This window comes from Mobula birostris, chromosome 14 (assembly GCF_030028105.1).
Source record: "Mobula birostris isolate sMobBir1 chromosome 14, sMobBir1.hap1, whole genome shotgun sequence".
NCBI classification, from domain to species: Eukaryota; Metazoa; Chordata; class Chondrichthyes; order Myliobatiformes; family Myliobatidae; genus Mobula; species Mobula birostris.
In genome coordinates this window covers 11,343,587-11,920,302 of record NC_092383.1, presented here as the reverse complement: position 1 = coordinate 11,920,302, position 576,716 = coordinate 11,343,587, and the positions used below count along the sequence as shown (strand labels likewise).

Genomic DNA, 576,716 nt, shown 5'->3' with positions numbered 1-576,716 from the left:
TTTGAACCTCAGTCTCCAGGGAGTGACACCATAATGTGAATGAAATCCCACTCCCCTGAAGTGGGAGGTGAAATACTTTTCACCTCTTGTCTCCTATTGTAAAGCAAATATAGGCTGTGGGTAGAAAAAGATCAACATTAGCTCCAGTGTTTTTCATGGATATTTATATTGCATCTATAATATAGCTGAATGCCCCAACAGACTTCACTGGGATGTTATCAGCAAAGTTGGTGCAAGAGTGAGTGTCAAAATGGTGGCTTATAAGATGTATCCTAAAGATTGGACAGAGAAGGAATTGATTATGAACTTCAGGAAGAGAAACTTGGGGGAAAACTTACCAGTTCTTTTCAAGGGGTGGAAAGGATGAGCAAGATGAGCAGCTTCATGTTCCTGGGAATCAACATTTCCGGGTCCATGGGGTAACGTATTTGGTGGAAACGTACATAACTCACAATCACCAACATTCAGTTGCGGTTCACTTTAAGAGTCTGTTCTGACGTGATGACGTATTACGTGAAGTTCTGTTATCGTGCTTTTTGTGTTCAATGTTTGGAGCACAATAAGTGAGTTATTATGAATTTTCTTAAACATAAAACACCTCACGTCGTTTTATTTGTGAAAACCTACAGGCCCAACATATTGATGCAATTACGAAAAGGCACACAAGCAGCCACAGTAAATTTCTTAGGAGCTTGGTATGTCACCAGAGACTCTGGCAAAATTCTCCGGATGTATGGTGGAAAACATTCTGACTGATTGCATTACCAGTTAGTATGGAGGGACCAGCGTACAGGATCAGAAAACACCACAGAGTGTTGTAAATTCGGCCAGCATCACCATGGGCACTAACCTCCTCACCACTGAGAGCACCTTCAATAGGCAGTGCCCCAAGAAGGTAGCATCCTTCACTGAGGACCCTCACCAACCAGAAAATGCCCTCTTCTCATTGTTACCATCAGCGAGGAGGTACAGGTGCCTGGAGATAACAGTCAACATTTTAGAAGCAGCTAGTTCTCCTCCACCATCAGATCTTTGAACGAATCATAAACATTGTCTTACTTTTACCACTGCTTATTTATTTATTGTGTATTTCCTATTGTAACTTAGAGTAATTTTTTATATATTGCACTGTAATGTATTGTACAGTACTCTGCAAATCTTAGGCACATGTATATAGCTAGGGTGCCTAAGACTTTTGCACAGTCCTGTAGTAATTTTATGTATTGCACTGTACTGCAGCAACAAAAAATAACTAATTTCATGGCATGTGAGTAATCATAAACCTGATTTTGATAAGGGTCTTCATTGTGGGCTGAGAGTAGGAAGGGGACAGTGAGAAGGGAATCACGGTTGGGAAACGGGGAAGGGAGAGGAGAGGGAGCAGGAAGCACCAGAGAGACATTCTGTCATGATCAATAAACCAATTGTTTGGAATCACATCACCTTGCCTGGCATCTCAGGGCAGAGTGTATGTGCACCCGCGCCACGCCCAGCCACTGGAACTCCTCTGCCACCTGTCCCACACTCCTCCCACGGCGCTCCACCCTCACCATTCTCAACATCCTTTGCTCCTGTCAAATTTACAAACCCACTCCTTGTTGACAAGTACAGTACTGTGTAAAAGTCTTAGGCATCCTAGCTATATATACTGTACATATTTACTTAAGACTTCTACACAGCACTGTCTGTCAGTGATAATAAACCTGATCGATTCTGATTCATTTTTTGTTTTTAAATCTTTTTTATTAATTATTATTGAAAATCAACAACAAAGAAAAATACATCAAATTAATCCAGACAACATATCCATATGTAGAATAAGAGTTAAACTATCAACCAAGATAAACAGTACATCAATAATAATAAAAAAAACAAAATGTGTTTGGAAAACAGAAAGAAGGAAAAAAGAACCCCTGCTAACCAAAACAAAATAAAAAAACCCCAATAACAAAAAAAAAACGGGGAAAAAAAACATTTGGAGCACAAACCCGGAGCTATACGCCATACAAGCTTCCATAAAAAACAAGACATCAATCCGCCAACCAAATCCATTTACCCAAGAATCAGAAGAGGACCATCTTAATTAACTCAAATCAAATGATAGTAACAGGCAAAAGAGCCCCACCTTTTCTCGAAGTCAAATCTAGGATCAGAAGTTTGACTTGAATCTGATTTACTGATTTTCAGCAGTATGATTGGCTTAAGGAGGAAATTCTAGGACATTGACAATGGGAGGTCTGATCGTTACTGGCAGACCAATTAAAACTGGAACACTCACAACACGCTGGAGGAAATCAGCAGGTCAGACAGCATCTGTGGAAACGATCAGTCAACGTTTCGGGTCGGAACCCTTCGTCAGGATGACCTGCCTGACCTGCTGATTTCCTCCAGCATGTTGTGAGTGTTGCTTTGACCCCAGCATCTGCAGGTTATTTTGTGTTTACAATTAAAATTGGAGAAGGGGAAGTGACTAGAATTGAAGTTACACCAAGATATGATAGGGTTAGAGGATGGTGGAGGGATTCCAAAATAAGGATGATCATTTCACAGTGAGCCCATTGCTTAAAACAATCACCATATTAGCTTAACCTTAAGAAAATGCTCCTTGGCCACGATGCGCAAACAATACTGTGTATTCAGGTTGCAAGATTAAAGATAATTTATTGTCATTCCTCAGTCCACTAGAGTAAAGGAGAACAAAATGATTGTTACTCTGGATCTGAAGCAGCATAAAAAACACAATAAGTATACACAAAGAGGCCACTTTATTAGATACCACCTGCCCCTAATAAAGTGGCCACTGTTTGCATGTTCATGGTCTTCTGTAGCTGTAGCCCATCCACTTCAAGGTTTGATGTGTTATGCTTTCGGAGATGCTCTTCTGCACACGAATGGAGGCGGGCTAGCCCCGATTGCCATCAAGGGATCTGGGGTTGAGAGGGTAAACAGCTTCAAGTTCCTCTGCATCCACATCACCGAAGACCTCACGTGGTCTGTACACATCAGTTGTGTGGTGAAAAAGGCACAACAGTGCTTCTTTCACCTCAGACAGTTGAGGAGGCTTGGTATGGGCCCCCAGCTCCTAAGAACCTTCTACGGGGGCACAATTGAGAGCTGCATCACTGCCTGCTATGGGAACTGTACTTCCCTTAATTGCAGGACTCTGCAGAGAGTGGTGCAGACAGCCCAGCGCATCTGTACTTGTGAACTTCCCATGATTCAGGACATTTACAAGGACAGGTGTGTAAAAAGGGCCCGTAAGTTTTCGGATGACTCTGCCATAGTTGGATGTATCAGCAAGGGAGATGAGGCTGAGTACAGGGCTACTGTAGGAAACTTTGTCACATAGTGTGAGCAGAATTATCTGCAGCTTAATGTGAAAAAGACTAAGGAGCTGGTGGTAGACCTGAGGAGAGCTAAGGTACCGGTGACCCCTGTTTTTATTCAGGGGGTCAGTGTGGACATGGTGGAGGATTACAAATACCTGGGGATACGTATGGACAATAAACTGGACTGGTCAAAGAACACTGAGGCTGTCTACAAGAAGGGTCAGAGCCGTCTCTATTTCCTGAGGAGACTGAGGTCCTTTAACATCTGCCGGACGATGCTGAGGATGGTCTACAAGTCTGTGGTGGCCAGTGCTATTATGTTTGCTGTTGTTTGCTGGGGCAGCAGGCTGAGGGTAGCAGACACCAACAGAATCAACAAACTTATTCGAAAGGCCAGTGATGTTGTGGGGATGGAACTGGACTCTCTGACGGTGGTGTCTGAAAAGAGGATGCTGTCTAAGTTGCATGCCATCTTGGTCAATGTCTCCCATCCACTACATAATGTACTGGCTGGGCAGAGGAGTACATTCAGCCAGAGACTCATTCCTCCGAGATGCAGCACAGAGCGTCATAGGAAGTCATTCCTGCCTGTGGCCATCAAACTTTACAACTCCTCCCTTGGAGGGTCAGACACCCTGAGCCAATAGGCTGGTCCTGGACTTATTTCATAATTTACTGGTATAATTTACATATTACTATTTAACTATTTATGGTTCTATTACTATTTATTATTTATGGTGCAACTGTAACGAAAAGCAATTTCCCCCGGGATCAATAAAGTATGACTATGACTATGACTATGAAAAAGATCATTGGGGACCCAAGCCATCCCAACCACAATCTATTCCAGCTGCTACCATCCGGGAAGCGGTACCGCAGCATAAAAGCCAGGACCAATAGGCTCCGGGACAGCTTCTTCCACCAGGCCATCAGACTGATGAACTCACACTGATCTGAATGTACTCTGTATTACATTGACTGTTCTATTTATAATAAATTATTATGAATCACTATGATTGCACATTGCACATTTAGATGGAGATGTAACATAAAGATTTTTACTCCTCATGTATGTGAAAGATGTGAGAAATAAAGTCAATTTAATTCAATTCACTGTTGTAACGTGTGGCTATTCAGAAGCAGGCTCTTCCCCCCGCTATCCAATTTGTAAATGGACGTTGGGCCCTCGCCTTTTTTAATTTCTATTTTTGCACTACTTATTTAATTTAACTATTATATTTACTATAATTCACAGTTGTTTTCTCTATTGTTATATATTGCATTGTACCACTGCCACAAAGTCAACAAATTTCACGTCATATGCCGGTGATATTAAACCTGATTCTGATTCTGATTTGAGTTACTGTCACCTTCCTTCAGCTTAAACTAGTCTGGACATTCTCCTCCCACCTCTCTCATTAACAGGGCACTCACTGGATTTTTTTTTGTTTCTTGTACAATTCTCTGTAAACTATAGGGATTGCTATGTGTGAAAATCCCAGGAGATTAGCATTTTCTGAGATACTCAAACCTCCCCATCTGGCACCAATGGTCATTCCATGGTCAACGATCACACCTCTGCCCCATTCTGATGTTTGGTCTGAACAACAACTGAACCTTTTGAGCATGTCAGCATGGTTTTATACATTGAATTGCTGCCACATGATCGGCTGATGAGATAGTTGCATTAACAAGCAAGTGTGCAAGTGTACCTAATAAAGCATCCACTGAGCGCAAATATAAAAGTAATCCAACAAAAGACAATGTACATATCCCACCGAATAAACAAGGGCAAATTATTTTCTCCAGCAGAAGGGGAAGAGTAATCTGCAATTAATCCTAAATGAAATGACATTAAAAACTACTTCCTGTACTGAAATTAGTTGCAAATAGTTTAGCTTTTGTTAAAATATATTCTTAACTCCACAATCCAATTAACTCTTTCCTGTTTATATTGGTGTGTGTTATGAATTTGTATCCCCTGCCTCAAGGCAAGTGAAGACACTCATGTTGTCCCACATTTAAAGGGTGAATCTGAGATCACCGGTATGTGCAGATCAACAGAGATATCCTTAATATCAATTATATCATCCGCAGAGAAGTGTCCTCTTCCTTCAAGTGTCAGAGGACCTGCAGGGTCAATGGAAGTTCTTACAAATTACTGTCAGTCAAATGCCTCAGCAGACAGCAGGGGGATTTGTGGCAAACTTGGATGATGAGGTCACCGCTCTTCTTCCTTGCAGAGCTCTGAGACCTTTACAAGATTAAATCAACACTGACGGCCAATTTAGTCACCACGGTTGCTGCTCCCTGCAGTGGTCACCATAGCAACACCTCTTTGCCACCAATTATTTTTTTGTTGCTTTGCCCAATTAACCATTGCAGATAAGAGACGTTTTATTTCCACCTTGTGCGGTAATCCAAACCGAGACTTATGTCACTGGAGACCTCAGCTCAGGCTGAAACCTTGGATTGTTGGGGGGAGGAGGGGGAGGAGGGGGAGGAAGAGAGTGGGCACAGAACAGGATAGTGGCAGGTCTTCTAAGGTCAAAGGTTATCATGCTTAGCGATGGAAATTTTAACCGAGATCCCAATCTTCTGTGATCGTAACTGCAAATAACCATTAATAAATCCATTTGATTTTCTGTCTTTTCTATTGAAAGATGGCTAGGTTTTGCAGATCTTGCTGTTACAAAACTATTAAACAAACCCCTTGTGCAATAAGATATTGACCTCACAACATACTTCATTATGACCCTTGCACATTATTATCCACTGCGCTTTGTAATCGTAACACTCTATTCAGCATTTTGCTATTGCTTTTCTTTTGTGCAACCACGATGCATTGATGTGATATGTTCTCCATGGATGGCATGCAAAACAAAGTTTTTCACCGTACCTCGAAGTTGAAAGTTCAAAGTGCATCTATATCAAAGTATGCATACATTATACAACCTTGAGATTTGTCTCCTTACAGGCAGCCACAAAACAAGAAACCCAAAGAACCCATAAAAACGAAGATTGACAAACACCCAATGTGCATGTGACAATAATAAATTTGAAAAAGGATCTAGTGCTTTCCCAGCATATGTAACGAACAAACTCTTGGCGGGCTTCCAGCCGGGTACAGGTATCGATTTTAACTGACGTTTCGATGACAAATGACAGAGTTTGTCATCAAAACGTCGGTTATAATCGATATTTGCACCCGGCTGGAAGCCCGAGAAGAGTTTATTCGTCATAATAAATTTATCATATTAAAGGTGAATTTGTCACCAGACAGAGGATTTGAGTTTGGTCATTGTGTCAACTCAATGTTCTGAAAGTGTTAGTGAAGACTGTGAGAGTATTTTGTTAATACTTTGACTCTACACATTCTGTTGACGAATATAGGTTTACAGATATCCGCTCACTACTTAATGGCTTCAAAACAACCAGAGCTCAAAGTAAATTTTTATCAAAGTACATAGTTGTCACCATTTCTAACCCTGACATCATTTTTTGCAGGCACTTGCAGTAAATACAAAGAAACACAAAATAGAATCAGTGAAAAACTACACACAAACAAAGGACAAATAATGAATGTGCGAAAGACAACAGATTGCACAAATACAAAAGAAAAAAACTAATAATAATAAATAAATATGTAATAAATAATATTGAGGACAGGAGTTGTAGAGTCTTTGAAACTGAGTCCATAGGTTGTTTTCACTAACAATGGCCCCTCTGTATCTCAGGAGAGGTAATAACCAAAGCTAAAACTCATGAAATTCTGCAGATGCTGGAAATCCAAAGCAGCACACACAAAATGCTGGATGCCGTCTGGAGTTTGACTCTGGGTAGAGTCACCCATGGCAGCAAGGTCAAGAGAAAAGTTCCAGACAAAGAGCAATCCAACCAATACCTCAGCAGTGGAGCTGGCAGAAAATTATTTCACATCACAACAGCAGTGAAGGTGAAGAAAGGCAGCAGCAGTGAAGGGTTGACAGTCATCTTGACCCTGACAAGTGCTTTGATATGTCAATGACTGTGTGGTGGCTGCCTATGGATCAGTCTCCTCATGTAAAGCAAAGTCATGCACAGACATTCTCCACTGAGGGGATAACCCATTGGGAGGATATCACACTTGACTCAAGTAATAGCAATATTACTAGTATAATTTCAAGAATATTTATAAATTATTTTTCTTCATCCTCAAAAAGCAATCAGATAACTTCCAGGAGACTCTTGAGTCACAGAGAAGTAGAGCACAAAACAGGCCATTTGGCCCACTGACTCCATGCTGACCCACAGGAGCCATTTTATACCTATCTCCGCACAGTCAACTCCCCCCCAGAGTCATCAATCCCGTGCACTCCAGGGCCACTTGTAAATGCCAATTAACTTACCAACCCACACAGTTTTGGGACATAGATGTAAACCAGAGCATCTGAAGAAAGCCCATGCGGTCATAGGGAAAGGATATAACATCAATAGACAGTAGACAATAGATGCAGGAGTAGGCCATTCAGCCCTTCGAGCCAGCTCCGTCATTCACTGTGATCATGGCTGATCATCCACAATCAGTATCCAGTTCCTGCCTTCTCCCCATATCCCTTGACTCCGCTATCATTAAGAGCTCTATCTAACTCTTTTTTGAAAGAATCCAGAGAATTGGCCTCTACTGCCTTCTGAGGCAGAGCATTCCACAGAACCACAACCCTCTGTGTGAAAAAACATCACACGGTCAGAAGATGATGGTCGGGATTGAGCTTGGGTCACAATAGCTGTGAAGTAATGTGCGTTAAGCATTGGTTTATCAATTTATATATTGATTGATTGAGATACAGTGCGGAATAGGCCTTTCTGGCCCTTCGAGTTACACTGCCCATCAATTCCCCCAAATTAACCCTAGCCTAATCATAGGACAATCTACAATGACCAATTAACCTATCAACCAGAACGTCTTTGGAATGTGGGAGAAACCGGAGTACCTGGAGGAAAGCAACAGGATCACGGGGAGAACGTACAAACTCCTTACAGGTAGCGGTGGGAATTGAACCTGGGTCACCTGTACCACAAAGCGCGTGCTAACCGCTACGCTACCGTGCCGCAAAGTGGCTACCGTATAACTCCATTGTATTTGTTTATTTTCCTGCGAATACCTGTAAGAAAATGAATCTCAGGTTATATATGGTGACATATATGTAATTTGTTAATAAATTTACTTTGAACTTTGATAGTAGCAGCTGAACTAGCTGAGGAAATATGCCACCCTAGTCAATGATTACTATCCAGCATAATCCATATGTGTTGAGGTGACTTTTACTTATACTGGATGGGGCTATATTGTACAGGATTTCTGGTTAGTCCTCTTGACCAATAAGCAATGCACTGATAAAAGATCAAAGGGGACAGCACAAGGCCATCCTATGTGCAGTAAAATAAGGGGATCCTGACACACATCATATATGGAGCGTGTTATTTGTAACTTGGGTCTCCACCAAAGGAGGAGTAAGGCAGTCCCTTACACCTGCAGGTCACCCTTGGGCAAGGTGTGGCACCTTCTTAGCCCCCCCCCCCACCGGATCAAGGTCACGTGAAGCCATGGGAGCAGATGGTGGATGGTCGTATGAGCAGCTGGTGCATATCACAAGTCCTGGTTATGCGACCACTCACTGTCGCCAGGCAGGCCATCTCTGAAGAGTATTGATAATGGCTGGGGTAGCCCATTTTGTAAAGGCACTGCCCAGAAGACAATGGCAAACCACTTCTGTAGAAAACTTTGCCAAGGACAAGCATGGTCAAAGACCACGATCACCCACGTCATACAACACGGCACATGGTGATGACAATGATGATATTTGTAACTATAAGCCTCAATGCATCAAACACTCCACAGCTCTTGGCATTGATATGCATCATGGGTAGCCTCCAACCTGATGGCATGAACATTGACTTCTCTAACTTCCGCTAATGTCCCACCTCCCCCTCGTACCCCATCTATTATTTATTTTTATACACACATTCTTTCTCTCACTCTCCTTTTTCTCCCTCTGTCCCTCTGACTATACCCCTTGCCCATCCTCTGGTTCCCCCCCCCCTTGTCTTTCTCCCCGATCCTCTCATATCCCCTTTGCCAATCACCTGTCCAGCTCTTGGCTCCATCCCTCCCCCTCCTGTCTTCTCCTATCATTTTGGATCTCCCCCTCCCCCTCCCACTTTCAAATCTCTTACTACCTTCTGTTAATCCTGAAGAAGGGTCTCGGACTGAAATGTCGACTGTACCTCTTCCTGGAGATGCTGCCTGGCCTGCTGCGTTCACCAGCAACTTTTATGTGTGTTGCTTGAGGTAACAGCAAATTTCACTTTTGCCCAGTAACAAGCTTTATTGCATTTGGTTGTAACTGAAGTCCCTTTCATCGGTGAAGAGACTATGGCAGTAGGAAATGGTTCTGGACAAACACGCACCAAGTCTTTCGTTGGGCAATTTTCTTTTAAGTTTTTCTCGTCTGTAACTAGACAAATGCGCACCAACCGTTTCCTCTTCACTTGTTATCTGTGTGTCCTGCACATGCCAAGTAGGAGGAGATTCGCCCAAATATCCATTTTAATGTGGACAGAGGTATTTTCAAAAACGCCCAGTGTGGGCGGCTGTCGTTTTTACGCGAAACCGGCGTCTTCAAAATTATCCAATCTAGTGCAGACATAGCCTTAGTAGATTGACTCCACTGGCGCACCCAGAAAGGCGCAAGCCTATTTAAGTTGTGGCCACAGCCCAGTCTATCACAGGCAAAGCCCTCTCCACCAATGAGCACATCTAGAAGGAGCGCTGGCACACGAAAACGGTATCCATCATCCAGGACCCTCACCATCCAGGGCACGAGCTCTTCTCACTGCTGCAGTTGGAAAGGAGGTACAGGAACCTTGGGTCTCACACAAGCAGATTCAGGAACAGTTATTACCCTACAACCTTCAGGCTCCTGAACTGGCATGGGTAACTTCACTCACATCAATGTTGAACTGATGCCACAAACTATAGATTCACTTTCAAGGTCTCCTTTAACTCATGCTTTTAATTATTTATTTCACTATTTATTTATTTGCTTGCTAGTTTGCTTATTTATTGCATATTGATTTTGCCAGCGTTTGTCTCTGTGTAGTTTTACATTGATTCAATTATTTTTCACTGTTCTATTGCGAATGCTTGCGAGAAAATTAACCTCGAGGTAGTGTATGATAAGATAAATGAAATTAGTTAATAAATTTACTTAAGCAACACACACAAAATGCTAGAGGAACGCAGCAGGCCAGGCAGCATCTCTAGGAAGAGGTGCAGTCGACGTTTCAGGCCGAGACCCTTCGCCAGGACTAACTGAAAGAAGAGCTAGTAAGAGATTTGAAAGTGGGAGGGGGAGGGGTAGATCCAAAATGCTAGGAGAAGACATGAACTTTGGGCAATGGGCTGCCAGTACTCTTATTTAAACCTCTGCTTTCAAATCAGGTAAAATCATCAACAGGTGCAGGATTAAGGCAAATCTCCGATAATTATATCAAACGTAGGCCCCACGATGATTTTATTGCACCCAGGGACTAGAATCCAACTGTGCCCTTCAAATAAACAGAGGGTAAAACAAAATATTTTCAGTTTCCAAGCCATATTCAGCATTTACTCATTGTTTATATAATAATATTTTTATAATACTATGATTTAAGTTTAAAGCCTGGTCTTTCTACAATGGGGGTCAATATGCCAGATAGTCACCACTGATGAGGTAAAGTGGCTACATTTTCAGGATAGGCCCTGTTTTAAATTCTCTCTTTTTCCCCTTATGCTGCCGGCGTTTAGGGCAGCAATGAAGGTCCGCCATCGCTGGTGGTGTTCACGGTTTCCTTCATCATGTCAGTAGCTTCCTCTTGACTTTCACTACTGGAGACTCAGGAATACTATCACATTCAGATATAGAATTCTTCATTGCTCTTTCTATAACTATTTTATTTGACCAGTCAGGGTTGTTATCCCTGAGCTGAAGCCTCAAACCTGGAGGATCAGTAGGCCACTCTTAGTCTAGCCTCTACCCTTTGACCTGCTTAGTATGGGTGACCATAAGACCATAAGGTATAGGAGCAGAATTAGGCCATTTGGCCCATCAAGTCTGCTCCGCCATTTTATCATGGCTAATTTATTATCCCTTTCAACCCAATTCTCCTGCCTTCTCCTCATATCCATTCATGCCCTGACCAATCAAGAATCTATCAACCTCTGCCTTAAATATATATAAAGAATTGGACTCCACCATTATAAAGAGCTAAAGGATTAAGTCTTGACTCCAGCCAACATTGCTCTCTGGGTCATTGAGTCACCCAAGCCTCCAAACCATGACAAGGATGTGGTCCTCTTGGAGGCCTGTTTTAAAAGCAGGCCATATATTTGGATGATGGGAAATATTGCTCTCTGCTCCAGTCTCCACCACGATACATCTGAACATCGGCTGGCTCTGGGAGAAAGCTTCATCAGAATCATTTGCCTCGTAGCTGGGGAAAACTCTCCCCACCCTTCTGAGGCTGTACCCCTTGCCACTATTTCTCCCGGACAACAAACATCTCTTCTCACTGATGCAAGATAAATGGAGCTGGTTGTCCACTGGGTTTACAATCATAAGCAATGCACTCCATAAACATTGCCTGACAAGTCCCCCTTATTATTTTCCTCCCTCTATGACTCTTCATTCTGTAGCCATGAACATGTCTCTGTGCACTGCCTGGAGGTCAAAAGGGCCAACCAGCAGTTATTTGCATCCTCGCCCAGCGTAAATAAAATAATAATAGAAAGCATCATGTTGGCCATTTCACCTGGGAGCCTGTGTCTGACTGTAATTTCATCCCATCTGATGAATGCATCTGTCTAGAGCAAAGCTACTGGAAGATGCTGCCTGTATCAGATTTAGCAAGACTGATCCTGATTGAAATTGAACCTGAGCCCTCTACAAATGAAGTATTGCAATATATTTCAATTGAGATTTTGTACTTTACTACAATCACAGTTGTTTCTCCGATTAACCACTTTGAGTTGAAGAGCGTATCAGTTAACTACAATATTGCGCTGAGCTCAAAGTGACCAGAGACCACATCCTCACTTGCAGCTTTCAAGCGAACTGTTTCGGTGATGTTTATTTCCTGTACGAACAGTGCAAATTTTTTTGCAGCCCTGCCAAGTGTGGCACATTGTGACCTTTTACCGAGAGCCATAGTGATGATTATCCAGCCCAGAACTGCCCAGTCAAAGTTCCACTGATTGTCAAGTGGGTGCCTGCCTAGTTCTGTGCCTAGTGTGGACAGCACAATAGCATATGCCAAGAAAGAGCTTGCATATTCTCCCCATGACCGCAGGGTTTTCACCGGGCACTCCGGTTTCCTCGCACATTCCAACGACGTACAGTTTAGTAAGCTATGGGCAAAAATATGGTGACACTTGTGGGCTGCCCCCAGCACTTCCTCGGACTGTGCTGGGCATTAAGGCGAACAACATATTTCACTGCATGTTTTGATATTTAATGCACATCTGAATCAAAATTAGGTTCGATAAGAACAGCATATGCTGTGAAATGTGTCCATTTTGCACGAGCAGTACAATGCAGTACATGATAAATACAGAGGAAAAAAAGGAATTATAGTAAGTATATATATGCTCAATTTAGCCTTTAACTGACAGAACATAGAGTAAGATGGTGGTGTGTTCAGACATAGCGGCCTCTTGGGCGTTAACCAAAGGTGTTCCTGTCTTTTTTAAAAAAATTTTTATGATGCGGGACAGTGCTGGACATTAAGAACTTCAAGTACTTCAGGTCTACCTCAGCAGCGAGCTGCTCGTTAGCGGAAGAGTTGGAGGAGCCTGATTCAGTGTGAACCTTATTACTGCCTGCTACAGAAAGGCACTGGAGCTGGTTCACGAAAACAGTGGGCAGTCTAACAGCGAGTGATTGTCTTGGACGTTTCCCTGGCAATCGCAAGACCCTCTGCAGGACTTGTACGTGTCACCCATGCGGTCATGCGGAGCAGACTCGATGGGCCGAATGGCCTACTTCTGCTCCTTTGTCTTATGGTCTTATGGTGTCCAGGGCAAAGAAGGGGGCTGGAAAAAAATCATTGTGGACACTACCCACCAGCAAACGGCCTTTTCCAAACGTTCCCTTCTGGAAAGCACTGGAAAGCACTACAAGGCTATCAAAACAATATTTTCACACCATCTTTAAAGTTTCTTCCTCCAGACAGTTAACCTGATCAACCATTTAACCAGCCCCCCTCTGTCTATTATCCATACCATTGCACTGCACTGTAAACATCTTAAATCATTTTATAATGCTGTTTGCAGTGTAAGTATGTATTAGCATTTATGTACATTTCATTCTATATCTGTAAATTTATTTTTATATAATTCTTTATATTTGTTGAATGTTGTTTTTTTTTTGTTATGTGTAAATAAATGTATATGGTGATAAAATTGATGCTTGATTTCTGATCTCCTGGAAATCAAAACCCTTCTTACTCAAAAGATGATGTTTCATCACAAGGGTCAATAAACTGCATGAAGTTTTCTTCTGCAATCTTACATCGTACAATTCACCAAAAACTTGTCCATTTCATCCGACTGTTTTTATACTCCTTAACTTCAGTTTTTTTAAATATAGTTCCTGTTAAATTATAAAGATTAAAGATCTTAAAGGTTAGATTTATTTGTCACATGTACATTGAAACATCAAAGCATACAGTGAAAAGTTGTATTTGCATCAATGTCCAAAACAGTATGAGGATGTGTTGGGGCAGCCCGCAAATGTTGCCATGTCTCCAGCACCATTATAGACTGAAGAACTTAGCCTTTCCTTCACAGCACTGCATGGTGTAAATTCAACATTTGCTGTGCAAATCAAGATTCAGGGCCATGTTAATTATCGGCATGGATTAATGTGGGAAGTACTGGTATGGAGTCATCAGTGCCACTGAACAGAAAAACCTACAAAAAATAGTGGATGCAGCCCAGTCCACCACAGGCAAAGCCCTTCCCACTATTTAGCACATCTACAAGAAGCGCTATCACAGGAAAGAAGCATCCATCATCAAGGACCCCACCATCTCTTCTTGCTGCTGCCATCAGGAAGAAAGTGCAGGAGTCTCAGGGCTCACATCACGAGGTTCAGGAACAGTTGTTACCCTTCAACCATCAGGCTCTTGAACCAAAGGGAATAACTTCACTTGGCCCATTATTGAAATGTTCCCACAATCTATGGACTCACTTTCGAAGGCTCTTCATCTCATGTTCTCAATATTTATTGTTTATTTATTTATCATTATCATTTTGTATTTGCAGTTTGTTGTCTTTTGCACAATTGTTGAACGCCCAAGATGGTGCAGACTTTCATTGACTCTATCATGGATTCACTGAGTAGGCCTGCAAGAAGATGAACCTCAGGGTTGTATATGATGACAGATACTTACTTTGATCATAAATTTATTTGAATTTTTGTACTTTGAGCACATAACATCTAAAGTTGATGCTCCAATCCTGCCGTCAGGAAATGCTTTGGATGAAGTGTTAAACTCTGAGACCCTATTTTTTTTTAAATTGCTGTGTAATCTTTTATAACTGAAAGGGGAGGTTGTGCTGAATTCTTGGTTGATGCATAATCCCCTAACTTGATTATCTGGGCATTACCACTTAGAGATTTTGCAAATTAGAAGAATTTTGCAAATTAGAAAAAAAGTGTGCAAATTAGCTCGACACATTTAGCAGTGAACGCATTTCAAAATTACATCATTGCCTGTAAAGTTCATTGGGTTAATGTGAAAGCTACCAAATATGTGCATTGTTTGTTTCTTTATTTTATTATTTTCCAGGCTCCATTAACAGATATATTTGGAATTTCTCACATTGATGCAGGGTTAATATCTCACTACAGTGAGAATAGCTTGCTGAAGGCACACACTCAACGAGTTTTAATTTTGTTTCCATTTTCTCCACTACTAATTTAATTTAACTAATATATCGACACTCATACTTACTGTAATTCAGTTTTTCTTCTCTGTTATCATTGTACTGCTACCGCAAAGTTAACAAATATCACATCATATCACATCAGATTTTAAACCTGATTCTGATTCCGAAATACAGCCCACATCTTGTTAAAAGCTGTATTTCAGGGTATCTACATTCCAAGGGACTGAACTATACAGCCAGGTCCTAGCCAGATGAAGTAGTATTGCTGAAGATTCCCTTGTCCTTTTGTCCCTCCCCACTAATCTCACTCCTTGGACTTATCTCTGCAAGCAGCAGAAGAGCTCCACCTGCCCATTCACCTTCTCCCTCACCTCCATTCAGCCTCCGAAGCAGTCCTTCCAGGTGAAGCAACATTTCATTTGTGCATCTATTGGGATAGTCTACTGTATTCAGCGCTCCTGATGCAGTCTCCTCTTCATTGGTGAGACCCGGCGTAGATTGGGGCACCACTTTGTCAAACACTTTCACTCCATCCGCCAAAAGTCGGGTTTCTCGGAGGCCAAACATTTTAATTCCTATTGCCGTTCCTGTTCTGATATGTTGGTCCATGGCCTCTTCTTCTACCACGATGAGGCCACTCTCTGGTTGGTGGAATGACACCTCATATTCCATCTAGGTGTGTTCGTCCATCGTTGGCGTCGATGAGGACCTTGACACCATTATGATGGTGTCGAGACTAGTGCATGAATTGGGTTTAAGTGAGGGAGAGTTGTGCAGCGTCGGCCTCACTGTCTCTTCCCAATTCCCATCTGGATCCAGTGGCAAGACAGAGTCAAGACGGCTGGAGATGGGACTAGGCGCAGTGGATGACCAGGACATCTTCTGTGCCTTGTCCTGCTCTACACATTCCACAACACTTGCAGAGACTGCCTTCTTGACCGTTGGACCTTCCATTGGTCTCATCCGCCCAATCCGCCACATTCTGTCTTCATATGCTGCGTTAGACATCTAGGTAGCCTCTAATCTGATGGCGTGAACATCGATTTCTCCATCTTCCAGTAATTTCACCCCTCCTTCCCTCTTCTTCAATTCCTCACTCTAGCTCCCTCCTACCTCTTCTCCTCACCTGCCTATCACTTCCCCTGGTGCCCCTCCTCCACCCATTTCTCCCATGGTCTACTCTCCTCTCTTATCAGATTCTTTCTTCTCCATCACTTTACCTTTTCCACCTATCACAACCCAGCTTCATACTTTGTCCCCCTCCCACACCCACCTGACTTCACAAAATTGTCATCAACTTGTCCTCCTTCCCACCCACCCACCCCCCCCCCCACCTTCTTATTCTGGCATCATCCCCCTTCCTTTCCAGTCCTGATGAAGGGTCTCAGACTGAAATGTCGACTCACTTCCATCGATGGTGCCTGATCTGCTGAGTTCCTCCAGCATTTTGTGTGTGTGGTGGTGCTGAAGGACTTCTGGGTCCTGTGAATGGAATCCAAAAGAACCTAATGGACTTTAAGAGACACAAGAGATTCTTGAGCAACACGCACAAACCACTGGAAGAACTCAGTAGTTTAGGCGGCAGGTGCTGTCAGACCAGTGGAGCTCCAGTAGCATTTGTATGTGCATTGCTCACGGGCTATGCACTGTTTGGGACATCCTGATGGCATAATGTTTGTAAAAGAAAATGGAGTGACTCTTTCTGAAAGAGAAGGAAGTCAGCCATATTGTTAAGGGAGAAGACCCTGAGCAGGACCAAGTTCAAAATGGACGTGTCAATTCGCATACATCTGCTGACTTTTTATAAACCACAGTGAATGGCTTCCTGGGCAACTTATCAGAGGGCTATTGGCTGCCAGGGTGTTGAAGCCAAAACTGTGTTAACGTTCCCTAAAGCAGAGGAGCAGAAGACAAGGAATGAAAAGAGTTTTGAACTTGTACCGCAATTCAGTTCAAGTCCCTTACAATAATTGACAGCAGATAAAATTGTTCTTTCTGCAGCTGCTTCAGTATTTTCCTTAGAAATGTCTATACATCACTGATGAACAGATCCTGCAAAAGAAGTCATCCTAGTAACCAGCCCTGATGAATCAGTCAAGAGTACACTGTGGCTATTGTCATGAGTGCCTTGGAGTGCCAAATCTTTAGGATTGGCACTAGAGTCTCTGAGAATTGAGACTAAGCTCCGGAACACTGCTACAAACAGCCTAAAAGAAAAAGAGATTATAAAGACAATAAAAAGCATGTCGCATAGAAACTTCATCCCTGATCAATAATGCTAAATGCTGAGTAATTTCATCAACTTATTGCAGTCTATCACAAAATTAATTTAATCAAACCCCCAAGGTAGCGATACCAAGAAGCACGTTTATCAACTGGTGGTGAATTTCTTGGCATGAGTACCTAAAAATTATCTGCTTATTTTTGTGTAGGGACGATAAAATAAATCAGATGTGAGGAAAATGTGTGTGACTAACAATCAGGAACCGCGTTATTGGGTAAAGACAATTCCACTCAGCTTCTGATTGGTAGAAGAGGGTAGGTCACAGTCTGATTGTCTTGTCATCCAGCCAATGCTGAAAGACTGGGGGCTGGTGATTAGAATGAATTCATCTCACAAAAGCCTTGGGGAAACTCCAAGTTGGCAACTCAGCACACGTTGCAAATTCGCAACACTGGCACACTTTCTGAGGCCAATGTGATTGCAGTTTCCCATAATCACTGTGGAGATATTGATTACAAGCTGGAGTTTTTTGATGAGAGGACTCGTAGGCATCAGCACAGATCAGCTTTCTTTTAAACTAGGCCACGAGGAAGTGTGAGAATCAGTTTGAAATATTATCTTCAGTGTTAATGGAGACCAAGTCACTCCCTGCATCTACTGTAAAGATGGGGGAGGGGGAGGGGATGAGCAACAGAACAAACCCCTCATCGGGGACTTGGATTCTGTTAAAGCTTCTCCTGAGCAATGAACAATTTTTCACCTTTCAAAATCTGTGCTTCCTTCAAAAAAGCATATTTCTGGAAACCAATGTTCCATTTATTTCCAGAGATGTGCATTGCAAGCAAATGGTTCTCACTCAGGTTCAAGTGCTTGGAAGGAAGCCAACAATGAGGCAGCAGCTGCCAGCACCATCTGTGTTACAATCTCCTTGTCGTTCCAACATTTGGTCTCCCTGTGTCTCCTGATATTTATCCCACCCCCTACCCCCCCCGCCCCCAGCAATTATCAGTCTTTGTTTCTCCTCATCTGAACTTTACTAACATTTCTCTAGCAAGAGTCACAGGATGGTACCCCACCCTTTAGTATGTTGTCCAATTGTTGTTCTTCCTCCTGTCCTTGACCCAGAGGCCTAATTCGCGGCCCCACCTACTCACCATTCCTCTATTGGTAAAATGTCAGACAAAAATAAAATACTGCAGGCGCTGAAAGCCTGAGGTCAAGCAGAAAATTCTTGAAATACTCAGCAGGTCAGGCACTGCAAGTGGAGAGAGAAGAAGAGTAAGTGATTGGGATCTTTCATCTGAACTAGTATAAAGTAGTGCTTCAAGATGCAGGTAGTCGGGAGGAGAAAATGGCGGCGTGACGCAGCTCGCAGTGGCCACTCCGGTGGTGATGTCTGTTATTTGTCAAGTAGGGTGCCGTGCACAATCCTGATTTGATGGAGACAGATGTGAGAGCACAGAGGAACATCTGGAGAAACTTCTGAAATGCCTGCTTTGCTGCTGCTGCTAGTGTGTGGTCCAGAATCTCCAGATGAGAAGGCCCCGAGTCCTCGGCTTTGCTTGTTGCTCAGCGGCCAAGGCTGGGTCGAAGAGCTTGGCAGAGGATGGTGCTTGGAGAGGCTGTATCGGAGGAGCTGGTCAGAGGCTCGAAGTTTTCGGACGGAGTCAGAGTTGGCTGTAGTCGGGTGCTTCCAATGCATCGGCAAGTTGTCAGCGCTTGGAGTTTCTCCCTTCTACCACCTGTATTAGATGATGATCGATCGGGACTTTAAGACTTTTTTTACCATGCCCATGGTCTGCTCTTTATCAAATTATGGTATTGCTTTGCATTGTTGTAACTATATGTTATAATTATGTGGTTTTGTCAGTTTTAGTCTTGGTTTGTCCTGGTTTTTTTTGTGATATCATTCTGGAGGAACATTGTATCATTTTTTAATGCATGCATTTCTAAATGACAATAAACGAGGACTGAGTGTCCTCATAATCTAATCTAAAAAAAAAAGGGCTGGTTAGGTGAGGTAAAAGAACTTAAAAGGTGGGACACACATCAAAGTTGCTGGTGAACGCAGCAGGCCAGGCAGCATCTCTAGGAAGAGGTACAGTCAACGTTTCGGGCCGAGACCCTTCGTCAGGTGGGGGTCCATGATAGGGTAGCAAGAGAGATGATAAAAGGGATGATAGTGTAAGGTAAAATTTTCTAAAGGAAGTATGAAGGCAGAATAACCGTAAAACATTACTATTTCCACACCACTGCCCAAAAACAAAAAAAAAACAAAAAGTAGTGAATATAATCCAGTCCATCACAGGAAAAGCCTTCCCACTATTGAACACATCTGCAAAGGATGCTACCTCAGCAAAGCAGCATCTGTCATCAAAGATGCCCATCATCCAGGCCATGCTCTCTTCTCACTGCTGCCATTGGAAAGGAGGTACAGGAGCCTTAGGTCCCACACTACCAGGGTCAGGAACAGTTATTACCCTTCAACCATCAGACTCCTGAACCAGCGTGGATAACTTCACTCACCTCAACACGGAACTGATTCCACAGCCTATGAACTTATGTTCTCAATATTATTGATTTAATTGTTTATTTATTGTTATTATTTCTTGTTTATCTGCATTTTCAAAGTTTATCTTCTTTTGTACATTAGTTATTTGTTAGTCTTAGTGTGTAGTTTTTCATTGACTTTATCGTATCTCTTTGTTCCGCTGTGAATACCTGCAAGAAATAAATCTCATAGTATATGGTAACATATATGTTCAAAGCTCAAAGTAAGTTTATTATCAAACTACATATATGTCACCATATACAACCCTGAGATTCATTTACTTGCAAACATACACACTAAATCCATAAATCAATGAAAGATCGCACCAAATATTATGGACAGCAGCCAATGTGCAAAAGAAAACAAACTACAGAAGTACAAAAAAAAGTAATAATAATAAATAAATAAATAAATAAATAAGCAATAAATATCTAGAACATGAGATGACGACCCCTTGGAAGTGACTCCATAGGCTGTGGGAACAGTTCAGTGTTGAGGCAAATGAAGTTGAGTGAAGTTATCCCCTGTGGTTCAAGGGCCAGGTGGTTGAGCGGGTAGTAACTTTTCCTGAACCGTGTACTGTGGATCCTGAGGCTCCTGTACTTTCTTCCTGATGGCAGCAGTCAGAAGAGAACATGGCCTGGGTGGTTGGGTCCTTGATGATGAATGTTGCTTTCCTGTGACAGCACACCCTGTAGGTACGCTCAATGGTGGGAGGGTGTTACCCGTGATAGACTTGACTGTATCCACTACATTTTGTAGGATTTTCTGTTCAAGGCATTGGTGTTTCCATATCAGGCTGTGATGTAACCAGTCAACATACTATCCACCACCCATCTTTAGGAGTTTGAGAAGTCTGTCAAAGTATTACATGTCATGCTGAATTTTCACAAACTTTTAGGGAAGAGAGGCGCTGTCATGCTTTCTTCATAATGGCACTTAGGTGCTGGGCCCAGGACAGATCATAGACCGCCGGCATCCTCCTCCTCAAATCAATAATCAGCTCCTTAGTCTTGCTGACCTTGAGTGAGAGGTTGTTGTTGTGGCACCACTCAGTCAGATTTTCAATCTCCCTCATATATGCTGACTTGTCGCCACCTTTGATTCAGCCAACCACAGTGGTGTTGTCAGCAAGCATAAGTGTGGCATTGAAGCTGTGCTTAACCACACAGTCATCAGTATAAAGTGAGTAGAGCAGGAGGGTAAGCACACAACCTTATGGCCACCCGTGCTGATGGAGTTATTATCAAATGTACTTTGATAATATATTTACTTTAAGCTTTGAATTTAAATATCAATGCTAGGGCTGCTTCCTTTCTAGAAATGTTGAACTCTGAAAGTAGGTTTGTATGTGTCCCATCAGAAGATATGGTGTTTTCACTCCAGTTTATGTTGGGCCTTACTGGAACAGTTTGGTAGGCCAGTGATGCTGAGCTCAGAGTGTGAGTAAGAAAGAGAACTGCTGACAAAGACACAAAGCTCAGTGTCACGTTTGCAGCTGTACAGAGGTGTGGGCAGCAGGGTGGCATAAAACCTAAACAGTGCCGGCTGTAAGAACGGGCTTGATTCCGGCTGTAGTCTGTGAAGGGTTTGTATGTTTGTGCTGTGAACCTGTGGGTTTCCTCTGGGCGCTCTGATTTCCGCCCAAAATCCAAAGCCGTACGAGGTAGTGAGGGTTAGTAAGTTGCAGGCATGCTACGTTGGCACTGGAGTCGTGACAACATTTGCAACCTGCCCCGGCACATTTCAGACTGTGTTGGTCATTGACACGAGTACACATTTTACTTGATGTCTCAGTGTATGTGTGCCAAGTTTTTAAAACTTTTATAATGTTCCACACATATGTTGCCATACACATCTTTGCTGCCAGACCTTCTTCTTGCTGAACAGACCATGAAATTCTTTCAGTGAGAAAACTACAGTAAGCAGTATCTCCCCTCTTGGAAACCTGCCACTGAAGGCCAAAAGGATGTCTTTGTATTTATGCATTGAATGTAGTATTCAACTACATTACACTCTTCACCCCATCTTTGATCTATGGTACTAATGTAACTCAAGTACAGGGTTGCATTTTATTAACACCTGTTGGAGTAAGTATATTCAATAACAGGCAAAATACAGTGCCAAATACTTATACTTATACTTTATACTTTATTGTCACCAAACAATTGATACAAGAACGTATAATCATCATAGCGATATTTGATTCTGCGCTTCCTGCTCCCTGGATTACAAATCAATAGTAAATATTAAAAATTTAAATTATAAATCATAAATAGAAAATAGAAAAATGGAAAGTAAGGTAATACAAAAAAACCGAGATGCAGGTCCTGATAATTGGAGGTAAATGAGATATGTCTTGGCATTAGCACAGTGTTTAGTCTGTTATTCTTGTTATTGGAATTAGAATTGGTTTATTAAAGATTGAAGGGACATTTATTATCAAACTATATATGCAGTAAACATCCTTGAGATTCTTCTTTCCACAGACAACCATAAAGCAAAGAAACACCATGGAACTTGTTCAAAGAAAACATCAAGCATGCAATACGCAAAAGAAGAACAAATTGTGCAAAGGGCAAAGAACAAGTGAGAAACACATAGAATATAAACGTCAAAACCACAGAGACCTTGAAGCAGTCCAGGAATGTTCAACTCAGTTCAATTTAGTATTGTGTCATTCACTGACTGCAGACCACACAGCCGGTCTGCTTTCATCAAAATCATGCAAAATAGTGATAAAAAAGGCGTAACCTGTAACCAGAAACACGTATAACATGAACTGCAGAGTCCAACCACAAACCGTGTTGCTTAAACCTTGACTCAAGATTAACCATGACCCAAGACTCCAGCACCATCCACTGGCAGTATCGAGCAAGAGGGAGAGAGAGACCAGTCGAATGCAAGCATCTTCTTCAAAGGGCAGCGAGAGAGAGACTAGTCACATGCAGGCACCTTCCTCCGGCAGCAGCAAGAGAGAGGGGGAGAGAGACCCGTAAAACGCAGGTAGACGCCGCTTACCTTCTTCTCTGGTCCTCGTTGGTTTCAATTTTGCTCGATTCTTTAATTGGCAAGATCAGTGAGGAATGGAGTTGATCTTGGGATAGTGCCCCTTCTCCAGACTTCTTGGGCCCCAGGCTGCATACTCTGCTCAAAACCTCACCAATCTCCCTCAGAGACAACAGAGCGCCATGTCGCTCAATCGACCCGAAAACACACCATCAAAACGTAAATCCCATGTTCCAACAGTAGTAGAATCATACCTGAAAGAAGAAGAAGTAAAAGAAGTAGCTTCGTGAACTGTCTGAAAGATGTAACTTTTGGCCGTGTTGTTCACTGGCACCTTATTATTATGATCAGATGTATGAGAAACAGTGCAAAACTTGCCTTGAATACCGTTCACTCAGATCAATCACAGAGTGCCAGATAAAGTGTGACAGCTACAGAGAAAGCGCAGTGCAGGTAAACAATAAGGTGCAAGATCATAATGAGGTAGATTGTGAGGTCAAGAATCCATCTTATCCTCCTAGGGAACCAGTCAATAATCTTATAACTGTGGGGTAGAAGCTGCCGTTGAGTCTGGTGGTCTGTGCTTTCAGGATTTTGTATCTTCCGCCCAATGAGAGAGGGAGAAGAGATGATGTCTGAGTTGGGTGGGTCTTTGATTATGCTGACTGCTTTACTGAGGAAGCAAGACAGAGTCCTGGTTCCTGTGAATATAAGATAACTGTTAAAAAATCTAATATTGAAGTCAGTAGAATCTTTTGTTCAAAGAATATCAGCTTGGAACTTACCAATTAAAGGCATAACTGAAGTTAATATCATGCGAGCTGAACCCAAGGCCAAAAAGGAAAAGGACGTGTTGACATTTTGGGAATGAATCAGGGTAGGAGGCTTGCATCTTCTACCTGATGGAAGCGGAGAGACGAGAGAACATCCAGGGAGGATGAGGTCTTTGATGATGCTAGCTACTTTACTGAGGCAGTAAGAAGTGTAGACAGAATTTATGGAGCGGAGGAGGTTTTCCATTATGTTGGGGCTTCGAAAGGAGTGCACTGGGGGAAGTTGTTGGACAACAATTAGGCAGATGGAATCATGGGATAGCAGGATATGTAGCAGAAACGCTTGTTGTTGCCCATTTGTTGGGGTTTCACAGCACTATTCCAGCTCGGCGTGTTCCAAAGTTCAGAGTTCAATTCTGACGCTGTCTGTAAGGAGTTAGTATGTTCTCTCATGAACCGTTTGGGTTTCTTCCAGGTGATCCAGTTTCATCCCACAGTGCAAAGATATACTGGTTAGTAAGTTAATTGCTCATTGTGTATCGTCCTGTGTTTAGGTTAGGGTTAAATAAGTGGGTTGCTAGGCGGTCCAACTTGTTGGGCCGGAACGGCCTGTTTTGCACTGAATCTCGAAATAAAATAAAATAAATCTCTACTCTGAATTCCAAGTAATTCTGCATAACTGACAGGACCATGCAGAGATTAAATCTGAATAAACAGACATCTTGTGACAACATTTGGGAACACTCTTTGACAGTATACGCTCAGTTTTGGAATGATGAGGTATTGTTCAAGTCTTCTCACTGAATTAATCAATTAGCTCATATCTTGCCCATTAGTCCGTTGATTGAAAAGTCTGCAGAGATGGGTTTTGGGACCTTGCCAATCTACAATGGAAGTATATCTTGAGCAGCTGCCAATGCTGCCCAGATTATCCCAAGTTTGAATGCAACTCTTAGTCCATAACTTTCATGTTACTCAGCCTATCAAGTACCCAGGATATTTAATTCAGAACATAGTCCATGCCTTGACCCATCCAAGCCCCCTCATAATGTGTGTTTGGAAATCCATCTTTTTTTTTTAACTCTTCAAAGGTCCCTATTTGCTTAACAGCTCTGGCCTTTTCCAAACCACAAGTTTCCTGAAAACCTGCCAGCAAAGTCATTTCTTTTCCATTTTTTCTGCTTCCCTGAAGCCACCAGCTGTTCTTTCCTCTCCTGCAATCTGCATCAATCCACATTTTTGTATTCAAAGGAGTGGCCTCATCTATGGAACCAAGACTCGGGTACGTGTACCTCCTTGTTCCTCTAGGGCAGGGGTTCCCAACCTGGAGTCCACAGACCCCTCACTTAATGGCAATAAACAAGGATGGGAAAACAATCCCACTTGACCACTATCAACTCATTTCTCAAATGTGAACTTGCCTGCCAATTATCAGTAAGTTATTCTGCCATAGGATGAGTTGCAATTGAAGACCAAGTTTTTAAAAATATTTTATTTTATCGTATTGAGATACATCATGGAGTCGGCCCTTCCAACCCTTCGAGTGGCACCGCCCAGCAACCCCCAATTTAATCCTAGCCTAATCACGGGACAATTTTTTTAGATTATGAGAACACTCAGTCCGCTTTTATTGTCATTTAGAAATGCATACATGCATTAAGAAATGATACAATGTTTCTCCGGAGTGATATCACAGAAAACAGGACAAACCAATGACTAACACTGACAGAACCACATAATTATAACATATAGTTACAGCAGTGCAAAGCAATACCATAATTTGATATAGAACAGACCATAGGCACAGAAAAAAAAAGTTCTCAAAGTCCCAAGTCGATCGACTCCCGAGTCCCCGATAGCAGGTGGCAAAAGGGAGAAACTCCCTGCCATAAACCTCCAGGCACCGTCAACTTGCCGATACCTTGGAAGCAGCCAACCCCAGCCAACACTGAGTCCATCTGTCTGAAAACTCCGAGCTTCCGAGCAGCCTGTCCGATACAGCCTCCCGAGCGCCATCCTCTGCCGAGCGCCTTTGACCTCTTCCCGGCCGCTGAAATACGCAAAGCCGAGGATTTCGGGGCCTTCAGCTCCGGAGATTCCGGTTACCACACAGTAGCAGCGGCAGCGAAGCGGGCATTTCAGAAGTTTTCCAGATGTTCCGCTGTGCTCTCACGTCTGTCTCCATCAAATCAGGATTGTGCCCGGTCCCCTACTTGACAAATAACAGATATTCATCACCGAAGTGGCCACGCACGCTGTCGTCATGCCACCATCATCTTCCCCCTCCCGGAAGTACTGACAATGATCAATTAACCTAAACTTTGGAATAGAGGAGGAAGCCCACACAGTCACAGGGAGAACATACAAACTCCTTACAGGCAGAGGTGGGAATTGAACCTGGGTTGCTGGTACTGTAAAGCATTGTGCTAACCACTGTGCCACCGTGCCACCCTTTTTTCTTCATCAGCATCTAATTATATTCTCCTGACAACCTCCAGGAACAGAAACACACTCAGTGATTCCATTTTAATTCCTTCGCTAGGTTTTGGGAAATAATAATGCTGACACAGAAAGGAAAAGTCAACAGAACTTCTTGAAAATGCTCAGAAGGTCAGGTAGCAAATTCAGTGAGAGAAACAGGGGTGAATAGAGCTGCTGCCACCTCATCTGAAGTGACCCAAGAGCAATCCTATTTTCTGTTGCTGTCTGTGTGGAGTCCGCATGGTCTCCCCATGACTGCATGGGTTTCTACCCAGTGCTCCAGTTTGAAGTAAATTTATTATCAAAGAACATATATGTCAACCTATATTACCCTGAGATTCATTTTCTTACAGTGATTCAATGATTGAAAAAGATTCGAAGTACATTTATTAGTGTGTACAGAATACAACTCTGTAGTTCGTTCTGCCACAGGCAGCCATGAAACAAAGAAACAAAATGGAACCCGTTCTGGAAAACATCGAATACCCAACGCACGAAAATAGCACAAATTGCACAAACAGCAAAAAGCAAGCGAACACCACATAGAGTATCAAACATCAAACCAGTGGCATTCAGTTTAATTCAGTTCAGCGCCATGCCACTAACCAACGCAGGACGCAAAGCCATTCTTTGCCGAAACACCCCAGTCTGCATCGATCAAACTGTTCAATAACAGCATAAAAAGAGTAACCAGAATCCAGGAACGCATGCGACATGAACCTCAAAGTCACCCAAACCGAGTCCACAGCCTCGCTGATCAATCCTGGTGACACAGATCCCAAGACTCCTGCACTTTCCTCCGGCCACAGCCAGGAAGAGGAAGACTGGTCAAACGCAGACGGTGCTAAACACCTGCCCGTCCTCCGCTCTCGTCCTCCTCAACTTCAACCTCAACAAGGAACAAAGAAATGCAATGGAGTCAATGAAAAGCAACACACAAAGACTGACAAACAACCAATGGACAAAAGAAGACAGACAAAGAAACAAATACAGGAGCCGATAATACAGAGACCTTAGGTTCCACATCCCCAGGCTGAGGAATAATTATTACCCTACAACCATCAGCCTCCTGAACCGGCAAGGTTTACCTCTCACCACCACTGTAAGCTGATTCTACAGCCAACTGACACAGTTTCAAAGACTCTTTACAACTCATATTCTCAGTATTATTTGTATTTGCAGTTTGCCTTCTTTTTCACATTGATTGTTTGTCATAAAATTCTATTTCATTTCTTTTTCCCTGTAAACGCCTGCAAGAAAACGAATCTCAAGGTAGTACATTATAACAGATCTGCACTTTGATCATAAATTTACTTTGAACTTTGAACTTTGAGCAGAGACAGTCCCCGGTTGTTAGGTTACTGCTGTGGAAGCCTGCTTTGGTCGATACCCCTTCAGAGAAAAGAAACCAAAATCAACAAAGAAGAATACGATAAAAGAGACACATGGAAAGAAGAGACAAACCATTCATTCCTAGAAGAAATGTGCCAGTTGAATAAACACAAGAACGAGATGAAATATTACCAACACTGGAAAGTTAATACAGGGATAGAGAAAGGTAAAAATACTCAGCTGATGAGGGAACATCTGCAGAGAGAGAAACTCAAATATATCTGGTGAGTGATACTTGATCAATAAAGTTACTATTAATTGTAATTACCTTTGGTCAACTCTTCAATGTTTTAGTTTTACATTCCAGTAAAGCAGATCAGGAACTGACTGCCTATGGAGGACATGGTAGGTTTCAAATTGAAATTGGCTGAACTACATGCAGGAATTAAAACTTGTCAGGTGTCGGAAGAGTACAAACTCATCTTTAAAAGTATGAGGTAAACATAATGCACTTATGACCATAATCTCAATTCAGAATCAGAATCAGAATCAGGTTTAATATCACCAGCATATGTTGTGAAATTTGTTAACTTTGCAGCAACAGTACAATGCAATACATAATAAATAAACAAAACAGGGCATGTCTTCTTCTCGTTGTCAGAATGATGGTGGGGAGAACAGGGAGATATCTCTAGTTGCCTCCCCCTAGACACCCCTAGAAATTGGATGCATGTTTAACAGAGGAAAATGATGCCTGGTTCAGAAGAGAGCCAGGCTGTGGGGGCTGTTTGAGGAACTTTTCCAAACAAATGACCTAGGCACAATAAGCTCCTGTGATTCCACAACAAAGCAAATAACCCAATGAATATCAATGACCATCTACAGTGATTTCCCCATATTTGCCCGCAGCTGTATTCAAAAAGATTATCATCATCATCATCATAGCTTGTCACAGCAGACAGCCAGCCACTCTAGTGTTGTTTGGTTGACGTTGAGCAGGTCAGTGTCAGCTCAATCAGGGGAGAGTGGGCAGTTGCGCAGAACGTGTTCAATGTTCTGCACCCTTTCGCCACACTCACAGGATTCGCTGGTCTTTAAACCCCACTTCACCATATTGTCTCCAGTCCTACAAACTCCCGCTCTCGCTCTGTTGAGAGTGCACCACTTCCGTCTGTCAAGCAGTGCCCCGTCTGTTAACATTTCTGTGGGGTCTTGCACTGTATTGTTTGGTGGGGTTCTGGCTTCTGTTTGTTGTCAGAGGTCAATCCTGTATGTCTGGGGGGATGTTCTGTGTGGTAGTTCCTCCACTGTAGTAAAGCTTTTCCTCGATTTTAGGCGGTTGGAAACTGGCACATGATGATGCAGTGGGTGCCGTGGATCCGAGTTCTGTTTACCTTTTTCAATTTTTGTTGTAGTGTGTCTTCGGATCTCTGGCAGAGCAATGCCTGCAAGTCTGTAAATGATGTTACTAGGTGTGGGGCGCAGTGTGCCCGCAGTTGTTCGGCAGGCTTCGTTAAGTAACGAGTCTATTTTCTTCACATGGGCTGATCTGCCCCACATAGGTGCACAGTATCCTGCAGGTGCATAGCAGAGTGTTAGGGCAGTTGATCTAGGTGTGTGAGCATTAGCTCCCCATCTCGTGCCTGCTAATTTTTTCAAGAGAGAATTGCAAGAGCCAACTTTCCCTCGGAGTGTTTGGATGTGGGTGGCAAATGAGAGCGTCCTATCCAGTGTCACGCCCAGGTAAATTGGAGTCGGATGGTGTCCCAGCTCCTTCCCACACCAAAAGATCTTGAGTTTCCGAGCAGCTTCTCGATTCCTCAGATGGAATGCACACACTTGAGTTTTTGATGGATTTGGGTTCAGAGACCATTTTTCATAATACAGCTTCATTGCTTCGAGAACTGCTGTAAGTCGTACTTCAACTTCTTAGAAGGAGTTAGCTTGTGTTGCTATGCGTAGGTCGTCTGCATTGATAAACCTGCCTGTGTTAGGAAAGGTTGGTTGGTTGTTTGTGTAGACATTAAATAGTAGAGGTGCCTGGACTGATCCCTTTGGTAGTCCGTTCTTTTGTGGACACCACCTACTCTTAATTCCATTCATTTCTACATAAAATCTACGATTTTCTAGGAGGCTTCTTATTACTTTGACTTTGTTTTAGTTCTTTAATATTTTAGGTAATTTCAGTAGAAGGCCTCTGTGATTCACAATATCGTATGCTGCTGTTAAATCAACAAATACTGCCCCTGTAATTTGTCGCATTTCAAAGCCATCCTCAATATACTGGGTTAAGTTCAGGACTTGACCGCAGTAAGAGTGGCCTGGCCTGAACCCGGCTTGGTCTGGTGTTAGAAGATCTTCGACTAAGGGGGATATTCTTTTCAGTATGAGTCTCTCATAGAGTTTATAGAGGATTATGCTGTCATCTGATGTAAAGTGCTGTTCATTAAACAATGCTCGACTATAATCAAAATCAGCTCTAAGAAAGCAGTAAATTCTACTTCAGGGAGAAAGCATCACTGGTGGACTTAATGGACGTTGTCAATTGCACTGGATGGTGCAATTTTCATAAGACGTAGGAGCAAGATTAGGCTACTCAGTCGTTTGAATCTACTCAACCATTTATTATCCAACTCAACCCCATTCTTATGCGCTACATGACCTTTCATGCCCTTACTAATCAAGAACCTATCAAACTTCGCTTTAAATATACCCAATAACTTGGTCTCCACAGCTGTCTGTGGTAATAAATTCTACAGATTCACCACCCTCTGACTAAAGAAATTCCTCCTCATCTCTGTCCTTCTAAACTGAGGTGGTGCACTCTGGTCCTAGACTCTCCCACTATTGGAAGCATCCTCTCCATATCCATTCTATCTAGGCCTTTCAATATTCAGTAGGTCTCAGTGAGATCCCACCCACCCCCCCCCACATTCTTCTAAACTCCAGTGAGTAATGGTCCAGAGGCATGTAACACTCCTCATACGTTAACGTTTTCATTTCCAGAATCCAAAATCCATCACAGGTTCAACGCATGGTGAACTCTGAACAGATTTGCACATCTCACTGAGTAATCAAGAGCCAGGGATGTGGTGCAGCACAGAATCTATGTGGAATATCAAAGCCAGAATTAGCTATGGCGTTTGAGGTACGTTATCTGCCTTGGATTCGTCGGACTTAAGAGTTAAGAAGGTTATAAAGAAGACGTCTGAATAGATTAAAATAATAATACCACAAATTTTAAAATTATATAATTAAAGAAAGGTTATTCTGCTCTTCAGTGAATCTGTAGTAAGAAGATTATTATTTGGGATTAGTACAAGAAGCTTAAAGAAGTAAGTTAAAAAGAAATTCTTCACGCAGAGGATTATAAGAAGTTGACATGAATGTTTGGTGAAGATAAGCCAATCGTTTAATGGATGCTGTAATTCTGAAGCTGGAAGCTGGTAGAACACGTGAGAATCTGCCTGCAAGTCTCCTAAGTCAAACTTTATTCCCAGGGAACACTGACACCCTCCCAGCCATCTACACGGACAAAAGCAGGCATAGAGGTCACAACCAGGCCTCTAGATTCCACTCGATTCATTGATATCGGGCCTTCAACTTCCTCAGTGGGCTCACAGACGCGGGCTTTGGCCATCTGGGACTTGAATTCTGGACTTCTAATCAACCTTTAGGCTTCGACCCCTGGTATTGACCCTAGGACTCACTGATGACTGGACTCCAATCTCAAGGCCTCGAACTCCAGACTTGCCGACTCACATATGTTATGTAATCAACATAACATATAAGGGATCCCTGGGTTGCAAATGATCTGACTTACACAAATTTGACTTATTGCAAATTCTCCCATTTATTTTTAAAGCATGTTTCAAGATCGTAATAATCAAATGTTTCATGGCATTCATGAATGCTTGGATACGGCGGGAGGAGAAGATGGGAGAGCACCACGCGTGCGCAGCTCTCCGGTGAAAAATGATATCATATCTGTTAAATAGGGGCCGTGAACAATTCTGATTTGATGGAGACGGACGTGAAAGCACAGAGGAACATCTGGAGAAATTTCTGAAACGATCGTTCGCTGCTGTCGTTAGTGCGCGTTCGGGAATCTTTCGGAGGGTAGGCCTCAAAATCCCCGGCCTTGCCTGCTTTTGGCGACTGAGAAAGAGGTCGAATTGCTCGGACAGAGATAGCGCTCAGTACTCGGGGTCGGAGAGCTGATCAGAGCTCGAAGTTTTCGGATGACTCAGAGTCCGATTGTGGTCGGCATGGCAGGGAGAGTTTTTCTTCCCTTTCCGTCTGCGTGAGATGTGGGACATTTGAGAAACTTTGAACTTCACTGTGCTCATGGACTTCTTCATCAAATTATGGTATTGTTACACTGTTTGTAACTATATGTTATAATTATGTGGTTTTGTCAGTTTTTTCAGTCTTGGTTTGTCCTGTATTTTTGTGATATCACACCAGAGGAAATAATGTATCATTTCTTAATGCATGCATTACTAAATGACAATAAAAGGGGACTGCGTGTCTTCATAATCTAAAAAAGTGTACCCACAGTGGCCAGTACCTCCTTTACCTAATAAAGTGGACATTGAGTGTATGTTTGTGGTCTTCTGCTCCTGTAGCCCATCCATTTCAAGGTTCCACATGTTTTGCATTTAGAGATGCTCTTCTGCACACTACTGTTGTACCACATAGCGAGTTGAGTTACTATCATCTTCCTGTCAGGTTGAACCAGTTTAGTCATTGACCTCTCTCATTAACAAGGCATTTTCACCACAGAACTGCTGCTCACTGGATGCTTTTTTTTTTGTTTTCCACACCATTCTCTAGAAACTCTAAATAACGTGTGTGAAAATCCCAGGAGATCAGCAGTTTCTGAGATGCTCAAACCACCCTGCCTGGCACCAACAACCATTCCACAATCAAAGTCACTCAGTTCACATTTCTTCCCCTTTCTGATGGTTTGGCTTGAACAACAACTGAACGCCTGGACCACGTCTGCATGCTTTTATGCATTGAGTTGCTGCCGCATGATTGGCTCATTAAATATTTTTTCTTTATCAGTGCGTTCCAACTTGTCAGCGTGCTATTAATTTCTTTCCGCAAAAATTGGGCAAACACTCTTGGTGCAGCACAGAGGGGGTGCTACACAGTCAACGGAGCCAAGATTTCACATGGGATGTGAAACTAAAGCTCCATCTGCTCTCTGCTGGAAAAAGATTGCACTATTCCAAAAATGAGCTGGTTAATTATCTCCTGCACTTTGGCCAATTCTTATCTCTCAGTCAACATCCCTAAAAGCAGCAACTGTAAAGCTAAATCTTGATGTATATCTGAAATGGAAGAATGAGGTTTAGGAGGTCAGGCAGCATCTATGAAGAGAAAAATAAAGTTAACATCTTTGGTCAATTTTACTTCATCAGTTTCAGCTTTGGAGACCTGAAAACAATTTTGTTTGGTCTTTAGCATAAACAAGAAATTCCGCGGATACTTGAAACTCAGAGCAACACACACATAATGCTGGAGAAATTCTGCCAGTCAGGAAGCATCTGTGGAGAGGAATAAACAGTTGATGTTTTTGGCTGGGACACTCCAGCAGAACTGGAGACATAGGAGGCAGAAGCCAGATAAGAAGGGGGGAGGAGGGGAAGGAGTTCATGCGGACAGGTGATAGGTGAGAGGGAAGGTGGGAGGTAGAGGGATGGGAGGGTGAAGAAAGAAGCTGGAAGGTGATGGATGGAAGAGGTAAATGTATGAAGAAGAAAGAATCTAATAGAAGTGGACAGTGGACCATGGAAGAAAGAAAGGAAGAGAGGAACCATAAGAAGGTGAGGAGATTGGATAAGAGGGTAACCAGAGTGGGCAATAGAAAAAGAGTGAAGGAAAAATTACTGGAAGTTAGAGAAATCAAAGTCCATGCCATCACATTGGAAGCTACCTAGACAGAATATAAGATGTTGCTCCTCCAACCTGAGTGTTCTGTTGGTCTTTAGCTGATGCATTTTATGGGAGCTTGCTGTGTTTCTTATATTGCAATAGTGACACCACTTCAGAAGTACGTCATTGTCTGTAAAGTTTTTCCAGACGTTCTGAGGCTGTGAAACATTCAGTAGAAAACTAAACTCACCTTTTTAATTGCAAAGCACATTAAAAGGAGCGGTCTAACTGATGGAGGCTATTTCAGGAAGGTGGAAGCAGTCAGAAATGCAGATATAATTACAGCAATGAATCAGAGGATTTAATGACAGACGCACAGTGTGAATATTTTATGTACATTTTACGATCAGAATCAGATTCATGTTTATTCTCACTGACATAAGTCATGAATTTTCTTGTTTTCTGGCAGCAGTACAGTTCATAGAGCACACTATAAATTAGAAAAAGATATGCTTATATACAGTACTATGCATAAGTCTTAGCATCCTAGCTGTATATATGTGCCTAAGACTTTGGCACAATTCTCTCTCTCTCTCTCTCTCCCTCTCTCTCTCTCTCTCCCTCTCTCTCCCCCCAGCTCTCTCTCTCTCTCTCTCTCTATATATATATATAAAATGTGTTTATGTATATATGTCCAAGTTTAAATGTTATTTAACCATATATGAATACTTATGAATACAGCCAAACAAGACGAGGTTACTACGGGGTCAAGGTGCAAAGGCACAATACCTACAGTCACACACAGTAAACACACACAAGATCACAGTCACATAATGTGCTTGGAAGTATGTACGGAGGAGATGTCAGGGGTAAGTTTTTTACGCAGAGAGTGGTGAGTGAGTGGAATGGGCTGCCGGCGACGGTGCTGGAGGTGGATACGGTAGGATCTTTTAAGAGACTCCTGAAGCTTAGAAAAATAGAGGGCTATGGGTAACCCGAGGAAATTTCTAAAGTAAGGGAACATGTTCAGCACAACATTGTGGGCCGAAGGGCCTGTATTGTGCTGTAGATTTTCTATGTTCCTGTGTTTCTAATATGAGCCCCGACAGCCACCTTCACTCCCCTCCCACCACACGACACCATAGCTTGATGCATACAAGTTAACAAACCCATATATCTTACTGTGATTTATCTATCTGTATCTATATAGACAGATAAATTATAATATGCTATACATATCACAGTGCAAAAAAACACAAATTATGAGGGAGTGTTCATAGACTGCTCAGAAATCTGATGGCAGAAATTAGAAGCTGTTCCTATGCTGAAATAGATATAAATAATTTTACTGGAAAGCTTCTGTCAGTGTGTTGGAATTATTTTCTTAAATCCTTTGGGTCTGGACATCTAGGTTTGCAGCTTCAAAGAGTGTTTTTGTTTGTTTGGCAAAGTTGTAGTGAAAGGAAATTGTTCCCCTGCTCCATTGTACTCCCAGTGCCTGGGCTGAGGGTTAGCACTCAGTGAAGCAGTTTGTGACCCTTTGTTTGCTAGGCTTGCATTGTGAGCTGGGATTTTGCAGGTGCACTCCTGGGGCTTTTCATGTGCAAAGTGGTAGGGAGGGAATTTAGGTAAAGACTGTGTGCAAGGGGAAACTGAACTGAGTGCGGCAAGGGACTGATATGAAAGTGGCCTTTCAAAGCAAGTCTAAACACAGAGCTGCCGTTGCTAAGTACTGTGGTTCAGATATGTTGATTAAGCAGAATGGCTTGAGAGAAAGACGTCTTGCATTTTTCCCAGAAACTAGTGGTTGATAAACCATTGTAACTAAATACAAGTGATTTATTGGCTCACACTAGTCTGAAAAAACCCTGCTTTGAATCTCCCTTCAAATAAACTTTGCATTAAAAGGAATGTGTTTTTTAACTGTTATGGGATAGCATGGTGCTTCATATTAAAACACATAAGCATGTTTTTAGCTTTGCAAGGTTGACGAATATATTCAAATATCAAATTTCAAAGTAAATTTATTATCAAAGTGCATATATGTCACCATATACAACCCTAAGATTCATTTTCTTGTGGGCATTCACAGTGAATACAAAGAAACACAATGAAATCACTCAACAAGATGTGCCAATATGCAAAAGACAACAACTGTGCAAATACTGATAAAGAAAATAATAATAGTAATAATAAATAAGCAATGAATATTGAGAAAACAAGATGTAGAGTTCTTGAAAGTGAGTCCAGGGTTCGTGGAATCAGTTCAGAAGCAGAATTAATATCACCAGCATATGTTGTGAAATTTGTTAACTTTGCTGCAGCATTATAATGCAATACATGATAAATAAACAAAAGAAACTGAATCACAAAAGGTATATGTATGTCAGATATGCTGATGACTCAGAAACAAAACTTCAAGAACTACTCACTATAGTGGCAGCTGAAAGTAATCACAGAGGCCTCTCAGTCAACACCAAGAAGACAGAAAGCATGGTCATCTCCTGAAGGACAAACATCCCACAATGTGTGATCAAGATCAGAAATACAAACATCAAACAAGTCAACGAATTCAAATATCTTGGCAGCCTAATAACAAGTGATGGCAGGTGCGACACAGATATCAAATACAGAATAACAATGGCGAAAGAAGCTTTCCAAAAAATGAAAACCATATTAACAGACAGAAAGATGAGCACGTACACTAAAAACAGAATACTGCAGTGCTACATTTATTCTATCCTGACTTATGGAAGTAAATGCTGGACCATTTCTCCAGCAATGGAAAAGAGACTAGAAGCAGCTGAATTATGGTTCTACAGGAGAATGTTAAAAATATCATGGACCACACACACATCAAATGAAGAAGTTCTCAGAAGAGCCCAAGCAGCTCGATCACTCATACCAACAATAAGAGAAAGACAACTCAGATTCCTAGGACACATCATGCGGAAAGATGAACTAGAAAAACTCATACTCTCTGGAAAGATTGAGGGGAGCAAACCTAGAGGAAGACCTCGGCTTATGTACATCAAAAGCATAGCCAGGTGGCTACACATCGAGGAAATGGAAGTCATCTAAAAAACGAAGGATAGATCTATATGGAAAACCATGGTCACCAAAGTCCGCATCGGATATGGTACCTAGACAGACAGGCATATGTATGTATATTAAATAGTTAAATTAGTATAGGTAGTGCAAAAAAAAGAAGTTTTAAAACGAGTAGTGAGGCAGTGTTCATGGGTTCAATGCCCATTTAGAAATCAGACGGCAGAGGGGGAGAAGCTGATCCTGAATCACTGGGCATGTTGAGGTGAGTGAAGTTTTCCACACTGGTTCAGGAGCCTGATGATTGAGGGGTAATAACTGTTCCTGACCCTGGTGGTGTGGGACTTGAGGCTCCTGTATCTCTTACCTCATGGCAGCAGTGAGAAACAGCATGGCCTGGATGGTGAGGGGTTTTGATCATGGATGCTGCTTTCCTATGACAGTGCTCCATGCAGATATGTGTATTTCTGTTAGTGGAGCAGGTCAACAAAAAGTGGAAATATAGTGCAAATATTTTTGGCTTGCAAACAGAATTTTATTATTCTGTCAGCTGGGCAGGGTGATAAATGAGCCTTAAAAACTTTTCACAACCAGTTGTTGAGGTGCAGATACATTGCATCCATTTTCTATGCGAATTCCATAAACCAAAAGAAATAGATCTTGGCTTTGTCAGATAATGTAAGAGATCTAAAAGCAAGTAATGTCTACTATAGAATTTAGTGGAATTAAAGATCACATACTGTACATTGCCAGCTAGGTTGTCATCTTCCAATTACACAAAAGCTTATAGACTATTAACTGTAAAATGTTTCAAGTTGTGCTTAGGAAAAAAATATCAAATAGAATTTGATATCCAGCTGCACATTCTAGGCTCAAGATTGTGTTTCAAGATTGTTTATTGTCATCCTTCAGTACAGTAGTGTAGAGGAGAATGAAATGATTGTTACTCTGGATTTGGTGCAGCGTGAAAAACACAATGAGAATAAAGAACATAATAAAATAAAGCAATAAATATAAGCACATAAGAAACTCACACAAAACGCTAGACAAACTCAGCAGGTCAAGCAGCATCTATAGAAAAGAACAAACAGTAGACGTTCGGGCCAAGACCCTTCATCAGAACAGTCATGAGTCCCGATGAAGGGTCTCGGCCTGAAATGTCGACTGTTAACCCTTTTCCATAGATGCCTGACCTGCTGAGTTTGTCCGGCATTTTGTGTGCGTTGCTTTGGATTTCCGGCATCTGCAGATTTTGTGTTTATAAATACATATGATTTGCTTACCTGCACATACATAACCTGATTGTATGCACGTAAAGTTATGCTAGGTACAGTACATAGGGTGACTCTGACAGGAAATGATAAAGTAGAGGCCTCATGTTCAGGTGCTGGAGGGAATATGTGCATTAGTGTTTGACTTTGCCCCTTACTGCCCCTTACAGAATCTGAATCAGAATCAGGTTTATTATCACCGGCATGTGACGTGAAATTTGTTAACAGCAGCAGTTCAATGCAATACATAATATAGAAGAGAAAAAACAAAGTAAAATAATAATAATAAATAAATAAATTACAATATATGCATATTGAATAGATTAAATATCGTGTAAAAACAGAAATAATATATATTTTAAAAATGAGGTAGTGTCCAAAGGTTCAATGTCCATTTAAGAATCGGATGGCAGAGGGAAAGAAGCTGTTCCTGAATCACTGAGTGTGTGACTTCATGCATCTGTACCTCCTACCTGATGGTAACCGTTAGGAAAGGGCATGCCCTGGGTGCTGGAGGTCCCTAATAATGGATGTTGCCTTTCTGAGACACTGCTCCTTGAAGATGTCCTGAGTACTTTGTAGGCTAGTACCCAAGTCGGTGCAGACTAAATTTACAACCCTCTGCAGCTTTCTTCAGGTCTGTGCAGTAGCGCCCGCGTGCCCCCCCCCCCCCCATACCAGACAGTGATGCAGCCCGTCCGATTGCACTCCACGGTACATCTATAGAAGTTTTTGAGTGTTTTTGTTGACGTACCAAATCTCTTCAATACACCATTGGCTTTTAGGGCAGCAATGAAGGTCCTACATTGCTGGTGATTTCCTAGACTTCCTTCATCATGTCAGTAGTTTCCTCGTGGTTTTCACTACTTCAGGTGGAGACTCGGGAATATCATCGCACTCAGATGTGGAAGGATTCTCCGTTGCTGGTTCCGTAACAATTTTGTCTTACCAGTCAGGGTTGTTAGCCTTGAGCTGAACCCCTGAACCTGGAGGACCGGTGGACCACTCTCAGTCTGGCCTCTACCCCTTGACCTGTTTGGCATGGGTGACCCTACCAAGAGCCAGAGCAAAAAGCCCTGACTCCAGCCAACAAAGCTCTCCAGGTCACTGAGGCATATAGGCTGCCAAACCCAACGACAAAGTTATGGTCCTCTTGGAGGTTGCTATCTGCCAGTCCCTCCATAACATGGACTGGAAGCCATATGGCTCCTAGTTCTTATGCTCTTAACTTTTTAAAAACTCTGTATTTTAATTTAAATTTTACATCAGTTGTATTTTTGTGGGAACTAAACTTCAGCCTGCTGAGACATACAAAATATTCCATCAAAATCCAAAAATGTTTAGATATTTTTCACAGTCACAGGACATACAATACTAATCTCACGGACAACAGGGTTTGTGACTGGTCGAACAGTAATACATACCATCTATTATTGGCTGTAGTATAAACTTCTGATAGCCCTGATAAACCATCTTACACTCATTAATCAGTCACTGATGTTATACAGTGGAATGAGATTATTTTCTGTCTACTGCCCTCTAAAATACCCTTGTAGACATCTATTCATGAGGCTCTGTGGGTTTTAATAGGAAGAATATTTCTTTTCAGTTTTAGGAAATTGCCTCACATGAGTGTTTTAATCAAGAACATATCAAGCAAGAGACCTTTCTTTGGAGACCAGGCTATTTATTTACAATCCAATCACGGAGAAAAAATGCTTTTTATATTTTTTGACAGTGAGGGTGATTCGCCCTGTGAGATGTGAATAAGAGATATGTTGGAAAACTGGTTTTGAATCTAATTAACCACTTCCCTGCAAGAACAGGCAGAGAGACTTGGTTCTTATTCATCAGAGAAGGTCACGTAGAACAATTTCATCAGCTTCTGAAGAGGATTTAGAAATTGCCGGTAATTTATGCTTGGGTGCAGCACAAATGGGGTCAGGAGAAAAGTTCCAGGGAGAGAAACAATGTGTGTGAGTGATGGCAGGGGTATATTGGGTCAGACAGGAATAAAGGGAGGAGGAGAGGGCTCCACAGAAAAGAGCCTTACTCAAGTCTAAAGTCATTTTCCTGTTCTGAACCTTTATCGGTTTTGCATTTATCAGGGGGTCATGGTCATGTAGTCGGCGACTTGGCCGGCTCCCTCACTGGACTTAGTCTGGTGAGGAGGGTGGGAGGACGCCCAGTGGGACTGAAAAAAACAAGACCTGACAAAGGGCGGATGAGCTCCTTGTGAGCCAACGGCCATCTTCCGTGGAAGAGATTAAAGCCTCACCACGTATCTACGAATCATATGCTATGCACCTAGTTAGAAAAGACATGATGAACTTGGGCTCTGCACCGTGTGCCTGGACCTGCCCAAGGCCTCCGCCTAAGGAAGGGCCAAGCTTGAAGAAGCGGCCACGGCCGGAGGCTGACACGGCCTCGTGCTCGAGTTCGGCAGGGGCGGGACCAAGGCGGCCAGCGAGGACAAACTGGAGGAGAGGCTGTACTCAGTGCCGTCGCAAGATCGAAGAAGATGGAGGTGCATAGCCGCCAACCCTGGATTACGGGACGGCACCCACTGACTGACTGACTGACTTATCAGGGTCTGTTCTTGAAAATTTGGGATAGACTTCCCCAGCTGCATGACTCTGGTAGCATAGTGATTAGCCCGACACTATCACAGCTCAGGGCATCCGGAGTTCAGAGTTCAACTCCAGAGCCGTCTGCAAGGAGTTTGTACATTCTTCCCATGACCATGTCGGATTCCTCCAGGTGCTCCGGTTTCCTCCCACAGTCATTGGAAATTGTCCTGTGATTAGGCTAGTGTTAAATAGGCAGGTTGTTGGGTGGTGAGGCTTGTTGGGCCAGAAGGCTCTGTATCTCGAATTAAATAAAATGAAATAAATAAAATTCCTCTCTTAAAATTCACAGGAAATTCTGGAGTTGGACATCAGTCGGTCACAGAAAGAAAGAGGGTGACCACTGATAGTATCATATGTGAATAATTTGGTGAGCAGTGGTTGTTTATATTTTAGATGCTTTTTCAGTTTAAGATGGGCAATAAATGTTGGGACTGTCAATGATAAGTCACTTCCCGGAGATACTCTCTCCATCTTGGCGAATACATTTCCTTTAATTCCTATCGCGGAAATACTCTCTTGTCCAGACAGCTGCAATTCCTCCAGTACACATCCTGGAAATCATCAGAGCAGGTAGTACATTTCCTGTAGTGGGATAACGGGTGCCCCACTACACCACATGTACCACACCCACACATTTCCCCTCTCTGACCAACCCTCCAACAAGGAATCACATTTACCCGCCTTCCTGCCTCATTCTGCAAAATAATCACCCCCGTATTTCACTCATAATTTTTGAAATATTTTCCCTCAAGCAGTGTGGCTTCACTGGGTGTGCTTTCATCGGAGATACAGCACCGTAACAGGCCGAGTCCAGCCCTATGAGCCCGTGCTGCCCAATCACACTCATTTGGCCAACTAACCTACTGACTGGTACATCTTTGGAATGTGGAAGGAAACCCACATGGTCACAGGGATGTTGTACAAATCCCTTACAGGTCAGTGGCGGGAATTGAACCCGGGTTCACTGGTGCTGCAGAACGTTATGTGACTGAGCTGATTTATTCCGATCGTTGCGGGGGGGGGCGCTGACACTGCGGTGAAACCAGTTGGTTTATTGCTTCACAGCTTCAGCGACCCAGACTCAATCCTGACCTTCAGTGCTGTCCGTGTGGAGTTTTCACGCTCTCCCTGTGGCCAGTCAGAGTTCCCCCCCAGGTGCTCTCATTTCCTCCCACATCCCGAAAGTGTGCAGGTCATTCAGTTAATTGGCCATTGTAAATTGCCACTGATAGAATCTGTGGAAGAAGTTGATGGATTGTGGGGAGAATGAATAGTGTTAAAAATGGGGCTTGATTGTCAGCACATACTCAATGGGTTAAAGGACCACTTTCCAAGCGGTATCTTTCTTTGACTATGACTCAGTAACATAAGCACCTGAAAATCAGAATCAGGTTTATTGACCACCTGTCCAGCTCTTGGCTCCATCCCTCCCCCTCCTATCTTCTCCTATCATTTTGGATCTCCCCCTCCCACTTTCAAATCTCTTACTAGCTCTTCTTTCAGTTAGTCCTGATGAAGGATCTCGGCCTGAAACGTCGACTGTACCTCTTCCTAGAGATGCTGCCTGGCCTGCTGCGTTCACCAGCAACTTTGATGTGTGTTGCTTGAAATTCCAGTATCTGCAGAATTCCCCGTGTTCAGGTTTATTTTCATTGACATGTGTCATGAAATTTATTGCTTTGTGCAGTACAGTGCATGTGTCAGGAGCTGGAGCAGGGATCCAATCGCAGACCCAGTACTGTGCACACAGTGATATTAATTGAGTAACAAATCCTGAGGTGCAAACAAAGTCAGCATCTAAGTTCAGGCAGGGATCAAAACATCCAGAGAAATCCAAAGACCAGAATCTGGAAACAGGCAGAGTCAATATTCAGACAGACAGAGTACAGGTACAAATACTGGAAAGGCTCAGGAAAATTCACTGGCACAACCTGGCAACAAAGAGGTGAAGACACAGGACTGAAATACACTGAGCAATAAACAGAGAGGCAGATGATAGGTGGAGCACAATGAGACACAGGTGGCAGCAAAACAGGTAATAATGAGAAACCCATGAGAGACAGAGTACTCAGTAATACAGGGACCGGTTGGTGCAGAAAGCCAGACAAGCCAAAGCATTGATATGTTCAGATTCATCCTCAGTTCTAGCAAGTTTAAGGTCTTTTCACACAAACAGTTGGCAAGATGTACTTTATGAAGTCCTTCAGTTAGTTACAAGAATTGCAAATCAGGGAGGTCAGGTAAAATTTCTATGGGTTCCAGCACATGTAGGGGTGAAGGGGAATGAGAGGGTGGATGAGTTGGCAAAGAGGGCGTTAAAGAAAGAAAATGTGGAAATGCACATTAGTATCAGTAAAGCAGAGGTTAAGTGTGTAATCTGGGAAAAAGTCAACCGAATGTGGCAAGAAAGATGGGACAGGGAGGGGAAAGGGAGGCATTTATATCAAATACAAAAGAGTGTTGCAGTTACTAGGGTAGGTAATGGAAACAGAAGAGAGGAAATTATGTGGACTAGGTTAAGGCTGGGGCATTGTGCATTAAACAAAACATTGAAAATGATAGGGAAACACCAGACAGGATTGTGTGAGGAATGTCAGGAAGAGGAGTCAGTAGAACATGTAGTTTTGTGTTGCAGGAAGTATGGGATACAGAGAGAGATGATGAGAAATAAATTAAGGGAGTTGGGGATGCAGGAATTCACATTAAAAAGGGTTGCTGGGCATGGGTGAGAGAGCACAAGTCTGGGTATTTTTAGCGTTTTTAAGGGATACAGGGTTTTTTTTTATAGAATATGATGAATAAACAGGAATAGGATACTAGGATGGTCAAAGATGGGAGGGTGAAGTGTAGGTTTGTGTGTGTGTGTGTGTGTCTGCGTGCGCGTGCGCGATTGGGTGAAGGGATTTAGAATGTATGTCTAGTGCACATTCTGGAGCAGAGGGTGGCGGTAATGCACCATTAAGCTGGATGCCAACCGCCATAAAACAAGATACAGAGAGAGAGAATACAGGGACCAGAGTAGAGCAGGAGCACATGGCAATACAAAACCACAGACTGACAGCTAGGGGAAAACACACAAAAAGACAGAGTTCAACTGAAGGTACTGACAGCAGGGCATAAAACTCCTATAAACAAATAGTGCAAAAGACAAACAATGCCCAGGGTGGATTATCTGAGATGTTGAGCCCAGGAACTTGAAGCTGCTCACTCTCTTCACCACTGAGCCCTCAATGAGTGACCCAGCATATCAATAACAATGCATCCATAAAGAAGGCACAACAGCAGCTATATTTCATTAGGAATTTGAGGATATTTACTATGTCTCCAAAAACACTCACAAATTTCTACAGATGTACTGTGCAAAGCATTCTACTTGGTTGCATCACCATCTGGTATGGGAAGGCTACTGCACAGGATCAAAGTAAATTGCAGAGAGTTGTAAAATTAGTCAACTCCATCATGGGCACTGGCCACCCCCTGGTATCCAGGACATCTGCAAGGAGCGATGCCTCAAAAAGTTGGCGTCCATCATTAAGGACCACCATCACCCCGGCCATGCTTTGTTCTCTTGCTACCATCAGGAAGGAGGTACAGAAGCCTGAAGGCACGCCCTCAGTGATTCAAGCTTCTCAATGAACATTGAACCCATGAACACTACCTCACTACTTATTTATTTCTATTTTTTGCACTAGTTACTCAGTTTAACTATATATGTGTGTGTGTGTGTGTGTGTGTGTGTGTGTGTGTGTGTGTGTGTGTGTGCATGTGTGTGTATATTTAATATAATTCTCAGTTTTTTCTCCATTTCTGTGTATTGCATTGTACTGCTGCTGCAAAGTTAACAAATTTCACGCCATGAAGACAGAACATAGTATTAATGGTAAGATTCTTGGCAGTGTGGAGGATCAGAGAGATCTTGGGGTATGTGTCCATTGGACTCTCAAAGCTGCTGCACAGGTTGACAGTGTTGTTAAGAAGGCGTTTGGTGTGTTAGCATTCATCAGCTGTGGGATTGAATTCAAGAGCTGTGAGGTAATTTTACAGCTATATAGGACCTCGGTCAGACTCCACTTGAAGTATCATGTTCAGTTCAAGAGCCATGAGGTAACGTTACAGTTATATAAGACCTTGGTCAGACCCCACTTGGAGTACTGTGATCATTTCTGGTCATCGTACTACAGGAAGGATGTGGATACTATAGAGAGAGTGCAGAAGAGATTTACAAGGATGGATTGGGGAGCACGCCTTATAAGAATAGGTTGAGTGAATTGTGCCCTTTCTCCTTGGAGCGATGGAGGATGACCTGATAAAGGTGTATAAGGTGATGAGAGGCATTGATTGTGTGGATAGCCAGAAGCTTGTCCCGGGGCTGAAATGGCTAACATGAGGGGGCATAGTTTTAAGGTGCTTGGAAGTAGGTACAGAGGGGATGTCAGGCATAAGTTTATCACACAGAAAGTGGTGGAGGTGCGTGGAATGCACTGCCGGCAATGATGTGGAGGTGGATACAATAGGGTCTTTTAAGAGACTCTTAGATGGGTATGTGGAGCTTAGAAAAGTAGAAGGCTATGTGGTGAGGAAATTCTAGGTAGCTTCTAGAGTAGGTTATATGGTCAGCACAACAAAGTGGGCCAAGAGGCCCGTAATGTGCTGTAGATTTCTATGTTCTATTAGATGCCAGTGATGTTAAACCTGATTCTGATTCTGATTCTGCTCTTGCAATAGGAGCAATCGTCTTTCCCTACATAACAGCTAATTTTATCCCTGTGAGGCAGCATTTGATGGGAAAGGTCTCACAGATTTTCTCAGTCAATGTTAGCACTCCTCAGCATTAACCAGTGACTGATAAAAAGGGACAGCCCAATGGCCGTTGAGAATTTCCTCATGTCTTCGACCTCTGTGCCTCCATACTTCTCCATGTCTAACTTCCCCTATTTACACATTTTGTTCACCCTAATGTTGATGTCCTTCAGTGCTTTGTGTACAAACCCCTTTAATCTGATCTAGAAATCTATCCCTTTGGTCCTAGTATCTCCACCTCTTTACCCTGATAATACTCTCATGTTGTCGCTTGCAGGGTTTTTTTTTCCAGGTGAAATGGTGTGTAGTAAACACAAGACGCTCTGCAGCGGCTGGAAATCTTGAGCAACATGCACAAAATTCTGGAGGAACTCAGTAAGTCAGGCAGCATGAATGGAAAGGAGGGTTCCAGCCCGAAACATCACGGTTTATTTCCCTCTACAGATACTGCCAGACCAACTGAGAAGCTTCTTCAATCTGTCCCAGTAATTCCAATACAAAATTACTTAGAACAAAATGGATGTAAATCCTGGATTAGTTACATAAATATGGTTTCTACTGGCCTCCCACCAAAGTTACTGCAGAAGAGTGTCGTTCATACTAATGTTGGTCTAAAAGTATCAGCTCCAGAATCACATCTCCCCGGACAAAAAGACAGAGATCAATTGATAGTTTCAAACCAGACCCTAATTGGCCTTTAATTTTGCAAAATCCTTGCTAAGTCTCAGCAAGGTTATTAGAGGCGAAGTTAGATGGGACCCAGTAACTGTAATCAGCAGCTTCAGGATGGAAAGAAATTATTGCAGATAAAATGATATGACTCTCTCTTTCATGGCTTAGAATAGCTGTGTAGTCATGTATCAGCTGCTCTCAGCTGTGCTGGCAGATATATTTCTAACTGCTGGCTCGCTCTCTGATCCCATCCCGCTCCCTGGGTTACAAGACTACTTGGCTTAAGTTTTACAGATGCAGCTGAGGGAGGATATTTGAGAGAGAGAGAGAGAGAAAAAAAAGTGAGAGAGAGAGGGAGGGAGAGCGAGAGAGAGATGGAGAGAGAAGGAAAGAGATTGAGAGGGGGAAAGAGAGGAGAGAGTGAAGAGAGAAAGAGTGAGAGGAGATAGAGGGGGAGAGAGAAGGGGGAAAGAAAGAGGGAGAGAGAAAGAGAAAAGGAGAGAGAGAGTGGGGGAGGGAGGGAGAAAGAGAGTGAGAGGGGGAGAGAGAGAGGAGAGAGAATGAGAGGAGATGGGGAGAGAGGGGGTAAGAGAGAGGAGAGGAGAGACTGAGAAGAGAGTGGAGCAAGAGGAGAAAGAGGAAAGAGAGATGGGGAAGAGAGAGAGAAAGGAGAGAGAGAAGAAAGAGAGGGGAGAGACAGGGAAGAGAGTGAAAGGAGAGAGAGGGGAGACGAGGGAAGGGAGAGGAGGGAAGAGAATGAGGAGAGAGATGGGTGAGAGGGGTGAGACAGATAGAGAGAAGAAAGGGAGAAGAGAGAGTGGGGAAGAGAGACAGGGGAAGGGGAAGGGAAAGGGGAGGAGGGAGGAAGAGAGAGAGGGAGGAGAGCAAGAGCGGGGAAAGAGGGAAATGGGGTAGAGAGAGAGGTGGAGTGGCGTAAGAGAGAAAGAGCGAGGAGAGAGAGAGATGAGTGGGAACAAACTGTAGCAAGCTTTATGTAGTTCAGCAACCATGGATAAATGGATTATGACATTTGGTTGGAGAGGAGTAGAATATTAATTATTAGCAGAATTTCCACCCAGATCTCTGCCCACTATCTTTCAGAAACTGTACAACCTAGATATTCTAAATGATACAACCAGCATGTTGATATTGATTAGAAAATTTCAAAGCAAATTTACATTTGATTGATGCACTTCCCAGCCCAATAGCCTTCTCTACAGAGGCATATACATGAAGAATAGATGCTTAAACAAAGGGCTTGCAACAGTTACTCAGTCAAGACCCTGATGAAGGGTCTCAGCCCAAAACAAACACTCTTTACTCTTTTCCACAGATGCTGCTTGACCTGCTGAGTTCCTCTGATATTTTGTGTGTGTCGCTTTGGATTTCCAGAATCTGCAGATTTTCTCATGTTTTGTGTTATGACTGTCTTAGCCCAGTTATGATTGGGGTGAATATCTGAGTTCAAAGTTCAAAGTAAATTTATTATCAAAATACATGCGGTACTGTGCAAAAGTCTTAGGCACATTTGTTTAGCTAGGGTACTAAGACTTTTTCAGAGTACTGTAGATTGATTAAAATAGGAAGATAGTTGGGAAACTGAAATAAGAGTACTTAGATTTGTATTAACTCGGTAGTATTAAGTGTTGTTTGGTAACTGGAAAAGACATAATATACAGTACTGTGCAAAAGTCTTAGGTGCCCTAGCTATATATATGTGCCTAAGATATTTGTATAATACTGTATTGTATATACATCATATACTACACCGAGACTTGCTTTCTTGCAGGCATTCACAGTAGAACAAAGAAATACAATAGAATCAGTGAAAGGCTGCACACAAAGACTGACAAACAACCAATGTGCAAAAGAAGACAGACTGTAGAAATACAGTAAAAATCAAATGATCGCAATAATAAATGGGAAAATAAGTAATACTGAGAACATGAGCTGTAGAGTGCTTGAGGTGAGCCCGCAGGTTGTGGGATCAGTTCAGTGTTGAGCTAAGTGAAGTTATTCTGTTGTACTCTATTCCGGCATACCCTTCTCAAAGGCAGCATGACAGCCAGCCCAGCAGATGTTGACACGTTTCCATGAGGCAGGTGGAGAGTTGCCAGTAAAGAGAATTCATACCTGAGGATGAATCACTGCCTTCAGGAAATGAGGGAGAATAGAGGAGGAAGGAGCAGTGCTGTCATCTCCTGACTAGTGACTATGATCTAATGAGAGACTATCAGCTGTTCATGGCTGGTGGGTGGGTCATGGTTAAAATGAAAGCTCTCAGACTCTGCTCCATATATGTGGTGGATTTGCACACAGAGCGGTGACTGTAACTGGAGGGAGACCAGGTCCTTATCATTCTCACAGTAACATATATATAGTTACAGTAAGCCTCCATAGTTGTAACTGATACCGTGTTTACTGCAGGTTCCAGGGTGCTTGTGTTAATACTAATTCTGTTCTTGGAAGGGAGCCAGGCACTGACTGCTGCACACTGGACTTAGTCACTTTCAGACAGCTTAGAATATCATTCAAGCAGCTGGCTTCTCAGTTTTATTTTAGCCCAGGAATATATATATATTTTACTTCGCAACACATACATTTATCAACATAGATTACCTCTGTCTTGCTCCTTGCCAAGTCAACACATTCAATCACTCCAACCAGTGCAAAGTGCCTGCTTTTTTAGCCTCACCTCTACACCTGCCTGATAATGCAAATACTGTACCAAATGAGCCAATCATGTGGCAGCAACTCAAGCATGCAGATATGGTCAAGAGGTTCATTTGGTGCTCAGACTAAACATCACAATGGGGAAGAAATGTGACCCCAGGTGATTTTGGTTACGGATTGATTGTTGGTGCCTGAAAGGGTGATTTGAGTATCTCTGAAACTGCTGGTCTCCTGGGATTTTCATGCATAACTTTCTCTAGAGTTTACAGAGAATGGTGCGAAAAACAAAAAAAGATCCTGTGAGTAGCAGTTCTCTGGGTGAAAGTGCCTTGTTATTGAGAGAAGTCAGAAGAGAATGGCCAGACTGATTCAAACTGATGGCAACTCAGATAACAACATGTTATGACAGTGATGTGCAGAAGAACATCTCTGAACACACAATACATCAAATCGTGAAATGGATGCCAAAAGCAAAGCACTGATTGTCTCCCACCTTCATCTTGGTTCTTGGCAAGTCACCGCTCTCAAGCACCCTAACAAGGTTGTTCAAAATAGACTGTGCATGTATTCTGAGCTGCCTGTCGCTCAGTGATCCAAAAGGAGAGACCAAAATTACACCTCAGGAGGACATTATTGTCTGCAGGGTAGTTTGGGATATTTTGATGTCATGGAAGGTGTCAGAATCAGAATCAGGTTTATTATCATTGGCATATACCGTGGAATTTATTGTTTTACAGCGGCAATACAGTGCAAAGCATAAAATTACTATAAATTACATACAGAAATATATATAAAAGTTAAATTAATTAAATAGTGGGAAAATAGAGTAAAATAGTGAAGCAGTGTTCATTGTCCTTTCAGAAATCTGGTGGTGGAGGGGAACAAATCTTCTACACCCGGCTTAAAGAAGGCAAACGTAAAAGAGGTGGACAACAGAAGAGACTCAAAGACGTCTTAAAAGCCAACATGAAGAAATGTAACATTGACATCAACAATTGGGAATCCAATGCCAAGGACAGGAAACTCTGGCAAGCCATCATCCGAGAAGGAACAGCAACTTTCGAAGCCAATAGATGTGCAGAATTAGAAGAAAAGGGAAGAAAATGGAAAGAGAGGCAGCAACAACCAAAGCCCAATCTGCCATCTGGAACTACCTATCCTGAATGCAGAAGAACTTTCAAAGCCAAGATTGGACTCATAAGCCACTTGAAAGCCCATAAGTAGATCAACAGAACGAAGACCATCATCCTCGACATCGAGGGATAGCCACGACAACGACGACAGTGGAGGGGAAGATGTTGAGTGTGTTTCGGGCTCCTGTACATCCTCTCTGATGGTAGCCAGAAAAAGGGACACTTTCAGTGCGCTGGATGAACTCAGCAGGTCGGGCAGCATCAGTCAGAAACGATGAGTCGACGTTTCGGGCCGGAACCCTTCATCAGGACTAAAGAATGAAAGATGGGGTAGGATTTGAAGAATGCTTGTAGCGTCAATTGATAGACCAGTAGTTTGAAAGACAAAGGGGTGGTCGCTTCATCGAGCACCTCCACTCTGTCTGCCACAACAGACAGGATCTCCTGGTAGCCACCCACTTCAACTCTGCTTCCCATTCCCATTCAGATGAGTCCATACATGGCCTCCTCTACTGCCATGATGAGGCTAAACTCAGGTTGGAGGAGCAACACCTCATATGCCATCTAGGTAGTCTCCAGCCCCTTGGTATGAACTTAGAATTCTCCAACTTCCAGTAATTCCCTCCCCCTCCCTTCCTCTATCCCCACTTCACTCTGCCCCCTCCCCCAGCTCCCTCATGGTTCCACCTCCTTCTTCTACCACCCATTGTTTTCAGGGCTATGACGTCAATGCTTCCCCTCCCCCACCCCTTTGTCTTTCAAATTACTGGTCTTTTAACTGACGCTACAAGCATTCTTCAAATCCTTCCCCATCTTTCATTCTTCAGTCCTGACGAAGAGTTCTGGCCCGAAACGTCGACTCATCGTTTCTGACTGATGCTACCTGACCTGCTGAGTTCATCCAGCGTACTGAAAGTGTTGCTTTGATCTTTTACACCATCTGCAGATTATTTTGTGTCAGCCAGAAAAAAAGGACATGTCCTGGGTGATGGGGTCAGTAATGATGAACGCCGCCCTTTTGAGGCATCTCCTTTTGATGCTGTGGAGGCCAGTGCCCATGATGGAAATGGCTAACTGTGCAACCTTTGAAGCTTTTAACATAAGCAGATTTATATATGAATATATATTAATAATTAAATAAATAGTGCAATTTATTATTTAAATAATATGCATATCAGTAAACAGATATTTTATCATTTTTTTTCTCTTCAATGTTCCTTCATTTCTCTCTTTCTCCTTTCATTCCACCTAATTAAACTTGTAGCAGTGAGTAGTTCACAATAGTCAGGGAATCTCTTAGGATCGAGAATCGATCTTCCCAGGCACAGCTGAGGACAACCTAGGAGCAGGACGTACAGTTTCAACCCGGCGACAATTAATGGGAATGGTGTTCCGAACTTTATCCCAACTCTGCTTATCTGCTCCCATGGAACATTCGCGCTATATCTCAGCATCTCCATTCCCCAATGATTACCTAAACCACTGCAGACTCTGCATTAAAGGTACAGCAACCATGCAGAGATTGAGGAGCGTTGCATCAGACAAGGGGAGAGTTGAGGGATTTGAAAAGAAACCAATCATACAGACACCATGCTAATTCCATGTATTAAACATGAGGGTACAGCTTTACATGCAATCTTTATTTATCCTTGTCTTTTTTCCCCACTACCTAAATGCTTCCATATGCATATTAAGTATGAATGATACAATCTTGAAAATCAGTTACAGGATTAAGATTCAAAAGTCAAGATTCAAGATTGTATATTGTCATTCTTCAGTACACAGCTGTAAAGATGAACAAAATGATTGTCACTCCGGATTAATGCAGTTTAAAATAAAAACACAATAAGCATAAAGAACATGCTACATAGAAACATGAAAGTAATCCTATAAAACACAATGAAGAAGTAACTGTTGAATGTGACTGTATATACATAAGATTAACTTATACACAGTACTGTATATATACAGTCTTAGGCACATATGTATAGCAAGGGTGCCTAAGACCTTTGTACGGTACTGTATTTGTCAATGTGGAGCAGAGAGTGAGTTCGTAAGTCTTCTGAGATCAAAGGATGTTGGGAATGGCAAGAGTGGAGCACTGCGAGAGGGGCATGGGACAGGTGGCGGAGAAGAGCCGGGGCAGAGGATGGCACGGGTCCAGACACATCCATCCCTGATTTACCAGGCAAGGTCATTTGATTCCAAACAATTGGTTTATTGATCATTACAGAATGCCTTTTTGGTGCTTCCTACTCCCCTCCCTCTCCCTTTCCCCTTTTCCCAACCATTATTCCCCTCTCCCCACCCCCTTCCCACTTTCAGTCCACAATAGTGCCCATATCAGAATCAAGTTTATCATCACTCACATGTGTCATGAAATTTGTGGGGTTTTTTTTGCAGCAGCAGTACAGTGCAATTCATAAAATTAATACAGTACTGTACAAAAGTCTTGGGCACCCTATCCACCCATCTACATGTATATATATCTGCACAGTACTGTATATGGTCTGATTGTATACGCACAAACAACAGCTTGCTCCCCATTATCATACTGGCCTGGCTTGTGTATCACATAGACAGCTAGGACACAACACCCATGGTCGACACTGACCGACGGAGGGCCAGTGTACATAAAATGACACCAGATGCAGGAGTATCTGAACATAAGGTGACTGACAGAAAATAATAAAGTAATAAATGACAGAGATGGTTAAGGTATGGTGAGATATTTTGATTTGGCTAGGAATCTGGAGGTGGTGATGCTCCTTTACATTTGCCTTTCCAGGTGATAGACATAGTGAGTCTGGGAAGTGGTACCTGCATATCTCCTTTATCTCATTATTTTGAAGCTTCACTCTTGGTGTTTGTGCCAGGTCACATTCTCCTTCTTGTGGGTGGAATTTGGCCCAGGAGTGACATCAGTGACAAAGCCATTCAACAGTCAAATTGTCACAATAGCATGAGCTAGTACCTGATTAGAAATCATATGGTTAGTGACAAAGGATCAACCCTGCACCAATATTAAGATTGAGATTAGCTTTATTTGTTTAAAATTGAAACATCAAAACATCACATCTTATAGAAGGGGCATAATTTTCAGGAGATTGGAGGAAAGTATATGAGGATATTGGAGGTAAATTCTTTACACGGGGAGTAGTGGGTGTGTGGAATGCCCTGACAGGGGTGGTAGTAGAGGCAGATACATTAGGGGCATTTCAGAAACTCTTACATAGGCACACAGATAATAGAAAAATGGAAGGGGAGACGGGTTAGATTGGGCTAAGAGCAGGTTAAGAGGTTGGTACAACACCATGGGCCAAAGAGCCTGTACTGTACTGTTGTATGTTCTATGTTCTATACAGTGAAAGTCATAGTTGGGGTCAATCTAAGGATTAAACACGTGGCCAAGTGGTTAAGGCGTTCGTCTAGTTGTCTCATGGTCGCTAGTTCGAGCCTCAGCTGCGGCAGTGTGTTTGAACCCTTGAGCAAGGCACTTAATCACTCATTGCTCTAGTCTGTGCGAGGAGTGGCGTCCCACACAGGCTTCCAATCTGCACCTTGTAAGGCATGAGAATGCCTGACGCAGGCCTCTCATGGTCTGAGTCAACGTTCCCTCCCCTAAGGATTGCTCTGGGGCATGCTTCCAGTGGCAACATAGCCTACCCACAACTCACTAACCCTAACACTAACCGTACATCTTTGGAATGTGGGAGGATACCACAGCACCCAGAGCAAACCCACATGATCACAGGGAGAAAGTACAATCCCCTTACAGACAGCAGTGGGAATTGATCGAAAATCGACGCGCTAACTCCTATGTTGCTGGGCCGCCATATTATTATTGCATATTAGAGTTGTAACTTTAATCACGTGAGTGAAATTATTCCCTTATTTGTTCAAGTCCCTTTTGATGACAGCGCTCTTCAATGGAGCAATATCGTGGCCTCTTTTAGAGTGTAGTGCTGGGTCTCACTAAAACCTCTGTCATTTGGGTCAATGGTCCTGTCTCGCCAAATAGATCCTTTTTTTTTTAAACTTTACTGCTGTATTTTATTATAGCAAAAGCAGAAATCGAAAAATAACTCATCCCAAGATTTAAAGAAAGGGTCAAAATAAGTTGATTACTCCTATCCCAATGACATTTTGATATTTGAGACTGTGCACCTAGACGATGGAAAATAATCACTTGTTTGGTGGAAGTAAACAGAAGAAAGTTTGCAAATGACAGGTATAAGAGAGACAGCTCATTCAAATGTCTTGTCCCATTTTGTATGACATGGGTGATCCTGGTCTTATCCATGACCATGATGGTTTTTGGCAAATTTTTCTGCAGAAGTGGCTTGCCATTGCCGTCTTCTGGGTAGCATCTTTACAAGATGGGTGACCTCAGCTATTAGATAGATAGACAGATATACTTTATTAATCCCGAGGGAAATTCGGTTTCGTTACAGCCACACCAACCAAGAATAGAGCGTAAGTATAGCAATACAAAAACCACCATCAATCAAACAACAAAATGCAAACTATGCCGGATGGAAAATAAGTCCAGGACCAGTCTATTGGCTCAGGGTGTCTGACCCTCCACGGGAGGAGCTGCACGTTCGATGGCCACAGGCAGGAATGACCTCCCGTGCCGCCAAGTGTTGTATCACGGTAGAATGTGGCCGAAGTCCAACAGCAAAAAGTTCAATATCTGGTCTACAAACACATTGCTCAATCATAATATGACCCAGTTAGCACCAACTGCTGTTAACCAGATCAGTAAGCACCCAACTCCTTTACGCTTACCGCTCTCAGTGCACTTCCAGTCAGCCAGAATGCTATTAGCCACCAAACTCCTCTTCTCCATAAGTCTCTGTTGTCTCGACCCGGTCCTCTTTCCTCGACCTTGTGATCCCCCTCTACATCCTCTGTGTGTTTTCCTCCGGATTTCAGCAGGGGTGTCCGCCGCTCATCAATACACTTCAGAGACTGTCTGCCTGGCTTCAGTGTCACATAACCAGGATTTGTGATATGTACCAGCTACTCATACGACCGTCCACCACCTGCTCCCATGGCTTCATGTGATCCTGATCGGGTGGTGGGGAGGTGCAAATCAGGTGCTACACCTTGCCCAAGAGTGACTCGCAGGCTAGCAGAGGGAAGGAGAGCCTTACTCCTCATTTGGTAGAGACGTATCTCCATCCTGCCAACCAAGAGAGACAGTAGATGCTGGAAATCTTGAGCAAAGTACACAAAATGCTGGGGGAAGTCAGCCGGTCAGGCAGTATCTATGGAGGAAAATAAAGAATCAATGTTTTGGGCTCAGACTTTCATCAGGAAACATCTATCAGCTGCAAAATCTCTGAAGATCTTTGTCCTGGACAGTACCTGGAATCTCCTGCCTGATATCCACATGACTGACAAGTAGCAAGTACAATTCCCACCATGGGAATGCCAAACCATGACTATTTGCAGAAAAAAAGAGATTAACCAACTACACTTGACAAACAATGGTATTGCAGTCACAAGTCCTTTTACCAACAGGCAGAAAGTCCTTTTACCAACAGGCAGAAGGTCATTAGGAGTTTGAAGAGATTTGGTAAGTCACCAAGGATTCCATCAAATTTCTACAGGTGTAGTGTGGAGAACATTCTGACTGGTTGCAACACCACTGGTATTCTTCATATGGTCTTATACATAGGGCTGAGAGGGAAAGTGGATTAGCCATGATGAAACAGTGGGGTATACATGATGGGCCAAATGGCCTAATTCTGCTTCTATGCCTTATGGCCTTATGTTATGGAGGCGCCAATGCAAGGCATCAAAAGAGGCAGTAGAGGTTTTTTGACTTAACTAGTTCCAAAACAGGCTCAACTCTCCTATCGTCAAGGGTATCTTCAAAAGGCAGCATCCATTATTAAGAACATTCAGCATCCAAGACATGTCTTCTTCTGAAGATCCACACTTACGTTTTAGGAACAGCTTCTTCCCCCTGCCACCAGATCTCTGAATATTTTCTGACTATTCCATTTTTGCACTATTAATTTATTTATCTATCTATTAATTATTCATATATTTGTTTGTTTATTAGTTTTTCTGACTTGTAGAAATTTTCATATCTTGCACTGTAATGCTATCACAAAAACAGCAAATTTCCCAACATATGTTAGTGATAATAACCTGGTCCTGATTCACAACTGACCAGGAATTCGAACTAGACCAACCACATAAGCATTATGGCTACAAGAACCTTCCTACCGTCTACAAGTCACAAGTTAGGAACATGATGAAATGTTCCTCGCTTTCCTGAATAAGTCAAATTCCATCAATTCTCAGGAGGCCTGCTTGCTTCCATGCTTGCTTACTTCGTGCTTACTTATTTAGTCAGTTAGTTAGTAATTTGTTTATTACTTTATCCATTTGTTTATCTATGTATTGTTTATCTTTTTATGTATTTATTTATCTGTCTATTTATCTATCAATTTATCTATTTATTTATTGAGATACAGCACAGTACAGGCCCTTCACAGTCCTTCGAGTGGCAGTGCCCAGCAACCCATTTAATCCTAGCCTAATCACGGGACAATTTACAATGACCAATTAACCTACTAACTGGTACATCTATGTACAGTGGGAGGAAAGGGGAGAACCAGGAGGAAATCCATGCACTCATGGGGAGAGCGTGCAAACGCCTCACAGACAGCGGTGGGAATTGAACCCAGATTGCTGGTATTGTAAAGCGTTATATCTCTAAGTGTTGGCATGTGGCCAAGTGGTTAAGGCGTTCGTCTAGTGAATTGAAGGTCACTAGTTCGAGCCTTGGCTGAGGTAGCGTGTGTGTCCTTGAGCAAGGCACTTAACCACACATTGCTCTGTGAGGACACCGGTGCCAAGCTGTATGGGTTCTAATGCCCTTCCCTTGGACAACATCGGTGTCGTGGAGAGGGGAGACTTGCAGCATGGGCAACTGCTGGTCTTCCACACAACCTTGCCCAGGCGTGCGCCCTGGAAACTTTCCAAGGTGCAAATCCATGGTTTCATGAGACTAACGGATGCCTATATATCTGTAAACATTTGCTAGAGTTTTTGGTGACATACTGAATCTCCTCAAACTCCTAATGAAGTATAGCCACTGGCAGTTCAGGAAAGTGACTCATTGCCAAGTTCTCAAAGGGGGCATGGGGTTAGGGATGAACTATAAATGTGTAAATGTGGGCATGCTGCGTTGATGTGAGCATACTGTTTCAGTATGCAGACTGTGGCAACGGAATGCGTGGCGACACTTGCGGCTGCCCCCAGCACGTCATTTCACTCTATGTTTCAATGTACATGTCATAAATATACTTGAATCTTGAATCTTAATGGCCTTGCTAGTATAAGAATAAAGCTGCTCCACTTGGTTCCTCCATATATTCCCAATTTCACTTGCTCCACCAATTTAGAAATCTAAATTCTGCAATTTCCTCTCTAAGTCTCTCCCCATCGCCACATCTCTATCGCAGCTTAAAATCTTCCTCCAGCTCTTAGGGTGATGACAGTCCTGAGATCTACACTGATGTGCATCTGTAGCAGCACCTGAGCTGCTGAGTGGACTGCAATATTTCCTGCTCCTGAAGGTGATTCCATTTTGTATATCTTGAATGGCATATGATTTTAGATTATGAGAACACTCAGTCCTCTTTTATTGTCATTTAGAAATGCCTACATGCATTAAGAAATGATACAATGTTTCTCCGGAGTGATATCACAGAAAACAGGACAAACCAAAGACTAACACTGACAGAACCACATAATTATAACCTATAGTTACAGCAGTGCAAAGCAATACCATAATTTGATGAAGAACAAACCATGGGCACGGTAAAAAAATGTCTCAAAAGTCCCCGAGTCGATCGGCTCCCGAGTCCCCGATAGCAGGCAGCAAAAGGGAGAAACTCCCTGCCATAAACCTCTAGGCACCGTCAACTTGCCGATGCCTTGGAAGCAGCTGACCACAGCCGACACTGAGCCCGTCCGTCCGTCCGAAAACTTCGAGCCTCCGACCAGCCCCTCCGATACAGCCTCCCGAGCGCCATCCTCTGCCGAGCGCCTTCGACCTCGCCCCGGCCGCTGAAACACGCAAAGCCGAGGATTCAGGGCCTTCTGCTCTGGAGATTCCGGTTACCACACAGTAGCAGCAGCAGCGAAGCGGGCATTTCAGAAGTTTTCCAGATGTTCCTCCCTACTCTCACATCCGTCTCCATCAAATCAGAATTGTGCACAGTCCCCTACTTGACAGATAACAGATATTCATCACCGGAGAGGCCTCCATAGTTATTGTCCAGAGGAACAAATTCCCAAGGAGGTCATCACAGAAAGACCGTGAATTCAAAAATTTTTAAGAATATATATTATAGGATATGTTGTGTGATATTGAAGTTTATTAAGACTTTGGTGAGGCCTAATTTGGAGTATTGGATGTAGGTCTGCTCACCTAACTACAGGAAAGATATCAATAAGTTTGAAGACCTGAGTTATAGGGAAGGGTCGAATGCAAAGACTTTCTTCACTGGAGTGTAGAAGATTGAGGGGAGATTTGATTGAAATATACAAAATTATGATGGGGTAAATACAAGCAGGTTTTTACCACTGAGGTTGAGTGAGACTAAAAATAGAAATCATGGGTCACTCTCCCCTCCTATCAGGTTCTTTACTCTCCAGCCCTTTACCTTTCCTACCCACCTGGCTTCACCAATCACCTTCCAACTATCTTTCTTCCCCTCCCCCTATATTTTTATTCCGACATCTTTCCCCTTCCTTTCCAGTCCTGAAGAAGGTTCGTGGTCCAAAACATTGACTGTTTATTTATTTCCATAGATGCTGCCTGACTTGTTGAGTTCCTCCAGCATTTTGTGTGTGTTGCAAAAAGGCTTGCTTCTGCTCTGCACTGCTCTATGACTCTATGATCCTATATAAGCATAATTCTAAAGAGGGTTTAGAGAAATGGAGATCTAGGGCATATGTACAAGTTGCAAGGCAGTGTGGCAAAGCAATCAAAAAGACTATGAGATCCAGGACATTACAAAAAGAAGGCACAAAGTACAAGAATAAGGAAGTCAAAGTGAACCTTTATAAAACAGTTTCAGCAATGATGAGATTTTTATCCTATTCTTGACGATACGTTAGTAAAGATGTTCAGGCTTTGAAGAGAGATTGCAGAAGAGATTTACTCAAACATATATTTCATGTCTGAAGGATATAAGTTCTGATCGTGCACCGCAGAAGCTGTGATTGGTACAGAAGAGGCTGTGAGAGCTCTTAAAAATCATGAAAGATACATGCAGGGCATAGAAACGATTCCCAGTGCCAAAGTGACAAGAACCAAAGTACACTAAATGAAGATAATTGGAGGTGATGTGAGAAGAAACCTTTATTTACGATATCAGCAATCGGGATCTGGAATGTACTGCTCGAGTGAGGTGGTAGAAGTTGGGGATAAAGGCAGGTTCAATGGTAATGTTCAGAAAGGAACTGGATAAAAACTGGAATTCTGTGAAGAGTAAGAATTTCAGGTTGTATATTCTATACATTCGCTGATATTAAAATAAACATCTGAACCATTGTTGAACTAGTTGAATTGATGAGGGCATCAGCCAAAATTAAATAATACAAAATTCCCACACTTAATCCATTTTGCCTTTGGGACGCTGCATCTGCAGAATCAGAATCGGGTTATTATCACCGGCATGTGACGTGAAATTTGTTAATTTAACAGCAGTTAGTTCAATGCAATACATAATATCGAAGATAAAAAAAATAACAATAAATAAAATAAAAATAATAATAATAAACAAGTAAATCAATTACAGTATACATATATTGAATAGATTTTTTAAAACGTGCAAAAATCAGAAATACACTATATTTTAAAAAAGTGAGGCAGTGGCCAAGGATTCAATGTCCATTTAGGAATCAAATGGCAGAAGGGAAGAAGCTGTTCCTGAGTCACTCACTGTGTGCCTTCAGGCTTCTATACCTCCTACCTGATGGTAACAGTGAGAAAAGGGCATGCTCTGGCTGCTGGAGGTCCTTAATAGTGGACGCTGCCTTTCTGAGACACCGCTCTCTGAAGATGTCCTGGGTACTTTGTAGGTTAGTACCCAAGATGGAGCTGACTAGATTTACAACCCTCTGCAGCTTCTTTCGGTTCTGTGCAGTGCCCCTTCCCCCATACCAGACAGTGATGCAGGGATGCTATCTGTAAGAAGTTTGTAGATTCTCCCTGTGAGCATGTGGGTTTCCTCTGAATGCTCCAGTTTCCTCCCTCATTCCAAAGACATACAGATCAGTAAGGATTAGTGAGTTGTAGACGTGCTACTTTGGTGCCAGAACCATGGCGACACTTGCAGGATGTCCCCAGTACATCCTCGGAGTGCATTGGTCATTAATGCAAATGACACAATTCATATTTCGATGTACATATAACAAATAAAGTTGATCTTTAGCTAATCCTTCAACAGAGAAAGGCAGTGGAAAGAGAGCAAAATGGATTACTCTTGCACACAGCTAACATGGTCTCGATGGGCCAAATTGCCTTCTGTAATGTAACCTTTCCGAGATGCTGTGATTTTTGTAATACAATATAAGTTATTTATGACTAACACTACATAAGTCCACTTTGGTGAGCACTGTCAATACATAATCAATATCTGCTCTATTAATAGTTTATCAAGTGTCCTGACAGCACACGTCATATAAGGTGGCTGTGGAATGGATTTGCCTTGCTTTCAAATCTCTGCATTTTCGTAGCACTTGCTGACATGTGGAGATTATCTTCAAAGATCTTGGCTCTTTTTCTTGGATTAGTTTAAGTACTGAGTGGAATACTGGAGTCTGCAATAAGGCAGCAATTATTAGACCAAGAGAAATAGTGGCAGGGAAAGCCACACAATTATTAAACTGGCTTTAGCAATCAAAGATTCTGTCATTATTACAATCTTTACAACATTGTCTCAAATCTGTTTCTCTGCCTGATCCAGAACTGGCTTCCTACATATCAACAGATCTATTAATCTTAGCCTTGAACATTTTTCTCAGCTCAAAAGTAAACTTAATGCACAATAAAATATATGCAGTATACAGTACTCCACAAAAGTCTGAGTCATATATATATAGTTAGGATGCCTAAGGCTTTTGCACCATACTGTAATGTCAATGTGGAGTGGTGAGTGAGTTTGTAAATCTGGCAAGAGCAAAAGGTGTTGGGAATGGCGAGAGTGAAGCGCCCTGGGAGGTGTGTTGGACAAGTGGCAGTGAAGGAGTATTAGGGGTGGGGGGATGGAGTGGGTGCAGACACACCCAGCTCTGAGACACCAGGCAAGGTCAGTTAATTCCAAACAATTGGTTTATTGATCATTCCAAAATGTCTCTCTGGTGCTTCCTGCTCCCTCCCCTCTCTCTTCTCCTTTTCCCAGTCACAATTCCACTCTCCCTGCCCACTTCCCACTCTCAGTCCACAATAGAGACCCGTATCAGAATCAGGTTTGTCATCACTCTTTTTTGTTGCAGCTCCAGTACAGCGGAATACATAAAATTATTACAGTACTGTGCCAAAGCCTTAGGCACCCTATCTATCTATATATCTGTCTATATATATATACCTAAGACTTTTTCAGATTTCTGTACAAAGGAAAAAATAGTGGAAAAATATTATATTTGTGATTGATACATTCAGTGGTGTAAACATATCATAAACACAAACACCATTGCCGCTCATATGATACCCCTTCATTGTTCAAGGGTCTTTCCCCACTCAGTTCAGCCTCTCCATGTGCAGTAGCAGGATTCCATCCCTACAGAGCCTTCGTGTCAGCTACGCCGAGTTTCAACTCGTCCCTCAGCACCTATTCCTACAGCTGAACCATGCCAGTCAACAGCATTCCATTAAGGACATCTTGTTGTGCTGGAAGAGCAACGATAATTTTCAGACAGATGAAAGGGCGTCTTTCACCAAGCTGATGACCTTCCAGCAGAGCTTGATGTCTGTCTCGATGGGTGTCCCTGGCAAACAGCCTGCAGGTCAGAGAGCCCTCTATTACACAACTGCTGGGATGAACTGTGACACGAACCCTTGCATCCTTCTCCACACCCTCTGCAAAGAGATGAGTGAGGGTCTCTTCCCCACCATAGCCATCCCAAGGCAGAGTATATTGGGGGTGATATGTCATCCTGGTCCCAATATATCAATGGTCTTAAGGTGTTATACTTAAATGCATGCAGCATAAGGAATAAGGTGGACGATCTTGTCGTACAGCTACAGATTGGCAGGTATGATATTGTGGCCATCACTGAGGCGTGGCTAAAGGATACATGTCTCTGGGAGCTGAACGTCCAAGGATACACGGTGTATCGGAAGGATAGGAAGGTAGGCAGAGGGGAGGCGTGGCTTTATTGGTAAGAAATGATATTAAATCATTAGAAAGAGGTGATACAGGATCAGAAGGCACAGGATCTTTATGGGTTGAGCTAAGGAATAGCAGGGGTAAAAGGACCCTGATGGCAGTTATTTATAGGCCTCCAAACAGCTGCAGGGATGTGGACTACAAATTACAACAGGAAATAGAAAAGGCTTGTCAGAAGGGTAGTGTTATGATAATTGTGGGGGATTTTAACATGCGAGTGGATTGGGAAAATTAGGTCGGCACTGGATCTCAAGAGAGAGAACTTGTAGAATGTCTGCGAGATAGCTTTTTAGAACAGCTTGTTGTTGAGCCCACTAGGGGATTGGCTGTACTGGATTGGGTATTGTGTAATGAACCGGAGGTGATTGGAGAGATTGAGGTGAAGGAACCCTTAGGAGACAGTGATCGTAACATGATTGAGTTCACTGTGAAATTTGAAAAAGAGAAGCCGAAATCTGATGTGTCGGTATTTCAGTGGAGTAAAGGAAATCACAGTGGCATGAGAGAGGAACTGGCCAAAGTTGACTGGAAAGTGACACTGGCGGGAAAGGCGGCAGATCGGCAGTGGTTAGAGTTTATGCGAGAAGTGAGGAAGGTGCAAGACAGGTATATTCCAAAAAAGAAGAAATTTTCGAATGGAAAAAGGATGCAACTGTGGTTGACAAGAGAAGTCAAAGCCAAAGTTAAAGTAAAGGAGAGGGCATACAAGGAAGCAAAAATTAGGGGGAAGACGGAGGACTGGGAAGTTTTTAAAACCTTACAAAAGGAAACTAAGAAGGTCATTAAGAGTGAAAAGATTAACTATGAAAGGAAGCTAGCAAATAATATCAAAGAGGATACTAAAAGCTTTTTCAAGTATATAAAGAGTAAAAGACAGGTGAGAGTAGATATAGGAACGATAGGAAATGATGCTGGAGAAATTGTAATGGGAGATAAGGAGATGGTAGAGGAACTGAACGAGCAATTTGCATCAGTCTTCACTGAGGAGGACATCAGCAGTATACCGGACACTCAAGGGTGGCAGGGAAGAGAAATGTGCACAGTCACAATTACAATGGAGAAAATACTCAGGAAGCTGAATAGTCTAAAGGTAGATAAATCTCCCGGACCAGATGGAATGCACCCTCGTGTTCTGAAGGAAGTAGCTATGGAGATTGCGGAGGCATTAGCAATGATCTTTCAAAAGTCAATAGATCCTGGCATGGTTCCGGAAGACTGGAAGATTGCAAGTGTCACTCCGCTATTTAAGAAGGGGGCAAGGAAGCAAAAAGGAAATTATAAACCTGTTAGCTTGACGTCGGTGGTTGGGAAGTTGTTGGAGTCGATTGTCAAGGATTAGGTTACAGAGTACCTGGAGGCATATGACAAGATAGGCAGAACTCAGCATGGATTCCTTAAAGAAAAATCATGCCTGACAAACCTATTACAATTTTTTGAGGAAATTACCAGTAGGCTGGACAAGGGAGATGCAGTGGATGTTGTATATTCGGATTTTCAGAAGGCCTTTGACAAGGTGCCACACATGAGGCTACTTAACAAGATAAGAGCCCATAGAATTACGGGAAAGTTACATATGTGGATAGGGCGTTGGCTGATTGGCAGGAAACAGAGAGTGGGAATAAAGGGATCCTATTCTGGTTGGCTGCCGGTTACCAGTGGTGTTCCACAGGGGTCCGTGTTGGGGCCGCTTCTTTTTACATTGTACATCAACGATTTGGAGTATGGAATAGATGGCTTTGTGGCTAAGTTTGCTGACAATACGAAGATAGATGGAGGGGCCGGTAGTGCTGAGGAAACGGAGAGTCTGCAGAGACTTGGATAGATTGGAAGAATGGGCAAAGAAGTGGCAAATGAAATACAGTGTTGGAAAGTGTATGGTTATGTACTTTGGCAGAAGAAATAAACGGGCAGACTATTATTTAAATGGGGAGAAATTCAAAGTTCTGAGATGCAACGGGACTTGGGAGTCCTCATGCAGGATACCCTTACGGTTAACCTCCAGGTTGAGTCGGTAGTGAAGAAGGCGAATGCAATGTTGGCATTCATTTCTAGAGGAATAGAGTATAGGAGCAGGGATGTGATGTTGAGGCTCTATAAGGCGCTGGTGAGACCTCGCTTGGAGTACTGTGGGTAGTTTTGGTCTCCTTATTTAAGAAAGGGTGTGCTGACATTGGAGAGGGTACAGAGAAGATTCACTAGTATGATTCCAGGAATGAGGGGCTTAACATATGAGGAATGTTTGTCTGCTGTTGGACTGTATTCCTTGGGGTTTAGAAGAATGAGGGGAGACCTCATAGAAACATTTCAAATGTTGAAAGGCATGGACAGAGTGGATGTGGCAAAGTTGTTTCCCATGATGGGGGAGTCTAGTACGAGAGGGCATGACTTAAGGATTGAAGGGCACCCATTCAGAACAGAAATGCGAAGAAATTTTTTTAGTCAGAGGGTGGTGAATCTATGGAATTTGTTGCCACGGGCAGCAGTGGAGGCCAAGTCATTGGGTGTATTTAAGACAGAGATTGATAGGTATCTGAGTAGCCAGGGCATCAAAGGTTATGGTGAGAAGGCGGGGGAGTGGGACTAAATGGGAGAATGGATCAGCTCATGATAAAATGGTGGAGCAGACTCGATGGGCCAAATGGCCGACTTCTGCTCCTTTGTCTTATGGTCTTATGGACTACAAAGAAGGCACAACAGCATTTATACTTCATTCGGAGTTTCTAAAGATTTGGTATGTCTCCAAAAACAGTCGCCAATTTCTACAGATGTACTGTGGAAAGCATTCGAACTGGCTGCATCACCATCTGGTGTGGGGATGGGAGGGTGCTACTGCACAGGATTGAAGTAAGCTGCAGAGAGTTGAAAATTTAGTCAGCTCCATCATAAGCACTAGCTTCAGTAGTATCCAGGACATTTTCAAGGAGCGAAGCCTCAAAAAGGTGGCGTCCATCATTAAGGATCCCCATCACTCAGGTCAGGCCTTGTTCTCATTGCTACCATCAGTGGAGAGGTACAGAAGCCTGAAGGCACACACTCACTGATTCAGGAAGAGATTCTTCCCCTCTGCCATCCCATTTCTGAATGGTCATTGAACCCATGAACACTATCTCACTACTTTTTTATTTCTATTTTTACACTACATATTTAATTTAACTATTTTATATATATATATACTGTACATTCAGTAATTCATAGTTTTTTTCCCTCTATCATTATGTATTGCATGACATGTGGCAGTGATATTAAACTGATTCTGATTCTGATAAACACCAACTCTTTTGGCCCTGTACTTGTGACTAATGGTGTTTACTCTTTTCCATAGATGCTGTCTGGACTGCTGAGTTCCTCCAGCATTTTGTGTGTGTTGCTTTGGACTTCCAGCATCCGCCGATTTTCTCATGTTTCCAATTCTCAGAGGAAACTCATGGGGTGAACATGCAAGCTCCATACAGACACCAGCGGGATTCGAACCCTGGTCGCAGACGCTGTAATAGCGCTACACCAACCACTACACTACTCTACCGCTCTCTTTTTAAATCCACTTGTGGCTCCTAATGGCTGTTATAGCTATGGCCGGTGGTGCGGATAAGCTCCCACTACCAACTAAATGCTCCCAGTGGTGTGCATCTCAAATAGCCTCTGACAACCAAGTCCAACTCCGGGCCTTCTTGTGTGGCTTAGTTAAGAAGCCCGGTGGAAATGACAGGAGAAGGGTCAAAGGTGGGTTACAGGCACCTTAAATCCAGTTGCTTCGGATGGATGTGACTCATCAGAAGTGGCTGGGAGCTCATCAAGGTGAAGGAAGACTCTGATCTCAAACCTCTGCTGACTATTAGCTACATCTCATAGGGAAGGCTTTGGGAGTAAACCCCGAGGGAAAAATCCAGAGCCAGAGTCCCTAAGGCAGTCCAAAGCTGAGTTCAGCGGCGACTGGAAATATCTGAGATGCCGCTGGTGCCAAACTGATAATGCTCTCTGCTGCTCCTTCGGATTCATCAGTTTGCTTGCAACACTGTGTGTCCAACAGAGTGATCAGCAGCACTGGGGCTCCACAGGGGACTGGTCAAAGGACACTGAGGCTGTCTACAAGAAGGGTCAGAGCCGTCTCTATTTCCTGAGGAGACTGAGGTCCTTTAACATCTGCCGGACGATGCTGAGGATGTTCTACGAGTCTGTGGTGGCCAGTGCGATCATGTTTGCTGTTGTGTGCTGGGGCAGCAGGCTGAGGGTAGCAGACACCAACAGAATCAACAAACTCATTTGTAAGGCCAGTGATGTTGTGGGGATGGAACTGGACTCTCTGACGGTGGTGTCTGAAAAGAGGATGCTGTCCAAGTTGCATGCCATCTTGGACAATGTCTCCCATCCACTACATAATGTACTGGGTGGGCACAGGAGTACATTCAGCCAGAGACTCATTCCACCGAGATGCAACACAGAGCGTCATAGGAAGTCATTCCTGCCTGTGGCCATCAAACTTTACAACTCCTCCCTTGGAGGGTCAGACACCCAGAGCCAATAGGCTGGTCCTGGACTTATTTCCTGGCATAATTTACATATTACTATTTAACTATTTATGGTTTTATTACTATTTAATTATTTATGGTGCAACTGTAATGAAAACCAATTTCCCCCGGGATTAATAAAGTACGACTATGACTATGACTATGACTACCAGTTGCAAGGACAGGCAGAACATTGGCATGGGCAACAGGATGCTCTCCATCTTGTTCTGCCCTGGCTTGTATATCACAACATCCACGGTCGACTCTGACCAACGGAGGGCCTCACTTGTGAGAGCAACTTAACAGCTCAATTAAAACATAGCACCTCAGCCGGTGCAGCACTTCCATAATACTCCATTAGCCTAGAAAAGTGGTACTAAAGTTGGACTCACACCTGAGACAAACCAACATACTGTACAACAAGAAACTAGTCGCCACAAAGGCAGCATGGAGGTAATTGTGCATTTGTAATATTGTGCTCCCACGATGATTCAAAGATTCAAAGATTCAAGTTTCAAAAAACTTTAACCATACATCAGCTCTGCAGGGCAGAATGAGACAGTGTTTCCCAGGAGCAGTGCAATCATGACATAACAAACACAACACTAAATAATAAACATAACAATAAATAGTAAAACACAACAGCCACGTGTCAGTTAAATCAGTTATAAGTGTCCAGTGCAAGTTAAAAGTGTCCAAAGCAGAGTCAGGTAGAGCAGCTATTTAGCAGTCTGACTGCCTGTGGGAGAAAGCTGTTTAGTTGCCTTGTGGTTTTAGTTTTGATGCTCCTGTAACGTTTGCCTGATGGCAGAAGAACAAACAGTTCATGGAGAGGGTGTGAGGGGTCTTTAATGACGTACCGTGTCTTTTGGAGGGCATCGACTCTGAAAGAGGTCTTGGACAGAAGGTAGGGAGACCCCAATAACCTTCCCCGCTCCCCTAACCACCCTCTGCAAGGCTTTTTTGTCGACAGCACTGCAGCTGGAGTACCAGGTTGTGATGCAAAAGGTCAGCACACACTCAACCATACCTCTGTAGAATGTACTTAAGATGTTAGTGGGGAGTGATGCTTGTTTAAGCTTCCTCAGAAAGTGCAATCTCTGCTGGGCCCGTTTCACAATCCCAGTGGTGTTCCTGGATGATTTTAAAGCAGTAAGTATGCCTGAACAATGGGGCTTAAGTATTTATTCCGGTAGTCGTTCTAGGGCTCTCCTGTTTCAATTCAATACAAAACTGCAGTACAGATAGATTAGAAAGTACAGATATAACAAGCAGATTAAAAAAAAACATGCATTGCAATCTAGAATCTATAATGAGGCCCAAGTCGTTATAGCTAACTGCACCAGCTGTAATAGCAATTAATGCAAGAATGTCCCCCTGTGGCTAAAGCCGCACAGAAGGCAACTAGAAAATGGACAGGGGTGTGTTTCTCTTCATCTTCATCCTGCTGAAATAGTCAGCTATGAAGCTCTTTGCTCAGGAGGTGATTGGAGTGTCAATTGCTCTTCTACCCTTATATTTTTCGATAGAAGAGGTCGTGGGTTTGTGGGGAGCAGCTTGGTGTATCTAGGAGAGTGATTTTAGAACATAAACAGGCACAGTGCTCAAAGAAACACACACACACCAAAAGCTGGAGGAACTCAGCAGGCCAGGCGGCACCTATGGAAAAGGGTAAACAGTCGATGTTTCGGGCCGAGACCTTTCATCAGGACTGCCCAGCCTGCTGAGTTCCACCAGCGTTTTGTGTGCGTTGCTTTGGATTTCCAGTATCTGCACATTTCCTTACGTTTGCAATTCTAAAAGGTAAAAGATTCTCTTTACTTGTCACATGTACTGTACATTAGAACATCAAAGCATACAATGTAATCCACCGCTTGTGACAAGGATCCATGGATGTGCTGGGGGCTGCCAGAGAGTGTCACCGTGCTTCTTGCGTCAACATGACACGCCCACAACTTACTACCCATATATTTTTGGAACATACAGTAGGAAAAGAAACCGGATCACACTAAGGAAACCCAGATGGACATACAAACTCCTTACAGACTGGTGGAAACAGAACCCCGATCACTGGCACTGTAAAACATCACGCTAACTGCCATGCTACCGTGCTGCCCATATTCTGGCATGCATTTAAAGTTCAAAGTTCAACATAATTTTATTATCGAAGTACATATGTGTTACCATATACATCCCTGAGATTCACTTTCTTTTGGGCATTCACAATAAATCCGAGAAACACAATAGAATCAGTGAATAGAATAGAGTGAGAGAGCAACATCTTGCATGATGAAAATTGTTAATGAGTTTTATTTGAGCCAATAAGAAAATGGGCTCTAAGTCTAGCAGCCATTGTTGGAGTGAGGCAGTGTTAGAGTGGTCCAGTTTTGTCTCAACAGGCGTAGGTGAGTACAAACTTGAGCAAACACAGATGCAGGCTCTAAGTTTTCATTAAGTTGTTCTATTAGTCCATAGCTAGTGCGCTGAGAATGGGTCCAGATTTAATGGTATTTTCTTTATGTGAGATGTTGGAACTTTAGGAGACCTCCAATCCCCCTGATTAACTACATCTGCACAAAGTGCACTGACCTGCAGCTCACTCGAGGCCTTGCTGAGGAACTGGAGCTGTAGCTCCATGATCTTCAGATCATATGAGAGAATGGGGAGGAGACAGATAGAACCTACAGAGGAGGTAGTCATTCCTAAGCTGCAGGAGGCAGGTACTTGGGTGACCATCTGAAGAGGGAAAGGCAATAGGCAGCCAGTACAGAGTACCCCTGTGGCCGTTCCCCTCAATAATGGCCAGTAATAAGTATAGGGGTACACATCCGTTAGTCTTGCGAGACCATGGATCTGCGCCTGGAAAGTCTTCACTCTCCAGGGCACAGGCCTGGGCAAGGTTGTATGGAAGACCAGCAGTTGCCCTTGCTGCAAGTGTCCCCTCTCCATGACACCAATGTTGTCCAAGGGAAGGGCATTAGGACTCATACAGCTTGGCACCAGTATCATCGCAGAGCAATGTGTGATTAAGTGTCTTGCTCAAGGACACAACACGTTGCCTCAGCTGGGGCTTGAACTCACGACCTTCAGGTCGCTAGTCCAATGCCTTAACCACTTGGCCACGTGCCCACAATAGTAAGTATACTGCTTTGGATATTGTTGGCGGGTCAAAACACCAGGGAGAAGCTACAGCAAGCATGTCTCTGGCATAAATCTGGCTCTGTGGCTCTGAAGGGAGGTGGGGAGAGTAGGAGCACAGTGGTGATAGGGGATTCCATAGTTAGGGGAACAGACAGGAGATTCAGTGGAAGTGAAAAAGAAACCTGCATGGTATTTTGCCTCCCAGGTGCCAGGGGCAGGTGCACAGCATTCTAAAGAGGGAGGGTGAACAGCCAGAAGTACTGGCAAATATTGGTACTAACGACATACATAGGAAATGGAAAGAGGTCCTGAAGAGAGAATATAGGAAGTTAGAATCTTGAAAAGCAGGACCACCAGGGAAGTAATCTCTGGGTAATTGCCTGTGCCACATGCCAGTGAAGGGAAGAATAGGATGATTTGGCAGATGAATGGATGGCTGAGGAATTTGTGCAGGGGTCAGGGTTTCAGATTTCTTAGATCATTAGGATCTCTTCTAGGGAAAATATGACCTGTAAAAAAATAGGACAGTGTACACTTGAATCCAAGGGTGACTAATATCCTTGTGGCCAGGTTTGCTGGAGCTGATTGGGAGGGTTTAATCTTATGGTTCATCCAGGTCCTCTGGTTTGCGAAGACTCTGAATGATTTTGTGGGGACACACTCATCTACAGCTCTTTTTATAAAGTCCATGGCAACCAGGACATATTCATTCAGATCCTCTGATGAGTCTTTCAACACAGCCCAGTCCACTGTAATCATTCCTCTGCCTTCTGCACCACACCTTCATTGTCCTTACATTTGGAGGCTTGCTCTTCAGCCTCTGCCTGTATGTAGGTAGGAGGAGGGCAGCCAAATTATCAGATTTCCCAAAATGCAGTCTAAGGATAGAACGTTAAGCATTATGTAATATAGCAGTGGACAAGCGTGTTGGAACCCCTGGTGCCACAGATGATATATTGATGATAGTTGGGCAGAAACTTCTTCAAACATGCCTGATTGAAATCACTGACTCTGCTTTGAAAGGCATCGGAGCAGGCTGTTTCTGGTTTGCTGGTGGTGACACTCAGTACCTCAAGCGCCTGCAAAACATCAGCCTTTGTCAGTATGTAAAGTGCAGTCAGGATCACGGAGGAGAACTCTCTTGGTAAGCAGAACAGTCGGCACTTAATTATTAGATGTTCCAGGTCAGGGGATCAAGAGTGCAACAAGACCAATGCATCCAAGCACCACAAAGAGTTTATCATGAAACACATACTCACAATTTTTGCCTCCTCTGAATCAGCAGTCCGGTCCACCCACTGTATTGAGAAGTCCTCGGAATATTCGGATCTATATCCAGTGTATCTTGAGTTAGACATGTCTCTGTGAAACACTGAACACAGTGAATCTTCATTTCCCTCCATTACAGTAATCTTGCCATTAGTCATAGTCATACTTTATTAATCCTGGGGGAGATTGGAATTAGGTCCTCAATCTTGTTTTCCAGATATTATACATTTGCTAACAAGATACTGGGTAAAGGAAGTTTCATAACCCGACATTTGAGTCTAGCTTGGAGTCCTCCCCTCCTCCCTCTCTTCAGACCATGGCAACATTCCTTCATCTACTTAAAGGTACACCCACCACCATTCTTGAGAGTTAAGTCACCGAGTCATGCAGAAGACTGTGAAATCGCTAGTCCGTTAAGGCTGTTTTAAAGTACATTACTTAACGGGAAAATACAGGCTGCTGACTGCAGTGATAGAAGTTCAGAAGAGATACAGTATATCTATAAACTGGCTGGTGCTGTAGCGATCTACACTGGACTCGGAGGCGAGTGGTCCTGGGTTCGAATCTGGCTGGCTCCTTGCACGCTTTCTATCCGTGCTGGGTTGAGTCTTCAGCAAACAACTCAGCCTCATAAGAAAACAGACAAATGCTAAAGAAACAGCAAGGTTGCCACCTGATATGCCACTAGGCACGGAGAGGAACAACAATAGTATAGCTAGAAGTTTTGTGCACAGCCCACAAAACCGCCATTTAGCTGCTCTCAGAGGATTTGGGAATCAGGATTGGCATGCGACAGTCACCCATGAGGAATTGTCCAATTCCTCAGTTATCTAAGGAACAGGTAAGTCGTCCCAAGACACCCCCTTAAAGGAGTTCTTTTGAAGTCCCATGAAAACGATTTCTCAAAGAGAATCAGAATAAAATATTATTTTGTTAATATCAAATGGCTATTTGTGGGAGCTTGCTTTGCAATATCAGAGAAATGTTGTCTCATTTTTATATATGTTATATGGTTATATACATTATATATATATTTAAATGACAATAAACTTGACTTGACGCACAAAATAGCTTCCGTCATTCTATATTGTAACAGTGGTTGGCTGAAAAGTATTTTGGGATATAAGAGGCTGTGAGAAGTGATACATTAATGCAAGATTTTCTATCTTCAGTCTAGCATGGTGGTGTAAGTTTGCCAACAAACTCAATTTAATTACAGTGAACTTAACATTAAGACAAAGTACGGATGTAGAAAAATAATCCAGGAAATGGTACATAAGAGGAAATGAATTAGTGTACGGTGCTCTTGGGAAATGTTGTTTTGTTTGGTTATATATATGTATAGTCATATATTCTCCGAGCTGCCTAAATCATAGACTGCCTTTGATACAGAAATTTTTCAATAATCCAGCATCTTTGAGAATATATCAGTACCAGACTAGCAGACTCTCTGGACTAGATGTTATTCCATTAATTCTCCACTCACTTTTATTTACTTCTTTAAAGATGTTACACAACAGTAATAAATCTTCCAGTGTATCCCGTGAATTTGAAGGGAGTGTGGCAAAATGGGGCCACAGGGAGTTTAAAAGAGCACAGGAAACAGAGCCCTGGTGAGCCAAATCCCATACCTTCAGAATTTCCATACTATGGGATTGGGCTTTTGTATACTATGTTGAGAATATTATGCTATCGTAAAGTAGATTTTGCAAAGATGAGAAAATCTGCAGATGCCAGAAATCCAAAGCAATACTCACAAAGTGCTGGAGAAAATCAGCAGGCCAGGCAGCATCGATGGAAAAGAGTAAACAGTCGACGTTTCACGCCACAACCGTTTACTTTCTTCCATTGATACTGCCTGGCCTGCTGACTTCCTCTAGCATTTTGTGTGTGCTGCTTTAGATTTTGCAAAGGAAGCTATGATACCAATAAAATTGAAGAGTGCAGAGAAAAATTATTAGGACGTTGCCATGACTTGAATATCTGAGTTATAGGGGAAGGTTAAGTAGTTTAGGATTCCATTCCCTGCAGCGTAGGAGAAGGAAGGGAGATTTGATAGAGGTAGACACAATTATGAGGGATATAGATAGGGTAAATACAAGGAAGCTTTATCCACTGAAGTTGGGCGCGATTAGAACTAGAGTTCATAGGTTAAGGGTGAAAGGTGAAATGTTTAAGGGAACCTAAGGAGGAACTTCTTCACCCAGATGGTGTTGAGTGTTCAGTTGTAATATTTAAGGCAAGTTTGGATAGGTACATGAAATAGCACCAATGACATAGGTAGAAAGGAGGAAGAGGTCATGCACAGTCAGTATAGGGAGCTAGGGAAAAAGCTGAAGAGTAGGATCTCCAAGTTAGCAACCTCTGGATTATTCCCTGCACCATGTGCTAGTCAAGGCAGAAATAGGATGATAGTGCAGATGAATGTGTGTATAAGGAAGTGGTAGAGCATCAGGGTTTCAGATTTCTGGATTACTGGGGAAGCTATGACCTGTACAAAAAGGATGGTCTATACCTAAACCCGAGGAGGCAGGTTTGTTAGAGCTGTTGAGGAGGTGTATGACAGGGCAAATTGCAATCAGTGGGATGAGGGCTTAAATGAATTTGGTGGAGGGGTGGGAACCAGAGTGATAAGGCTGAGGATGACACAGTTGGTGTGCAAGTCGATGCATTGTGTAGTGAGCCTGTGAGGAAGGACACACAGATGACAGGGCAAATTGCAATCAGTGGGATGAGTTGAAGTGTAAGCTAGGGGCAAAATAGGGTGATGGATACAAGACTGAAGGTGTTATATATGAATGCACATAGTATATGGAAGAAGGTAGATAATCCTGTAGTGCAGATCAAAGGTTGGCAGGTATGACATTGTGGCATCACTGAGTCATGGCTGAAAGAAGATCATAGTTGAAAGCTTAACATCCAAGGATCATATCATATTGAAAAAACAAGCAGGTAGGCAAAGGGAATGGGGTGGCTCTGTTGGCAAAAAAAATGAAACCGAGTCCTTAGAAAGAGAGGGAATTTGTAGAATGCCCATGAAATAGCTTTTTAGAGCAGCTTGTGGTGGAGCCCCCTTGGCAAAAGGCAATTCTGGATTGGATGATGTGTAATGAACCAGATTTGATTAGGGAGCTTAAGGTAAAGTAACCCTTAGAAAGCAGTCATCAAAAGATGATAGAGATCTTCCTGCAGTTTGAGAGGGAGAAGCTAAAGTCAGATGTATCAATATTACAGTGGAGTAAAGAGAATTACAGAGGCATGACAGAGGAGCTGGCCAAAGTTCTCTTTAAGAAGGGAGGGAGACAGAAGAGAGGAAATTATAGGGTAGTTTTCCTGACTTCAGTTGTTGGGAAGATGGAGTCCATTTTTAGGATGAAGTTTTGGTGTATTTGGAGGCATATTATAAATAGACCAAAGTCAGCGTGGTTTTCTAAAGGGGAAAGCTTGCCTGACACATCAGTTGGAACTCTGAGGAAATAATAGGTAGGATAGACAAAGAAGAATCAGAGATGTTGTTTACTTGGATTTTCAGAAGGCTTTTAATAAAGTGCCACATATCAGACTGCTTAACAACATATGAGCCCATGGTATTACCGGAAAGATACTAGTATGGATGGAAGATTGGCTGACAGGCAGGAGGCAAAGAGTGGGAGGATCTGTTCCGGGTGGCTGCCGCTGACTAGAGGTGTTCTGTAGGGATCTGTATTGGGACCACTTATTTTCATATTTTATGTCAGTAATTTGGACGACAGAATTGATCAAAAGTTCATTTATTATCAAAGTATACAACTTGAAACTCTCCTTCTCTGGGTAGCCATTAACCCACAAATCCCTTGTTCCACACAATAAAAAATGAACAAAGTGGAACTGGCACATCAGAATGCCATCGAAATTGGGAGCATTGTGGCCAAGCTTGCAGATGATGCAAAGAGAGGTGTAGGGGCAGGTAGTGTTAAGGAAGCAGAGAGTTAGGCAGATTGAGTGAATGGGCAAAGAAGTGACAGATGGAATGCAGTGTTGGAAGGTTGTATGGTCACTCACTTTGTCAGAAGGAATAAAAGCATAGATTATTTTCTAAATAGGGAAAAAAATTCAAAAATCAGAGGGCAAAGGGACTTGGGAGTCCTTGTGCAGGATTCCCTAAAGATTATCTTCCAGGCTGAGTCAGTGGAAGGCAAGTGCAATGTTAGAATTAATTTCAAGAGGACTAGAATATAAGAGCAAGAATGTAATGCTAAAGATTTAGAAGGCATTGGTCAGACCACACATGGAGATTGTGAGCAGTTTTGAATCCTTATCTAAGAAAAGATGTGCTAACATTGGAGATGGTGCAGAGAAGGTTCATGAGAATGATCCAGGTAAGGGTAGTTCATAAGGAGTATTTGATGGGAGTTTAGAAGAATGTGGGGAGATGTCAAAGAAACTTATTGAATATTGAAAGGATTAGGTAGATTGGATGTGGTGAGGACGTTTCCTATAGTTGGTGTGTCTAGGACCAGAGGGCACAGTCTCAGAATTGAAGGACATCCTTTCAGAACAGAAATGAGGAGGAAGGTGTTGAATCTGTAGAATTCATTGCCACGGACAGTGTGGAGGCCAAGTCATTGATTATTTTTAAAAGGTGGTTGATAGGTTCTTGATTAGTTCAGGCATCAAAAATTATGGGGAGAAGTCTGGAGAATGAAGTTGAGAGGGATAATAAATCAATCATGGGCTGAATGGCCTAATTCTAATCCTATGTCTTATAGTCCTATGGGTGGAGTATAGAAAGCTATGCTCCAGGCACGAGAGTAGGCAAAATAGCAGTTCAGCATGAGCTAGATGGGCTGAAGGGCCTGTTTTGTGCTATCGTGGGCACATGACATAAAGTACTGTGTGAAAGTCACATATAACAATGGTGCCTAAGACTGCACGGTACTGCAGTAATATTGTGTATTGCTCTGTACTGCTACTGCAAAAACTACCCACATTTCATCCCATGTGTGAGTACTGATAAACCTGATTCTGATATGGGTCTCTATCATGGACTGAGAGTGGGAAGAGAGCAAGGAGAAGGGAATCTTGGATGGGAAAAGAGGAAGGGAGAAGGAGGGGAGTGGGAATCACCAGAGAGACATTCTGTAATGATCAATAAACCAATTGTGTGGAATCAGATGACCTTGCCTGTGTCTCAGAGCTGGATGTCACGCATCACATTGCCCCTGGCGCTCCCCCTCCGCTACTTGTCCCACACCCTTCCCGCAGCGCTCCACCCTCACCATTCCCAACGTCATTTGATCCCACCAGATTTACAAACTGGCTCTCTGCTCAACGTTGACAAATACAGTACTGTGCAAAAATCTTAGGCACCCTAACTATATATATGCACTTCAGACTTTTGCACAGTACTGTAGTTCTGACACCATTTTAACGTGGCTTCTTCCTTTTCAGTAGACTAGAACACGGGGCATAAATATCTTAACATTTTCCTCCACTTTCATCGTTATTCACTCGATGCACTGTGCTCTGAATCTCTTGGTGTGGATGGTGAGAGCAGGATGAAGCATTTTAAACTGAATGAAATTTAAGGTCGTCAGCTCTGTTGCAAATTTCAACATGCAGGGTGGTGCGGACTTCTGGATTCATTAACAGTCTGTCAGGAGCAAACTGGCACAGCGCCGTGTGCTCACTTACTGCCTTTTGCATACCCGAGTCTGGGAGGCTGCATGATCAAACACTACCCCTACTGGCTATCAAGTGACCGCTGTAGGACAACGCACGCATACTCACCTCAGATGTAGGCCAGAATGAGTTCAGACGCATTAATCCCATCCGTGAATAGTTTCCAGCACTCACCATCTAGCCTTACACATAAAGAATTTGGGAGAGTTGCCTAAGCTTGTCCAGCACCTATTTATTTGTACTGCCAGTAGAAATAAAGGCATGTGGATTTTTAGAGGAAAATCACCTTTTCTTGACCCTTTAGGAGTTGGGACCTTGTGCCTGCTCAAGCACGTTGCTATCCCGGCCAACTCCCAGTCTTCTGAAGCCCAGTTCACTAACGTGACCTTTAACCAGGCACCCGAATCCTTTTAATACCGGCAACCCCGCCTTCCAGCTGGTCGGGTAATGAAACTTTGCCCTTATAGTATTTCCATACCATCACCCAAGAATATGAGATGCAGAATTAAACTAATTTTTACAGAATTTATGTGAAAAATGTAAATAAACATAATGTTTTCTTCCACTCGCATTTCCTCATGCATGTACAAATTATGTAGTCTCGCCTTACAGAAAATTGCAATTCATTTTTGGATTGCAATCCCACCCCTTACCCACCAAACCCCCCCCCCCATATACATATTTCTAACTCAGAAATCACCCATATCTCAGTTGATTTTATATCATGGAATCTGGGTCAATACAAGGGATGATTGATAAGTTGGTGGCTTAAGGTAGAAAGAGTCAATTTTAGAAACCCTAGCACATTTATTTTTCAACATAAGCCCCTCCTACATGTACACACTTAGTCCAGCGATCGTGAAGCATACGGATCCCTTCTTTGTAGAAGTGGTCCACAGCAGGGGTGATTGATAAGTTCGTGGCCATGGGTAGAAAGAGATGAGTTATTAACTTCAAGCTTTCTGCATTATCACTCAGAGTTGAACTGCACATGCATGTAACGAGAGCATTTTGGACCTCCAGGTGACCCACAGCAGGGGTGATTGATAAGTTTGTGGCCTAGGGTAGAAGGAGATGAGCTATACAGCCCTTGTTACATGCATGTGCAGTTCAACTCTTTGAGTGAAAATGCAGAAAGTTTGAAGTTAATAACTCATCTCCTTCTACCATAGGCCACGAACTTATCAATCACCCCTGCTATGGACCACTTTTGGAGGTCCAGGACGCTGACTTCTACAAAGAAGGCATCCACATGTTCCACGACCTCTGGACTAAGTGTGTGAAAAATAAATGTGCTAGGTTTTCTAAAAGTGACTCCTTCTACCTTAGGCCACGAACTTATCAATCACCCCTTGTAAGTTTTGATCGCACTCCAGTGGCAACCCATGTTATCCCTTTGATGTGCACTTCCAGAAAGATGAGTTTTCCATCTGCTCCTTCCACCATTTTAACCACCTCAACCAAATCACCTTCTATGCTTTCTCCCTCTGTGTGCTACATGTAGTTTAGTCAATGCATTCTCCAGGTCTAGGGTCATCTCCCAGGGGTATTAAAGGCTCTCACATAAAATGCTGGAGGAACTCAGCAGGTCAGGCAGCATTTATGGAAATGAATAGATCGTCAACATTTCTGGCTGAGACCCTCCTTCAGGACTGAGAAGGAATGGGGACGATGCCAGTATATAGTCGCGGGAGGGGGAGGAGGCCAGCTGGAAGGTGATTGGTGAAGCCAGATGAGTGGGAAAGGTCAAGGGCCGGAGAAGGAAGAATCTCTGATAGGAGAGGAGAGTAGACCATAGGAGAAAGGGAAGGAGGGATCTCAGGGGGAAGTGATAGGCAGCTGAGAAGAGGTAAAAGGTCAGAGTAGGAGTGGGGAATTTGTTTATCAGAAGAAGAAATCAACATACATGCCATCAGGTTGGAGGGTACCTAGATGGAATATAAGGTGTTGTTAAAGCGACAAATTCATCAGCTGAATAAAAATCAAAAAAAAAAGTAAAATTGCAAATGTTGGAGGAACTCGGCAGCTCGAGCAGCATCTATGGAGGGGAATAAGCAGTCAATGTTTTGGGCCAAGACCCTTTTTGGGCAGAATAAGAAGGTGGGTGGACGGGAAGGAGGACAAGATGATAGGTGAGGCCAAGTGACAGGGCAGGTACCACAAGCACAGGAAATCTGCAGATGCTGGAAATCCAAAGCAACACACACTGGAGGAACTAAGCATGTTAGGCAGCATCTATGGAAAAGAGTAACCAGTTGACATTTTGGGCTGAGATGAAGTAAAGAGCCAACCAACTTCTCAGCTCTTCACTTCACCCCCTCCCCCTCTCCCAGTTTCACCTATTGCCTGCCGTATTGTACTTCTTCCTCCCCTCCCCCCACCTTCTTAGTCTGACTTCTTTCCCCTTTCATTTCCAGTCCAGATGAAGGCTCACAGTCTGAAATGTTGACTGTTCACTCTTTTCCATAGATGCTGCCTGGTCTGCTGAGTTCCTGTAGTATTTTGTGTGTGTTGATCCTGGTAAATCTCCTCCAGTCAATCAGAAAGACCGGAGCACTTAATCACACATTGTTCTAGTCTGTGCGAGGAGTGGCGCCCCACACAGACTTCCAATCTGCACCTTGTAAGGCATGAAAATGCCCGATGCGGGCCTCTCATGGTCTGAGTCGATGTTCCCCCCCCCAATCAGAAAGAATTGTTCATTTTTTCTAAACTCAACCCTGACTGTTGGCATAAAAATAACACTCCCTGACATGCTGAAGCTTATTTTGTGGATGAACTGCTAAATGTTGATCAAGAACACGGGGCACTTGTGGTAATACTGTGAAAATCAGCTTCACCTGGTGTGCCAAGCCAAGCTAATATACCAAAACTAGACTTCACCAGAATCTGTTACAGGTATCTGGTGACTGGAGCTCTTAGCTAGGCTCAAACAGCACGCGAGTTGTGCCAAGCCATCACTGCACAGGGGATCTGATCATTGTGGCTAGTAAGACAGATAATGAAGACAAGAGACTCTGCAGATGCTGGAAGCATTGAGCAAAGTGTACTAAATGCTGGAGAAACTTAGCAAGTCAGGTAGCATCTATGAAGGAGAGCAAATAGCTATGTTTCAGACCGAGTCTATTCACAAAATGCTGGAGGAATGTCCTCTGCTAACTCCTCTCCAAAGATGCTGCCTGACTTGCGAAGTTCCTTCAGCATCTGTGGAGGGGAGTAAGCAGTGGACGTTCATTCCTCCAGTATTTTGTGCATGTTGTCTAACTTTAATGGTCTGGCTATCATTTTGTGTCCTGAGGAAGAATCTCGGCCCAAAACCTCAACTTCTTATGCCTCTCCATAGATGCTGCCCAACCTGATGAGCCCCTCAAACATGTTGTGTGCATTGCTCAAGATTTCCAGCATCTGAAGAATACCTTGTTTATAATTTGTTTAGAAATACAGCACGGTAACAGGCCCTTGCAGCCCAACGAGTCAGTGCCGCCCAATTACATGTGACAAATTAACCTATTAATCCATACATCTTTGGAATATGGGAGGGAACCAGAGCACCCAGAGGAAACCCATATGGTCACAGAGAGTGTGTACAAATCCTTGCAGACAGCAGTGGAATTGAACGTGGATCACAGGAACTATAATAACGGTAAGCTAACTTGTATGATTACGATTTTGACAGAAGGGATTTTCTCCTATTCCTTTCACAATACTGAAAACTGAAGTGTGAAATTCATCCCTGCTTATTATATCTTCAAGGCGTGATGCCTTAAAAAGGCAGCATCCATCATTAAGGACCCACATCAACCAGGACATGCCTTGTTCTCATTGTTACCATCAGGGAGGAGGTACAGAAGCCTGAAGGCACACACTCAATGATTCAGGAAGCGATTCTTCCCCTCTGCCATCTGATTTCTGAATGGACATTGAACCCACGAACACTACCTCACTACTTTTTTATTTCTGTTTTTACACTACATATTTAATTTAATTTAACTTAACTATTTTATATATATAAACTATGAATTACTGAATGTACAGTATATATATACTGTACATTCAGTAATTCATAGTTTTTTTCTCTCTATCATTATGTATTGCATGACATATGGCAGTGATATTAAACTGATTCTGATTCTGATAAACATCTTTTGGCCCTGTACTTGTGACTAATGGTAAAGATTTATCGCTGGACACAATGGAGACATGATTACCTTCTTCCATTGCCACACACACCACTAGGCATGCTCAGAACTGCTCATAATGTCTTCAGGAGGACATACACACATTGTAATTAAAAGGGGAATTCAATAACATTGTGTGATATTACGTGACAACAATTCAACAATATCAGATGTGTGTGAGTGCATCGATCACTAGAGTTATAGAATCATGCTGCTACACGTCACTCTGAACAGGACCTTTGACACGACTTATCCATCCTGAACAAATTACCTAACTGAGCTATCTCAATCTGCCTGCATTTAATCAATATCCCCCTAAATCAGAGATTCCCAACCTGGCAAACGTGGACCCCTTGCTTAATGGCATCAGTCCATGGCATAAAAAAGGTTGGGAATCATGCTAATTCATGTACCTGTCTCTTTCATAATTATACCTAGTCCTACCAGGTTTTTTAATTTCAAATTATACTTTATTCAAAATAAAATTATGTACAATAAACCATTCAATGACTCTCAATCCTTTACCTACGTTTCCGTTATGGTCTCTACATATCCACACTTTTGGCCACCCACGTGGCAATCCGTTGGTTCACCTTACCACACCGTTGTTGAGGGGTATACTCCCCACCACCCAACCCCTCCCACTCTGGCGGGAGAAGAACCCTAAACTGTGGTCCTTCCCCACCGGGCCCTTGCCGCGGCTGCACCGAGTTTCAGCGCGTCCCTCAGCACGTCCTCCTGCAGCCGAGAATGTGCCAGTCGGCAGCATTCTCCCACGGACATCTCCATGTGCTGGTAGATCATCAAGTTTCGGGCCGACCAAAGCGCGCCTTTCACCGAGCTGATGATCTGCCAGCAGCACCGGATGTTGGTCTCCGTGTGCGTCCCCGGGAACAGCCCGTAGATCAGTCCTACCAGCTTTTTTAAATTTTTTTTTTATTTCAGTCCTACCAGTTCCTCTGGCAGTGGCTTATTCACCACCCTCTGTCTGAAAAACTTGCCCTTCGGGTCCTCTTTAAATCTTTCCCTTCTCACTGTAAACATATGACTTCTAGTTTTTGACTCGCCTACCTTGGGGTAAACACTATGGCTTTTCACCTTAACCACACCTACAATACTGTGCAAAAGTCTTAGGCACATATATATATACATGTGTGTGTTACCAGCTCTCTTGATCATGCACCATCATCTCATGTCCCACTCTCCTCTCCTACCAGATTTATTCTTCTTCAGCCCTTTACCTCTTCCACCACCTATCACCTCCCAGCTTTTACTTCCTCATGCCTCCCCCGCCCACCCACCTTCCCCCTCACCTGGTTTCACCTATCACCTGCCAGCTTGTATTCTTCCTCCCCACCCCCACCACCACCACCTTCTTATTCTGGCTTCTAACCCCATTCCTCTCCAGTCCTGATGAAAAATCATGGTCTCAAACGTTGACTGCTCATCCCTCTCCATAGATGCTGCCTGACTTGCTGAGCTCCTCCAGCACCTTGTGTGCTTTGCTGAAGATTTACAGCTTCTGCAGAAGCTCTTGTGCTTACGATCATGTTTAGTGTCGGTAACCAAAGATGAATATCCATCTTGCGGTGAAAGTGGTCGCTGCCCAACCCACGAGTTTCCTTCCCATTTTGAATGCATTTCCTGCAGTTTAATTAAGCATAGGTTGTTAAAATTAGAGATATACCATTATCTTGGAATCATGTTATTTGGAGAGGAGAGTGGTGGAGGGTTCACAGAGAACAGGATGATTCATTATCTTATATTGTCAAGATTTCCAGCGATAATTAAGGTGCATGAATTCATGGACTGAAACTTGAGTCAAGCCTGCCTGAAGTCCCAAGAGTCACCACAAAATAAAAATCTTCTGTAGAACTGAACCTCTCTAGATTTATCCCAATATTCCAAACAAGTACTTGCTAATGGCACAATAATACTTTTTCAATGATGCTCATGACATTGTTTATGAGGACCAGACGTGTCCTGACAAAGACTTGCATAAGAGTAATATTAATTTCAGATGCCTGCAAGGCGATATTGCAAAATATTTCTTGATGCATGGGTAATATTAGAACTCTGCCATCACTGTGCTTGCTAGACAAACACTTCGAAAAATGTGATCTCAATTAAGTATTTCACATGTTGCACCCATCCCATATCAAAGAAACTCAGCTGTAATGTGGTTTTCATAAACAACTGACTTCTAGAGTTCACCTGCACGTATAGTTGGAAAGCTGAACTTCATTTCTGTATTTCTGAAATTGTATTGTGGCATTGTGAACCCAGCCTGATACGTTCAACTGTGCATCCTGACTATTTCAGGTAACCGAGGCGGAGTGTTGCCCAGACTGGTATGGAGGCACCAGTGCCCAAGAACGGTGAAGCCATCTTCATGGATACAGCCCAGACCATCATAAGAAAAACCCTCTGACCACTGAGCACATCTGCAAGGAACGCTGCCACGCAGCATCCATTATGAAGGACCCCCCCCTCCCCCACCCCACCCTCCGTGCCATTGTGAAGGAAGTACAGGAGCCTCAGGTCCCTCGGCACCAGGTTTAGGAACAGTTATTACCCTACAACAGTTAGGCCCTTGAACCAGCATGGGTAACTTCTCTCACCTCAACTAAGAACTGATTCCATATTCTACGGATTCACTTTCAAGGATGCCAGAACTCATGCCCTCAGTCTTATTTTTTTGTATTTGCATAGTTTGTGTCTTTTTGCACATTGATTGCCAGTCTTTCTCTGTATTTTTTCACTGAATCTGTTGCATTTCTTTGTTCTACTGTGACAGCAATCAAGAAAATGCATCTCAAAGTAATGTATGGTGACGTATACATCCTTTGATATCACATTTACTTTCAACTTCAAGGTTTGTGGGTTACACAAACCAAAGAGCTGATCGTATATTGATTGAGAAAATTTTGTAAGAAAACTTCTGGTTCGGTGGGCATGTAACAAATTCAGTGTGTGTGTGTGTGTGTGTGTATTCACAAAGAAACCACATGGAAAGTTGAGGACAAATTCTTCTTTGATCACTGACACATGTGAGAGTATCAAGCCCCTCCAAACATTCAGTTCCATTAAGTGCTGGGAACTGAGTTTAAACCAGCACCAAGTCCTCTGCCACATGATTAGAGCCAAGAGTCGCAGGAATTTCCTCCAAATCATCTTAGAAATTTCTGCACGTAATGAGCCCCCATTTTGAATGCAATGAGCCCCCATTCTGCTGATTTCACACTGGAAATCCATAACACGTTTCTTCTTTATCTATGTCCCTGTGATTGATTAGGTTTCAATAAGTCTTTATTGTAAGCATTGCTCTTTTCTAATAACTCTTTAGATGAAAAATAAATTCTAATCTTTTCCTTATGCTACAAGCGCGAATCCTGAGTTTGTCTCCGTATTCCAGATTCACTGAATGTTCAAAGTAATCTTTTGACCGGATTGCTTTATGCTTTCAAATCTTGAAACAACGCAGTACCAGGTTCAAGCATATCTTCCATCCTGCTGTTTTCAATGGGACACCTTGTACAACAGTGGAGAATTCCTGACCTCACAATCTACCTTGCTGTGGCCCTTTCATCTTATTATCTACCTGTGCTGCATTTCCTCTGTCAGTGTAATACTACAATCAGAACTGTGTTATCGTTTTTGTTCCCTTTGTACCTCCCTCAATGCACTTATGTTTTGAAATTATCAGTAAAATGATCATGTAAAACAATGTTTTTCTCTTATCTCCACATATATGACAATAATAAACCAATTCATTTTCTAGTTTACCCTTCCTATGTGTTCATCTCATGTTCTAGATATTTATTACTTACTTATTTGTTATTATTAGTTTTTTTTTGCTTTTTTTTTGGATTTACATGGTTAGTTGTCTTTTGCACGTTGGTTGGTTGTCCATCTTGTGTGCAGTTTTTCATTGATGGAGTCAGATTTCTTTGTATTTAATGTGAATGCCAGCAAAAAAAATGAATGTCAGGGTTATGTATGCTGACATAAATTTCCTTTGAACTTTGAATTTTGAGCTTTTAATTTTATGAGGTCATCTTTTTTGACTAACAGTTGTCTCACTTTCAAATTGAATGCTATTGAATCCTAACAGTGAGGAAGATTGCTTGATCCATCCCTGCTATGCCAGCTTCAAAGATTCAAAGTGCATTTATTATCAACGTAAGTATGCAGTATACAACCGCGAGATTCGTCTTCCTGCAGGCAGCCACGAAACAAAGAAACACAACGGAAACCATTCAAAGAAAACATCAAACATCCAATGCACAAAACAAAGAAGAAATCACGCAGATAGCAAAGAACGAGTGAATAACACACAAAATATTAAACATCAAATTGCAGAGGCCTCCAAAACAGTTTAGGAGAGTTCAGTTTAGTTTACTTCAGTTCCATTTACTGCTGCGTCGTTCGTTGACTGCGGGCCTTTCAAAGGGCATTTATTATCAAAGTATGTATAAATTATCCAACCTTGTGTAACCGGGTGACCGTCGGATCTAATTCAGTATCGTTAAAAGTGTACCTAAGGATCCATCCGGGTAATGCTAGAATAGTTGTCTGTGCCTTTAAGGGAGACGGTGATGTCATTACGCACACGCAGGATAGTGGGGAGACCATTTTGCTTTCTGCTGAAGATGCGGTAAAGTGTTGGGAATGGGGTTCCTCCTGAGGCTGGGCATGGTGAGGAAAGGTGAGCATTAATTGACAATATCCATGTGAATTTGTTTATGCTAGTTGGCAGATCGAGAATTTCGGTAATTTAACATGTTTTACATGTGAATGTTTTAGATTCCACGAGTGAAGAAATCAACGCTGAGTAGCGTGGCTTATACCAAGTTCCTCGCCAGCCAACCACGTCAGTCTTCCTGTAGTTTAACTACCAGGCAATATTTTGTAAAAGTTGTGCCAGAGTGTACCTTTTGTCTAACTTTATGGTATCGGGACTAATTGTGCACGTAACCGCGTAACATGAATGTTTGGTCTCTGTTTGGAAGTTCAGCACGTGTGTACGTCTTAGATGAGATGTATTTGCTTACATTTTTCACTGTTATGTATAAAATGCAGGGTGGGTGGGATTCTAATGTTGTTTATATTGTGTTCCTTCAGGATTGCCACTACCGTATTAGTACTGTATTAGTTCTGGTATTTTTATACTGCATACACAATTCTGTCCATACACAAGGGTGTGAATCGAAAGTTAAACTGAGATTGTAACAGCAAGAACTGGTTGTAAATTCGTTCATTTTGTTTCGCGACCCTCTTCCGGCACTTAAACATCGAAAACCAATAAAGGAATTAAAACCCGAAAAAGTCTTTGTTGTCCTGAGCGTGTAATTTTCCCCAGGCTACACTTGTGATTTGTCTGCCTACAGGCAGCCACAAAACAAGAAACCTGAAAGAAACCAATTAAACAAAAGACAGCACCCAATGCTCAGTGAGAAAGAGGAAAAAAAGCAAGCAACAGCATTCAGAACAAAAGAGTGTCTACAGACTCAAAGCCCGGAGAAGCCAGACCAGGCCCAACACCTCATCCTCAGTTCATCACACTGCTGTCAATGAATACAGAGACTATTCCTGTAGTATAATCCAGTCCTGTACTTTCGCTATAGTCCAACAAATTATATTCCTTGAGGACACAAGAGACTACAGATGCTGGAATCTGGAGCAACAAACAATCGGCTGGAGGCACTCCACAGGCTGAACAGCATCTGTGAGGGAGAGAATTGTTAACATGTCACATTGAAATCCTACAGTGGGAAACTTGTTTCCTTCAAGTGCCAGTCCATTTCATTTGGGAAGTCCTGATTCACACTATTTCATTCATCTCCCAGGCAATAGGTTCCAGATTAGACCCCGCCCTCATTCTTCACATACAAAAAAAGTTTCTCCTGAATCAACAGTCGTTTTACCTACTTGAAGACGAGGAATTCTGCAGGTGCTGGAAGTTCAAGCAACACACATCAAAGTTGCTGGTGAACGGAGCAGGCCAGGCAGCGTCGCTAGGAAGAGGGTTTGGATCTCCCCCTCCCCCTCCCACTTTCAAATCTCTTACTCACTCTTCCTTCAGTTAGCCCTGACGAGGGGTCTCGGCCTGAAACATCGACTGTACCTCTTTCTAGAGATGCTGCCTGGCCTGCTGCGTTCACCAGCAACTTTGATGTGTTTTACCTACTTGAAACTGGTTGGGATTTTGCAAGATGGAAAGAGGCTTGTTTTGCTGTTGCTTTAGGGCTTGCTGTGCTCTGTGTTGCTCTGCCGAGTATTATGGGTAAGCTATGTTGGTGCCAGAATGTGTGGCAACACTTGCCCCCAGCACATCCAGAGGTGTGTTGGTTGTTAATGCAAACGGCATATCTCACTTTATGTTTCGACGAATAGATTTGAATCTAAATCTGAATCTCCCCTCAAACACTGTTTCTCCAAGGACAACAAGCTTATTTTCTCCGGTCTGCCAACCGAGAGTCTGACAAGTATTAGTCCTCAAAGCAGCAAGCCGTCATTGATTCCATGACTATCTGCACTTGGAACACCCTTGTCATTCTTGAACCTTGTGCCTGGACTCTGCGCTGTCTTGTTGCCTTATAACTAAATCCATCCAGTTGGGCGATCAAGCCGGACGTCAAAGCAGCCTATTTGATCTGAGTGTGCACTGTTCATCAGGGAGCCTAATCCCATTCTCCCGCCTCACTCCACGTACTTTAATGAACATCTTGAATCAGCCATGTAATGGGAATACAGAGTTAAACTTTATCGGGACAGTTTTCATGTCCTGTGGTAAATCAGTTCAAAATGGAAACAGCTGTTAGGAATTTCACTGAAAGAGTAACGTGTGAAGAGCATTGAAGCTCCAGGGAACGGCTCAGCTTGCATAATAATTCTACGTACTTGCTTTAACTGCAGCTGGGTGCATGGTTCAGCTGGTGGTGGGATCGCAAAGTTACGTGCATGTGAGATTTAAAGAGACCAGGGCAATTTAAAAAGTAGTAAAGGCAAAGGGCTTTTATAATCAAAATCAGAATCAGGTTTAATATCATGGTACTGTATGTCATGAAATTTGTTGTTTTGTGGTGGCATCACAATGCAATAGGTAAAATTAAACTAAATTACAATAAGAAATACTGTATATAAAGGTCTAATCGTAATTTAGATTTATTTGTGTATTTGTTTATTGAGATACTGGCCCTTCGAACTGCGCCATCTAGCAATCCCCCCAATTTAACCCTGGCCTAATTACGGGAAATCTGTAATGAACAATTAACCTACCAACCTGTATGTCTTTGGATTGTGGGAGGAAACCAGAGCATCCGAAGGACAGATAGATGTTTATAGACGTTAACCCAAATGTGAACATCATAAACAGAAGGGATTCTGCGGATGCTGGAAATCCAGAGCAAGACATGCTGGGGGAACTCCACAGGTCAGGCAGCATCTAGGGAAAGAAATAAACAGTCAATATTTCAGGCCAAGTCCCTTCATTGGAACTGGAAAGCAGAAGTGAAGAAGCTGGAATAAGAAGGTGGGGAAGGGGAAGGAGTGCAAGGTAGAAGGTGATAGGTGAAGGCAGGTGGGTCAGGGAGGATGGGGGAGGGGAAATGAAGTGAGAAAATGAGAGGTAATTGGTGGAGAAGGTCAAGGGCTGAAGAAGAAGGAATCTGATAGGTGAGGAGAGTGGACCATGGGAGAAAGGGAAAGAGGAGTGGTATTCGGGAGGTGATTGACAGGTGAGGAAAAGAGAAGCTTCTTCCCTTTCACTTCCAGACCTGATGAAGGTTCCTGGCCCGAAACGTCAACTGTTATACCCTTCAATAAATGCTGACCTATCTGCTGAGTTCCTCCAGCACTTTGAGTGTGTTATGTGAACATCTCAGTTTAATGACGTACATAAAATGCTGGGGGACCTCAGCAGGTCAGGCAGCATCTATGGAGAAACAAGACTGTCATTGTGAAGGGTCTCAGCACAAAATGTAGACCATTTATTCACTTTCATAGATGCTGCCTGACCTGCTGAGTTCCTCCAGTGTTTTGTGTGTGTGTTGTTCTGGATTTCCAGCATCTGTAGAACCTCTTGTGTTCAGTTTTATGACGCCGATATGAGCTTCCTCTTTTAAGGAATTATTATCCCTCAGAAAGGAGGTAGAGACCTTCTTTAAAAGAGCCCAGTGTAGTGTGATTACTTGATAAAGGTCTAACCTGGAGTTTGAGACATAGCCCTGCACTTGTATGAGGAGCAAGAAGATGTTGCTTTTTCCGCCACATCAACTTTGCTGAGAGAGGAGTCATGGACTAGAGGAGGTCTGGGAAGGCAGATTTGAAATGTTGGAGTCTATGCAGTGGAGTAAGTCATGAGGGGCGTAATTTCCCTCCTTGAGAATTATTGAGAGCATTCAGGACATGCAGCAATGATTAAATGTGCACATGTGTGTGTTTATGTGTGCACATCTGTGTGTGTACACCTGTTTGTGTGTATGTGTGTGCCTCTGTATCTGTGTGTCTGCATATGTGTGCATGTCTGTATGTGTACATCTTCATATGTACGTGTGTCTGTCTATCTCTGTGTTTCTGCATGTGTGTGTGTGGGGAGGGAGGCAGCAAATGTTGTCAAATTTCACTCCCTGCACAGGACCTTGATTTTAGGCCAAGAACAGATGGAATGCTTCTCCAGACTTCACGCAGAAGGCTTGGGCCTCCATTGCCAATGACCTCAATAGCCTCTCCATCCAGCACACCAGAGTCTCTCCCCTTCCCTTCAATCATTAGTCAGGTTCATTCCATTCCATTCCATCCCCCTACTTGAAATAAATCCCACATTGGCCATAACACCTGGAAAATTCTGTGGAATCAAAACCTAGTTGTTAAGACTTTGCCCAGCCCCATTTCCTGGGTTGACTCTCTTATGCCTGCATGACAATGAAGCACAGTAAAAACTGGGTTGTGACTGAACTAGAAGCCAGAGTTTCGGACCATGGATACAGAGGTGGGTTTGAATCTTACCACAACAGCTGATGGATTTAAACTCAAGTCGTTAAATAAATCAGGAATTCAGAAAGAAATCTATTTTCAGTACCATTAAATCATCCCTGCTATCCGGATCAGATCAAAACTCTGCTTCAGCTAAACTTAAAAGAAGGTTCATAGATCTCTCGAAGTTGCTGTGCAGGCTGGTAGGGTGGTTACGATGGTGTTTTGTGAGTTGGCCCTTGTTAGTCTGGGGAGTGAGCTCAAGAGCTGTGAGGTAACTCTGCTTCCAGCACACATGGAGTATTGTGTTCAGTTCTGTCACCTCATTATAGGAAGGATGTGGAAACTTCAGAGAGGGTACAGGGGAGGTTTGCCCGTATCTGCCTAGATTAGATGAAAGGTTGGGTGAGCTAGGGCTTTTCACTTTGCAGCAAAGGAGGGTAACAGGTGACTTGATCGAGGTGTACAAGATGATAGGAAGAACAGATTGAATGAAAGACCAGTGCCTTTTCCCCAAAATGGTAGAGTTTAATGTGAGAGAGCATAATTTTAAGGAGCTGAGAGAAGAGTGTAGGGGAGGGGGTGTTTGTTTTTTTACACACAGAAAGTTGTAAGTGCATGAAACGCCCTGCCAGGGGTGATGGTAGAGGCAGATACACCAAGGGCATTTAAGAAACTGTTAGATAGGCATATGGATGAAAGAAAATGGAGGAAGAAAATCCATTTGGCGCTCAAGTATTCTTGAGAGAAGGAAATCAGTCATCTAGCATGCGTGCCTAGACCAGGGTTTCCTAACCTTTTTTATGCCATGGAGCCTTACCATAAACTGAAAAATATATGGACCCCAGGTTGGGAACCCCAGTCTAGACTCATGAATGTCGTTAGCTCTTACCTGCCCCTTCATTTCAGGGCCAGTTTGGCACAGATATTTGTATTTCCCGCAACATCCACCTTCAAACTGGGGGGCCGCCCCTTCCCCCTTTAAAATCATAACAATGGCAATCAGAGGCGTTGCAACAAAATTGGCCGGTTGTCCAGAGCATCGGCAGCTGGAAAAAGCAGCATCTTTCACAGGGTCATTTAGCATAACTAATCAGAATTAGAGCTGATGATAACCTCATCCTGACGGGTTGTGGCGTGGTTATTAAATAAATTCAGCAGCATCAACAATTACCGACACCTCCAAGGGCGGGACTTGATGGGAGTTAATCCAGCAATCATGGGACTGAGTGGTTATTCATTGTAAAATGCTTGGAAGACGACAGCAGAGAGAGAAGAGATGGGAAATAGAAAGAAAGAGGAAGGAGAAGTACAGACAGCAAGGGAGCAGGAGATGAAAGGACAGACAGTAATACATAAATTGATAACAATATCCTCTTTTTTGTGTCTCTATCAATAGCAACTGACACAATTCTATCACTTTTAGCTTACTGCTGTCAAAGAGGAGAATTAGATGCCCATTTACTGGTTAAGATACAGACAGTGTGTCAAAGCCTGCATCCTGAGAGAACTGACTGCATTCAGATACCACGAGGGGCAGAACAGAAGACACAGAGAGAATAACGTGAGTGGATATGCAACAGTCGAACAGCAACAAGACAAATGGCAATTTCCTGACAGCTGAGAATTGCATTTTCATGGGTAAACAAATTGCACAGCTGTAGCACTGATGGACTGCGCGGGAGGATCAGAATATTTGCGCTTGTAACAGATGCGCAAACTATCCAGTTTCTACCAGGCTTAAAGGTCAAGCAAATAGGCTGGGATTTTTATTTTGCTACGACAGCATTTTAAAGCAGGATGTCTTCAGAGAATGTTCAGAGCAGACAGTGGTTTGAATATTGCCATCAGGAAATTGAGAAAAAAGTTACCCCCAATTCACGAAGCTATTCCACTGCAGTCCTTTGAGACTCAACGTGCATTCTTGTCTCTGTGTCAGAAAATACAAGTTTTAAACACTAGCGATGTTTGTACGGAATCCAAGGCTGGTGTCCCAGGGCTGTGCTTAGTGAGTGCTGCTGTCAAAGGTGTCGTTTAGAAGACAATCAGTTAAAACCATAGGATGTAGGAGCAGAATTAGGCTGTTTGGCCCATCAAGTCTGCTCCATTATTTCATCACAGCTGATGCATTTTCCCTCTCAGCCCCAGTCTCCTGCTTTCTCCACATATCCCTTTATGCTCTGACGAATCAAGAATCTATCAATCTCTGCCTTAAATAAACCCAGTGACTTGGCCTCCACAGCCGCCTATGGGTAATGAATGCCACAGATTCACCATTCACCGGCTAACGAAATTCCTCGTCATCTCCATTCTAAAAGGACACCCCTCTACTGTATTCTGAGGTTGTGTCCTCTGGCATGAGGCTTCCCCCACCATGGGAAACATCCTCTCCACATACACTCTATCAAGGCCTTTCAATATTCAATAGGTTTCAATGAGGTCACCCTTCATTCTTCTGAATCCCAGTGAGTACAGGCCCAGAGCCACCAAACGCTCACCATATGACAAGCCTTTCAATCCTGTAATCACTTTCATGAACCTCCTTGGACCCTCTCCAATGTCAGCACAACCTTGCTTAGATAAGGGCCCACAATGCTCAGACTACTCCATTTAATGCTCCTGTTAAGCCATCCCTCAGTCAATATTTCTAAAAAAAGCAACTCTTGTAACGGTGCTTGTGTGCTGCTCTTTTGTCTGCTCGGCTCGGATAGACGGGAAAGCCCGTGTGCGGGGGAGAGGGTTTCTCGCTCACCCGCAACATTCATTCCTCTCTCTAGTGGCTGCCACCTCTGTGAGCTTCACTGCATTCTTGCCCTGCTAGTATGGTGAGCTTCAGATTGAGACTTGGGCCTACTACTCTGGCTGCTCTGGGTAGGGGATCTAAGGACTCTTTCTGGTTCGAAGGCTGTCGTCTGCATCTATTGTTTGCATGACGTGTGTTTTTTTCCCTTCTTTCTCTGCACAGTGGTTATGGTTTATTTTTTTTTAATTGGGTTCTTCAGATTTCTTGCTTTGCGACTGCCTCACCAAATCTCAAGGTGTATAATTTATACATTCTTTGATAATAAATGTACTTCGATTGATTTAATTGATCTCCTTGTGGCCATTCAGTCCATCGAGTCAACACTGAGTTTCTGAGCGTGAAGATCAAATCCATACCCCACTTATTTCCTTGTAACCCACTCTCTCACATGCCCAAAACACAGCCTCACCACCAGCTAGTTCCCCTATCATTCATTTACAATGGGGTCATTTATTATAGCTGAAAGTTCAAAGAGGTGTAGGGAACTTTATTTTACACAGAGAGTGGTAGGCTCCTGGAACAAGCTGTTGGGAGAGTGGCGGAAACAGGTATGAAAGGGGTATTTAAGAAGCTTTTTATTAGACACATGGGTATACAGGGAATCAAGTCAAGCTTAGTGTGATTTAACTATATGTGCACCCTCAAATAAGACAATGTTTCTCCAGACCAGCATATAAAACGTATTACACACAATAATTTAGGAAAGTACAAATTAAATCTACAAATGAATTACACATTACTAGACAAACTAGAGTGCATATATTAAATATTGTAAGGTACAGGACAAATGAACCAGTGACACTTTGAATGTGATGCAGCAGGGAGCTCAGAAGCCTAATGCTCTGAGGGAAGACGTTGTTTCCTATCCTGGCCATTCTTGTCTTTATGCATTGGAGTCTCCTGCCTGATGGTAGAAGGTGAAAGGGATGCTGAATGGACGGGTGGGATCCTGGATAATGCTCCTGGACTTCATGTGTGGCTTAGCTACTGAGCCCAGCAGAACCATTTCTACTGACAGAAGGGGCAAGGGCGGGTTACTGGTGCCTTAAAACTAGTTGCTTTGGGTGGCTGCCCATCTAGGAGGAGGAAAACTCTAATCTCAAACTTCCACTGCCTTGCGGCAATACCCACTCACTGGGAAGGATTCAGGCTTAAATTCCAAGGAAAAAAATCCCGAGCCGGAGTCCCAAAGGCAGTTTTACGTTGAGTTCGATACTGCCTGGCAACTTCTGGTACCAAACTGTATCAGTCTCTGCCCTTCCGTTGGGCAACAGCTTGCTCTCCATATTGTACAGCCCTGGTTTGCATTTCTAGAGTGCTCGGACATCACATCCATGGTTGACCCTGACCAACAGAGCCTTAAGATTTTGCTTTTGGATTCAAAACATATTTCACTACTTCCAACAAGTTTCAAAATCACTAACGGCAACGTATACGTGCAAGAATTCTCTTCGTCTCTTTTGATGGTCATCTCATTATAGGAAGGATATGGAAGCTTTAGAGAGAATGAAGAGGAGATTAGAGAGAGCATGTCTCTTGAGGAATGGTTAAGTGAGCTATTTGGAGCAGAGAAGATGAGAGGTGACTTAATAAAGGTGGAAAACTTGATAAAAGGCATAGATAGACTGTACAGTCAGCAACTTTTTCCCAAGGAGGAAGTGGCTAATAGGAAAGTGCATAATTTTAAGGTGATTAATGGGGATGTCAGCGATAGGTTTTTACACAGGGAGTAGAATGCACTGCCAGTGCTGGTGGTAGAGGCCAACGCATTGGGGACATTTAAGAGAATCTTAGATAGACACATAGGCAAAAGAAAAATGGAAGGCCCTGTGGGTTAGATGAATCTTAGAGGAGGTGAAAAGATTGTGCACTGAAGGGCCTGTACTGTGCCATATTATTCTTTATTTATTTATTTGTTTGTTTATTGTGATTCAGCGCTGAATAGCCACGCTGCCCAGCAACTCCTGTTTTAACCCAAGCCTAATGATGGGACAATTTACAATGACCAATTAACTTAGCAACCAGTTTGTCTTTGGACTGTGGGAGCAAACTGGAGCAGCTGGAGCACCATGGGACATGGAACACAAAACATTGTCCAAGCTAATACTTGCTAATTTGGCATTGACCATGACAGACAATCATATTAGGATATGGACTTGATTGTGTGGTGCAAAGTTCATCAAAGGAACTAAAAATTTCCTCTGATTGGGTAGTTCAAGCAATTAGAGCTTGCCAATTCAGGAAGCATTTCTTTATGGAAGTAGAAGTAGAATTCCAAAACACATCTCCTTCAAGATGCACATAACTTAGTCACCGAGTCATGGTGATACAGTGTGGAACCATGCTCTTTGGTGCAACTGGCCCATGCTGACCAAGACATCCATCAAAGCTATACAGTGCCATGCAAAAGTTTGGGCACCCCTGGTCAAAATTTCTGTTACTGTGAATAGCTAAGCAAGTAAAAGATGACCTGATTTCCAAAAGGCATAAAGTTGAAGATGACACATTTCTTTAATATTTTAAGCAAGATAACTTTTTTTATTTTTAGTTCTATTCAAAAGGTTCAAAGGAACATCTAAACAAGCCTGATGCATTTTGGAAACAAGTCCTGTGGACTGATGAAGCTAAAATAGAACTTTTTAGCCACAATGTGCAAAGGTATGTTTGGAGAAAAAAGGGTGCAGAATTTTATGAAAAGAACCCCTCTCCAACTGTTAAGCACGGGGGTGGATCGATCATGCTTTGGGCTTGCGTTGCAGCCAGAGGCACAGGGAACATTTACTGGTAGAGGGAAGAATGAATTCAATTAAATACCGGCAAATTCTGGAAGCAAACATCACACTGTCTGTAAAAAAGCCGAAGATGAAAAGAGGATGGCTTCTACAACAGGATAATGAACCTAAACACACCTCAAAATCCACAATGGACTACCTCAAGAGGCACAAGCTGAAGGTTTTGCCATGGCCCTCACAGTCCCCCGACCTAAACATCATCAAGAATTTGTGGATAGACCTCAAAAGAGCAGTGCATGCAAGACAGCCCAAGAATTTCACAGAACTAGAAGACTTTTGCAAGGAAGAATGGGCGAAAATCCCCCAAACAAGAATTGAAAGGCTCTTAGCTGGCTACAAAAAGCATTTACAAGCTGTGATACTTGCCAAAGGGGGTGTTACTAAGTACTGACCATGCAGGGTGCCCAAACTTTTGCTTCGGGCCCTTTTCCTTTTTCGTTATTTTGAAACTGTAAAAGATGGAAATAAAAAAAAAATTGCATGCCACTGTATTTTTGTGGCATCAGAATAGTGCAATGCATAAAATATACTATAAACAAGAATAAGAAAGATAGATAAACCTTTTAATAAGTGGTGGAAAAAGAGAGCAGAAATAGTGAGGTAGTATTCATGGGCTCATTGTCCATACAGAAATCTGATGGCAGAGGTGAAGAAGCTGTTCCTAAAATGTTGAGTGTGTGTCTTCAGGCTCTCTGTTGATAGTAATGGGAAGAAGGTAGTTCCTAGGTGGTGGTGGTCCTTAATGGTGGAAGCTGTCTTTTGAGGGCGTCACTTTTTGAAGATGTCCTCAATGGGTTGGTGCCCACCGTGGAACCAGCTGAGCTCGCACCCCTCCGCAGCTTTTTCCGATTCTGTGCACACCAGACAACGACGCAGCCCATCAGAGTGATTTGCACGGTCACAGGAGGCATAGCTGAGAGCATCACACTGGTTAGGCTCTGTGTTCCTGGTATCTAGTACAACACCTGTGTCGTCGTCAATAGAAACAGCTTTTGCAAACAAACCTGTTCCTTTCCTCATTCTGTATTTCAAAGCACTATTTTTGTCTCGCACGATATTCAGTTAAATGTTGTTTTAAGGATCTGAGTCTATCAAAAACCTCTGGGTGGATCCAAGTAGAAAGAAGAGTAAGCAGAATTGCAATCTTGTAAAAGCAGGCTTTGGCATGTGGGTTAACCTCTCGTGCCTTCCTTCTTCAGAGCTTCATCCCACATTGCTGACTGAATTAACTGAACTAAAATACCTATGAGGGACACAGCAGCTGTTTGGAACACTATGGGACTATTTATAAAGTGTAGGATTCCGTATCATTTTTAACAGCCTTTCGAACATATCATGCCACCTTGAAAGATACTGTATATAGACAACCCCTGATCTCTCCATTCCTGCACTGCCCATAAAATTATACTGCTCTCCTCATTGCTCCTTCCCAAATACCATGTTTTAAGTTCTATCCATCACTCCTTCTCTGCCACCTGACCCACACCCCGCCCTTGGCGCTCCACCCTTGCCTCCCAGCACCTTTTGCTCCCGCCAGATTTACAAACTCGCTCTTCACCCTAGGTTGACAAACACAGTAATGTGCAAAGGTCTCAGGCACCCTCGCTCGACATATGTGCCCAAGACTTTTGCATTGGTCCACTAACATCTTTTGAATTCTGATAGAGCCCGGGTCATTTTCCTGAGTTGCGTGTTACAGAGTCATAGAGTTACACAGCATGGAAACAGGTCCATGCTAAACAACTTGCCAACCTGAGCTACACCCATTTTCTACATTTAACCCAAATCCATCTAAAATTTTATGTCATGGATCAATATACTTAAGCAAAGGGTCCTTAAACCCCAGGTTGGGAACCCCTGATCTAAGCCTTTTCTATCCATGCAGCTGTCCAAATGCCTTTTAAATGTCATAATTGTACCTGCTTCTACCACTCCCTCTGGCAGCTTATTCCATAGACTCACCACCCTATGTGTTAGAAAGATGCCCCTCTGGTCCCTTTCACATTCTTCCCCTCTCACTTCAAACCTACGACCTCTTACAGGCAGCCATAAAGCAAGAAGCCCATAGAGTCATAGAGTAGTACAGTTCAGAAACAGGCCCTTCAGCCCATCTGGTCCACGCTAACCTAGATTCTCACCGAGCTAGTCCCATTTGGCCCATATCCCTCAAAACCTTTCTTATTTGTACAACTGTCTAATTGACTGTTAAATGCTGTAATGCTTCAGCCTCTACCACATAATGTGACTGTTTGTTCCATAAACTCTCTACCCTCTGTGTGAAAAAGTTTCCCTTCAGGAAATCTTTCCCATCTCACATTAAACCTTCCAGTTTAAGATGGCACTGGTGAATCTCAGCAACCTCTGGCTAGTCTATCATGAAACAAGGAAAACAACTAAATACTTTGTTAATCTTTCTTTTCAAGTCTTTTTATTATTATTATATTATTCAAAAATAACACAAGTACATCGAAGTAAACAACACTTACAATGCCTCAAGGAAAAAAAAACATTATTTTAAGGATTGAAAAATTTTGGTGATATTAAAAAAACCCTACTAAGCAGAAAAAGTGGGGGGAAAGAAAACCCATTAGTTGTACAACCCGGAGCCATGCGTCATACAAAAAGCTTCTAAAGATAAACATCAAACCGCCAGCAAGAAAAGAAAAATATACCGAAAATTTACAATTAGATCCTGGAGGAAATCTATCAATTAACTCGAATGATAATAACGAGCAAATGACCCCCATTTTTTCTCAAAATCAAATAAACATTCAAAGGTTCAACTAATTTTCTCCAAACTAAGACATAGCATCACTTGTGACAAAGTGGGAGCTGATGTATCCTTCCACTTCAACAAAATGGCCCTCCTAGCTATCAATGTAACAAATGCAATAACATGTTGGTCAGACACAGAGATACCATGGATATTTTGAGGAATTATTCCAGAAAGCACAGTTAATTTGTTAGGTTGTAAATTAATTTTAAGTGCTTTAGAAATTGTCAAAAAAATTGACTTCCAGAACTGGAATACTTTGTTAATCACTTGTTTTTCTGGCAAACAATCATCGCAAGCAATAGTCTGTAACTACCCTTTGGACTTGGAGGCAATTCGATGTGATGGAATCAAGGGAAGGCGAGTTGGCAGGTCCATCGCCAAGAGCAAGGAAGACTCAAGGTTTGATTGATTTAAGTGCTGGGCAGAATTGGAAAGGTCGGATACAGGCCGATTCGAGGCAATGGGATCCGGGCCCCAGGGCGTATTGAGAGTGACTGAACCCAATGTTTGGACAATGATTTTTTTCAGGCAACAGTACAATACAGTACACTAAATTACAACAGAGTGTACAAGAGTCTTAGGCACCCTTTTATATATATATATATATATATATACATGCCAAAGATTTTTGTACAGTACTGTACAAAATAACACGGAAGTCAATATCTGAGCAAGTAGAAGAAGTTTGTCTGTCATTGCATTGGCATGAGTCTTTCAAAATACTGGCCTATTAGTCTCTCCAGGAAAACATAATATTATTTTGTCATGCTGGTTCCCGATCTGTGCAGGACAGATATTTTACACCTTGATGGGGATCAATGTTTCAGGAACAGCTTCTACCCCTCCGGAGTCAGATTTCTGAATGGACAATGAACCCATGAATTCTACCTCAGTATTTTTTCCACTCTTTTTGCACTACTTAATAAATTTCAATTTCTTTTTTTATATATACTTCTTATCGTAATTTGCAGTTTTTATTATTATGTATTGCAATGTACTGCTTCTGCAAAACAACAAATTTCACGACGCATGCCAGTGATGTTAAACCTGACTCTGATTCTGTAGGCTGATAAAATAGAATCACTTCAGCAGCTCTCAGATGGACTCAGAAATGTTCAAAGAATGGAATAAAAAATTAAAGAAGGCACACCAGTAGTTCTACTTTGTCAGGTATTTGGGATTTTGAATGTCACCAAAAAGTTTTGCAAACTTTGATAGATGGAGAGTGGAGAGCATTCTGACTGTTTGTATTAAAGTCTAATGGAAGATCCAATAGAGGCTGCAGAGTGATGAAGACTTACAGGCACAGACACCCCACCATCAAGGACAGCTTTAAGAGGTGGTACCTCAGGAATGAGGCATTGATCATTAAAGACCCTCACAATCTGGGACATGCTCTCTTCCCATTACTATCATCAGAGAGGAGGTATAGAAGTCTGAAGACCCACATTCAGTGACTCAAGACAGCTTCTTCACCTCTGTCTTCAGATTTTTAAATGGTCCATTAATCCATGAACAGTACCTTGTTATTCTTTTTTTTTGCAAGTGGTTAAGGTGTTCATCTAGTGATCTGAAGGTCGCTAGTTCGAACCTTGGCTGAGGCAGCGTGTGTGTCCCTGAGCAAGGCACTTAACCACACATTGCTCTGCGACGACACCAGTGCCAAGCTGCATGGGTCCTAATGCCCTTCCCTTGGACAACATTGGTGGCGTGGAGAGGGGAGACTTGCAGCATGGGCAACTGCCGGTCTTCCATACAACCTTGCCCAGGCCTGCGCCCTGGAAACCTTCCAAGGCACAAATCCATGGTCTCACGAGACTAACGGATGCCTATTTACTTATTTTGTAATTTATAGTAATTTTATATCTTTGTTCTCTACTGCTGTCGCAAAACAATAGATTACATATCACATCACGTACAGCAGTGATAATAAATCTCATTCTGATTCAGATGCAGACATTGTGTAGGCAAAGGGGATTTGCTTATAAGTGTTTAATTACTTCAGCAGAACATCGTGGGCTGAAGGACCAATTCCTGTGCTATACTGTTCTTTGTTCTGTGTTCCATAGTTTCAACCTTCCCTCAGCTAGTTATCAGCATTCTTACTGTGTCCTGCTCTTCCACTACACTCCAGTAAACAGTCCAGAACCTAGCATCCTTGATAATTCCATTTCTGAAATTCATTTTAGAGCTAGACCCTTTGTCGCATGACACCATAGCCTTTGAAATGATTGCATCATAGAATCAGAAATTTGTGATTAGATAATGTGATTTTAAAGTCTGCCAAGTAGATGAAATGATTCACCTATCACCTTCCAGCTAACCTCCTTTCCCTCCACCCACCCTTTTATTCTGGCATCTTCCCCCTTCCTTCTCTGTCCTGAAGAAGGGTCTTGGCCTGAAACGTCAATGATATATTAATTTCCATAGGTGCTGTCTGTCCTGCTGAGTTTCTCCAGCATTTTGTTGGTGTTGCTAAGAATCAAGGAATCCCACTCTTCTGGGGTTCAGAGAAATAATGTGTTAGAGCAGGAAATGGTGCTGTGAGTTTCGATTTCAAAACAACAGGAGTGTAGGGAAGTGTTCCCTCATCTTGGCCTTTCTGAAGTCCACAATCAGTCACCTGACTGTCCATTTCCCTCCACAGATTTTGACTAACCCATGGAATTCCTCCAGCACAAACAAGAGAGAATCTGCAGTTGCTTGAAATCCAAGTAACACACACAAAATGCTGGAGGAACTCAGCAGGCCAGGCAGCATCAATGGAAAAACGTACAGTCAACATTTCAGGTTGAGGCCCTTTGGCAGGACTGGAGAAAAAAAGATGAGGAATAGATTTAAAAGGTAGGAGGAGGGGAGGGAGAAACACAAGGTAATAGGTAAAACTGGGAGGTTGATTGGTGAAAGAGATACAGGGCTGGAGAGGAAGAGTCTAATAGGTGGGGACAGAAGGCCATGGAGGAAAGAAAAGGGGGAAGGAGCACCAGAGGGAGGCAATGGGAAGACAAAGAGATCAGGTGAGAGAGCGAAAAGGGGATGGGGAATGGTAAAGGGGGTGCATTACCGGAAGTTCGAGAAATCAACATTCATGCCATCAGGTTGGAGGCTACCCAGATGGAATGTAAGGTGTTGTTCCTCCAACCTGAGTGTGGCCTCATCGCGACAGTAGAGGAGGCCATGGATTTGCATATTGGAATGGGAATGGGACGTAGCATTAAAATGGGTGGCCACTGGGTGATAGTGGAAGTTCCAGAGAATCATGTGCTGGACTTGGAGCCTGGTGGGGTGGTAGGTGGGGACGTGAGTAACCTTATCCCTGGTAGGGTGGCGGGAGGATGGGGAAAGGGCAGACATGCATGAAATGGATGAGATGTGGTTGAGGCAGCGTTGAGTTCCTCCACCAATTAGATTTTTCTTATTTAAATTAACAACAAGGATACATATTTGAAGAAAAGGAAAGCTTATGGTAAGGGTAGCATTCTCAGCATGGCTTAAATTCAGGCCGGGAAGCAGGTTCCTTCCAGCTCCACACTGAAACATGTCATCAATCAATAACACAGAGCACAGGTGATCACATAGCAAAGAGATACACGCCCCAGATTACTTAAACCACATAGGCTACACTACTGTCTCAGCTTATCATCTCAAATAAGCACTGAGAAAAATTTAAACCATTTTGCCAGTGATTGCTCTGATAAATTCACCTTGCTCTTCTCAAGTGACGTGGCAGTATAGCAGTTGGCACAATGCCAGTGGGGATTCAATTTCAGTCTGAAAGGAGTTTGTCCGTTCTCCCTGAGGTTTCCTCCGGGTTCTCCAGCGTCCTCCCACATTCCAAAGGGGTTAGTAAGTTGTGGCTACATTGGCATTGGAAGCATGGCGACACTTGCGGTCTGCCCCCGGATGATGTTGGTCGTTGACGTAAAAGACTCATTTCACTGTTATGTTTCAATGCTTGGATTGTTTTTAATTGTCACATGTGCGTCAAAACATGCAGTAAAATGCAAACACGAGGAAATCTGCAGATGCTGAAATTTCAGACTGGGAGATCGTTTCTCTGAACACCTACGCTCTGTCCGCCAGAGAAAGCAGGATCTCCCAGTGGCCACACATTTTAATTCCACGTCCCATTCCCATTCTGATATGTCTATCCACGGCCTCCTCTACTGTAAAGATGAAGCCACACTCAGGTTGGAGGAACAACACCTTATATTCCCTCTGGGTAGCCTCCAACCTGATGGCATGAGCATTGACTTCTCAAACTTCCGCTAATGCCCCACCTTCCCTTGTACCCCATCCGTTATTTATTTATATACACACATTCTTTCTCGCTCTCTCCTTTTCTCCCTCTGTCCCTCTCACTATACCCCTTGCCCATCCTCTGGGTTTTCCCCCCTCCCCCTTTTCTTTCTCCCTGGGCCTCCTGTCCCATGATCCTCTCATATCCCTTTTGCCAATCACCTGTCCAGCTCTTGGCTCCATCCCTCCCCCTCCTGTCTTCTCCTATCATTTCGGATCTCCCCCTCCCCCTCCCACTTTCAAATCTCTTACTAGCTCTTCTTTCAGTTAGTCCTGACGAAGGGTCTCGGCCCGAAACGTCGACTGTACCTCTTCCTAGAGGTGCTGCCTGGCCTGCTGCGTTCACCAGCAACTTTTATGTGTGTTGCATGCAGTAAAATGCGTTGTTTACGTCAAATCAAATCGGCGAGGATTCTGCTGGGCAGCCTGCAACTGACGCCATGCTTCCAGAGGCAACGTAGCATGCCCAAACTCACTCACCCTAATCCACACATCAGAGCACACAGAGAAAACCAAAGCAGTAACAGGGGAGAAAGTACAAACTCCTTATAGACAGTGGTGGGAATTTGACCCTGGTCTTACAAATGGTGCTGTGTTGGTAGAAGAGACTAGTTTAGTGAGGTATTTCATCAATAGTTTAATTAATTACACCCTATATTTGTGGGCCAAAGAGTCAGTTCCTGCGCTGTAATGTCTTGCATTCAGTGTTCTAACCTCTCGCCCTCACACAGGAAAGGACTTATAGGGCTATTTTTCTTACATTATGAAGAACAATATTTGAAAGATCAATTTCTTTAATTAGCATCCACAAAGGCTCCAGACACGCAATCAAAGCTGTTGTTTAAAATTTAGAAGAAGGAAAGCACTTCGTAACTTTATAAAAGTCTGGTTAGTCCACATCTGGAGTATTGTATTCATTTCCATTTTAGGAGGTGGAGGTATGGGAGAGGGTGCTGAAGTGGTTTACCAGGCAAAATATAAATTTTATTTGTATTTAGCTGTTGTAGTGGAGTTAATACAGGAGCCAAGTTTAACAGGACAAACTTCCTCAAACCGTACTATAATAATCTGCTTCAGGGTTGTTGACTGAGGGATTTGCATTGGCCATGGCCCCTGGGAAAATTCACTGCTCTGCATTGACATAGTGTCATTGAATGTTTTGCATTCATGGGGCCTTGGTTTAACATAGAATGTCAACAACAAGACCTCCAACAGTGCAGGACCCACCCCCCCCCCCCCAGTACTACACTGGAGTATCAGTCTTGTGTTCAAGCTTCTTGAATACAACTTGAAGTCAAACACAGGAGCGCAACCACCTAATCCTCAGCGAAAAGATGTACTAAAGCTCGCAAAACAATGCTTTTCAAAGCCAGGGCAACTGAAAAGCTTTACCACATGTGGTTACTGGGGCAAAGACCATGTTAATTGCTAGCAGATTTCCTCTGTCTCAGGAAACCTTCCCTCATCTGCATTTAGATGGCCACAATATGTCCGAGCAGATCTGTTTCCTGAGGTTATCACAAACAACGCGAAAAATCCGCAGATGCTGGAAGTCCAGAGCGGCGCTCACAAAATGCTGGAGGAAAAAAGCAGGCCAGGCTGCATCTCAAACAGTCCCGATGAAGAGTCTCGTCCCGAAACATCGACTGTTTGCCCTTTCCATAGATGCTGCCTGGCTGGCCATTTCCTGAACTCTTTGATACATGGAGTTCAGAAGAATGGAGGATGGCTTTTAGTTATTTATTTTGAGATACAGTATGCTAACAGGCCCTTCCATCCCAACAATCCCATGCCACCCAGTTACACCCACGTGAGCAATTAACCTATCAGATTATGAGAACACTCAGTCCTCTTTTATTGTCATTTAGAAATGCATGCATGCATTAAGAAATGATACAATGTTTCTCTGGAGTGATATCACAGAAAACAGGACAAACCAAAGACTAACACTGACAGAACCACATAATTATAACATATAGTTACAGCAGTGCAAAACAATACCATAATTTGATGAAGAACAAACCAGGGGCATGGTAAAAATAGTCTCAAAGTCCCCAAGTCCCTGATAGCAGGCGGCAAAAGGGAGAAACTCCCTGCCATAAACCTCCAGGTACCGTCAACTTGCCGATGCCTTGGAAGCAGCCGACCACAGCCGACACTGAGTCCGTCTGTCCGAAAACTTCGAGCCTCCGACCAGCCTCTCCGATACAGCCTCCCGAGCGCCATCCTCTGCCGAGCGCCTTCGACCTCTCCCCGGCCGCTGAAACACGCAAAGCCGAGGATTTCGGGGCCTTCAGCTCCGGAGATTCCGGTTACCACACAGCAGCAGCGGCAGCGAAGCGGGCATTTCAGAAGTTTTCCAGATGTTCCTCCGTGCTATCACGTCCATCTCCATCAAATAAGAATTGTGCATGGTCCCCTACTTGACAGATTACAGATATCATTCATTCACCGGAGAGGCCACACGCGCTGCCGTCATGCCACCATCTTCTCCTCCTATTAACACGTACCTCTCTGCAGTATGGGAGGAAACTGGAGCACCTGGAGGAAACCAATGTGGACGCAGGTGCCTGTACATGGTATCTGTCCTCTAAATCCCTATCTGTTCATATATCTGTCTAAAACTCTCTTACACATTGCTATTATTTCTGCTGCATAGGAACTTCTTCGTGAAGAGGATCGTGAATCTATTGAATATCCTGGAGGGTTGTGGAGGCTAGAGTATTGGAAGCATTCAAGATCAGGAATCGAGTGACTTCAAGGAATTGGGCTGCCCCGTGGCACGTCTGGCATCAGAGTGCCCAATCTGGGTTCTGACCTCCAGTGTTGTTGGAGTGGTGTTTGCACATTTTCCCTGTGACTGCATGAGTTTCCTCCAGGTGCTCCAGTTTTTTCCTACATCCCAAACACATGCAGAGTGGTACATTAATTAGCCATTGTCAAATGCCCTTAGTGTGTCTGTAAGCGAATGCTGAAATGGGGGGATGGGGTGGAGGCTGATGGGAATGTCAGGAGAATATGGGAATAATAATGGAAGTGGTGAAGAGGGTAAGCAACTTTAAATTCCTCAGTGTTATTATTTCAGAGGACCTGTCCTGGGCCCAGCCCATAAGTGCAATTATGAAAAAAGCACACCAGCACCTCTGTTTCTTTAGGAGTTTGCAAAGGTTTGGCATGACATCTAAAACTTTGAAGACCTTCTATAGATGTGTGGCGAAGAGTATATTAACTGGCTGCATCACAGCCTGGTATGGAAACACCGATGCCTTTGAATGGAAAATCCTACAAAAAGTAGTGGATACGGCCTAGTCCATCACAGGTAAAGCCCACACCATTGTTGAGCACATCTGCAAGGAGTGTTGTTGCAGGAAAGCAGCATCCATCATCAGGGACCCTCACCACCCAGGTCATGCTCTCTTCTCACTGCTGCCATCAGGAAGAAGGTACAGGAGCCTCAGGACTCACACCACCAAGTTCAGGAACTGTTATTACCCTTCAACCATTAGACTCTTGAACCAAAGGGTATAGCTTCACTCAATTTCACTTACCCCATCACAGAAATGTTCCCACAACCTGTGAATTCCCTTTCAAGGACTCTTCATCTTGTGTTCTCGATATTTATTGCTTACTTATTTATTATTATTACAATTATTTCTTTCTCTTTGTATTTGCACAGTTTGTTGTCTTTTGCAGACTTGCAAGTTGGTGTGGTCTTTCATTAATTCTATTGTGGTTATTATTCTATTATGGATTTATTGAGTATGCCCACAAGAAAATGAATCTCAGGGTTGTATATGGTGACATACTGTATACGTACTTTGATAAAAATCTTACTTTAAACTTTGAACTTTGAAATGGGTGATGGTCAAAGTTGACTCTGTGGGGCAAAAGGCCGTCATCCCTGCTAGGTCTCTCTATGAATCTATAAATGGTATGAAAGAGGAGATCTGACTTGGGGAAGCTCAGCCATGCCCATACAGGCCTGAAAGACTGAAATGCCTGCTGTTATTTTCTGATGTTCTTAACCAGACATCTGGAGTCAATCCGACTGGCCTAGAACTGCATCATTTGTCCAAGGACTGCTGAAAAATTAGTGAGGGTTAGGTGGGTGTGATCGTAGGTGTACTTGGAATATTGTGAGCAATTCTGGGCCCATTATTTAGGAAAGATATATTGGCCCTGGAGAGAATCCAGAGGAAGCCCTCGAGAATGAATCCAGGAATAAAAGACTTAACGTATGAGGAGTATCTAATGGTCCCAGGCATGTACTCAATGGAGTTCAAAAAGATTGGAAGGGATCTCATTGAAACCTACCAGATACTGAAAGGCACGGAAAGAGTGGCTGTGGAGAGGATGTTCCTATTTGTTAGAGAGTTGAGGAATTAGAATAAAGGGGCGTCCCTTTAAAACTGAGAAGAAGAGGAATTTTTTTTCAGCTACAATATGGTGAATTTTGTTGCCACAGAAGCCTGTGCAGGCTGAGTTACTGTGTGTATTTAAGGCAGAGATTGATCAGTTCTTGATTGGTAAGGGGGTTAAATGTTATGGAGAGAAGTCGGGAAAATGGGGACAAAAATATCAGGAATGCCCTAATTTTTCTCCTGAATTTTATGGTCTTATGGAGTATTAAGATGGTCTGAAAACTTGGAGAAAACAGCTTCAAACATCCAGAAGCACTACACAAAGAAGAACCTTGTAATAACCCCACAATTCTGGAAATTGAGTGCATGTGGGAGAGTTTAGACTGAACATTTTCCACTGGACATATTTTCTTAATGAGGAAGGCTTGTTTTGGTATGGTCACCCCCTGACCATCTATTAGCTGGTCATGTGATTATTAGGGAAATGATAATGGTTGCATAGAGACTGATTAACATTGTGTGCTACAGAGAAGGATTGTGGTAGCAAAGACAAAACAACTGGGCAAAGCAATTCCGAACACCTTGGGCCTGGTGTCTATAATTGGTCAGAGTCAGAGAGTCATTGTGTTACCAATCAATCTCAATTAAATCTGTTGCTGCCAGGATGAAGTTTCAATCATGATGCCTGCTTTTACAAAAGTCCTAATCTCTCAATCCCAGAGTTTTCTCATCTGTCATTATTTTCGCTGGCTTTTACATAGGAAAGCATTGGCCATTGTTGCAATGTGAGACCGATCAACATTGTAGAGGAACGCATCAGGATAAAACATATCATGCAGCATGGTGGCGTAGTGGTTAACACAATGCTTTACAGTACCAGAGGCCTGGGTTCAATTCCCGCTGCTGCCTGTAAGGAGTTTGTATGTTCTTCCCACGACCGCGTGGGTTTCCTCTGGGTGCGCCGGTTTCCAAAGACATACCTGTTGATAGGTTAATTAGTCATTGGTCATTAGGATAGGGTTAAATTGGGGGTCACAGGGCGGTGTGGCTTAAAGGGTCAGAAAGGTCTATTTCCACTGGACATATTTCTTAATGAGGAAGGCTTGTTTTGGTATGGTCACCCCCTGACCATCTATCAGCTGGTCATGTGATTATTAGGGAAATGATAATGGTTGCATAGAGCTTTATTAACATTGTGTGTTACAGAGAAGGATTGCATCTATACCGTATCTCAAAATTCTGCACTGTATCTCAATAATAGTTTGTCCTCGAATTGGCAGCAATAAACCCTTGGGCTATTGGTGCTCCTGAAATGGCTCACTTCTGAACTTTGGCTCATCTGACGTAATTTCAGAATTGGAGAGCATCATCTAGACACCACTGTATCCTGTATTCAGTGCATCAATTATCTCCTCTATGTCCTTCATTATATTTTCATGCCATTCAAATGATAGCTAATTAGTCATTTACTACATCAACTCAATCTTACAGAGGTTGGGCACATCCCCAACAGCTGTTGGAGGAACCCAGCGAGTCAGGCAACCTTTATTTATTTACTTATTTATTGAGATATAGCGCGGAATTGGCCCTTCGAGCCCAGCAATCCCTCAATTTAATCCTAGCCTTATCACGAGGAAATTTATGATGACCAATTAGCCTATCAACCAGTACGTCTTTGAACTGTGGGAGGAAACCAACATCTGCCGGATGATGCTGAGGATGTTCTACGAGTCTATGGTGGCCAGTGCTATCATGTTTGCTGTTGTGGGCTGGGGCAGCAGGCTGAGGGTAGCAGACACCAAAAGAATCAATAAACTCATTCGTAAGGCCAGTGATGTTGTGGGGATGGAACTGGACTCTCTCACGGTGGTGTTTGAAAGGAGGATGCTGTCTAAGTTGCATGCCATCTTGGTCAATGCCTCCCATCCACTACACAATGTACTGGGTGGGCACAGGAGTACATTCAGACAGAGACTCATTCCACCGAGATGCAACACAGAGCATCATAGGAAGTCATTCCTGTCTGTGGCCATCAAACCTTACAACTCCTCCCTTGGAGGGTCAGACACCCTGAGCTAATAGGCTGGGTCCTGGACTTATTTCATAATTTACTGGCATAATTTACATATTACTATTTAACTATTTATGGTTCTATTACTATTTATTATTTATGGTGCAACTGTAACGAAAACCAATTTCCCCCGGGATCAATAAAGTATAACTATGACTATGACTATGGTCACGGGGAGAATGTACAAACTCCTTACAGACAACAGTGGGAATCGAACCTGGGTCGCTAGTACTGTAAAGTGTTGTGCTAACCACTGTACTACCGGGCCACCCCTGCGAGGAGAAAGGAATTGTTGATGTTTCAAGTTGAAAGCCTGCATCAAGAATCAGAATCAGGTTGAATATCACTGGCGGACGGCAGTACAATGCAATACATGATAATGTAGAAAAAAAGAGTCATGACTCAAGACTTATGAGTTCTGCAGCAGATCGTTTGCTGCTCTGGGATTCCTCCATCTGCACTCTCCTGGGTGTCCAGACAACTGTGCTTGCGAGAGGTGGGTCGACTGTTCAAAACCTACAATGTACCTGCTAATCTCCAAATCAACCAACATTTCACATTTAACCCAGGCCAATCTACTCAGGGCTCAGGGAACAAGCAGGTGAACTTTCTACAGGGGCACAATTGAGAGCATCCTGACTGGCTGCATCACTGCCTGGAATGGGAACTGTACCTCCATTAATCGCAGGACTCTGCAGAGAGTGGTGCAGACAGCCCAGCAAATCTGTAGTTATGAACTTCTCATGGTTCAGGATATTTACAACGACAGGTGTGTAAAAAGGGCCCGTAGGATCACTGGGGGACCCGAGTCACCCCAACACAAACTGTTCCAGCTGCTACCACGGTACCACAGCATAAAAGCCAGGACCAACAGGCTCCGGGACAGCTTCTTCCACCAGGCCATCAGACTGATGATCTCACCCTGATCTGAGTGTACTCTATATTACACTGACTGTTCTATTTATAATAAATTATTATAAATTACTATGATTGCATATGGCACATTTAGATGGAGACATAACATAAAGATTTTTTACTCCTCACGTATGTAAAAGATGTGAGAAATAAAGTCAATTCAATTCAAATGAGGACATTTGACCCAGTCTCACTAACTTCACTCACCACTCCTCTGTTCAAACGGTGGGCTGTGGTGGTTCTGAGGGCAGCAGTGTGCCAGGCTTTATTGTGCCAACCTCCAGGCCTGTGCACCAGTGCAGAAGTCAGGAATGCACTGGAGGGCTAATGCTGGCACATTGATCTCTGACTCCTCTGGACTCAACACTGCTGAGCTGAGAGATAGCTACCTTGTGCATTCATTTGGACAGGGGAAAGGTAAGAGCAGATAAATATATTTTTACTTTCAATTTTTTCAACTTACTTGAAACATGAATGCATTATATTTGAGTTTTTAAATACTTTAAAGTACAAACAGATAAGATCTATTAGAACTGCATTTAGATACCTCTATTTGTTAGAAAGAGTTTAAGAGCCATCAGGGCCTCTGGAGGTACTGAGGCCAAGGATCTACCATTCAAAGCCAAGTTGCCATTGGCAACTGCTCAACCCAGGAATGGAAGCAGCAGTAAAGCCTCAAGCTCAGGCCCAGTAAAGAAGTGCAGCCTCAGTAAAAGTCATGTTCCTGGCTCTCAGTGGGATGGGCCTTGGTGCCTGAATTTAGGATGGCCTTGAGAGCGCTGTATGACACACATATGCCACAGGGCCACAACAGCTTGTGGCCACAGGAAAAGCTCAGGGCACCAGTGCATAGAATGGGCTGCACCAACCAAAATCTCTCACAAACTGAAGCACCAGCCAGAGGCTACCACTTACAGAGAAGTAATGTTGGGTGAGTCACTGCTTTCAGAGACTGAGGAAGAAATATTCAGGAAAGGAAATGAGGTCAATAATGGAATGTGACCATCGTAGGCAATGTGTTGAGTTATAGGATGCTATTTTCTGCACCGAATTCATTTCAAGGGCATATACAGTGCTGTCAGTCCTGAGGGAATCCAGCAAACCCTGGGATCCTTTGATGTTTCGATTTGCTCTGAATTAACTTCACATGGCCTCTTGCACTTGATTTTCCAATTCCAATCAGGTAATGTAAACGGCGATTAGGTGCTTTGTGATTAGGACTTCATTGGTAACAGGTGAATGAGAGTCAACGAGAGTTGCTTTGATCTGGGTCCTTTTCTGTTTTCTTAGTGGTTTCGGAACGAGCAACAGTTGCCTATGATTTGTGTGTACACTGTGATGAGTCAACACCCTGACAAACAGCCCCGGTCATTCTGCTATGCAGACAGCTGTATTTGCTTAATGGATAAACCTCAACCGTCCCACTACCTGTGAGGTTAAGTAGCATTAGGCCTGGGGCCACGTTCCTCTACATGCCTTGTGTACATCTGCTTACAGACTACATGTACATTTCCTGCTTTGCCTTTTCTCCCCACTGTCGTTGTAGAATCAGAATCAGGTTTAATATCACCGACATATGTCGTGAAACATGTTAACTTTGTGACAGCAGTACGATGCAATACATGATAATATAGAAAAAACACTGGTATTAGAGGAAGTATGTATGTGTGTGTGTGTGCGTGTTTGTTTACTTGCTTGTTTATTTATTTATTTAAGGCATCCGTTAGTCTTGCGAGACCATGGATCTGCGCCTGGAAAGTCTTCACTCTCCAGGGCGCAGGCCTGGGCAAGGTTGTATGGAAGACCAGCAGTTGCCCATGCTGCAAGTCTCCCCTCTCCACGACACCAATGTTGTCCAAGGGAAGGGCATTAGGACCCATACAGCTTGGCACCAGTGTCGTCGCAGAGCAATGTGTGGTTAAGTGCCTTGCTCAAGGACACAACACATGTTGCCTCGGCTGGGGCTCGAACTCACGACCTTCAGGTTGCTAGTCCAATGACTTAACCACTTGGACACATGCCCACACACATAAACATACACATACACATACACACACACACACACACACACAAACACACACACACACACACACACACACACACACACACACACACATATATATATATATTTATAGAGAGAGAGAGAAATAGTTAAATAAGAAGTGCAAAAATAATTTTTTTGAAGTAGTGAGGTAGTATATGGGTTCAATGTCCATTTAGAAATCAGATGGCAGAGGAAAAGAAGCTGTCCTGAATCACTGACTGTGTGCCTTCAGACTTCTGTACATCCTTCCTGATGGTAACAATGAGAAGAGGGCATGTTCTGGGTGGTGAGGGTCCTTTATGATGGATGCCACCTTTTGAGGCCTTGCTCCTTGAAGATGTCTTGGGTACTGCAGAAGCCATAATGGAGTTGACTAAGTTGACAACTCTTTACCGTTTACTTTGACCCCTGTGCAGTAGCACCCCCCCCCCCCCCCCACCATACCAGACAGGGATGCAGCCAGTCAGAATGCTCTCCACAGTACATTTGTGGACATTTGCAAGGGTTTTAGGTGACATACCAAATCTCCTCAAACTCCTAATGAAATATAGCCACTCTCTTGCCTTCTTTATAGCTGCATCAATCTATTGGGTCCAAGTTAGGTCCTCAGAGATATTAACACCCAGGAACTTGAAATTGCTCACTCTCTCCACTTCATTTCTGCACAGATATAGATCATAAGACATAGGAGCAGAATTACGCCATTTGGCCCATTGAACCTGCTCCACCATTTGATCATGGCTGATTTATTATTCCTCTCAATCCCATTCCCCTGCCTTCTCCCCGTAACCTTCAATGCCCTGGCTAATCAAGAACTTGTCAACCGCCACCTTAAATATACCAAATGTCTTGGCTTCCACAGTCGCCTGTAGCAATGAATTCCACGGACTCAGCACCCTCTGGCTAAAGGAGCTTCTCCTCATCTCTTTTCTTAAGGGACGTCTTTCTATTGTGAGGCTGTGCACTCTGGTCCTTGGCTCTCCCCTCTACCTAGACCTTTCAATATTTGATGGGTTTCAATGAGCTCCCCCTTGTTCTTCTAAACTCCTGTGAGTACAGGCCTAGGGATATCAATCGCTCCTCATACGTTAACCCTTTCATTCTTTGGATCATTCTCGTGAACCTGCTCTGGACATTTATCTGGTATACAAGATACGGTAAATCGGTACGTACAACACAGAAAAGCTGCATTACTGGAATTTTCTCCTGTTATTCTTGAGTCCCCAGACAAAACACTGATGAAGCAACACAGATAAAAGTTGCTGGTGAATGCAGCAGGCCAGGCAGCATCTCTAGGAAGAGGTACCTCTTCCTGTACCTCTTCCTAGAGATGCTGCCTGGCCTGCTGCGTTCACCAGCAACTTTTATCTGTGTTGCTTGAAATTCCAGCATCTGCAGATTTCCTCATGTTTGCATTTTTAAAAACACCGATGAAGATTGATTGTCCTTGTTAGTCAACAACTCTACTGGCATTATACAGTACCATCTGCCTAGACTCAGTGACACAGCACAGAAAACAGGCCCTTCTGGCAACTAAGATGTCTGTCTGATGTGGTCCCACTTGCCTTCATTTGAACATGGAACACAGAGTAGCAGTGTACAGTACAAGCCAAAAGTCTCAGGCACCCCGGACAGTGATCAGAAACTAGAGCACTGTGCAAAAGTATTGGGCACATATATATAGCTAGGGTGCCTGAGGCTTTTGCACAGGACTGAGTTTGTCGTCGTAGAGTGAAGAGCAAGTTTATAAAGCTGGCAGGAGCAAAGGATGATAGGAATGGCGAGAGTGGAGTGCTGCGGGAGGGGTGTGAGACAGGTGGCAGGGGTGGGGAGTGACATACCCAGGCCTGAGACACCAGGCAAGATCATTTGATTCCAAACAATAGGTTTATTGATCATTACAGAATGTCCCTCTGGTGTTTCCTTCTCCCTTCCCCTTTCCCCAGCCATGATTCTGCTCTCCCTGCCCCCTTCCCACTCTCAGTCCACAATAGAGACCCGTATGAGAATCAGGTTTATCATCTCTCACATATGTCATGAAACTTATTTCTTTTGTAGCGGCAGTACACTGTAATACATAAAATTACTACAGTACTGTGCAAAAGTCTGATATATATGTCTAAGACTTTTGCACAATACTGTACGTGCCTAAGAGTTCCTTATGTCCATCAACACCCCGGCAGCATGTTACAAACACCCACAACTCTGTGTAAAAAAAACCTAACCCTACCTCTGACACCCCCCTTATACTTTCCTCTAATCTCCTTAAAATTACACCCTCTTATTCTAGCCAGTTCTGCCCTGGAAAAAAGGCACTGGCTGTCCCGACTATCATCTATCAAGTCATCTCTCATCATCCTTTGCTCCAAAGAGAAAAGCCCTCGCTCTCTCAACCTACCCTCATATGACCTGCTCCCTAATCTAGGCAGCAGCCGGCTAATCTCCTCTGCACACTCTGCAAAACTTCCACATTCTTGCTCTAATGAGGCATCCAGAACTGAACACAATATTCCAAGAGTGGTCTAAACAAAGTTTGAGAAAGTTGCAACATTACTTCATAGCTCTTGAACTCAGTTCCCCTGACCAATGATGTCCGTATTCCTCTAAAGCTGGCTTCCCAACCTTTTGTATGCCATGGACCCCTACCATTAACTGAGGGATCCATGGACCTATGTACCCATCTAAATATCTTTCAAACATTGTAATTGTACCAACCTCCACAGCTTCTCTGGCAGCCTGTTCCATATGCCCACCATTCTGTAGTTTTAGACTCCCCTACACTGGGAAAAAAATACTGTAACCATCCACCTATCTACACCCCTAGTCACATAGCAGAAAAGATCCAAAGTGACTTTGGACTTTTCTATGGAGCTTCTCTGTTATCTCTGGGGACAAACAACTCTTAACAAGACACTTCAATTAATATCACGAATGATTACTAACCAGTTACTAACCATTTAGATCTAAGATCATGAGTTCAAATCTCTCCAATGCAGCAGTGAACTTGTACTTTGATGATTAAATAACTCTGGACAACAAATATTTTGCTTTCTGAATACTTTTGGGTGTATCTTATGGATTTTGGGCTGCTGATCATGAAAATCACCATGAAATTTCTCTATCGAGCACCATTTTTCTGAAATAGCCTTTATTTGTTATTTCAATTCATAATTCAAGTCAGAATAACTGATGCTAAGACTAAGGAAGGCATTTTTGTTGGTGCACAATTCAAACAGATTACCAATGACAGGCAATTCGAAGAACTTCAAGTGAGACTGGAGAAAATCATACGGAAGGCATTCAAGGATGCTGTTGAAAATTTTCTTGGCAACTACAGAACACCAAACTACATTCAGCTAGTTGACAACATGCTTCAAGCATACAAAAACCATGAAGTGTAATATGTCACTAAAAATTCATTTTCTGCATTCCCATTTAGACTTCTTCCCTGCAAAGCTTGGCAGTGTAGGTGATGAGCACGGTGAAAGGTTTCACCAGGACATTGTGGTCATGGAAAAACAGTATCAGGGCAACTGGAATCGTCAATAAAACATTTTTAGCTAAGCCGAACTTCTGCAAAGCATCAGCACCATTACGCAATTAAATGTATTACTTTACTTTATACTTCATTGTCGTCAAACAATTGATACTAGAATGTACAATCATCACAGCGATATTTGATTCTGCGCTTCCCGCTCCCTGGATTACAAATCAATAGTAAATATTAAAAATTTAAATTATAAATCATAAATAGAAAATAGAAAAATTGAAAGTAAGGTAGTGCAAAAAAACCGAGAGGCAGGTCCGGATATTTGGAGGTTACGGCCCAGATCCGGGTCAGGATCCGTTCAGCAGTCTTATCACAGTTGGAAAGAAGCTGTTCCCAAATCTGGCCGTGCGAGTCTTCAAGCTCCTGAGCCTTCTCCCGGAGGGAAAAAGGACGAAAAATGTGTTGGCTGGGTGGGTTGTGTCCTTGATTATCCTGGCAATACTAGTTAATTTCTTTTTTCTCCAAATTCCTATGTGATACTAGTCTAAAATTATATTTGTGTTCAGCTTCAAGCAGTCTATCATAAACAAAAAAAAATTCTGAGGAAGCAACATTTTCTAGTATTCTGGAGTCCAGTGTGTGGAGTGTCCAGGGAGGGGTAGCACCTCCGGAGAAGGGACTTTCATGTCCATTCTGACCGGCTCACTCATCTTTGGTCCCCACCGGACGCTCAGGTTCTCACCTGTGGGCTCCAAGTAGCTGTTTGCATGCGGCCACGGCATAACCCAGCACGCCGTTTCAACAGGCAGGCTAAACCAGGTGAGGGTAGTCGGCAGGCCTGATACCCTGGTGAGATAAGGCCTGTCCTAGCATGTGATGTCAGCTCCGGCAGACTGGGTGGATGAGATCTACAGTGAGATCCGACAGCCAGGAAAGTGGTTCTGCCACACTTCGTGGAGAGCGAAGGGCATCACCAAGCACAGAAGATGTCATGGTCATCCACTACTAACAAGGAAGACAACAGTTTGTGACACTTGTTCGTACCACGGGACCCAGACTTTCGAGGTTGAGAGAGTGGAAGTGATCCAGTGCGAAGGCTTTTCCACTTGAAAAACCCCCCTGAACAGGTCTCCTGTCATCGTCAGATAGCACGGACAACCACCATTCTGGAGCATGTGCTCTCCAATGTCCTTATACTGACAAATGTGCATGAGTCACAGACATTTCAAACAAGGCATGTCCTTTTTATTTAAGATCCCTTTGCATTAACTATCCTTTTAACATCTCTATTAACTTTTTTTTGCAAAGTCAAGTTTACTGTCATATGCACTGTTAGGGCATTTTCCCAAGTTAGGGTACATAGCAAATTTTAATTTCACCAGCAATCAATCTTCAGACAAGAATGTGGACCGTAGATTGATTTTAAAATGCAGACTGAACAATAGTTTCCTAGAGCTGTGCACTGGAGTTGACTGCAAATCAGATAATACTGATTAACATTCATTTTGTGTTTCTGGAGTGTGGGTGTGAAGAAGGAGGGGTGTGAAGACTATATGCAATTCAAAGGAAGCATTGTAGATACATTGTAACTATAGAATCGGCCTGTTGTAACCTTTGATCTTTAACATATAAAAAAATGTCATGTAATATTTAGTTGGATGGCTGCTGCTTGTTTTTGTTGAATAAATCACTTCTACATCCATTAGCTTCAGTGTCTCTCTGTTGATTTTGTTCATGTTACAACATGTTCAAATATATACAGCATCGCAGGCATGTAGCATTATTTCAGCAGATTTCACAAGAAGAATATAAATAGATATAAATTATTCTCCACTTTGGCAACAAACACAAATAGAACAATAGGAGGTCACTATTAGTGAAAAATGATCCAAGTGATCATGGTGTTACTGAACTGTAGTGCTGATTGAGGTTGTGCTGGTTGGTTCAACAATCAAATGGTTGAAGGGAAGTAGATGTTCTTGAAACTGGGGGTGTTGGAGTTCAGGCTTCTGTACCTCCTGCTTTCAGTAACTGTGCAAAGATGGTATGACCCAGACATTGGGAATCTGTCACATTGCCCTCTAAAGTCATGCAGTAATATTTAAAATCATGTCTATATTATTTCCGTAAATTAGACCATAAGACCATAAGATACAGGAGCAAAATTAGGCCAGTTGCAAAATGAAGTCTGCTCTGCCATTTCATCATGGCTGATCCATTTCCCTCTCAGCCCCAATCTCCTGCCTTCTCCCCATACCTCTTCATGCCGTAAACATCAAGAATCTACCATCCTCTGCCTTAAATCTACCCAATGATCTGGCCTCCGCAGCTGCCTGTGGCAACACATTCCACAGATTCACCACTCCCTGGCTGAAGAAATTCCTCCTCACCCCCATTCTAAATAGGTGTTTCTCTATTTTCAGGCTGCATTCGCTGCTCTTAGACTCATCCACCATAGAAAACATCTTCTCCAAATCTACTCCATCAAGGCCTTTCAATACACATTCTATTGTACTCATTATTTGAAGTACACTGATGAATTCTATATGGGAACAAAGAGAAGGCAGGAGGTACCTGGTGGACCAGGCAGATAGAGTGTGGATCACAGATGCATAGTATCATCCAGCATAGAAACAGGCCATTCAGCCCAAATCGTCCACCTCAACCGATGGGCACCTGTCCACGTTAACCCCATTACCAGCACTTGGTCCATAGCACCTATATCTAAGTGCTCATCTTCTCAAGCATTCTCTCAGACAGTGCATTCCAGGTCCTCACCACTCAGAGAAGAGATCGACAGTCTTGCAATTTCAGCAGGGGTGCTGTTTGCTTGTTGATGCATTTTTTTTTTTGGTTTGGATATAGCATTCTCATTTTCTTGTCAGGCAGGAGTGGTCCAAATTATCTGTTGTGGAAGGGAGTCAAGGAACTGAACCACCCTTGAGATGCCTTAGAATGTCCCTTCAATAGACCGCTGATTTCTGGTCCATCGTAGATAGATTCACCCCTTTCTTGTCTATTAGTGGAATGGGCCAGCCAGGTCATACTTGGCAGAGCATTGCAGAGCCTCCTTCATCTGCCTCTATGAAGTGTGCTTTACTGCCTTCAGATAATGAGGAAGCTGTTTCTTTTATTCTGAGGTATGGTAGAGCTACCAATTCAGGAATGCCTTCCATTTGTGGCCAAATAGTTCCTGAATCTCTTGGTCTTTCTTACCAAACCTGTCCTGATTCTTCATAGATGTGTAGTCAAAGTTCTCTTCCAAGTGTTGATTTTGGTAGGATCATAAACTGTGGACTGTCTATGTCTCCCGTTGACTGGGAGTTCATGAGAGTCCATAGATTGGTGAAGCAATAACTGAGGAGACCTACTTTTGTGGGGTCCATAAGAAGTTCTTTTTTGCCACAGTGCTTCTGTTGGTACTAATGCTTTGGGGACAAGCTAATGGAGATAATAGTGCAGATTATGCAGTCAGCCAGCAAGTCTTTTACATCTGTCTTGGCATGGGTGATGAGGATATCTGTGTGGTGTCTCACTCAGAAACAATCAATCAGGTGCCAGTGCTTGGACTAACAGTGTTGCCATAATGTCTTGTACTCTCCCCCTGGTGAACACTTTGTTGTTGTTATGACAAGGTCGCATTCCCACCATTTTTTCCAGAGAAGAGCTCCTTGAAGTTGACCTTTACAAATCCTTCCTTGCTGTTGGCACTTTACCTAAGGGTTGTGTCTTTTCCCACCTTGATATAGAAGTCCCCCATGAGCACATTACTATTCCAGCTGCGGAAGATGAGGTTAGCTTGATTTTCTATCCACCAAGGCTTGGCTCAGAGAAGTTTTCCAGAGACATTCCACAAGGGCATGGGTGGGGAAGTGTTTACAGAGCAAATTGCACATAGAAGCAATAGGTCTGATGACATTAAATGCTGCCTTCTCATTCCTTGCATTCTGAGGTTCTTGAAAGTTATGCGACATTGCGTAGGAAGACTGGATGTTTCTAGTTATATGTTTCTCTGCAGCTTGTTATCTTTAGGTCTTCACATCACAGGAAGCCAGCTGTGTTTACTTTGGCATCCCACTGAGATGTCCCCAGCTCCAACTTGGATGAATCAGCTCACCCATTCCATAGGAAGTGGGTTTCAATCACAAATGACTTTTGAACCTGTGACAGTCTCCACTGGAAAGTAGGTGTTTTGCTTTCTGAGATTCAAAGCTCACCATGCATTCTGTTATACAGATTGTTGAGTGTTAGAGTGGGAATGGAAAATGGGTGCAAGGCAAAAGAACTATGCTATTCAGAATCATGACCAATTTTTGGTCACCTTTATTCCAGATTCTTCAAAGCCTTTTGCAATAATGGTCGTTAATGGATGTAAGTTCCAAATACCCTCAGCTGCTGCATGAAACCTTCCTAATTTTCTGGAGAACCTGACTCCAGTTTGGAGATGATGGCCCTAATCCTGATCTCCCCGACCAGTGGAAATAGATTCTCTCTATCAGGTCTTGAAAATATCAGTCAAAACTTCTTAATCTTCTAAATTCAAGGGGACAATCTCCTGGTTTGTCTAATCCAGTAGAAATAGTGTGATCACTGGAGTCGAATATGATGTTCTCCTAACGGGTTGTATATTGGTGGTCCTCAGGTGGCTGTAGAGGTTGATCTGAAATCCACATATTCTGGTGCAGTGTGGGCAAGAGTAAGTGGTGGTTGTGCTTAGTGGTTGGGTCTTTTGGTTGTTCAGCCTCTCCTTTCACAGCTACCGCTTGTTCTCCATGGTACAGCAGAGGTCGTTCTCATTGGCACAGCTCCTCCTTGATCAGATTTCCTCCAGGTGTAAATATGTAGTGCAATGTCTTCCCAGATTTTAGATTTAATGTTGAATTTCCTCAGACTGATGTTGATGTTATCTTTGCAGCATTTCCTTTGCCCACCAGGGAAACCTTCCTTCAACTGGGAGTGAAAGATTTGTTTGAGGAGATGTGAGTTAGATATCATTGCTTTATTGTGGAAGAGATGCTGCTCATGTTGGCCTCCTCCAATGCACTGGTGTTAGTGAATTTGTCTGTCATCTACCTCACAATAACACCCGCCAATTCCAGCAAATTGTATTGTACATCGCCTGGGGCCAGTGTGCTCTTTCTGGTGTTAGTATTGGTTTATTATTGTCATGTACTAAGATACAGAGAAAATTTCAGTTTTTGCAAATCCCCCATATAGATAACTTCAAAGCATTATACAGGGGAATAGCAAAAATATAGTGTTGTGGTCATAGAGAGAGTCCAGTGCAAGTATACAATGACGTGAATGGGTAGTTTGTGCAGGCAAGAGTTCATCTCTTGAGGAGATCTACAAGGAAGGCTGTCTCAGAAAAGCAGCAACCATCATCAAAGACAACCCCATCCAGGTCATGCTTTCTTCTCATTGCTGCCATCAGTAAGAAGGTACAGGAGCCTCAGGTCCCACAGTACAAGGTTCAGGAACAGTTATTACACCCCAGCCATCAGGCTCCTGAACCAGAGAGGATAACTTCGCTCACCTCAACAGTGAGCTGTTCCCACAATCTATGGACTCACTTTCAAAGACTCTTCAACTCATGTTCTTGATATTTATAGCTTATTATTTATTATTGTTATTTTGTTCTTTATTTCTTTTTGTACTTGCACAGTTTGTTGTCTATTGTACATTGGATGTTTGTCTGTCTTAGTTAAGTATGATTTTTCTTTGATTCTGTTGTGTTTCTTTGTATTTAATGTGAATGCCCAAAAGAAAATGAATCTCAGAGTAGTATATGGTGACATATATTTACTTTGATAATATGTTTACTTTGAACTTTGAAATAATGTACAAGAGCTCCGATCAAGAGTCTTGCATGGGATAGCAACTGTCTTTGAGCTCAGTGTGTGTTTTCAGGGTTTTTTTATCTTCTATCTGATGGGGGAGGACAGTATGTCCAGGTTAGGAGTGGTCTTTGATAATACTGGCTGCTTTTTTTGTGGATAGAATCCATGGAAAGAAGGATGGTATTTATGATGGACTGAGCTGTATCAACAAATTGTAGGTCTCTGCAATTTCTAGCTGTCTCAGGCAGAGCAAGCTGCACTGTACCTAGATAGGATGCTTCCAACGGTGCATGGATAAAAATTGGTGAGGCTTGTTGTGGCCATGTCAAATTTGCTTGGCCTTCTTAGCCACAGCATCTACATGGCTGGACGAGTACAAGCTTATTGTCAGTTACCCAGTGCATTAGATGTGGCCTGTTAGATAGAAGATCATAATATATAGGAGCAGAATTAGGCCACTCGACCTATCAAATCTACTGTGCCATTCCATCATGGCCGATATATTATCCCTCTAAACCCCATTTTCCCGCCTTCTCCTCGTAACACTCCAAATAATTAAGAACCTATCAACTTCTCCATCTTAAATATACCCAATGATTTGGCCTCAGCCATCTGTGGCAATGAATTCCATGGATTCACCACCCTCTAGATAAAGAAATTTCTCCTTATCTCTGTTCTAAAAGGAATATTTGTATTCTGAGGATGTGTCCTCTGGTGCTAGACTCCCCCACTACAGGAAACATCCTTTCCAAGTTCACTCTATTTTAGGCCTTTCAATATTCGTTAGGTTTCAATGAGATCCCTTCTCATTCTTCTAACTCCAGTGAGTATAGGCCCAGATCCATCAAATGTTCCTCATATGTTAACACTGTTATTCCCTGTCATTCCAGGAGGATCGGAGACAGGTTCACCCCTATCGATATCAATGGATCTGGGGTTGAGAGGGTGAACAGTTTCAAGTTCCTCGGTATTCACATCACCAAGGACCTCACATGGTCTGTACATACCAGCTGTGTGGTGAAAAAAGCACAACAGCGCCTTTTTCACTTCAGATGGTTGAAGAAATTCGGTATGAGTCCCCAATTCCTAAGGACTTTCTACAGGAGCACAATTGAGAGCATCCTGACTGGCTGCATCACTGCCTGGTATAGAAATTCTATTTCCCTCAATCACAGGACTCTGCTGAGAGTGGTGCAGATAGCCTAACACATCTGTGGATGTGGACTTCCCACTATTCAGGACATTTAGAGTGACAGCTGCGTAAAAAGGGACCGAAGGATCATTGGGGACCCGAGCCACCCCAACCACAAACTGTTCCAGCTGTTACCATCTGGGAAACAGTACCACAGCATTAAAGCCAGGACCAGCAGGCTCCGGGACAGCTTCTTCCAGCAGGCCATCAGACTGATTAATTCACACTGACGTAATTGCATTTCTAAGCTATATTGGTTATTCTGTTGTACATCTTAATATTTATTACAAATTATTATAATTTGCACATTGCACGCTCAGACGGAAATGTAACATAAAGATTTTTACCGCTCATGTCTGTGAAGGATGTAAAAAGTAAAGTCAATTCAACAATTCAACTATTATAGCTGGAGTCTTACACCATCCCTTTTTCTTCCAGTCCTTAATAATTTATGTGTTTTTTTTATTTGAAATACAACACATTAACAGGACCCTTACGGCACAATGAACCCTTGCTGTCCATTTAAACCCATATGACCAATTAACCTGCTAATCTGTACATATTTGGACTGTGGGAGGAAATGGGAGCACTCAGAGAAACCCATCAGGGGGAGAATGTACAAACTCCTGACAGACAGTAGCGGGAACTGAACTCCGGTTGCTAGCGCGGTAATAGCATTACGCTACTGTGTCGCCAAATACTGCTTACGAGCTTATCTCCACCCCAGGTCTCATTTCTCATTTGATCGAGGCCCCAGCGCCAGGAATTGGTAAATTGGCCAGAAAATGTCAGCATTTTGTGCATTGTGCGCTATATAAAGATGGCACAGTGGCATGACAGTTAGTGAAAACCTTTCCAGCTATCAACTATCGGGATTCAATTCCCCTCACTGCATGTAAGAAGTTAGTACGTTCTCCCCGTGACCATGTGGGTTTCCTCCAGATGCTCTGGTTTCCACCCGCATTCCAAGGACATAATATTCGAGTTAGTGAGTAGAGGGCACACTATGTTTTGCGCCTGAAGCTTGCCGACACTTGCGGGCTGCCCTCAGCACAATCCTCGGACTGTGTTGGTTGCTGATGCAAAAGATGTGTTTCACTGTATGTAGTGCACGCAAACATACTAGAGGAACTCAGCAAGTCAGGCAGCATCTATGGAGGAAAATAAAGAGTCAACATTTCAGGCCGAAACCCTGAAGGATCCTTCGCCATTTTATGCGTGTTACTCTGGCCTTCCAGCAGCTGCAAAATAACTTGTGTTTATGCTTCTCTCTTTCAATGTATGTGTTACAAACAAAGCTGATCTTTTAGCAGTTTTGCTCTTTAAAGCAATTACTTCATAGGTTGGGCCATACGTGACAGGTCCATAAAACTGCAGGTGTTGAAGTTGCAAATAAAAACTGAAAAATGTTAGAAATATTCAGATTGCATGTCTGGTAAGAGAAGCAGTCAACATTTCAGGTCAAAGAACCTCCATCAGCACAGATGGACTGTCAGACAATGAAGTGAAATTCATTGGCAACCACTCAGCATCGTCTTGCCTGAATGCTCTTGAGATTCGGAGTGAAATTCACCTTTTGAAATAAAACTGGAAGAAGAAACTTCCGTACAAGATAACAACAATAAACAATCTCGCATTCCACTGATTTATGTTATATTTGTTTGGGAGTCAGTCATTCCTGAGACTAGCCAACATCTTTTTCTTTCCAGTTCTGTGCAGAATGTAATACCTCGATCTAGATTCCTTTTCTCCAAGAAGCTGGGTTCCAATGGTTCCAATCTTTGATGTTGCTCTGCTGACCCATGTAAATGAGATTGAGAAAGGGTACACTATTTGACTGTGAAAGGAGAGCACAGTACCAGCCTTGCTGAATATACACACACATAGTTTCTTATGAGAGTCACTTGGATAATTTTGCCTTCTCTCTAGTTTAGTCAAGCAGTGGCTAATATTGGCACCCTCTCACTGCCCCCCCCAATCCCCAATCACTGTTCCAGCTTTAGCCACCTTACAACCATTCAGCATCTCCCAAAGGTGAGAACTTTTTCTCTGAACCATTGGTAAACCCTTTCTCCCACTGAACCAAGCAGTTCATTTTGTTATATAGCCACCAGAATCTCAACACCCAGAGCTATTAATTCGGTTACTTTTTTTTTTGCAAAATAAGAGTCTTCTTTGGACAAAAGACATCAGTTTGATTAAATCGTCTTTGATGGTTATTAATGGGTTTTCAGGCTTTGTCATTTGCACGGAGATTTCTGAGGTTAGAGAATATTAGTCAAGAAAAATGTGGCCAGAACTTCAATTGCTTCCTCTGAAATCATAGAAAAAGAGAAAATATTTCATTGGGGTATATGTCACCTTGAGCCCAAATATGGTGACTGAAAGGCTCTATTTAATTAGACCATAAGAGCATAAAGCATAGGAACAGAATTAGTTCAGTCAGCTCATTGAATCTGTTCCACCATTCTATCATAGCTGATTTAGTATCCTTCTCAACCTCATTCTTCTGCTTTCTCCCAATAAACTTTGGTGCCCTTATTAAGTAAAGTCCACTTTAAGTATACCCAATGACGTGGCCTCGGCAGGCAACTATGCCAATGAATTCCACAGATTCACCACTTTCAGGCTGAAGAAATTCCTCCTCATCTCTATTCTAAATGGACATGCTTCCATTCTGAGGCTGTGCCCTCTGATCCTACGCTTCACTATAGAAAATTTCCTCTCCATGTCCACTCTATCTAGGCCTTTCAATACTCAACTGAATTTCAGGAGATCCATCACCCCCCCCCCCTTCATTCTTCTAAACTCCAGCGAGTACAAGCCCAGAGCCATCAAACACTCCTCACGTGTTAACCCTTCTGTTCCCGGGATCAATCCCATGAAACTTCTCTGCACCCTCTCCAATTACAGCACATCCTTTCCTAGATAAGAGACCCAGAACTGCTCACAATATTACAAGCGATATCTGATCAATGCCTGGTAAAGCCCCAGCGTTGCATCCATGATACTGAGGTGTTGATATTATTGAATATATTTAAAACAACTGTGGAAAAATTTGAAGGCTGTTGGGCTAAACTATGTCCAAAGTTCAAAAAACATTTATCATCAAAGTACTTACATGTCACCATATACAACCCTCAATTCATCTTCTTGCAGGTATACTCAATAAAACCTGTAACAGAGGCAATGAAAGACCTCACCAACTTGGGTGTTCAACCAGTATGCAAAAGAGAACAAAATGTGCAAATACAAAAAGAAAGAAATAATAACTGAATTAGCAATAAATATCGAGAACGTGAGATGTAGACTCCTTCAAAATGAGTCCATAGGTTGTGGGAACATTTCAGCGATGGGGGAAGTGAAATTGAGTGAAGTTATCCCCTTTGGTTCAAAAACCTGATGGTTGAAGGGTGATAACTGTTTCTGGACCTGGGGGCTTGAATCCTGAGGCTGCTGTATCTTCTTCAGCGAGAAGAGAGTGGTGGGGGCCCCTGATGGTGGATGCTGCTTTCCAGCAATAGTATTTCATGGAGATGTGCTCAATGGTGGGAATGGCTTTACCTGTGATGGACTGGGCCATATCCACTACTTTATGTAGGATTTTCCATTCGGGGGCCACTGGTGTTTCCATACAGCCAGTCAGTATACTCTCCACTGCACACCTATAGAAGTTAGTCACAGTTTTAGATGTCATGCCAAATCTTTGCAAACTCTTAAGGAAGTAGAGGCACTGCCAGATCCCGAGTATGCAGCTTCACCTGAAGAATGGTCAGGATCTGGGTCTCACTGTTTGGACAAAGTGGTGGAGATCTTTATGTATTTATTTATTTGGAGAAGAAACATGAAGCCAGCCCTCCAGCCCAGTGAGACGCACTGCCCAGCAAACCCACCTATTTTAACACCAGCCTGATCACAGGACATATTACAATGACCAATTTAGCCACTAATCAGAACATCTTTGGACTGTGGAAGGAAACTGGAGCAGATAGAGGAACCCCACACATTCACGGCGGGGGGTGGGGGGGGGGAGGGAGATATACAAGCTCCTTACAGATGGCACTGGAATTGAGCTCCAAACTCGAGAACACCCTGAGCTGTAATAGCAACATGCTACCATAAGACAGAAACAAGATGATATTCATGAAATACCTCAATGGATTTCAACAGAACCATTAAGAGACAGGAAGTCATATATATATATATATATATATAAAATTACATTTTTGTCAACTGGCATGGACATGGAAGGACTGAATGGCCTCTTCTACTGCTATAACTTACTCTATTCAAATCACTTCACCCAGGTGCTGATTCTTAAGCTTTTTTATTGGAGCATCAGCTTCCAAAAAAATTTGGCTCGGTCTTTGGAACCTCCTCTGAATATTGACACTCCTACAAAACCCTCTGAAAAGTGGCACATTCCTAGAATTCCCATTCCAAACCATAACCCAGACTCAGGAGATTTTCTCTAGATTTTGCTGTTGTGAAACTAGGTTGTGTTATCATTTGGTGATGTTTTTCTTCGCCTCACTGCAATGGGAATAATACTCAGCCAACCAACAGAGACACATAACATTCATAAACTTGTAAATTCCAAATGATTCCTCTCTCGGGGACAATGTAGAACTGTAGTTAAATTATAGCGGTATAATAGTTAAGTAACAGTAGTAGTTTGGCTACAGGACTCAGAATATTTATCCAGACATGTAAGTTTAAATTCTAGTAGAAGAGGTGAAAACTTTAAATTCAAATCAAAACTAAAGCATTGGATTCAACAAAAATGATAATAAAATCTGCTAGACTGCAGAAAATTCCCATCTGAAGCACCAGAGAAAGAAATGGTGGTTGTCATCCTTATCCAGTAAAGGTAATTGTTCCGCACCTTGTGGTGCAAAGGGGACCATTCCTTGCTGTTTCTTTAGCAATTTTTTGTCTATTTTTTTTACATGAGGCCGAGTTGCTAGCTCGATGCTCAACCCAACTCGGATGGAAAGCGTGCAAGGAGCCAGCCAGAATCGAACCCGGGACCACTTGCCTTGAAGTCCAGTGCGGATGCCACTACACCACCGGCTGGCTGGTAAAGGTAATACGTTACTCCAAACCCAGCAACGTGGTTGACGCGTATCTGCCAACTGAAATGGTGAAGGGCCGATAAACACTGCCCTTGACAGGGAGGGTCACATCCACTGAGTGAATGAAGAACCGAAGGCTTGTAATCTAGGAATCCCACTTAGAAAAATACATCACATAGTGCCATGGATAACCCTGGCAAATTTTATTTCTTTGTTTAGAGATCCAGCACGGTAACAGGCCCTTCTAGCCCAACAAGCCCACCCCACCCAATTACACCCATATGACCAATTAACCTACTCACCCGTAAAATACTCTGCAGATGCTGGGGTCAAGGCAATGCTCACAACACGCTGGAGGAACTCGGCAGGTTGGGCAGCATCCGTGGAAACGATCAGTCAATGTTTCGGGCCAAAACGTGACAATAAACTGGACTGGTCAAAGAACACTGAGGCTGCCTACAAGAAGGGTCAGAGCCGTCTCTATTTCCTGAGGAGACTGAGGTCCTTTAACATCTGCCAGACGATGCTGAGGATGTTCTACGCGTCTGTGGTGGCCAGTGCTATCATGTTTGCTGTTGTGTGCTGGGGCAGCAGGCTGAGGGTAGCAAACACCAACAGAATCAACAAACTCATCCGTAAGGCCAGTGATGTTGTGCGGATGGAACTGGACTCTCTCACGGTGGTGTCTGAAAAGAGAATGCTGTCTAAGTTGCATGCCATCTTGTTCAATGTTTCCCATCCACTACATAATGTACTGGGTGGGCACAGGAGCACTTTCAGCCAGAGACTCATTCCACCGAGATGCAGCACAGAGCGTCATAGGAAGTCATTCCTGCCTGTGGCCATCAAACTTTACAACTCCTCCCTTGGAGGGTCAGACACCCTGAGCCAATAGGCTGGTCCTGGACTTATTTCATAATTTACTGGCATAATTTACATATTACTATTTAACTATTTATGGTTCTATTACTATTTATGGTGCAACTGTAAAGAAAACCAATTTCCCCTGGGATCAATAAAGTATGACTATGACTATGACTATGACTTCAGGTGATCCAGTTTCTTCCCATAGTCCAAAGGCATACCGGGAAGATAGTTGGTCATTGTAAATTGCCCCATGGTTAAGCAAGGGTTAAATCCGGGGATTCTTGGGTGACTCAAATCACCAGAAGGGCCTACTCCGCACTGTATCTCAACACATACATACACATATATATCATCATCGTCAGGTGCCATGCCCAGTTTGAGCTTTGATTGTCATTGCCCACACACTCCTGTCAAGTGGATCAATTCATTGGTATTCATTTCCAGTTCTCTGGCTGCTGTCTCCACCAACATTTGTCTTTGTCTTCCTCTTGCTTTCTTCCCTTCAATCTTTCCCATAATTACCATGCATTCTAACTCCTCTTTCCTAATCACATGTCCAATGAAGGTACGTTGCCTTTTCATGATCTCATACATTATTTCTCTTTTTATGTTTGCTCTGTTCATGACATCCTCGTTAGATATTCGTTTCGTCCATGATATTCTTTGCATCCTCCTCAAAAACCACATCTCTGCTGCTTCAATTCGTTTCCTCATTTTATTAGATATTATTCAACATTCTGAGCCATGTAACATAAGTGGATAAACGTAACATTTCAGTGCTCTGAGGCGGGTTGTCATGCCTAGTTTAGTATTGGTCAGTATACTCTTCATTCTCGTAAAGGTGTCTTTTGCCATCCCTATTCTTCTTCTGATGTCCAAGTCGCACCTGCCGTCTGATGTCACCCAGCTTCCTAAGTAGCAAAAGTTCTGTACTTGTTTTATATATATAGATAAAAAAAATATATATATATATACGTCTTTTGAGACAGCAGTGGAATTGAACCTGTGTAGTAGAGTTACATTACTGTACAACCCCAATAACCAACCATTAATAAACTTCTGTTGTTACTGGTATTATGTGAAGGCTCTATTCTCTCAGCTCAGAAAAATGGAACAAGAGAAAAATAAACCAGTAAAACGCGATTTAAACCACAGAAAATGACATTCTCTTTTTTTAACAACACATTGAATATTCAGTGTACCGGACTCAATTCCTATTGATGCTCCCAATTGCTCAGGAGGGAATGAGCACACCGCCACACAGGGTGAATTAACACTTCCTTCCCTCGTAGAGTCGACTGGTAGCCTGAAAGGAAGAGCCCTTTCAATTCTGATCCTGGCCTTACAATGTATCTCACAATAGGAAGGTTAATGGTATGGAAATAGCTTTTAACAGAGCAGCCACTGACTGCCTCACAGCACCTCTGCCGTTCTGAGCCAAGACCATTAAAAGCCAAATGGCTGGGAAAAATGAGGATGTGTATTGAAGTGGAATAGACTTTGATTAAAACACATGCTTGGTGACACATATTCAAATCAACTTGGGCATACACATATGTCACATAACATCAAATGGTGTGCTTTGTAGCTTTAAAGAGCTGGAACATTAGAAGCAAAATTTTATAAAAGTTCTTTCTTGATGCAAAGCTTCAGTTGTTGGAATGGATTATCAGAATTACAGGCATGCTTTACAGATTCTCCCTTGGGCAGGATCCCACCCTCTACCCAACACATGTCCAGTATTCCACTTCACAGTGTTTTAATTCATTGACAGTCCTACAGTCTGAGTGGTATGGTGGAGATATGCCTCTACCAAAAGAGGTGTAAAGTGCTCCTTCCCTCCGCTAACCTGCAGGTCACCCTTGGGCAAGGTGTAGCACCTGCTTAGCCCCCGATCAGGGTCACGTGAAGCCACGGGAGCTGGTGGTGGATGGTCGTATGAGCACCTGGTGCAGATCACAAGTCCTGATTATGCAACCACTGACGCCAGACAGACCATCTCTGAAGAGTATTGATAATGGCTGGAGTCACCCGTCTTATAAAGACACTGCCCAGAAGAAGGTAATGGCAAACCACTCTTGTAGAAAAAATTGAGACCGTGATCGCCCACGTCATACGACACAGCATGACAGTCCTACAGGTTTGGTATGTCACTAAAGATTTCTAATTTCAACAGACGCAAAATTCCAGATTTTGTGGAGATCATTCTGATGGTTGCATCACCACCAAAGCACAAGATCAAAAGCAGCTCCAGAGGGTTGTAGGCTTAGCCAGTTCCACCATGGGCACAACCCTCCCCACCATCAAGGAGATCTTCAAAAGGCAATGCCTCAAGAAGGCAGCATCCTTTTGAAAAGACACTTATCACCTGGGACGTATCCTTTGCTTATTACTACCAGCAGGGAGAAGGTACAGGAGCCAGAAGGCACACATTCAGTGTTTTATATGTAGCCCCCCGGTAAGCCTCAGGCTCGCTCAGCTCACTTTCATCTAGGGGGAGCAGCCTTCAGCCCCGCCAAACTGGGTAACCAAGTTTGTGTGGATGCTGTGTGATGTACCCCACCCCGCCAAATAACAGACAATACACCATATGCGATTAAATGATTACACTTTATAGATCTTACTGGAACTATGAGATAAAATATAAAAGTAAAAGGCACCAAACTTATCAAAGTTCAACCACTTCGTGCACAACAGTTGGAGCTCAATTAACGGAGTCTTCTTTCCACCATTCAATCTCCTCTGACCTCCTTGACCAGCCACCAGGGACAAGCCACTGTCTCCTCTCTCTGTCCCCATCGCCTTCTGCTCCAAAGCCTGCGAAACAATAGTTTACAGACACACAAGAAAGAATAACATCTACCCCAATTGGTCAGCAAATGAATACAATGCTCTTATCAGTAATATAACCCAAACAAGCTGCTAGAAAGAGAACTTTCTCAGCAGTTAACATAACTAGCCTCAGCAGTAACATAAAAGAAGAAACCCCTTACATATAAAACAACTTCTTCCACTTCATCATCAGATTTCTAGATGGTCCATGAACTCAGGAACACTGCCTCACTCTTTGCCTTTTACACTCTTTATTTGTTATGTTAAGTTATAGTAATTTTTTAAAAAATATGTCTCGCTCTGCACTGCTGTCACAAATTTCACGGCATATGTCAGTGACAATAAACCTAATTCTGATTCTGAATCTGTCCACCAACTGCATCTGTGCTGAGTGACTTCAGTTACCTCTTGCTCTGACAAGATCATTGAATTGCAACACTTTGTCGTTCAGCCTCTACCAATCTCTCCTGTGGAAGACAAATCAGTGAGTGTACTTAAGAAGAGATTGATAGATTTTTAATTGGATAAGGGAGGTTTTTGGTTTTGAGGAGAAAGCAGGAAAATAGGATTGAAAAAAAATCAGCCACAATTAAATGCTGGAGCAGACTTGATGGACTGAATGACCTAATTCTGCTCCTATATTTTATGGTCTTAATGTTGTTGTGCTGAAGAGGAGCTATTTAATTTAACTATTTAATATATATATATATATGTATACTTAATGTAATTCAGTTTCTTTTTCTCTCTATTATCATGTATTGCCTTGTACTGCTGCCATGAAGTTAAAAAATTTCACAACATACGCCGGTGATATTAAACCTGATTCTGATTCGTCAGAGATGCCATCTTTCAGTTCTGATCTTTTCTGCGCGCTGAGACAGACACAGAAGTACTCATAGCACAATTCGAGGAACATCAAAGGAGAACTGTTTCTAAAGAATCTCCTTTATACTAAAGTCAGACTGGAAGAGAGATTTTAATGACTGCAACAAACAGAGCAATTTAAAGTAAAACATGTACCAAGGAGGAAATAGAAGTGGAATTATTCTGAGAGTCAGAGATACAAGGTTCAAAATTGTTTATCGTCATTCTTTCGTACAGGAGCGTAAAGGAGAGTGAACTAATTGTTACTCTGGATCCAATACAGCATTGAAAAACACAATAAGCATAAAGAATATAATAAAAAAACAAAAAAAGCACAATGAATATAAATATCAAAGCAATTCTATAAAACACAATGTACAAGTGAATGATATATCCCTAGACTGATTTTACGTACAGGAAGTGACACTAAGTGATTTGTATGTAGTGTATTATCATGGAGTAAGGCTATCATCAGTGAAATTTTCAAGTATGTCTCTGCAACCTTCTGAGCAACAAAATCATTGATGTCTAATGTTAACCAAACAAATTATGTGGTCATTATTGCATTGCTATCCAGTGCAAGCTGCTGTTTGCAAACTGACTACTACATTTCAACACATCTCCAAAATAACAACTCACTTCCTGTATTACAAGGTGATTCCTGTATTGCAGTGATTGCATCTTAAAGAACTTGCTTTTCCTGCCTCTATCCCACCCTCCCACTCTATCAGTCTGAAGTTGGCTATGCCTGGATAACATTAGTAAACCCTCCCTGTCTTCAGGGAAATAGCCGAGATGTGCCTAATTTTTGGCAGTGATCTGAGCCCAGGAAAATGGAAGCAAATTACTCAATTTAGGGAAAAATAAACAGGCTGTTCGAGGGGACCCATCATAACACTAAGAAGTCAGCATGAATGTTCTTGCAGAGAGTTGTGAACACAGCCCAGTGCATCACAAAACCCAGCTTCCCCTCCGTTAACACTGTCAATACTTCCCACTGCCTCGGGATTCCAACCATCTTCAGGAAAGTGCAGATGAAACATCCCCCTCTGCAAATACATGGCTCCTCTGTAGAGAGAGTGAAATGCACCAAGTTCCTGGAAGTTCACATCGCAGATGACTTCACCTGGTCCCTTAATATCACTTCCTGAACAAGAAGGCACAGCAGCATCTCCACTTCCTAAGGAGACTGAGGCAAGCGAGGCATTCCCCCCACCCCCATCTCAAATGCACCAATGAGAGCATCTTGACAACTTGCATCTTCATCAGGTATGGGAGCAGCCAAGCCGTACACAGGGCCCTTAGTATTATTAAGAATCCCACCCATCCATCCAGCATCCTCTTTGACTTTCTACCATCAGGCAGGAGACTACGATGCATAAGAACAAGAATGGTCGGGATGGGAAACAATTTCTTCTGAACTCACTGTGGCATCGTATTTGAGGTGTCACCAGTCAATCCGTTCTGTCTCTTACAATATTTAATTTATGCGCTTTACTTTGTTTATTTATGTGTCATTCACCTGTAGATTTTATCTTTGCTTTCATAAGTTGCTGTGTGTTACAGGCGTGTTACTGTGTTTTAGAGCCTGGTTCGGAGGAATGTTGTCTCATCTGACGGTATACATGTAGATAGTTAAATGACAATAAACTTCACTTGACTTGACATAATTGAGGACCATCCTGTCCAGTCATTCTTTCTTCTCCCCTCTCCAGTCAGGTAGAAGATACAAAATCATGAGGGCACAAACCACCAAACTCCAAGACAGCCTCTGTCCAACTGCCATCAGACTCTTGGCTCAACCTCTCATGTGTTAAAAGGTGAATTCCTGCGCTCTTGATCACCCAGTCTACCTCATCATAACCCTTGCCTGTATTGCTCTACCTGCGTCGCACTTTCTTTGTAGCTGCCACATTATATTCTGCATCTTGTTTCCTTTTTACTATGTCAATGTAATTAAAGACATCCGTTAGTCTTGCGAGACCATGGATCTGCGCCTGGAAAGTCTTCACTCTCCAGGGCGCGGGCCTAGGCAAGGTTGTATGGAAGACCAGCAGTTGCCCATGCTGCAAGTCTCCCATCTCCACATCACCAATGTTGTCCAAGGGAAGGGCATTAGGACCCATACAGTCGATGTAATTACATATGGCAAAATCTGTCTGGATGTCACATCAAACAGAAGCTTTTCACTGCATCTCAGTGTAAGTGACAATGCTAATCCAATACAAATACTGCCATGCACCAGCAGCAGAGAAAACGCATTTTCACAGTGATGACAGAGCGAATTTGCGATAGGTGCGGATGTATTTAATAGGGGTCCATGGCACGTGATCGAAGTGGCTTTGACCATGGAATGATTGTTGGTGCCAGACAGAGTTACTTGAGTATCTCTGAAACTGAGGCTGGTGGCTAATGGGGCAGTAAGTCAGGACAAGAGGAACTCTGCTGCTGCGAAGGCAGCAGGAAGGTGAGGTGGACGTGGATGTTCGGAATAGAGATGTGGGGGAGGATAGTGTCAACTGTGGAGAATTATAAGAACAAATAAGTAAAAAATACTGATAACATGAGTTTAAGAGTCCCTGAAAACGAGTCTGGAGGTTGTGGTGAGTGAAGTTATCCACATCAGATCAGGAGCCTGATAATAGGAGGGGAATAACTGTTTCTGAACCCGGTGGTGTGGAACTTAATGCTCCTGTGGCTCCTGCCCAATGGTAGTAGCAAGAAGAGAGCATGGTCTGGCTGGTGGAGGGTCCTTGATGGATGCTCCTTTGCTGTGGCTGTGCTCCTATGAATGGAATAGACTTGGATTAGAAAAAAACAGGCAGAGTCTCAGTTAGAACATAAACATGGGCAGGTACTGATTGGACAGGAAGGCCTGTTTCTGAGCTATACAACTCACGTAATCAAGCTAGTCCTGGATAGTGTCCAGATTTTTGAGCGTTGATGAAGTAGCATTAATCTTAGCAAGAGAAGAGAATTCTACTGCACTCCTGGGGCTAGTGATAAGAATTTGAGGAATGGAACGGTAAGTCACACTCTGCATAATGCATAGGTCGAGACTCCCAGTCTACAGCTACAGTGTTGACGCAGTCGGTTCATCTTGAGTGCATCCTGTCTGTCCTCGCCACACCTCACACCATCTCCCCCACCACATAATCAGTCACTTACAGTATACTCTCAGTGGCCACTTTATTAGGACACCTGTACACCTCTTTAATCAGCCAATCACGTGGCAGCAACTCAATGCATAAAAGCATGCAGACATGGTCAAGAGGTTCAGTTGTTGTTCAGGCCAAGCATCGCAGTGGGGAAGAAATGTGATTTAAGTGACTTTGACCGTGGAATGATTGCTGGTGCCAGATAGGGTGATTTGAGTATCTCTGAAGCTGCTGATCTCCTGGGATTTTCATGCACAACGGTCTCTAGAGTTTACAGAGAACGGTGTGAAAAACAATAAAAAACATCCAGAGAGTGGCAGTTCTGTGGATGAAAACATCTTGTTAATGAGAGAGGTCAGAGAGAACAGCCAGACTGGTCCAAGCTGACAGGAAGGCGACAGTAACTCAAATAACCACATGTTACAACAGCGGTGTGCAGAAGAGCATCTCTGAATGCACAACAGGTCCAACCTTGAGGTGGATCGGCTACAGAAGCAGAAGACCCCAATCGTACACTCAGTGGCCACTTTATTAGGTATAGGAGGTATCAAATAAATCGGCCACTGAGTACATATTCCCTGTAAATATTTCTCAGCTGTCTCTCTCTTAATCTGGACTAATCCCGGTTCATGTTCCTCTAAATCGAGCTTGTGTGAGATGAAACAGGATAACATTTGAATTTGGAATAATGTGACCTTTTCACCTTGCTGCATCTGTTCCATCACTCACACCAGTGAAGGTTAGAATGAGGGGTGGGATAGCAGATAGTATCCCGATGTTGATTTCAACGTTAGCTTCAGGGCTGTGTGTCAGACATGGTTAAAAGCAACACAGGGGACTGTATTGGCTCCCTTCCTGTTTACCCTGTATACCTTGCACTTTAGATACAGCACTGAGTCATGTCATCTGCAGAAATTCTCTGATGACTCAGCAAAAGTTGGCCGTACAAAGGGAGGATGGGAGGATGAATACAGGGCCCTGGTGGAGGACTTTGTCAATCGGTGCAAGCTGAATCATCTGCAGCTCAGCATTAGTAATACAAAGGAGGTAGTGATGGACTATAGGAAGACTAAGCCTGCTCTGCTCCCTGTTACTATTGATGATGAGGACGTGGATGTGGTGAGGACCTACAAGTACCTGGGGGTGCACCTGGATAATAGACTTGAGTGGAGCAGCAACACGGAGGCTGTGTACAAGAAGGGCCAGAGTCACGTCTACTTCCTGAGGAGACTGAGGTCCTTTCAAGTATGCAGGCCTCTCCTTCACATGTTCTACCAGTTTGTTGTCGACGGTACAATCCTCAATGCGGTGGTGTGTTGGGACGATGGCATCAACACGGGTGATGCCAATAGGCTCAATAAACTGATTTGAAAGGCTGGCTCTTATAGGTATCAAACTGGACACACTAGAGGCTGTGGTAGAACAAAGGAACCTACCGAAAACCCTGGCAATTCTGGACAATGTTCCTCACCCTCTGCATGCCACCTTGGCTGAACAGAGGAACGCTTTCCAAAGAGCACCATATGAGGTCATTCATACCCTCGGCCATTAGGCTCTATAGTGAGTCAACCTATAACCGGGGATGTGATGATCCCCTCCTATTAGACTCCCTGTGTTAACTTATTTTTTATCCTTTCTTACTTCTCTTCTAATATTTATAACTGTGCACTTGTAATGCTATTGTGACACTATAATTTCCTTTGGGATCAATAAAATCTCTATTTATCTATCTATCTATTAATAGCATGAGCTCCACTTCCAGAGCGGTTTTCAATCTGAGTTATTGCACTTCCAAATTTTATGATTATGACATATTTCACATTCCTTTCGTGAATCATAATCTCTTTATATGGGTTACCCTTTGCATATAATTAGCACAATGGAATGTGGCAAGGCTTATTATGGGTTTGCATATGAACCACGCTAGATGCAAGATTGTTCAGGAAGAGCATGAGAGATCTTACCAAAGAAACCAATCAATCTCGTTGCGATATGATGGTCAAGATGAAAACATGTCAGAGCTTTGATCCCCTCTGGGGGGGGGTGGGGGGGAAGGAAAAACACCACCAGCCATTTGTTTTGATAAGGTCCTTAATTGCAGATACTGGTTCAGATCCATTTACTTATAACATGCACTAGGAAATCTAAAGTGAAATACGTCATTTGCTTTAACAACCAACACAACCTAAGGATGTGCTGGGGCTGCCAGCTAGTGTCGCCACCCATTCCGGTTCAACAGGGCACGCCCACAATGCTCAGCAGAATAACGTAGAATATAACAAGCAACAAGACAATAACAGCTACAAAAAAAAAGCCCCACTCCTACCTCCCACACAAAGTACACAGTCAATCATACATGACACATCATGGGCAAAAGGAAAACATGTCGAAACCTTGATTCCCTCGGGGATGAGAAAACAGTACCAACAGCCATTTGGTTTGGTAAGGTTTTTACATTCAGATTCGGGTTCACTTATTTACCATGTGTACATCGAAACATTAAATCTACCGAGCCTACCTTTACAAAAATTAAAATCCCATTTTGGCTTAAGCAAGTTATTTAGCAGAAATTTATTATGTTTCCCATATGAGTTTTTCAAATTTAAGACTTGCAATTTAATTTTCATAAATTCCACTGGCCTTTATAAATCAGAGCATTGAGTACAGGAGTTGGGATGTAATGTTGAAATTGTACAAGGCATTGGTAAGGCCAAATTTGGAGTATTGTGTACAGTTCTGGTCATCAAATTATAGGAAAGACATCAATAAAATTGAGAGAGTACAGAGGAGGTTTACTAAAATGTTGCTTGGGTTTCATTTCTTAAGTTACAGAGAAAGGTTGAACAAGTTAGGTCTTTATTCTTTGGAGCATAGAAGGTTGAGGGGGAACTTGATAGAGGTGTTTAAAATTATGAGGGGGATCGATAGAGTTGACGTGGATAGGCTTTTTCCATTGAGAATGGGGGAGATTCAAACAAGAGGACATGATTTGAGAGTTAAAGGGCAACAGTTTAGGGGTAACATGAGGGGGAACTTCTTTACTCTGAGAGTGGTAGCTGTGTGGAACAAGCTTCCAGCAGAAGTGGTTGAGGCAGGCTCGATGTTGTTGTTTAAAGTTAAATTGGATAGATATATGGATGGGAAAGGAATGGAGGGTTATGGGCTGAGTGCAGGTCGGTGGGACTAGGTGAGAGTAAGCGTTCGGCATGGATTTGAAGGGCCCAGATGGCCTGTTTCTGTGCTGTAATTGTTATATGGTTATATGAAAGGGAAAGCAATAGATTAATTTCAAAAAAGGTAAGCTTAACTCCCTGTTTTTTTTTCAAGGAAGTTTGGCTAAAAATTCATTCCCTACTCAAAAGAGCATTGACAATTATTTTTGGATTATTATATCTACAACTTACTGATCACACTAATGTACCGTGAGCTGTAGCTTTAAACATTTTTACATAGGGATCCCTGAGACCTAAATATTATTTCACGGGTTCCTCCAGGGTAAAAAGTTTGAGAAAGGCTGCTCTAAAGTTTACAGAGAATGGTGTTAAAAACGAAAAAAAATACGTCCAGTGAGCGGCAGTTCTGTGGGCAAAAATGACGATAATGGGAAATATCAGAAGACAATGGCCAGTCTGGTTCAGCTGTCAGGAAGTGAGCAGTAACTCAAATAACCATGTGTTACAGCAGAGGTGTGTAGAAGAGCATCTCTAAATGCACAATATGTCGTACATTAAGGAGGATGGGCTACGGAATAGACTATGAACATATGTACACTCAGTGACTACTTTGTTAGGTACGGAAAGAACCTAAAAAGTGGTCACTGAGTGCAGATTGTAAAATAAATTGCTTAAGTTTAAAATGAAAATAATTTTGAAAGGAATCAATGGATCGTTTAAGTAAGAAATCTTTAAATTCCACCCACCAAGTAAATGGAATTGATATACATTTTTAGGAATGTATACCAACATTACTAAGTTGTCCAGCCGTGAGTTACCACCACGAGAAGAGAAGGTGAGAGATAAAAAATTGAAAGCTAGTGGGGGGAATGTAGAAACAACGAAGCAATAAGCAATCTGCTGGAAAAATCCAGTAGATGACAACATCTGTAGAAAAAAATGGAGAGCTAGGCAGGAGGGAAAGGTTAGATCAATCTGAGAGTAGATTGAAAGGTCAGTACAGCATCATGGGTCAAAGGGCCTGTACTGTGCTATGTTCTAAAGGATCCTTCAACCTTGAGAGCAACTCATCAGGAAGAAGGTACAAGAGCCCCATGACTCAAACCACCAGATTCAGGAACAGTTATTACCCCTTAACTATCAGGCTCTTGGACTGAAGTTGATAACTTCATTTGCCCTATCATTGAAATGTTCCCACAACCAATGGACTCGCTTTCAAGTACTCTTCATCTCATAGTCTCAATATTTATTGCTTACGTATTTATTATTATTGTTTCTTCTTTTTGTATTTGCACAGTATGTTGTCTTCTGCACTCTGGTTGAATGTCCTGGTTGGGCAGACTTTCACTGATTCTGTTATAGTTATTATTCTCTAGATTTATTGAGTGTACCCATAAGCACATGAATCTCAAGGTTGTATATGGTGATATGTACTTTGATAATAAATTTTACTAAGAATTTTGAACTCCATGCTGTCTGTGAAGTTGCTGACTGCCCTTCTTTGTGAAAATACCCAAACCAATTAGCGTCATTGAATTATAAAGTCATAGAGCATGGAATGAGACTTCTGGCCCTGTTGGTCCAGGCTCACCAAGATTCCCATCTAACCTAGTCTGAGATTCCTCTATTCCAAGAAAGCGATCATGCACATTCACCCAATCTATGGTTCTCATGCCTCTCAATCCATTCCCAAAAGAGTCTCACAAATAGCAGAAGGATGAAAGAACGAAGAACCTGTTTTTGTCTGAGGGTGGAATGCTAGCTAGAAGAACTTCTTTGAATGGTGCCATGAGATTTCCTATGTCCGCGGGTGGTCCAATTTTACTTTCCACTCCATTTCCTTTGCACCTCATTTCCCTTGTCGAGTAGGTTAACATGATCTGAAAGTCTGCCCCTGTAGTTCTAGACTCTGTGATGAGGAGTTCTAGGTTACATTTTGAGCTCCCTCAGAATCTTGTGTTTCAGTATGGTGACCACTTGTTCTTGTGAACACCAATGTGTATATGTCGAAACTGCTCAACCTAAGCAGCTAAAGTTGTCATTGAGCACTACCGCATAGAAACATGCCCTTTAGCCTATTTCGCCAGTGCCAAACTATTATTCTGCCTTCAGTGACAGCCTGCCATCCCTACCAGTGCATCTACTAGAACTAGCAATTACACATTGTCCTACCAATAGTGAAAGATTACAAAATGCCTTGCAAGGGCATTGCAGATTAAAATTTGCTTTTATATTATGTAAGAACTGAAACCAACTGTGGCAGACAGGGCTTAGGAGTATAATGGGAAGATCCAATGGCCAGGAAGGCGGTTCTGCAACAGAAGGAGTTTTGGTCATCTGTCATCCGTTGTAATAAGGAAGAAGCCCAGTTGTGCCGTCTACTCATAGCACCGGACCCGGACTTTCGAGGTCGGAATGAGTGGAACTGTCCCAGTACACTTTCATACCTCTCCCTCACTGATTTCTTCTGTCGTCATTGGATATCACAGACAACTCATCAATCAAGTAAGGAAACATTAGAACCAGTGAGCAATAGCTGTGTCAGGGGTTGAAGTTATAAGGAAGTACTCTAAGGAGGAAAGTGACGCAAAATAGTTTAGGAGCGGATTTCCTCAGTGATGATAATCAGGAAGTGAAAAATTCCAGAATCGAAGGACACCAATGCTTGTGGGTGTAGTGTGGCTGGATGAGATTGTAAGGATAGGGTGGGGTGAAGCCATGGGGGGGAGATGGAAGCAAGGAAGAAAATATTAATATGGAAGTTGACATGGGGTAGTAGATGAAAATGACACATAATCTAAAGTTTACTTAACGCCTCTCTGGAATGCTGGGGAAATCGGTCCTGCCAGGGAGCCACCTCTGCCAATAACAAATTTAAGAAGTTCTTCGATAACGTTTACTTTTTATGTAAAGATACACCACGGTGTCAAGCCCTTCCGGCCCAATGAGCTCACGCCACACAATTACATTCTTGTAGCCAGTTAACTTACTAAGCCGTATGTCTTTGGGATGTGGGAGGCTACCAGAAAACCCAGAGAACACCCAGAGAAGCTCATATGGTCACGGAGAGAGCTGACAACCTCCTTATAGACAGTGGTGGGAATTGAATCCAGGTCACTGGTAACATGATAGTGTTACGCTAACATCAGCGCTACCATGCTGCCCCAGACAGCTGCTTGATTCATAGATATTGTCCCGTACTTAACTATCTCAAGCCCTCATGTGCGTTTTCTTTTTCTATCCAAGACTGTATCTTGCTGACATTCCCCAATATGCCTAGTGTTTGGTAAACTGCACAGCCTGCTAAATTAATCCAGTTATTGGCACCTTGCCTGAAGCCACTGTTACTCTGGTGACAAGTAGCAAGAGATTTCCCAAGCTGGTATCCCCCAGAAAGGGTGCAGAAGTATATGGAAAACAGAGAGGAAAATTAACTTCACAATGAACTTTCTCTCTCCCTACCCTTCTATCTCTTTTCTCCCACTTCCTTTCCACCATCCCAGGAGAACAAAAGAAAAGACATATCAGGTCAAATCAGTAGATATGTTAATTATCAGTAGTTGACTTTCTTAAGGGTGACTGCCAGCAGCAATGTCTTGGACTTTGCTGCACAGTGACCTGTCCATGCATTGGAATGTGGGTCTGTGCATTTCAGGCCGGGCAGCATCTCTAGGAAGAGGTACAGTCGACGTTTCGGTCGATCCCGGACCAAAACATCAACTGTACCTCTTCCTAGAGATGCTGCCTGGCCTGCTGCGTTCACCAGCAACTTTTATGTGTGTTGCTTGAAATTCCAGCATCTGCAGATTTCCTCGTGTCTGTGCTTTTCACAATGCTTTTAGAATTGTCACCTTTAATATATAGTACAAGCCAGCAGGTGATCGGTGAAGCCATTTGGGGGCAAGGTGAGACGGTGGGTGGGTGAGGGACGAAGTGGGAAGCTGGGAGGTGATAGGTTGGAAAGGTAAAGAGCTGAAGAAGGAGAAATCTGATAGGAGAGGAGAGTGGACCATGGGAGAAAGGGAAGGGGGGGGGCAACAGAGAGATTTAATGGGCAGATGAGGAGAAAGGAGTGTGTAAGAGGGGAAGTGAATGGGGAATTGAAAGAGAGAGAAGGGGAGGGGGAGAGATCACCAGAACTAGGAGAATAGTAGTACAGCAGGGGTTCCCATCCTTTTTTGCACCGTGGACTGGTTTAATATTGACAATATTCTTGCGGACCGGCCGACTGGGGGTGGGGGGGGTGTTCAAGTAGGGTTAAACTCACCTCAACATGTCTTTTACAGTTAGGGTTGCCAACTTTCTCACTCCCAAATAAGGAATAACGGACAAAAGTAGCAGTCAAATCCCGGGACACTTTACCCCAGGAAAGACTACCATGACCATGAAGCCTTGCGCGGGCACCTGTGTGCGCATGCGTGACGTGAGCATGTGTCGTACGCATGTGATGTGCGCGTGCGCGTACGTGCCGATTTTTGCCCCCGCAAATCGGTGTTGCCTTCATCCTCCTGACTATACTGTACATACATGATTTCTACTTTATATAGGCTGTGTATTTATCATATATTTCCTGCTTTTACTATATGTTAGTGTTATTTATTTTATTTTATGTTTTATGTGTTATTTGGTATGATTTGTTAGGTTATTTTTTGGGTCTGGGAACGCTCATACTGGTAATTGCTTCTTCGCTTCACGCCATTTCGACACGAAAGGTTTCATAGGAACGCTCTACCTTAGCTGGGGAGCTACGGGACAAACCAATTTAGCCCAATATACGGGATGTCCCGGCAAATACGGGACAGTTGGCAACCCTATGTTCAAGTTAAACAGTGCGTGACAGGGAATGGGGAAAGGTGCAGCTGACTCATATTGTTTCCTCACATCCCGGTAGCACATGCTCTGCGGCCCGGTGGTTGGGGACCACTGTAGTAGAGAATAGGGAATAGTGATTATCTCTGTCAGATCAGGTTACGTTACTTTACTTTATTGTACCCTCTTTTTTTACCTACCCTCTTTAAATTTCTTTTCAGTTATTGGAGGACTATGCTCAGCTATTCCAAGAGTAGAACAAAGAGAATCTTGCTCTACTAGTGCTCATGATTTGGAACTATCTGACGTTGGCATCAATGTGAAAAGGAAGGTGTTCCAAACCCAATCGCACCATCCGCAAGGCTTCAGAATGTCTCTGGTCTGACAATCGTCACACCAATGGGAGGAGAGTCAGGGCTGCAATGCAGAGCAATCAAGGCATCACCAGGGAAGTCCCAGCTCCAGTAATGCAGAGTCAAGCTCCTTCTCAGAGAAAGAAACAGAATGGTGACCTTGGACCTGAACAATTTTATTCTGTTTCTCTCTCCTCATAACCTTCATATTCTGTTATTAGTACAAAATGTTAAGCACTTCCTCATTCTCTGCTTTGCTCTGCCCCTCTCCGCGCCACAATGAACATTCCTCGATGTTCCCAGTGGGAGAAGATAGCAGTCATTACTTCTATTGTTACTTGGCTGAGAGCACCTGGCATGTTGTTGCTGGCAGGTGTGAATACTTTAAGACCAGGCCATTATTGCCTTTGGCCCATAATGACTCTGACTCCCCCCCAACATCTGATCAATTTATTGGTGCAAAAGAAAGGCGGTACCTGGAAACTAACCAAGCCAGCAACTTGATGTATGGTTTTCTAAAGGAATCAAACCTCATTTAAAATGTCTTCTCCCTGGTCTGGGAGAAGTTCAATAAGCCTAAGGAGACAGGTGGATATTTAATTGGTAGAAACAGATGGAGACTGCTGTGTCAAAGAAGTACGCATCTATTAATTTCACTGTGAAATGGCTTTGCATTATCCTCTGGGAAACTGTGGTTATGGCTTGGCCTTCCCTTCTGGGACCTGGAATCAGAAGAGGCCCAGATGGATGAGAGAAAAGAGTCTATAAAGATTTTATATGAAATGAGTTTAGCAAGCTCAACCAAGTTCCTCTTGCCACAGTGCATAACTGCCACAAGTTCAGAAATAATTGAGAGCTTCACACAGAAGAGAGGTTGCGGAGATCAGCTATTGAGGCAATATAATACCATAAGACATAAGAGCAGAAATACTCCGTGTGACCCATCGAGTCTTCTCCACCATTAAATCATGACTGTTTTACTTCCCCTCTCAACTCCATTCTGCTGTCTTCTGCCCTTAACCTCCGACAGCCTTACTAATCAAGAACCTATCAGCCTCTGGGAGGGGGGAGAAGATGGTGGCGCGACGACAGCGCGTGCAGCCACTCCGGTGAATGATATCTGTAATCTGTCAAGTAGGGGACCATGCACAATTCTGATTTGATAGAGATGAATGTGAGAGTACGGAGGAACATCTGGAAAACTTCTGAAATGCCCGCTTCGCTACCGCTGCTACCGTGTAGTAACTGGGATCTCCGGAGCAGAAGGCCCCAAGATCCTCGGCTTTGCATGTTTCAGCTGCCAGGGAGAGGTCGAAGGCGCTCGGCAGAGGATGGCGCTTGGGATGTTGTATCGGAGAGGATGGTCAGAAGCTCGGAGTTTTTGGACGGATGGACTCAGTGTCGGCTGTGGTCAGCTGCTTCCAAGGTATCGGCAAGTTGACGGTGCCTGGAGGTTTATGGCAGGGAGTTTCTCCCTTTTGCCGCCTGCTATCGGGGACTTGGGAGTCAATCAACTCGGGACTTTGAGACTTTTTTTTACTGTGCCTATGGTCTGTTCTTTATCAAATTATGGTATTGCTTTGCACTGTTGTAACTATATGTTATAATTATGTGGTTCTGGCAGTGTTAGTCTTTGGTCCATCTTGTTTTCTGTGATATCACTCCGGAGAAATATTGTACCATTTCTTAATGCATGTATGCATTTCTAAATGATGATAAAAGAGGACTGAGTGTTCTCATAATCTAAAAATATGCCCAGTGTCTTGGCCTCCACAGACATCTGTGGCAATGAATTCCACGGATTTACCACCTTATGGCTAAAGAAATTCCACCCCATCTCTGTTCTAAAGGGACATCCTTGTATTCTGAGGCTGTGCCCTCTAGTCCTAGACTCTCTGCCTGTTGGAAACATGCTCTCCATGTCCACTCAATCCAGGTCTTTGAATATCAGATAAGTTTCAATGAGATCCACACCCCACCCCCATTCTTCTAAATGCCAAATGTTCTGTAGAGTGAGACATCTGTCACATCACCCATGCTGCGTCAGTCCTCGGAGAACTTGGCCAGTCCGCACTTTGTTGTACAACAGAAGATGTCCATTTATAGCCCAGAAGTTTTGAATGTAAAGGTACAATTAATTCACTACTTAATTCTTGAAACTTCAAAAGTATATTTTTCGTTATAATGTAGAAACCAGTCAAAGTGGTCGAGTGCACCCAGTTTAGCTGCTGGTGGACCATTGTTCAAAGAGATTTTAGAGAAACAAATGATTCATCGAGCACTCCAGATGTTCCCATTGGAGGACTGATGCTGTGCTCTTCTATGTCAAAGTTACCAGTATGAAGGGCTATTCTGTTCAGGTTGATAAAAGGACTTGTAAAGAGGCCTTTCTATCGAATTGGTGATGTTGTGTTAATACCTTTAGGTGCTGTGATTGTGAAAGAGTTACACATGAATTCAGAAGATTGACCTTCAGTAAAGTAATTGAGATCTGACCCCTATAGATTCATGACAAACATCTTCCCAGTTGGATAACATCTTAATGTGGCCCTGTTTGACAGAATGAATTGTGTTGGATGGTGCTTAATATTGGTGTCTTGAACATCAAAAGGAAGTCAATCTGGTTTTAAATAGGTAAGAGTGAAAGACTTTGGATACAACAAGAATATTAAAGAAAATCTATCAGTTTATCAAGCAGGATAGGGTCATAGACTCATAGAGTCATAGAGCACTACAATGCAGAAACAGACCCTTTTGCTCACCTAGTTCAAACTATTATTCTGTCTAGTTCCATCAACCTACACCTGAACTATAGCCCTCCATACTGTAATCAAAGAAAATTCACACATTGTTTGCAATCTGCCATTCCCATTAAAACTATGTTTTGCCTGCACACCATGAATTTATAGGCATCCGTTAGTCTCATGAGACTATGGATTTGCGCCTTGGAAGGTTTCCGGGGTGCAGGCCTGGGCAAGGTTGTATAGGAGACCGGCATTTGCCCATGCTGCAAGTCTCCCCTCCCCACACCACCGATGTTGTCCAAGTGAGGGTCATTAGGACCCATACAGCTTGGCACCAGTGTTGTCGCAGAGCAATGTGTGGTTAAGTGCCTTGCTTAAGGACACAACACGCTGCCTCAGCCAAGGCTCGAACTGGTGACCTTCAGATCACTAGACGAAGGCCTTAACCACTTAGCCACGCGCCAACACACACCATAAATTAATATTTACTTAAATAGACTAAGTACTTTTTCACACATGGCCTTTTGGTGATGTTCTGTTTCATGGAAAATATGGTAGTACATTAAACACTCACATTTAAGATTACAATTAATTGTTAATAACCTCATTGAAAGTACATCACTCCCAATAAACCAGTGCAGTACTGAAAGCCATGCTATTGTGCAAGGTTCCCTTTAGTTAATGAAGTCACCCTTCCTATTAAAGCGATGTAGAAGTTGGTTACAATCTAGTGTTATTTGTTGCTGAGATCCTGATGAAGAGATGTTCTCTGTTTAGCACTCCTCCATGTCGAGATGGTCAAATCTTCACTCAGGATTCTGCGACAAATCAGTAGCCCACAAAATTAAGCAGTCTTGAAGGGTGTAGAGGATGTTGCCAGATTCAAGAGCATGCCTTATAAGGATAGGGCAAGTGAGCTATGGTTTTGTTCTTTGGAGTGAAGGAGGATGAGAGGTGACTTGGTAGAGGTGTACTAGATGATAAACAAAATAGATAGAAGTGATACCCAGGGCATAATTGGATAATACCGGGTGGGGTGGAGCATAATTTTAAGGTGATTGGGGGAAAGTATAGGGGTGGATGTCAGAAGTAATCTTTTTACACATAGAGAGGTGGGTGCACAGAACACACTGCCTGGAGTGGTGGTAGAGTTAGATACATGGCACATGGATGATAGAAAAATCTAAGTTCAAAGTACGTATACAGTATGTCACCATACACTACCCTGAGATGCATTTTCTTCTGGGCATTCACAGTAGAACAAAGAAGTATAATAGAATCGATTAAAAACTACACACAGATGAAGACAAAGAGCCAATGTGAAAAGAAGATAATCATGCAAATACAAAAATAACAAGTAATAAATAAATAAGCAATAAATAACATTGAGTACGAGCTATAGACTCCTTGAAAGTGAATGCATATGGAGGGCTATGTAGGAGGGAAGGGCTAGATTTATCTTAGAGTAGATTAAAAGGTCAGCACAAAATCATGGGCCAAAGAGCCCGGCCTTTGCTATTGTTTTATGTTCTATGTTCTAAATGAAGATTCATATGAGCTTCATCCCAGAACTGTCTACTTTCAACAAGCTCTCACAAGGTAATGGCGAATATTAGAGTGGAATTAATACAAGGAAGTTATACTGGATAATCACTAACTCTAGATAAGGTCCGACACAAAGCGGTGACCAATATAAGATGACAACAGTGCTCTATAATGACAACATAGATCGTCACACCACTGGACAGGAACGCAAACAAGTTAGTGATTAGTAATAGATAGCAGCAAAACCAGTAATACAAGTCAGCAATAATATTAGTCAATATCAAGTTTATTTTATGTACAAGTGCAATGAAAAACTTACAGCTGTATCACAGGCACAGAGCATAACATTAGCAGCATTCAAGATTCAAGATTCAAAAAACTTTATTGTCATTCTAACCATACATCAGCTCTGCAGGGCAGAATGAGACAGTGTTTTTCAGGGGCAGTGCAATCATACACATAATAATAAATAGTAAAACACAACAGCCACATGTCAGTTAAAATCAGTTATAAGTGTCCAGTGCAGTTAAAAGTGTCCAAAGCAGAGTCAGGTGGAGCAGCTATTTAGCAGTTTGACTGCCTGTGGGAGGAAGCTGTTTAGTAGCCTTGTGGTTTTAGTTTTGATGCTCCTGTAACGTTTGCCTGATGGCAGAAGAACAAACAGTTCATGGAGAGGGTGTGAGGGGTCTTTAATGATGTATCATGTCTTCTGGAGGCATTGACTCTGAAAGAGGTCTTGGACAGAAGGTAGGGAGACCCCAATAACCTTCTCTCCTCCCCTAACCACCCTCTGCAAGGCTTTTTTGTCGACAGCACTGCAGCTGGAGTACCAGGTTGTGATGCAAAAGGTCAGCACACTTTCAACCACGCCTCTGTAGAATGTAGTTAAGATGCCAGTGGGGAGTGATGCTTGTTTAAGCTTCCTCAGAAAGTGAAATCTCTGCTGGGCCTGTTTCACAATCCCAGTGGTGTTCCTGGACCAGGTGAGATTTACTTGTGTTTCGCAAGTAAAACACAATTTTTACAAAAAGAAAATAACAAAATAAAACTTCATTTTAGTGCAAAGTGATCAAAGTGGTCATGATATTAGTACACTTTTATCAGTAGGTTGTGCTGAGGTTGGGTCACGAACCATTTGGCTGAATAACCATGCTCTCTTCTCACTGCTGCCATTGCGAACGTGGTACAGGAGCCTCAGCTTCCACTTCGCCTGGTTCTGTAGCGGTTATTACCACTCACCATTGGCTCCTGAACCAGCATGGACAATTTCACTTACCTCAACACTGAACTGATTCCACAACCGACGGCCTCTCCTTTAAGGACTCTACAACTTACGTCCTCAATATTATTTATTATTATTATGTGTATTTGCACAGTTTGTCTTTTGCACATTGGTTGTCAGAATTTGTGTGCAGTTTTTCATTGATTCCATTGTATTTCTTCGTTCTACTATGAATGCCTGCAAGAAAACAAATCTCAACATAGTATAAGGTGACATACTATACATAACTTCGCTGATAAATTTACTTTGAACTTTCAAGGGAAGTAGCTATTCTTGAACCTGGTTGGTGTGGGACTGCTGTAGACAGCAATAACAATAGTTTGTAATAACACTAATTAAATAGTTACCTTATCAGAAAGCTACAACCCTGGGTAACAATAACAGTGATAGAGACCAGAAAGATACTGACAACACTCAATAATGAAAAATAGAGATTAGATATTAACCTTTAGCAGACAATCACTGCAATAAATATGGACCATTATATAGCAACAAGTTTGAAATGAGAACCAACACTGGACAGAGACAATGCTACTTGCCAGTGTTAGAGGAAAGACATCATGAAACTGGAAAAAATGCAATGATTGTCCTGAAGAAGGGTCTTGGCCCTAAACCTTGACTGCTCATTCCTTTAAACAAGAGAAAATCGGCAGATGCTGGAAATCCAAGCAACATACACCAAATGCTGGAGGAACTCAACAGGCCAGTCAGCAACTAACTTCTATACTTCTCAAACTTCCAGTCTGATGAAGCCACACTTAGGTTGAAGGAACAACACCTTATGTTCCATTTGGGTAGCCTCCAATCTGATGGCATGAACATCAATTTCTCAAACTTCCAGAAATGCCCTCCTCCTCCTTCATTTCCCATCCCCTTTTCCCTCTCTCACCTCATCTCACTAATCTATTTCCCAGCTCTTTACTTCATCCCTCCCCCTCCAGGTTTCACCTATCACCTTGTGTTTCTCTCTCCCTTCTCCCCACCATTTAAATCTACCCCTCAGCTTTTTTTTTTCTCCAGTCCTGTCGAAGTGTCTTGGCCCAAAACGTCGACTGTACTTTTTTCCATAGATGCTGCCTGGCTTGCTGAGTTCCTCCAACAGTTTGTGTGTTTTGCTGGAGATTTACAAGGATACTGCCGGACACAAGAGGGGCTGAGTTATAGACTGAGATAGGATTTTATTCCTTGGAAATTTGGTGATTGAGGGATGACTTAAATCATGAGGGTCACGGAGAGGGTAAATGCACAGGGAAGGGGGACTTAAAACTAGAGGGTCCAAGGTGAGAGGCGAAAGGGACCTGAGGCAGGACTGGTCGACACAGAGGATAGTTTCTGTGGAATGAGCAAGCAGAGGGAGTGGCGGTGGAATATTCAAAAGGCATTTGGGATAAGTACGTGGATAGGAAAGGTTTAGAGAGATAAGGCCAAACGTAGGCAAAAAGGACTAGCGTAGGTGGGCACATGGTCAGCATGGATGTGTTGGGACAAAGGCCTTGCTTCCATATAGTATTACTCTGTATTTTATGAGTATACAGTGGTATACCTTGTAACACCTCAGCACTCCATAGATGCAGCACTTCAGAGAGACAGCACTAGAAATCAGTCCCACCAAGTCTTCCACTACCAAACATGAAGCAGCAGAGTTGGGTAGGGAAGCTCCTCAAACAACTTCACTCAGACTCATGGTCCCCTAATCTGAGGAAAGACATCCTTGCCATAGAGGGAGTACAAAGAAGGTTCACCAGATTGATCCCTGGGATGGCAGGTCTTTCATATGATGAAAGACTGGATCAACTAGGCTTATACTCATTGGAATTTAGAAAATTGAGGGGGGATCTGATTGAAACGTATAAAATCCTAAAGGGATTGGACAGGCTAGATGCAGGAAGATTGTTCCCGATGTTGGGGAAGTCCAGAACGAGGGGTCACAGTTTGAGGATAAAGGGGAAGCCTTTTAGGACTGACATTAGGAAAAACTTCTTCACACAGAGAGAGGTGAATCTGTGGAATTCTCTGCCACAGGAAACAGTTGAGGCCAGTTCATTGGCTATATTTAAGAGGGAGTTAGATATGGCCCTTGTGGCTAAAGGGATCAGGGGGTATGGAGGGAAGGCTGGTACAGGGTTCTGAGTTGGATGATCAGCCATGATCATACTGAATGGCGGTGCAGGCTCAAAGGGCTGAATGGCCTACTCCTGCACCTATTTTCTATGTTTCTATGTTTCTATGAGTCACAGTGGTGCTGTGTTTGATAGTGTTCTTTTTTCTCTCATTAAAAATTACACTACTAAAGGTATGGTGTTGGAGGAAATGATATTATTATGGAGTCACATGATTTACATATTTTGGCCTTTATGTCTCTTATAGCCAGGAGGGCATTGTTGCTTAAGTGGAAGGATGCCACTCTGCCTACTCATTAGTCACATGATGTTATGTCATGCTTAAATTTAGAGAAGATTTGCTGTTCAATTTCTGAACCTAGACAAGACTTTTTAACATTGTGGGAACCTTTTCTGAATTATTTTCAAAATCTTTAATTTGCTATTAAGCACAGATGTTGGCTAACAATATGTTTTATTATACGATAAGGATTTTTTTCCTTTTTTTTAAACCAAACAGCTGTTTTTTTCTGGTAGTGGGTTTAGATTTTTTTGTATAATAAAATTTTATGTAAGTTAGAAAAAAGTACGGGCCACGAATATAAAGGCTTCTCTTGTATTGTTTCTTCCTTTACACACACAGTGGCCACTTTATTAGGTATACCTGTACACCTGCTCATTAAAATGCAACTATCTGATCAGCCAATCACGATGCAGAAGCTCGATGCATAAATCATGCAGACGTGGTCAAGACTCAAGAGGTTCAGCTGTTGTTCAGACCAAACATCACAATGGGGAAGAAATGTGATCGAAGTGATGTTGACCCTGGAATGATTGTTGGTGCCAGGCGGGGTGGTTTGAGTATCCCAGAAACCGCTGATCTCCTGGGGATTTTCACTCGCGACAGTCTCTAGAGTTTAACAGAGAATGGCGTGAAAAAACAAAAAAAAAAGCCTTGTCAATGAGAGAGGTCAGGGGCGAATGGCCAGACTGGTTCAAGCTGAAGGGCAAGCAACAGTAACTCAAAGTTACAACAGTGGTGTGCAGAAGAGCATCTCTGAAAGTACAGCACGACGACCCTTGAAGTGGATAGGCTACAGCAGCGGAAGAGCATGAACATGCACTCTAATTGCTGTTTCCCCAAAAATAGACTTTATTCATGATAATATATCTATTTGTATATATCTACATATATATCAGATATGCATATATTATACACGTTACATATATCTATCTATATATAAAATCATGAATAAAGTCTACTTTTGGGAAAAAGTAAGCGATTGCTCAGGGAGATAATCGCTATTAAGTGTCTGTAACGCTGCAGCATTTCCTCAGCGATGCTTGTCTGTAGTATGGCTTCGGAGGATTGCTTTCCAGTGTCTGGACGGGATTAGTCGAAGGGGTTGTTCTCGCCCTAAACTGCCTCACGCCTCCCAACCACTCTCCCTTCCTCAACGCGCACATTTCTAACGCCTTTCACTGTCTTATTCTGCCCAGAACCGCGCGGCGCAAACCACCACAAGCCGTGGCAATCGGTGCTTATTGCATTTTGAGAATTCATTAGCTGATACGATCCTTCGATAAGAGGGCCGGCGTCGACCCGTGGATTTTTATGATTTCCATACCGCACGCGCAAACTCCTATGGTAGAATTTATGACCTGCCTTATTACCCATCCCTTGTAAATCCTTATCAAGTTTCAGTTTTCTTTCGTCTGTATTTATATTTTTTTAACCGATTGTGCAGAGCGATCAAAATAGATGCGAGAACACGGCCCGACAGTTTCAAATGTTCTTCACTCCGTCCGTCTCGCTCCGGGGGGTGGGTGGGTGGGTGTGTGGTGTGTGTGTGTGTGTGTGTGTGTGTGTGTCTGTATTGTAATTAAATGTTTCTCTGTTGTCTGTGTGTGCGCGCGTTTGTGGAGCTGCGACTTTCCCTGTTCCCACGTCCCCTTTCCTCCGTTGGTGACACATTTTATGGCCTCCGATCAAATGAATCGCATTCCTAGAGTGTGTTGGAACTGCGCTGCCCTCTACTCCCCCTCCCTCCCGCTCTCTGCATTTTAACGAAGCTCTTAACACGTGGATATTGTTGAAACACACTCTCTCTCTCTCTCTCTCTCTCTCTCTCTCTCTCTCCATTTCATCGCTGTTTGTATATGACGAGCCGTATGTAAAAACCCCCCCACCCTAACTAATACCGGGACCCCGTGTTAGCCAGATAAGGAACGCTCTGGAGTGCGTGAGCCTTCTGATTAGACACACGGCAAGGAAAAAAAAGAGGGGGCAAAAGAAAGATAATCTCATAAAACAAGCTTCCTTTTCCCAACCCAGGGTCTGAGCACAGAGCACCAGAAGCTGTCATTAACCCACCCGGGGTACAGACTTACATGCCTCAGCCAAGGTAAGCAATGGGCACAAGGGGTCTGGAAGTTCAACATCACCCGAAGCAAGATGCGAAATTAATTTGTCTAAGCGGTGCTGTCGTGTAATAGTAGGAAGACGCAAACTGCTCTAATCGCCGTGTGCTGTCTCAGACAAGAAAGATTTCGATATCTTTGCGTGATTTTCGTTGGGACTGTCAATCAGTTTCGGTGTGTGTATATAATTATCTCCAGACTTCTGCGCGGTTTCTGGCTTAATCTTCTGTGTGCATTTGTGTTTTTTTTGTGTGTGGCATTCAGTCTTTTATATTTAAAAAAATGCATTTTCTTTTTCTACCGCGTTGAAGTTGGATCTTTGCAGTAACTCGGCGTTGCTGCGTTTCGATGCTGGCTTACCTTAATTGAGACGCACGATTTGAATTTGTTTAAACAAGTGCACCAGCGGGTAAAGGCGTAAGCGCTGCGTTTAAAAATAACAATTGTTGGATAACAGACATTTTCTGGTAATCATACAGAGCACTAAGTTAATTCTCATTGGATTTTACTCTTCCTATTAATAAAATTACACGCTAAAGCGAGACTTTGGTAAATTTCACACGCACTAAACTTTGATCAATGTTAGATTGGCGCAGATGATATTTGTAAATGGCCCGGAGGCTCTGCGATTCTCGACACCAGAACAGGGCAATCCATATGGTTAGTGTTTGGTAGTAGGATGCATATTTGTGGTTTTGTTGGTCGAATATTGAAGAGGTGGCGATGTTTTGATTACTGCCTATGTCTTATAATTGCTGGAGTGATCCGATTTAAATGGCTCTCGGGATGGTCTCTCTCTCTCATTCCCCCCTCAACCATTCTTTTTTCCTCAGTGTAGAAATGTAACCAGGGCTAGATCAAAATTTCGTGTGAAAAGAGTGGGCAAACCAGTCACGGGTGAACAGAGTCGAACAGCGACACCTTACGGGAGATGGACAAGAACGAGTGGCTTGGACGACTCTTTCGCCCGTTACTCCGCTGGCGTTTAGGGCAGCAATAAAGGATCCTCCGTCTCTACTGGCGTTCGTCGTGTCAGTAGCTTCCTTCCCGGTTTACTGTTTACTGTCAGTCATGGGTGGAGAGTCAGGAAAACCGTCGCACTCGGATATAGAAGGATTCTTCATTGCTGTTTCTGTAACAGTTGTGTTTGACCAAGTCAGGTTGGCCCTGATCTGAACCCCGGGCCCGCACGACTGGTGGACCACTCTTCCTCTGTCCTTTGACCTATTTGGCATGGTTGACCCTACCAAGAGCCAAAGCGCAAAGCCCTGACTCCAGCCAACATAGCTCTCTGAGGAACTCAAGCCTCGAAACGCTGCAGCATGGTTGCGGTCCTCTTAGAGGGGCTTGGACTCTCCGTGACATTATCTACATCGGGAGAGGGAAGTTTGGTCCCCTAAAGCTGCTTGGCCATTCATCATGACTGATCCTTCACCTGTCATACCCCATGTCTCCAGATTGCCTTCCTGTCCAGGGACCTTCTCAACGCAGGAATAAGCACAGCCCCTCAGAGCAGACAATTTACCGTAAGTGAAGAAATACGTTCCCTATCAGCTCTGAATGGCCTATTCCTTATCCTCCACAGGTGGCTGTGAAGGCCAGTTCATAGGGTATATTTGAAGCAGAGGTTGATAGGTTTTTGATTAGTAAGGGCAGCAAAGGTTACCGGGAGAAAGCAGGTGAATGGGGTTGAGAGGGATAATAAATCAGCCATGATGGAATGGCAGTGCAGACTCGATGGGCTGAATGGCCTAATTCTCCTCCTATGTCATGTTGTCTTACATTGCCTCAATAGCTGATTTTTGCAAGCTATCTTATAGTCATAGTCATACTTTATTGATCCCGGGGGAAACTGGTTTTCATTACCATTGCACCATAAATAATAAATAGTAATAAAACCATAAATCGTTAAATAGTAATATGTAAATTACGCCAGTAAATTTTGAAATAAGTCCAGGACAAGCCTATTGGCTCAGGGTGTCTGACCCTCCAAGGGAGGAGTTGTCTTTTGTGTGAAACTGCCAATTATTCAAATTCAATAAAGAGTTCAGGAGGCAGCGGCAACACAGTTGTAAAGAAACTGCTGTAGAGTGAAGCAAAAGAGGTGGGACTAGGCTAGTCAAGCTCCTTCTTTGGGAGAAGGAATTTCTTTAGCCCAAAGGTGGTGAATCTGTGGAATGGATTGATAGGTTCTTAATTAGGAAGGGTGTCAAAGGTTATGGTGAGGATTCAGGAGAATGGGGTTGAGAGGAATAATAAATCCAACAGATGGAATGGCAGAGCAGACTCAATGGGCTGAATGGCCTAATTCTGCTTGTATATCTTGTTCTGAGATTATGATCCCTGGTCATGCAGCATTGGTCAGAGAAACATCCTTCCTGTGTCTAACCTGTGGAACCTTGTAAATTTCATTGAAATAATGTTGGTAACATCCAGTGGACTTCAACTGCCTGCACCCATGGTTTTAAAATGGGACCCTAAATTGGGTCCATGAGCTTTCTTCTTGTCATGCTAACATCCTTTGTTTGCTTTGCCCACACAACAGCTGATGCTGAATCATAGCTTTCTGTGCTGTTTCCAACACACGATAAAATCAATTTAAAACTAAAAGACCACTTCAAGCTTCCTCTTACATACTTGCTTTACTGCTGCAGTTTGCTTGATTTCACTGGGCATTGTGTTTTGAGTGACTCAAGGATAAATTGCACATTTTGTTGCTGGTTGAGAGCAATTACTCAAATATTTTAAAATTAATCATGTAGATTGTGAACGAACAAAATTAGCAATGCTTAAAATATGGAATTGAGGGAAATGAGCAGGCTGAAACATTCTGAGACAAACTTCAGACTTTGTCATTTAGCTTTTGGCTGCTTGTAGTGAAATGTATAATTTTATAAATTGGCTGACATTTTAAACAGATTTTCTAAATTGGATATACACTCAGAGGGAAATGGGATCATTAAAATGTGATCTGAAAATTATATAAATCATAATTGCTTATTATTGAATGATTATGCCGATATGTACCACACACTTAAACGTGCATTCCAACAGTTTCAGACCAATATTGACAGTGTATTTATCTTTACCGTTCTCCAATATCCTATCAGAAAGGTTGAAATGGATGCAAGAGCACCTTCACACCATCCATCACAAGCCAGACTTCCCGGTGGTCAAATATTTTAATTCCCATTCCCATTCTTATTCCCGTTCTGTCATGTTGATCCATGGCTTCCTCTTGAGCTTTGGAAAGGTGTTACATAAATGCAAGTCTTTGTTGTTTCATAGATCAATATTTATTTCAATATCTTTCTCGGCTTCTCATTCAACTTAACCTCTCCTGCGCCAGAAAGGAACAGAATAGGCTCCCCTAAATATTTGCATTGTCAGGTAAGAAACATATGGCTCTTCAGTAACTGGAGTAAGACATATTGGGTAGGAATCCAATTCCCATTCCCGTTCCAACATGTCAATCTTTTGTGCCAAGATGAGGCCACCCTCAGGGTGGAGGAGTAACACATTATATTCTGTCTGGGTACCATCCAACCTGATGGCATGAATATCGATTTCCGCTTCCAGTGAACAAATTCCCCTCCCCTCCTCCATTCCCCACTTTGACTTTTCACTTCTTCTCACCAGCCTATTATTCCCCCTGTGTCCACTCCTCCTTTCCCTTCTCCTACTGTCCACTCTCCTCTCCTACCAGATTCTTTCTTCTCTAGCCCTTGACTTTTCCCATCCACCTGGTTTCACCTATCACCTTCCAGTTAGCCTCTTTCCCCTACTCCCACCCTTTTATTTAGACACCTTCCCCCTTCTCAGTCCTGAAGAAGGGTCTCACCACAAGAGGACAACTGTTTGCTCTTTTCCATTGATGCTACCTGACCTGTTGAGTTCCTCCAGTAATTTTTTGTGTGTTGCTTTGAATGCAACAGATGCCTGGATTTACTGAGAAAACTGTTTCATATTGTTGTTAGTTGTCAAAGATGGTTACCATTAAATCCAGCTGGGGGTTCAAGAGCAACATTTTTTAGCCCAAGAACAGTTGTAAAATGGGATCTGCTACTGGTGAGGCAAATTGTGTAGATGTGGTAGTGGTGGTTGTCCATTGTGTCCGACGATGACAAGAAACGTGTGCAGGAGAGTTCCTAAAGTAGAAAAGCCATTACACTGGGGCAGTTCCACTCTCTTGACTCAGAAGTCCAGGTCCAGTGGTACAAACACGCATCACAAACTGGGGTCTTTCTTGGCTGCAGTAGATGACCATGTCGTCTTCTGTAACTTGTCCTGCCTTTTTGCTCTCCACAGAGCATTGCGTCACTTTGTTGTTTCATGGACCTCACTGTAGATCTCATCCGCCCAGCCCGCCAGAGCTGACATTACATGCAAGGACAGGCGTGTTCCTTTCTCTCCAGGGTATGAGGTGTAAAGGTAGCTGAAGGACAACGAGCAAGGAAGAAAATGATAGAAAGACAATGAAAAAGGACAACAAGGGGCGACTTGATAAAGTGTATAAGATAATAAGGGACATGGATGAAGTGGACAGCCAGAGACTTTCTCCTAGGATGGAAATGGTTAATGCGAAGGTGCATAACTTTAAGGTAATTGGAAGAAAGTACAGAGGAGATGCTAGGAATAAGTTTGTTACACAGAGAGTGGTGGGTGTGTGGAATTGTCTGCCAGGGGTGGTGGTATTAGGGACTTCAGGGACATTTTGGAGACTTTAGATAGGAATATGGATGAAAGAAAAATGGTGGGCTATGCAGTGGTGAGGTGTGAAGGGTTAGATTGCTGTTAGAGTAGGTTAAAAAGTTAGCACTACATTGTGAGCCAAAAGGCCTGTACTTTCATGGTCTATGTTGTATGACATGCTGACTGGTTTAGATAATATAAGGTAGATAATGAGACTGATCTCAACTAACAGATACTGGATGGGCCAAATAGTCAGTTTCTATGCTGCAAGCCCTGTACTTCTATGATCTCTGTTCCATTCCAGCCAAACTCCAAATTAAACATGTTGCTGTCCCCAATAAGCCTTGTGCAACTCGGAGATCAGCTGTTGCCCATGTTACTGGCATACATCCCATTGGAAGGCACGACATTCACAACCAGAATATAACTTTTTCCCTGTGGACAGGAAAATTATAGCAGCAGGCTGGGGTTATGTGCTTTGGAACACAGGGGGGCTGAGGGAGACTTCCTGAGGTGTGTAAAATTATGAGGTTCCTTAACGGAGAAAATAAGATGGATTGTTATTTGCTTAGCAAATGGGGCAGAAACCAAGAGGCGTGAATTTGAAATATCGATTAGCAAGGTGAGAGGGAAAGAGATTTTCACCCAGATGGTGGTGGAAGTCTGGAATTCACTGTCTGAGAGGCTGGTAGAGGCAATAAACCTTTAGCACATTTCAAATGTAATAGGAGGTGTAATTTCAGGCCTATTGACTAAGTGCTGAGCGATGGAACTAGTCAGCGCCTTTACAATTAGCATGCAGGCGATGGGCTGAATTACCTTCTCCGCTACTATGAATGCTCTATGATTCTATAATTCCATCTTTGAAGCTAACTGCCAAAAGATTTTTTTTAAATGAGCTTTATTTGTCACACATATATTGAAATATCAAAATTTACAGTGAATTTTGCATCAGGAAACAACACAATCTGTCCAAAGGTTGTACTGGGGGAAGCCCAAAGGCATCGGCACACTTCCAGTGCCAACATAGCATGCCCAGAATCCTAACCCTAACCATAGGTCTTTGGAATGTGGGAGGAAATAAAAACATCCAGAGGAACCCCACAGATCACAGGGCGAACATACAAACTCCTTACAGATTGTGTGGGAATCGAACTCTTATAAGTGATCGCTTGCGCTGTAAAGCAATTGTGCTAACCGCCACGCTGCCGTGTCGCCACCAGTCTTTCTTCTTTCAAAAACTTCTCATTGTTCTTCGTCTTGCCCATGCCTTGGCAGCTTGTCACCACCCCAACTTCTCTGCATGAAACCCCTCCCAGCATATTTGTCTGTTCGTACAGCAAAGTGTCTTATGGAGAGAGAAAGTTTGAGACTGTCATCTTGGTTCTTTGCATTAAGGTTATCCAAATTGGCGGAAGGACCATAGGATTTACTTTGCACTTGTGTTTCAATATTTCATCTATGTTTTTAATAGTAAATTGAAGATAATTGTTAAAAGAACAAGTTATTTCAAGCACCACTGCTTTGTTCAAAAACACACAGGCTGGGTAAGTGGTGAGAACACATACAATAGGGAAAGCTGCTGTGGAGCGAAGAGAAAGACAAGGAACTGGGCTAATAGAGCTCTTTCATTTGGAGGAGGAATTTCTTTAGTTAGAAGCTGGTGAATTCATTGCCTCAAACAACTGTGGAGGCCAAGTCACTGGGTATATTTAAAGTAAAGCTTGATAGATTCTTGATTAGTATGGGCATCAAAGGTTACAGGGAGAAGATAGGAGAATGGGGTTGAGAGGGATAATAAATCAGCCATGATGGACTAGTGGGAGCAGACTCAATGTGTGGAATGGCCTAATTCTGTGTCCTATGGTCTTATGATCTTCCAAGTGCTCACACAAGGTCAACTGGCTGAATGGCTAATTCCTGTCTGTTCAATATCACTGGCATATGTCATGAAATGTGTTGTTCTGCAGCTGCAGTACATTGCAATACAGAATAACAAAAACTATAAATTACAATAAGTATATATTTTTAAAATAAATTAATTATGTAGTGCAAAAAAGAGGGAAAAATGCTGAGGTGGTGTTCGTGGGTTCATTATCCATTCAGAAGTCTGATGGCAGAGGGGAAGAGCTGTTTCTAAAATGTTGAATGTGTGTCTTCAGGCTCCTGTATCTCCTCCTTGATGATAGCAATGAGAAGAGGGCATGTCCTGGGTGATGGAATCCTTAACGATGGATGCTGCCTTTTTGAGGCATCACCTTTTGGAGGTGTTCTGGTTGCTGGGGAGGCTAGTACCCATGATGGAACTAGTTTTCTTTTGTGTTTATTGAATGAACTTTGAGTGGAGCGGTGGGATACCAAATCCTTGACTGTGAGGAACTGGCAAAGTAATACAGCTGGCTGTCTGTTTCCGATTATCATAAAAATATGCAACATGTATATAATTTGATGTCTCCATCACTGTTGCATTTGGGAAAATATTGTGGTTTGCATTTTTTGTCTGGTTCAGTGACACCGAGCACAATAACTAGACTTAAGCTATGAGGTGCTCATCGGCAAAAAATAAACAGGGTAACTTAAAGCATTGAATATCAGATAAACATTTAATTTAAAGTTTTCTATCTCTGTTGTTACGGGCTAGTGGTGTTGTGGCATCAGCACTGGACTGGTCCCGGGTTCAAATCCAGCCGGTTCCTTGCGTGCTTTCCATCCGTGCTGGATTGAGTGTCGAGCTGGCAACTCTGCCTCGTCAAAAAAAAGCAGACAAAATGCTGAAGAAACAGCAAGGTTTCTGCATGATGCGCCACAAGGCACGGAGAGGAAGAACATAATCGCCGTTGCCAAGTCAAAGCTTAGTCATAAACCCTTTGTTGTGACTCTCCACTTAAAGCAAATGTTCTTAACCTGGGGTCCAACCCCTCAGAGGCCTGTGGATAGATTCCAGGGGGTCCGTGAACTTGGATCGGGGGAAAAAAAATAAATTTTTGTTTTCACTAACCTCTAACAGAAATTTAGCATTTCCTTCAATTATGAATGCAGGCAACAAACCATAGTAGCACTAGTAGTACCTATGACTTTGTCACCAATCTAAATCACAAATATTTTCGTATCACATTACAGTTGTTACAAAATTTTCAAAGTATTGTTTACGGCATGCTCATCACTAACTTGAAATTATGGGACCTATTTAATGTTTTACTAAAGAAGTACATATATTATTATATTCCAAATTTAATATTTTCATCGCTGTATTTGAATATAATTGGTTTATTTGGTAATCCTATGTACTTTACTCGATATATTGAAATATGTTATTCTGAGAAGGCTTCACCAGACTACCAAAGGCGTCCATGGCATAAAAATGGTTAAGAAACCCTGACTTAAAGGAATTCCCACACCAATGTATTTTCCTCATTGTCTAGAAGGGCCATTGAGATAGTGTGAGATCGTGAAAGGCATAGCTGAATGGTGATATTTTCTCTTCCGACAAGTAGACCCATGATTGTGCACAGCCACTTAAATCTGGCCCTGTGAGCTGTGAGCTCGCCAAATGGAAATAATTCATTCTCTGCCACAGGAAACAGTTGAGGTCAGTTTGTTGGCTATATTTTAGAGGGAGTTAGATATGGCCCTTGTGGCTAAAGGGATCAGGGGGTATGGAGGGAAGGCTGGTACAGGGTTCTGAGTTGGATGATCAGTCATGATCATACTGAATGGCGGTGCAGGCTCGAAGGGCCGAATGGCCTAGTCCTGCACCTATTTTCTATGTTTCTATGTTTCTATGTTCAATCTGTAGTTGTATTCTAATGCAAATGAACACAAAGTGTCAACATCATAATCCATGAGCTCGTGGGATTCCTCCAGGTGCTCCAGGTTCCTCCCACAGTCCAAAGACATACCGGTTGGTAGGTTATTTGGTCATTGTAAATTGTCTCATGATTAGGCTAGGGTTAAATTGGGGGTTGCTGGGCAGCACGGCTCAAAGGGACAGAAGGGCCTACTCTGTGCTGTATCTCAATAAGCAAATTGTCAAGGCAAGTAGTCGAGCCAAGGTTTAGTTTTGCCCTGATCTCTGTGAAAGGAGGACAGACGTGAGGACCCATAGAGTTACAGGATAGATCCCATAAAAGCCACTCCCATTTGCCTGTGTTTGTGCACGTCTCCCTAGCGGCACCACAGCCTGGTATGGAAACTTGTCCTGGACCCACCATATAAACACTATTGTGAAGAAAGCACGACAGCACCTCTACTTCCTCAGGAGTCTGTAGGAGTGTGGCATATTATCAAAAACCTTGGCAAGCTTCTATAGATGTGTGGTGCTGACTGGCTGTATTACAACCTGTTGAGTGGAAAATCCTACAAGAAGTAGTGGATTCGGCCTAGTACATCATGGGTTAAACCCTCCCAACCATTGAGCACATCTACATGAAACGTTGCCGTAAAAAAGCAGCATCCATCATCAAAGATCCTCACCACCCAGGTCATGCTCTTTTCTCGCTGCTGCTATCAGGCAGAAGGTACAGGAGCCTCAGGACTCGCACCACCAGGTTCAAGAACAGTTACTACCCCTCAGCCATCGGGCTCATGAACAAGAGGGGATAGCTACACTCATTTAAGGACTCTGTCATATTGTTACTCATGCGCATTATTTATTGCTATTTATTTCTGCATTTGCACCATGTTTACAGTTTATCGTTCCTGATGTTTACAATTTACAGTTACTGTTCTATAGATTTGCTAAGTATGCACACAGAAAAAGAATCTCAGACTTGTATATGATGACATGATAATAAATTTTACTTTGAACTTTGAACTTTGAAGTGTACAGAAAGGGGTGAATACAGCGCAGTCCATCACAGGAAAAGCAGACCCTACCCCTGAGCACGTCTACAAGGAACACTGCCACAAGAAAGCAGTATCCATCATCAGGGACTCCATCCCCACCATCCAAGTCATGATCTCTTCTTGCTGCTGCCTTCAGGAAGGAGGTACAGGAGCCTTAGGTCCCACACTACCAGGTCCAGGAGCAGTTACTATTCTTCAACCATCAGGCTCCTGAACCAGCGTGGATAACTTCACTCACCTCAACGCTGAACCGATCACTGAACACTACCTACAGACTCACTTTCAAGGACTCTACCACTCGTATTCTCAGCCTTATTTATTTCCTTGTTTATTTATTATTTTTGTACTTGTCTTCTTTTTTTTACACATGGGTTGTTTGCCCATCCTTGTGTGTATTGTTTTTCATGAATTCTATTGTATTTCTTTGTTATGCTGTGAATGCCTGCAAGGAAATTGATCCCAGGGTTGTATATGGTGATATCTATGTAATATATTTACTTTGAACTTTGAAACTAGATGGTGTTAAAGTTCAGGTTTGGTGTTAAAGTTCAGGTTTGCCATTAAAGTTAAAATCTGTCCCAAGCCTTATAAGCTCATCAGGGTGGTGCTTATGCCAGTTTCCGTGGCGTGAAGCGACTGAGAGTACGAGACTCTTCCCCCACCGCCGGATAGGATGCCAGTCTATCGCAAGGTTGGCCCCCAGCATTTTGCTGGTACCAAATTTTTGGGCGGGTGGACTGGAGCAGTGTGTGGTTAAGTGCCTTGCCCAAGGACACAACACGCTGCCTCAGCTGGGGCTCGAACTCACAACCTTCCAGATCGCTAATCCAACGCCTTAACCACTTGGCCATGTGCCGTACTCAGATTTGCCATGCTTTCATAGAAAGAAGGAGCCAGAGGTTGATTCAGCACAGTTCCCATAATCCTGTCTCGTTTGCCTGTATTTGGTCTATTATATCCTTCTAAATCAGGGGTTCCAACCTTTTTTATGCCAAGGACCAATACCATTAAGCAAGGGGTTCTTGGGCCCCAGGTTGAGAATCCCTGCTCTAAACCTTTCCAATTCATGTTCCTGTCTAAGAGTGTTTTAAATGTTATTAATGTACCTGGCTCAACTGCTTCCTCTGGCAGTTGCCCCTCAGATTCTTACTAAATCTCTCCTTCTCACTTTAAACCTACTGTATGCCCTGTAGTTTTAAATCCCCAAGCCTGGGAAAGAGATGATACACTTACACTCTATCTGTTCCTGACTGGTCTTCGCCATATGTATGTTCTTACGTTGAATGTGGATACCACTGTAAATGTCACACTGCAGGTTTCATGCAGTTTTTTCTGCTCATTAATGTACTTTTTTTTTGTTTTTATATCAAGTTCCATTGAGAATGTCTTCAAGAGCATTAATCTTTAAGGAAAGATTTTACTGGGGAACAGGTTAACAAATAGAACATCATTTCCAGCACTAAAATTATTCTGGGCCCCACCTCACCCTCTGGATTCAAAGCCGAAAGTAAATTTATAATCAAAATATTTACCGTATATGGTACCATTTACTATCTTAAAATTCATTCTCTTGCAGGAAAAAAGAAATACAGATAGAATTTTACAAGAAACCAAAGAGTGACAAACACCAAAAGAAGACAAGCTATGTAGATAAAAACGCTGAGAACACAAGATGTAAATAGGTCTTGAAAGTGAGTCTGTAGGTTGTAGAATCAGTTCAGAGTTGTGCTGAGTGAAGTTATCCACACCGGTTCACATTGCAGGATATTCCTACACTGGTAGTACTGAGAGAAAATAGATGGACATAATAAATGTCCATCTATTATTCCTCCTTAATAATAGATGGACATTTCAACAAAGGAGGAACAAGAAAATAATAAACATTCATATAATGCATACTTTCTTACGACACCAAGTGTTCTTTCCATCTTTGTGAAAGACATTGAGCTTATGTTAGTCATTCTTTTCAAATCATTCCTTTTCAAGAAGCTTTCTTTCTCTTTTGTGTTATTTCAATAGCTGAAACAAAGGCCAGCCCCAGATTATGAACACCTGATATATAGACATACAAACAAGCTCCAACAATATTATTAAATCCAAATCCAAAATGATTAGATTTAATATTATTAAATACAGAACTCCAAAGCAAGCACTTATTTTGTTCCTATGAACGGCTGAACTATACTCTGTGGTCACTTTATTAGGTACACCTGCTCATTAAGGCAAATATCTAATCAGTCGATCATGTGGCAGCAACTCAATACATAAGAGCATGTAGACATGGTCAAGAGGTTCAGTTGTTCAGACCAAACATCAGGATGGAGGAGAAATGTAGGTCTAAGTGGAATGATTGTTGGTGCCAAACCAGGTGGTTTGAGTGTCTCCGAAACTGCTGATCTCCTGGGATTTTCACACACAACAATCTCTAGAGTTAACAGAAAATGGTGGAAGTAACAAAAGTTGTCCCGTGTCCGGCAGTTCTGTGGGCAAAAGTGCCTTGTTAATGAGAGAGATCCGAGGAGAATGTTCAGACTGGTTCAAGCTGACAGGAAGACAACGGTACTTCAAATAACCGCATATTACAACAGTGGTGTGCAAAAGCACATCTCTGAACTCACAACACTTTGAATTTTGAAGTGGATGGGCTACAGCAGCTGAAGACCATGGACATACACTCAGTGGCCGCTTTATTAGATACAGGAGGTACCTAATAATGAGGCCACTGAGTATAATTTTCTCTCTCTCTCTCTGCACTTTTAGTAGTTGTTCTCTCTTATCAGTCTGATGTGTTTTTGATGCATTGTGCATATTGATTGACATTTGTGTGTTTTTCCACTTATGGCCAAAATCAACTCATGGTGCCTGTAAAAACGGAACCTGTTTGTTACCTGGGGATGGCTATAACTGAAAATTGAACCCCTTGCAAGCTGCAGATAGACTCTGCAATTTAAAATGCGCCATCTTCATGAACATTTCCAGAGACTGACTGAACTTGAATAACCCACAGTCCCTTTGATCTCCACCAATCCCACAACCCTGCAAGATCTCTGTGCTTCTCCAGCTCTGGCCTCCTGATCATCCCCAGATTTAATGATGCACCTCACGCTCTAACAGCTACCATCCTTCCCATGTGAAACTCTATTGTTAAATCCCTCTTCATTTTCTCTTTTAACGCATCGTCTTAAAGTCTCCTTCAGCCCTGTCCTTTTGGCGCCATGGTGGCGTAGTGGTAGCGCGATGCTATTACAGCCCAGAGTTCAATTCCGCCGCCATCTGTAAGGAGTTTGTACGTTCTCCCCATGAACTGCGTGGGTTTCCTCCGGGTGCTCTGGTTTCCTCCCACAGTCCAAAGACATACCAGTTAGTCATTGTATGTTGTCCTGTGTCTGGGCTAGTGTTAAATAGGTGAGTAGCTGGGCAATGTGACTCATAGGGCTCAATGACGTTCCCCTGTGCTGTCTGAAATAAATAAATAAATGAATAATATCTCCTTACGTGTCTTAGTATTTATCTTTGTTTGAGGACACTTATGAAGTACTTCAAATCAATTCTGTTAGATTTAAAGTGCTGTATAAAAATATTGTTATAATTCTCTATTTGGGGCAGCACGAGAGTGTAGCAGTGTAACGCTTTACAACGCCAGAGGCCCCGGTTCAATTCCCGCCGTATTGTGTGTTATTTCTCTGGGTGTTCCGGTTCCCTCCCACACCCCAAAGGCGTAGGGATTAGTAGGTTCACAGGTCACATGGCTGTAACTGTGCGGCACGGGTCTCCCTGAGCTGGAAGGGCCTGTTAATGCGCTGTATCCCTAACTTAAATAAATAAGATAAAATTCGCTTTCAAAGGAAATTACTCTTATAGAGACATAAACAAGCGCTTGTCTGTGCTTGTCTAAAGCCCACCCTCCCTCAAATTTTGAAAGCAATTTAAAAAACCTTACCGCACTTTTGCAAGTTATTCTCAGGTGAGATATGAATTATTTAAAACTCAGCTTTGAAAATCCTTCAGGCTGGTGACTGCATCAGAAGAATCCTTGCAAAGATCAAGTAAGATGGAATTGCTTTTTCAATTAGATAAATTGTAGATATTCTGGCTGTTTCAGATTTTTGGGCATTAGCTCAGATACAGTCTGGAACTAATTCAATGTATAACTCTGGAAGACCAGTAATCTGTCTGAGACCTTTACCCCAATAATTGCTTAAATTAAGTTATGATTACAAAATCAACATGAGCCAAGTCCCTTTCATCTGCCATCTTCTGTGTTCATTGGCTCACTGTAGCTTCTCTACAGCTATGCCAAATTTCTCTTTTTAACAGATTAACTTTCCTTGTCTCATGGACATTGAAACGTACTGTGAAATGCGTCAACGACCAACACAGTCCGAATGTGTGCCCATGCATATCGCCGTGTCTGCAGCACCAACGTAGCATGTTCTCAACTCACTAACCTTGACCCATAAGTCTTTGGAGTGTGGGAGGAAACTGGAGCACCTGGAGCAGACCACGGCAGTCACAGGGAGGATGTACAAACACCTTACAGACAGGGAAGGGAATCAAATTCCGATCACTGGCACTGTAAAGTGTTATGCTACCCACTTATTTCACTTGTTTTCCAGTTTTTCCTTGCATTTGTTTTTTTCTTTCCATATCTGTTAAACCTACAGCATCTATGTTGACCCCAGTCTGGAGCCTGGTGCATCTCCAGTTTTCATCTCTGTACCACTGGCAGCCAATGCTTTGTATTCCTTCTGCTTAAACCCTCGTTTAAGCTCAGCCTCGTGCTCGTCCTCCTTTCAAGCACTCACTAGGATGCACCTCCTTAACCAGGCTTCAGCTGCCTGCCGTAATATTTTCCTGAAGGTATTAAACCACCAACTGGAGCAGCGCAGTAGTGTGGCAGCTGGCGTTCAATTCGGCTGCTGTCCGTAGGAAGCTTGTAAGTTCTCCCTGTGGCCGTGCTGTTTGCCTCCAGGTGCTCCAGTTTCCTTCCGCATTCCAAAGTCGTACGAGTTAGGGTTAGTGAGTTGTGGGCATGCTACGTTGGTGCTGAAAGCCTGGTAACATTTGCAGTCTGACCCCAGAGCATATTTGGATTATCTCGGATCTCCCCCTCCCCCTCCCACTTTCAAATCTCTTACTAGCTCTTCTTTCAGTTAGTCCTGACGAAGGGCCTCGACCCGAAACGTCGACTGTACCTCTTCCTAGAGATGCTGCCCGGCCTGCTGCGTTCACCAGCAACCTTTATGTGTGTTGCTTGAAATTCCAGCACCTGCAGATTTCCTCATGTTTGCATATTTGGACTGTGTAGGCCATTGATGCAAACGATGCATTTCCTGTATGTTTCGATATACAGTACATGTGACACATAAAGCGAATCTTTTTTTAATCTTTCTAAAATCCTGTTTGGGCTTGTGGAAAGTCTAAGCTGGCACTGGTGTGATACGAAGGAGGACCTACCCTGTATTCAGTTCTGTTATTGAGTGAGGCTTCTTCTGATCGTTGCAGGCTCTGTGGCATTATTTCACAGAATTTTAACCTCAATATCCCTGTGTGATATTTATTCCTCTGCCAACATCATCACGGCTCGGTAGCGCAGTGGTCAGCACAACGCTTTATAGTACCAGTGACCCGGGTTCAATTCCCACTGCTGTCTGTAAGGAGTTTGTACGTTCTCCCCGTGACTGCATGGGTTTCCTCTGGGTGCTCCGGTTTCCTCCCATAGTCCAAAGATGTACCGGTTGATAGCTTAATTGGTCATTGTAATTGTCCCATGATTAGGCTAGGGTTAAATCGGGGGTTGCTGGAAGGGTCAGAAGGGTCTATTCTGCACTGTATCTCAATAAAATAAAAAAATTTAAGAAGCTGATAATAGGATGGGTTATTTATGTCTGAAACATAAAAGTAAAGGTGGGCTGCTGAGGCTTTATAAGATGCTTCATCAGACAACTTTTGGAAGATAGTGAGCAATTTTGGCCCCCTGTATCTAAGGAAAGATGTGCTAGCCCTGGAGGGAATCCACAGGAGGCTTACCAGAATGATTCAGGGAATGAAAGGCTTAACATACAGTATAAGGTGTATTTTTGGCTTCAGGCCCATACTTACAGGAGTTAGGATGAGGGGAGATCACATTGAAAGCAACCAAATATTTAAAGGCCTGGTTAGTGTGGACATGCTGAGGTTGTTTCTATTAGCAGCAGTTTCTGGGATATGAAGGTACAGAATAAAGAGATGTCCTCTTAAAACTGAGATAAAGAGAAATTTTGGCAGTCAGAGGGTGGTGAATCTGTGGAATTTGTTTCCAATTCATCGTGTGTATTAAAGCAGAGATTAATCAGTTCTTGAATTGTAAAGAGGGGTAAAGATTACAGGAAGGAGGTGGGAGAATGGGGTGGAAGAATAAAATGAGCTGGGAATTAATGGCAGAACAGACTGGATGGGCCAATGGCCTAATTCTATTCCTATATCTATTAGGCTTGTGGATTTTTTAAGGTAGAGGGCTGCCCCTTACCTGACAATAGGCAGTGTGATGGTGAAGCAGTTAGTGCCGCTGCCTCTCAGCTGCACGAACTTGGGTTTGATCTTAGTCACAGATACTGCACGTGTTGGAGTTTGTTCATCCTCTCTTCGCCCATGTGGATTTTCTCTTGGTCCTCTAGGTTCCTCCTGCATCCCACAGAGGTATTGGTGAGTTGACTCAGCACCGTAAGTTACCCCATAGGGTATTTTTATCTACTTAGAGATACAGTGTGGAACAGACCCTTTCAGCCGAACAAGCTGGCTGCCCAGCAGCCCACCAATTTAACTCTCGCCTAATCGCAGAACAGTTTATAATGACCAATTCGCCCGCTAACCAGTACGTTTTTGGACTGTGGGAGGAAACGCACCCAACCACGGGGGGAACATACAAAACTGCTGACTGTGGGCGCTGGAATTGAACTCTGAACTCCCAACGCCCCGAGCTGCAATAGTGTCGCACTAACTGCTACATTGTTGTTGTTGTTGTTGTTCGTCCTTTGTAGTCGAAGATGACCATGGCTTCAAAGTCAAATGGGAGATTGGTGGCTGTGGGTCCGGAGGTGATTGATGAGGCCAATCCGGGCCCTGAAGGCTCGCCCACATGTGGGACACAAGTGGGTGGGTGCTGTCGTGGCAGTGGATGCTGCTCGGGCCTTGCGCACAGCACGCTTTCATTGGGCCTCGATGATGCGCCTGACTTCAGCTGCACGGGCTCCTGTGGTGATCTTGCTGTGCCAAGCTGGACGGTCGAGGGCAAGCGTCTCCCATGTGTTGATGTCGACACCCAGGCCTTTGAGGGACGCTTTCAGGCAGTCTTTGTAACGTTTCTTCTGCCCCCCCGACTGAGCGCTTGCCGACTGAGCTACTGTGGCGCCTTCCACGGGTGCCTTAGTGGTAAAAAGAATCAGACTATGGGCATGTGAGCACTTAACGACAATGAGTTCAAGGAATGTTTTATTGGCTGTTTGAAAGACCTTGAAATCATGAAAGGTGTGATAGAAATTCAAGTCGTTCTTTCTGTGCCTTGATGTTATAGAAATGTAAGTTCTTCTCTCTGTGCCTTTATGTTAGCCTCTTTGATAGTCCACCTGTGAAGCATTTTGGAACTTTTCATTGCATTGCCAAATAAATAGCGCATTGTTGTCGATTATGAGAATTCCCACTAGTCACGTTACCAAGCTTTGGAATACGGGAGAGCAGAACAGTCTCACTTTTCAAAGGATAATGTCTACCTATGACTCTGCTGCCCAACAGGTGCATCAATACTTTCTAGAGACGACACAAGCTGAAGTGATCAATTTGACATAGGCGCAGAATTAGGCCATTTGGCCCATCGAGTCTGCTCCGCCACTCGATCATGGCTGATTTATACAGTATTCCCACTCAACCCAAATCTCCCATTTTCTCCCTGTAACTTCCGGCATCCTTACTAATCAAAAACATATCAACTTCCACGATATTTATTTATTTATTGGCATATAACGAAGAGTAAGCCAGCCAGTAAACACAGATTTAATCCTGATCTAATCATGGGGCAATTTCCAATGACCAATTAACCTGCCAACTGGTACTTCTTTGGAATGTGGAAGGCACCCGGAGGAAATCCATGTGGTCACGGGGAGAACGTACAAACTCCTTGCAGGCATTTCAAGGAACTTGGCCTCCACAGATGTATATGGCTATGAATTCCATAGATATACCACTCTCTGGTTAAAGAAATTCCTCCTAATCTCTGTTGTAATGGGATGTATTTCTATTCTGAGGCTGTACCCTCTCTTCCTCTCCATGTCCACTTTATCTTGGCATTTCAGTTTAACTAATTTAATTGATATAAACTGGTTCTCTGGTTGTTAGTGGCCTTCCCAATCTTAGGGTTCCTGGAAGAAGATTATCAATCAGAAGATGGGAAGACTTGATTGTAACCTGTGCAGAACTTGCATGTGGCATTTTTGTGACCTTCTTCTATTTCTCACTATGCTTAATCAGGCTCAATTCAGACTACCGCCAGCCTGAGCACATCGAAGGACAATTTCTCCTGCAAGGTTGGATTGGAGAAGGTGGGATTGATCCCCTTCAAGCAAAGGAAGCTGAGAATTTGACACAAGATTGTAACTAGCTTGGATATGATAAGTAGAACAAAGCTGGTTCCATTAGCAAGTCATTCAAGGATCAACAGATCACAATTTTCAAATTTTGGACGGAGATACAGAAATAGTTGGCCAGTGGTGTCGGGCACCAGCACTGTACTTTGAGGACTTTTATGTCATAATGTGCAGAAGGGCTTTACCATGATGCTGCCTGGATTAGAGGGCATGAGCTAAAAGGTGAGGTTGGACAGACTTTGATTGTCATCTTGAGCATCAGAAGCCGAGGGGAGACCTGATAAAACTATGAATGGGATATAAGTTTAGACAGTCAATGTGTTCCTGCCAGGGTTCAAAAGTCTCTGGCCGTCCACACGATCTATGCTTCTTATCATCTTGGACACCTTTATCAAGACTCCTTTCACCCTCCTTCTCTCGAGGTAGAAAAGCCCCAGCTCACTGAACTTATCCTCATAAAGCCTGCTCTTTAACCGGGCAGCATCCTGGTAAATCTCCTCTGCACTCTCGCTAAAGTTTCCACATCCTTTCTACACTGAGGCGATTGTAACTGAACATGATATTCCAGGTGTGGTCTAACCAGAGATTTATAGAGCTGCAACATCATCTCGTGGCTCAGAATCAGAATCAGGTTTATTATCACCGGCGTGTGACGTGAAATGTGTTAACATAGCAGCAGCAGTTCAATGCAATACATTATATAGAAGATGAAGAAAATGAAGTGAGGTAGTGTTGAAGGGTTCAATGTTCATTTAGTAATCGGATGGCAGAGGGGAAGAAGCTGTTCCTGAATCACTGAGTGTGTGCCTTCAGGCTTCCGTACCTCCATCCTGAAGGGAACAATGAGGAAAGGGCATGCCCTGGGTGCTGGGGGTCCTTAATAATAGATGCTGCCTTTCTGAGACACTGCTCCTTGAAGATATCCTGGGTACTTTGTAGGCTAGTACCCAAGATGGAGCTGACTAGATTTCCAACCCTCTGCAGCTTCTTTCAGTCCTGTGCAGTAGCCCCTCCATACCAGACAGTGATGCAGCCTGTCAGAATGCTCTCCACGGTACAGCTATAGAAGTTTTTGAGTGTATTTGTTGACATACCAAATGTTTTCAAACTCCTAAAGAAGTATAGTCACTGTCTTGCCTTCTTTATGGCTGCATCAATATGTTGGGACCAGGTTAGGACACCCAGGAAATTGAAACTGCTCACTCTCTCCACTTCTGATCCCTCTATGAGGATTGGGTGTTCTTTTGTCTTACCCTTCCTGAAGTCCACAGTCAGCTCTTTTGTCTTACTGAAGTTCAGTGCAAGGTTAAAGTCAATCCCCCTACTAATGAAGGCCTGCACACCATTCCTAACAACCATAACAACTTGCGCAGCAACTTTGTGGGATCTATGGATCTCTCTTTCTCCACACTGCTCAGAATACTGCCATTGTATTCTGCTTTCAGGTGAAATTGTATTAAATTTGGTATCGTGCAGGGAACAGACTTTGCGGACTGGAGGGCCTACTCCTGCGTTGTACTTTCAATGTTCTATAATAATCTGTGATTCTCAGAGCTGTTCACAGCGTAAGCACACATTCCAATCCCTGGCATGGCCCAGAAGTCACAGCAAGCCAATACTATAAGTAGGTATGCGGAATGTGTGCAGAACAAATAGATCAAGAACTTCAAACTGATTTCTTTTATTTATTCGCAGGATATGGGCGTCACTGACAAAGCCAGTATTTGTTGCCTATCCCTAATAATTAAAACATAGAACACACTATTGAATAGTACAGTACAGGAACAGGCCCTTCAGCCCACAATGTCTGTACTGAATTGACTTTATTACTTACATCCTTCATATACATGAGGAGTAAAAATCTTTATGTCATGTCTCCGACTAATTGCGCAATGTATAATTTGTAGTCATTTGTAACAAATAGTATGTACAACAGGACAGTCAATATAACATAGAAATACAATTGTATTAGCATGAATTAAGCAGTCTGATGGCCTGGTGAAAGAAGCTGTTCCGGAGCCTGTTGGTCCTGGCTTTTATGCTGCTGTACCGTTTCCCGGATGGTAGCAGTTGGAAAAGTTTGTGGTTGGGGTGACTCGGGTCCCCAATGATCCTTCGGGCTCTTTTTACACACCTGTCTTTGTAAATGTCCTGCGTAGTGGGAAGTTCACATCTACTGATGTGCTGGGCTGTCCGCACCACTCTCTGCAGAGTCCTGCGATTGAGGGAGGTACAGTTCCCATACCAGGCAGTGATGCAGCCAGTCAGGATGCTCTCAATTGCGCTCCTGTAGAAAGGTCTTAGGATTGAGGGGGCCCACACCAAACTAAACCACATGATCCATATCCCTCCATTCCCTGAATATGTCTACATAAATCCCTCTTAAACATCACTATCATATTTTCCTATATTAAAGATCACTATCATTCCTGAAACTAAGAGATTTTAAAGGGTATTTCGGAAGGCAGCTGAGAATCAGGAAGTTTGCAATGATTCGAGTCAGACCGCATAAATTGGCAGAATTTCTTCCCAAAAAGATATGGGTGAACCAACAGAACTTTCCAATATGGTCACGACCATCAGATTCAAATTTATTATCAATAACATACATTCAGTGGCCACTTTATTAGGAGTGCCTGTACACCTGCTCATTAATGCAAATATCTAATCAGCCAATCATGTGGCAGCAACTCAATGCATAAAAGCATGCTGACATGGTCAGGAGGTTCAGTTCTTGTTCAGACCTAATATCAGGATGGAGAAGAAATGTGATTTAAGTGACTTTGACCATGGAATGATTACTGATGCCAGACAGAGTGGTATTGTGTATTTCAGAAACTGTTGATCTTCTCGGATTTTCACACACAACATCTCTAGACTTTACAGAGAATGGTGTGATAAACAAGAAAACGTCCTGCGAGCGGCTGTTCTGTGGATGAATACGCCTTGTTAGTGAGAGAAGTAAAAAGAGAATGGCCGGACAGGAAGGCGACAGTAACTCAAGTAACCATGTGTTACAACAGTGGTGTGCAGAAGAGCATCTCTGAATGCACAACACATTGAAACTTGAAGTACGTGGGCCACAGCAGCACTGGGTTCCAGTCGTATACTAATAATGCGGCCACTGAGTGGTACATTATGAAATTCATTGTTTTACAGTAGCAGTACAATGCAATACATAAAGCATGCTATAAATTATAATAAGAAATATATATAAAAAAGATTAATAAGTAGCAAATAAAGAGACCAAAAAATAGTGAAGTAGGGTTCATAGTCCATTCGGAAATCTGATGGGGGAGGGAAAGAACCTGTTCCTAAAATATCGAATGTGTGTCTTCAGGCATCTGTATCTCCTCCCTGATGAAAGTAATGAGATGACATGTCTTGGATGGCGAGGATCCTTAACGATGGATGCCACCCTCTAATAGCATCAACTTTTGAAGATGTCCTCAATGCTTGCAAACGTCATTACTAATATTAGCCTTTTATTCCAAAATTAGTTTAATTAACTGGATATAACTTCTCCAGATGTCATAATCAAACGCACACCTCCGGATATCAGTCTGGGAATTACTTATCCAGTAACTTAGCTGTCATATTGTCTGCAAATGACTCGGAATTTGACGAAGGTTTGGATTAACTTCAGTGTGGACCAGAGCTCAACAGAGATACTCATTATGTTGATTCTCATCTTATTTACTCACTTGGGCCCTTAGCTCCCAGTGAAGCATAGGCCATCGGTGACCTCCCGTCTCCCTCATCGTCTGAAGTCAATGGTATGGTTGGGGTCCATCAGTGCTTCTGCAATCCATTGTATCCACTGTACAGGAGATTGGACCAGACATCTTCACCAGAGCGCTGTTGGCCGGCCTTCCCCATTTCCACTTTTCACGATGGCTTGGATGTTAAGAGGCGTCAATCCTCTTCAGGAAAAGCAAAAGAAGCAGGGAATGAAGTGCTTGCCATAATTCACATCTGCAGAGTCCAACCCCAGACTCAGTTCCTCTAGAAAAAGCTGTTTATGTGAAATGTATTCATTGGAACATTCTGGAAAATCTGAGGGACCTCCAGCAAGGTGTTGTGATAGTACAGTGAGCCAGAGAATCTACTGCTTGTTAACAACAAAAATCACAGCACCTTTCGTCTTTATCTCAAGTGCCTTGGGAAGACCAGACTGAGGAGGCGTTGAGTGTAACAAAATCAACTACTAGTAACTGGTGGAGCAGTGCCTGAGATAGGCATGGATGGCATGACGCCAGCCTATAGAGGTGGGGTGTAGAGGTTTTGCTGGCAGATCGCTCTGCAGAACCTACTCTCTCCTTGGCATTATGGGGCTGCAAAGGAAAGAGCCATGAGGGCTATCAAAGAGGCTGCTGGGTGAGCCTCCAGATGGCTATGGGTCAAGAGGTGGGACCCATGGACCAATTCTGCTGGGACACAAGCCAGGGTCTGATCAATACTGGCTGGGTCACCTGAGCGAGAGTGTCTGAAGTTGAAAGACCTGAAACACCCAATGACCCCAGCACTAGTCAATCTCTCAGCAACCTTACAAAAGCAAAACTAAAGGTACTTCACAAGCCGTGATGAGCATTAGGACGTCATGAGGGTAGCAAAGGTGTTATATAAATCCCAGTCTGTATTGTTTTATCGATCAATATTTATTTCAATATCTTTTTCTGCTTCTCATTCAGCTTGACATCTCCTGCCCCAGAAGGGAATAGAATAGGTTCCCCTAAATATTTGCATTGTAAAGTAGGAAATGTTTTCAAACATATTATAGAAATGGCTCCTCAGTGATTGGAGTAAGGCATATTGGGTAGGAAACTGATACCCATTTCTGTTTCATCATGTCAATCCATGGCCTCCTCTTGGCCAAGATGAGGCCCCTCTCAGGGCGGAGGAGCCACACCTTATATTCCGTCTGGGTAACCTCCAACCTGATGGCATGAATATCAATTACTCCTTCTGGAGAACAAATTTGCCCCCCACTTTCCTCTATTCCCCTCTCTTAATCAGACAGCTTCCCCCTTCCTTCTCGTTCCTGAAGGAGGAGCTTAGCTGAAGCGGTGACTGTTTACCCTTTTCCATAGACGCTGCCCGACCTGAGTTCCTCTGGTGTCTTGTGTGTGCTGCCTTGGGTAGGAATTTATTTTAGTTTGAATGTAATTGAATGGAGAGGATTGCCGCAGTCAGCTGATATCATAGTGCTCATTCACTGTACTACATAGAACATAAGGGCCCTTCAGCCCCGATATTATGACGACCTATAAAAAACCTGCTTCCTCCTGCACTGCGTATAACTCTCCATTTTTCTTACATCCATTTAAGAGTCCCTTAAATGTCCCTAAAGTAACTGCCTCTACCGCCACCCCCAACAGTCCTTTCCGGGCATCCACCCTGTCTGTGTAAGCTCTGACATCTCCCCTAAGCTCTCCTCTACCAAACTTAAACAGAGAGCCAAATGAATTTCTATCACATTGCCGGAGGTAGTTAAAGGGGACTTCCCTGTTCACTAAGCCCACTCAGAGCTATCCAAAAGGAAAGCAGGAAGAAATTAGGGTTTCACCTTCTTGAACCTGTTTTTGTCACTCAAAAGGTAGTTTCCCATCTCAGCGCCGAAATTCTACACTGAAATACATAAAAGCAAACACTGAAATAAATGTTTGATAGTGGAGATGGATATATCTTCCTGTGAACACTGCACAAATAGCTGATAAACAACTTAAACTACCTGCACCCAGCCAAGACAAGAATGCTGACATCTCCAGCACAAGAGATTCTGCAGATGCTGGAAATCCAGAGTAACCCACACAAAATGCTGGACGAACTGAGCAGGTCAGGCCGCATCTAAAGGCATCCGTTAGTCTTGCGAGACCAAAGTCTTCACTCTCCAGGGCGTAGGCCTGGGCAAGGTTATATGGAAGACCAGCAGTTGCCCATGCTGCAAGTTTCCCCTCTCCACGACACCAATGTTGTCCAAGGGAAAGGCATTAGGACCCATACAGCTTGGCACCGGTGTCGTCGCAGAGCAATGTGTGATTAAGTGCCTTGCTCAAGGACACAACACGTTGCCTCAGTTGGGGCTCGAACTCATGACCTTCAGGTTGCTAGACCAATGCTTAACCACTTGGCCATGCAGCATCTATGCAAAGGAAAAGAGAGTTGGGCTTTTGGGCTGAGACCCTTCATCAGGCCTCATCTTTATGTCCTTTCCAAAAGATGCCGCCTGGCACTGTGCAATGTGCTATATTCTATGAATCTATAACTAACTCTGTACATACAGTCAGCAGCGAATATTCAAACCCAATTGTATCAATGTGTTAAAAACATACTAAGGGTCAATGATCAACTTTATTTGCCATATACATCTACAGTACTGTGCAAAAGTCTGAGGCATATATATATATATATATAACTAGGGTGCCCAAAACTTTTGCACCGTACCATATTGGTCAAGGTGGAGAGGAGAGTGAATTTATAAATCTGGCAAGAGCAAAGGATGTTGGGAATGGCAAGGGTGGAGCACCATGGGAGGTGTATGGGCCAGCTGGAAGAGAAAGAGTGCCAGGGGTGTGGGGTGGTGTGGGGTGGTGTAGGTGCAGACACACCCAGCCCTGATTCACCAGGCAAAGACATTTGATTCCAAATAATTGGTTTATTGATCATTACAGAATGTCTCTCTGGTGTTTCCCCCTCCCTCCCTTCTCCCTTCCCCCTTTCCCAACGATTCCCCTCTCCCTGCCCCCTTCCCACTCTCAGTCCACAATATAGACCCATAACAGAACCATGTTTATCATCACTCTCTCTCTCCCTCTCTGGCTATCCATCCCATAGGATGATGATGGTTCCTTTCAGTCAGTTAGTGGGGTGGGATACCCCACTCCTCAGAAAGGAACAGCGTGTGCGTGAGTGGATTTTAGGTGAGTAGGGGGTTGCACAGGTCCAGACCCACCCTCTCGACATCCCCTCCCGGATCCAGCGGCATGGTGGGGTCCAAGACAGCTGGGGGAAGTTCTGTTGCAGTGAATGGCCAGACCAAGCTTCGATACAAGGGATGCCCTTTCCACGCTTCACGGCACGTGTTTGCTAGGTGGCCGTTGACCCTACGAGAGGGTTCATCCGCCTTTGACAGGTCTTGTTTTTCGTCCTGCAGGGTGTCTAGCCACCCTCCTCACCAGGCAAGCCTGGTGGGCGAGCCGGTTTAGTCATCGACCACCCAGCCATGCGACAGGTAGTAGTACAGTGTAATATGTAAAATTATTACAGTACTGTACAAAAGTCTTAGGATTCCTAGCCCTATATATATAAGACTTCTGTACTTTTGCACAGTACTGTACATGCTTTAGGAATTTGCTGTGCTGTGTTGGTGAAGGTGTGACATTGTACAGAAAACAACACTCAACAATTATTAAGAATAAAGAATTATATAAAAATGAAGTTTAAGGCTAAAGTACAGATATGGAATATAATGTGCATAAATACATAAATACCAGCATGTATTTACAATGTAAACAGCTTTATAAAAAGTGGTTTAAAGTGTTTACAGTGCAGGAACAAGTGTAACAACTAGAAGAGCCTAACTAGAATGGTTGACAGATTAACTGCCTTGGGGAAGAAACTTTGAAGGAGGCATGAAGTTTTTGTTTTCATAGCCCAATAGTGCTTTACAGAGGGTGTTTTAGGAGAGGGTAGTTTGCTGGGCAGGTAACATCCACAATGATTGTTTCCTGCCCGTTACTTCAACAAATCGTATAACCCCAACATTGCACCCGACTGTCTGCCCCACAGCAGTTCCTCCATGGTGGTATCACAGTAGGACAAAAATAAATGACATCTACCAAAGAACCAAGCCAGCGAAACTCTGATACCAGTGTTGGCACCGTGCAAACAGGTGCCTGGCCTGAAGCCAACGCAAGCCGTTTGATCTCTCCTTGATCTTGTGCCACCTCTATTTGTGCTCCACACCTTCACAATTGGGTTTAAAGGATTCCTGGATTGCAATAGTGTTGGCCTTGTAACCTAGACGGGCCTTTCATGTAAGGCAGAGCAACTCAGAATAACTTTGCTTGATCCCCATACTAGAATTGAATTAATTGTTTGAGGGTTATGTTGTGTTAAATCAGTGGACTAGCAGCTAGAGTTTTGGACCATATAGAGACCATTGACCATAAAATATAGGAGTAGAATCTGCCCATTTGGCCCATCGAGTCTGCTCTGTGATTCAATCTGGCTGATATATTTTCCCTCTCAACCCCATTTTCCCGCCTTCTCACAGTGTCCTTTTGCACATTACTAATCAAGAACATACCAACTTCCGCTTTACATATAGTCAATGACATAGCCTCCACGTCGTCTGTGGCCACAAATTCCTCACATACACCACTCTCTGGCCTCCAAGAGGACCACAACCTTGTTGTAGGGTTTGGAGGCTTGCATGCCTCAATGACCCGGAGAGCTACGCTGGCTGGAGTCTGGTCTTTCTGCTTTAGGGTCACCCATGCCAAATGGGTCAGAGCATAGAGGCCAGACTAAGAGCGATCCACCAGATCTTCAGGTTTGGGGGTTCAGCTAAGGACTAACAACCCTGATTGGTCAAACAAAACTGTTACGGAAACAGCAATGAAAAATCCTTCTACATCTGAGTGCAACATTATTACTGAGTCTCCACCTGGAACTTGCAAGACTGGTAGTAGTGAAAACCAAGAGAAAGTTATTGACACGATGAAGGAAGCCCTGAAAACTACCAGAGATGGAGGACCTTCACGGCTGCCCTAAACACCAGTGGCGTAATGGGCAATTATGAAAAAAAACACTCTCTGCCAAAAGAAATTCCTCCTCAGGCACAATTGCCGGTAGGTAGCTAGAGAATTTATATTCTGGTAATTAAGCATTCCTGGAATTACTCTGAAAAGCTAGTTTTGGTAATTGTAACTGTTACGATGGGACTGTGGTCTCACTAATGTGAACCACAGAAGGGTGTCTGCCCTCGTAACCTGGTGTGACCTATATCTAACCGCAGACTCACTAAAGTGGTTAATGTAACTGCCCCTTAGCTTTGGGACAATGTACTGCCAACTGTGTATGTATCTTATGATAAATAAATGAAGAGAGGGTGCAGAAGATGGTGGTGCGACGGCAGCGCACGCGGCCTCTCCGGTGAATGATATCTGTAATCTGTCAAGTAGAGGACCGTGCACAATTCTGATTTGATGGAGACGGATGTGAGAGTAGGGAGGAACATCTGGAAAACTTCTGAAATGCCCGCTTCGCTGCCGCTGCTACTGTGTGGTAACCGGAATCTCCGGAGCAGAAGGCTCCGAATCCTTGGCTTTGCTTGTTTCAGCGGCCGGGGCGAGGTCGAAGGCACTCGGCAGAGGATGGCGCTTGGGAGGCTGTATCGGAGGGGCTGGTCGGAGGCTCAAAGTTTTCGGACAGATGGACTCAGTGTCGGCTGCTTCCAAGGCATCGGCAAGTTGACAGTGCCTGGAGGTTTATGGCAGGGAGTTTCTCCCCTTTGCCACCTGCTATCAGGGACTCGGGGACTTTTGAGACTTTTTTTTACCATGCCCATGGTTTGTTCTTCATCAAATTATGGTATTGCTTTGCACTGCTGTAACTATACGTTATAATTATGTGGTTCTGTCAGTGTTAGTCTTTGGTTTGTCCTGTTTTCTGTGATATCACTCCAGAGAAACATTGTATCATTTCTTAATGCATGTATGCATTTCTAAATGACAATAAAAGAGGACTGAGTGTTCTCATAATCTAATCTAAATTACACGGGATAATGATGACAGCCTGGTACAGAACCCACATCACATCATGGGCTGGTGTGGAAAGACGAATTCCCAGAAACGGATTAGTCTACAGAGAGTAATGGATACAGCCCAGTCTATCACAGGCAAAGCCCTCCCCGCCATTGAGCACATGTACAAGGAAAACCGCCACCAGAAAGTAGCGTTCGTCATTAAGAGCCCCCCCCCCCCACCCCACCATCCAGCTCATGCTCTCTTCTCGCTACTACCATTGGGTAGGAAGGAGGTACGGGAGCCTTAGATCCTACACCACCAGATTCAGGAACATTTATTACCCTAAAACCATCAGTCTCCTGAACTAGCATAAATAATTTCACTCACTTCAACCCCGAACTGTTTCCACAACCTGCAGACTCACTTTCAATGACACTATGACTCCTGTTCTCAGTACTATTTTTATTTTGCAATTTGTCTTCTTTTCCACTTGGTTGTTTGATAGTTTTTGTTTATGTGCAGTTTTGCATAAATTCCATTTTATTTCATTATTTTCCTGTAAATGTCTATAAAAATTACAGTGATATTAAGTATATGGTGATATACTGTACATGTATTTAGATAATAAACTTACTTGGACTTTGCTTGAAAAGATTCAACACATTACTGGAATAAAAGCACTACATTTTTCCCAGGAGTTGTAGCCAATAATACATCATCATCATGTGCCACGTTGTATGACGTGGGTAATCATGATTTATCCATGACAATAATTGTTCTTGCCAAATTTTTCTACAGAAGTGGTTTGCCATTGCCTTTTTCTGGGCAGGGTCTTACAAGACGGGTGACCTCAGCCATTATCGATACTCTTCAGAGTTTATCTGCCTGGTGTCGGTAGGCTTATAACCAGGACTTTGATATGCAGTCTTCCATGCGGTGGTGTGCTGGGGCAATGGCATCAACACGGGTGATGCCAACGATCTCAATAAACTGATTAGAAAGGCTGGCTCTGTTACAGGAGTCAAACTGGACACACTGGAGACTGTGGTAGAACAAAGGACCCCACAGAAAATTCTGGCCATTCTGGACAATGTTTCTCACCATCTGCATGCCACCTTGGCTGATTAGAGGAGCACTTTTAGTAATAGACTAAGACAACCGCGCTGCTCCATAGTGTGCGATATGAGGTCATTCTTACCCTGGAGCATTAGGCTCTATAATGAGTCAACCTACAGCTGGGGAAGTGATGGCCCCCTCCTGTTAGACTGTTTGTGGTAACTTATTTTTTATTCTTTCTACTTCTCTTCTAATATTTATATCTATGCACCAGTTGCTCATACAACCATCCACAACCTGCTCCCAAGGCTTCACCTAACCTTGATTGGGGGGGGGGGGGCTATGCCTTGCCCAAGGGTGACCTGCGGGTTATTAGAGGGAAGGAGCACCTTACACCTCCTTTGGTAGACACATATCTCCACCCTACCATCAATATAGCCAATACACCCCATAATATCACTAAACATCGATGATTACATTGGTGCTTGTGGGTCCTTGCAGTGAGAAACTCGGTTTCCCGTAATGGAGCATTTAATATCCTTCTCAAATACATCAATCTGTGCAAAGTGATCCTGGGCCATCTTCAGCACATGTTAACTGCAATGATTTGTTTGTAAGCAGCATTTCCCTATGGTAGAGATGGCTAAGACAAGAGGGCATAGGTTTAAGATGAGGAGTAAGAGGTTCACAGAGATTCAAGGAAGAAATATTTGACATAGAGTATGGTTACAACGTGCAATACACATCTGACAAGGTGGTGGGGGCAGATATTCTCACAATATTAAAGAAGTATCTGTACAGGTATTTGATTGTCAAGGCATGAAAGGCCCCAAACCAAATGCTAGGAAACTGGGACTGGTACTTTGTGGTCAGCATAGACATAGCAGCCTCTTTTGTGCTCTAGTACTCCACGAATCTATGGCCTCTTTGATAACAATATTTGGCCCTCACCTGCTCTCACCTACACCCACCTTCCCCCTCACCTGGTGTTAACAACACCCACCTTCCTTCTCACTGGTCTCACTTACATCCACCTTCCCATTCACCTGGTCTCACCTACACCTACCTTCTCGCTCATCTGGCCTCACTTATCAACTGCCAGCTTGTACTTTTCCCCTTCCCCCTCCCCCATCTTTCCAATCGGCCCGAAACACCAACTGTTTGTTTCCCTCCATGTGTGCTGCCTGACTTGCTAAGTTCCTCCAGCATTTTGTGTGCGTTGCTTTGGCTACAAATATTGTGAGCCTCTCATGTCACATCAGTTTCCCTGCCCTTTCCAGATGTGCCTCTTTACGGCTCTATAAGCTTCAGTAGACCTAGTGGCCATTCCTTGTGTGGGTCTGGTGAGGGTATCAGTCAGTCTCCTAGCATGAGCCAACCTCAAGACAACAGCCAGATGGCTTGGGTGCCCCTGAGCTAAGGAAGGGATTCTAGTCGGGACTGCCTCATGCAGCTGGTTCCCAGGGAGTCCCAGTTCCCAGGAACAACCAGATCACACATTGAAGAGGTATCCCATTGGTAGAGATATCTTTTGACATGTTTGATCAATGAGCCAGCAATGTGGAGGAGCAGTGGTATCGTCAGTACCTTCAAAAGGGGATATAGCTTTGGGGATTGCAATCTGTAAATGTATTATTCTTTAAAACTCAATTCTTTTAGCTTCTCATCAGAAAAAAAAGGCCTTTTCTCCTGTAGAACATCACAACAGCCTTTCGAAGACCTTTAGTAGAAGTGTAATGCTTTCTGCTGACTGCTTATGACTCAGGGAAATGTCATGTCTTTTCCAAATATTTATGCCCACATTTCCAATTTTTTTTTCATTTAGTTTGAAACCACATTAAATATATCCAAAGCACATATCAAAATGTAAGGTTTCTGGAAAGAAATCTTGAGAAAGTGCTTAAGAGTGTAGAAGGGCAGGGTTAAATTGATCTAGAGTAGGTTAAAAGGTCAGTACAACATTGTGGGCCGGAGGGCCTGTACTGTGCTGTTTCTATTTCTGCCACATGATACAAAAGTAACCCACACTGCAATGATATATGGTCTGAAACGGATAAGGGGGTTGTCAGGTTGAAAGCTGAAAGGCTATTTCCCTGGAACTTAGAACTAAGGTGCAAGGAGAGGAGCCGTCCCAGCATACAAGGTTGGATATTTAGGACCCAAATGAATCTTTGAATGCTCATTTGCAACACCAGTGGCCCCGGTTTAATTCTGCTACTTTCTGTAAGGAGTTTGTCCGCCCTCCCGGTGACCATGTAGCTTTCCTCTGGGTGCTCTGGTTTCCTCCCACATTCAGACTTATGGGTTAGTAGGTTGGTCACATAGATGTAATTGGGCTGCCCACGTTCATTGGGCCAGAAGGGCCTCTTGCCCCGCTGTATCTCTAAATCTAAATCTAAAAGCTAGCTTATGATAGAAGTTGAGGGATTCATGGATACTGAGGCAATCAAAGGAAATTGGGATTGAGAAGGTGGGCAGGAAAATGGAGATCAGCTATGTTCTCACTGAATGGCAGAGGTGACTAAAGGGATTTTAATATATATTTTTTTAACAAGTATCTGCCCTTTTGGCTGATCAGCTGAGATTCTGAAACCCAACACAAACACTGTGTGGGGGAAGGACTCTGCATAGATAGGTTCAGACTTCACTTTCTGGCAGGTGTTGGTCAAACATTTTGCTTAGCCACATGAGGGTACCTATTGTGAGTTTGGGGACCATTCCTGCTCACTAATGTCCTCTATTTCTGATTAAGCAGCAGGCTCAGAGAAGCTGGGGCTAAAATGAGGGAACGTAGCAGCTTCCATGATACGTGGATGAAATGCTTCCCAATTGAATAATCGGAATCTGAATCGGATTGAATATCACCAACATGTGTCGTGAAATTTGTTAACTTAGCAGTAACAGTACAATGCAATACATGATAATATAGAAAGAGAAGAAAGTAAATCGATTATAGTATGTCTGGGTGTATTAAATAGGTTAAAAATAGTGCAAAACAGAATTTTTTTTAAAAAGTGAGGTAGTGTTTAGGGGCTCACTGTCCATTCAGAAATCGGAGAGCAGACAGGAAAAGGGAAACATTGCTTGTATGCCTTCAGGCTTCTGTACCTCCTTCCTGATGGTAACAATGAGAAGAGGACATGTCGTGGGTGATGGGGATCCTTAATAATGGGCACCGCCTTTCTGAGGCAGTGCTCCTTGAAGATGTCTTAGATACTATGGAGGCTTGTACCCATGATGGAGCTGACTAATTTTCCAACTTTCTGTAACTTCTTTCGATCCTGTGCAGTAGCCCCCACACCAGACAGTGAAGCACCCTGTCAGAATGCTCTCCACAGTACATCTGTAGAAGTTTTCGAATGTTTTAGGTGACAAACCAAATCTCTTGGATCTCCTAATGAAATATCGCCGCTGTCTTGCCTTCTTTATAGCTGCAACAGTATGTTGGGACCAGGTTATACCTTCAGAGAGCTTGACACCCAGGAACTTGAATAAAATACAGCAGCTGCAGTAAATCTGAAATAGAAACAGGACATGCTACAAATACTCGGCTGGTAAGACAGCATCTGTGGAGAAAAATAAGTTTCTGGGATTTTCTGTTCTTATTATATGACGCAACTGGTTGTGTTGGGGTTTTGGTAAGGTATTGATCTTGGCTGCTGTTACCTCTGGATTTGAAGAGGTTCAATTGAAAACTACTAACGCTAAAGGACGCTGACAGGATTTGGAATGGTCGGGCCGTGGAATCACTGGCCTGAAACTGTTCCAGTGCGGATCCATTTTACATTCAAACGCAATCACAAAGAGATCATGCAAGTACCTCTACTTTCTTAGAAGTTTGTGTAGATTCAGCAAGTCACCAAAAGCTTTGACGAACTTCTATTCCTGCACAGTGGAGAGTATCCTAACTGAATCTTAAAGTATTATACGGTAGAGTCAGAGAGACAAAGCTTCAAAGTTTATTATCAAAGTATGTATGCAGTATACAACCCTGAGATTTGCCTTCCCACAGACTGCTACGAAATAAAGAAAACCATGGAACCTGTTCAAAGAAACAGCAAAAACATCAACCCCCCCACTCCCACACATGCATAGTCATTGAAAAATACAGCACAGAAACAGACCCTTCAGCCCATCTAGTCCATGCTGAATCATTAATACTGCCTACTCCCATCAACCTACACCCAGACCATAGCCCTTCATACTCCTCCTATTCACATACTGAAGCTTCTCTTGAACATTGAAATCGAGCTTGCATGCACCACTTGTGAGGGGAGCCCATTTGCACCCTCACTACCATCTGAGTGAAGAGGTTTTCCCTCAAGTTCCCCTTAAACTATTCACCTTTCACCCTTATCCAGTATGTAAGTAATAGTTTTTTTTTACTTTGATATTACTTTGCATCAGAAACATATTATAATTGCTGGAAATCTGAAATGAACTGAAAAATTCAGCAGCTCAGGCAGCAAAGAGAACCAGAAGGAATAGTTGAGACGACTGACCAGATGACTTATCATATTATGTTTTAATACCTGCAATGGACTGTGGAGTTATGTTTAAAACCCGGATCCCTGTGAGTTGTGGCAAGTCCACTGCCCATTCATTCCTGTCTTTTATGGTGAGATTTAATAAATCTGAGGGGCATGTGGAAAGAGCTGCGGGTGAAAGTAGGTGCAATAATGAAATTTAAAAGATCTTTAGATAAGTAAATGGTAGAAAAGGTTTATAGCAGGGGTCCCAAATCATTTTTTTATGCCATGGACCAACACCATTAAGCAAGTTGAGAACCCCTGATATAGAGGGATATGGGCCAAATGTGGGCACCTTGATCGGCATGAACCAGTCAGACCAAATGGCCTGATCCCCTGCTGTATTACTTTGTGACTGTGTGACTTTGAGTACTTACACAATGCATTCCCTGTGACTCCCAGTCACACACCATGAAATATTAGAGACCGGGAACACTACAGCACAGAAACAAGCTCTTCGACTCATCTCCATGCCAAGCTTATTCTGACTAGTCCCGTCGATTTACCATACCCCTCCCATCCATGTACATATCCCAATTTTTCTTAGATGTTGAAATCAAACTTCCACCCACATTACTTAAAGTTAAAACAGACGCTGGCATTTTCATAGATTTGGGGTAATCAAAGGTATCAGAGTGAAGTGCAGCAGTAGATAACACGTCTGCTCTTTCCAAAATCAGGGGTTACTCTGCAAAGAGGCATTTCTTTTTCTTTGATTGCATTTTTCTTTGAGTGTATCTGAACATTTCATTCTCTCTTTCACTCAAGTTTTCCTTCTTGGATCTCTATCTCTCAACAGTCCAGCCAGATTTATTTGTAATCTTCTGTTTTACTTTCTTTTTGGCTCTGTTTCACTCCCTCTAGAAATAATCTGCTGCTTCAGAATTGATGGATATTTTCTAAATTTCTGGCTGTTTCTCTTGTTCTCTCCTCTTCTCCCCCCCACCCTTGCTCTTGCCTTCCTCCCTCTCCCCTACCTCCCTCCCCTCCCCTCCCTTCCCTCTGCCCCTTCCCCCTCCCCTCCCCTCCCTCTGCCCCTTCCCCCTCCCCTCCCCTCCCTCTGCCCCTTCCCCTTCCCTCTCCTCCTCCCCTCCCTTCCCTCTCCTCCTTCCCCTTCCCTCTCCTCCTCCCCCTTCCCTCTCCTCCTCCCCTCCCTTCCCTCTCCTCCTTCCCCTTTCCTCTCCTCCTCCCCTCCCTTCCCTCTCCTCCTCACCCTCCCTACCCTCCCCCTCCTCTCCCCCTCACCCTCCCTACCCTCCCCCTCCTGTCTCAGCCTGCACCCTCCCACCCTCCCCTCCTTTCTCTACCTCCCCTCACCCCCTCACCTCTTCCCCCACCCTTCCCCCTCTCTACCCTCCCCACCCTCCCCTCCTCTTTCATCCCTCACCCTCCCCTCTCTGCCTCCCCTCACCCCTTCCCCCACCCTTTCCCCTTCCCCCTTACCCCTCCCTCTTTCTCCCCTACCCCCTACCCCTTTCCCCCATCTCTTACCCCCACTCCCTTACCTCTTCCCCTCCCCTTTCCCCTACCTCTTACCCCCTCTCCCTTATTTCTTCCCCTCCCCTTTCCCCTACTTCTAACCCCCTCTCCCTTTCCCCTACCTCTTCCCCCTTACCCCCTCCCTCTTTCCCACACCTCTTACCCCCTCTCCTTTTCCCCACCTCTTACCCCCTCTCCCTTCCCCCTACCTCTTATCCCTTCCTCTTTCCCCTACCTCTTACCACCTCTCCCTCCCCCATCACTCACCCCTCTCCCTTCCCCCACCTCTCACCCCCTCTCCTCTACCCCTTTTCCTTTTCCCTTTCCCCTCCCCTTTTCCCCAACCCAATGTATCTGGATCTCTCTCTCACCGACTCTCGGTTGCTTGCTGGCTTGTTGCGCTTGCGGGCGGAGCCATGGGCCCAGCTTCTCCTATCCTATTCGTCCAGCGGGAGGGAGTGAGCCTTCCCGGACACATGATTGATGGAGCTGTGTGGAGCGCGGCGGTTTCTTTCTCCTTGGCGTGTGTGCTTCTGATTTCTGTATTTTTTTCTGCCTCTCTCACTCAGGGCGAGCAGAGTTGGAGAGTTGGACTTCTGTGGGACCCAAGTCTGGGCTGGATGGATGGGAATGGGGAGAAGGGGCGACCCATTCGGCCACGGAGTCCTTCAAATCCTGACTATCGTCCTGTGCCTCCCAGCAGGTAAAGCAAAGACATTCCATCGCACAAAGAGGAGTTGCAAGCTCTCTTTTTTTTTAAAGTTGGATTTGCGTGGGTTAAGTGTAGAATGCGTCTGACTTCGGATGCAGCAAAACATTATTCAGCAAGCTGATTTTTTGCAACCAAGATCTTACTTTTTAACACAGCGGATTAGAAACTCTGTGTAGCGTACTTTTAAGCTAACTCTATTTTAAAATAGACCGTCACATCCAATGGATAAGGCTGTTAAATTTGCAAGAAAAGTTTTAGAAAGATTCGTAAAGTTGTGCTGCCATTTGAAGTTAGTGTTTAGGATAGAGTTTTGAAGACTTTTTGTTTTGTGATTGGAGCGAGTTAAAGCGAAGGAGACCAGACCCAATACTGTTGGCATCAGTAACCTAGCGATGTATTAGCAGAAATCTTTCTCCCCAGTTAATGTGTGAACATTTCCAAAACGCCTCGTTTTCTTCCCCGAACAAATCAGTAGTCTTTTTTTTCTCTCTTTTTTTGCCCAGTACTCTGAGGGTCTTACAAAGACCTCCACAGAATCGGTCTGTTTTCATTGGGGGATGGGCAGCGCCTGGTAATTTAGTAAAACCTTACAACTTTTCAGAAGTTCGCACTTTTGAAAAGATCGCCCGTGTGTGGACTAATCTGTGATGCAATCTCTTAAAAACAAAATGCTTTAAGTATGCTGATTATTCATTTGGCTTTAATTCAGATTGGCAACACTATAAAATCCATTCTAACCATAATCCTGATCAGTATTTCCCAGTTCCTTAATTTTACCACTTGAGGTGGAAATTTTAAAAAAATCCTTAATTGTATCAAACGCCCATTGGGTTTATATTACCACCTATCTGGCTAATTCGTCTTTAGATCGGCGAAGAGAGACCTTATATAGTTCCGATAAATCTCTTTTCAACAGCAAAAATCAAAACAACTCGTAGCGCTTTGCAATTAAATGCGCTTTAAAAAAAAGCTTTTTATAAACATCCTCCTTCGACCGATTTCGTAAAAAAATAGTTTTAATTGCAGATTGCACGGTTAGTAAACACTGCGATGTATAAAAATATTGATTGCACTGTGCACCAGATTGCGATTTAGGCTTTCAGCGGGGAGACCTGATCCAGGAAATGCGATGATAATGAGTATGATTAGGTTTGAAGATCGATGTTTTGTGTGTGTGTGTCGGCAATATATTTCTGATCATGCTGTGTACTGTGCCTATTCACAGTCCTAACCATTTTCTTTACATTTAAAATTCGTGCATGTTTTCCTCTTTAGATCTTTCCCCCCTCTTTTAATGCCTTTTCTTTCTCTTGAGGTCCGTTTAGAGTTTGCTATGTGGGAAAATCGAGCTGGCTCTATTGAAGGCTTTGTAATGTAAATTACTTGATCAAACCAATCCAAATTGACCATTCTCTTTGTGTCAATGGGAAGGTGGCTACTCATTTGCATGTTGTTATAAATATTTATTCTCTGAAAGTTAAAGTTTTATATTGTATTGGGTCTTGAGGCGAGCTGTTAATTTGAACTCATAACCACCCCCGCGATTCTTGATGGATAAAGGGAGTTCTTATGAAAATCCACCATAATATAATTTGTGATTCTCAATTGAAGCAAATATGTTTGATTGTAATTGTTCATTCAGTGAAAACTGCTTTAGAATTGACAGCTGTTTAGAAAACAACTTTCATTCTTCTGTTCTTAAATACACAGTACAATCCTATAATTTGCTTGAATGTATATTGTGGTATTGATTTAAGGCATTTTAGCAAGTTGTGATAGTTGCAGAAGTATCAACTGGGCTCCATCTGTGCTTCTACTCTAGTCCTGTATGTACGATGCAGTGTCCCATAAATCCTGATCTGTGTCCATATCAGCACAGCAGCTAAATTGCTATCTCAGGTGTGGGGATGTGGGGTGGTGGGTATCAGTGGGGTTCTGACCCGAACTGTTCCTCAAGATTCCTTTTCCAGTCTTGCATAAAGTCCTCCCCCACCATTGAGCACATCTGCATGAAATGCTGTCCGGCAAAGTCGCATCCATCACCAGGGATCCCCACAACCCAGGATGTGCTCTCTTCTCGCTGCTGCCAACAGCAAGCAGGCACAGCAGCTTCAAGAACCACACTACCAGGTTCAGGAACAGTTATTAGCCCTCAACCATCAGGCTTTTGAACCAATCACTTGCCCCATCACTGATACGGACTCACTTTCAAGGACACTTCATCTCATGTTTTTAATATCTATTGCTTACTTACTTAATTATTTTCATTATTTCTTTCTTTTTGTATTTGCACATTTTGTTGTCTTTTGCATACTGGTTGAACACCCAAGTTGGTGAGGTCTTTCATTGGCTCTGTTACAGGTTTACTGAGTATGCCTGCAAGAAGGTGAATTGAGCATTGTATATGGTGACATATATGAACTTTGATAATTTTATTTTGAACTTTGGACATAGTTTAGCCCAACAACCTTCAAATTTTTCCACAGTTGTTTTAAATATATTCAATAATATCAACACCTCAGTATCATGGGTGCAATGCTGGGGCTTTACCAGGCATTGATCAGATATCACTTGGAGTATTGTGAGCAGTTCTGGGCCCCTTATCTAAGAAAGGATGTGCTGGTATTGGAGAGAGTGCAGAGAAGGTTCATGGGATTGATCCCAGGAACGGAAGGGTTGACACATGAGGAGTGTTTGATGGCGCTGGGCTTGTACTCGCTGGGGTTTAGAAGAAGAAAGGGCGGGGAGGGGGGTGATGGATCTCCTGAAACCCAGTTGAGTATTGAAAGGCCTAGATAGAGTGGACGTGATAGATAAAGTCCTAGTTGGTGTGGTCTTTCATTGATTCTGTTATGGTTATTATTCTGTTAGGGATTTATTGATTATACCTGCAAGAAAATGAATCTCAGGGTTGTATGTGGTGACTTGTATGTACTGCGAGAATAACTTTACTTTGAACATTGAGAGACGGACTCTGGTAATTGGAGAATTTTGGTTCAGTTGTATTGATCCTACAGTCAAATAGCACGCTTACACTTGCCAACTAAGTTCCACTTTGGATACGATGCAAGAAGGCATTTGCTCTCAGTAGGACTCTATTCTATGATGCAGGGAAGGGGAAATAATTGGAAAACGAACTGCCAAAGTAAATTCACGTGTCATCCATTTCTGAAATGTGACTCTCTCCGAAGTCTTAATCCTAAAGGTATCGGGCAGGGATCAAAATGATCGGTCAGAAACTGCACCCTTCACTTGTGGAATGAGTAGCTTATGTCTTTCAAAAGCACGTCCACTCAAAAATTTTGTTTCAAAGTAAAGATAATTAGAAAAAAAACATCATTTGGTTTTAACATTCTGCCTAATGGATTTACTCTAAGGAATTAGGAAGCATTATCTTTCTACAGCTCAGTGTATATAATTCAGGAACGACAACTTCCGTGCGTTCAGAGATTTATAGTCCTTGCCTGTAACCAAGAATAACAAAATGCGTCAGTGTTTCACCAGATGGTGGAGTCGTGTGTGCCCCATTGCTTTTAGTGGATTTATTAACTGCCGTGGTGAGGAGTTGTGTTGAGCAGGACAGACCCAGGCTCGGACCTTCCCTGCCGCCAGTTCAGCCCTGGGTCTGAGAAAGCGAATAATCTTTGCCAGGGAGACGAGAGGATATCATGCCAGCCCGGGCTCCTAGTACCACTTTGCTTGCTCCACCCCTCAGTAGACATGATTGATATATTGGACCACAAGGCCGAGGATTTGCCTCAACTGTGACCCCCCTCCTTGGCCAATAATGCCATCACTGCTCAGGACTGAGCATTCTTTAGATGGGGCATTGGCAGTAGCTCAGTGAGTGTCATTGCATTAAAGGGGAGGGAAAATTACAGGAATACTATTTTCATAGTGACCTTTCTCATTGGAGAATGAGTATTAATTTGGCTGTCTCCATTACTACCCTTAGTGTCCCAATGGGTTAGACTGCAAGTCCGTGAGATTTGATCAGAATTAGGCAATTCAGCCTATTGAGTTTGCACTGGCATTCGATTATGGCTGATTTACTATCCCTCTGAACTGCATTATGCTGACTTCTCCCTGTAACCTTGCACGCCCTGACTAATCAAGAACCTACCAACCTCTGCTTTAAATATACCCAATGCCTTGTCCTCCACAGCCATCTATGGCAATGAATTCCACATATTCACCACCCTTGGGCTGAAAACATCCCTCCATTTCTGTTTTGAAGGGATGTCCTTATATTACGAGGCTGTGCCCTCTTGTGCTAGACTCGCCCATTATTGGAAACTTCCTCTCCATGTACACTCTTTCAACAGTTGATAGGTTTTAATGAGTTCCCCCCTCCTATTCTTCTAAAGTCCAGTGAATACAGACCCAGATTCAACAAGTGCTCCTTATTCATTAATCCTTCAATTCCCAGGATCATTCTTGTAAATCTTCTCTGGACCCCCTCCAGTGTTAGCACATACTTTGTTAGATAAGGGCCCAAGATTGCTCACAATACTCCAGACGCGTTGTGATTTTACCTCAGAGTATTGAGGTTTTGTATGTTCAAGATTTACTCTAGAAACTGCACTGTTAGAGGTGCTGTCTTTCGGATGATCTGAAACCACTGGAAAATCTGGGGTACGATGGGCTGTGTTACATTTGTTCTTTTTTAGCGCTCGCCAGCACCTGTCAGAAATCTTTCCCTTCAACTCCACAGACAAAACGCTGGTGGAACTTAATGGGACAGGCAGCATCTATGGAGAGAAATGGCCAGTCAACATTTTGGCTGAGACTCTTCATCTCGGTAAAAGATGGAGCACAGAGAACAAGTATAAAGAGGTGGAGGGAAGGTGTGGAGCAAGAGCTGGCGGGTGATAGGTGGATCGAGGTGAGGAGGGGTAATAGGCAGACGGGAAGGGTGGGGGGAGAGTGGGAATAGCACCAGAAGCTGGGAGATGATGGGTGAAAGTGACAAAGGGCTGAAATTGATAAGAGAGAAAGATGGAGCATGAATCAAGCAATGGAGGCAGAAAGGGGAGGTGGAAATAATGAAGGAGGAAACGAGTGAGGGGAGTGTGTGAAGGAGAGGAAAGAGACAGCGAAGGGGCAGAGGTAAGTGTAGGAAGCACTGAGTAGATAGTCTGTTTGACAGTCCATTCTTGGGGAAAAGGCCAGTGCGTGTCAATGGCACAACATTTGCTGCTAACATTGAGATGCACGGCAATATCCAAAAATACTTCCTGTGCTTTGGGAGCTCCTCTCAGCAAGGAAGGATATCGGTGGTGAGGCTCACCATTTCCTGAAAGGTGTTACCACAGCTTTTGGCTGACTGAGGAGAGGAGTTAGGATCTCAAACCGTGCTCATGGTTCTTCAAGAACATCAGGGAGCTATGCCGTTTGGAGATACTGCGGATAAACTATTTTGTCTCCACAAAGTTCTCCAACTCCGCAGGAAGGATGAGTGAACCAGTCTCCCCTCCCAGGCTACATGTTCACCGTTGAGGCTCTACTTACACCCAGCCAGCTGTGTTGGGCAGGCTGCATTGTTCAGATAGGGAACCTCAATCTGTTTTAAACTTAGTCCTGGGAAGGTGCAATTGGGGGACGGAGTGGGGCGGGAGTGTAAATCTTTATGGATGTGCTCAACACCTTCTTGGGGGGAAATAGCAACATCTCCGCTGACTTCTGAGAATCTAAATCCATGATGAGGCGAGTCCTTTAGGGGAAGTCAGAGGCCCCATGTCTGCGAGCCAGCTGGAGGCACCCTGTCTTGGGGTTAGAAGACTATGTATATGTGTGAGCGGTTTGGAGGGGAGGGAGGGAGGAAAGGGGCTAGTTTTGTTGTTCTCTAGAGCACGGCTGACAGGCTGTGAACATGTGGTGACACTTGTGGGCTGCCTCCAGCACATCCTTCCTTAGGTTGTGTTGTCTGCTAACGCAAACAGCGCATTTCACTGTAAAGTTTCGATGTACTTGTGATAGATAAATGAATCTGAGCCTGACTGACCACTCAAGGTGGAGAGGGGGCCATCGGGATGGTACAGGGAACCTTGGGTCTGTTCATAAGGAGCAGATGGATCCCAGTGTAAGTGTCAAGATGGAGGCATCTCTTTACAAACCATCTCCCCATGTGAGGAAGGGTCTGCAGTTCCCTCATTGATTCTGACGTGAATGACAAGGCTAATAAAGGCCAAAATTGAGTTTATTGCCAAGTGCACAAGTTAATGAAAATTTTACTTGCAGCAACATCAGAAGCACAGATCTTAAGAAAACCGACATTCACAGGAAACTCGGGAATTAGCATAAATTACATACAATTTAGAACAAAACGTAAACAGAGCCCATTGTAGTGCCAATGGGCCTTGCGTTGCTATACTGAAGTAGTGATTAGGGTTGTGCATTGTGGTTCAAGAAATGAATGGTTGAAGGGAAGTAGCTGTTCTTGAACTTGGTGTGGGACTTCAGGCTTCTGCACTTCCTGCCTGATGGTAGCATGGCCTGGATGGTGGGGATCTATGATGATAGATGTTGCCTTCTTGAAGCAGCCTGGTGTAGTTCATGCTGATGGTGCAAACAGCACTGGAAGGGAAGGAAATATTGTTGTGGAGAGAGCTTGTTGGTTTGGCATGGTTTTCTGGGCCACTGGGATGAAAGGTCTGCTTCTGTCCTTGTAGGACTTTATACGGTACTGTCTTTGTCAACGTAGCGCAGGGAGAGAGTTTGTAAATCTGGCCGGAGCAAATGATGCTGGGAATGGTGAGGGTGGGGTGCCGCGGAGGACTGTGTGGGACAGGTGGCTGAGAACTTATGCCAGTGTGGAGTGGGTGCAGACACGCGCAGCCCTGAGTCACCAGGCAAGGTCATTTGATTCCAAACAATTGGTTTATTGATCATTACAGGATGTCTCTCTGGTGCTTCCTGCTCCCTCCCCTCTCCCTTCTCCTTTTCCCAACCATGATTCCTCTCTCCCTGCCCCCTTCCCACTCAGTCCACAATAGAGACCCATATCAGAATCAGGTGCATCGTCACTCACATATGTCATGAAGTTTGTTGTTTTCTTTTGCAGCAGCAGTACAGTGCAATATATAAAATTACCACAGTACTGTCCAAAAGTCGGAGGCACCCTAACAATATATGCAACGCCTAAGACTTTTGCACAGTACTGTAAAATTATGAGAGGCCTGGACAGAATAAAGAAAGTGGACTGTCTTCCCACAGAAAATAAATTCATACTAAGTAAGGAGTGTAGTTTTAAATTAACGGGCAAAATACTTCTAATTGTTAAAAAAAAGTTATATAGACAAAATACTGGAAAGTTAGTGAGTTTGTTAACTCAGAGCTGAAAGGATGTTGGAGGCATAAAACTCTAATCTATCCAGAAAGATTCTTGCCTGAGGTGCCTGTGGGACTTCAGACAAGAGCAAGGATTCTGCTCAGCTTCCTTACTGGGCTGCGTTGAGACAACAGGGTTAGTGCGGCCTGCTGTGCTGTTACTGTTTTGATTCCATGTTCAAAAAGAAACGCCATGTGAATGTCTTATTTGTTGAATAGCTAAGGGCAAAGAAGGGCTTTTATATCTAAGGAATATAATTTGCTGTCATATAAACCTTGTAGAAGTTTCTCAGCTGATGACATAAATCTATTAAATGCTGTAATAAGGGTCATCAGCCTCTGATATTTCATGATAAGCTGTATCTTAATCACGTCAGTCCTTAATTCAGTTGTCTGTGCACCGGCTGAGGACTCCCATCACCGGATTCAGATGACAATTATGAGATGGCAATGCTTTGCGGTGGGATTTGTAATACAGCCCGAATCTCTCAAATTAGATCGTGGTCCCCTAATCAGTGCCAGGTATCCATGTGATCGAAATGCCGCTTTCTGATTGAGGAATTGACTCGTGGCGGCTGTTAGGCTGGGAAAGAGTAGTGGAGACGTTACAGAATGGGAGGAGGCTGTTTGGCCCTTCTTACTCTTTGGAAGAGATTGCTAGATCTCCAAGTAACCCCACAAAGTCATAGAGTCACACAGCCAGGAAGCTTGCTGATTATATTGCCCAGAGAGCTGGTCCCATCTGCCTGGATTTAGTCCTTAGCTCTCGAAACATCACCTATCCATAGACTTGCCTCAAGGATTCCAAGTACATTTATTACCAACATGCGGGTGGGGGGGGAACAAATCATGCAAGCAGCACCCCAAAAAAATCGTGCAAACAGCACCAAAAAAAAACAAATCGTGCAGACAGCACCAAAAAAAAAAACAAATCGCGCAAACAGCACCAAAAAAAAAACAAATCGTGCAAACAGCACCAAAAAAAACAAATCGCGCAAAAATCACCGGAAAAAAAACAAATCGCGCAAACAGCACCAAAAAAAACACAAATCGCGCAAACATCACCAAAAAAAAACAAATCACGCAAACAGCACTAAAAAGCAAACGATAAACGCAGAATATAAAACACAAAGTCAAAAGGCATATTTCAGTTTGGCTTAGTGTTTATTATCTGCAGGCCACCCTGATTCAAAATCACCCAAACTAACAACTAAAAAAGGGAGCAATCAAGAAAAAATAGACACGTCGTAACGTGTTTCAGTCCACAATCCCCAAACAGCATTGATTAAACCTTGCTCCGACGGCATCGAGGGAGAGGAGGATCATTCAAACGCAGGGACCTTCCCGCAGGAGCAGTGAGCGAGAAGGAGAGACAGAGAGAGAGAGACTATCACATGATTCCCCTGGCAGCAGCAAGCGAGAGGCTGGTAGGCAGCGCTGAACACTCATTCACTCTCATCACCCGCCTGGACGATTTCAGTCCTCCTCGACGCTTCAGTCGGCGAGATGGATGAGAAATAGTGTCGATTGTGGTCACGCTCCCCGTCTCCAAGCTTCCCGGCCTCCAAGCTACACACCTCGCTCAGGGCCTCATGGAACGCTCTCGGAGACAGCAAATCGCCAGGTCGCTCAATCGGCCGGAAAACACACCGGCAGAATGTAGAATGTGGCTCCAACGGTTGCAGAACCACATCTGAAATAAATGGAAGACTCAAAAGAAATGAAAGGAGTAGCTTCGTAAACCGTCTTGAGAATGTCACATTTGATAACGTTCACTGGTACCATCTTCCTTTGCCTTTCCATATCTAGATGGCTTTTAAATGTTGCTAAATGAGCTCACCTCTATTTCTGGCAGCTTATTGCAAATACACCCCACTCATTGCATGAACGAGCTGTTCCTGATTCATCTTTTAAATCTCTCGCCTCTGATCTTAAACATATGTTCTTTTGTTTTTGGTATGTCCTCTATGGGGGAGAGAGTATGTCCTTTCACCTTATGTAGGCCCCTCAAGGTCTTGTATACCGCTAACAGGTATATATGTGGAGGTTGACAGTTTTATTTTTTCAGGTGTATTTTTGGGTTCCTCATGAATGCCCATGCTGAATAATTTTCCATGCATTCAGTCCGTACTTCCTGGATCAATCCGTATTCCCACACCTTCTTTAGGACTGTATGCTGTTTTAAACTCAGCCAACTCCATCGTGAGCACGAACCTCCCCAGCGTAAGGACATCTTCTAAAGACAATGCCTCGAGAAGGTGGCATCAGTCGTTCAGGACCTCACTATTCAGGACATGCTCTCTTCATGTACAGGAGATAACAGAAGCCTGAAGACCCAGACCCGTTATTTTTGGAACAGCTTCTTCCCCTCCGCCATCAGATTTCTCAACGGTTCATGAACTCACGCACACTACCTCACTATTTTTGCAATGCATACAAAATGCTGGAGGAACTTAGCAGGCCAGGTAGCTTCTGTGCAAAGAGTACAGTCCACGTTTCAGGCTGAGGCCCTTCAGCAGGATTTGTTTGTGATTGGATCACTATTTTTGCTCTCTTTTTGCACAACTTATTTTTCATAGATACATTTCTTAATTTATAGTATTTAGATCATGAGGACACTCAGTCCTCGTTTATTGTCATTTAGAAATGCATGTATTAAGAAATGATAAAATGTTCCTCCAGAATGATATCACAGAAATACAGGACAGACCAAGAGTAAAACTGACAAAAACCACATAATTATAACATATGGTTACGACAGTGCAAAACAATACTGTAATTTGATTAAGAGCAGACCATGGGCACGGTGAAAAAAAGTCTCAAAGTCCCGATAGCCTCATCATCTCACGCAGACAGTAGAAGGAAGAAACTGTCCCTGCCATGAACCTCCAGCGCCACAAACTTGCCAATGCAGCACCCTGGAAGCACCCGACCACAGCCGACTCTGAGTCTGTCCGAAAGCTTCGAGCCTCCGATCAGCCCTCCGACACCGAGCACTGAACACCATCTCTGCCGAGTGCTTCGACCCCGACCCCGGCCGCTGAGCAATAGGCAAAGCCGAGGATTCAGGGCCTTCCCCTCCGGAGATTCTGGATCACACAGTAGCAGCGGCAGCGAAACAGGCATTTCAGAAGTTTCACCAGATGTTCCTCCGTGCTCTCACGTCTGTCTCCATCAAATCAGGATTGTGCATGGCACCCTACTTGACAGATAACAGATATTCATCACCGGAGTGGCTGCTGCGAGCTGCGTCGCACCACCATGTTCCTCTCACATATATATTGCACTGTACTGCTGCTACAAAACAACAAATGTCATGGTTTTCAGTACTGTGCAAAAGTCATAGGCTCATATATATAGCTAGGGTGGGTAAGATTTTTACACAGAACTGTACTCATCAATGAGGAGCGGAGAGTGAGTCTGTAACTGCAGCAGGAGCCAAGGGTGTTGGAAATGACAAGGGAGGAGGGATGTGGGACAGGTGACAGTGAAGAAGTTCCAGGGCTGTGGGGAGGTGTGGGTGCAGACACACCCAGGCCTGAGGCACCAGGTCAGTTGATTCCAAACAATTGGTTTATTGATCATTATAGAATGTCTGTCTGGTGATCCCCACTCTCTCCCCTCTCCCTTCCCCTTTTCCCAACCATGATTCCTCTCTCCCTGCTCCCTTCCCCACTCTCAAACACAACAGAGACCCATATCAGAATTGGGCTTATCGCTTACATGTGTCATGAAATTAGTTTTTTTTTGCGGCAGCGGTACAGTGTAATACATAAAATTACTACAGTACTGTGCCAAAGCCTTAGGCGCTCTAGCTATATCTACATGCACAGCCCTGTATGACAGTGATAACAAGCCCTGATTCTGCGCTGTAGCTTTAACTCGCCATGGTAGGTTACCACATTCTAGGAAAAAGACGTGATTGCACTAGAGAAAATGCGGAGATGTACTTACTCACCCTCTGTGACACAGAAAGATATTCAGCCCACAATGTCCCCTGCTAGCTCCTGGCAGAGCAACCCCCATCTATTACATTCTCTCCCCCCCGCCCCCCAGTTTCATTCTGGGTCACATACAATAGACAATAGGTGCGGGAGTAGGCCATTCAGCCCTTTGAGCCAGCACCACCATTCACTAAGATCATGGCTGATCATCCACAATCAGTACCCTTTTCCTGCCTTCTCCCCATATCCCTTCACTCTGCTATCTTTAAGAACTCTATCTAACTCCATACCTGGCATTTTCCTCTTTAGTTCTTCTGCTATTTAGGGTCATAGAGAATTACAGCACAGGAACAGGCCCTTTAACATTTCACCTTTCACTTAACCCCTGACCTCTGGCTCTTTCCCAATCTCAGTAGAAAACGCTTGAGTTTATTCACACTTAGGGCAATTTGCAATCATTAAGTGCCCAACAGACAAGTCTTCAGAATGCAAGAGGACATGTCAGCACCCTCTCAGAAACCCATGAAGTTAAAGGGATGCTCCAAATAGACTGTAGGATCAAACTCGGGGCACTAGATCAGCGATGCTAACATGATAGAAACATGGAGGCTCTGAGGAAAGATCAGATTGGCTAGGGTTAGATGGGAAGCTAAGCTGAGACCATAGGGATCCTGATAATGTAAACAGGAAGGTCCTATTTTCTTTAGCAGTGGGGTCAAAAGCTAAGGGGCATAGATTTAAAGTTCTTGCCAGAGGGATTGGAAGAGAAAGTACTTTACACACAGAAAGTGTTAAGGATTTGTAGTGACGGAAAGAGGTGAGGTTGAATTCCTCATCATGTTTGAAGTACGTGCCCAGGTACGTTTTCAGAGCTGTGACCTGTAGGACCTGGTGGTGGAAGATGAGACAATGCTGAATTTACCTTTTCAACCAACAGACTCACAATGGGCTGAATGGCCTCCTCTTAAAAGAGAGGGAGATTCGCTTTATTTGTCATATGCACGTCAAAACGTTGAAGTACACGTGTCAATGACCAACACAGTCTGAGGATTGGGCTGGGGCAGCTTACAGAGTCACCATGCTTCCAGTGCCAAGATAGCATAATTAACTAACTCTAACTGGTACGACTTTGGAATGTGGGGGAGTAAACCCACGCGGTCACAGGGAGGACATACAAACTCCTGACAGACAGCAGCGGGCATCAGTGATCGCTGGCAGTCTAATGTGATTGTGCTAATCACTAGACTACAATGCCGCTCCTTAACTAGGTCGTACCACAGAGGCAATGTGGTTTTTAATTCTGAAAGTATCAAAGGATTTTATAGAGAGAAAAGGGTAGGGCATTCTGCAGACTACAGAACTTGCCGAAGAATGCACTTGTATATAATCTGATCTTTAGGTGTTGGCTTCAATTCTGGATTAGTTCTCCTGCTGCCCTTTTAGTTTTGAAATATTTCTAGTGCTATTTTCCATCCACGTGGGAAAATCCACAGGAGATAAAATAACAGAAATATGAAATCAAAATTGCTGGAAACGTTCGAAAGGTCAAGTAGCATCTTGGGCCATATAAAAACCATAAATGCTGTAAACATTCAGATCATGTGACATCTGTGGAGAGACAAACTAATTTGGATCAAAGACCCTTCACCACAACTTTCCTGGTATTTCCAACACTTTAGTATTTATTTCAGATTTCTGGCATCTGCGGGATTTTGATTTTATAGGTGGTTGTGGTTTCAATTTAATTTATTTCCTGATGATGCTTACTCACAACAGTTCTGAACTGCTCCTTCATCAGGGAACAACTTCTAACTTTCATCCTTGAGTTCCTGTTCTGAGACTTGACTGCTAGCCCCAATAGTGTAGCAGTTAGCGTGATGCTGTTACAACTTGTGGCATCGGAGGTTGGAGTTCAATTCCAGCGCCGTCTACAAGAACAGGTCTATAAGAAGTTTGTACATCCTTCTCATAAGTACATGGGCTTCCTCTGGGCCTTCCGGTTTCCTCCCACGGTTCCAAGACATGTCAGTTAGAAGGTTAATTGTTCGATGTAAATTGTCCTGTGATAAGACCAGAGTTAAATATGTGAGCATGGCCAAGTGGTTAAGGTGTCGGTCTAGTGATCTGATGGTTGCTAGTTCGAGCCTCAGCTGAGGCAGCGTGTTGTGTCCTTGAGCAAGGCACTTAACCACACATTGCTCTGCGATGACACCGGTGCCAAGCTGTATCAGCCCTAGTGCCCTTCCCTTGGCCAACATCAGTGGCGTGAGGAGGGGAGACTTGCAGCATGGGCAACTGCCGGTCTTCCATACAAGCTTGACCAGGCCTGCGCCCTGGAGACTTCCAAGGTGCAAATCCATGGTCTTATGAGACTAACGGATGCCTATATATAAAAAAATGGGTGAGTTGCTGGGCCATGCATCTCGTTGGGCCAGAAGGGCCTGCTTTGCGCTGTGTCTCTAAATTGGGGGCTTGCAATCTTTTTTTTTATGGCATGGACCCGTACTATTAACTGAGGGGTCCGTGGTCCCCAGATTGGGAATCCCTGATCTAAATAAAATAACTAAAAAGTATTTATCCAGTTAAAAAGTCACTGTGCAGAGGGGGAAAGTGTTGGCACTTTGGTTCAGTATCTTTTTGTTCAAAGAGTTAGGGTTCTAAATTGTGGGGGAATTAAGTCAGAAAATGGATTTTTGACTTCAAAGTGGAGTTTGAAGACAAAGTGTCTCCACACTCCCCATAATCACCTCCATCAACACTTTCAGAATATCACGTACTCACATATGTTAACGATAGGGTTTGCCAGCCTTGGGTTGGACCCTCTATATAACTAAAGCTCTTAATCCTTGCATTTCCTGCGTGCAACAGGAACGTTGGAGATGCATGCAGCCAAAACCCATTAATTGGGCAGTTCTCTACTTGTGTGATAACTCGAGCTTTATTTCACCCATTCATCAGTGACAGGTAATCTTTTCCTAACACTTCATGCTATTGTTGAGGAGAATGTACAACCTCCTTACAGACAGAAACTGGAATCGAAGCCCATACTTCATGCTGTTGTTGAGGAGGATTTACAAACTCCTCACAGACAGCAATGGGAATCAAAGCCCGATCGATGGCTACTGGCACTGTAAAGTTCTGGAAGGTTACAACATAGAGTTCCTACTCCAACTCAGTGCCTCAACTAATTAACTAATGCATCTAGCAGCAGTTGGTTTGAATGGAACAGGTTGGGCGAACAAAGGGAGTACGATTGTTGTGAGGGTGTTTCTATTAGTATAAGATTCTAGGATCTGAGGGCAACCACATCCTTTAAAACGGAGTTGAGGAGCAATTTCTGCACTCAGAAAGAAATAAATCCGTGGAATTGCCACAGAGGGCTGTGGAGGCCAAGTCATTGGGCACATTGTAGCTTGATAGGTAAGGCATTTGAGGGTGATAGGGAGAATGAGGTTAAAAAACAAAATCCTGACCCGGATCTGGGCCATACCTTCCAAATATCCAGACCTGCCTCTCGTTTTTTTTGCACTAGCTTACTTTCCCTTTTTTATTTTCTATTTATGATTTATAATTAAAATTTTTAATATTTACTATTGATTTGTACTCCAGGGAGCACGAAGAGCAGAATCAAATATCGCTGTGATGATTGTACGCTCTAGTATCAATTGTTTGGCGACAATGAAGTATAAAAGTATAAATCCACCAGGATTTATTGGTGGAGCAGACTTGAGCGGCCTTGTGATTTAAGATCCAGTCCTGAATCTGGGTCTCGGTTAGAATGTCGACTGCTATTTCCTTCCACGGATGCTGCCTGACCTGCTGAGTTCTTCCAGCGTCTTATTTATGTAACCTAAGATATGGATCTCTGTTTTTCTCCACAGTTAGCTGCCAGTGCAAGATCCTGAAGTGTAATTCTGAGTACCTGTCGGCCACGTCCAGACTACACCTGGGTGGGGAAGAGTCGGTAGAGTTCTGCGTCGCGCTGCGGGCCTACTCTCAGTGCACCCGGAAGACGGCTCGCGCCTGCCGCGGGGACCTGGCGTATCACTCCGCCGTCCACGGCATTGAGGACCTCATGAGCCAGCACAACTGCTCCCGGGCGGGGCCAACCCGGGCGCCCGGCCGCGCCCAGCCCACCGCGCAGGACTTCATGGTGCACTCGGACGCCCCCGAGACTTGCAGCTACGAGAAGAGCCTGTCTCAGCACGGGAGGAAGGCCAACTACACGCACTGCGGCCTCTTTGGCGACCCGCACCTCCGCACCTTCTCTGATGACTTCCAGACCTGCAAGGTGCGGGGGGCCTGGCCCCTCATCGACAACAGCTACCTGTTCATTCAGGTCACCAACGTGGCAGTCGTCCGGACCTCCAGCGCCACGGCAACCAGCAAGGTAAGAGCTAGTAGTCACAGAGTCACAGCACAGAAACAGGCCCTTCAGCCCATCTGGTCCAGACTGACCACAGTGTCCCTTCCAACTAGTCCTATTCCCCCACATTTGGCTCATATCCATCAAAATGCGTTCTATCCGTGTACCTGTCCAAGTGTCTTTTTTTTAATGTTGTCAATGTACCTGCTTCAACCACTTCCATATATGGACCACCCTAAGCCTAGCTATGTATATGTGCCTCAGACTTTTGCACAGTACTGTACATGGAGATGAAAAGTTTAGAGGGATATGGGCCAAACAGGCAAATGGGGATTTGCTTGGGTTGGGAACCTTCGTAGGCATGGATGAGTTGGGCCGAATGGCCTGTTTTCTGTGATGTGTAGCTCCATGAATCTGTGATGAGGGATTGAAACGAGAAATTTCTTTGCACTAAAGGTTACTTATTTCCAGTGTTGGTTTATTACCGTCCGTTGTACCAAGATACAATGGAGGTCTTCTCTTGTACACTGTTCATACAGATTCCCAGAGGGCTGAATGTGGTCAGCTGAGAATCACCCGTTTCTGGGCACAAATGTGGGTTGGGTGGGGACACAAAGTCGAGGACACAGGATCAGCCACATATTGATGGAGCTGACTTGAGGGGCTGAATGGCCCGTTCCTACTTTTATTTATTACAGTTCGGGTATGAGCAAAAAGGAGGCTTTACAACCCGTGAGGTTGACCTGAAATACGTCATGGACACTGAGGAACGTTTTGTTATAAAATGCATGCACGCAGCATCGAAGTGGTTCCATCGGGTCCATGCTGACCCCTTTGCACATCAACACTGATCACATTGCACACATTGCCTCGTCAAATGCCTCTTAAACGTAATGATCCACTGTCTCGTATGACAATGTGTTTCAGACAGCCAGTTGTGGAGGCCAAGTCATTGGGAATACTTAGAGTGGAGGTTGATTGGTTCTTGATTAGTAAGGGTATCAAAGGCTACGGGGAGAAGGCAGGAGAATGGGATTAAGAGGGATAATAGATTGAATAGGAACACAATTATCTAATGCCTAATTCTGCTCCCATGCCTTACGGTTTTATATCAATTGCTCTCCCTCTGACAATTTCCCCCAGATCCCTTTAATACTCCTTCCTCTCACCCAGGAGTTCCCAAACTGGGATCCACAAACCCTTTGTTTAACGGTCCATGGCATAAAAAAGGTTGGAAACCCTTGCCTTGCCTGTGGCGTAAGTTTTGATACACCTGCTATGGTGTGGGTAAGCAGAAGAGACCAGCCCAGTGGAAAGACACAAGAGATACCCCCCCAGTACAGATATGTAATGGCTTTACACTTGGACAACCTCAGTGGTTATAAAGACTAGCTGTATTTGTCGCACATACATCAAAGTATACAGCGAAATGGTCATTTTGCGTCAAACCAAACCAGTGAGGTTTGAGCTGGGGGCAGCCCGCAGTGTGTCGCTACGCTTCTGGTACCAACATAGCATGCTCACAACTTACTAACCCTCACCCTCTCTCCAACTTAGTCCAGAGTCAATCTGCGGTTCAGTAGTTCCATTTAATAGCAGAGAATGTATACACTGTACAACCTGAAACTCTTGCTCTTCTCAGACGTCCATGAAAACAGGATACCCCAAAGAATGAGTGACAGTAAAAGCATTAGAACCCCCAAAGCCCCCCATACTCTGGGCGGTGAACCTTTTTAATAGGAGAAAGCTCTTGGTGACTCGCTCCTTTGCACCACCTGCCTGAGACCTCAGTCTGAAGGCAGCCTCTCCAAGTATGATTGTGGCACAAGGCTGGTGGATGAACCTCAAGCTCTTCGAGTGCACTGGAAAGATGTTGGAAGGTTTGCCAACAGAGCAAACTGTTGGGTACCAGGGACGCCACTGTAGCGTAATGGTTAGCGCAATCACTTTACACCACCCGCGATCACCGATTGGAGCTCAGTTCCCACCGCGGTCTGTAAGGAAGTTGAACATTCTCCCAGCAACTGTGCTGGTATCCTCCCACATTACAAAGACATACAGTGAGTTTTGGACATGCTGAGTTGGTGCCAGGAACATGCCAACACACGCGGGCTGCCCCCAGCTCAATCCTGGACTATGTTGGTCGTAGGCGCAACACGACATGTTTCACTGCGTGTTTTGATATACATGTGACAAATAAAGTTCACCTTTAGTCTTTTCCCTGCGTGTTCATGTGTGTATCTAACAAAGGCCACTGTTGAATCTGCTTCCACCACTACCAGTGGCAGCCTGTTCCGTGCACCCTCCACTCTGGGTATGTGTTTTAAACAAAACTTACCCCGCACATCTCCTCCAGACATTCCCCTTCTCACTTTCAGTGCCTGTCCTCTAGTATTTGAATGAAGGGAGCCCTGGTTGATTGATTCCACATTTTCTGTAACAGTTTTTCTAGATCAGAAATAATTTCATTGTGCTGTGGGACACCCAGAGGTTGCTGAAGGTGCTACAGAAATGAACCTCTTTGTGAAACTTGGCAAACTGTCGGGCGACCTGGTAGCGTAGCAGTTACCATAACACTATTACAGTGCCAGTGGAAACTGGATTGGGTTCCTGTGAGCTTTTTGTACATTCTCCCCGTGGCTGCATCGGTTTCCTCCACGTGCCTGGCTTCCTCCCACATTCCAAAGACGTAGATCACATGAGTGCAACTGGGCGGCGCAGGCTTGCGGACCAAAAGGGACTATTACCATGTCGTATCTCCAAATCTAAGTCTAAATTCTTCTTAAGTGCACAACATCATGGGCTGAAGGCCTGTACTCTGTTTTCGCATCAGCCCGCCTGTCTGCCTTCACGTCCCACACCCGGCCCCGGCCGCGTTTCCATCTGCAGAGTCCCGGCGTGGCGAGTTAGGTTTGAGCACTGTGCCACATACTCACTCAACGGCTGGATTTTTGACTCTCTGCCAAGTGCGATTAGGGGAGAGGACACGCTGAGTGAGCCTGCCTGTGTTTTCATGTTCGGTGAAGGATAAGATCCGTTCGCGAGCTGACAGCCCGGAGAAAGGCGCTACCTCATCCAGAAGTAGACAACCTGTTAATGTGATCTTGCAGATAAGAGTTCCCTTTCCTTCCCCCTCCTCTTCCCTCGCTGTGTGTTTCTATATAAGCATCTAATTGCTGAAATTCAGCACAACACGATAGTTATTTTCTGCCTATCTTGTCTGCCCCATGACTGAATGAATTTTAGATACTGGAATCTCAGTTAGAAACAACAATACCAGATGGAATGTATTTCCAGTTGGAATTTACTTTCTTCCAACCTGCCTCTTCTCTCCCCTCCTCTCTTAGCAGGCCTGATGGTAAATCCCACAGTGACGCTGACCTGCGAGCGATAGGGAAGTCTTAAGTGGCTCTTATAGTTTACAGGGGTGGCAGAGTTCAGATATGTCTCAACCAAAGGCAGTCTATGGCGCTCCTTTCCTCCGCTAGCCTGTAGGTCACCCTTGGGCAAGGGGTAACACTTGCTTAGTCCCCCTGATCAGGGTAACGTGAAGCCATGGGAGCAGGTTGTACGAGCAGCTGGTGCATATCACAAACCCTGGTTATGCGACCACTGATGCCAGGCAGACAACCGCTGAAGAGTATTGATAATGGCTGGGGGCCCCCGTCTAGTAAAGACTGTGCCCAGAAGAAGGCAATGGTAAACCACTTCTGTCAAAAGATTTGCCAAGAACACTCATAGTCACGGAAAGACCATGATCGCCCACGTCATACGACAGGGCACGTAACGAATGAACAATTTTACAGAGGGCTGTGGGATTATAACAGTGGCATTCTGGGACTGTGATGAGGGACAGGGATGGGGAGCAGTGGGTTCATTAATAGTGGTGTGCAAATGGCCAGATTTGTCTGTGTGGGGAGCTAGCTCGTTCCTTGAAGCCAGCCATGAAGAGTAAGCCGATGGGGAGAGACACTCTCCCGATGCTTGGGCACCAGAAAGTGAGAGGAGTCAATTAAAAGAGCAGTTTTCCTGACCCAGACATCCATCTCTAGCTCTTACGGATTTGAGGTGCTCTGTGGGCTGGTTTCAAATGGCCAAGTAACCTGATGGGGTTGAAAGAGAGTTAGTACAGCCCAGGAACAGGCCCTTCAGCCTGTCATGTGTGTGCCAGATGCAATGCTGAATTAATCTAATTCTGTTCTTCCAGTACACGATCCATAACCCTCCCTTTCATGTACCTATTGAAATGACACGGTCATATCTGCTTCCTCACTATCCCTGGCAACCCATTTCAGGCCAAATACACTTAATGGAATTCGCAGTTTTCCTCCCTATTATGTAGTGCATTGTAGTCCTGTTGCATAGTTAACAAATTTCACAATATATGCCAGTGATATTAAACCTAATTCTGATTTATCTATTCCAAGTGCTTCGTAAATGATACTTTTGTGTCTGTGCCAGATTCAACCACATCCCATTCCATACATTCACCACATCTGTGTGGGAGAAGTGGCTTCTCAGGTTCCTCTTAAATTCCCCATCTCTTCCCCCCCCCCGACCGGTTTTGGATTGCCCCTACACTGGGGAACAGACTTGCCATTGCCCTATCAACACCTCGCATCTTCTTTAAACACTTCTACAAAGTCATCGCTCACCCTTCCACGTTCCAAGGAATAAAGGCCTATCTTAGTCTGCAGCCTCTCCCTCCAGTCCTGGCAACATCCTTGTAAACCTTCTCTGCACTCTTTCCCACTTAGACGTGCCATTCCTGTGACGAAAACTGTACGTGTTACTCCAGGTGCAGCCTGGCCCATGACTTGTACAAGGCTTTTATATACTACCCTGGGGAAAAGGTGACGGTCTCCCTTATCTGTGGCTCTCAGAAGTTTATAAACTTCTATCAGGTCTCCCACTGAAGAAAACAACCCAAGTGTCTCCAACTCCTTCCGGCTCATACTCTAATCGAGGCAGAGTCCTGTCAACCTCTTCTACGTCCTCTCCAAAGCCTCTGCGTCGTTCCCGTGAGGGGATGACCAAGTGGTGGATGGATTAGAGTCCGGTCCATAGAGGACTGATCTCCGAATAAACACTTCTCAAAGACGCAGTGTGAATCTGGAAGCCTCTCGGCTGAGGCTGTTGGTTGTTGGAGCTTTCAGTACGGGGGCTGATGTGTTTCTTGTCGGGTTCAGGTGATTTGGGGGGGGCGGAGCGGGGGGAACGCACACTAATGCAGCAGTTAGCGTAATGCGATTACGGCGTCAGTGACCCAGGTTTGATTCCTGCTGCTGTCTGTAAGGAGTTTGCATGTCCTCCCCGTGCACACGTGGGGATTTCTCCAGGTGCTCCATTTCCGCCCTCATTCCAAACCCGTACGTTTTATTAGGTTAATTAGTCACAGGGGTGATTTGGGTGGTGCAGGCTCACTGTTACTGTGCTGTATCTCCAAATAACAATAAAGCTCAAAAGGTGCACCCAAGAAATTGATGGAATTGGAATTCTGTCGCTCCCTTGGTCTTTCCTCAGACAGAGCTCTAGCTTTCTTACCTCACTCCTTTCCTGTGAACTGCCAACTTTCCCTGAGTTGGCTCATAGTTATAGTTATACAGCATAGAAACAGGCCCTTCAGCCCAACACATCCATGCCAACCAATGTGCCCATGCCAACCAAGGTGCCTATCTACAGACCAACACGTCAGTGCCAGCCAGTGTGCCCATCTACAGCCTAACATGTCAATGCCAGCCAATGTGCCCATCTACAGCCCAACATGTCAATGCCAGCCAATGTGCCCATCTACAGCCCATGTCAGTGCCAACCAATGTGCCCATCTTCAGTCCAATGTGTCTATGCCAACCAAGGTGCCTATTTACAGGCTAACATGTCCAAGCCAACAAAGGTGCCCATTTAAGCACATTCCATTTGCCCACACTTGATCCCTATCTATCTTAACCTTTCCTATTCTTATACCTGCCCAGATGTATTTTAAATGCTATAATTACACTTATCTCTACCACTTCCTCTGCCAGCTCTGCGTGGTAAAAGCTGCTCTAAGATTGTATTCGTTGTTAACACAAACGACACATCCCACAGTACTTTTTGTTGTACGTGTGATAAATAAATCTCAATCTGAAAAATTTGCCTCTCGGTTTCCTGGTAAATCTTTCCCCTCTCACCATAAACCAGGGGTTTCCAACTTGGGTTCCACAGACCATTGCTTAATGGTATTGGTCCATGGGAACACCTGCCTTCAACCTCTGCCCTCTCTTTCTTGATTTCCCCAACTTTGGCAACTCTTCGGACCTGTAATGTCCTCCCTTCCACTGGTTGGATCCAAGTATCAGCTCCCTCACTCTGCATCACCTCTTTAGTTATAAACACGAGGAAGTCTGCAGGTGCTGTGAATCCAAAGCAACACACACAAAATGTGGGAGGAACTCAGCAGGTCAGGCAGCAGCTATGGAAATGAATGAATAGTCAATGTTTTGGGCCAAGACTCTTCAGGACTGAGAAGCGGGGAGGGGGGTGGAATGGCACCAAAATAAAAAGGTGGGGAGAGGGGAAGGAACCTAGCCGGAAGGTGATAAGTGTTAAGGCAAGTGGGTGGGAAAGGTAAAGGGCTAGAGAAAAGGAATCTGATGGGAGAGGAGAGTGGACCATAGGAGAAAGGGAAGAAGGAGGGGACCCAGGGGAAAGTGACAGGCAGGTGAGAAAAGGTCAAAGGTCAGAGTGGCACATAGAGAAAGTGGGGGAGAGGGATTTAAAAAGAAATTGTGCTTCCCGGTTACTGACTTGCAAGCTGTTTGTTCGTGCTGCATTCTGCCCAAGTCCCTCTTCTTCCCCACTGCCAGATTGAGATTCTTGTCATTTTATCATTGCTTTGTGGAACTTGTCTAATGCTGCCCACTCAGGCTCCCTCCACAGAGGACGATAGGACAATGCTGCCACCTGCTGTCAGAACCAGGCACTAATTCAAGTTACCAGCAAGAGAAAGTCGGTAGATGCCAAGCAACACCCAGAAAATACCGGAGGAACTCAGCAGGCCAGACAGCAACTATGGAAAAGAGTAAAAATACCAGAGAAAATCTGCAGATGGTGGAAATCCGAGCAAATCGTACAAAATGTTGGAGGAACTCTGCAGGCCTGACAGCAACTATGGAAAACAGTAATTAGTTGACGTTTCAGGGAAATGTCAACTGTTTACTCTATTCCATAGATGCTGCCTGGCCTGTTGAGTTCCTTCAGCATTTTATGTGTGTTGCACTAATTCAAGTTAACTAATTAACCTTTGGACCAGGATATTTTCCAGTCTAACGTGTTTCTGGCGGTTCTAATCCGGAAAGAAAAAATAGTTAATGAACGTTTAGCACTTTTTAAAAATATTTACAATCTTGTCCATAACAGCTGAGAAAGATCCATTGTGAGTAATCCACAGCACAGTATGGGTGGCAGGGTAGCTTAGCGTCTTCACAGCACCAGTCAGCAGCATTTGCGGTTCAACTCCCATCGCCGTCTGTAAGGAGCATTTTTATGTTCTCCCTGTGAACACGTAGGTTTCCTCCTGGTGCGGTTTAGGGTTAGTAAGTTTGTGGGCTTGTGGGCTGCCCCAGCACATCTTCATTCAGCACTGGCCGCTGGCAAACATGATGTATTTCACTCTATGCTTTGATGTGCATGTGAAAAGTAAAGCTAATCTGTTTATCCCAATCCAGTGGCTCCAGCCCCTGAGTTACCGGTATGGGTTCATGGCATTAAAAAATGTTTGGGAACCCCTAATCTATCTATCCCAATTACCAGTTCCCTATTGAACAATAATTATCCCTATGGAATGGGAAGATAAATGCACATATCTCTGTCTCTCTGTCGCTCACTCAGTTGACGTCAAGAGTGAGGGGGATCAGTGACTTGCACTCTTGCACGGCCTGGAGATGATATAAAACCAATTTCCCTCTAACGTATAGGTATCTGGACTCACAGGCAACACAGAGAGGAAAAATTCAAAGTAAATTTATTATCCAAGAACCGTATCTAATCTTGAGGTTCCTCTTCTTGCAGGCATTTACGGGGGTGGGGGGGAGTCGGAAATAGAACAGAACTTTCTGAAAATCTGTAAATAGACTGAGATTGGCAAACAACTGAAGAGCAAAAGAAGATAAACTGCAAAAATTTTGTTTTTAATTCCTCAAGGCACAAAGCGGTAACTTGGTATTTATTTCCATGTGCAGCCTAAGCCGTAGAAATTATGTTCAGTTTTACAACAAATCCCACATAAGCATTAGGGATTTCAGGTATAATCCAAGCATTGGTATAGGTCATTTTAGGTAGAGTACAGGCCATTTTGGGTAATTTTGGTTAGAATACAGGCGTAGGTTTGCGTAATTTTGGTTAGAATACAGGCGCAGGTATGGGTAATTTTGGTTAGAATACAGGTGTAGGTTTGGGTAATTTTGGTTAGAATACAGGTGCAGGTATGGGTAATTTTGGTTAGAATACAGGCATAGGTTTGTGTAATTTTGGTTAGGATACAGGCATAGGAATGGGTCATTTTGGGTAGAATATAGGTGTAGGTTTGGGTAATTTTGGTTAGGATACAGGCGTAGGAATGGGTCATTTTGGATAGGATACAGGCGTAGGAATGGGTCATTTTGGGTAGAATATAGGTGTAGGTTTGGGTAATTTTGGTTAGGATACAGGTGTAGGAATGGGTCATTTTGGTTAGGATACAGGCGTAGGTTTGGGTAATTTTGGATAGGATACAGGTGTAGGTTTGGGTCATTTTGGATAGGATACAGGTGTAGGTTTGGGTAATTTTGGTTAGGATACAGGTGTAGGTTTGGGTCATTTTGGTTAGGATACAGGTGTAGGTACAAGGCATTTTAGATAGACTGCAAGCATAGGGACAGGTGATTTGTTGCAACCTATTCCACATATTGCTTCACTGCAGTCTCCTTCCACTTTTCCCCGTCTTGATCAGATTGATCAGCAGGAAGAGCTGCTTCCTCACAGCTGCAGAGACCCAGGTTCATCGCTAACTGCAGGTCCTGCCCTTGTGGCGTTGGCCCATTTTCCCTGTGACCATGTAAGCTGCCCCCAGGCCCCAAAGGTGGTGGGTTAATTGACCATTAGAACTATCTCCTAGTGAGTCGGAGAGTGGCAGAAACTGGGGGGAGTTGATGGGGTCATGGGGAGAATACAGTGGTGTTAGTGTAAATGGATGTATGATGGACAGTGCACATTCAATGGGCCGAAGGTCCTGTTTTCATTCTGTACATCTTCCATCTAAATATTATCAGTAGAAACTTACTCCTTTCTGCCTCTGGTCATCTGCACAATTCACAACAATCTTTCCCAATGTGAGTGATTCAAATGAAGCCAGAACGTTCCCCTGAATTCTCTCTCAGTTTACAACAGCCCAGGGGTTCTGTAGTCAGTCTAATGTGTCTGGATGTATTGCATTGGTTGCACTATTGGAGGCCTGCTGTATTAGATTGGATGAAGAACTCACAAATTTTTTTTTCTTTCTCTCTTGCTCCCTCCCTCCTTACCACTCTCTCCCTCGTTCTACAGCTTACGATCATCTTCAAGAACTTCCAGGAATGCGTTGACCAGAAGGTGTACCAGGCGGAGACCGATGACCTTCCTGCAGCCTTCGTTGACGGCTCGAGGAACGGTGGCGACAAGCACGGGGCGAACAGCCTCAGGGTGACGGAGAAGGTGCCGGGGCAGCACATCGAGATCCAGGCCAAGTACATCGGGACCACCATCGTGGTGCGGCAGGTGGGCCGCTACCTCACCTTCGCCATCCGCATTCCGGAGGAGGTGATGAGCTCGTTCGAGGACAACCAAGGCCTCCAGCTGTGCCTGCGGGGCTGCCCCACCAACGAGCGGATGGACTGGCGCCTGCCGCAGTCGAAAGGCAGCCGCACCTCGTCCCGGGGCAGGGGGCCGCAGGAGGTCTCTGCCCGCGAGACCGCAGCCGCCAAGTGCAAAGAGAAACTGCCCGTGGAGGACCTGTACTTCTGGTCCTGTGTTTTTGACCTGTTGACCACGGGAGACATGAACTTCACGCTGGCGGCGTACTACGCGCTGGAGGACGTCAAGAACTTGCACTCGAACAGAGACAAGTATCACATTTACCAAAGGACAGCTGAGCTCCCAGCGGGAAACGGTGCTGCTGCCTTCCCCAGCGTCTGCTGCTCTGTGCTTGGACACTTGCTGCTGCTGTTCTGGCTGTGCTCCTTCGTGCCACACCTATAGCTGCTCCAGTGTGACCTCCCAGAAGCAGTCCTGTTGTTCCCCCGTCGTCCTTTTCCTCTCTCCCGTTTCCCGTCGGCATCATGGATGCCTTCCCTGTCCCTTTCCTGCTGGCTCCTAAGTTATTTTGGGACTGAGAAAGGCACGCACGCACACTCGCGCGTCTCTGCGTTCACGCTGTGCGGAGTCACCGGCCTCGCCCGTGGTACCTAGCTGTTGTCTTGTGGTTGCGTGTTTGTGGTGATCTGTAGGGGTGTTCGGCCACAGCGCACAGAGGGTGCACCGGGATGCGGTGTTGTGCTAAACCAGGGCCGTGTGCAGAGGCTCGCTCATCCCCTTACCCCGTCCATTTAAATCTCCGCTCCTAAGTTCCTGTCAGGATTCCAATCAATCTCAATCTCTCTTTTTCTCTCTCTCTCTCTCTCTGTCTCCCTGTCTCTATCCAGTAGAACAGTGGAGGAAGCCAGTGTGATTTTGCACTTTACTGTGTTCCTGGCACTGGGAAGACAGTGATAGAACACTGGATCCCACCCCTCACCGGACTGTTGCCGGCTCATTTCCCTCACTGACAGCCTGTTCCCCCCCCACCCCCACCCCGGAGAGGGAAATGGGCCAACCACAGAGCCTTCGGTTGTCAGCAGTCGCAGTTGCAGCTTCGTTCTGACTGGCTGCACCAAACCCATCGCCACACGTGTTTATTGTCGCAGGCACGGGCCGGGGGGTGGGCAGGGGAGTGAGAAATATTAACGTGCTGTTCATACAGACCCTATCCATGCATTGAGACAGTACCAGATAAAAGAGTGTGCAATGCAGCCAGACAATAAGGTGCATCAAGGCCTTAATGAGGTAGTTGTGAGGCCAGAAGTCCATTTTACCCTTCAATAGCTGTATAACAGCAGGATAGAAACTCTCCCTTGAACCTGTTGGTATGTGCTTTCAGGCTTTTTTTATCTTCTGCCCAGTGGGAGGAAGGAGGGGAGAGGATGTCTGAGTAAGTCTTTGCTTACCTTGTCTGCTTTACTGAGGCAGCGAGAGGTGTAGCCAGAGCCCATGGAGGAGAGCCTGGCTCCTGTGATGTACTCAACTGTGCCCACAACTCTCTGCAGTTCCTTGCAGTCACGTGCGGAGCAGTTGCTGCACCAAGCCGTGGTACGTCCAGGTAGGATGGTGCCTCTATGAAAGTTGAAGAGGTTCAAAGGGGTCATGCCAGATTTGTTTTGCTTCTTTCAGGATTTTGATAGCAGTCCACCTAACCTTTTGGCCTTTTCCCTCTGCTTACCAAGCAAAGGGCCGTTCCTCACTTGAACATCTGGAGAGTGGATGCTCGCTGACCACTTGCACAACTGGGGGCTTCACAGTACCCTTCTTTCACACTCTCGGCCCACTTGCTAACCAGGCACGACTTGTCCAGTGGAAGCCAACCCCTGCTCCAGTTATATCTCTCTCTCCTCCTCCCCAGTCCGGGGGTGCTGAGGTCAACTGCAGATGACTCGGGATGGAGCCTGGCACATCTGTTTGGCTCAGGACTGCAAGGTGCCAAATGGGGTTGGGAAATGACCGGATTCCACTTGAATACAGAGTCTGGCACAAAGATTACATCATAGTCACCCAGCCCCAATGGCTGCAGTCTTCCATAGCTTGAATCCACCTCTAGGATCTTCAACACAGTTTCATAGCCTCTTGGTCTTAACAGCTTGGTTCCCGTGTTGCCCACATACTGCATGATTGTCCAGGTTGACTATCCCCTGTATCTCCACCAAGCACATTTGGTGTATTGGCTTGGATGCCAAGACTGTGGAGGAAAGATATTGGTGCCTGAGTTGACTGTCCTTTCCCGTTGGATAGTTTTCTGATCTACGGCATGGCCCGTCACAACTGGCTGCCTTTCAGCCTGGATTCATTGCTCAGAAGCTGTCTCCATGGTTTTGCCCTCCGGTCCTGGTTTGTCAGGTCAGAATCAGTCAGGCTTAATATTACTGACTTATAGGTTGTGAAATTTGTTGTGCGCAGCAGTACAGTGCAATATATCAATACATTTAAAAAAAAACTATAAATTACAGGTAAATATGTATAAAATTAAATAAGTAGTGTAACAAGACAGCAAAAATAGTGAGGTTGTGTACCTGTATTCATTATCCATTCAGAAAGTGTTCCTGAAACATTGAGTGTGTGTCTTCAGGCTCCTGTCCCTTCTCACTGATGGCAGTAATGAGAAGAGGGTATGTCCCTGGGTGATGAGGGGGGGTCCTTAATCTGGATGCCCCCTTTCTGAGGCATTGCCTTTTGGAGATGGAGCCCCTGTTGAGTTCAAGCTTAATTATTCAACCATTCATGAAAATAATTAAACGAAGCAGTGTTCCTTCAGGGCCAAGGTGCAAAACACATTACCAACAGCGCACTGCATGTAGCAGATATGGTTAGAAAAACAAAGAGAAAAAAAAAATATAGCCCACATCCCCTCAGTTGTCCTGCTTGATTCCTCCACACCTGAGACTCTGGAATTATGTGAGAGCCCAGGCAGAGAAGAACGGGGAAAGCCCTCCTGTGTGCAGGGGAACAGTAAGGGACTATTTACTAAAGAGTATTAAAGGGTGAACATCACATAAAGCGGGCTGAGAGGGGAAGGGGGATTGTGCACACTCCAAGTTGTACTGTACATTCCATTCCCACCACCTCGTGAAGGTTCGGCTGTCGTTTATACTGCCCAGTGTCCTGGTGGGGCAGGGAACCTGCTCTCTCCTTAGCAGGGTTGGCCCCTACCTGAGGAAGTATAGAATTGAGGGGAAACCAGCCGAGATATCTGCTGCTTGTCCGTTGTTGTCTGATCACTGCTGGGAGGCCGCGGAGATTGTCCCATATTGCTCCTCGGGTAACAAAACTACACCCTCTTCTAATACTGCCCACCCAAACTGGGACAGTAACCTCTGCAAGCAATTTATTCAGGCTATCATAAACAGAAGAGATACTGCAGAAATCCAGAGCAACGCACACAAAATGCTGAATGAATTCAGTAGGTCAGGCAGTGTTTATGAACGGGAATAAGTAGTCGACATTTCGGAATGAGACTGTCTTGGCCTGAAACACCAGCTGTTTATTCCTCTACATAAACACAAGAAATTCTGCAGATGCTAGAAATACAGAGTAGCAGGAATTCTGATTAAGCGCCTTGTTCTGAAATGTTGACTGTTTGTTCCTGTCTGTAGATGCTGCCTGACTTCCTGAGTTCATCCAGCATTTTGTGTGTGTTACACAGACTGTTTATCATTTATGGCTATCCTGGTGAACTAGCTATACATATGCGTGCATGTTTGTGGTGTGTGCTTGCGTGTCGGTAAACACGTGTGAATAGGTGAATGTCCTTGTATGTGCCAGTGTACAGTAGCACGTGTGAGTGAGTGACTTCTGTCCCGTGTGCATGTGTGTGAGAGATGGTTCGTCTATGTGTTGATGGGACGGGGTCTGGGTGCTGCTATGAGTTTAACCCTCAGAGGGGGCAGGCCTTTGGACAGATTTTATAGATGCACATAAAAATGAGATTCACTTGTAAATTTTATTTATTAAAAGCAATGCACCTCTGGCTGTTGAGTGACATGATAATTGTTCTTCAAAGATTAACAGCCAGGTAAGGTGGAGAAAATGGGGATGAATTTAACAAGAATTATTAGAAAATTCTGCAGTAGTAAACATAACAACAAGAAAATGCCCCCCCCCCGCCCCGTCAAAGTGTTTTAGGTGAAAGGTTGTACGTTATCACTCCAAGGAGCAGTTTGGCACAGTCCCTGCTGCCCAGTGGATCTGTAATCCTGTCAGATGAGAGAAAATCAACAGTTTGAGAGAGACGAGATTCTAAAGATGCTGGAATCTGGAGCAAACACACAAAACGCTGGAGGAACTCAGCAGTTCTGACAGCATTCATGGAGGGAAATATTCAGTTGGCGTTCCGGGTTGAGTCCCTTCACCTCAATGCAGTTCCCACTTTTCCTCCTGTGTCTTGTATGGTGCTCCACATTTTTGAGCGCGTTGGTTTGAAATGAGATACAGATCCGTGGTGTTGCCTCATGGTCTGGAAACTCCAGTAGGAATTATTTGGCATGCCAGCATTGTTCTCACTGTTAAAGGCTAGAAATGGCTGGTCAGGATTAAGATGCAGTCAAAGGCCTTGAGATTAACTGTACTCAGATCATAATGTGAAACTTCTGTTAAGAGGTTTAAGTCACCAGACTAGAATCAAAACTATTTCCAGTGAGTATAATCAGTTGCAAAGTTTACATTGCGCTTTCCAGCAAGCTGAACCTCTGAAGTTAAACCAGCATATTTTACACCAAGAGCCAACACTTCCTGTGTTATCCCCAGCTTTAAGCTGTTTGCTGCTCATCTTCTGTAGTGCTCATGATTTGAGTATGGTGACTTGGGTACTCAGAGCTCTGTGCTCCCTTGCTTGGGGTCTGTGGCAGTGAAGGTGAGGCAGGACCAGGTCTGTCCATGCTGTCCTCACCTGGACCGGTCCATCTGGCTCTGGCCCGTGCAGTTTCAACTCCGCTCACTAGACGGCAGACACGAGCCTGGCTCCAGAGCACAGAATCTCCTCGCGGCTTGGCCAAACAAACATATCAGTGCCGAGATGAGTAAAGGCAGGGAACAATGGGTGCAGCCTTAAATGTGAAATTCAAAGTCAATTTATTATCCATGTATATGTAAGTCACTATATATAGCCCTCAGATTCAACTTGTGGGCATACTCAATATATTAATCCAGTAACCATAATACAATTGATGCTGCTTTCCTGTGAGCAGACTTGATGGGCTGAATGGCCCACTTCTGCTCCTGTGGTCTTATGGACAATGCTCAGTGTCAGTGTGTTCAAAGGTGGAGAGGGCTGGGCTGGGTCCACTACTCCTTGTATGATTTTTCCATTCAAGGGCATTGGTGTTTCCATACCAATGCCTCCTAAGTCTCAGTAATGATAATAGAAGAGCCCGCAATTAAAATGACTCCGTACCTCAATCCCTCTTTTCCCCCACTTCCCTGTGGCCCAAAGGCACTTTGTGTGAACAGCAGTGTGTACTGGTGTGATTTGGGGGCTCTTGGTGTGGAGATCACTGCATGGTCTGGAGTTAGTACCACTGTAAATGCAGCGTTTTATATGGTTCGGTGTAATTTATATTTGTTGATATAATATATGGAGACTTTTGGTGAACATTTGTGATTGTACATATGGAGTAATGTAATATTTCTTTAACTATTAATGTCTGAACTTTTAACCCCCTGAAAAACCTATTGATGTGCTTTGGTTGCATTTTTCTCACATTGAAGAAGAAAGGATTTGCAAAAGCAGATCTTTTTAAGGTTTCTTTGAAATGAAAAGGGGTCTCGTAGGCACCCTTGTGTTGAGGTAAGGCCCGCGACCAGTGCATTAATAAGACTGTGAGACATTGGAGCAGAATTAGGCCATTGGGGTCAAATCTGTCATTTGATCCTGGCTAATTTATTATCCTTTTCAACCTCATTCTCCTACTTTCTCCCCATAACCTTTGATGGCCTTACTAATCAAGAACCACCAACTTTCTCTTTTAAATGTACCCCATGACTTGGCCTCCACAGCCATCTGTGGTACTGCATTCCACAGACCACCCTCTGGCTAAAGAAATTCCTCCTCATGTCTGCTCGTAATCTGGGGCTGTGCCCTCTGGTTCTCAACTGGCCCACTATTGGGAACTTCCACTCTATCTAGGCCTTCCAATATTCAATAAGTTTCAGTGAGATCCCTCTCTCCCCTCATTCTCCTAAAGTCCAGCAAGCACAGACCTAGAGCCATCAGATCCTCATACATCAACCCTTTCATTCCTACGATCACTCCCGCGAACTTCCTCTGCACCCTGTCCAATGCCAGCCTATCTTAGATAACGAGCCCAGAACTGCTCACAGTTCCCTGAATGCGAGCAATGGTCTCTTTCAGTCACGCACTGTCGGGAGTTCATGGCAGACCACGTCAAGTTGACGAGCCCTGGTGGAATCTCCTGTCCTTTCCCTTTTAAGAGGTTGTCTGTGCCCATGGCACCCCTTTAAGAGAGTTCAAGAAGAATGGCACTTTATTTCAGTTGTGATGTGATGATTTTTAATGGTGATTGTAGTTCTGCTTTGAATTGTTTCTATTAGTAGGTGGGTACTTGGGTGCCCAGGGAATGTGTGGCATGGTACTTGATGTTTCCGTGAACAGATCTGGGGGGTGGGGGGAGGGTCGGGGGGGATGGGGGAGGTTTTGGAGGGTTGGGTATAAGGAACAACTCCATTTTCTATGTATAAATTTAGCAGGAGTTCCCTGCATGTACATAATGTAAATTATTTATTATTGAGAAAACTATGAGTAAAATTTTTGACTAAGAATTTCAACAATTCAGTTTACTGCTTCAGTTTTTGTGCGTGTTTAATGTGGTGAATTTTAGTAGAACACCCTGCTGTTCCAACAGTGTTGGGATCAACTGGTTGAATGATTCTGTATTCAACAATAACAGACACAAAGAAACCTGTACGGGTGGGTTCATAAAGTGAAAATGCCATTACACTCGGGAAAACTCCACTCTCACTCAAAGTCTGGGTTCAGTGGTACAAGTAGTCGTCATAATTGGGCTCTTCCGTGGTTGTAGTGGATGACCATGGCACCTTCTGTGCCTTGCGCCCTTCGCTCTCCACCGCCTTCCTGACTGTTGATCTCATCCCTATCTTCGCGTCCCTATCTCACCCGGGGTATGAGGCCTGCCAGCTACCCTCTCCCGGTTTAGCCCACCTGTCAAGATGACGTCCCGGGGCGTGACCTCTGCCCCACGCAAACAGCCACGTGCCTGGAGCCACAGGTGAAAGCTAAGTGTCCGGTGAATCTGAATCTGGTTTAATAACGCTGACCTGCATTAGCAAATTTGTTTTAAGGCATTAAAAAATTACAATTAAAAAATACTTTAAAAGAAAGTGCAAAACAAGAGAAAAAGTAGTGAGGTAGTGTTCGTGGGTTCATAGTTTGGTCAGAAATCTGATGGCGGTGGGGGAAGAAAAGTTGAGTCTGTGTCTTCGGGCCCCTGTACCTCTCCCTGATGGTGCCAATGAGATGAGGGTGTGTTCTGAGTGATGGGGGTCATTAATGCTGGACTAAAGGTGTGTGAGCTGCCCCAGAATAGACACACCAGGCCCCTTTACCAGAGGTACTACCCCTCCCTGGACACCCAATACCCAACCCCCCGCCCATATCAACACACCGCTGCTTAAACACCCCCCAACTACCACTACGTTTATCATTCCCTGTCAGTCAATTTATGTACAGACACTCCTGTACCTAGCATCACTTAATGAACATTAAATCAATCTATTTATAGAAGCTATCTTGTGTAGTTATATTTGTTGTTTGTTATTAATATTGTGTTCTTTATCTCTTGTGTTTTCATCTGTGCTGCATCAGATCTGGAGAAACAAGTATTTTGTTCTCCTTTACACTTGTGTACTGGAAATGACAGCAAACAACCTTAAATCTTGAACAAGTCCCTTTCCTCACTACACCCACCCACCCACCCACCCACACCTCCAGTCTCCCTAGACTTTGGCCATTGGGCTTCGAATTCCGGACTTCCAATTAACCTTCGGGCTTTGATCTCCGGTGTTGACCACTGGAGTAGCTGATGACTGGACTCCGGACCCCAAGCTTGAACCCTGGTCTTTCTGATTGACCAGCCCTCAGGCCTCCTGCTCGCAACGGCATCCAAACCGAGGACCCACCAATTCGATCCCCCCTCCCATGGGACAGCCTCACGTCCATGGATGTCCTTCATTACCCATCCATGCTGCTGGCTTAGATATTTTTTTTAACCTGGGGGTCAACATCGAAGAATAGGGAGGGAACGTCGACTCAGACCACGAGAGGCCTGCGTCGGGCATTTTCATGCCTTACAAGGCGCAGATTGGAAGTCTGTGTGGGGCGCCACTCCTCGCACAGACTAGAGCAATGTGTGGTTAAGTGCCTTACTCAAGGGCACAAACACGCTGCCACAGCTGAGGCTCGAACTAGAAACCTTGAGATAACTAAACGAACGCCTTAACCACTTGGCCATGTGCCCAACACAAAGAATAAGGGGCCAGATATGGAAAGAAATTCACTGTCTGAAGGTTGTGAAGGTTCAGCTGCCCAGTTTATAGAAGGCAGACATTGATAGAATTGTGGACGTAAAGGGAATTGGGGTTAGTGTAGGCGAGTGGCACTTGGTAAAAATGTCAGCCATTTTATCAGATGGCAGGGAAGGTTAAAAATAGGTGAAAGGCCTAATCTTGCTCACTGTTTGTAAGTATACAGTTCTGTTGGAAAGCAAGCTCCAGGCTTTAGACCCCCAGTGAGATTAAGGAGAGGCAGTTTACAATGGTGTACAGCTTGGAAGTAAGACTGCAGCTGGATTAACTCCTGTGCAATGGAAACCATGCAGAAATACACTCAGTGGCCACTTTATTTGCTTGTTATTGCAAATGTCTTATCAGCCGATCATGGCAACAACTCAATGCAGAAAAACATGCATAAGAGTCGCAAAGAAAAAACACTTAAGGGTGTATATCGTGTACATTTCTCTAGCATTAAATGCACCTTTGAAACTTTTGAGACGTGGTCAAGAGGTTCAGTGGTTGTTCAGACCAAGCATCAGAATGGGGGAGAAATGTGATCTAAGTGACTTTGACTGTGGAATGATTGTTGGTGCCAGATGGGGTGGTTTGAGTATCTCAGAAACTGCTGATCTCCTGGGATTTTCACACACAACAGTCTCTAGAGTTTACAGAGAGTGGCGCAAAAAACAACAAAACATCCAGTGTGTAGTAGTTCTGTGGGTGAAAACACCTTGCTAATGAGAGGTCAGAGGAGAATGGCCAGACTGGTTCAAGCTGACAGGAAGGCGACAGTAACTCAAATAACCACGTGTTTCAACGTTGGTGTGCAGAAGAGCATCGCTGAATGCACAACATGTCAAACGGCTTTGTTGTCACCACCCCAAAGTTAGGAATAAACAGTTGGGTTTTGGGCCACTGCTCTTCCTCAGGACACCCTGAGGGCATAAGGGATTAGGTAGGTGTTTAATCACTAACTTGGTTCAGTACAACCTCATGGGCCAAAGGGCTGTTCCTGTGCTGCAGGGTTGCAGAGTCTAGATGCCACATTGGGGGTGAGTCCAATGTCTTCCCTCTTGGTTTTCTGTGCAGTGAAAGCACACAGCAAGAAATCCCACTGCGGACTGCACACGTAGCATGGTGTACTTTTAGCCCATTGTGTTGATTGCTACTCTAGAGCTGTCTCACGGTTTGATTGATGGATCAGAGAGTTAGAGACATAGCGCCCCGGGAGTAAAGGGAGTGGCAGCAATTCCGCTGAGCTGGTGACACCAAAGGCCCTGGCTCCGATTTCCCTGTTTCAGAATCAGAATCAGGTTTATTATCACCAGCATGTGATGGGAAATTTGTTAATTTAGTAGCAACATTTCAATACAATACATAATCTAGCAGAGAGAGAGAAAAAAATAAACAAGTAAATCAATTTTGTATATTGAATAGATTTTTTTAAATGTGTGAAAACAGAAATACTGTATATTTCAAAAAGTGAGGTAGTGTCCAAAGCTTCATTGTCCATTTAGGAATTGAATGGTAGAGGGGAAGAAGCTGTTCCTGAATCGCTGAGTGTGTGCCTTCAGGCTTCTGTACCTCCTGCCTGATGGTAACAGTGAGAAAAGGGCATGCCCTGGGTGCTGGAGGTCTTTAATAATGGACACTGCCTTTCTGAGACACCGCTCCCTAAAGATATCCTGGGTATGTTGTAGGCTAGTGCCCAAGATGGAGCTGACTAGATTTACAACCTTCTGCAGCTTCTTTCGGTCCTGTGCTGTGGCCCCCCCACCCCATACCAGACAGTGATGCAGCCTGTCAGAATGCTCTCCATGGTACAACTATAGAAGTTTTTGAGTGTATTTGTTGACATGCCAAATCTCTCCAAACTCCTAATAAAGTATAGCCACTGTCTTGCCTTCTTTAGGACTACACCAGTATGTTGGGACTCGGTCAGATCCTCAGAGATCTTGACACTGAGGAACTTGAAGCTGCTCACTCTCTCCACTTCTGATCCCTCTGTGAGGATTGGTATGTGTTCCTTCGTCTTACCCTTCCTGCAGTCCACAATCAGCTCTTTCATCTTACTGACGTTGAGTGCCAGGTTGTTGCTGTGGCACCATTCCACTAGTTGGCATATCTCACTCCTGTACACCCTCTTGTCACCCCCTGAGATTCTACCAACAATGGTTGTATCGTCAGCAAATTTGTAAATGGTATTTGAACTATGCCTAGTCACACAGTCATGGGTATACAGAGAGTAGAGCAGTGGGCTAAGCACACACCCCTGAGGTGCACCAGTGTTGATCGTCAGCGAGGAGGATATGTTATCACCAATCCACACAGATTGTGGTCTTCCGGTTAGGAAGTCGAGAATCCAATTGCAGAGGGAGGTACAGAGGCCCAGATTCTGCAACTTCTCAATCAAGATTTCTAGCACAGTTGTACAGTAAGGACCTGGGGGACACGGACAGGCAGAGACTTAAATCCCAAACACTTTTGTTTGAATTGAATTCTCCTCGCAGCGGTCTGTGGATCCGATGTTGGCTCATCTGGGGGTGGGGGGGCGGTGGCAAGAGGGGAAATGGACTTCTGCCTTTCAGTCAGTAGGTGTTGAGTTCAAATTCCACTCCGGAGATAAAGTGCCGGGGGCCACAGAGACCAAAGAAGGCTACTCGCCCTCATCCTAGCTCCAGCACTACGTCCAAACCCTGCATGTCAGAGCTCTCTCAAATACTGTGCAGGGGTGATGAGAGTTTCTGTCCATATTGTACTTTTGGACAGTAAGTTCCTTACACCTGTCACCTTCATTATCTCTCCTCAAGTCCTTCTGCCGGCTTCACATGGTTCCATTTAATATCAGAGAATGTATACAGGACACAACCTGAAATCCTTACTCTTCACAGATATCCCCATAAAATGAATGATAGAGACATCAGAACCCCAAAGTTCCCCTCCTCCTCGCATTTCATAAGCAGCAGTAGAAGTGTTGACCCTCGCCATCGCTCTCCCACTCCCCCCGCCTTCCCCCTCCCCCCCACTTGTGCCAGCAGGAGCACCAACCCACTATGTAACCAATAGCAAAAGCCCCCCCTTAATCTAGAGTCCTTCCAAACGGCAGTCCATAACCCGGCAGTTCGATACCTCAGACAGGCTCTTCCTCTCCAGTGAGGGAGAGGGAGGTCACTCCTGCGATAACAAGAGTGGAGACCAGCAACTCGCTGTTCTGACGTTACAATCTTCCACCTCGCTTCTCCAAGTCCCACCTCGGGGGCCGACAGGCTCTCGTTCACCATTGAGAGAGAGAGGAAGCATTCGAGGCCTTCTCCCAACAACAGCACACCCCGCCTGCCGTCCCAATGTTTCCGTCTCCCACGAAGCTGCTGTCGGTGAAATCAGCGAGGAACCGGGTCGACTACAGGGCCACTCCCCAAAGGCTCTCGTTTTCCGGGCCATTCCTGGAGACTGTGAGTTGACAGGTCGCACACCCAGTCCAAAACCCCTTGTGAAGAACCACAGTTTGCTAAGGACAGCAAGTCCAAGCTATTTCTTTGAGCCCTTCATGATTTTGTACACCCCAATTCAGTCTCCCCTCAGCTTCCTCCGCTCAGAAAACAACCCCACCCTATTCAAGTCCTCCTTACAATTACAGTGTTCCGATCCTAATATTCCTATAAATATCTCCTCCACATCCTATCCAGAGAAATCCTGGATTCCTAGCAACGTGGTGACAAGAACTGTGCAAGCTGAACACAAATCACTTCTCTCTCCACGGACACTGCCCGACCTGCTGAGTATTACTTTCAGCATCTGCAGTATTTTAGTCTGGCCTGCTGGCCAATATTTATCTCTCAACAATGTTAATGGAAGCATTAATATTTGTTTCTCATACTATAGTATTTCTATACAATGTTCCCTCCAAGGTGTGCATGTGTGCGCACGCACGCATCATTTGCTACTAGCGCACAAGGAATTTAAACTACGCACAGAAGGTTGTCACCCTCTACCTCACCAGCCTGTTGAGTATATTTCATGATTGTACACAATTACCTTTCCTTTTCCGGTTTCTGAGGCAGTGTTGACAGCGTGAAGTTTGTGATGATTTGTCTGCAGATTTTAGAACTGGCTGATTTATACAGTTTTTATTGAAGGAATCATTCCGTGTGCCCATGCTGTTGTCACTGGGTAGAAAATTGCACAGCAGGGGATTTTTCTGCACACTGGTCATTACAGATTAGAGGGAACATTATTTCCACATTTCTTGTAGCTTCTTGTGAAGTAGATGGTTGTTCAGCCCATCATGGATATCCTAGCTCTCAGTACTCCCATGAGGCCCATTCTCAAAGTTACTTCTCTGTAATAGAACATAGAATATCACAGTACAGTACTGGCCCCTTGGCCCCTGACATTGTGCTGACCTTTGAATCTACTAACAGGACAATATGTTCCCTTTTTCAGCACCGTCAATAACCCTTAATTTCCTGTCACCTACTTACACTAGTGCAACACAGGAAATGCCGCACGCTAGGCGGCATTTATGGAGGGAAATGGACAGACAATGTTTCAGGTAGGTGTTCATAGATTCTCTTTATAGATGCTGTGTGGCTTATGTTACTCCAGCAATTAGTGTTTGAAATTCAGATAAATTTATTAATGAAGTATGTGCAAGTCACCATATACTACCCTGGGATTCATCAGGGTAGAATTGATGAAAACTCGCACACAGACTGACAAACAACTAACGCACAAAAGAAGACAAACCTGTGCAAATACACAAAAAAAAAACAAATATTAAATAAAATAAAGGAAAGAAAGGAACAAACATGAGCTGTACAGTTCATGAAAATGAGCTGGTCAGTGGTGGAATCAGTTCAGGGTTGAGGTGAGTGACTTTGTCCACGCTGGTTCAGGAGCCTGATGATTTAGGGTAATAATCTCATTCTTCTAAAGGCCAAGGGCTGACATCTAGGATGAAGACAAAGAACTGGGTCAGACAGACAGATGAGGCATTAAATCTGGAATCCTTTCTCCTAACCCCACTCCACCCTGATTGAATGGAGAGGGCCAAAACCATGGACTTCCGCTCCAAGATTCTCAGCTGTCTCAAGCAGAGAAACTTATCTTTTCTCCAAACCCCCTCACCCCGCAGAAAAAAATCTGACTCATATGGCCTGACATTTGAGCTTCCCGTGACTAGCTTGGCTATTTTAATACAGTATTTATAATACGGAAGACAGCCGATCCATTTACTGTGATGGATGAGACACTCGGCCACTGAGGAACCTGAAGCAATGCTGCTCTCTGGTGGTTACAATGGCACATGGCACCTGGAACAAACGATGTCGTTTAATGGAAAAGGCACAGCTCATCTGCCCTTTCAGCTCCTCCCTTCCTATTGTCCAAGGACCCCACACCTTTACCAGGTATTCCTGCAATTTAGTAAATTGTATCCATTGCTTACAACCTACTACCCGTTCTCCGGGTAGCTCTGCGCCTGTAATCACTGGAGTATAGAAGAATGGTGGGGAAAGGGGCAGATCTCATTGAAACCGTCGAATATTAAAAGGCCTAGTTAGAGTGGTTGTGGAGAGGATGTTTCCTATAGTGGGGGAATCTAGGACCAATGGGCACAGCCTCAGAATAGAACGATATTTCTTTGGAACAGAGATGAGGAGGATTTTTTCTTAGCCAGAGGTTTGTTGAGGCCAAGTCACGGGGTATATTTAAAGCAGCGGTTGGCAGGTTCTTGATTAAAGTTATCAAAGGTTACAGGGAGAAGGCAGGACAATGGGGTTGAAAGGGACCATAAATCAGCCATGATGGAATGGCGGAGCAGATTTGATAGGCCGAATGGCCTAATTCTGATGTATTATAGTCTAACCTGGTCCCCTTGGAAGCAACTCCTTAAGTTGATTTTGCCCATAAGTTGGAAAATACACAAATATCTTTTGATACTTCCACAGTATTCTAATGGACGGCAACAAAAACACATGGGACTGATAAGAACAATTACTCAAAGCAGAGAGAAAGGAAACTCTTTCTGTTTTACGTTGGAATGAACATATATAGGTTGCTCTTTTGTAAGTATAGGGGTCAGTACGTCGGGCTTGTAGTCTCCTCTTTGTTCAGGGAAACCGAACACTGAGAGGAAATGCTTTGATTGGAAAAGAACACTGGCAGGGATGATGGCAGAGCAGCAATGGCTGGAATTTCTGGAAGCAATTTGGAAGTCACAGGGTATATACATCTCAAAGAGGGAGAAATATTCTAAAGGCAAGATGACACAACTGTGGTTAACAAGAGAAGTCAAAATCAACATAAAATCAACAGAGAGCAAGAAGTATTAGGAAGTTAGAAGACTAGGAAGCTTTTAAAAATCAACAGAAGGCAGCTAAACCAAACAGTAAGTGGGAACGCTTTGTTCTGTCTTCAAGCATAGCTCCTAGTTTCAGGTCATTGGATCCTTTGTATGCTCTCCAACAACCCACTCTGGTTCCACCGCCCTGGGATTCTTAACTCTGTGCTATTGAACCCTACCTTCCACTAGAAGGACATCTTCCAGTTGTAAGCATTGCAGACTGTTGACCTGAGTACTGAGTTCAACAGGTTCAGTGGTGAAATAAAACAACAAATGCCGGGAACATTTAGCAGATCATGTCTCATCCCAAAACATGAACTGTATGTTAAATCCCCTTCATGGGCGCTACCTGACTTGCTGAGCTCCTCCAGCATTTTGCCTCTGTTAGGTCAGCCTTCTCCCCCTCTCTGACAGAATTCCATTTCCTCGTCCATTAATTCCTTCACGTGTAGCACTGTAACTTCCTTGCAGAAAAAATCATTTTATTATTCAGGCCAAATTCAGTGAAAACCTCAGTCGGTTTCTCCTTGCTCCTTGAAGATAACCAAGTGAGCTGCCAGAGAATTGTTACCCCTACCTCGCAACCGCAGTCAAATCTCAGCTCCCTGGGAGGCTCTAAAGCTGGAGGCACTCCATCAGCTCTCCCTGACAACTAGGAATGTACCTTGGAGATACAGCAGACTGCAGATGCGGGAATCTAAGGCTGCTCGAGAAGTATAGGTGATCAGGCAGCTTTTGTGGAGAGAAACGGACAGTCAATATTTCGGGTCAAGGCTCTCCGTCCGGATCGAAAGAGGGGAGGGGCAGGGTGGAACAAAGGATGGCAGAATCATAGAAACATAGAAAATAGGTGCAGGAGTAGGCCATTCGGCCCTTCGAGCCTGCACCGCCATTTATTATGATCATGGTTGATCATCCAACTCAGAACCCCGCCCCAGCCTTCCCTCCATACCCCCTGACCCCCGTAGCCACAAGGGCCATATCTAACTCCCTCTTAAATATAGCCAATGAACTGGCCTCAACTGTTTCCTGTGGCAGAGAATTCCACAGAATCATGTTTAATATCACTGGCATTTGTCATGAAATTTATTGTTTTGTGGCAGCAGTACATTGCAATACATAGTCATAAAAACTATAAATTACAATAAGTATATCTGACTCATAAGGCATGACATTTGACTAGCTTGGCTATGTTAATATAATATTTATAATCTGGAGGACAGATGATACATTTACTGTGATGGATGTGTTGGCACGTGGCCAAGTGGTTAAGGCATAGGTCTAGTGATCTGAAGGTCGCTAGTTCGAGCCTCAGCTGAGGCAGCGTGTTGTGTCCTTGAGCAAGGCACTTAACCACACATTGTTCTGCAACGACACCGGTGTCAAGCTGTATGGATCCTAATGCTCTTCCCTTGGACAACATCGGTGGCGTGGAGAGGGGAGACTTGCAGCATGGGCAACTGCCAGTCTTCCATACAACCTTGCCCAGGCCTACACCCTGGAAACTTTCCAAGGTGCAAATCCATGGTTTCACGAGACTAACGGATGCCTATAAAAAGATGGATGAGGGGTTCAGTCACTGAGCAACTTGAAGCAATGCTGCTCTCTGGCGGCACAACTCTTTAAGTATCAGAGACCTGGGTTTATCTCACCCCTCTGCTTGTAAGGAGCTTATACATTCTCCCGGTTTCCTCCGGGTGCTCTGGTTTCTTTGCACAGTTGAAAGACATGCTGCTTGGTAGGTTATTGTAAGTTGTCCCGTGGTTAGGCTAGGATTAAATCGGGGGATTGCTGGACAGCACCGCTTGAAGGTTCGGGAGGGTCTATTTCACGCTGTACTATAATCTCAATCAATCAATAAATAAATAAGAAAATTAAATTAAATAAGTAGTGGAAAAAGAGCAAAAAAAATAATGGGTTCATCCTCCATTCAGAAATCTGATGGCGGAGGGGAAGAAGCTGTTCCTGAAACACTGAGTGTGTGTCATTAGGCTCCTTTAGCTCCTCCTCGATGGCAGCAATGAGAAGAGGGCATGTCCTGGGTGATGGGGTCCTTATGATAGATGCTGCCTTTTTGAGGCATCGCCTTTTGAAGGTGCCCTGGATGCAGGGGAGGCTGGTGCCCACGATGGAGCTGGCAGAGTTTACAACTTTCTGCATCTTTTTCCCCCATCAAGTGCAGTGGCCCCTCCATACCAGAACATGATGTACTGTGCTCTCCACAGTACCTGTGTAGAAAATTTCGGGCATCTTTGGTGACACACCAATTCTCTTCAAACTCCTAATGAACTATAGCCGCTATCGTGCCTTCTTTGTAATTGCCTCAGGATTGACCTTCAGAGAAAAAGGATCTAGTGTTCTCCCAGCGTATATTGCGAATAACTCTCTTGGGCTTCCAGCCGAGCAGATATCGAAACATCAGTTATAATTGATCCCAGTACCCAGCTGAAAGCCCAAGATGAGTTTATGAGATTTTCAGAGATGCTGACACCCAGGAAGTTGAAACTGCTCACCCATTCCACTTTTGATTCCTCTGTGAGGACTGGTGTGTGTTCCCTTGACTTCCCCTTCCTGAAGCCCACAATCAATTCCTTGGTCTTACTGACAAGTGATAGGTTAATCTAGGTGGAGGTATCGTCTCCCCTGTTTCATTTGGACCGTCCTTCTTGCTTCTGGATGACTTTCAAACCAGAGGAAGGGTCTCGACCTGAAACCTCAGCAGCCCATTTCCTTCCACAGATACTGCCTGACCCTCTGAGCTCCTCCGGTTTGTTTTACTTTGCTCTAGGAATGTACCTTTCCTGTGTCACCCTGTATATCAGTCTCAACACTCATGAAGCCCAACTTGTGCATAGTGCATGGCTCAATTTTAAAACTGATTATAAATCCCAGTGGTCTCACCTACCCACACAGATCTCTATGCTCTTCCGATTCTCCCTACTTGAACAATTCCAGTTCATTTTTATTCAAAATGGCTTTAAAACAGGAATGAGAAAGCATTACCTGCAGTAACTTAGGATCTTGTTGGCACTGTGCTCCATCATCCAGGACGTACCCTCTTTTCATTGCTACCATCAGGGAGGAGGTACAGGAGCCTGAAGACAAACACTCAATGATTCAGGGACAGCTTCTTCCCCTCTGCCATCAGATTTCTGAATGGACAATGAACTCATGAACCTATTTTTGATCTCTTTTTGAAATACTTAATTTTTAAATATTTCTTATTGTAATTCATAGTATTTTTTATGTATTACACTTAACTGCTGCCACAAATAACAAATTTCACAACATGTCGGCGATATTAACCCTGACTCTGAAGAGTTTTGGTCTTTTTACCCAAGAGTTGATGCGTGTACATAGAAGGGATGTGGCAAATATTGACTGGATAAAAACTAAGTCCTCTAGAGTTTTGAAGAATGAGAGGAGATGCTGTTGAAACTTGAAAGTACTTACAGAGTTTTGAAGAGTTTGAAAGTTTCCTCTGGCCAAGGAGCCTAGGACCAGGAGTTGTTCGTCCAGGAGTGAGATGAGAAATTTGATGGTGTTGCATCACTGCAAAGAGTCAGTTGTTGAGTTTATTTAAAACGAGAGATGTTCTGGATATCAAGAGAATAAAGTGAGACAAGATTGTGCTAGCAAGTGGCAATGAAAAGCAAATCAAACCTAACAGGCCACACCACAGTCACACATCATGGGAACGGGGTTTTCCAGTCCATCTTGTCCATGATAACCATTTAATCTAGTCTCATATCCCTCTCTTCCTACCCATGTATCTATCCAAATGTCTTTTGGATGTTATTGAACCCGCTTCTGCTACTTCCTGTGCTATCTCGTTCCATATACCCACCTTTTCTTTTAAATCTCTCTGTTCTCACCTTAAACCTGTGCCCTCTAATTTGCCATTCCATTTCTCTGGGAAGAAGAATGCATGGATTTACCCTGTCTAAATCCCTCATATATATACCTCTGTAAGGCCAGTCAGATGCCCTACTCCTATATAGTCAGTGGCCACTTTATTAGTACACTTGCTCGTTAATGCAAGTATCTAATCAACCAATCATGTGGCAGCAACTCAATGCATAAGAGCATGCAGACATGGTCAAGAGGTTCGGTTGTTGTTCAGACCAAACATCAGAATGGGGAATAAATCTGATCTAAGTGACTTTGACCATGGAATGATTGTTGATACCAGATGGAGTGATTAGAGTATCTCAGAAACTGCTGGTCTCTTGGCATTTTCATGCACTAGTGTTTACAAAGAATGGTGCGATAAACAATTGCAAACCATCCAGTGAGTGGCTGTTCCCTGGACGAAAATGCCTTCTTTATGAGAGAGATCAGAGGAGAATGGCCAGACTGGTTCAAGCTGACAGGAAGGAACCATGTGTTACAACAGTGGTGTGCGGAACAGCATCTCTGAATGGACAACACATCAAAACTTGACATAGATAGGCCACAGCAGCAGAAGACCACACCAGATTCCAGTCCTGTACCTAATGTTGCGGCCACTGAGTGGTACGTTATGAAATTTGTTTTACAGTAGCAGTACAGTGCAATACATAAAGCATGCTATCGATTATAAAAACATATATTTAAAAAATATAAAGAGAGCAAAAATATTGAAGTAGTGTTCATAGTCCATTCAGAAATCTGATAGGGGAGGGAAAGAACCTGTTCCTAAAATGTTGAGTGTACAGTATGATTTCAGGCATCCGTGCCTTCTCCCTGATGGTAGTAATGAGATGACGTGTCTTGGATGGTGAGGGCCCTTAACAATGGATGCCACTCTCTGGAGGCATCTTGCCTTTCCAATATGTCCTCAACACACAGTTTGAACCTTGCAGTGGATGGGCTACAGCAGCAGAAGAGCACGGACATACACTCATTAGTCACTTTATTAGGTACAGCTAAAATAGCCAGTGAATGCATCTTAAGTTGTCCCCCTTCTATTTGTGGTTGTACTTTCACTTGGCCAGGCCAGACAGCTTTTGATTTGCTTCCCAAAAACTCATTTCCTTAAATCCCACTTCTTTGATCGCTGTCCAAGAACTCCTCAAGTAATCCCGACTAGATTTTATTTGGCAGGGCACTGTGAGGCATGTTACTATTAAACTCCCATCACCCAGGAGATGCCCTCTTCTCATTGCTACCATTAGGCAAGAGGGACAGAAATGATTCAGGAGCAGCTTCCTCCCTTGTGCCAACAGATTTCTGAATGGACATTGAACTCATGTACACTACTTACTTAATTTATATGTATGGGTTTTTTTTTGTATGTTAAACTTAAAATGGCTTCTTTGTTATGTTATACTTGGGAATGCTTCTTTGTTATGTTAAATGCCGGAAAAATCTCTAGCTGGACATTTGCTTGGGTTAATACAGACAGCAGGGTGCTATTAGCCAATGGGTGTTCATGTTATGTGATAATGCTGTCTCATAACTGGGAACGGGGATTTTTGGCGGGGAGTCGGAGGAGAGACAGGGAGGACAGCGGACGTGCAAAAGGCTCCGGTTGGTCCCGAGCCGTGAGTCCACAGGATCCAGGTGGTTGTCAGGAATTTATTGAGCTCCAACGGTTGTGCACGACGAACTTGGACTTTGATAAGTCTGGCGCCTTTTTTTATCATTACTTCCTTTTCTGTATCCAATTTATATTAATTTCATAGACTTAGTAATATCTATAAAGTGTACTTGGTAAAACGTACTGTGTGTGCTGGCTGATGATTTATGTTTGGGATTGATTTGGGCGGCAGTAGTACAGCAACCGACTCCGTCGGAAGCGTTCAGGCAGATTTCCCCTAGACATATACGAGCCAATATAACTGAGCATTACATATATTTACTGTAATTCAGTGTTTTTGTGTATTGCACTGTACTGCTACCACAAAAACAGATTTCATGACAATACGCCAGTGATATTAAAACCTGATTCTGGTTCTAATACTTCATTGTCAGCCTGATCACAGAATGTACCGTGCCACGCAGCACCATCAAATTGTAACCCCTCCGTAATAATTACGCTGCAGACAGTTAGGTGTAGGAAAATTTAATACGTACTATAAACAAAGTATTTACATCAAAATGCACTAACAGTGGCCTTTTCACAAATATAAATTAATATTTACTTTTCTTTAAAGTCATTTAAAAAGTCCACATAAGTTTTTACAGAAACTGTACCGACCATTTCAGCAAAACAAAATACATGGGGCTTGGCAGCTGATTTCTTTTTTTTCATCCTCTTCCATTCCATAGACATCTCCATCATTATAGTTGTCTAGGAGTTGTGACTAAAAAAATGTCCTTAAAAATGTAAAACAGGGTAATATATTCTTCTAATTGCTTCACATTGTGTCTGATACAGAGGCAGCATTGGAAGGTAACAGCAGCCCAATACTGTCATATGGAAGATTTAGAGCACTCATACCAACTGCACATTGCAGAACCATCAGCAATAAACAGTTGCACTTGTTTATGTTCACCCTACATATAGCATTCTACACCAAGGCAAAACAAATCAGTTTTAAGTGGTCAATTTCAGTTTTCTTCAGAAGACACTTTGAAAGGGCTCTTCACCTAGTTCCCAATCTCCATCACTTCTCATTAGCACAGTAGCTCCCATTTATTGTAACAAATTCCTCACAGAACAACTTATCCCAGTGAAGGGACAGTCACTGCCTTGCCCGGAGCATGACTTTGGGGCTCCAGGACACCTTTCATGCAAGTTACCATTGGGATGCTTTCCCCTCGTCAGCGAAGATGCGAATCACAACTCTGAGCTGGCACTGCTCGTTCCTCAGTGGATACAACTGCTTATGACCATAAAATCCCACACACCTCCCCATGCGTGAACCTCACCCACCCAGCTCCTTGGTCTCCTTACATACAGTTTGATCGCAATTGTGCATCGAGAAAATAGCGAATTTACAGTTGAAAGTGTCATGAAACAAACCAATCCAACCTTTAGTCCTCACACACCCATCCCAGACAGATTTCACATTAATACCTTAGTTTGCATTAACTCCCTTACTGGACACATGGCTTATCCTGGGCTGAAGTAGGAGACATCACCAGTTTAGACCATGGGGCTCAGTCCCCCCTTGTTTCTGTGCCTTTGACACCATAGATATTTCTGCACTCACCATTCACTTCCTCCTTGATAGTGTGGGGTTGTGAGACTTAATATAGGAATTATCGCAAAGTTCACTGCACCTACAGCACAGGCACGGAACTGTTAACCCCTCCAAATCCCAGCAAGGTGTGTCTGATTGCCCTAGAACTGAAAAAAACTGCTTACTATGCTGAGGATCACGTGTGGACACCAGTGCTGTGACACCACGCGGGCCAGCTACGTTCTAAGTAACATGTCTGGCAAGGTCGGTGGATCACCTCAGCCCGCGGGCACAACTTCTAACACGCAGAGTGGTAACACAGGGACGAGCAAGTTCCAAGTGAACGTGTCAGGCTCAAGCGCTGGATGAAGGTTTAGAGGCTACGTCTGGAACAGCGGTGCAGAAACATGGAGTCTTGCGACCATCATTCCTTCAGACTTGGGAGTATGCAAACATTAATTTTAATCCTTACTGCTTCCTGAATATTTTAAACGAACTGTTACTATGGTATTGAAGTGATGTTACATGAACCAACAGCGTAGTGCAGTTTAATTGACACCGGCCATTCAACAGCTAACACTGTCAGGACCTCTCCCCCACAGTTGCAGGACGGTACGGTTAGCAGCAGAAAACACAAGGCTAAGTAGCAATCGTATGAAATGAAAGTCAGTGAGGAATAAGGTAGTGTGTGTACTCGATCTCCTCCAGTTACCTACCGAGACAACCACTGCTAGGTTCACCATCAAAGCTCAACTTTGGGGACAATCAGACCAGATCACAGTTAGCATTCATCAGCTGTGCACTCCTCAAAAAAGTTTATAATTCCACTCAGTCCGGGGAGGAGGTACTGTTATGTTCACAGCGAGAACTGGGGGAAGGGATTGTATTGCTTAACTAACACTTTTTCACTGCCATTTGAGCTGTCTGTCCCCGTTGTGTGGACTTCACCAGTCAGGGAAATGGGAGCAGGTTGAGAGTCACCACCTAGGGATGGTGATGGAGTAGAATAGAAGGGTGTCCTTTTAGAACGGGGATGAGGCAGAACTTCTTTAGCCAGAGTGGTGAATCTGTGGAATTCTTTGCCACAGGCAGCTGTAGAGGCCAAGTCTTTACGAATATTTAAGGCAAAGGTTGATAGACTTTTAATTGGTAAGGACATGAAGGGATAGGGAGAGAACGCTGGAAACTGGGGCTAACAGGAATAATGGATAATAAGATGGTGGAGCAGACTCAATGGGCCAAATGGCCTAATTCTGCTCCTATATCTTATGGTCTTAAACATGAAATGAGAGCGATAAATTAAGGTTCCAGAACCTGTTAGTGCATTAGTGCCCAAACAATATACAGATAAGAAATAATTTATTCAGCTCAATGGATTTGAAAGAAAGCCGACTGCAGCTAGAATGAAAAAGTAACTTCCAAATCGGGGGAAAAAGCAGCAGAGAACAGAAACAGTCAGCAGGTCAGGAGTGAAACAGTCTATATTTCGGACCAAAACTTTGCATCAGAACACAAAAGAAAATAAAAGCATTATAACCTGCAGAGTGCAAACCTGTGATTGAAGGCTGACTAGAGGGAAATCACCATCTCTCCTGATTGGGAATGTTGCTGCCTAGTCATCTAACACTGAATTCCATAACTTCAGGTAACCATTGTGGACCAACAGAGGGATCTTGGGGTTCAGGGCTATAGATCCCTCAAAGTTGCTGTGCAAATTGATAGGGCTGTTAAGGCAGCGTGTGGTGTGTTGGTCCTCATTAGTCGGGGAGGAATGAGTTGAAGAGCTGTGAGGTATGTTGCAGCTCTGTACAACTCTGGTTAGACCACACTTGCAAAATGTGTTCAGTTCTGGTCACCAGGAAGGATGAGGAAGCTTCAGAGGGGGTGCAGAGAAAGTTTACCAGGATATTGCCTGAGTTGAAAAGCATGTCGTCTGAGGAAAGGTCGAGTGAGCTAGGGCTTTACTCTTTGAAGTGGAGGAGGATGAGAAGTAACCTGACAGAGGTGTACATAATGATAAGAGGCTTAGATTGAGGGGATAGCCAGAGACTTTTTCCTAGGGCGGAAATGGCTGTTATGAGGGAGCATAATTTTAAGGTGTTTGCAGTAAAGTATAGGGGATATGTCAGAGTTAAGTTTTTATTTTACAGAGCGTGGTGGGTATGTGGAACTCCCTGCCAGTGCTGGTGGTAGAAGCGGATACATTAGAGGCATTAGATAAGCACTTGGAGATAGAAAAAATAGAGGGCTATGTAGGAGGGAAGGGTTAGATTGATCTTAGCGTAGGTTAAGAGGTAGGCACAACATAATGGGCCGAAGGGCCTGTACTGTGTTCTATGTTCATCCTATCCTTGTCCCCATGTGTGGTTATACCATTCCTTTGGCCAGTCTTGTTCATAAAGTAACCATTACCATGACCACCTTACCCTGTCACAGACATTCACTTTGTTCTCCCCATCACTTAACGCCTGCTTCTTTTATGTTCCCCAGTGCTGGAGCCCCTGACCTGAAACGTTCCTCTCCCTACTGAATGGAAACGTGCTTCCAGGAGTTCACTTTTTTTTGGAAGAAACTAAACATGACGATGTTCAGAAGCCCCCTCAAATTGCTCCTTCTCACTCCCCACCCCAGCCAAGAAGTTAAATTGGATTGGTCTGTTATGAAGAATGTTCTCTCAGCCGTAACCGTTGATGGGCATGTGCAGTTGTGTTGTCGGCTGTGAGTGAACTTGTGACCGGCGTGAATACGTGAAAGCAGCCATGTTGGTGGGGAAGGGGGAAGGTGAACTACAGGGCACGTAAGGAGACAAAGCTTCATTTTCTCCTTGACTGGAAACAACTTAAAAAAAAAAGGAACAACGTTCAGGAGAGTCCTGGGTCCAGAAATGCAGAGACACACTGGAGCTTCAACACTGACAATCTCTACATTATATGGCACAGTCAGTCACCTTGAGAATATTTCTCAGAGCAACCTACCATTCTGCTCTGGTAAATCAAATCTTTTTTCACCTGCTCAGTCTTTTCTTAACAAGAAAAAAAGTATGTTATTTCTTTAAACCCCTCCTATCAAACACAGGTCAGAACGAAGTAGTAAAAAAATAAGTTATTTTACAGTGAGGATTAAAGTGATCCACACAAACCGAGGCGCCTCGGAACAGGCAGCATGAAGAGAAAAGCGAATTGAACAAAGTGCTTACGTTGTGAGAGACTGCGGCACAAGACTTCAATATTGTGGGAATTGAAGACTGTTAGAATCAAGGTACTAATCTTTTGATTCTTGAGTAGGCAATATCCTAATACTTCTTTGTTGCAAATAAAGACACTACATTCTAAAGACAGGTTGAAGCGTCAGAAAAAGGTACATTCCAACCGAATACAAAGTGCTGATAGTCCTGCCCACACTGCTTTCTGTTCTAAAGAGGCACAAAAGCCTCGTCTACGGAAGAATTTAAGAACTTGCTGCTCTCCCCTCTCCCTTTTTCTTTTTGGTATTCCTTCAGCAAGTTACGGGAGTGCCAGACAGATGGAGTCGTGCACACCACACCGCTCCCTCCACCTTGACACCAGTACTGCCGCCGACATTGAGCAGAGACCTGCCCCCTCCCCACCAACCCCCACCACCGTGATTTTTGGAAATCTGTTCAGGAGAAGGACGGGCCTGCCCAGCACCACTGAGCACAGAGAGCATTTGTCACGCACATTTAAAGTAAAACAGAGAAGTCGTTTAAGCAGACAAAGTTGACAGGAGATAGGACATTTTCCTTATGAAATACACTCTCTGCTGATCGCCTGCTCGAGGGTTCTTTTTTTTTTTAAAAAACAGAACAATAGAATCATTGCCTGTAACACAAGAGTTGCCATCTCCCAAAGGTCGATTTTTCCTTTCCTCCCAGGCTGGTCAAGATTCCAGAGTGAGCCCGGGCAAATTCTGCACCGATGCTGACCCGAGTCTTTGTCCAAATTGCAAACATCCCTCTGTTCAAGCAGCAGAAACCTCTCCCATTGTACCCGAATTTTTCACATTCGCTCTGCCATTGGTATCACAGTAGTCTCTCCTTGGTTGTGTGTGTGTGTGTGAGAGAGAGAGAGAGAGTGTGTGTGTGTGTGTGTGCGTGTGTGTGTATGTGCGTGTGTGTGTGTGCGTGTGTGTGTGTGTGCATGTGTGTGCGTGTGTGTGTGCGTGTGTGTGGAAAAGGATAATGTGAGGGTTCTATTCAAACAAGACACAGAGAACTTGCAGCAGTTTCCCTCAGAACTGACTCTACGTTTTCCTCACATTCCAGTTGTAGTCGGGAGTGTTCTTGTGCTCCAGTGAGCGGTCCAGAGGGGACCGATGCTCATGGGGGGATCTCGAATCATGGGGTGATTTCTGGGAGAGGGGTGAGCGATGGTCTGGTGCAGGCACCTTGTGCTCCATTGGCTTTTCAATGTGAAATGGTCTATAGTGTTCGGAAGGTCCTTGGCTGTGGTAGGGTCCGGGTCCCCTGTGATCAGGCAGTCGACGGAAGTCTGGTTGGTGCCCTAGGTTGTGGTGGTCCTGAGGTCTGAACTCGTCTGACCTGCGGCGCTTCATGTCCTGATGACGCCTGGAATGACAAACAGAGGCTCAGCTGGTTCAAGCAAATTGTACCCAGTTTCACGTTACAGTGTTAACATGGCAGCAGTCACTTGGGGCTCCAGTCCAAGAAAGGTATGTGCTAGCATGGGGGAGGATCCAGAGGAGGTTCACAAGAATAATTCTGGGAATGAAAGGGTTAATGTATGAGGAGTGTTTGATGGCTCTGGGCCTGGATTCAAGAGTTCAACATGAATTTCTTTGTAATTACATTTATATGATGGGTTCAGGACAGGTCCTCTGAGATAGTTAACACCCAGAAATTTAAGGTTACTGATCCTTTCCCACCTCTGATGATGTCTGGCTCATGGGCCTCTGGTTTCCCTCTCCTGAAGTCGACAATCAGTTCCCTGGTCTTGCTGACACTGAGTGAGATTATTGTTATGACACCACTCAGCCGAATTTTCAACCTCCCTCCTGCATGCTGATTCATCACCACCTTTAATGTGGCCCACAACACTGGTGTCATCAGCAAACTTGAATTAGGTGCTGGAGCTGTGTATAGCCACACAGCTAAGCTCACTGGAGTTTAAAAGAATGGGGGGGGGGGAAATATCATTGAAACGCATCAAATATTGAAAAATCCAGATAAAGTGGACATGGAGAGGATGTTTCCTATAGTGGGTCAGTCTAGGACCAAAGGGCACAGCCTCAGAATAAAGGGATGTCTCTTTAGAACAGATGAGATGAGGGTGGTGAGTCATTGGGTATATTTAAAGCGGAGGTTGATAGCCTCACCATACTTGCACATATGATAATAAAACTCCACTTCACTTGCAGTACAAGTTTACAAACATCTCCACACGTTGTACCCATTGCAAATTTACCATCGGAAGAGTAACCTTAACAATCGAAGGTTAAGGAGAAGGCAGGAGAATGGAGTTGAGAGGGATAATAAATCAGCCATGATGCAATGGCAGAGCAGACTGGATGGATCGAATGGCCAAATCCCACTCCTGTGTCTTATAGGCTAATTCCACAGTCAGAGCTTAGGAAAACCGTGAAGGTCTGATGTTTGGTAATTTTGCACTAAAGCAGTGTGCTGATGGAAAAGACTGGGGTAACCTGGTTAACCACAAGTCCATTAATGCCATCTTTCTAGTAATGTACAGTACTGTGCAAAGGCTCAGGCACCCTAGATTTTTTTAATATAGAAATTTTGTTTTAGATGCTTATTTTTTGTCCTCTGGATTAGTGTATCAGTAGAAAACAGCAATTTTAGATTTCCAAACATTCATTTTCCAAAAAAATTAAATGCTACAGAGAATTTTCCAAGTCATCAGGTTCTTGAACTGACCTGTGTAACCCTTACCCTACCTCAGCAACAGAACACTATCAATCACATCTTACACCACCATGGACTTGGTGTTGTTTTTGCAATCAGGTGGTGTTTCTGCACACAGTTTTACCTCTCTCTTCACTGTCCTGCATAATTGTGTAGAATTTATACAGTACTGTGTGTGATGTTGCTACCTATGCATGTAATGCTGCTACAAGAAAGCTTTTCATTATACATGTATATGTGATTATGAACTCAACTTGACTGAACATCTCGCCTGGTGTACCCATTGTAACTTTACCATCTGAGGACATAATCTTAACAACCTGTGTTAACCCATCAAACTTGAACCTGGAATTATTCTCATGTACCACGGTAGCGTAGTGGTTAGCACAACTCTTTACAGTACAGGTGACCTGGGTTCAATTCCCGCCACTGCCTGTAAGGGGATTGTACGTCCTCCCCGTGGGTTCATTCCCACAGTCCAAAGACCTACTGGTGGGTAGGTTAATTGGTGATTGTGAATTGCCCTGTGATTTGGCTAGGATTAATTTAGGGGATTGCTGGGCCTTGAAGGGTCAAAAGGGCCTTCACCTCGCTGTGTCAATAAATAAATAGAAGTAAAAGAACACAGTGACTGCATATTGTTCATACAGATCAGATCACTGCACAGTGCACTGAGGTATAACGATAACGACGCAGAATAAAGTGCAGTGTGGGTAAACAGTATGGTGCAAGAATTATGTACTCAAAGTTGCAACCACCTTTATCCATCTATAGCAAGGGGGTCCCAACTTCTTCTTAAGCCAAGACTGGGGGAGGGAGGGGGGATGTTGACCCCAGGTTGGGAGCCACTGATCTATAGGGATAATTATCAGTACAGCCCCATCCATCCACAGCAGAGACAAACACATCCCATGAGTACTCGGTGTGATACCTTGTGTGAACATCTGTCCAGCTTCACCAAACATCTGCCCAGCTTCACCAAACATCTGCCTCGTGAAACCTTCCCCCACCCCCAACCCCATAGATACCACCTCAGAAACAAATGTTGAAATGTTACCATCCCCTCATCAGGGCCTGGCTAAATCTCTCCCTACAGAAGTCTACTCGATATAATCCACCTCTCTGCGCCAGTCTGGTACCAGCATCTGCCTGTGAGCTCCTGGCCAAGTCCAGCCCAGTGTTCCACACGGCCATACTGCCATTAGCATCACCGTTCTTTTACCTACTCATTTGGGGGACCTGAGCTCTACAAGCTGAGCCAGTACCTAACTGTTTATCACTAACTCCCCGTGAGAAGGTGGGGGATGAGCAGCCCTCTTGAAACACTACATTCAGCCCATCTACTCCATTGTCATTCAATCATGCCCTTGGCGAATGGGTCTCCCTAAAATGTTCCAAGGGACAGAGGATTCTGACCCAGTGACGGTGAAAGATCGGTTATTTATTTCAGTCAGGCTTTGAGGGCAGTTTCCAGGCGTGGTACCCCCATGCTTGTCCAGTACTGCCCCACTAAGCTGGTAATCACCTGGCCAGAAGCTCCCCTGAGATCCCTGGTGTGTAACCTCCCTGAACATTTGTCTGAGGTGATTCCACCACCACCCCCCTCCCACCCCGGCTAAGCCACAGATAGCTAAATGTGCTTGACCAGTCCCAGCAGACCCTAAATTCTCATCAGAACCCTGGTGGTCTTTCAGTGAAGGGAGGGATCAAAGGTTAGGAAGAGGGAAGCCAAGAGAATTCCATCGAATAAGCCATGATTGAATAGCAATAGAGTCGACAGGCTGAATGGACTAATTCTGCTCCTATCACTTACAACCATGTGATCCTCATGTATGTACCCATCAGTACCAAGTAAGCAAGGAGGTTCACCTGTCGTAATAATCTCGATGACCTCGGTGGTCGCGCTCGCTGCCGTACTGGTTGTATGGTCTCTTGCGGTGGATGTTGTTTGGCCGGTAGTTGCCGGAATTCCTGTGGGGGTCTCCGCGAGGCCTCCGATCGCCAAAGTGATGGTCCTTGTACCTGTGCTGGTCGTAGGGGTGGTGCCGGTCTGCTACCCAGTGCTGGTTGCTGTAGTTGTACATCCGATCCCTCTGCCGGTCTCCCCGATCTACAGGAAGCAAAGGAGAGCCGGGACTTCAGTGGGTCAGGCTTTGGCAGGCCTTGTGCAGAACAGGCAAGGCCACAGAACAAGCTGCCTACAGTCTACAGGATCCTTCTGCAGACTTACACAGCAATAGCATTACTAATCTATGAGGAGCTTTCAAAAACTCTGAGCCTGTACTCACTAGAGATGAAAAGGATGAGATGATCTCATTGAAATTGAAAGGTCTGGATAGAGTGGATATGGAGAGATGTCTCCTCTGGTGGGAGAGCCTCAGACCAGAAGGCACAGCCTCAGAATGGAAGGACATCTCCTTTAAACAGAGATGAGCGGGTATTTCTTCAGCCAGAGGGTGGTAAACCTGTGGAATTTGTTACCACAGAGGCCAGTAGAGGCCAAGTCATTGGGTGTATTTAAAGCAGAGATTGATAGGTTCTCAATTGTTAAGGCATTTAAGGGGATGAGACTGGCTTGAGAAAAATTAAATCAGCCAGGATTGAATGGTGGAGCAAACTCAATGGTGTGAACGGCCTTATTGTGCTCCTCTTACAGTCCATATTCAAGTCTGCACAACCTATTTACATGAAACATAAAAAAGTGCAGGCACAGGAAATCAGTAACAGAAACGCTGGAAACACTCCACGGGTTGGCCAGTATCTGTGGGAAGGGCAACAGAAATAGTTACATTTTCAATGGGAGAGAAGGTGGGGTTGGGACGGGGAGAACGGAGGGAATATCGGTGATAGAGTGAGACCCAGTGAGAAAACGAAGCTGCCGTTAAGGTCAGACTGCACTTGTTTCTGTACTGCATTGTTAGTAGCCATGTTAACATTGCCAATAGCATTAATAGTATGTGCTGGGTAGGCCAGAGTGTATAGACAGTAAAAGAAAAACTGAATCAAGATGAGAAGCAGAAATGGTCAGTGGTGATACATACAGGAAGAAAGGACACTACTTGACAGTGAAGAATTTGAGATGGAGTCCTACAACGTGCGTACTCCTGAACATAAGGTGAGGTGCAGCTCCTCACACTTGCCCTGGGATTGGTTCATGGCAACAATGGAGGTGGTCAGAATGGGAGTGGGAGTGGGACACAAAATCAAATGGACAGGGATATGGGACTCAGGGTTAATCCTGTGCATTGAACTGAAGAGTTTCTCTTGTGCAGATGTTGGTGGAGATGGGACAGAGAAGGCAGGGAATAGTTTCTTTGGAATGCCAAAAAGAACGGGGCTGATTTGGCACATGATGGCATTACATTGAAGATGCAAGAAATAATGGACAATGATCAACAGGAAGCACGTTCCCGCTGATGGGTGAGTCCGGAACCAGAGGCCACAGTTTAAGAATTAGGGGTAGGCCATTTAGAACGGAGTTGAGGAAAAACTTTTTCACCCAGAGTGGTGGATATATGGAATGCTCTGCCCCAGAAGGCTGTGGAGGCCAAGTCTCTGGATGCTTTCAAGAAAGAGATGGATAGAGCTCTTAAAGATAGTGGAATCAAAGGTTATGGGGATAAGGCAGGAATTGGATACTGATTGTGGATGATCAGCCATGATCACAGTGAATGGCGGTGCTAGCTCGAAGGGCCGAATAGCCTACTCCTGCACCTATTGTCTATTGAATGTGGAGGCACCTAGAGTAAAAACTAGGTTGAAAGCTGAGTGAACTACGGAGAAGGGAAAACCTCAACCCAGGTGGTCAGAAAGGGGACTGCGTCCTTATCTTGTGTCTTCATTCACTAGCTACAAAGCACACGTCATTGGGGTCAACTGGCCAATCCAATGGTGTCCCTTGAGATTCACAGACCCATCTCTGTGCTTTTGGGAAAACTGGCATCGGGGACCAATGTCAGAAGATATGGACCATTGTCCTTTCAGATATGTATGTCTCCTGCAGAGTGGGGCAATCCTACAGGTCAGGCTGAGTGAGGACTGGTAACATATGAGTTAGTAATATACCATTACACTGCCAAGGACTTGGGTTTAATTTACGCTGCTGTCTGTGTTGAGTTTGTATGTTCTCACTGTAACTGAGTTTCCTCCGGGTGCTCTGGTTTCCTCCCATATTCCAAAGCTGTACAGCACAGGTTAGTAGGTTAATTGGTCGTATGGGTGTAATTGGGGGTGGGGGGGGGGGTGGACTTGTTGGGTCAGAAGACCCCGTTACTGTGCTGTATCTCTAAATAGACTGAAGATACTTTAACCTGGCAATTTCACCTTTACCAACATGAGCTCTTTATCCCAAATTTAATTGAAGTACAAGCGTTTGTACTTGAATCCAAAATTCTTCAGCTGTCCTGGGATTTTAACTCTCATGTACAGGCCTTTATGATAGACCAATATTATACATGTTATGGTACTCAACCCTCTGCATTGGCCCGCAGGTATCGTGACTGCAGGTCTTAAGGTGACAGCTAAGCCAAGCCCAGTGTATCCAACCACACTAGGCCAGCCGCAGGAACAATGGGTGTTCGATGGTTAGCTCGTACTTGCTTTATCATGGTGGTGAATCTCACTGTGACCTTACCTGTGTTGTTGAAAGGCCTCTTGCTGAGCTGAGTGTAGAGGTCTCGGTGGTGGGGGTGCAGCTGCTGTTGGTGGTGCGGAGGGAGCAGCTGTGGACCATGAGGCCCGTGCTGCATGTGTGACTGTGAGCTCATGGAGTCCCGGCTCGATCCCGACGGCTCTGGCTTGAACTGCCGCCTGTTCTCAGAATTATTCTCTTTCTTCTTCTGTTCCTCCTGAGGGGAAGCAGAACATTCAGGAACGTTAGATCGGAGTCAGAGAGCCCGAGTCAGGAGCTAAACACCGGAGGGGCTCTGTCGTCCTGGAATCAAAGCTTCCCAGACATACCTAGCAGTTCCAGGGATAAAAAAAAACCAAACAAAAAAACCATGAGATTCTGCAGATGCTGGAAATCCACAGTAACACACACAAAATGCTGGAGGAGCTCAGTATGTGCAGTAACTTCTCCCCCCCTTCCATTCCCCATTCTGGCTCCCCCTTACCTCTTCTCCTCATCCGCAGATCACCTCCCTCTGGTGCTCCTCCTCCTTCCCTTTCTCCCATGGTCCACCCTCCTCTCCCATCAGATTCCATCTTCTTCAGCCCTTTAGCCAAACCATCTCTCCCAAACCCTCTCTGCTTCCAAGAGCAGCACACACGACCAGTGCTAAGGAAGGAGTAAGTGAGTACATATCCAGAATACCTTTACCTCTTCCTGGGACCGCCTTTTCTGTGCCAACTTGTACAGCTTGTGCAACTTCCGGGCATCAAACTCAGTGAACTTGGAGACAAAAATCCAGAGATTTCTGCGGGAAGTACAAGGGAAAGGTTCACTGAACACCCGAACCAGTTTTGGACGTGATGTTTTTAAAATTAAGAGGTGGCAATCGTAGCTGCCAGCGCAGCCAACTAGTAAGGCAGGGTGAAGAGGAGAGATTGGGTCCAAAATCAGCACTTCTGACAACGCAGCACTTTTTCAGCACTGCACTGGAGTCTCAGCAAAGACAAATTCAAGTTCCACGAATCAGCTCAAACATGTTTGTTTTAACATGATCAACCCATTCCAACACACAGATTACCTACTGGATCAGCATTGGAGACGTTTATTACACCCTCATAGGGTTACACGGAATTACTGTGATTAACTAAGGGCATGAAAAGCCCATACCAGGTTTTAATACAGAACTGTATATTATATAGATTTCTGATAAACAGCATTATAAATGAGACATTTCTTTAGCCAGAGAGTGATGAATTGTTACAACAGGTAGCAGCTGAGGAAAAGCCTTTACATGTACTTAAGGTACAGGTTGATAGATTCTTGGTTGGTCAGGACATGACAGGATGCGGGGAGAAGGCAGGAGATTGGGGCTGAGAGTGAAAATCATCAGCCATGATGGAACAGCAGAGCAAACTTGATGGGCCGAATGGCCTAATTCTGCTCCTATATCTTATGGTCTTATTGCAGACACAACCCACCTTGCAATCTGTTTTTTTCCAAAAGTTCCCTTCTGGAAGGTGCAAAAGGGCTATTAAAAGGAGAATTTCCAACTATCTTAAAAGTTGCTTCTCCCAGGCAGTTTATCTGATCAACCATTCTAGTTCGCCTCCCCCTCAACCTATTTGCCCAGTCACTGCACTGTAAACACTTGAAACCACTTCTTATAATTTATTTATTTATTGATATACAGCACAAAGTAGGCTCTTCTGGCCCCTTTGAGCCATGGTGCCCAGCAACACTAGTTTAACCCCAGCCTAATGACGGGACAACTTACAATGACTAATTAACCTACCAACCGGTAGGTCTTTGGTATGTAGGAGGAAACCAGGGCTGGAGGAAAGCTACATGGTCACGGGGAAAATGTACAAATTCCTTTTAGGCAGCGGTAGGAATTGAACCCGGGTTATTGCTACTTCAAAGTGTTGTGCTAACCACTACACAACTGCGCCACCCCTATAATGCCGTTTAATTGTACATACACGCTGGTATTTATGTATTTATTCACATTTTATTCCACATCTGCACTTTAACCTGTAACTTTATTTTTAAATGATTCTTTATCATTGTTCAATGTTGTTTTTTCCTGTTGCCTGTTGTGAGCTGACCAACCCACCTCAGCAGATTTCTAAGACGTGTAAATTATCTATGGCAAATGACACCAATTCCTGAATAAGTTGATTCTTATAAGCCCCAAGAGGTTCAGCCAGTAGCACAGAGGAGTGGGTCTTATGAGGTAGAAGGATAGCCTAACATACCTCCTCCAGATCTTCACGTGTTCAGAGTCGGTGTAGGTCTTCAGACAGTCAGTGATCCGGTCTCCGATCTTCAGCAGGCAGCTGCGAGTGTGCTGCAGCTGCTCCTTCTCTGAAAGTCCATCCTCCGGCTTGTCTAACTGCTTTAGGGCTTTCTTCACCGGCCTCATTCTCTCCTTGCACTGGGCAGGTTTGGGAGGTTGGGTGGGGGTGATGGGAGAACAGCATTTTGTAATTAATTCAGGGAAACAAAGGTATCAGCTGTCTCAGCCTCCTCAGGTGATCTTTGTGACTCAGCTTCCCCTGCTCTAGAATCATGCCACAGAAAGATGCCATTTTCCAACATTTCCCACCAATTAAATAGCACAAAACTCACAAAAATTAAAGAGACATAGATTAATTTGTGTAAGCTTTTTTTCCCATTTCCTTCAGAAGATTTGAAAAGCAGGAGTATGTTGATATTCACTCTGGTGCGGTCACTTACAATGCTAAAGGTCTCTTGGTCCAGTTCGTCCTCGCCCTCCTCTCCAATTGGCACCGGGTCATTACCTGCCGTAATGTGCACTGGACCCTTGGAAACAGACTTCCGAGCCTTGTCTTTAGCATCTGATTTCATCTAGTGGGAAGAAGAGTGAAAAATTTATTTTATTTACTGATGTAATGTGGTATAGGCCCTTCCAGCAACCCCAATTTAACCCCAACCTAATCACGGGACAATTCACAATGACCAATTAACCTACCTGGTATGTCCTTGTACCGTGGGAGGAAACCGGAGCACCCAGGGGAAACCCACGCATTCCACAGGGAGGGCATACAGAGACCTCATGCAAAGGATGCAGCCCGAGCCGTAATAGCATTGCACTAACTACTACGCTACCATAGCGCCCAAGATCCACGACAGAGCTCACCGCTGAGGACAGCGCAGCGAAGTCGCAGAGGCACACAGCAGACTTGAGACCAGAGGGAGAGACAGTGCTAACAGTTCCCTTCAGAGAGGTCGGCAAGCCGAAGTGACGGCTTAGCTTCCCTCGTCGATGCTCCCACCTGCTGACACGTAACATACCAGTAACAGGGACAAGCCCTTCAGCCCACCGTGTTGAGACAAGATAATTAAATCAAAGCAGAGATTGATAGGTTCTTGATTAGTAAAGGCATCAAGGGTCACTGGGAAAAGTAGGAGAATCTGGTTAAGAGGGAAAATAAATCAGCCATGATTGAATGGCGGATCAGGCTCAACAGGCTGAATGGCCTAATTCTGTTCCTATGTCTTATGGTCTCGCATTGCTAGAAAACCCTACCCACCCTAGACACTCCCCCTTCTTCAGCTCTCAAGGGGCCAAAGACAAAAACAAATGCCTGCAACAGATACCACCAGGCTCAAGGAAAGCTTCTGCCCGGCTGTCGTGGATTACTGAATGATTCCCTAGAACGAGAACAGAGACTCTTCACCTCTGTCTACGGCATGAAAGTCTTCCACCTCATTGCCTGCCAGCAGAGCACTTTCTCTGTAGCAGTAACACTTTATTCTGCATTCTGTTATTGTTTAGCCTTGTACTAACTCAGTGCGTGATTGTAATGGATTGCTCTGTATGAATGGCGTACAAAACAATGTTTCTCACTGTAGCTCAGTTTATGTGACAATAACAAACCAACTTACTGCTTATTCAAGTCCCTATTTAAGAGCCTCTTAAACACCACTATCTTATCTGCCTCCACGCCCATCCCTGGCACCAGCTTCCAGACACACACTGCTCTCTGTGTAAAAACAATCTTACCCCATACACTCCTTTTCAACTTATCTCCTGTACATGAAAAGCATGCCCTCTGGTATCAAACATTTGACCTTCCTTAAATGAACAAAACCACCAAGTAAAACCAGCCAGCTACCCGACATAGCTAGTTGGAAGCTTTACCACTTCAGAGTTTACTTCTTTGACAAACAAGTAAAGCTGTCCACCCTCCGCACGGAATCACCCTGAAACTCTCCTGAACTTCCATCTCTGGCAAAGGACACCAAATGAGCAGGTGCTCTGCAAAATGGGTGAGAGTTACTGCAAACATAATCCAGAGCAACAAACAATGTGTTGGTGTAACTCAGTGGATCAACCAGCATCTGTTTGAGAGGTAGGGCGGGGGGGGGGGGGGCGGGGAAGGTAAATTATTAATTTTTCAGGTCAACGCCCCGTGTCAGGACTTAATCCTTCCCCACATGTTGCTCGACACATTGAGCTCCTCTACCAGAGTGGCTTTGAACTAAGCTTTGGCAGGGAAATCAGCTTGGCTGTTGGGGCTTGGCTTTCATTGTCCACCCCGCTTTTCCAGCACTCATGGAGCAATCTGGCAGTGGGACGGTCAAAACGTAGACACAAGAGATTCTGTAGATGCTGGAAATCCACAGCAACAACACAAAATGCTGGAGGAACTCAGCAGGTTAGGCAGCATCTATGGAGTGGAAAAGACCATCGACGTTTCGGGCTGAGACCATTCATCCGAAGTGGAATGGAAGGGGGAAGAATGTTGGAATGATCATTCTTTTCTGGTTATAAGATTGATCCAACAGACCATAAGGGCATCCGTTAGTCGTACGAGACCATGGGGCTCGAACTCACAACCTTCAGGTCGCTAGTCGAATGCCTTAACCACTTGGCCACGTGCCCACACAACAATGTCTGTAACTAGCATGCACAAGTCACCATGGACTCAACACTTGGAATTGTGTTCCAATGAACCAACAACAGACTCTCTTCACAGCATCTCCAACACTGGAAAAGTACGTCCCCAAATGTAGAGCAGACGGGGTTCCCTGGCATTGGAAAGGAACCTGACAAACAAATGCCCCTCATTTACTCTAAACTATCACAGGTCAACATTTCCAATACCTTCTCCTTCTTGGTCTTGGTCTTCTTTTTCCCTTTCTGCCCATCCTTTTCCTTCTTCACGTCACCCTTTTCCTTGTTCTCTTTGTTGTCCTTCTTCTTCAGCTTTTTCTTCATTGGAGTTTGGTCCAAACCGCCATCCTGAGGGGGAAGCAACCAACACCAAAAATTAAAACCAGACCTGGTTAAGAAACCTACGCTGGTTCATCTCAGCACAGCTTCACCTCCATCAGAAGTGCTTTAAAGCAATGACTCAGTATAAATCTGAAAGTCACTGGCTGAAAGGGTAGAGGAAGCCGTTGAATTGAAATTGGATTAAAAAAAAGGACAAACCCTTAAGAGAGCAACAGGGAAGTAATAGTAGTGTGGCTAATTAGATAGAGTTGATGCAACTGTAACGGGCAAATGTGGACCTGGGTACAATGGAACAATGGGGAAACAGCTGTAATAGACAAAAGGGGAAGCAGGGCCAATGGGCCAATGAGGGCTTCGGTGCAAAGGGGCAGCAGGTGCAACGGGTCAATCAGGGCCCAGGTGCAACAGGCCAATGGGGGCGCAGGTGCAACAGGCCAATGGGGGCGCGGGTGCAATGGGGCAGCGGGTGCAACGGGCCAATGGGGGCGCGGGTGCAACGGACCAATGGGAGCGCGGGTGCAACGGACCAATGGGGGCGCGGGTGCAACGGACCAATGGGGGCGCGGGTGCAACGGACCAATGGGGGCGCGGGTGCAACGGACCAATGGGGGCGCGGGTGCAACGGACCAATGGGGGCGTGGGTGCAACGGACCAATGGGGACACAGCTGCAATAGGTGAATGACGACACAGCTACAATGAGCCAATAACCACACAGTTAGAATGGAATAATGATGACATACCTACAATAGGCCAATGGTTCCCCTTCGAGCTGTGGGATTCAATGGCATTGGACTACAGACATATTTCTGATTTCATATTTTAGGTAACATCACTATGGAAACACAGTGGCTATATCAGCAACCATCACCCAACAGGGTGATCCACCACCTTTTAAAGTCAAGTGAGGATGTGCAATAATTGCTGGCCTTGTATGTGATGTCCCAATCTTGAGCTCGGGTTGGCTGCTTGTTTGTAGGGTTGTTCATCAAGCCTGGAGGTTAGGTTACAAACATTCGTCACCAGTCGAGATGACATCATCGGGGGACAGTGATGCAGTCTAACCTCCAGGCTCAGCAAACAACTCTACAAAGAAAGGGGATATTCAGACTGGTATTTTGAGAGAACAGATCTAGGCTTGGAAGTGCTGGAGGGATCTAATAAAAGTATTGGGAATAATGTGAGAGGGAAAGCAGCATCAATGAAAGGCAAATGACCCAAAATGTAATCGTTTTAACAATGCAAGCCCCAACAAAAAGCTTCTCTGCCTTTCTATAAGATCATAGCTGATCATCACAACAGTCACATTTTCTGTACTAACTCCACCTTCCCTGTATTAACAGCTACCGTGCCCATTCCCTTAACAGCCAGAAATCCATTGCTTTCATTCTTCAACTTGGTGACTGCACCTTCACCAAGCTCCCTGATGGAGAATTCCAAAGGATGTACTACTTCAGGACGAAGGAATTTCTAATCTCAGTCCCAAAGACCAACCCTTTCTCATGAGGCTGCAATACCTGGATCTCAACATCCTGGTCGGGGGAAATGTCACCATGCCCACCCTGTGAAACCCAAAAGGAATTTTGTATGTTTCAAAGCAATCGGATTTCACTCTTATAAAGACCCAGTGTGCTAATCACAACTCAAATCCCCTACCTCTCTAATCCCCAGATGTCAGGAGAACCTATAACCCACTTCCCCCGTCACTCGTAAATCTCCCCTTACCTAGAAGACAGTATTCCTGGTGTGGTTTCACTAATTGCAGTGAGGCATCCAGAACATAGAACTGCACAATACAGGCCCTTCAGCCCACAATGTTGTGCCGACCTTTTAACCTACTCTAAGATCAATCTAACTCTTCCTTTCCACATTGCCCTCCATTTTTCTTTCATCCATGTGCCAATCCAAGAGTTTCCTAAATGTCCCTAATGTATTTGCCTCTATCATCACCCCTGGCAGCACATTCCACGCACCCACTACTCTCTGTGTAAAAGAAACACCTCTGACAACTCCTAATACCTTCCTCCAATCAGCTTAAAATTATGCCCTCTCGTATCAGCTATTTCCACCCTGGGATACAGGCTCTGACTGTCCATTTTATCTTTGACTATCTTGATCACCTCTATCAGGTCTCCTCTCATCCTCTTTTGCAAAAAAAGAGCCCTAGTTCACTTAAGCTATCCTCATTAGACATACACTCTCCAGTCCAGGCTGCATCCTTTCAATGCTTTCACTCAAACAAAAGGCAACAGAAACACGACCTTCCTAACTCAAATGCAGAGAGGAAAACCGCAATAATCAGATGCGGGCAATGGCAGGATTGAACTGAAACAGATTTTGTTGCACATTTAATTCATGAAAGAGGAAGGAAAAGCTGTTCCCCAGTGTGGGTGAAAGTGGTCAGCAGTGCCAACTTGAAAAGAAAGCTGGAAAGGCCCACTACTCACCTTTAGCTCACCATCCTCCTCCGAAGCATTGTCAGATAGGCGAGGGGAGGAGATGTCGTTACCACTCTCATCCTTCAGTCTGGGCGCCTTGTTCTCCTTCTTCACTCTCGGTTTCCGCTTCTTTGGTTTAGACTATTCGACAAAGAGGAACAGTTATAGATGGTGCAGGTTAACAAAGGTGCCACGGTTCCACCTCAGCCTTGCCCACTGCCTGCCAACTCACGTGTTGGGAGGTGGATGCCCAACACAACTGAACCCACTGCTGTGTCACGGACAGGAGAAACTTGGGAAAAGGCAGACAATGTCTCATGAGTCTTGCTGAAGAGGTCCACCTCATGGAGCACGATTCAGAAGACTGGAAAGGAAGGGGGAAGAAGCCAGAATAAGGTGGGGGGGGGAGGGGAAGCAGGCAGGTGATAGATGAGACCAGGTGACGGGGAAGGTGACCGGGGGCAAGGGGATGAAGGGAGAAGAAAAGATTATCACCCACCTATCGCCTGCCAGCTTGTACTCCTTCACCTCCTACCCTCATATTAATTCTAGCTTCTGCCCCTTCTTTCTAGTCCTGATGCCAAGGGTATTGGCCCAAACATTTATTGCTTTCCACAGTCGCTGCCTGGCTCGCTGAGTTCCTTTAGCATTCTGCGTACGTTAATCAACATTGCGACGCATCCCTCACCATCCAGGATGGCCTCTTCTCGTTGCTACCATCGGGAGGAGATACAGGGGTCCAGAGACCCATACTCAGTAGTTTAGGAACAGCGTCTCCCCCTCTGCCATCAGATTTCTGAATGGTTCACAAACAGCAGCGTAATACGGTACCAGTGACCCCGGTTCAATTCCTGCCACTGGCCGCAAGGAGTTTGTACATTCTCCCCATGACCGTGTGGGTTTTCTCCGGGTGCTCTGGTTTCCTCCCATAATCCAGACGTACCGGTTGGTAGGTTAATTAGTCATTGCAAATTGTTCAATGATTTGGCTAGGGTTAAATTGAGGGATTGCTGGACTGTGCAGTTCGAAGGGCCGAAAGGGCCTATTCCCGCTGTATCTCGATAAATAAACAAATAAGCTACCTCACTATTCCCCTTCTGCTCACTGTCGTTATATTTTATGTCTTGCACTGTACTGTTGCCACAACACAGATTTCACAATGTTATGTTAGTGATAACAAACCTGATTCTGTCCTCAGCTCCACATCTTTGTGCAGTGTTTAGCATAAAACTTTAGCGTGCCAGCCGTAAGATTGGGCATTCAATTCCCACCATTGTTTGTACACTGGCCCCGTGACTGTGTGGGTTTCCTCTGGGTGCTCTGGTTTCCTCCCACATTTCAGGATGTACGAGTCAGGATGAGTAAATTGTGGGCATACTCTGCTGGGGCCAGAAGAACGACAGCACTTGTGTGCTGCCCCCAGCAAATCCTCAAAGCAAATGCTGCATTTCACTGTACGATTCAGAGGACATGTGACGAATAAACCTTTTAACCTTTCTTGCTCAGTCCTCCTCCTGGATCCAAGAGTCCATTGATTTCATCACATCACCCTGTCTAACCAACTCCCTGATTTCCATTTTCCCCTTCTGCCTCCCTGGCTCTGCTTTCTGCCTCTCCTACCCCAGGTCTCACCAGAAACTCTTAAGACTGACCTCCTCTTCCTGCTTCAGTCCAGCCTTCTTGATCATGTCCTTCTTCAGCAGCCTGATTAGGTAGTCGGCTCGTGACTGGAGATGCTTGGCCTGTGGCTTCCGATCGGGATCATCCGGAAGAATCTGAAGGGGAGAGATAGCACCGGTGGTCAAAATACTGTGTGGAGCAAAATTAAACAGCGCAAAGAACCTCCTTAATAATACCACATGTTTCAGGCTCTGAGCCCATAGCATTTTAACCCGATGCCTACAGCTTCTGAGACACTACCTTTATTCCCCAATGTCTGGTTTCAGTGTTAGCCTCCTGGCAAATGGACCGAGATGTTAATGGTAAAATAACAGGGGACTACACTAGGTTTCAAACATCCAATGCTTTTTGATGCATTTCTGTAAGATACTAAACCAGTAGTCAACACTGAATGACATTTCCTGGTATGAAACCACTAATGTAGTGGGATTCAGCCCTTCAAACACAATGGTGTGCATGGGCACATGCAATACACATGTATACATGCTCTTGCACTCACATGTGTGTACATTCAGCATATATACACACACTCACACAAATGCACTCATTCACACAGTCACGCAGTACACACACACTCACCCAGTACACACTTACACACACCACTCGTACTCACCCAGCACACACTCACACTTATCCAGTACTCATACACTCACACTTACCCAGCACACACTTATACACACGCATACTCGCACTCACTCAGTACACTTTCACACACACCCTGCACACACACACTCGTACTCACCTAGCACACACTCTCGCACTTATCCAGTACTCATACACTCACACTTACCCAGCACACTTATACACACACACTCGCACTCACCCAGTACACACTTACACACACGCACACTTGCACTCACCCAGCACGCATTTTCACACACACCCTGCACACACTCGTACTCACCCAGCACACACTCTCGCACTTATCCAGTACTCATACACTCACACTTACCCAGCACACTTATACACACACACTCGCACTCACCCAGTACACACTTACACACACGCACACTTGCACTCACCCAGCACGCATTTTCACACACACCCTGCACACACACTCGTACTCACCCAGCACACACTCGCACTTATCCAGTACTCATACACTCACACACACACACCCTGCACACACACTCGCACTTATCCAGTACTCATACTCACACTTACCCAGCACACACTTATACACACACACACCCTGCACACACACTCGCACTCACCCAGCACACACACTCGCACTTATCCAGTACTCATACACTCACACTTACCCAGCACACACTTATACACACACACACCCTGCACACACACTCGCACTTATCCAGTACTCATACACTCACACTTACCCAGCACACACTTATACACACACACACCCTGCACACACACTCGCACTCACCCAGCACACACACTCGCACTTATCCAGTACTCATACACTCACACTTACCCAGCACACACTTATACACACACACATACACACACACTTGCACTCACCCAGTACACACACACTCGCACTCAAATGTGTGTACACTCAGCACATATATACACACACTCACATATACACACACTGGCACTCATGCATACACTCATTCACATAAACACACTCACCGCACACACACACACTCACCCAGTAAACACACACCCTTGCACTCACCCAGCGCGCGCGCGCGCGCACACACACACACACACACACTTACACTCACCCAGCACTTGTAAAAACATACGTGCACTCACCGAGCACACATATACACACACACACTTGCATTCACTGTAACAGATATATACACACACGTAACCAAGTCTCCTCCCACGTTCTGAGCACAACTGTTCTCCTGTGTGAAGACAGTGAGGTTAACAATGGTGTGGGCACCCAAGCGACAAGACTGAAGGAGGCAGCAGAGGAAGCTCACCCATCAGCCACCAGTGTGAGAAGGCAGAAGGAGAGCAATCCCTCCCTTCCTTATCACACTCCACACATCAACAGGGGCAGTTGCTGCTGGAGAGTGGAACATTTTCATATTTCAGTCTTTAGCAATAAGCAACCACCCTTTCCAACCCACACTCCCATTAGATGTTGGGTAAACCCTTCTCCACAATCTGGGACAGCCAAGTACCCCCTTTCAATGTGTGACCTTGTTCCACGTCACACAGCCTCTCAGGGTAAGAGCCCACCCTCGTCAATCTGCCCAAACTTACTGCACGCAGAACCCTAGCAGAACACAGGACAGAATTACTCCACAATAAGGCTGGACTTCAATGCGTTTTGCATAGGAACCTATCACATCATAGAGTCCTCCAAGAAATCTACCTCAGAGGAGGAACCACCATAGAGGAACAAATGGTTAATTGGCTTGCTTCCTAAATGATTGGAACATTGAATGGCCTACCTTATTGGTAAGCTGCAGATCAGGGTCCATTTTTATCTGCTCCCAGTTGCTATAACCACACTCATAGATCCCTATCAGCAAATTGGAATCCTCCTCCACACCCCAATCTGTGTCGAAGTGCACAGCCTTCGCGTGACAGGGCAAGCGATACCTACGTAGCAGGAACAGCGTGTAAAGCAGAGAACGTATACGAGATAACGCACAAAGCTGACCTCGATGTTAACAGCGCACTGACTGCAAAGAACTACAATTCACTGGTTCGATTCAAGTTGTGGGATATTCCACACACGAGTTACCTTCTGTGTCAGTGTTACAACCCACCCATGTTTATTTGGAGATACTGCACAGTAATAGCCCCTTGCTGGCGCTGTAAAGCGTTATTCTAACTGTGCTGTCACAAATCAGGAGGGCATCGGCTAATGAAGATCCAGCTGTATCCCTGTGGGCTGAGAGGCTCTCAAAAGCATTCACCCTGAATGCCTTTGTCTTAGAATCCACGGACAACTGTGTTAGTCACTGACCAGGATATGTCCTCTTCTAGTTACTACCATCAGGGAGGAGGAGCCCAAAGACCCACACTCAGTGATACAGGAATAGCTTCTTCCTCTCTGAACAGTCCGTGAACCCCCATGAACATTACCTCATTATCCATTTTCAGCTTGCACGGTTTATGATATAACTTAGTCATTTTACGTCTCTGCACTCTACTGCTGCTGCAAGCAACAAATTTCACATCATACAAAGCAGCGATAATAACCCTCATTCTGAACACTGGCACCTCCATAGCTCCCCTTGTGCAAACCTCAAGCGTGGGCCATCAGCTCTAACAGCTGTGATGGGATGTCGCCCCATTGTCTAAATGGAGGAAGACTGCAAGTGAGTGAAAGTGAAGCACAGAGAGATTTAGGTGCTCTAGTCCATCAGTCACATAAAGGATGGCAAGCAGGTCCAAACAACAGATACGAAGGCAAACAGCATTTTACTCTTCATTACAAAGGAGCAGTTAGGGCATTTAGGGCAGCAATAAAGGTTTCTTTATTGCTGTTTCTGTAATAGTTTTTTCTCGACCAGTCAGGATTGTTAGCTCTGAGCTGAACTGCCAAACCTGGAGGACTGGTGGACCATTCTTAGGCCGGCCTCTACCCTTTGACCTGTTTGGCGTGGGTAATCCTACCAAGAGCCAAAGCACAAGGCCCTGAACTCCAGCCAGCATAGCCCTCTGGATCCTTGAGGCATGCAAGCCTCCAAACCCTACAACAAGGCTGTGATCCTTTTGGAAGGTCATTACAAAGGAGTTTAAAAATAGGGAAGTTTTATGCAGTTGTATAGCTTGTTTGACAAGTTTCATCTGGAATATTGTGTACGCTTTGTTTCCCTTACCTAGTAAAAAACATAGTAACGTTGGAGGCAGTAAAAAGGAGATTCATCAGGCTAATGGTTGAGAAGACAAGGTTGTCCTACCAAGAAAAATGGAATAGTTTGAGTCTGTATTTGTTAGAATTTAGAAGAATGAGAGGTGTCTTTATTGTTGAGATCTTAAAGAGGTTGACAGGGTAGATGTTGAGAAGTTTTGACATAATGTAGAAATTCCTCAGACTGCTGGACCTGTGTGGAGTTTTCTGCCCTGGTAGGTGGTGGAAGCTGGGTAATTGGAAGCATTTATAGTAGAGGCAGAGAAACATTTGATAGATTAAGGAACAGAAAAAGATGATGAGTTGCACCCAGAATAAATCAGTCATGTGACAGTGATCTTCAGACTTAGGCACATACATACAGCTAGGATGCCCAAAACTTTTGCACAGTACCATATTTGTCAACATGAAGCGGATAGCCAGTTTCTAAATCTAGTGGGAGCAAAGGATATTGGGAATGGCAAGGGTGGAGTGCCACAGGAGTGTTTTGGGTCATTTGATTCCAAACAGTTCATTTATTGATGATTACATAATGTCTCTCCAGTGCTTCCTGTTCCTTTTCCCCTTTTCCTAATCACGATTCCCCTCTCCCTGCCTCCTCCCACTCTCGATCCACAATAGAAACCCACAGCAGAATCAGATTTATCATCGCTCATATATGTCATGATCTTTGCATTTTTTTTTTGCAGCAACAGTGCAGTACAATACATTAAATTACTACAGTACCATGCAAATGACTTGACACAACATTCTGGGCCTGTACTGTGTGGTATTGCTCTATATTGTTGCTCCTTTTCGTGCCTTGTGACACATCAGGTGGCATTGTTAACACTTCCATAATATTTGAATGTTTTTGAGGCTGAGTTGCTAGTTCAATGCTTAACCCAGCACAGTTGGAAAGCATGCAAGGAACAGGCTGGATTAGAACACAGGACCATTCACCTCAAAGTCCAATGCCACACCAGCACCCACCGGCCTACGTTCTAGGACTAATAACAGTATCAGGACAATATCCCGAACTGGTCCTCAAGCACACTTACTTGAGGTTGGTGGTCACTGCACACATTGAAGTGAAGGGACACTGGATCATTCTCATCACTTGGACAGTACCTCAAGATTAACAGTATCAGTTTTGGCTGCAGTGTCTCCTACAAGAGAATCTCACTGTCTGTAAAGCTCTTCCGACAACATAAAATACAATAGAATTCCCAGGTCCTTCCCGAACTAGGTATGAAGTTAAAGGTAAAAAGGTAAAGTTCCTCCTGCAGCCTTTGGTGCATCGGGCTGCAACCTTGCTGTTTCTTTTAGCGTTTTGTCTGTTTTACCAGACTCAACCCATCACAGATGGAAGGCAGGGAAGGAGCCAGCTAGATTTGAATCTGGGACCACTCCCCACCCAAAATCCGATGTGGACGCCACTACACCACCAGTCAAACAAAAATAAAGCTAAAACAATGCCCAAGTTAACTGTGTGGACCTGCCACTACGTAATACCAACAACAAGCTTTCACTACAACTCAGTTTTTTGCAGATCTATTGCAAGCCCATTCACTTGGAACATTAATTCTGTTTCTTGCTGATCTTTCATTTATATGTTTACTTATTGCATTACAGCACGGAATAGGCCCTTCAGCTCATCGAGCTGGGCCAGCTAGCAACTCCCAATTTAACCATAGCCTAATCATGGGACAATTTATAATGACTAATTAACATACCAACCTGTAAAACTTTGGACTGTGGGAGGAAACCCACATGGCCACAGGGAGAACGTACAAATTTCTTACAGGTAGAGGCGGGAATTGAACCCGGGTCGCTGGTACTGTAAAGTGCTGTACTAACCACTATGCTGCCAAGACCTGCTGCAAATCTCTGGCATTTTTTCTGCTTCAGATTTCCAGCAACTGCGGGTTTTTGCTTCACTATTGGATAATAAATTCAGTACCACGTTTCAGTTCTGTCACGCTTACCTATCATTATCAGAATCAGGTTTAATATCTGCGGCAATACATAGCAACAGTAAGAATATTAATTATAGTAAGTGTGTGTATATATATTGATATATAAATATAATGTATATATAGATAGTTAAATTAAATAGGCAGTGTAAAAAATAGAAATAAAAAAGTAGTGAGGTAGTGTTGATGGGTTCAATGTCCATTCAGAAATCGGATGGCAGAGGGGAAGAAGCTGTTCCTGAATCTTTGGGTGTGTGCCTTCAGGCTTCTGTACCTCCTTCCTGATGGTAGTAATGAGAACAAGGCATGACCTTGGTGATAGGAGACCTTAGTGACTGATGCTGCCTTCTTCGAGGCACCATTTCTTGAAGATGACCTGGATACTGTGGAGAATTGTGCCAATGATGGAGCTGACTAAACTTACAACTCTCTGAAGCTTACTTCGAGCCTGTGCAGTAGCCCACCTCCCCACCACACTCACCCCACCAGACATTGATGCAGCCAGTTAGACCACTCTCTAGGTACCTCTGCAAAAATTTGCCTCCGTGTCCTATGTCTTATGGTCTTCCCAGTGGTCTCCCCTCAAAAGTACTGTACAACATTGTAAAAAAAATTCATTTGGAATCTAAACAAAACTAGTTGTACCTGTTTACCGGCATTTTAAAGTGACGGCTATTCAACACAGCAGTGAGCTAATAAGTTATGCACACCATTCGGTAATGATTCTCCCTTAATTACGTTTCATCTAATTGGAAGTGGTACCATGGGAAATGTATTCACAGAAAAATAAATGCCTCAATTTATTACCATCTCAATCACAAACTAGTTAACTCACTTTTTTCTTTCCTCAGGGTCAAGGGGAATGGCTTTATGAAGAGCCTCAAATTCATCCTCGTGGATCAGAATTGACTTAACGTTGACCTGGACACCTGAAATCTTGATGGTCGGACCCCTCTTCTTACCTGGACCCTTCCCTGAAAGAGAGTGAGAGAAACGGTGAGAGGAGCGGTTGACAGAGTAACAACTGTGTGAGCTCACCCTGCAAAGCCGAGACTTTATAAGGCACTGGTTAGACCACGTTCAAGTTATTGTGAGCAGTTTTGGACCCTTTATCTAAGAGAGGATGTGCTGCCATTCAGGAGGCTCCAGAGGAGATTCATAGAAATGAAAGGGTTAACATATCAGGAGCTTCTGGTGGCTCTGGGGACATCCCACAGGCAGTCAGACTACTAAATAGCTGTTCCACCTGACTCTGCTTTGGACACTTTTAACTTGCACTGGACACTTATAACTGATTTAGCTGACACGTGGCTGTTGTGTTTTACTATTTATTGTTATGTTTATTCTTTAGTGTTGCGTTTGTTATGTTATGATTGCACTGCCTCTGAGGAACGCTGTCTCATTCTGCCCTGCAGAGCTGATGTATGGTTAGAATGACAATAAAGTTTTTTGAATCTTTGAATCAGAATGGGGGAGGGAGAGATCTCACTGAAATATTTCACATATTGAAAGGCCTAGATAGATCGGATGAGCCTAGGATCACAGGGCACAGCCTCAGAATACACAGACAACTCTCTAGAACAGAGAAGCAAAGGAATTTCTTTAGCCAGAGGGTGGTGAATCTGTGGAATTCATTGCCTGTGGAGGCCAGGTCATTGGGTATATTTAAAGTGGAGACTGATGGATTCTTGATTAGTAAAGGCATCAAAGGTTGCAAGGAGAAGTCAGGAGAATTGAGTTGAAAGGGATAATAAATCAACCATGATGGCATAGCAGAGCACACTCGATGGAACGAATGGCCTTATTCTGCTCCTATTCTATGCTGCAGTCCTCCCAGAGGATCACAACGTTGCTGTAGGGTTTGGAGGCTCACGTGTCTCAATGATCCACAGAGCTATGTTGGCTGGAGTCAAGGCTTTATGCTTTGATTCTCGGTAGGGTCACCCATGCCAAACAGGTCATAGGGTTTAGGCCAGACTAAAAATAATCCACCAGCCCTCCAGGTTTGGGGGGGGGGAGGAGGCGGTGGTGGGAGAAGGTTCAGCTCAGAGCTAACAACCCTGACTGCTCCAAACACATTGTGTTACGGAAACAGCAATGGAGAATCCTACATCTGTGTGCAACGGTATTCCTGAGTCTCCACCGGGATCTACTTGACCGACAGTAGTGAAAACCCAGAGGAAGCTACTGCACGATGAAGGAAGCCCTGAACATGGCCAAGATCAAGACCCTGAACCACAACTGGGGCACAATAAAGAAAACGACTGAGCTCAGAGAGAGATGGAGGACCTTCACTGCTGCCCTAAATGCCAGCAGCATAACAGGCATTTGATGACTGATGATCTGATGCTGCAGTGGAGTTGCTCTTTCAGTCTACTCAAGACCTATCAACCGTTTTAGGTGAGGTGTGAGTACACTTGTCGGTGTCATACTTTGTACTGTACCTTCTGAGTAAAGGATAGAGGCACGGATCGCTACAGTGCAGAAACAGGCCCTTCGGTTTGTGCTAGACCATTATTCTGCCCAGTCCTATCAGTCTGCACCTGGACCATAGCCCCCCATACTCCTCCCATCCATGAACTTATCCTAATTTCAGGTTTGAACTCAGAGCAGCCAGGATGGAACCCGGGTCGCTGAAGCCCTGAGGCAGCTGGGCCACCATGACAGCCCTGCAGTCGGTGGATCCCCACCAGGGTCCCTCAGCATTCACAGCACCAGCGTCGGAGGTTAGGACCGTGGGGCCAGGGGAAGCAGAGGCAAACAGGATGGGCGATGAGAGCCCAGGGTCCGGAACTAACCCTCCAGGCCTGGATTCTCCTTCAGCTGTTCCTCAAACTCCTTGAGAGCCATCACACAGCTGTTGTGTATGAGTTCACCCAGCCGCTGCAGGTCTGCAATGGACTTGTCCACAAGCTCAGCGTCACGTGCTATACCCTCGAGCCTAGAACACAGCAAAAGGGAACATCTTCATTAGTTTTTAACAACAGAAACATTCAAATACATTTTAATGCATTTTAGAAAACAGATCACTCCCTCAATAACGTCTTAACTGGTGGAACCAACACACACATTTGAGGTAGAAAGACCAAAGTGCTACTAACATCAAAGTCATAGACAAGTACAGTACAGAAACAGGCCTTTTGGCCTATCTAATCCATGCCAAACCATTTAAGCTGCCTACTCACATCAGCCTGCACTGGGACCACAGCCCTCCATACCCCTACCATCCACGTCTGATACCACTGGACAACAAAAATTTTTGCTTCCTGAATACTTTTGGGTGTATTTCATGGATTTTAAGCTGCTGTTCATGAAAATCACCATGAAATTTCTCTAGCATGCATCACTTTTTTTAAAAAAAGCTTATATTTGTTATTTCAATTCATAGTTCAAGTCAGAATAATTGATGCCAAGATTAAGGAAGGCATTTTGGTTGATCCACAAAACAAACAGGTCATCAATGACAGGCTATTCGAAGAACTTCCAGTGGGAACAGAGAAAATCGCAGGGAAGGCATTCCAGGATGTTGCTGAAAATTTTCTTGGCAACTACGGAGCATCAAACTATGTGCAGCTGGTTGACAACATGCTTCAAGCCCACAAAACCATGAAGTGAAACATGTTACTAAAGATTCAATTTTCTGCATTCCCATTTAGAATTCTTCCCTGCAAATCCTGGCACTGTCAGTGATGAGCACAGTGAAAGGTTTCACCAGGACATTGCGCTCATGGAGAAACAGTATCAGGGCAACTGGAATCCATCAATACTGGCTGATTATTGTTGGACACTTCAGCGAAAAGCTTCAAACACTGAGTACAAACGAAAATCATCAGAACATTTTTAGCTTAGTTGAACTATTGTAAAGCACCCGCACCATTATGCAACTAACTGCATTATATTCAATAAAAGTTAATTACTTGTTTCTCCAAATTCCCACATGATACAAGTAGTCAGAAATTATATTTTGTGTTCAGCTTTAAGCAGTCTATGATAAACCAAAAAAAAAATTCTGAGGAAGCACTTCCGAAAACAGTTGTTGTCCTGTGTACCCAGACTGTGTCGAGTCAGTGCCAAGTATACATTCAGCCAAACAGCTGTCCTCCAATCTCTGCCTGGCCGAACCTTCATGGTCATTAGGATAGTATTAAGATTGACTGCAACAGATCTCTCAGTCAACATTTTCAGCACAGCTAACTGCTGAAGGAACTCAGCACGTCAAGCACAATCTACGGTGGCAGAGGGAGGGTCGACATATCAGGTCAAGGCCTTGCATCAGGACTGAGAGTATATGGGGAGACAGGCGGTACAAAGAGGGAAGGGCAGGGGCAAGGCTGAGCTGGCTGACGATAGGTAGAACCGGGTGAGGAAGGGGTGTTGAAGAGCAGATGGAGCCAGGTGCGGGGTAGAGATGGGAGACAGTGGCTGGTGGGTGCTATCTATTAAAAGGTAAGGAGAGAGGGGAAAGATGGAGCTGGGTGGCATAGCAGAGGTAGATTTAAAGTTAAAGATTAGCACTGTATGTCACATGTGAAAAGCTTTGTTGTGCATCAGCGACCAACACGGTCAGACAGAAGGGCTGAGGGCAGCCCACGAGCATCGCCACGCTCCCTGCACCAACCGAGCATGCCCAGAACTCACTCAGCATAACCCGCACGTCTTTTTGGAATGTGGGAGGAAACCAGAGCACCCGGAGGAAACCCACGGGGTGATGGGGAGAACATACAAAGTCCTTACATGCAGCAGTGGGAATTGAATCCCGATCGCGGGTACCGGCAAGCAGTAAGGTAGCCTCTACGGTACCGTGCCACATGGTAGGGACACAGACCGGAAGGCGTTAATCGGAGACGCAAGATATTTCTGACGTGGAATCCAATAAGGAAGGTGATAAGCAGAATAAAGGGAGAGATGTTGAAAGGTTAGAAGCAGCTGGGGGGGAGTGGATAGGAGATCCAGAAGTTAAAAGTGTGTGAGTAATATGTAGATGTATCCCTCAGCCTCCACAGATGCTGCTTGACATACTGGCTTTCTGTAGCAAAACGTTGGTGCTGCAGGGTAGCTGCGTCTGGTGAGATTCTTGCCCACTGCAAAGAGCCAGCATGCCTCCGGGACAAAAACAGAAGGAAAGTAAGGTGTAGATGTAATAGTCAGGCAATGATGTGGCTAAAACTTTTGAGGAGGAGGAGGAGGATGAATTAAAAGGACTCAGGGTTCTTCAGAAAGAAACCTCACCTTTCAAGAGGAGCACCAAACTTCTTGTAACTCTTAATAAACCTGCAGGAAAATGATAACAATTGAATTATTTATTGAGATACAGCACAGAATAGGCCCTCCTGGCCCTTCAAACTGGGTTGCCTGGCAACTCCAGCGGTGGGAATTGAACCCGTGTCGCTGGTAGAGCGTTGTGCTAACCACTACGCTACTGTGCAACCAATTCACATCAAACAGCCTCGCTTTCTCTGTAATTTATTCCCATACTTCAAGGGAAAAACTGTGAAAGCTAAGTATTATCACACTGTAAGCAACAATCTATAACCTTGCACCCTGCGGGCTGTCTTAGGATTCAACAACAAAAACATGCATTTGTATAGAGCCTTTAACAATGACAGGTGAGACACTAATCAGAACATAACTACTACAATGGATGATTAAAGATTTGCTGAAAGGTAGTGTTTAAGGAGGATTTTAATGAGAGTGAGGTAAATATGTGGCGGGGATCCAGGCCTTGGCACTTGAAGGCATGCCCACCAATGGAACTAAAATAGACTAAGTGTCAGAGAGACCAGAAATCAAGCAGCTGTGATACCTCAGAGGGCTAGAGGAGATCGTGGAGCCAGGGATGGACAAGACATTGAAAAGGACTGAAAGCAGAAATAAGAATTTTAAGCCACACACACAAAATGCTGGAGGTACTCAGCAGGAATAAGAATTTTAAGCCACACACACAAAATGCTGGAGGTACTCAGCAGGCCAGGCAGCATCTATGGAAAAGAGTAAGCAGTCGACGGCCCGAAACATTGACTGTACTTTTTTCCAGGCTTGCTGAGTACCTCCATCATTTTGTCAGTGTCGCTTTGGGTTTCCAGCATCTGCAGATCTTCTCGTGTGTATGAATTTTAAAATGAAAGCACCGTTTAACAGAAGGCACATTAGGTTAGCAAGGTGGGGGGTGATAGCTGAGCAGGCATTGGTGTTAGGGACAGTTTTTGGCGAACGCAAGATGGAAGGCAGGCAAGTAGAATGCTGAACTCTGAAGACTCAAAGTTAAATCAAGCAACATAAGCACAACTTTTCTAAATCTTCAAGGCTTTGAAATGTAAACACAAGTACTAGTAAACAATCTGCAGGAGGAACTCAGCTTGTCGTGTGTGTGGGGAGAACGGTGAGGTGGACAGGAGTAACTGTTTCATGTTTAACACATTAGGAGTGTTGGTGGAACTCGGCAGCATATATAGGAAGAATAGTCGACGTTTCGGGTCGAGACCCTTCATTAGCACTGGAGAGGAAGATCCCTTTACTTTTTCTACACATCCCCTCTTAGCTTCTCAATCCATCCCTCTCCCCACACCTTCCCTTCACCTGGCTTCACCTATCACCTTCCAGCTTGTACTTCTACCCCTACCTTCTTCCCCTTTCCTTTCCAGCCCTGAAGAAGGGTCTCACCCGAAACATCGACTCTTTATTCCTCTCCACAGATGCTGCCTGACCTACTAAATTCCTCCAGCATTTTGGGTGTGCTGCTATGGATTTCCAGCACCTGCAGAAGAGTTTCTTCTGTTTTCTATTGTTGTTTTGGGTTGAAACCCTACATCCTTGTCGGAAATTCCCACCTCCTCCACGGATTCTGCTCGGCCTTCTGAGTTCCTCCTGCTCCACATTCCAGTTCCTGCAGTCGCTTGTGCCTCCAAGCTGGATTGTAGGCAGGACTGTTGGGGGCACCAAGACGGACAAATCACTGCTACCTACCTCCGGATTTCAGCGTCGGTGAAGCCATCCACCATGTCTCTGCGGACGGTTCGAGGCCGGCCTCTTCGCTTGGGCCGCTTCTCTTCATCTTCACTCTCCTCTGTCTCACTCTCCGATCCAGACGAGCGCTGCCGCCTTCGCCGCGACCCAGCGTCCGAATCGCTGCCGTGAGCCCGAGCCTGAAACCGGTGGTAAGGTTAAGCTGGGCACTAGTTTTCCATTTTCCTCACACTTTTCACCCACTCGCCCTTTCTGCTGACATCACCTCCTTGATGAGCTTACAAGGCCACAAGAAACCCTGCAGGAACGACGCTCAAGTGTGAGCCCACACACCAAGTCAGCCACAAGAGTATCAAGTGGTATGGGATCCGGTTCCACACAGCACTGATTTCAAAGGAGGGAATATGGGTGCAGGTGCAAATTGTTTCTCTTAACAAGGACACTGAAATCAAATATTCAAAGGCCTAGGTACAGTGAATGTGGAAAGAATGTTTTCTACAGTGGGTGGGTCCACCAACTGAGGGCACAGCTTAAGAATATAAGGACGTCCCTTAAGAATAGAGGTGAGGAGGAATTTCATTAAACAGAGGGTGATGAATCTGTGGAGGTCAAATCATTGGGTATATTCAAAGCAGAGATTGATAGGCTCTTGAGTAGAAAGGGTGTCAAAGGTCTACAGGGAGAAGGCAAGAGAATGGGGTTGAGAGGGAAAATAAATCAGCCATGATAGAATGGCAGAGCAGACACGATGGGACGAATGGCCTAATTATGCTCCAATGTCTAATGGTCTTCAGATATATTTGGATTGTAAAGTAACTAAGTGAATTTAAGGGAGTTGATTGGTTAAGGGTTATGAGAAGAAGAGAATGGGATTAAGAAAAATCAGCCATGATTGAATGGAAGAGCAGACACAATGGGCTGAATGGCCAAATTCTACTCTATCTTGTGGGTCTTGTCTTGCATCTCTTGCGTGACTGATTATCAGCTGACTTGCAAGGACAGTGAGCAGAGTCTGGGACCAATGGGCTTGTGCTTAAAATAGAAACAACACAGCCAACAGCACAGGGTGAGGCTGTACAGTCCCACGATTCTGAGCTGTCATTCAGGGCGATAACCAATCTGCTGCCTCAATACCCCCAAATTAACGGATCCTGTTTATGATCAAAAATCCTTCAGTCTTCTAATTGTCCCTGGAACCATCAACCACTGTACACCCCACCTCTACATACACAACACCCAGTGTCACTCTATGTACATGCAAGCAATCTAATGTATATCACACTTAATTGTGCTTTATAGGATTGCTTTTATATCTATATTTTTTTTTATATAAGCATCCGTTAGTCTTGTGAGACCATGGATTTGCACCTTGGAAGGTTTCCAGGGCGCAGGCCTGGGCAAGGTTGAATGGAAGACCGGCAGTTGCCCATGCTGCAAGTCTCCCCTCTCCACGCCACCGATGTTGTCCAAGGGAAGGGCATTAGGACCCATATAGCTTGGCACCAGTTTCGTCGCAGAGCAATGTGTGATTAAGTGTCTTGCTCAAGGATACAACATGTTGCCTCAGTCAAGGCTCGAACTAGCGACCTTCAGATCACTAGACGAACACCTTAACCACTTGGCCACGCGCCAACACATATTTATATTTATTGTGGGTTTTTTGTTGTTTTTTATTGTGTTCTTTATGCTTGTTATGCTGCATTGGATCCAGAGTGAAAATCATTTTGTTCTCCTTTACACTCTTGCTGAAGAATGACAATAAACAATCTTGAAGCCTCAACATTTCCAGTGCAAAGGAATTTCAGCCCGAAGTGGATAACCCCCATACGCCTGTGCACCTTGTTTTAGCCTTATTCATTGGTAGAAACAGGCAAAGCATATCCTCCTCAGCTATAGAGAACAGGCTCACCCTAAAGTATAACCCCTCACCCTAGGAGACAGGTCAGTGAAGCTGTTTTGAATCTCCGAGTAAATCCTTTATCTCTTGAGCAACAGTAAGCCCCTTGACCCCAAGTAAGCTGTAAGCGACAGCCACCCAATCTTCAATCAACTATTTGATCTGACTGTAATCTCAACCCCACATTTCCAGCTGGTCTTGGTAACCTTACACCTAGCTTGCTGACCAAGTATCTAGCTACTTCTGTCTTAGGAAGAGTCAGAGCCTGCTTCCACTAGCCACTGAGGGAGAGAGCCCAAACACTCACTAGGTGTCAGTTGCAGTTAGGAGGGGATGTCCCTTTGAAGGATGAGGGAAGGAAAAGCTCCACTGAAAGGTCTGTTCCTGTCTCTCAGATGTCCCCATGTGCCACAACTTTCCAAACACAAAGTGGCCCCTGCTACTAGAATCTGGAACTTGTCTGTCTTCAATCAATGCTGTTCTGAACTTTGAGGCGCTAAGAGAAAGAACACACTGCAGGTCAGGCAGCATCTGTGGAAGGAGAGGCACAACCCCAGCACTTCAGGCTGAGCAGAACAAATGGAAGATTATGACAAGAAATCCTTGTCTCAAAACATCAACTGTTTTTCTCTCTCCACAGGCACTGCCTGATTGAGAAATTTTTATTGGTCCAATATGATCTGCCTTGTCCCAAGACCAGCAAGCTCCAGATCTGAGAGCAAGAAAGGAAGGAATAACACAGCATAAAACTTAGGATCAGAATTATGGCATTCGGGCCATCGAGTCTACATTGTTCCATCATTGTATATTTACTATCCCTCTCAATCCCATTCTCCAGCCTTTGACGCCCATACACTGTGGAAACACTCTGGATTGTTTGAGAGGATGGGCACAATGTCTGACAGTCTCACCTTGGGTGGACTTGCTCCATACCTTTTTAGTTGAACTCCTGCTCCTTGGAAGCATGTAGATTTCCTCCAGCTCCTTCTGCCGCGCCTCCTCTTCGATCTTTTTCCGCTGGTCCTCCGGGATGATGTCATCCCATTCTTTGGTCTGCTTCTCGTCCACTTCTGGCTCGTTCTCCTCCATTGTGGTGAAGTTAGCCACCTGAGGGGGTGACACAAGGAACACAAGAGGGGATAAGGTCACATTACACATCAGTGCCGGTTTAAAGTCCTTCAGCACAACAGTGTGGGCCAATGTTCCTGTGCTGGACTGTTCTGGGTTGCAAAGACGTACAGGTCAGTGGGTTAACTGGTTACACGGGTGTAATTGGACAGCGTGGAAGAGCTTGCTTATGTTATTTTTATTTTAGCAATACAACAGGGAGTAGGCTCTTCCAGCCCTTCGAGCTGCAGTGCCACAGCAACCCTCGACAACCTTGATTTAACCCTCATCGAATCACAGGACAATTTACATTGGCCAATTATCCTACCCGGTACGTCGTTGGACTGTAAGAGGAAACTGGAGCACCTGGGGAAAGCCCACACGTCCCACAAGGAAGATGTAAAGAGACTCCTTACAGAAGACTCTGGGATTGAACTCTGACACTCTGAGCTGCACAGCATCACACCAACCACTACACTATCGTAGCGCTCCATCACCACGGTGTCTCTCTAAATAATTAAATAAACCCAATGCCTCCCCACCACACTTTGTGCTCCAAAACAGATTTATTTATCTCTGAATTATATGACAAGAAATTTATTCTTTGGCAGCAGTACACTAAATTTACTGCAGGTTACAAGAATAAATTATTAGAGCAAAGGACCAACGATGAGGTAGTGTTCATGGGTTCCTGTGTCTCAGTGAGCGATGAAGGAAATAACGCCACAGCATTCTGAATATTCCAAATTCATCAGAAGTCAACTGTTGGCTGATAGTGTCAACAGAGCTGAGGGCCACGAGACAGAGGAGACTACAGATCCTGATATCTGGAGGAAATCAGCATGTCTTAAGACTAGGGGCAGAATTGGGCTATTCAGACTATCAAGTCTACTCCGCCATTCCATCATGGCTGACTTATTATCCCTCTCAACCCCATTCTCCTATCTTTGATGCCCATACTAATCAAGAACCTTTCAACCTCTGCTTTAAATATACTAAATGACTTGGCCTCCACTGTGGCAATGAATTCCACAGATTCACCACCCTCTGGCTAAAGAAATTCTTCCTCATCTCTGTTCTAAAGAGATGTCCTTGTATTCTGAGGCTGCACCCTATAGTCCTAGGCACCTCCAACCCCCCCCCCCCCAAACTGCAGGAAACATCCCCTCCACATTCAGTCTATCTAGGCTTTTCAATATTCAATAGCAGCACCTGTGGTGGGAAAGGCAACGTCAACGTTCTGGGTCAAGACTCTGCAGGGAATCAGAAATGCAGGGCAATTTACAACTTTTAATACAAATCAAATACATCCCCAATCACAATTTGCTGAAGGAACTTCAGAGAGTTAGCCAGCATCTGTGGGAGGAAAGGATGTTTCAGGTCTAAACTCAGCTTCAGGACTGATGCAGGAAACGTTGACAATCCCTTTCATCTCAGAGATACTGCTCAACCTGCTGGGTTCCTCCAGCAGATTAGGTGTTGCTCTAGATTCTGTCATCTGAAGTCTCCTGTGTATCCCCAATTTACCTCAGCAGTCAAGTTTTTGAATGTTTGTCCAAAGATTTTTGCAGGTGATCCAGAATCTGAAATTTGAGGTTTGAAGCACCAAATTGGGAATTTAAATTCAGGTAATTAAACAAATTTGAAATAAAGAAACTGATTTCAGTAAAGGTGATCATAAACAACCAAATAGCGGAGGGAAATCTGTCATCCTGAAATAGTCTGGGATTTGTGACTCCATAAACAAAATACTGTACTTCAGGTTCATTGGTGAGACCAATGGCAGAGGAGCTGTGTGACCTTGGGTTATTATGTGGACCAGGCCCTTATGCCGTGATGTCAGCTGTCGCAGCCACCCAGGGGAACAGCTGCCCGAGGCGGTGTGGAAGAGAGCAGGTGTGCTGGAGTCCGTGCTGGGTTGGGAGCTGGCACCAGCAGGCCGGCTCGCCTGTCGGTGTGGCTCTCCAGTGTTCACTCCTCGCAAGACAAGCCAGATTGCCTTCCACTGCGAATGACCCAGCACCAGTTAAGGAACTGCTGCATGCTTGTTCTTGTAGAAACATGGCTTCAAGGACAACATCCCATGCACCATCGACCTTCAGGCCACGCCACTCGCGGACTTGTGTCAATACTATTTGTGACTATAGGTGCTACTGTAACCATTATGTGCTTGTGCTGTGTTTCACGCTTTGGTCCCGGAGGAACGCTGTTTCATTCAGCTATAAACATGTAGGTTGAATTGACAATTAAACTTGAACTTGTTATGCACCAATGACTCCTCAATGCAGGGGCGGGGTATGGTGACCAAGGAGGAAAAGGTAATAAGGGAATAGAGTGTCACAAGAAAAGGGCGGGTAAAGGGAGGAAAAGGGGAAGGTAAAGAAGGAAGGAGCATGTAGACTGTGTTAATTATTGACTCCTAAGTGCATGGGCAAGAGAGCAAGAAATTCCAGCCTTCTCAGCAAATGAATGAGAACTGTGCATTTAGCACTTCCCTGCATCCAGGATTTGTCCATATTAGGGAGAAAATCAAAAGCAACCAACTATTGCTACAGATTTGGATTCTCCCGTAGGAAGGGATATGAATATGAAGTTATCTTGCTTGTGAGGTAAACACCGCAAATACAAAGCAACCCCCGTATGCCATCACAGCAGGAAGCCTACCAGCTGTACCCAGCCTCACCTTGAACTGGGAGAGCAGTTCGTCAGTGGGGCTCACAGACTGCTCATTCTCTCTCGTTTCCGCCAGTCTCAGGATCTCGTCGATGTCCATTTCCTGGAAGAGGAGAAACACAGACTGAGAACTTTTGAGACATAAAAACAAGCTGCTGGAGGACCCCAGATGGCCAGGCTGCGTCCGTGGAGGGAAATGAGCATTTAATATTACGTGTGGAGACCTTTTATCAGTCCAGCTGAACAGCCTCAAACCAAAAAGTCAACTGCCCATTTCTCTCCACAAATGCTGACTCACTGAATTCCGTGAGACACAGGAGCAGGATTAGGCCACAAAGCCCATCAAATTTGCTCCACCTTAAGATTATGGCTGATTATTTTCACTCTCAACCCATTTTTCTGCCTTTAAGATGATAATTCCTCCAACAACTCATTGTTGTACTTGCAAGAATATTCCATTACAGGTACAGAATTACCTCACAACAGCAGTTCTGGCCGCTGTCCCTGGACCAACCATTGAAAGCAATCTCTGATATTCCCACTCTCCTCCCTTTTCCTTTCCTTTCATAGCATCTACCCAATTCCCTTCTGAAAGCCAAGATTATAAGATTAGGCAACACGCATAAAAATTGCTGGTGAACGCAGCAGACCAGGCAGCATCTCTAGGAAGAGGTACAGTCACATTTTAATTCCACGTCCCATTCCCATTCTGATATGTCTATCCACGGCCTCCTCTACTGTAAAGATGGAGCCACACTCAGGTTGGAGGAACAACACCTTATATGCCGTCTGGGTAGCCTCCAACCTGACGGCATGAACACTGACTTCTCTAACTTCCGTTAATGCCCCACCTCCCCCTCGTACCCCATCCATTATTTATATACACACATTCTTTTTCTCTCTCTCCTTTTTCTCCCTCTGTCCCTCTCACTATACCCTTGCCCATCCTCTGGGATTTTCCCCCAATACCCCCTTTTCTTTCTCCCTAGGCCTCCTGTCCCATGATCCTCTCATATCCCTTTTGCCAATCAACTGTCCAGCTCTTGGCTCCATCTCTTCCCCTCCTGTCTTCTCCTATCATTTCGGATCTCCCCCTCCCCTTCCCACTTTCAGATCTCTTACTAGCTCTTCTTTCAATTAGTCCTGACGAAGGGTCTCGGCCCGAAACGTCGACTGTACCTCTTCCTAGAGATGCTGCCTGGCCTGCTGCGTTCACCAGCAACTTTTATGTGTGTTGCTTGAAAGTCCAGCATCTGCAGATTTCCTCATGTTTGCGATTATAAGATTAACTTTATTTGTCACCTGTGTATCGAAACGTACAGTGAAATGCGTCACTTGTGTCAACAACAAACACAGGCCGAGGATGTGCTGGGGGCAGCCTGCAAGTGTCACCATGCTTCCAGTGCCAATGTAGCATGCCCACGGCTTACTAACCCTAACCTGAACGTGGCAGGAAACTGGAGCACCCAGAGGAAGCCCACATGGTCACACAGAGAGAATGTACAATCTCCTGACAGACAATAACAGGAACTGAACCCCTACTGATGACTCTGTAAAGCTTTACACTAACAGCTCTGCTGCTGCTCTCGAATCAGAATTCTCCGTCACATTCTGACAGATTTCCCAAAATGGCAACTTATTCTTGTCTGCCTCATAAACCTATTCCTGTTTTTTCCATTAGAGCTATTTCTCCCCATTTATTTATTTAGAACATTCACAGACATCACTAATTAATATTCCACATTTCACACCTCTTCACTTTGCTGTGCGAAACTTGACTGATGATTTTACTAAGGAAGGATTGATAAGTTCGATGGAACTAGGAGCCTCTTAACAAAGTCCAGTAATACCTGCGGCTCAGACTCCTCGCCTTCCGGCTCCTTGAACAATTCCTCTGCTCCGAACTTCAAAATCGCTGTCAGCTCCTCCTTGTTGAATGGTGTTGAGCTGGAAGCAAAAATTCACCATCAGAAAGGAACACAGTAGTCATTCTAGTTCACATTATGTCACTAAAGATTTCCACACATGTACTGAGGAGAGCATTCTAATTAGTTGCATCACCATCTGGTATGGGGGGGGGGGGGCGGCCACTGCACAGTAAATAAAAAATGTTGCGGAGGGTTGTAAAACTCAACCAGCTCCATCATGGGCACTATCCTCCCCAGCATCAAGGACATCATCGAAAGGTACTGTCTCAAAAAGGCATCCATTATCAAGGGCCCCCATCACCCCCGACATGTCCTCTTCTTATTACCACCATCAGTCAGGAGGTACAGGGACCTGAAGACCCACACTCAATGTCTTAGGGACAGCTTCTTCCCCTCCACCATATTTATGAACGGTCCATTAACTCAGGAAAACTACCTCACTACTTTTGCTCTCTTTTCTCATTAATTTTATACATTGGGGACCCGAGTCACCCCAACCACAAACTGTTCCAGCTGCTACCATCCAGGAAACGGTACCACAGCATAAAGGTCAGGACCAACAGGCTCCGGGACAGCTTCTTCCTCCAGGCCGTCAGACTGATTAATTCATGCTGACACAACTGTATTCCTATGTTATACTGACTATGCTGTTGTACGTGCTATTTATTATAAATTACTAGAAATTGCACATTTAGACGGAGACATAACAAAGATTTTTACTCCTTATGTATATGAAGGATGTAAGTAATAAAGCCAATTCAATTCACACACACATATATATATACACATACATACACACACACACACACACACACACACACACGTACGTATATAAAAATAAATAATACACACATTTTTTCTTATTGTACTTTATAGTTTTTTAAATGTATTGCACTGTATTGGTGACATAAAACAACAAATTTCATGATATACATCAGCAATAATTAACCTGATTCTGATGTGAGCATTTATTACTCTTCCGTGATTTCCCCGAGATAGTCCCCACCTGGGTGCTTTTAAAGGACAATTAGGAGCTACCCACATTGATTGCCCTGTAGCCACAGAAAGCCTTAACCAGACCAGTCACGGCTGGCAGGATAACTTCCTTGAATGTTTCTACAATTCAAGAGATATGTGGTTGTTATTAATGATGCCTTTTATTCTAATATTCTTGTAGTGTGCTTGGTGGGAGGATTAGGGGGCAGTGTATGGTGAGATAGGAGAACATAAAGGTACGAAGGGAATATAGGGGCAAAGTGAGAAGTCAGAAAGGGAGGAAAGGGGAAGAGAAAATAGTGAGGAGCGCTTTGACTGTACTACTTACTGTGAAGGACGGGCTGAGTTATCCAACACCGTCCGCCCTGTGGTATCCATCCTCTGGATAACAAGATGATCCAGGACCATCTTCTTCTTGGCACGCTCGATGATGTCCTCCTCCACTGTCCCTTTCGTAACCAGGCGGTAAATATTCACCTGCAATATTGGGACAGAACCTTACAGGCTACGGACGGTGATGGTCATGCAAGGATTAGCCTCTGTGATGAAGGGAAAGACCACGCAGTTGGAATTGCTGTTGGTGTTCACATGCCAGGGTCCGATGTATTGGGCACGTTTATGAAAAATGGCAGAAACAAAACACTGGCACCAGAGTAACACATACAAAAATGAGGGATGAACTCAGCAGGTCAGGCACAGCCTCTGGAGGGAAGTAAGCAGTTGACATTTCAGGCCGAGACCCTTCGTCAGGACTAGAAAGAGAGCAGATCCCAGAATTAAAGGTCGGCAGAAGGGGGAGGAACTCAAGCTGACAGGTGATAGGCGAATCTAGGTGAGTGGGAGGCAGGGAGGTGGGAGAGATGGTGAAGAAGTGGGAATGATCTGCGACACTGGGAGATGACTGGTAGAAGAGGCAGAAGGCTGAAAAAGGTAGATTTGATTGGACAGGAGAGTGGACCATGCAGCGATTTCCCTTTCGATACTTTTTCCCTTGTAAGACCTTCCCCTTGCTTAAGGAAGCTTCGTGGACGCCACACACACAAAATGCTGGAGGAACTCAGCAGGCCAGGCAGCATCTATGGAAAAGAGTAAACAGTCAACAGTTCAGGCCGAGACCCTTCCATCAATCCTCAGGTCTCAGCTCGAAACTACTGCTGTTTACTAATTTCCATAGATGCTGCCTGGCCTGCTAAGTTCTTCCAGCACATTGTGTGTATTGCTTTGATATCCAGCATCTGCAGATTTCTCGTTTGTGGATGCCACTTGGCTCACATTATGGCATGTCAAACTGCTGGGGTGAACAGTGGTTCTGATGAACTGTAGATCATGGTCTCTGTGATGGCTTGCATGGCGGGTAGTGGGTGGGAGGGAGGCTGATGCTTTTTGCTGAGACAGGTGGGGGCTGTTGTTTGTGCATGGGTGGGGGGGGGAGAGCTTGGAGTTCTAACGTTTTCCTATCAATTGTTCTTTGGTGATTTTCTTCTGTTTCGTGGATGTCTGCAGAGAGTAAGAATTTCAGGTCGTATATTGTATACATTCTCTGATATTAAATGGAACCACCGAATCATTGAACCAAGGTGGTTGGTTTTATTAAATCCTGAATATCACAGTGAGGACTCGGCATGTTTACCACATGCTTTAGAAGCTTTTAAGCAGAGAAGTTCAAGGTGGTGGTGGCGCTGATACGATCCACGCACTCCCTGCAAGCACACTGACCTGTTTCTTCTGGCCTATCCTGTGGGCGCGGGCCTGAGCTTGCAAGTCATTCTGAGGATTCCAGTCAGAGTCGAAGATGATCACAGTGTCAGCAGAGGCCAGGTTAATCCCGAGTCCTCCCGCTCTTGTGGAAAGGAGGAAGCAGAAATCCTGAAACGGGAAAACAATCCAGAACATGTACAGAAAGGACTCACAGAGCTGTGAACACAGTGAGATCCTGAATACCTGTATAACGGCTTGGTATGGCAACGACTCTGCACACGATCGCAAGAAACTGTAGAGAGTTGTGGACACAGCTCTGCACCTCACAGGAATCAGCCTCTCCTCTATGGATACTCTGTAAAGCAGCCGGCATAATCAAAGACCCCACCCACCCCAGACATTCTTTCTTCTCCCATCGGGCAGAAGATACAAAAGCCTGAAAGCGCGTACCACCAGGCTCAAGGACAGCTTCTATCCCACTGTTATCAAACTCCTGAATGGAACTTTTGTACAGTAAGATGGACACTTGGCCTCACAATCTACCTCATTATGATTTTGCACATAATCATTTACCAGTAGCTTTTACATTTTATTCTGATTATTATTGTTTTACCTTGTTCCAGCTCAACGCACCATATAATGATTTGATCTGAATGAACAGTGTCTAAGCCAAGCTTTTCACTGCATCCTGGTACAAGTGACAAAGTCAATGATAAAGTCAATTTATTATCGAAGTATATATATGTCACCATATACCTTGATATCCATTTTCTTGCAGGCATTCACAGGAAAAAAAATAGAATTTTATGGAAAAAAAACTATAAACAAGTACTTACAAACAACCAATGTGCAAACAAAACAAAATAATAAATAATACTGAGAACATGAGCTGTAGAGTCCTTTAAAGTGAGTCCATAGGTTGTGGAATCAGTTCAATGTTGAGGTGAGTAAAGCTATCCCACACCAGTTCTGAAGCCTGATGGTTGTTAGGTAATAACTGTTCCCTTTGCTTAGTTGTGAGGGACCTGAGACTCCTGTACCTCCTACCCGATGGTAGCAGTGAGAAGAGAGCATGGTCCTTGATGACGTATGCTGCTTTCCTGTGGCAATAAGGCGGCAATTGTGCCCTCTGGACAATAATAAACCAATGCCAATGCGTTGTGCGGCAGAAGCAGATTTTTACAGAAACTTTCAAAAAGGAAATAATAAATTTTTCAGAGCAAAGATTTCATAAAGTGACAGGAAAATAGCAAGCAAATGGAGCTAAGTGAATACCCCCTTGCAGCAGCATTCTATGTTTGGAGCTTATCAGGCCTGTTGGCTGAGCAGCAGAAATGGGGAGAATGAGCCAGGTGTTCCCAAGGAAGAAAAGCAAGAACGTACAAAATGCTGGAGGAATTGAGTGGGTCAGGCAACATCTGTAGAAATTGGAGTCCAGATGAGGGGTCTCAGCCTGAAATGATAACTGTCCATTTTTTGCAAATTTCTACAGATGTACCGTAGAGAGTATTCTAACTGGCTGCATCACTGTCTGGTATTGTCGGGGGGGGGGGGGGGGGAGAAAGACCACTACACAGGATCAAAATAAGCTGCAGAGAGGTGTGAGCTCAGTCAGCTCCGTAGTGGGCATTAGCCTCCCAGCATCCGTGCCATCTTTAAGGTGCGACGCCTCAGGAAAGTGCCATCCGTCATTAAGTACTCCCCATTACCCAACACATGCTGTCTTCTCACTGCTACCATCGGGAAGGAGGTACAGGAGCCTCAGGTCCCTCACCACCAAGCACGGGAACAGTTATTACCGAGCAACCATCAGACTTCAGAACTGGTGCGGATAACTTCACTCACCTCAACACTGAACTGATTCCACAGCCTATGGACTCACTTTAAAGAACAACTCATGTTCTCAGTATTATTTATTTACTTATTTTGTTTTATTTGCACAGTTTCTCTTTTGCACATTGGTTGTCTGTAAGGCTTTGTGTATGTATAGTTTTTTTTCATAAAATTCTGTTCCATTCTTTAAAACCTCCTGTAAATGCCTGCAAGAAAATGGATCTCAAGGTAGAATATAGTGACATATATATACTTTGATAATAAATTTATTTTATCTCTGACTTTGTCACTTGTACCAAGATGCAGTGAAAAGCTTGGCTTAGACACTGTTCATTCAGGTCAAATCATATACACCTTCACTAATCCAGCACCACTGGGACCTGAGAAGTGCCAGATTAGTGAAAATGCCGAATTACAGAAGGATCACATTAAGCATAATCAGTGCCGGATTATTGAAGGAACCGGATTACAGGTAGTTGGATTAGTGAAGGTTGACTTGTACATATATGTAGTCTTCAATACATACTGCCTAGCCTGCTGAGTTACTCCAGATTCCAACAGTCTCTTGTGTATCCATGAAATGAAGAGTATAAATGTGCAAGAAGGGTCAATTTACAGAACCCTACAATTTATACAAAGCAACAAGGCTCTGGGTCGGAATTCTTCAGCTGAGGGGCCAAAACAAGCCTCTGGCCTCAGGGACACACAGAGGTGCTTTATTTATAACACAAAGGAGGAGCAAGCATGGCCAGCACGCGGTTTCTAGAATTCCGATGGAACGAGGGAGGAAACGTGAGAAGAACCATGGTGACGGCAGCATTACAGGACAGCCAGGTTTAGAATTCTCCCTAGATGGATTTCGGAAAGATAGCTGTCGTGAGGTGGATGAACCGGGTAGTGCAAGTTTTCAAGAACTGGAACATAAGGCTGTGCCAGGCTGGGCAGTGAAGAATCAATCCTCGTATTTCCTTCCTTTGAATTTTTGGCATAAAGCAAGTCGTGCATGCACACAACCCGTCCCCAACTCATACTGCACAAATACACACTGAAATGTGCACCAAACACAGACAAAGATTGAGAAGAAGAGTGTGGTGTGTTGGTCTTCATTAGTTGGGGACCGAGTTCAAGAGCCACAAGGTAAAAGAAGTAATGGAGGCTCATAGAGGTAATATTGCAGATCAATAAAATTCTGGTTAGACCACACTTGGAATATTGTCTTCAATTCTGGTCACTTCCTTATAGGAAGGCTGTGGAAGCTTTATAGGGGGTGCAGAGATTTACCAGGACACTATCTGGATTGGAGAGCATGCCTCTTTGGTGAAGGAGGATTAGAGGTGACAACAGAGGTGTACAAGATGGAAGAGGAATATATAGAGTGGACAACCGGAGACGGTTTTCGAAGGTGGAAATGTCTGATATGGGGGGGAGTATTTCAAGATGAATGGTGGAAAGTATAGGGGAGGATGTCAGAGGGAAGTTGTTATTTTTTTTTACAGCGTGGTGAGTGCCTGGTAGAGGCAAACACATTCATCATCATTATGTGCCGTGTTGAACGACGTGGGCGAACACGGCCTTTCCACGACCAAATATTTCCGCAGAAGCGGTTTGCCATTGCCTTCTTTGGGGCAGCGTCTTTACAAGCTGAGTAATTCCAGCCAATATCAATACCCTTCAGAGACTGTCTGCCTGGCATCAGTGGTCGCATATGACCAAGTATGACCTGCAGGCTAGCGGAGGGAAGAAATAGCTTACACCTCCATTGGTAGAGACCTATCTCCACCCCGCCACCCAGCAGATACATTAGGGACATTTAAGATGGGCACATGAATGAAAGAAAAATGGAGCACCATGTGGGAGGAAAGCGTTAAGATTGATCTTAGAGTAGGTTAAAAGGTTGGCATAACATCATGGGCTGAAGGGTCTGTCCTGTTCGGATCTAAAAATAGAGCTGCTGGCATGTGTTACAACTATAGCCCTTGCAGTGTAGCCCCCTGTTCCATAACATTTACTGACCAAACTATTTACACGGAAAGTCTCCTCAATAAATCATGCACGGACAAATGACAGCTTGTATTTAAATGATAAAGATCCTTTTGTGAGTACTTTGAGCTACATGTGTATGCGTGATTCATATATCATTTATGAAGCATCTTCTCAAAACTAAGTTATACACAGTAAGGGAGATGGAATAGCCCAAAATGAAAGATTCTGGGCAAGGATTCACCGTAAAGTTTGCTCGCTTCAGTGATGATTAAGTAAACAACAGCAGAATGAGCAAGGATTATTAAATAATATCTGGATAACACAGGAGTTGCTCAACAATTCCAAGAATTTAAAGTCTGATAAATGATCTCAGAGCCAGTAACAGATTACGAAGTCTGTTTGAAGTGGTGTGGCTCAGTTCACTACCAAGGTTGTAAATTATTGCGTCCTTACCTCAGATGCTTCTGCGTTGAAGTGATCCAAGGCTTGTTTTCTTAATTCCCCTTTTATAGACCCATCTAAACGCTGCAAAATGATGGAACAGAAACAGCTTCAATGCCTGCTCAGAGCCCAGATAGAAACTCTGAAAAGTTCAGATTTCACTTCTATTTTTACTCGGATGCTGGGTCCAAAATAACCCTGGCTCTTGCTTGGTCAACAGGTCTCAAGGTTCCTCTCCCTCACGGGGTAGCTGTAGCAAGGGAGTTTGGCTGTCAGTGCAGCACCGCTGCGCTCTGGCACTGGTCTGCTAAATTGCTGAGCTTCAAAGAATAAGGGCCACTTCAGCAAAAAACAGAAAATGCACAGAGTGGATGTGAAATTGACATTTCTGTCTGGGGGGAGCCCACCCTCCCACCCACACACATACAAGGTCCTCTCACCCGAAGACAGTCGAATTCTTCAGCTTCCAGTGGACTCGGATTCGGGCACGGGCACGCTGACCTTGGATCTCAACCCACCCCTGTGGACTTGCAGAGATTTGCCAACCCGTGACTCCAGCCAACGCACCGTGACTTTTGCACTTCTGATTCGACCCCCCGTTCCTCAATTCTCAGCGTCGACCACATGACCCACCACTCACCAGGACTCGAAATCCGGCCTCGTCAATGCCGGAATCCTAAACACTAGGTCTCGAACTCCAGGGAGTCACCGGACCTCGTTCCTCCTGCATACATGGAACTCCAACTCTGGAATCCGCCAACAACTCACTGAGCCCCGAGGGAGCCACCAGTTTCGTTCACGCTGATCTGTCAGCCTGACATCCCAGCCTGGTCTGTGGAGGTTCCACTTCCGAGTTGCAGACACTTAACAGTCTATCCTGTGCTCTAATTCCCCACGTTCCTTGTCCCTAAAAACCCTAACCTGACCCCAACTTCCTTCTCTGTCCCCAAAATCACCCCCACGATCCTCAAAAATATCGCTACAATAAAACAACTAAAACTGAGCCGCGACGTCAATGGAGCCATCTTGACTGGAGACGTACTGACCAAAGCCAACAAAATCCTTTGTAAAACAGATTTACGAGCTCAATTTCTCCATTAAACTTTACCTGGAAGGGATAGTGTTTAATGGTCAGGTATTCAGCAAGAATATCCAACATCCGCACCATCTGGGAAAAAATGAGCACCCGATTCCCTCGCTCGCGAAGCCTGGTCATCAGCTTATCCAGAAGGATCAGCTTGCCGCTACTCTTGATCAGATTCTGCAGAGAATCAAAGTAGGACAAAAGAATTGATGTCACCGAAAATAGCAACAGCCACACTTCAAGTCTACGTTCTACAGGACTGTGCAAAAGGCTTTGGCACATATATGTAGCTAGGGTGCCTAAGACTTTTGCACAGTAGCGTAGTAATTTTATGCATTGCACTGTACTGCTGATGCAAAAGAAAAACAAATTTCATGACATGTATTTGAGTGACGATAAACCTGAGTAACACACACAAAATGCTGGAGGAACTCAGCAGGTCAGGCAGCATCCACAGAGATGAATAAACAGTCGACGTTTCAGGCCTCCTCAGGACTGAAAAGGAAGGGAGAAGACGCCAGAATAAAACAATAGGGGGAGGGGAAGGAGGCTGGCTGGAAGGCGATAGGTGCAGCCAGATGAGTGGGAAAGGCCCAGGGCTGGAGAAAAAGGAATCTGATACGAGAAGAGAATGGACCATATGTGAAACAGGAGGAGAACCCATGGGAATTGATAGGCAAGTGAGAAGAGGTGGGAAACAGAGAAAAGGGGCGGGGGGGGGGGGTAAGGAGAAATCAACATTCACGCCATCAGGCTGGAGGCTACCTAAATGGAATACGTGTTGCTCCTCCACCCTGAGGGTGGCCTCATCCTGGCACAGACTAAACCTGATTCTAGTATGGGTCTCTATTGTGGACTAAGAGTGGGAAGGAGGCAAGGAGAGGGGATTCATGGTTGGAAAAAGGGGAGGGAGCAGGAAGCATCAGAGGGATGTTCTGTAATAATCAATAAACCAATTGTTTGGAATCAAATTTCAGGACAGGGTGTGTCTGCACCCACGCCTCCCCCTGCCCCTGGCACGCCTTCTCCGACATCTGTCCCACCACCCTCTGGCGGTGTTCCACCCTCGCCATTCCCAACATCCTTTGCTTCTGCTATAGTTACAAACTTGATCTTCACTCCATGTTGACAAATACAATATCGTACAAAAGTCTAAGGCACTCTAGCTATAAAATTGTGCCTAAGACTCTTGCACATCACTATATTTAATTGACAAGGAGTGTGCATTTATTGAACTGAAATTGCTGCAGAAGTTTATTAATAAGTTTACCAATTTAAAGCAACCAAATGGTGGAAATACTCAACAGCCTGGGCAGCACCTATGGAGAGAGAAATGGAATAAACTTTTTTAGGGTGATGACCTTCCATCAGAACTTTTCACTGGCTTCAGAGAAAGGAGGCAGTGATAGTTCAAACTAAGGGGAGGTTTCTCATAGGACGAAGGACAAAACGGATAAAAAAGGGAGGTAGGAGCTGGCTCTTTCACTTGCTATCGGAACATAGATTGATTTGCTCTCTTCGCTAAATAACAATGACAAAGAATTCCAACTAAACCTATTCAGGTGTGTTGAGAGCTTCAGGTCAAAGCCCTGCACCAGAACTGCTCTATCTACCGGGTTCCTCCAGCAGACTGTGTGTAGCTCTAGATTCCAGCAACTGCACTCTCTTGTGCCGGCACGTATTCAGTGTGTCAGTGCAAACAGAGGTCGATACACAGGCCCCTTGCCAAACAGGCACTTACAAATATGACTGCGTTTGAAATTGAGAAACTCGAGTAAGGACGCACTTTCTGGATTAACTGCACATGCTGTTAACGTTACAGCCAGGCGGAGTAGCAATAATAGAATCGTTTCCGTGTCAATCAAGTCTGTGACTGCATTGTTCTGTGACTGATACCAAACGAATAGCATGTGCGATCACCCTCTACTCATTCCATTTTTCTGAAACTAAATGAGGCATTTATTGGGAGAAGCTGCTTTAGACCCAGTTCCTTTCATTATTTCCTATTACAGTGATCTAACAATTGAGACCTGCCATGAGTCCTGTAACGTGCCACTATCCGGTCGGAGCAGAAAATTAATATCTGGGTGATCTGTGGGATTCAGGAGGGATCTGGGGCAAAGGAGCCAAAACATCTTAGTGCGACCCTATTGCAGCTCGGGATGTCGGAGTTCAGAGTCCAGTCTCTACATCCTCTGTATCTCCTCCCCATGGAACGCGGGTTTTCTACAGCTGCTTCGGTCTCTCCCACAGTCCAAAGATGTATCTGGTAGGTTATCCGATCCGATGGTTTGGTTAGTTAGGTTAGGGTTGAATCGGAGCTGTAGTGGGATGTTGGGCAGCACGGCTTGAAGGGCCTATTCAGCTTTGTATCTCTATATAATAAAATGAAAAGTGACTTCCCAGTATTGCAATCCAGAAGATTGAGGTAGGGGGCAGCATGGTAACACAGCAGTTACTGCAACACATTACAGCTGTAAGATCAGAGTTCCATTCCCTCTGCCATCTGTAAGCAATTTGCACGTTCAACACCACCCCTCCATCCCCACCCCGTGAACACGTGGGTTTCTTCCCGAAAAAAAATGCGATTTCTGTAGCATGAGCGATTAAATTGGGATGGAGGGGTCTCCCATGAAAAGGTTTATAATGTCATTAAAGTGGAATGGGAAAAGTACCGTATCTCTGGTAGATATGAAACACTGAGTGATTACTGACAGCATCTCTGATTCAGGCATCAGCAACAGGGATGAACGTTAAGTGCAGAAAACATAATGGATACAGTGTCTGTGATGATTCTGACTCGGGGACAGAGTAAATATTGAAAGTCTCTCTGCGATAGTGGTGTGTCGGTGAAACCTACATGCAACACTTCCTGACTGGTTAGTGTCTCGTCCTCCTCACAGGGTTTGACCAAGTAGCAGTGGTTGCAGCATTTCTTCAGCTCCATCATGATGTTCAGGAAGCTCGAGGACGACCCCCTGCTCCCTTTGGTGAGAGCCTTGTAATTTCTCGTCAATATCCACCTGCATCAAGAGCAAAGAAACCTCAGCAGAAAGTCGCAAGCTGTATTATAGCATTACAAAGGGCCAAGACAGAACCTATTGCTTTGTCAAACAGGTCAAAAACAGGGAGCATAAGTGAGTAAAGGAGTTGCGATGCTGCTGGTGAGGCATATTTGTATTATTGTGTGCAGTTCTTGTCACCTACTTATCAAGAAAGATGTAAGTTTGAAAGAGCACTGTGAAAACTCACAAGGATGTTGCCAAGAATTGAGGGTCTGAGTTACAGGGAAGGTGGAATAAGTAAGGACTTTATTCTCTAGATCAGGAGCTCCCAACAATTTTTTACGTCGTGAGTCAATAGCATTAAGCAAGGGGTCCAAGGGTCACAGGTTGGGAACCCCCACCCTGGAAACCCCCACCCTGGAGCATAGGAGAATGAGGTGTAATATGATCAAGGTATACAAAATTATGAGGGGTATAGATAGGGGAAACGCAAGTAGGCTTTTTCCACTGAGGTTGGGTGAGACTACAACTAGAAGTCATAGGTTAAGGGTGAAATATGAAACTTTTGAGGAGAACCTGAGGGGGTAACTTCTTCACTCAAAGGGTGGTGAAAGGAACAAGCTGCCAGAAGACGAGTTGGATGTGGGCTCGACTTCCACATTTAAGAGAAATTTGGATAATTATATGGAAGGGAGGGGTATGAAGGACTATGATCTGGGTGGGGGGATCGAGGGGACTAGGCAGTATATTAGCTAGGAACAGACTAGATGGACTAAAGGGCCTGTTGCTGTACAGGAGCGCTCAATAACACAGTGATTTATAAATTCCATGTAATTGGTACAAGGATTAAATGCATCTTGAGTTTAAGATTTTCCATTTGGAAGGTCAAAAAGGGTTTGGTACTCACCACTTGTGAACTGTGGTAGAGTGGAAACCCTCACCCCACTTATAAATAACTTGGACGTGTATTTCTAAAGCTGTGGTTATCAACTTGCACTGGAAGGTGAGATCAGTTTTTTTTCCTACTGACATGAAAATGACTGGCTGAACCTGTCAATTTTTTTCTTAATTCTACAAAACCATTACAGAAAGGTTATTTGATGCTCCACATGCACACATGATTGAGTTTGCAACCAATCATTAACTCGTCCTTGTTCTTCCATGCTTAAAGGCCAGCTTCTACCCCAGAGAAAAACTATTAAAATAGTTCCCTTGTATGCTAAAATGAACTCTTAACCTCACAATCTACTTCGTTATGATCTTGCACCTTACTATTTACCTACACTGTACTTTCTGTTACACTTTTTTCACGCATTGTTATTTACCTCAACGTACTGTGTAATGATTTGATCTGTACGAACAGTATGAACAGACAAGCTCTCGCTGTATCTGACTGCATGTATAAATTATATAAACCAATACTGATACCTGCGCAGAAAAAACAACCACCACTTCTCCCAGCCTAACCCTACTTCAGAACAGAAATACCTCCATTAACTTGTCTGCAAGACACTCCACCTATTTACCACACTGCAACGCCATGCATCATGTGTAATCACTGCAGTCAGATGTTGGGTGACCTTTGTCAGCCTCCTTTAAGTTGCTTGTTCCCTTGAATCCGGTCTGTACCTCATCCCGATTCAAGACACAGCTCAAAGACAAAGTCTATTGTAAGTTCTCAAATTAACAAACCGAGTCTATAATCTACCTTCTCCGAAGTCTAATACGTCGATTCTTTGCTAAAGGGACCAGGGGCTGGCTACAATGCAGGTTACACTGAATATACGATGATGTGCAGTGAGTGAAAAATAATCGGGAAAAGCTGCAGAAAGCTGTAAGCTCAGCCAGCTCAATCACGGGCATTAGCCTCCCCAGCATCTAGACACCTGCACAAGGAGATGCCTCAAAAAGGCGGCATTCATCATTAAGGGTCCCCATCAACCAGGACATGTCTTCTTCTCATTGCTGCAATCAAGGAAGAGGTACAGGAGCCTGAAGGCTCACACTCAACAATTCAGGAATAGCTTCTTCCCCTCTGCCATCAGATTTCCGAATGAATAATGAACCCATAAAACCTTCCTATTTTTTTCTCTTTCTTTTTGCATTACTTATTTAATTCATTTATAAATACATCTTATTGTCATTTATAGTTTTTATGACTGTGTATTTCAAAGTACTGCTACCGCATAACAACAAATTTCATGGCATATGCCGTGAAATATACAACGGTGATATTTAACCTCATTCTAATTTCTTTTAAACTCCTTCCCATAACCCTTAACTCCTTTACCAATCAAGACACCACCTAATAACAATGACCCAATACTTGGCCCCTACAGCCTTCTGTGGCAATGAATTCCACAGATTCAACACTCCTTGGCTATAGAAATTTCTCCTCACCTCAGCTTTAAAGGTTTATTTATTTTGAGACTGTTCCCTCAAATCCCAGACTCTCATACTGATGGAGACACCCACTTTAGTGAGGCCTTTCGGTGTTCAATAGTTTGCAGAGAGATCTCTCCCTGTTGTTAATGCTCAGACCAGAGGAATGGCCACTTGGGTGACAGACTGACTGCCGGGCCACCAGTATCTTAACAGAATTGCAGAAAGCTTACTGCACAGATAAAGGCCATTCAGCCCATCCATGGTATTCCCTCTTTAAGCAAGATTAAACCAACTAAACCGACAACCCTAGTCTCTCAAATTTCAAAGTAAATTTTATCAAAGTACACTTATGTCACCATATACAACCCTGAGATTAATTTCCTTACATACGTACTTAATAAATCCACAGAATAATAACCATGGCCCATCTAGTCCATGTTGAAATCATTTAAACTGCCTACTCCCATTGACCTGCACCAGCACCATAGTCCTCCATACCCCTACCATCCATGTGTTTATCCAAACTTCTCTTAAACGTTGAAATTGAGCTCACATGCACCACTTGCACTGACAGCTCATTCCACACTATCACAACCCTCTGAGTGAAGAAGTTCCCCTCATGTTCCCCTTAAACATCACCTTTCACCTTTAACCCATTAATCAAGAAACAATAATAATGGGAAAAAACAATAAATATTAACAACATGAGATGAAGAGTCCCTTAAAAGTGAGCCAAACGAATCTTTTGTTTCAGAAATGCAATCTGAAAGTGCTGCAGACCCTCAGCAGGTCAGGCAGCATTTCTGGAGAAACAGTTGACTCTTCAAGCCCGACAAAGTGTCTCAGACACAAAGCGCTACTTGTTTTTCTTTCCACTGTTGCTGGCTGAGCTGCTGAGTGTTTCCAGCATTTTCTGATTCCTAGCATTTGTAGATTTTAAGATTTTCTTTCCTTTCAGATACTCATTGAACCAGTTCCATTCCAGCAGTACATCCACTTGGCAGAAGCTTTTACACACGCTAATCTTTTTACCTCTCTCGGTGCTTTTGACAGCCGCCTAGTTTTTGACTCTTTTGTCAAAGGCAACACACACTGGATGGGCCAAAGAGCCTATTTCTATGCAATACAACTCTTGGTTTAATTCATTAAATGAGGCATAGGAGAAGAAACTGTTAAGATAATGCACAGAGCCTGTGCCCTCTTCAGCTGTCAAAGCTAGTCTGGACGACAAAATACAGCGGCTGAGGAACTTACTTATAATACTGCTTCTGTGAGGCTGACATCTCCACCCGGAGAATCTGCTCAACTTTGGCAGGCAGAGATTTCTCAACGTCCTTCTTCACTCTGCGCAACAGGAAGGGCTCTAGGACCCTGTGGAGGCTCTGGAAACCGTTCTCCCGCCCTTTGCCATGCTCTTCTTCAAAGTCTTCCCAAGAATCAAACCTGGAAGAACACATAACCAGATATCAGCCAAGTTCTTTGAACCTTGTCAACACATCGAGAACGAGAAGTGACTAACAGCACCTCCATTGGTGCAGCACTTAATGAATACCAAAATTAAGAAAACTTCTGGTTCTATTTATTCTTCCATGGAATGAGGGTTTTGCTCACTTTTTACTGACTGTCCTCAACTGCCTTTGAGGTAGTGGTGATGAGTTTCCCTCATGGACTACTACAGACCTCCTCTTGAAGTTATTTACCACAACAAAACTGAAGATAAAATTCAAGAACTTTAACACAGTGATGAGTCAGGAAAAATATATAGGAGCTCCCCAGATGCCCGGGATGATGGAAATCTATGTATAACCAAATTCTCCTGTGTAATCTTTAAAGTACTTTTTAAGATAGTAATTGAACCATAGTGGATTGAATGCGACAAGAGCAAATGCCACTTTGATCGCATGGTGAATCGAATGGGTCTCCTATATGCAAAAGGCCCTCTTTTTGCGCAGGCTTTCAAGTGTGCACGTTTTTTGTCTCGGCGGGCCTGGTTTGTCGCTCCTGCACTATAAGTAGTTCAGCTGTACTGTGGCTAACTTAATTGAGTAAATAGTTTAATCCTCCTACTCCGATATCATTCTTGCTCCTCACATACACAACAGTAATGATAATGTTTCAGTGATAACTGGAGACTGCACACATAGCTATTCATTTGATTATGGACATGGGTAGCATGAATTGGAAGGATTATAGCTACAGTATGTGGAGTGATAGATGTGGGCGGCCAGAGAAAAGGGATGTTTCTAACGGACAGAAACTAACTCACTGACGGTTCTCAGGACCGAAGACTTTACAGAAAATGGGGACAGCCTGTCTTATTGGGTCAGGATAAAGGGGGACTTGGAAGAGAATCAACAGACATGGCACCCTTGTGCCTACTTTGTTAAATATACACAAGTGCAGGAAGTGCCATGAAACAAATACATCAAGGAGGACACAACTCATTCCAATCCGCTGCTCAGTCTACAGCTCTGCTATACTTTCTATGGATACACAGAAGATTCTTTATTGTACTTACACAGCCATTTAGGACAGAAGTCAAGAGTAGGTGGATAAGAGCTCCCACTCCTGACTGCTATCACTGGGACATATAGGGTCAGAACTGGGAAGCCAAATGCCCCTCATTAGGTAGCTAAAGGGGGCCACTTGAGCAAGAAGTCCCACAGTGGTTCTGAACCCCATCAGACTGATCAGGGAGTTGACAAAGCCCCTCCTTAACACCAAGCCACGCTCGATTGCTCACAAGGGAGCAAGACAGGGGAGGGGCCTACTTTTCCGGCATGATGAAGTGCAGCAGCGACCAGAGCTCCTTCAGCGAGTTCTGCAGTGGTGTCCCCGTTATCAGCAGCCGATGGTTGGAGCGGAAGTCAATCAGGGTCCGATACAGGAGGGAGTCGTCGTTCTTCAGTCGATGAGCTTCATCAACTCCCAGGAAAGCCCAGTTTATATTGCCAAGAACAGTCTAACAGGGAAGAAAAGAGTATTAGTAATGATCACCGACAGACCTTTCAGCACAGTGACCTCCCCAAAGAATTCAAAGTCACCATGGGCTCCTTATCAGATTTCTATTTTACTTTCCTTATACAGAGATGAGGAGGCACTTCTTCAGTCAGAAGGTGGTAAATCGGGGAATTCACTGCTGTGGCAGCCAAGTCATTGGATATATTTACAGCTGAGGCTTGAATATAGGTTCTTGATTAGTAAAGGCGTCAGAGGTTATGGGGAGAAGGCAGAAGAATAGGATTGAAAGGGACAATAAATCAGCCCTGATGGAATGGCGGAGCAGACTCGCTGGGCTGATTGCCCAAATTCTGCTCCGATGTCTTATGGTCTTACACACTCAATGGCCACTTTATATGCACACTTACTCATTCGTGCAAATATCTAATCAGTTGATCATAGAGCAACAGCTCAATGCATAAAAGCATGCAGACATGGCTGAGAAGTTCAGTAGTTCAGACCAAACATCAGAATGTGATCTAAGTGACTTTGACTGTGAAATGATTGTTGGTTTCAGACAGGGTGCTTTGAGTATCTCAGAAGCAGCTGATCTGGGATTTTCACACACAACAGTCTGCAGAGTTTATGGACAATGGTGCAAAAGACAAAAATAATCCAGTGAGTGTGTGGGTGAAAATGCCTTGTTAATGAGAGGAGGTCAGAGGAGAATGGCCAGACTGGCTCAAGCTGACAGGAAGGTGACAGTAACTCAAATAACCACACGTTACAACAGTGGAGTGCAGAAGAGCATCCCTGAATGGACAACACTTCAAACCTTGAAGTGGATGGGCTTCAGCAGCAAAAGACCAGGAACATACACTCAGTGGCCACTTTACTAAGTACAGGAGGTACCTGTAGTGGCCACTGAGTGTTTATTTTTATACTGCATTAGGGACAAACACTTCACACCCTTACACAGACCAGAACGGGCTGATTGCTGGTAATAAAACTGGCCACAGGTCTGCGAAGAGACACTCGCATTCCCAATACAGTGAAGGGCTGGCTCTGAGGAACGCTGCTACATCTGAAATGCTTGATGGGGTTACACAGTATCAAAAAGCAAAGGGAGTAGTTCACAGTTAACACACATAAAAATTGCTGGCGAACGCAGCAGGCCAGGCAGCATCTATAGGAAGAGGTAGTCAACGTTTTGGGCCGAGACCCTTCGTCGTGTAGTTTACAGTTATCCTTATTACAACTGTGAACATATCCATGAAACAAAATGCTCTAAGCAGGTCAGGCCACATCTACAGAGAGAGAAACAATTCACATTTTAGATCTGGGACCAAGATCTGTTGAGTGTTCACTTTCATGTTGAACCTATTAGTTGCTCACCTTTTAGAAAAAAAAATCTGGATGTGTTATATTTGTATTGGAATATTGTGTACAGTTTTGGTCACCTACCTATAGGAAAGATGTAAATAAGGTTGAAAAAGTGCAGAGAAAATTTACAAGGATGTTGCCGGGTCTGGAGGACCTGAGTTATAAGGAAAGATTAAACAGATTAGGACTTTATTGCTTGGAACGTAGAAGATTGAGAGGAGATTTGACAAGAGGTATATAAAATTATGAGGGGTACAGACAGGATTAATGCAAGCAGTCTTTTCCCACTAAGGCTGGGTGGGACTACAACCAGAGTTCACAGGTTAGGGGTGAAAGGCGAAAATTTTAAGGTGAACATAAGGGGAAAATTGTTCACTTGGAGGGTGGTGAGAGTGTGGAACCAGCTGCCAGTGCAAGTGGTGCATGCAAGCTCGATTTCAACACTTAAAGAAAAATTAGGATAGGTACATGGATGGTAAGGGGTATGGACGACTGTGGTCAATAGTAGAAGACAGTTTAAATGGCTCAACACAGACTAGATGGGCTGAAGGGCTTGTTTTTGCCATACCTTTCTATGACTATCTGAATAACACAGACAATGTTTCTGGAATAGTTTCTTCCCGTTTGCTATCAAATTTCTGATCGGTCCATGAACTAATGGACACCATCTCATTATTCTGCTTTCGCACTGTTTGTTCATATTTTTGTAACTTTTAGTAATTTTTTTTAAAACCTTAAAACAAGTTTCGCGATCCGTCAGTGACAATAAACCTGATTCTCATTCACAAGTGGGCCCCTTCATACAAAATGTACACATGAACAGATGCTTAACTACCTCCACAGCACGACAGAAAGGCAAAGATCAGAAAAAGTGATTGTTTCCCCCATGTATGTCCAATCACACTTCAACTTGTCCAAACATTGCCTTATATTCTGGACATTCCCAGCACTGAAATTAAATTCCAGTGGAAGAGTACACACCCCTAAGAAACTGGTGCAAAACACTTGCTCCCCTAGTGATCTGGCAGCTTTCCTACTGAGCCAGGGTAAGTGGGACCGATGGAAGTTTTCATGATATTGAAGAGAGTTAAGCATTTCTACTTGCGGGGAGCTGTGAATTAGGGAAGACAATATGGCCACGTCTTTAAGGAGTAAAGTTAGGAAATGTATGTCACAACGTGAAAATGGACCCTTTGGCCCATTGGGTCCATACTAGCCCATTTACACTAACCCCTTTTTATTTTCCCCCTCAAACTCCCCCAGATTTTTACCACTCACTTACACATCAGGGGCAATTTGCAGATGGCCAATTAACTAACCTACCAACCCTCAACTTTGGTATGTGGGATGAAACCAGATAATTACAGGGAGCACATGCAAGCTTCATGCAGACAGCGCCAGGGGTTAGGATTGAAGCTGGGTCACTGGATCTTGAGAAGCTGCTTCACTGTTCTGAAAATGCTGGGGCAACAACTAGCTTTTAAGTCCGAGACTGGGAGGTTCATGCTCACTGAAGTCTGAAGCAGATGTTGGTACATGGCGTCAGCTATTATCTCAGTGAACTGCCTGAGGAACTGGTAAGGTCCCTGTTGCAGTGTCCAGGTCAGGATGGCAGTGACCAAAGGCAGGGTGGAAAGAATACTTCATGCATCCCCAGTGCCAGAGTGGCCATATCCCAGACCCAGCACTATTGTTTAAGTTATCAGTCAGAGCCTGAAGTTTTATTACCTTATCCTTCAGCAAGATCTCGTATGTTGTTATCAGAACATTAAACTTCAATCGTTTAGTCTGAGGGTGTATCCAATCATATTCCCGGATCTAAGGGACAGAAAGATTTAATTAGCTCTAAGCATGCCGTTAACATAGAACAGAACAGCATAGTACATCCCCATTGGCCCATGACCTTTTAAGTTACTCCACAACGAATCAAACCTTCCCCTCCTACATAGTCCATAACCCTCCTTTTTTCTTTTATCTATGAGCCTATCAAGAGTCTCTTAAATGTCCCTGATTATCTGCCTCAACCCCCACTGCCAGCAATGCATTCCAGCCACTTACCACTGCCTGTGTAAAAAACTACCCCTGACGTCTTCCCTAAACCTTTCTCCAGTCACCTCTGGTATTAGCACAGCATTAGATGCTTTGACAGTCACCCAGTGACTTATACTAACAACCTCACGGTTATGGTCTTTTGCAAGTGTGACCACCGACCGTGTTAGTAAGCACACAGAGCATACAACCTGCAGGCAAGGTGAGGATGGCTCAGACTGTGCTGCCACCCAGAGACAGCGCAACTTCAGACCCCTGCTCACTCAACTGATTAAGCGAGCAGGAAACTGAGCTATGGAAAACCTGGCTCAGGTCTGTTGCCTGATCCCTAGTGTATTTGGTTGAAAACAATGCAGCGGGTCTCAAAGTGCGGGGACAGAAAGGCAAAACTGGCTTTCTCAGATGCTGACATTTTCAAATGTCAATCACTAACTCTCAATCTCTGAAGTAAACACACAAAATAAAACAGCCAACTCTCTGAGGAAGGAGTTGGATTGTTTTCCATCAGGGGGATCATAGGTACAACTGGGCACATGATGGAAGAAAATACCAACAATGAATGGACTTACTGAATGAAAGAAATATATTCAAAAACTAATTGAACTGTGGAAAAAAACAATGACTGTGGAGCTAAGCACCTAACACATTTTTTTGCACTAGTTTGAAAAATTAAAACTCTGAAGCATTTTTGAAGACGGCAAAATAGCGTTTCATCGGGGCATCTTTAAATAAAAACAACCTGGTTTAAAATATCACCTGGGTAGTATAGTGAAAGGGCACAGCCCATTATTACCAGGAACACATTAAGCCCCGTGAATCACAACCCAGCTTTAAACTACAGAAAAGTAACATTGGCAGGTACATTAATAATGTGGAGTCACACCCCAGTGGGCAAAGTCTACAAAAACAGCAGAGCGGAAGCTTTGCAAGTGACTGAGCCTGAGGATCTAAAGGTGAAGTACTAGTCACATTTCCATCCAGTACTGCCCAGGCATTATCCAGTTTATCAGATGCTGATTAACCTGCAGTGCATTTCCCGCAACTGATGTAATTTCAAACTCCGCGATCTTGGCCAAGTGTTTGCAAGCAAGGCGTCAGTCACACTGACCGTATTGCGACTCATGACATCGCCAATGTAGACAACCACATTCATGTTGGGCTCCCAGATTTCGAACTCTCTCTGCCAGGAAGTGAGGGTAGACAATGGGACAACCAGCAGGAAGGGGCCGTACAGCATGTGCTGGTTGAATAAGTTTGAGAGGAAGGAGATGGTCTGGATAGTTTTACCCAGACCCATTTCATCGGCCAGGATCACACTGTTGCCCCTGAGGGAATGGAGAAAGAAAAAAAAAGCTGTCAAAAAAAGACTTACTGACCAAAAGGAAGGTGTGATTGGAACTAAACATGCAACACCAACTTTGTCTGGATGCATAAAGGCTTGGTATGGTAACTGCTCTGCCCATGACCGCAAAGAACTGCAGAGAGTTGTGGACACAGCTCAGCACGTCAGAGCAACCAGCCTCCCCTCTATGGACTCTGTCTGTACTTCTCGTAACGCAGCCAGCATAATTAAAGACCACACCCACCAAGAAGTTCTCTTCTCCCCTCTCCCACTGGGAAGATACATAAACCTGACAAGATATACCAACAGGCTCAAGGATAGTTTCTCTCCCACGGTTACCAGACTATTGAACTGTCCTCTTGTACAATATGATGGACTCTCGGCCTCACAGTCTATCTCATTATGATCTTACACTTTATCCTTTACCTGTACTGCACTTTTTTGGTAACCTTTACACCTTATTCTGCATTGTCATTGTTTTACCTTATTCTCTCTCAATGCACTGGGTAGTGACCTGATCTGTAAAGCAGTATGCAAGACAAACCTTTTTTTTTCTGTATTTTGGTACTTGTGGTAATAATAAACCATTACCAATATGAATTTTCCAAATCTAACCACAGACTGCTTTTAGTTATATTCTTTCATATTTAAGTTTTGAAGAGTCGACAATTTGCAACCCAATTCCCTCCTCAATTTTACTTTGGCAGTGATTAATGAGGTCTGATCCTCTGTTCCTGCCCTCAACGGATGGAAAGGCTGGGAGTTTGCTAATGACATCACAGTTCATTACTATTTCCCTCAAGCTGTTGGGAACTGATAGGACAGGCACGGGCACTCGGTCACACCCCACTCACCCTGGCAAGCCTCGTGCCAAAAGGAGACATCAGGAATGGGATTCATGTGCAATTAAACCCATAAGGGACACATGGCGAGGCTGGAAACCATTCAGTACTTTGTGCCCGCTCTGACATTTAGGAAGTCTATGGCTGATCTATTAACAGTGCATTTTCCGGCATTAATCTCAAACCCATGAATCCTCTAATATTGCGAAGGTATTTGCTTTGAATATGTCCATCCACCAGGTCTCCAGTGCCCTCTTGGGTACAGAATTCCTCAGATTCATCACTCCTCCGGTGAAGTTTCAACTCATCTCTGTCCTGAATGATCAGCCCCTTATTAATACACTATTGGTTAAGACTCCACACGTCTACCCTGCCCAATTCCATGATAAATTTTGTACATTCTAAAGAGATCACCTATTATAAATCTAATCTCCTGAGAATTGCCCAATCCAATGAATCTCACCTCATGACAAACATGGATTGTCACTGCACTTCCCTCTTGCAAGTTGAAAGTAGCGTAGGTTTGCATGCAATATTCCAGGTCTAATCTCACCAAGGCCCCATATAGTTCTACTGAAAGGTTTCTACTGTAGGCTAACACCTCTTGCAAAGGGTACAGTGCACTTTTTAGTTATTTGATACACTTGAAGTACATTTTCCAATTCCGCACCATTCTAATGTGCTATCGCTTACGTGAAGCTCTTGAAACAAACTGCAGAAGGTACTTGCATGATAGTGGACATATAATTTACTATTAGGATAATGGTGAATATTGGAGGCTCGGGTTGAGGTGTTTGATGTTGCGGTGTTCGCCGAGCTTGGCAATTAGCTTGCAGATGTTTCATCACCAGTCGAGGTGACATCCTCAATGCGCAGTTGTTGGTCGTTTCTCTCTAGGAGTGCTCGTGCTTATAAAGGCCCCCATTCGCCTGCCTCAGTCCTGACTGGCTACCCCCTCAGCGGACCTTGGAATTCTATTGGCTTGTATTTCTTTGGCTCTTAGAGGTTTGTAGATGGCATCTATTTCAATATGTTTGTTTACAGAGTTTTCAGAGGAGAACCGTGCTATACGAACGCGAGCATTCCCAGAGAGAAACACCAACAATTGCACACAGAGGATGTCATCTCGACTGGTTATGAAATATCTGCAAGCTACTGCTAAGCTTGCCGAACACTGCAACATCAAATAACTTACCATTACAAATGTATTCAAGAAAAAGTTTTTGAACCCTTTGTAATTACCTGTTTTTCTGCGTTACTCATAAAATGTGGTCTGATCTTCATCTAAGTTACATAATAGACAAACACAATCTGCCTAAGCTAATAACACACAAAAAAGTGTACTTTTCAAATCTTCATTGAACACATGGTTTAATCATTCACAGTCGAGGCTGGAAAAAGTATGTGAATCCTTGTATTTCATAACTGGTAGAACCTCCTTTAGTAGCAATAATCTTCACCGAATGTTTCCTGTAGCTGCTGATCAGACTTGCACAATGGCAAGAAAATTTAGACCATTCCTCCATACAATAACTGTTTCAGTCCATCCATACTTCTGGGATACCTTGCACGAACAGCCCTCTTCAGGTCATGCCACAGAATCTCAACTGGGTTAAGGTCTGGACTCTGACTTGACCATTCCAAAACACAAATTTCCATCTTTTTAAACCACTCTGTTGTTGATCTACTCTTATGTTTCAGATCATTGTCTTGTTGCATCATCCAACTTCTTTTAAGCTTCAGGTGACGGACTGCTACTCTGACATTCTCCTGTAAAATGCCACGATACAATTTTGAATTCATTGCTCCCTCAATGATTGCAAGCTGTCCAGGCCCTGAGGCAGCAAAGCAGACCCAAACCATGATGCTCCTTCCACCATGCTTCACAGTTCGGATGAGATTTTGGTGTTGCTGTGCAGTGTCCCTTTTCCTCCAAACATAGCAGTTCAACTTTTGTCTCATCTGTAAACAGAACATTGTCCTAGAAGCATTGAGGAACATCCAGGTGGTCTTTTGCAAACTTGTGTGAGGTGCAGTATTGTTTTTTTTTGGACAGCAGTAGTTTCCTCTGTGGTGTCCTTCCATGAACAGCATCCTTGTTCAGCGTTATTCTTACAGCAGACATATCAGCAGAGACTTTAGCAAGTTCTAGAGGTTTCTGCAGGTCTTTTGCTGTTACTCTTGGGTTCTTTTTCACCTCCTTCAGCATTGCATGTTGTGCTCTTGGTGTGATCTTTGCAGGACCCCCACTCCTTGGGAAAGTAGCAACAGCACTGAATTTCCTCCATTTGTAGAGAATTTCTCTTATTGTGGACTGATGAACACTCAGGTCTTTAGAAATGCTTTTGTAGCCTTTTCCAGTTTTCATGCATCTTCTTCTTCCAAGATCTTCTGAAAGTTGTTTTGATCGAGGCATGGTGCACATAAACAAATCTTTATTGAGAAGAGCATGCTCTGTCAGTAACCTGACTTTGAGTGTCTTTTTTATAGGGCAGGGTATCTCTACAAACCACACTTCCAATCTCATCTCATTGACTGGGACAGCTGATTCCAAATAGCTTTAGTAGAAAGCATTACCCCAGAGGTTCACATACTTTTTTTGAATCTAGATTGTGATTGTTTAAATGTTGTACAAGAAGTAGTACAATTGTTTGTGTGTTGATAGTTTAGGCAGATTGTATTTATTATTATGACTTAAGATGAAAATCAGAGCACATTTTATGAGTAGTTAATGCAGAAAACCAGGTAATTGTTCACAAACTTTTTCTTGCAACTGTACTAATGAACTGAACTACCCCGGCACAATAACATTATTGGGGCATATACCCGACAGCTGGATCCCTCTGGTTTGGGTTAGTATGACACCTGCTGCCTTCTACCTATACTGATCCAAATGTGACTTTCAATACAAGCAATGATGTTAACTAGTCAATCAATTATTGATGTTCACTAGACAATCAATTCGAAAGCAAATAAGGATGCCCAATCAATGCTGGCCACAATTACAACACGCATGCCCTATTTATAAGAAAATTTCTTTAAAAAATTAATCACAACTCTTAGATTGCATCCAAATACATACTTGCACCAGGAGTGAATGAGCCAATTCAGACCCTCAAGTTGGTAATCCCTCAATTCCAAGCCCTCACTACCGATATAGGTAGGCTGCTTCTTTATGGCAACAAATCTCGGCCTCTGCTTCAAGACCTGGAAAAGATGAATCGAGTATCTTTTATTTCTCTGACTATGAATTAGCAAAGCCCCCTGTAAATAAGTGGTGGGGAAGAAAACTGACTGTTTGAAGAGTTAATATAAGATTCAATGGGTCCAATGGCATTCTGTTTCCTTGGGAGGATATACAAAACTATACTAGAGGATCTACAGCAACCCAGGTTCAATTCCCGCCACTGTCTGTAAAGAGTTTGTACGTTCTCCTTGTGACCTCATGGGTTTTCACACACATCCAAAGACATACCGGTTGGTAGGTTAACTGGTCATTGTCAATTGTCCCGTGATTAGGTTAGGGTTAAATCGGGGGTTTACTGGGCAGTGTGGCTTGAAGGGTGTGAAAGGCCTATTCCATGCTGAATCTCGTGGAGTACTTGTAAAGTACTAATGGTGCCAGTGATTCAGCCTGTATGACACTGTCCTATTATAGTCCACGATATACTACAGATCAGGGGTTCCCAATCCTTTTTATGCCATGGACCCAGACCATTAACAGGGTGGTCAGTTTGGGAATCTCTGCTACAGATTCATCTAAAGGGCCAACTGCTCCTCGTGTGTGTGTGTGCCATGCTTGCCTAATAGACAAGGCATTAAGTTTGAGTCAGAAAGTTATGTTGCAACTTTATAAAACTCTGGTGAGGCCACATCTAGAGGGTTGGAATTCAATTCTGGTTGCCCCTTTATAGGAAGAATGTGGAGGCTTTGGAGAAGGTGTAGAAGAGGTTCACTGGGATGCTGCCTGGATTACAGGGTATGTGCTATAAGGAGAGGTCAGTCAATCTTGGGTTATTTTCTCTTGAGTGACGGAGGCTTGGGTGGGGGGGGAACAACTGTTAGAAGTTTATAAAGTTTAGAGAGGCACAGAAAGAGAAGACAGCTGATATTCTTCATACAGGATCAATATCTCTAATACCAGAGAGCATGCATTTAAGGCATTTAAGGTTGGTTCACAGGAAATGTGCAGGGCAGGGTTTTTTTTTGACATAGACTAGTGGGAGCCTGAATATCACAGAGGCACTTAAGAAGCTCTTAGATAGCCACATGAGTGTGCAGGGACTGGAAGGATATGGGCATTGCGTAGATGTTTAATTAGGCATTTAAAGTTCAGCACAATATTGTGGGCCAGAGGACTTGTTCTTGTGCTGCCCTGTTCTAAAGTCGAGGTGAACGGGGTCCTTCCAATGCACCTCTCACCAGTAATCAAGGTGAGACTCTAGGGTTGGACAGCCAATGAAATCCGGTGTCTCAAGTACACCTATGCCACAGAGATATATATTCAACCATCAAATGCGTAACTCTATCCTTCTCAATTCAGTGACCTCACAAAAAAGAGTGATGCTAACTTTTACAAGAATGGTTCGATCTGCTGGATATCACTTCATGCCTGCAGTGGAGAGGGAGCAGAGCTGTACTACAATGGATCTGGGGTGGGGATTCCAGCTGCAGGATTGGAGAAGGAGATGGTGTAGAGGGCATACTTGATGGTGCTGTACAGGACACAACTTGTTACTCTCGAAGGCTAAATATCTGGCACACAATCCTTTTAAAAGGCCAACGCTGAATTCACTGATGAAGGGTCTCGGCCCGTAACGTCGACTATACTCTTTTCCATAGATGATGCCTGGCCTGCTGAGTTCCTCCAGCATTTCGTGTCGCTCGGATTTCCAGCATCTGCAGATTTTCTCGTTTGTGATTACATTAACGAAAACATCTGCTTCAGCATTCCTTAACAATAAGGAACCCAAGGAGCAACTTTCTCCACCCAAAGGGCGTTTAATGAGCTGCCAGAGGAAGTGACTGAAGCAAGTGTTAACAACTAAAAGACACTAGGATGGGCATATGGTTAGGAAAGTTTTAGATCAGGGTACCCAACTTTTTTTATGCCATGGACTCCCACCATTAACCGAGGGGTCCATGGAATCCAGGTTGGGAGGCCTTGCTTTAGAGGGTTACAGACCAAACATGGGTGGGCAAATAGGACTAGCTTAGATGGGATTTTTGGTCACATGGATAAGAATTTTAGTCACATAGACCAACTGAACTGTAGGTTTCTATGCAGGTTTACTCTACGACTTTATAACTGTGTATTTTTACAACTTTGGCCATAATCCCAATTTTTGAGCGTTTTGAGGGGAAGATAACAAGATTATACTGAACATAAACATGGTACCTTCACAAATGACAATCACCTTGCAGTCTTTGGAAGGAATCGTTTTGGAATTGTGGCGGTTATTGAAGGCATCAATGCACGCCTGGAACTTTCTGGAAATCAGTGCGCCATCCTCCCAGCTGCAGTCCACATACGGCAGACCCATCCACTTGCAGAGATAGTCGGGCTGGCCAGAGGACGAGGTTTTGTGGCTGGAATGTGCTACAGTGCAAGAGGCAGGTAAGAGTCAGAGACCACACACGAACAACGAGTATTACTTGCCCATTCTCTGCTTGCAGACATCACTCACAAAGCTGCTAGTTATTTCAATTCCCTGACCACCTCAGCTGCAAGTGGTGAGTTCAACCCGGAACCACATACTGGCTAGCACTGAAGGAAGCAAAAGCAGTAACTGATTAAAGAATAGTTAAGCTCCAGGTATACGTAAAACTGTAACTTTGAATTCCATCACAGAGTTACGCAGGGCAGCGAAACAGTGTAACGCTTCCCTGTGCCGGCAATCAGGGTTCAATTCCTGCCACTGTCTGCAAGGAGCTTGTAAGTTCTCCCTGTGACCATGTGGGATTCCTCCGGATGCTCCGGTTTCTACCTACATTCCAAAGACGTACAGGTTAGTAGGTTAATTGGTCGTATGAGTGTAACTGAGCATTGGCCCGAAAGACTCCGTCACTGCGCTGTTTCTCTAAATGAAACACCACCCAGAAAGTTTGTTCTAATTTTAAAACCGTCTAGATAAGTACCCTGACCTGACGGTCACACATTAATTTTAACAACTATTTCCTCTAATTTTACAACGTAAGTAATGTGAGCGACCTTATTACAGCTCGGGGCGGGGCATTCTGGAGTTCAGAGTTCAGAGTTCAATTGTGGTGCTGTCTGTCAGGAGGCTGTGCATTCTCCCCATGAACATGTGAGTTTCCTCCAGTTGCTCCGGTTTCCTCACAAAGTCCAAAGTCATACCGGTTAGTAGGTCAATTGGTCACTGTAAATTGGCCCATGATGAGTCAGGCAGCACAGCTCATCGGGCCAGAAGGGCCTGTTCTGTACTGTAAAATAAAAACTGAAATAAATAAAATGAAAGCTAACCTTCTGAAAGGTGAAAAAGGATTTAGAGTCAGGTGATCTCCATCATCTGTGAAAACCTGGAGCCTAACTATTCATAAATAAAGGACTGCGCTTATTTGCTTCAATGCGTTGAGGCTGTGACCGTGGCTGGACGTGGGCCAAGACTGGGAAAAGGTGGACTGAGCTCATGCATCAGTGAACTTACCTGAAGAGTCAGGGGTTCCACTGATAAATATCGTACTGCTTCCTGCAGCTGGTTTGTGTGTTGGGTTCAAAGGGAAACAACCTCAACTCACTCTCGAGCTCCTGATCCATATGCAGAGTCTGACCAACAATGGAGCGAATTGTGTCGGAGTAAATCCTCCAGTGCTCTCTAAGTGTCAGTGCTTTGCTGGAGGAGAGAAAGAAGGTCTGAAGGCCACCACTGCACCTCAAGGTGCGGCACAGTAGCGCAGTGGTTAGGACGAGGCTTTACAGTACCAGTGACCTGGGTTCAATTCCCGCCACTGCCTGTAAGGAGTCTGTATGCTTTCCCCATGACAGCGTAGGTTTCCTCTAGGTGCCCCAGTTTCGACCCATAGTCTAAAGACGCACTGGTTGGTAGGTTGACTGGTCACTATAAACTGTCCCATGATTAGGCTAGGAATAAATCAGGGGATTGCTGGGCGACATGACTCAAAGGGCCGATTCCTCACTGCACGTCAATAATTAAATAAATAAAGATGGACACAGAGCTGCCTGCATTTAAGAGCACCCCAAGCTCCCTCCGGTCTGATAGCAGCCCATGAATGAGTGAACAGACTTCAACAGAAATAAACCCCAAGGTAGTACCCAACTTCAACCACTCCTCAAAATAAAAAAGTAAAATTAATTAATTACTAAATACAGAAATGCCATCGAGGACCTGAGGTGAGAAGTACAAATGTATTGGACGGGAAGTATGTTAAATAAGGGAGAAAAGGACTGGCCTTGCTTCTATGTTGTAATTTTTGATCTCTGAAGCTGTTTAATAACATGATTTCCTCAGTACAAATTTGAGCCACAGGGAAGTGGAAAAGTTTCCATTCTGTGAATGATCACAGAAGAACGGGGCGGCACGGTTACTGCAATGCTCGAACAGCGGCAGCTGTAAGACTGGGGTACAATTCCTGCTGCTGTCTACGAGGAGTTTGTACATTCTCCCCGTAAGGTGTGAATCTCCGATTTCCTTCCACATTCCAAAGACGTACAGTTAAGGGCACGGTATGTTGGCACGTGGGCATGCTATCTTGGCACACAAAGTGTGGCGACATTCGTGGGCTGGCCAGCACAATCCTCATTGATTTTATTTGACGCAAACAACACATTTCACTGTACCTTTCAATGTATACGTGACAAACAAAGCTCATCTTTATAATTTTCTGAGAATCCCTAAGGCTGCTGCTGATCTGTGAAACACACCGCTTCTAAACTACACTATACAGGTAACAATAGCCTTTATCAATATAAAAATGAGAACTAAGATTATGTTTGCATTCGATAACCAAGACAAGATTAGTGAACAAAACGATACCGAAGAGAAGGAGAAACTGCCTTGAGATTACACTTTAAGAATACTTACATGGGAAGTCAGAGTGAGTGGACGATGATTTACTAGTCTTCATAGCTGAGAAGAAAGATAATTTCACTTGGAATCTGTTTGCACAGCATACTCAAAGATTCACTCAGTCGACACAAACTGATTCAGAAAAATTCCAGGGACTTGTTATGTCACTGATGAGTTCAATTTCTTACAGAACTATTTTTTATAGAATTAACGTGGCAGAATTAAACATACAATTCTCTGGTACTTCTACACACAATCTTTTGCTTTATTGATGCTTATCTGGTGCAGGGTGAAGACAACATGGGAACTCAACTTGTGTGAACTGATCAGAAAGGGAAGGTCTAAATCACGGATTCCCAAACTTTTTTAAATGCCATTAAGCAAAGGGCCCGTGGACCGCAGGTTGGGAACCCTTGGTCTAAATAAACAAGCAGTTCTATTCCTCTGTGAGACTGAACCCAGGAAGCCAGTAGGGCATCAGCATTCCTAGTAAGGGCTGGCTGCCTTAGCTCGCTGTAGTTTTATATCTAAAAGACTGATTTCTAATACAGAACAAACTTCTGAAAACTCACCCTGAACTCTAGCATTAACTCTCAACAAGGAAAGAAGACAACTTGCATTTAGGCTGTTCAATTCACAAGTCTTTTCTGGTCACCTGAAGGATTTTCACATTTTAAAATACCTCACTGGATTCAATGCAGGAAACACAGGTGGCCAAATTTGGCACAATAAGCTTCCATAAACAATGTGATAATCAAGCTATCTGCTGATGGTAATGTTGGGTAAGAAACAATCTTGTTCAGCCCGCAAGAGTAACTCCGAGCCAGGACCAACAGGCTCCGGGACAGTTTCTTCCACCAGGCCATCAGACTGATGAGCTCACACTGATTTGAGTGTACTCTATATTACATTGACTGTTCTAATTATTATAAATTACTATGATTGCACATGGCACATTTAAATGGAGACGTAACATAAAGATTTTTACTCCTCACATATATGAAGGATGTAAGAAATAAAGTCAATTCAATTCAGTAATTCAATTGTCTGTCACATGAATTCTCTGCCAAGCTTCCACTCAAGACCTTAATCCTCCTGCAATGATCTAACACCACCCAACGTAAGCTTAAGGCACAGCTCCTCATCTTCTCTGCGAGTTTCCTGAACTCTTAGGGCTTAATATTGAACTTAAGGTAACTGCTTCATGATTTTTGCCCCATTCTCTCCACAGATGTGGCTGTACCTCATGTCTTTTCTGACTCTAGCTACCATTTCTCCAGTGGCCAACGGATTCATCATGCAACCCTTCTGCCACCGTGTAGGGTTCTACACTAAACTATGAGCTATACTGCAATGGCTAAGCAAGGGGAGTAGCAGTATCACTTAGTCTTGTTAACTTTGCAACCAATAAAAGCCAACCACAGCAAAACTATGGGGAAATCAGGAGTTTCCTGCTCACATGCCATCCTGATTCAGGCTCACACTCTCGAACGCTGCATCAAAATCCTGAAAATGCCCCCACGCAACCCCAATGATGCAACAACGCTGTCATTTACACAAGAAATTCTGCAGATGCCGGAAATCCTGAGCAACACATGCAACGTGCTGGAGGAACTCAGCAAGTCGGTCAGCGTCTACGGAGGGGAATAAGCAGTCCCTGTTTCAGGCTGAGATCCTTCATCAGGTTAACACAGCATTTCGTGTATATTACCAGTTATGTATTGTTCCCTTGACAACTTTAGCCTGTACCCTATTACAGCGATTCACTCCACTTTCCCTGCTCCGCATGCTTGCTTGGTTTTTCTTTCACTTCTCCATTTCTGAACTAGTGTTTGTGACCTTAATATTGACCTTGTTTTTCTCTCTGTAGTTGCTGCCTGGCCCCCCCCGAGTGTCTCCAACATTTTGTTTCTGGTTTTGAATTTCCAGTATGTTTTGTGATAGAATCCTGGACCATCTGTTCGGCTACAATACTTACATTGTGTTTCCATAAGCCTTGCTGCTACCTAGAGGGGTTCCTCTTACTAACAGTCACTTGTCATTACCTGTCAGAGTCACCTTATGTACATACAATTAGTCTATGTATATAAGCTATATATATGGGTGGCTGGATGGAGATCTATCAACAGGTGTTATGGTGCTCCGACCCTCCCCTAGCCTGCAAGGTCACCCTTGGACAAGATGTGGCACCTGCTTTGCGCCCCTACCCCCTCAATCAGTGTCACATGAAGCCATGGGAGCAGTTAGTGAATAGTTATATGAGCAGCTGGTGCATATCACAAATCCTGGTTATGTGACCACTGACGCCGTCCACACAGGGAATCTCTGAAGAGGATGGATAATGGCTGAGGTCACCTGTCTTGTAAAGACACGGCCCAGAAGGCGGCAATGGCGCAAACCACTTCTTAAGAGAAAATTGCCAAGAACAATCCTGGTCATGGAAAGTTCATGATCACCCACCTCATACGACATGGCACATAACAAACGAATGATATAAGCTAATATTATGTACAGTCGGCCCTCCATATCCGCGGATTCAACCAACTGCGGATCGGGATCGGAAAAAAAAACGGAAGTTCTCTCTCCAGCACTCGTTGGAGCATTGTTCGCCTTGCGTCTTGTTCGGTCGCTACTTTGTGTTGTGTGCACCCTTTGTTTCTGTGAAAAAATGGCTCCTAAAAGGCAATTAAGTGGTCAAAGCAATTCCTCAAAGGCTAAGGAAAAAAGGAATACGTCGTATCCGGAGCTTCTCCGGTTAGCGGACGATTTCCCTCCATGCCTCTCTGACGTAGTGGGGAACCGCGCACGAGGCAAGTTATAGCAGTGGTTTCCCATTGCCTTCTGCCGGGTGAGTTTCAAAGAGATCACCAGCTCGTAACCCAGCACGGATGGAAAGTGTGCAGGGGACCCAGCTGGATTCGAACTCGGGACCTTTCGTCCTGAAGTCCGACGCTGATGCCACTACGCCACCAGCCGGAGGAGCGTAAAGTACTGTAATCTAGAGATGATTAAAAGTATTTCTCGTTGTTTAAGCATTGTTCGCCTCGTTCATTTGCTACTTGTGTTGTGAGTGAGAGGAAGGAGTTTAAGGCTAGTAAGGGATGGCTGGCTAGCTATGTAAAATGCTACAGCCTCAATAACTTAAAGATCACGGGAGAACCAGCATTGGTGGATGCCGAGGCGGCATCAGCGTTCCCAGAAGAGCTACGGTGGTTGGGTCTGTACTGAACATGTACAGACTCTTTTTCCTTGTCATTATTCTTTAAACAATACAGTATAACAACTATTTACATTGTAGTAGGTATTATAAGTAATCTAGAGATGATTTAAAGTATACCGGAGGATGTGCATAGGTTATATGCAAATACTACGCCATTTTACATACGGGACTTGAGCATCTGTGGAAATTGGTATCCGCGGGGGGGGGGGGGGTCCTGGAACCGAACCCCGCGGATACAGACAGCCGACTGTATATACAGCCACACTCATTTTCTTGTACATTGTGTTTTATAGGATTGTCTTCATATTTATTGGGTTATTCAGTGGATTTTTATTTTTTTTAATTGTGTTCTTTATGCTTAGTGGCTTTTTTATGCAGCATTGGATCCGGAGTAACGATCATTTTGATCTCCTTTACACTCGTGTACTGAAGAATGTCAATAAACCATTTTGAATTTTGAATCTTGAATCTTAAATGCTGGAGTGCTTCCCTGGGATTTGTTCTCAGTCTTCGCCAGGTGGTCAGGTGGGGCAGGAAGAGGTTGGCCAGCTAACACGGATTTGGAAAAGCATGGTTTGGCATGGATTAGGTGGCAAAAGAAAACTGGACAGCAGATGTTGTTTGCATCAAAGTGGTTTGGCAGTGAGAACTATGGACCGATCTCATGGGGGAAAGGAGAGAGAGGAGAAATGAACAGCACACACACAAGGCTGGAGGAACTTAGCAAGTCAGGCAGCATCTTTAGAGGGGGATAAAACCGGATGACATGAACACGGGTTTCTCCAACACCTGGTAATCTCTCCAGCCCCCCTCCCCCTTCTCTCAATGCCCTTTCTGGTAATATTCTTATCCCTTCTCTTCTCTTCACCCGTCCATCATCAACCTCTGCTTCCCCTCCTCCTTCCATGGTCCACTGACCTCTCCTATCAGATTCCTTTTTCTTTATCTCTTCCACCTATCACCTCCCAGCTTCTTACTTCACAGCACCTCCCCCCACCTTCCCACATCCCCCTTCACGTGGTATCACCTGTCAGCTGCTAGTTTGTACTTCTTCCCCGCCCATCTTTATTCCGGCTTCTGCCCTGTTCCTTTCCAGTCCTGACGAAGGTCTCAGCCTGAAATATCGATTGTTTCATCCACCCTCCATAAAAGCTACCTGACTTGCTGAGTTCCTCCAGCATTGTGTGTGTGTGTGTGTGTGTGTGTGTGTGTGTGTGTTGCTCAATATTACCAGTGTCTGCAAAATCTCTTGGTTAGAAAAAAATGAACCATTACTAAGAGGTGGACCAATCTCAAGAGGAAAATAACAAGGATTCCTCCAAGTTTGCATTCCCACACTCTTATGTGCCACCAGCTCTGCAGGAATCAAAAAATTCTTGAGCCAATTTGAAGTATGGTTTTGGTTAACAATCAGGTTTCATCAGAAATGGCAACTTTGCTCCTTGGAGAAACCTAGCAGAGAGATGGAGTCTTAGTTGAATTTTGTTTATTCGTTCACATGGGACACCTGCCTCTTCAGTTATAGAGAATTAAGAGTCTCTAACACCAAGACACAAGAGATTCTGCTGATGCTAAAATCTTGAGCAACACACACAAAACTCTGGAGAAACTCAGCAGGTCAGGCAGCATCTATGGGGGGGAGGGGGGGAAATAAACAGTCGATGTTCTGCGCCAAGAGTTGTAGTGTCAGGGGCCGGCTGGAGGCGCAATGACATCAGCGCTGGACTCTGGAACGGAGGTTCCTGGGTTCAAACCCAGTTGGAGCCGCTCCCGAGTACGCTTTCCATCTGTGCTGGGTTGAGTGTCGAGATCGCAACTCGACCTCGTAAAATAAAAAAGGGAAAAATACTGCCAAATGTCTGTGTGAGGAGTGGCGTGCCACACAGTCTCTCTGTTGCTCCGTGCCTTGTAAAGGCATGAAAAAGACACTGTCCCGCCAATATCGCACACGCATCGACGCACACGCCCGCCAAAAAAATAAGGCATATCTACAAGAATAAACCATACAATGCTTTTAAAAACAAGAGTTGTAGAGTCAGACCTGCTGAGTTTCTCCAGCATTTTGTCTGCATTGTCCACAACATCAATCAATCTCGAGTTATACACCGGCTTGCAGTCACACAGCTACCTCAGTGGGATTATACTCTGCACTAGCTGCATGCTGAAGGCACGTGGGATGCCACTGCTTAGGCGCCTTACTCCCTCAGGTAGACCGTCCCTCAGCATCCCTCATGTGCAAGCTTCAAGAGTAATATCAGGAGACATGTCACACAAAAGGATGCTGGCGGAACTCAACAGTTCAGGCCGTATCTATGGAGGGGAGTAAACAATCGACGTTTTGGGAGGAGACCCTTCATCAGGACTGGAAGCCAAAATAAAGTGGTGGGGTGGAAGGGAAGGGTATAAGCTGGAAGGTGTGTCCCTCTGGATGTCCAGCATCTGCAGAATCCCTTCTGTTTATAGCATCAGTAGACTATTTCCTTAAATGGGTATCACCAGAAAGATGGTGACCCACTTGGATGCAGCGGCCTCTCCAGGTCCAACCACAGGTGATTTTATCTTTCTTACAATCACAAGAGAATGCTGGACATTAAGAACTGCAGATCTATCCCTTCACTGAGTTGCTCGTTGGTAGAAGAGCTGGACTTGGTGCGGACTGTGTCGCTGCCTGCTACAGTAAGGTGCTGGGAGTCAGTCCACAAAGGCGGTGTGCAGACTAACAGCCAGTGATTGCCTTGGACATTTTTCTCCGGACACTGGCAATGTGAAATACTGCAAGTCTGATTCACCAGTTTATTAGCGCGACTGATAGTGGGGGCAGCTACGTGGCCGCGACTCTGGTGAGGGCTAGGCCTCATGTTGCGGGCTTGCTTGATGCAGCAGTTGTAGGAGGTGATCTAGTGTGACACCTATGCTGGTTTAGGGCTGCCCCCCCAGTGTTTGCTCTGTGGAAGACAAGCTACATTGTGTGCATGCATACACTCACCCGCCGACCGCTAGTTCTTGCCAATAAAAGCCGTGCACCATCAATTTACAGGACATGTCACTCAGGGACTTGGGCTAAATATATATATTTGTTTTTGTGTGATAGTATGTTTACTGCTATCTTATAAATGCTCTGTGTGCCTTGTGCTATATATGAATACTAGACTGTGTTTTGCTCCTTGGCTCTGGGAAAATGCTGTTTCGCTTGGCTTTACTCATGGGTATTCATGTATAGTTGAAAGAGAATTCAACTTGGAACTCAATTCAATCTCATCCAAAGATGCTTATATGCGCAACAGAAAAAAAGGGGCAATCCTGGTGTTGCTAATTGACGATCAGAAACCTGGAATAAAGCAGACTAAATTCTTAAAGGGCATGACAAAGGAAATGCGGTCTGGGACCTTTGGGTGGCTATGATGTCTCATGCCAAGGGTCAAACACCCAAAATAAGAGTCATGGTGTCATCCAAAAGAACAGCACAGAAACAGTCCCTTCAGCCCATCTAATCCATGCTAAACCATTTGAACCGCTTGCTCCTATCAACCTACGCCAGAACCATGGCCCTCCATACCCTTACCGTCCACATACCTATCCAAACTCCTCTTAAACATTGAAATTGAGCTAGCATGCACCATTTGTGCTGGCAGCTCATTCCACACTCTCATGACCCTCTAAGTGAAGCAGCTTCCCCTCATCTTCCCCTTGAACTTCTCAGCTTTCTCCGTTAACCTGCGATCTTTGGTTGTAGTCCCACCCAACCTCAGTGGAAAAAGCCTGCTTGTATTTACCCTAGCTATACCCCTCATAATTTTGTATACCTTATCAAATCTCCTACATTCTAAAGAAATACAGTCCTAACCTATTCAATCTTTCCTTATAACTCAGGTCCTTCAGACACAGCAACATCCTTGGAAATTTTCTCTGCACTCCTTCAACCTTGTTACATCCTTCCTGTAGGTAGATGACCAAATCTGCACACAACACTCCAAATTATGCCTCACCAACATCTTAACACACTTCAACATAACAACCCATCTTCTGTATTCAATACATTGATTTCTGAAGACCAATGTGCCAAAAGCTTTCTTTACGACCCTATCTACCTATGACACCTCTTTCAACGAATTACGTACCTGTATACCCAGGTCCTTCTGTTCTACTACACTCCTCAGTGCCCTAACATTCACAGTGTAAAACCTGACTGGTCCTACTGAAATGCAAAACCTTGCATTTGTCTGCAATTAATTCCATCTGCCATTTTTCCAGTGATGCAGATCCCTCTGCAAGCCATGACAGCCTTCCTCACTGTCCACATCTTGGTGTCACACACAATTTGCTGATCCAGTTAACCACATTATCATCCAGATCATTGATACAGATGACAAACAACAAAGGACCCAGCATCGATCCCTGCAGCACACCACTAGTCACAGGCCTCCAGCCAGAGGCAACCATCTACTACCACTCTCTGGCTTCTCCCACAAAGCCAGTGTCTAATCCACTTTGCTACCTCATCCTGAATGCTCAGCGACTGGACCTTCTTAACCAGCCACCCATGTGGGACCTTGTCAAATGCCTTACTAAAGTCTATGTACACAACATCCACTGCCTTATATTCATCCAATTTCCTGGTAACTTCCTCAAGAATTCTTTAAGGTTGGTTAGAGCTGACCTACCATGCATGAAGCCATGACGACAATTCTTTATCAGTCCATGTCCATCCAAATACTGACATAACCAGTCCCCTAGAATACCTTTAATAACCTTCCCACAACTGATGTCAGACTCACCTGCCTCTAATTTCATGGTTTCGATTTACAGACTCTTTTTTTTTAATCCTCTGGTACCTCTGCTGGTGCTAAAGTGTTTTAAGTATCTCTGATAGGGCCCTGGCAATTTCTGCACTTGCCTCCCGTAGGGTCTGAGGGAACACCTGTTGATTGATTCACCCTGATTTGCTTCAGGGTAGCAAACACCTCCTCCTCTGCAATCTGTACAGGGTTGATGAAGTTGATGCTACTTTGTTGCACTTCTATAGACTATGTATCTGTCTCCCGAGTAAAGAGGGGACAAGTAAATTATTCACCCAGAGCGTAGTGAATCATTGTAATTCTCGACCCAAGAGGGATCAAGGGATATGGGGATAGCGCAGGAAGGTGGCACTCTGCTGGGAAATCTGCCATGAACTTACTGAATGGTGGAGCATTCTCCAGGAGCTGAATGGCCAACTTCTGCTTCTATTTCTCAATTTCTTCAGTTGTTTCACAGAAAGCTGAGGTCATACGACAGGGAACATATGACAAAATGGAATTTCCCTTCAATACTAAGACAAAGGAGTTGGTGGAGGACTTCAGGAAGGTGAATACACCCTGTATTCCCATCTCCATCAAGGGAACGAATGTGGAAGTCACCCAGGAATACAAATACCTCAGAACCCTCCTGGACAATAAACTGGACAGGACTAAAAATAAAGGGGCTCTGTACAAGAAGGGACAGAGCTGACTGTACTTCCTGAGGAGGCTCCAGTCATTCAACGGCTGCAGATGTTCTACAACTCAGTGGTGTTCAGCACTCTGTTGGGGCAGCAGGGCGACAGCACCTGACGCCAAGAAGATCGATAAGCTGGTCAGGAAGCCTGGTTCTGTTCTGGGGGTGGAACTGGATTCCCTGGTGGTTGTGTCTGAGAGGAGGATGCTGCCGAAGTTACAGAGCATTATGGACAATCCCTCTCACCCTCTCCATGACAAAATGGACAAACACCTTTAGTAACAGACTGATTACACCAAGGTGCACCACTGGACACCTCAGGAGATCCTTTCTCCCTGTGGCTATAAGACTCTACAACTCCTTCTCAAGTACATAAGTATATGGTTTCATTGCACAACTGCATTTTGCACTGATACTTTTTAATGCACATTTTGTATTCTTTTTCATACTTCAACGCTTACATTTACTTCTGAGTAACCTTGCAACAATATTTTCCTTCAGGATAAATAAACTTTTACCTTATCTCTCTAACATCCCAAACAAGCTTTGCATATTTTTTTTTATCACTGTTATAACAGATCCTACTACAGTCTCAAAGAACAGAGTAATAAACCAGGCCCAACTCTGACCCAGCATCCCTACAAACAAAAGTGACCTGATCTTCTGCCCAGTCCCGTCTACCTACACCCGGGCGACATCTCTCCAAACCGTTCCCATGTACCAATCCAACCTTATCTTGAATAGTTCAGAGGCAAGCTTCAGGTGCAATACGATATGACCATTGATTAAAGGATACCAAACTAATCTAACAGCTTAATGGTCCTTATAGCTCATTAGATAATCAACAGAAGCCAATTATAATACTCAAAGTCATAACATTCAAATCCAAATAAAGGATTTCGACCCAAATGTCAACTGTCTATTTCCCTCCACAGACGCTGACTGACCCGAGTTCCTCTGGCAGCAGTTTTTACTTCAGATTCCAGCAGCAGCCAGTCTCCTATGTCTCAACAGAGATCCCCTCCATTTTAAGGCTCAGATCATGCTTAACCTCTTAATATTTATTTCAGCATTAACATGAAACACATTTCTACCTTCCCTTTCTCAACAGATCACAGAAACACACATATGCAATGTAACCATTAGCTTTCGTTTCACAGAGTGAAAACCTGTTGGCCTGTTCTTACCAATCACTCTCTCCACAATCTGGTATTGTTTATTGAGTTCGTGAGTCATTTCCTGCTGACAGTTGTAGTACTCGACATCTTCTGGGGAAGCTTTGGCCAGCCTGTGGGGTTAAAATAAGAGTCATAAATTACTGTAGCACAGAAACTAGCCCATATCAACTAGACCAGTCCCATCTACCTAGTCCTGGAACACATCCCTCCAAATCCTTCCTACATCCATAGAACCATAGAACCATAGAAACTACAGCACAGAAACAGGCCCTTTGGCCCTTCTTGGCTGCGCCGAACCATTTTCTGCCTAGTCCCACTGACCTGCACACAGACCATATCCCTCCATACACCTCCCATCCATGTATCTGTCCAATTTATTCTTAAATGTTAAAAAAGAACCTGCATTTACCACATCGCCTGGCAGCTCATTCCATACTCCCACCACTCTGTGTGAAGAAGCCCCCCCTATCCAAACTTCTCTTAAATAATTCAGAGGTAACCTTCAGCTGTAGTGATATGACCACTAATTGCCCTCAACACCCCTGCCAGCCGTGTACCTATCCAAACTTCTCTTAAATGCTGAGACTGAACCCGTATCCATCTCTTCCGCTGGCAGCTCGTTCCACACTCTCACCATTCTCTGAGTGAAGAAGTTTCCCCTTAAACCTGAACCTTTCACCCTGAACCCATGACCTCTGCTTCTAGTGTCACCCAAACTCAGTGGAAAATGCCTGCTTGCATTTACCCTATCTAAACACCTCATAATTTTGTATACCTTTTCTCAATCTCCCCTCATTATCCTACAGTTTAGGGAATAAACTCCTAACCTATTCAATCTTTCACTGTAACGCAGTTCCACAAGTCCCAGCAATATGCTTGTAAATTTTCTCTGCACACTTTCAATCTTGAAAGGTATTTTTCCTGTAGGTAAGTGACCAGAACTAAATATGGCATCACCAACATCTTACACAACTTCAACATAACATCCCAACTCTTGCAGTCAATACCGAGTACAAGACTAGTAACAGACCATCCATTACCACTGGTTAATCTCCTCTTCCTTTTTGATGAAGTTCTCCAGTTTCTTCAAGCCCTTCACTTTCTGTTGTTTCAGCGACTCCTCACTCTCCCAGGTGTTGTGGATGTACGACCAGCCTTTCCATTTGATCAGGTACTGCAGCTCTGACTCATCCTTCTCTGGGTCGAAGTCCGCACCTGGATTCCCATCGGCCTCCACAGCGTAGACCGTGGTCCGTGCTCCAACAGCTGTCGATGGAGAGGAATAAAGATATAAAACCAATGCGGAATCACGAGCTCTGTCAACCAGCCCATCATCACACCAGCTACCGGACAGATGGCTCCACCACAGTGCATTATTTTAACTGGAGATCAAGGTCAGGACAATTCTTCTCAGGTACCTGAAACAACAGCAGCCAATTCAAAATCAATCCAAGTGTGATGACCTGAAAGCCAACTTCTTAAGGCTACCTTGCAGGTTGAGTCCAGAGTAAGGAAGGTAAATACAATGTCAGCATTTACTGCGAGTGGACTAGAACACTAAAGCAAAGATAAGGTGTTGGACCGCCAACATTTGGAATACTGAGAGCAATTTTGGGCCAGGCTGGTCTTCGAGAGGATCCTGAGGAGGCTCTGAAGGATGACCCTGGGAATGAAAGGTTTAATGTAAGAAGAGCATTTGAATCCTCTGGGGCTCTACTCAATGGAATTCAGAAGGCTGGGGGAATTGTCATTGAAACTTACCAAATACTGAAGGGCCCAGATACAGTGCACCTGGAAAGCATGCTTCCATTAGTAGGAGAGTCTAGAATTTGAGGGCACGGCTTCAGAATGAAGGGACAAGAGGAAGATTTTCTGCAGCCAGGATTGAGGGTTGAAACTGTGGAATTCATTGCGACAGTGGGTTGTGGAGGCCAAATCACTGGGGGTTCTTTTAAGGCAGAATCTGATAGCTTCTTGATTGGTGGAAGTGTTAAGGGTTATGGGAATTCAGGACAATAGAGTAGAAAAAAAAAATCAGCCATGAATGAATGGCTGAGCAGACGCAAAGGGCGGAATGACCTAATTCTCCCAAATCTTACGGTCAAACTATCAATGTAAACAAAACTAACCTCAAACATGTTGTTTAATTGTGTGAGGATCAAACAACAAGGACAGAAAATGCAGATAAAGTAATAAGCTGGGCCAGAAGGACACAAACCCACCCCACCACCGACATTCAGTCTCAATAAACACCGAAAGTGACCTCAATACAGGCAGTCATCTCACAGACCCACCCCACCACAGACTTCCAGTCTCAATAAACACCCAATGTGACCTCAACACAGAAGTCAGCTCACTTCAGGCTTAGCTCAAGATAGGAGACACGACAGAGAGACTAGAACCTGGAGCAAAGAAACAAAACAGTTGGAGGAGCTACAGTCCAAATGAAGGGACTCAACCCAACATGTCAACTTGTCCATTTCCCTTCAGGGATGCTACCTGACCGCTCAGCCCTTAAGTGATGCCAAACAAGGAGAGGCAACTACATTTGCACAAAGTCCACAACTACATTTGCACAAGAGCTAGGGAAGATGAATGGTGAGGGGGGACAAGATAGGGATGAGTGAAGGAAGACTGAGGAAGATGGGCACAGGTACATGTGGAAGAATGTCTGAAGGACCCTTGAGTCCGCTCCGCCATTCGGTAAGGATCTCAGTTCACCCCAGGTCTCATCCACATGACTGCTTAATCCCCAAATCCCCCCCAAATGTGAAGGTGGTCATCAACCATTAACCCTAACTGCTCCTCACACCAGGAAAGCCGAATGACCCGTTGACTATATCCAGTTTTTCATCTAATTGCTTTAATATCCAAAATCTTCTCAATCTCCTCTATGAGCATACTCAGCAACCAAACATCCTGTTTTGGGAATGCCAAAGGTTTACAAGGCCTTGTGTGATGAATATCTTTATTCCAAGTTCCACTCTCTTGCTATAGGAAACAAGTCATCAGGATTGACCCTGACAATCCCTTCAAGGGACTTGTGTTAAGGACAAGGCAGAGAGCAAAGCAGGTGAGAGGGAACATGAGACATGAGGTGGGAGGGCACAGAATTGGGAGCAACAAGGACAGGGTCTCCCAGAGCAAGAGACAGCGAGGGGCTATGGAGGGAAGGGAATATGGGGAAAGCAAGAGGACATTTCCCTGGAGGAAGACTCTTCCCAAGTTACCACAGTGTTAGAATAAAACCAGCACTTGCTGCCTTTCAGAAAGAAAAAGCTAATGTCTCCTGTGGGGCTCATTATGGACCAACCAACAATCTCTTTCCCTTCCTGGTTTCGACTTGTGGAGTTTCCCAATTGCTGGCATTTGTATTATGCGTTGGAGAGGGGGAAATTCCCACTCCCTGATGACTTAGAAGATCTGAAGGCAATCCTTTTATTCCACTTGTGCAAACAGGGGAACCATGTCTGATTCATGACCAGCGGCTGCTCTATGCACAGGCTAGAACATGGAATACAAAAGCACACACTGCTCTTTCCAGCAAAGGGATTCAGCTCACCTCCTTTTTTCCCAATGCGGGAGTCTATCACTTTCTCAATTGTTTCACTGTCGTCATTCTCTTCCATTGCTGGCTCTCCTGTAACTTCGATCAGATCATCCGAATCAGTCTCAAAATCATCATCTTCTTTATAACTGCAAACACAATGACACTTGCATTACAGAGCTATCTTCCACTGCCCCGGGCCTACAAACTAACCCATTCCAAATCTAATCAGGTCTCACTGCTCTTGCTTTCCAGTAACAGAGAAAAATGGTCTATTTTTAAGTTATTTAATTTCTTTTTAAATTTAGAGATACAGCGCAGTAACCAGCCCTTCCAGTCCAACAAGCACACATGACCCAATTACATCCATGTGGCCAATTAACCTACTAATCCGCATGACTTCTGGGATGTGGGAGGAAACCAGAGCACCAGGAGGAAACACACATAGTCATGGGAAGAATGTACAAATTCCTTAGAGGCAGTGGCGGGAAACGCACCCGGGTCAGCAGCACTGTAATAGCATTATGTTAACCACTACGCTATCGTGCTGCCCCCAAAGGCTGATTTATACTTGTGCATCAAATGTACGTCATAGCCGCGTAGCCTACATTGTACTCTACACCGTAGCCTAACGCGCACCTCTCCCAAAATGTAACTATGCGTCGCGGCGACGCAGACTGAGACAACTGTGATTGGTCTGCTTGGTAGCATCACATTTCCTCCTACGCTGCTATCGCTTCCCACTGGGTGAATGAAGGACTGGGAAGGAACTCTGGCTGCAATGCTTTCCATAAAGCTTTACAGACCTCCGAAATTATGGAGGACCCTGTGCTTGATACCAGTTTGTAGCTAGCTGCTACAGCCTGTTGACTTCCACCTGAAGCTGAAACTCGAATGGTGATTGCCAGTCTCTGAGTGTACTGTGAGTACACTGATGCGGAATAAATGGTTGGAGACGATGAACCAAATCGTCAAATCTACCTGCCGACATCTGAAAATATTTGAAATGCATTTCCTCGTCCATGTCTCTCAGTGGCTGGACAAGCACGGAAAATTCACCCTCCTTCAGTTTCAGTTGCCATTGTTTGAAATTTTGAGTTTCTTCGTGTTGAGTTTCAACACAAAGAACCTCAACACAGGGGCACAGAAACCCCACCGCCAACTAGCGTTTTGGTGGTGAATAGCAGAGTGACGTAGACACACCAACACACAAGTATAAATGCTCACAACGGTGTAGGCCACTTGCATAGGCTATGGCGTAAGCTAGTATACACAAGTATAAATCAGACTTAACTGAGCAACAATTAGAATTGGGACACCAACCAGCATGTAGAACATAACACAACCAGATTTGTACCATTATATCTCAGGGCAATTAATCCCTCCAGTTTTCCAACCTATCACAGACCATCCTTTGGTTCTCCATTCTCCTCCCCAGCTTCACAGCATCTTCCAACGTGCCTTTGTCAATCACATCTACCAGTTCTGATGGAAGGTCATTACAATAAAATTCTTTGACCTTCTGCAGCTGAGATCACTATAGATTCTGTAGCTGCCTGTGTCCTAACTAGTACCGCCCATCCAATGTTAGACACACATTGCCTCTCAGTCACTTAGCACGTTGATTGTAAAATTATACTCTTGATTTCAATTCTCCTGGGAAAACAGCCAGTTATTCTCTCTTCTCCCCCCCCCGCCACCTCACTTCAGGCAGAAGATACAAAAATTTGAGAATATATACCATGAAGCTCAAGAACAGCTTCTATCCTCTTGCAATAAGACTCTTGAATGGCCCACTTTTAACTCTATCTTGTGATGGCCATTGCACTTCACCTGCATGTCACTTTCTCTGTTACTGTAACATTAAAACACTGAACTACTGTACATTCGACATGTTTGCTTTTCCTTCTGTACTACCTCAATAGAGTTGCATATAGAATGATTTGTCTGGATGGCGGTGTATAATAATAAACCATTGATCCTTTATTCCTGTAATCTCCTGCAGCCTGAAGAAGGTGTACCTTTGCTCCTCCGATTCTGAACTACTGAGCAGCCCCTAATTTTACCTCTCCAACTATGTCCGATGTGGAAATCCATTATAAAACTTCTCTGGCACTCCTACTTTTTCTACGCATGTCGAGGCATTCAACTCTTTTTACAAGTCTGGTCAGATGCCTTCATAACTCTGTGAGGCCTGGTGTCAGCTGTACATGATAGAACTGTGAAATGCTTCATGACATTTTCCCACTTTAAAAGTTTATATGCAATTTTCATTATTGATCATTCTACCATGATAAATCAGAATATTTATTCTCCAAGAACCCAGCCTGAAAAATCTGACTGTGTATTCGACTCCGATGAAGCGAGAGTCTGCCAGCTCAAGACTCTACTAACCTCACATTTTTGGTCACACACTTGCGCGTTTGTCGCTTCGGAGCATCATCATCATCGTCGTCTTCATCAGAAGAATCCCGCCGCCTCTTCTTTCCCCTCCGCGTGTTTTGCCTCTTGCCTCGGCTCTTTGGCATAGCTCTGGGAAAAGGACAAGTGAGGGATCAGTCCCACCTCAGAGCAGGGAACTCCACTCATGCAGCTTACCAACAAATGAGACCCCTGGGTCAATCACATCCATCCGTGCTCCCCACATGGAACAAACCCACTGCAGTGTCAGGTTATCACCATCTCTTGTCACTTATGGGACTCCTTTGGAGAAAAGTGTTTTCCCCAGAGACGGGGTGAAGGATAAAGAGGCACCAGGAGACTGATTATTTTTTATTTTATTGAGATACAGGGCAGAATAGGCCCTTTCGACTCCTTGAGTTGTGCCATCCAACAATCTGATTTAACCCTTGCCTAATCACAGGACAACCGGTATGCCTCTGGACTGCAGGAGGAAACCTGAGCACCCGGAGGAAAGCCACACAGTCCCAGGGAGACGTACAAACTTCTGGCAGGCAGTGGCAGCAACCGGACCCAGGTCGCGTCTACTGTAAAGGGTTGTGTTAACCCCTAAGCTGCCGTGCCACCCTGAGACCGAGATTGAGGCCGGTAGGTGGTGAAGAGAGAACGAAGCAGAGACACAGACATGGGAAGAGAAAGGAATGGATGTGTCGAACAGAGCTGGTGGCAAATTTGGCTACTGGACAAAAAGGCAAGTATAGGTCTAGCATGCTGCTTTGTTCCACTCCTGAGAATAGTTAACCCGGACTCTCCATAAGTCAGAATGATCAAACAACAATGTGAAAGTCTGAAAGTCAGGTGCTCATACCCCAAAGAGGACCTCTTCTCCAGCTGTTACATTAGACAACTGAATTGACCTTTTCGTACAATAAAATGGACTTCTGTCCTCACCATGTACCTCATCATACCCCTTGCACCTTATTGTGGCCTTGCACTGCACTTTCTCTGCAACTGTAAGATTTCATTCTGCATTCCATTATTGAAATTATTTTTATTTTTTATTCACAGATATAGCACGGTGGCATGCCCAAAGAGCCCACATCACACAATTACACCCATGTAACCACTTAACCTACTAACCTGTATGCAGGAGGAAACCAGAGCACCCGGAGAAAACCCACACGGTCGCAGCGAGAAGGTAAAAACCCTCTATGGACAGCGGCAGAATTGAAGCCAGGTCACAGTGCTGGAGTAGTCTTACACTACTGTGTCGCCTGACTTTTGCCACGTACTACCTCAACGTACTGATGTGAAGAATTGACCTGTATGTATGGCATGCAAAACTATGTTTTTCACTAAAGTGTGACAATAATAAATCAATTGTCTGTACCCCATTCTTAAGAGGCCTAACTTCTGCCCCAATCACAAAGCAGGGTATATTTAAAGCAGAGGCTGATAGGCTCTTGATTAGTATGGATATCAAAGGTTACAGGGAGAAGGCAGGAGAATGGGGTTGAGAGGGAAGATAAATCAACCATGATCAAATGGCAGAGCCAACTCGATGGGCTGAATGGCCTAATTTCTCCTAAGTCTTACAGTCTCTAAAATTTACAGATAATTCCCACAACTGACAAATGGAAACCCATGAACTTCTAACCATCCATGGACAGAAAGTTCTGCCAATTTAGCAAAACGCACTCTGAAGTTTTCATGTCCTAATGAAGGGCCATGGCCCAAAACATTCATTGTTTATTCGCTTGTATTGATGCTGCCTGACCTGTTGAGTTCCTCCAGCACTTCGTGTGTGTTGCTTCAAACTTTCATGAACTATGTTATATACCAGTTGACCTTGAGAGGTTTAAGTTGCAGTTAGGCATTGTTGCTCTCAAAGAAGAAAGAGTGACCATGACTCCCTCCTCCACCTCAATCCCTCACCTTCTGGTAACTGGGCGACGGGCCCGCGCCTTCCTCACAGGCTCACTTTCCGCACTGCCAGTTGCCTCCTCCTCCTCGTCTTCCTCCTCCTCATCACCTTCTTCCTCATTCTCCTCTTCATCTTCATCCTCCTCAATCTCGGCTTTTGTGTTCTTCCAACTGCCACGAGAATGAAAGAGGGTGGTTAGCTCAAAACGAGATGAGACAAAACAATGGAAAAGATGACTTACTAGAAAAAAAAGCAGTGGCAGGAGTTGAGGGCCTGACTTACAAGGGCCATCTTGGGCTTTATTCTGTGGAGTGCAGGAGAATGAGGGGTGCCCTTCCAGAGTGACACACACAAAATGCCAGAGGTCCTCAGGTGGTCAGGCAGCATCCATGGAGAGGAATAAGCAGTCGGTGTTTCATGCTGAGACTTTTCACTGATGAAACATCAGCTGTTTATTCTCCTCAACAGATGCTGCCTACTCTGCTAAGATCGTCCAGCTGTGTGTGCTGCACCAGTTTTCCAGCACCTGCAGAATCTCTTGTGTCAGTGATCGTATCCAGGTGTGTGAAATAACGAGGGGCACAATAGGGCGAATGAACAAGTATTTGTCCCCTCCCACCCACCACTAGGAAAAGGAGTCCAAAAACTTGGAGGCACATGTTTAAGGTGAGAGGAAAAAGATTTAAAAGATACATACATGGAACAAGCTGCCAAGGAAAGTGGGTGACGTGGATACAAGAACAATACTGAAGGTAAAAGAGGATAAGTTTAAAGGAAGTGCAGGGTGAGTTTTCACAGGGAGCGATGAGTGCCTGGAAAGTACTGCCAGGGAACTTGGTGGAGACAGAGGTTTTTAGATAGGCAAGTGAACATGCTGCAATTGGAGAGCTATGGACCAGATGCAGGCAGAAACACTGGACTCTTTAAGAAATCTTCACTGATTAACTTTGCAGTGAATCCAGAACTTCACTTGAGCTTTGTGCATGCATACTGAGAGACAGCTGAGCACTGAGCCAATTTCAAAAAATTTTAACTAGTTGGCAGGAAGTCAGCTGTTTCCCTCTGACCCAACATTTCGCAACACCCATTTGACATGGCACAACATTAACATTCATTCACAAGACAGTCATTGCTGTTAAAATAATCTACTTAAATAGACATGCCTTCCTCAGAAAGCTCACAGGAATCTGCCTCCTTGCCCATGGTAATGACACAGATTGCTGAGGGCAGACAAGAGCTGAACGCATAAACAAGTCAGACAGGATAAAGGCCAGAAGTATTTCCTTTCCCAAAGACCAGCGACAACTTCGTAGCTAACGTTAATTGCAGTTTAAGTCCCCCAGCTGCCAAGGTGGAGTTCAGATCACTTTATTCCAGATTTAGGAAAACTATCTAAGAATCAGTTTACTGTCATGATCTCCAAATAAAAACACAGATGGAGGAAAGGTTTTGATCTCACCTATAATGGCCAACCCTGCATAATTCTACTTCGAAATACAGAGCAGAACTGGCCCATCCAACACGACAAGCTGCGCTGCCCAGTAAGCCACCTATTTAACCCTAGTCTAATCACAGAGCAATGTACAATGACCAATTAACCTATTAAATGGCACACATAAGAGTTGCTGGTGAACGCAGCAGGTCAGGCAGTATCTCTAGGAAGAGGTACAGTCGACATTGCGGGCCAAGACTCTTCATCAGGGGGAGGAAACCAGAGGACCTGGAGGAAACCCCGTGGGGCGCTGAGGAGAACATACAAACCGCTTACAGATGACACTGGAACTGAACTCCGAAGTCCCACACCCTGAGCTGCAATAGCATCATGCTAACTGCCACTCTACCGTGGCACCTTACTATACAGCCATCAGTGCCAAGCACACAATGCCAGAGCAGACCCCTGTGCAATACTAGGTTAAACTTTGTATTAAGCAGGGAGCCTCAAAGGAGGCGGCTATTATTTAACTGTACAAGTTTAAAAAAGGCCGGCTTTATTTGTCACAGGGGCATTGAACCATACAGTGAAATGCTTCATTCTGCATCAGCGACCGACACAATTCAAGGATGTGCTGTGGGCAGCTGCCAAGTGTCGCCACAGTGTGGGCAGAAGGTCCTTTTCCTGTGCTGTACTCTTCTACATTGCAGCACCAGATTTTGAGGCAAATGGTCCTGAGTCCGAATCTGGCCAGCCCCTTGTACGCTTTCAACCTGTGCGGGGTTGAGCGTCGAGCTAGCAACTCGGCCTCGTAAAATAACAGTCAAATGCTACGGAAATGGGTGAAAATGTTGCCTGATGCGCCACAAGGTTTTTGTGGAAGGAAACCTACACAGTCATAGGGAGAACATACAAACTCCTTACAGACAGCACTGGGAATTGAACCCTTATTGCTGGCACTGTGAAGCATTATGCTGGCCGCTACGCTACCGCGTCATCTGCTCTTGCGCTTTACCTATTGTGGAGAATGAGTGGTCAGGTACACATCCATTAACCTCTTTACAATGAGGTCAGAAAACGCGCCCTTGCTTTACATTTGAGCACAGACGTAAAGAAAGGGAGCATTTAGCCAAAGTCCGGTCTCGAGAGAGTTGACAGGATATCTGGGGAGACCTCATCTGAATCATTGTACATAGAACATAGAAGAGTACAGCACAGGAAAAGGCCCTTCAGCCCACAATGTTGTGCCAAACCAAATAAAATAGAGATCAAAAACACCCAAACACTAATGCCTCCTACCTACACAATGTCCATATCCCTCCATCTTCCTCACATTCATGTGCCTATCTCAACGTCTCTTAAAAGCCTCTAATGTATTTCCCTCTACCACCGTACCAGGCAGCACATTCCAGGCATCTACCACTCTCTGAGTAAAAAAACTTGCCCCTCACATCCCCTCTAAACCCACCCCCTCTCGCCTTCAATGCATGCCCTCTGGTCTTAGACATTTCACCCCTGGGAAACAAGATACTCCCTGTGTACTCTATCCATGCCTCTCATAATCTTATAAACCTCCATCAGATCTCCACTCAGCCTCCCCCACTCCAAAGGAAACAACCCAAGTTTAACCAGCCTCTCACGATAGCACACAGCCTCTAAACCAGACAGCATCCCGGTAAACTTCTTCTGCGCCCTCACAAAGCCTCAACATCCTTCCGATAGTGAGACCACCGGAACTGCACACAATAACTCCACATGCGGTTTATAAAGTTGCAACTTAACCTCTTGACCTTTGAACTCAGTGCTTTGACTAATAAAAGCATCAGCCTTTTCAGTCACCTTATTGACCTGTGTAGCCACTTTCATGGAGCTATGAACTTGGATCCCAAGATCTCTCCGCTCAGCAGCACTTACGGACCTTGCCTCCAGTACCTGCACTGGGATTTCTCAATACAGACCCTTGCTGCTTCTGATATGAAGTATTCCACACCTGCACCCCACCCCCCCATCACCAATGGGCCCCATGCCTGGAGACAAGATTTCTAGCACAGTAAATATAACAGCACACTGCAATAAATCACAGACTGTAAGCACAAGCTCATTCCGAACACTCACTTGCTGGCTCTCCTCCTTCCTCGCCGCTTTGGAGTCTCATTCTCGGAGTTTTCACTGCTCTCCTGCTATAGTTAAAAGAAAGAAGATTCCTTGAGTGTTTCACTGCAATCCTCCTCCCTGACAAGAGGGGCACAACTGCCCAAGACCCAGCCCCCACCCAACACAGTGGAATTCTCAAACTCCACATTTTGCGATAAAGCACAGGCTCCTGCATTCTAGCAGGGCTAACAGCTTTCGTAATACACCAGTCTCCCCCGCACCCCCCCAACCCCAAACAGGGCTAGTTATAAATCGCAGTATCTGCCCTGAGTCTCTCTGCCTTCTGGTCCAATATGGGCTCCCTCCCACTTTCTAAACACTTTCCTCCCAGTTCTGATACACTCTGAACTAGCTGGAAAAATGGACTCAAAAATGGCAGATGGAATTTAATGCAGACAAGTGTGAGGTGTTGCACCTTTGAAGGACAGACCAGGGAATGGTAGGGCACTGAGGAGTGCAGCTGAACAGAGGGATCCTGGAATACAGATCCGTAATTCCTCGAAAGCGGTGTCACAATTAGGTAGGGTTGTAATGAGAGCTTTTAACACATGGCCTCCACAAATCATATATTGAGGACAGGAGTTGGGATATTATGTTCAAGTTGTAGAAGACGTTGGTGACTTGAGAATCTGAGTTATAGAGAAAGGTTGAATAGGTTATTCCCTGGAACATTGGAAAATGAGGGGGAAAATGGAGGTTTACAAAATTATGAGGGGTAAATGCAAGTAGGCTTTTCCCACTGAGGTTGGGTGAGACTAGAACTAGATGTCACGGGTTAAGGGTGAAAGGTGAAAAGTCTAAGGGGAACATGAGGGGAAGCTTCTTCACTCAGAGGGTGGTGAGAGTGTGGAAAGAGTTGCCAGCGGTTGTGTGGATGCGGATTTGATTTTAGCATTTAAGACAAATTTGGGTAAGTACATGGATGGGAGGAATGTGGAGAGTTATGATCCAGGTGCAGACAGAATAATATTTCGTCACAGACTACATGGACTAAAGGGCCTATTCCTGTGCTGTGGGGTTGTATGACCCTCAGCTATTCACTGACTATCAAGCAGTCAGGCTCACTAGTTCATCCGTTCCCCGACTGACACGGATCATGGGATTCACCCATGAATGCAGGACTCCAAATTAAAGGGAATAAAGAGGAAGGTTTAAAAAAATTAGGAAGTTCAAATTGTGAAGGGGAAATAGGTTTGACCCATTTAAGTTCACCCAACAAGATGGTATCGGAATACGTGTAGGTCTATTCTACACAGAACAACTGTTGGAAATTTGTTTAACCATCATAATAAAAATTAGTCAATGCTAATTCCATGGAATACTCATGTTCCCATTTCCTGGAAAATAAAACTTAAAATCCAGCCAAGTTTTTAAATCCTTGCTCCCCCACTCACATGTCAATAGATTTTTTTTTTAAATAAACTTTACCAATAAGCAACTTCCCCACGACTGGAAACAAATTCTTCAGTCATTGAATTCAGGCAGATCAGGTGAACATGAAATGTGTTCAGCTCTCAGAAAATTATTTAAAGAATTCGATCCACTACTTCGGTGAAGGGGAGACTGCAAAAAGAACCAGATTTGTGCAGTATAGTAACCTGTGTGAGAGACACTGCATTTCAACGCAACGTGGTGTCTCAGATAACTTCACCATGGACAGTCCCAAGCCCAGCTATGAAAGGAGGGGGTTTAGGCACGGGGCTTAGCAACCCCATCCCGTAAAAACCCAGAGCTACAGGAACACCAACAGAAGCTCCAAAGACCTCATCCCTGGGAGAGGAAGGATCTTCGCCTAGACGGGCTACACCTGGGGACAACTTGAAAGACTAGCCCAGGACAATGGACTCTGGTCAGCTGCTGTTGGCGGCCTAAGCTCCCCTAGGGGTGATGCAAGTGGTGTCTCAGATTGCCTCAAAAGATCCTGAGACGCAGAAGGCGCTACACAAAGACTGCAAACATTCTGTTGCCGAGACAAAGTGCCCTTTCTCGGTAAAAGGTGTTAAAGTTATTGGTGTCCCATGTATTTCACAGCAAGGCAAAGCTTCAGAGTAGAACTGTATTACAAAGCAAAACATGGCTTTTTAATTCCAAAGTTCACAGTCCCTTGCCCTGGATATGTTCTATTAATACCGAGCAAATCTCTAGTCAACAAAACACTTGGGTAATGTTTTGCCAGCTTTATTTACCGGAAGGTTCTGTGAGAGTGGAATCGGGCTGGTGAAGGTTGGGAGGAGGGGGAGAGGGATTGAAATTGGAAGAGAGTAAGCCCTAGAATAACCCGTGTTTTTAGCAATGAAGGTGTTGGCTTCTCTGAGTCCCAGTGACTTCAACACTAAATTCTAGGCTGACATTCTGATGGGCAGAGTAGTGACTGTGGCTTTGCCAGAAGCACTACCTTTTGGGCTGGGCATTGCACAGCCTCTCGAGAGGATGAAAAAGGTTCCCATCTGAAAAGCAGCAGGAGTTCTCCCTGACCTTCAGGTCACTACTTAACCCTCAAACATCACCTCCAAAAATGCACTGCCTGGCTGTCATCTTATGGCTCTTTGTGAGATGATACTATGGGTGATTTTTTTTTGTCACATTCCCTCTGTTAATTAATTGGTTGCATTTCAAAAATGGCCTTAGCTGTCAAGGACTGTAGGTCAACCTGAAGAGCTGTGAAGAAGGGGTTCACAACATGGGGTCCATGGCATAAACAAGGTTGGGACCCCCGGTATAAAGGTTGCCACAGTAATGCAAGTCCTTTTCAGATCCGTTTCAGAAATAGATTTTTAAGGACAAGCTTCCTTTGGTAACAGAAAAACAGGTCAGTGGAATTGTTTAATGCTTTACCCCGTGTTATCTATTGTACATTATCTGGCAGAGGCCTAAAATCAGTACTAAGTTAACTGGTCTCAGCGAGGCCAGTAATAAAGAGAGCCATAAAGCTGTGTTCCATGGAAAAAGGCCATTTGGCCCACTGAGACTGCACTGACCATCAAATACCCATTTCCACTATGGTATTAATTCCTCTTAAAAAAAAACTACTGTACAGTAATAAGCCCCTTGGCCCTCTGAGTGTGTGCTGAACATTAAACATCTATTTTTCAACTAACCCTTCTCTCTTACATTGTATTCCCCTCTCATTCTGCTCATCTCCCCCAGATTCTACCACTTGCCCAGACACCAGGTGCAATTTACAACTCCACACCAGGAGCAGTTTACTATGGCTAATATTCAACATGCACATCCTTGGGAAGTGAGAGGAAACGTGAAAACCTAAGGAAACCCAAATGATCAGAGGGAGAACGTGTGAACTCCACACAGACAGCACCTAAAGCTAGGATTGAACTTTGAGGTGGCAGCTCTTTGAGTTGTGGCCCAAGCTGCTGATATAAAGATCAGTCAGGCATCCAGCCACCAACCATTAGTCACTGACCCCTGTTAAACTGATAACTTCAATGGCATAAACAACATACCAGTGTGGATAACTTCATTCACCATTACTCTGAACTGATTCTACAATCAACAGACTCATTCTCAAGGACTCATAGAAAAGTACAGCACAGAAACAGGCCCTTCAACTCTTCTAGTCCATGCTGAAACCATTTAAACTGCCTACTCCCGTCAACCTGCAACGGGGCCATATCCCTCCATACCCCTACTATCCACGTACCTATCCAAACTTTGCTTAGATGTTGAAATCAAGTTCACGTGCCACCACTTGCACTGGCAGCTCATTCCACACTCTCACCACCCTCTGAGTGAAGAAGTTTCCCCTCATGTTCCCCTTAAACTTTTCACCGTTCACCCTTAACCTATGACCTCTGGTTGTAGTCCCACCCAACCTCAGTGGAAAAAGCCTGCTTGCATTTACCCTATCTGTATCCCTCAAATAATTTAGTATCCTTTTATCAAATCTCCTCTCAATCTGCTACATTCTACAGTACCTAGGACTCCTTATAACCTATGCTTTCAGTATTTTATTTGCACATCAGTGTTTATCAGTCTTTGTCTGTCTATCATTTTTCTTAATTTTATAGTATTTTTTCCTATAAATGCAAGAAAGCAAATCTCAAGGTAGTATATGGTAACATATACATACTTTGATAATAAATTTCCTTTGAACATTGAAGCCAACTATAGCTGGAGCAGGCACAGCCTGGGGCTGAAAATGGCTATCTGGGTAAAAAAAAAATTGATGTGGTTTCTAGGAACAAGAGCCTACTGAAAGAGAAAAAACCTAATTAAGTTTGGGAGGTGGAACAGGTATGAAGTTCATTACCTGAGTGATAAGGAGATACAAGGCTAGGACAGAGGATTATGGCTACAATTATGATGGCATTCTCTATTGATAATGCATCTGAACGTTACAGAAGCATAATTTACGAAAGAATTTCAGGAATGATGCAAAGACTATTTGCGGTGGGGTGAGGAGGTGGGGGAGGGAGGTAACTGCACAGTGAGGATATAATTATGGGCTTCGCTACCGATTTAACCTGATGAGTCCCTGGTTTTAAATATTCATTTTCTCTGCTACTCACCTCTGCTCCAGCGTTAAGTCGAGCCGGTTCCTGTCTGCTGCGGTTTGACCTCCTAACCCCATAAACATCTGGATATTCTTCCCACATCTGCAATATAAACAGACCATCATAAGGCCTGCACCCTCCCGCCACTTTAATTATACTAGAATTTTATTAACAAAATGTCAAAACAGGTCTTAGTTTGAATATTATACTAGACAAAAACACTGTTTAAAATAGGATTTTAAATGACTTGGATGAAGTCCTATTTAAGATTATTTCTATCTGTGAAGTAAAACAGTTCTACCATGAATCCAGGGGTGACAACAACTGTTGTACAAACTGATACGCTTCAGGGATCCAAATAACTTTAAATCCATAGAACGAGATATTGCATTGACAATTGCATTTACTGAATCATCTTAAACATGGCACAGGAAAAAGAGTGAGCTTTAGCACAGTATTCTAATCCAAGAAATTTACTACCATCGTTCCACTGAGATACACACCCAGTGGCCATTTTGTTAGGTATCTTCTACACCTTATAAAGTAGTCACTGAGTGTACGTTTGTGGCCTTCTACTGCTGTAACCCATCCACTTCAAAGTTTGATGTGTTGTGCATTCAGAGATGCTCTTCTGAAGACCACTGTTGCAATGCGTAGTTGAATTATTGTCGCCCTTCCTGTCAGCCTGAACCAGTAGGCCATTCTCCTCTCATTAACAAGATGTTTTCACCCACAGAACTGGATGTTTGCTGATTTTCGCACCATTCTCTGTAAACTCAAGAGACTGTTGTGTGTGAAAAATCCCAAGAGACCGAGTTGCTGAGATACTCAAACCACCCCTTCTGGCACCAACAATCATTCATGGTCAAAGTAACTTAAATCATATTTCTTTCCCATTCTGATGTTTGGTCTGAACAACAGCTGAACCTCTTGGCCATGTCTACTTGCTTTTATGCATTGAGTTGCGGCCACATGATTGGCTGATGAGATATTTGTATTTTAACGAGGTGTACCTAATTAAAGTTCCACTGAGTGCAGTTCACAATGACCTTTCCTGTTACAACCCAAGATTACTTCTTCAAAGTCTATAACTACATTGGTAACTGAATGCAGTAGAAACACATCTTTATGTCAATGGTGTCAAACTTGAGAAGAAGGGGACACAACTAGTGTGTAAACTGCATAAACACTTCATTCCTCTGACATTACTTATCTGAATTCCCAGCAACACATACAGTACCGTGCAAAAGTCTTAGGCACATATATAGCTCGGGTGCCTAAGACTTTTGCACAGTACTGTACATTGTTTAAAATAGGAAGGTGGCTGGGAAACAGAAATAAGAGTACTTAGCTTTGTATTAGCTCAGCAGCAGAAGTGTTGGACATAAAATACAGTTGCTCACATAGAATGAGTGATTCTACTACAAGGTAAGGGGAATCAATTCACCAGATTACAAAATGCTGCTGAGAGATTTCTTCATGAAACAAAAAGCTAGTGTGTATAGATAGCAGTAATTAGGAAAGCATATAGTACGCTGGTCTTTATTTCAAAATTGGGTAACAGTCGTGCTATAATTGTGCATGAGTCACATTTCTAGTCTCCTGATTTCAGAGATATATACATACACCGAACACAGACACAAGGAGTTGGCCTGAGGACTGTTGGTGTGTTTGAGCGAGCGTGTGGGTGGGTGGGAGAGATGGGAAAGGGGCTTGCTTTACTGCCATTGCTTTGTTGTTACTGCTTGTGTTGTTCTGCTGAGCGTGGCAGGCATGCTATGTCGGCGCCGAAACGTGTGGCGACAATCGCGGGCTGCCCCCAGCATATCCTAGGTTGGTTGTTAATGCAAATGGAACATTTCACTACATGTTTCGATAAATGTGATAAATGAACGAACTTGAATCTGAATTTGACTCTGGAGAAACACGCTGGGGCGAAGAAGCTGTCTTGTGGAAAGGCTGACCGGCCTGAGCATAGACTCACTGGAGTTTAGAAGTGCAAGAGATAACCTACTGAAATATACAGGATTTAGTGAGGGAGGTGCTTAGACGACGTTGTCCTTCATGGAGGGTCCAGAACTGGGCAGTATGGTTTCAAAGAGGGCATTCAGTGGAGAGATGGAAAGAAATTTCTTCCCTCACAGGATGAGTGAACCTATGGGATTTCCTACCCCAGAGAACCATGGAGACTCAATCACTTGGCAGATCCAAGGCTGAGGCAGAGACATTCTTGTTCTGTAAAGCAGCCCAGGGTAATAAGGAAATAGCAATGAGAGGAGAGGAGGCCACAGTCAGAACAGCTATGACCTTACCAAAGGAACTCTGTGACACACTCTCTGCCGTTGTGTATAGCAAAATTAGTAAAATATTCATATAATGGACACACCCCATTGAAAAGCCATGAAACAGTAATAAACATCAAACGATATATCTGAGATTACTGCTAACACGGAAAGGTTTTGTTACATCTGAGCACAGCATTAATGCCCATGCCTACCACCCTCTTATGTTTTCCACTGTCTTCTACACTCCCATGCATACCCCTAGTCTCGTGCTATGTTTCCATGGCCAGATTAACAAAAGGAATGCGGGTGCAAGTATGGATCACTGGAAGTTTATATGGCAAGTCACACATTGCGCATTTTTCTTACAAGAACCTTGGAGATGATTAGCAAGCTTTCAAACAATAAGGGGTATCACTAGTCCAGGCCTCTGAAACATTACTCACACTTCCATCCCACACTCAGTGGCTTGGAAGCCAAGTCTGCAGACCATGTCTGATCAGACACGGTGCTAATTTAACTCAGGGGAGCAAACCAGTCCATCACAGGTGTAGCTCAAACACCCCTCCCACCACTGAGGACACTTATATGGAGCACTGCCACAAGAAAGCAACATCCGTCATCAAGGACCTCCTGCACCCAGGCCATGCTCTCGTCTCACTGGTACTACTGGCAGGAGCTACAGGACCCTGAAGTCCCACAGCAGCAAACGCAGGCATAGTTATTACCCTACAAACATCAGGTTCCTGAACCAGTGTGGATAACTTCACTCATCGCTGAACTGATTCCACAACCTTCAGTCTCACTTCCAATGACACTTTACAACTCATGTCCTCTGTATTATTTTTTTAGTTGCACAATCTGTCTTCTTTTGCACATTGGCTGTCACCCATCTTTTTTTTAATATAGTTTTTCATAAATTCTATTAATATCTTTATTTTCCTGTAATTTCCTGCAAGAAAATGAATCTTAAGGTAGTATATTGTGACATATACATAATCTTGATACTAAATTTACTTTGATTTTAGTGAATAGGTTTATCTTCCTCCTTCGGGGACTTGTCCCCAAAAAGAGGTAATTCCAGCATCTTTTCATTGAATAAAGCATTAACATATCATACTTACTGAGCACAAACCAAGCCAAGTTCCTGTGTGCGTGTTCAGGAACTTCCAGCTGTGATCAGATACAGGGTGGCAGCTGGGAAAGCAACTAGATTTTGGAGGGAAATGACCCAGAACACGGCAGGCATGCATTTTAATTCCTGCATGGTGACCAGAAAGCATGAGGATTGGAAGCACAGACTGAAATTAATTCCCGCCCATCCCAAAACTTCCCTGGGTTTTAGGGCTCCCATGCATTTAGATGTAGAGAGGATCTTGAGTATACTGTTTGATATGTCTGATGTTTAGGATGACAATTTGGCTTCACAGACCAACATAAGGTCTGCACCCTTCCACCACTTTAATTATTCAAGAACTTTATTAACAAAATATCAAAAACAGGTCTTAGTTTGATTAAACAAGATAAAAACACTGTTTAAAATAGGATATTAAATGACAGATGAAATCCTACTTAAGCTTATGCGTATCTTTGAAATAAAATTTTACCAATGAATAAAAGTGAAAGTTATGATGAAACATTACTGACCTTAAACATTGATGGGATTTCTCTTTCCACAGACCCTGCCCGAGCTACCAATTATTCACGTTACCTTTTTTTTGTTTATTTTAGATGTTCATGACTTGCTTTGAACACCTGATGTCTCATTAACTGCTGAGAATTTCCATAGGCAAACTCCAAAGTAGCCTCAAGAATTTTGTTTTTAAAAGATGCAATGTAATTATTTAAAGATGACGTGATTAGTAATCATATTCCATGTTGCTGAAACAATTTCTAGTGGGCAATTCAAAACAGAGGTGTGAAAATGCATGGTGACATTTCTGATCTAGCCTCTCGTGGAACGGCAGAGCTTGCTTGGAGGCAATATCTTAACTGTGACAAAGCAAATAACACCCCGTTTATCTTTAAAAGGTACCTTTTTAACATCAGCTATCCTCTCCTTCTTACTCAAAGGCTTGTCCTTGTTCTCGGGGGCAGTCTGCTGTAACTTGGAGCCAGTCGATTCGCTTTCCGATTCTGATTGGGACTCGGAGGACTCTGAGCTGCTGTTGTTGGACTCGCTTGCCTGCTCACTTTCAGACTGGCTGCCCGACTCTGATCCTGAGGCAGAGTGGTTGGATTCTTCAGAAGCTAAATTGCTGAGAAGTGAGGAAAAGAAACATCGGGGGTTGAACACTTGATCACAGTTACAGACAGTGTCAGAGAAATACCTGAGTTAGAACTATACTGTACAGTACAAAAGTCTTAGACAACCTAGCTATATATACAGTATGTGCCTAAGACTTTTGCACAGTACTGTAGCAATTTTATGCTGCAAAAAAAAAAAAAAAAAAATCAAATTTCATGACCTATGTGAGTGATGATAAACCTGATTCTGATATGGGTCTCTATTGTGGACTGAAAACAGGAAGGGGGCAGGGAGAGGGGAATCATGGTTGGGAAAAGCAGAAGACAGAGGAGGGGGAGTGGAAGCAACAGAGAAACATTCAGTAATGATCAATAAACCAACTGCCTGGGATCAAAAGACCTTGCCTGGTGTCTCGGGGCTGGGTGTGTCTGCACCTACCCCGCTCCTGGCACTCCTTCGCTGCCTCTTGTCCCACAACTCTCCAGTGGCACTCCACCCTCACTATTCCTCACATCCTTTGATCCTGACAGATTTGCAAACTCGCTCTCTGCTCTTCATTGACAAATCCAGTACTGTGCAAAAGCTTTAGGCACCCTCACTATAAATTCCCAGTGGCCTAACATTTTAATTCCCATTCCGCTCCAATGTGCAGGCCACAGACCCCTCTCATACCAAGATTAGAGGCCACTTTTGGTGTGGAGGAGCAACACTTTATATTCTGTATGGGTACCCTCCAACTGGATGGCTTGAATATCAATTTCTCTTTCAGTAAACAAATATCCCCCCCACCTCTTCCCCATCACCCACTCTGCCCTTTTACCTCTTTTTACCTGCCTATCACTTCCCCCGGGTCCCCTCCTCCTTCCCTTTCTCCTATAGTCTACTCTCCTCTCCTATCAGATTCCTTTCTCTCCAACTCTCATCTTTCCTACCCACCTGGCTTCACCTATCACCTTCCAGCTAGCCTCCTTCCCTCCCCCCACACCTTTATTTCTGGCACCTTCCTCCCTCCCTCCTTCTCAGTCCTGAAGAAAGGTCTCAGCCCAAATATTGACTATTCATTTCCATAGATGCTGCCTGACCTGCTTAAGTTGATCCAGCATTTGTGTGTCCAGCTTCGCTATATATATGTGCCAAAGATTTTTGCACAGTACTGTAATTAGAAGCAAAACTTGTCCATTCAGCCCTTTACTTCAGAACATAAGAAACAGGAGCAGGAGTCGGCCATCTGGCCCGTCGAGCCTGCTCCGCCATTCAATAAGATCATGGCTAATCTGGTCATGGACTCATCTCCACCTACCTGCCTTTTCCTCATAACCCTCAATTCCCATACTACGCAAAAATCTATAACCTTTGAACCTGCTCCACTATTCACACAATTATTGCTCTTCATAAGACCATAGGGCACATGAGCAGAATTAGGTCTCGGTTACTGTAGTCTGCTCTGCCATTCCATCACGGCTGATTCCTCTCAACTCCATTTTTCTGCCTCCTGTACACCCGCCCGCCATGATCACTGATGTCCTTACTAATCAATAACCTATCGACTTCCACTTTAACTATACCCAATGACTTGGCCTCCATAGCCGTCTGTGGAAATTAATTCCATACATCCACTACCCCCTGGCTAAAGAAATTCCTCCTCATCTCTGTTGTAATGGAATATCCACCTATTCTGAGGCTGGTCCCCTCTGGTCCTAGACACCTCCACTATGGGAACCATCATCCACATTATCAAGAACTTTCAATATTCGATACGTTTCAATGAGAACCCCCCCCCCCGTTCTTCTGAACTCCATAGAGTATAGGCCCAGAGCCATCAAACGCTCCTCATACGTTAATTCTTTCATTCATCTATCTCAGCGATACATTCCTGCTCTTTCAGAAATAGACTTCACTAACTGGTCAGTGCATTTTCAATTTGTGCAATGTTAATGTTGAAGGAATGGCAGTTGTTCCCCTGGGAGGAAACTCATAAAAGTTTCAAATGATTCAAGAACTGAGTATGCCAACCTGGCAGGAGAGGGGGAAAGGAAGAAGGGAGCCAGAAGGTTCAAATATCAGTTATGCCAAGAGTAAGAGAAAGCTTTCTCACCCAAGAACAAAGAACAGTCACTGAGGTCTTCTCAGGCTCAAATACCCACCCTACTGCGACAAATCTGATCTGAACACAAGCTCAGACAGTAACACACATAAAATGCTGGAGGAGCTCAGCAAGTCAGGCAGCATCTACGGGGGGGGGGGAGGGGGGAATAAGGGAATAATCTGTTGCTATTTGGGGCCAAGACCCTTTATCAGTACTGGAAAGGAAGGAGGAAGAAGAATAAAAGAGGCAGGGAGAGGGGAAGCAGTACTAGCTGGTAGGCCAGAGATGAAGACAAGTGAGGGGGAAGGTGGGATGAAGTGAGAAGATGAAAGGTGATAGGCAGAGAAGGAAAAGGGCCGAAGAAGGAACAGACATAAAATGCTGGAAGAAATCAGCAGGTCAGGCAGCATCTACAGAGAGGAATAAACAGTCGACATTTCGGGCCGAGACCCTTCAAAAGGACTGGAAAAGTAGGGGGCAGAAGCCAGAATGAGAAAGGGAGGAGAGCCGGGATGAAGTGAGAAGATGGAAGAGTTAAAGGGCAAGAGGAGGAAGAATCTGACAGGAGAGTGGACCGTGACAGAAAGGAAAGGAGGAGGATCACCAAACAGAAGTGATGGGTAAGTGAGAAGAAAAAAATCAGAGAGGCCAACATCAGGGGCAGGATTGAGGCCCGGAGCTGTAGATGAAGAAACAGTGTTTGCAGGTACCTCTGCACGGCAGGGACGGTGGTGCATAGAACTTGGAGGGAGAAGCACAGAATCAAATATAGGTAGAAGCTCAAAGATCTAATAAATATTTTGCGACCCAATCTGACCCCCCCCATCACAAATCCTATCCCACTCCTCCAAGACAGCATCGGCCTATTTCTTAACATTTGGTCACTAGTCCTTCCCCATAATAAAGTTCATTTAGTAGATGCCAGCACCAGCCTACCTAAACCACGAGGACCAACAGTTGTCTCAAAGTAGACATATACAGTCAGCTCACCAAAGTCTTACAGGCCACACATTGCTATAACTACAAGTTCAACTAAAGGCGTTAAAGGTGAAACTACACAGAGGTGGGTGGCGCTTAAAACATTGGAGACACACAGGCTTGGGCCAAGCATGAAAAATTTCACAGCCTACTGCTGCAGATGTCAATGGACCTCCTAATGCTCTCCATCATCAATCCTTACACCGTCACTCCCCAGTGACCTGGTCTGCAGCTCCAAAGACAACTGCAATTGTTTGGTATCTTATCTGTTTGCTTTCTACCATGATCACTGGCTGATGACTTAACTACACAGGTACACGAAAGCAAACATTGGTCCCGAGAGTATGACTAAGGAATTAACGATGGGAAAGACTGAAATGACTAATGTTCTAAATTGGTGTTCTGATTCAGTCTTCACGTACATGACATAAAATACACACCCCAATAATAACAGCCAAAGGGCTACAGGGAGGAAGGAACCAGAGACAATTTCTATCTCTGGAAAGTAAGTAGCAAGCAATCAATAGGTCTATTACAAGGACTCCCAACCATTTTATGCTATGGACCAATACCATTTAGCAAAGGGTCTGTGGTATAACAAAGGTTGGGGACACTTGCCATAGATTCATCAGTTGCTTGTTACTTACTTCCCAGGCCCACCACCACTAAGCCAGGTTGAGAACTCCTGATCTATGTGGATCTAAATCTGGCCCATATCCCTCTAAGTCAAGGGCTCAAAACTTTTTTTATGCCATGGACCAACACCATTAAGCAAGAGATCCATAGACCCCAGGCTGGGAACCCCTGGTCTGTGACAAATCTCCTGTAAATCATTAGACAAGCAGAGTCAACGTGACTCAATGCAAGGAAAATGACCTTTGGTTGATTTTTTGGAATTCCTTGATGATGTAATCAAGGTAGATAAAGGGGAATCAGTAAGGTGTGTTATATTTGGATTTTCAGAAAGCATTCAGCAAGGTACCACATCAAAGATTATTAAACAAGTTAACAGTACACAAGGTTACTGGTAATAAAGGTAACAGATTAATTTGTCACATGTACAGTAAAATGCATTGCTTTGCATCAACGGCCAACAGAGTCTGCGATGTGCTGGAGGATGCCCACAAGGACTCTTCATCTCATGTTCTCAATATTCATTGCTTATTTATTTTGAATCCTTCTGTATTGAAGTTCGTTGTCCTTTGTTCATTGGTTGTTGGTCTGCCCTGTTGGGTGTGGTCTTACATTGATTCGACTGGGTTTCTTACACTTATTGTGTCTGCCCTAAGAAAACGAACCTCAGGGCTGTACGTAATGACAAATTCGCTTTGACCTTTTAAGTATCGTTATGCTTCAATTCCAACATAGCAACCCTAACCTGTACATCTTTGGAACGTGGAAGGAAGCTGGAGCACCTGGAGGAATCCCATGCTGTCACCGGGAGAACGTACCAACTCCTTACAGACAACGGCAGGAATTGAACCCCAATCTTACAGCTGGTGCACTGTAAAGCCTTGTGCTAACAGGCTACACTGCCGTGCCTCCCTCATATACAAGACCGGAAGTAGCAGAGGTCAGCTCTATACTGAGCCTGTTCCACCACTTGATAGGGCCATGGGTGATCCAATATTCTCCCAAGGACTCTTTCCCAGCCTTTTCTCATAACCCTTGATTCCCTTATTAAAAATCTGCAGAGAAATTGGGGGACTGACTAACCCCACTGAAAGCTGCAGGGAGTGGCCAGATGTCCCTGCCACCAGGTGCACCAGGGTTAAGGAAGTGAAACATCAATGAGTGGTGGTCTCTGGCTGATGACCCTACAGCTGCCCTAAGGGCACTGCTGGAGGTGCAGCAGGCAGCAAAGCCAAGCAGGAAACATCTTCCTGTAATCTCATTATCTCAATCTTTAATGTACCCCAGGACTCTGTCCTCATGGCTCTCTGTGGTACTGAGCACCCAAAGAAATTCTTCCTCACCGTAATCTTAAGGAGGCACAGCCCCAGCCCCACTTCCATCTGAGACCATGCAATCTGGCTATGGAGTCTTCCCGAAAGTGTAAAAAACCTCACAGCAATGAGTGGATATTTAACAAGTTTAATCATTTTCCACAAAGGGCAACATCTCCAGACATGGGTCATCCTACTGGACCCTCTCTGAATAAAAAAAAATCTTTCCTTAAGCATCCAGACCAAAATTACTCACCGTACTCTACATGTGGTCTCACTAGCACCTGATATAGTTGTCCCAAGATGCCATACTCTTCCATTGACAGATGTAAGAGTCAACATTCCCCATTATCTGTTACGCTCCTGCTAGCTCTGTGGTTCATGCACTCCACCTGATTTTGCTTCATTTATTTAATGCAGTGGCTTCCGGTTAACTGGTACATTGATTAAGCGGGACGGCTTCTTATTTGAGACAACTCTTAAAGAACAAAACCTAATAGAGAAAATAGCTGGGAATCCTTTTGTTCATTTGGGACACCATGCTGCTTAACTGGGACAAGAGACCATTGCCAAACAGTTTCTAACTAGCGTCAGCCGTGTGTACTTGTGAGATTGTTAAACACTACACCATTTTACAGCAAATGGTTTTAAAATAGCAGAGTTACCTGTGCTTGTGTTATGTTATTGATTTGGGCTGACAGATGCTCAATCAAAATGCAGTTATTTTTGATCGTTTTGTTTTTCCCCCACAATACAACATCCTAGGTGCTGCCACTTATCAGTCACTTATGCTTCAAGGAATAGCCCTAGTTTAGCCAACCTCTCTGTAAAACATAGTCCCTCAAGTCCTGGTACCATCCTTATAAACCTTTTGCCACTCTTTCTAGTTTAGTATCGCTTTCATCAGCAAACTGGCCAAAACTGAATACACCAGGTCCAACTTTATCAACATTACAACTGTACTGTGACCTCCCAACTTCTGCATTCAATGACCTAACAGCCAGTGTGCCACCAGACTTCTTTACCACCCTGTAGAGGGTTGTCAGCCAGCTCCACCATGGACATGACCCTCGCCATCACTGAGGACATCTGTGGGAGGCACTGCCTCAGGAAGTCAACATCCATTGTTCAGGATACTCGTCATTCTGCACATGGCCTCTTCTCATTACTACCATCGGAGAGGAGCTACAGGAGCCTCAGTGATTCAGAAACAACTCCTCCTCTCCGCCACCAGGTTTCTGAATGGTCCACAAACTCATGAACATCAATTTGTTGTGCATACGCAACTCTTGATTTTGTAATTTATAGTCCCTGCACCGTATTGGGAACTGTACGAATACTAAAAGATCCCTCTAGTCTACAACACACCCCAGGGTCCTGTTCACTGCAAAGGTCTTAGCTGGATTTAACTCTCCAAACACAGAGCAGCCCCAGCACGTCGCCGCTGGGAGAGGGAGGCTCTTTGGACGAGTGAAAAGGGAATTACCATTTCAAATAAAGCAAGGCTACAGCATGTCTAAGAACTAGAAGTCAAAGATTAAGAGTGAAAGATGAAATATTAAGGGGAACCTGAGGGGGAACAACTTCCCTCAGAGGGTGGAGTGAGTGTGGAATGAGCTGCCAGAGGAAGTGATGGATGCAGGTTCGATTTCAACATTTAGGAGAAGTTCAGATAAGTACATGGATGAGACAAATATGGAAGATCATGGTCCCGATGTGGGCCGATAGAATTAGGCAGAAAAACAGTTTGGCACCAACTAGATGGACCGAAGGGCCTTTTTCTGCGCTGCAGTGCTCTATGACTCTGTGATGCAATACCAAAGGATCTGGCAAGTGAAAAGAAAAAATATATATAGTTATAGGCCATAATTAGATTTAAGATTGTTTAATGTCATTTCCAGTACAGGCATGTAAAGGAGAATAAAGTAATTGCTACTATGGATCTGATTCAGCACAAAAGAAAACACACTAAGATAAAGAATACTTGATATATATACACACACAGATTGATGTACTGTATGTCCATAAAGTGACTCTAGCATGGGTATATCTGTACATAAGGTGACTGACAGGAAACAATGAAGTAGTGGTGGGTGGGTTAGTGGGTGGAGGTACTGATCAGATGTAACAGGGGAAAGTATTTGTTTTTGAGTTTGGTGGTCCTGGTGTGGATGCTACATAGCCCCTCCCCGATCGAGTTCGACAACACTAATGTTGTTGTCTTTTACGGTAGGAGGTATACAGTACAGAAGTAAGGAAGTCTTAATGCAGCTTGACAAGACCCCTTTTGAGATGAAAGCTGGAAATACCACAGGCATTAAGGATTGATGTACATGTACTCGAGCCAATGCAGCGAAGAGTGACGTTGATTCCTTGGATGCAAGGTCAATTAATAAATGCAAGTTGAATCTAAGTCACTGAAATTTAGAAGAAGCAGATTAAGTCAATGATTCAGAGAAGATTAACAGGGTAGATGCTGAGGAGATGTTTTCCCTAGAGAGAAACCAGGAACTGGAGAGCTTCAGATTAAGAAATCGCCCACAGATGAGAAATGTCTTCTCTGATCATATCATGAGTCTAGTATTTTGTTTTACCCCAGAGAGCTGTGGAGATTCAGTCACTGAATATATTCAAAGGCGACACACAGCTTTCAGACCTCAAGCAGTTTGGAGTATAGTGAGAGCACGTGAAAGAACCGAAGGCAAGATTGGATCAGACCTCGCCTGAAAGAACAGACTGAGCTCAAAAAAAAATCATGGCCTATGTTGAGTGATGATAAACCTGACTCTGAAATGGACCGACAGTGGGAAGGGGGCAGGGAAAGGGGAACCATGGATGGGAATAGGGAAGGAATGGGAAGCACCAAAGAGATATTCTGCAATGATTAATAAACAAATTGTTAGAAATTAAATGACCTTGCCTGGTGTGTCTGCACCCACTCCACCACCTGCCCCTGGCTCTCCTCCTCCACCTGTCCAAACACCTACCGTGATGCCCCACCCTCACCATTCCCAACAGCCTTTGCTCCCTCCAGATTTAAAAAAAACTCACTCCCCGCACTACGTACCGCACAAAAGTCTTCAACGTCTTAGCTATATGTATATGCCTAAGACTTTTGGCCAGTACTGTAGTTTCTGCCTGCTCATGCCTTACCAAACTCATCTCATCTAAGCTCGACTCCATCTTGTGTCTACCCCCCCCCCACCCTGAACCAGACCCTTCTCACTTGCACCACAAGGCCTCACCCACCCTCCACCACTCTAACCACTTTCAATTCACCGGCCCCCACTGCTTTATTTTCACCATGGATGTTCAGTCCTTGTGTCACCTATCAGGAAGACTCGAGGACCCTCCGTTCCTTCTGGAGCACACACCCAGACAGTTCCCCTCCAAACACAAGCACCTCTGAAAATACCCACCACTACTATCTACAACAGTGCACTCTTCTTTGTTCTAAATAAGTATGAATGAAAGAAGATGGCCAATGCCATCAGTTTAGAGTAAATGCCACCAAGGTTACATCAGACCTTGAAGAGTGTCCTGTGTAAAGCTCAGGGCTTTCGATGCAATTGCTCCATCTGGCGAGGGACGCACAAACCCACTCCCTCAGGAATTTTCACATCGCAATGTCACAGCTTATCCAGAAAACACAACCCGCCTTTGGAATCCAGACCAAGTTAAGCCAGGGATTAAACCACCCGTTTGATTGGGGCAACAGTGCTCAAATTTCATGGGATTTTCTTCTCTACAGCTAGGAGCTCAGCTTTCCGAGGAAATAACAAGTTCACACACTAGCAAGGCATTCTCCCGGTCCTCATAAAGTGACATGACCAATGGTGCGGTCATTGGAGGTTAAGAGTCTGTGAGAGATTACACAAGGTTCATGTGGCTTCGATTTACTTTCCTTCCCAGTTCTGATGATCAATCCCAAACCTGATTTGTTAACAGCTCTCTCTCCACAGATGCTGCCTGCAGATGCTAGTCGCTTTCCGCGGTTTCTAATTTGATCACAGATTTCCAGTATGTGCAGTTTCCAAAAAAAATTTTTTGTTAAGACTTGTGGATTATGGATCTCATGGACTAAACACTTAGCTCTGTGGAACAAACGCTCAATTTGGGAAGAAATCACATGAGCATACATCCCACTAACAGGCATACATAAACCTCCTGATGCCTATTTGTGTAACTCAGCAAAAAAGAGGGTCCACGCACTAAAAGACTGCAGGCTGCATTTATGCAGGAGTTCCTAGTCAGTGTCAAGTCAGAACCTCAGAGATTTGCTTCTGTTCTCACTGGAGGGCTAATAGGCTCAAGCAAAAATCTGGATGCTGCGCATCCAACCTGATAATGAAGCTTGAAGTACTAAGCATCCCACAGAAGAAAGAATGATTTCTCCTGGGCAGTAAAGTGACAACTTCAGAAATCACCCTTATCAAAACAACACTTAAAAAAGCCATGCAGATCGTTCATTCTGGGGAAGCAAGCAGGTGTCTTACAATGATAGGCTTCAACATGGTTGGCACGGTAGCACAGTGGTTAGCACAACGCTTTACAATACCAGCGACCCAGGTTCAAATCTCGCCGCTGCCTGCAAGGAGTTTGTACCCGCGTTTCCTCCGGGCACTCCTGTTTTCTCCCACGGTCCAAAGATGTACAAGCAAGGTAGGGTAATTGGTCACAGCACATTGTCCAGTGATTAGGCTAGGGTTGTATTAGGGGTTGCTGGGTGGTACAGCTCAAAGGGCCTATTCCACATTTATCTCAGTAAATAAAAATAAATGACAGAAGACATGAAACAACATTTACTTAGAGAAAAAAAATATTCTGCAAGGTCTATTCATCAGGTTTCAGTATATTTTGCAGCATATGGTAAACAGTGATCTGAAAGGTAACATTCAGCTATCTGAATTACATCCATTGTAATAATCATGCAGCATGGCAAGATATGAAGTTGTTTTAAATTATGTAACACAAACATACACCACACTGCCTCTCTGTGAGGCAAGATGGAAAGATCAGCTTCAGTACGTCGCTCAGCATTTCAAGGACAGCAACATCTGTGAGTTTGCCGTACAGGGCTCTTCTCATGACCGAGAGTGTTTCCTCTGGGTGCTCCAGTTTCCTCCTGCATCCCAAAGATGTACACGTTCGTAAGTTCTGGGCATGCATGCCACGTTAATGCTGGGAGCACAGTGATATTTGCAGGCTGCCCCAGCACATCCTCGGACTGTGCTGGTCACTGATGCAAATGATGTATTTTGCTGTATGTTGCGATAAAGATTATATTTAGGTGAATACAAGAGGTGAGATTCAGGCAAACTATTATCAGACAGCAAACAATCTGCTAGAGAAACTCAGCAGGTTGAGCAGCATCTATGTACAGGTGGACAATTGTTTTCATTCTGGGTCAAAAACCGCCACTGCGATAATTCTTTCCACTCCCTCCCCCACCCTACACACAGATGCAGTTCGACCTGCTGCCTTTCTCTGGCAGAACGGTTGCCGCTCCAGTTTCCAGCATCTAGTCTCTCATTTCTTCAAACTGTAACTGCCTTAAGCAAAAGCATGCTCAAACCACTTGAGCATGTGAAATTGTTCAGTGCCACAGTGAGATCTGGAGACAGCACTGTGATCAAAATCTGGTTTTAATACATTTTTAAGTGTCAGTTTAATACTTTGAGATGCTGTTAAATATGTAGAAATAACGAGAGTTGGAATGTAGAAGACTGAGAGATTTGACAGAGGTATACAAAATTATGAGGGGTATAGGTGAAGTAACCGCAATCAGGTTTTTTCCACTGAGGTTGGGTGGTTCTACAACCAGAGGTCATGGGTTAAAGCTGAAAGGTTTAAAGGGAACATGAGGGGAAACTTCCTCACTCAGAGGGTTGTGAGTGTGTTGAATGAGCTCCCAGCACACATGGTGCATGTGAGCACAACTTCAACAGTTAACAGAAGTTTAGGTTCATGAATGGTAGGGGTATTGAGGGCTATGGTACCAGAACGGCTCGATGGAAGTAGGTAATTTAAATGGTTCAGCCATGGACTAGATGGGCTGAAGGGCCAATTTCTGTGCTGTGCTTTTCAATGACACAGATACAAGTTAAAATTTGGTCAGGAGTGAAGCAACTTTTCTTTATATTTAATTTAGATTGGATTCCTTGTTTCTCAACGGTCTCTGACCTTAAAACATTAAAGGCTTTTTCTTTCACAGATACTGCTAGACCTGCTGAATATTTCCAACATTGACTTTTTAATTTTGATCATCACCCATTGTCTGAGGTGAGGAAGAAGAGTGTTTGTCCATAGTGCCCGGAACCTCCAAGTGTTGCAAACTAATCCATCGAACATGAAGTCTAACAGGAGGCGGATCAAATGGCCTGCAGCTAACATGACTTCACTGTGGAAGCAGTTTGATGAAGATGTTAACCAAATTCTGGAGGCAACGGCGAAGGGAGGGGTTGATAGGAAGCTGCAAGCCATGCCCAGTGGAGGTTGGTTGTGGGGGGTTCGCAGCCCGTTCCTTAGTTAGAGCCTTCAGCATTTTGGGCATCGAGGGAGAGAGGAAGAGGAGAGCCATCCGCAGTACCACCCATGCGGCAGAGAGGGCCTCAAGATGGCTGCGGCTCAAAAGAGGGGAGCCATGGAGTCATAAGTAGCTAGCCATCTGGACACAAGCTGGGGTCTGATCAGCCCCGGCTGGGTCACCTGGGGGAGGGTGTATGATGTTGAAAGACCCGAAACACCCGATGATTCCAGGAACATCACTGAAGATGTGTCCAGAAGCATCAATAGATGTAGGTACACTGCTTTACTTTCTAAAAAATTGGATAAAATATCGAAGAGGACAAAAACTACAGGGTAGGAGTAAAACACAATGGATTACAATTAGCACAGGCATGATGTAAGATAATTCTGAGTATAAAGCCTGTGTGTCAGTGACCCAGAGAAGGGGCTACCCACATTTTCAAAACATTATAAACATACAACTACAAACAGGGAGGTTTCTCTTCAGCACACTGTAGTTGGAAGAGGTAAAACAGAGCAGGAGCGTCATTAGAAAAGCAGAAAGCAGTGATTTTCTGAGGAAACAATGGACTGGAGGTGGTGATGAATTTAGTTTATTTACTGGGACATTCACTGCCAGAGCTGGCTTAGTCACACTGAGGAGGAGTGAGCTGAAGTACTAACTCACCTACATGTGCAATTACGAAATACAGCACGATTAATTTAGATAGAGAAATCCAGTAGGGAATTTGGACACTCAATTTTAGAAACTTGTGAATTTCTAGAGGTGCGCTATGGACAGCATTGTAACTGGTTGCATCACTGTCCAGTACGGAAAGACCGGTGCAGGGGATCAGGAAAAAGCTGCAGAAAGTTGCAAACTCCGCCTTCTACATCATGGGCACTAGCCTCCCCCTCAATGAGGACGTCATCAAAAGGGAATGTCTCAAAAAGGCCACATCTATCATTAAGGATCCCCATCACCCAAAACATACTCTCTTATTACTACCAGACAGGCGGTATAAGAACCTGAAGACACACACACAAAATGTCTTAGGAACAGCTTCTTCCCCACTGCCATCAGATTTCTGAACAGACAATGACACGTGAACACTACCTGACTATTTTTCCTTTTTTTTTCCTTTTTTATATATTTCTTATTGTAATTTATAGTTCTTTTTATTATGTCCTGCAATGTACATGTTTCATGACATATGCTAGTGATATTAAACCTGATTCTGATTAAGTGGGGCTGGAAGATATTCACTTCTCAGAGAATATTGCCATATACAAAGCACCAAAATCCTTGCTATTCAGATTCCAGAGCTTAATTTACTGATTAAGACCGTATTCAGGAGGAATTAATTCTGGGGTCCCAGGATACAAGCAGGTTACAGTTAAGAATCAAAGCACAAGAGTCATTCAGAAAATCAGACTCCTGAGGACAAAAAGTAGTCCATTATTTTCTAGAAGGAAGCAAGTTTAAAATAACTGCCAACACCCAAAATGCTTTTATTAAAATTATTTTACTGCAACAATCTTGTCTCTTGACTTCGAGATCTAGACCAATTCTTTGTCATTGTGCTTACATTTTTAAACCTCAGTTATACAAAGAAAAGGAATTTAAAAATTAAAGTGAGCCATAACAGAGCATAATATTTATTTTCATATTTATAGGCACACCAATTGGATTTAGCCATACTTTCAGCTTCATTAATATAACACTAAAGATAATTTTAAACAAAATAGCATGAAGACAGCTGGGACAGATTTTCACCATAAAATTCAAAAAAAAAAGTGCCAGCTTTCTGAACCAATGATGCTTAGAATGAGTTTTATTCCCACAGGTCAGGTCATAGGCAAATACATGATTTTAAAGTAACATTCTTCAGTGTTAAACACGATAAAAATTCATCTCAGATGGTTCTCACAGCTGGGAAAACTCGATGGAAAATTCAATTACTGCTCATTCTCCCGATCACATTGAAAGTGGCTTCTGTGACCAAGGGAGAAAGGCAGAGTGCAGATGAGAATTTATTTATCTGGTAATTTAAAAGTATCAAACATTGCCATCTCCATTTCTGAAGCACATTACCCTGTAAGGAAATAACATTCCAAAATATCTCACTTGCAAGAACAAAAGTACACCACTCTTGTTAAATTGAACCCAAAAGCTCAAAGCTAATGCGGGTGGACTGATATTTCTGAAAGGCTAATTGAGGAATTTTTAATTTATATATATAAAAAAATAAAAAGCATACTGCATATGGATGAAACCACAAAAGGCTTTAAAGAAAATATTCTGAGATGTTTTCAGTCTATAGAGAATTTTCAAATCATTTTACTAATTTAAATAACACTGAGAATTTTATTTTACTGCACACTGTAAGGCGAGCAGTCAAAATGCCCTCTGCTGCCAAGAATAAGCACCACAGCACAACATACTGAGAGGCAGCATATGCTCAATTCTGCAGTGGTTTGAATTAACAGATTTCTCCCCTCCACCCCCAAGAAAAAAATATTAATTTTAAAAGTTGCTGAAATTGAGGCCATCAATGCAACTCCACACATAAAAATACTTCAATATAAGACACGACGATTAATCAAGCTGATGAATTTTAAATGAAATGCTACGTCAGACATAAACACTGAAGAATGGTTATCTTTTAAATAAATTTACAATCATAAACCTTACAGTAAGGGTCATTTAAATTCCAGTGTTAAACAGAATCTCTCATTTGCTATTAAACACCACCCAAAAATAAGCCTGGACATGGTACAGCCGGGCAGGACATTTCTTTCAGTCACTACAAGATGGCAGCACTGAAATTCAACTGCTCCAGTTCCAGAAACTTCCAGGGATTTGGTATTTTGCCAGGTCTGTTCGCCATTTTATAGCACTCTACTTCCACCATCTCAGAACTACAATAAAACCCAATCAAATCAATGACATTCTCCTGATTAAAACTGGGTGTGGGAGATAACACAGTAACCAATGGCCAACACTCAGCTCCGTGAGCCAACAAAGAATTCAGGCACCCTGCTTTCCTGATTTAAAGTTATTCCTTTTTGCAGTTTGTTTTGTTAAATTCATTTAGCTGAGGATCACTTGAGCCAGCTTCAGGAACAAATAGTGATAAATAAGAGCTGAACACCAAATCATGCGCCTTCGTCCATTGCCCTTGTTTAAAAACATTAAGAGGCCAGTTTTAATACAGGAGGTTCAGCAAACGAGAACAATCGCTATTGCTGGAACAGTACGGATGCACAGAGGAATGGCACGAGAAAGGACACATTTAAGTAGAATTAACAGGACACTGTCAAAATGGAAGCCATAAAATTGAAAGCCTCGACATTCAGTCCACCTCCATCTTGAGTAACCACGTCAGAATTGTCCTTAGTAACCCCATCTTGGGTAAGACTGGGAGGGAAGTTTAAATTAAAACATCAATTGGTTGCCATTTCACAGCACTGCTGTAAAGGTGCGTACAATAACATTTAAAGGGATAAAAGGATTGAAAAAGACAGAGGGGTAAGGACCAAATTCAGGCAAATTGGACTAGCTCAGTTAGACATCTTGGCCAGCATAGATAAGTTGGGCCAAAAGGCCGGTTTCTGTGCTTTATAAATATGACTCTACACACGGAGTCAAACTTTGCAAGGATTGGGTTGACTGAGGTGCCTTGGATAACATGCCGAATCTCCTATCGACGTGAGGTGGAAAATACATTAACTGGATGCCTCACAGCCTGGTATGGAAACACCAATGCCCTTGTACGGAAAAACCAACAGAAAGTAGTGGATATAGCCCAAGGTTCCCACCCTTGAACACATCTACATGGAAGGCTTTCAAAGGAAAGCAGCATTTGAAGTTTCCCACCATCCAGGCCATGCCCTTCTTCTCACTGGTGCCATCAGGAAGGTGGTACAGGGGTCTCAAGACCCACACCACCAGGATCAAGAGCAGGTATTACCCTTCAACCATCAGGTTCTTGAACCAGAAGGGATAACTTCATTCATCCCATCAATGAACTGTTCCCACAGCTTATGGACTCACTTTCAAGGCTCTTCATTTCATGCTGTCATTTATTATATTATATATACTATTTATTATTATTTTCTTACTTTTGTATTTGCTGTTTGCTTTTTTTTTGCACACTGGTGCTTGTCCATCCTGTTGGGTACAGTCTTTCATAGATTCTATTGTGTCTCGTGTAGTTACTGTGAATGCCTACAAGAAAGTGAATCTCAGGGTTGTATATGGTAACATATATGTACTTTGATAATAAATTTACTTTGAACAGCAAATGCTCAAAGAATACAGGCTCACATATTAAGGCCGGCCAATAAGTGTCCAAGGGAACAGAAAGTATTAAAACTCCACCTGTTACAGAGGAATGACATGCTAAGACTTTTGTCTGAAGACAAAGCAACAACAATACACTCTCCCACTACTGGAAATGTCCTCTCCATGTCCATTCTATCTAGTCCTTTCAATATTCAGTAGGTAAGTCAACATGTCAGGTTTTAGAGGGCAAAAGTAAAAAAAAAAAATGAGCCATCTGAATTTCAAGAATTTGGTATCAAATCCAGAAGGCTGCAGTATTTCCAGAAGATCGGAAGACAAAATCAGTCAACTCACCCAAATTATGCACTCACAGGAGTTTAGACAAATGAAGGGTTCTCATTGAAACCTATGAAATATTGTAAAGCCTAGATGGAGTGGATGTGGAGAGATGTTTCCTGTAGCAGGAGAAGACCAGAGGGCACAGCCTCAGAATACATAGACATTCTTTAGAACAGAACGGAGGAGGAATTTCTTTAGGCCGAGGGTGACGAATTCAACTTCCACAGCCCTCTGTGACAATAAGGCATTGGGTACATTTAAGGTGGAGGTTGATAGGTTTTTAATTAGCATAGGTGGCAAAGGTTGCAAGCAGAAGGCCAGAGAATGGATTGAGAGGAATAATAAATCAGCCATGATAGAATGGCAGAGCAGATTGATGGACTGAATGGCCTAATTCTGCTCCCATGTCTTATGACTGACTGCAATACTGTGAAGAGAGAAATTGCTTTTAAACTCACGAGAGAGCATAGGCCATCAACCTTTTGCTGTTGATGTTTCTGTAGCAGGCAATTTCTTTTTTACGAGGTTGAGTTGTTAGCTCGACACTCAACCCAGCATGGATGGAAAGCGTTCTGGGGAGCCGGCTGGATTCGAACTCAGGAGCCTTTGCTCCGAAGTCCGGAGCTGATGCCACTACGCCACCAGCCGGTGCAATACTGTACAAGAAACAAATTTTACCAAGTGACCCTTTTAAAGAAACATAATAAAATAAACAGCTTTTTAAATTTACAAGTACTGGCAATTGAAAGTTGTTTTTATAAAACAGCCCAAAGATTTCAAGGAAGAACCTAATAAGAACTCCACCACTTCCACTCAGAATACGCATAGATTCTGAGTGCAGAGCTCTAGAGACCTTGTACAACCTCACTGTAGTTACCGACAAAACTTATTTATATAGACCTTTTAAAACATTCCAAAGTGCTTTGCAAGACAGTATTTACACTCTAAAACTAGGGTACCATAGGGTATAAAGTTCAGAGGGTAAACACAAGATCAAGTGTACTGTGAGAAGGAAGGAACCAACAGCCATGGTTGCTTACAGCTACAAAATCAAAGAAAATGCACTTTTTCGTCTGTGCCTCAACTGCTGCATAATGAAAATGTTAACAGATTTGCATGTAAGAATTTCAAGACCTAGTTCCAAGTGCCCCAATCTACACTGACGAGTTTGAAGTTTGAACAATTCTGTTACTTTATGGTGAATCTCTCTCCAACCAGCCCCCTTCACCTGCAAACTCAATGCTTAATTCATCGCATTTGCATCTTACCTTACATGCACAAAAATATATTTTATGCTTCACAGAAAATCTATAACACAATTACTCTGAAACATTAGGTAAGGATTAATTAGGTAAATGATGTTTTTGTGTTTCTTTCCTTGTTTTCAGGCAATTAATTGATTCAATCCATCTATTAGTCTGCACTGCAAAATGTGAACCACTTTTTCCAGATTTTCCATTTGCTTTTCAGCTGTTCAGCAATAACCTGCTCCATTGGAGGGCAGTGCCTCATACCACTATATTTATTATCAAATATTTAAAAACAATTGATTTAGGAAATTACTGCCAGGACAGATGATAATAAATTGAAAGGAACAGCTTTCTTCTTAGTTGTACAATTGGTAACAAAGTGCAGGAAATCCATGCATATACTGCAGGTATTGGGACAGCAGAAAGAACAAAGTAACATTACCCACTCAACACACAAACAAAAAGCAGGGAAGAGGTCAGCAGCAAGCCAGGCAGCATCTTTGAGAAAGAGTGAACAGTTGACATTTCAGGCAGTGTGTGTTGCTTTGGTTCTCCAGCATCAGCGTCTCCTGTTTGTAACATTATCCACTCATCATCTTCCATCCCAGCCAACATGGGTGCACCTCTACAACAATAGCTATACAAGATTCCTCCTCCAAAGGGGACTTCACCTTCTGGAGGGCTTGCATAAAGGACAGCTGACAAGAGGCAAGAATGAATAAATGACAGGGACAAAAAGAAAAACGAGGGCTGGGGCATGAAGCTGATAGGTCTGCTTCCCTGGGAGCTAGCACAGACTCATTGATCCATACTGGTCACTTGCTTTAATGTAGAGCTTAGGTACTAACCTAACAAACTGATACAACAACCTCCTACTTGCTGACATTAACATTACTGGTGTTTGGCCATCATCAAGAAAGTCTCATTGATAGCTTCTCCATGTCCACTTCAGGCAAACAAGGACAAATATAAAAAAAAGGCTTCGGCAAGTATCATTGCTACTTCAGGAAATCTGCTGACCAAAACCCAATCTTGGTGAGCAGGAACTCCACAGCACAAATATTTTGTTGAGGTCTCCCTTTAAGTACAGCCACAGAAGCTGGGAGGTGTGGGAAATGGAAGGGTGCCATCCTAGGCAGAGAGGTGTCCTTCCAAGTTTAGTGAGGAGATACACTGTGTATGGGAGATGGTCAGTACCAACATCAGCTGCCCAAAATGAAAAGTTCCCTGTGCTTAAATGAACTGAATATTCCAAAGTCTAATGAAAACAGTGCAGACTATTTTTCTTTGGTTAAGTATACAAAAGGACAGATAAAGCAGTATATGCAACTAGCAGCTTAGTCACCATTGGAAATCAAGGGGTTGTGGGTTCAAGACCCCTTCCAAAAATTAGAGCAAACAAATCTTCACTGACACTCCCACACAGCACTGTGGTAGTGCAGTACTTTTGAAGACAGCACCTTCTGAATAGGACATTAAACCAGAGCTCTATATATTCTTCCCAGTGAGAAGTATACTATAACTATTTTGGAGCGATGGAGATCTTTGCCATAACGCTTCTTGTTGTGTTTTCTTTTATAAACCTCCTTCATTGACTCCTGGTTCATGTCCACTCAAATTCGAGGAGCACTGGGTGGCACGCTGGGCCAGTTGACGTTAGTACACAGAAAGTAACCCAAAATCGTGTAAGCAGCAGACCACATCACCAGATACCCACCAGTCCCATCATCCCATCTTAGATTATTGCATTAGACTCCACAGTAAGTGTACAGTTCTGGCTAACAATGAGGCGGAGGCTCTGGAGAACAGCTAATACCCCGATATCCTGAGAAAAGGTTTTGGCCTCGGCCCAAAACATCAACTGTTTACTTTTTACATAGTTGCTGCTTGGCCTGCTGAGTTCCTCCAGCATTTTATTGTCTGTCACTTTGATGTCCAACATCTGCAGATTTTCCTCTTGTTTCTAATGCCCATCAACTTCCAGGTCCCAAAGAGAAGTTTTAAACAGATACAAACTAATGGCCCATGTATCAACAAAAAAAAAAAAAAAAAAAAAAAACTGCTGGAAGAATTTGAGCACCATTTGTGAAGGGAAAATAAATTAAGTTGTGGGTTTAAAGCAGGTTTCAACGGGAAACGTGAACAATTCCACCTGTTCATAGATGCTGCGCGACCTGCTGAGTTACTCCAATAGTTGCTCTTAGCTCCAAATTCCAACATCTTCAGTCTGCTATGTTTGCTTTCCTGCACACTGGTTCAAAAGACACTACGCAGGAAAATTTAAAGAACAAGTTTTAATCAAAGGCACAAGATTTGAATACAATGTAAGAAAGTTTAGAAATGTATCGATGAGAATATTTCCCTCCCTCAGTTATTAATTGGGTACACTATTTTTAAGTATGCTGATTTGTTCTGTTAGGTATGTCAGACTGCCTTGGAAAATACTGCAAGTTGCATAATATTACCACACATGGTACAGACAAGCAGTCTCTTATTTGAAATACCTCCATTTGCTGTATAACCTTTTCTCTCAGTTAACCATTCTGGGCATGCTTAAATGGAAGAATATTCCTTAATAAAACCAGGAAATGTGGAAAGCATTGAGGTTAGATAGTACCTATGGAAAAAGAATAGTCAATTATTTCAGGCACAGTACCCTTCAACAGCACTTTGCAGACTTGAAACATTCATCTCTTTTCACAGATCTGCTAAATGGTTCCAACATTTTCCTGTTTTCATTTCAGGAAAGCACCTACACTTTTCCTTAATGCCTACAAAGCCCAGAGAACTATTTTTTAAATTCCTCATTGGACGTAACTGACAATCCAGTTTTTATTGCCCATCTCTTTGTCTTAATCATCCCAGTATAAGTAGTCAAACATACCAATGGGTATGAAGTCACATATAGGCCGGACTACGTAAGAATGATAGGGTTCTTTCCCAGATTGGATCTTCATTCTTAATTGGAATTTCAAATCACTTGCATTGATTTAATTAAGATTGCACAATGGATGTTTTTTTACTCAGTAGTTCCATAAATCTTTAATGATTAAAGCATTCCAACTTATAAGACCCGAACCAGAAACAAAGCAAGACAAATATGGTACAGTCTGGAGGAGGACCATGTATCAGAAAGCTAAAATCCAAAAGAAGAACTGCTGGCAGTGTGAAGGTTACCAAGTCTTTGCATAATAGGTCAGTGCTTTGATTGAAAGTCACGAGCTCTGATGTGGGATCCTCACCCAAACCACCAGCTCGTTTTTGTCTTCCAGATGGCACACGAGTATAGCACACTGCATCAATCAAACTTCTTTCTGAAGCACAATGAAATGTTTGTTTGCTTAGGCAAAGTGAAATGCAGTTTGTTTACTGCCACATCTTAGATGCTGCAAATACAATCCAATCCATGAACACAAATTGGTTGAAGGTTAAAAATAATCCCCCTGTATAAACCTGCTCAGAGGATAAACTGCATTTTAAACAAATTCTACTAAAATGCGTATGAAATTCAAAACTGTACTTAAGCAGACCTCTTTCCACGCAATCCCTGCTAAAGCACCAAGTGATTTCATTAGCCAGTTAAGATAATGCACTACTATATTCAAAGATATACGTGAACACTTTTGTTCCAAACTCCTACACAAACCTGTGTTTTACCTTATTAAATTGCGCAATAACTTATACGGCCTGAAACAATGGATTTGAACTTATGAATATAAAGTAGCAACCTCTTGGGTTAGTGTTGCAATTATCACTGAAACTGCCATTGCTGAGTAGCAGCATAAACCCAAATGGTGTTAGAAGTGCAGTAACAAGTCGACTAGGATGTTCTCCTAAGGGGTTGTCTACTGTTGAGTCCCAGATGGCTGTAGAGGACAATCCAGAATCCACATAATCTAGGGTGGAGTCCGTTAATAGAGAATACCTGTGCGTGACTGCTTAATGTGGGTATATGGTGCAAAGATAGCCACCACACGATCCTTGACAGATCGGGATCCAGGTCCAGTAGCATGGAATACGCAAGACAACTGGGTACCCTTCACTACTGCAGCCTTCCTCCACCTTCTCTGCTGCTGTGATGTGCCATCACCTTCCACCAGCTCCACTGCTTGATCGCCTTGGAACACATTTTGTCTGGAACCTCCCCCTTAACCTTACCCCAATGGGTGACCCTACCTGGAGCTAGGGGCCAGATGGCTAAACTCCACGTGACATTGCTGTCGGGTTCTCAGGAACTTGCAAGCATCTTCACCTCGACAAGGTGACAATTCTCAGAGAAGCCAAGTGGTGTTATTCATTAGCTCAAGGCTGCTGGGTGTAGCTGGCAATATTGACACCTATTGCTCACCTCCAAACTGCCTGTGAACAGACAGTTTAGCTGTCAACCACATTGGTGGGTCTGGAGCCACAAAAAGACCACACCAAGAATGGCAACTTTCTATTTGTGAACATTAAGGCAGCACCAGAATGAGATTACCACAAACTGACGGTTTCACTGTCAACACTGTAATTTGTTTTGTATTCCAGAGCTAATGAATTTATTCACCCACCAATGTCCATGTGAAACACAAGGGTCTTCTTTCCCAATGTCCCAGACCTATAGATCCTTCATCCGTAATTCAACCATCCTTCTCCAGTAAGGGTGGCTAATGAATTTACTTTGAACCTTGAAATTTGAAAATTATGCATTAATGAGAATTGTGGAGTGACTAATTAAGAATCACAATGTTTGCCTCTTGCACTTTCCACGTGTTGGTGCTCTGATCTCCAGGAAATTGTCATACCATCAATACTGTAACAGCAAAATATCCCCAGGTGCCCAAATTGAATCAAAGTTCTGTGCAACATAACAGCAACCACTCAGATCAGAATCAGGTTTAATATCACTGGTATATGTCATGAAATTTATTTTACTGCAGTACATTGTAATGCATAACAAAGACTATAAATTATAGTAAATATATAGAAAAAGAAAATTAAATAAATAGGGCACAAAGGGAGAATTCTGAGGTAATGGTCATGAGTTCATTGAACATTTAGGAATCTGATGGTGGAGGGGAAGAAACCATTCCTGAATCCTTGATCTGAAACTCAATTACTCTGACATTAGGTAGCAAGGAGCACTGGTGAACAGGGCTTGCTGCAAGTAGCAATACATGAAGCAAAACTTTAGAAGCTTAACATATAGAGTAAACATATTGACCTAAGCATGGAATTGTGTTTGTAAGATCTTTCAGTATCCTTCTTTTAAAGAAATTGCTGTAACCATTAATCTCAGCAATAATGACAGAATGAAACATTAGCTACAATATTACTGGAGGTTTAAGATAAAGGATTTCTTCTGCAAACACAATATGGGCCCTCCTGTGGAATGGTATGTAAAGAAAAAAGTCAAAGCAAGAGTGATTCACGGTATACCCCAAAGCCATGCATCAGGTGACTGGGCAAACCTTATCCAAGCTGATAACTTTAAAGAGGTGGCAGTAGTAAATAAATAATAGATTTGAGTAAAATCTGCAATTAACATCCTTCAAAGTATTAATTAAAGCTCTAAAGTTTGTCAGATAGTTAATTTAGTTTCTTCGATGAATGGAGTTTAACCAATGTGCATTCGCACACAATAGCAGGGCATGGGAGATCAGTGATCCTAACCAGCCATCCAACTGAGCTGAATCAAGACATCTGTCCTCACCCCTATAAAACTCACCCAGAAAGCAACAAAACTGCTAACCCCAGTGTAGGATCATTTCCTTGAAATTAATAAAAGGGCAAAAACGTTATTGTGGAAAAAAAAATCTTTATAAATAAAAATGAGGTCATCAATTCAAGCTTAATAGGGATCATATATGAGCTTCCAGTAATTATATATTAGGATTCAATATAAATTTAAAAAATAACAAGTTTCATTAAAAATAAACATAAAATGCACATAGAGAAGGAAAATAGCTGATTAATCCTGGAGATTTTGCTTGCCATGATGCCAGCTTAGCAAGAATTCTCAGCTAAATACAGTGGCTTGCTTGACAAGGGAGGCTTTCAAAGGCAGTGCTGACGTCAGTCCAGAACAGAGCTGTCGAGAGCTCTGCTGCAGGCAGTTCTGTTACTACGCGGAGAGCCAATCAAGTTCCAGAGCACAACCTTTGAACTCAGCTACATCATCACCAGCTTCCTGTACTTCCTAACTACACTATGCAATGCAGTATGTCTGTCTAGTTATGCAGCGTAAAGCAGAGCCATTTTGTCTCTCTGAAGTTGACTGCAGCTGACTAAAAGCTTTCAAAAAGACAGCTATACCATCCTTTTAAACCACTCTTCCCTGCCTTCAACTTTCACAGAACAGTCAAATGCATGCACACAAGGTTTCAGCTAGCAATACAAGTTAATTTATTGGTAGAAAACTGACAGAAACCTCTTGAAGAAATGTTAAAAACATGCTCTTGATAATGATTTCTACCTTCATAAAATGGCTGCCAAATAAACTGACAGGATCCCAATGTAAAAACATGAAAGCACAACTATTTTGAAACAAAGAGCACCTATCTCCAAGCATACACTGCCCAAACAAAATGAATTTCCATACTGACAATAAAATAACTCATAATATATTACTGTTAACATTTATATTTAAACAAGCTCCCTGAAAACAACCATCTTACACAACAGAAATTAAACATTTTATTGTTGCTCCATAAACCTGACTTCAATACACTAACAAATGGAAGAATATTCAATTTCCATTTACAATTGGAACCTATGCAAGGAGAACTGACACTCCTTTTGTAAGGAATATTTTGTTCTATCCCACAAATACACATTCTTCTGTTTTAATTCTCAGCACATTTCAGGGCAGTTTTTTTTGGGATAAGGCATCTTATTAAATGGTTTCACTGCAAAATAAAAACTGGATATTACGCTTCATCTTCAAAACCAAAGCACCTAAAATTCAGTTCAAATATTTAGCCATATTGCTTATGGATCCAGTACCAAACCACAATAAATCAACGCGCTCCATATATACAAGCGAATTAATATTTCAGAACCTTCCAAACTGCAGCCACTGGTTAGTCAGAATAAGCAAATGGAACATGGAAATCCCAAAACCATACAATAAATACAATTCATAAAACATAAACGTTCATCATTAAGCATAAATGGGGGCCATGAAATCCCAAATAATTCAGTAATCTACCTGGTGATAAAAGTTTCTTCTATAGGGGAAACCAGTCAAGTTTATGGAGGTGTGTAGTGAAATTGCCTTTCGAGGCAAGTACAGCACATTTACCGAAAACATCAATGGCCCAATTAAACCTCTAAAGAATCAGGGTGAGAGCTAGATTTGAAATCTCTAATTTCTTAGTCAACATCATCACCCATAGTCTGAGAGGTTGGGATGGAGAGCAGGTTGAGGATCTGAGATGGGTGAAGGCGAACGATTTAAACCGTGCTCCATTCCAGTGATATTATTGTCACAGAAATGATAATTCAGCAGCTAAGGGAGCTTGGAGGGACTTTATCTTTGCAACTGTAAAAGATGTGTACATGGCTGTGAGTGGTTAGGTTTCTTAAACTACACTATTTTCTGCCTTCTCCCACCACAACCTTAGCAACGGGCAGAAAAGGAGTTCCTTTCTATGAGACAGTGTGCAGACTCAACCATAACCACACATCCTATCCTCTTGTTGTTGAGCCATCTGGATATCAGCATCAAAACTTTTATATGTGACCACTGATTCCTGTGTCCTCAAACATCTTGTTCTATTAATATCTACATTTAAGAAATTCTCAATGAACCTACCAGCAATTTTCAACATGCAATCTTTACAACTTTGTGCTTCTCTCAGTTGTCATTACACAAGGCTTCTCTATGCTAATTTTCTACAAATAGTTATGTAGCTTGGTGTAAGTGTTCAAGAATTTCTTCACTTACCCCAAAGAAGAATGAATAACTTTTAAGTATTTTAAAAACAGGGAAAATAATTTGGTTTTGAGGATGTCTTGAACAATCAAGATACCCTGAGTAATCAATCGCTCGTTGCAGTAAGTTACCTGAAATAATTGGTTTGAATTTAACTTACTTTAACACAAACATACCAGCAACCTGCAAATATTTTCTTAAGGCTAGGCATGACACTGAATGCCAAAGTACATAGTGTAATTTTATTTAGATATTTTAAACAAAAGCATGTGTAAACATACTCACATCTGCACCTGTTTTGAATGGTAGAATTTGAGATGCAGAAACCTTGTGACTCTATTGATTGCTGTCAGTTTTGGAATACCAGCAACTTTCCTTCAATAGAATGAACAGAGCCATCCATTCCAAACATCGGTCCACTACGGACCAATATTCTCGACGACCACAGCTAAGAAACCATTGTCTGCTTGCAGTTGATCAAATATTTGAAAGTTTCTGAAGCCATCCTAATGAAAGCCTTGAAGGAAACTCAAATTTACAGATGCATGAGCTGGAGGAACTCAGAAGATCAGGATACATCTATAGGGGGAAATGGATAGTCCATATTTCCAGTTGAGAGCCTATACCAGGACTGTCACACCATCCAGATGCATGGATGGCCTGTATCTCATGGAAGGCACACCAATTTCCACACTGCTAGCAGTTTCCACAACAGAACCAGTAAAATTGAAGCATTTTTTCCCCATCTAAAAAAGACTGCCCCTCCCAGCCCAGAAGTAGATACGATCAAGGTGGATGGACATTGGTCTTTCATCAACTCAGAGGACAACCACAAAGGGAATGCATCAACCCCCGTGCAAGTGAGAAGCAATTCCTTAAAAGTTAATAGTTACAAGTGTTCAAATCACCTTGTGAGTGTATGGAGTAGGCCCAGAGTGAAACTAGTCCCATGGTATTCCCAAGGGCAATCTTAGCATAGAAAGTAAACCTCAAGTGACACCCAAGAGATACAATGACAGTAAAACTCAAAAATGTCCACGGTGGACATGTCTTACTAAAATCCACAAAAAAAACCATGTATTCACATGTAAATGTAAAACACCAAAAGTTCAGATTAATATATTTTTTATATGACAAACTATTAAATAGTTGACCAAATTGTAAATTATCTACAAATCTCAATTAATATACCTTGAGTGGGTCATGTTGATGGCAGGTGGGAAAATGTTCAAAGATCACACTAAAAGCAGTAAATGATAAATATTGATTTCGAGCATCTTTTAAAGAGTGATTAAATTCTACATCTCAAATGAAAACTAAATCCAATTCAAATATTGTTAATCTATAGCCATGGTAATATCTAGATAATAATTTTGTTTTAAAGATGCAAATTTACAACAAAATATTCTGCATCCAGGTTAACATCTTTGCTATTATAAGTACCACCTGTAGCCAGGTGTTTGGAAGGCACAATATCCATTGACCTGTTAAAAGCTCAACAGTAAATAAAATTTCAGTGTCTTTCAAAGAAAAGCTTCAACTTCTTTGAGAAATATCTTTATTTTTGTGGTATAAATTCATCATTTACCCAGTATTGAAAGGAACACACACATATAGATATATAACATGAGGTGTATAAAATATTGCAAAGTAATTAAAACAATTATAAAACTTTTAAGTTTTAAAAGGTATATTCAAGACAATAAAATATTTTCCACAAAGACAAAAGCATTTTCGTGGCACAGGGCATGGATGCATACTAGGAGAAGCCCAAATATAAAGTATGTACTTTATTATTTCAACATATGAGTTTGGGATACCAGCTTGGTAAACTTTTCACCAAATTGTAATAAAAATTTACAAAATACCCGAAGACATATAGTGAAATGGTATGGTGGGGATAAAAATATAGACTTAGAAGCAACTTTCCAACAGACACTTCTTAATTTAACTATAAATATGAAAATTTTTTCATTCATGTAACTTTTTGCAGTATATTTACTACAATTTACTTCTATGGGTTTACTATGGACACCAAATCCTCAAATTCTCAAACCCGTCTGCATTGTCAGTAAAATGGTGCATTGCAGCAACAGCAACCACAAGGTCATTTTACTTCAGTAACATAAACGGAAGGAATATATTCGTTGGAATATTATAAAATAAACGATAAAGGAGCATCGACGGCCTTGTAATGTATTTCCATTGCTTAATATAGGCCCAAATGGTATATCATAAGTTGGGGAAACTGCGATCAAAAAAATAGGGTGGGGCTTTTAGGAATCTCAAGGTCATCGATTAAAGATTTGGTCGAAATGGGGAAATTTTGCTTGGGTGATCGAGGGGAGACAAGCATCGATAACAAGGTAAACAATGTGCAAACCCCCAAAATAACAGGACACGGAGAGGGAGAGAGACACGCACACATACACTGAGCTCGTACCTGGAAGCATTGCTGTGATCTGAGCCGTCGTCCTCAGTGTTTTTGCCCTGGCTGGACATGGTGGTGGGGCCAGGCAAGTTTGGGGGCTCGGTTTTGTTCTGGGCTACACGTGGATGGGGACTGAGGGAACGCCGCTCTGCTCTGTCAAACTCGCAGCGAGCGAGCAAGTCCACCGGAGTCAGCAGCTGCCCGCTGGTCGACTTGCAAAGCCCTGACGCAGCAGCGACATTGTTTAAGCACTCAATACCATTGTCGCACTCCGACAAGCTCTACACAAAAACAGCCCGGTTAAAAATAAAGAAATATAACACAAGAACAGGTACATTTCTTTCAAAGCAACGCTAAGAAACTGACATGCCCGAAACTTAACGCATCAAATAAAAAGTCACCCAAAATCTATCTAGTGAATTTTAACTACGCAATCGCTGGCTAATCTAATTTATATTAAATATTTTTTTAAAATTAAGACATTTCTATTAAAATTACTGTAAACATACCTGTTCCATGTATGGCTGAGGCTCAAGCTAGTTTCTGCACCGTCGACTAAACTTAGCTAAAACGAAACCGATTTCTTTCTCTCTCTCAAAGGCTCCAAAAAGTCGAAGAGTTGAAAAAAATCATGCCTTGTTCTTTTTCCTTTTGATCCCGGCTTGTAGAAATATACAGAGAAAAAATAAAAGCGCACAAAGTCGCTCAAAAATGGAGGTGCGCCATGTCTGCAAAGCTCAAAAACAACGACATCTGCTTGCCGGAAAAAGGGGGAAAAAAAATCACAAACACACACACACACAGCCAAGAAAAGGAAAAAAAAATAAGGGTTTTTCTTTTTTAAAAAAAGGGGTGCTGGGGTTTTCTGCGCAGCCCCGGGTCTGGAGTGATTCCTGACTGCGAGTTTTTGCACAGAAAGGAGGCGCAGTCTGGCTTGCAGTGGTGGAAGTTGGTGAAAAGTTGCATTAGGTGTACTGGAAGTGCAGTGAATATCGCCTAACCACCGCCGCCATAGAGCTTCTTCTCAAGCGCCCGGGCTCCCTTTGATTGACAGCCACGACGCTGCGAAATAATTGCAACATTTTTTTCCTCCCTCCCTCCCTCCCTCCCCGGACTCAGGTGCTGGACCGAAGCTCCAGACCCAGCCCTGCCCCACTCAACACACCCTCATACCCATTGGGGGTATGCATGAAAGACTTGGGACCTGTCCTCAACCCCTGGAGGGGGAGCCCCCTTCCCTCTACACCCCCCCTCCAAACCATGGGGGTGGGGGGTGGACTCCAAGCAAATCTCTTTTGTCGCTTCCCCCTCTGTTCTCTCAACAATTAAAATATGCCCATGGTCAGAAAGAAAATAGTTCCTCTCGTGGCCGGAAGTGGACTTACAAGGATTTCTTCATGAAGATAATATGGAGGGGAAAATGGAACTTAAATATAGACGGAGGGAGCAGCTCCCATTTAACTTCAGAGCTAGTCACCCCACCCCCACATCCTGTTCTTAAAGGACTGGCATGTATTTGTAACCAATGGCTAAGAATTCTATGTTTTATCATTGTCTATTAGATAAATAATTTAGACTTTAGTAGTCTTCTGTTTTCTTTTTGAGGCTTTTTTTAAAAATATACTTTTTCACCACTCCCCATAAATTTTTTTAATGAATATTTCTTGGTTTTCCAGAAGCTTTTGTGATACCAATGATTTGGCATAGATGGAGAAATTTGAAGCAAAGAATTCCAACTGGTTGTCCATTATTTAGCAAGGACCATGAACCACCCAGTAGAGATCCACTGGGTAGTACCAAGAGTAAAAATAATCTTCATCCTACATGGTCACATATTTAAATCTGACATAGATCAAGTTTCTTGATCAATGGCGTACTGATTCCATTCATGGTGCAAGCAGCCCAGTTGACAAAGTAGATTCTCTTGTCAGCTGTGGTGTACCTCAAATCTGGTGCAAGCTAATGAGCTGACAGATCAATCAACTCACCTCACAACTTTTCTCCTACCACTTATATGGCAAATGAACACCAAACATGGACAATGAGAAGAATGTTGGTCAAAAAAGGAGGAATGAAATGGAAGCAAATTATGGGTTCTCAAAAAAGACTCTCTCTGAAAACCTGTTTGGATATCTCAAATTTGGTCCATTTTTCCAACTGGCAAGCTTTAATAGAATTTGATAATTTAAGAAACTCAACTGATTCCTGATCTTCCCAATATTCACTGAAGACCATCAGATGTTATGATCTGCACAAATGAAGTTGGTATGTTGGTAGTGAGCAAATTAAAGGACCCCATTTGCTTCATTGGTTATACGTTAATTCTTAGGCAAGTTCACCAGGTTCACAGAAACTTCTATGAAAGCACAACTGAATATTCCAAAAATCCTCCCAGTCATCAAGATTTCCATTCTTCAACATCTAGACAATTCTTCATGAATGAAAGTTAAAAAGCAACAAATTCCCAATATCTTGAATACTACCCATTTAAAAATCTCTCTCCAAAAGACTGCTTCAGGAAACGACCAGGGAACATTGATAGGCAACTTCCAATTTGATTTTGGTTAACAGTTCAAGAGCACCAAGTCATGAAACAACACAATAAGAAACCACATTCCTATGACGAATGTTCTCCCAACAATCATAGATAATGAAGCAGCCTTAGTTCGTCTACAAGTGGCACAAATTCTTTACAATTTAGAATATACCATTTTAACAGTACTGAACATATTTGAATAAGTAAATCTAGAAAGCAAGACCAAGTAGACAATATTTTCATTTTCCCCCAAGTTCTAACATTCTGATATGCAAGATTTAGTACATCCCAAACTTAACATGAGGAATCCAGAAAGCACAACCAAGTAGACAATATTTTCTTTTACTTCCCAAGTTCTAAGATTGGGTCATGCAAGATTTTGGCATCCCAAACTCAACTTGAGAAATATTCTTAAAAAAGCATTTGAAAACCCAACTGAGGTGGTAAACTCAAGCAGCAAACCAAAGTAATAAGACACATTTTCACCAAAAACCAACTTTTAAACAATTCTCTGCCAAATTCATTGAAATCACCATTCCAAAAGCCATTACACATTGCTTTAACCTTCGTCAGCATCTTTGCACAGCACAATATTCCAACAAACGACATTATCAATTTCTGAGTGTATTACATGATCTGTATTTCAAAACAAAAATAATGCCCTTCATTGGCCAGTTTCAAATGCCATAAAGTTGTGAGATATAGCATACAACTATTCCCTTTCAGGTATTAATGGCAAGTTTTGTTTTTTGTTCCATCCTTTCCTTCTGATGATATTCACTTCATTTTCTCCCAAGAAATAAGTTTACCCTACTCCACCAGCACCAAATTTGTTTCACAATGTGCCCCTGCACTCAGTAATAAAAAGTTCTCAAAATATAATCTAAGAGTAAACCACTCAGTCCTCGTGTCTTTTCTGCCTTTCAATAATACCACTGGGGATCTTTTACCCCAGCTTCCCCGACTAAATCTTTTATCAGTTCATTCCTCCACCATCTAAAAACCATATCTGAGCAACTGAGCCACCACAGCCTCTTGGAAGTGTATTCCAAAATTTAACTCATTATTTCACATAAGGCAAATGGATTCCCCAGATTTAGACAAGGTTTGTCCTCATTTATTGTAAAAGTGCAAATAGCTTAACATATATTATGCTCCTTCCATAGTAATTCAGTTAACCTTCCATCCTCAATACTTATTTCAAAGGCAATAATGATTAATTCCCTTTAACCTATCACAAATGAGCAGTGGTACCTATACAAATTGAGTCATTTGAAATGAGTACATATTCCTAAAAGTTTAAATAATTTAATAAATTCTTCATTTGCTATACTTAAAGCATTTAGACAATATGAATCTTTATAAGCAAAAATTGATTACTGCTTCATAAACTATGGCTCAGTTTGCTCTCAAACATACAAATGTAGATATAATCCATTAAAAAGGGAAGATAGAGGCATAGTAACCTCCAAATGGATTCCTAAATCAACACTCAAGAAGGGATACAAAAAAAATCCACTGGTAAACAATAAGGTTTTTACTCTCAAAATGCAGACTTGCTCCCTGATCCAAAGACGTTAATTCCCATATTCATATCACTGCGAGCAAACAATTCCATAGCACCTCAGTGCACAAATAACCAAGGACTTCAAATCAATAACAGGTAATATGCACAAAAATGTATACATATATACATAAATATGAAAATGGCTTTAGGCAACATACCAACTCCAAAGAAAAAAAATAATCAAATAATCTTCCCTTTCAATGATCACACAGCCATAACCTCAAAACAGAAATTAAGCAGGATTCTCATGATAATTTCACAGACACACTCAATTCTACATGCAAGGTTTTCAATGCAAGAAAGTTTTACATTTTGTACTCAGCATTTGCCAGCACGTGCTAAACATCAGAGATCTAAATATAAACAAGAATTGATCCAAGATTAACAACTGAAAAATATAAACCAGAAGACCACCAAAATCAGTCATGATGCCAGACTATTTCCCAGACTAATCCAATAAATTTTGACTTTCATCTACAAGGATGTCTTGAACTCTATTTCAATAGTAGCACACCAAAGGTACAGACCCATCTCCCCCAAAGTAATTTCTCTGCTACAACCTTACCATCAACCATGTTTATGGGCAAATGAGGGATAGGGAGCAAAAAACAGGAAGTAACTAATTTTCAACAGCATCTGGCCATCTAGGATGTAATTAGGCAAAATGACAGAAAAAGTAGTTTATTGTTATACACTTTCAAAAGTCTGATGAAAATAGGGGTGATGAAACTTTTCATTTATATTCACTGAGGGGAGAAGGTCGATGTACATAAATCTACTGGTTAATCTAACCCATTGGTTCTTCCTGCACTAGTGTCTTAAATGAAAATAGGAGAAATGTAATTTAGTACAAGAACAAAATACACAACTAATTAATGTTTAAATAAAAGTGGTTTATTTAAAAAACAATGCACTATTCACAAATATAGCCAAAATTATATCAAAGCAAAAAACAACTTTTTGCAGTCTAAAATATTTGATATCATGGAGCTTCTGTTAATTATAAATGATAATTAAAGCATTGCTTTATAACAGCATATTGGGCAAAACCAGTCAATTCAAATCAGTGCAAAATAAAGATGTTCTTTTCCTCAATGGACTGTGATACATCAATTATTTCAGTTTGTAATAACTTTGACAATCATTTCTCTTGATTTCTTGCAGGGGATTACGTCTCGGTCTACAGCTGCACAAGGCAATGCAGGCCAACAGCCCTGCTATTGGATCAGTCTATCATTTCCCAAGTGACAAAGCATTCGATAGTCCACTTCCTTTATGTCCAAACAAGTCAAAGACAAAGTAGGCGCCATCTTGGTGCTATACTGGTGATCTCCACATTTCAATATCCTCTCTTGAAGGGTTTCTTTTTGAGAGAGAGAAAATCTTTATGTTCATATGATATTGGCAATGCAGGGAAAACACTTTCAAAACCATTATTACAACACACAGATGACACCACATTCCAATTAAAGAGCAAATTCCATTATTTTTTGGTGGCGTAATATTAAATTTTATAGTCTGATGAATCCCTATTTTGTAATTATCAGATCCAAAGGGCTGTTAAAACAATTTTCGTTCCATCATTCCCAAATATTCAAGTATCTTACCTTTTACAGTAAAGGCATCTTATTTTCCACTTTTTATCCATAATTTCAATATCTTAATGTACATGCTTTACAATATTTAATTTCATTACTGGTCAACCAACCAAATATTGTAAACTCTTCAGAGTTAAGATAGATATTTGTACAAAAATACAAAACCAATAATTGCATACCATAACACCTTAATTTTTCTAATCATAGTACAAAATCGACTTGTGAATCAAATATGATTTTTTAAAAATCACTGCAGACATTACTGCAAACTACATCAAAACAGATTTGAACCCAACCTTATCTTAAACCAATTGTTCTGTGCCAAATCAGAAATCTCAACATAAAAGTATTGGTAGAGATCAAATCCCAGTTCTTTAAATTCACCTGGTCAGAATTTTATCCACAACTGAGCAAAACTGAAACAACTTCTGATGCACATGTAAATGGTAATCTGTAAACCTTGGACATAGTGAAAGGTGATTGATTGGGTTTTGCGAAGCCCAAAAGTTAGAAAAAAGTACCCTGACTGAAACATTATATTCACAGCGTGATCTGCCAACGCACTGTCCAGAATAACATTCAGATATTGATACAATTCTACCACATTACAAGTTACAAAGTGCACTTTTGCTGCATTTGGTAAACACTCCATTTACTTTGGGGGGGGGGGCAAAATAGGAATGAAACAAGACACAGCAAGGAGGGAAGACATCCTCTTTAATTTTCATTCCAAACCAAGATGAGCATTCTTTGGATTTCTGCCAAAGCTTCTCTATTACCAACAGTAAACAGGGCATCACTTACTTGGGGCAACTCTTAAAGAATAAAAACTAAACGAGAAAATTGCTCGGATTCAGTTCATTTATTTGGGACACTATACTACTTAATTGGGGCATGAGGCTGCTGGTGAACAGGTTTAAACTGGAATCAGTCACGTGCACTTGTGTGGCTGTTAAATGCTACACCATGCTTAGGGTGAACAGTTTTTAGATGGAGTCAGTTGCATGCATTTGAGTTCAAAAAGCAGCAACTTTGAGACATTTCTCATCATTTCTATCCTCCTTATGCTTAAATTGTGACCTTGTGGCCATTGATGACATCCTTCCTTCAACTAATCTGACCAGCCCTATTGACTTTTTGTAGATTTCTAGGTGATCTTCCCTCAAACATCTACAGCCGTGAATACAAAGTTAACTGATCTAATCTCTTCACAATCAGCCCTGCCATCTCAGGAATTGAGTGAGCCTTCACTGAATCTGCTCCACTGGAAGAATCTACCCTCAGATAAGGAAACCAAACCTCACAATCTTCAAGGTGCAGTATCATCAAGGTCCTGTACAATTGTAGCAAGACATCCCTGCTCCTATATTTTGATCTTCACTATTAAGGCCTTAATTTCTGCTTCAACTGCAAGATTACCTTCACCAAATGATGCACAAGGTCACAAAGGTCGTGTTGTACCTCTCTTTTCTCCAATCTATCACTATTCAGATAATATACCTTCCTGTTATTACCAAAGTAGATAAGATCCGATTTATCCTACATCTTCCATGTATGTGCTCACTTCCTGAACCTGTCCAGACCAACCTGGACTTTAATGCACCCTCCTCCCCAACTTTGCAGTTTGCAAACTTTGGAGGTATAATGTTTAAATCCCTCATCCAAATCAATCAAATATCTCGCGAGTCTCTTGGGTTCCAGCTCAAGGACCTAGTTACTCCTACTCTTTGCCTCCTGTCAGATTTGACTTTATCAAATAATTCTCAATAAATTAAAACAATTTCATCCATTCCTGGGTAATAATTATCATTCCATTTAAAATATATACAGTTCTTTATGGTGACAAAGCAATAACTCAAAAAGTTTAACAAAACTTATAAGCCCTAGATTCTTTTTTGAAACCTATGATTTTTAAAGAGGTTCCATTCAATAAATCAACCGTAGACTCCTGGAGAAAGATGCCAAGTCGATGGGCACAAATGAGAATTTTCACAGTAGTCAAAGTATTAGGTCCCTTTTGCCAATTCTAAGAAAGTCAACTCTTTTAATTTACAAATTATTAAAGATTATTGGGAGTCTGAAAAAGGGACTGAAAAAATACCGAATTAACAGTTTTTCTCCACTCTTGCCTTTTGAGTACATGACAAGGGTTACTAATTACTGTCAAAACTACCACCAAAATAGCGTTGCTGCTGCCTGAACAGCTATTATACAAGTTCCATCTACAGCTTCCACCGCCATTCTTCACCAATTAGCATTTCAAAAAGTCTACAATACTTTATAATGCATCTGAATCTGAGAGTTGACAACACTGATCAAAAGATGGATATAATATTGATACAAGATTCAATTCCATATACCTTGTAATACTACAGTCTTAACCTTTAAAGCACCCTTTGACTGCGTACTCACTGAATACATAATCAAGAAGTTCACGGCACTGGAGAAGATTTAGCCCACAACGCAAGCCCTTGATGGTCAACTAAGGTACGGAAGCTAATCCCACATTCAATCTGCATCTTTTAGGTCACAGCATTTGTTAGACGATATATAGGAGCAGAATTAGACCACCGAGTCTGCTCCATCACTCCATTGTGGCTGATTTATTAACCCTCAAAAAGACCCCAAGTTCACCCAAGTACTTCCTCAGCTCCACTTTAACACAAAGAGAGGTGCTCCAAAACAGCACCACGCTTTGGAAGGAAACATTTTCCCTCAAATTTAAATCTTTTGATCAATTACCATCTACACGTGCTAATTATTGATTTTTCTTCCAAAGGAATAGGTTCTCTTTGTTCATTCTAATCTTCTCCATTTTCCACACTTCAGTTAATCTTCCCTCATCCTCTTTTGTTCTTTAAAAAAAAACACAACCCATAGAATGGCTATTTTTTTTCCTAATTAAATCTCTGCAGACTTAGCAGCAGTCAGGTAAATAACTTCCGAACTCCCTCTGGAACCATCACATTTTCTCACAACCAAACAGAAGCATCTTCCTAACTCCAGGTCCCAACTGGACCTTGTGTTGTTATCAGTCACCTTACTTGGCCACTCTACTTCCAAATGTGGAAAGGACCAACAAATTGAAGAGTAGCATCTCACTCAGAGGGCTATGGCAATTGAAATTTGATGGGTAACACTTCTTCCATAAATTCCACTGTTTCTTATTTACAATTTACTTTCTTCTCGTGTACCGAGGAAGTACTTGTGTGATCCTCAGTAGGCACAAGATTAACTTTTTAAAATAGCTTTTTCCAAAGGCAAGGGCAAAGCAATGGAATATATTTTATAGAAAATGAAGGAATTTAGCAGAACAGAACAGCAATTGGGGGTAAGCTTTTTATTTTTATTGACTGATGGGTGGCTGGAATGCACTGCCTGGGGAGATGGTAGAGGCAGATAAACTAGGGATTTTTAAGAGACGTTTAGATAGGCACATGAATGTGAGGGAAATGGAAGGATGTGGACATTGTGTAGACACGAGGGATTAATTTAGTTGGCCATTTGATTACTAAATTAATTGGTTCAGTACAACGTTGTTGGCTGAAGGGCCTGTTCCTGTGCAGTATTGTTCTATACTCCAAGTCATGAGTTTAGCTGGTTTTCAGTACCTTAATAAGACTGCAGAGTTACAACAGGATAGGAAATTACAATTAGGAGGGCAGTGGCAAGAATGGGATGAATTCCATGAAACAAAGAGAAAGTTTAAAGTTTTATAATTATGAATTTTGATTAAATTAAAAAGCTTTCCAGGAAGTCAGCGGCAAATGGACATTAAAAAAGAGCTAAGATATCTCGTAAAAAACAATCTTACTGGATCACAGTTGGAAAACAAATTTCTTTGTGACAAAGAACAGGCAAAGACCATCATTCCTTTATAGGAAAAAATGAATAGAGAAAACTACAACAAAGAAAAATATCCCTAATGGAAGCATCAATTTCAACTCAGTCAAGACAGATTATTTGTATATGGTCCTATAGTTATAGACCATTATTAGAAGGTATTGTACTCAGCACACATAACTACAATGGACTCTGAACAATGCTACGTTAAGGAACTGATCACATACCACTGCAAAAACACTATGAAATCATGTCAAGTTTCACACAAGTTTAATGCTCACCATCTAATTTGTTTCTGAGCAATGATTTCCCTATGACACGGTTTTGGAGAGAACCTAATTCCAGACATTAAAAATACTGTAATACAACACTAACAATGAAATATCATGTCTGTCACCATCTATGCAAATTAATGAAACCACAAGCTGAACAATTGTGACAATAAAACGAGCAACAATCTAAGACTTGTTGTACATGATAAGCAAAATAGAACAATGAAATTGAGGTGGTTTGTGAACAAAGAGAATACAACTAGTAAAGACAGGCCACGGAGCAGTTACATTAAGACCATGGCTGATCCTGTATTACAACCCAAGTTCCCATATCCCTCAATTCTCTCAGTGGGCAAAATCCTTTCAATCCCAGTGTTGAATATATTCGATATCTGCTCATCCACAAACCTCGAGGTAGAAAATTAACTAAAAACTTAGGTCAGCATCAATAGTTCATCTCAAGACAAAAGATTTTCCTAGCATCTACCCTGGTAATCCCTTCCAGAATCTTGCACCTCTCAGTGAGATCACTTCTCATTCTTCAGAAGAACAGGGAATATCAGTTAATTCATCTTTGCTCATAAAGCAAATGCTCATCTCAGAGTGAATCTAGCCAATCTACTTTGAGCTGATCGAAAGGACAGGCTTAAGGAAGTCAAAAGGGCTGTGTACTCTAAACCCCTGCACATTCTCAGCAAAACTTGCTTATTTTTGTCCTCCAACTCTCCTGCAATCAAGATCAACATCAAATTTGTCTTCCAAATTGCTTGTGGCATCTTCACCTTTACTTTTTGTATTTCCTGAACCACCACACCAAGATACATCTGCACCCGAGCCTTGAGAGATGCTCAACATTTATAATGGATGTTTTTCCAATTCTATCTATCAAAAAGAATAACATCTTATTTTCTATATTGTGCTCCATCTACCACCATTGTGGTCATCTGTTTAATACCGCTCTGCAGAACATTTCTGACTTCCTCACAGCACACTACCCCTTCAAGCTTTACATCATTGGCCATACTGGATATAGTATACTCAATGTCTTTATGTCCAAGACATTAACAGGTTGTGAATAGCTGTGGGATGATATTGGTAACAATCCAGCAACCTGTAAGACTCACTTATTCCCATTCTTTGCTTTGTGCCCTTCGACCAATTGAAGTAAAAGAAAAAATACAAAAATAAACACACCAAGGTGAGAATGACAAATTTTATGAATTATCTGCCTGTGCGTAAATCCAAGTCACACTCAGAGCTACCCCAGTTCGGAGGATGAAAACAGGTCTCCACTCATAGCTCAAATATTTAGGAGAAATGCAAGGATCTATTTGTGACTACTGACCCTTAAATGCAATTCCAACCTAGTGATGGAAGCTTATGGAAAACAAGGAGGCAATGTCTTGAGGAAGTGTATGCTTCTTCACTCAGAGGGCACTGTGAGTGTGGAACAATGTGCCAGTGGAAGTGGTGGACACAAGGTAGACTTCAAAAGTTAAGAGAAATTTGTATAAGTATATGGATGGAGGTCTATTGCCCTGGTGCAGGTTGACAGGACAAGGCAGACTAACAGTTCGGCATGGACTGAATGGGCCAAAGGGCATGTTTCTGCATTGTAGTGTCTTATGACTGACATCTGAGGAATGACAGAGCAACTGTAAATATTTAACTAAAATAAGATGCTGCTATGCCAATCTCCAAATATATCTCTGAAAATGGCATTGCTCACATCTCAGATCCAATACAAGGTAGCATTAGCATGCTTGGCTATCTTCCACTTCAGAGTCGAACTGTGACTACAGAACTCAAGAGCACTGAGGAAAATGAATAAGACCATGCAGATAAGCAATGCCATCAAACAAGTACACAGCCAATGAGCACTTGTGTAGCGACCTTCAGCAGAGATCCTCTGAGGATAATGATTAATATAGATTAAAGAACCAAAGCAAATGTGATACAAAGCATTGAGCTCCTGCAAAAACTCGTTTCAACTGGTCTGGTGCAACCACTGCAGCCGAACAACATGAGCAAATTACAGGAGAAAGAGTTGGAAATCACTAGAACAAGCTACCACTAGAAGGAAGAAGAATCGCAACCAGAAGAGCTGTGCCTTTATGCTTGCACGATAAAACAGACAACAGGAAAGGATACAGCAAACTGTACTAACCACAATGTTGGCAACAAAATTTTCACTCAACACCAACATATGACAAAGAGACAAACAGGACGACAAACCACAGTAACTTGTCAAGATTAATTCTAGGGCAAAAAGAAGGGTAAAGGAGAGATATTGAGCAACAAAAATGAAATGTTTTTTTTTTCTTTTTCACACCGCAGTTAATCATGAGCCCAGGTATCTCCTATTGAGCCTTGTTCTCTAATTTAACCAGTGATTTTGGCATGGTGAAATATTATGTAGTGTATTGTAAGTGGAAATCACAGTTCACTGTGAAGCAATACATTTTGGAAAGGAGATTGAGAATACCTTTAATATGGTTTGTGATATTGAAGAGGAGATCCAGAGATAATCATGAACAGATCTTAGGGAAAAACAGTTGTACAAAGAACATACTAAGCACCGAAGTGGCTAGTTATCAGTAATGTTGAAGCTATCCCCTGCGTGGAAAAGATCTCATTTAAGGCACTTGAAACAGTTGTGAATCAGGGCACCCATGCATCCAAATAAAAAGGATTGATTGAGTTGTAGGGAAAGGTTGGCCAGGCTTGGTCTTTATTGGAATATAGGAGAATGAGGAGGTAACCTTCTCAAAATGTTTAAAATTATGAGAGGCTTATACAAGGTAGCAGTCTTTTTGCCAGGGTAGGAAAGTCCAAAGTAAGAGGACATGGTTTAGGATGAGAGGGGAAAGTTTTAAAAGGGATCTGATGGGCAACTTTTTCCATGCAGAGGGTGGTGAGTATCTGGAACAAGCTGCCTGAAGGGGCTGAGGCAGGTACAATAGTAGCACTTAAGCAGCACTTGGATAGGTACATGCAGGGGCAAGGCTCAGAAGGAATTTTGACTAGGTGGTTGGGGCACTGTATTCAGCACGGACTCATTGGACCAAAGAGCCTGTATCCACGTTGCATGACAGTGACTAGGTTCCAGTGCAGAGACCTCACACAACCTACTCAGTTGATAATCCAGAATCCAAATAAGGAGGCACTGAAGCATTAGAGGAGCTACCTCACAGAGGAATTTTAAGCTAAGCCTATTTCTTCTCCCCAAGGTGGACATAAAATATTTTAAAACCCGCTAATTTATACCTCAGAAACAGATCAAGTGCCTTGTTGGGCTTGCACTCCAGGTAGCTGTCACATTTCCTACTTTACAATAGAGGCTATTGTACATCACCTCATTGACTATGAAGTAAATTAGAACTAGAGGTCATGAACACCACTAAATTATTACCATCTTCAAGTTACAGGGGGAAAAAGAAACAGACCACCTATTATGACAAATGTTTGCAGAACATTAAAGGGCCAAAGCTATTTGCTAATAGGGCAGGGAAAAGGGGAAGCTCCAAACTAGAAATTACAATTATCCTATCAAATTCTGCTCGTTTTTCAAACTCAGAGACAGAGGCAAACCTATACAATGTCACTAACTGCTGCATTAACAAAGGTTTTGTCCTTTAAACCTGAAATGGCTGATTTGAGTGAAATGCTGAAGATCATGTGGTGCTACTTGAAAATAAGGGACCCTGCAGATACAATCCAGCCAACAATACTAAGCAAATCAATACCACCAGGTTTGTCACAATGATTAATGTTTCAACATTACATTGCAAAGATAACTGATCGCACATGAAGATTTAAGACATTCTATAAATACAAATATGGTTTCTGTCAAAGCCTTTAACCATACAACTTAATGGAAAAATGTGAGCATCACATTAACAAGGTACAAGAATGAACACAAAAATCACAAATTCGATCCTGGAGAAAAGCTGTGATGGATATTCACTATCCAGGGCCGGGAGGTCTTTTTTTGCCAAGCTCAGCTTTGTAAACACTAACAGCTGACACTTCTAAAAAAAAATCAAAGCATTGTTCTAAAGTTAAATTTCCAACCTATATTCTTTGTTTAGCTGCTTATTGTAAACAGGAGCCAGTCTTCAATTCCTAATGTAAGTTGCAAGCAATAATCAGTTTGAAGCTAAATAGACAGAGTACCTGGGCTAACCGATGGAGGTACAGTAGAAGACAATAGGTATGTTAATTAGACTTGTTTCAAACTCAATAACGCTGGCTAAGTTGTTTAGTTGAAGGAAGCTTACAAACCAGATTAATATTATCACTTAGCATATCAAATAGCTGTTCTGTTAATAGTTGGAAGGTTTATGTACTGAGGGAGTCAGTTTCACAGAATTAATTGTGGGTACCCAAGATCTCTTCTCTCCAGAAGCTTTTAGATATTTGCATTAAAAACTACCTGGAAAAAAATCATGTGCATGATGTCACCCAAGTGGCAGGAAAACAGTATAAATGCAGAGAGCAGTCCAGACTTTTTAAGTATGGTCCAGGAAGAATGACAGAAACATGGGGCGAATTAGAATCCATTCCTCTGCCTTCGATTCCTGCGAGAAAGGTCTGCAGCCTATGGATATGTCTTTTTAGCTTATAGGAATTGTACCCGTGTTTTGGAAATCCTTTCCATTTCAAAAATAGTTTGTAATTTGGAAGTCTGTTATAAGCCAAGAATCCTTATTTTAGATATGCTTTAAGAATGTGTTTAAATTTAAACACCATCACTAAAAGTAAATGAACTGTATTTAAGCTACTTTGTTAGTCGGAAGCATCTCCTCCTTGGTAAGGAGGGGGGACCCAAATAGTGCACATTGGCAGTTAACCTCAGTGTGGAGAGTAAACAGGGAAGTGAACTCATCTTTGAGGATTGGGTAGATGCAGCATAACCTCCCTTTAGTGAGGGCATGTGCAGCCATCTAGATTGGAAAGGGCTCAAGGCCTTCAAGGTTGCCTCCTATTATTAAGGTTTCCACAATTCTATCAAAGGGATGGCAAGTAACCTGTAGTTACCCTTCTTTCTATGTCATTTGCCAAGAGCAGCAACGGATGACAAATTCTTGATTTTCCCTTCTCAGAAGAACACCCAGCCACATCACTGGATGATTCTTTGGACTGCACTCCCATATTTTCAGCTCAAAGAAAAATTCAAATACTAGGTTTCCACTACACCAACACATGCTAACTTCAGGCGGAGCGAGAAAGATATCAGTTCATTATGTCTGCAGTCAAGTCCTCCAATGAAACAAATTCTAAGGCTAACTTGCACAATATTCACAACATAAATTAGATAAATAAGAGCAAACCTTGGGCCTCTTCTACATCCTGGCAAAAGATACTTCTTTCTAAGATGTCAATATTGGTCCAATCGTACTACATTTCCCCAGAAGCAGATTGTTAAGGATCCTGGAGCCTCTCTCAAGTCCAGAGGACACAAATTATCAGAACAATTTGCACCGATGTGCCACAATTAGTGTTGGAAACTGTCGCTGAGCCTAAAATACAACCTAGAGCCAATGATGGATGATCTAAAGTTTTGAGTGAATATAAATAAAAATGCAAAATCTGAGCTCTAGAAAAAGAATACTGGAGACATGAGAATTGATGGCCTAAATTCAGAGTCACCAACTGTGGTGCAAAAATAGTGAAGAATGTCACAAGAAAAAAGTTAGAGGAATGCAGGGATCTCAGAGCTGTGGAATTGGAAGAGATTAAAATAAGAGGGATGAAGTCAGGGAGGTTAAAAAATGTCATTTTGAAGCTTTGAAGAAACAATTAGTGTAGGTCAGCAAATACAGGGGAATTACAAATTAGAAGAACCTTGTGTATGATATTTGGACAGGAGTTCAATTTTAAAGAAAGGAGAATAACCAGAAGAATACAAAAATAGTTGCCCCTGGAGACAATGGGAACAAGGAGGAGAGATTCAGCTCTACAGAGCATGAGGGTGAAGTAGACAATATTCTGGTGATGGTGGTTGACAGACTTTATGCTATAGAGAAACATTACATCAGGTATACCTTGGTGGCAATCAAGTTCAGCCAAAGGCAGGAAATGGAGTCAGTGCTAAAAATAAATAAATAAATAAATAAATTGTAATATTGCATGCAAGTTGTGGGCATGCTAAATTGGTGCTGGAAGCAGGGTGACACATGTGAGCTACCCCAGCACATCCTTGGAATATGATGGTCATTCTTGTAAACAATGCATTTCACCGTGTTTCAATGTACATGTGACAAAGCTAATACACAATCTTTTAATCTTTAAAACGGGAACCCAAGACAATGGCTTCATTTTAAGCAAGGTTTAACTGGACGGAATTTTGGTTGATCTTAGGCAAGGTCACACATAGCAGTTTGACATTGTGGAGCCGGAAGAACAATTCAGAAAAATGTGGTGAGGGAATGCAAGGTACCAGCATAACGTGGAACATGTTGTCTATCTTGTTCAAACAATATTACCGAGGGTAGCACATTAAAAATAAAATACATGTAATGGTGTGGTGGAAAGAGAAGCCACTGTAGGAGATTCTGTGACTGGGTAGGCTAAAATAAAATCAGGCAAAGACAGTCCAACCCTGACAGACAACCGAAATTTAAAAAAGGTTGCAGACATTTCAAGAATAACCACAGACTGTGCACGTGCATTATTTGTGAGTTTGATGAAGATTACTATAGACTCTGGTGGGAGCAACACTCACAACACGCTGGAGGAACTCAGCAGGTCGGGCAGCATCCGTGGAAACGATGAGTCGACGTTTCGGGCCGGAACCCTTCGTCAGGACAGTAGAGGGAAGGGGCAGAGGCCCTATAAAGAAGGTGGGGGGAGGGTGGGAAGGAGAAGGCTGGTAGGTTCCAGGTGAAAAACCAGTAAGGAGAAAGATAAAGGGGTGGGAGAAGGGAGGCAGGGAGGTGATAGGCAGGAAAGATGAAGAATAGGGGAAAACACAATGGGTAGTAGAAGGAGGCGGAACCATGAGGGAGGTGGCAGACAGCTGGGGGAGGGGGCAGAGTGACATATGGATAGGGGAAGGGAGGAGAAGGGAATTACTGGAAGTTGGAGAATTCAATGTTCATACCAAGGGGCTGGAGACTACCTAGATGGTATATGAGGTGTTGCTCCTCCAGCCTGAGTTTAGCCTCATCATGGCAGTAGAGGAGGCCACGTATGGACACATCTGAATGGGAGTGGGAAGCAGAGTTGAAGTGGGGGCTACTGTGAGATCCTGTCTGTTTTGGCGGACGGAGCGGAGGTGCTCGACGAAGCGGTCCCCCAATGTGCGTCGGGTTTCACCGATGTAGAGGAGGCCGCACTGGGAGCACCGGATGCAATAGATGACCCCAACAGACTCACAAGTGAAGTGTTGCCTCACTTGGAAGTACTGTTTGGGGCCCTGAATGGTGGCAAGAGAGGAGGTGTAGGAACAGGTGTAGCACTTGCACTTACAGGGATAAGTGCCAAGTGGGAGATCTGTGGGGAGGGACGTGTGGACCAGGGAGTCGCGGAAGGACCGATCCCTGCGGAAGGCGGAGAGGGAAAGATGTGCTTGGTGGTGGGGTCCTGTTGAAGGTAGTGGAAGTTGTGGAGGATAATGTGCTGGATCCGGAGGCTGGTGGGGTGGTAGGTGAGGACAAGGGGAACTCTGTCCCTGTTGTGGCGGCGGGAGGATGGGGTGAGAGCCAACGTGTGGGAAATGGAGGAGATGCGGGTGAGGGCATCATTGATGACAGAAAGGAAACCACGATCCTTAAAGAAAGAGGGCATTTGAGATGTCCTGGAGGGAGGGAGGAGAATTCTCTATCGAAGGAGGTGTAAGGCACTCCTTCCCTCCACTAGCCTGCAGGTCTTCCTTGGGCAAGGTGTAGCACCCATTTAGCCACAACCCCACCACCCCTCCCCTCAACAGATCAGGGTCAAGTGCAGCCATGGGAGCAGGAGGTAAATGGTTATACAAGCGGTTGGTGCATATCACAAATCCTGGTGATGTGACCACTGTAGCCAGGCAATCTCTGAAGAGTATCAACAATGGCTGGTGTCACCCATCTTGTGAAGACACTGCCCAGAAGGCAATGGCAAACCACTGTGGAAAACTATGCCAAGAATAACCATGGTCATGGAAAGACCATTATGGCCTACGTCATATGACACAGCACATAATGATGACATCAACTATGAACGATTTGTGAGGTGATATTTCTGTCAAGACCGCACCAAACTCTGACAGTATCGAGAGAGGAGATTTTTTTCGAAATGAAGTTAAAAGAATGTATCATCTGACTTGTGGTTTTTAGATTAAGTAGTTATAGGGAATCATGTGGTGAATTATTCACTGTAGATTACACAACCATAGTGTCTAAGTGTCGGCCTATTCATTGCAAAACAAAGATTTTGGCGGAAGATTTAGCAAAGGCATTAGTCATGAGCATTGTTGGCTGGACTACTTACTGAAGATAGTCACTGCTTGTTACTTGTGTCTCTCCCCTGTTTCTAGCTACCAAACACACAAACCTCATTTTACTCAGGTCTGGTTGCATATGGTAATGCAACCAATTTCTGACTACTCTTTGGTGGACAGTGAGTCACTTGGCGAAACCAGTGCCTTATTTACAAAAGTGACTTAATTACAAAAGTAATTAAATGATATGTTGCACTTTGGCATGCCCACAACTCTCAAAACATGACTAATTCTGCAGAATATACTCTGGGGTGGAGTAAGAATATCTGCCACTGAACTAACCAAAGTCATTTAAATTTCCAACAGGATGTTAAAAACTTCCACACCCAAGAGTAAAACATTAAGGCAGGGCAAAGTACAAAGTAAATTATCAAAGTACATATGTCACTATATATAACCCTGAGATTTATTTTCTTGAGGGCATCCTCTACAAATCTATCGAACAGTAACAATCACAGAATCAATGGACAACTGCCAAGCTAGGGCTTTCAACTAGAGTGAAGAAGACAACAAGCTGTGCAAATGCAAAGAAACAAATCTAAATAAGCAATAATATCAAGAAGATGTGATGAAGAGTCCTTGAAAGTGAGCCCAGTAGTTGTGGAAACATTTTAATTGATGGGGCAAGTGAAGTTGAGAGAAGTTATCAACTTTGGTTCAAGAGTCTGATGGTTGAAGGACAGTAAGCATTCCTAAACTTGGTGGTGCGAGTCCTTGTACCGTCTTCCTGATGGTAGCAGTAAGACAGCACATCTCACTGGTGTCACAAACATTAACTTAATCAAAGATTCCAACTTTAGTATTATGTGATAGGCAACATTGCTGTCACATCAGCAAACAGCCAACTTCAATAAAAATGGGTCTAAACAACTCACCTTGGTATTGAAAGTAATATATTTGCCAAATCTCCCACCTTCGATGTCATGACTATCATCAGTGACAGAAAACTTTACACTTAGGAACAAATATGATATGGCTAAAAGTACAAGTCAGACCCATGTGTTCTCAAGTCACGACTTCTATCTGGTCAATAACACGAAAAGCCAAAAAAAAAATCACTTAAGATGGCAGCAGATTCTGCCATTACAGATTTTGTGCCCCAATTGTGATCAAGGAAATTATTACCTGTACATTACAATCTATTTGCGTCACACAACAGGAGATATACTGGCAAATGAAATTATGACTCACTTGTATAGCTAACTCAAAATAACAAATTTACTAAATGCTTCTCTTGAAAGAATTAGGAAAACATAATCAATTAACAACTAATCATTAAGAAGCAAGATTTGGAATTCTCAGTTAACTCACTTACTCTATAAGCAAGAATTGAATAAAAACTGATTGCAGTGCATGCAGTGAAGTTTTCACCAACACGTGCACAGACAAAGAAGTGCCTTGAAATATATTAGTTTGTGGAAAAATGAACAAATGACAGTGTGATTGTGGAACAAGCTGCCAGCGGTTAACGGTGGATGCACGTTCCATTGCAACACTTAAGAGAAGTTTGGAATGGGATGTAGGTGGGAGTGGTTTGGAGGGCTATTGTCCCTGTGCACGTATGGGAGTAAGCAGATTAATAGTTTGGCACAGACTAGATGGGTCGATGGACCTGATTCTACATTGCTTATTTATTTAGAGTTACAGCGTGAAACAGACCCTTCCAGCCCAATGAGCTCTGCCACCCAGCAACCCACCTATGGAACCTTAGCCTAATCAGAGAACAGTTTACAATGAAGTTAGCCTACTAACTGGCAAGTCTCTGAACTGGGGGAAGAAACCCACACAATCACGGGGAGAACATACAAACTCCTTAAAGATGGCACCAGAATTGAACTCCAAGCTCCAACGCCCCAAGCTGTAATATCATCACATTAACCGTTGCTCCCCATTGTTGTTTGGTGGCTCTAGTACTTTTATGACCAAATGCTAGAGATAAAATAACTTTGGAGAAGCAAGGCAGAAAAAGAGAAACACTAGTTTACTAGTTATAACAGTAACTTTAATTGAGAGTCTTAATGTCTAATCATTATCATTCAGCTAAATATTACCTTGTTGAGCAAAAGTTCCTCATATTGTTTCTTAGCACTTTGTACCTCATCCAGTGCCATGGCCAAACTACAATTTACAGATAACTGCTCTACTAGTTTGGACAAACACTGAAGAAACTGAATTGGCCCCATCTCCCTAATGCACAGTTCCCAGTAAAGCACTCAGCATCTGAAATAAGGAGTGCTAGTCTGGAGCAATTACACAGTGGAAGTGTAACATCATCATACTCTGCATTGCAGTGTAAAACTGTTAACCCTCAAATAGTTGGAGTGACCATCTCCAGAATATCTGAAAATAACAGTCTCACATAAATAACATTTTGCCTGATCCTCACAAAACAAAGCTATCAGAAAAATATGACATTGAACTGTTAAGTTAAGAGCTGAAATCATTAAGCAATGCCAATCCAAGGATAATGGGCTTCAAACTTTACGGTGGAGCACTGGTTAGCTGATACCAAGGCAAATAACAGCAAACTGTTTTCTTTCACCTGACATTTAAGCACAAGTGTGCTCAGTCATGAAAGAACTTATTGCATGTAAACTTAAATAAGGTCCTCCAAGAGGACCACAACTTTGTTGCAGGGTTTGGAGGCTTGCGTACCTCAATGGCCCATAGAGCTGTTGACTGGAATCAGGGCTTTGTGCTTTGACCTGTTTGGCATGGGTGACCCTACCTAGAGCCAAAGGGTAGAGGCCAGATTAAGAGTGGTCCATCAGTTCTCCAGATTCAGGGGGTTCAACTCAGGGTTGACAACCCTGACTGGTAAAATAAAACTGTTACGGAAACCTTCCACATAAGAGCAGCAGTATACCTGAGTCTCCACCCAGGACTTGCACGACTGACAGTAGTGAAAACACAAAAGGAAGCTACAGACAGTATGAATGAAGCTCCAAACACCGCCAGAGATGGAGGACCTTCATTGCTGCCCTAAACACCAGGGGTGTAATGGGCAGTCAGTTCAATAAAGAGCTTGGTCACTCAAAAGTCAAGACAATGTCCTTTAGAAATGAAGTCGTGCAAAAAGCAGTTGAGGAGTTATTTTATGTACATTCTCCATTTGAAATGGGCAAACACTTTTATCAACTGCCTTGGTGTCAAAGCAAGGGATTAACATGTTTTACAGAATTAAGTTCTTAGATAAGTCATATTCCACTGTACATATTTATGAGCCCAAAGTAGGATTATAGCCCTGAGTACTGAATGAATTAAAAACAATCCTAAATTTCTTTGATATATTTTTGAAAATGACAAGTGTTTTATGTCACAATCACAACAAATTACAAATTCAACACTGCCAACACAAACTAAAAAACTTAATTTAAAAAATTCTATTTGGCTGAATTGATAGGAAATAAATAACACTGAGCGGTCAGCCAAATACGACAATTAACAGAAGTACAATTGAACTCAACATCAAGCAATATCAAGTGAGTTTTTTTGGTGAGTTTTTGATAAGTTCAACTAATTTTGGTTTCGTCCATTCAGCTTTATCCTCACATTTTGTATCAAACACCAATGTAGAAGAATGACCACAAGGCAACTTACCCGTCTGTTTTAACATGCGTCTGCTCCTTGAGTCAACTTTGAAGAGAAGTTGAATGGATCTGCAGACTATAGGGCTAGCACAGACCATTCTGACGTATTGCATTAAGAGATCTCCAGTTCTCTCTTCATGCTGCAATTACAAAAACAAAAGGTGAATTAAATTTGCAATATTTTGACTGTAGCAATTATGTGCCGCTATGTTCTAACATCGCTTTGTTAATTTCTCTGATACAACTTTGAGCATCCAAGACTCAAAACTGAAACTCTGATGATTTATACATTCATTCTGGCCACATCTATTTGACTCAAACAAGGAACATGATATAGTTTAATCTTACAAATGTTGAAAATAAAAGTCAAATCTATTGCCCAATGGAAGACAGAGGGTTAGAGAGCAATGGAGGAAATCAGGCAAAATGTGATTTGGTGGCATCTACCCTGGTTCATAAGTTTCAAGGCTGAGAGGGAAAGTTGAGATACTTTTGAGTAAGTTGTGTGATGGTGGGACAAAATTGCAAAGCAAGGATCCAGGCAGGCAAGGTGATGCACCAAGTTTAGAGCTAAAATGAAAGACAGAAACTCAGGAATTTTGAATACACCAGGAAAGAAAAGGATGAGCACGCAGAGGAAACATTCAGTGGACAACTGCACAGAAGGTTGAAATAGGATAGCACTCATTACACAAACTTCCCAGTACACTCAGTTCAGGAGCACCAGAACTCAAATTAGAAGGATTCAAGATTTAGACAAAGTAATTTCCTTTATACACATCCCTGTGTGCTAAGTACAAAGACATTCTTTTAAAACAGAGATGAGGTGGAATTTCTCTAGCCAAAAGATGGTGAAATTGGAATTCATTGCACAGGCAGCTGTGGAGGCCACCGTTGGGTATACGTAAAGCAGAGATTGATAGGTTTTTGATTAGTAAGGGTGTCATAGAGTGAAGGCAAAAGAATGAGTTTAGAGGGTTAATAAGAGAATGAGTTTGATGGAATGGCAGTGAAGATGCAAATGGACTAAAGGACCTAATCCTGCTCCTACAACTTAAGGTGCTTCAGAGCCAAGTTCTCTTTCGATTTCCAGTCAAGAGCTTGCCATGCTATACATGAGTGATGCACAAAAAGAACACCATGTTATAAAGTCAAAAGAATGGTGAAACAAATAAAGTATTTTTAAAACCAGAAATAAACAAATAAATCATTTTCACCATGCCCATCTTTCAGAGTGATCTGAACATAGAACATTATAGCTCATTATAGCCCACAATGTTGCGCTGACCTTTTAACCTCCAAGATCAATCTAACCCTACCCTCCCACATCGCCCTCCATTTCATCGATGTGCTTGTTTTAAATATCCTTAATTTATCTGCCTCTACCACCAGCCCCTGTAGAGCATTCTGGGTTGGTTTTGGGACCACTTCTTTTTGTGCTGTATATCAATGATTTAGATCATGGAATAGATGGCTTTGTTGCCAAGTTTGCAGATGATACAAAGACTGCCGGAGGGGCAAGTAGTGTTGAGGAAACATGCAGGCTGCAGAAGGAGTTAGATTAGGAAAATGTGCAAGAGATTGGCAAATGAAATACAATGTTGGAAAATGTATGGTCGTGCACTTTGGTAAAAGAAGTAAGTGTGCAGGCTATTTTCTAAACAGGAAGAAAATCCAAAAATCTGAGATGCAAAGGGACTTAGGAGTTCTTGTGCAGAACACTCTAAAGGTTAACAACGTTGGTAAATGTGAGATCATCCACTTTGGAAGGAATAATAGAAGAGCAGATTATTATTTAAATGGTGAAAGATTGCAGTATGCTGTTGTGCAGAGGGACTTGGGAGTGCTTGTTCATGAATCGCAAAAAGTTGGCTTGCAGGTACAACAGGTTATTACGGTGGCAAACGGAATGGTGGCCTTCATTGCTAGAGGGATTGAATTCAAGAGCAGGGAGGTCATGCTGCAACTATACAGGGTACTGGTGAGGCCACACCTGGAGTACTGTGTGCAGTTCTGGTCTCCATACTTGCAGAAAGATATATTGGTTTTGGAGGCAGTGCAGAGGAGGTTCACCAGGCTGATTCCAGGGATGATGGCGTTAACCTATGAGAAGAGATTGAGTAGCCTGGGACTATACTCTCTGGAGTTCAGAAGAATAAGAGGGAATCTTATAGAAACATACAAAATTTTGAAAGGGATAGGTAAGATAAAAGTAGAAAAGTTGTTTCCATTGGTAGGTGGGACTAGAACTAGGGGACATTGCCTCAAGGTTCAGGGGAGAAGATTCAGGATGGAGATGAGGAGAAACTTTTGCTCAGAAAGTGATGAATCTGTGGAATTTTCTGCTCAGGGAATCAGTTGAGGCTTCCTCACTAAATATATTTAAGATACAGTTAGATAGTAACGGAATTAAGGGTTATGGGGAAAAAGCAGGTAGATGGAGCTGAGTTTATGGACAGATCAGCCATGATTTAATGAATGGCAGGGCAGGCTCAATGGCCGTATGGCCTATTCCTGCTCCTATTTCTTATGTCCTTATGTTAATTTGCAGGTAGAGTCAGTGGTGAGGAAGGCAAATGCAATGTTAGCACTCATTTCAGTTCTAGAATACAAGAGCAGGGGTGTGATGCTGAGCCTTTATAAGACAATGATCAGGTCTCACCTTGAGTATTGTGAACAGTTTTAACCTCAGCTAAGAAAAGATGTGCTGGCATTGGAGAGGGTTCGGAAGAGATTCACAAGGATGATTCCAGCCATGAAAGGGTTATCATACAAAGAACATTTGATGGTTCTGGATCTGTACTTGCTGGAACTTAGAAGGATAAGGGGAGATCTCATTGAAACCTTTCTAGTGTTGCAAGGCCTAGACAGAGTAGATGTGGAAATGAAGTTTCCCATGGTGGGGGAGTCTAGGACAAGAGGGCACTGCCTCAGGCAGAGGAGTGCCCATTTAAAACAGATGCAGAGAAATTTCTTTAGCCAGAGGGTGGTGAATTTGTGGAATTTATTACCACAGGAAGCCAGGTCATTGGGTGTATTTAAGGCAGAGCTTGACTGGTTCTTGATAGGACACAGCATAAAAGGTTATGGGGAGAAGGCTAGAGAGTGGGCCTGAGGAGGGGGAAAAAAGTATCAGCCATGATTGAATGGCAGATCAGACCAATAGGACAAATAGTCTTATTCCACTCCTATGTCTTAGGGGTCTTATTCTGTGCACTGACCACTGTGTGGGGGGAAAAGACTACCTCCAATTTGCCCCTCTACTTTCCTCCAATCACCTTAAAATTATGCTTTTTCAATTAGTCATTTCTGTCATGGAAAAAGGCACTGGCTGTCCTGGAGTAAACTGGATGATTTACTTCTAGAAACACCATTTTTATTGAAATACTTAAGGAAACTCAACATGAGAACAAGTTTTTCTAACCCAGAAGTCAGAAAGAGAATCCATGTGGTGTAGCACCTTTCACAGCAACGTGTAAATAAATACACTGAATGACAAGGAGCAAGTGCTATGAAATATAATGTCAATTTGATGTGAAATAGCAAATGAGTTAAAATGTGGCATAGATGTAAGGAGGGACATTTGCAGTATACATTATACTTCCTCCCGAAAAGCAGGGAATTGTAAGTCCTTGTCTGCATCACTTTCCCAAAATACCAAAGCAGATTAACTGATCAAACAATCTCTGTTTGAGGAACACTATGTGCAAAATAGCTGCAACATTGTGTACATCAGAACCTCCCATAAAAGGATTTATTGAAAATACTACACGTGTATTTCTTGGAATATGATGTTTGTGCAGCATACAATGTCACAAGTTCTTTTTAAAATAGAGAAACTAGGTACAGCAACTTCTCCCAATAAAAGCAGGATAATATGACCTGAAAAACTGCAGATACTTAGAAACAAATTGCGTGCAGACAAATTAGCCATAGAACTATTAAGCTTGATTATCAGGACAACTACTATCTTCACCAACAGGCTACAACACCACCACCACATGCAACCCTACACTTAACATGATATTTGTATAAGGGGCAACAAAGAAGTTCTCACTGTGAATGTTATTCTTGTGAGTTCAAAAGCAGGCGCAATGTTGTACCTGACTGCATTAAAGTCAAGGCTGCTCTAAAATAAGGAGACAGGGCACGGATCTTAATTTTTATAAACAAAGTGGACATTCAACTTACCAATTCATGGCCACTACGACCCTGGTATTGGAAGTACACGCTACCCTGCTGGGCAACGTGTTCCTGCAATCCTTCCCACTCGGTGGAGTTGAGTTGTAGCAAATCTGCTATCTGTTTATCTTTACAGTACACCCATGCCTCTGCAGTTCCATCCTCCACAATAATTCTGCAACCAAACAGATCTCAACATTAACACAGCCATTAAAGATCAACTACATTCAAGATTCAAGGCTGTTTATTGCCATTCTTCCGTACACAAAAGTGTGAAGGAGAACAAAATGATTGTTACTCCAATCCAATGCAGCATATAAAAAACCCAAGCATACAAATATAAAAGCAATCCTCTAAAACAAAATTAACAACTTATATACATGGATAACTACACAAGTACATAAATTGGTGCTAGGTATACATAGGTGGTGCAGGCTAGGGGGACAGGTTAATGGGTGATGGGCTGGGTTACAGGTGGAGGTGCTGATCAGCCTGACAACTTGGGGGAAAGTAGATGTTTTTGAGTCACGTGGCCCTGGAGTGGATGCTGCGTAATCTCGTCCCCGATAGGTGTAGGACAAACAGTGCACGAGTAGGGTGGGTGGAATCTTTCGTGATATTGCTGGCCTTTTACCTGCACCATTCTGTATATATGTCCTTGATGACGTTAGGCAGGTTTAACTACCCATTGTTGGGCCCCTTGTGCCATATGTATTTACATGCATTAGGAAGGTGTTGTGGTATGTTGCACAATATGCAACAAAAAGCATTCAAGTAGTATATAAAATATAAAAGGTACAGCTATGGAATAGAATGTTCATAACTAGCACTTACAAATACAACAGCATCTGAAAAAGTGGTTTCAAGTGTTTACTGTTCAGTGGAGTGACTGAGGTAATCAGAGGAAGGTGGGTTGACTAATTAGGATGGATGATCAGATTAACTTGCGAGGAAGAGAAATTCTGAGATGGCATGAAGTTTTTTTTAATAGCTCTATCATCAAACTTGGCTTGCAGACAACTGCACAAATTTGTACGCACTGTTGCAAAACTTAAAATAAATTTGACTTCTCTGATAACAAGGGTTGTTAAGAGTTTGGCAAGTGAAGTACATCAACAGATATTTTCAATGTGAATGTGTTTCTGAAAGCAGGAGGAAAGAATTAACTCAGAGAAAGGAGTTGAGGTAAAGGCGATTGCCACACTTTATAGATTCATTTTCAGTGGTGTTAAGTATTATACACTTTCAAGTTGGGCTTCACCAAGGTTCAAGACATAAGTATGACTTGAATAAGGTTCCTGACAGGCACCAGAGGATAGCTCCAATCTCATTGTGCACTTCCAGATACTACTGAACAGGACTGAAGCATTGAAATGACTAGGCTAGCATGGCAGAAGTCACTGAAAGAATCATGATAATTACATTAAAAAAAAACTAAATTACGAGCACCCCATGCCTATGCCAGTGAAAACCCAGAGTGAAGACTGGGACTTTTCAAAATCAGTAGTAGGTCCAATGTGCTAATGAACAGGTCAGTCTCTCAGTATGACTAATTAATGGAACCTCACACTCAAGAGGGGATCTAGCACCAGATTAAAAGCAATTGAGGTGAACATACATGGGACGTATAACTGAATGCCCAAGTGTTGGGAGATTTGTGACAGCTAGAGAATAAGGGAACTTTAAAATAGAATTTATTCTTTATGACTCTTTAAAAAATGGCTTGAGAGAAAGTACCAGAAAAATAAATAACTGTTCAGTGGTCAGAAACGCCAAAAGAACAGGTGGATAGCACAGAAATTTTCAAGAGACTGCAGATGGTGGAAATCTGAGTCAACACACACACACATTCTGGAGAAACTCATTAGGTCAGGTAGCATCTATTTAGACAAATGAACAGGTGACATTTCATGATGGGACCCTTCATCATCAGGACTGTTCAGTTTCCTCCATCGATGCTGCCTAACTTGGAGAGTTCCTCCAGCATTTTGTGAGTGTTGCACCATGGAGGAGTTAAATTTGTTCAATGCTTCGATAGTGATAGGGGACAAATTAATATTGCGGATCAGAACTGCAGCAATATTGCGAGCATCTTAGCCACGAATGCAAAGCAGCATCCATCTTCAACTCTAATTCAACTATTCAACAGTTTGCCAGTCAGGTTATTTTCCAAACTACTCCAGGGATGGGTTATAAATGCTAGCCCCATCAGCAACACATGTAACCCATAAAAGAAAATTCTTGCTCCAGAACAAAGTTTCTATAAAGCCATGTCGTAGAAATTCTTTATTTCTACAAGTGTTGCCAGTAAGTGCAGAATAGCATGAAAGTCTGCAGAAGCACAGTGTAATTAAAGAGTAAATGAACATTACTATACATTTTCCATTTCAACATCTTGTTTGCAAATAGGTTCTCAGGGAAACAAGTCTATTCATGCATCCTAAAGTAATTGGTTTAAACATTTCTGTCCATTCCACTTGTTTTAAAATGCTTTTTTTTTAAAAAAAACAATCATATTACAAGTGGCTTTGTAATTACAAGCTGCATCCCAAATCTAAAGGAGACAGTCCAGAGGTTGTTTTCAAAATTTTTATTAAGAAATTCAAGCAGTTGAGAACACCATCAGGTTGGAGGAAGAAAGACAAATCAAAGTAAATCAAAAGTTTGAGATTCGCTGCTGTTAAACACAGCTTCTTCAAACTGAAAACCACTAGAGGGTGAAGATGAAAACAGTGCTCTGCAAGTTCAAAGTGCTCAAATGAAGATAACATCTTAACTTTAGTAAATGATAAAAAGGAAGAAATTTGCAGAACAGAAATTGCAACCGTGACTGTTATTGACAGTAGATCAAAAAAGCACATTTATCATGGGAAATAAAATGCTGCCAGGTACATTCAAGAGGACCACAACCTTCCTGTGGTTTGGAAGCTTGCATGCCTCAATGACCCAGAGAGTTATAATGGCTGGAGTCTGGGCTTTATGCTTTGGCTCTTGGTAGGATCGCCCATGCTAAACAGGTCAAGGGTAGAGGCCACACCCAGTGGGGGGAGTTTCAGCTCAGGGCTAACAACCCTAACAGGTAAAACAAAATTGTTACAAAAACAGCAATGAAGAATCTTACATCCCAGTGGAAAGGTGTTCCTGAGTTTCCACCTGGAACTTACATGACTAACAGTAGTGAAAACCGAGCTAGTGACACGATGATAGAAACCCTGAACACTGTTGCAGATGGAGTACCTTCATTGCTGCCTTAAATACCAGCAGTGTTAACGGGCTCTTGAGTCACGTACAATAATGCTGATGAGTCAAGTGTGGGTAGCAAACACATCTGAAGAGCTCTGTCTGATCTTTGACAAGCAAACCTTGAAAGAGGTGACGTCCAGAGAAGCAAGTGGGAGTAAAAAGTAGGAAAAGATGCCAACTGATATCACAGAGAAGAAACCAAAATCCAACTCGTGGCTTACACCATGAGACCCAATACATGACAGTGGAGTGACCACTGAATATTCCTGGCATGTGTCATTCCAACATACGCCCTTTGTGTCTGAACTTTTTGCACGTATGCTTAGATATTAGTCATCCACTGTTAGTGGGAAAACATTCACCACACTGAAACAATCTTTTGAGTTTGATTACTTTACAATAATTTATAAGCTAGTGTGTGCACAAACTCTAGTAATCAGGAGCTAAAACTTCCTCATTTAGGTGAATTCCAAATTCTGAGATAATATGCTAACTTTCCGTGACTTGAACACATGGGTGGCTCAAAAGTGACTGAAACAGAGAATCATCTTCTGGTGCTCATTTAAAAAACAGCTCCCAAATACTCAATGCTTACTTTGCATAAGCTTGAAATACACCATCTGCAGATCGGCAGGATTCAGAGCTTCGTGTACACCTTCCCTAAATGAAGAAATCAAATGATAATTTGGTTATTAAATACATTATTGAAAAGTGCAATTATTAAGACATCAAATGTGTATCCAGACTCTCAACTTCACTCTGAATTTTAATTCCCCAACTATTTTTAAACATAATTCTGTATTCTTCATCACGGAAGTACTTCGATTCATATGCTTTAAGCTCTTGAAAACATTATTTTTCATTCCACACTATGACCATTTACAACCATATTCAAAAATTTGGTGGCAGGTTTTTAATCTGCACTACTCTGTCAAACCGGAGGCGGGGCAAAGTTAAGTTGGCACTAAACTGCAACTCCTTTGCTTGCATCTTCGGAAACAGCTCTATTTCCACCTTTAATATCTCTATTTTTCCCTTTCAGGGTTCTTTTGAAGACCTTGACCTGGCATTACACGCTGACTTCGGTTCTTTGCGGAAATGGGACTCACTCTCGGGGTTCCATAACTGGCCAAGGGTTTGGCCTGAGAGTCCACTCGACTTCAGAAGCCTAAGATTTCGGGGCTCTGGAGAAAGGCGGATCTAGGGTTGGTGTCACAGCAGGAGGCACGTGTGTCGTTGGCGGGGGGGAGTCAAGACATCTGCTGTGGGGCCCGAAATCTTTGCGATCTTCAGGCACAGAGCTCAGAAAAAGCGACATAATGGACTTTCAACGTCATAAACCAGCGAGTTGTTTGTTATGTCTCTCCGCTCCCTGGTTAAAAATGGAGACACCACCTTCTCCCTTATTAGGGAGAGAGAGAATCTGCAGTATGTTGAATGCAAGATGAAACGCCAAGCCTTTGGGGTAACTGCAAGTCTGTGTCTTTGCTACTGCTTTGCTCACTCTGAGTGCTCAGTGGCGGTACCAATGCTTGCTTTTTTTTTGCCGGGGGGGACTGTTGCTCGCTGCCGCTTACTCGCTGGAGGGAGGGGAGCCATAGGGGGACTTTGGGGTTCTTACGATTATCTGTCATTCATTCTTTGGGGCACCTCTGTTTTCATGGATGTTTGTGAAGAAAAAGCATTTCAGGATGCATACTGTATACATTTCTCTGACATTAAATTGGACGTTTGAAACCTGAAATAAAGTTTTACTTGATCAAATTTAGCTTTCATCTGTTACAATGTTCCCTCTATTTTTCTTTTAAAACAACTGCAAGGACCAACCTTGCTCTGCACAGGAAATTTATTGATTTATTTACTTATTTTACATGGCCTGAAAACTGCATGGGACATTAATATATAGGCACAGGAGCATTACAGTTACTGCACAGTTGCACACCTGCACGGCTAAGAGAGAATAGTAATCTGTTATCAGGTTATACTGAGCCAATATTATGCTGAAACTTTGATTTCAGCAGAATATTGGTACAGTATAACCTGGTAACAGACTGAACAATATAGAAGGGACACTTTCCCAATACAAGGTATATTGTGAGCAGTTTTGTGCCCCTTTTCTTAGAAAGGATGTGCTGCAACTGTAGGGGGTTCAGGAAAATGATTCCAGGTTTGAACAGCTTGTCATATGAAGAGTGTTTGACTGCTCTGGGCCTTTATTCTGCAGAATTCAGAAGAATGAGGGGTGACCTAATTGAAACCTATCAAATGGTGAAGGGCCTTGATAGAGTGGACGTGGAGAGGATGTTTCCTGTGGTGAGCGAGTCCAAGACCAGAGGACACAGCCTCAGAATAGAGGGGCATCCTTTTAGAATGGAGATGAGGAATTTCTTTAGCCAAAGAGCGGTGTATCCATGGAATTCTTCACCAGAGGCAGCTATGGAGGCCAAGTCTTTATGCATATTTAAGGCAGAGGTTGATAGATTCTTGATTGATAATGTTAAGAAGGGATATGGGGAGAAGACAGAAGATTAGGGCTGAGAGGAAAATTGGATCAGCCATAATGAAATGGCGGAACAGTCTTGATGGGCCAAATGGCCTGATTCTGCTCCTATATCTTATGGTCTTATCAACATATCAGAGTCAGTTTTATTATGTCCAGCATATGTCATGAAATGTTGTCTTTGCTGCAGCAGTACAATGCAATGCATAATAGAAAACGTGAATTACAGCAAGTACTGATGTATTAAATAGTTAAATTAAATAAGTAGTGCAAAAATAGGAATAAAAAATGTAATGAGGTCATGTTCATGGGTTCAATGTCCATTCAGAAATCCAATTAATCTTTCAACATCTATAAACCTGAATTTCTTTTAGGAACAGACCTTTTGCACATTTGCAGCATTTCCTACTCTGAATAGCTCCTTGTGTCCCAGCAATGTTTTTATCTTTTCAAAAACATTTTTAAAAAAAACAAACCTGTTTAAAAATACTGCTGCAACGACTGCAAACCCACTGCAGTTTCAGAGAGTGAACATTAACCACATGGCAACAAACAAGGCCCTGTTGGCAGTTCTCCTGCCCAGAGATTAAATTTCCAAGATAGATGAAGGGCTGCTCTGCAATTGCTGCACTGCTTAATGAACTGAAAGCAGATACAAAGAAAACATTGTTACAAGATAAAAATTAAAATTATTGACTTCAAATTAACCAGTTACACCATTTCCCTAAACATTAACAATGTCAATTCACTGAAATTCTTGCTACCATCATTCCTAAATCTCACTTCACACAGGTCAGTTTCAACCAGTATCTATAATATCCCTCACCATTCCCCATTACTGTTTCCATCTTTCACCTCATCTCCTTATCTGGCCATCACCTCCCTCGGGAACTCCCCCTCCTTCCCTTTCTTCCATGGTCTTCTAACCCCTCCTATCAGATTCCCCTTCTCCAGCCCTTTGTCTCAGTCATCAACTTCCCAACTCTTTTCTTCATCTTTTACCCCTCTCCCAGTTTCACCTACCACCTCGCACTTCTTCCTCCTCTCCCCCCACCTTCTTACTCCAACTTCTCCACTTCCTTTCCACTCCTGATAAGGAGTCTCAGCCCGAAACATCAACTGTTTACTCTTTTCTAAATATGCTGCTTGGCCTGCTGAGTTCATGCAGCATTTTGTTGTGTGTCTCTTTAATATCCGACTGTGTTAATAAAGTTACATTTTTCAGCTTAATTGCACAGTACTTTCCTTCTACAGAGCTATGCAAGAAATAAGCTATGTTTGATTACTTTGTGTAAAATAGCAGCAGTTGTTAGTTTACATCATCGTTCCTGTGACTTTGCCCTTGTAACACTATGAAGCTATAATTGGTTAAACTGCTCTCAATTCTCGTATTGTATAGGAGTACACACAATGGAGGAATTGGGACAAAACGTGACAGAGGAGTCTTTCTGCCCTTTCCCGGTTGTTCAAACATTAGTACCAACTTGGGCTTTTGTGTTGGGAATTGACCGAGAAACTGCGAAGTTTCTCGAAGGCCCACAATTCATTTTTTGCATTCTGTTCTGCATCAACTTTCAAATATTTATTATTTAAGTTACAAGTTAAAAAGAAAGCAAAATATGAAAACTATTTTCCTATGGATATTATGCTTCTAAAATTAATAAATTACAATGTCAATAATTAAATTATAAACTACAAAAAGTTTAGGAAGCCCAAAAGCAATGAACACAGGGTCTGTCAACTTAGTATATTAACCTTTTAAAGTAAACAAAATGCAAATAACCATACCAACCTTTTACCGTCCAGTGAAGACAACTCAAGGATAGAGAGACTGCTAGAAGGCACAAATCTGCAGTACACATTGTTGTGTCTGAAACAGAATTTGAACAGATTAAAATGAGATGGATTTTATTGTCAGGAAGAAAAAAAAACACTGTACGGCCAACATGATGTCCTTCAAACATATAATCTTAACTACAGGACAAGATGACTCAGTCTTTTTAATTGGATCCAAGAATAGTCCTTTAAAAACATAGTTGAGTACATAAGACAAGATATCAACAAGTAAAAATACATTTCTCAGTAATAAAGATGCCAGAAACATTGAGAATCAGTATTTTTGAAGAAATGAATAACTGACGTAAAACAGTAACCCTCCTACTTGCCCACTGCAACTAACACGAAAATGTTTTCAGTACTCAACATCTATACAAAACCTACAGTATTTTAGCATTCTCTTTATTTCCAAGCTAAATGCCCCTGAAGGGCCAAAGCAGTGAATTAATCACCTCTTGAGACCCAGTTACAATCTATTCAAGATTGATTAAATCAAAACTATGACAATTTGCCAGCTGCAAGGGTCCCATGTGGCAGTCATTTAGATTGAGCACGAGGAAACTCATTTCAGTAAGGAGTTTAAACCTTTGAACCTGAGAGGTGAGCATAAATGCTGTGCCAAATGGTAACAAATTAGGAATCATGGGAAATCTGACATTAAAATCCAATAACTACTGAAACCCAACAGATGGGTGCAAAAAGTGATAAACACCACAAATTAAATGCTGATCTTTCACCTCAATGGGTCTACGTGACAAAAGGAGTTAGGCTTTAGAACAGACTCATGTATTTATTTTTGAGCACTGCACCTTGGAACTTGAAGAGGTGCAATACATAAATTATGAAGACTTGTTACATAAATTTGGCTTGTATTCTCTTGTGTATAGGTGAATTGATAGACAATTTCATTCAAGTGTTTGAGATGACCATTAGATGGTAATTAGTACCCTAGGTGGATAGGCAAGGGGAAATCCAAACTTAAAAAGTGAGCTGAAGCCATAAAACACATTTGCCTACAAAGGCCAATCGAAATCTAGAGTTCTCTTGCAAAGGTCATGGAGCTATTGACATACTGGTGACCAGATGACAGATTTGAAAAGTGAGAGCATCAAGGGAGCTGGAGCCAATGCAAATAAATCAAATCAATGGGCAGCGAAAGTAGGTGACAGCCGACTCAAAAAGGCTTTCATGTTCATAAATTAAAAAACTAACCTGGATATAATTCTCTCCAAATTATGAAATACCACCATCGTTCCTGGTAAGATCCCAATGGTATACGTAAATTGTAAGAGATCTACATAGACATTCAAGGCCGTGGCTCTATTCAGAACTTGTCCAACAGTGAACTTCAGATCCCAGTCACCAGGAACGAATACACCTATAAACAAGAAAGAGGCAAAGAGTGTTAAATGCAACAAAATTCATTCACCAGGTAAACATTAAGAAATTAACCTTACTGTAAGCATCCTGGCAAACATGTCGAGCATAAAAAAAGTTGAAAGCTCCACCTAAAAGATAATTCTTTCCTTGACCTTCCCAATGGTGGGAAAGAAAGTGGTATGTTTTTCCTTTCTTTACTGAGAAAACAGGGAATCACCTCTTAGCATCTTCCCTGGTCAGCAGTATCCAGGAGTTGATGAGAAATTCTGAACAAATCAACGCATCCAGCATTTGTCACATATTATTGCTACAATACATTGCAACATTTCAACCCAACACAAGACACCAATTTCAGAAAAACACTATATAATTTTGTGTACAGCTGGTAATACTGCATTCTTACCTTTAGTATCTATATCGGTTATAGGAGCTGCAAAGTTGGACCATCGTTTGGATTCTAAGCACACTCTTTCCAATACAATTCCAGTGAAAGAGACAAGCGATGCTGAGGAACTGTTAGACAATCCAAATAAGACTCTAATTGAGGATATTACAACAGTGCCAATTCGCCTTTTTGGATTTCTGTTAGTTACATTTAAGGTTATTTAAAAAAAACTTGAGAAAAGTTTCAAACAGAAGTTAACATATGGACTTATAGAAATATAGGGAACATCAACATTCCTTTGAAAACATGGAATGCCGTATTGCATGAGCAATTCAAAGGATTCCCACTCCACTTGCTGCCCGTTGATCCCTCTAAAAAGGATAAGGTTAAGTTCAGACATAACAAAATGGTGCATAATGCAAAACCTTTTTCTTCTACGCAGTGTTTAAACTTCAACTGTAAAATGGCTATTTAGATCCCGACATTTACTTTATCTTGTATAACCATAAATGAGTCATAGTAAATCAAAGGATGGAGGACAGAAAAGCAAAAGGATAACCAAATGGTAATATTCCATTTTCATTTCTGTGCTTACCTGCCAGAGAGTATGTCTTGAATCGTGCTTAGATGAGGCATTTCTGAGGCCAATTTTTCAAAGTAAGCAGGCATATTTGTGTGTTTTTCAGAAAGCTGCAATGTAATTAATTTTACAGTAAACAAAATGCTCCAATTCTATTGCCTGGAGAAAGATGTATTTAAAAACATGAGCCACAACCCATAAAGCTAATACAGTATATAAAACAGCAACAACCACAAAACAAGTTATCCCTGTTAGAATAAGAAACAAGAACAGATCTTTTATTTCTTAATATCACAGTAATCATCCTTCACTTGCTTTCATTGACTGTCATAGCTAGTCACATGAACTGCAATCTTAAACCATCAAGAGTACACAATACAACAATACCTAATTACTTTTATATTAGATATAACTGCAACTTTTCTAATGCTGCAAAGCACACTAACAAATCAACAAAACCCTGAAGTAGCAAAAATGTTACAGTGCCTCTGTTTTTCTTTGATTTCTGTATTACCAGCTTACTGGGAATTGGCGTAAAGAAGAGAACGTGGAAATATACTGAAACTTCCAGTCAGGTTGAACGACGAGGCTGCGAGGGCAGTTCACACTCTGAAGAGTTTTCAATGGAACAGAGGAAGAGTACTGCTCAAATACAGATGTGCCCTGAAGGAGAGAAATAAAACAAGATATTAACCTTTTCTTTAAGTGATAATTACACAAAATCAATTTGCTATAACATTTATTGATGCAAAGTAAAAATCAGAATGCAGTCCTTCTGGGCCAGATCTCACTTGCACGGACTTGCAACTCCTAGTCACAACAAGAATGAACTTGTCTTGAGCTGGGATCTGGAGAACAACAAAGTTTGCCTGAAGCATCGTGGATACTAGCAATGAGGCTTGCAGAGAACCATGAACTGAATACTGATGAAGCTGTGCCCTAGAAACTCTCCCCAAAACCAACAAAGCTAACACCACTTTTACTCTCAGAGTTGTTAGGGTTTTTAAGACTGTTAACGCATAGAAAGAGATGAGAAACTGTTGCATTCTGATTTTCACTGAAAGGCGGCTAAACAACAACATGCCTGATTTAGTATTTCAACTCGACGAGATAACTATTCCGTACAAGTAGGAGCTCCCTGTTGGAGAAATCCAGAGGAGATGGACTCTATGCATACATCAACAAAGGTTGGTGCATGAACTCTTCCATAGACAGCAGTCACTGTTCTCTGGCAATTGAACAACATATAATTAAATTCCTGCCCCCTTCCTCCCCCACCCCAAGTGCTAACGTCAGGGAAGCACTGGAAGAGCTTTACAGTATCAACAGAACAAGCATCCGAGGAAGGTGTCTTCATAATTCACTCATACAGTTACTTGCACATTGCACAAAAAATAGAACAGAAATGAACATTGAAGAACTTCATAAAAAAATCAAAGTGATATCTATTAAAAGCAAAAACATTGCAAATAATTAAAACAGAAATTTACTTTGTTCCCCATATCCTTATTGAAATTTATGGGAATGGGATTTTGCCCTGGGTTTAACCCAGTGTCAGGAAACACTTTTCAGTGCAAATGCCAGTAATGTCAGTAAGATCACATTCTGACTCTGCACTCCATGGACAAATGTGGCGCTATCTTTCATCCAATTCTGTAACTTTCACATTCAACTACAAATGTTCAAAAGTCACTAATTTGCTGCCATTTAAACTGAATAAGACTGCGAGTTAAAAGGAGAATTAGGCCATTCAGTCTATCAAGTCTGTTCCACCATTCCAACACATTTATCATCCCACTTAACCCCATTCTGCCTTCTCCTCATAATCTTTGACACCCATACTAATCAAGAACCTATCAACCTCCACTTTCAATGTACCCAATGACTTAGTCTCCACAGATGTCCATGGTGATTATTTATTTAGTTAGAGAATACAGCGCCGAACGGACCCTTCCGGTCTAATGAGCCAAGCCACTCAGCCACCCACCTATTTAACCCTAGCCTAATCACAAGACAATTTACAATGATCAATTAACTTATTAACTGGTATGTCTTTGGAATGTGGGAGGAAACCAGAATACCCGGAGGAAATCCCACGGTTTATGGGGAGGAACGGAAAAAAACCTTACAGATATTGTCAGAATTGAACTCCAATGCCTCAAACAGTAATAGTGTTGCTCTGTTATGCTTCTGTGGCACCCCTATTCCACAGATTCACCACCCACTAGCTAAAGAAATTCCTCACCTCTGTTCACCAGTAGTTTCTTTCAGAAGTATCAACATTTACCAGAAAAATCTGGGTCAACAGGTTGTGATTTCTTTTTTTTTTGTCATGGCAATGAGTTCAAAAACAACCGCAATATGCAAACCGCCTCCCATGATTGTATATTTGTAATCAGGTTTTAGTTCCTTACCACCTGCTTCAGTCCAATGACTCTGTACACACCCCCAACACTTATCAAATGGTACCACCGCACAGCTTCACCCACAAAATCCAAATGCACCTGCAAGAGACAGAAGGAAAATATTATACACTATTTATATCTTCATGGCAAGTGCAAAAAGACTAAAGCTTAACAATTACTCCAGTGTTTCTTATTTGTGTGTCCACAATTATGTTGTTCAAGTATCCAAACTTCTGCTGTAGCTTAAAGAGTAAAAATGTCAATATTAAATGCAGTCATTTGAAGTGTTCACTTTTATTACAGAATATTCCAGCAAAAAAACTCCAATGGCAAGGGATCAGTATGAAACAAACAAAACCACAAGAACAAAAACCAAAGATGCAATGCTAGCATTTTGAATGTATATCAACTGCTTTCAAATAACTAATATTTTGTAATGAGCATTTTATTAAGTTGTCATTAACACCTGCATGCACAGTCAAATATTAATACCAGCAGTGGGAAAAGGAGAAGAGGACAAAATGGAGCCATTTGGAGTAATAACCTTCCTTATCCTGATACTATCAAAACAGTGATTTTAGGGCTTACACCATTCCTAAAACAAGGTATGCCAAATTCTGAGTGAAATTTAACACCAACACATCAGCCATTTAATGCAATTGATCATCTATACCAGTTGAAGGGCAAAAATTTATCTCAGCAGTTTCATAACCAAATTATATTCAAAATGACTGAACAATGCTGTAGAGACAAAAGAGGAAGTAGCGTGCATGTAGCTCATTTCAAGCGCTTTCAAAATTAAAATTTACAAATATATCAACAAACTACTTCGGTGCATTGGTCTGAACTAAAATTAATGTTGCTGATTAAACAAAGCTTTTCTGATCAAATGATTGTTAGATCCCAAAATTAAACAGTTGATTTGCTCTTTGTATGATCCAAAATCACGAAAATTAGAATGGGGAATTTTAAACAACAGACCCATGGCATTGCAATCCTTTATTTCTCAAGTTGACCGAGTTTGCTTGAAAATCATCAACTGATTCTCAAATCAAGCAACAAAAAAAGTCTGAAACATATGGCTTCTATAATTTGGTCCCTCTGACACTGAACAGCACATTTTAGTTCCACAGACAAATCAGAACTAAATTTAATACAATGGCATTTCTCAAATTGCCATCCAACGTTTCTACAAAAAAGGACGAAACTTTAATTGTCTTTTACCACCCATATTCCTGCATTCAAGGATTACATGCAAGATCTCTTTCCATGAAACCCAAGCTGCAATTCATCTATTAACTATACTCCTGGTTTCAAAAGAAATCAAATCCATAGAGGAAACTCATTTTACAGTTTTTGCACATTTTACAGAAAAATACAGAAATCAGCAATAAGCTGATTGTATGAAAGAACGGAATGCAATGTGCCCACTTTCACTAGATTTAAGCCAATTTGCATGTGCGTATCTATCTGTGAAACGGATGAGGGTAAAAAGGGTTCCTTCTAAACCAATGGTCTTCCAGCTGCCAAACAGCAGCTACAATTTGTCCAATTGTTGTGTAAAATATTAGCAGAGATATACAAATGCCAGTCACATACAAAGCAACAGAAATTGTGACAAAAGATCCTACAAGCATGCCCTCGAGAGAAACCACCTGGAGGGAAGATGTGCAATTCATGAATCAATCTTTTGTACCAAAAAATCAGATATTATTTTAATTATCAATCTTGCCTTATTTGCTAAATATCAGATTGGTCTTACATACAGAATCCATAAACCTGTAATGCAGCACTAAAATCATCTACTAAAATCCTGAGGTGTGGTGAACTTCGGGACCACATAACAACAAATTACCACATTAATGAATATAGCACAGTGCCTATAAAGAAATTCCATACAGGGAACTCAAATATCTGTCCAATATGTTAGTGAGAAATTAAGGTTGCATTGCATTTACTAATTATACACAAGAATGGATTTCATCCTTCAAGTGTAGAAAAAGCCACAATTTGATTGTATCTGTGGACTTTGCTTTCACCTTTTACTTCATAGGCTTTAATGGCTGAACATTAGACAACATTGACCATTTCAATCAGGAAGAGTTTGGGTTTTTTGCAAGATACTGTTCAAAATAAACAAATTTTCTTCTACACATTCACCAATCAACCATCTAGAAGATATTCTTCGCATTCATTCTTATTTTAAAAAACTTGGTACATAAGGTGTAAACTGTACATTAACCATAAACTGTATTAACCAGTCAAGAGATACACTGCCAGCCATTTTGTTGGTAATAGTTTTATCAATTTGTTGAAAACCTTATTATAAAAAGTACCTATCTGTAACTTTGTTTACCAAAATGCTATCCTTGCCCACTTTACTGTAAACAAATGGCTCAGTTTCTTTGTATAAAAGGACAACATTGAAATAATGCAAATGTTTTAGATACCTACATCTTTCATTTCGTCATACAACCTAATGCATTTCTCTATCATTCTCTACTGAAGGTCAGTTGCATATTTCCCAAATTTACACAAGCTGAGGCACAGCTGAAGAAAGTTCCATTTGCAAAACCCAACAGTCAATTTTCATTCTTAAAACCATTTCTAAAAATCTTAGCGCATGAAATTAAGAGGTTACTACCAGATTTGTTTGAAAGACATTTCTCTATTGTTTCTGATGACAATATTCAACAAAAAAATGCCACATTATTTATTCCCTGCATTGTACCGAGCACATGCAAGCAGCAGAAACAGTCACCTGTCTGACATCTCATCTTCCTCCTCTTTGAAAAACTTCAAGGAGAATGCGTCAAGTGACTTAACATTTTAAAAAACCTAAAATAGCAATATTAATGAAGCAATTTATGCCAACAAGCTATTGATTTCTTTTCAGATTTCAATTTCGATTTTAATTTCTCCACCATTTTTTAAGAAACAAAAATGGTTTGAAACATTTCAATTTGGAAATGCATTCAGAATTACCTTGCATTCTAAATTTCAGATTGACAGAGAAGCCAACCAGAAGTAATAAACTTCAGTCATTTGTTGCATCAAATACATTTTTTAATCCTACCTTCAAAATATTTTCATCTGGATTTAATTAAAAGTTAAACCTAGAATCACTGATCAACTGGTACTTGAATGATTATACCAAAAGCAATGATACATAAGTTGTTCATTCTTTATTCTAATTGACCTTCTAATATCTCGAATTGAATCTCAACATCTTCCACATATATTACAACTCAGGGTGGCATATGATGGATATTGCAAACAAAAAGAAACCTGCACCATTTTACTGTTAAATCAAACTGGTCAAATGTTTTTTAAACTTTCAAAACTATCCATTTGGAAAAAAAGAGGAAACCTCATGCGCAATTCTAGTTTCATTGGAATTTTTTTTTACTGATGGAAAATGGAAAATGAAAAATAACAGGCAGTGTATTTTTCGTTGCGATTTACCGAGAATGCAAGAGTTAATTTTGCACCCTTTTACTGTAGAGCCCACCAAAGGAACAATGAAGACATATTAGACAGACTGCAGTTGTTGCAAAAAGCAGCGTTTAACAGAAATATAAAAGTAATTATGACAATCCTATGCTTGTGTGGTTTCCCCACTGCCCCAATGTACATGAGGAGAAGCATAGATTTTGTAATAAAATGGCGCTTCCTCAAAGCTAGTCGTCTTCACTGTACAGATTAGGCAAAGCTGAACCTACTTCCGGGCACCCATAAATTGGCGGGAAGTGTCATATGAACCATATGAAAGTAATTCATTCAAAAACATTAAGAAGATTATACAAAATATTTGGTCAAAACTGCTAAAACAATGAGCTTCATTTATGCACTTACAGCTCTTAAATTGAACCAGGAAAAAAAACATCAAGTGCTCGATTTCACATTTGCCAAACAATAAAATTGAATTAACAGAAACTGTACCACAAAATAAGTCATTAAAACATTGCCTACAATTTTTGGGGGTTTTTTTTGGCTACATTTTTGACTGCTGAGCAATGTTGGGAAATTCACAAAATGGTTTTTAAAAAGCTGGAAAAAATTAACAAAGCATTACTAAATACAAAAAAGTGATAATTACAAAATTTCAGTCCCTACCATAAGACTTGGATGCACTACCAAACAGAGATTTACATTTGGGTAGTTCAGAAAATTTTGAAAATGAAATGGTTTTGACAGTTGAATTTTTTCCACAAATTTGCTAAATTTCATGGCAAAACTATATCACCATAAAAATAAGAAAATACTGATTTAAAAACCTACACCCTTAATTATGCAGATGACCATTTCTGATGCTTCATGTGATCCATTCTTTCTACAGATAATAATGAGTTTAAACAGAGCAATATAGGAACTTTTAAACTCAGAAAATTAATCAGGCCACCATAACAAGACAAATGAATGTTTATCCTGCAAACAGAAAATGATGAGCATAATATATCTGTACAACTTTCAAACAAGTAGTAAGATCAAGGTTAGAAGAAGGTTTACGTACTGCTTAGTTTTTGTTTGAATTGGTATATCAAAAAAATTTAAGAAATTCTGAAGTGAATACTTAGAACAATCAATAAATGCTTGAGCAGTTTTATTTTTGGTTTTCTTACACCATAAATAAGCTCAGACATGAAGACCACCTTTTTAATAAACAGTTATTAGCAATCAATCATTTTATTGTCACAGATTTTGTTTATATCTGCCAGACTTAATTCTTAACCAATTTCTCAAAAGAGTTAAGCTGGTGTAATATAAAAGGCTATTTGTACTGTGGCAGTATCAATGCAGCTGATTTTTTTTTAACTTTGCAGCATAGTTTCTGTTGGTTAAGGACAATTTTAAAGATTTTTTTATTTCTGAGATCAGGAGCTTCAGTTTTATAAAGAACTTTACCAGGCAAAGTTGAAAATTTCATGATTAAGGAATATGTACTTTCACAATTAGTAATCTCAACTACAAATTAAACAGAATAGTTAAGATGGCTGATTAAAAATTTCCCCACACCAAAATCTTAAAAATGCAAAATTACAAAATACATGAAAAGAGTCGATTAAATCATGTGACACCCTCAGTACAAACAGTTAACAAAGCCAACACCCAAACAAAGAAATCTTTTAATAACTCATGGATCACTTCAGATTTAGTTGCATTCAGTAAACAACTTAATCGATCACAACCTCGGCAATACTTGTTTTCAACCATAACCTTGTAAACATACTGAAGGTCATCAGCAACAAACATTATTTTATTATTAACCCACTGCAATATATTAGTCGCTTGATGACTATTAGTCTTTGGAAGCATCACCTCTGTGCAGTTCTGCAAAACCAAAAAATATATGAGCTTTATTAGGGGAAAGAACCTAAAGGGTTAATGGTGTCGTTTATTTGTGATTTAGAAGATTTATCCAAATAAGGTTTGCAAATCTACTAGAAGTTTGTGTCGAATTCACTTCCATTTGAGAGAGATTACAACACAGCACAGGAACAGCCATGGCTGCTATAATTAGGCAGCTCCGATTGTGCTGCATCAAGACACTAGTTTTCAAGGACAAAGTTCAATTAAAATAGTACTTACTTGTGTACGGTTGTTGTATTCAGAACAAAGAGTGAGATCTGCTTCCAGTTCTGGCAATCCCTTGATGCTTCCTTCGTCTTCCCACTGTCTGGGGCTTCCTAGAACGAATGCAGAAGCGTGGAAAGCCAGTCCCAGCCCTGCCTTAGTCCTCTTGCTGAAAACCTCGCCAGAGCCATTAGTATGCTCAGAGCCTTCGTTTCTGCCATATTGACAGTTCCTAAGCATCAAGGCATCTTTGTGAGTTACTACCATTAACTGTGCAACGCAGCCCGCGCCGGAGCTCTCGTGTTTCCTCTTGCCCTTGCATGCCGCCGGGCGACCGGTACCAGTACCTGCTCCCCGCAGCCGCCGCTCCTCGCTCGCCGCTTGCCTGGCAGTCCATAATGGGTGTGAACAGACAGTTCTTCTACTTTCACCAACATGGCCTTCTTGCAGCACAACTTCCTCCAGCAGAGGCATTTTGGGAAGGGAAGGGCCCTCCTGCTGCTGATTGGACGTGATGCTATTGACCTCATCGTTTTTGCATGCCCCACTGCAGCGGCAGCGGCTGCTGCTGGTGTCGGCACTTGCACCAGCGGCTGGCTGCGCTGGGCTGGGTCCCGCTGCTCTCGGACCTTTCCCAAGCGCCTGCACGTCGCCCGCACAAAACTGGATGTAGACCCTGTTTCAAAATAGGATACTAATTAAAACAAAAAAAAATACAAACTGGTGCAGAGAGAGAAAAGGGGGCACTCAAATATTGCAGTAAGTGTGTGTGTGTGCATTTTGGAGAGTGTTTGCATTGCAATGAGCCCCCGCAGTTTTTGGGGTTTAAATGGCAAAGCAACAGCAACAAAAGCGGAGCCCTGTGGCTGAAACCAGAGACTGCTCAGTAACCACAAAAACATCTGCTGCAGTAAGCTACCCCGCCCTCTACGCTTCCTGCCCGAACCAATCGCCTTCTCCAGCAAATCCCCCGACGGCTCACAATGACGTGCATTGCAGATAATAGCCACTAAATATGCCCTCCTTCCAAAGCAAACTCGGCGAGCAAGGACGTTTGGGCGTCTTTTTTTCACACTGCAGCTTTTATTTATGCTGCGCAGAAATTTTGTACAAGGTGCTTTTCATTTGCAAATTAAATTCAAGATGGCACTCAATTATAAAATCTCTCGGTGATCAAGTCTCACGGCATGTAGTTTTAATGCAAAGCCTGCAACAGCTGAATGCCTTTCTCGTCATTCCCCTAAAGACAACAAGCCCTGCCACGTCGACAACCCAATGGAAAAATACTGCAGAGCTTTCCTCAAAAAAAATCCTGGTCGCTTTCGCCTCGCCAGTTCAGGTTTAATGAGAGGAAAATGGTTCCACAATGCTTATTCTGATTAGGATTCGATATTAATTTAATTCTGTATTAAATATAAACATAATTACATATAGATATTTTGAGTACTATGCTTTATGTACAATCACTGCATATGAGTAGATGAACATATCTGTTCTGAATACATACAAAACTTAAGTATTTAACATTGAACACAAAAATACTGTACAGGTCCTTCGGCCCACAATGTTGTGCCAACCTCTTAACCTACTTCAAGATCAATCTAATCCTCCCCTGCTACATAGTCCTCAATTTTTCTATCATCCTTGTGCCTAATGTATCTGTCTCCAGCATCACCCTTGGCAGGGCATTCCACACATCCACCAATCTGTCAAAAAACCTACCTCTGACATCCCCTGCCACCACCCCCCCCCCAACTCATACATTCCTCAAATCACCTTAAATTATGCCTCATGATATTAGCCATTTCTGCCCTGGGTAAAGTCTCTAGCTACCCACTCGATCTGTGCCTCTTACCACCCTGTATCAAGTCGACTCCCATCCTCTATGTTGATTTATAAATCTCATACAACTTTACTACAATCTTTTTACTTTACAAAAAGGATAGCTTTAAAAACCTAGAGAGGGGCCATTCAATTTTATAAATAAATGCGCCAGATCCATTTCTCTTAATAGTAGTTACTTTTTATGCCTTAATATCTTGCTTCTTGTCCAGGGCTGCCACAGGAACAAGTGGGTGGCAAGAAAATACAAACTGCTGGAACAACTCTGCAGGGTGAGCAGCATCTGCTGGGTGAAAGGAACCGTTAACATTTTGGGTCGAAACACTGCATCACGACTTCTCAGCAGTTTTTTCTGGGCACTTTCTAAGGTTATTCTTCACAAAAATGAATGGTCAATGATGTAGGGCTATTGGACACAGAATATAGAATACATCAACTTCAACTTGACTTTGTGTTGAGCATTAAATCAGCTGCAATTTGCTTTGAGACAGTGGTGGTGTATAAAGCAAATATTCTTTAAATAAATGCAAACAAATTCACTTATGTTTATCAAAGTTGCTGCCTGGCCTGCTGTGTTCACCAGCAACTTTGATGTGTGTTGCTTGAATTTCCAGCATCTGCAGAATTCCTCATGTTTACACTTACGTTTATGACTTGCATTATTAAACTTTAACAAAGCTTACACATTCATTTAAATCTAGAGTTTATTTTTCCACCCAGCAAAGAAAATGGCAGAAAAGTTCTCACGTGCCAACAACAAGTAGACTTCACTAATTGAAGGTCTATGAGGTTGGGAGAAATGGGCCTATCATGTTGAGTGCAGCCTCCAACAAAGAGCAACAGAACCTGGCTGAACTGGTTGTTGTGATGGGTCAGGCGAGATGAAGTAGGCAGGGCATCCACAGCTGAAATCGTATGAAATAGAAAGTGACATTGTCGAAAAAGAAAGCAGAGGCATAAAAGTCTACATCCAGAGAGAGGCAAGTGTTGCAGCATAATAAATAAAATGGAGTCCTCAATTCAAATAATTGCAAAAACCGAGGAACAGGGAACTATGCAAAGGAAATCCTCATACAACCCAAGAGACCTGCACGGCTATCATTTTGTCAGAAATTCTACCCATCATCCCCACCACTCTGCCCTATAGCAAGTGAAAATCATCACTCAACCATAGTGCTCAGAAGAGGTAATTCGACACACAAGACAGCAAACATATTACGAGCCAACCTTCTTGGTACTCACTCAGGTCAATTGTAAAGAGGGGATGTCCTGACCAAAGCTTGTATCCCAAGGAAACGTATTCTGGTCTACTTCTTTAAATGAACTCAACAAACCTTCCACCTCACAGGTCAAGGAGGTCAATTTGCTGACAATTCCACAGCATTCAGTTTTATCCGCATTATCAGTTTTATTTAACTCCTAAGAAGTGGCTGGTAATGACCGCCTCATACACCCTCACAGGTATCACCACCATCCTTCCATCGCCATGTCCTATCTATAATGTGAAAGTGGACAGCAACATCCAAATATGGCTACAGAAATAGCGTACTCTATAAAAACTGGGTACTTCAAACATTACAGAACTGTACAGGCTCCTTGGCGCAAGATGTGTTGTGCTGACCTACTCTAAGATCAATCTAACCCTTCCCTCCTACATAACCCTCCATTTTTCTATCATCCATGCTTCTTAAATGCCCCTACCACCACCCTTGGCAGCACATTCCATACACACACCACTTGCTGTGTAAATAACTTCCCTCTGGCATTCCCTCTATACTTTCCTCCAATCATTTTAAAATTAAACCCACTTACATTAGCATTTCCACCCCGGGGGAAAAAAGGTCTCTGGCTCCCCAATTTCTCCATGCCTCTCATCTTGTACACCTCTATCGTCACCTCTCATCCTCTGTACTGTGATGAATGATTCATTTTCTTCAGCTTCATTGCCTTTCCATTAATTTGTAAGATGATCTGATACCTTTTCTATGCAAATAGAGAACTATCTGCCACAGGGCCTGTAGCCACTACTAAAACAATTTGATGCTAAGACCATGTTATTAACGGTGTTACATAATAACTCCGTCTAACATGACAGGAAGAGGCTCTTCTGGTCTCCACACCCATACCAGTTATCAAGCAACGATTTACACCAATTCCATTTTCCCCTCCTGTACCCCCATCATGTCCATCCTTCACCCATCTGTCCCAATTCCCCTTTCTAACAACATAAATGAGGGGCAGTTTACAGAAGTAATTGAACCTACCAACCAGCACGTCCTTGGAAAATGGAGGAAAGTAGAATATCTGGGGGATATAAAGAGAACCTGCAAACTTCACAGAGTAGGACCAAACCTCGAACCTCAGTAGATTCTGGAAGACCAGAGCAACACACACAAAATACTGCAGGAATTCAACAAGTCAGCAGCATCTATGGCAGGGGTTCCCAACCTGGGATTCATGGACCCTTTGCGTAATGGTATTGGTCCATAACATAAAAAAGGTTGGAAACCCCTGATCTATGGAGAACCATGAACAATCAATATTTCGGGCCAAGTGCTGATGAACGGTTTCAACCTGACCTATCGAATCTTTATTCCTCTCCATGGATGCTGCCTGAGCTGTTGAATTCCTCTGGCATTTTGTGGTGTGTTAAACCCGGAATGCTGAGGCTGTAACTCCAAGATCAAAGATATCAATGTAAATTTTGTGTTTGCACTGTTTTCTAGCAGCTGAATAATTTGGATTCTCAATAACCATTGTGCAACTATACTTTACGTTATTTCTGGTAGCCAAAGGCCTAGACTATTGATTTGGAGGCACAAGGTCATTCTAGCATGGCAGCTGAGAAATTTAAATTCAAGTCATTAGATAATAAATCAAGTAAAAATTAGCATCAGATGGAACAAACAAATTGCCTAAAATAACATCAGGTTTACTAATATTCTCCAGGAAATGATATTTGCCATCTTAATCAAATCTGGTCTAATTAAAATGTGCTTTAATTAACTATTCCCAAAATGCCCAGACAAAGCACTCAGTAAGAATGGGCAATAAATGCTGGTCAGTCAATAACTCTCACATTCTTTGAACAAATAGTAGTCATCTTCCTTTTTATTTTTGCCAACAAGAATGTAGGTCGATGGCCCTGCAACTTTATCATGAGTTCATTATTATTTCACTCACTGATGAGTTCATTATTATTTCACTCACTGATGTTCTCAATGATATTGAGAACATGAACATTGTGTATAATAAATGACATCTTCCTCAAATCTAAACATAATACACGTAAAGTATCCATGTTGTAGATCAGGGGTTCCCAAACCCTCTTTATGCCATGGACGAATACCATTAAGCAAGGAGTCTGTGGACCCCAAGTTGGGAGCCCCTGTTGTAGATGCATCCAGTTGAGGTCAGGGATGGGAAACAAATGGAGATACAAGATCCTGGGACTGTTTCCAAAACAGAAATAGCCAAGGTGTGAATAAGCAATAATCTTTGAAGTGGCATAGACGTTTTTCCTCAGGAAAAACTATATCGTTTATCATCAATAATCAATGAGTGGGAAGAGATTTCTTTTAAGCATGTGTGCTTGAGGTGTATAAATATTTGAGAAAGGTGTTTGTTCATTAAGTGCCATGTCGTATGACGTTAGCGATCATGGTCTTTCCATGACCATAATGGTTCTTGGCAAATTTTTCTACAGAAGTGGTTTGCCATTGCCTTCTTCTGGGCTGTGTCTTTACAAGACGGGTGATCCCAGCCATTGTCTGCCTGGTGACAGTGGTCGCATAACCAGGACTTGTGATGTGTACCAGCTGCTCATACGATCAACCACCACCTACTCCCACTGCATCATGTGATCCTGATGGGGGGGGGGGCTAAACATGTGCTATACCTTCCCCAAGGGTGACCTGCAAGCTGGTAGAGGGAAGAAGCACCTTAGACTTCCTTTGACAGAGACGTATCTCTACCCCACCATCCAAGGAAGGTGCAAGGGCAAGGAAAGAGGGAGATTCTGTTCACTCTAAAGAGCTGCACATACAAGATGAACTGAAGCCACCTTCCGCACAGTAAACTTCTATGGAATCTTATTGAATGGTACAGGTAGGGTCAATTGACTGAGTCCTGCTCCTGTTGTTACTTTCTCATCTGGACGGCTGAGCAATGATCAGGAGTAGACAAGTCAGAAACTTACTTTTGCTTTGTCCAGGAAAACCAAATCAAATTTTGAACATTAAAGATATTTTAAACACGTGAAAGGAGAATGCTTAGAAATTCCACATGCTGATGGGACATCAATTCAGTTTAGATTTGCCCTCGTATGTCACCATAATTATAATTTTGAACATTGATTAATCTTTTCAGCCAACTCCATACACATCGCAATCTCCTTATACATCGCAATATTACAAAATAGATGCCATGGTCTTACTCAAGATGACCATGATGCAGCTCTTCAGATGTTCATTGATACAACTTCATGGAATCTTCCAATTTTTTTAAAAATCAAATTCTAAGACAATCTCAAAACTCAACTCAGTTTGACAGAGGAATTATTAAACATCAGCATAATGAATGCAAAATCATGCTAGGAAATATTCAGGAATTAGAATTTTATGGGAAAAGAGCAAGCTTAAACTCTCATTCATTTTAAGGTGTGCAAGCTAACTTTAATTTGTTTTTACAACCACATGGGCAGAATGGTTGAGATATATCTCTACCAAAGGAGGTGCAGGCATTCCTACTCTCTACTAGTCTGCAGGTCGCCCTTGGGCAAGACATAGCACCTACTTGCCCTCAGTCAGTATCACGTGAAGCCGTGGGAGCAGGTGATGGAGGGTCGTATGAGCAGTTGACGCATATCACAAGTCCTGGTTATGTGACCTTTGAAGCCAGGTAGATAATCTCTGAAGGGTGCTGATAATGACTGGAGTCAATCGTCTTGTAAAGTTGCTGCCCAGAAGAAGGCAATTGTAAACCACTTCAGTAGAATTTGCCAAGAACAATCATGGCCATAGACCATCACCCTTGTCATGTGACATGGCACTTGATGATGATTACGATGACAACCATACATAGAGTCATAGAGTCATCTAAAGGGAAATTAGTAAATCTGTACAAGTCATCTAACTGGGAAATTTTCCTTTCCTCTTGGCAATATTCACACCAAGTGTATGATTTAATAATAATTTGTGCAATCAGTAACCTTTCCTAAATTTTAAGCTTCAAGGTCATAGGGTTCTTGACTTGTTAAGCTCACTGTCAATCCATTTGCAATGAGTTTGGTAGAGTACGATTCTAACAAGATCACAGGGAATGCAACACCATGTCACAATAGGATTAAGAGCTTGCAAGACTTACCTTAATATTCTGAATTTCATTAATGAAATTTACCGCACACTGACCTGGTGTGTTTTTCCTTTACAAATCTTTGATCATGAAGGTGTTTGGAGGATGGGAAATCACTGTTCATAAATCGTTCCAAAACCACCTGATACTTCTGCAGTTGCACCAGACAGCCTGCAAGAGAGACAAATATAAATCCCAGACATATTAGAGACAAAATATTTAAAATTAGTAACCAATTACAGAAAATAGTGAAAGCACACGAAATCCAACTAATGTTTCAAATTTTTAAAAAGGTATAGTGGTTGGAGAGCAGTGTGTTATCATTGTCCTTTTTATTAACATTAGAAGTCAGCTTTATTTGTCACATGTACTGTATATCCAGACATACAGTGAAATGCATCGTCTGCATCAAATCAGCAAGGATTGTGCTGGGCAGCCCACAAGTGTTACCACATTTTCAGTGTCAACACAACTCACTGACCCTAACCCATACATCTTTGGAAAGTGAGAGGAAACCAGAGCAGGCAAAGGAAACACACACAGTCACAGGGAGAACGTGCAAACTCCTTACAGACAGTGGCATGAACTGAACACCAACGTTACAGCCGGCAGTGTAAAGCGCTGTGCTAAACACTACACCATTGCGCCACCCCTTCGACATTGATGTACTTGTTACAGTGTAGATTCTTAAATACCTACTTCACATATATTTCTTCATAACGTTATTGTGCAGTTACCTCTCAGGTCATTCAACAGTAAAACTCCAAACATCTGCCATCTGTTTAATCGAAAATCAGCACAACCTTTGATGAGGTTCCACATGGAAGGCTGGTCCGAAAGGTTGTGGTCGGGGCTCCAAGGGAAGTTGGCAAAATGGATCCAAAGTTGGGGCTTGGTAATCGGAGACAAAAGATGATGGCAGAGGATTGTTTTTGTGAATGCAAGTCTGTGATCAGTGGTCCATCAAAGCAACCAAAGATGGGCTTGTACTATTTCTTATACACACTAACCACTTGAATGTGCATGTAGGAGGTACAATGGGCAAATCTGCAGATGACACAAAAAAGTATGGTGTTGTAGATAATGAGGGGGGCAGTCTGAGGCTTTGTAATGATAATTATCATCTGGTAACTGGGTCAGAGAAACGACAGATGGGAGTTTAATTCTGATGTGCAAGGCAATGCTTTTAGGAATGACAAATATGGATGGGACTTGTACCATGAACAGCACCAAAGTGGGATTGAGGGGCACAACAACTTCGGTGTAGAAGTCCATATATCCCCAAAGGTTGTAGCATAGAAAGAAAAGTGATGGTGACTTGTGGGATGCTTTTCTTCATTAGCTGGGCCACAAGATACAGGAACATGATATGATGGACATGGAACATGTATCGCTGGTTAGGCCAAGCTGGAATATTGCGTGCAGCTCTGGTCACCACACCAAAGGAAGAATGTGACTGCACTGAAGGTGTTGAGAAGATGTACCGGGATGTTACCTGGGATGGGACGTTTCCATTACAAGGAGAAACTGGGTAGGGTACGTTTGTTTTCCTTGCAGCAGAGGAGGCAGAGGGGCGTTTCTGATAAATTATACAGGGATAGATATGGTAAAAAAAGTAGGAAACTTTCCCCACTGCAGAAGTGTTTGTAACCAGAAGGCACGGATTTCAATAAGGAGTAAGATGGTTAGAGGATAGCTGAGGAAGAATTTTTTCACCCAAAGGATGGCTGCAATATAGAAAATATTACCCCAGTGGATGGTGGAAACAGGTACTCTCTCAACATTTTGGTATCTGTCTGAGCACAAATCACCAAGGCATAAAAGATTACAGATCACATGCTGGTAAGCAGGATTAATATAGATGGGTATTTGGTGGTCAGCATGGTCACAGTCAGTCAATAGGCCTTTCTACATGCTGTATAACTCCAAATCCAATTGAGTTGGCATCTAGTTCACCAGACGTTGATTCCTGTACTCCCGCCAACACTTGGGACCCTGGCTTCCACTCACCCACCAACATGCTGGGGCCCTGCCCACCCACCAACACACCCTTCCAGCGACTCTTCTTCTCTTACTTCCTTGAAACTCATTAATGACTTGTTGCCAGTGTTCCCTTTAAGCTGATCAGTTCACTACAGAAGATATGATGTTGCTCTGTAACATCTGATCAAAGTGAATTTAAAGTTTGCTGGAATATTAATGGGATTAATGAAAATCTGCTGGTTTGGCACTGAAGTCGAGTTTAATGGATTAACCGAGTTTTTCTTATATTTTTACTTCTACAAAAGTAGATCCATTCTACATTTTATTTATATAATTATGACAAACAAGCTTAATATTTATATTGAATCTCCTGTGAACGAACTCATGGGACATGAATGCAAGGTGAACCACAATGCAATCCATCTGAAGCCAGTATTCAAACATTCCCAGCGGGAGTAAAGTTCAAAATTCGAAGTATATATATTTTCATAGTATGGATAAATTATACAACCTTGAGATTTGTCTGCTTAGAGTAAAGACCTAGAATAGCAAATTCAGAAAACTGCAGCAGCTTATAAACTCTGGAAATCTCAGGAGAGAGCAGTATCATTTGGTTGACAATTTACCCCCAAGATGACCCCACCATTCCCAAATCCAAATTTTGCCACAAGGAAGTACATCCACACTGCAAGGTAAATGTACAAAGGTGTTACAAAATTATTAGATTATAACAGGAAAAGCATAATTTCAAATTAATTGCTGAGAGAAATTCTTTTAGGTTCAATATATTTTTTAAATTATATGTTACTTTGAAATAAAATTTGAATTATTTGAACTACAGGATACTGCAATCACTTTAAGCTGACCAAGTGCTTACCTATGTATGAAGTGTCACAAAATGCAGTCTGGTTTACTGCAGAGTTTTGCACCACACAGTCCAGTGAACCTGAGTTATCCACAAGCTGCAAATGCCCTGTCACTGAATTAGCCTGGAACACACCGTTCAATATCTGGAAAGAAGTAAATTCAACAAGTTAACCAAACCTCACACTCTACAACTCAGCTGAAATTTATACACTCAGAGGTCACTTTATTAGTCATCTCTTGTACCTAATAAATTGGTCACTGAGTGTATGTTCATAGTTTTCTGTTGCTGTAGCCCATCCATTTCAAGATTCAACATGGTGTGTGTTCAGAGATGCTCCTCTGCCCATCACTGTTGTAACCTGTGGTTATTTGAGATACTGTTGCCTTCCTGTTAGCTTGAACCAGTCTGGCAATTTTCCTCTGACCTCTCATTAACAAGGCATCTTCACCCACAGAACTGTCACTCACTGGATTTTTTTTTTTTGTTTATGCACCCTTCTCTGTAAACTCTGGAGACTGTGCTGCATGAAAATCCCAGGAGACAAGCAGTTTCTGAAATACTCAAATCACCTCATCTGGCACCAACAACCTTTCCACAGTAAAAGTCACTAAGGTCATATTTCTTCCTCATTCTAATCTTTGGTCTGAACAATCTCTTGACCATGTCTGCAAGCTTTTATGCATTGAGTTGCTGCCACATGATTGGCTGATTTCATATTTGCATTAATGAGCAGGTGTTCAAGAGGCCACTGAGTGTAAGGCACGCAAATCAAAATCATTCCAACCTATTTTCAAGTGAATTAACATAAAGTCATACTATCTTTATAAAATGAATGTGTAGTGACGTACACTCCCAGAACAAAGATGTGCGCCAAAGACAAATTAACTGAATCTTATTTTAAAAGTTGTTTATGATGAATCAACTACAAGAGCACTTCCTGTGACCCAGAGAAACTAAATTAGTCCAATTTTAGTGTAGTTGAGCCAGGTGGTTGGACTGCAGGTGTAATGGCAGGAAGTAAAAAGTTTTGCAAAATGTTGCTGGGGGGAAATATTGCAGAATTCTTGTTTATCCAGTGGCCGTGGATTTCTCTATGCAGCTTTAGTGAAACAAGCAGGTGGGCTGTTGACATATTCAAACTGCACATCTATGCAAGAACAATTTCAGAATTGTTTCAATGCAGGACCTCAAGCCAAGTTGGGGATGAAGAGAGGTTCATGCCATTAATTTCTCTGATGGCTGGTTGTAACGGTTTTTTTGTAGTTTATAAAAATAATTGTTATACTAACAATAACAATAAAGCAGTCATTGAAAATGTAACAGTTCTCCTTTCTCCTTAAGACTTTTATTTCATTCCTTTATATTAAGGAATTATAGAATTATATGGTATAGGGGGTGGTTATCCATAAAAACATAAGAAATAGGAGCAGGAGTCAGCCATCTGGCCTGTCTACCTGCTCTGCCATTCAATAAGATCATGGCTGATTCTGGCTGTTGACTCAGCTCCAACTGCCTGCTTTTTCCACCAAACCACAATTCCACTACAATACAAAAATCTTTCTATCTGTGCCTTAAACATATTTGATGAGGTAGTCTCTACTGCTTTCTTGGGCAGAGAATTCCAGATTCACTCCTCCCCATAAAATCAGTTCCTCATCTTTGTCCGAAATCTATTCCCTCAAATCGAGGCTATGTCACCTGATCCAGTAGAAACAACTTTGCTGCTTTAATCTTATCTCTTTCATTTTTTTTTGGTGTGTGCCCATGTGCGTGCGTGCGCGTCTGCGTGTCCGTGCGTGCGTCTGTGATGATGTCTCTTTCATGGCTTTTACAAAGGGGGGGGAGAAAAAGAGAGAGAGAGAGAGAGAGAGAGAGAGAGAGAGAGAGAGAGAGAGAGAGAGAGACACACACACACACACACACACACACACACACTGTGTGGCGCGCCACTCCTCACACAGACATTTTCGCAGTATTTTCCCCTTTATTTTACAAGGTCAAGTTGCGATCTCCACACTCAACCCAGCACGGATGGAAAGCGCACTCAAGAGTGGACCCGACTAGTTTCAAACCCGGGAACCTCCACTCCTGGGTCCGTCGCTGATCTCGCTGCACCACCAACCAGCCCCAATCTTATCTCTTTCATAACTTTATGTTCCTCGAAGATCCCCTCTCATTCTTTTGAATTCCAGCAAGTATAGTCCCAAGTTACTCAATCTCTCCTCAGAGACTAACCCCCACAACTCTGGAATCAACCTAATGAACTTCCTCTGCACAGCCTCCAAAGCCAGCATATCTTTTCTCAAGAAAGGAAACTCTTAACTGCATGCGGTACTCCAGAAGAGGCCTCACCAGTACCGTGTACAGTTACAACAGAACCTCTCTTCTCTTAAATTCAATGACTCCAGCAACAAAGGCCAACATTCCATTTGTCCTCTTGACAAAGCTGCTACACATACAAAACAAACTTTTGCAATTTATGCACATGCACTCCCAAGGCACACTGCACGACAGTATGCTGCAATCTTTCACAATTTAAATAAAACTACTCTGGTCATCCGTTCAACTTATCTTCTGGAATTCTTTAAGCATGTAGTAAGTGAAAAGGACAAGGAAGAACCAATATATGTGCGATATATGGATTTTCAGAAGCCTTCCAAGAAGATCACACATAAGCGATGGGTTAACAAGGTTCGAACACAAAGAAATGGGTGTAATATACTGATGCGGATTGAGAAATGGCTCCTGTATATTAAGGAAAGAGAAATGATAGATGGTCTATCACTGGTGGGCAGGAAATGACTAGTGAAATACTGCAGGGACCCCAGCCAATGATAACCTACAGTACTGTGCAAAGGTCATCATGGGCACACACATACATATATAAAATTAGGGTGCCTAAGACATTTGCACAGTACTGTATTATTTTTATGCTTTGCACCATACTGCTGCAAAAAAAAACTCATAACATATGTGAGTGATGATAAATCTTATTCTGATAAGGGTCTCCACTGCGGACTGAGAGTGGGAAGGGGGCAGGGAGAGGGGAATCATGGTTGGGAAAAGGGGAAGGGAGAGTGGAAGAAGACAGAAGCACCAGAGAGACATTCTGTTACGATCAATAAACCAATTGCTTGGAATTAAATGACCACGCCTGGTGTCTCAGGGTTGGGTGTGTCTGCACCCGTGCCAACTTTTGCCCCGGCACTCTTTCTGTCACCTCCCGTGGAGCTCCATCCTCACCGTTCCAAGAATCCTTTGATCCCACCAGATTTACAAACTGACTCTCTGCTCCACATTGACAAGTACAGCACTGTGCAAAAGCATCCTAGACATATGTACAGAATGTGCCTAAGACTTTTGTACAGTACCAAATTGGCTGAGAGGACCAAATATCTTATTTTCCACGTTTGCAGCTGGGACAAAATAAAGAGGGATTCTGAGAAGAGAGGAGAATGTAAGAAGGCTTTAATGGGATATTAAAACCAAAGATCATTTGCCAGTAGTAGACCATTTCCTGCTGCTGTTGCTGAAGACAATATCGTTTGCCGTAACAAATTCCTTTGAATGATTTAGGGGCAGCATGGTAGCTCAATGGTTAGTGTAATGCTATTACAGTGCTAGCGATCCTGGTTCAATTCCTGCCACTATTGGTGGGGAGTTTGTACATTCTCCCTATGAGTTTCTTCTGGTGATGCAATTTGCTCCCACATTCCAAAGTGGAGTGTGGGCTTGAAAGTTAATTGGTCACATGGTTATAATTGGGCATTACGAGCTCGTTTGGGCTGGAAAGGTCCATTTCCATGCCGTATCTCTAAATAAAAAAAAATAAAAACTTAGCACTGAGGGAGAGGAGAAATCTCTTCAGACAGACTATGCTGAATGCTTGGAATTTGCTTTCTTTCCCACAAGGCTGTGGAGGAAGTCATGAAGTTCACTCAAAACAGTGATTGATGTATCTTGGATAGTAAGGGTATCAGTGGATAAGAAAACTGCAAGAAAATGGCAAAGAGAAAGAGAGATATCAACTATGCTGTTGATAAACGAAGGAGCAGGTCAAAGGATCATGTGATCTATTCCTGCATCTATTTCACACTTTCCCTTATTAAACATTTCCACAAGCAACAAATTTCTCCAGGATAAAAACGTTTCTTTCTACATAATTTGAAGCGAAGTCTGCTTGGCAGTACAAAGCTCTGTAGTGACACGTGACACCTTTGAACCCAATTCAATCACTGCACGTTAACCAACACGTGATGCAGATTGCTGGTGAACCCAGCCTCCGCATCAAAGCCAGGGGAATCTCGATACAGAGCCACCCCATGGCAGATATATGTTACTACAGATTCGTATTTACACCAAAATTGTATTTGAGTATTACCTCCTCAGTGGTACATCATCCCACAAGTAGTAGTAATCCTTATCTTGCTAACGTTTTTTAATTAATTTTTAAGCTGCTGTCCCACTGTTATCAGACTCCTGAAAGAACCTCTTATTCACTAGATTAATTCTTCTTTGAACACATTGGTCCATGATGTTGTGCCAAATTTTTAACCTCCTCCAAGATCAATCTAATACTTCCCTCCCATCTAAGGGTTTCTCAAATGTACCTAATGTATCTACCTTGACTACCACCTCTGGCACTGTATGCCATGTACCCACACTCACTACGTAAAATATTATCCTCTGACATGTCCCCTATACTCTCCTCCTTAAAATTATGCCCCCACATATTTCCAGCCTGATATCTGGCTATCCTCTCAATTTATGCTTCTTATCATCTTGTATGTGTCTATCAAGTCACCTCTCATTCTATTTTGCTCCAAAGAGGAAAAAAAAGCCCCATTTCACTCAACCTTTCCTCAAAAGACAGTTCCCTAATCCAGGCAGCATTCTGGTAATCTCCTTTGCGCCCTTTCTAAAGCTTCCACATCCTTCCTATCACGACAAAACCAAAACTGAATACAATATTTTAAGTGTGGTCTAACCAGAGTTTTATAGAGCTGCAATTCACAGCTCTCGATCTCAATCCCCCGACTAATGAAGGCCAACACATCATAAAACTTCAACCACCCTATCAACTCGCACAGCAACTTTGAGGGATCTACTGTATGAACGTGGACCCCGAGAACCCTCTGTTCCTCCATAATAAAAAATCCTGTCATTAACCCTGTATTCTCCCTCCAAATTCAACCTTCCAAAGTGAATCAGTACACACGTTTCTGGGTTGAACTTCATCTGCCACTTCTCAGCCCAACTCAGTAATTACATGAAACACAGAAAGTTATCATCCAGGAATCCTTCACAACTATGGAAACCAATGGAACGTTGGTCCTTAACGGAAGGGGTTTGGAACACAAGACTTGCAAAGTTTTCCTGTAATGGTACAAGGCCATGGAGAGACAACATGCAAGTTTGATTTTTACAACCAAGGACAAGCCATACTTTTCATTAAAGCAGTTTAATGTTGAGGGGTCTGTCCTACAGAGATCGAGTTGGATAGGCTTAAAATAGCGCTCAAGTTGCATCTGAAACGCATACAATTCCATGGAATATTTGAAAATGAGTGTAGGGAGCTGTTTCCTCTGACTGAAGGCTCTAGAGCTACAAAGTATAATGCAAGAGAAAGTGTCACCAGCTGTGTTTAGGACAAAGAAACGTAAAAAATTTTTCCTCAAGATAGCTTTCACTGGTCTATCGTAATCAAGGAATGTGTGGATCTAACAATGTCATCAGGAAGTAAAAAATCAATCATCTCATGCAATGGCAAAGCTGATAAGAGTCCTCATATTAATATTCATTTATTTTTATTTCTTCAGCCTTTCAGGACTTGAACATCACATTCTAGGACAACACATGTTGCTCCTGCCTAATTGGCCTCGAGGAAGCAGACGTGAGCCATTTTCTTGAACGTCTGCTGAAAGTGTCAAGGTTTAAAACAGTGACAACAGAGGAGTTGCAGTGTATTTCCATCTTTCTATGTTACAGACTTGAGTCTGAGTCCACTGGAGGCTGGAGGCCTGTCTTGGAGTTAAAGGACGTATATGTGTGTGGGTGGGATGAAGGAACGGGGCTTAGTTTGCTGCTTGTTGTGCTCTGTGCTGTTCTGTCAAGCAAGGCAGTCATGCATTGTTGGTGCCAGAATATATGGTTACCCTTGCAGCTGCCCCCAGTACGTTCTCGGGTACGTTGATTGTTAGTGCAAATGATGCATTTCACTGTATGCTCTGACATTCACATGATAAATAAACACGGGGAGGGAGGGAGGAAAGGGGCTTGTTTTGCTGTTGTTTTTGTGGTGGTGTTCTAGCTAGTGCTGTCCTGTTGAACATGGTGGGCATCCTACGTTGGCAATGGAACGTGTGGTGACACCTACAGGCTGTCCCCAGCACACCATCGGGTGTGTTGGTTAATACAAAATGACACATTTCACTGTGTGCTTCGATGTACACGTGACAAATAAACTTGATTCCTGAAGGCAAAGACTGCGGATTAAAAGGGGTATTTTTCTGAGCAGACAGGTGTGTAGCTGCAGGGTATTTTGTAAAGAGTACACAATATCGCCATGATGTGCCAGTGGTGGAAGCAATGAATGTTTAGAGTGGCTGATGAGATGCTAGTCAAGTATAGTGTTTAGCTTCCTTGGTATTGTTGACTTACAATGATTTAGCAAACTATTAATAAAAGTCATTGGCATCAGATTAAATTAATGCAGGTATCAATAAAAAAAATGTACCATCTGAGGTTGGAAATCTTCAGGCTTTAAAACTTCGAAAGACCAAGCAAGCTTACTATTAAGCTGCGAAGATACCAAGTGTTTTATCTCATTATCAGGCAACAAGGAAGACAAGTCGAGAGAATTCCAAGCTCGTTCTTCCGCGACAGATAACACTTCCGCCAAAGATGGAATCTGGCATGGAATATTCAGGTGCGAGATCTAAAGGGATATGAAATTAGAGATTGGTTTATCATTAACACATGTGCCAAGATACAATGAACAGCTTGCATTGCATACTGTTTACAAGGATCAAATCATTACACAGTGCACTGAGCTAGAAGGAAAAAAAAACTGGTGAAGCAGGGTGGCATGGTAGCGTAACACTTTACAGACTGAGTGATCTGGGTTCAATTCTCACCGCTGTCTGTAAGGAGTTTGTACATTTCCTACCACATTCCAAAGACGCAGGAGTTAGGGTTAGTAAATTGTGGGCTCATTATGTTGGCACTGGAAACATAGCAACATTTGCAGGATGCCCCCAACACATCTTTGGACCAAGTCGGTTGTTGATGCAAACAATGCATTTTACTGTGTGTTTTGATGTATATGTGACAAATAAAGCTAACCTTATCTTCAATAACAGTACAGAATGAAGTGTAAAAGCTACCGAAAGAGTGCAGTGCAGGTAAACTATAGAAGTGCATGATCATAAATGAGATAGATTGTGAGGCTGAGAGTCCATCTTAACACACAAGGGGTCTGTTCGAAAGTTGCCCAAGTCACAAGTTAAGCAAAACCACAAAAGGAATGTAACATGTTAACAACGCTGACTAAGAGGATGAAGCACTGCAAGCATGCCTTTCAAATTAGGGGCAGATCTAAGCCCCTCAATGCCTTGAACCATTCAACAGTCAGGAGATCAAACGGAGAAACTTAAAATGGCAGAGATATAGTAGATCATCCAGCATTTGTTAAGAGGTGAGAAAAGTTCGACAGGATCCTTTAATCAGAACTATCGAGTAATTAGGGAAATCTCATTTAGGAGATACTATAAAAGAATGATACAAATAAATTACTTGCAGAAGAAAGCTACCAATGAGTTTAATAACCTGAACATGATATGATCAGCATTTATAGTGTAATAAACATAGGAAAATATTTCTAACATAGGACTATTTCTGTGGGTGCAAAGCAACAGTTACATGGGGGTCAGACTTAGAGGGTTGGGGAGGGGGTAAAGCTTAGGATCAAAACTCCAGAAAAGGTATCAAGACAGGTGAAGGCATTAACAATCAGGGTCAGACAGATGAAAAAACAGGCAGATCAAAGGCAGCGAAAATGATCAACGGTTGTAGAGTAGAGAAAGTTGATTAAATGAGGGCATGAGGACTTGAAGAGATAGAGGTAGAATCCTGGCAGGCAGGTTCCGGTTTTCCTGGTGTTACAGTATCTCAGTAAAATTATCATTCTGTTTAAAAATCCCTTAAATGAACTCCAGTACAATACAGAATATAGCAAAGAACTAAACAAAATGAAACAAAGAAAGCAATCAAACATCTTTTATGAACGCAGATTTAAATGGCAGACAGTATTCATATTCTACAAATTACTTTTGAATTTTACAACTGCAGCTAATCCAAGGTCAATTACTTCCATGTTCAGCTGATGATTAGCAGTCTCTGTATCTATGAAGATCTGTTCTGGAACTCTAGCTCCCAATGCATTCCTATTGAAAGAATGAGAACAGATTGGTCTCAATTCTGATGGTCCACAGATAGCGGATCAACACTGGCATGGTCGTGTAGCATTATATCAGCACCAGCAACCCGGGATCAGTACCTCCACTGTGAGGAGTTCGTCTGTTCTCCCTATGGCCATGTGGGTTTCCTCCAGGTGCTCCAGTTTCCTCCCACATTCCAAAGACATACAGGTCAGTAGGTTAATTGGTCACACAGGTGTAATTGAGTGGCACAGGCTCACTGGCCCAGAAGGGCCTGTTACCATGCTGTATCTCTAAATAAAAATTCAAAAAAAATAAATGGAACTTGTTTAACCAAGATATTTGGTGAAGAGCAAACAAAGGGGAAAGGCTTTAAAAGAGCTTCCATGGAATCCACTCCCACATTAAAATGAAGTTAGCACAAAAAAAAAGGCATAGTGTTGATAAGGTTGAGGTGTGGTTTATGAAAACTAGGAACTGAATGATACAATGTAATCATTGTTTAAAAGGTTAAGCATCAGTTAAAAAAATACAAAACACATTTTACATCAAGCTAGACAAGGAGAACGTAGAAATACCTCTGTAACAGGACAGTGATGTGACTCAGCCAGGATCTCCTGGTATATGTCCCTTGTCGGCTTGGGTAAATTCCACTTAGTATAGTTTAGAATTGAGCTAAAAAATGTTCCAATGACGCCAACATCACTTCCACACCTTAGCATGTGCTGCCGTGACATAAAGCAAGGGCAAAACCTACAATATAGAACAAACAAAATGACAGTGACTCTGTGTAACTCAATGGTGACCAATGTGTTTATTTTCGTTTCTAATGTTAAATAAATAATTTGCTTTCTCTACATAATAGAAAACAGTGAAACAAAGAAGAAAATCAAGCTATCACTTGGATCTATCATCCTCTCAAAACTAATCAATAAGCTCCAAGGCCTAGGGCTTGACATCTCATTGAGCATGGACAACTTCACTCACCTTTGACACTGAACTGATTCCAAAAGACCATAAGATTCAAGAGCAGAATTAGGCCATTTGGTCCATCGAGCCTGCTTCATCATTTCATTATGGCTGACCCATTTCCCTCTCAGTCCCAGCCTCCCGTCTTCTCCCCATATCCCTCCGTGCCCTGACAAATCAATAACCTATCAACTCTGCCTTAAATATACCCAAAGACTTGGCCTCTACAGCAACAAATTCACCACTCTTTGCTAAAGAAATTCCTCATCTCCATTCTGATAGGACAGCCCTCTATTCTGAGGCTGTGTCCTCAGGTTTTAGACTCCACCACCATTGGAAACATCCTCCTCACATCCACTCTATTGAGTCCTTTCAACATTCGATAGGCTTGAATGAGTTCTCCCCTCATTTTTCTGAATTCCAGTGAGTACAGGCCCAGAGCCATCAAACACTCCTCATATGACAAGCCCTTCAATCTTGGAAACATTTTTGTGAACCTCCTATGAACCCTCTCCAACGTCAGCACATCCTTTCTTAGATATGGGGCCCAAAACTGCTCACAATACTCCAAGTGAGGCCTCACCTGTGGACTCACTTCCAAGCACTCAACAACCCATGTTCTCAGTATTATTTATTGCTTTTTTTTTGTATTTGCACACTTTGTCTTCTTTGACACATTGCTCATTTGGCCATCTTTAATTGTATGTAGCTTCTCATTTATTCCATTGTATTTCTTTGGATCTACCGTGAATGCCCGCAAGAAAATAGAATACAGTGATACAAACATGTACTTTGATAATAAATTTACATTGGACTTTAAACTAGTTTAAAGCTTATTCCCAAGTCTCAAGGGAGGAAGAAAGGATATATTCCAGCATTGGATATGTACAAAGTTATACATTCAAAATTAAAAAATAAAGACATAACTTTGGGAGCATGCAATGTAACAGGATCTTAGGAAAGGGAAAGTGATCATTTCAGATTGAAGATTCTTCACAGAACTAGGGAGAAAATATGTTAGTATTAAACTGCATGGTCAACTTGGGCAATTGGGACAGCACCATAGTATAGCTGCTAGCACAACACTACAGCACCAGTAATTCGGGTTCAATTCCCAACACTGTCTGTAAGGGGCTTGTATGTTTGCCCCGTGACCACATGGGTTTCCTCCGGGTGCTCCCGTTTCCTCCCACAGTCCAAAGACTTATAGGCTAGGTTTTATAAGTTGTGGGCACACTATGTTAGCACCATAAGCATGGCGACACTTGCGTGCTGCCCCCAGCACAACCTCGGACTGTGTTGGTCATTGACGCAAACAATGCATTTCACTGTACAGTACTGTGCAAAGGTCTTAGGCACATATATATAGCTAGGGTGCATAAGACTTTCGCACAGTACTGTTTGTTTTGATGTACATGTGACAAACTAAGATAGTCTTTAAAATGGAGAAGGATAGATCCTGAAGTAAGGGAATCGTCCTGGCACAGCAATACCAGGCTTACACTGGGGATATGCTACAGACAAGCTCACTAATCAATTGGGGCAGGCAGAAGGAGAGATCATCCATTGTTCATGGAAGTTGAAATGAGGGCAACTAGAGACGAGAATGCTGACAAAAGAATGTGAAGGTTATGAAATACACAGCTATAATACATGCCTATCAGATACCCAAACCATCTGAGGGTTTGGAAAATGTTTAAAAAGCTTCAACTTCTAGTCCAAACACTATACTTCATTAATATATCAACTGCATTTTCTCCTGGCCTGATCTCCACAGTGCAAATTCAGTTGTCAAAAGACAATGGGGTAAAACAAAAATGAGATTCATTTATTCATCGCATATACATTGAAACATGCAGGGAAATGCATCATTTGTGTTAACGACCAAAGGATGTGGGGAAAGTGTCACCACACATTCCGGTGTACCATGTCCACCATGTTCTCTAGGACAACACAAGCAACATCTTAAAAAAGCAACTACATAACAGCAAAACAAGCCACTTTCATCCCTCCCTCCCATCCACCCAACCAGCTTTCAAGGGATCAAATCATAGGAAGTTAATTCAAGTGCTGGAATTTAATAAGCTACAATGGAAAGAGCCTAATTTGCTCAATTTATCTACGCTCAGTGGCTACTTTATTAGGCACACCTGCATATCTCCTCATTAATGCAATTATCTATTCAGCCAATCATGCGGCAGCAACTCATCAAATCATGTAAACGTGGTCAAGATGTTCAGCTGGTGTTCAGACCAAACATCAGAACAGGGTGTGACCTGAGTGACTTTGACCACGGAACGATTGCTAGAGCCAGACAGAGTGGTTCGAGTATCAGAAATGGCTGATCTCCTGGGAATTTCACCCACAACCGTTTCTAGAGTTTACAGAGAATGGTGCAAAAAAAATACACAAAAAAAAATGTATCGAGCAGCAGTTCTGTAGACGAAAACACCTTGCCAATGAGGGAGGTCAGAGGAGAACGGGCAGACTGGTTCAAGCTGACAGGACGGTACCATTAACTCAAGTAACCACATGTTTCAACAGTGACGTTCAAAACAGCACCTCTGAACGCACAGCATGTTAAACCTTGATGTGGATAGGCTACAGCAGCAGAGAGCCATGAACATATGCTCAGTGGCATCGTTATTAGGTACAGGAGGTAACTCATAAAGTGGCCACTGAGTGTACACACAAAGATGAACCAAGCTTATAAATTCCATTGAACAGTAGCTTGCTCTAAGTGTTACCTTTGCACAAGTGAGTCTATAACATGAACTAGCCACAAGTAAGTGGGGAGATCCAGGTTATACTTGAACAGCAAGCTGATGTATATGTTGCAACTGGGAGAGAAGGGTTGATATTCCGTACTCAGCCAAGAAAATTCCGTGACATGCAAAGTGCTCCTCAGACAACAGCAAAGCATGATCTGTGGGAGATGGTCAGATACTTTCATATGCATGTGGGCATCAAAGACCTGCAGAAAGGAATAATAAAAACACTCCATTCTGGATCTCAACATTTTCAGTTTAAGATTTATGAAACAGATGATTAGGGAACAAAGACAGCAGATTTGGACGGTTAAACAGGATTTTAAAGACAAATCTTAATCATTGTTCACAGGATCGAGTTCTCTTTTCTGAGAGAGATGGTAAAATCTTGTACTTGAGCTAACATTAGAAGAATGGGGAGGGGGAAAATATCAAATTGAAACCTATCTAATATTGAAAGGCCTAGGTAAGAGTGGGCGTGGAGAGAATGTTTCCTATAGAGGAGGAGTCTAGGACCGGGGCACACCCTCAGAATAAAGGAACATCCCTTTAGAATAGAGATGTAGAAGGATTTCTTTAGCCAGAGGGCAGTGAATCTGTGGAATTCATTGTGAAGCCCAAGCCACTGGGCATATTTAAAGTGGAAGTTGAAAGGTTCTTGATTAGTAAAGGCATCAAAGGCTATGGGGAGAAGGCAAGAGAATGGGGTTGAGAGGTACAATAAATCAGCCACGATGGAATGGCAGTATGAACTCAATGGCTGATTGGCCTAATTCAATTCTTATGTCTTATGATCCTTAAGTTTTAAATGTTCTTCAATATGCTTCCATATCCTGTGTTTGCACTGTAATATCACAGCTGCAGTGACCAGCACTTCATCACTGTATTACATTACTATATAATACCAGCAAATATCCAGGTTCAGAAGGCTAAAAACAGTACTCAATTAGTTACTTCACATTTGAAATGATTGTAGCACCAAAATTACAAAAATGATCGTACATCAGCATGTCACAGGAAAGCAGCATCCATCATAAAGGACCCTCCACCATCCAGACTATGCTCTCTTCTCGCTGCTACCATCAGGGAGGTGGTACAGGAGCCCTAGGTCCCACACCAGCAAGTTCCGGTACAGTTATTACCCCTCAACCATCAGGCTCCTGAACCAGAGTGAGTAACTTCACTCACCCCAACACTGAACTTATTCCACAACCTATGGAGTCATTTTCAAGGACTTTACAACTCATGCTCTCAACATAAAGTTTTTCTTTTTATACTTGCACAATTTGCTGTATTTTGCGTATTGATTTTTAGTCTTTGAGCTTTCATTCATTCTATTGGGTTTCTTTATATTTACAGAGAATACCCACAAGAAAATTAATCTCAGGGTAGTATATGGTGACATGTATGCACATTGATAATAAATTTACTTTGAACTTTGTAATTTCTGAAAAAGACAAGGAAAACAAAAACAATGATTGCTTGAAGAAAGATTATGAAATGTTGCACAGTACCAAGAATATAAAGAAATGATTATTAACTGCACAGATACGATGTCTTAAATTTCTAATACTTGACAAGTGGGAGAAATGCATCATCAAGTATTTTCTACGCAGCAACCTCCAAAGTTTTTGGCCCAAGTCATCTTTTGCTTCTCAGCAAAAGGATGTTGCAAACTCATGTCTAGGCCACAAGATGGAGCATTTTGAAGTCTCAGAGAAAAACAAATGCTTGCTCAATCAAGTCAATGTCAAAGGCCTCAGCTGATCAAGCATCAACTTTATGTGCCTTACACATTTAGATATATTAGCGATTTACTGTGGTGTGTTGGCGCAACATGCAATAAAAACCAACATTCAACAACTATAAAGAATCATAAAAAAATAATTTAGTGATTAAAGTACAGATATGGAATAAAATGTGCATAATTACACGTACATAATAAGCACTGCCAAGAGTACCCCTGGGGAAATATGTGCAAGTCTTCCTCAGGAAAAGATGATTCATTTGTAAGTTAACAGCTCTTCAAAGCAGTTTTGCAAAAACAGATTTTCCCTTCCTTTTTCCTCTAGTCCAAGTGTAGCGGTTAGCATGAGGCTATTAATCTTGGGGCGTCAGCGTTCAGAGTTCAATCCCTATATCCTCTATAAGTTTGTACCTCCTCCCAGTGGAGTGTACGGGATTTCCTCCAGTGCATCAGTTTCCTCCCACGGTCCAAAGATGTACTGGACAGGTTAATTGGTCATTGCAAATTGTCTCGTGATTGGGTTAATGTTTAATTGGGGGTTGTCAGGGGCCGCTGGGCAGCATAGCCCAAAGGGCCGGAAGGGCTTATTCCACGCTGTATCTCTAAGTAAATAAAATTCCGTGAAGCTTAGCTTAAGCAAACAATAGATGACAATAGGTTCCTGAAGTCCTGCTAAACATAAATTATCTTTCAGCAATCTCTATATTCAAGTATCACATTTACACTAGACTGTCTTATAGTTTCACTTGTTCATAGAAAGATATACACATGAACTGAAGACTTTAGCTCAGTAGTATCAGATATAAAAGTTCAATCATTCTTTGACCTAACTATACAGGTGTCCCCCGCTTTTCAAACGTTCGCTTTACGAAACCTCACTGTTACGAAAGACCTACATTAGTACCCTGTTTTCACTTTCAGAAGGTGTTTTCACTGTTACGAAGAAAGGCAGTGCGCGCCCCGAGCAGCCGCTCTCCCCCGGATTCGGAACGACATTGCTTAAACACGTTGCATTGAGCAACCGTTAGCAAGATGAGTTCTAAGGTGTCGGAAAAGCCTGAAAGAGCTCGTAAGGGTGTTACACTTAGTGTAAAACTAGACATAATTAAGCGTTTCGATCGTGGTGAACAAAGCAAGGACAAAGTGAGTTTGGCTTGTGGAAGCTGACAAAGATGATGTTGAGGAGGTTTTGGCATCCCATGACCAAGAACTGATAGATGAAGAGCTGATGCAATTAGAAGAGGAAAGGATAACAATTGAAACCGAATGCAGTAGCGAAAGTGAAGTCGTCCAGGAACTGAACATGAAGCAACTGCGTGAGATTTTCGCTGCAATGATAAAGTACGACTTTAAGCTGGAAAGGGTACGTAGGTTTAGGAGATATTTGCAGGATGTTTTGAGTCCTTACAAAGTAGAAAAATGCGCGAGGCTCAGCAGTCAAGCAAGCCTTCCACATCAGCCACAGCAGACGACGAACCTCGACCTTCGACATCGAGGCAGGCAGTCATAGGAGAAGATGAGCTGCCTGCCCTGATTGACGATGAGATGACACCCCCGTGTCCCACCACCCCAACCGCCGGGCCCCGGACAGATACTGCACCGATTCACGGAGAATGGAGCAGTAGCCGGGAGGCACACAGCACATCTTTAAAAAAAAAGCCGAAATAAACATGCTAATTAATTAGGTGCCGCCTAGCACGTAATTGTCGGCCCAGATCAGTGCCGATGCAATCGGCAGTCGCCTCTGATCTGCGCTGACATATACGTGCCGGGCAACACCTAATTAATTAGCATGTTTATTTCAGCTTTTTTCTTAAAGGTGTGCTGTGTGCCTCCTGGCTACCCCTGCGTGCTTCGCGGCAGTGGATCGGGTCGGTGGCCCGGAAGGTGGGGGCCACTGCACTACCCCAACCTGCAATGACTCAGTCTAACACACCATCATCAGTGTGCTCGATGTCTTCCCAATTCCCGTAAGTGAAACTACACTGTACATACATTATTTCTACTTTATATAGGCTGTGTATTTTTACATGTTATTTGGTAGGTTTGGCAGCTTCATAGTTTAAAGGTTACTGGAGAGCGCGTTTATGCCAACAGCGCTTGCGTGAGATTTTCACTACGGAGATCTGTGCAGGCAATCGTTGTAGAGAAGTATTTCTACTTTATATAGGCTGTGTATTTATCATATCATTCCTGCTTTTACTATATGTTACTGTTATTTTAGGTTTTATGTGTTATTTGGCATGATTTGGTAGGTTATTTTTGGGTCTGCGAACACTTACAAAATTTTCCCATATAAATAAATGGTAATTGTTTCTTCGCTTTACAACATTTCGGCTTACAAACTGTTTCATAGGATGCCCTACCTTCGGATGGCGGGGGAAACCTGTACACAACTTGGACAATTAGCAGACACAATTAAACTATATTTGGCGCAGAATTTCTCCAATAATCTCGTTAGATGAGACATTATAGAGTTCACTATAAATCACAAGGAAAATGAAGAACTGAAGAAAAAATACAAACATTTTTACCTCCACTCGTGCTCCAGGACGTAAACCACGACCATAATTTACTAACTGCTGGTAGGCCACACAAAGGCCAAATTTGCCATCCAGTTCATATAGGCCTGCTCTAAAATTTAGTACCTTACTTATCACACCCTGAAATTTAAAAACATAATTAAATTTCTCATGGCAACTCAGCATACAAGTACTTGTGCATATGACAATAAACTCGACTTCGACTTAATCAATCAATCAAAGATCGTTTACGACAATCTTTCAAATAATGTATAGCTTCAACAGCCCACCAGGCATGAATCTAAAGAGACACTTCACTGGTTTACACATGCAATCTACAGTAGCAAAAGCTGAAAGTTTAATCACACAAAGAATCAGGTAAAGCTAGACACATACTCATAGGAAGGGATTGGTTATTATGGCGAGCAGTCCCTCTCTGCCACTGTGCAACTTTCAGAGAACCAATTTCATAACAACAAACGAGCACTGGGAGGCCATCAGCTAAATATCTGTAGGGTTTATTGCAAACAAAAATTTGCAACCAAAAAAAAAATCATATTCTCTTTCACTGGAGTTTAGAAGTATTGGGGGGGGGGGGGGTCCTCATTGAAATGTATGAATATTGAAAGACCTAGGTAGAGTGGATGCAGAGGGGTGTCTCCAGTTGTGGGGGGGGGGGAATCGGGGAGTCATGGATCAGAGGGCACAGACTCAGAATAGAAGTCCATTCAGAACAGAGATGAGGAGGAATTTTTTCAGCCAGAGGAAGGTGAATCTGTGGAATTTATTACCATGGATGGCTGTGAAGGCCAAATCATTAGGTATATTTAAAGTGAGGTTGATAGGTTCTTGATTAGTAATGGCATCAAAGGTTACAGGGAGGTTTCCTAGTTTTGTAGCTGACTGTAACGAGACAAATAAATGTATTTTGAACTTTGATTGAAGAATGCTTTGTGGACTTGATGTATCTGACGAATAGGGTATATAACAGCTAAGTAACCTTCAGTAGAGTCAATCTGGACTTCTGTCCAGTAACAAATGAATTGGCGAAGTCTGGGTAGCCTCCAACCTGATGGCATGAACATCGACTTCTCTAACTTCCGCTAAGGCCCCACCTCCCCCTCGTACCCCATCTGTTACTCATTTTTATGCACACATTCTTTCTCTCACTCTCCTTTTTTTCCCTCTGTCCCTCTGAATATACCTCTTGCCCATCCTCTGGGTCCCCCCCCCCTTGTCTTTCTTCCCGGACCTCCTGTCCCATGATCCTCTCGTATCCCCTTTTGCCTATCACCTGTCCAGCTCTTGGCTCTATCCCTCCCCCTCCTGTCTTCTCCTATCATTTTGGATCTCCCCCTCCCCCTCCAACTTTCAAATCCCTTACTCACTCTTCCTTCAGTTAGTCCTGACGAAGGGTCTCGGCCTGAAACGTCGACTGCACCTCTTCCTACAGATGCTGCTTGGCCTGCTGCGTTCACCAGCAACTTTGATGTGTGTAGCTAGAAAACACTGATTTTGGTTCAGCACTTCTTGAATTAGATAGAGAATCTGATTGGATTCTCACTTTGGAGAGTAACGTAATAACCTCTGCCGTGAAGTTCTCAAACAACACTACCAGATCCAGGCAACAACTGTCCCACTATGATATGGCCTGCCCAAATTTACTTTAAACTTAAAACAGAGGGTCTTTCTTCAAAGTCAAGCTGTACAAGGGATCATGAGGAAGATAACTCCAAAATGATCCAAAGACTCACCTTCTGACCCCTGTATAATTTGACATTACCTCCAAACACAGAATACTCACACGATAAGAAATTATTTTAGATTCTTTGTTCTTGTAAACATCTTCAATTGTGCTTTGATTTGACCAGTCCAATGACACTCTATTCTGAAAAGATTCTTTATATGGCATCCGATTTGTATCTGAAGCTTGCATAAACTCTGCCAGTGTCTGTTCTCTCACTAGTCCCTCAGCATAAATATAGAAGTCAGACGATGACGACACTACAAACACTTTATAATCAGTACCCTGGAGGCCAGAAACGAAGACCTTTGTAATAATGTATTTCTTTGAAACCTCAAGGCAATGGTGCCACATTAGTTTGGCAGGAACCTAAAAGGAGAAAAATTGGCAAATTCAGGTTGAAAACATCCACTTCCCATTCAATTAGAATTTACAACATACAAAATAATTTCCTTCCCTTTTATATCAAAACTACAAGTAATTGATTTGACAAAAATGACAATCACTACTGCTTCAATGGTATGATGAGAACACGTATGATCTGCACTGTATTCTAGATCATAAGATATAGGAGCAGAATTAGGCCATTCAGCCCATTGTTCTGCTCCACCATTCGATTGTGGCTGATTTATTTTCCATCTCAACCCCATTCTCCTACCTTCTCCCCATAACGTTTGACACCTTTAATAATCAAGAAACTATCAACCTATGCTTTAAATATACCCAATAACTTGGCCTCCACAGCCATCTATGGCAATGAATTTCACAGATTCACCACCCTCTGACTAAAGAAATTCCTCATCTTCTCTAAAGTGGCAACCTTCTATTCCGAGATTCTTTCTACCTGAAAAAAAAATTACATTACATTGACAATGCCCAATTACGTTTGGCATAAAATTCTACTTCAGCCCATCACCCTTACTGGTAAAGACAACAGACATCTGCAGAGTATTTTGTGTTTAGAGCTCACCAGGGTCCTCTATCCTGGACCATTTTTTCATCTGGATGATAGAGGGCTAATCACCCCTGTGGCGTCCAAGAACTTGCAGCTTTAACCACATGACTTCTAGACAAAGATCATTCCTCTCCTGAAGATGAGGTGTTGGAGCTTCTCTTGCCTTTTCTGTAGCACTGGGTTTTTACGAAATGGGATTGCTAGCCTCATCCCAACCCCCCTCCTTTCACAGCCGGGTTTGGGACCATTCATAACATAATTAGAAACTTCTTGCACCTAATTTCACTCTTAAACTGCATGAACTCTTATTTTAGACAGGAAAAATGCATATTTTCCTATGCATACTCATTTTGGTCTATTTGAAAGCTAACGACTGTAAAGTAAGCAAATAATACCAGCACCAGGTGGTATTATCAGACACCTTATCAATGTTAAAGAATAGCACTAGAAAAAAACCACAGGCTCAGAGATCAGGTTTAAACAGAATGAAAAATATCCAATTAACACCACCAACAGTAAAGGACTTCTCAGATGGACTCAGTAATTACTTACTTTCACGGAAGACATTCTTAAACTACCGCAGGCAGATGAGTACAAATCATAAGTGTGCAATTAGTTGCTGAGGTGTGAAATGGACAGAATTTGATCATCTAAGTCTAGACTATTACAGGCAACTTGTTATACTCCATTTGTAGTAAGGCTAAAAATAATTTAGTTATCGTAGCTCATTCCACTAAAGTGTTACAATTGGATTGCAAAAAAACTATTGAATGCAATTTCCACACCATGCATTTTAAGGGCTTTAACTTGTTTACCCAGAATGAAATGATATTCTCATTAAGAATTTCATACAAGCATAGAATTGGAATATCAGATTGGTACTTGAACTAAGCTACTTCTATTATTATTATCACTGCAGGCTACAAATCAAGTGGAATGAAAGAATCTGAAATATATGCGTTCTTAATAGTGGTACATCTTTTTTTGCTTAGGACCAGCACGTTGATCTGTTTCTTCCACCCAGTCTACAAGGACACAAGATACAATTGCTGCTTTCAGCACTGGTGGACGTGCATTTATTCATTTTAATAAGTTTATGTTTTACATTACTTCAGTAATTTCTTACAGTTTACCTAATGTACTTATTATTCTCTTATCAGGAGGTCAGTTTGCCACTGAGAAAAGCAGCAGCAGACAATCAGTGTTATAAGCCAATATTCTGCCATTCATTGCGTCATTCAGCATGGAAACAGGCCCTTTACCCCAACTCATTTATGCTGACTGTGTTGCCCAGTGAGCTAATCCCATCCGCCTGCACTTGGCCCAAAAACTCCACTGTCCATGTACATATCTAAATGTCATTTAAGTGTTGCTAATGTGCTCACATTAACCACTAACTCTAGCAACTCATTCCAAGTACGCACCACCCTTTGCACGAAGGAGCTAATTGTCCCTTTTAAATCTCTCATCTCTGATTTTAAACCTATACCACTTGTTTATAGTGCTCCATCACTGGGAAAAAGTCCATATGCTTTCCCCCTGTCTATGTCCCTCGCAATCTTATACACTTCCTTCAGGTCATCTCTCAATCTCAAAGTCCTAGTCTATGCAACCTCTCCTTGTTGCCTGGACTTGGGAGGGGGCCTGAGTTACATGTGGTAAACCTTTCCTGCGCTCTTTCTAGCTTAGAACCACCTTTTCCATAACAGGGTAACCAAAACAGTTAACAGTACTCCGAATAGAGCCCAACCAATGTCTTATAAAACTGTAACAGAACTTCAACTCCTATACTCAGTGCCGCAACTAATGAAGGCCAACTTGCCTTTCTCACTATTTAACTTCTATAGATGTGTGCTGGAAGATGTGCTTACTGACTGCATTATGGCCTGGTATGGGAATACCAACGCCTTTGAGTGGAAAATCCTACAAAAGACAGTGGATTTGGCCTAGTACATCATGGGTAAAAATCTCCCAGCCAGTGAGCACATCTACATGAAACGTTGAGGGGAAAAGTAATTCAGCTATGATGGAATGGTTGAGCGGACTCGATGGGCTGAATGGCCTAACTCTGCTCATGTCTTATGGTCCATCTCCAAAAACAATTTGATGATACAAGTATAAAATGAGATCAGCTTGGCCATTTCTTCAAAAACCAACTATTCTGAAAATTTATGATTAAAACAAATCACTGTATATACTTACAATTATTTTACAGTATATAATACTCATTGGACACAAGCCTAGTTGAAAACTGTATTTAACTTGATTAAAACATTAAAAGAAACACACCTGAATGACAACTGGAAGACAAGTATCAGTTGTAAATGAGCTGAGAAAGAAGAAGAAGAAGGTTTTTCCTCGGATGCTCAAAACTGAGCTGAGGCGGCAAAGTTCTCCAGCTATGTTCAGTTTCACTCTTTGGCAAGGAAATCTTGACAAAGACAAAGACAATACAATTAATGTCACTTCTTATTTATAACAAGTGACCAATCAATATCATTCCAAGTAAAGCTGGCCATCTGACTTTAGTGACTCTATCAGTGATGATATTGAACACCACACACTACACTCAGTGGCCACTTTATTAGGTACACCTGCTCAATAATGCAAATATCTAATCAGCTGATCACTTAGCAGAAACTCAATGCAAAAAAGCATGCAAACATGGTCGAGAGATTCAGTTGTTGTTCAGACCAAACATCAGAATGGGGGAGAAATGTGATCTAAGTGACTTTGACCGTGGAATGATTGTTGGTGTCAGACAGGGTAGTTTGAGTATCTCAGAAACTGATTTCCTGGGATTTCATACATCACATTACATATGGTATTACATTACTTATGGTTACTTGGGAAATTGCAACAATAATTATTGATAGTAACAGAAACCAGGCCATATAATTTCAAAGGTAACAGTCCCTTCAAATTCCTCAAATGCCAATACACTTCTGATGGTGAAATCGCATTGAAAGAGTTAGAGTAGGATTAGTGTGCTAATATAGGTCCTTTATGGTTAGCATGGACTTGATGGGCCCAAAAGCCTGCTTATCTGCTGAATCTCTCTATAATGTACCGGAGATTTTCCCTCTACCACCCTTTCAAGCAATGAGCTCTATGCCTACTTTTTGTTTCAGTAACAAGTTTTTTTTTTAAATTGCACAGCGGGCTTTTTGAATTCCTAAACTGCTTTCAAGCTTTTCATCTGCTTCAGAGCAGAATTTAAGAACATAAGAAATGGAAGCAGAAGTAGGCTATCTGGCCCATCAAGCCTGCTTTGCCATGCAATAAGATCATGGCTGATCTGACCATGGAGTCATCTCCACCTACCTGCCTTTTCCCCATAACACTTAATTCCCCTACTATGCAAAAATCTATCCAACCTTGTCTTAAATATATTCACTGAGGTAGCCTCCACTGCTTCACTGGGCAGAGAATTCCACAGATTCACCATTCTTTGGGAAAAGCAGTTCATCTCCATCCTAAATTTACTCCCCAAAATCTTGAGGCTATGTCCCCTAGTTCTAGTCTCAAGTGGAAACAACTTTCCTGCCTCTGTCTATCCCTTTCATAACTTTATAAGGTCTCCTCTCATTCTCCTGAATTCCAGCGAGTACAGTCCCAGGCGACTCAATCTCTCCTCATAGTCTAACCCCTCATCGCCGGAATCAACCTGGTGAACCTCATCATCTCCTTTATTTTATATAATTGGCTGCCTTTCCTCAGAAAATAAAACTGGACCATTTTTAAATACTGGGCAAAGAGAAATTTTTAAGATGTGGAATCTGTCTGTTAGAAAACTCTCAACCACAACATATTGAATGAATTCATTTCTATTTCTCAGAAGTCATCCAGAGATAGAAATACAGGAGTGTCAATTAAACACCAAAGATTTGTTTGTATGGATTAACTGTAAAACTCAATTTGTTCAATTAAGCTTTTTTAATTTTGCCAAGGCTGTGGGACTAAGTGTATGATAAGTAGTTATTCAGAGATCCGCTGTCAGGTTAAGCTCATCACCTGTAGCTCTTAAATTTACAGTTGAGGTAAGCTGGAATGGATGGATTTCAAAACACTATCCAACTTCTAAAAAGGAGGAAATTGTGGGGTTTCTTTTAAATTAAATTTAAAGTCATGAATATTTACCACTGCTCTGTACAGATAGGATCAGTTAGAATAAACTATCAACAAGTTGTTCTGATTGCTTCAAATTAAAAAGGGGAATGTGTCACTATTGATTTTTGTTTTAAATACACCAGGTAGTCTTTTGAAAACAACAACATGAGCTTAAACAACTGAATCGACAATCAGTTTTTGCAATCAAGATGCATTGAAGTATAATTGCTAGAAAAATCAGCAATACAATCTATAGTTTAACTCTTAAAATGTCTGAAGCATCTCAGAGAGACAGGAACCATCACAATGAAACATCTTAGCATCTTTCTTCAAGCAGATCTTACTCTTTGTCCAGGAGATGTATAGCTGAGTCAGGCAGCAATACAGTTAGGGCTTTTGGTCCCACAAAGTTGCCAACCGACTGCTTTGGAAGCACAAGGGAGGGCACTTCAATTACTTCCAGATAGCCAGCTTCAACCCCTTTGGGTCTTGAACCTCCACCGCTCACAGGAATATAACTCCAGCTTGAAAGGAGGACCAAATGATCCAACCATTGCGGATCCAAATTGAGAATCTTGTCAAAAATTGCACCAGGAAAGAAACAGTAAATATAAATATACAAGATACAAAGTTTTATATTAAATGTGTACAACAAAAAACTCAGTGGCATGAAGTGACTCTCTCACTCTTATCTGCACGTTCATTGCAAACAACGGCTTACATTGAGAGAATCGATCAGCTTCACAGATGGTTGTATCATGCATCTAATAGAAAAAGTTACGTACAACTCCAACTCCTGATCAAATTAAAAATACAATTTGCTTGAATAATTAACTTATATTAGGAGATGGGCAAGGGTTCTATTGCTAGATTTTTTTTCCCACCTAAACTCAATTACAGAGCTAGACAAGGATCTGACTTTGTTAATATATTTCAAATTTCAAAGTAATTTTTTTAATTGAAGTACATATACATTACCATATACAATCCTAAGATTCATTTTCTTGCAGGAATACTCAATAAATTCAATATCCATAATAGAATCAATGGAAGACTGTACCAACAGGCCACACAGTGTGCAAAAGACTGTGCAAATACAAAAAGAAAGAAATAGTAATAAATAAATTATCAATAAATATTGAAAACATGAAATGAAGAATCCTTGAAAGTGAGTCTATAGATTGTGGGAACATTTCAGTGATGAGGCAAGTGAAGTTGAGTGAAGTTATCCCCTTTGGTTCAAGAGCATGATGGTTCAGAGTAATAACTGTTCCTGAATCTGGTGATGCGAGTCCTGAGGCTCCTGTACCTCCTGCACCTTCTACGATGGCAGTGGTGAGAAGACAGCGTGACTTGGGTGGTGGGGATCCCTGATGATAGATGCTGCTTTCCTGTGACAATGCTCCGTGTAGATGTGCTCAATGGCGTGGAGGGCTTTATCTGTGTTGGTCTGGGCCATATCCACTATTTTTTGCAGGATTTTCCATACAAAGGCATTGATTTTTCCATACCAGGCTGTGATGCAGCAATTCAATATTCTCTCATCCACACATCTACAAAAGTTTGTCAAAGTTTTAAGTGTCATGCTGAATCTTCGCAACCTCCAAAGAAGTGTGGCATAGACAAGCCTTCTTCTTAATTACACTGTGTATATTTAATATATTAATCTATATTTAGTATATTAAAATATACTTGGCCAATCCCCAAAGTATTTAATAGTTTGATGAAGTACTTTGTCATTTTGCAAGCACTATGAGCCAAATTAATGCTTAAAAAAGTCATTGCTCTCATTCCTGGTACTTTTTTGTCAAAGAAAAAATGGTATTTCAATTCTTTTCCATCTCCTGAACCCAAGTCAACCATTCACACAAATTAAATAGTTGTTTTTAACCAGGAAGTAGACTTCCATTTAACTATTTCTTTAGCTCCCAACCTGTAAACATGAAGCTTTCCAATTCCAATTAAAATTCATAAACTAAAACTAATTAAGAACATTTGATTTTTGCTAATTTTTGTGAAATGGCATCCTGCAGCCACCACTAGTCCAAACACAACTGAAATATGATCATGTTTCTGACAACAATTAAGTTTTAAATGCAAACACAAGCAGGAACAATACAACACAGTATTGTATTGGGCACCAGTGAAATGCCTGGGATGGCATCCTGAACAACAGCATATTTCAAGTTATTGTAATTACCACAAGGAGCAGTTTGGAATGTAAAATATTACACGAGTTCAAGTTAGGTTTTAAATTTTATATCTGAGCAGATCACTTCCTGCTAATATGTGGGAAAAAAAGTATCCCAATGTTCGATTAAGTTGTTCATTTCATCACTTATTCATAGTTTAAAATGAATGCCAGTGTCTGACAAGAGAATTGTACAATTATCACCTGACTGTGACTATCTGAGGACATGTCCAGATGGATTGTCAGAGATGGATTCTGCAGTGTAGTAAAATCAAGGGAGATTTGATAAGGGTACTATCAAAATTACGCATAGTAAATGCAAATAGGCATTGGGTGAGACTAGAACTAGAGGTCATGGGTTAAGGGTCAAGTTGAAATGTTTAGGAAGACGTAAGGGGGAACTTCTTCACTCAGAGGGCAGTGAGAGTGTGGACTGAGCTGCCAGTAGTTGTCGTGGATGTGGATTCAATTTCAACATTCAAGAGAAATTTTGATAAGTACATAGGTGGAGGCGTATCGAGGGCTAAGGTCCAGGCAGAATAACAGTTCAGCATGGATTACATGGGCCAAGACACCTGTTTCTGTGCTGTAGTGTTCTACAAATCTATGATTCTAATGCATCATAATAAAGAAATTAGGTATTTTAGTTAAGAACAGTTGCTAAAAAAAATTAATGGTACTATCAATTTATCCATAAGAATTCTTTCAACTTGACTAAATTTCCCACTCTTAAAATCAAGCAATATTGTTATTTTCCACCATCCACTATCCCATAAACTTGATAGACACCAAAACTAATTGCCTCAAAACCAGTCAAATAGGTTTTGATATTTATTTACCTCACAAGGAATGAATCCATTCTTGCTTTGCAAGTACAGGTTTCCATCACTCCACCGCTCTATGCTCTGTGAAGTACCTTGGGTAACACCAACCTTGTCTGTCAGCACACCACACAGCAGGAAGTTTGTGCGACTGAGAGCCGCGTGACCAACTAGAAAGTTTTCTTTGTCCAGAGTCCACTCCTCATACTGACAGGCGCTCCATGTTAAGTGACTGCAACACAGGCTTTTTTGCTGTGATTGTAGCTCAGAGAGAGATATAAATCTGCAACATAATCAAATTCGGTTATCAGGCAAGTAAATGAAGCCAATCTGCAATTAGTCTTTGTCAGTCTTTATTTGTAGTATCTCATAAATTCCATTTTTCTTAATTTTTCCATAAATGCCTGAAAGAGAATGAATCTCAAAGTAGCATATGGTAACATATATAGGCATCCGTTAGTCTCATAAGACCATGGATTTGTGCCTTGGAAGGTTTCCAGGGCGCAGGCCTGGGCAAGGATGTATGGAGGACCAGCAGTTGCCCATGCTGCAAGTCTCCCCACTCCACACCACTGATGTTATCCAAGGGAAGGGCATTAGGACCCATACAGCTTGGCACCAGTGTCGTCGCAGAGCAATGTGTGATTAAGTTCCTTGCTCAAGGACACAACACACGTTGCCTTGGCTGGGGCTCGAACCAGCGACCTTCAAATCACTAGACGATCGCCTTAACCACTTGGCCACGCGCTAACATATACGTACTTTGATGATAAATATACTTTGACCAATGTAACAGCTGACAGTCAACCAGTCAATAGTTAATGATTGAAGCCTTGACCTCCCCACCTCCTTCTTCCTGTTTTAATGACTGATCAATAGCTTCTTTCCACCTTAGTGGCACCTACGTAAGCGGATTTGAAACCTACCTACACTACTTGTAGTGTGGTGATCTGTTTCAATGACAACCGTTCAATTGCACTTACATGAACCCTAATGAAGTGCTTCAAGAGACTGATTACGGTGTGAATCAACTCCTGCCTCGCAGGTGACCTGGATCAGCTCCAGTTTGCCTACAGCCACATCAGGTCAACAGCCAAAGTGATTTCTCTGTCTCTTCCTTCTGCTATGGACCATCTAGACAATATAAACTTGAAGTATGGACCCCGTGGTAGTGTCATAGTTGGCATGACACTTCTACACTTCTTGAGCAGTTGGAGTAAGAGATCTCTGTACGTCCTCCACATGGAATGCATGGGTTTTCCCTGGACACCTGGTTTCCTCCCACAGTCCAGAGAAGTGCCGGATAGGTTAATTGATCACTGTAAATTGTCCCGTGATTGGGTCAGGGTTAGATTGGGGTCATTGGGGGTTGCTGGGCAGAGTGACTCAAATAGCCGGAAATAAATAATATTATGCATTAGGTTGCTGTTTATCAACCACAGTTCAGCGTTCAACACAATCATCCCATACAAGCTCATCAAGCTTCAAGACCCGAGCTTCTGTACCTCCTTCAAGAACCGGAAATTGCGAAAAGCTACACGTCGTCTAGAAAGTCTACCAAATTCAAAGCAAAATTCCATAATAACTGGCACTGATGCACAAAAACAAGCCCCAAGACTTTAATTCAAGCATCGCTTAATCAAAATTCAAAGTAACTTTTATTATCAAAGTACAGATATGTAAGCATACACAATCCTGAGATTCATTTTCTTGTGGGCATACTCAGTAAATCTATAGACTACTAAATATAACAGGATCAATGAAAATCAACCAGTGCAGAAGACAACAAATACAAAGCAAGGGGAAAAGTCAGATTAAGAAGTTGGGGGGAGGGGAGGAAGAAGTACAAGGCAGCAGGTGATAGGTGAAACTGGGGGCGGTGGGGGGGGGGGAGGGTGTTAAATAAAGAGCTGGGAAATTGATTTCTCATGCTCCTCCTCCTTCCCTTTCTTTGATGGTCTTCTGTCCTCTCTTATCAGATTCCCCCTTCTCCAGCAATCTCCAACAGGATCTCCCAACAAAGCACATCTTTCTCTCACCCTCATTTCCACAGAGATAGCCCCGCACGACTCCTTTGACCACTCATCCCTCCCCACCAATCTCCCTCCTGGTATTTATCCTTGCAAGCAGAACAAGTACCACACCTGCCCCTACACCTCCTCTCTCAGTACCATTCAGGGCCCAAAAAAGTCCTTCCAGGTGAGGCGACATTTCACCAAAGGGTCTGTTGGGGTCATCTACTGTATCTGGTGCTCCTGGTGTGGCCTTCTGTATAACAGTGAGACCCAACGTAGATTGGGAGACTGTTTCACTGAGCACCTTCGCTCTGTCCACCTCAAAAAACAGGATCACCTCATTTCAATTCCACTTCCCATTCCGACATATCACGGCAGTAGAGGAGGCTGACGAGGCCACACTCAGGGTGGAGGAGCCACACCTTATAGTCCCTCTGGGTAACCTCCAACCTGATGGCATGAACATCAATTTCTCGAACTTCTGGTAATTCCACCCCCACCTTCACCATCCCCCATTCCTGTTTCCCTCTCTCACCTCATCTCTTTTCCTGCCCTTCACCTCCCTCTGGTGCTCCTCCCCCTTCCCTTTCTTCCATGGTCTTCTGTCCTCTACTATCAGATGCCTCCTTCTCCAGCCCTTTATCTCTTTCACCAATCAACTTCCCAGCTCGTTACTTCATCCCCTCCCTCCGCCCGGTATCATCTGCCACCTTGTACTTCTTCCTTCCCTCCCCACTCCCCCAGCTTCTTATTGTGACTTCTCCCTTTCCTTTCCAGTCCTGATGAAGGGCCTCAGACCAAAACTATTTACTCTTTTTCAAGTTGCTGCCTGGCCCGCTGAATTCCTCCAGCTTTTTGTGTATTGTTATATAAATGTTCTAGGTTTAAAAAAATTGAATCATGACATTTAGAACATCTGTCTATATGAAACTACTATGCTAAACATGTGATTTGTGTGTACAATACCTGTAGTTTAAAAGAAGAATAAGTCCATCTTTTCCTTGTTGGCAGGAAGATTTACTGGAATCGAGACAAACTTTGCACAGGCATTTAAGAAGACAGCTACTCAGCTCCTTGCAAGTAATTCCAGGATGCACCAGTGGAAGGAGGTTCTCTTCTGTAAACCTGTACAAATCCTGGAGCCACTTAGCATTCTGAAAGGCAATCCAAAAAAAAAGACATCTTCAAATTATGATAAACTTCACGACTAAATATGTAGCACGGTATAACTCACAAGTATTAACTTAAACATTTTTTTTCAAAGCATTTAATTCCACCATTGATGCAGTCATTATTTCACCAAAAATGCCAAATGTGAATTGACAATTTACACAAGAACACACATACTTCAAGTTGCAGTCTCATTCACTATTCCCACTGCATCTTCATGAAGAATTTAATATTAAATTTCTGATACAGTCCTTAAGATCAGAATGGTGCAAGTTATTCTTAGTTACTTCAACACTGTAGATTTAGTAAAATTTAATCAGAGATATATCAAGATAGCTCTAAAATCATTGTATACGAAGGAAGTTGTACTTGGGAGTATTCGCATGAAATGAATTAACTAGTTTCGTTTGATACACGTTTACAGTCCTTCGACAAACGTTTGTTGAGTCTTTTTCAGAGGGCAGTTAGGCATCAATGGATTTGGTGGCGTTAACGTGTAATGTAGGGTGAGGACAGCAGATTTTGTTTCCCGGTGGACGTGTCAATCCGGATGTCGCAGGGTTATATAACCGTAACCATATAACAATTACAGCATGGAAACAGGCCATCTCTGCCCTTCTAGTCCGTGCCAAACGCTACTCTCACCTAGTCCCACCGACCTGCACTCAGCCCATAACCCTCCATTCCTTTCCTGTCCATATAAGAAACAGAATTTAAATTCTCTAGCTGTCATCTCAATAACCTGAACTACAGTCTTGGTAACTAAACCGAGACATTGACATAGATGCGCATCGGTATAACCCCCGGGCCAGTTACTAGTTAATAAAATGTGACTCACAACACTGTTCAGCTCCTCAAATTCTGCCACAAATTCTTCCATGCTACTTAATGCATCTTAAATGTGATTACACACACGTCATTATTTAATCTCAACTAACGCAACGCTGTAGACCTAGGCGGAAGGTTTAAAGATAGACTTTGAAAGCGCGGCAGACAGAGGCCACCGGAAACTCATCCATGCGCATGCGCGCTGCGGCGGCCGGCTCTAGCCAATCAGCGTTCACCGCTCTGGGATCGTCGATTGCCCAAGTGCGAAAGGGTTAGAAATTAAAAATGAATTGGAACCGCCAGCAGGTAGGGCGGTACCTTTCAAGCGAGAGAAAAGAAAATCGTGTAGGCTGAAGACACACCCTAAAAACTGAGAAAACTTTTGATCAATTAATCAGTTAGTTGATTTTAGGAAGTTATATCATTTATAGATAGCATAATTATTGATAGACTAACATAAGAACCAGTCTTTGGGAAATAAAAACTTGTACACACTTAATTGCCAACTGATTTTATGGCTAGTGAAACCAATCATGCTGGTCCCATCCCTTTGAAATTACATAGGGAAGACATAAGTAACTTTCAATTTCCTGGTCTCCTCAATTCTCTGGCTCTGACTATCTCATCTTCACCATGGATGTCTAGTCCCTATACACTTCTATCCCACGTCAAGAAGGCTTCAAAGCTGTCTGCTTCCTTCTTGACAAAATAACCAACCAATTTCCCTCCACCACCACCTTCCTACATCTTGCAGAACTGGTACTCACCCTGAACAATTTTTCCTTTGGCTCCGCCCACTTTCTCCAAACTCGCATGGGCCCCAGCCATGCCTGCCTCTTCATTGGCTACATAGAACGGTCCACGTTCAAAGCCTTCCCTGGTAATACTCCCCAACTCTTCCTCCGGTACACCGATGACTGCATTGGTTCTGTTTCATGCACCCATGCCAAGTTCATCAATTTTATCAACTTTGCCTCTAAATTCTACCCTGCCCTTAAGTTCATTTCATCCATCTCTGACAACTCCCTCCCCTTTCTCAATCTCCCTGTCTCCATCTCTGGAGACAAACTGTCAACTGACATCTTGTATAAACCTACCGATTTTCACAGTTATCTTCATTATACCTCTTCCCACCCTGTCTCCTGTAAAATGCTAGCATGAGAAAGTCTACCGATAGTAGAAGTCCAAAGCAACACACACAAAATGCTGGAGGAACTCAGTAAGTCAGGCAGCATCAATGGAAAAGAGTAACAGTTGATGCTCCGAGACCCTTCTTCAGTACTGTGCTATTTTACTGACCTCGCCCCCATCTCCTCCATTTCCCAAACATTCACCCATTCTCCCACCCTCTAACAGTGATAGAGTTCCCCTTACCTTTACCAACCCCTTCATTAGCTACTGCACCCAAAACATCATCCTCCACAACTTCCGCCATCTCCAAAGGGATCCCGCTGAAGACATGTTTACCATTATCCATTCATCTCAGAGACCCCCACCACCCAGGCCATGCTCTTTTCTCACTGCTGCCATCAGGTAGAAGGTACAGGTGCCTCAGGACTCGCACCACCAGGTTCAAGAACAGTTACTGCCCCTCAGCCATAAGGTTCTTGAAAAAAAGGGGATAACTGCACTCACTTGCCCATTGTTGAAATATTCCTACAACCAATGATCTCATTTTAAGGACTCTTTATCTCATTACCTCTTGTTATGTATTGCTATTTATTTATATTTGTATTTGCAGTTTTTTGTCTTCTATACTCTGGTTGATCTTTAATCGATTACTATTCTATAGATTTGCTGAGTATGCCCACAGGAAAATTAATCCCAGGTTTGTATACGGTGGCATATATGTACTTAAAAATTGACTTTGAACTTTGAAATTTGAACCTCCCCTCGCCCTCCGCTTTCTGCAGGGATCACTCCCTCCGTGATTCCCTCCTCCATTCCTCCCTCTCCACTAAGCTCCCTCCCAGCACTGATCCCTGCAAACAGTCCAAGTGCAACACCTGCCCATACACCTCATCCCTCACCACTATTCAGGACCCCAAACAGTCCTTCCAGGTGAGGTAACACTTCACCTCCAAATCCGCTGGGGCCGTCTATGGTGTCCGATGCTCCCGATGTGGCCTGCTCTATATTGGTGAGACCCGTCGTAAATTGTTTTGGATTTTCAACTTCTGCAGATTTTCTCGTGCTTGTATTCATACAGATGTTATGAGTTCCAGGCAGCTCTTCACATTAAACTGAGTTTTTAAAAGCAACCAAGGGCTGAAAGACTTCAGCATCTATGAGGACAAGGGTATGTTCAACACCCTGCATCAGAACTGTGGGTGCAGAGGAAAGTTATTCAGTACAAAGAGGCAAAATGTAATTGCTTTTGTGACTGAGGGAAGTTTTTCAGCCAAATGCAGGGCATGAGGGCAACAAATAGTAACATATGGTAATATCTAGATTTTGCCATAGCGTTTTTTTTACATTAAACAAAAGGACCTGCTTCCGAGGGAAGGTCCTTTCAGTCGAAAGAATGATCTCTCTCTCCCTCGCTCGCTCCACCCCCCTGTTCTCTCTCTCCCTCCCTCTCCTTCTCTCTCTCCCTCCCTCTCTCCCTCTCCCCCGATGCTGTGGGATTGGTGCCGGAGTACGGTTTAATCGACGCGGTTTGTGGATTGTGGATTCTAATTCATGTTTATGATGTGTTCTAGTTTCTAGGTCGCTCCTCTTGTGTTGCTAGTTTGGGCAATTTTCAATCAGAACGGCCTGGAGATATTGAATACTGAGCTGAACTGAAATATGCCTTTTGATTTTGCGTTTTATTTCCTGTGCCTTCGCTCATTTTCTGTTGTCATTTGCACGATTTGTGTTTTTTTTTAGCGAGTGGGGGCGATTAATGTTCTTTTTCTTTGAGTGGGTTTCATGGTTCTTCTTCGTTTCGTGGCTGTCTGTGGGGCACACGAATCTCAGACACTGCACACATACGTCGATAATAAAAGTATTTTGAAGCTTTGAAAAGGGAACAGTTGGGATCTTAGTTCAATGCCTTATACATGTAGAAGCAGCAGGCAATGAGGAACTAATGGTATATTTGCCCATGTTACGAAAGAATTTGAATATAACAATAAAGCTATCTTACTGCTATTAAAAGAGTATAAATCATCTCTACACACATGCTGATGGAGGGTCCAGGTCCGAAACATCGATTATTCATTTCATTCTATAGATGCTGCCCGACCTGCTGAGTTCCTCCAGCATTTTGTGGTGTGTTGCTCAAGTTTCCAGCATCTGCAGAATTTCTTGTATCTCTACAGCAATATTTTGTCCTCGATTTATACGTCCAGTTTTCATGTTAAAGTAGTTGCTTATTAAAATATAGGACATTTCGATATATCCTAAAATAAACGAAAACAAATGTTTAATTGAACCGATCTGTTTCGAGTGGGACGGGCATTTGCTTGACAGTTGAGGATCAGCCAATCACATAATGAAGAATCTTCTTCGGTGAGGGGGGGCGGGGTGGAAATATGATTGGCGTGGGAACTGACCTATGCTGGCCGGCTGTAGGTGGGGTATCATGTTGATCGACATTCCTCTAGACCATTGACAGGTGGACATTGCGAGCTGCAGGAGATCACGGCTAATTCTCTAGGAAGACGTGCGCCAGACGCTTGGTAACTATGGGGAACGTTGAGCCGGAGGGATCGCCGTGCCGGTCCCAGGCCTCGGGGTCCGTAATATGCTGTTGGCTCTTCGCGTTGGTGTTGCTGCTGGTGCCGCCGACGTTGTCATCGTTCAACCCCCGTACCTCGGGTTTTAACAAGAGTGTCGCATCCACCGAACCCGGGCACAACGGCACTGCCACATCCGTCAGTAACGTCTTGGGTAGCGTGAGATCTCTGCTGCGACAGTTCCCGGCCCTCGAGGGCCTGGTGCTAGCGTCCTGCGCCGTGGCTTTACTGCTGGTCATCTGGCTGATGGTCAAGATGTTCAGGTAACTTGGGGGGGGGGGAGGCTACGTGTATGTGGTAGAAGGGGCTTGGGCCAATGGTGTGTCCACGGGAAGGTAGAGTGGTGGGATGGGTGAGATCACAGGGAGGTGGTGAGAGTCTAACCGTGGAATCACGGAGCGTTGAGGGTTGGTCTTTTGGTGGGACCATTGAGAAATGGGGTTAGGTCCAATGGTGGGATCACAGAGCGCTGAGGGTTGGTCTTTGTGGTGGGACCACGGAGAAATAGGGATTGGTCCAATGGTGGAATAATGGAGAGGCGAGTGAATGGGCAGATTCAGTGGTGAAGAGCCAAGTATCACCACCACAAGTCATAGTGTGACTTCTCAGTAAATATTTAAACAAAGAAGTTTGTAATTTTAGCCATGTTAGAATTGTTAATAATATTACAATAGATTAAAGATATGACCTGATGTGTCATCTGTTCGGAAGGATTCTATTCTCAATCTGAAAATGGTAGCAATAAGTTGTACACTGAAAGGTTTAGACAAGGCCAGTGTTAGTCATAACTCTTTCCCTGGTTATGAAGTACTTTTTGCTGGGTGTGGTGGTGCTAATACATTTAAATTACCAGGTGAGCGACCTGGAGGCTTGTACACAAGATCCATACAGTCCAGTTCAAATCCTACCAAAACGGCAGCTGGAAATGCCACTGAACATTAGCCTGGCAATGTTGTCCTCATCTCCAAAAATAAATATTTATATTAAAAGGAATGTTGTGCTCATGTCTCAATTGGCCATCAGCAGCAGAGATTTTGATAAATTTAGATGCAATTTCACTGCTACAACACTTCCCTCAACTCATCCCTAAGTATTGCTTTGTTTATGCACCAGCAGCTTAGCCCCACTTACCCCTTGATATTGCCATGTTGGCACCCTTGTTTCAAACTGGATGTCCAACATATGCCAATTAATCATTGTTGAAAGTAAGACTCGTTGTATGTTAGTTCAACATATTTTACCAATACTTACTTGGACTTCCACACTTCTTAACTCTTCTCTTCCTCCTTAATCGTATACATAAGAACATAAGAAATAAGACCAGGAGTAAGTCATCTGTCCTGTCGAGCTTGTTCCGCCAGTTCATAATGGCTGATCGGACCATGGACTTAACTCCGCCAACCTGCCTTTTCCTCATAACCCTTAATCCCTCTACTATGCAAAAGCCATAAAAAGCCTTTGTAACACTTGTCAAAAATAGGATTTTGACATAAAATATTGACAATTCCTTTCCTCCCACAGATTCTGCTCAACCTGCTGAATTCCTTCAACAGGTTGTTGCTCCAGATTCCAGCATCTACAGGCTCATGTCACTATTTAACTTGTGTTGTCTTCCCTCTATTATGTTGTTGACTTACACAGTGTTTTCAATATCACCCATTAAAAATCGTGAAAAGGAAGAGATCTGTTTATAGCACGATCGATGCCTGTTGCAATTTAAGCATTTTGATTAGCCATCTAAATATACAATTGAACCATCAAGTTCATAATTCTGAGAGTCACAACGCTTGAAGAGGAGGAAGCAAATTTACCAGCACTGCAGGATGAAATTCTTATTAGTTGACACAGCAAACCTTTTTAAAAAAAAAGTAAACTACCAACTTGTTTAAAAAAATTCAAGCTATATCATACCTTAGTCAGGGAATTTAGAGGTGACACCTGGAAGACATTTACGAACTTGTATAATGTTGGCAAATTCCTTATATCGCTGAATGTCCCTGCAAAGAATTTTCTCACCCTGTCATAAATTTGTTCTTGTACCATGTCTGTACATGGTACAGTTGCAGACGTAATGTAAAGATTTTTACTGATGTACATGAGGGATGTAAGAAATAAAGTCAGTTCAATTCAATATCCAAGCTATGCAACCAACTGGACCAAGCTCAGATTTATCTTTGCACAGAGTCTGTTCATTTAATTATTTATTTAGCGATACAGCAGGGAGTAGGCCTTTCCAGCCCTTTGAGCCACGCTACTCCAGCAACCTCACAACCCCAATTACTCCTAACCTAATCATAGGACCAGTTAACCTACCGGGCATGTCTTTGGATTGTGGGAGAAAACTAGAGCACCCAGGGAAAACCCACGCATTCCTTAATGCACTTCTGGGTAATGCCAAGTGTGGATTTGCAAAAAAATAGTTATTTGCATTCTAGAAAGCTGAGCCAAATGAACATCTGGAGTAAGGTTAGAATTTTTTTTTAGTTCAGTAACTACAAAGTAAATAATTATTTTTGGTGCTGGGATTTCTGATTGAGAAGTGAGACTATAAGGAAGGAACAGCCAAATTTTGAATCACTGACAGTGCCAGTCAGTCTAAGACAGGATGTGTGTCTGCATGGTGTGGTCTCCCCGTCATTATGTGCTGTTCCATTGTTGTCAGTTGCTCGCATGCTAGAGTTTCATAACTTTTTCCTGGTAGGAGAAAGAAGCAAATCTTTAGCTGCAACTTTATGAATAAACCATTGCCCTTGTTCTCAGGTCTAGAAGAAGACTCAGGAAAACAAGGAAATATGACATTATTACAACACCAGCAGAAAAAGTGGAAATGACACCACTTAATGAAGAAAATGACGATGATGAAGATGCAACAGTGCTTGACGTGAAATACAGCAGGTATGACTTAGAGTTTTTAAGTCATCCTTCAAATCTACAAAGCTAATTTTCTGTGATAATGTTATTATTTAAGATTATTTTTACTTGATTAATATTTTGTAAACTTGTTCAATTCTGAGCAGCATGGTTTAAATCTTTCCTAAAGGGTTTTAAAGAAGATGTAATAGTGATTTACCAAGGTAATTGAAGGGAGGAGGGACCTTAGTTATATTGATAGATTGCAGAAGCAGAGGTTATTTTGCTAATATTGTGGGGGCATATTCTGAAATTAGGGTATATAGCAAATATTAACTTCAGCAACCAACCTTTAGATCTGCACATGGATTGTAGATTAAATTTAAGATATAGCTCTGGACAGTAGTTTCCTGGAGTTGTAGACACAGATTAATTGAAAACCAGACAATGTTGATTACCACTTATTTTCGGTGTCTGGAGTGTGGGTACAAAGAAGGAGGTGTGAAAATAATATGGAATTCAAAGGAAGCATTGTAGATACATTGTAACTATAGAATTGTCCTTTGATCTTTAGCATATAGAATGTCATGTAATATTGGGTCTAACAAGCCTCTTCCTCCTCAGAGTGTCTCATTTTGTAGAATATAAAAGACTACCTTTTATCTACCAGCTGCATCTCTCCGGTGACTTTGTTCATGTTACAACAATATATAGTACGTTCCCAGGGTATGATAGAAGTAGTTAAAATCATGAAGGGTATAGTAATAGTTTCCATAGCAGCTGGGTTAAGAACAAGAGGATATGAAATAAAAGCCATTGGCAAAAGAATTAATTGCAATGGGACGATAAACCATTGAATGCTAAAAGACTGGCATTCACAGTGAGGGGTGGTTGTGGAGTTACATTTGGAAAAAAAAGCAGGTTAAGTATCTGAAAGGAAAGGATTTCCTGTTTTTTGGACAGAGGGCTAGAGAGTGAGTATAGTTTGATTTCTCTTACAAACAGCCACAATGAATACATTGGGCCAATGGATGCCCCCTGTGCTATATTCTTCCATCACAAGAAACCTGCCTTGAAAAGTTTGATTACTCACACAACTGACTCTACAACAGCTCAGTTGCATTGCTGAGGTCCTATGTTCCAGAAACAACTACATTTCTAGCTGTCCCAGAGAACTACAACACTGTCATAGAATATAAAACGTATGGCACAGGTCAGGCCCTTTAGCATGCTATGTCCAGGCTAAACACAGTGCCAATTTAAACTAAATCTCTTCTGCCAATATATGTTCCATATCCCACCCCCTCTATTCCCTACTCTAACAGATATCTGGAAAAAAATAAACTTTCCAAGTACAGTTTATTCTCAAAGAGCTGCACCAACTATATTATGCCTAATACCACCTGACCAAATACTTGCTCTTTGATTCTTTTTTATGAGATTGTGCTTGCATCCCTCCACTATACCTCAATGTAGTCTAATCCAAGCAAAAAAAAAACTAAATAAGAAAAGTGAGAAAGAGAAATGCTGAATAATAATTGAACAGGGTTTTGTTCTATGTACAACTCCTGAAACAGCACCAGGATCTGGGAAACTGAGGTTTCAATAAGTAACATGAACACTTTCTCCAGCTGATGACCATCTCCAGTGACAAAGTCTGGAACACAGTAGCAGATTAGCTCATTTGCCATCCTTGGTATTGACATCCTTTGCATTATTGACAGTGGCATATCAGAAGTTGGGTATCGCATGGCAAGTAACATACCTGCTCAATCTTCACACACCTTTTAACTGCTTCCAAGGTGCACTGCACATGACATGGAACATCAGTGTGACTAGATGAGTGTGGCTCTTGCAGCACTTGAGGTGCATGAAGCCATCCAAGATGGAGCTTATTTGACTGCATGCTATCCCCGGGCAAGCTGTGAAGTAGTGAATTTGCCTTGACAAATGTACTGTAGCAATTTGTTAAGGTCACTTCATCAGCACGTTCCTTACCTCTGACTGACCTTGTCCTGCATTTCTACAAAATAGAGCTAAAAGCATTTATCCTGACCTTGCACATTTTAAGTCCACAATTGTAAACAGAAACTATTTGAAAGTGATCATGTGAGAGAATTCTTTATTTGGTATTATATTATTAGGCTTAATCCTCTCTCAGTTCACAAAAGAAGCAGCTTAGAATCAGAATGACATTTATATCACTGACATACACAGAGTGGCCACATTTTAGTGTATCTGCTGTACCTAATAAAGTGGCCACAGTGTATGTTTGTGATCTTCAGCTTCTGTAGCCCAGGGCTCCCCAACCTTTTTTGCACCACGGACCGGTTTAATATTGACAATATTCTTGTGGACCGGCTGATCTGCGGGGTGGTGGTGTTAATCACGACTGGAATATAGGTGATAAGTCAACTATAAGTTACTTATAAGTGGCTAATACGCTCAATTTCATTTCTAAAAAGGTTTATCTAACGAATTTAATATTAAACACAGCGCCTATTTTCCTCGCATATAAGTCAACAGCATCATAACATTTTAAGTAACGTTTGGATATTAAACACACAGCGCGTATTTTCCTTGTATGAACATATAGAATCATTACAACACACCAATATCGCTGAATCAGTGGGAGCCCTGAACTTGTTTTCTTGCAACAAGATGGTTCCATCGAGGGGTGATGGGAGACGGCGATACTCGAAGGGGGTTCCTTATGTCCAGTCTATTCCACAATTTAGTTTTCGTTACATTCATTGCAGAAAACTCCGCTTCGTAGCGACATGATGTTGGAAATGGAAATGGAAATGGAAGCAGTGTTTTCGTGGCTATCTCAGGATATTCAGCCTTGACTTTGATCCAGAATGCCATCAAACATACTTTTCAGCCCACCGTCATTTGCAAGCTCGAGGAGTTGATCTTTTTCCCACGCTGACATGGTTGATTCACCGTGGATATTCACAAATGGGTCATGGACCCATTCCTTTGCACGCCTTGGGTCATTTGCATCTTGGGTCACTAATGACCTTGCATGCGTAATAACCTCGCGTGTGTTCAAGTTCAACAGTGCATGACAGGAAATGAGGAAAGGTGCAGTTGACTCATAGCGTTTCATATCGCCAAATCATATCATTTCCTCGCGGCCTGGTAGGACATGCTTTGTGGCCCGATACCGGTCCGCGGCCCGGTGGTTGGGGACCACTGCTGTAGCCCATCCACTTTAAGGTTTTCAGAGATGTTCTGTTGTACACCGCTGTTGTAATATGTGGTTATTTGAGTTTTTGTTACCTTCCTGTTGGCTTGAACCAGTCTGTCCAAACTCCTCTGACCTGTCTCATTAACAAGGCATTTTTCTCCCACAGAACTGAGGCTCTCAGGATGCTTTTTGTTTTTTGCACCATTCTCTGTAAATTCTAGAGACTATTGTGTGTGAAAATCCCGGGGGATCTGGGCTTCTGAGATGCATGAAGCACCCCATCTGGCACCAACAATCATTCCATGGTCAAGGTCACTTAGATCACATTTCTTCCCCGTTCTGGTGTTTGGGTTGAACAATAACTGAACCTTTTGACCATGTCTGCATGCTTTTATGCATGGAATTGCTGCTACATGATTAGCTGATTAGATACTTGCTTAATGAGCAGGTGTATAGGTGTAGCTAACAAAGTGGCCTCTTAGTGTAGATTATGACATGAAATTTGTTGTTTTGCAGCAGCAGTACAGTTTACAATAAAAATATTACTATAGGTTACAATAATAAATAGTGCAAAAAGGGTGCAACATAGGGAGGTAGAGTTCGTGGACTGTTCGGAAATCTGATGGCAGAGTTCTGACTACATAAGAAAATGTTTGATATGTACAATGAACATGGTACCTATAGATGGCTTTGACAAATCTAAAAGGACTTTGGATCGCATTCCAGTGAAAGAAGCAATGAGCAATAGAAAGATATATTGTGACATATTTTAATTTGCAGTTTGACCTGATAAATTACAACTGGTTTGAACAGTCCTGTACATTCAAGTCTATTTAGTTTTCATTGCCTCTTTGTATCAGCTGTGAAATATTTTCCATATAGTGGCATGATAGCTTTGTAATCTTATCATTCTGACCAGCACTTATTCAGATCTTAATAGCCTCTCTGTTCTCAAAGTTAATGGATAAATTACTGTCTATAGAGGCACATTTGAGTAAAAAAAAATAACTTGGCAGATTTATTCCTAATATTTTCTTAAATACTTACTAACATCAGCGTTAAAACATTATTTCCACTGTAATGTGATACCATCTGGATTGGAACTATAAATATAACGAATTATTAGGCCTGCCTTTGGACTTCTGCAGCTAATGATTTCTTTGTTCAATTCAACTACAGTATCTGAATTATATTTGATAATTTAATGGTTAATGACCATTCGGAAACCAGATGCTGTCAATTTGCTGAATGATTCTCACTTCTATTATTTATATGCAAGAGCATGATAAACTTATTGTATCTCATTGAAATATTCTATTTGAGCAGATTTAGCAGTTTGGGATATTAAAAAATTCCAGCCTGTAGAAGAGATTCAAGCATCAACATTAAATGTGTTGTATTTATCCCGAGTAATCACTCACATAGGCAGTTAGAGAACAGACTTGATCATTTAAAAATTTTAGAACAAGGTGTATTTAATGGCAGCGAAGTTGATTCCAAATTCCTGCAAAAGCCTGCTGAATAATTCACTGAATGTGCATGCTGTGTTTTCAACAGAAAAAGTATTTTGTTTGTAGAAAAAGATTAGGCAAGATGCAAAACAAAATGTATAGTTGGATACCAGCTCTCTAGAACAATCAAATATAGTTGATGAAACTGTGTTTTGCATAACATAGTCTGGGAGTGTTTTCAATGTAGTGGACTCCTTTAGAACTGAAACTGGAATATGTTCAAGTTCTAAGCTACTCCCACTTTAGACTACTAAATTTCTGGGAGTTTTCCTTCGTAGTTCACATCACAAGGGGGAGTTAGGTTTTATATTAATTGAGTCATGCTCTCCCTGCACATAAATATTTTACTTTAATTCCTCTTTTTGCTTATATATGCTACCATTAAAGAAAAACTGAGAAAAAAACTTGTTTTTATCATTTGACCATTATTGTTAAGCTGGTTGTCATGATTTTTCACTTTTTTGTGTCTGACTCTCACTTTGAACAAATGTACTTTGGGTATGGCCGTGTTGATTAACCAGCATGATGACAGCAAAAGTTGTTTAAGGAATTGTTCTGTATTAAACGTTAAATATAGGAAGTTCATGAATAATTAAAGTGTGCTCCAAAATATTTAGCAGCAAGAGGTTCAAATTTCTTGTAAGCATTCAACTATCAATGTGTTGAACTATAAAAAATAACCACCATTTCCTGATTTACACACAGTAGCCACTTTATTGATTATATCTATACACTTACTTGTTAATGCAAATATCTAATCAGCCAATCACGTGGTAGCAACTCGATGCATAAAAGCATACCACCATTCTCGAGAGGTTTGGCTGTTGTTCAGACCAAACATCAGAATGCAGGAGAAATGTGATCTAAGTGACTTAGATTGTGGAATGATTGTTGGTGCCACAAGGGGTGTTTTGAGTATCTGAGAAACCACTGATCTCCTGGGATTTACGTGCACAACAGTCTCTACAGTTGACAGAGAATGGTGCGAAATACAAAAATCATCCAATGAGCAGCAGTTTTGTAGGTGAAAATGCTTTGTTAATGAGAGAGGTCAGAGGAGAATGACCAGACTGGTTGAAGGTGACAGTAACTCAAATAACCACATGTTACACCAGTGGTATGCTGAAGGACATCTCTGAACACACAACCCGTCGAAGCTTGAAGTGGATGGGTTCCAGCAGAAAACACTGAGGCCAAACACTCAGTAGCCACTTTATTAGGTGCAGGAGGTATGTAATAAAGTGCACTGAGTGCATATACTTCAGTCATCATCATTTTTCTTGCTATCTACTGAGAACACTGGTAAAAGTAAAATCTAGGGTTCCTGATAATACTGACACAAATGTTGAAAACTTGCTAAACCACGCTAGTCATGTCTCAAACCTAGCTGGCAATGTATAAAATTTCCCTGTTCTCTGTTTGCACTAAAGGCATGATAGGCATATTCTAATTATCATTTAACCTAATCAAAACAACATCATTCTTCATATCATAACTTTCTAATAACTTTCTCATTGCTGCCTAGTTTCGGTTTCCCCTGGATCACTGGACTGTAGACCTCTTGAGATTGGAGGTTGTGTGAGTAACTGCCTATGATATTAAAACAGTATTTAAATAGGTATGGCATAGGTATGGGAGGGAGAAGACGGCGGCGCGACGCAGCGCGCGCAGCCTCTCCAATGAAATGATATTGTATTTGTTAAATAGGGTACCATGCACAATTCTGATTTGATGGAGACAGCCATGAGAAGCACGGAGGAACATCTGGAGAAACTTCTGAAATGCCCGGTTCGCTGCCACTGCTACTGTGCAATCGAGAGTCTCCGGAGGGAAGGCCCCAAATCCTCGGCTTTGCCTGCTGCTGGCGGCTGGGGCTGGGGTCAAAGCACTCAGCAGAGGTGGTACTCGGTGCTCGGTGTCGGAGGGCTGGTTGGGGGCTCGAAGTTTTTGGATGACTCAGAGTCGGACTGTGGTCGGGCATGGCAGGGAGAGTTTTCATCCTTCTCCCATCTGCGTGAGATGTGGGACTTTCGAGAGACTTTGAATTTTTTTTACCATGCCCATGGCCTGTTCTTCATCAGGTTACGGTATTGCTTGCACTGTTGTAACTATATGTTATAATTATGTGGCTTTTGTTAGTTTTTCACTCTTGGTCTGTCCTGTGTTTCTGTGATATCACATGGCAGGAATATTGTATCATTTCTTAATGCATGCATTACTAAATGACAATAAAAGAGGACTGCGTGTCCTCATAATCTAATCAACAAGCCTTGATGAAACTGAAATCAATAACCGCAGGGTTTGGAGTCATACCTTGCACAAAAGATGGAGCTTGTGTTAGAAATTAGTCAATTCATCTCTAGGAACTCCTTGTGGCTGTGTCCTTGGCCCAGTAAGCCAGAGCTCCTTTGATCTTTGACTATTTAATGCACAGTTCAATGCCATTCACAAGTTCCCTGAAAATGAGGCAGCCTATGCCTACTTGAAGCAATGGCAAGGAAACACTTGGTCATGATCTGATGAGTAACAAATAATACTGAACCATATGTAGTAAACAGTGCTCTTCTCCAGCACAGGAGACTACCCACCTGTCCTTGACATTACTATCACTGGGTTCTTTCCCCCCTCTCCCCCCACTTCTTCAACAGCCTAAAGATAAGATTATCTTTATTTGTCGCATATACATTAGGATATCTAAACATAAATTAATATGAATTGTTTGCATCCATGACCAACACAGTCTAAGGATGTGCTGGGGGCAGCCCACAAGTGTTGCTATGCTTCTGGCGCCAACATTCAATAGATTCAATTTATTGTCAGAGAAATGTATACAATATACATCCTGAAATTCTTTTTCTTTGCAAACATCCACAAAAACAGAGGAGTGTCCCAAAGAGTGAATGACAGTTAAATGTTAGAGCCCCAAAGTCCCCCCAGCTCCCTCCTCCCATGCATAAGCGGCAGCAAAGCAACGACACCCCCACCAGCAAAAAAGCATCTGCACTCTCCACCGAGCACTCAAGCGTGCAGCAAAGCATCAATAAAGACAGAGATGTGCAGTACCCCAAAGACTACTCATTGAAGAAGTTTGGTATGACCCCCCCCCCCCAAAATTCTAAGAACTTTCTGGTATGGGAACTGTACTTCCCTCAATCACGGGGCTCTACAGAGAGTGGCGCGGACAGCCCAGTGCATCTGTAGATGTGTACTTTCGACTATAGAGGACATTTACACAGACAGGTGTGTAAAAAGGGCCCAAAGAATCATTGGAGATCTGAGTCACCCCAACCACAAACTGTCCCAGCCGCTACCATCCGGAAAACGGTACTGCAGCATAAAAGCCAGGACCAATAGGCTATGGAACATCTTCTTCCACCAGGCCATCAGATTGCTTAATTCATGCTGATGCTACAGTATTTGTACTTTATACTTTATTGTCGCCAAACAATTGATACTAGAACGTACAATCATCACAGCGATATTTGATTCTGCGCTTCCTGCTCCCTGGATTACAAACTGATAGTAAATATTAAAAATTTAGATTATAAATCATAAATAGAAAGTAGAAAAATGGAAAGTAAGGTAGTGCAAAAAAACTGAGATGCAGGTCCGGATATTTGGAGCGTACAGCCCAGATCCGGGTCAGGATCCATTCAGCAGTCTTATCACAGTTGGAAAGAAGCTGTTTCCAAATCTGGCCGTACGAGTCTTCAAGCTCCTGAGCCTTCTCCCAGAGGGAAGAGGGACAAAAAGTGTGTTGGCTGGGTGGGTCGTGTCCTTGATTATCCCGGCAGCACTGCTCCGACAGTGTGCAGTGTAAAGTGAGTTCAAGGACGGAAGATTGGTTTGTGTGATGTGCTTCACCATGTTCACGATCTTCTGCAGCTTATTCCAGTCTTGGACAGGACAACGTCCATACCAGGTTGTGATGCACCCTAGAAGAATGCTTTCTACGGTGCATCTATAAAAATTAGTGAGGGTTTTAGGGAACAGGCCAAATTTCTTTAGTTTTCTCAAGAAGTAAAGGTGCTGGTGGGCCTTCTTGGCAGTGGACTCTGCTTGGTTAGACTAAGTCAGGTCATTTGTGATATTGACCCCAAGGAACTTAAAGCTTTTGTTATATGTTATATTGACTATCCTGTTGTACATAATATTTATTATAAATTACTATAATTGCACATTTGAACAGAGACACCCAGTAGTTCGACATACCACAGATGCTCTCTCTCCCTAGTAAGGGAAAAAGAGGTGTCCCTGTTTCACAGCGAGGGGGGAGACATTGCAAAACAGCTTGCCGAGTTATGGTGTTAAAAGTCTGTTGCATTGCTTTTTCCAAGCTCTGTGGCCAAAGATCTTGGGTTTCTGGGCACATAGCCAGCAGCTAGCTTGCTGTTTATGATCTTCTGTCTCCCATGACACACCAGTTTCCTGCAACGGCACCAACCTTGAATCCACCCACCTCCAAGGTCACGAAAATCTGGCCTGAAGGCGCGCCCTTGACATATCGAAAAACGGCTGGTCATGAGGCACTGAGAGCGGGTCCCATTCCTGCAAAGAACTGAAATCAGCGTGTAACTCCAGGTCAGAGTCGTTAAAAGAACCCTGAAAAGGGGAAAAAAAAATGAGATATTAAAGATGGAAATAGAGCTGTTTCCAAAGATGCAAGCAAAGGAGTTGCTGTTAGGCACCATCATCTTAAGCTCTGCCCTCGAAGTTCATACCTACAACTTACCAACCCTAACCCATATGTCTTTGGAATGTGGGAGGAAATTAGACCATCTGAAGGAGGCCCACAGCATTATGGGGAAAATTTACCGACTCCCTACATACACCAGTAGTATTTGATTCACAATCTTCTGATCAGTTTTGCTGTAAGACATAACATTACATCGGAAGTTGCGTATCTTGCAAGGTCTGATGCACCTCTAGACACTCCAGAGTCTTGTGCCTAGTAGATAGCAGAAAGTTAAATTTATTCTTGCCATTAGTTGTTAAGTCTTTATTGTCATCATTAGGAATTTCTAAATCCCTGCAAGGTGCCATCACTATTTCTCCCCCATGTCTAGCCCTTGAAGCCTACCTTATGCACACTGATTGAACAGCCAAATTGGTGTGGTCTTTCATTGATTGTATTATAGTTATTCTATTTTGGATTTATTGAGTGTGCTCGGTAGAAAGTGAATCTCAGGTTTGTATATAATGACATATATGTACTTTAAGTGTATTTTGAGCTTTGAAATGTTGGTCACCTGCTTAGTTCATGTTTTTATAGTTTAGTGTCAGATACTGTGGTCAGAAACTTGGAAGTTTTATTGTCATATACTTTATATGTAAAACATTCAGTTGGTAGTTCAGTAATTGTCGTCAGACTGGAAAATAATGTTACTACTGAGATCTATGCAAGGATGTTTTTAGTTTAATATATATGCAAATACCTGGAAGCTAGTAGCACCCAAAGTTTGCATACCTACAGCTGATACAAAGCTAGTGGATCCAAACAGAATGAGCTAATCTTCTAAAGAATTTGAATATATTTGCTAGAAATCAAGCTGAAAGATGGCAGCTTAGATTTAATGTAGTCAAATACATGAGGCTTTTAAAGCAGTTTGTTTACTTATTATTTGTGGGGTTTTCTTGTATTTGCATAGTTTGTCTGTTGCACATTCATTGATTCCATTGTTTCTTTTTATCTACTGTGAGTGCCCACAAGAAAGTGACACAGTACAGTACGACTAACCTTGGTTCATTTCTCGCCACTGCCTGTAAGGAGTTTAAACATTTTCCCCATGACTGTGTGGGTTTCCTCTGGACACTCCACTTTCCTCCCACAGTCCAAAGACATTCTGTTTGGTGGGTTAATTGGTCATTGTAAATTGTCCTGTGATTTATATATATACACATACACACACAGTTGCAAGAAAAAGTTAGTGAATCCTTTGCAATTACCTGGTTTTCTGTATTAATTACTCATAAAATGTGGCTGATCTTCATCTATGTCACAATAATAGACAAATACAATCTGTCTAAACTAATAACACACAAACAATTGTACTTTTCGTGTCTTTATTAAACACATTATTTAATCATTCACAGTCCAGGTGGAAAAAATATGTGAACCCTTGTATTTAGTAACCGGTAGAACCTCCTTTAGCAGCAATAACCTTCACCAAATGTTTCCTGTAGCTGCTGATCAGACCTGCATAACGACAAACAGGAATTTTAGACCATTCCTCCATAGAAAATTGTTTCAGCTCATTAATATTTCTGGGATACCTTGCATGACCAGCCTGCTTCAGGTCACGCCACAGCATCTCAATTGAGTTAAGGTCTGGACTCTGACTTGACCATTCCAAAACACAAATTTTCTTTTTAAACTATTCTGTTGTTGATTTACTCACGTATGTCAGATCATTGTCTTGTTGCATCATCCAACTTCTATTGAACTTCAGGTCATGGACTGCTACCCTGATGTTATCTTGTAAAATGCCTTGAGACAATTTTGAATTCATTGTTCTCTCAACGACTGCAAGCTGTCCAGGCCCTAAGGCAGCAAAGCAGCCCCAAACCATGATGCTCCTTCCACAATGCTTCATAGTTGAGGTGAGGTTTTGGTGTGGGTGTGCAGTGGTCTTTTTCCTCCAAACAAAGCGGTGCATATTTTTGTCAAGAAGTTCAACTGTTCTCTCAGGCTAACTTGTCCGGATAGGATTGAAAAATCTAAAGGGAAGGAAATATTTTCCTTCTGTCAGTGAACAGCCATTGGAAGGATCTGGTTTCAAGACCCATTGGAGAGACTTAAACACAATAACTTTGGCTGGCACTCCAGTGCAGCATTAAGAGAGTGCCACGTGAGGTGCCATAAGTCAAGAGAGAAGTTAAACTGTGTCTATCCCTTCAAAGTTCAAAGTAAATTTATTATCAAAATACATATGTCACCACATACTACCTTGTATGTCATTTTCTTACAGGCATTCACAGGAAGGAATGCAATAGAATTTATGAAAAACTATAAATAACAAAGACTGATAAACAACCAATGTGCAACACCTCTTGTCAATACTTCTTGTTCGTTCAGTAAACCAACCTGCATAGTCAAGGACACCACCCACTCTGGTCATTCCCTCTTCTCCCCTTTCCCATTGGGAAGAAGATACAAAAGTCCCATACATCCTATTGTTATTATAGTCTTGAATGGACCTCTTGTACGTTAAGGTGGACTCTTGGCCTTACAATCTACCTTGATATGATCTTACATTTTATTTTATCATTTACCAAGCTCGGGCATCACGGTAGTGTAGCAGTTAGCATGACACTAGATTAGATTAGATTATGAAGACACGCAGTCCTCTTTTATTGTCATTCAGTAATGCATGCATTAGGAAATGATACAATATTTCCTCCGGTGTGATATCTCAAAACACAGGACAGACCAAGACTGAAAAAAACTGACAAAACCACATAATTATAACATATAGTTACGACAGTGCAACAATACCATAACTTGATGAAGAAGTCCATGAGCACAGTAAAGTTCAAAGTCTCTCAAATGTCCCACATCTCACGCAGATGGGAGAAGGAAGAAAATCTCTCCCTGCCATACCCGACCACGGTCCGACTCTGAGTCACCTGAAAACTTCGAGCTCTGATCAGCTCTCCGACACTGAGTACTGAGCGCCATCTCTATCCGAACGATTCGACCTCCTTCTCGGTCGCCAACAGCAGGCAAAGCTGGGGATTTTGAGGCCTTCCCTCCAAAAGATTCCAAACCGCGCAGTAACGACAGCAGCGAATGAGCGTTTCAGAAATTTTTCCAGATGTTTCTCTGTGCTTTCACGTCCCTCTCTATCAAATCAGAATTGTCCACGGCCCCTATTTAATGGATACGATATCATTTTTCACTGGAGGGCTGTGCACGTGCGGCGCGCTGCTTTCTCTCCTCCCACCACTATTACAGCGTTCTGGAGTTCAGAGTTTATTTCCGGCGCCGTTCTACCCAAGGATGTGTGGTATTTCCCTGGGTGCTCCGTCTTCTTCCCACAGTCCAAAGACATACTGGGTAGGTTAATTGGTCATTGTAAATTGTCTCATGATTAGGATAGGGTTCATGGGGTTTGTCGGGGGTTGCTGGGGCTGCATGGCTTGAAGAGCTGGAAGGACTTACTTTGCACTGTATCACTAAACTAAAGATTAAAAATTTAAAAAGAGCTATTTCACTTGGTCCAGAAGAATAGAACCAGATCTATCCTCAAAAATGTGAGTGCATTGAAAACCAAGAGAACAAACAGTTTCAGTGAGGGAATGGTCAGTCTACGTAACTAAGTTTCAAGGAAAGCGTGGAAGATGATGTTATTGATTTAAATTCCAATATATTTCTGAGGATCATAATTTGCATTTGACTACAGGTATAATTCTAATTGTATTAATATGGTAAGTGTAGCATGTGTGTAAGGAAAAGTTAACCAGTTAGATCCTGGTTAACACGTTACATACAATATACAACTAATCTGAATTTATATCATCAACAAAACTTCGACTCATATGTTTATAATATTTAGTTATCTTACCAGATGATTATTCATGTTGTTAGCTGGCATTCATAGCAAGAGGATTCGAGTACAGGAGCAGGGAGGTACTACTGCAGTTGTACAAGGCCTTGGTGAGACCACACCTGGAGTATTGTGTGCAGTTTTGGTCCCCTAATCTGAGGAAAGACATTCTTGCCACAGAGGGAGTACAAAGAAGGTTCACCAGATTGATTCCTGGGATGGCAGGACTTTCATATGATGAAAGACTGGATCGACTAGGCTTATACTCTCTGGAATTCAGAAGATTGAGGGGGGATCTTATTGAAACGTATAAAATTCTAAAGGGATTGGACAGGCTAGATGTAGGAAGATTGTTCCCGATGTTAGGAAGTCCAGAACGAGGGGTCACGGTTTGAGGATAAAGGGGAAGCCTTTTCGGACCGAGATGAAGAAAATCTTCTTCACACAGAGAGTGGTGAATCTGTGGAATTCTCTGCCACAGGAAACAGCTGAGGCCAGTTTATTGGCTATACTTAAGAGGGAGTTAGATATGGCCCTTGTGGCTAAAGGGATCAGGGGTACGGAGAGAAGGCAGGTACAGGGTTCTGAGTTGGATGATCAGCCATGATCATACTGAATGGCGGTGCAGGCTCGAAAGGCCGAATGGCCTACTCCTGCACCTATTTTCTATGTTTCTATATATAGTGACAAACTTTAATTACATAATAAGCCAAAAAATACAGCTTAAATATTGTGACTTTTTTTTTTGGAATAGAAAGTAGTCAAATGTTCAAATCCGGGTAATCATAGTTACGGTTTATCAGGATATAGAGTGGATTCCAGTTTATTGGGCCATTAGTTTATTGGGACAGTCGCTTATCTGGAACAGCTGTTACAGAACAAAAACTAATCTAGAAAATATCTGGGATTCCCTTTGATTATTTGGGACAGTGTGCCATTTAATTGGGACGGGAGACTTGCCAAACAGTTTCTAACTAGCATCAGTTACGTTCATTTAGTGAGGTCGTTAGATGCTGCACTGTACTTGGAGCAAACAGTTTAGAGTCAGTTGGGTGTACTTGTGTTCAAAAATCAATGATTTTTTTTATATCTCTGATAGTTAGTGAGAAATAAGCAGTAAAACAATTTAGAACTGTTTTGCTTACTGTGGTTTCATACATTCACAATTGAAACAACCTGGAGTGAAAATGAAAGAAATTCACTCCTTCAACGAGTTAGAAACTACGAAGAATTTGAAAGTATCAACAATCACCTTGAATGTGACAATGAAAATGAAGATTTGGGGACCACAATTGTCAACAGCATTGTTTGAAGGCAATCCATTATCTGTACTAGGTGTCTCTGCTGATTTTGTTCATTTACAGTCAATCAAAAGAATGGCATTGTACACTGGATGAATTCCTCCATTGATAACTACTAGGAACTATTTCACAGTTTACTAGTACTATAGTAGTATTGGTAGTCTTCTAATTTGTTCTATATTTCATTTAAATACATAATTTGTTACTCAGTTAAACAGTAGTTTGTCTTTTTTAAACTATTTCCATGAAACCAGCTAATTGAGACAGCCATTTAATTGGGCCAAAATGTACTGGTCCCAATGTGTCCCAATTAACCAGAATCCACTGTAATTTTAAATAGCACTGAAGGAAGAGATAAGCAGTTTAAGTTCCTGAAACAGAATGAAGTTTGTTTCTCTTTTGACTTTTCTTTCTTTTCTCCTCAGGTGAAGATTTGTGCATAATAACTTATATGGAAAACCAAATGCACTGTGCCACAATGATCACCTGGAAGAAAACTGGGACTCCCTTGTCGTCTGTGTATTAATTTTTCATTCACCTTGTTGTTTATAGCAAACAGAAGTATATAGGAAAGTAAATTATCATCATCCAGTTTAGCACCAGCACAATATTCAAGTGTTTCCCATGGACTTCATAGAAGGGATTTTATAAAATCCAAACTCAAGATTTTATGGTGTATGTTTTGAAATGCTATTATTGTATCTTATGGTAGTAATTTTGTATTTGTTCTCTGACCAAATAGTCTACCTGCACTACAATAATGAGGTGAAGTGGAATATAGATTAACACTTGATTTTCTTGGATAAAGTTTAGGATTTATTCTTTGTTTTTAAAATAATATATATTGCTATTAGGTTGTGATAGCTTTCAGAAACAATAGAAACTCATTCATATTCATTTGAGCCAAGCCTACAGTACAGAGTAGCTGCTGTGCGTTTAAACTTTGGTCACTTTAGCATGGTAGCGTAGTGGTTAGCACAATGCTTTACAGTACTAGCAACTTGGGTTCATTTCCCACCGCTGCCTGTAAGGAGGTTATACGTTCTCCCCGTGACCATGTGAGTTTCCTTCGGGTGCTCCGGTTTCCTCCCACAGTCCAAAGGCGTACCAATTATTTGGTTAATTGGTCATTGTAAATTGTCCCGTGATTGGGCTAGGGTTAAATAGGTGGGTTTCTGGATGGCACAGCTTGAAGGGCCTATTCCGTGCTGTATCTCTAAATAAGTTTTAAAAAGTGAAACTCTATTTTGAAAGTGGAATGCAATGCACAGTCGTTCATGTATGTTTTGCACAAGTGAGACAGGATGGATTTTGATCCTGTAGTTTGAAATGCGCCTGTAGTTGGATATGAAATGTGAAACATCACATCTCAGCAAGTTAACACTAACCCTTCAGCAGGAGATCATGACTATTCCCAGATACATTTGTGCTTATCTGTGTATGCACAATTTTGGCATTGTGAGCAAATCAACAGATAATATGCATTTGCATTGCTATTATGGATTAATATAAGCATAGAGCAGGACCTGGCCCTGAGGAACTTGCATTATATTTATAACTTCTTGAGTAAATATGTTAACTTGCTTTGGTTTTTATTAGACAATGAATTAGAGCTGCATAAATTGCTTACCAAAGGCATTTACTGATATACGAATCCAGGTATTGAATTGTAGAGCACTGATAACCAACTGATTCAAGCTTTAACCAAACTAGGCTAAATGTATAATAGGACTCCTGTTACAATTTTAGACTGACGATGTAAAAAAAAAATTGAATCAATGCTACAGGCACTTCAAGTAGATTTGATTTGCTCTAATCATAAGCATTTCATGTTCAAACAGTACATTGACAGAGTCCTTTATAAAAAAAATCCTTGCCCAAGTCTGAAGTTAGATTGGGGTGGGTCTATCTGAACTATTCTTGTTACTGGTTTATATCGTAAATTGGTGGTACTATGTCATGAGTGGTTTTCAATAACTTTTCATGTTGTTGTGGTTTAGTTCAACATGCCTTATGTTGCTGTAGTCATAATGATCTTTGCAAGCTAAACCCATGATTGGATGAATGCAACCATAAAAGTCTTAGGTTAATCACTAAAGTTTGGAAGAAGGGTAGGAAATTTTCTACTATGCAACAAAATAGCTGTTGAGAATGGCCTGTTATGACTGAAGGTTGTTGGCTCAATGGATTGCTCTAGTGATAAGGCTGCAACAGCAGAGTATTCTGTGAAAAGAGAAGTATAACTGAAGTAATTTTGTCCGCATATTTAAAAAAAACAACTTCTCGCACACATTGTCTAGAAATAGAAATTTGAATCCTCCCACAACTTGTTTTTGCCTTGGTGAAGTAAGAAACACAGGTTGGTATGAAACAAAATGCTTGAGCACTAACTTTCTATAAACAATGTCATACTTTGCACTACTTGTTTTAACATGAAGACCTAATAGTATAAGAGCATTAGCCGGAAAGGTCAACCAGTCCTGCTGGAATGACAGGCTGATAAAATCAGTTGGAATACCATTTCTACAGAAGCAGGAACACACCCTCACTGCCACTCCCTTGGGTATAAATGTAAACTTTTTATTTACAGATTATTACAGGCTAAGAGCTTGTCCTTGAACTAATTAAGCTATGACATCTATTGAATTATTACTCTGTCAACCGTTGTAGCAAGCTAATTTTCTTTACACCTCCTTAGATAAAATGTTAAGTTGCTAAATGCTGAACTACTAAGTCAGCACTGCTAGAGAATGCCAATATTCAATTATGTAGATTATGCCACCATGCTAAACATTCCCTAAAGTGCAGCCAAAGATAGGAAGGATGAGATCTGCAGTTAATTTATTTTCACCACAGTTCAAGTGAGGAAATTTTTAAAAAACTTTGCGTCCTCTGAGAGACCTGCAATCTGAGCTATAGTGCTCATTATAGTCTCTGCTGACTCCACTGAACAGGGTTTCAGCAAATGTCCCTTTTCTGATCGCTATGTATTTCCTGTGCCTGAATGTTGACCGAAAACAGGATGGAAACTCTTCCTGGCTCAGAATTCAGCTACTGGAAGATGTACCAAAGGTGGGGACAGGGTTCGATTCTTGGAAATGTACTGATATAATATCATCTGGGATTAGATAGAAACGTGGCCACTTGGGAGGAGATGGGAAAATGAGAATGCTTTTAGCAGAGGGGTAACAATTAAGCAAAGAAAGTGTAATCTCTTTAAATTGAACAATATGAGCATTGGATTGTGGGGAGAAGGTGGGGGGGGGAATATTGGATTTAATCTGTGACATAAGAGTGGGCAGAAAAATAGTCAGCAATTCTGGTCTCTCTAATAGTTACTCCTGACTGTAAAATTGTGGAAGATCAGATATATACACACGCATCTATCAGATCTTACCAATCATTATACATGACCAGGTTAAAATTTCCTCGTTTAAGTGCCATTTTGTACTGAATATTGACAATCAGCACCTCTTTGATTATTGACATTTTAGTCAATGGGCTTTTATATCCTTTGTATACTAAATCTTTCAGGAGAACTTGGAAATGGACAGAAATTTTATGTGTTTGAAATGACTAAAGATTCATTGTTAATCATGTTACTTTTGCAAGTTTTATGTTTACATTTTTTACAAATAGGAATATTTTGTCTAGATTTTATGCAACGTACATTTTTCTTTTGGAAAATAGTGATGTTTGTATTCAGAGCAGTAATTTGAAGTTGGTTAAGGGAAATGAATGTAGCATGCATAACTGTTGTTTAATTTCTTCCTTCATAATGCCTGAAGACAAAGTGAAATGAGCCTGGTGTTGATGAATGAGGACAGTCCATGTTGGACCATTTGTAAGACATAAAGACCTTTGAAAATTATTCATTTCTATTTTAGTTTCAAGGGTATAAGGATCTACTTTATTGGGACACAGCTTTAAGACTTAGGCTTAAAACTTAGATTTAAAATTTTAAAATTAAAATTAAGAACTTCAGAAAATTGGGAACTTAAGAGTAAAAGAGTAAAAGTTGCTGCACAAGTTGGTAGTAAGTGAGCAATTTAACAATTCAGAGGTGAAATTATAAGAAGTTCTCTTGAGGAAGCACATCTTGTCACTACCCCATTGACTCTTGTATGTCTGAATGACCCCCTCATACTTGCATTTCTATTGGCCAATTTTATGCAACTTCCCTATAGGATATCTTGCTCATCTTGGCAATCGTTCCAGTCAACTTAGGTGTATATATCCATAATATTTTACAAACCATTGTGGATAGTGGGTGCAGATTAAAACATTTTAAGCCATTGACTAAACTAAGAAATAATACATTAACTAAAAGTAGAATATATTATTTCAGCTCATGGAATAGACTTGTAAATCAAGCAATCAAGGCAGCCTTTTGTAAAGGTAATCCATATACCTTTGTGATGGGCAAAATGGAATGAAACTGAATAACTTTACCTTCGTGTAAGGTAACTCTCTTTAATCACAGAAGGTTTTTGTACTTGATTCCAGCTCTAGCTCTGTGCAGGAAATTGCCCAAGAATAAATGGAACTGGAATGAATTAATCTATTACTTTCCCAAAATATGTCTTGGTGCTTGTGCGTTCCATGTATGCAGACAGCCACTAGGTGGCCTTTGTGGCACAGCAGTGTCAAAACGTACTCCAATCGGGATAGATTCAGCCACATTAGCTAATTGTCTCATTGTCACATGTAAAACTCACTAAAGTCAGCAAGGAAATGAGGGAAACCTATTTAAAACTGTTTAATACTGTGCTACAAGAAATTTGTCTCAATATTTACTTACTGGTAGAGAAGGGTAATCTTTGGAGGGAATTAGTTTAAAAAATAGTAAAAAGCTGCAGATGTTGGAAATCTGAAATAAATACAGAAGATTATGATAAATCTCAGCAAGTCAGCCAGCATCTGTTGAAAGAGGAAAGCAAACATTTCAGATCTGGGATCCTTTATCAGACTGAGAAAGATGATAAGTTAATGAAGGTGAGAGACCGCCAAGGGTGAAACAATGGGATTTGTTATTATTAAGTTAAAAATGTTGTAGCCATTAAGGGAAGTTAAACTGCTTTCCTTAACTACATTATTTCAGACTATTAATGAAGTTACAAGTTCAAAGTAAATTTGTTATCAAAGTACTTGCAAGCATTCACAGTAGAACAAAAGAAATATAACAGATTCAAAGAAAAACTATACACAGCTGAGAACATGAGTTGTAAAATCCTTGAGAGTGATTCAACAGGTTATGGAATCTGTTCAGTGTTGAGGTGAGTGAAGTTATCCATGGGTTCAAAAGCCTTAATTGATTCTCCTTCCATAGATGCTGTCTGACAAGCTGAGTTTTTCCAGCATTTTCTGCTTTATTTTCTGTCCCAAATTTAGTGACTAGAACACAAGACAGTGGAAAGTTCTTTTCAGTAACCTGCTCCTGACTTTGACTCAAGGCATTAATCTTTCTGCTGTGCTGTCACTTGCAACGTCTTGCTTTACAAGTGGATAGTGTTGCACAATGAAAATATACAGTATCTTGAAGTGCTTGTTCCCCTTCCTCCTGATTTACCAAATTCTATACTTACTGGCAATAAGAGGAGATTGAGACCAAGGTTTACCTATACCTGAGTGGGGTGTGCATACTCAATAGCTGAGTAGAGTCGCCGATGCATACTTGTTTGCATTTCAATTTAAACGGCCACCTGTGAGAATATAAGCAGAAATTTTCAAGATAGGAGCTAAATTTGCAGAAACTATAATCCTATAATTAGAGTAATGTGGGAGTTTAAAATGTAGAATTACGAATATAATGTTTATAAGAAATTCAGAAGAAATACTGAGAGTGAGATTGTTGAGCATGGAGAAACTGTTGCTTATTAGCACGAGGAGAAAAAGCAACAGAAGTCTTTGTTCATTGGGTAGGCTAGGGAAGTTTAAGTAGGACTGAACAGAGCACAGGTCCATTGGATTGAATCAGAATCAGGTTTAATATCACTAATACGTCATGTTAATTTGGTTTATGGCAGCAGTACAGTGCAATACCTTTTTTAAAAAACTATAAATTACAATAACAAATGTATATAAAAATACATTAGTCCAAAAAGCGAGCAAAAATAGTGAGGTGGTGGTCATGGTTGGTTCATCATCCTTTCAGAAATCTGATGGTGGAGGGGAAGAAGCTGTTCCTGAAATGCTGACTCTGTGTCTTGAAGATTGACTGTTGTTTCTCTTTTTCTAATTTAAAACAATTACCTGATTGGATTGTTTTTATCCTCCATGAAAGTAATTATAAAGAATCTACTCCAATTGCATTTGTCCTAACTACTGAAATTAACGTATAGCACAGTGAGAAACTTCAGACGAGTAGCTGAGTAGAGTGGCCAATGCATATTTGTACCTAGGTGAGATACCAACCGGAGCACTCTACATCAATTTCAATTCCTGATCTTAAATTCTAGTGTTCTGTTCTCATTAACATTTCTGTTTGTTCGTAACAACTGCCATGGAAGTGAATTGCTTCCCACTTGTGGAAAGTAACTGATTCTCGTGATGCTGCAATTTAAGTAACACTGAAGCTTTTCAGCAAACTTAATCTATGTGCAACTGGGAGGAAAGATCTTGAGCATTATTTGCAGTTAGACCTTGCTTTTACCTTTTGCATAGATGATGTTTTAGTAATTAATTTTCTCAGAGTATCCACAATTTATAATGCTGTTACAGTAATTTTCATTATCATGATTATAGAACACTGGTTGTTGACCTGTAACTAAGTTATGATCCACTTGCTATGTATTACACTGGAGAATTATGTCAGAGCAAGTAGGTGCTTGTTCTTTATGCTGTATTTGTCAGTTTGTTTTATGTAATTTCTGGAATAATTTACACTGGATAATTTGGGTAGATTTTTAACATATCTTTGAAATGAATCTAAAATGTATAAAAATAATCTGGAATATTAGCAAATCTGTGATTTGATTATCCTGATTTTTATTGTAATTACTCTAACTCACTTACAATAAATATCTCTACCAGAGCGATTTTTGCATTACTTCTAAGTTTTTGAATGTCCTGCTTAATTTGTTTAGCTGTAGGGTATGTGCAAGTTTACATGTGTTCCTCTTTCCCAGAAGAAATCTCAGCACAGCTTAACATCATCAGAGGAGCTGCTCTGCTTCCACCATGGAAATGTTAAATTGCCGGTTAAAGCAGGGAGTCGAATACTTTCCTATTAGATCTTGCACATTCTCCAAAATAGTTGCTGTGAAGAGTAAGAATTTCAGATCGTATTCTGTACACACTGCCTGATATTAAATTGAAACGCGTCACTATCGATAAGTCATAATGATTGAAATAATTTAAAAGACATCTTCAGAGCAACTTTCAAAGCATCAAAATATCCCCACCCTCTGTAATGATCAACTATATTATAAGTATTAAATGTAGGGGAGATATTGCTCAGGACCTTGGATTACTCTGCTGCCTGTCTTCAGAAGCTTTTGGCATTTGGGGTGGCATGGCAGCGTAGCCCTTAGCACTAACACTATTACAGCATCAGTGATTGAAGTTCAACTCCCGCCGCTGCCTGTAAGAGTTTGTACATTCTCTCTGAGACCACATGGGTTATCTCCAGTTTCCTCCCACATTCCAAAGCCTCCTGCGTTAGGGTTAGTACGTTATGGGCATGCTATGTTGGTGTCAAACATGGCATCACTTGCAGGCTGCCCCCAGCGCATCCTCAGACTGTGTTGAGGCAGATTATGTATTTTATTTTATGTTTTCACGTACTGTGACAAATACCACTAATCTTTAAAATCTTTACCTTTTTTATTGTGTGTCCACTCAACAAAGCAGATGGGATTCAGTTTTACATCTTATCCAAACAATGCCACCTGCAGTGTTGCAGACCTCCCCCAGTTTGTAACAGCGGCATTGGACTAGGTTTTCGTTAATAAGATTTGGATGGGGACTTAATTTCACAACCACCCCTAGTGAGATCAGACTGATCAAACTGAGTGACACCCAATATTGTGGGAACATACGAAAACAATGAATCCTTTTGGTTCAGACATTTTACTGAAGAGCAAGTGTAGTCTAGGATTCTGTCAGATATTCTGAATGCTTCATGAAATATTGACAATGAGCCAATGCAATAAAGATTTATTGGAAGGTAAAAGGTAAAAGACAGTGTTTCACATAAAAGATGTCTTCCACTAATAACTGCACCACTACAGGAGTCCAGATTCAGAACTCCATCAAAGAAAAACAGAAATTGCTAGAAGCACACAGCAGGCCAAACAGCATCTGTGGTACTTTTACTCTTTTGGTGTGATTAATTGTACTGTTAAATAACCCAAAGTAATAGAGGTGTATAAGAAGATACAAGACCTTGATGGAGTGGACAGCCAGCACCTTTTTCCCAGGGTGAATAGGACATACTTTTTAGGTGATTGGAGGAAAGCATAGAGGGGATGTCAGAGGTAAGCATTTTTTTTTACTACACAGAGAGCAGAGGATGTGCAGAACCCTTTGCCAGGGCTAGTGGTAAAGGTACAACAGGGACATTTAAGAGACTCTAAGGCACACGGATGATGGAAAAACAGAGAGCTATGTGGGAAGGAAGGGTTAGATTGATCCCGTAGATTAAAAGGTCGGCACAACTTTGTGAGCTGAAGGGCCTGTACTGTGCTGTAATGTTCAATGCTCAGCTGAGACGACTAATTATTAGCCACAAATCAACCCCAAATTAGCAAGCAGTGCAATAGAAAGAAAAACAAATAGCACTGATTGCCCAAGATTGTAGAGTAAGTATAATAATGGGTTGCTGAAACTTTAAGGCCCTAGGGAGCAGATAGCTGGAGTACTGTATATATACATCCCCTTAGACAAGGGTGGTGAGTCTATGGCACCCATACCCAAGATGGCACATACAAAAAAATTACGTTGGTGCACAGCATGCAATGCCACCCTTCAATTCTTAAAACCCCAGCAATAAAAACAATGTATAATGATTATATTTTAAATGAAGCAGGAAAGATTTTTACACCCCAAGAGCAGTGAGATATTTTCACAGGACAAGTCTCACGTCAGCTTGGCACTAGCCAAACTGTCAATGAGAACATGTAACATTGGATGATAAATTTTGAAATCCCTGAAGACCTGGTATACACATCAGTATTTGGATAATAAGTGGCTACAATAAAAATGCTATGTAGAAATGCCTTTATTTTTTCAATTGTTTTCCTAAAAAAATAATCGTAATAATTTTTGAATAGGTTTTTTAAAAATGCACCATTTATTTCTATCTTGCTCTGATATTCTTTTATTAATAGTTAAGCAATAAATGCACCTACATAAGCAACAGGACTTGTGTTTTTCTTTTAAAAAAGTTGATAATTACTCTTACTAATTCATTAAACAATGATAAACTCTGCTCAAAATTACAATGGCACGTGAGAGTAGTATTTTAGAAGATTGGGGCAGATGCTCTCAAAAAGGTTCACCACACTTGCACTAGAAAGTAATGTAATTATACTATCACAGCTTGTTTTTTGAAATTTAGAGGTTCTACAGGTGCATACTGTTGTGGCCCATATCCCGTTTCTGTGGCAGTTATCCAGCCCAGGTTCTATAGTTGAAGTTCCAAAACGATGGTGTCTGCTGGAACATGATTCAGCTTCAGATTCAGATTCCTTTATTGAAACTTACAGTGAAATGGGCCATTTGGTTTTACAACCAACACACCCAAGGATGTGCTGGGAGCAGCTTGAAGGTGTCGCCACGTATTCCAGAACCAAAATAGCATACCCACACTGTTCCACAGAACAGAAACAGCAACAAGAAGAAGAAAACAACCAAATGTTCCTTTTCCTTTCCTCCCATCCACTCACTCACACACCCAGTCAGGCTTCCAACCTCAGGACTGGCCGTTTCCTCATCTCCAGTTCTCGTCCCCAACTCCCAGACCCGCAGACATCGGGCCTTCTGTTTCGGACTTTACCCCAAGACACCGAATACAGATTTGACCTTTGGGTCTCCAACTTCGGACTACACCCCGGGAAACCAATCACAGATTTGACCTTTGGGCCTCAACGTCTGAACCTGCACGAACTTCCAACCCCAGTTACTTGGGTCCTTCTGACTCCTTCAGTTCCTCGTGACTCTATGTCTGTTCAGTGGTGATGGATGGAGCGTAGCCAATACAACTCCCATTCTGATAATTGCCTTTATGCAGCTGCATTGAGCAATACCCTGCAATACCAAGGGTCACTTTGTGTTGATGCTCCATCTGTCACCAATGTTACAAGGATGAAGCTGGACATGTTGCTGCAGGATGCGCTTTTCAGTTGGACCATGTTCCACCACCTGTCTCCTCATTGAGAGGATTATGCAGAAGGACAACTTTGACCACAAGTTGACCCTGATCAAAAAGGCGCAACAGCACCTTTATTTCCTGCGGAGCATGAAGAAAGCTCACCTCTGTCCCAGGATACTGACGGACTTTTACTGCTGTACCATTGAGAGCATACTCACCAACTGCATCTCAGTGAGGTATGGCAATTGTCCCGTATCGGACTGCATAGCACACCAGTGTGTGGTGAAAACTGCCCAGCAGATTATTGGCACCCAATTGCCCACCATCAAGAACATCTACCATAAACGCTGCCTGGGCAGGGCGAAAAGCATTATCAGGGATGCATCTCACCCTAATCATGGACTTTTTACTCTCCTCCTATCCGGTAGACGCTACAGGAGCCTCCGCTCCCGCACCAGCAGGCATAGGAAGAGCTTCTTCCCTGAGGCTGTGACACTGCTGAACCTCTCATCACAGCACTAAGCAGTATTGCATCCTTATTGTACTGTCTCGGTACTTATATATTTGTGTGCTGTAGCACTTCTTTTATTCACAGTTATTTTGTAAATAACACTATTCTTTGCATTTCTGGTCAGATGCTAAATGCATTTCATTGGCTTTGTATCTGTACTCGGCACAATGACAATAAAGTTGAATCTAATCTAATTGAATAGTGGTCTGCATCGAATGTCCTCGAGGAGACAGTGATTCCTCTAAGATGGTTCTCCAAGAAGGTTTTTAGCAGTTCTGATCACCAGAACTCTCAAACACATGAGATTTCGTTTGGCTGGTAGTGAGAAGATCACTCCCCATCGAACTCTTCAGGCACAGCTGGAGACTAAGCACGATTGCACACTGCCCTTGAGTCAATCACAGTGCAAGTGGCACTATCATCCATCGCTCTCCCTGCCTTTGCCCAGAAAGTGCAGTTCTGGTCACCTACGCACCTACAGGAAAGATATCATCAATATTGAAAGAGTACAGGGAAAATTTACAAAAGATGTTGCTGGGACTTGAAGACCTGAGTTACAAGGATAGGTTTAATAGATTCAGACTTTATTCCCTGAAGCATAGGAGAAAGAGTGGAGATTTAAGAGAGAGAGATGGAAATATGAGGGGCATAGATAGGGTAAGTGCAAGCAGGCTTTTTCCACTGGACTAAGCCTGGAACTACATGTCATAGGTTAAGGGTTAAAGGTGAAATATTTACAGGGAACCTGAGGGGGAGTTTCTTCACTCAGAGGGTGGTGCGAGTGTGGAACAAACAGCCAGTGGAAGTGATGGAAGTGGGTTTGATTGCAACATGTAAGAGAAGTTTGAATAAGTACATGGATGGAAAGATGGGGGTGGGGCTATGGTCCAGGCACAGGTTGATGGGACTAGGTGGAATGACAAGTTGGCATGAATTAGATCCAAAAGGTCTGTTTCTGTGTTGCAGTGCTCCGACTCCATGAGTAAAGTTTGTGAAAGGGTGCGGTGGAGTTATCAAGATCCATCCAATTCAGAACTCTGTGCTTCACAGGAACACATGGTGAAACAAGTGTCGACTGCTACTGGAAGATCATCAGTTCATTGAAAGACACACTTAGATTTGCTTTAAATCTCCAAGGAGCTGTCTACAATTGAATTGAGGAGAATACTCAGGGATGCACTGAGGTTGGGTACAGACACTCAGAGACTCTATCAGGAAAGGAGCTTCCATTGCTAAACACTAATGGACCGAGACCTGTGTAACAACCTCTTAAATCTTTCTCTGGTAGAATTTGCTGTTCAGTGAAAACAAAGGAATGTTCAACATTACATAAACATAAAATTTATGAATATGCCTACTCTGGGGAGGAGAGGAGGTGCGAAATAATTTTAAATCGTCTTTGCAAGGATAGTTGAATTCAGCTAGGCTTCCTTCCTACAGTGGAATCCCAAAGGCTGTGCCAAAGTTGGTCTACCTCAAAAAATGAAATGCTGCAAGCAGCCTATTGGACCAAATGAAAATAAATAGAAAAGTTTTCTGCCTAATCTGCTGTACAAGATAATGAGAGGTATTGATCGTGTGGATAGTCAGAGACTTTTTCCCAGGGCTGAAATGGCTAGCACGAGCGGGCATAGTTTTAAGGTGCTTGGAAGTAGGTACAGAGGTAAAGTTTTCTTATGCAGAGGGTGGTGAGTGCATGGAATGGGCTGCTGGCGGTGATGGTGGAGATGGAAACGATAGGGCCTTTTTAAGAAACTCCTGGATGGGTGCATGGAGCTTAGAGAAGTAGAGGGCTATGGATAAGCCTAGATGGTTCTAAGGTAAGGACATGTTCGGCACAGCTTTGCGGGCCAAAGAGCCTGTACTGTGCCGTAGGTTTTCCATGTTTCTATGATCTAACTCAGTTACAAGTGAAAATAAATTTATTTCTCACACAATTTGGCATTGAAGGTTAAAACATTGCCTAGAAGTTTAACAACATTGACACCAGTTCAGAGACAACAGAATCATTGCAACATAATTAGTGAAAACAACGTATTTTTGCAATGTACATAGTGCACAGAGCAGCACAGCATGGTACAGGTCCTTTGCCCACGATGTTGTGCCTACTTTTTAACCTACTCCAAGATCAGTCTAGCCCTTCCCTCCCGCATTGTGCTCCATTTTCCTTTCATCCACATACCTATCTAAGCCTCTTAAATATCCCTAAAGTATCTGCCTCTACCGCCATCCATAGCAGGATGTTCCACACACCCACCCCCCCTTTTGTAAAATACCTACCTCTTTCCTCCAAACACCTTAAAGTTATGCCCCTTGTTTTAGCCATTTCTGCTCTAGGTGTCCACTCGATCTGTGCCTCTTACCATCTTGTACACCTGTATCAAGTCAAGTTCAAGTTGAAATGTATTGTCATCCCACTGTACATATAATTAACTAAACGACGCAACATCCCTCCGCATCACGGTGCATCCACAAGACATGTATCACACACAGCACATAAGACAAAATATACCGCAAATAAGTTAATTAACTATAATTCAAATTGCATGTAGTGCGCGGCACAGGTAAACAATAAACAGTGAACAGCTCGCTGTCCTAATGACGAGAACTCGGTTATGGCAGGGTATTCATTAGTCTTACAGCCTGTGGGAAGAAGCTGTCAGCCGTTCTGGCAGTCCAGGTCCTGATGCTCCTGTACCTCCTTTCTGATGCTAGTGGGTCAAAACGATTGTGGGATGGGTGGCAGGGATCCTCAACATCAACTACATCATGTCAGCCCTTATCCTCCTCCGCTCCAAAGAGGAAATACTATATAAGTGCTTGCTGTTCAAGGCAAACAAAGATTTAATGCACCTCTCTAAATGTCCCACAAAAGCAATAATGTGAAAATTGTTGCCTGCAAAAGGTCAATTAACCCTCAGTGGCAACAATAATAGCCCTTTGGAAACAATCAAATGGAGAACTTGAAAAGCCTAGCTAGAAGGTCACCGATTGACTCAGTCTTGGCAAAGAAAGAAGAAAAAACGCAGCTACAATATTGTGCGGAGAAGTGTGGCCTTTCACAAATTAAATTGCAGATAAAGCAATTTGACCTTTCATTTGAAAAGGTTATTATTTACTTGTGGGAATACAATGTGAAGATGATACAAATGGAAGCTATTGAATATGTGTTTATTCCTCAAGCGAAAGAGACTCCAAATGCTCACAATTCAGCCGCACTAAGGTTGGAAGCAGTCGAGGGGGCTGCCGTCATTCTTACTACTAATGGATGAGCTGAAAAGTGTGCAGAAATAGGAAGAGTGGGTGAGGGTTCAGCTTTGGTTTTGTATCATACACAAAATGCTGGAGAACTCAGCAGGTGAACCCCTCCAGTTGCTTTGGATTTGTGGCATCTGCAGATTTTCTTGTGTTTGGTATTGTATATCCCTCTACTGCAGGGGTTTGCAACCTGGACTCCACGGACCCCTTGGCTAATGGTAAGGCTCCACGGCGCGGAGAAGGTTGGAAACACCTGCTCTACTATTAACTACCCCATGCCCTTGCACAAATCCGTAAGCTGCCTATTCTCACTTATTCATTAAAACTAACCCTTCAGCAAGGTACCCAACAGTGCCCACGGGGCTGCAGTGCATTAAGAAGCAATACTTTCAACCAAGGATTTCGATTAACTAATCATCGGTAATCAATACCAATGGGTTAACTATCTTCTATTGAACAATCTTACAAAAAAATTTGACTTGAATATAGAACCCTAATTTGTAATCATTTCAGCCTTTCAATTAGTAATGTTTGAATGAGGAAGCAGATAACAACCAAGCTGAACTATCACTAACTTTGCACTGGGTGTCTATATTCATCCCTATACCTGCATACTTGTAATTTGATTCTATTTGAGGAAGCAGCCGCAAGCGTAAAATATAGAAATCAGATTGCAAATATTTTAAGAATATCTGAAAGCTCTTTAAGCCTTTAAAACACATTAAAATATACTTTACGGTATGTAAAGAACACACATCAATTTCGCACATTTCAAGCAACTGGGTACTTGTTCATATATTGCATAGCTTGAATTATTCATCTGCTTTGTAACAGTGAGCATTCAATAAAGCAGTGACCTATATATAGTCCCAGAGATGGCTTCAAGTTAAAGAAATATTATCCTTATCGGCTCAGCGAGTAATAAGCAGAGAAAAATCCCCATCTCTGTAAGGGAAAATAATGCTGAAAGTTTCCTTTGGACAGTCAGTATCAGGAGATCACATGGACCAGGTGGTCAGCCGATTGGATCATTTGACTGCATAATGTCTATTCCAACAGGCTTTTCTGTGTTTCATTCATCCCTTCCCATGTGTCTTCCTCCCGGCCATTCACCCCTCCCCACTAATCTCCCTCCCAGCACTTACCCCTGCAAGCAGGCTAAGTGCTACACCTGCCCATTCACCTCCTCTCTCATCTCCATAAAGGACCCCAAACAGTCCTTCCAGACGAGGCAACACTTCACCTGTGAATCTGCTGGGGTCGTCTGCTGTGTCCGGTACTCCTGATGTGGCCTCCTCTACATTGGAGAGACCCGTGGTGAACTGGGGAAATGATTCGTCTAGCACCTCTGCTCCATCCGCCAGAAGCAGGAATTCCCGGTGGCCTAACATTTTAATTCCAATTCCCATTTCCATTTTGAAATGTCGGTCCATGGGCCCCTTTTGTGCCAAGATGAGGCCACTCTCAGGGTGAAGATGCAGCTCTGTATATTCTGTCTGGGTAGCCTCCAACCTGATGGCATGAATATTGATTTCTCCATTCAGTAAAAAAAATTCCCTTCTTTCTCCTCTTCTTCTATTCCCCATTCTATCATCTTACCTCTTCCCAACTGCCTATCACCTCCTCCTGGGTCCCCTCCTCCTTCACTTTCTCATCAGATTCCTTCTTCTCCAGCCCTTTACCTTTCCAACCCACTTAGCTTCACCTTTGACCTTCTAGATATCCTCCTTACCCTTCCTCCAACCATTTTATTCTGGCATCTTCTCCCTTCCTTTCCAGTCCTGAAGAAGGGTCTCAGTCCAGATTGTTGACTGTTTATTTACTTCCATAGATGTTGCCTGACTTGCTGAGTTCCTCCAGCATTTTGTGTGTGTTGCATTTTATTTCTGTGTTCAGTGTTTTATGTTGATAAAGTTTATACATAACCACATTGTCTATATCCTAGGGTTAGTGAAAGACTTGCATATAGCAACCTTCTTTTATCCCAGATTCAGAAAAAAGATTCCTTTAACACATGTACATTGAAACATACAGTGAAATGTGCTATTTGCATTAACCACCAATACAATCAAAACACCAGCAAGTATACGCCCAGATGCATCATGCATTAACTCTTTCATTTCTGGGATAATTCTGGTTAATGTGAAAAGTAGCAGATGCAACAACCGCCCCTGTGGAACACCACTAGTCACCAACAGACAACCAGAAAAGGTCCTCTTTATTCCCACTCTTTGCCTTCTGCCAGTCAGCCAGTCTTCTGTTTATGGTAGTATCTTTCCAGTAATACCATGGGCTCTCATCTTGTTTAGCAGCCTCATAAGCAGCCCCTTGTCCGAGGCCTTCTGAAAATCCAAGTAAACAACATCCACATACTCATCTTTATCTGTTCTGCCTGTGATTCCTTCAAAGAATTCCAACAGATTGGTCAGGCAACACTTCCCTGAAGGACACCATGTTGACTTTTGGACTATTTTATCATGTTCCTCCAATTACCCCGAAACCTCCAACACCTTGCTAACCACTGAAGTATGAAACAGAAAGGCAAGCAACCACAAACAGCAAAATGATAACGATCAGGCAACCTGATGTCATTACTGTATACAGAGTAACATGTATTGCCCAGGGCACCAGGGTAACACATACAAAGGGCTGGAGGAACTCAACAGGTCAGGCAGCCTCTATGGAAATGAACAAATAGTTGATGTTTTGGGCTGAGATCCTTCATCAGGACTGAACACTAGGATTAATGTTATTGCTCTTCTTTGAATTAGTGCCTTGAGATTTTTTTACATCCACTGGACAAACTCCTGTTATAGTCTCATCTGAAAGTCAGTGCTTCAGATAGTACAGCCTGCTCTGAGTACTGCTTTGGAGGCAAACCATGCAACACTGCTCAGGATCTCACTGAAGGCAATTTTAGATTATGAGAACACTCAGTCCTCCTTTATTGTCATTTAGAAATGCATACGTGCATTAAGAAATGATACAATGTTTCTCCGGAGTGATATCACAGAAAACAGGACAAACCAAAGACTAACACTGACAGAACCACATAATTATAACATATAGTTACAGCAGTGTAAAACAATACCATAATTTGATGAAGAACAAACCATGGGCATGGTAAAAAAAAGTCTCAAAGTCCCCAAGTCGATCGACTCCCGAGTCCCCGATAGCAGGCGGAAAAAGGGAGAAACTCCCTGCCATAAACCTCCAGGTACCATCAACTTGCCGATGACTTGGAAGCAGCCGACCACAGCCAACACTGAGTCCGTCCGTCTGAAAACTTCGAGCCTCCGACCAGCCTCTCCGATACAGCCTCCCGGGCGCCATCCTCTGTTGAGCGCCTTCGACCTGGCCCCGGCCACTGAAACAAGCAAAGCTGAGGATTCGGGGCCTTCTGCTCCGGAGACTCCGGTTACCACACAGTAGCAATTTTGTAATGCATGTGCGGGTAGAAAAATACATGACCGATGGATAGATGTGACAAAAAAGGAGGCTGCACCAGAGTCTTAATTACGAATACGGTGCTCAAGCCTCTGGGGTGGAATCTGTAAAGAATTTTCTGATTCGGAGGCAAGAGAGCTCCCAAATGAGCCTCAGCCGGGATGGGAAAAAGCCCACGTGAAGCATAAATTTAAAATTTCTTGCAACAAAGGGGGAACCTCTACACTCAGAGGGTGGTGCGGGTGTGGAATGAGCTGCCAGCAGAAGTGGTAGATGTAGGTTAAATTGTAACATTTAAGAGATACTTGGACAGGTATATGGATGAGAGGAGTTTGGAGGGCTATGGCCAGGCAGAAGACCAGCTCGTCATGGACTAGTTGGGCCAAAGGACTGTTTGTGTGTTGTAGTGGACTCTGACTAATGTCAGCATTTACTTGTGTTTCAATCACACTTGCATGTTATTTTCCAGGGACTTATTTACAAGGATACGCAGGTGGCTTTGACCATCAACACTTGTCAGTCTCTCAGCATACTCATAATTTCTTTTACTCCAGTTGGTGAATAACCCCATACTTATCTACCCTGGAAATTTGCAGCAGGATGCATTAGTGAGATTGCAGTTGGATTTGGGATTGGCCCCAGAGAGTATTGAGGCAATTGAACCCAGTGTTTGGACATTGATTTAGGCTCAGGGTGAGATTGAAAAGGTCAGGGTGTCGGGACTGGAGGCAAGAGATGGGCTGGTTGAGTTTCCTGCTCCATGACTTGGCTCAGTGCTGAACTATGGGGCTCTCTTTGCGGACTTCAGTTCAGAACGCTATTTCCTTGCGGTATTGTTTGCACAATGTGTTCTTTTTCACTGTACGCTGGGTGTTCGATGATCTTTTTTTATTTGGGTTCTCTTGCGTTTCTTTGTTTTGAGGCTGCCTGTGAGGCAACGAATCTCAGGGTTATAAAATGTGTACATAATTTGATAATAAACGCACTTTGAACTTTGAACTCTGGATTATCTGCCGCATTTGAAACTCATGTAGAATCACGGTGGCAGTGCAAAGCTCAGGTGATAAAACCAAGTGAAAATGAAAATTATTTTAAAATTCTTTGTGTTGTTTCCTGGTTCAGCTCAGGGTATTCGCAAATAAAAAGAGATGACTCACATGTTTAAGGTCACAAAAAAACCCCACTTTAATAGAACCAGCACAAGTGCAATACAGCGTGGAACAGGTGCTTCTGGCTTACCGAGCAGTGCTGCCCAGTAACCCACGTATTTAACACTAACTTATTCACAGGACAATTTACAATTTACAATGACCAATTAGTCTTCAAACTGATACATGTCTGGACCAGAGCACCCGGAGGAAACCCACGCGGTTCACGAGGAGAACGTACAAACTCCTTATAGACACCGCCAGAATTGAACTCCCAACTCTGGCCCAATCTGTAATAGTGTCACACTAACCGCAACGCAGTGATGTAGAGATTTGATCTGAAAGGTCAACAATTCCTTCCTTCCCACAGATTGCGCTTGGCCTGCGTGTTGTTCTGCTTGAGCTGCTGAGTTCCTCCAGCAGATTGTTTGTTGCTGTTTTCACACAGTTGACCATTGTCGTCATATGATCCACGGCAGTGTGATTGACTTTTAATTGGTCAGCCAAATGGCTCATCGAACCAAGGGTAATTAAGTATAAACAATAAATGCTAATTGTTCATTCTGTGAGTGACTGTATGTATCATTTAGTTATTTGTTTAAGTCTGTCCCAAGTTGCTGGTTAATAGTTATAGATCTATTCAACATAAAAACTGGCCTTTTGACCCAACACATCCATACTGACCAAGCTGTATACAGTGCCTTTAAAAAAAATTCTTCCCCCCCCACCTCAGAATTTTTCATGTTTTCTTGTTACAGTACAGTATTGAATCACAGTGGATTTAATTTGGCTCTTTTGACACTGATCAACAGAAAAAGACTCATGTCAAAGTGAAAACAGATCTCTAAAAAGTGATCTAAATTACTTACAAATATAAAATACAAAATAATTGATGACATAGGTATTCACCCCCTTTAATATGACAAACCAAATCATCTCTGGTGCAGCCAACTGGTTTTAGAAGTTGCATAATTGGTTAGCTGGGGGAAGGGGAAGGAGTAGAAACTGGCAGGTGATACGGCGAAGTCAGATGAAGGAGGAAGGTGTGTAGGTGGGGGAATGGGGAGGGGGTTTATTCTTTTCCATAGATGCTGTCTGACCTGCTGAGTTCCTCCAGCACTTTGTGTGTGTTACTTAGGCTGTGTTGGTTGTTAATGCAAACAACACATTTCACTATATGTCTCTATGCCCATGCGATAAATTAATCTGAAACTGAATCTGAAAGCACACCAAGCTTAAATCCAAGGACTGCCTAAGACAACGGCAGGTCAGCACCTCTTAGAATGCTGGAGTGGCTGATCAGTACCACAAAGAATGAAATTAATTCACACAAAATGAGCTCTCCACATAATTAATGCATTTGTGTCAAATACCTGTGTTAATTGTGCCAGCACCATCATTAATCTGTCTGCTTGTGCCAACAGCTGCCTCCAAATCGCAGAGACAGGAATTTGATGGAATCATGTTAACCATTGACACAACAGTAATTAACCCCCAATAACTCCGCCATGGATGGTCTCAAGCCCGGCTGTGAAAGGAGGAAATTTGGGCGTGGGGCGAGCAACCCCATCCCATTAAAAACCCAGAGCTACGGAAATGCCAGTGGAAGCTCCAAAGACCTCATACATGGGAAAGGAAGACGTGTAGATAGGCTACACCTGGACTTCAAAGACTGGCCCAGAAGAGAGGACTCTGGTGATCTGCTGTCAGCAGCCTATGGTCTAATAGGGGTGATGAGCTTAAAAAGATTGAGAAGAATTAACCCCTAATGAAAAGACAGCATCATATTACTGGGGCAGTGTGAATTCTGCAATCTATTTTTTTTATTTTGTAATGTCATATGTTTCTGAGAATGTCCTTGTAATTAATATATTCTGAATTCCAGCTAATTTTAAATTCTGTCAGAGGGACCGCACGAGCGGTTGATCTATGAGCTGTGAAAGAGTGAGCCTGAAAGCAGTGACGGTGAATATCAGTCGTTCTGCAGTTCTTGTCAGAGATCTCAAGATAACAGTTTTCTCAGGCTCTCTGATCAAGGGAGGAGATATAATTGCCTTAATTGGCACATAACATCAGTTGCCAGAGAAGATTGAGACAAGGATATGTAGATCTAGTAGTGTAGTGTGAGTCAGGTCAAGTATGATGTTCCTCAAAGGGAATTGTCTATTGGTGGTTCCTCAGATGGCTAAGGTGGCCCAGGATCCACATATTCCATGGGACTTAATCCAGGATGTTAGGCTGGATTCCCTTAATGGGGAACATCCATGTGTGACTTTGTTCAAAGTTCAAAATAAAGTTATAATTACCAAAGAGCTTACATACATCACCAAATACTACCCTGAGATTCAAGTGCCTGCAGGCATTCACAGTAGAACAAATAAGTACAAAAGTAAAATACCCTGGTTCCCTTGGCTGCGTAAGTCTAGTGAAAACCACCTCCGGCCCCGCCAAACTCGTGAGATTGAGACGCGCTCGATCCCACCCCAAACCTCGGTTTGTGTGGCTGCTGTGTCGTTTGCTACCCTCTTACAAATTAATGCCATGGCATAACAGACAGCACACTGCATACGATTAAAGGAATTATATTTATGAATCTTAACTGAAGGGTTAGTAAAGAATAACAAAAAAGAAAAGGGCCCATTCTAATTAAACAGTCAAATGTGCACAAGTTGGAGCTCATCTTAAGCTTCTCTGTCACTCACTCGCTGGGTCCTTGGTCAACATGAAAGCACACACCACCTTCCGACCGTCACTCGCAATCCATCTCAAACAAACGGGTCTCCCACCAGATCATATGCTATGACCAGTTCTCCCCAGCGTCTCCTCTCTTCATCTCCTCTCGAACAAAAGTTCCAAGCCCAACCTCAGTGACCCTCACCAGAGAAACCTCCCCTTAATCTGACCATCTTAATTGGCTGGCACACATTTCCCCTCATCCCTTATCTTCAACAGTAACCCAAACAAGCATGAAAACAGAGCAGACTGCTCTTACAGAACTGCCAAAATGAAACACATACAGCACAACAGTAAAAATATGAACCAGGGCATTACAATAGATTAACAAACAACCAATATGCGAAAGAAGACAGACTATGCAAAATATACAAATAAAGCATAACAAGACAGATGAATGATACTAAGAACATGGGCTGTAGAGTCCTTAAACAGGAGTCCATAGATTGTGTTCAATGATCAGTGTTGTGGTAGTTCAGCTTTGTGGTAGAACAGTGTTTGCACACTTGTCCAGTGGCACGGAATGCAAGATGACTGGGGACCCTTCACTGTTACAGTGTTCCTCCACTTGCACTGCCTTTGTGATGTGTCATCATCTTCCACCAGCTCCACTGTTGAGGTCTTGGTTGGATATGTAACCTTATCCTGGTGTTATGTGACATTACTAGGGGTCTTCTTCCTCCTTCATTTCTAGTCCGGATGAAGAGATCTGGCCTAAAACATGGACCATTTATTCCTCTCCATAGGTACTGCCTGAGCTTCTGAGTTCCTCTGACATTTTGTGTTTGCTCCTCTTTGTACTCTTTCCTTTTCCCTCACCTTATTTTGGCTCCTTCTCCCTTCCTTTCCAGTCCTGATGAAGAATCTCAGCCCGAAACGTCGACTGTTTATTCCCCTCTACACATACTGCCTGATCTGCTGAGTTCCTCCTGCATTTTGTGTGTGTTGCTCTGGATCTCCAGCATCTGCAGAATTTCTGTTATTTATGTAGCATTACTCTCCTCCACGTGGTCCGGCTTTCATAGAAATGTAGAAAAACAGGATCAAGAATAGGCCATTTGGGCCATTGTATCTGTTGTATCATTCCATATAGTTCTATATATCCTTCATATACATATTTGTCACACATACATTGAAACAAACAGCAAAACACGTCGTTCGGATCACTACTCCATGAAGTTTACTTGCCTCTGCACTGAACTGGCTCAGTGGATGTGAACTCTTCCAGGGACTCTGCAGTTCATATTCTGCATGTTATTAGCTTACTTTGTTACCTTTTGCATAATTTGTCCTTTGTGTTTTGTACATTTGGTGCTGGAAGGTCTCTGTTCTGTGTTTTTTTGAGTAGGTTCTATTGTGTTTCTTTGTTTGTGCAAGAAGACGGATCTCAAGATTGTATATAGTATACATACTTTGATAATAAATGTACTTTGAACTTTGAAATTCCGTTTCTTTGTCTGGGTAATTTGTTGTTAATGGCTTGGGCATGAGCTACACCTTACTGTTAGCCACACATCACTCAGATGAAGAGGGCAAGCATTTGTGCAGAGCGAGAGGGGAAATATCATTCATTCGCTCAGAGCAACTCCCAGGAATCCTTTAGACTAACCCAACAGCTTTAAGAATCACCCCTAGCATTATCAAGTGTTGTGCGGGATAAGAGGGTGGGTTGTGTGGGATGTGAATTTTATTGATGTGGCTTTGTGAGGTCTTCATTCCAACAGGTCGGGAATCAGTTAAGATGCTAACAAAAAAAGATAATGAGGAGTATATGAGAGTTGAAGGAAATAGAGAGGCTTTCTGAAAGGCAGAGCTGAAATCAATGGATTGGATGGGAAATAACACAGTTCATGTGAGGCTTTACTCTGTCCTGTATATTGTCTGTGACTCCACATCGTTATGTTGGTCAAGAGCTGCCAAGAGGAAAGATCCTGGTGTGTCGACACCTACTCAATAACTTTTAGTCTCCAGTTCAACTGACCCCCAGCGGCGTTTCTTTGTCTGACTGCCACGTGCATGCAGCATTTTTTTATAACTCATGTGAATCAGTTGCTATGGAGACTTCCCATTAAAAATAAAGGCTCAGTCTGTGGTTTATTAACTTCTACCTTTAATGCAAAGAACAGAGCCTCAGTTTGGGACTGTGCCTCCAGCACTTGTTCTCACTTGCGTATCGTGCTGTTTGTTTTACAGTAAGGGAATAATGGTATAAATGTATAATTACTTTGAACATCAACTTCTTTAACATAACAGGGCTCACTTATTTTAAGCATTGGATTAAGGCAATAGTTCTGCTTCACTTGTGTAAAACATAGAACAGTATGGGAACAGGCTCTTCAGCCCGCAATGTTGTGCAGAACCATTATATTATTAACCATATAGCCAACTAATCTCTTCCACCTACACAATGTCCATATCCTTCTGTTTTCATCTGTCTATCTGGGCAAAAGTGACAATTGCATCTATTGAATGTCTGCACAAGCAATACATTAATAATGTTACACGAGCGCGGTGGACGAACCCAAGTGCAGAACACGGGCACGGGGGCAGAGATGGGCGTGGAATCGGTTTCCAGGAGAGTCTTTACCCGAAGTTTTGGGTTTGGAGAGAATCCAGGAGTGATGCTAGACTTAGAACTAACAGTCCTAAGACCCATGAAACAAGGTTACTCACACCAGAGTCGACCAACAAACTGGCAACTCCTTGTTGTGATCACAGGGTCTTTATCCTGCATTTTCTGATGGAAAGCAGGTGTGTGTAGTTAGTGGAACCTGGGAATGATTGGAAATTAAACGAGGGATTTGAGGCCCAATTCTTGAGGTAAATAGTAAGGTGCGGGATGGCCAGAAGGGACCATGACAAATAAAGCGCCTTGTTAAATGTATAAAACATGTCTGCATCCGTGTTATCTTGTATTTCCATACAGTGTTACATTGGGCTGTTACACATCTATTGTCAGATGTTGTTGTGGTGTTGGAGTTTGCGTTCAAGAAAACAATGAAATGCCGCGCTGCCGCTACCGTTTGTTCCGGCACGTCATGACAGCGGTTTTAAAATTAGCCGGTTACCCTGTACACACTGCAACGGCCAACCGGCGTTTTCAGATTTAAACACTCTGGAGAGTGATTTAGAAAAGCCCCGTTTTCGGGGGAGGAAAACGTCATTTCAGTGTGGATGGAGGGTCAAAACGAAGAGAAAAAACTTTGGTGACGGATTTTTCCGGTCTAGTGTGGACGTAGCCTAAATGTCTCTTAAAAGTCCCACTGCCTTAGGCAATGCATTCCAGATACCCACCACTCTGTGTAAAAAAAAAACTTGTCCTTCACATCGGCTTTGAACGTATCACCCTCACCTTAAATGCATGCTCTCTGATGTTAGACATTTCAACCCTGGGGAAAAGACACTGTCTCTCTGCTCTGTCTATGCCTTTCATAATCTTAAAAACCTCTCTCAGATCTCCACTTGGGTTCTGCTGCTCCGGAGAAAACAACCCAACTTTCTTCAACCTCTTGTTATAGCACAGGCTTTCTAATCCAGGCTGCATTCAAGCAAACCTCTTCTGCGCCTTCTCCAAAGCCTCGACAACATTTCTATGCTTCCGTTGCGTAGAACTTGTGGCAGAGTAACCTCATTTGGCTGGTCAATCTTTACTGGGTTTCCTGTTCAATGGTCTCCCTTTCTACACCATCTAAGCCAAGGCTTCACAACCTTTCTTATTCCACGGACCCCTATTGTAAACCAAGGGGTCTATGGACACCGGGTTGGGAACCCATGATCTAAGCTTTTCACCCCATCCGTCTATTCTTTACTCTCTCATGAGTTTCTTCAGCTTTTCCTGAAATAGGTTGTTCACCATAGGTTCAGTGTATTGTAAAGACTTCCACCCTTACACTACTTCCCCAGCAGAGCTGCTTCCATTGAATTTTCTCTGGGATTTATTAGTGGTGGTCTTAATTGGCAGTACATGCAGTGGCAGGATGAAAAACATGCAGTGTGTTATTTCTGATCTGCAGTGTACCATGGTGGAAGCAGCCTCATTAATAGCTTCCAAAGGGAATTGAATAAAATACTTTGAAAGAAGTAGTAGCCAGGATATGGAAAGGCAGATTAATTTCCTAGCTCCTTCGCCAAGGCAGCACGGGATTCAGGACTGAATGATTTCAATTTTTATTTTCTTTAACATCCCCTTGTCCTAGTCAGTGATTTTACACCCAGTGGCCACAGGAGGCACCCAATTGTCTGGATTGTATTTCTGTATGTTTGTTGTCTTCTGCTGCTATAGCCTATCCACTTCAAGGTTCGAGGTGTCGTGCTTTCAGAGATGCTCTTCTGCACACCACTGTTGTAACACGTGGTTATTTGAGTTACTGTCACCTTCCTGTCAGCTTGAACCAGTGGATGTTGCCCTATGAAGTATTTCCATGCCAGAGAGCCACATACTCTGTCCCCACTTCATTAGGTATCTCCTGCAGCTAATAAAATGGCCACTGACTGTATGTACAAGTCGTAGCCCATTCAGAGCACTTTTGCTTTCCTGTCAGTTTGAACCAGTCTGGCCATTCTCCTCTGACCTCTCTCACTAACAAGGCGTTTTCACCCGATAGCTGCCACTCACTGGGCGTATATTGTTATTCGCACCACTCTCAGCAAACTCTAGGAACTGTTGTGTGTGAAAATCCCAGGAGATCAGCAGTTTCTGAGATACTCAAACCACCCCGTCTGGCAGCAGCAGTCAAAGTCATTTAGATCACATTTCTTCCCCATTCTGATGTTTGGTCTGAGCAACAACTAAACCTCCTGACCATGTTTTTATGTGTTGAGTTGCTGCCACATGATTGGCTGGTATTGGCGTTGACGAGCAGGTGTGCAGGTGTACAGGTGTACCTAATAAAGTGGCCATGGAGTGTACGTTTTACAGTGGCAATTGATATGCCATTTGAATGAACAGAAGGAAATTTGGCTTAATGACTCATCCACTTAGCATTCCCTTGCAATGGCACTGAATTTGTCAGCCCAGAGTCTCCACCATGGACCCTGAACCCACAATCTATTGATTCAGAGTTACCTTCATGAATACTGAGGTGCTAAGATCTAGCCATTTTATTTCTGAACAAACTCCAATCCTACTGCCAAGTAAACGAAGCCAATAGTGGAGTAAGCCTTTATGCCATCAAATAGAAAGCAGCACAATAGTTCCATTGAAAGGCTTTGTTCTCGGGTCATGGCTGGACAGGTGTTTCTTTAGATGTGCACGCAATTTCTTTGTCAGCTGTGTTACAAGCCTGTAACTTCAGGCTTGATATTGGGAGTTCTGCACCACAAAGGTGTGTTTCAGATAAAATGCTGAACTGAGTTCTTGCTCCAGATAGCACCATTTCAATAAAGAGCGAGAAACAAGTCTCTCCTGTGACCTAGCCATTACTTATTCCTCACCCATTATCACTTAGAGGTTGCTCTTGTCTTACCTTTATGGGATCTTGCTGAGCTTCAAAAGTACTTCATTAGCTGTGCAACAAATACAAAATGCCGGTGGAACTCAACAGGCCAGGCAACATCTAATTTTAATCCTTGATCTATGAGAGGGACAATCAGTCAATATTTCAGTCTGAGACCCTTCATTAGGACTGGACCGTTTTAGCCGTACTGCTTTTAGAATATTCTTTGTTCAGCATTGCCATGTCTTTCAATGCAAGCCTCTCTTTGTTCTAACACTGACACCGAGCGCTTTAGCATTAACGAATAATTGCAGATGACCAAATAATTCAGTGACCACAGAAAATACTCCAAATCTGTCAACCAGGAACATTAGCAACACACGCAAATTGCTGAAGGAACTCAGCAGGTCGGGCAGCATCCATGGAGAGGAATAAACAGTCAGTGTTATGGGATCAAGATATTGGCCAATCACACTAATAAAATTATCAAAATTGCTGCTGACGCCTCTCAAAGTCCAAACCTATGTCCCTGTCGTGAGAGGTGGAAACGGGTAAGGCTGGCCAACAGGGCCCTGGGGAAGATGTCTGGTCCAATCTTCTGTACAGTGGATTCAATGGATTGCAGAAGCACTGATGGACCCCAACCATACCATTGACTTCAGACGATGATGAAGACGGGAGATCACTGATGGCCTGTACTCCACTGGGAGCTGAGGTAATAAATATTACCCCTGATGAAAGGCCTTGATCCTTCCTTCATCAGGAGATAATTTAGATTTTTTATTGGCTTGTTGCTTTTGATTCAGTCCAAAAGAGTCCATTTTCCTGCTCCAATGGACCCGTTCTAGTTCACTTATTACTCAAATCAGTCCACTGATGATGTCATAGCCTCTGCCCTCCACTCCATCCTGTTCCACCTGGAAAATGATGTCACATACAACAGAATTCTGCTTATTGACTTCATTGGGTTCAAACGGAAGAGGGAAGGTACTAGAATAAGAAGGTGGGCGGGATGGAGAATGAGTACAAGCTGGCAAGTGATAGGTGAAACCAGATGAGGGGGAAGGTAGGTGGTGTGGGAAGAGGTGATGAAGTGAGGAGCCAGAAGGTGAACAGCAGAGATCACAGAAGGGGAGCAGTGAAAGAGGGTCTCACTGAACTCTTGGCAAAGCGAAGATTTAAACTTTTTCAGGGTAAGTATACTTCAAAGTGACCGCACTGCAGCAAATCATAAACACAAGAGATTCTGCAGATGCTGGAAATCCAGAGCAGCGCTCACGAAATGCTGGAGAGACGACTTCTACTCCTTCCTCTCTCCCCACCACCTTATTCTGGCTCTTACCCCCTTCCTTTCTAGTCCAGACGAAATATCTTGGCCCCAAAAGTTAATTGTTTATTCCTCTGCATAGTTGCTGCCTGACCTTCTGAGTTCCTCCAGTTTTTTTTTGCAAGAATTCGAGCACCTGCAGAATCTCTTGGATTGATGAACCAGAAACTTGAATTGTGTTCCTCCTTCCTCAAAGGCTGCCTGATTGGCTGAGTATTTCCAGCACTTTCTGCTTTCATTTCAGGCTTCTATCATTTACAGTTCTTTAGAATTTCAAACCAATGCTGTCTTTTTTCCTTGTTACACAAGCTTGGAACCATAACACGAGTTCTTGGCATTGCAACATGTTATTAAACCAAAAGGTCATCTGCATGATATGTTAAAGAGTTGCAACATAGATTTTAAGGTCTAATTTCATATGTTATTCCAGTGGGAATGGCCAGCCATTGCAAATTTGAGTGTTATAGAAATGTGAATTCAAACACTCGCAAATTTTTACAGATGTGCTGTGGAGAGCATTCTAACTGGCTGCACCACCATCTGGTATGAGGAGGGCTATACCCAGGATCGAAGTAAGCAGCAGAGAGTTGTAAATTTAGTCAGCTCCATCACAGGCACCAGCCTCCGTAGTATCCAGGACATCTCCAAGGAGTAGAGCCTCAAAAAAGTGGCGTCCATCACTAAGGAGCACCATCACCCGGGTCATGCTTTGTTCTTATTGCTACCGTCAGGGAGGAGGGTCAGAGGTGTGAAGACACACACTCAACGATTCAGGAACAGCTTTTTCCCCTCTGCTAACCAATTTCTGAATGGACATTGAACCCATAAACACTACCTTACTAGTTTGTTTATTTCTATTTCTGCTCTATTTATTTAACTATTTTATATATACACACACACACACACACACACAGCTGAAATGGCTAACATGAAGGGGCATAGTTTTAAGCTGCTTGGAAGTAAGTACAGAGGGAACATCAGGGGTAAGTTTTTCCACACATAGAGTGGTGGGTGCGTGGAATGCACTGCCGGCGACGGTGGTAGAAGCGGATACAATAGGGTCTTTTAAGAGACTCTTAGATAGGTACATGGATCTTAGAAAAATAGAGGGCTATGCAGTAGGGAAATTCTAGGCCGTTTTTAGTGTAGGTTACACGGTTGGCACAACATTGTGGGCTGAAGTACCTGTAATGTGCTGTAGATTTCTATGGTCTAAATACTTAATGTAAGTAATGTTTTTCCTCTAATATTATGTATTACATTGTACTGCTGCTGCAAAGTCAACAAATTTCATCTGCCTTGATACTAATCCTGATTCTGCTCCGGATGTTGATTCTGATCCTAAATAAGCCGTGGTTATTCTAGGCAGCTCAGAGAGGTGGAGGGCCTTGTAATGAGATTGCAGTTCTACCTTGTCGTCAAGCACAGATTATCCAGTTCCACTGCCACAATGTGATTTTCCACAATGGCATATTGCATTGAAGCAAAGCCAACACATCTTCCAGAGCAATGTTATTAAAGCATGGGTCACAACCCAAGCAACACAACAAAATGCCAGAGGAACTCAGCAAGTCAGGCTGGAGAGGAATAAACAGTTGACCTTTCAGGCTGAGGCCCTTAATCAGGACTGAGCCATAACCTAAAATGGGCCATGTAGACCCTTCTGTTAGGTGGCGGGTTGGAGATACATCTCTACCAAAGAAGGTGTAAAGCTCTCCTTCCCTCCACTAGCCTGCAGGTCACCCTTGGGCAAGGTGTAGCACCTGCTTAGTCTCCCCCTCCCCCCAATCAGGATCACGTGTAGCCATGGGACCAGGTGGTACAAGCACATCACAAGTCTGTGCAACCATTGACGCCAGGCAGACAATCTCTGAAGAGTATTGATCATGGCTGGGGTCACCCATCTTGTAAAGACGCTGCCCAGAAGAAGGCAATGGCAAACCACTTCTGCAAAAAGATTTGCCAAGAACAATCATGGTCCATGGAAAGATCCTGATCGCCCACATCATACAACATGGCACATAATAATGATGATGAGATTCTTCTAATGAATCAAGAATTTCAGGGGATATTGAGAAAACCACTTGTCACTTTCAGCCAGAGCCTTTGGTCTGTGTTGAACTTTCTGCTCTGCAAACTCCTATAACTCCGAGCTGTTTCTCTGTGGGGAACCCTGTGAGGAAAGTTGATGGGATTGGTACGTAGGAAGGCTGAGAGGAATAGGGGAGAGAGTAGGCAGGAGAGACATTGATATGGTGTGGAGAAATAGGAAAGTAAAGGCAGGGGGAATGGGAAAGCGAAAGAGAAGCTTTTCTTCTCTCTCACTTTTCCTTCCCTCTACCCTTAAGTGAGAAAGAGGGAATGGAAAAGTGTTTATGTCCGTGTCTGTGTCTGCATGTTTGTGTGTGCGCTTACGTGTGTGTATCTATCTTTTCTTGTCTGCACATGTCATTGTGTTCATGTTCTGCCAGTGTCAATGTGTTTGTGTCCGTGTCTGCGTTTTTGTGTATGTCGTTGCATCATGTGTCTGTGTCTCTGCGTGTGTGGTTGCATGCGTGTCTGTGTGTGTCGTCCTGTACTCATGCATGCTTGTGGGTGTCTACGTGTTCGTGTATGCTTGTGTTTGAGTGCATGTGTCTTTACGTCTGTCTGTGTGTGCTTGTGTGTGTGTGTGGGTCTCTGTAAATATAACTGTACATGCCTACTTTCAGGAACACTAACATAAGAGCCTTGTTCCCACAGATTAAAATTTATATTCCCCATTTTTTCATAGTCTAATCTTTCTCTAAAGCTGATCTTCCTCTCCACTTTCTTCCATTGTATTCAGCCAGCTCACATGTCTGTAGATTTTCATTCAGAGTTCACAAAAATAAATTGAATTCTAAATGGAATTATCTCCCTATCAAAGTGCTGAAAGGAGATAAAGTGCCTAATAATTAATCATATAATTGTGAAAATAATGGAAAATGAATCATCGGAACTGAAAGGGAATCAGTGCACGCAGAATGTTGCAGGAACAGAACTACGAAACTTGGCTGTAGACAAACTTAAGATGGGCCCTGAGAGGCCAAAGAGTCATTGTTTAGGGTCCCATCAAATGCTCCTCATACATTAACCATTTCATTCTCAGGATTATTCTTGTGAACATCTTCTATACCCTTTTCAATGCCAGCACATCCTTTCTTAGATATGGGACATCATGTCATGGGTGTACAACACATTGGTTAGGTTGCACGTGGGGTACTGTGTGAACATCAGCTCACGCTACAGGTAAGATGTAATTAAAGTACATAGGGTGCAGAAAAGATTCACAAGGATATTGCCTGGATTGGAAGGCTTGAATTATGAGGAGAATTGGCTCAGTTTCTCTTGAACTGAAGGAGGCTAAGAGGCGACAGGATCAAGGTTTATAAAATTATGAGGTATAGATAGAGACATGATCGCCCACGCCGAACGGCTGTATGAATGAATAGATAGAGTAGATAGTTGGTATCCCATGGTAGATGTGTCTAAAACTGTAGGGCAGAGATTTAAGGTGAGGAGGAGGAGATTTAAAGGGAATATATGGGATAGCCTTTTGCACATACAGAGTAGTTGGTATCTGGAATGAGCTGCCAAAGGAAGTGGCGGAACGGTAACAGATTTAAAAGGCATTGAGACAGGTAATTGAATTGAAGAACATCACTTCAGAACAGAGGTGAGGAGGTGTTTTTTTTTGAGTCAGAGTTGGTGAATCTGTAGAATCGATTGCAATGGACAGCTGTCTTTGGGTGTATTTAAAAACAGAGCTTGATAGTTTCTTGATCAGAGAAGACATCAAAGGTTATAGGGAGAAGACAGGAGGATGGGGTTAAGAGGGAAAATAAATCAGCTGTGATGGAATGGCATGCAGACTCAATGTGCCAAAAGGTCTAATTCTGCTCTTATATCTTATGGTTTTATTGGCAGGGCCTAGAAGTGTGACAAATAACGGCAGGTGTGGGCTGGACATAACAGACAGCATGGACGCAATGAGTCACAGGGCCTGTTTCTATGACCCATAATTTCAAGATGCTGTGATAATTACGGCATTGGAATAAAGATTATAGGGTCAGACAAAAAAAATCAACAGGGAAACAGACCCTTCAGCCCATCAAATTCGTGCCAGTCATCAACCACCCATTGATCCTACAATCCCATCAACTCACCAGGATTCTACGCTTGCCTGTGCTTACTTACAACCCGTAACATTTCTGGTACTTAGGACAGCAATGAAGGTCCTCCACCTCCAACAAGGCTTCCTTCATCGTGTCTCGGTTTTCACTACTGACAGTCATGCAAGTCCTTGGTGGAGACTCAGGAATACTGTTGCACTCAGATATAGGGGGATTCTTCATTGCTGTTTCTACAACAATTTCATTTTACCAGTCAGGGTTGTTATCCCTGAGCTGAATCCCATATCTGGAGGACTGGTGGACCACTCGTAGTCTGGCCTCTACCCTTTGGCATTGGTGACCGTACCAAGAGCCAAAGCATAAAGCCCTGACTCTAGCCAGCATAGTTCTCTGAGACATTGATGCAAGCAAGTCTCCAAACCAGGACAAGATTGTGGTCCTCTTGGAGGTCTGGTCACCACACCATAGGAAGAATATGACGGCACTGAAGAAGGTGTTGAGAAGATGTACCAGGATGATACCTGGGATGGGACGTTTCCATTATAAGGAGAAACTGGGTAGGGTGAACTTGTTTTCCTTGCAGTAGAGGAGGTAGAGGGGTGTTTCTGATAGAGATATACCAAATTATACAGAGATAGATATGGTGAAAAGTAGGAAACTTTCCCCACTGCAAAAGTGTTTGTAACCAGAAGGCACAGGTTTCAATAAAGAGTAAGAGGTTTAGAGGAGATCTGAGGAAGTAGGGGTACAATTTACAGTGGCCAATTAATCCAACAATCTACACATCCTGTGAGGGGGTGGGTGGAGCTGGAGCATCCAGGGGGAAACCCACACTGTCACGGAGAGAACATGCAGACTCCACACGGAAGCACCAGAGCTCAGGATTGAACCTGGGTCTCTGGCGCCCTGAGGCAGCGGCTCTATCAGCTATCCCGCTTTGTCACATGGCAGCTTGCAGCTTCTTGAAAGCAGAAGTCCTGCGTGCATTATGTTAGCGACGTATTACTGAGGGGGAAGAAAACCAACTCCCATTGCAGAGTACCGTGCATGCAGTATTATAACGAAATGCACACCTTTAATTTGCTTGAATCACTGTTTCTGTACTGATGTGTATCACAGACTATATAATGGGGAAAAAGCAAACCCTGCAGTATGGGGAAATCACAGAGCCCCAGGAATTACGGATCATAATTTTGGGGAATCATAGATTCTGCATTGTATTCAATTGCAAGACTCAATATCACAGGGAGTCCAAAGACCCTGTATTCCAAGTCTTAGGCAGCATATTGTGGGGAATTCTAGATTCTGTATAATAATAGTAATTTTAATGGGCAAAATTGCAGACGTAACTGAGGAGAAGCTGATTCTGGGTTGTACTGTACAGAACTGTGGCCCATGAATTACAACAGAAACTAGGAAACTGTGGTGATAGTCCATTACAGATTCCATGACAGCTTGGAACTGCACACCAACCGCTTGATTAAATCTCGCGACCTTAGATCTCTCATTTGAATTACTCTCACTCAGTTAATCCAATTTTCTATTACTCTGTTCACTCTTCTAGATTGGTGAGATTACCTTCAGGTGACCACTGAAATTAGGGAAACAGGCAGACAATCTCTCCAGCAGAAATTCCAATTAAAGTGCCTTTCTTTTGTTACAAATTCTAAAATCGCTTTGGGTGGGTAATAACGCTTCCTGTGTTTATTCAAAATCCGTCACAAGTTTAACTGGAAAATGTAATTTGATCAAAACGTAAGTGCTGAAGTTTCTGATGCTTGGGCCCAGCTCCGTAAGAGGCGAGATCTCTCCTGACAGAGAGGGCCTGCGCTGCATCTCGCAAAGGCCCAATCGCGCTGTGGAGGCCTCTCCGTGTTGCTGCTCTCCTCCTCATACAAAAGGTTTGACTTCCGTTTCTAATGCTCATGCATTCAGAGCACTGATGCCTTGTCCACATGAGTCTGTTCCCTCAGTGGCCAATTCCCCCTACGTGAGGATAACCTGGATTCGTCCAGCTTCCCGTTGATCCCACAGTGGAGAGTCTCCCTCTTCCCTCGACTTCCTTCTAACCCTGTGTTGCCAACTTGCACTCTCCAATGTTTAGTTTCAACGCACCCTGCAGGTGCATGTTTTTCAGTGTTTTGAACTCCAGTGGCATTGTGTGCGGAGTAGCCCTCGAGTTGTACTCATAGGTCAGACTGTCATAGTAGTGATATTTCACTGTATTTCCTTTTTGGTCCTTAAAAAAAGGCCAGAAACCATAAAGGTGGATTTCATCGCAGAATCGAGTGGCAAGTGTATACATCAAGAGTCCAGTAGTGGGGCGTTTAATCAGGACCTTGTTAGTCAGCCAATACCTAGGGAGAAGGAAATCAGATACTTTAAAATACATATGTATTTGAATATATATACAGTATAGCACAGTACTGGCCCTTCAGCCAACAATGTTGTGCCAATCTTACAACCTCTCTAAGATCTATCCCACCTCTCCCTCCCACACAGCCCTCCATTTTTCTATCATCTATGTGTCTAGCTAAGAAGTTCTTAAGTGTCCTTAATGCAGCGGTCCCCAACCACCGGACCGCGGACCGGTACCGGGCTGCAAAGCGTGTGCTACCGGGCCGCGAGGAAACGATACAAGTCAGCTGCATCTTTCCTCATTCCCTGTCACGCACTGTTGAACTTGAACATTGGGTTGCCAACTGTCCCGTATTTGCCGGGACGTCCCGTATATTGGGCTAAATTGGTTTGTCCCATACGGGACCGCCCTTGTCCTGTATTTCCCCCGCTAAGGTAGAGCGTTCCTATGAAACCTTTTGTGCCGAAATGGCGTAAAGCGAAGAAGCAATTACCATTAATTTATATGGGAAATGTTTTTGAGCATTCCCAGACCCAAAAAATAACCTAACAAATTATACCAAATAACACATAAAACTGAAAATAACACTAACATATAGTAAAAGCATTAATGATATGATAAATACACAGCCTATATAAAGTAGAAATAAAGTATGTACAGTGTAGTCGGGAAGATTAAGCCAAAACCGATTTGTGGGGGAAAAAGAATCGGCATGTACACGCATACGCACGTCACGCATGCGCACACAGGTGCCCGCGCAAGGCTTCATGGTCATGGTAGTCTTATCGGGGTAAACACAAGTGTCTTGTCAACGCACACAAAAGATGCTGGTGAACGCAGCAGGCCAGGCAGTATCTATAGGAAGAGGTACAGTCGACGTTTTGGGCCGGGACCCTTCATCAGGATTTGACTGCTACTTTTGTCCCTTATTTGGGGGTGAGAAAGTTGGCAACCCTAACTGTAAAAGACATGTTGAGGTGAGCTTAACCCTACTTGAACACCCCCCCCCCCGGTCGGCCGGTCCGCAAGAATATTGTCAATATTAAACCGGTCCGCAGTGCAAAAACGGTTGGGGACCCCTGCCCTAATGTATCTGCCTCTACCACTAACCTGGCAGGTGTTCCATGCACTCATTCTATGTAAAAAAGACTTACTTCTGATACCTCCCCCCCCCCCAATTCTTTCCTTTAAACACCTTAATATTATGCCTCCTTTATATATACAGTATATTAAAAAAAACCTTTGGTGCTCTCACTAATCAAGAATCTCCACTTTAATTATACTCAATAACCAGGCCTCCACAGCCAGCTGTGGCAATGAATACTACTCTCGCCACCCTTTGGCTAAAGAAACTCCTCCTCATCTCTCTTCTAAAGAGATGTCCTTCAATTCTGAGGCTGTGCCTGCCGGTCCTAGACTCTCCCACTGCTGGAAATATTCTCCTAACATCCACTCTATTTGGGTCTTTCAATATTTGGTAGGTTTCAATGAGACCCCCCCCCCACCCATCTTTTCAGACTCCAGCAAGTACAGGCTCAGAGCCATCAAATGCTCCTCATATATTAACCCTTTCATAACAATAACACTTTATTGACACTGAGTGGGAAATACTTTCATTATAGCAGAAACATTTAAGAGCACACTTAGCAGTGTGCTTAACTACATAATATATACAGAATAATAATAAGAGTAAAAATAGTAATAATATAAAAATAGTGTACTGATGTGCCATTATAATGTACAAAATAATAAAGCAGAGGCCATTGTACTATGATGTGTGTTCACCTCTGACACAGAGATGAACTAATGTATATTCCCAAGGTCATTCTCATAAGCCTCCTCTGGACCCTCTCTAATGCCAGCACATTCTTTCTTAGACACGGGGCCCAAAACTGCTCACTACACTCCAAATGCAGACTGACCAATGCCTTGTAAAGCCTCAGCATTAAAGCCTTGCTTTTACAGTCTATGCTAGTCCTCTCAAAATTAATGCTAACATTGCGTTTGCCTTCCTTACTACTGACTCACCCTACAAGTTAATCTTTTGGAGGTACTGCACTAGGAGTCCCAAGTCCCTTTGCAGCTCCTATTTCTGAATTTTCTCCCCCTTTAGAAAATAGTGTGCACCTTCATTCCTTCTACCAATGTGCATGACCATACACTTTCCTACAGTGTATGCTGAAATCATAAATAAAAATTCCAATAGAAATTAGAATTAAAATACAAATTCTATCATCAAGAAGGTATTAGGTCCCATCCTGACAGGTGTGGACAGAGAACAGTCTAATAGGGGACTGTTCTATGTTCACACTTTTGTGTTCTATTTCGTCCCACAAAATCTGTGCAAAACATTATACCAAATGAAAGTAAATCACTTATTACCTTCCAGCTAGCTTCTTTCCCCCCTCCACCTTTTAACCTGGCGTCTTCCCCCTTCCTTTCCAGGTTATTGCTCCGAAATGCAACTGTCTATGAATTTCTAGAAATGTTTCATAACTTGCTAAGTTCCTCTAGCATTTTGTGCGTTTTGTGAGCTTTGGATTTCCAGCGTCTGCAGATTTTCTAGTGTTTATGCCTTAGTACTTGTTGCTTAAGATTGATAAGTTTATTTTGATAGGCTCCGGGATTCCACGTTACTTGTATTATTTAAGCGGGTGCCCGATTAGTGCTAATTGCGGGGTCCTAGTTTTGAAGATGTATTTCTCACCATGTAGCTCAGCCAAACCACTGATGCTCTTTTGGAATTATTATGAATAAACTTTTGTCGTGGTCTTTACTTTGGAGTCTGTCTTTCCTCCATACGTGAGTTCCAATTTTGCCAGCGCACTTCGTGGCAGGTTTAAGGAGAGAGGGAGAGATTAAATAGGAACGTAACGGAGAGCTTCTTCACACAGAAGGTGGAATGAATATGAAACAAATTGTCAGAGAAAATATAGAAAAGCTCTGAAGGGGTATGGTTTAAACGTTGGCAAATAGGACTGCATTCTAATCCCAAACAAGAGAAGATCTGCAGATGCTGGAAATCCAAACAACACACATAAAGATAATGAGGTGGGGGGGGGAGGGAGGGGAGGGAGGCGAGGAAGAAACACAAAGTGATAGGTGAAATCGGGAGGGGGAGGGGTGAAGTGAAGAGCTGCGAAGTTGATTGCTGAAAGAGACACAGGGCTGGAGAAGGGGGAATTTGACAGGAGAGGACAGAAGACCATGGAAGAAAAAAGAGGGGGAGGAGCAGAAGGAGGTGATGGGCAGGTAAGGAGATAAGGCGAGAGAGGGAAATGGGAATGGGGAATGGTGAAGGGGAGGGGGCATTACCGGATAATGAGGTGGTGGGGGGGGGTTCTTTGTAATTGTTGAATGTTGTACTTTTTGTTTCATGTCATGCCAACGCCACAGCAAATTCCAAATACATGTAATGCCTTTGGTGAATACGGTTGAACCTCGATTTGAGTCCTGAAGAAGGATCTCAGCCTGAAACATCGACTGTTTATTCATTTCTATAGATGCTGCCTGACCTGCTGAGTTCCTCCAGCAAGTTGTGAATGTTATTTTGGATTTATAGCATCTGCAGATTTTCTTGTGTCTGTGATCCTTGACCCTGTGAATTCCGCAATAATCCTTCATATCCATATTTCTAAATTTATTTTTATATAATTCTTTATAATTGTTGAATGTTGGTTTTTTCTGTTGCAGGTGGTGCCAACACACAACAGCATACACGCAAATATATACAGCAAATAAAGTTGACCCTTACAACAGGAATTCTGCAGATGCTGGAAATTCAAGCAACACACATAAAAGTTGCTGGTGAACGCAGCAGGCCAGGCAGCATCTGTAGGAAGAGGTGCAGTCAACGTTTCAGGCCGAGACCCTTCATCAGGACTAACTGAAGGAAGAGTGAGTAAGAGATTTGAAAGTGGGAGGGGGAGGGGAGACCCAAAATGATAGGAGAAGACAGGAGGGGGAGGGATGGAGCCAAGAGCTGGACAGGTGATAGGCAAAAGGGATACGAGAGGATCATGGGACAGGAGGTCCGGGAAGAAAGACGGGGTGGGGGGGGACCCAGAGGATGGGCAAGGGGTATATTCAGAGGGACAGAGGGAGAAAAAGGAGAGTGAGAGAAAGAATGTGTGTATAAAAATAAGTAACAGATGGGGTACAAGAGGGAGGTGGGGCATTAGCGGAAGTTAGAGAAGTCAATGTTCATGCCATCAGGTTGGAGGCTACCCAGACGGAATATAAGGTGTTGTTCCTCCAACCTGAGTGTGGCTTCATCTTTACAGTACAGGAGGCCGTGGATAGACATGTCAGAATGGGAATGGGATGTGGAATTAAAATGTGTGGCCACTGGGAGATCCTGCTTTCTCTGGCGGACAGAGCATAGGTGTTCAGCAAAGCGGTCTCCCAGTCTGCGTTGGGTCGCCAATATATAAAAGGCCACATCGGGAGCACCGGACGCAGTATATCACCCCAGCCAACTCACAGGTGAAGTTTTGCCTCACCTGGAAGGACTGTTTGGGGCCCTGAATGGTGGTAAGGGAGGAAGTGTAAGGGCATGTGTAGCACTTGTTCTGCTTACACGGATAAGTGCCAGGAGGGAGATCAGTGGGGAGGGATGGGGGGGACGAATGGACAAGAAAGTTGCGTAGGGAGCGATCCCTGCGGAATGCAGAGAGAGGGGGGGAGGGAAAGATGTGCTTAGTGGTGGGATCCCGTTGGAGGTGGCGGAAGTTACAGAGAATAATATGTTGGACCTGGAGGCTGGTGGGGTGGTAGGTGAGGACCAGGGGAACCTTATTCCTAGTGGGGTGGCGGGAGGATGGAGTGAGAGCAGATGTACGTGAAATGGGGGAGATGCGTTTAAGAGCAGAGTTGATAGTGGAGGAAGGGAAGCCCCTTTCTTTAAAAAAGGAAGACATCTCCCTCGTCCTAGAATGAGAAGCCTCATCCTGAGAGCAGATGCGGCGGAGATGGAGGAATTGTGAGAAGGGGATGGCGTTTTTGCAAGAGACAGGGTGAGAAGAGGAATAGTCCAGATAGCTGTGGGAGTCAGTAGGCTTATAGTAGACATCAGTGGATAAGCTGTCTCCAGAGACAGAGACAGAAAGATCTAGAAAGGGGAGGGAGGTGTCGGAAATGGACCAAGGTAAACTTGAGGGCAGGGAGAAAGTTGGAGGCAAAGTTAATAAAGTCAACGAGCTCTGCATGCGTGCAGGAAGCAGCGCCAATGCAGTCGTCGATGTAGCGAAGGAAAAGTGGGGGACAGATACCAGAATAGGCACGGAACATAGATTGTTCCACAAAGCCAACAAGAAGGCAGGCATAGCTAGGACCCATACGGGTGCCCATAGCTACACCTTTCTCTCACTCTCCTTTTTCTCCCTCTGTCCCTCTGAATATACCCCTCGCCCATCCTCTGGGTCCGTCCCCATCCCTTGTCTTTCTTCCTGGACCTCCTGTCCCATGATCCTCTCGTATCCCTTTTGCCAATCACCGGTCCAGCTCTTGGCTCCATCCCTCCCCCTCCTGTCTTCTCCTATCATTTTGGATCTCCCACTCCCCCTCCAACTTTCAAATCCCTTACTCACTCTTCCTTCAGTTAGTCCTGACGAAGGGTCCTCGGCCTGAAACGTCGACTGCACCTCTTCCTAAAGTTGACCCTTGGTCCTTTTCTCACACCAAGACTGGGTGGATTCATGGAATAAACTGCCAGAGGAAGTGGTAAAGGAAGGTACAATGATGACTTTTGGACAGTTACATGAAAAGGAAAGGTTGAGAGAGATATGGGCCAGATGCTGGCCAATGGGACTTGCTCAGTTAGTCATCTTGGTCGGTATGGACAGGTTAGGCCTGTGGGCTTGCTTCTCTGCTGTGTGACCCTATTGACTGCATTTATACAGTAGCTTTATAGTAAAATCCACCAAGGTGCTTCCTAGCACAGTGGACAGATTAAAAGAAGCGACCTTGAATTTATAATTGTACTGGTGATGAAGTGATATGACAAATTGACCAAAACCAAAAGACCATAAGATATAGGAGCAGGATTAGGCCAGTTAGCCCTTCAAGTCTGCTCCACCATTTTATCATGATCCATTTTCCCTCTCAGCCCCCAGTCTTCTGCCTTCTCCCCTATCCCTCATGCCCTGACTAATCAAGAATCTATCAACCTCCACCTTAAATATACCCAATGACTTGGCCCCGACAGCTGCCTGTGGCAACGAATTCCACAGATTCACCACTCTCTGGCTAAAGAAATTCTAAAAGGACACCCCTTTATTCTGAGGCTGTGTCCTCTGGTCTTAGACTCCCCCACCATAGGAAACAATTGATAACAGGAGTTCTATTATATTACTGAGAAATTTGTGTCAGTTATTCCTTTCCTAGAGTTCTGTTTCAGGCACACAGTCAGAACAAATTTAAAATTGTAATTAAAATTGATCATAATCTTGTGCAAGAACTTTTTATTTTTATTTCTTTGAGGAATATTTTAAATTGGTGAATGTAATACTAGCCAACAACGACTTGATTTTTATTTTCCTAATTGGCTAAGGAATAATTTCCGTTGCTTTGCCTCCAAGCATCTTGTCATGACAGTTCCATGAATCTTTGCCAAGTCTAATTGTGCATCGAAGTAATTATCTAAACCTGGATAGGTATCAGGGTTCTAAAATCATTTACTCTCCGTATGCTGTAAGTAATCCACCAATTTAAGAAAAGGGCTAAGGTGATTCAGTTGGGCAACACCTTCTTCTGATCTTCCCGGCCAAATATTCAATCACTCTTGGTGTGTGGGAGCTTAGAGAAGATACTCAACTATTAACACTGCAATTTTGTCAGGGGAAACCCCTCACACGTGCTCTGTGTGCTGTGATACTGAACTGGCCAGTTTAGTGTGAAAGGGCCCCCAAAAATGCTGCAGACATTGAAAACACAGTACGTTTGTGTTTATATTGTGTCTTCCCTTCTATGTGAGGCCATTCAGCCCGAGGGATCTGTATCAGTCCCATTTCCCCCACTTAGATCACACACCTGCCCATCCACCTCACCCTGATTATCCTGTCATCCACCAATCAGTGGAAATCCACGGTGGTCAATAAACCTACCAACTAGCATGTCTATAGAATATACAGCACCCAGGGGGAAGCCCATGTGATCACATGGAGAGTGTGTCAAATTCAACACAGTTACCCTACCTGCCCATTCTATGTTGTATTTCCGACTAACACGACTTGTTCCCACTTGAGTGATCTCACCAAGCAGTTACACTATTGAAACATTCTGTCACAACCAGGGCTCGTTTTTAAAGAAAAAGGTTCTTTTTTTGTCAGTTAGTACGTGGACTATATCTTCTCAATGTCACCTTGCGGGTATGTGTTGTCCTTGGAATGTTTACCTTTTATGTCTAGTTGTTTGTCTTTGCACTAGCCCTGGTTTTCCACTTTGTTTTACAGGCATCTCTTTTGTGATCATGGGGATTGTTAAACTTTTGTTGTTTTTATCACTGTTATTCAATTTGGGATCATTTAATTAGTATGGTATTGTCAATGTCCGGAATTCCTATGTGCTCCAGGGTGCATTTCAAGGGGTCATGCTAAACTCTCTCTGTTAGATCGTTCTGGTTCCTTGACAGGTGAAACTCAAACTGAGTTCTGCATATCATCAGAGATTTCTGTTCATTGAGATCCTGTACAGGTTGCCGGCTGGTGGCGCAGTGACATCAGCGCTAGACTCTGGAGCGAAGGTTCCCGAGTTCGAGCCCAGTCAGGCCACTCCCGGGCATGCTTTCCATCCATGCCGGGTTGAGTGTTGAGCTCGCAACTCAGCCTCGTAAAAAAAAACTGCGCCGTGAGAAGGACGTGGGGGACCGCTCACAGAATCTTTCCTCCAAGACAACCACTTGAAAAGGTGGTTGCCAAGGCTCTGGCAGAGTATGGCACACTAAAAAAAATAGTTTGTCTGAGCGCTTGTTAGTTTTTCTTGTTATTTATGTAATAAATCTTCAGTTTTGTTTGAATTGCCAACGCCTCTGTGATTTCTGCACTTGAGTTTGCTCGTGATCTTCAAACCGTCATCAATGTCACTGTTACCCATTGACGTCAAGTACCCAGTCCCTTGTCAAACACTCTCCATAAATGTGATCTCATCCAAAATAAATTTTGCCCATATCCTATCTTCTCCCAGAATTCCATCTACCCAAACACACCGAATACATTGACTCCCAATGTCACTACCTCCTTAATCTCTACAGTTCTCCACCAGATCAATTGCAAATCATAAACACAAGAGATTCTGTGGATGGTGGAAATCCAGAGGAACTAACTCAAGATGCCAGAGGAACTGTAGAGTGGTGGTTATTGCAATCCCATTACAGCTCAGGGTGTTCAGAGTTCATTTCCAGCGCCGTTCTGTAAGGAGTCTCTGTAATCATCCCCATGGAATGTGTGGGTTTTTTCCTGGTGCTCTGGTTTCCTCCCACAGTCCAAAGATGTACCAGGGAGGTTAATAGGTCATTGTCAATTGTCCTGTGATTAGGTGAGGGTTAATCAGGTAGTTTTGGCCAGTGCTGCATGCCTTGAAGGGCCAGAAGGGCCTACTTTGCATTGCAACACCAAATAAATGAATAAGTAAGATAAACTCCGCCAGTCAGGCAGCATCTATGGCAAGGAATGAACAGTCGACGTTTCGAGCTGAGACCTTTCTTCAGGACTTGAAAGAAAAGAGGAAGAAGCTGGAATGAAAAGATGGGGGCAGGGGAAGGAGTACACAGAAGAACAAACAGATGAAGCTGGAGGAACTTCTTCTCCTCTGCCCACCCTCTTATTCTGGCTCCTTCCTCCTTCCTTTCCAGTCCTGATGAAGGATTTCAGTCCGAATCATCGACTGTTCCTTCCTCTCCATAGATGCTGAGTTCCACCAGCATTTTGTGTTTGTTAGACCATAAGACCACAAGGCATAGGAGCAAAGTTAGGCCAATCAGCCCATCAAGTCCGCTCTGCCATCTGATCATGGACGATCCCTGACCCCATACACCTGTCCACTCACCATATCCCTTGATGCCCCGACCAATCAGGAATCTATCAACTTCCACTTTGAATATACCCACAGACTCGGGCTCCACCACAGTCAGTGGCAGAGCATTCCACAGATTCAACACTCTTTGCCTAAAAATATTCCTCCTTACCTCAGTTCTAAAAGGTCACCCCTCAGTTTTGAGGCTGTGACCTTTGATTACTGATACCCCCAACAGAGGAAACATCCTCTCCACATCTACCTTATCTAGTCCTTTCAACATTCAGTAGGTTTCAATGAGATCTTCTAAGTTCCCAGTGAGTACAAGCCCAAAGCTGCCAAATGCTCATGTTAACCCCTACATTCCCGGAATCATCCTCACAAACTTCCTCTGGACTTTCTCCAATGACAATACATCCCTCCTGAGATAAGGGGCCCAAAATTGTTGACAATACTCCAAGTGTGGCCTGACTAGCGTCTTATAAAGGTTCAGCATTATCTCCTTGTTTTTATATTCTATTCCCCTTGAAATAAATGCCAACATTGCATTTGCCTTCTTTACCACAGACTCAACCTGTGAATTAACCTTCTCGGAGTACTTACACGAGGACTTCTCAGTCCCTTTGTACCTCTGATGTCTAAATCTTTCCTCCATTTGGAAAATAGTCTGCACCTTTGTTTCTTTTACCAAAATGCGTTATCATATATGTCCCCACACTGTATTTCATCTGCCATTTTTTTGCCCATTCTTCCAATTTGTCTAAGTCCTGCTGCAATCACATTGCTTCCTCAGCACTACCTACCCCTCCACCTATGTTTGTATCATCTGCAAACTTTGCCACGAAGCCATCAATTCCACCATCTAAATCACTGACAAATAATGTGAAAAGTAGCGGTCCCAATACTGACCCCTGAGGAACACCACTAGTCGTAAACACAAAATAATCTGCACATGCTGTTGTCAAAGGAACACTCACAATGCGCTGGAGGAACTCAGCAGGTCAGTCAGCATCAGTTGAAAAGACTAGTCGACGTTTTGGGCCGAAACTCTTTGTCAGGACTGAAGGAAGAACTTTGGGGAGCGTTTGAAGAACGCTGGTAGTTGAAAAAAACAGTAATTTGAAAGACAAAGGGGTGGGGGAGGGGAAGCAGGGAGGTGATTGGCAGGAGAACAATGTGCAGTAGTAGACGGAGGCAGAACTATGAGGGAGGTGATGTGAAATAGGGATAGAGGAAGGAAGGGGGAGGGAATTACCGGAATTTGGAGAATTCTATGTTCATACCAAGGGGCTGGAGACTACCTAGATGGTATATGAGGTGTTGCTCCTCCAACCTGAGTTTAGTCTCATCATGGCAGTAGAGGGGCCATGTATGGACATATCTGAATGGGAATGGGAAGCAGAGTTGAAGTGGGTGGCTACCGGGAGATCCTGTCTGTTGTGGCGGACGGAGTGGAGGTGCTTGACGAAGCGGTCCCCCAATCTGCGTCGGGTTTCACTGATGTAGAGGAGGCCGCACCGGGAGCACCGGATGCAATAGATGACCCCAACAGATTCACAAGTGAAGTGTTGCCTCACCTGGAAGGACTGTTTGGGGCAAACACCACTAGTCTCTGACAGACAACCAGAAAAGATCCCCTTTATTCCCACTCGTTGCCTCCTGCCTGTCAGCCATTCCTCTAACAATGCCAGTATATTTCCTGTAACACCATAGGATTTTATCTTGTTAAGCAGCCTCATGTGAGGCATCTTATCAAATGTCTTCTGAAAATCTAAGTAAGTGACACCTACTGCCTCTCCTTTGTCCACTCTGCTTGTTACTTTCTCAAAGAATTCTAACAGATTTTTCAGGCAAGATTTTCCTTTACAGAAACCATGCTTACTTTTACTTATTTTATCATTAGTCTCCAAGTACCCCAAAAACCTTGTCCTTAATAATGGACTCCAACACTTTCCCAACCACTGAGGTTAGGTTAACTGGCCTATAATTTCCTCTTATTTGTCTTCCTCCCTTCTGAAAGAGTAATTTTCCATCCTCTGGGACCATGCCAGAATCAAGTGATTCTTAAAAGATCATGATCAATGCGTCCTGGTAGTCCATCTGGTCCAGGTGACTTATCCAATTTAAGACCTTTCAGTTTGCCTAGCACTTTTTCCTTTGTAATATCAATGGCACTCACTCTTGCTCTCTGACACTCACGGACCTCTGACATACAACTAGTGTCTTCCACAGTGAAGACAGAAGCAAAGTACTTACTAAGTTCACCTGCCATTTCTTTGTGCCCCATTACTACCTCACCAGCATCATTTTCCAGTGGTCCAATATCAACCCTTACCTCTCTTTTACCCTTTTGCTCCTCTATTAATGGTGCACAGAGAGACCTTGGGTCAAGTCCATTGATTCCTGAAAGTGGTTGCAGAGGTTGATATGATGGTAAAGAAGGTGTGTGGCCAGCTTGCCTTTGCTAGTCGAAGCATTGAGTGCAAGGGTCTAGAAGTTATGTTGCAGCTTTATAATACTCCAAAAAGGACACATCTGGAGCATACATTCAATTCTTGTCACCCTGTTATAGGAAGGCTATGGAGGCTTTGGAGCGGGCACACAAGAATTTACCAGGGGGTTGCCTAGGTTAGTTTATGTACTATAAGGAAAGCTTGGTCAAACTTGGGTTGTTTTCTCTGGAATGGTGGAGGCTGTGGAGAGAGCTGATAGAGGTTTATATGATAATGTGAAGCATAGATAGAGTAGAGAATTGGTATCTTCGAAATGTCTCACACTAAAGGGCATGTATTTAATGTGGGAAGGGAGAAGTTCAAAGGAGATGTCCTGGACTAGTTTTTCGTTTACACACAGAGTTGTGGTGGAGTTAGCAGGAGTGGTGGTGGAGGCAAGTACAAAGAGGTGTTTAAGCGGCTCTTCGACACTACATGAATCTGCAGGGAATGGAGGGAATATAGACATAGTGTAGACAGAAGGGATTAATTAGATTAGACATTTACTTCAGCTGACTAATTACTTCAGCACAACATTGTGGCCCAGAGAGTCTGTTCTTTGTTCCGTCTCTAAAGTCCCCCCAAACAGCCCTAGATTTAATCATTCTATCTCCGGTGGCTCTGATCTCAGACGTCAAGGTCCTAGCCTCCTAGTTTTCCTCTCATCCTTAAAATCCACTACTTCGACCAAGATTTTTGTCACCTGCTCTAGTAATCTTCTTACGTGGCTGGATATTTGATAAAGTGCTCGTGAGGCAACATGGGACTTTCCGCTACGGTTAAAACTATATAAATGTGAGTTGCCGTTGTACTGGGTTTGGTCAGTGAGGCAGCAAATTAGCCTCAAACACCTTGCATTAGTCAGGGGAGAATCCATTGGGTTTCTACTGCTAATTATTGAGCAACTGCACCTTATGTATGAAGGCGTACACCTGACAATTGAATGAGCAGAAGCACATGCTGAACAATTGTTCGCTCATTCATATTAATAGAGCAAAAATCAAACTGGGCTTTCCACGACAATTCCTGATATCAGCTTCCAACTGGACATGCTATATTGGTGCCAGAATGTGTGGCAACACTTGCAGGGTGCCACCAGCACGTCCTTGGGCTGTGTTGGTTTTTAACGCAAATGACGCACATTTTGCTGTATGTTTCGACGTGCATGTGAGAAGTAAATGAATCTGAATCTGAGACATTTTTATAAATCAATCTGATTAAATGATTTCAAACGGCATTGCTGGCTGGAACATTCTCCATGAAGGGACAAATGAGTCACTTTGGCCACAGTGAATCTCCACCAGTGTTGATATGGATGCCCTCATTATAACCACAATCTCTTTTGAGATTGCGACCAGAGTGAGGTTTTCATTTATTGCCTCGAACAGAACATTGAGCCTGTGACAGGAATGAGGCCAGCCTTCCTCAGGAGATGCCAGTAGGGCAATGACTTTACCGGTCATTGAACTGTAAAGCACTGAAATCGATCTTGTGGTATACCGTGTCCATGCTGACCATCATGAATATTAATAACACTGGACAACAGAGATTTTGCTTCCTGAACACTTTTGGGCAGATCTTATGGATTTTGGACTGTTCATAATGAAAAACTCCATGGAATTTCTCTATCACGCAACATTTTTTGAAATTGCCTATATTTGTTATTTTAATTTATAATTCAAGTCAGAATAACTTTGATGCCAAGTTTAAGAATGGCATATTGTTCGTTCACAAAACAGACAGGTCATCGATGACAAGCAATTTGAAGAACTTCTAGCAGGACCAGAGAAAATCACATGAAAGGCACTCAAGGATGCTATTGAAAATTTTGTTGGCAACTGCAGAGCATCAGATTACGTGTAGCTGGTTGACAATATGCTTCAAGCATTAAAAAACCATGAGGTGCAACATGTCACTAAAGATTAATTTTCTGCATTCCCATTTAGACTTCTTCCTTACAAATCCTGGCGCTGCCAGTGACGAGCATAGTGAAAGGTTTCACCAGGACATTGTGGTCATGGAGAAATGGTATCAGGGCAACTGGAATCCATCAATGGTGTCTGATTACTGTCAGACACTTAAACGAGAAGCCTCAGACACTGAATACAAATGAAAAGCATCAGCATCGTTATGCAACTAAATGTATTGTGTTCAATAAAAGTTAATTTCTTGTTTCCCCAAATTCCTACGTGATACACATCGTCTGAAATGATATTTTTGTTCAGCTTCAAGTGGTCAATCATAAACAATACAAAATTCTGAGGAAGCAATGCCTTCAAAAAATGTGCTCTCTGTGCCCTGCTCATTCAGGTACCTGTACTGATGGCCCTGTTTCTCCTTTTCCTGTTCCTACCTTCACCATCTGCTCTGACAGACCATCCAGGTACTAACTAGTCTTTGTGTGATAAGGCTTTTTCTTTAGAGATACAGCACGGTAACGGGCCACCCAATTACACCCCTGTGACCAATCAACCTACTAATCCATCTTGTCTTAAGAATGTGTGAGGAAACCAGAGCAACTGGATGAAACCCACACAGTCATAGGGAGAACATACAGACAGCGGTGGAATTGAACCTGGGTCGTTGGGCTGTAAGGAGCATTACGCTAACCATGCCTCCTATGTTACTCCTCAGATCCCCCATAAAGCTCCCTTATCTCCTTAAGCCTATACTCCCATTTTAGACACCTCTACCATGGGAAACAGATTATGGCTATCTACCCTATCTCCCCCTTTCATAATTCTATGTAGACAGTGAAATCAACCATGCAGTTTGGAGACACATAAGAGACTACGGACACTGGAAATCATGAGCAACACACACAAAATGCTGGAGGAACCCAACAGATCAGGCAGCATCTATGGAGGGAAATGAACTGGTCAACATTTCAGGCCAAGACTCTTCACTGGTGTTGTTTGACATTTTGGGCTGAGAACCTTCACCTGGACTGGTGAAGGGTCTCTGCCAGCCATGTTGACTATCCCTTTCCTTCCATAGATGCTGGCTGACCCATTGAGTTCCTCCTGTACTTTGTGTGTGTTGCATGTATTTTGGAGGCTTTTTGTTCCAGTAGCATGTGGGTTCCAGAGCGAAGTTGGTACTTACCCCCGCACTGCATGTAGAAGCCTTAGTGACGGATAGGCTGTCTGAACGTGGATTTTGTGCTCTATGATGAGGTTGTTCACCCACTCCACACGCTCTTCTCCCCCTTTGGCCATAAACGCTGGAATCCAGAGAATGGCGCCGTCCAGCATCTTTAACCGGTGCAGTAGTTTCTCCTTCCACATCTCGTTCTTCAGATCCTCAAATGCACGCTGCACCACAGAAGGATTCATAGTCACCAAGTCAGTCTTCAGTCCGACGTCCTGCGCATACTCTTCAACTGGGGCAAGATTACACCTTAAAACAAATTAATTTGCGAATTAATCGTTTGTTGTTATCCCTGATTCTAGCACTGTGCTGGATCTTAATATTGAAAGCTAAAAAAGGACACTGAGTGGTTAACAAACGCAAAAATTCTGGAGGAACTCAGCAAATCAGGCAGTATCTATGGAGAAGAATAAACCCGATGAAGGATCTCATCCCAAAATACTTATTGTCTATTCTCCTTCACAGATAAGACCGTAAGACCATAAGACAAAGGAGCAGAAGTCGGCCATTCCGCCCATCGAGTTTGCTCCGCCATTTTATCATGAGCTGATCCATTCTCCCATTTAGTCCCACTCCCCTACCTTCTCACCACAACCCTTGATGCCCTGGCTACTCAGATACCTATCAATCTCTGCCTTAAATATACCCAATGACTTGGCCTCCACTGCCGCCCGTGGCAACAAATTCCATAGATTCACCAGCCTCTGGCTGAAAAAATTTCTTTGCATCTCTGTTCTGAATGGGCGCCCTTCAATCATGCCCTCTCATACTAGACTCCCCCACCATGGGAAACAATTTTGCCACATCCACTCTGTCCATGCCTTTCAACATTTGAAATGTTTCAATGAGGTCCCCCCCATTCTTCTAAACTCCAAGGAGTACAGTCTAAGAGCTGACAAACGTTCCTCATATGTTAACCCTCTCATTCCCAGAATCATTTAGCGAATCTTCTCTGAACCCTCTCCAACATCAGCACATCCTTTCTTAAATAAGGAGCCCAAAACTGCCCACAGTACTCCAAGTGAGGTCTTGCCAGCGCCTTATAGAGCCTCAACATCACATCCCTGCTCTTATACTCTATTCCTCTAGAAATGAATGCAAACATTGCATTTGCCTTTTTCACCACCGACTCAACCTGGAGGTTAACCTTAAGGGTATCCTGCACGAGGACTCCCAAGTCCCGTTGCATCTCAGAACGTTGAATTCTCTCCCCATTTAAATAATGGTCTGCCACTTTATTTCTTCTGACAAGGTGCATAACCATACACTTTCCAACATTGTATTTCATTTGTCACTTCTTTGCCCATTCTCCCAATCTATCCAAGTCTCTCTGCAGACTCTCTGTTTCCTCACCGGCCCCTCCACCTACTTTGTATCATCAGCAAACTTAGCCACAAAGCCATCTATTCCATAATCCAAATCGCTGATATACAACATAAAAAGAAGCAGCCCCAACACCACTGTGGAACACCACTGGTAACCGGCAGCCACCCAGAATAGGATCCCCTTATTCCCACTCTGTTTCCTGCCAATCAGCCAACGCTCTATCCACGTATGTAACTTTCCCGTAATTCCATGGGCTCTTATCTTGTTAAGCAGCCTCATGTGTGGCACCTTGTCCAAGGCCTTTTGAAAATCCAAATATACAACATCCACTGCATCTCCCTTGCCTAGCCTACTTGTAATTTCCTCAAAGAATTTGCAATAGGTTTTTCAGGCAGGATTTTCCTTTAAGGAAACCATGCTGAGTTCAGCCTGTCTTGTTGTACGCAAAACCATGCTGAGTTCAGCCTGTCTTGTCGTATGCAAAACCATGCTGAGTTCTGCCCATCTTGTCAGATGTTGCCTGACTTGCAGAATTCCTCCAGCCTTTTGTGTGTGTTGCTCAAGATTTCCAGCATTTGCAGGATCTCTTGTGGTTATGCTTGACTGGACAATTCCTTGATATCCAACAGAGTCTGTGACCCTGAACACAGAAGCTGAAGTTTCAAGACAAACTTCAGAACACAAACATATAATTCAGGGTAAAGCTCTAACGAACCTCAGTGGGAGTGCTGCACTACCAATACTCTTGATCAGATATTATCAGCTCACTTCTTTGCTTCAGTGGCTATTTACTGTCACATAGACTATTTAAGGAAGATGCTGAAAGTTTTCAGGAGTGGTCAGACATCCTGAAACAATAACACTAACAATTAACCTGTCATTCGCCCACTCTTGTTGGACTTAATGAAAGCATTTCAGTGTCATTTGTGTCTTTAAATTTTTCCTGTCTTCAGCCTTTTGAAAATCCTGTTACTCAGATAATTAAAGTTACAAGTTTCCTTATTAAGGGTCAGCTCCTGAATCCTACCAGAATTCCATTATTGTTCTAAAAGAGCTTGTTTACCTTCCAGTTTCATATTCAGTTGAAAGGATCTACATATAAAACCGTAACTTTCTTATACAGGGCAATTGTCAGACCGCTTAGCAATCATGCAAAACTACACACTCAGTGGCCACTTTATTAGGTATATGCGCTTGTTAATGTAAACATCTAATCAGCCAATCATGTGACAGCAAACAAAAACCAGAAATTCATCATAACATGAATTACTGAGTCCAATCTGCAAATTACATTGGTTAAACATTGCCCAAACCACAAAATGCAGCACCATCCACTGACAGCATCGAAGGAGAGAGAGGATGTTTTCCAGACAAGGATACATCGCCAGACTAAAAAATATTACATTGGAAATATTGAATTTTGATTTCACCATCTCTTTATAAATAAAATTACTGTAGGTGGGGATAAGCTGTTGCCCGAAGGAGAGCCTTGAACCTGTCAGTCAGCATTCAAAAAGTTTTCGATCTGAAACATCTACTCTGTTTTATTTCTCCACAAATGTCTCCTGACCTGCTGGATGTTGTCATCATTTTCTGTACTTAATTGTTTGTTTTTCAGTTTCTTATGAGGTGGAGGGGCAAGACACTGATGGACTTGGGCAACCAGTACTGAGGGTCTGAGGGTCTGGGAACAGGGTATAGTATCTGAAGGTTTTACTCGAGAATAAGAGTTGGACTTCATATTACTGTTGCGGTAGTTAATGGGTTAATACTATGCCACTCATTTAGCTGCTCTCACATGGGAGGAGTTCACATTGAGTCTCATAGTTTGGGACAAGTGACTAAAGGACAGAGTAATCTCCTGTGTGCTCAGGTAGTCTACCCTGACCTCAATTAGATTCAGTGTTTTTTTAAAGCCAATGATGTTTTTTAAAGCCATTTCACAAAATGAGACTGTTGTTAAAAAAAAGGAATTAGTGAAAAAAAGGAGGAAACCAAAGACAGTGCGAGACTATTAAGAACAAAGTGAAAGACAGTTATATTTTTGGCAATTCTTTTTTATGCTTATGTAAGGAGCACACGTTAAGTGCCATGGGTGAAGTGAACTGAATCACTCGATTTCAGTGAATATATTTTCAATGCAGTTCTATAGACAAGTAGTACATGCCTAGTTTTTCTTTTTGTTTCAAGAAGAGGGGATGTTATAACCATATAACCATTACAGCACAGAAACAGGCCATCTCGGCCCTTCTAGTCTGTGCTGAACTCTTACTCTCACTTAGTCCCACCAACCTGCACTCGGCTCATAACCCTCCATTCCTTTCCTGTCCACATATCTATCCAATTTAACTTTAAATGACAACGTTGAACTTGCTTCAACCACTTCTGCTGGAAGCTCCTTCCACACAGGTACCCCTCTCTGAGTAAAGAAGTTCCCCTCATGTTACCCCTAAACTTTTGCCCTTTAACTCTCAACTCATGTCCTCTTGTTTGAATCTCCCCCATTCTCAATGGAAAAAGCCTATCCACATCAACTCTATCAATCCCCCTCATAATTTTAAATACCTCTATCAAGTCCCCCCTCAACCTTCTACACTCCAAAGAATAAAGACCTAACTTGTTCAACCTTTCTCTGTAACTTAGGAGATGAAACCCAGGCAACATTTTAGTAAATATCCTCTGTACTCTCAATTTTATTGACATCTTCCCTATAATTTGGTGACCAGAACTGTACACAATACTCCAAATTTGGCCTTACCAATGCCTTATGGAGTTCGGCATGGATTAGAAGGGCTGAGATGGCCTGTTTCCGTGCTGTAATTGTTATATGGTTGTAACATCTCCTCTTCTTGAAACAAAAAGGGAAACTAGGCATGTACTACTTGTCTATGGAACTGCATTGAAAATATATTCACTGAAATTGAGTGTTTCAGTTATGGTAGTTAATGGGTTAACCCTATGCCTCACAGCTGCTCCCACATGGGAGGAGTTCACATATTGTACAAGGAAGGTTATCAATAAAGTTGAGTTGAATAGCCTGCATGCTGCTGTGCTGGTGTACTCTCTGCACTCTCCCCCAATATCGAGCACAATAGTTACAGCTTTATAAAATATTGAATAGATATTTGCATTAATGAGCAGGGGTATAACTATACCTAGTAAAGTGGCCACTGAGTGTATATTTAGAGTTAGCAAATTGACCCTTAATGTTTTCTACAGCCATAATGTAAATGAGGAAGTTCAACTTCCGAATAAGCATCAATAAAATTATATGAAGAGATTAATTTCCAGCAGCCAGGGAAGCAAAGCTTGCATGACACGTCAAAGGAAAACCCAACGCACAGAAGAATTTCAAAGTGCGTCTCTCAACTGCAAGTTATTATGTTTAGAAAGTGGCCTCTCACCAAGCTTGTTCCACCACCCTGTGCAACCTTGACTTAGAAAGGTCACGACAGAGAGGGAGAAAGAAAATAAAAAGTCAGAGTGGAAAAGGAAAGAAAGGACATGAAGAAGATAGAGGAAAACAGTGAACACGCAATAAGACTATTGGACATTGCAGAATTAGGCCATTCAGTCCATCAAGTCTGCTCCACCATTCAGACTGATATATTCTCCCTCTCAACCCCATTCTACAGTGTTCTTCCCATGGCATCTAACACCCTTACCAATCATGCACATATCAACCTCTACCTTAAATGTACTTAATGCCTCAACCTCCACAGCCATCTGGGTAAATGAATTCCACACATTCACCACCCTCTGGCTAAAGAAATCCTCCTCATCACTGTCCTAAAGGGACATCCTTGAATTCTGAGTCTGTGCCCTTTTACAGCTTCAGTTTTGAAATACATTGGTTAATACTTCAGGTAGGAAGCCATCGGGATTGTTCACTCACACAATAGCCTCTTAGGAGAGCAGAGCAGGGTTAGAATCAAGGAAGATTAAGTTTTCAGAAGGCTTTCATATTGAGGTAATTACTACATTTAATAGATTACAAATGGAATGAACATGCAAGAAAGAAGCTTGAAGAGTACAGTATTATTAGAAGAAAATTTTAGTGGGATTCTCTATAGACAAGAGGCTCTGCTCTAATGTATACATGAAGACAAGTACAGAAGAGTCCATTGAGATTTTGATGTACACAGATCCATCAATTTCATTCCAGACTGAGAGGCAGCAGGAACCAGCTAATCCAATTGAACTGCATGTTGGGACTTAATCCAACGTTCTCAGGAGATTCCAGCTGCTAAGTCCAAGAGTGGAAATGAGATGAAATGTGCCTGACAGTTCAGGAATTTCTAAATGATCGGAGGAGCATTAGGTATGACTGTAAAATGCCAGGCAACCAGGGAGTGTGAAGGACAGCCCACAGGAGATACGGCAGTTGTTGATGTTTGCATGTAGACTACTGGGCTGCAGTCTGCAAGTTTAAAAGTGTCACTGTGGTAAACCAGGTATATAGGTTGTAACTGGGTTACCTGTCTGGACACACCCCTCTGCTGACTGCTCCTGTGGCTCCTCCCACAGACCCCTGAATAAAGGCGATTGTGTCACTTCTCCTCCCTCAGTCCAGGACAGATACTCAGCATGGACGTGGGTCCATTTACTGTTAATAAAAGCCTTTCAGTATTTACTCTACTTCCAGTCTTTTGGAGTAATTGATAGTGCATCAGTCACATAATCTTCAGAGCAGGGAAACAGGCCGTTCTGCCCATTTAGTTTAGGCTAGGGTTCATATTACATTCTAGCTTCTATCTTGTATCAACTAATCTCCTTTAACATAGAACAATGCAAACACACTGTAAAGAAACAAGTACCACGTCCACATCGACCATCAACTACTCATTTACATTAATTCTATTTTAGTGAATTCTCACATCCAAATCAGCTGCCTTAAATACTACCACCCATCTACTCACAGGGGTAGTTTAACCTAGCGGTCAGTGTACGTATGGCTTTACAGTGCCAGCAATCAGAAGGTCGGAGTTCAGCAGTAGGGAGGGTGAGCAGTTTCCAGTTCCTGGGTGTCAATGTCTCTGAAGGTCTCTCCTAGGCCCTGCGTATTGTTGCAATCACAAAAAAGGTATGTCAGCAGCTATATTTCATTGGGAGCTTGAAGAGATTCGTTCTGTCACCAAAGACTCCAACAAATTTCTACAGATGTACCATGGAGAGCATTCTACTTGATTGCATCACTGTCTGGTATGGAGGGGCCACTGCACAGGATCGGAAAAAGCTGCAGAAGTTTGTAAACTCAGCCAGTTCCATCATGGGCACTAGCCTCCCCACACACCTTCAAAAGGTGATGGCAGTATCCATTATTAGGGATCCTCATCACCCAGGACATGTCCTCTTCTCATTGCTACTATCAGGGAGGAGGTACAGGAGCCTGAAGACACACACTCAACCACTCAGGAACACCTTCTTCCCCTCTGCCATCAGATTTCTGAACAGACAATGAGTCAACCCATGAAAACCACCTTATTTTTATTTAGCTCCCTTCCACTACATATTGAATTTAATTTTCAATTTATATTTCCCATTGTAATTCTTTGTGTTTTTTGTGTATTACCCTGCACTGCTGCTGCAAAACAACGTTTCATGACATATGTCAGTGATATTAAACTTTATATTCTGATTCTGATTCTGAATTCCATCGCTGTCTGTAAGGAGTTTGTACTTTCTCTCCGTGAGCGCGTGGGTTTCCTCAGGATGCTCCGGTTTCCCCCCCCACGTTCTAACGACGTATAGCTTAGTCAGGGTTTAATAAGTTGTGCACAAGCTATGTTGGCACCCGAAGCATTGTGGCACTTGCAGTCTGCCCCCAGCACAACCTCAGACTGTGCTGGGTCGTCGATGCCAATGACGTATATATCATTGTAATAAAGGCATTCGTTAGACTGGCAAGACCATGGATCTGCGCCTGGAACGTCTTCACTCTCCAGGGCGCAGGCCTGGGCAAGGTTGTATGGAAGACCAGCAGTTGCCCATGCTGCAAGTCTCCACTCTCCATGACACCAATGTTGTCCAAGGGAAGGGCATTAGGACCCATACAGCTTGGCATCAGTGTCATCGCAGAGCAATGTGTGATTAAGTGCCTTGCTCAAGGACACAACACGCTGCCTCAGCTGGGGCTCAAACTCACGACCTTCAGGCAGTCACTAGTCCAATGCCTTAACCACTTAGCCACGTGCCCACATATCATTGTACTTGTGACAAATAAAGCTAATCTATTCTTTATTTTTTTTAAGCCAATGTGCACATCTTCGAGATATAGGAGGAAGCTAGAGCACCTGGAGGAAACCCGTGTGGTCACAGGGGGACATGCAAACTCCACACAGTCAGCACCCAAAGTCAGGATTGATCGCGGGGTTTCTGCTGTCCTGAGATAGTGGCTCGTGTGTCTCTACCTTAGCACTACCCACATATCCTTTCATACCAAACTTTAACTACATCAATTAAAGGAAATAGTTGAAACAAATATATTGTCTTGATCACACAATGACTGTAACACTAAGTAGAAAAGGAGCTACAGCAAGTCCCATATTCTTACCCCTCTGGGGCAAGATAGTTTTTCTCCAGACTCTCTGTTGGAATTATTATATTACCTCTCTCTATATCTAATCTATCAAATCTCTTCATAATGTTGAAACCTCTATCATTTTCCAGGCTTTTTCTGGCAGTTGGAATAATTTCTCGGTACTGGTATCATTCTTTGTGTTCTTATTGTGAAAACTGGCAAATTGGTTTATTACTATCATGTTTATTTATTTATTTATTGAGATGCAGTGCAGAATAGACCCTTCCAGCCCTTTGAGCTGCGGTGCCCAGCAATCCCCGATTTAACCCCAGCCTAATCATGGGTCAATTAACAATGACCAATTAACCTACCAATTAGTATGTCTTTGGACTGTGGGAGGAAACCAGAGCTCCTGGAGGAAACCCATGTGGTCATGGGGAGAATGTACAACTTCTTGCAGCAGGAATTGAACTTGGGTCACTGGTACTGTAAAGTGTTGTGCTAACCATTTTGCTGAGGTCCCGAGGTACAATGAAAAAGCTGACTTGCATACCATTCGCACAGATTGATTCATTACAACAGTACATTTTATCTGCCTCTCCTTTAAGTATCTCCAGCAATCCATATTCTACAAGCCTCTAGGGTAGGGAATTCCAACTATTTACTTCTCTCTGCAAGAACTTCCTTAGTTATGCATGCTGACCAGTCAGATTATTTCATCACATTAGAACAGCGAGGAAGTGTAAGAGCAGAATATGAATGATATAGAGCTCTTCATCATGGTCTAACCAAGGTCTGTACATATTTACCATATCTGTTTTACTTCATCTCAATTCAAGATTCAAAGTAAATTTATTATCAATGTATGTATAAATTATACACCCTTGAGATTTGTCTGCTCACTGGCAGCCACAAAGCAAGAAATCCAGAAGAACCCAATTAAAAAAACACAATCTTGCAAACAGTATAAGCAAGCAACAGCATTCCGAACCAGATTGAGTCCTTAGAGCTGAAACCCCGGAGCAGCCTTTCGGGAATTCTTCTAAAAAATAAACACCAGGATTTTATTCATTTTTTTAAAAATATCATTAATCTCAATTCTGAATTTTATAGTGCACAGGGTTATCTTGACATAGAATGAGTAAATAAAGTGGTCATGGCTGTAAGCGACATTTGTTAACAACAACTTCCAAGATGGCTGACACTGACATCTACACCCCTGAATTACGTTGTGATCAGATTACTAAATGCCCTTTTGCACGACATGGTATGTTCACACCACTGTACTCAGAGGAGAAATGCACCTAGTTCAGAAAGACTATAGTTTAGGACAGTTAAATGTTACTACATTTTTAAAAATAAAAAGTTTAGAAATTGTGATTTGACAAATAAACTCTTCTTCTGCTTCAAGCCAGGTATACACCGGGAAAGAACTAGATCCTTTTTTTAAAAATTACGATTTGTTGATGACTTGGTCTGTGCGTTAACTTCTCATTTACAGCTCTTCCCTAGGTTACAAGTGCCTGGCAACAGCCTAGGTTACAATTGGGACGGCACAGTAGTGTAACAGTTTGCGTAATGCTTTACAGTGCCATTAATCGGAAGATTAGGGTTCAATTGCTGCTGCTTGTAAAGCTTCTGTACATTCTCCCCCATGACCACGTGCATTTCCTCCTGGTGTTCTGGTTTCTTCTCACATTCCAGGAGATGTACAATTTAGTGTTAGCGATTTGGGGGCATGTTATATTGATGCCGGAAGTGTGGCGACCATTGGGAGCTGCCCCCTGCACATCCTCGGACTATGTTGGTTGTTGATGCAAGTGACACATCCCCCTGTACGTTTCGATGTACATGTGACAATCAATCTTATGGACAGCCCGCAATATGAACAAGATTTTAGGACTGGTGGGATAGGTTCCTGTCAACTTCTTCCAGACGGAACAGGACAATTCTCTGTGCCTTCTCTCCCTAGCCCTGAGCTGCAAAAATCAGGGGCTGGGTGGAGCTGAGCAGAGCTGAGAGCACTGAGCTATGCTGTCTATAGCCTATCCCTTTCACATTCCCAGTAACTCCCCCCAGATGCTACCAACTTTCTCAGGCAGCTTACAGTGGCCAATTAAGCCACTTGCAGTTCGATAGTAACATCACATCCTCTGGATACCTCAAAGCATTTTACAAGTTTGAAGCTACTGCTGAAAGATGATCTCCATTGTTTTGACCTGAAGCCAACTACAGGTGGTAAATTCCAGCAGACGCCAGCTGTTTTAAAGTTTTGGCAGTTTTGTACTCTCAGTGGCCACTTTATTAGTTAGCTAATGAAGCGACCGCTGCTTGTATGTTTGTGGTCTTCTCGTCGTTGTGGCTATCCCTCGAGGTTCAAGATGATGGTCTTCATACCGTACAGAGTGAAGACGTCTGTGCGTGTATTTGTTTAACGTGTACTTGATGTTGCACTCCAAGAAGCACACGATACTTCACAAATCAACCAACTGATTCCAATGGCATGGAAACCACGACGATTGGAGCTGATGGATTTGTTGCAGCCTTCATCCACCTTCACAGCCATTGAGTTTGAAGTAACTTCGTCGGCCTGTTCCGTTGAGGTCTTGGTTGGATTGTTCTTTGTCAGGGACCTCACCCTTGACCTTACCGCCATGGGTGACCCTACCAGGAGCATAGCTCCAGACGGCATTGCTCTCAGGATCTCAGGACCACACAAGCTTCTCCACCGCGACAAGGTGACAATCCACGGAGAAGGTCTTCTACCGCTGTAGCCTACGACTTCAAGATTCAATGTGTTGTGCTTTCAGAGATGATCTTCTAAACACCATTGTTGTAATGTGTGGTTCTTTGAATTACTTTTTCCTTCCCATCAGCTTGAACTAGTCTGGCCATTTTCCTCTGACCTCTCTCATTAACTAGGCATTTTCATCCACAGAACTGCTGCTCATTGGATGTTTTTTTTAAAGTTTTTCACACTAAACTCTACAAACTCAAGAGATTGTTGTGCATGAAAATCCCGGGAGATCTGTAGTTTCTGAGATACTTAAACCACCCCGTCCGACCCCAACAATCATTCCATGGTCAAAGTCACTAAGATCACATTTCTTTCCCATTCTGATGTTTGGTCTGAGCAAAGACAAAACCTCTTGACCACACCTGTACGCTTTTATGCATTGAGTTGCTGTCACATGATTGGTCGATTAGCTACTTGCATTAATGAGCAGGTGTACTTCAAAAAGTAGTGACTGAGTGTTGTCATAGAGTTATGCGGCCCAGAACCAGGCCCTTAGCCCGACTCATCCATGCCAACCAAGATGTCTATCTGAACTAAGCTTACTTGCCTTCGTTTGGCACATATCTTACTAAACCTTTTCTATCTTGTACCCTTCTAAAGTCTATTAAATATAGTAATGTATCCGCCTGCAGCTTCCTCTGTAAACTCACTCCACTTCCCTGCTTTTCTAATCAATGTACCTGGCATTGATAACATTCTGGTTAACTTTTCTAATTGTTTGCTGTACCAGCATAGGAGATTTTTCCAGTTTGTGCACTCATATCTTTCTGCTCTATGAAATCTTTCATCACATGTTCCCACATTATACTTCACATTGCCAGATCTTTGCCCTATCACATAACTTAGCTATACCCCTTTGTAACCTTCATACATCCTTGATCATCAACTTGCAATGGAAAGAATCCATTGCAAAGTTTAAAGTAAATTTATTATCGAAGTACATATGTGTCACCATATACTACCTTGTGATTCGTTTTCTTGTGGGCATTCATAGTAAAACACAGAAATACAATTATTTACTTATGCCCATTATGCCACTGGTGTTTAGGGAGCAATGAAGGTCTTCCATCTCTGTCTGTCTTTGGCCACCCAGATGTGGAAGGATTCTTTGTTGTTTCCATAACAATTTTGTTTTACCAGTCAAGGCTGTTCACCCTGAGCTGAACTCCCAAACCTGGAGGACTGGTAGACCATTCTTAATCTGGCCTCCGCACTTTGACCTGTTTCTTATGGGTGACCCTACCAAGATCCAAAGCATAAAGCCCTGACTCAAGCCAGAATAGCTCTCTGGGTCATTGAGGCATGCAAGCCTCCAAACCCAATGGCAAGGTGGTGGTCCTTCTGGAGGAAGAAATACAATACAATCAATGAAAACTTCATTCCCTACCTACCTTTGTGTCCTCAGCAGACTTGGCAATCACATCTTCAATGCTTTTGCCCAAATTATTCTTATAGTTTATACAATGTTGAGGCCCAACCCTTTAGCACAAAACTTATTATATATTGCCAGACAAAGACCCATTTCTGCTACTCGTTCCAGTAACTTAACCATTCTTCTATCCATTAAAATGCAGCACTTCCTTCACCTGAAGTAGGATATTTAGTGTTTGTCAACTTTCCTTATTGCTCCAAACAGGTATGTTACCTTCCATTCAGGAAGCATCTGTGGAAGGAGAAGCAGAACTAACATTTCAATCAATGAATTCTCAGCAGATCTGGGAATATTTAGAATGTTCTTCTAAATTTTCCCCACTTAGATGACATGTCATCTGTTTCTCTCTCCACCGATGCTTTCTGACCTGCTGAGTATTTTCTGCAGTTTCAGCTTTTATCTCAGATTTCCAGCATCTGCAGAGCTTTGCTTTTCAAGGCCTATTATCTTATTAAACCCTTAGTATTACCTTATCACAAATTCATGAGCATCAATCTCTTGTCCACAGCCACTGTTGAGCAGAATTCCAGAATTCCCAACAATTGCGCATTGTTTGAAGTGTTTATTTTTCATTGGCGATATCTTTGGCAATAGCTTGTACAGGCTGTAGGATATATTCAGAGTCCTGTCCCTGTCAACAATATAATGGATGATATCCCCTGGCTTCAGCCTGCCTTTCAGCACTGAAATGTCCTTCTCTGCATCCAGAAACCTCAGAATGTCTTTCCTAGGAATGGAAAAAGAAAGCCAACTTTAAGTGAAGAAGCAACAAACACAAACCTCAAATGGAAGTGAATAAACAGTCAGCATTTTGGCCGAGACCCTCCTTCAGCACTGATTCAGCACCCATTAAAAAAGATTGCCTAACGTCCAGTGTGCAGAGAAAAAGATAGATCATGCAAACAGTAAAAGTAAGGAAATAACATTCAGAACTAAAGTTGATGAAAACGAGTTCACAGCCAGGAAGCAAGTCACAGCTGATCCAGGGGCCCGTTAGTTGCAGGCCAGAGCTTCAGTTCGGTGTAGGGACGAGTAAACTTCCTGAGCAGCAAGTTGAACACTGGCCCCAACATCCTGACCTTTTCAATCCGACCCACCAGCTGGTAAACTAACAGCATTTGAATGACACTTCGATGGGTACAATGGCAGCAAAGGTTTAGAGGGATATGGACCAAAACAGATGAATGACCCCAGATTACATGGTTGTCTTGACCGGCATAGACTAGTTAGTCCAAAAGACCCGTTTCACACTGTATGAGTCGATGACTTGGACTCAGAGGGAAGGGCTTAAATAAAATGTAAATCTAAAAGCAATTTGTATTTTTTCTTGCGTCTTATCCTGGTAAATGCAATAATATCAATCACAGTAATATGAAACTATGATCGTCTTCTGTCCTTATCATTCTCTTCTCTATTTCTCTACTTTTCCAAAATTTCAATCCTCAAAATTCCTAATTTCAATTTTAATTCTTTTTGGTGCTTCACGTCTAGCTTAATTCAATGGATTTTTTTTTTTGCTCACAGAATTTGACTTATACTTTATTGTCGCCAAACAATTAATACTAGAACGTACAACCATCACAGCGATATTTGATTCTGCGCTTCCCGCTCCCTGGAGTACAAATCGATAGTAAATATTAAAATTTTATATTATAAATCATAAATAGAAAATAGAAAATGGAAAGTAAGGTAGTGAAAAAAACCGAGAGGCAGGTCTGGATATTTGGAGGGTACGGCCCAGATCCGGGTCAGGATCCGTTCAGCAGTCTTATCACAGTTGGAAAGAGACTGTTCCCAATTCTGGCCGTACAAGTCTTCAAGCTCCTGAGCCTTCTCTCGGAGGGAAGAGGGACGAAAAGTGTGTTGGCTGGGCCGGTCGTGTCCTTGATTATCCTGGCAGCACTGCTCTGACAGCGTGCAGTGTAAAGTGTGTCCAAGGACGGAAGATTGGTTTGTGTGATGTGCTGGGCTGTGTTCATGATCTTTCGTGACTGATTAGAACTTTAATTTTCATTTTGAAGATTTTACCTTACTGGTCTGGCCCTACCCCTTTATTCTCCTCTCTGTAAAAACAGTCATTTATAACACTGTTGTCTGAAAGTTCATTTAAATCTTGGCTTTAGAAATTCCTACTTTTTTGTTTTCGAAGTTTTGCAAAGCGGCTCCGCTCTCCACCACAGTGATCTCCTTCAACCCTGCAACTCTGTAGTATATTGGCACTCCTCCAATCCTGAACTCGTAATTATTACTTCACTTTTGAATGCCGTGCTTTCAGCTGCAAAATCCTAACTTCTGGGGTCATGGGAGAGGCAAATGCTGGAACCTAGAGCAAAAATTAAACTGCAGGAGGGATTCAGGGGTCAGGTAGCATCTGTGGAGGCAGAGGGATAAAGTTTAAAGTTCAAAGTAAATCTATTATTAAAATATGTGTATGTCACCAGATACAACCCAGAGATTCATTTTCTTGCAGGCATTCACAGTAGAACAAAGAAATACAATATAATCAAAGAATGACCAACACCAATATGCAAAAGAAGACAAACTCTGCAAATACAAGTTCACAATTTGAGCAGGGTCATTACCCAAATTGTCAACTATCTGCTTCCCCCCACAGATACTGCTCAACCTATTGAACTCCTGCAGTAGTTTGCATTTTGCTCCTTGTTTCTGGAATTTAACCTCACTATTCTACTCTCTTTTTGTACTATGTATTACCTCACTTGCCTATTTATTCAGTTTTAAAACATTCTCATTACAACTTTGGTCACCATTGCCATGTAGTGGTTAGATTAGATTAGATGAGATTAGATTCAACTTTATTGTCATGGTGCCGAGTACAGATACAAAGCCAATGAATTGCATTTAGCATCTGACCAGAAATGCAAAGAATAGTGTTATTTACAAAATAACTGTGAATAAAAAAAGTGCTACAGCACACAAATGTAAAAGTACTGAGACAGTACAATATGGGTGCAATACTGCTTAGCGCTGTGATGTGAGGTTCAGCAGGGTCACAGCCTCAGGGAAGAAGCTCTTCCTGTGCCTGCTGGTGTGGGAGTGGAGGCTCCTGTAGCACCTATCGGGTGGGAGGAGAGTAAAAAGTCCATGGTTAGGGTGAGATGCATCCTTGATAATGTTTTTCGCCCTGCCCAGGCAGTGTTTATGGTAGATGTTCTCAATGGTGGGCAACTGGGTGCCGATAATCTGCTGGGCAGTTTTCACCACACGCTGGAGTGCTTTGTAGTGCAATGCAGGACAATTGCCATACCACACTGAGTTGCAATTGGTGAGTATGCTCTCAACGGTACAGCGGTAAAAGTCCGTCAGTATCCTGGGACAGAGGTGAACTTTCTTGATGCTCTGCAGGAAATAAAGGCACTGTTGCGCCTTTTTGATCAGGATGGAGGAGTTCAGGAACCAGTTGAGATCCTCGGAAATGTGGACGCCAAGGAATTTGAAGCTTGATACACACTCCGTTGATGTAGATGGGGATGTGAGTGTGGCTCCTGGAATGCCTGAAGTCCACAGTGATCTCCTTGGTCTTCTGGGTGTTAAGGGCCAGGTTGTTGTCAGCACACCACATGGCCATGTGCTGGACCTCGTCCTTGTAGGCCATCTCGTCATCCCCTCTGATGCCAACCACCGTGGTGTCATCTGTGAACTCGATTATGGAGTTAGAACCATGTACAGGGACGCAGTCATAGGTGAAAAGGGAGTACAGAAGAGGGCTCAGCACACAGCCTTGCAGCACGCCAGTTTTCAGGGTGAGAGTGGAGGAGGAGGAGGTTGTCTAACTTAACTGATTGGGGTCTGTTAGTCAGAAAGTCCAAGGTCTATTGCAGAGGGATGAGCTGATACCAAGCTGGCGAAGTTTGGCGATCAGCTTGGAGGGGACCACAGTATTGAATGCTGAACTAAAGTCAATGAGCAGCATTCTGATGTAAGAGTTGGGACTGTCCAGGTGGGTCAGGGCAGAGTGAAGTGCCGTGGAGATGGCGTCCTCTGTTGACCTGTTGGTGTGATAGGCAAATTGATGGGGGTTCAGGGTAGTGGGCAGACAAGATTTCAGATGTGATAGAACCAGTCTCTCAAAACAATTTGCAATGGTGGGGGTGAGTGCAACTGGGTGGACGTCATTCAGGCCCGTGGCAGTGGAATGCTTTGGCACTGGCCCGATGGTGGCGATCTTGAAGCTTGTGTGAACAACTGCCTGGGCCAGTGACAGAGTGATGCTATTACAGCCTGGGTCGTTCCGGACTCTGGAGCTCTGTCTCAGTGCTGTCAGTAATGCGTTTGTACATTCTCCCCATGACTGCGTAGCTTCTTCCAGGTATTTCGGTTTCCTGCCACAGTCCAAAGATGTACCGGTTGGTAGGTTAATTGGTCATCGTAAATAGTCCTGTGATTAGGCTAGGGTTAAATAGGTGGGTTTGCTGGGTGACACGACTCATTGGGCTGAAAAGGCCTATTCCATGCTGTATCTCTAAATAATAAATAAATTACATTAAATTAAACTATGGTAATTTTTTAAATGTATTGCACTGTAAGGCTGCTGCCAAACAATAAATTTCACAGTAATCACACTTGATTCTGATCTCCAACTCTTTTTACCTCTTTTGCCTTTTAAGAATCTTGTTCTGTGACCAAACTTTGGATTATTTGTTAAGGGATGTGGACTCCAAATGTCACTGAATACACATACTATGGTTGTGATCTCTGGAATTTAGGAGATTGAATCTTGAGAAAGGAAATTTACAGTACTGTGCAGAAGTCTGAGGTACATATACGTTGCTAGGGTGCCTAAGACCCTTGCAAAGAACTGTATTTGTCAACGTAGAACAGAGAGCGAGGTCATAAATCTAGCAGTAGAAAGGGACGTTGGGAATGGTGAGGCAGGCTGTGAGTCAATATTTGACTCCATTTTACTGAGTGAAAAGGGGAGTTGAAACATTGAGGCGAATGTGGAAGTTTGGGGTTCGTTTCGTCACTTCAGTGCTCTGCAGTCTCTAAGAGGATTGCGGGAAACAGAGGCAGCCTACTCAAACTTCGTAGCGAGAAGGCTGTGGGATGGGGCGTGAGCTGTTGTTCAACTCCATTCTGCCATCCAAAGCTTCCACATTTCACCAATTAAAGCGATGAGGGAGGTTGAAACGTTGAGACAAATGTGGAAGGTGAGCACCAGTTGCCTGCCTTTTAGTAGCTGGAGATCACTCTGTGAGCTGGGAGGGGAGAGCCTGTTGCTGTGCACGGAGAATATTACTCAGGTTTTCTGCATTCTGGATGTGGACTTGAACTATAGACTATTTTCTCCATCATATAGTCTTTTATATTCTGTGTTTTTTGCTTAATCTTTCTCGTTTCTTCGTGTGTGGGGTAAAGCCTGGTTTATACTTCTGCGTTAACTGCACGCCGTAACCTATGCAAGTGGCCTACGCATGTTGTGAGTATTTATACTTGTGCGTTGGTGTGTCTGCATCGCTCGGCAATGCGTGCACGTCATGCATGCGCACTCATCTGCCCGCGCAAGACTTCATGGTCATGGTAGACTCGGGGTAAACAAGACGCGAGCGTCTTTTTCGTGCGAAATGTGTCCTCCATAATTTCGGAGGTCTGTAAGGCTTTATGGAAAGCACTGCAGCCAGAGTTCCTCCCTGCCCTTCAGTCGCCCAATGGGAAGCTATTGCAGCGTAGGATGACATGCGATGCTACCAAGCGGACCAATCACAGTTGTTGCATTCTGCGTTGCCACAGCGCGTAGTACATTTTGGGAGAGGTGTGCACCGCAGCAACGCAAGCTCTTGCGTAGGGTTCCGCGTTGGCTTTGCAGCAACGCAGACCTTACGGCGACGCTTTGACACAGAAGTATAAACCAGGCTTAAGGGATTTGGGGGCCGATGTGCCTGTTCCATTTTTGTTCATTCTTCTGTGTGGGGGGGGGGAGGATTTGGGGGTTGATGATTCCGTTTCTTTCTTGGCTTCATGGCTATCCAGAGAAGAATTTCAGAGTTGTACACTTTGATAATAACTGAACCTTTGAATCTTTGGAGCGCCTCGGGTGGCAGAGACGGAGGGATAGTAAGCTGTGGGCTGCCACAGCACATCTTCGGACTATGTTGGTCATTGAACGCAAATGAAGCATTTCACCGTGTGTTTCTAGTTTCAATGTACATGTGTTAAATAAAGCTAATCTTTAAAAATCTTTCTATGATACAAAAGAGGCTACTGTTACTTCTCAATCCATTTTGCTACATGAAGGATTATTCTTACTCTACTCACCACCTCTTTCAATCTTTTTATCTGATACTTCTTCAAGTATTTATCCTATCAAATTGTTATTATATTGGTTCACTGAATTACATTTTGATATTGACCTGGCTGGTGGCGTGGTGGCCTAGTGGCATCAGTGCTGGACTTCGGGATGAAAGGTCCCGAGTTCGAATCCAGCCGGCTCCCCTGCACGCTTTCCATCCGTGCTGGGTTATGAGCTGGTGATCTCCTTGGAAACTCACCCGGCAGAAGGCAATGGCAAACCACTGCTGTAACTTGCCTCGTACGCGGTTCCCCACTACGCAGCAGGAAATTGTCCGCTAACCGGAGAAACTCCGGATGTGACATACCCTTCCTTTACTATTAGTTGAAAGCAATAATTATAACCTCTCCACTGGCTCTTTAAGGGTCAATTTCAAAAATATTGTTGTTGAGTGCCCAGTCTATAGAAATAATCTTTCATCAGTCACTCTCCAATCTTCTCATAATTTTAAAAGGATTCTTTAACCTTCCATTCAGTCCTTTCTAAGTATAAACACACAAGTTTTGAAACTAGTTAGCATATCAGAAATTCTCTTTTTTTTGTATTTTTAATAATTCATAACTCCTGTTTTTCTAAGGTTGTATAATTGGATGACAATTACTGGTTACAATTCCACCTAATCAATGGCTTGCTTGAATTCAGTATTTTCTCCAAGCTTTAATTATCAATGTCCTAGTGTCCGGATTTTAAAATCTGACTTGCAAATCTTTTCATGATGATATCTCTCTCTATCTCTAAAATCTCCCACATTCTTACAACCGTCAAAATGTCTGCACTCTCTCAGTTCTGGCATCTTCATAGCGGGAAATTAAATCGATCTACTTCTGAACCATCACATCCTTCATACCTCTTGCCGGTTGCTCTTCCTTGAGGCACATCGGACGGTGACTTGCCCTTCCTTGAGCATTTTTTTTTGTCTAGTTTTTCCTGGGGCCGAGTTGTTAGCTCAGTGTTCGACCTAGTATGAATGGAAAGCCTGCAAGGAGCTGCCCCGATTCAAACCCAGGACCACTTACCTCAGAGGCCAGCCACCCCTTCCCAGTGATACGGCCAAACTCTTGAACCCTTAATTTTATCTCTTCCATTATTTTCACTTTAACTTTTTTTTATACTACCTTAGTTTTCACTTTGCGTCATTCCACTGTATTACATTTTAGATTAGATTAGATCAGATTAGATTATGAGGACGCGCAGTCCTCTCTTATTGTCATTTAGTAATGCATGCATTAAGAAATGATACAATATTCCTCCGGTGTGATATCACAGAAACACAGGACAGACCAAGAGTGAAAAACTGACAAAAGCCACATAATTATTACATACCGTTACAACAGTGCAACAATACCATAACTTGATGAAGAACAGGCCATGGCACAGTAAAAAAGTTCAAAGTCTCTCAAACGTCCCTCATCTCATGCAGACGGGAAAAGGAAGAAAACTCTCCCTGCCATGCCCGACTGCAGTCCGATTCTGAGTCATCCGAAAACTTTGAGCTCTGATCAGCCCTCCGACACCAAGTACTGAGCACCATCTCTATCTGAACGCTTCGACCTCAGCCTCGGTCGCCAGCAGCAGGCAATGCCGGGGATTTTGGGGCCTTTCCTCCGGAGATTCTCGATTGCACGGTAGCAGCGGCAGCGAACCGGCATTTCAGAAATTTCTCCAGATGTTCTTCTGCTCCTCACGTCTGTCTTCATCAAATCAGAATGTGCATGGCATCCTACTCACAAATACGATATTATTTCACTGGAGAGCTGCGCGTGCTGCGTCGCATCGCCATCTTCTCCTCCCGCCGTCATTATATTTACTATTGCCAAGTACACTGGTCCCTCTGTGAGCTTTATGTAAGCAATGGATTTAATTGATCCCTGGAGGGCAATAAACAATCAATAGTTCAGGCCAAGACCGGAAGGGAAAGAGGAAGAAGCCAGAGGAAGAGGCTGGGGGGAGAGGAAGGAGTACAAGATGGAGAGCGATAGGTGAGACCAGGTGAACGAGAAGGTGGGTGGGTGGGTGAAGGGCATAAAGTGAGAAGTTGGAAGGGGCTAGGCAGAAGAGGTAAAGGGCTGAAGATGAATGAATCTGATAGCAGAGAAGAGTGGACCATGGAAGAAAGGGAAGGAGAAGGAGCGTCAGAGGGAGGTGACAGGCAGGTGAGGAAAAGAAAAGTAGTAAGAGGGAAGCCAGAATGGAGAATCTGCTCCTGAAACTAACCTGCTTCTCTCCTTGACAAGAGATTCTGCAGATGCTGGGGGTCTTGAGCAGCATCCACAAAATGCTGGTGGAACTTAGCAAGACAAGCAGTCCATGGGGGGAGGGGGAGGATGTTTTGATATACATGTGACAAACAAAGCTAATCTTCACTGCAGATTAGGTGATTATATGAATCTGGGGTAGGTGTAATTGATGGGAATGTGGGGAATACAAGTTACAAGGAAAATTATTGGGGACAAGAGATTACTTTGTGATATGATGGATTGGAAGGAAATATAGAAGAACAGGGAATGGCAGAACAGACATAATGGATCAGTTGGCCTATTTCTGCTCCTGTTTTTCCACATTTGTATGAGAGCTGGACCACATGGAGGAGGGTAATGTTATGTAAACCCAAGAGATTCTGCAGATGCTGGGAATCCAGAGCAATACACACAAAATGTTGGAGGAACTCAGTAGGTCAAGCAACACCTGTGAGGGGAATAAACTGTCGATGCTTTGGGCCAAGACCCTTCATCAAGCCTGGAATGGAGAGACCTCCAAGAGGACAACAATCTTGTTGTGGTTTGGAGACTTGCTTGCCTCAATGACCCAGAGGGCGATGTTAGTTGGATTCAGAGCTTTATGCTTTGGATCTTGGTAGGGTCACCCATGCCAAACAGGTCAAAGGGTAGGGGCCAGACTAAGAGTGGTCTACCCGGTCCTCCTGGTTTGGGGTTCAGCTTAGGGCTAAAAATCCTGACTGGTCAAACACGACTGTTGCAGCAACGAAGAATCCTTCCACACTTGAGTGCGATGGTATTCCTGAGTCTTCACCCAGGACTTGCATGATTGACAGTAGTGAAAACCAAGAGGAAGGTACTGACATGATGAAGGAAGCCCTGAATAACACCAGAGATAGAGGATCTTCATTGCTGCCCTCAACACCAAAGGCATAATGGGCATTAAGTAAGACAGAATGGGAGTGGGAAGAAGCCAGAATCGCAATGTTAGTTTACAAATTCAGCCTGCCTGCTGCTCTCCATATCTGAGCACGTTATACTTGCTATCGCAGTAAACTTCTTAACATCTTTTATTCAGATTACTTAAATAAATTTAAGGTAAAGTGGTGCCAGTACAAACTCTCGACAAAAAAAATCTTTCCGTGGCTAAGCAAGTTTTATAAAGCAACTTGCCTCTATCCTTTCCTTTCATCCTTCAGTTCATGAGACTAAATTGATTTTAATTCTCAACCTTTTTAAGCAAAGTCTCCTATGTATCATTCCATTTTAATTAGTGAATCCATTTTCTCAAAACATATTTCTAATGCCTTGCACATCTGCATATACGTCTCTGGAGAACTAACATAGTCAGCCTTTTCAGTGTCATTTTTCTTCTTCCTTCTTTCTCTTAATCCTCCCTTTTTACATAAATCACAACTCTCCTCGATCTGCTGTACAATCTTGTCCCAGTGGTCCTTGCCACTCTAAATACTCCTTCCAGAGGAAAACAAGATGGCTGGAAACTAGGTTCCTCACTCTCACGATTCTTGTCAGGTATATCCTTTGGAAAGTGTGGAAGGAACAATAACATGCACAAACACAAAATAATCCGCAGATGCTGATAATCTAGAGCAACCACTGTTCCCTCTAAACTGTGTGGCAGCGCAGTAGCTGAAATGCTCCTGCGCACATAGCCTTTGTTGCCACACAGCTGGAATTTTGTTTGATATAATGTTTAATTAGAGTGCCACGCAGTTTCCAGGCAGCGTAAAAATTTCCTGCTCAGAGCAATGGGTGGTTTGCGCAACTGCATATAAAAAAAAATTAGTGGAACGTTGAAAGCAACACAGACAAAATGCTGGAGGAATTCAGCAGGACAGGTAGCATCAATGAAGAGGAATAAATTGTGCTGAGACCATTCATCGGGACTGGAAAGGAAGGGGGAAAAAGACAGAGTAAGAAGGAAAGGGGGAGGGAAGGAGTACTAACTGGTAGGTGGCAGGTGAAACCAGGTGAAGTGGGGGGAGGGATGAAGTAAGAAGCTGGAAGGTGATAGGTGGGAAAGGTAAAGGCCTGAAGAAACCTACAAAACCTGCAAGAATACTGCACAGCCTTTACTGAAAGTTTGTGATAAATAGGACTTGTGTCTGTTACAATTCACTATTTATTTTGCTGATTAAATAAATGTTTTGGCCGCTCCATTCCATTGAAAATGCGCCTCAGGCGTAATTAATGGAAAACTCAAATGGATTAGCTGTCTGCACTTGGAGTCACTGCATTCCACCTTACGCAGGGCCACCAGTGGATAATCTAAAACCGAGCCCAAAGGGCTGCAAATGAAGTGCAAGAAATAGAATACAAAGCACAAAAAAAGTATTCCCCTGCCACAGCCATGAACAACAAGAACCATTATGTTGATAATGGCCTTTATTCATGGAATGTACTGGAATAAATTTAATCTCAAGAGACAATATAGGAAATGACCAAAAGGTATATAAAAAAAACTGAATATGGGGAGCTCCATACTGAACAGATATCCCCTGGGTTCTCTCCATTATTTAAATCATACTGTTTTCTCACCTTCGTAGTTCTGATGAAGGATCATTAATCTGAAGTACTTAACCAGTTTCCCTTTCCACAGATGCGATTATATTTTATATTTTATTATATTTCCTTTCAAATCTCCAGCAGCTGAAGTTTGCTGCTTTACGCTGTAGATACATTCACGACAGAGAAAGTCCTTCGGAACATTTGGGGATATCTGGGTCCACGGACACCTCGGCTAATGGGAGGGGTCTCTCCATGGCATAAAAAAGCTGGGGGACCCCTGGTTTTTGGGGAGTGGGCAGGACAAAGGAGTTGAGAACAAGGGTTGTATCAATATTGATTGACTTGATGAAAGGTATGGCCTACCCTGTTCCCATTGCTTACATTTTGTAGTAGAGGTGAGGACATTGGAATACAAAATTGGAAAGTAACAATTATGTCATTTCCGGGTTGCAAACACCCGATTTATGTGACCTGTGCATACGAATGAATACTTGGCTGCCAGGCAGGATGGATGGGGATGGACTTGTCAGCTGCAGACATCTTCTCAGTGGTGGGAATGGGGCACTTCTGGGGGCCTTCCCTCTCCGGGCTCCTGACCCCTACCCTCGAATGCAACAATCTGTGTCAAGCTGAGTGGACGCGGGAGTGCAGACGAGACTCACTCACTGAGTCAGGGTGGCTGGTTGTTGGCCGCTCTTGACGTGCCTGTACGCTCTCTCATCACTGCTGCTTCTGTAACCCTCTCCCCCCATACACACTTATTGTTCATTTCAAACTTAAAGGAGATGACAGACACAAGAGTCTTGATGAAGGGTCTCAGCTCAAAGCATCGTCTGTTTAGGTCCTGACGATGGTTTACTCTTTTCCATAGATGCTGCCTTCCCACCCCCACCCCCCCCCGCCCCCAACCCCACTGAGTTCCTCCAGCATTTTGTGTGTTTTGCTTAAAATGAGGTTAGTTTGGATTATGAACAGGTCTCAGGAATGAAACCTTGTCATAACCTGGGGACTGCTTGTATACTGGCGCAGAAGGAGGCCATTCAACCTATTGGATCTATGCCCTCCCAGGGACAAATTCTAATAGCCCCATTTCCCCTTCCTAATTCCCCTGTGCTACCTGAAACTTGTTCTCTCTCGCACATGACGGTCATCTTGCCTTTCGATTCTTGGTTGCTACTGACCTACTCAAAAGAGTAATTTACGGTGGGTCATCTGACCTATCCATCCGTGACTTGGAAACTGGAGTGGCTGAAGGAAGCCCACGTGACAGCACTACGGTCCCTTGGATGGGGAGGCAGCAGCACTAACTACTGCACCACCGGCTCACCCATTCGAACCCTTGAATTAGCATTGCGAGGTCTGGGATGAGGAACAGACTACTGGGGAAGCCCAGTGGGTCAGGCTGCTTCTGTGGAGGGAAAGGGACAGTTGTCGTTTCGAGTTAAGACCAAAGGGTCGACGGAAGAGTTGGAACAAGACAACATAGAACTTAGAACAGTACAGCACAGGAACAGGCCCACTGGCCCACAATGGCAATGCCAAATTAGATCAAATCCCTTCTGCTTGTACATGATCCCCCCATTCCCTGCATAAGGAAAGCTGGCAGGCAAGCAGGAGAGGAGAGGTGATTGGCAGATGGAGTCATTTGGGGGAGGGATGGGCAGAGACAGCGGCAGAGCAGATATCTCCCCTCTACTCTTTCACTCCAGATGAAGAGCCTCGACCCTAAATGTCACCTGTCCCCTTCCCTCCACAGACCTCCGCTGCCTGACCCTCTGAGTTCCTCCTGTAGCCCACCCTGTGCTCCATATTCCAGCAACTGTGGCCTTTAGATCCTTCAGAACCAGGAATGCTTGGAAGAATCACCTGACGCAGGAGGCAGTTCCTTACCTTATCCTTGCTGTTAGCGTGGCATTAAGTTTCCACTCGTGTACTTCAGGGTGCCTTGCCTGTAGTTCCGTGATCTCCTTATTCTCAGCCTTCTGCTGGGGTGTGCTGGATGAAATGTCTGTGATTACATCCCCCCTGTAGAATCACAATGATGACTATTAGTGCTGCCCGTTGCAACGGAACCTTTATCATCATGATAAAAACTAATATTACACTGTAAAACTATCAAGACGTTTTTAAAGACACATTAATTTAGGATTAACTCAACCCACAGGATGTAAAATAAACACTGCAATGGTTCAACTTTCCATTGAATATCAGAGTATGTATAGACTATACAACCTGAAATTCTTACTCTTCGCAGACATCCACAAAACAGAAGACAAACTCCAAAGAATGAATGACAAAAAAATGTGGAACCCCAAAGCACCCCACTCTTCCTCCCATGCACAAAAAGCAGCGAATCATCAACCCTCCCCAACTTATTCCAGCAGAAAGCGTCAGCCCCCCCCACTACCCACCAATCCCCCAAACAGACCATGATCTAGAGTCTATCCAAAACCATTATTCATCCCAACTGCTCGATATCCCATAGGCTCTCTCTCTCTCACTAAATGAGGGAGTGAGAGGTGTTACTCCTGCCACAGTGAGAGAGGAAACCAGCAGCTCACTGTTTCAATGTTACAGTCTGCAGCATCACTTTACAGTTCCCCGGAATCGAGAATCAGCAACAAACTCTCTCTCACCACTGAAAGAGCTTGAGTGCAGGGGCCTCGGACAGCCGCACCCACTATGCTTCATTTGGTGACACCAGTGAGGAAATGGGTTGTTCACAGGGCCGGAGAGCCACACCCTGAAGGTGTACTTCACGCCATCTTCACAGTTTTCTCCCCAGTCAGTTAATCTGATCAACCATTCTAGTTACCCATCTATGAACTCAGTCACTGCATTGCACTGTAAACACTTTAAGCCATCTTTTTAAATTGTATATGGTATTTATGTATTTCTGTACATTTTATTCCATGTCTGCACTTTTAACTTTGTCTTTATATAATTCTTCATTCTGTATAATTGTTGAATGCTGTCATAGTTTGCCACATGTCATGCCAACACACCACAGCAATTTCCTAATACATGTCAATGTATATGGTGAATAAAGTTGACGCTTGATCTTTGATAGAACATAGAAAAGTACAGCACAGTTCTTCAGCCCACGATGCTGTGCTGACCTTTTAACTTACTCCAAAATGAATCTAATCCTCCTCGCCAACGTAGCCTTCCATTTTTCTTTCATTCATGTTCCTATCTAAGAGTTTCCTACGTGTCCCTAATCTATTTAGATCTACCACCAACCCCTGGAAGCAATGTCCATGAACCTATTCACCCTCTGTGAAAAACCATAGCTCTATCTCCCCTATACTTTCCTCCAATCATCTTAAAATTCTGCCCTCTTCTATTAGCCATTTCCTCCCTGGGAGAAAAGATGTGTCCACGCCTTCAGTGTCTCTTATCTCACAAAAGTCAGCTCTTACCCTCCTTCACTTCAAAGAGAAAAGTCCTAGCTCATAGTGATCTCACAAACTGTCAGGACTTGGCAGCAAATAAGAGATACAAAAGACAGATTAAACAATGATTATAGTTGTTTCTGGGAGCTCGCTACACAGAAACTGCCTTCTTGCACGTTGCATATTCAAAGTTCGAAGTCCATTTATTATCCAGGCATGTATTACAATGGTGGATACACCAGAATTGTTGGTTATGCAGAGGGACATAAGTTATAAATTTCAAGTGCAGATAGTGGAAGCAAGAATTGCTCCTAGAATTGGCTCCATCCTTCAATGAGACCATTGATGTGATTCTGTACACTTCCTCAATGATCTTTCATTCTCTAGCAAAGCTTCAAATTGCTGGAGGGTCTTAGCGATTCTGGCAGCATTGTGGAGACCGAGGGATGGTTGACATTTTGGGCTGAGGTGAATCTGTCATTCTCAGCCTGTGATGTAAACAGCAGGGGAAGGCAACGTTTGCTGGTGTCAGAAAGCAACAGATCGACAGCCCTCTCTGATATCTTCTCCCCATGTCAGATCTATATATGTGAGTGACTAGAATTGCAACTATTTTCTCCAAAAATCAGATCACGGGACGTCGTGACTTTTTCCAGCTGTTTATTTTTCCCGGGGATAGATCACCATTCCAGCCGTGTCCAGATTGCAATGCACCAATTGAGAAACTTACATAGAACAAAGAAAAGAGAAGCTGAATCTCCTTTGTTTATGACAGTAAACCACAAGAAAACAGCATCCACTAACAAGGACCCCCACCATCCAGGCCATGCTGTCTTCTCGATGCTGCCATTGGGATGGAATTATAGGAGTCTGAGGTCCCTCACCACCAGGTTCAGGATCAGTTTTTACCCTTCAATTATCAAGTTCCAGTGTGGATAACTTCACTCACCTCAACACTGAACAGATTCCACAAACTGTGGACTCACTTTCAAGGAGTCAACAACTCATGTTCTCACTATTACTTATTTATTTCTCTATCCATCTACCTATCTATTTATTCATTTATTTTTGTGTTTGTCTTCTTTTGCATATTAATTGTCAGTCTTTGTTTGCATGTAGTTTTGATGTTGTATTTCTTTGTATTTACTGTGAATGCCTGGAAGAAATTGAATGTCAGGGTAGCATATGAAAACAGGTTGAGTGAACTCAGCCTTTTCTCCTTGGAGCGACGGAGGATGAGAGGTGACCTGATAGAGTTGTATAAGATGATGAGAGGCATTGATCGTGTGGATAGTCAGAGGCTTTTTCCCAGGGCTGAAATGGCTGCCACAAGAGGACACAGGTTTAAGGTGCTAGGGAGTAGGTACAGAGGAGATGTCAGGGGTAAGTTTTTTATGCAGAGAATGGTGAGTGTGTGGAATGGGCTGCCGGCAATGGTGGTGGAGACGGATGCGATAGGGTCTTTTAAGAGACTTTTGGATATGTACACGGAGCTTAGAAAAATAGAGGGCTATGGGTAACCCTAGTAATTTCTAAGGTAGGGACATGTTCGGCACAACTTTGTGGGCCGAAGGGCCTGTATTATGCTGTAGGTTTTCTATGTTTCTATGTTCTATATATGTACTTTTATAATCTACTTTGAAATAGCCGTTGGCAACTCACTATTGTATCATACTAGTACACGCTGTTGTGTGCATTATCGCTTTTGGTTTACTACTGTCACATGTATCGAGATACGGTGACAATAATACATTGACCTTTTACGTTTTGTGTGAAATTCACACAGATTATTCATTTACTTTTTTATTTCTTGAGATACAGCTTGGAGTAGGTCCTTCCGGTCCTTTGAGCCAAGCCACCCAGCAACGCCCAATTTAATCCGAGCCTAGTCCTGGGACAATTTACAGTGACCAATTAACCTACCAACTGGTACGTCTTTGAACGGTGGGAGGTCACGAGGAGAACGTACAGCCCCCTTACAGGCAGCAGTGGGAGTTGAACCCAGGTCACTGGTACTGTAAAGCATTGTGCCAATGTAGCATGCCCACAACTTCCTAACCCTAACCTGCATGTTGTTGGAACGTGGGAGGAAAACGGAGAGCCTGATGGAAATGTACAAACTCCTTAATGATAGGCGTGGCGCTTGAACCCTGATCGCTGGCGCTGTAAAGCGTTATGCTATCCGCTAACTTACGCTATGATGCAGCCCTAATGCTACCGCGCCAACTTTACGCTGGTAACCAAGGGAACTGTAGGCTGAAGAGACCCCAGCTCAGTACAACGTTGTGGGCCAAAGGGCCTGTACTGTACTTTAATGGAGTGGCATAGCGGTTAGCACAACGCTTTACAGTACAGGTGACCCAGGTTCAATTCCCGCTGCTGCCGGTAAGGAGTTTGTACGATCTCTCCATGACCGTGTGGGTTTCCTCCGGGTGCTCCGGTTTCCTCCCACAGTCCAAAGGCAGTAGGTTAACTGGTCATTGTAAATTGTCCTGTGATTAAGCTAGGACAAGCGGATTGCCAGGCAGCGTGGCTTGACAGGCCAGAAGGGCCTATTCCTCACTGTGTTTCATTAAAATAAAATACACTCTATGTTCACTATCCCTGCCCTTAGAATGAAAACGAAAATAAATTACAATTTTTCAATCATACTCAGGATCTTTAGTGACTCTCAAACAGCTGGAATAGAGGAGTTACACATTCAGCAAATGCAAATAACGCTTTACGAACCGTTGATCTGTGAATATTCCATTGGGAGCCAGACTGATTGATGGGTGCAAGTGGTCTAATTTGCGGATGAGGGATCAGTGTCAATCCATGCTCCTTGCAGCTTACGGATGGCTTGCCAGTGAGCTGCTGGTGTGTTTGATGTTGGTTAACATTCTGTGCAGACCCGTCAGCAGGGCTGTGTTCTTGCGATGCCCAGAGCTTGTCAGGGTGCTCTGCTGCCAGCAGTGATTACATATTCATTGAGAAGCCTGCAGCCGCTCAAGCTTCCCGAGTCAGATTGGTTCCCTGCCAACAGCGCAATGAGCAGAAATCTCTGACTTGGAAAGGAGACTCAATGCATTTCTCTTTAAAAGAAAGATTAGCTTTATTTGTCTCATCTATATCAAAACATTCAGTGAAGTGCATCATTTGTGTCAAATCAATTCAGTGAGGATTGTGTTGGAGGCAGTCTGTAAGTGTTGATATACTTCTGGTACCAACCTAGCTTGCCCACAACTTACTCACCTGAATGGCTTTGGAATGTGGGAGGAAACCAGGGCACCTGGAGGAAATCCACATGGTCACAGGGCAGCATGCTAGCGTAATTCTAAAATTTTTAATGCTTACTATCAATTTGTATGCCAGGGAGCGCGAAGCACAGAATCAAATATCGCGGTGATGTTTGTATGCTCCAGTATCAGTTGTTTGGTGACAATAAAGTATAAAGTATAATGCGTTACAGTGCCACGTAGGCTCGATTTCAATGCTTAACAGAAGTTTGCATAAGTGCATTTTATAGTAGGGGCATGGAGGGCTATGGTCCTGGTGCAGGTCGATGGGAGTCAAATGGTTTTGGTACGGACTAGATGGACCAAAGCGCCTGTTTCTGTGCTCTACTTCTCTATGGCTCTTATGACCCAAGTTCAATTCCCGCCGTTATCTGTGACTGTGATGGCATGGGTTTCCTCCCATATAATTGGGTGCATTTGGGCAGCACAGGCTTTTTGAGCCAGAAGGGCCTGTTACCATACTGTCTAAATAAAAAAACTAAAAAAAATACAAGCTCCTTAGAGACAACAGTGGGAATTGGACCCTGCCAGTGATTGCTTTAAAGCAATGTGCTTACTACTGCGCTACCATGCCACTGGCCAAAATGTTCAATCATGTTGTGAATGATTTTATGGTTAATGTGATTGGATAGTAACTTTGCCACCCAAACAGGATGGAGCTTCCAAGCCCACACTGTCCTTAATGCAACTTTGAACGATGTTATTCGGTGCCTGTGACGAGCTCGTGCGTAGAGGCTGTGGATCTCACAGCAGTGACATCAGTTGTTGAGCCACACACGTCTGACGTTGCTGCTATGACACCGTGTAAGGAATAGGAGCAAATTAGGCCATTTGGACCATCGAGTACCTCTGCCATTCAATCACAGGTGATTTATTTTCCCTCTCAATCCCTGCTCACTTGCCTTCTCTCCATAACCTTTGACACTCTATCAATCTCCTCTATAAATATACCCAATGACTTGGCTACAGCCATCTGTGGCAGTGAATGTACCACCTTCTGGCAAAAGAAATTCTTCCTCATCTCTGTACTAAGGGGACATCCTATTGTTCTGAAGTTGTGCCCTCTGCTCCTAGTCTCTCTCACTATAGGAACATTCTATGTCCACTCTACCTGGGCCTTTCAATATTCAGTAGGTTACAATGAGATCCCCCTCACCCTTCTAAATTCCAACGGGTATAGCCCCAAAGCCATCAAACAATCCTCATATGTTAACCATTTCAATTGTGTCAAAGATATTATCACCTCTTATTGCATTTTGAGTTACCTTCTGTTGTTTTTTAAAAGCTTCCTAACCCTCCAGCTTCCCACTAGTTTTTGCAAAATTGTATGCCCTGTTTTTTTGTTCTTATGCTGTCTTTTACTTTCCTTGTCAGTCATGGTTGCCTCATCCTCCCTTTAGAATACTTCTTTGGGATGAACCGATCCTGCGTCTTTTGAACTACTCCCAGAAACTCCAGTCAGTGTTGCTCTGCCATCATCCTTGCTAGTGTCCTCTTCAAAACAATGTTGGCCAGTTCCTACTTAATGCCTCTGAGGTTGCCTTCTAGCTGTGCTTGTCTGGCTCTCCTATAAACTGTAGCATGGGCTTTGGAAATCTGCAGCAAACAGAACGTTCCTGGGCTTGTTTAGTACATCTTTCCAAGCACCAAAGAACATTGAGGTTGTGGAATTCCCCTTGGGAATTGGGAGTGCCCTCCTTTCTGTCTCCTGCATGCACATAGAGCCAAAGAGTCTGATTCCAGATCGCTCAACATATCCTTGGACTGACACTACTCAGCTCCTGGAAGCTGTGATCAGACCCTACGTGTCAAGAAATGTAGAGGAGGCTTGGTCCAAATGCAGAGCAGCGGAGACGGTTTAGCAGTGAGCTATCACTTTAATAATAAACTGCAAAATTACAAGCCACAAGGGGCAGCAAAACCAGAGAGCACGATATTTAACAGGACAATACAACAAGGAAACCGAAGGCTAGGAGCAAGTAACTGGTTGAGGCTGGCTGGTTTGAATGAGTGAACGAAGACAGTGGTTGAGAGCTGGGTTTAAATAGGCAGCAGGTGATGAGTTGGGAACAAGTGGTAGGGACTCCTGTTAGCTGGGTGGTGCCTGCCTGTGCAGGCCTGACACTGCAGTTAACTTCCCTGCTTTGATGAGCTCTGGTTCAAAGAATATTCGTGCCAACTTTCAGCAACACCTGTCGTAGGCTGAGAAATTACAGGGATCATGAGCTGGAGCAGATTTTCAAGGCGTTGCAGCTGGTGATCAATAGACTGTCTGCAGGAATGTCAAACCAAGTGAGAGGGGAACAATTGCTGTGGCCTCTACTCAGGGAGGAGAGGCCAGAAATAGACTGCTACTTAAAACAAGCTCGAGGCTGGTTGTGTGCACTCCGCACCATCAAGTGAATTGACTTCGCAGCTGGTGATAATTTCTGTGTCGAAACTTGTCCTTTCCCAGAGCAACATTAAAACTGACACCTCAGTCAGGCCGGCTGCTGGAGACAATTCATGCCGGTAATTCTTTTTCTTTTAAGTGGAACAGTACAGTACAGTACAGGCCCTTGAGCCCATGATGTTGTGCTGACCTTTTAACCTACTTCAAGATCTAACTAACCCTTCCCTCCTCCATTTTTCTTTCATCCTTGTACCTATCTAAGAGTCTGTTAAATGTCTCTAATGTTTCTGCCTATGCCACCACCCCTTTGAGTGCATTCCACACACCCGCCACTCTCTGTGTGAAAAACTACTTCTGACAACTCACCCCCAGACGTTCCTCCAATTACTTTAGAATTATGCCCTTTGCTCTGGGAGAAAGCAGCCGGCTCTATCAAGTCACCTCTCATCCTCCTTCACTCAGCCCTAGCTCATTCAGCTTTTCCTCATAAGATACTCTTGTACTGGAAATCAGACTTTTGAGAAGATGAATAACACATTTGGTGCCTCTCACCCATTTAAAATTAAGAAGGTTGCAAATTTTGATCATAGCCTTTGTTCAGAGGTGGCAGCGGAGAAACAGTATGCAGGCATTGGAGAGAAAAAGCTCCTCCTCATGTACCCCTTAACTATTTCACCTTTCTCCCTTAAACCATGACCTCTAGTTCAGTCACACCCAACCCCAGTGGAGAAAGCCTGCTTGCATTTGCTCTGTCTATACCCCCGTAGCTTTGTACACTTCTATCAAACCTCCCTCACTCTCCTACATTCCGGGGAATGAAGTCCTAACAAAGCTTTTCCGATAACTCAGGTCCTCGAGTCCCGGTAAATCCTTGTACATCTTCTCTGCACTCTCTCAATCTTACTGATATAACTCCTGTAGACAGGTGACCCCTGCACACAGTACTCCAAATGAGGCCTCACCAACGTCTTATACAACTTCAACATAACATGCAAACTCCTGTACTCACTACCTTGGTTTATGAAGGCCAATGTGCCAAGAGCTCTGTTTACCACTCTGATTACCAGTAACGCCACTCCCAATGAACTACAGACCTGTATTCCCAGATCCCTTTGCTCTACCACACCCCTCAGTGCCCTGCCATTCACGGTGTAAGACCTATCCTGGTTAGACCCACCGAAGTGCAACACCGCACGTTCCCAGAACCCTCTGTTCTCCTGTAATCCTCAGTGACCTGCCACTCTCCATGTATGCACTCAGCCGCACCAAGTGCCTTCGTCACACATCAAAGTTTAGAAGTTCAAAGTATATTTATTATAAAAGTATGTATACGTTATACAACCTTGAGATTCATCTCCTTACAGGCAGCCACAAAAAAACACCCAAAAGAACCCATTAAAAGAAAAATCAAACTAGCACCCTATATGCAGAGAGACAGAGAAATCCCCATCTGCCCAGTGTCACACCGTGACCCTCCACCATCTCTTTACGTTTATTGGTCACGAGTGCACTCAAACTAAGCTCTTCAGTTCCCTTCCCTTATAACTAGGTTAACAAATCTGTTGTAAATGTTCACTCGAATTTTCTTTTAACTACAGGTACTTATTCCACACTGGTATCTGAAGAATTAAATCCAATACCAGTGTTTGTTAAGTGTAAGCAGCACAACAGATGGAAAGTTTTAAAGTCAACTGGATAGATAGATCCGTGTGGGTTACCAGGATCAGAATCAGCTTTACTTTCATTGACTTTTACGTCCTAACATTTGTTATGTTGTGATAGCAGTAGAAGGCAAAGACATAGAAAATACTATAAATAACAAATAAATAGTGCGAAAGAAAGGAATTAATACTAGTATTCATGGGTTCATGGACTATTCAGAAATCTGATAGCAGAGGGGCAGAAGCTGTTTCTGAAACATAAGCCTTGAACTCCACACCACCGAGCTTTAGTAACAGTTATTACCATACAACCATCAAGCTCCTGAACCAGCATGGATAACTTCATTCACCACAACTTTAAACTGATTCCATAACTTACAGACTCACTTTCAAGGACTCTACAATTCATCTTCTCAGTATTATTTTGTTTTATTTGCGTAATTTGTCTTCTTTTGCACATCAGTTGTTTGTCAGTCTTTGTTTATGCATAGTTTTTCATAAATTCTATTGTATTTCTTTATTTTCCTGCAACAAAATGAATCTCAAAGTAGTATATGGAGACATATGTACTTCGATAATAAAATCATCATTGACTTTGACATGCACTGTATACTCAGTGGCCACTTTCCTAGGTACTTTCTGTACAAATAAAGCCACCACTGAGTGTATCTTTTTGTTTTTCTACTGCTGTAGCCCATCCACTTCAAGGTTTAACATGTCGTGCATTCAGAGATGCTTTTCTGTACACCATTGTTGCAACGCGTCATTATTTAAGTTATTGTTGCCTTCCTGTCAGCTTGAACCTGCTTGGCCACTCTCCTCTGTCCTTTCTCATTAACAAGGCGTCTTCTCCCACAGAACTGCTGCTCACTGGATGTTTTTTGTTTATCACACCATTCTCTGCAAACTCTAGAGACTTTACAACCCACCTAGCTTCACGTAACCCTTCTAGCTAGCCTCCTTCCCTTCCCCCTCCGCCTTTTTATTCTGGCGTCCTCCCACTTCCTTTCCAGTCCTAAAGAAGGGTCTCAGCCTGAAGCATTGACTGTTTACCTCCATAGATGCTACCCGACCTGCTGAGTTCCTCCAACATTTGGTGTGTGTAACTCTAGGGAATATTTCGGGTGAAAATTCTAGGAGATTAGCAGTTTCTGAGATACTCAAACCACCCAGTTTGGCGCCAACTATCAAGGACACTTTTTCTTCCCCATTCTGATCTTTTGTCCTGAACAACAACTGAACCTCTTGACCATGACTGCATGCTTTTATGCAGTGAGTTGCTGGCTCATGATTAGATATTTGCATTAATGAGCAGGTGTACAGAATCTAATAAAGTGACCACCAAATGTGAGTTATGTATAACTTATGTTAGGTTTATGTTACAGTCTTATGGTTACCAGGTTAGAAGGTGGTTCATTTAAAACTGAGGTACTTAAGAATTTCACATCATTGGTATATTTAAAGTGGATGTTGATAGGTTCTTGATTAGTGTCAGAGGTTACAGGGAGAAGGCAGGGAATGGGGTTGGGATGGAGAATAAGCCACCCATGATTGAATGATCAAATGGGGGAGCAGACTTGTTAGGACAAATGGCCTAATTCTCCTCTTATTTCTTATGGTTTTTAGTAGCCTATTTTGATGTTACTTCTATCCTGACCCATCTTGGTCTTCCCATATTCACATAAACTCTCTGCTCCCATTTTCCACCTCTCACCTACATGGCAATTCACAGTGGCCAGTTAGCCTACCGACCTATATACACAAAGTATTTATGCTTGGAATGATGCAGGAAACAGAAGTACTTGGGAATAAGCCCTCACAGTCTCATAGGGAAGGTCCAGACTTCACAAAGATAGCACCAGACATCAATTTTGAACCTGGCTTCTGGAGATACGAACTAGTGGCCCTCCGAGCTTCACCACTGCATTTTCTTCATTCTTTCTCTCTTCTCCCTTTCCAATAACAAAGTGGCAGGGGAATTCCTTTAGTAGTAGTAGTAGTAGTCATACTTTATTGATCCTGGGGGAAATTTGGTTTTTGTTACAGTTGCACCATAAATAATTAAATATTAATAGAACCATAAATAATTAAATAGTAATATGTAAATTATGCCAGGAAATAAGTCCAGGACCAGCCTATTGGCTCAGGGTGTCTGACCCTCCAAGGGAGGCGTTGTAAAGTTTGATGGCCACAGGCAGGAATGACTTCCTATGACGCTCTGTGTTGCATCTCGGTGGAATGAGTCTCTGGCTGAATGTACTCCTGTGCCCAACCAGTACATTATGTAGTGGACAGGAGACATTTCAGACTCCATTAAAATCTGAATTGGTCCTCTTGAGAATGCACATCTTACACATACCCACATGATTCCAGAACACGTCCTCTACAGTCAACAAAGCTCACCAACACCTCTACTTTCTGAGGAGGTTAAAGGGAGCTGGTCTATGCACAGCAATACTCGTGACTTCCTACAGATGCACAGTGGAGAGCATCCTAATATGCCGCATCACTGTGTGGTAAAGAAAATGCACTGCAGTGGACAGCAGCTCTCTACAACTGGTAGTTAAAACTGTCCAATTGATCACCGGCACCAGACTACCTGGTTCAGGACTATTTGTTCCACTCCCATCAGGGAACAGGCTATGCAGGATCCATGTCAGGACCGCTGGACTCAAAAACAGTTATTGCCCACAAACCCTGGAACATCTGGACAGCAATGATGTCAAATCAAGATGCCCTTTATCGATTACATCTCGGCATCTAACATCATCATCCCCTCAAAACTAATCAGTAAACTCCAAGATCTGGGCTTCAACACCCCCTTGTGCAATGGGATCTTGGCTTTCCTCACTTGTAGACCCCAGTCAGTTTGGACTGACAAAAACATCTCCTCCACAATCTCCATCAGCACAGGAACACCACAGGGACGTGCACTTAGTCCCCTGCTCTACTCACTTTACACCTGTGACTGAATGGCTAAGGATGGCTCCACCACCATATACCAAGTTGGCTGATGACACCACTGTCGTGGGCTGTATCAAAGGAAGTGATGAATCAGCAAACAGGAGGGAGACTGAAAATTTGGCTGAGTGGTGTAATAACAACACACTCTTACACAATGTCAATAAGACCAAGGAACTGATTGAAGACTGCAGGGGAGGGAAACTAGAAGTCCGTGAGCAAGTAATCATTGGAGGATCAGAGGTGGAGGGGGTCAGTAACTTTAAATTCCTGGGTGTCACTATCTCAGAGGACCTGTCCTGGACCCATCATATACATATAATTGTGAAGAAAGCACCACAGCACCTTTACTTCCTCAGAAGTCAGCGGAAGTTCGGCATATCATCAAAAACCTTGGCAAACTTCTATAGATGTGTGGTGAAAAATGTGCTGACTGGCTGAATTATGGCCTAGTATGGGAACGCCAATGTCTTTGAGTTGAAAATCCTACAAAAAGTAGTGGATTCGGCCCAGTACATCACGGGTAAAACCATCCCAACCATTGAGCACATCTACATGAAATGTTGCCATAGGAAAGCAGCATCCATCATCAGATTACCCAAGCACCCAGGCCACGCTCTTTTCTCACTGTTGCCATCAGGTAGAAGGTACAGGTGGCTCAGGTCTTGCTCCACCAGGTTCAAGAAAAGTTAGCACCCCTTAATTGTCAGGCTCTGGAACAAAAGGGGATAGCTACACTCCTTTAAAGACTCTTTTATCTGGTTATTTCATGCTCGCTATTTATTGCTGGCTATTTATATCTGCATTTGCAGTTTGCTGTCCATTGATCCTGTTTACAGTTACTGTTCTATAGACTTGCTAAGTATACCCGCAGAAAAAGAATCTCAGGGTTGTGTGTGATGACATGTATGTATGCTGATAATAAATTTGATTTTGATTTTGACTTTGACCATCAGGCTAACCAACACTCCACCCCATTAACCCACCTCATCACACCCTCTCGGCACTACATACACATTACCTAGCGTTACTTTATGTACATACAATCAATCCATGTATATAACTTATACTTACACATTATTTTAGAGGAGTGCTTTTATATTTATATACATTTTTTGTTTTTTTATTGTGTTCTTTATGCTTATTGTGTTTTTTTAATGCTGCGTCGAATCGGGAGTGACAAGAATTTTGTTCTCCTTTACACTCATGTACTGAAGAATGACAATAAGCAATCTTGAATCGTGAAAACCTTTCCCATCCAAGTACTTATCCAGACTTCAATTACGAGATGATATCGTACTTACCCCAACCACCTTCCTCTGGCGGTTTATTCTGCATCCGTGGTTGGACGGCTTTAGTCCAAATGTGGGTCAATGGGACCAGGAAGAGCAACGGTTTGGCAAGGAATAGATCCAGGTCAAAGGGCTTGTTTCTGTGCTGTAGTGCTCTATGATTCCAAAACACCACGCTTTGTGTAAACATATTTGCCTCTACGCCAGAAAAGTATTTGGGATTTCAATTCTCCTTACGAAATTATGAATCATATTCTCCTAATGAGATACAGAGAAATGATCCCATCACCATCTACATACCTGCAACACTTGTCCTGTAGAGTTTCTTTGGATGCCTTCATGATTCTTATTCCTTCTGTAAATCTACACAGAAAGAGACTTATCATAATTCATGAGAATACTCAACAATAAACAACAGAAGAAAAATTATATTTCATCTCCCAATATGATAAAATAAATGCTCTCTCTTTTCAACCTCTTTCTTTAATATTTGGTTTTTAGAATCATCCTCTTTTTCTTCAGTAAATATATCCTTGCCTAGTTCAATCAGTATACTTGGTACCACAAACATGAAAAAGTCTGCAGATGCTGAAAATCAATTACCAGTCCCGATGAAGGGTCTCGACCAGAAACGTCAACTGTTTGCTCTTTTTCATTGATGCTGCCTGGCCTCCTGAGACCTTCCAGAATTGTGTGTGTGTTAACTTGGGACCAGCTTTGTGGATCTCAACACTCCATCTAATTTGAGGCTCAAGGTGGGAGGTAGGGTTTGATGATGTCTTCTCTTAAGATTGTCCTCTGTAATCTGCCTCCACATTGTGGTCTCTCAATAACAAAAACCTTCCTGTTCAAACCTTTTGGGTATTCATGGTGAACTAGACCAACCAATATGGGACTATGTTAGTGCCAGAGTGAATGGCCCGAATGTTTAGAAATAATTGAACAATTGACACAGATCCTTACCAGAGGTGTAAAGGCTAATATTTCATTCAAATGCCAAGACCAGTACTTTGAATTGTAAATTGAATTATTGTGACTTTGAGTGTTTGTTTGAGATCATCACTGTTAATTTTCACTTCAGATTTGTCCTGTCTGATGTTAATATATATCTGACTGGGGTATTCTATCGAATTCTTCTATCAGTGATTTTGACCATTAGTTACTGCTATATGGCTGGAACACCAAATGCTTTAGGTATCCCCTTTGTTAATATTTCCTCATCTTGATATCATTCTCAAACAATAATCCAGCCTGGAGAAAAAGCATTATAATGCTGATTACATTGTAAATGCATGCTGTTATTTATGTATTTATGCACATTTTATTCCATACTTTAACCTCTAACTTTATTTATATAGTTTGTCGTTCTTTATAATTGTTGAATATTATTTCTGTTGCACATTGCATCAACACTCCCACAGCAAATTCTAAATACTTGTACCACAAACAAGAGAAAATCTGCAGATGCTGGAAACCCTAAGCAACGCATACAAAATGCCGGAGGAACTCAGCAGGCCAGGCAGCATCTATGGAAACGCCTTGATGAAGGATCTCGGACCAAAATGGTGACTGTTTACTCTTTTCCATAGATGCTGACTGGACTGCTGAGTTCCTCCAGCATTTTGTTACTCCAAATACATGTAAATATACAGTATGTGGTGAATAAAGCTGTCCTTGATTAATATAACAAATCTCTGACAGAACAAAGATACTTTATACTTTATTGTCGCCAAACAATTGGTACTAGAACGTACAATCATCACAGCGATATTTGATTCTGCACTTCACACTCCCTGGATTTCAAATATTAAATATTAAAAATAGTTAAAATTAGTAAATACTAAAAATTTAAATTATAAATCAAGTCCACAAGATAAACTAATCTCTAACATTTATGGATATTTTTTGCACATTTGTAGAGAGCTGCACGAAATTATGACAGGCATAGATAGGGTGAATGCATACAGACTTTTTCCCCTCAGTTTGAGTGAGACAGGCCAGAAGTAGAGGCCTATATTTAGGGTGAAAGGTGAACTATGTAAGGATGAATCTAAGGGGGAGCTTCTTCACTGTCCATCATTATGGGTGGCAAGTGGAAGGGTGTATTCTGCTATATCTACATATCTCTGAGTTTCTTGCAGTCACGTGCAGAGCAGATGCCATACCAACACGTTATGCATCCACAATCATTTCTATGGTGCAGAGAATATCATCGGTAAGGATTGACGAAGACATGGCAAATTTCTTTAGTCTCCTGAGGAAGTAGAGGTGTTGGTAAGCTCACTCAGCTGTGACCTCAACGTGGTTGGACCAGGGCAGACAATTGGTGATGTTCACACCTAGGAACTTGAAGCTCTGAAGCTCAGCAGTGTTGATGTAGATAGGAGCGTGTGTACCACACCCTTTTCTAAAGTCAATGACAGGCTCTTTGGTTTTTGAACATTGAGAGAAAGGCTGTTGTCATGATGCTATGTCACTAAGTTCTCAATCTCCTCCCTCTACTTGAGTCAACGTTATTTGAGATGCAGCTTACTCCGGTGGTATCATCTACAAACTTCTGGATTGGAGTAAGAGCAGAGTCTAGCCAGACAGCCACGGAGTCATAGAAAAGTACAGCATAGAAACAGGCGCTTCAGCAGATCCAGTCCATGCTGAACCATTTAAACTGCCTTCTCCCATCGATCTGCACCTGGGCCTTAGCCCTCCATATCCCTCCCATCCAAACGTCTCTTAAACATTGTAATCGAGCTCACATGCACACTTCTGCTGGCAGCTGATTCCACACACTCATGCCTTCTGAGAAAAAGAATTTCCCCTCATGGTCCTCTTAAAGCTTTCAGCTTTTAACCCTTAACCCACGGTCTAGTTGTAGTCCCACTGAACCCCAGTGGGAACAGCCTGCTTGCATTTACCCTATTTCTACCCCTCATAATTTTGTATACCTCTATCAAATCTCCCCTCAAACTTCCATATTCCAAGGAATAAAGTACTAACCTATTCAATCTTTCCTTATAAACATAAGATGTAATGTAAAGATTTTTACTCCTCACGTATATGAAAGATGTAAATAATAAAGTCAATTCAATTCAATATAACTCAGAATCAGAATCAGAATCAGAATCAGGTTTATTATCACCAGCATGTGACGTAAAACTTGCTAACTTAGCAGCAGCAGCTCAATGCAATACATAAGCTAGCAGAGAGAGAGAAATAATAATAATGATAAAAAATAAAATAAAACATAATAATAAATAAACAAGTAAATCAATTACATATATTGACAGAGGGGAAGAATCTGTTCCTGAATCGCTGAGTGTGTGCCTTCAGGCTTCTGTACCTCCTGCCTGATGGTAACAGTGAGAAAAGGGCATGCCCTGGGTGCTGGAGGTCCTTAATAATGTACGCAGCCTTTCTGAGACACTGCTCCCGAAAGATGTCCTGGGTACTTTGTAGGCTAGTGCCCAAGATGGAGCTGACTAGATTTACAACCTTCTGCAGCTTCTTTCGGTCCTGTGCAGTAGCTCCTCCATACCAGACAGTGATGCAGCCTGTCAGAATGCTCTCCAGGTCCCCCAGTCCCGGCAACATCCCTGGAAATTTTTTCTGTACTCCTTCAACCTTATTTACATCTTTCCTGTAGGCAGGTGACCAAAATTGCACACAATACTCCAAATTAGACCTCATCAATGTCATATACAGCTTCAACATAACATCCCATTTCCTGTACTCAGTTTTATGATTTATGAAGCCTGATGTGCCATAAACTTTCTTTACAACCCTATCTACCTGTGACACCACTTTCAATGAATTATAGACCTGTATTCCAGATCCTTTGCTCGATGGCACTCCTCAGTACCCTACCGTTCACTGTGTAAGACCTACTGTGGTTGGTCCTGCTGAAATGCAACACATCAAATGTCTGCATTCAATTGTATCTGCCATTTTCAGCCCACTTTTCCAGCTGGTCCAGATCCCGCTGCAAGCTCTGATAGTCTTCCTCGCTGTCCACTACAGCTACAATCTAGATGCCATCTGCAAATTTGCTGATCCAGTTAATCACATTATCATCCAGATCATTGATATAGACAACAAGCAACAATGGGCCCAGCACTGATCCATTAATCACAGGCCTCCTGTCAGAGAGGCAACCATCTACTGGCACTGACAGGCTTCCCTCACAAAGCCAATGTCTAACCGAATTTACTACCTCATCTTGAACGTGGAGCGATAGAACCTTCTTGACCAAATTCCCATGAGGGACCTTGGCAAATGCCTTGATTTTGTCCATGTAGACAACATCCACTGCCTTACCTTCATAATCTTTCCTGGTAACTTCCTTGCCAAGCAAGATTTGTTAGACATGACCTACCACACACAAAGCCATGGACTAATTAGGAATTAGTCCACGTCTCTCCAAATACTGATCCACTCCCTTAGAATACAGTAAGATCATAAGGTATAGGAGCAGAATTAGGCCATTTGGCCCATCGAGTCTGCTCCACCATTTTAGTATGGCTGATCCAATTTTCCTCTCAGCCCCACTCTCCTGCCTTCTCCGCATTTCCCTTCATGCCCTGACCAATCAAGAATCTATCAACCTCTGCCTTAAATATACATAAATGTTTGACGTCCATAACTGCTTGCGGCAATCCCTTGCAAGAACTTTCCCACTACTGATGTGAAGCTCACCGGCCTATAATTACCCGGTTTATTGAGTCATGGGTGTACATAGAGCAGGGTGCCGAGGATGTAGCCTTGTGGGGCACCAGTGTCTACAATCATAAATCAGGTACTGTGCTGTGAGAGATAGAAGGACAATACGTGTTCTGACTGCTGTACAGAGAGAACTTCTTTGTTCACTGAGAACAAGGATGTTGCTAACTACAGCTGATGTCCCTGCTGAAACAAGCATCACATGAGCATTAAACCTGAGACTTAAAGAGCCTTTTGGTGTCTTTTATATCTTTTTCAGAATGTCTCAAAGTGCTTTGGGGCCAATTAAATACTTGTTAAAGTGTGGTTGGTTTTGCACTGTGGAAACATCATTTTTATTGAGCAACACATGCAGAAAGCTAGAGAAACATGTCAGGCGGAATCTGTGGAGGGGAATAAACAGTCAACGTTTCAGGCTGAGACACTTTATCAAGATTCGAAGGAAGGCAGAATAAGAAGGTGGGGTCTCTTGTGTTTACAGTACCTCTCAAGTACAGTATTCATTGACAAGCCAATGTGATGGAGATTGGAAGGTGGAGGGGCTTAGATCGCTCACTGTAAGACCTGTTAGATCGCTCCCTCCTTGTCACCACTCCGAGCCCACTACCAACATCCAGAGTGCTGATTTACCATAGGGATTGAAACATCAAGTCCGAGTAGCTCGACTCACACAAAGGCAATTTACACAGAAGACAATGACCAGAGGTGACAGACGCTTCAGTCATCGCTTCACGATGAGGCCACTCTCAGATCGTATTTAGCCGCACATTGTGGAGATAATTGTCTTGATAATCACACTGTACCGGGTGAGCGAGTAGTCTTTGGGGTACTGCAAGTCTGTGTCTTTATTGATGCTTTGCTGCACGCGTGAGTGCTCGATGGAGGGTGCCGTTGCCTTTTTGCTGGTGGGGGAGAGGAGGGGGGTTGTTGCTTTGTTGCTGCTTATGCATGGGAGGGGGGAGCTGGGGGCAGTTTTGGGGTTCTAACATTTAACTGTCTTTCAGTCTTTGGGGCACTCCTCTGTTTTTGTGGATACTTGCAAAGAAAAAGAATTTCAGGATGTATATTGAATACATTTCTCTGACATTAAATGTACCTATTGATACCTTTTGTAAGCAAAGGAAATTACATTTGCAAACATTTATATATGGGTTTCCTCTGGGTGCTCCAATTTTCTCCCACAATCCAAAGACATATGGGTTAGTAGGTTAATTGGTCACGTGGGTGGCAGAGGCTTACTGGGCTGTTAAAGTGCTGTATCTCTAAATAAATAAATTCAAAGTAGGTATATGTCACTACATATGGAAGGAAAAAGGTAAACTTGATTCCATCTTGGTATATGCTAAAATACAATGGACAAAATGTTGTTAGGTTGGAGTGGGATTGTTTTGAGGAAGTACAAGAGACCCAGTCCACAGCAATGTTTTGAGAAAGTTAAATGAGTATGTCTACAGCCATAAAGGTGGAAGATGGTGAAAACAATGTTTTCCATGGGAAGGTGAGGTCTCTGTGCAGGTGCAGGTACCAAATGCACAGAAAAGTACCAGTGTAAGGGGTTTTGAAGGGTATAAAAAGGGCACCTCCTTGGTGCAAGGGAAGAGAGTTTTGCCCTAGGCTAGGCCACGGTTGGTGGCTAGCACTGAGATACGGAACAGTACATCAAGGGAGTCAGAGTTAAACTTAAGAGAGGGGGGGGAGGGGGAGAGAGAGGAGGGAGAGAGAGAGGGGAGGGGGGAGAGAGGGGGGAGAGAGGGGGGAGAGAGGGGGGAGAGAGGGGGGAGAGAGGGGGGAGAGAGGGGGGGGAGGGGGAGAGGGGAGGGAGAGGGGAGGGAGAGAGAGAGAGAGAGAGAGAGAGAGAGAACTTGCTGCTCATTACACCACTAGCATTTAGGGCAGTAGTGAAGGTCCTCCATCTCTGTCTGTCCTTGGCCACTCAGATGCATTGCTGTTTTACCAGTCGGGGTTGTTATCCCTGAGCTGAACCCCTGAATGTGGAGAACCAATAGACCACTCTTAGTCTGACCTCTACCCTTTGACCTGTTAGCTGGATGACCCTACCAAGAGCCAAAGAATAAAACCCTGACTCCAGCCAACATAGCTCTCCGGTTCATTGAGGCACGCAAGCCTCCAAACCCCAACAAGCTCGTCGTCCACTTGGAGGAGAGAGAGAAGAGGCTGCGTGAAAGTTTCCGGCATTCCACAGGTCAGCTTATTTAGGGAATGATAAGTGTTATTTTGGTTACTGCTGTAGAGATTTATTTCTCCTTTTGTATTGCATTTGTGCTAATTTTAATAAAGTGTTTTCTTGTGGCCTTGAACATGTGTTTGTCTCCTTTGTTTGCGAATACATTTGCAAATACCCGGAGATGAACCAGGAAATAACACATTAAGAAATTTAAAATAATTTTGGCTTACAATATGCTATCCTGGGATTCATTTTCTTGCTGATATTCACAGTGGAACAAAGAAATACAATGGAATCATTGAAAAACTACACGCTAACAAACACTGGCAAAAACACAAGATTCTGGACAATCCAGAGTTACACACACAAGATGCTGGACAAATTTAGCAGGTCAGGCAGCAGCTATGGAAAGAAATAAGCGGTCGAGGTTTCCAGCTGAGACCCTTCATCAGGACTAGAAAGGAAGGGGGAAGAAGTTAGAATGTGAAGGTGGGGGAAGGCATGGAGTACACGCTAGAAGGTGATAGGTATACCCAGTTGAGGGGAAGGTAGATGTGTAGGGGAGGGGGGATGAAGTGAGAAACTGGGAGGTGATAGATGGAAAAGATAAGGAGATGAAGAAGAAGGATTCTGATAGAAGAGAGTGGACCATAGGAGACATGGCCCCAAGGGACCCAAGGGGCGGTGATAGGCAAGTGAGAAGAGGTAGAGTGGGGAATAGAAGAAGAGGGGAGGAAGTAGGGAAGGGCATGGACCGATGAGTCAGAATGGGAGCGGGGAATGCCAATGTGCGAAAGCAGATAAACTGAGCAAATAGAAAAAAGATAATGCTGAGAACATGAGGGGTAGAGTCCTTGAAAGTGAGTCCATAGATTATGGAATCAGCTCCATGTTGGGGGTGAATGAAGTTGTCCACATTGGTTGGAGCCTGATACTTGGAGGGTAATAACTGTTCCTGAACCAGGCTGTGTGGGACCTAAGGCTCCTGCACCTCCTGCCTGATGGAAGCAGTGAGAAGAGAGCATGGCCTGGAAGATGGGGGTCCTTGATGATGGATGCTGCTTTCCTGTGACAGCACTCCTGGCAGATGCACTCAGTGGTGGGGAGGGCTTTTCCTGTGATAGACTGGGCTACATCCATTACTTTTCCGTTCACAGGCACTGGTGTTTCCATACTCCGATCTATTGCAGCCCCATTGGAATTTGTTGTGAACTTGCACAGATCAGAGAGCAAGAATAAAACATATAGGTAGAGACCATGATGCTGAGAAGTCCTAATATACATAGGATAATGGTGGTAAATTACATCTGAACACTGGTAGGAGTAAGTAAAGACCAAATCACATGCATATACATAGAAATAAATGAATATAGACTGAACAAAATAAAAAGCAGCTGGGGGGGGGTGGAAAGGAAATTGGCAAAGATAGTAAGATCGATCATAAGAGACTGAGAGGAGAACTGTTTCAGAAAAAGGGAGAGAGAGCAAGAAATAACTACAGAAAGAGGGGACGGAGAGGATGGGGCATAGCTGCAGTTAATGAAAATATCTAACAATGCTTGGGGTGTGAAACATGGAAGACAGAGGAAGGTTGGGAGAAAGGGAAGGAAACAAAGAGAACGGAGAAGAGGCTCGGAGTGAAGGGAACGGATAGACAGCAAGAAAGAGAGAGAGAGAGAGAGAGAGTGTGTGAGAGAGAAAGAGAATCAGCGATATTTACCGTGCAGTAGGAGTCAAGTGAGAAGCTGGCCCCGAGTAGGATGTGAGTAAATTCTGAAAGTCGATTCTGTGCTTTTATTTAAATAAAGCGACAGAATAGGAAGGTGTGGACGTTAACATCGAGACTCCCTCTCCCCAGTCACTGAACATTTAAAGTAACTGGAATCTGTCCGGCGTTTGGAAAAAGGGCAGAAGGAATGTAACATCTCAACAGGATTTGAAACAGCAAACCCTGGTGTAATCCCACATTCCTGAAAAGAATTGAACGGCTAATCTGACATGCCGGGGGATGGGTGGCGGTGAGTGAACGCGTCTCAGTACTAAAAATACAAAAGAGGTTTACCCGAATTCTATCTCCACTTCGGAAATATCCGCCAGAACGAGAAGGATTGCCAGCAGAGCGAGGAGTCCAAACATCCAGCCGGTGAATTCCAGGCGCATTCTGTGCCACTTTGAAATGTGTTATATCGGCACACTTACAGTTAGCAGGGCAGAGGGACAATCTGCAACTTGCTGATATCGTCACTCCCGAACTAATGTGTGCCTTTTTCACTGGTTGTCTATGTGTGCGTGTGTGTGTGGGTTTGTTCCACCCGTTGTCCCTGATCTTTCTCTACTTTCTTTCTCTCTCCCTCCTCCCTCTCTCTCTGTTCCACCCGTTGTCCCCGATCTTTCTGTTCTTCCTTTCTCTATAACCTCTCTCTCTTTCCTCTCTCCCCCTCTGCCTCCCGTTGTCCCTAATGTTTCTGTTCTCCCTCACACTCTGTTCCACGCGCTGTCCTTCTCTCTCTCTCTGTGTGTGTGTGTGTGTGTGTGTGTGTGTGTGTGTGTGTGTGCTAACCGTTGTCTCTCTCACTCGTGAGTGTTTTATCGGTGGTCTATGTGTATCTTCCACCGCTGTCTCCACTCTTTCTCTCTTTCACTGGTTGCTTGTGTGTGGCTGTATGTTTGTATTCCACCCGTTTTCTTTCTTTCACCTCTTTCTCTCTCTGTCTCTGTTACACCGGTTCTCTGTGCCTTTACCCCGTATTTGTGTGTGTGTTTCACCCGTTGTCTACCTATCTGTCTAGTTTCAGCTGCTCTCAGTTTTTAACCTTGTGTGTGTGTGAGATGTTTGTTTCACCAGTTCTCTGTGCCCTTGCTCTGTGTGTGTTTTTCACCGGCTTGTCGGTCTATCTGTCTCTCTGCTTGTTTCACTAGCTCTCAATTTTTACCGTGTGTGTGTGTGTGTGTGTGTGTGTGTGTGTGTGTGTGTGTGTGTGTGTGTGTGTGCGCGATTTCCTCCATCCAAACGCAGTTGAATCCACTTCACATTACCCGCCGCCCAGCTCTCAACCGCTTCCCTTTCTTCTCCTTGCCTCCTGTCGTTTCCAAGGTTTCCTCGGAAATCCAGTGGGACTGGAATCCCAGCTCATGGGTATTTGCATAGGGCAGGAGCAACGCGAAGGGGGGCCGCAACAATAAAGTTTCTAACAAGCGCCTCTCTGAGGACATCACGAAGAAACGTTGCCCTTAAAAGTGAAAATGACCCTTGTGAGAACGCTACCCCATCGGAGTAGCGCCAGCCCTTTAAACCAACACATTCTATGAAGGGAACAGTAGTTATTTTGAGCTCATGTCTTGTCTCTGACATTGCGTCATTTGTTCTGTTTGCAACCCAATTTATTGAGAAATCCAGTTTAGGGTTATTGTAGGAACATCATTATCTGGTGTCAGTCCAACAATGTTTGCAGAACCTTGGTGTCCAAAGGCAATAATCGGTTCTCAGACAATATTTTATTTGCAGACTTGCTTAGCAACTCCCTTAATTAGTCTGGCTCATGCTGGCCCACCGGTGTGTTACAGACAACCTCTAGATTTAATTGCCGCACCTTGGCGTCGGCAATTCCTTCCGAAAAACTCTCCCCGCCTCTCTTTCTTCCTTGTGAAATATATCTACTCAACAAAGCTTGTAATCGTCTATCCCAAAATGCGTGGCCTGTTTGCTGAGACCGACTTCGGGTGCTGCCTATGCGGAGTTTGTATGTTTCCCTCTTCCAGACCTACCCACATGGGGCAGGTAGACAAATTGTTGCTGTTCCGTTCCTTCAGCAGTTTTGTCTGTTTCTGCGAGGCGGAGCTGCTGGCTGTCGCTCAACCCAGCTCAGATGGAAAGCGTGCCAGCAGCCGGCCAGACTTGAACCCGGGACCACTCGCTTCGAGGTCCAGTGCGGATGCTCACTACACCACCTAGGTAGACTAACTGACTTTTGTAAATTGCTCCCCCCACCCCGCCCATCAGACGAGAAGTTGAGGGGTATGTTTCATCGTTCCTGTGCTGAGAACGGAGTGGATTTTGAATTAGGTTCCTCTGTGCTAGAGGTAGGAGAGAGCAGGAGGTTTATAATGTAAGTGTGACTACAAAGACAACTTCTTGCCTTTAACACGGTGAAATGGGGTGGTGAGGCAGAACGGTGGTTAACACAATACCAGCAACCCAGGTTGAATTCCTGCTGCTGTCTGCAAGGAGCTTGCACATTTTCCCTGTGATTACATGGGTTTCCTCTGGGTCCTCTGGTTTCCTCCAAAGTTCAGAGATGTACCACTTGGTAGGTTAATTAGTCATCGTAAATTGTCCTGCGGTTAGGCTAGGGTTAAATTAGGCAGAGAGGCTTGAAGTCCTGGAAAGGCCTATTCCGCACTCCATCTCAATAAAAAAAAAAGTCTCAAGATGGTTCTGTCACAGGATTACACAACAAAGTCTGCAAACAAGCCATATATTAGGATAGACCATTATAGGCTGTGTTGAATAGATAGGCTTTAAGGAACTACATAAAGGAGACGAGAGAGATGGGGAGTTTTACGGAAGGAATTTCAAAGCTCAGAGTTCAAAGTAAATTTATTGTCAATGTATGCAAAACATATAATTCATTCTTTGAATGAAAGAGCAACATCGCTACAGGGCGGGAACCATTTGAAAAGAACAAGTCTCAGTGAGAGTGAGTTTTATTTAAGCCAATAAAAAGAATGCAGGTTTAAGTGGAGCAGCTATTGTGTGAGTGGTCCAGTGCTCGAGAGGTCTGGTGTTGGCTGAATAGACCTCAGTGAGAACAGGCAGGGGCTAAGGGTGCTGAGTCATTTACTATTATTTGGTTTGATTGTGGAAGTTGGGCTGGAGTAGTTAGAGACAAGCTCAGCGAGAGGAGGCTGAGTAAGTGACCTAGGTGAGTGTGAAACTCAAATATTCAAAACAGGAGGCACAGGTAAATTTTATTTTGTTGTCTGTAAATCCTTAGTCTTTAGTTCAGTGTGGGCAGGAAGGCTGAGGTGGTAGAATGCTCCTCCTGTAAGATATAGGATTTCAGGGTACCTAACAGTCTCCAGCTGCAGGAAGTGTGCCCAGTTTCAGTTCCTGAATGACATGGTCAAGGAATTGGAACCAGAGCTGGATGTACTCAGGACTGTCCGGGAGGCTGAAACCCTCATGGATGAAAGTTCTACTGAGGTGGTCTCTCCTAGAGTGCAGGCTACAGATGGTAGATGTGTGACCACCAGGAGAAACAAGGCGAGTAAGCAGTCAGTGCAAGGTGCTTCTGTGACCATTCCCCTCAGCAGGATGTTTTAAAATAGTCATGGATGTGTGGATCTTGCAGGAAAGAGTTAAACTGGAGCAGGGCAAATTATAAGAACATTTTGCAGGAATGAGGAAGTGTTAATTTGGAACAGCTGTTTTTGGGCAAGTCCACATCAGACAAGTGGAGGATATTTAAAGACCAATTGCACAGGGTATGAGACAGGTATGTTACAGTCAGAAGGAGGGACAAGGATGGCAAGGCAAAAGAATTTCAGATGTCAAGGAAGGTAATGAATTTAGTCAAGAAAGAAAAAGAAATGTGTATAAAGCTGAGGAAGCTAGGATCAAACAGAGCCCTGGAGGATTATAATGAGGTCAGAAAATAACTCAAGAAGGGAATTAGGAAGGCCAAAAATGGCCATGAAAAGTCCTTGGCAAATAGGATTATAGAATCCTGAGTCATTCCATGCGTACATCAAGTGCAGTGGGATAACTAGGGAGAAGATAAAGGGGTGAAGATAGATTACTCAAAACTAAAGGGGTGAGCATTTGCTTGCATGCGAAGGATGTGGGTGAGGTTCTTAATGAGTACTTTACATCAGCATTTATCAAGGAGAAAGATGTGGAGGATAGAGAGATCAGTACTGAATGTATTGATATGCTGGGGCATTTAGAAGTAAAGGAGGAGCCAGTGTTGAGACTCTTAAAGAACATTAAGGTGGATATGTCTCCAAGGCCTGATGAGATATACCCCAGGTTATTGAGAGAGGCAAATGAAGAAATAGCTGGGGATTTGACCAATATCTTTGTGTCCTTTCTCATTTCAGATGATGTCCCAGAGAACTAGTGAATAGCTATTGTTGTTTCATTGGTCAAGAAGGGAACTAGGAATAATCTTGGAAACTATAGACCGATGAGTCTCACATCAGCGGAAGGGAAGTTACTGGAGAGAATTCTTAGGGATAGGATTTATGGGCATTTGGAAAACCATTGACTAATCAGGGAGAGGCAGCATGGCTTTGTGCAGGGCAAGCCATGTCTTACTAACTAGATTGAGTTTCACAATGAGGTGACAAGGGTGATTGATAAAGCTACAGCTGTGGAGGTTGTCTATATGGATTTTGATAAGGAATTTGATAAGCCCATTCAGAAGATTAAGGTGCATAAGATCAATGGTGAATTAGTCACTTGGATTCAGAGCTAGATTGACTATAGAAGATTGTGGGCAGTGGCTGAAGGGATTTATTCTAGCTGAAGTCTGTGATTAGTGGTGTTCTGCAGGGTTCTGTTATGGGATCTTTGTTGTTTATGATGTATATGAATGAACTGGATGAAAATGCAGATGGGTTGGTTAGTAAGTTTGCAGATGATATGAAGATTGGTGATGTTCTGGATAGCGAACATCACTGGCAAAGACTGCAGCAGATATAGCTCAGTTGCAGATATGGACAGAGAAATGGCAGATGGAGTTTAACCTGGCCAATGTGGAGTGTTGCACCTTTGTAGGACAAATGTAAAAAAGACAGTACACTGCTAAGAGCAAGACCCTTAATAGTGTTGACGAGCAAAGGAATCTTGTGGTCCAAGTTCATAATTCCGTGAAAGCGGAGGTACAAGTTGACAGTGTTTAAGAAGGCATTTGGCATGCTTGAGGCATTGAGTTCAAAAGTCAGGAAGTTATGTTGCAGCTTTATAAAATTATAGTTGGGCTGCATCTGGAGTATTGCATACAGTTCTAGTCATCCCATTATAGGAAGGATGTTGAGAATTTGGAAAAGGTGCAGAAGGGGTTTATCAGGATGTTGCCCGGATTAGAGGGCATGTGCTAAAACGGGAGGCTGGACAAACCTGGGTTGTTTTCTCTAGCATGGCAGAGGCTGAATGTAGATTGGATGGAGGTTTATAAGGTTATGCGAGGCATAGACAGAGCAGACAGATGGTATCTTTTTCCCAGGGGTGAAATGTCTAATACCAGAGAGCATGCATTTAAGGTGAAAGGGGGTAATTTTAAAGGAGATATGAGGGGCAAATTTTTTTACAGAGAGTGGTGGGTACCTGGAATGCATTGCCTGAGGTGCTGGTAGAGGCAGATACATTAGAGAATTGAAAGAGACATTGAGATAAGCTCATGAATGTGAAGGAAATGGTGGGATATAGATATTATGTCAACATAAGGGATTAGTTTAGTTGGCCGTTTGATTACTAATTTATTTGGTTCGACACAACATTGTGGGCCAAAGGCCTGTTCCTGTGCTGTACTGTTCTAGCTTCCATATTCTATACAACCTTGAGACTCATTTTTGTGCAGACACCCACAGGAAAATAAAGGAATGCAATAGCATCCATGAAAAACCATGCATAACAAAGGCTGAGTCCCTGAATGTGAGTTCACAGGGTACGCAGTCAGTTCAGCACAGAGGTGAGTGGATCATTCCATGCCAGTCCAGGAGCCCAATGGTTCTTACCGATGCTAACATACAGCAATGAAATATTGAGGTGGTCTGCAGCACACAGAAACTTTTAACAGTAAAGGACTGCAGATGTGAAACTATCAGAAGCTGGGAAAGATTATAGAGGCAGGAAGTGATCTTAAAATGAAGTGTTGGTTAACTAGTTCTGTTACTGTGTGTGTGTACACATGTGTTTATGCATGTGTGTGCACATGTGTGTGTGTTGTCAGTAACACATGGATAATCAGTGAATGGGACACAGCAGGTCAGGCAGCTTCTATGAAGGGGAATAAACAGTAGATGTGTCTGGCCGAGACCATCCATCAGGACTGACCCATCACCAAGGTTAATTTTGATAATTTTATTAGTTTGATTCGTTTTGATGCAGTATTGATGAAGGGTCTTGGCCCCTAAATATTGACTATTTATTCCTCTCCATCGATGCTGCCTGACCTGCTGAGTTCCTCCAGCATTTTGTGTGTGCTGCTCAAAATTTCCAGCATCTGCAGGATCTCTTGTGCTTATGAGTGAATGGGACTCCATGCGAGTTTGCTTTCAAAGATAAAATGAAGAGAAGTACGATATAAGGTATCAAGCTATGCTGGTGGAGCAGAGGTGGAACAGGATAGAGGAACACCTAACTTTCTGAGTGTTGATGGTATTGACGTGGTCAACCAGGGCCACTCACCCTGTCAATGAGTCTAAGAACTTGTTCCCTCCATGGGGCAAGTGGAGGCACTATGGTAGTGTAGTGGTGAGCACAATGCTCTTACAGCTCTTACATGTTCGTTCCAAAATATGCTATTGGAACTGGGGCAAAGCCATCTGTGAAGATGAAGTGCTACCTGTACCTTGGAAGAATATAGTAGTTTTCACTTATGATTTTGAATAAGTCTATTGGGCTCATCAAATTAAGCAATCCCATCAAACCCATAACCTCTCTTTATTTCTCTGTGTCCTGCAAATTTCATAAAAGATTTACTCTATTTGTCACAGGTATATTAGAAAGTCAAACCCACAGTGAAATGCATCATTGTCATCTACAGTAGTCCGAAGTTGTGCTGTGACCAGCTCGCAAGTGTTGCCATGCTTCTACTGCTAACATAGGCTGCTCACAATTTACTAACCCTTCTCCTAACTCGTACATCTTTAGAATGTGTGAGCAAACCACAACGCCCAGAGGAAACCAATGAGGTCATGTTATTTGACGACTTAGCTGGTTGCTACACCTCTGTATGAAGCCCTCCAATGGTGGGGGCGACCATGGATATTGTGTCTTAGCTGTCTATATGACATGCAAGCCAGGTCAGTACGATATGGAAGGCAAGCTGTTGCTCAGGTAAACAATGAATCTAAAGGAATGGCAGAGACAGATACAGATTGGCACCAACAGGAGTTGCCAGTCAGCAACTGAACTCCATGTAGGATTGCCTTTGGGCCTCTAGCTCTGGATTTTTTCTGTGGGATTTACTCCAAAAGCCTTCCCCTTGACTTGAAATAGCTGTAAGACAGTGGAGGTTTGAGATCAGAGTTTTCCTTCTCCTAGATGAGCTGCCAACCACAGCTGATGAGACTAATATGCCTGAAGCTACTGGCTTTAAGGTGCCAGTAACCCTCTTTTGCCCCTTCTCCTGTCAGTAGAAATGGTCCACCGGGCTTAGTACCTAAATTACATGTGAAGGCCGGGAACTGGTTGTCAGAGCTACCTGAGACCTATGCTATCGAGAGCATTGAATAGCTTACCCCACCACCTCCCCTGGCTATGACCTTAAGGATCCACCATATAAGGTTTCAGATACTGGTGTACAGGGACTCTTAAGGTCACAGCTTCTATTTTAACTTCATTTAAATAATACACCTCCATTTTGTTTTTCTCAAGTGCAAGCGAATACCTTCACATTTACCTACAGTAAGTTGCATTACATACTCTGTCCACTTGCTCAATCAGGCTAAGATTTTTTTGCATCCCCCTCACACTTCCCAGTCACACTCATTTTAGTGTGGATGAAAAACTTTGAAATATTACATCTGGCTCCCACAGTCAAATCATTGGGAGATAATATGAATAAGTGGGCCCAAGCATTTATTCCTGGAATATTCCATTATTCCATTAATATTAATATTCCATTAGTTAGTGCCTTTTATCCCAAAAAAAGACCATTTATTCTTACTCTGTGTACTGCTTTTCAAATAATCTTCTATCCACGCCAATACATAAGTTTTGCACACAAACATTTTCTGTGCGCCTTTATAAAAGGATTTCTGAAAATCCGCATAAACCACATCCACTGATTGTCCCTTATCTGCAGTACCAGTTACATTCTCAAAAGACGCCAATGGACTTGTCAAAAAAAATTTCCTTCCAGAGTCCATCATAACTTTGTCTAATCCTATTGATATTTTCCAAGTGTCCCGTTAGCTCGTGCCTTGCAATAGACTCAAGCAATTCCCACACTATTTATATTCACTGAGTGGCCACTTTATTAGGTACACCTGCTTATTAGTGTAATTATCTCATCAGCCAATCATATGGCAGCAACTTGATGCATAAAAGCATGCTCCTCCAGAATCTCCAGAGAAGAAGGCCCTGAGTCCTTGGCTTTGCTTGTTGCTCGATGGCTGGGGCTGGGGCTGGGGCTGGGGCTGGGGCTGGGGCTGGGGCTGGGGCTGGGGCTGGGGCTGGGGCTGGGGCGAAGGCGAAGGCGAAGTGCAGCGCTTGGCAGAGGACGGTGCTCGGAGAGGCTGTTACGGAGGGGCTGGTCAGAGGCTTGAAGTTTTCGGACGGACTCAGAGTCCACTGCAGTTGGGCGCTTCCAATGGTTCTGCATCGGCAAGTTGGCGGTGCTTTGAGGTTCATGGCAGGGAGCGTTCCTCCTTTCTGCCGCCTGCGTGAGATGATGAGTCTACTAGGACTTTGAGACTTTTTTTACAGTGCCCATGGTCTGCTCTTTATCAAATTATGCTATTGCTTTGCGTATATGTTATAATTATGTGGTTTTGTCAGTTTTAGTCTTGGTTTGTCCTGTGTTTTCTTGTGATATCATTCTGGAGGAACATTGTATCATTTTTTAATGCATGCATTTCTAAATGACAATAAACGAGGACTGAGTGTCCTCATAATCTAATAACATGGCCAAGAGGCCTCAGTTGTTATTCAGACCAAACATCAGAATGGGGAAGAAATACAATCTAAGTAACTTTGACCACGGAATGATTTTTGGTGCCAGAAAGGGTGGTTTAAGTACCTCCAGAAACTTTTGATTTCCTGGGATTTTCACACACAACAGTCTTTCGAGCAGTGTTTTCTAATCTGGGGTCTACAGACTCCTCAGTTAATGGTAGGGGTCCATGATATTAAAAAAGGTTGGAAACCCCTGGTCTGGAGTTTACAGAGAATCGTGCAGAAAGCAGAAAAAAACATCAGAATGGGGAAGTGACTTTGACCATGGAATGATTGTTGGTACCAGACGTTGAGGTTTGAGGAACTGCTGATCTCTTGGGATTTTCATGCATTACACTCTCTAGAGTTTAGAAAGAATGGCACAAAACAAAAAAAACTCAGTGAGCAGCAGTTCTGTGAGAGAAAATGCCTTGTTAATAAGAGAAGTCAGAGGAAAATAGCCAGACAGGTTCAAGCTCACCAGAAGGAGACAGTAATTCAAATAACCACAGGTTATAACACTAGTGTGCAGAGGAGCATCTCTGAATGCATAACACATCAAACCTTGAAGTGGATGGGCTACAGCAGCAGAAGACCATGAACATACACTCAGTGGTCACTATTTTAGGTGCAGGAGGTAACCACTAAAGTGACCACTGAATGTATACAAGGCTAACTAATATATACTTCCTGTTTTCTTTTTTTTTCCAAATACAGTAATAGGGTTATGCTTGCCATACTCCAATCTGTGGAAATTATTTATAACCTATAGGTTTCGGCAAAGTGCCAACTGATACATCCACCATTCCCAGTCCATCAGAGGCATAAATTGAGCACATCTGCA

At 42.9% G+C, this 576,716-nt stretch overlaps 5 protein-coding genes and 1 long non-coding RNA gene across 18 annotated transcripts; 3 read left to right on the top strand and 3 right to left on the bottom strand.

Annotated features, from left to right (window-relative positions):
- The first annotated feature begins 153,464 nt into the window (after nt 1–153,464).
- On the top strand, nt 153,465–221,526 carry LOC140209702 (repulsive guidance molecule A-like). Of its 2 annotated transcripts, none has more exons than XM_072278107.1 (4): nt 153,465–153,724; nt 189,278–189,411; nt 204,575–205,083; nt 214,621–221,526. In XM_072278107.1, exons 1-4 carry the CDS (start codon nt 153,711–153,713, stop codon nt 215,308–215,310), a joined length of 1,347 nt encoding a protein of 448 aa, XP_072134208.1. In that variant the 5' UTR covers nt 153,465–153,710; the 3' UTR covers nt 215,311–221,526. The 2 variants fall into 2 exon arrangements, with proteins under 2 accessions (XP_072134208.1, XP_072134207.1); XM_072278106.1 differs by lacking the exon at nt 153,465–153,724 and adding an exon at nt 186,195–186,254.
- A 14,293-nt stretch (nt 221,527–235,819) lies between these two features.
- Nucleotides 235,820–366,277, bottom strand: chd2 (chromodomain helicase DNA binding protein 2). 8 transcript variants are annotated; one of them, XM_072278097.1, is made up of 39 exons: nt 365,739–366,277; nt 365,242–365,510; nt 337,277–337,499; nt 332,975–333,061; nt 328,410–328,474; nt 324,874–325,032; nt 322,933–323,070; nt 320,554–320,687; nt 318,032–318,257; nt 317,001–317,101; nt 307,137–307,181; nt 304,491–304,672; nt 302,156–302,280; nt 297,998–298,214; nt 296,569–296,658; nt 293,289–293,479; nt 291,772–291,960; nt 287,988–288,150; nt 285,152–285,304; nt 284,056–284,127; nt 279,805–279,954; nt 278,417–278,565; nt 277,015–277,111; nt 275,175–275,267; nt 272,318–272,491; nt 269,488–269,666; nt 267,754–267,795; nt 265,323–265,465; nt 263,360–263,498; nt 259,158–259,308; nt 256,755–256,877; nt 255,112–255,243; nt 252,535–252,672; nt 250,140–250,271; nt 249,659–249,837; nt 248,106–248,208; nt 247,425–247,638; nt 244,661–244,901; nt 235,820–241,477 (listed from the first exon to the last, which is right to left on the bottom strand). In XM_072278097.1, the coding sequence occupies exons 1-39, from the start codon at nt 365,745–365,747 to the stop codon at nt 241,153–241,155; spliced, it is 5,742 nt and encodes a 1,913-aa protein (XP_072134198.1). In that variant the 5' UTR covers nt 365,748–366,277; the 3' UTR covers nt 235,820–241,152. The 8 variants fall into 8 exon arrangements, with proteins under 8 accessions (XP_072134198.1, XP_072134200.1, XP_072134199.1 ...); XM_072278099.1 differs by having other exon boundaries at nt 248,112–248,208; XM_072278098.1 differs by having other exon boundaries at nt 328,410–328,471.
- Nucleotides 308,752–324,219, top strand: LOC140209701 (uncharacterized). The gene is made up of 3 exons (XR_011889051.1): nt 308,752–308,805; nt 323,402–323,689; nt 324,007–324,219. It is a non-coding gene; the product is annotated as an uncharacterized lncRNA (long non-coding RNA).
- Nucleotides 366,278–370,215: 3,938 nt separating the features above from the next.
- Nucleotides 370,216–452,763, bottom strand: ctc1 (CTS telomere maintenance complex component 1). 4 transcript variants are annotated; one of them, XM_072278094.1, is made up of 24 exons: nt 452,690–452,763; nt 448,494–448,681; nt 445,531–445,795; nt 442,845–443,074; nt 440,680–440,821; nt 437,496–437,804; nt 435,704–435,832; nt 431,402–431,628; nt 428,264–428,438; nt 425,984–426,184; nt 419,257–419,389; nt 416,453–416,567; nt 409,218–409,878; nt 403,638–403,727; nt 401,746–401,886; nt 401,239–401,333; nt 400,662–400,771; nt 400,091–400,256; nt 398,835–398,912; nt 397,519–397,684; nt 395,138–395,202; nt 391,309–391,474; nt 387,128–387,257; nt 370,216–370,695 (listed from the first exon to the last, which is right to left on the bottom strand). In XM_072278094.1, the coding sequence occupies exons 1-24, from the start codon at nt 452,717–452,719 to the stop codon at nt 370,550–370,552; spliced, it is 4,158 nt and encodes a 1,385-aa protein (XP_072134195.1). In that variant the 5' UTR covers nt 452,720–452,763; the 3' UTR covers nt 370,216–370,549. The 4 variants fall into 4 exon arrangements, with proteins under 4 accessions (XP_072134195.1, XP_072134194.1, XP_072134196.1 ...); XM_072278093.1 differs by lacking the exon at nt 452,690–452,763 and adding an exon at nt 449,536–449,702; XM_072278095.1 differs by lacking the exons at nt 445,531–445,795; nt 448,494–448,681; nt 452,690–452,763 and adding an exon at nt 443,479–443,579.
- Nucleotides 452,764–453,138: 375 nt separating this feature from the next.
- LOC140209697 (membrane protein FAM174B-like) lies at nt 453,139–477,678 on the top strand. 2 transcript variants are annotated; one of them, XM_072278091.1, is made up of 3 exons: nt 453,139–453,510; nt 456,008–456,142; nt 462,509–462,982. In XM_072278091.1, exons 1-3 carry the CDS (start codon nt 453,197–453,199, stop codon nt 462,531–462,533), a joined length of 474 nt encoding a protein of 157 aa, XP_072134192.1. In that variant the 5' UTR covers nt 453,139–453,196; the 3' UTR covers nt 462,534–462,982. The 2 variants fall into 2 exon arrangements, with proteins under 2 accessions (XP_072134192.1, XP_072134193.1); XM_072278092.1 differs by lacking the exon at nt 462,509–462,982 and adding an exon at nt 471,074–477,678 and having other exon boundaries at nt 453,140–453,510.
- A 26,314-nt stretch (nt 477,679–503,992) lies between these two features.
- On the bottom strand, nt 503,993–568,129 carry LOC140209439 (alpha-2,8-sialyltransferase 8B-like). The gene is made up of 6 exons (XM_072277691.1): nt 567,053–568,129; nt 558,393–558,455; nt 545,004–545,138; nt 532,528–532,785; nt 519,939–520,232; nt 503,993–505,330 (listed from the first exon to the last, which is right to left on the bottom strand). The coding sequence occupies exons 1-6, from the start codon at nt 567,148–567,150 to the stop codon at nt 505,039–505,041; spliced, it is 1,140 nt and encodes a 379-aa protein (XP_072133792.1). The 5' UTR covers nt 567,151–568,129; the 3' UTR covers nt 503,993–505,038.
- Between the last annotated feature and the right edge of the window lie 8,587 nt (nt 568,130–576,716).

Excerpts from the sequence above, each read along its gene's own strand:
- LOC140209702 (XM_072278106.1), top strand. The coding sequence starts at position 186,235 with ATGCTACAAATACTCGGCTG. Across the intron at positions 189,412-204,574 it reads CGTCCTGTGCCTCCCAGCAG|TTAGCTGCCAGTGCAAGATC; the intron begins GTAAAGCAAAGA and ends TTTTCTCCACAG. Across the intron at positions 205,084-214,620 it reads GCGCCACGGCAACCAGCAAG|CTTACGATCATCTTCAAGAA; the intron begins GTAAGAGCTAGT and ends CTCGTTCTACAG.
- chd2 (XM_072278097.1), bottom strand. Across the intron at positions 317,102-318,031 it reads GAAGAGGAGATTAACCAGTG|GCTGGCCAAAGCTTCCCCAG; the intron begins GTAATGGATGGT and ends TTAACCCCACAG. Across the intron at positions 298,215-302,155 it reads CTCATTCACTCCTGGTGCAA|GGGCAACAGTGTGATCCTGG; the intron begins GTATGTATTTGG and ends CCATTCCCTCAG.
- ctc1 (XM_072278093.1), bottom strand. The coding sequence starts at position 449,577 with ATGGAAGAATTTGTGGCAGAATTTGAGGAGCTGAACAGTGTT. Across the intron at positions 448,682-449,535 it reads TTGAGGAGCTGAACAGTGTT|AATGCTAAGTGGCTCCAGGA; the intron begins GTGAGTCACATT and ends ATTGCCTTTCAG. Across the intron at positions 409,879-416,452 it reads GTAAAGGAAAAACACACCAG|GGTCTACATCCAGTTTTGTG; the intron begins GTCAGTGTGCGG and ends ATTTTGAAACAG.
- LOC140209697 (XM_072278091.1), top strand. The coding sequence starts at position 453,197 with ATGGGGAACGTTGAGCCGGAGGGATCGCCGTGCCGGTCCCAGGCCTCG. Across the intron at positions 453,511-456,007 it reads CTGATGGTCAAGATGTTCAG|GTCTAGAAGAAGACTCAGGA; the intron begins GTAACTTGGGGG and ends CCTTGTTCTCAG. Across the intron at positions 456,143-462,508 it reads CTTGACGTGAAATACAGCAG|GGTACCATGCACAATTCTGA; the intron begins GTATGACTTAGA and ends TTTGTTAAATAG.
- LOC140209439 (XM_072277691.1), bottom strand. The coding sequence starts at position 567,150 with ATGCGCCTGGAATTCACCGGCTGGATGTTTGGACTCCTCGCTCTGCTG. Across the intron at positions 545,139-558,392 it reads CTACAGGACAAGTGTTGCAG|GGGGGATGTAATCACAGACA; the intron begins GTATGTAGATGG and ends GTGATTCTACAG. Across the intron at positions 520,233-532,527 it reads GCTCATGAATTTGTGATAAG|GTGTAATCTTGCCCCAGTTG; the intron begins GTAATACTAAGG and ends ATTTGTTTTAAG.